The following is a 546,015-nucleotide window of genomic DNA, read 5'->3' on the forward strand; positions in this document are numbered from 1 at the left end:
AGAGGTACTTTCTTTATTTGGTCAAGCACTATAAAAGAGACAGCCTCCCGCTATTAACCAAGTATTTTATCTGGAAATTTGGATCCCTGTCCTGTGACATGCTAAAGGTCCCAATTTCTATTAATTTTAATAGACACCCGAAAATACAGAATTGTTTTACTGATTGGAGTATGTGCTTATCAGATGGCTACAGAGCTCGGATCTTTCATTTCATCATTCAGGTTCAGTGGTGGATTTAATGTTGTAGGACTATTGTGGCTATCAGTATTTATTCAGAGTGAAAAGGCAGTTACACATATGGAGAAACATTTTTATTATTTCAAATGAACCTGGCTACACCTAAAATTGCTCAAATAATGCAGCGTTTCACCTATTTATTAATAAATTGTAATTACATGAAGCTGTATGAAAGCAAATGATACCAAATGTGTACTTTTTCTGTTTGTAGCACAAAAAAATAGTATTCAATTTCTTAAGTTAAAAGTTAACAGAATTACTGACTGAGTACTTCATTGCTGTTCTAGTATAGTACTGATAAACAGCTCGTCGCTATAGAGAAGTTGGGGAATCAGTTAAGGTGACAGAGGGTCTGAGTAATGTGTGGCTTACCTATTATGAATAGAAAAGTCAGATTATTAGTTAAAAGAGTTGAAGATCTAAACAAAATATTTTGTGGAAATTTTTAATTTGATGAAAACATTTTTCCAATTAGTTATGGGTGTTAATTTTTTTCCATTTCTTATTACATGATTTATTAGCAGAAATGTTTAGATATTAATAATATGTAGGTGGATCTACTGTAAAATATTTGGCTTGATTATTAGGCTAAAATAAGCATGTTCATAACAGTGTATCAGCTAGCGTTACTGATGATTGAAATAAATTTTTCAGAAACAGCAGCTTTTTGGGCTTATACCTAGATGTAGCACATTTAGACAATGTGCTACATAACATTTACATGTTTATACCTAAATGTTAGATTATTAATCCTAGCATCTTTGAAATCAATGACAAACCGTCACTGATTCCTCCTTAGCTGTCTTCTTTACTCTAAGCTACTGGGGAAATTACAGTATCTGTTTAAGTAAGTCAGAAAAAAATGACAGCATGCAAGGTTCCAGGAACTAAAGACATATTTAAAAGAATTGTCAGGTTTTCTTTTCATGTTTTGTTGCTAGCTCTGTGTTTTTTCCAATAAATGTGTTTCCTCTGTATCTGTTATCTCACTTCAAAGCAGAGGAACCGAATACTGAACCAGGCTGATTTAGGCCTGATGAAGCACCACCTCATGGTAGCATCCCCTTGTGTCCTGGTTTCGGGACTGGACACCTTGCCAGGTGCTCTATGTATTCCATAAGAAGGTGAAGAGCCTTACTAAAACTCAGTAAAAGTTCCGTTCTTGCTAAGTATATGCAGGCATCCCTGGGGGCCACACTTTCGCATAGCTGCTCTTGGTACCATTTTGCAACGAAACGACAGCACAAAGCTCCTCAGCACAGGGAAGAGGGCAGACCCGCACACGAAGCCAACTGCGGAGCCTCTTTGAACGGCTCCCTGGTATCATCTGGCTCTCACGCGCTCTCAGAGCAAAGCCGTAAGCCTCACCTCCCATGCACAGGCACAGCTGCCCAGTGCGCAGAGCTCAGCTCACACAGGCTCCAGACTTCTTGCAGACACCCTGATGTCTCTCACCTGAGCATCACTTCGGCATTCAGCAACTCGAGTGAAACTGGACTCCATGTATGAGTGTCCCCCTTATCCATCAGGCTTCTGCATCCATCCATGTTGCTGATGTCTTTACCAAGTCACCCCATAATTTTATGAAATTAATCAAATTCCTCTCTGGCCCCAATAGTATTCTTCCATAGTACTTTTCTCATCTGGTTGTTATCTGAAAGTAGGTGGCAAGATCTCTGGTGAAGGAAGCCCTTCTGTTGCCTGTGGGGCACGGTATTACATGCACATTTCTGAGTGATACAAAATAGATGTTAAGAAAGAGTATTTGGTCTCTCAATTATTTAGATGTTTTTCTCTGTGACTGTCTCGCAATCTACAAAAAAACCCTTGATTCATCCTAAAACCTGAGTCAACTCTGTTACTCCAGATAATGAGGGGTTACTGAGTCGCTAGCTGTGCCAGCGCTGCTCTGCAAGAACAAGAATGGCCCCACAGTGCCACCGAGGGGGCTTGCTCTGCCCCTTCCCACTGCGGAGTGCCTTGCAAACTGCCCCGTGCTAGGCCTGTGCTGGGCCGAGCTCCGGCTGTACCCGGGACCCGGCGTGCTGGGCTGTGGTACAGCAGGTCTGATTTTGAGAGCTCTTTCTGGGCCACCATTGATGGACAGAAGAGAGACAGGCATAATGAGAGCGTGTGAGACGAAGCTGATCTAATGAGAGCTAATACCTCTCCTGACAAACTTAGTCTCCATAGAAACTGTCTTGAAATAAATAATTGTGTATCTCTGAGTCTTCTTTCCTACCGGGGCTTCGCAGGGGGTAGGTCATTTATGAGCCACCGCAGAGCTGTATCTTAAAGTTTCTTTTAGCCTCAGATATGTCTCAAAGGAGGCCAGCTATCTTTTGATGCTTTGCTTTTGGCGAGCTGACTTTCGGTGGGGTCATCATTTTGTAATGCTGAAGAAAATAATTTTTCTCTGTGTGAGTACAGTGGCATCTTTGAAGGCTGAGGGCCTGACCATGACCATGCAGAAGGGTTAAGGAGCTGCACTCCACTGCTCGGCCACATCTGGCACGGTGCTTCAGCAGGGAGCCCAGGGGATTCAAGGGCATGAGGGAAACTCCATGGTTTTGCCATCAGAAGAATGGCAAGCCATCTGCTTTGCTTCTGTTTTCTTGCTGTTTTGAGTGAAGTAGTCATTCACCCAGGGAATAGCAAGACTTTACATGTTTGTCAGGAATGACGGAGCTCGCTTGAGGGCTGAAGGATCCTTACCGGCTCCGAGAACAAAATGTGCACAAATGCCTTTGCTTGACACCTATGACTGCATTGGGTTCAAGGCTGGATCTGAAGCCAGAGCATTATCCGTAATTCAGTCATTTCTGCTAGCCATCCTCTGTCAGGAAAGAGCGTCATTCATGGCACCTTCTGATTCCTCTCTCTTCTGACAGTCACTGGGTTCAAGATGTTAGCTGGGTCGAATTCCTTACCCTGTGCCATTTTCAGTGTCATCATTTACTAAGGAATTTGCCAATTTGACACTTCTTTTTGCTACGCTTACAAGCCGCTTTTAAGCAAGGGAATGACTTTGGCTGTGCTTCTGTTTAGGCTTAATTATTTTGATGTTCTTCATGAGCAGATGCTACCTTGAAACTTGGTTTGACAGCAAGTCATTATAATTTATCATTTTTAGCAGGAGTCTTGCAGAACAGTTATTAAAAATGAACATGCAAAGTAGATTGCCATTGCCTGGAGAATGCTTCAGGTCAGTCAGATGTTGGCTCCTCGGCAGAAACGTGAGGTGCAGCACCCGCATTGCTGTGCCATAGATTATCCTTTTTTGCAAACTCTCAGCTGCTCATTGACATGGTGTGGAAAAAACCATCAGGCAAATATATACACAGCTTGCTTTTGAGAACAGAGTAAACTGTGATTTACTGTTGCCACACCAGCTAAAGATTCAAATTACACAAAAGCTGGTGGGGCCTCAATATTTCTAATCGTAGTGATTACGATAATCAAACCTCGCTTGTAGAGGTTCCTTGAATAAAGACTGTCTAAAATGAAAAAAAATTATTAGTTTAGCACACTATCAAGAGAATTGCAGTGTCTGCATACATTTTGAGTGGGCAGCATAAAATACAAGACCTGAGGGTTTAGAGAAACTTCCGTCTCCACGTCTGGAGTCCAGCTAATGCTCTTTGAAACTTCTGAAGAAAGCTGCGTGGTTGTTCCCTTAGCCACGGGCTGTATTTATTGGTCCTGGAGATGAGCAACAGTCACCTGCTGATGGACCCTGATAACAGGAACAGCAGCTGGGGCTCGCTCCCTGCCCACCTCTGTATCATCTCCTTTGACTGTTACCAGGGAGACAGACAGAGATTAACCAGGAGCCACCCATCAGACCTCAGTAAGAAATGGGACTAAATTTTTCTTCAAAGAAAGTAGGGGTTTGAGAGCAAACTAGCAGATGTAGGGATTTTTGGTTTTAATGTAAACATTTGTTGCAATATTCGGCTGGAGTAATTTTTATCTGAAGTCTAATTGCAGAAATGCAAGGCTCTCAGACAAGGATCAAAGCTGTTAACTGTGCACCCTGAGCCGCAAAAGGAGGCTGGGGAGAGGTGGTCATCACTCTGATGACAGCTTTGCTGGACCAACATCCTTACTCTGTGAGGCAGGATTTATTTCATAACGTTTCCCTTGTTTTATTAAAAAAACAATTAGGCACGAATGGTATCTGTAAAACAGTGGAGGAAGAGTCATAGGTGGTTTTGAAAAAGCCTTGTTAATTTATTCATCACAATGACTTCAGCATTGCTTTAATTTTTGAAGAACAGAAATACTGTATTTCCTTATACATCCATACTGCAAATAGTTAAAGGTTCACTGCCCTGGCATGCTGAGCTCTGTCCTTTTTACTGTTAATTGATTAACTGAGAGGAAAGTTTGTTTTAATAGTGAAAGAGAAAGTCAATGCTTTGAGTGATCCAAACTTAGTTTCTGACTCTGCCACAAGCTTCCTGTTGAAGCTTTAACCCCACTGCATTGTACTCCTCCACACATAGACTCTCCTGATTAACAGTGCTGGAAGTTAAATGCATTCGAATATGAAGCATTCAGATGCTACAAGAGCGGGGAAGAGGCATGTAAATACCCACACAGGTTCCAACAGTATCACTTAAAGGCACAAGGTGCTGAATACTATACAAAAACTGGGTAAGTAGCATTTCCTAAGTAGGCCAGGTAAGTCAGGGATGGAAAAAGGGCATAGGAAGATTAGATGATGTGCTAATCAGCTAGCCGCTAACGCAGGCATACAACTCTGAGCTTTGCCATCGCAATATTCATTGACCCTTTCAGCTCTCGGGTCTCCTGCCCAGCAATATTTTGGTCACTGCAGAGCAGGACAAGTTGCAGAAAGAGATTTTAGGGGAAGAACTGAAATCCTGTGCTGACTTACTAGCGGCACACTCACAAAACTGCATTCAGGCCATATCCTGTGTGCTGCACGGCAGGGCCTTTCAGTGAACACCGTATTGGTTAAACGCTGGGTGAAGCGGTTTGCTTTAACGGTGGCCGAAAGGAAGAGAGGAGCGCTGGAATGTTTATCGTTAAGAAAGTGGAATTTTGCTCTTCAGTCATAAGCAGCGCAGCAGGCTCAATAGTGTTGTTATTTTTGCTCCAGGTGCGAGCAAAATACAGTCTGTCAGAATGTATCTATCTATTGATCATATACCAGATGAGCACCTTCTACAGCAAGCCAGTAGTAATAGCCACTACTCTCTGTTTTCCCCCAGGTAAAAAATTAAACTTCTTAGGGGTTGGGGTTTTTTTTGGTTGGTATTGGTTTGCTGGTTTGGCTAATACTGCCTATTTTTCTTTTTAGTTTTTAGTCAGTTTTACTGGGTTTCAATTTAGTTTTGCTCTGATTTAATTCTGCGGAAGAAGGACCATTTGACAAATGGAGTATCACATATTTCAGGCACAATTCTTGCTCTGGAGAAAAGCTCCTGTTTCTTTCAGACTTAAGCAGTTTTTTGCAGTCTTTTGGCAGCTGGGCTGATTCTGGTTTTCCCTCTATCAAATTTCTGTTGTAGCTGAGTTCCCTCTTATGCACTGTCACCAGCAATTGCAAATGAAATAAAAAGCAAGGTTAAATGGAGAGCGCCCCGAATCGTTTCCAAATCTCTGTGAACAAAAGGGAGTACAAGTCTTCTCAAGACTGTTTCATAGGAAGGCAGAGGAACAACTGTTTGGGCTACAAGTAAACAGCAAGTACATACCAACTATTTGTAGTCCACTGAGAAAGTAAACAGGGTCATCTTGTCTGTTCCCCCCCGATTCTTTCTTTGTCTGTGGCCTGTAGCCAGCTACTGATCATCAAGATAAGACGGAAACACATTAAGTCTTGAAAATTATGTCTGGCTTCTGGCTGTCACTGGAGATAGCTCTATCAGTTAAGCAAGTAAAACCGTGGGTGAGTGCTCCGCTGACTCCAGCATGCCTGGAGCCCATCCCTTTTAAGTCGCTTGACGGCATTTTGCATCTAACTTCTATGTATCCCAGCCACTCCCGGAGGAAAGGCTCTCAGCATCTGACATTATAACAGTACATGGCAGGCCAAGCTCGCTTCGCTTTAATGCCGTGGTAATCAGCGGACCTGAAGCATCTGTTTAAAAGTCAAACTTCAGCCTAAATGCTTTGCTGAATAAGCAAAACTAAAAAATTTCTTAAGGTTTCACAAATAAATAAATGTGCTTCAAATATCCGAATTAGATATTATGGCCAAATCTTCTCTCAGCAAAATTCCCTCTGGCATTAGCATGATTTTTGTCTTGAATAATGATGATAAAATATAATCTCTTTCCAGGCGTTGAAAATGTATTTAAAGCTAAATAATCAAAACAAGTGTTCCTGTTGCAAATGTTTTTGATGAGCTGAGATTAAAACAAAGATTTGTTGAGAAATAGTCAGAGTTACACCCTGGACATGAATTTCAGATTCTGGTTGTTGGAATCCTGGTAGCTTTTTTTGGTTATAAATTTCTCTCCAAGCCATGACTCATATTGTTTTTTAAGGGTGTAGATTTACATTTTAAAATTTCAGAAAGAAAAAATATTTTCTGGATAAATCCTAGCCTTTATTTTTAAGTTGCTATGTCAGAGTATTTTTTGAAAGAGATTTTTTTTTTCTAAAAGCGTTTGCAAACTTTTTCATTCAAGTACACATGTGCATACTAAACTTTGGGTGGCTTAATTAAAACAAATAGCTATGTTCTGAACTCAAGTGTGTGTATAGATAGAGTCAATATTCAAAAACTGTTTTGGGACTCACAGAAAAAAATATATTTTTAATTGTGGCAATTACAAATTACTTAAGAGAGTAACTGCTTCACAAATGAGTGTGCCCATTCATAGGTGCGTGGTATATAATTGTTACCTGACTGCTATGCAAATAGTTCTTGTCTCTTCTGTTACTTGAGCTCTGTGGCCGAAGGGGAAGGGATACTTGCTGAAGGTCTGAATATTCTCTGCTTATTTTCACTCTCCCCATTTTAGGTATTCCCTTACACACACCTTCTGGAAAAGGATGACCACAAAAGACAGCCTTTTGGAGCCTTTAATGCACCTTCTTACTCCACCAAAAGACACATTTGCTATTACAGCTGTCACTAACCTACTTTTCTTCAGTCTTTTGCATATAACTCTCAAGGAGCTCAAAACATTTCCCAGGTTTCAATGAACCAAGCCACCGGCCTTTTGTGTAACCCGTTTCGATTACAAATGCGTAGCCAAATCACACCTCTGCGTGAGGAGTGAAGGCAAGAGAGAGCAGGACCACAGCGTTGTGGCAGGCAACCAGCAGCACCCTGCCAGGCATTAGCTGGATCATCACAAGCAGCTCTAGACGTCAAATGTGATAATGGCTTAACAGACATGACTTCTTTTTGAATCAAACCTTTATGATTTTCTCTATGTTGTCATAAAGGGATGGTTTCCCTGTAAGTAGTCTGTAAGTCTTCTTGTCCATCTGAGAAGACATCTAATAGAACAGTTATGTAAAAGTAAGTAGATTTTGCATCTTATACACTTACTAAAGCTTTTTCTATACACCCTAATGGGGTTACATAGTGCCGTCTCATAACACTGTGATGCCAGGCCCTCAAAATCTGCAAAACCTCAGCAATTGTTTCTATAGAGAGCATTCATATTGCCATAGCAATTCCCACAGCAGACCTGGGAGCCAAATCAACTGCTCCATCCCCACTCCTCCATTTTGTGGGACAGCCCCACTGGTATTCATAACAGACTTTAAATCCTCTGCAAAGGGGGAGGATTCAATTAAAAAAAAAAAATCAGTCTTCAAACAGAAAGCATAGATGCAACATGCTTTAAAAGAGATGGGGAAGAAAGTAAGTCTTTTCTTTCTTCGGGCCTTCTGTCCCTCAGATTTCAGAGGGCAGATGGCAGGTTCCTTCCTTTTCACTGTGGCTTGTGTTGCACATTGCCTCTATTGAGATCAAAGACATGTGGTTTCTATTACCCTATCTCAAAGAGAAGTTCACTGATAAAGAAGTCTCCACCCTAATGATTAAACCCTATTTGGATTTAAATACCTGGGCAGAGCCCTTCAGCCTGCAGGCCAGGATTAGAGGGTCTGTGACTCCAGTGCCCATTTGCTAATCTGGATGCAGACCATGCGTGGCCTGCCTGTGAAATGTTATGTCATTTGGCTTTCACAGCCCTTTACCCTCATCCCAGGACAATCTTCCTCTTCCAGTGGCACTACCGGGAAATGAAATGGAGATGAATCCATCCTAAATAGCTACACAACAGCAAGAGCTGAATAAATAAGGAAAAAATATAGAGCACTTATTTAGAAATGGCTCAATATCAAACAGTACCTAAAGGATCTTTAAAACTGTGGTTTACTTCTAATTAGTTTATGAAGCTCAGGGAGGGAGAACCAGAGAAATAATTAAATCTAAGGTTAATCAGGAGAGGCTGATTTTTTTTGTGTTGGGAACCATTTTCATTCTCTAAATAGCATTAAGGGCTTCATGCTGGTTGCAGTGACCAAAGATTGATAACTGTATCCACAGGAGGCTCTTTTCATTATGGAAAACACAGAAAATAAATAGAGGGGAAGGTATTTTGAAATTAGAGTCAGGAGCACCCAGAGACAAAAGATTTGTGATTGCAGCTCTAGTTTCAGACCTTAGAAGGAGCATGTTTGCCTGACAGCTTTTTTAGCTTTTTTCCTCTGGTAATGTCTGTCTGATAAAAGCTATCACCACTCCCCATAAGCCTTGCCTTGTTATATCTACATCTCTACTACAGCATTACTACTGTTAAATGTACTAGGGCAGGAGAGCTTTTTTTGTTTGGTGAGAGAAAAAACTATTTTTAGAAAATACATCCAGAGAGTGTAACCTGAGCACTTGGTTTTGTGAGTAAATGCTCTGCATTTCTCTTCCTTTTCTTTTTCTTTTTTAACAGTTGGGTGAGATTTTGCCATCCTTACTTATGCTGAGCAGTATTTTTTTTCCTGATATTCTATGAAATAGAACAGAAGTACTGGAGTTATTGACAGGCTGATCCTGTATCCAAGGAAGGCAATGACAGTTTCCATAACCCATGATTATATCCTGAAAGCCAAGATTCTGCCTGTTTTGCTTATGCTGAGTGTTACAATACATCCTACTGATGTCAGTGCAGGTCTCATGGCATACCTCGATGTAAGCAAGACTGACAAAGGTGGCCAGCATGAACAGGCCACCCATTCCACTCTTTTTGGTGAATCATCTTTCAGGAGATTATATACAAATATTTGGTTTGGGAACATGATGTTAAAAAAGGATTTGGTATGGAAGGTACTTTGCCCTACCATATGGTTGACTGAGTAAAACATCCTCATCCTAATATCTTGGCTCCAGCAAGGGATGCTGCAGGTGCATATGCCAAGCTTTAAGGTGAACAGACAGCTTCTTTCCCTGTGCTTACTGGAGTCCTTACACAGCCATTCCCTCCCTGCACTCCAGTGGGAGAAGCCAGCATGGGTCTGTGCCCACATGCGTGGGCCACTTGGCTATTCCTTTTTTTTGAGGATTAGTGGCATTAGATTTACTTGGTAAGAACACTGCTTCAGTAAATAAAGCTAACGTGGAAAAATGAAGGGAACTACTGCTTCAAATTCTGCCTACTTCCAAGTTTTCATTTTTCTCCTTTCCAAGAGGAATGGACCGTTCCTGGTTCAGGCTCTTCATAACCAGCCTTACCGACATGCCCGTGTTTTTTAAGGCCTAGCATTCCTGGACAAGAAGAAAGAGATTTAGTTTTCTTTAAACCTACTAATTCATCACAAAGGATGTATGAACCAGCTGATGATGTCACATCACCATATTAGAGAAGAATTTATTAACCCTAAGGGAGCCCTCAGGCATCCTCTGGTATGAATTTGGCACATTAAGGCAAGTCAATCTTTGGGGCACAGCGATGCTCTCTGCTGGCTCAGCTCCGCTCTTCGGCCTTTCCTGAACATTTTCTCACGGGAGGTCATGCTTACCCCACTGCTAAGATTTGAGGTTACAGGCGCAAAGTGAATTTTCCCTTTACGTAAATAATTTATATCTCAAAGTACTTTAGTGGTGCCAAACACTAGCTATGGAAAGCAATTCAAAAGCTGGAAGACATGCAGCAAGTTCATAACATTAATCATATCAAATCCAGGTGATCAAAACCACTAATCCAGCCATAAAGCATAAAAGGCTATAAAATCCATTGAGAAACCTAAGGAAAAGTAGTTAATGTTCTGTTTTAGAGACTTAAAATGGCAATACTGAGTAGCTATAGTAATTATAGTTACAGTGAGCTGTTTGTGAAGAGAATCCCACTCGTTTTAGAGTCTCCAGATAGTCACTTGCTTACATACAGTCATAGTTTCACACCTGTTCTGATAATTCAGCAACCTTAATGTAAAGCATTAACAGAGTGTTTAGAAGCTGTAAGGGGAGTCATGTTTAAAGCCTGTAACGTGACATGGGACAGGGAGTTTATTTGTGTCCCTGGTGACTTAGCCCTCCTGCTCTGCCAGCAGGCAGGACTTGATCTCAGCATTCACAATATGCTCACCTCCGTGGTTCTACCTCTCCGACGAGTCCGATTGTTTATTTCAGATACTAGTAATGCCTTTGAAAAATCCTCCTGTACAGTCTTTTCTTTGTTTAGAGGAAACCTGTGCTCTCTTGCAGTTATTTTCTTTCCTATCTCATCATTACCTTTTGCACAAATGCACTATGTATGAAAAACTTTATTAGGGCAAATGATGTTGTCATGACATTTACTTGGTCAAAATCCTGTTAATAACAAATGAGAGACTCACAGCGACTTACAGTAGATTTGCCAAATGGCGGGGAAAATATGTGTTATTTCCATTTTATTTTGGAGCACTGCCAATAAATCTTTTCAACTTGACCCTAATTTAATGTAAACAACCATGTCTAGGCCAGGCGGAAGGCGGGGGAGCAGCCGGGGACAGCCCCAGCACTGGGCTCCTCCCTGGGGATGGGGAGAGGCCAGGTTGAGACATCAGCCTGTGGGTGGTGGTGGCTCGGTGGGACCCATGGCCGGGCACACGGCTGCATGGTGGCGGGAGCTGCAGCTCAGGCAGGGCCAAGGCAAAAGCCTCAGCTGGAAGAGGCTCCCCTGGGCGAGGGTTTGGCCCCATGATGTCTGGGAGCCTCTCCCCAGGGTCACCACGAGGAAGGGGCCACCCTTGGCTGCACTGGCTCTGAGCTGGACCCCAGCCCCAGCAGCCAAACCTCTGGGAGCCCCTGGGGATGCTCTCACAACCCTTACAGCAGAGCTCACCATCACGCTTTCCTAAACAACTACTTCACAAAGGCTGCATTTTTATTATTTTATGGCTAGAGCACAAAGAGATTACAGTTATACACACCCATCAGTTTGGGGTGAGCACAATTTTCCAGGCACTGTTGGCTCTGTGGCCATGTCTGTGCTAGTAAATTAACCATGCCTGGAGCACTGCTGGATCTAAGAAGTCCAGCTGGCAAGAAACTGCCCAACTCCATGCTGTGAAAGCCTCTTACCCTCCAAAGCCGGCTGACGGCATCCCATTGACTGTTAGGAGCACCACCCGGCCACCGCCAGCTCCTCAGCTGTGCTGAGGGAGTCGCAGGAAGACCGCAGCTGCCCCAGGCCAAAATTGTGTTAGCAATTTAACAGAGCAGGCAGCTGAAGTTCAGCACCTGGAAACACTCCCAGCCCTGGTGAGTTTGCTAGCACAGAGCCCACGTGTCCAACGCACAGCTCTCACTGGCTTGCATGTGCAAGCCCAGAGCACTCCCCGCTTGCAGCAGGCGCCAAGGTCTCCAGCCAACCAGCCAAAACACAAGGAACAGTTAAAGGCAGCTTTGGCGGACGTGAGGAAAGGGATCTGTAGCTTCTACAGGGGATCATTTTGGATACCACAACCATGAGACAGTGCTTTCATGTCCTGCACTCTGCCTTGTCTTAGTGATCACATAGTTGCCACCTTCTGCAAGAGCTGGGGAACGGGAGCTATAATCTCTTCCAGTAAAAACATCCTAACACATTCCTAGAGAAGATTTAGTCATTACCCTCAATGAAAGCGATGCCACATGAAGAAAAATAACATAAATCTTATGCAATAAAACACATAGACAAGGAACTCATGATCACCTAGGTAAACTGTGTTGACAGTAGTAATGATATGGACAGATACATGAGATGAATCTCCCTGTAGCTACATTTTTGCCTGGAAATCCAGAATTAAGAACCCTAGCTAACACACTCACTGGAGATGCCTTACATTTAATGTAATAATTTAAATGGAATGAAACATTTGCCTGATTTCATCATCTTGTTCCAGCAAGATGGAACAACATACATGTTTCTAGATGAACCTACATTTCTGAAGGATACTTTCTGGGGAGTTCCCTGCAGTTTTGTGCTTCCCTCATCAATATGCAAACCTGTTCTTAAAAAGGTGCCCTGCTTCAGGACTAGCAGACATTTTGTGTGCACCAGTCACGCTTCCTCTTTATTCAAAGTTTATACCATGTTAATTTTCTGCATTAAATAAAAAGACTTCTTGGGATTCTTTTAAGAGTTCAAACTCTAACCAAAAACACTTGGTTACTCCAGCCATGGCTCAGGATTCTTCCTGAGTAGCAATTTTGATTCCTTATAACTGACCTTTATTTTATAATGTATCCTAGATCTTGAGAGAGGGATTTGCTTTCGAGGTTAATGTTTTTCTGATTACACTTCTCAGCCATATTTTCTCTCCTTACAGTAGCACACTACTGTTTTTATGATAAAGGAAATTCAAACTTGACTCAAACCCAAAAATGTAAGGAGTTTCCTAGGAACAGCAAAATGGTTGGACACATGCCAAAATGGTACTACTTGGTGGCAGAAACTCTGTCATGTGCAGATGGGGTTTCTAAAATGCCTGAAAAAAGCTGCCTTGGCCCAGGCCCCCAGTGGGCTAAATGCTCGTGGTTTTCTGAGCAGTATAATTTTACTGTTATAACCTGTGATAATATTACTGTTATAATAATAATGAGTTTCCCATTAATATCAGACTGAATTGGATTAGGTGGCAGTCTTTGGTTGTGTTGGTATCACGAGTGTCACTCAGATGAGAGCCTCGTTGCTGCAGGCACCATGCAAACACAGCTAGAGACATTTCCTGCTCCCTACAAGCACGTGCCCTCAGGACAGGGCACGGCAAAACCGAGAGCATTCTCAAATGGGACCTGAGCAATTTCTTTCACTACATTTCATTTGGTTGCTTCACCGGTTGCATCATTTCGCCTCTTTTGCCTCTCAAAGATTACAGCACATTCAAAATACTTCAATGAAAGGTGTTTAGAGTTGCATGCCTGGATCACTCGAACTTAGCTGGGAAATGCACCTCGTCACTTACTGATGAAGCAGACCTTGGAGTGAACTAGAAAACTCCAGCACGGAAATGTAATGAGGTTAAGCGTAAAGGAGCTCTGTTTGCAGAGCAGGATGGCAGCAGACAAAAATAATGAATCCTTAAATTACTTTCCTTGTTCCCACTTATCTCCTTGCAGAGGGATGCTGTTCCTGGTAGCTAAAAAGCATGCATTGTTCCCATGCCCGAGAGCTGCATGTGGTTGCTAGATGGCAATGCAGTTTTTAGATAATTATGTTACTATCCCAGAGGGCTGCAAATAATCTGTGCACAAGAGCTGCTCATTAACTGGTAGTCCATGAAGTTTCAGAGAGTATCTGTATGATGGAAGTCCTCCACCCTTGATCTTTCTCAACTCATGCTTCTGAATTCTTAAAAATACTTAGGAGGAGATTTTAAGTGCTGTAGTCCATGAAACTGCTTCTGGTATTATTTGACTTACACAACCAGTTGCCCTACAGTGTATTCAGGAGATGGAGAATTAATCAGCAGAGACAGCAGGTGTTACGAACCCCTGTTCTTTCTCTGGTACCTGCAGGGACCATCTAAAGCCCTACGGAAGTATTTCATACCAAGATCCACTGAATGATAGCATCTAACAGATGCTTCATTCTCTGACAACCTTAGCTGAAGCAGACCAGAAACATCTGATATTTCTATTTGAACAGCAGATCAGAAAGTAGGAAGGTCAAAGAATCTCACCATGCTCATATGCCTGGTAGTTCCAAATCAAGAACAAAGTGGATCTTCTGAACACATTTTGCAGGACACACATTAGCACTCACCCAGTGTTATCCTGTAAAAAACCCAGAAAATAATCAAGAAGTGAAATTGTGAGCCACATCTGGCCCACAACACGTTATCAAAATTCACTGTGAACAGTGAGTCTTCAATGCAATGAAGACTAATACTTAAGGGGACAACCTTGCTCTAAAACAGTCAAGGGGGCACGTGGTTTTTCAGGGTGTGCTGGTTTTGGCTGGGATGGAGTTAATTTTCTTCATAGTAGCTAGTATGGGGCTATGTTTTGGATTTGTGCTGAAAACAGGGTTGATAATACAGAGATGTTTTCGTTATTGCTGAGCAGTGCTTACACAGAGTCAAGGCCTTTTCTGCTTCTCACACCACCCCACCAGCCAGTAGGCTGGGGGTGCACAAGAAGTTGGGAAGGGGACACAGCCGGGACAGCTGACCCCAACTGACCAAAGGGGTATTCCATACCATGTGACGTCATGCTCAGCATAAAAAGCTGGGGGAAGAAGAAGGAAGGGGGGGACGTTTGGAGTGATGGCGTTTGTCTTCCCAAGTAACCGTTACGTGTGATGGAGCCCTGCTTTCCTGGAGATGGCTGAACACCTGCCTGCCCATGGGAAGGAGTGAATGAATTCCTTGTTTTGCTTTGCTTGCATGTGCAGCTTTTGCTTTACCTATTAAACTGTCTTTATCTCAACCCACGAGTTTTCTCACTTTCACCCTTCCGATTCTCTCCCCCATCCCACCGGGGGGGAGTGAGCGAGCGGCTGTGTGGTGCTCAGTTGCCGGCTGGGGTTAACCACGACACAGGGCAAAGGTCCCGTATATCTTAGTAGAACTCTGTTAACTCAAACTTCCCTGTCCAATTCAAAGATGTATATGCTTGATGACTGTCAATCTGACTTTGGCTTTTAGAATCAGGCTGAGGAATGCAACTGCATTTAAGGACTGAAATCCTGTCCTTCAGAACAAAGCAGAGATGTCTGGTAAAATCCCAAGATGCTGTAAGAAATAATTAGGTGGCAGTAGGACAATCAGATCGGCTCTGTGGCTGACTTAAAGTTTGGAAAATGGGAGAAAGGTTAGGATCTGTGGTCTGACTGACTTCCAAAATAAACTACATCAGCAGCTCATATTACATGAAATGTACCTACAATATTAGGTTTCATACAGTTCCCTTATACCAAAAATACTATTTTCAGGAGTGATTATACATTTGGGAATACATATGGGGAAAATAAGACCATTATTGTGTAAAAAACAACCCCCCGACCTTTATTTTTCACAATACATTTCAAGTACATGCAGAACATATTTACATTTCTCTTTAAGGCAAACAGAAACTGGGTTCTTATTCCTGAGTTGCTTAGCACCAGTAGAAATAGCAAATAAAAACTTAGGAAATGTTGTCTCTCCCTTTGAAGCAGCAGCTGCCTCCCATGCAAAATATTTCTGCTTTCACCTTGACTTTCTTTTAATGAGCTATTTATACTAATAATATCTATCACTGTTTGGAGCCATTTCTGCAGATTTCAATCTCTTAGCAGAAACATCTTGCAAAGGTGTGACAAACTTTCCATGTTATTTTACCTTACAGACCGTTTGCCAACTAGACAGCACAGCAGTACTTCTGTCTTTGCTGGCGCATGCATCGAGGTCTTCTCTTCAGTTATTTTAAGAGTTCTGTATTCCCCTAATATCTAGAAAAAACTAACATTATCTTCTTATGTCTTTCTCATGTGGGCTAGCTGCCTCTCCAATACTACGTCAAGATTAAGAGAGGGAAACGTTTACCTCAGCCAGTGGAGGTTTACAGGGCTTGACTTCGCTAAAGCTAAAGTGGGGGGAAATGAAAATGCCCATTGAAGTGTTGGCATTTACAAAGAAAATGCAAACCAGTTTTTCAATGAAAAAACATGCTCCCTTGAAGTCTAACATTTGAGCCATCTGCATTATCTCAAGACTTTAGACATGTGCTAGAATTTAGGATGTTGAATTTCCATTTAAAATACAGAGGGAACATCTTCCAAGAAGCTTGTGACATTCTTCCATTGCCCTTGACTGGCTCTATCAAACCCACTAATTCCAATAGGCACTTTTCTCCCATGAATTTTAAGAGGACCACAGGGCATGATCCTAAAAGAGAAAACATCTATTCAGTAAAAAATAAAGTTCCAATTCCTATTTAACATAAAAGTGTAGTCCAAGCAGAAAGTCAACAGTGCAAAATGGGGTATGACTCTTAAGTGTGCCTTCCTCAGTGACCTGTAGTGTGGAAAAATGTTTTGTTTCAAATTACATTCTCTGTTAATCATAGAATCATAGAATCATTGAGGTTGGAAGAGACCTCTAAGATCATCAAGTCCAACCATCAACCCAACACCACCATGCCCACTAAACCATGTCCCTAAGCGCCTCATCTACACGTCTTTTAAATACCTCCAGGGATGGGGACTCCACCACTTCCCTGGGCAGCCTGTTCCAATGTTTAACCACTCCTTCAGTAAAGAAATTTTTCCTCATGTCTAGTCTAAACCTCCCCTGGCACAACTTGAGGCCATTTCCTCTCGTCCTATCGCTTGTTACTTGGGAGAAGAGACCGACACCCACCTCACTACAACCTCCTTTCAGGTAGTTGTAGAGAGCGATGAGGTCTCCCCTCAGCCTCCTTTTCTCCAGGCTAAACAACCCCAGTTCCCTCAGCTGCTCCTCATAAGACTTGTTCTCCAGACCCCTCACCAGCCTCGCTGCCCTTCTCTGGACACGCTCCAGCACCTCAACGTCCTTCTTGTAGTGAGGGGCCCAAAACTGAACACAGTATTCGAGGTGCAGCCTCACCAGGGCCGAGTACAGGGGCACGATCACTTCCCTGCTCCTGCTGGCCACACTATTTCTGATACAGGCCAGGATGCCATTGGCCTTCTTGGCCGCCTGGGCACACTGCCGGCTCATGTTCAGCCGGCTGTCAACCAGCACCCCCAGGTCCTTTTCCGACAGGCAGCTTTCCAGCCACTCTTCCCCAAGCCTGTAGCGCTGCATGGGGTTGTTGTGGCCCAAGTGCAGGACCCGGCACTTGTCCTTGTTGAACCTCATACAGTTGGCCTCGGCCCATCGATCCAGCCTGTCCAGGTCCCTCTGCAGAGCCTTCCTACCCTCGAGCAGATCAACACTCCCGCCCAACTTGGTGTTGTCTGCAAACTTACTGAGGGTGCACTCAATCCCCTCATCCAGATCATTGATAAAGAGATTGAACAAGACCAGCCCCAGTACTGAGCCCTGAGGAACACCGCTCGTGACCGGCCACAAACTGGATTTAACTCCATTCACCACAACTCTCTGGGCCTGGACGTCCAGCCAGTTTTTGACCCAGCGCAGAGTACACCTGTCTAAGCTGTGAGCCGCCAGCTTCTCGAGGAGAATGCTGTGGGAGACAGTGTCAAAGGCCTTACTGAAGTCCAGGCAGACCACATCCACAGCCTTTCCCTCATCCACTAGGCGGGTCACCTGGTCATAGAAGGAGATCAGGTTGGTCAAGCAGGACCGGCCTCTCATGAATCCGTGCTGGCTGGGCCTGATCCCCTGGTTATCCCGCTCATGCCTTGTGAGCGCCCTCAAGATGAACCGCTCCAGAATCTTCCCTGGCACCGAGGTCAGGCTGACAGGCCTGTAGTTCCCCGGATCCTCCTTCCGGCCCTTCTTGTAGATGGGCGTCACATTGGCAAGCCTCCAGTCACCCAGGACCTCCCCCGTTAACCAGGACTGCTGATAAATGATGGAGAGTGGCTTGGCGAGCTCCTCCGCCAGCTCCCTCAGCACTCTCGGGTGGATCCCATCCGGCCCCATAGACTTGTGAGCATCCAGGCGGCGTAGCAGGTCATTGACTGCTTCCTCTTGGATTATGGGGGGTTCATCCTGCTCGCCATTCCTGTCTTCCAGCTCGGGGGGCCGAGTACCCTGAGGATAACTGGTCTGCCTGTTAAAGACTGAGGCAAAGAAGGCATTAAGTACCTCAGCCTTTTCCTCATCCTTGGTGACAATGTTCCCCCCCGCATCCAATAAAGGATGGAGATTCTCCTTGGCTCTCTTTTTGTCATTAATATATTTGTAAAAACATTTTTTGTGGTCTAACGACAGTGGCCAGATTGCGTTCTAGCTGGGCTTTTGCCTTTCTCATTTCTTCTCTGCATGACCTAACGAGATCCCTGTACTCTTCTTGAGTCGCCTGCCCCTTCTTCCACAAGTGGTAAACTCTCCTTCTTTTCCTGAGTCCCAGCAACAGCTCCCCGTTCAGCCAGGCCGGTCGTCTTCCCTGCCCGTTCTTCTTACAGCGTACAGGGACAGCCTGCTCCTGCACCTTTAAGACTTCCTTCCTGAAGAATGTCCAGCCTTCCTGGACCCCTTTGCCCTTCAGGACCGTCTCCCAAGGGACTCTCTCAACCAACATCCTGAACAGGCCAAACTCTGCTTCTTTTGCATGCATTCCTGAAACTTTAGTTTTTAATGACTTGTCAAATACATCAGTAATTCAAGGTTTCTTTTACCATTTAGTCTCTCTAGGTGCCCATCTCAGCTAATCAATGCTTATCACTATTTTTAAACAAATGCTAATATTTACAGGTGTTTAACTTAAACATTCATCGAAAAAAACCAGAACAACGGTGCCTTGACTAAACTTCTGGTTTAAATTGGTTATTAAAGCAAAAAACCCTAAGTAATTTCTTAATTCTTTTTCAGTTATTACCTGCTAAGATCAAATGTCTTTCTTCACAACTGTTTCACTTAGTAGCAACACACAACAGCATATTGCACTGGGAATAATCCACATTCAAATAGTCAACTGTAAAGAGATTACCTTTAACAAGGACAAGCAATCTCACTGAGCAATTCTTCACCAAAGATTTGCAAATTTCTTTTTCCTACCTCTGAGAGATTATTACAAACTAAGCACCTAGGAAAACACAATAAATGAACCCAGACAGTAAGAGGAACTCATGAAGTGTCTAACCAATATCCCATCAGGAAGCTGACTCTCCCCGGTAAGGCACCTCCCAACAGAAGGTCTGAGGGTCGTCCCCCCCAACTAAGGAGTTCAAAAGGCTAAAAAAAGGAACAGTTGTTATACTGCACCTGGCAACACCTCTACAGACTGTGAACAAAACAGCTTGCTGCAGGTATTCCCCATGAACAGCTGCAGCGTAGCATTTTTATCCTCATTTTCTATAATGTGACCTGTGTGCAGCTTTATTTCTAAAATCAGCACCGCTGATTCTATAACCAGTACGTCCTTTGAGAAGATGTACTTTTTCAGTGATCATTTCAATACTAAGATGCTAGAGAGATTACAAAATTTTAGAAAGTCTTAAGAATTTCTCCCTGGAAATCCCTGATCCCTAGTCTATTACACAAAGAGACCGCACTGTATTCAGACGAAAATATTGTACCCCTTGACAGTGATTGTTTATCTAGTGACTGTTCATCTAGTGTGTTTGTCACATCTTGTCCTGCTATGCTGGATACTTGGAAAAAATCTAGGACATCGATACTTCTCTGCTTCTTGCCTCTTGCCCAGATCTGTCAGAAATGGCTGAAGCTCAGGTTCTCCTCCACTCACATAGAAGAGGGGACATCGGCATTCATTCGGGCTGTGTCTCCACTACCCGCTGCACTAGCTGAGGTAGCAGAAGCTGATTAGCCTCCCCAGGTATCTTACTGAGGTGAAATATTCCAGAGGAACTCACACGAATGCTTCTTGCATTCAAGACAGTTCAATGGCCTTGGAGAGCAGTCACGGCACATCTGTGACATGCTCTGTATCTCAGCTTGCTTAGGGTGGGAACTTGTACTCTTCTGATCTCTGATTTGAAGAATGAGTCCTACCTGCTCTTTCAAGGATGGCACCAGGTTATCACAGTCTGAATCCTTTCGTGCAGAAGGAAGAAGTTGTAGGCAAGAATAAGTTTCTGGACAGTTTTGAAATACTACTTCCAAAGGCACCAACTTCCACATGCAGAGTAAAAGATACTGCTCTTTCTTACAGTGCAGATGAAACAGATTACATCCAGTTTATTTATAAAAGTTTTATACACCTGAAATATCACAAACATTTACAACTTTCCTGCTTTCTTCTGAGTTCTGAAAAGACTAAGTCATACAATTACACTGCTGTCTCCTTTGACTCCGATGTCTGTGGTGGCTTGAAGTTTAGTATCTCTTTATATGTAATGCCTGGAAAACAACAGAATAAACACAGTGTTGCTGGTCTAATCAGAAAAGGAGCTGCACAGACACAAGCAAGGTGCAGCCCCCAGCATGGTTAGGCTCTGATCTAGGTCAGGAAGAGAGAGACCTCTTCAGGCAAAAAAGAGAGAAGGAGTACAAAAAGTAAGGGAATCAAGGATCGTTTTTTCACCATTTCAGATTTGAAGAAGTAGCCCAATACTGAAATGTTATAGGTGCTTTCAAAGGGATGTGAGCATTGGCTTTACAGTATAGGAGGCAATATCCTCAGAAAGAGCTACTGAGCACATCAGCTTTAAAAGTCAAGTCCTCACTTAAAAGCCAAAATACAAATCTCTGACGTTAGATGAAAGCTAGATTCAGACTTAAATCTCTGCTGAGATAGATATGTTTTCTCTCCCTGAGAGAACCTAACTTAAAATTAAGGCCAGCAACCGTTGCAGTCCTATAGAGCCAACAGTTGAGGAATCCGTTTGCCTGTCCTATCCACTGGAAGGAACATATTACAGAAATGGTTTCTTTCCTGTGTTGCAGAAGATGGGAGGACAGACACGTGAAGAAGGAGGAGGAGAAGGAGAAGAAGGAGGAGGAGGAGGAGGAGGAGGAGGAGGAGAAGGAGGAGAGCCTGTGTTAGGAGGCAGAGAAGAAACCTTTGGGGATCGTTCCAGGAGGACTCAATAAGAGGAACACTGGCTTATCAATAACGTTTTTTTATCTTAATGCTGTCTACTTACTCCGTTCCATCAAAAGCAGAGGAAGTAATCTGTAAAGGGGAATAGTCCTATTTCTGGATGGCCTTTCTATCTGGTTGTTTTTTAAAACATCACAAAACTAAACTCACACTTCCACTCATCTAGCGGAAGATCCATGTTATCAAATGTGTCGTCATATTTCTCAGCTTCAATTTCTTCCTCAGGATCGTGAATTGGTTCAAAGTAAGGATGCATCAAAGCCTCAGCTGCTGTGACTCGCTTCTCTGCATCCAGCACCAGCATCTTCTCCAAAAGGTTTACAGCTATTGAATGGAAAATAAACAGTGCATTCAAATCACACCACTGATTCCAGCTTGTACACAGTAACATTGCCCTGGAGATATTTCAAATAAATACACGGAGTTATAAAGCAGAATCATTGGGTGTTCATTCTATAGCCAGTGGGGCCCATCTGCATGACAAAATAGCGTTGTGAGCAAGCTAGGATGTGTACAAAGCCTGATGCAATGCAGAGATGCTCCCTTGCTTCTGTAAGCAATACAGCCACATCACCTCAGCTAATGACTTCTCTGCTCCAAGGACCACTGTGCTTGGGGCTTTCCCAGGTGTCTTTCATCACTGCCACCACTGTGTTGTGGTTCTAAGGTACATCATGACCTGACAGCAGCAGAATGAACAGGTGGGTGTAGAGCTAATGAGAATTGTTCTGTGTGTGATCAAATCCAAGCCCAAGTACACTTTGAAGTTCACTAAGACAAGTCAGTTGTCCATGCTCAGAATATCAGCACTGACTTTATCTGCTATGTGGTTTTGACCTCAGCCAAAACAATCCACGAAAATCTTGTATGTTCCTCTCCAGTGGATTTTGGATCAGGTCCACTGTTAGACTGTCAAAATGGGCTAGTGTAAACAGATATGATGAATGAAGTGTTTATTCTCTGTTTTTCTATCCTGAAAGAACATTCCTGGGTTGGGTGGAGCAGCTGAAAGGAAGAAGAGGCAACAGTGTGGGACAGGATGCTGCAACTCCTGCTTGCCACATTGTGGATTCTCTCCAACCTTCCCTTCCAGATCATAAGCAGTTGCGCTCTACATAAGGAGCAGCCAGATGGCCACAGAGGTGATAGGAAGAAACGTACTAAAAACTAAATGGAAATGTGTAGTTTGCTGTAGCTGAGAAGGTCAGTGAGCTAACCATGCAGTCAGGGTAAGAGCTGCTTATTAATCATGTGTATTTCTACTGTATCTGAACATATAATTTTAACTTCTTAAATTAAGAAGATTCAATCATCCTAATTGATATTCTAATAAAACTGGCTTTGTGAATGTTCAGGTCATTGGGGAATGGATAAGGTTTGGGCAGAGCCACCTCAGAGCTCTGGCCGCCTTCGGTCACGTCACAGTTATGCACACTTGGTATGCTCTTCTGGCTGTTTATATCTATCAAATCCAAGCCAGTGCTTCTCAGGAATGCACAGATGTTTCTCAGGATGTATTCATTCCATGACTAAAATGTCAGCTTTCTATTTGCTTGCATTTCTACTGTAGATCAGATTGAGCTTTCAGAATTATATTTCAAATACAATACACAGAAAAATTTATAACATATGTTTAATTTCCCAGGGACCTTGAGAAAGCCGCTCCAGTAAAACCATTAAGCAGATGCTGGATCGGAGCCTAAAACACAAAATACTTCTTTTTTGACTCTTCTAAGAAACATCTGATTCCTGGCAGGGTCTAAACTTGGCAAAGTTCAGCCACTACAATCAAAGTTATGAATTATGGAAAGCAAGAGATAGAAAAGCACGAGAACCATCACATAACCTGTCTGATACTGCTGCTGCCTCCAATGCGAACACAAGAACAAGACACAAACTGTCTTACCCAAAGGATTTGCATACTTCAAGATGGATGCAAAATCTTTTTTCTGGACTTTTGGGAGGCTTTTGATATAGTTTTTTGCCTTAAAAGAAACATGAATATTAAATTAGACTTTTGCTGCCTTTGTAATGTGACAACATTAACTATATGCTTAATAGGTAACTCACCAATGCTCTGATAGCACATTGTACAAATGGAGGGTTTTTTGGGTCATAAACCCCGATTATATTCACTTTCTTGTTGAAAGGAACTTTTTTTTTTTTAAATCAAGCCTTAAAACTGTGATTAAGAAATGATAATGTAAAGCTTTAATTTTTAGTTCTCCGTACTTAATATATTAATTAGAATAAATATGTATGCATCATTTGAAAGGATGTCATAGTGAGTTTACAGGAATCTCTAGAAGTGAACCTTATACAGTAATTCATTAGTATTTAAATGGTATAGTTAGTCTAATGATTAATTTTAGTTTTTTTACAGTAGGGGCTTAAGGATTCTAGAAGGACATCCACACAAGAGTAGGAAAGACAGTCAGCGACATCTGCATAACAACTGGGTTTTCTGAATAGGTTCATGTTTTCAGTACGTTTCCAATAAAGGTAGTAATGCATCAGCTCAACTGTTTATATGGTACACACTGGAAACTTTGAAGTATTTAAATACATAGATTTTTCAAGTGTCCTGATCATTTTCTGTGCCCCCTTAATCTCCAATAGCTATTCTGGGTGTGCAAAGCTCTTCAAGGCAGAGATGTACCATCAGGGGTCATTTCAGTAGTCAATACATATTATCTCAGCCAGCCTAAGAACTGAGCATGGCTTAAGTAAAATTAAGACATGTAAAATCAACTGACAAAGCAGAATACTCACATCTTGACTCTGGAGCTTTTGAACAAAATCTTGAGTTGGTGTACCTGTTATTTTCATTATTTCTGTGAGTTGGTCCAGATCTGAATACCAGAAATAAGGAACAAAGTCTTTCACCATAAAAATAAACACCTTGCAAAAATTGTGAGTTTCTTCGCTATTAGAAAGTAAAGCAAAAATCACAGTGCAACGAGTGAACAGAAGATTTATAAAAGATGAGATGAAAGTTCTCCATTTTTCTTGCAAAAGGCAAATACACTGAAAGTACCTGAAATAAAATATCCTATACCTTGGGAACACATAATTGAATCATCTCCAAACTCCTCTAATATCACCAGGCCTCCTCTATATTTTTGGTCAAAATCAGTCCAAAAGTATTGGAGTATCTGAACAATCAACACATATACTGCATGCATCGCCCTGGTCTATCCAATACTTCTGTGACGTAGAGGCAGGAAAAGTCACAGGGAACACCAGGTGGTACGATGAACAGAACAAAAATCAGGGGAAACCAGTCTGTGTTAGTTCTTCTCCACATTGAGAAACTTCAAGAGGACAAAAATTAATCCCTCTCCTCCTCATTTCCCACATGCTTAGCTCGATTCCAGATGCTGATATGTTGGAGACATTGGGGTAAGGCATCAGAACACTCCCTAGTCTTCTGTGTCCTAAACCAGCACAGATTAATCAGAAACAGTATTAGCTGTTTCAAAAAAGAAACACCATATTTACAGGAGGCTAATGCTGCAGAGAACAGCTTTATGACTTGTTTGCTGCTCTGGTAAGAGCAGCAGATGAGAAGCTAGAAGCTAGATCAGAGCTCAGGGCACACGAGGATTCCACCAACCTCTGCAGAAAAAGGCAATGGTGGGTAATGCTGATGAAATAGATAAATAAATAAAAACCCACACCAAGTTTGCAGGATAACCTATTCATAATACTAAAATAAAAATCCCTTAAATTAGCTGTTTTCTTATTCATCTACCCACAGCTGAACCCATGGCTGCATTTCCCTGACAATAGGTAATACCGATTCATACACTTGAAAGCCAGCAAGGACTATTATGCTGGGGTAATTTCCTTCGTAACACAGGACATAGAACTTCAGTCAATAGTTCTGAAATCTCCAAAACCCAATATGACTAAAATACTAGCTTTTCCATTCTTACATTTACAGTGCAACCTGAAAATTATGATTCATTCATTTCCTTATTTATGTAAAGGTTAGCATTAGTTGAGAAATGCTATGTTAGTCAAAGGCTGTTTTAGTATTTTCTTGTTAAGAACTAATGCGTACTTAAAATCCGTACAGCTGAAATAACTTGATGTATTCTACTTTTCCATAGTCCCCGTCATTTTTTTGGTGAATGCAATCTTCTTTTTTTATGTTTTTCCTCACAAAACAAGAATAATATGATCCATGCAATGAAGTCCTAATCTTACATGTAAGTACTTAAATACAAATATAACTAAAATTAAACAATTGTGATTCTGTAAACAAGTATTTGCAGATAAACAATTTATTGACTGGAACTCCACAAGGGCAAAAGCAGTGCAAAATGATTAGGCTGAGCTGTCAAATATACAAAGCTGGGAAACAGAAAAAGTTAGAAATTCTTGCTGTCTTCTCTTAACACTGTACTCTATTAACTATCACAACTACTACTGCCACTGAAGTATCACTTGAGGTTGAAGTTGCTTGATCTTAACTATTTTCTTAATTCCTCAGCAATGAAATGATAGGACTCGATGTTTTCTGTAAATCTAAAACATTTCACTAGATGTTACTTACATAACATTTTTTGGTTTTGGTCTCAAAAGCATGAAATGGACTACCATGTGCACATAAGTCCATAAACTACAGCAGAATCTTCTGTGCATGTTCTGGAGTTGTGGAATCTATTACTAAAAAAAATCAAAGTGTGTCTTTTCTATGATCACAGAACCTATTACCTGATGACTTGAGACGTGATTCAAAGACCACCTCTCTTTCTCTATTGAAAAAGTTCAGTAATACAAGTTTTAATTTGCACATGTGCAAAAGTGGTAGATATCAAATAACCAATTAATGAGAAAGATGCAAGCCATTTTACTATTCATTTCAATTTATGCTCATCAGTTTTTGAACAGACCTACTGTATCACATAAGAACCTCTCATCATTTTCTTACGTTAGTGTCATAAATTCACTGAAGGATACGATCATTTCCTTTGAACAGAGGCCTCCCTGTTATCATCTCAGCCATTATACAGCCCACAGACCAGATGTCAACTGAAAAAAAGACCAATAGTCACATTAAATTGCTGAATACTTGTCCATTTAAATATACATAAAGTTTAATTTATGTATAAATTTAAAGCATATTTTAAAGAAGTGTAAAATTTGCCTTTATAGCCTGTTACAAAATAAATGAGTGCCTTGCCAAGTATGATGAACAGCATAGGTAAAACTACCAGCCTTTCCAATTAGCAAACTGGAGATAATCTGATAACATACAGAATCAGTTTCTCAGTAACACGCAGATGCACATGGAAAGTAAATTTTCAATGCTTTCAAAAACTTCCACAGTTATCCTAGCATTACTTGAATTCCCTCCTTCTGCCATTTTCCCTCATCTGTTCGAGTTACAATCAGCACATCTTTGCAGGAAGATGACAGTCAGTGCAGAACACAAGAACATAGACCAGACTGTCACATCTGTATATATTTATATCACTTTTTTCCAACCACCTTGGCACTTTCTGTTACTCTCAGAAAATACACAAAAAAGCCCCCAAACTCACAACCACTAAGCGATTACCTGCAATTTACGTACAAGGAAGTTTTGCATAATTATATTGCCATTTCCACCTCCAATTTCTCATTCACTTCAGAAACAAAGACTTGCTTATACATTGCCTGATTCAGTGAATGCTTCAGCTCTGCTAAGACTTTTCTGAAGAGATGCTGACCTGTTTGTGTATAATGCATCCAGTTAAGTATGACCTCTGGGGCTCTGTACCACCTTGTAACCACGTAACCGGTCATCTCGCTGTCTGTATGCCTCGCCAATCCAAAATCCAGAATCTGTAGGGGAAGCACAAAGAACATCCTGATCGGACAGCTAGTTATCTATTTTATACAGACTTTACAAATGTGGAAAATAAAAAGAATCAGAGCATTCTGTAGAGATTGGCTTATTTTTGCATCTTTTTTCTCATTGAAGTGTCTTGTTCTCATTTCAAAAATCAAGACAGAAGTAGCAAGGAGCTTTACGATTTTTTTTTCCCGCGTTAGATACTCATATAGCAATACTAAACGCTGTAAAACCAGTAAAGAAAAGAATAAATTCTTCAATTACTAATTAAAAAGATATGGGTCCCATTCGATGCAAAAAATTCCCTGGCCATGGAATGACTATCATAGCTTGTCAGGGCTAAAAGAACAGCACCCATCTTAGATGGTATTCATTGCTCTCATATCCCAGGTGGCACAAGTATTCAGGAGTGTGTTCCAATAATATTCTTAAGTAAGGAGGAATCATTATCTTTGTTTTTTGAGTTTTCATAGAAGGGGAAGCTTCTTCCAGGTCACATCGATAATATACAACAAGAGTAGGGAATTATGATTATTTAGCCCCACTGAGTTTTCCCCAACCTACTGCGTCAACTACAGAACAACCCTCTGGAAGAAACACGAGGTCAATGCAATTTTTTTAAAGGATTGTGCACAATTCAGCTTATTTCTAAGACTGTCAAATATTTATCTCTAGGTATAGCAATGTGTACAACAGCATGATTAAAAATGAATGTTACGGCCTTTCGTCAACTTCTACAAAATTGGCTAACGTAAGGGCCCACCTGTATGGACCTTCAAAAGATGGTGCCAAAAGATGCAGCCAACAGCGAGAACACTCCTGGAACGACAGTCAGTTCATAGTTTATCAGGCAGTTCATGCTTCTAACAAGAAGTAGGGGTCTTGGGTAAGTAAGGTCTATTCAAGATAAATCATCATCATCCACAGATACTTGAATATGTAGTTTTGCATGAACAGCCACTAGTTTCCAGGTGTATCAGGCTTCACATATATTGACAGGGCAGACATTTTTACTAGGAGCACCTGTGCATTAATATACCAAGAGTGATGTTTTTGTAACGCTCTCTGTAATTAAACTTTTTAAAATATTTCAGGATAGTTTCCTCATTCCCTGGAACTAGCAGAAAGGAAAATTATATTTTCATTCATAGATCAAGGGTATAAAATGTTATGGCTTATCTTTATTGCCATGCTTGAAACATCATTTCCACATCTTCCCCAGAACTGCTGACTACGTACCAATTTAAGAACAGGAATAGGATGCCAAGGGAGAGATTTTTATTCTTACCAATAAAATACAATTGATTATGGCCGAAGTTACCCCTCAGAACTTTGGGTACTGAAGATTTACTGGATTCAAAACATTTGCAGTAACAAAATACACTTTTATATACAGCTTTCAAATCTATTCTACACATACAACACACATTATGTCTTCCCAGTAACACGTGAGTGGGGTAGAAGAAAAAAAGAAGTTTTACGTAATAGGTCAAAAGCCACATGTGGTACCATATATTCTGTCACAGCTTTTTAGGCCTTTTCCATACTAAGGCCTGTGATACTTGGAGTTGGAGACAGCTAAAATATAATTTGGGTTTGTATTTTCGTAAAAGCAGAAAATGACAGCGAGAATTTTTGTGCATTATGTATTAACTTCAGGATTTCTTTTCATTTACATATTCATTAGGCTCAGGAACAAGTGCCTGCTGTTAGTACTTAATATTAACATGGTATCACTTCAAGAACAATCTTCACATGAAACTATTATTCTCACACTCCAACTTTTCAGCTGGAACTTCCAAAGCAATTTTCAGAGCAAGTTTGAAAATCCTTTTTATAATGCAGGAATTATGAAAGAGAGAGCAAATTCCCCTCAGCTCCTCAAGGATAAGCTCCCCTTCTACTCAGCAAACTTAATTTTCCTAACTTGCTTCAAAAACCATAACAAAAATAACTTGTAACTTCAAGACTGCTGAAAGGGCAGTGATTTCCCCTCAGGCACCCTTCACTGTCACTTTTCTGATTCCTATGTAGCAGTTGAGAGCATCAGATGAGGGGGCCAGAAAGCTCATTGTGAAAAAGAAAACCGATTGCTTATTAATTAATTACCAATTCAAGGAACTGTTTCAACTTGCCTACAGCCTCATCGCCACCGGAGCTGATGGAGGGGAAGCTGCTGAGTGCGCAGACGTGGGAGGAAAGGGTTGGACTACCCCTGGCAGCATGGTCCTGTGCCCGCATAAACTGACTTTGAAGGCGCGGTCTCAGAGCAGGGTCACATCCTGCCCATTGCACCCCAACGCATGCATGTGGGGGAAGTCAGTTCAACTCCTTCAGTGTAAGAGAGATCCCAGTCAAATCCTCGCCTTGATTTTTTTATGCACACTTCTCAACATACTATAGTTTGCTTTCTGTTTATAGACCGGAGTTGCCTTTTAGCAACCAGTATTTCCTAATTGCAACTTTGCACTTTTGTTCTGCATATGATATCAGAGCTTATCATACAACCAGGGACAGCATAATTTCACTCTGAGAGTCAAGAAACAAAAACTAAAGCTTAATGCTACATTTTCTCCCTGTCATTTCACAAAATTGTGTTCCGATATAGAATTATTTGCCTTATTATTTGTTTATCTAAGAGCTTAAAAATGTCCAAGGTAACAGAAAATTAAGTTGTGTTAAATAAGAAGATACAGTGGAGATACAGTGACCGTATCATGGAATAATGTCTTAGACCTGGGCTGCATCTCAAAATGTAATTGCACAGCTGGGGGGGGGGGGGACGAGACGAGAAGAGAAACATGTACAACTGCTTTTTCTAGATTCTCTTTTCTTCCTCATCACCCTGGGACCCACTCACCGTTTGGCCACCTACAAGCCAGGAGGAGACAACGGCTTTTTGTGATAGATAGGGAAATTCTGAAATGACAGGACCCTGAACATTCAGATCAGTCTCCAAAGAGCAAAAAATTGTATTACAACAGCTATGTGCAACTATATAATTTGTATATTATATGCTAAAAAACCATTTTTGTAGTGTTGCATCAACTTTTATTTTATTTAAGGGAGTGCTTCACAACCTTTGATCTTCTTCTGTATCTCCTGGCTTGCAGAGTTAGACTTTCTGTATTTATTCAAAGCTGAAATTCCCACATAACTGAACTACTCCCATAAAGTCTTATGTCTCTTTTAGGGAAGAAACCTTAGCCATAAGATCTAAATGTACTTACGTATCAGGACACAAAAGCCCCCATTCAGATTTACTGTTGTTTTGTGAGGATGTATAGGCCAGTCATGATTCAAGCACAGGATAGAAGACGTAGCTTGATTTTGTAATTAACTGAAAAAACCTGACTAGCCTTTCAGATTGCTAGAGCTAAGAGAAAATAGGTGACAAAAACAATTCTAAAAATTAGTAATGAGCTATTAAAATACAAGAACAGAATTAACTGGGGACTGGAAGCAGTGTGGGGCTACTATCTCTACACTCAAGAGAATAAGCTATATTCCTAAAATAAGCAGTGTTGAGTATTACATAATTCTACTTCACAATAAATGATTGGCTTCTTTATAACAAAGTCATTCTACACAGCCAAATAGATGCATTTTTGCTAGGTCAGGGTACATTGCGTAATTATTTCTGAAGTACAAATATTATCCACTCTAACAGACTTTGGAAGATTTCCAATACATGTAAGAAACTGCTATCAGAACTGGTCAGATTCAGTATTTCAGTCCAATGATTTAGAAGGAGGCTTGAGGTGACAAACATTGTGCAGGAGAAGATGGACTCAGTACTGAGAACACTTCCCAGGAAGTGGCAACTTCAGGGCAGATACTTTCCACAATGGGTGCTACAGCCCCAATCTCCAAGAGTGCATGCCAGCTAAGCCCAGTTTCCGTACTGGAAAGAGGTGTGGATGTGCACTGTCCCCCTACCCATCTTTCGAGGGAAGCCCCGATGGGTAGGACGAAGGGAGTCACGGTACACGCCAATACTTGCCCCACTCCAGAGAAGCAGCAACCAGGTAATACAAGAAATGCCATAAAGTGCAAATGTCTTGCAGTGTAGCAACAGAAACAGCTAATAGCTGAACTACAGGAGGCTGAATTAGGAATTGTCTCCCTTTAATGATTTTTTTCCCTCACTACTTCAGTTAAGAGCAAAAATCAAGCAGAACTGATATATTCCTGCTATGAAAAACACTGCAGTCTACATGCAATTGATACTACTGCTAGTTGTAGCAGTGCAGAAGGAATCACTTTCAAAGAAATAAGATGTTCTTGTTCGTGGTGAGCAGTACGTGATTCCTCTCATGCTTCTCTGAAGTGATTAGCTGCAACATATCATAAAAACAATCTGACTGTAACCATGACATGATTTTTTCTTGAAAAGTATTTTTAGTTGAGTGACTGCATAAAATATACCAGTATTCATTGCAACATACACATCACACAGGAGAAGGCTGACTGTTACCACCACGCACACGCGCTTGGCATGGGCACACAGCTGTGGCGTGGACTGCTCTGTCAATGCCAAACCTGCAGAAGCAGTTTCAGTTCTTATGCTGCCCTTCACCCAGCTGGAGGGACCAAAGTCACCAACCGCTCCAACGATGCCAGGAATATAGTAACCCGTGGCACTGACTTCCTCACCAGAAATCCTCCCCTACATCCTGGAGTCAACCCCCATTTCTCCCCTGTTAGCACTGGGTACCAGGTTCCCGGAGTGTCCTATCTGGACTGGATGTTTTCAGCTGAGACATCCTGGGCAATGTTTCTAGCTTGAGGTGCAGCCACTTCTTGTGCTTGGCTCTAGAATGATCTCAGAAATTGATCATCGGCTCTGCCATTCGTATGAAATGCATATTTATGTCAGTCAAGGACATACAAATAGAAGGTGAATAGATTCTTACTATTCAGGACTTTATTTCTTAAATAAATATTTAATTATTCTTGTGGCGACTGAAGTCAGACAAATGGGAAAATACTTATAAGGAGCAGTGTCTTGTAATTTTTTTCAGGATTGTTACCATTGCCCATCTGATTCTCTTCCCTTCCATTTTCCAGCGTTCCCCTGTTTCTCCATGACTCCTCAAAGCCCGTGGGCTGAAAGCCTGGCCCATCCCTGAAACCAGCCAGCACATCTACAGCTGTTGCACCCGTTGTCTTCTGTGGTGTATTTCTAATACATCTAACTGTTTTTTCAAATAAATATATCCTACCTTCAATTCACAGTCTTCATTTACTGCCAAGTTTCCAGGCTTTAGATCCTGTAATCAGATTTGAAATGGATGTTATTTATTTATTTTACAGCAAGCACAATAAAGCGCTCTTTCTCTCTCTTTCTCTTTCATTTAGGTTTAATGGTTTTCATACAACTACTTAGAACAGCAACAGCTAGAACGGTGTCATAGGTCTAAATTAGAAAATTAAATCTAACAAATAACAGAAACAAAGACACAAACTTGAATATGTTTGGCTTTTTTCCAGTATGTTTTCCCTGCAGACAAATCAACTTTTTTTTCCTGCTAGAAGTCAGAAAAATACTTGCCAGTGAAAGAACTGGCAAGTTCTGTGTGTGTGGGTTTGGATATAAATTTGTTGCATTTAATACTAACACCACAAAGTTAAGGATTCACATATATATTTCTGGACTGTACACATTGCACATCAAAGTATACTTTAAAAAGGTTCCATACCCTGATAGACCTAGGAGTACTGAAGGAATCAAACAAGTTTTTACATAAAAGCCTATGCTCTCTTCTGTGGGAAAATCAATTTCCTAACAAAGTCAATTGAATGGAGACTGCAACATGTAAAAAATTCCCTTAAGCCTCTTTAGTTCCTGTAGAGACTTCTAACAATCTTCAGAATTTGTACTTCTAAGTTTAGCAGCAAAGGGAAGAGTACTGGCAACGACTAAGATGATTTTGCAACGTCAGTGACTCTTAGACATTCACAGTTATAAAGAGAAAGAAAAAAATCAGATATAAGTTTTCCTTCAGCTTTTGTAAACCTTTGTTTGTCACTTTAGCACAAGACGTTTAGAGGAATCTTCTCTCTGAACTTTTTAACAGGCATCCAGCTGTTTTATATGAAAATGTTAAGATCAGAGGGGCCTTGGAGAAAAGCAAATCGGTGCAAAGAACCTTAACAAAACCAAGAAGCTCAAGAGCCATCAAGAGGGAGCTTAGAAAATCTAAGCAACTGTAAATTTAGACCATGGTCACAGCAGTTGTAGAAATAAAAATATCAATTTATTACATTATTTTGGCAGTTTGCGTGGTTTCCATGTCCAGCTTAAAGCTACTATACAATGTGCGCTTTCTGTGGTACTCCTGATATTTTATTACAAACGGCCAGTTTCTCCTGTTCTGATGCAGTTTTGGGGGAAGTTATGCTGCTTGATACCACGAGAGTGTCATTCAGAACTCCTTCACGGTGCAAAAGTGATTTTAAGTAGACGTTAAACACAGCAGAGATTGAAAAAGAATCAGATGCTTAATTTCTCTCAGAAAAAAAATCGAGGTTTTCAAGGCTCTAAAATTTTGGACTATTTTTTCAGTTTCTATGTTTTCATTCCCCCCCCAAATTTGAACATTAACATGACATTTAAACAACATTTAAACATTGTTTTTAAAAGTTTAATCTTAATTTAAAAAAAAGCCAGAAAGAACTCTTATCCATCTCAGTTTAGACACTATTTGCTCGTGGGGACTTACAACTCAACTTCACAAAGTAATTTAAGAAATCCAAATCCAAGCTGTATTCAGTGCAACTTGGGTGCCCAACTTACACTGATGTAGCCGTACCACCTTTTGTTCCTACTGAACAAGAAACCAAAGGCATCATCAAACACTATTTATAGAGACACTATAAACAGAAGTTCAGGCATATTTATGAGCGTGCTTATACACAAACACCGCTTACATTATCAGAATATAAACATCTTTTATATTGTTTCCACTTACCCTGTGAATTATGCCTGATGAGTGAATATACTGTAAAAAGAGAAAGTATTTTTTAGTTAATGAGGTCCTGACTTTAAGAAGTTGCCCAGGGCAGGGGAGAAAGTACTTTTTCATGGTGCTAAAGTAATCTGAAATTAGAAAATGTTTATTTATTGCACAGAAGATCCTTTTAACTATGTTTTTAACGTTCAGATAATTACACTAGCATTTTGCCCTTCCCTTCCCCCAGTAACGAGAAACCAGTAAATCAGTTTGAGTACTGCAACAGATCATACCATTTTTTCTAATTCTTCCCATACATAAAATCCTGTTTCCAGTTAATTTTTGGCATTGCTATATATCTATATTTATGTATCAAAATAAATCCTGCTATTTTATATATCAGAAATGCTCTCTTGCAATAGATGTCTCCCGTGTGCCATCATAGTTTAGATTCGTATGCTGCAGCAGTATTGAGTTTTTAGAAATCACTTGAGACCAGGATGGAGGCCAGTCAAGCTCTTAGCTGAGAAGTCTTGCTACATGCTTCAATACTTCCTCAATGAAACATCGAGAAGTCATGTTACAAGACACTCTCCTTTACCCAAACATTTTCATCACCCTTCCAGTGACCTATTTAAGGGCTCTCAGAAGTGAAACCAACAAACTGGACGCCTAGGACTAGTTCTTTTGGGAAGACACCTGACCAAATACAGATGTCTGTCACCAAACGCTCCCCGCTGAAGTATGCAGTCCCTCTCACCAGCTGAATGATGCCCTAGAAGAGACTATTTTCATCACAATAAAGAGAGCCTCTAGTCACTAGTTCAGACACAGGTATCTCTTTTGCAAGGATTGAAATGCAGAAAGTTGTCTTGAACTGAGGACATGCTTTCCAAGAGCGGGCTGGGATGTGCTACTGTTGTTCATTTCAGGTGTGGGGAACTGATCCGAAAACCCCACAGACCATACTACTGATGGCAGCTCATACTACTGACACTAAGCAACACAAGAACAAGAAAGGCTTTTTAAAACGTCCCCAGAAAAGATGGATGAGATGCGAATCCCACCAGCTTCACCTGGAGAGTTTTCATTTTATTCCACCCTGAAGAATGGGACGATAACTGGGAAAAGTTACTGGAAACCAGCTGTCAGAGCCAGGAAAGACCAACCAGGGACAGTCAGGGTGGTCTCACGGAGATGCACCGAAGCACTGAACTTTGCAGGGTAACTGCCAACCAGCCATAGCCCCAGCAACCATTGTCTTCTTCCCCAGCAGCCATGAAGATGAGCAATTAACCTTATGAATGCAACAGTCCCTCTGCAAAGGGATCCTCATAGTCCACCTGATGAAGGGACCAGAGAAAAGAAAGCAAAGCTACAGGTCAAAGCTAACTTCTTCAGACAGATCCAATGTGCGTTTCAGACTTAGGTTTCTGAACTTAAACAAAACCCATACAACCTAAGCAGCACAAGACCTGGATTTAAAGCACCAAGTTTTTAAAACAGTGACTGAACAAAAATAAAATCTCTGACATTTTCCTCTTTTACACCTGACACAGTGCTCCAGATGTGGTCATGCAGGTTCTGAAAAGAGGAAAAAAAACCCGTGGCTACAACTTCACCAATCCAGCCCAGATGATGATAGGGCTTTGCTGCCACACAGGCGCACCGCTGACTGCTGTACCCAAGTCCACGCAGGACTTGGCATTTGCGGTAGACCAATTCCTCCTGCATATTACTTGTAGATGAGGTAAGGTTTAACATCACCCATAGGAATTGCCAAAGCGCTTCACAGGATTTCCTGGGGCAGACACAAGGGGCTGAGGGCGCAAGGCTGTTCCCCAGAACGTAGGCTGTAAAACCGCTATAGCAAATGAAGAACTACGAAACGTTGTTTCTGTCATGGATGTGCATGAAGTGGATCAGGATGGGAGGAACCAGATGCAAAAAGAGGAAGTTTGTCATTTGTACGCAGAGACCAGAGAGAATATATACTTTTTTTTTTTTAAAAAAGAAATGTATTTGTAAGTAGTTAAGACTCCCAACAAATGAGGAAAAAGCTGACGACTTCTGCCAATAGCCATCTTGATCAAGGATAGCACAATAACTACTTGCATTCTAGCTCATTTCAATGTCTTCTTACTGAAGCCTCTTGATTTTCCAGAGCAGATGCTTAAAATATTCTACAGGCTATTTTTGCTGGTATGACTGTAGACAGTAAAGAAGTAACTGGCAGACCCAGGAATTTCTGCACCTAAGAATGTGGCATGTAGAAACAGGAATTAAAAGGATTGCACCCTTCGGAGTTTTAGTTAAAGTAAATCTCACCTCTTTGGGGGGGAAGAGCATGGTTTCACTGACGTTATCACCCCACCAAAGGTTTTATGAGTGTTCAAAGCACCAAAATAATGTTAACGCTTTGGGGAGAACTCCTATATTTTCTAAACACTCTTCTTAATACAACACTACTGAGATTACATGAAATAGCACTTATTCCTGGTGCTAATGTACACATCAGCCTTTCTGTAAGCTGAAATACTGGTGCTGTGCTGCAATGTTTCTTTAACAATAGCAGTATTTTTTTAACTGCATTTTATTATCTCCTGGCAGGTAGCAGCACTGGAACTACGCCAGTCTTCATTCAGAAAATTTTCTATTTCAGTTCAATAACCTTCTGAAATGGGATCCTATTCTTACTGATTCTCCTCATTAAATTATCCATTTATTGACAGTTTTTTCACTCTTAACATGGCAAAAACATCCAGACCAGAGTAGACATATCCTTCACAATGTTATTACCACTTCACCTGAACAATATGTGATTCAAGAACCCAGTTAACGTGAGCAAAGTGCCTTGGAGCACAGGAGCTCTGTGCATTATCCTAAAGACAATTTTTGGTAGCATGCATAAATCCTTGAATGCGAGCTTCAGATTGTGCTAGGAAGCTATCCAACAGTTGTCTAAATTATAAGAATTCTTGTCTGTATATGCAATCTCTACACAAAATAAAAAGCTAATCAAAAAGGAATCAGAAAAGACTCAGGAGAAAGTATTCTAGACAGCACGCAAAATGAAAATGAGGAGTGACTTGGCAGGGAAGGAAAAACTGAAGAGGAAATGGGTGAGAGGGGGAAGGGAAAGCAGAAAAGCAGAAAGAACAACATAAACGTGAACAAAAGACAGTAAATAGATATGACAAAAGGAGAGAAATAGAGCAGGTAAATATTACCATGAGTATGGCAAAAGAAGCTTGAACAGGTATTTTTATGGCCCAAGAGCTATCCGTCCATTCTCAAATACTGTACAAATAAAGAAACGGGACTGCCGCCCACCTCCCCAGACCTCTACGAACAGGAACCCAACTGGCACTCCTGCAGAAGAGGGACCCAAGACTGAAAGCGCTGGAAGCTCCAGCCCCTTTCCACCTACATAAAGACATTTATGTTCAGCTTGCCTTCTGTACTCTTTGACAATACACAGCTTTTCTGTCAAACAAAAAAAGATGAAAGCCCTTCCAAGTTGCAAGCGCATACTTAAATAAAATTTAATGCCAGGCTAAGGCCCGACTAGGAAACAGACAAAGGAGAGGCACATCATTGATTTTAAGCGGTGTCAAATCGCATTGTTTTTTCCTACCACAGATGAAGTTAAATTCTGATAAATTACAAGGCTCACCAAAGAAAGGAAATTAATATTTCATTCTCTATAGAAAGAAGACAGTAAAATGGCAAGAACAGAAACTAACTGGCAAACAAGGACTGTATAGACTTACAGAGCAAAGACCTGAGGCTTGATACAAATCTTCCTGAACTCAGTATGAACTTTCTATTGACCTCAATTTTTATATATTTTTTAAATCAAGCCTGTTGAGCATTTTGGTATACAACCAATCCAGAACCAGTCGACAGGTAGAATGTAGAAACGAAGCCTGCAAGGAACTGACTTGGAGGCTTAGCAAAAATCTCTTATCCCTTAACAATACATCACTCATGCAGTTTTTTCTACATGCATTTAACTGTCACATGTAAACAGATTGTTACAGTAGAAGTATGCAATGGGACAAAAATTATGAACAGCCTTCTTGCCTTTGACCAGACATAAATACAGATACCATAAAGTGCTTATGTACTTTACACAAAGGACAAATGCATATTGCAGGTAACATCTTTAACACCAAATAACCACCCAAAAGAGAGTCCATCAAATTTAAAAGGTGCAAAAAATTAATATGCATTATAAAAATGAGAGGCTAAGCTTGGGAAGTTGAAAGAGTTTTACAACAAAGATCTGCAGAGTGGTATATTCCTCCTTCCCAGGTGTTGAAAGTATTTTTCCCTTATAATGCCTCAACTGAGTGCTAGCTAAGTGTATGCTTTGTTCCCCCCACCCTGCCAAAAAAGCAATCTAAGTAAACGCAGATGGGCTGTCTTTAATCCAGATACAACAGACCTTAAAAAGTACAAAATTTTAATGCAAAACTTGGGAGACCCTTTCTTAAACAGCTAACTTATTGGTATCTGTAAAAGAAGAAACAAATTACTGACCCATTTTCTTTTTTCTCTGCATGCTAGCAATACTGCTTTCAGCTTAACCCACTTCCTAGCACAGACAGTGCTGCAGGAATGTCCCTCAAGCACTGCACCACTCCTATTTCTTAAGGATATTTCCAACTAGGTGTATTATTGCGGCTGGATGAATTGGTTCAAGAAGAATCCAAAATTTAATGGAACGGATACAGTAAAGACTGTTTTCAAATGTTTGCCGTGCAATAGGAAATGACAAAACATCAGACTCTAGTAGCTGAATAAGGTCTTATTTCCTGCTTGTAATTTTGAGGTAAGTACAGTTGTGCTCTTCAAAAATGTGGAGGAAGAGACAAAATATTCAAGTGAACCACTTCTTATAGAAGATCTAACACAGTTACAGAGACAAGAGATACCAATTTACTAAGCCCATCTCAGCATCCCTGCTGGTTGCCTTGTAACGAATGAGAACTGCCCTCGTTTTTATAAAATCCTGGAAATAGCAGCTTACATCAAGAACTTCCTGCTTTTTTCCTCTGTGGTGGGTTGACCTTGGCTGGCCACCAGATGCCCACCGAGCAGCTCTCTCATTCCATCTCCTTAGCAGGACACGGGGGCAGAAAATACAATGGAAAAGCTCATGGGTCGAGACAAGGACAGGGAAATCACTCACCAATTACCATCACGGGCAAAACAGACTCAACTTGGGGAAGATTAATTTAATTTATTGCCAATTAATAACAGAATAGGATAGTTAGAAACAAAAACCAAAACTAAAACCACCTTTCCCCCACCCCTCCCTTCCTCCCAGGCTCAACTTCAATCCTGATTCTTCTACCTCCTCCCCCCGAGTAGCGCAGAGGGACAGGGAATGGAGACTGTGGTCAGTTCATTATGCTTTGTCTCTGCTGTTCTTTCCTCCTCACGCTCTTCCCCTGCTCCAACGTGGGATCCCTCCCACGGGAGACAGTCCTTCATGAGCTGCTCCAGCATGGGTCCCTTCCATGGGATGCCATCCTTCAGGAGCAGACTGCTCCAGTGTGGGTCCCCGTGGGCCACAGGTCTTGCCACAAAACCTGCCAGAAGCCTGCTCCAGTGCGGGCTCTCCATGGGCTACAGCTTCCTTCAGGGCACATCCATGTGGTCCAGCATGCGGTCCTCCATGGGCTGCAGAGTGGATATCTGTTCTGACATAGTCCTCTATGGGTTGCGGGGGACAACTTGTGCCACCATGGTCTTCTCCATGGGCTGCAGGGGAATCTCTGCTCCGGTGCCTGGAGCACCTCCTTCTCCTCCTTCCTCACTGACCTTGGTGTCTGCAGGGTTGTTTCACATTTTCTCACTCCTCTTACAGCTGCTGCACAGCATTTTTTACCACTCCTTAAATCTGTTACCACAGAGGTGCCACAAACATTGCTGATGGGCTCAGGTTTAGCCAGCGGTGGGTCCATCATGGAGCCAGATGGAACTGGCTGTGTCTGATGTGGGTGGCAGCTCCTGGTGTCTTCTCACGGAAGCCACCCCTGCAGCCCCCCACTACCAAACCTTGCCACACAAACACAACACATCCTCTTTAATTCCTGCTCTGTTTTCTTCAGATGTATGTCAACCATGCACAGTTGCCCCACTTGCCTTCCACATTTACTGATCCAACAGACTTCAGTGTCAACCTTTGGGGCCCACAAATTCCACTCTGTTGGCCTCTGTGAGAGACCATAATCTAGGCCACTAGGACAAAAATATGTTTCTAAGCCATTTCACTGGAATTAAATTCATTATTCATCCTTTCTGCTACACTCAACTCAAGCTAATTTTTTACAGTTCATATATTGCTTGCCTGTAAAATTAGCCCAAATGATGTTTTTCATCTCTGGTGAATAGCACGCCTCTGCTGGAAACCTGTTTCCCAGGCAGTTACCTGCAACTAAAAAGACTGCTCCACTTACATGGTCCTCGAGAAAACACTTATTAGGACATGGCTTTGTAATTAGGGAACTAACTACAAAACTGAAATCATAATTCCACATTCAAAGCCCAGATCGGAGGTGAATTCCCTCTAGTTTAAATAAAGCCAATTTCCCCAAACCTGGCTTTAGTTTCTGCATTTGTAAAATGGGAATTACAGCATTTAAATGCACAACTGTAGAATAAAAAGGATAATTACTTAGCATATGTAAAAGGCTGCGTGAGTGAAAATCTACTAAATGAAGAACACAAAATCCAAGGTAGGGTCAAAGAGAAATTAATAATGCAGGACTCAACAACAAAGTATATTTACTAAGTTTTGTGATGGGAGTAAAATGATTTACTTGCTCCTCTGTATCTGTTAAGTACTGAAAGACAAAGGAATCTTGGGTACACTGTTCCTGATGTTCCTGTCCAGGAACAGCATGCTGTCCTGTGATATTATTTATTTTTAATAGTGTTTGGCAGTGCAAATATAGATCTGGGAGAATCAGCACCCTGATGGATGTGCCAGATGTCCCTGTATCAAAACCAGTTCTGTATTTCCACTGCACAAACACATCCCTGTGCATCGCACCTTCCAGCACACCGACTCCACTTATCTCTGTATGAGCACAGAGGAAAGTCTCCCCATACGTTGTACGTTGCAGACACAGGACCGTAAAACCAAAATTGCACAGTGCAAGCAGCAGCCAAGGAATGACATTCAATTCCAGACAGTGCTGTTCCATGGCCTCGTTACAATACGCATCTCCAGAGCAGCAAAGGGAATTGAATGGCCATCACTGCAGGAGAGCCTGGCTGAAGCCTGCAGAGCTAGGTCAAGGTTTTTCTTCTCTTGGAATTGTGTCACCAAAAGAAAAAAATAATAAGGAAGTAATAGCCTTTTTATGATCAACAGTTGTGTACATCCAAAAAGCAAACACTGTAATTTAAGAACTGCAGTACCAATCTAGACTGAGAAGCATTTTCATATCACATTAATATAGGTTATAGATGGACAGGGAGCTTAAGGAGTATCTTCTTTTTGTGTTATAAGATATGAACTTTAATAATTACAGTCCATTTTTTAAAAGCCAAATAGAGGAAAAAAACAGTAGCAATAACAAACAGTATTTAGGAGAAAGATGAGGAAGAAAAACATACAAAATATATGACCGCTAATACATTTAGAATCATCTTTGTGAGAGTCAGTAAAATTCAAAGGTATGTTGTTTTGCTATAGCTGTTGGCTCTGCAGTCCACAGACGTATAAGATCCAAGAGATGAGAGAGATATGAATAGAATCATTTAGGTTGGAAAAGACCTCTAAGATCATCGAGTCCAACCATGAACCTAACACTGCAAGTCCACCACTAAAGCACGTCCCTAAGCACCATATCTACACATCTTTTAAATACCTCCAGGGTTGGTGACTCAACCACTTCCCTGGGCAGCCCGTTCCAATGTTTAACCACTCCTTCAGTAAAGAAATTTTTCCTCATGTCCAGTCTAAACCTCCCCTGGCGCAACTTGAGGCCATTTCCTCTCATCCTATCGCTTGTTACTTGGGAGAAGAGACCGACCCCCACCTCGCTACAACCTCCTGTCAGGTAGTTGTAGAGAGCGATGAGGTCTCCCCTCAGCCTCCTTTTCTCCAGGCTAAACAACCCCAGTTCCCTCAGCCGCTCCTCATAAGACTTGTTCTCCAGACCCCTCACCAGCCTCGTTGCCCTTCTCTGGACACGCTCCAGCACCTCAACGTCCTTCTTGTAGTGAGGGGCCCAAAACTGAACACAGGATTCGAGCCTGTGCGGCCTCACCAGTGCTGAGTACAGGGGCACAATCACATCCCTACTCCTGCTGGCCACACTAGTTCTGATACAGGCCAGGATGCCATTGGCCTTCTTGGCCACCTGGGCACACTGCCAGCTCATGTTCAGCCAGCTGTCGATCAACACGCCCAGGTCCTTTTCTGCTGGGCAGCTTTCCAGCCACTCTTCCCCAAGCCTGTAGTGCTGCATGGGGTGGTTGTGGCCGAAGTGCAGGACCCGGCACTTGGCCTTGTTGAATCTCATACAGTTGGCCTCGGCCCATCGATCCAGCCTGTCCAGGTCCCTCTGAAGAGCCTTTCTACGCTCAAGCAGATCAACACTCCCGCCCAACTTGATGTTGTCTGCAAATATAAACATTATTTCTGATAAAGAGTGGATGATTAACAGTCAGGCTTAACTGGGCTTACAGTCAGGGTTGTTCTCTGCAAAAAAAAAATGCGAATCATGAAGAAGCCCAACAACTGACTTAAGGATGGAGTCTGGTTATACTTTTTGTTCAAGTATAAGAAAATTTTACATTGAAATTATTATTCCTCCCCAGACACCATGCTCCAGCTAAGTTGCGACTTACTGGAAGAGCTACAAGATGAAGCTTTCCTACACAGTTCAAAACTAGACAAATCTGAATGGTCCCTTCTAGCCTTTTATGAATGCTTTCATAATTTCACAGTGTAAAATGCTGACACATTACAAAAACAGGCACTAGAAGACAAAATCAAGCGAAGGTGGCAGGAGGCCTGCATGATGAACAAAGAGCTCGTAGGGAAACTGAAACAAAAAGGAAATGTACATGAGGTGGAAGCAGAGTCAGGTCACCCAGCAGGAATATGGGGACACTGTCCAAGTGTGCAGAGATGGAGTTAGGAAAGGTGAAGCCCACCTGGTGCTGAATGTGATGAGGGACATGAAGGGCAACAAAAAGGGCTTCTACATGCACATCAGGAGCAAAAAGAAAACTAGGGAAAATGCAGGCCCACTGCTGAATGGGGCAGAGCATCAGGTGACAAGGGGTGTGGAAAAGGCCAAGGTACTCAATGCCTTCTTTCCCTCCATCTTTACTGGTAATGTTTGCCAAATCATAGGTCCCTGAGACCACTGGGAAAGTCTGGAGCAAGGAAGACACACCCTCGTTGGAGGAGGATCAGATTAAGGAACATTTAAACAAACTGGATAGACACAAGTCCTTGGACCCTCATGGGATGTGCTCATGAACATTAAGGGAAGTTGGCCAAAGTCATTGTGAGGCCACTCAGTAATATGTGAAAGGTCATGGTGATCAGGAGATGTTCCTTATGATGGGAAGAAAGCAAATATTGTTTGTGTCTTCAAAAAGGGCAAGGAGGAAGAGGATCAAGGAACTAAAGGCCAGTCAGCCACACCTCACTCCCTGGGAAGGTAATGAGCAAATAATTCTGGAAACGATTTCCAAACATAACAAGGACAAGGAGGTGACTGACAGTAGTCAACATGGATTTACAAAGGGGAAAATCATGCCTGATTAACCTGTTAGCCTTCTATGATAAGATGACTGGCTTGGTGGATGATGGGAAGGCAGTCGATGTTGTTTACCTTGATTCTAGCAAGGCTTTTGAAACTCTCTCCCATAACACCCTCATAGACAGAGGAAGTACAAGTAAGATTAATGGACAGTGAGGTAGACTGAACTGCCTGGATCAAAGTTGACTGAGTCAGTTGGCTGAACTGCCTGGATAAAGGGTTGTGATCGGTAGCAGGAAATCCAGCTGGAGGCCCATAACTAGCAGTCCCCCCACCGGGGTCAGTACTGAGGCCAGTCCTGTTTAACATCTTCATTACTGACTTGGATGATGGGAAAGAGTGCACCCTCAGCAAGTCAGCAAATGTTACAAAACTGAGAGGAATGTTCATACACCAGGTGGTTGTGCTGCCATTTAGCGAGACCTCCACAGGCTGGAGAAATGGGCTGACAGGAATCCACCAAAGTTCAACAAAATCCTGCATGCGGGAAGGAATAATCCCATGCACCAGTACAGGCTGGAGGTTGACCAGCTTGGCAGAAAAGGACCTGAAGGTCCTGATGGACAAGTTGAATGTGAGCAATGTGCCTCTGCAGCAAAGACGACCAAAAGCCTCCTGCATTAGGCAGAGGATTGCCAGCAACTTGAGGGAGGTGATCCTTCCCCTCTTCTCAGCTCCGGTGAGACACACCTGGAGTGCTGTGTCCAGCGCTGGGCTTCCCAGTTAAAGAGACACTGCAGAGGCACAAGCAAATCAAGTGAAGCTCCATGAAGATGATTATGGGACTAGAACATCTGATATAAGAGGAGAAACTGAGACAGCCAGGATTGTTTAGCTGGGAAAATGCTCATGGTCATCTTATCAATATGCATAAATACTTGATGGAGGCAGTAAAGAAGACAGAACCAGATACTTCTAAGTAGTGCCAGTGAAAGGACAAGAGGCAATGGGCAAAAACTGAAACACAGGAATTTCCATTTAAACATAAGAAAAACTTATTTCACTGTAAGGGAGATTGAACCCTGGAACAGGTTGCCCAGAGAAGCTGCGGAGTCTCCATCCTTGGAGATCCTCGAAACCCAACTGCACAAGCTCCTGAGCAGCCTGCTCAGTTTGACCCTGCTTTGTGCAGAGGGGTTGGACTACACAGTCTCCAGAGGTCCCTTCCAATCTCAGCAAGTCTGTTAAAAGGCATTAAAAAGTTATTTTCTTTCAGTGGACTCCTTTCTGACATCTTTCACAGCTGTTTAACTCAGGTGCCTATTAGTTTGGGCTTGTAAGTGATTTATCTGTGTTCCTCTCAGCCACCTCCCACACAGATTTGTCACTAAAAATCCACAGTCCTTCCTCTGTGTCCTTCCAAAGCTGTCCCAGACTTGGAGACTTCAGACTCTTTAACTTTACATGCATGTTACGCAAAGGACACATACTTTTCAATTTCACAGAACACATTCAGACATCTGGCTCAGAAAGGTATTTCAATATAGAAATAATGCCAATGACTTACCTATTTAAATTTAGCAATGAGCTTTAGTACTTTGCAGAACTGGACTTTTAACACACAGGGACCAAACTAGCACTTGCTGTGGTCCTTGAACACTTCCCAAAACCAGTGTGAGCACTAGGAGTCAACGGGGCTCAGAGTCCTTCTCAGGGTCAGACTTTCACCCCAAAATACCACACCTATAGGTTGATAGATATGTATACTACATATGTACCGTACCTATAAGTACATACCATACCTATATATGTACCATACATATAGGTATGGTATAAATATACACACACACGCACATCCACACATACCCCAATCATATATATATGCATAACACACACACACACATATATCTACAGATATGCTCTTCAGAAGAGCACAGAAAGATACACTTAGAGCAGGTTGGGTGCAGAGTGCCTTAGCAAGTGTATCAGACCAGTATTGGCAAGCCATGGAAAAATTTTCAAATTAGAGAAATTTGAAGCAGATGACTTAGCTGAGGGCTCAAGTCAAGGGGAGTCCTGCCTCTGAACTCAACAGTGGTTTCATTCTCAGCCTCCACACTCTCCAACTAGCCACAGTAAGAGGTGTGGCAAAGCATCACCACAATCAACTGCTGGGGAAGAAGGCAACGAAAAATCACAGCAGCGACATTCTGGTGTACTCAAATAAGGAAACCAAGGTCATCCTGGATCAATGTACTATATAGATCTTGAATGACTATCTTTTCTTTTTGCTTGAAAAAAGCCACAGACAAAACCATCATACAAAAAAACCCCAGATAACATTTATCATCACAAAACAACTGCTATGCAGAATGTCATTACTTTGACTATACAAGATGAGATAAATTTTATCCTGCTATCAAATGATAAGTATTTATAGCTCTCCATAATTGTTTACTAGGAAAAAAGATTGTGAAATCAAAATAATAGTAAAAGTGGCAAACCTTTAAGCCTTTCAACATCTGATATACCAAGAACTGGATTCGGTCTTCAGTTAGTTTCTCATGTTTCATTATCTTACTCAAGTCTGTTCCCATAAATGGCATGACAAAGTAGCTTAAAAAAAAAGAAAAGAAAAAAGGACAGAATAACTTTAATTTGTCAAATAAATTGAAACATAATTGTATGTTATAGTTCAGTGACAATATTAAATTACAGATCATTCCATTTATCAAACAATTCCATCATCATCCCCCTGCCCTCCAAGTTTCTCTGGTTTTATCTATTTTGATTGTCATAAAGAGGTATTGCCCAAGCCTGTCGCTGATTATGGAAAGTTGCTACTTATCAGAAGAGTGCAGATTCTGAACTAGTTAGAAAGAACCTAACCAAGAGCCATGTGGTATTTCAAAGACACCTACACAGAAAACAAAGACATTCACGCAATGCTATGTATCTCACAATTATGATCATAGCGTTGAACTAGCAGCAACCAAACCACCTAGATGGTTCATTCAAATAGACAAGGTCAGACGTAACAGAAATAGAGTTGATCAAATTAGGAGGCAACAATAACTTCCATTAATTTTCACCTGGGATCATAAACTGGGATTTTCGGTACTTAGTATTGGTAAGGGACACCAGCAACAGAAAGCTTGAGAATGCCAAGCTGGCATTTCAAGGCTAATCTTCACTTAAGATCCAAAACTGTTCTTCACACTGCTTGTAGTAAAATCAACCTTCAGAGTCCATCCTTAAAGTCATGTCTGAACACAGACAGAGCCAGTCATGTCTGGCACCTGAGGATAAAGTCATCAGTTTTCCTCTTCTTATGAAGATGAGCAGATGCATTTTCATGAAGGGAAGAATTAGATGTGATCATTGTTTCATAGCTACAAATTTTATTACTTAGACTTAAATGGGTTTCCTCTGGTTAAAATATGCAAATTATAATTCTGCTGATTTCTACTATTAAACCTGTATGAAAACTTTATTTATTCTATTAGAATTGTAACTATAAACAAAATAGAAATTGAATATAAAGTTATACGGGAGATGGGACACCGATTTAGTCACTAGGAGTTATAGGTAATATTTTCAACATTTCCTAGGTATCAAACATTTTTCCCCACAACTTTGGGGATCAGGGCTCAGGCTCCCAGTCCCAGCATTCACAGACAAATTTGCTATCCTTTGGATACAAAAGATGAGCAATTTAATTCTGTAACTATATAAGGACAGAGCAAATATGGAGAACAGAATGACATTTCTTATCTCTCCCCAAGTATAATACACAAAATGTTTCCCATCAAGAGACCAAGTGACTTAGAAAATGGAGTTTAACTTCTTTGTTGATGGTCCTGACTGTTGAGAGCATATTAAGTTCTCCCCCCACTCAGACTTACTAAATACATTTTCCCAGAGGTCATGAATATTTGGAATGAGCCGTAAAAAGACAGTTTAGTGACTGTTCTGGAAAAATAGAGGTAAAAAGAGGTGGGGCAAGAGAAATAGAGAAATATCTACACATCTTTTACTACTGGTAGTGACCTTCAAGCATTCATTAGGATTTTGCTCGCCTGCCATCATCTGTACAAATCCCCAGGCTCTGGATGGATAGTGATTTATGTGAATAGACAAAGTTCAAAACAATATATAACCATTAATCACTGTAAAGAACAGGATGAGAAAGACAAATAAGACTCTATTTTTACATACGCACAATTTGCTAAGGTTACAAATTGATGACTTCAAATCTCTTACAGTGAAATAGAGAGAGGTCTGGGTGGGTGGAGAAACAAACAAAATATAAGAGAGGGAAAACCCATTCCTATCCGAGTTTGAAAATCCAAACTTTAGTAATCATTGGAACACATAGCAACACACTGGAACAGGACAACAATGGTATCAAACACTACGGACTCACTTTTAACACTTTGTCTACTACTTAAAACTTCACAAACTTATTTTTATTACTAAAAATGTACTTACGATCCACAGCTGGAATCCTCAAATAAGCTGAGGAGGTTAGACACCCGATTAATAATTCACTTCAATGGGAACTTGATGCCTAACGCATTTAAATTCTTTGCAAGTTCCAGTTAAAACCCAAAATTCTTACAAAATGAGGAGCAGCAACCCGTTCTGGCACATTGTGTATGATACAAGCACAGACAATGCAAGGAATAGAGATGAAGGGGGTGAAAAGCAGCTGGTAGAGTGGGACTTGGTAAAGATTTATGCATTTCTGATTTTGTACACCATTTCAATCAGCTGAACTTCTAAAACTGAAGGAAGTTCAACACAAGCATGAGCAGGGAAAGGACACTGAATATTCCTTCATAAAGGAAACTGGACGTTGTCTTCAATCTTTGTTACATTGACTGGTAGAGTAGAGGAGCAGGAGAGCAGAGTGGCAGGTAGAGCAGGAGCATGCTACAGCTAGAAGCTGTTTGAGGCCTTGGGTTTCTTAGCTAATATGAACTGTAGGGGCTGGCTTTGGTAAAACCACCCACCTTGCTTCTGCTGCTTCTAGCCCCAAATCCGCTTGAATTTGATCTTTATACAATAGGCCACAGATAACGTCTCATGACTGGTCAGCAAAAAGAAAGTCTCCTTCAAATGACCCATCTGACCTTTAATTCACAAAAGCAGATTCTCCACTTTTGTTTTAAATGTACACACATCTACCTCTGCTCATCTCTAACAGCTTGCCCAAAGTCTTGAAAGTAAATTTTGCCATAGGTCCACCTGATGCAGTTTCAGTTATAAAAATGTCCCTCCTACTTGACTCGTGCCTCCAAAACTTGAAGGATGATTTTAGGGTTCAATTTAAAACACAGTTCTTGAATGCTAATCATATACATGTGCATTTTATTACATATGCTGTAATATGCTAGCACAATAAGCAATATGGACAACATCCTTTTTGGCTCAATGATCATTTTGGCCCAAACAATCAGTATGAACACACAGTCCATGTTTTCTGTACTTCATTTTCTACATTTTCCTGTCAGATAGCTTTCTTTGTTAACATATAAATATGCAAGTTTGGTTTTAAAACATAGCTACATTAGATGAAATCCAGAACTGTTCTACGAATGTAACATGAAATCTACATTAAGCCCACCAGGACTTCTGACTACCGTTTCTCTAGTGACTCTAACTCACAAGAATTGCAGCAGGATCCACAAGCAAAACAACAGACATGCTAAATATCTTGTGTCTGAGATGCCAAAAGGTCAGGGAGATGTACATGCCTGGTGCTAGAAACGATCTATATCATGTGCTGTTTGGACCACTGGACTGGGAAACCAGTCAGGGAGTACAACAAACCACAGCGCAGATAACCACTAAAAAATTCAGCAGCATCAGCAGTTTTGAATTAATCCTTGAATTAGGACGGATCACACCGGAGACGTGCTGTGTAGCAGGCATCATTTTCAGCCTACTTGTTTGGGTTAAGAATTGTCCTATCATTTCGGCAACCTGGGCCTTAGGGTAAGGAATCGCTACTTGAAAGGTGGATTAGGGAAGTCACCAAACTGCCATCTACTAAGGGCTGAAAGAAGTACACATCTTACAAAATAGGTAATTTGTTCTAACGACAATCTGAAAACCTCAGCCTACCAATTCTGAAGTTGCACATAAGAGTTATATTAAGATGAAATTCAGAAAAAATCCATGAAGCAACAATTTTGGAATTCTCCATTTAAAAAAGCAACAACCCTTCCTCTCACACAAGCAATGATGCCCTGCTCCCAAACACAAACAACTCAGAACTTACAAGTCATTAAACTTCTCCAGTGTTACATCTGGTGTGAACACATCCAATATTCCAATGACCTAAAAATAAGGGAGAGAAAACACACTCATGGATTAATACTGATTTAACACAAAAAATCCCAAACTGCATAATAAGTGAAAAAATACAATCAAAAACATTTCCACAGTGAGACATCAGCTACAGGCATAAAGATGGCAGAAAGAATACCTGAAGTAGTGCCTAGCAACACCAGTATTTGTTACGTGTTATATTTTGTAACTCTGAGGGCTGTTTGACCCTGTGATAAAAAATAAAAAAATGTATTTACTTGAACAAAAAGTTCAAAGGCTACCAGTTTTATGTAAGAGGAGAGAGTATCTTTTAACTTGAACCACTGAAGTGTCGAAAATAAACCAGACAAATCGGTTTATAATCTGAAGCAGTCATAAGTGCTACTCACCTAGCTGGGCCTGCTGCCTGACAATGAAGAACACCTTAAACGTCTTCTAATTTCAGTAACAGGGCAATTTAGGTACACAGACTACAATATGTAATTGGGAGAATAGAGAAGAAACTAGGACTAAACTGTTCGTATAGAGTAAATTATCAAGAGCTTAGTATGATTTACTATGGCTTACACCTTAGGTTCTCCTTAAGAGTATTTTTTGTCAAACAAAAGCATTCTATCACTCAACAGAGAAATAACAATCTAGTAAAACATTTCCTACCACTGTTTTTCCTACTAGCACGGTTTCCAGCAGAACTATACCAACTGACTAGATGCATTATGGTAACTGCCAGTGCTTCTCTCAAGCCCATTAAACACCAGAAAATTAAATATACAGAACTTGATGCTCCAAAAGATGTAGCTGGAATTGTCTAAAGCCAGATGTCAGCTTGGATCCAGGTAGTGCCTGAGTAGCACAGGCTTTTAGAGTTGCTTCTTTTCTACTTCTACTACTAATTCACAACCATTTCTGTCTGCTCAGAGGAAGCCCCTGAAGCCCTGGACTGCTCATGGTGTCTCCCAGGTGCAGGCAGCCATGTCGACAGGGGTGTGCAGGAGTTTGCTGGAAAGCAAGCTAAAAGACTAATAACCTTTATAACCTTGTTCAGACCCATCTCCACGGCCATGCAATTCAAGGACATCAGATTATATATTGAACTAAAACTGTGTAAAATTAGAAACTGCAAGAAAGACGCCAGGGGTAATGGCATATTAGGTTGTCTGATGTTACCATCAAAGTACTAAAAGACGACTGCAAAATCCACTTTGATAACAATCAAGATGGATTTTGGACATTACTACTGTCTTAATTGCTCCACAAAACAGAGTTCTTTAAAAAAAGTACGTGAAAGTAAAAAGAAGCAAAAGCAGAAATGCAGGAAAAAAATGCAAGAAAAGAAAGGCAACTTCCTTTATTTAAAGCTTTAAATAAAAACCTCCAGCTGTGATGAAATCCTTACTGCACGTATTTTTATCTTATCCACATTCAGGGGGAACTACTACAGTTAGCCTGGATATTATCAAAATGTCATAATGATGAACAAGATAGAAAAACTAATGAAGACAAAGACAGAAAATTACAACTCTTTTTCTTCGTAGCCACATATATCTTTGAAAAAAATCACTAATAATATTTTCCTGAGGACTGTTATATGAAACTAATTAAATAAGAATAATATAACTACCATAAAACAATAATTAAACCCACAGAGGATGTGGTTATTATTTGAAGTAATACCTTCAGTGCTAACATTACAGCAAGATGATTTTTTTTTTTTTTTTTTTTTGCATGACAGTTTTACATAAGGTTTTCCATTTCTGTGTGGAGGCAGGGAGAGAAAGGGAGGAGAGGGGAATTAGGAAGATGTATGTGACAACAATGGAGCATAATGCAGCTCTACGGGCATTTCCTAAGGCAGCATGTGTACACCCACACACACAGAGCACACACCGCCAGAAAAGTTGTGTGCTCTCCAAAGGTTTCAGTATTAAAAAGAAGGAAGTTAACTTTTTAATGGTAGTCTTATCCAATATGCACTTCTTTCCCTATTAAGCCCCACTTTTTCAGAAGTCCTGCTTGTTCTCCTCAAGGAGATATTTCCATGCCTTCATTTACCTAAGCAAGAAACGTAAGAAAATAAACCCCATCACGTCTGAATGTAGCAGTGAAAAACACAGGGACACCACAATAAAAAGAAGTGACACAGCAGAGGATGAAATAGCGTGGCCGCTGTACCACATCCATCTGTGCACCAAGGCATTATCAGGCGCCCACTGTGAAACGCAGGAGCATGAAACGCCTTTCCATAATGAGCGTACCAGCCCCAAAACACACTTAATGAAGTTCACTAACATTTTACTGCTTCTCCATTCAAGTAAACAGAGTTCCCAGTAGTTACTTAATACTGCCTGATAGACAATATACATTACTTCTGAGGTAAGGTTGCAAACTCCTGGAGGAAAGCTTAACGTTCCTGCAAATCCTCTGCAGAGAAGGATACCACCGAGACCAATGCTCAGCTCCCGCTGAAGGGAATTGTAAATAATAAAACAGAAAACTCTTCTAACATGCCAAGGATTTCACAATACTTCTTTTTCTTGCTTTACAAAGCAAGCTTTCTAAAAATCCTGAAATCCATTTTGGTGTCCAAAATGGTAAGACATACTAATAGTTAATCAATTTAAAAATAAAAGTGAGGGACCCATTTCCTTTTCCTCAGTGATCTTTATTTAATAGCTGCGCTTTGGGATGATTTTACTGTACTGGAACAGAGCCATTAGTGTTTCCATTTAGGTCACAGCTTTCTGCAGATCTGTTAAGCACAAGGAGGTATAGGATAAAACAAATCCTCCAAGGAAGATACAACTCCAGCTACTTCTTCAGGATGTCCTGGTTTCGGCAGGGATAGAGTTAATTTCCTTCCTAGTAGGAAGGAAAGAACTGAATAAAGTGTAGGAAACTCCCTCCTCCATAGTATCATAGAAAATCCTGTGTCTGTCTAAAATGCTCTCAATTAAATACAGTATTTGTAAAAAAACTTTGCAATACTTAAAGACAATGTCCCAGCACAGAATTAAGCCACTGTAAAACAATTACAAGAATCATTTATTTGTCATAGTGTGGCCTATACGAAATGTAACACAGGTATCTGTGAAACCTTCTGTAGATCTATTTTTGGTGTTAATTCAGCACAATTACTGATACTATCAGACATGGAAGCACAGCTGAGGAATGAACCCAATACACTCTGCGATGGCAATGAAAAGCACCTGTGGAAACCAGCAGCACCACTGCCCTTTCAGGGTCTCATTTTTTTCCCATTAACTCTGCCAAAAGGCAATTTCTCGAATGAATTAGCCCACAAAGGATGCACCTTGTTTCCTACCGCCCATCTGACTGAAAAACAGCCTGGATTTCTGCAGCCTCCACTAAAGTACGTTCCTTGCTTGTATCTCGAGGAGAGAGTGTAATACTGTGTCTCTCCCATCTTCCTGCAAAGCAAAACCACGGTAACAGCAAAACTACCCATCTACTGGTCTAACTTGTTTTCCACAGGTGTGCTTTTACTCAATGTATTTACTTTGTTGATTGTGTCCTTTCCCTATGAAGCCAGCGGGGGGTGGGTGGCAGTGTCTCCAGCCCTTCTTATCCCTATTGTCTGTGTCATCTCCCCCCCCCCCCCCCCCCAACATTTATATTGACCACTCTGACCAACTTTAACTACTGTCAACAAATAAGTAACAGCTTTGCATTGGTAAGGTGGTTTCTGCCCTTCCCTTCTCAGCTGCCTTTTCCAAACGTTACTCCAGCAGTGGAGCGCAACAGCGAAGAGCTCCTCATCTCTGTCCTCCCCTGCACTTTCATGTATTGGGTTACTTTTATTCAAGGACCATTCCACTGCATTTCTGTAAAGGAAAGTTTCTGATGTAAACAGCAGCACATCAACAAAAGACTCGGATCTTGTATAAATTAATAAGTAATGTAGGTTATGTCTCATACATTAAGTGCTGCTTTCTCTTGTGGATGTTACGCATGAAAACACAGTGAAGTTGAGTGGCTTTGGCACTCGGGCTACAAATGCAAGTACATTTTTTAAGAGAGATCCCTGTTGGGGTGCACTGAACTACGTATTATGCTGCATTAAATCTTCTGCAGGGTTAGCTTCAACTTTATGTTCCTGCGGTGTTCCACACCACAGGGCACCTGCATCCTTTTACTACACTAAGAAGTCTCAATCTTTTTCAGATTTTAACTATCCACGCACAAGGCTTGCACCACAGTCACCTTTCTTCCTCACCGATTACTGCTACATGACACGAGGGATGCCTGCTGATGGAGAGAGCGCTCCTTTCCTTTTCTCCTGCCAGTTGGCAGACCGGCAGGCACAAGCCGTACCCACAAGCGTCACCACACTCTTCTTTTAATGGACCCATACGTAACACAGAACAGATCCAAATCCTGCAGACAGACATATCATCTCTGAATTGGATGGCAATCCAAAGAGAGGGTTTGGGTTTCAGCGCTGTCTTCCTTATTTTCATTTACTGGACTAGGCTAATCAGTCTGCTTTATTAGTACCCAAGGCTGGGGTGTGAATAAATGGCTATCCACTGAAGCCCAGCCTAGGTAAAACACCTATTAGGCAGGTTTGTGAAAATAAGCAGAAGTGACAACCGATACCACTATGTTGATTTATTGGCTTTTGAGTACCAAAATAAGTGACTCTGGTGTCCTGTTAGCTCCCTAGCTGTGCTAAGCTTTCAGACCACAGAAAAGTGGCTAGGAGTGTTCCTCCCCTACAACCTTTTGACAGCAATAAACTATCCAGTTATAACTGTATTTTTGCTTTCATAAGGACCCATAAGGAGATCTGCCATTGCAAGCCAGGATTCCTGAATTGCACTTTACTGGCACTTGTGTACCCAAAGGATGTGAATTTTTAGCTGGTGCAGTCCTGCAGGACTTGCTGCGGGAAACCTCTTCTAACACAGTGAGCATGCTTTCCTCTGTAAAGGCATCACTCATCTACAACTTCCTTCTTGGTCTGGTTTTGTACACTGCAGAGGCTGTTGCTCTTCCAATGCTTGCGTCAGGCTAGATGAACTGCGAAAGGTGACAGTTTTAAGATTTTCTCAGGCAGGAACACAGAGTGCCCCACCATTTTCTCTGGAACAAATTCCTCCCTTGGTTGATACTGTGTAGGTGTAAATAAAAAGCCCAACATTTTTTCAAAATAAAGAAGTCAATAGAATTAAATATTAGCCAACCTAAAAGTGAAGGCCTGCATCATCCTCAGAAACGTAACTGTAGAGAGACAGACAATTTGGTGTCTGTTGGATACCCGAGTTCCTTCCAAAAGGGGAAAAAAAAGCTACATGGTTCTCATAATGCAAAACACACACTGGTCTTCAGATGTGGGAATACACCAGAGAATAATTTCCACTCAGAGCAATGAATGAGAGCATAATATAGAGTACCTTTAAACAAATACTGCAGCTGCCTCTTACATACAGGGTTTCCAGGAAAACATCTGTAGAATATTAACCGACCCAAGAAATGTTTAACAGGCATTTGTCAAAAATCTTATGCCAGAAACACGTTCAGAATTTAAATTGGTAGAATTGGGTCAGAATTACTGTATTACTGTATGTGCTTATATGTACACATAGGTATATCCATATATACACACATATGCATATACCACACTTCCATAAAATCCACACTCTGCTCTGACACACGACATCAGCACGAGCAGCTGCTTTTCTCTCCCTCTCTCCTTTGCCATCTCCCTTCGCCAGCTATTTTGCACTCCCGCTGGCAACTTCAAAACTTCTGTTAGCAAACTGGGAGGTGAGAAGGGCACCAGGGCTGGACCAGCACGAGTCACCATGCAGTTGTTTCAACAAAAGCGGGTATCACGGTATCACTTCCAGTCCAAATGCATAACAAAATCCAAGTTATTTGCCAAATGAAACTAATGGTTCTGCACCCCTGCTTGTCTGCGTTTAGCTTTGCATACACAGACATCTCCATTAACTTCAGAAGAATACACGAATGCAGAGCTATGCAAATGTTTGAGAGCCAAAGCCAGGGCCAAAGTTAGCATGCTGGCCATACTTTCACTGTTTTTGGTTTTAAGTCAGAGCCATAATAGACAGTTTTAAGGGTCCTCACTTTAACTAAACTCAAGATGGAAAGAAAACAGGGAACAAAAGCAGCACTACTGAAAAAAAATTCCTAAAGGTAAACAGTCTGTTCTTCTATACAAGATGCAGCAGATGCCAAAGAAATAATCAAGAGCTGCCAAGGCTGTAGTGGGATGAACACTTCAAGCTAGCATGAATAAACAAAGAAAAAAACCCACCCCAAAACCAGTGCTTTCTTCATTCTGCCTTAGCTGTTTTTATTCCTCATTTTCACACCAATCTCTCTCTTTGTGCCAGAATATCTGTTTATGCAGCTACAGAGTGATCCGGCAGCTTATCCCGCTGGAAACTAACTTTTCTTTTTGGCAATGCCTGAGGAATTGATCTGGGTTAGACTGCTTCTTAGGCAGCAGAAGCAGCTTATGATGTTTGTGAAACATCCCAGATCCTCTCAAATGAAAAGGCCTACCAAAAAAAAAAAGGATACCAGTGCCATTAAAGACAGTGATTTATCTCCTAAGAGCCAGGTTTCGTCCTCTTCACACACAGCCTCTGCCCCACTGTCCTCAACACCATTTCTCCTCTGGATTTGTTTGCAAAGGGTTGATGAGAAGTCCCATGCTACCAAGTTTGCATGGTTTATACAGAAATATTCCTCACTACATTTAAGTAATGTCCTGCTTGAGAGCCATGAGGGAGAACAAAGGTCTAGCATATATAACGAAAGATGGTCATGCCAGCAACCAGAGTTGCCTCCTCCTGAAAACACCTGAATAGACAAGCAAAGTGACCCGTGAGTTAACTTCCTTACAAGGTAAAACACAATTCCAGTAAAATTCAGTAGGATGACTCCTATATTTGTTTTTACAGGACTCCTGGTCATCCTACAACCCTTCCACATTAAGGAGATGAGCATATTCCTCAAAGGGTCTATAATGGAGGTCATCCAGGACATTAAGCAGAAGTTTTCCTCCGTTTTCTTCACTGAAGCATGACATGCTGATGAATTATATCACTGTGGCACAGGTTTAATGGTATCTTCTGCTACCTTAATGGAGGATCAGAGATGCTATTTTTAACGCAACGTGTCAGACCATTACAATTTCTTCCATCATTCTGAATACAGCATACGGTTAAATAAACTATGATAATGTATTGCTACATGCTTAACACAACACTTCCCCGAAAGCTATGAAGGGCAGAGATGGTCCATCGCGAGGTAATCATGGTGAAACAAACAAAACATCACACTTCCATGTAATCCAACATCAAATGCATCATGATTACAGAAGTCATTTTAAAAGAAAAACAGATCAGAAGAGCGAATTGTATGTAATTTTAACTACCAAATAAACAGAACCTTGAAATAGTTTATATCCTGAAGTAGGAAAAAAGCAAGATGAAGATTTGTACTGGCAGATTAGTGCAACATTGCAACAATATCCCAAGTCTAATCCATAGTGGCAGTACCGTTAGACCATCACACACCACCTCCTCTACATACTTAGATTACCAACACCCAAGACAGAGATAACAGTGGCATCGCTACTTTATTGTGGTCTCTGAAACAATTACTTCAGTTTTATTAATTTTTAATAGCAGTTGTATTTATAGTACATCCAGATAGATAGATAACTGCTATTTTATAGAAGTATACTATAACGTATTAGTTAACAGAAAAACAAGCAAAGATACTTCAATCACAGTTCTAGTCTACTAATTCCTGTCATAAGGAGATACGCACCCACGTGAGTGGGGCCCGTTCAAAACTCCATAGCCAGACCCACGGAAGCCACAATGGTAACGACGGAGAACAGGCAGCTGTCCTGCCACTACTGTACATATCATGAAAGGTGTGCACAGCACAGGACTGCTGACATGAACGGGAAAGGACCTTATTGTCTGCCTGTAAATCCATCCTTTGGTAGAAATACGCAAAAAAAGAGGCTCTTTGACAGAATGGTGTTGGGTCAAAGCGTGGGCTGAAAATCCTGACGAGAAGTGATACTGCCACTCTGGTTTAATTTTGGATGGGTGGAGCAGCTAAAGGAGTATCCCGAGATCAGCACAGGGACTAGAAATCCTAAAAGGCGTTGTTGCTATTCCTAACTCACCGTGGGCAAAACGACTGACAGAAGGGTGTGAGGCTGGGATGGTGGACGGAAATTCTCTTGACGGGCTGTACTGCCATCTCAGCCTCATCGCGGACGGGTGGAGTAGTCAGCTTCTGCCTCCACAGTGCCCGCAAATCCCTGCGGGATCATTTATTCAGTCTTTGTTCTCTAATGAGTAGATGCCATAATTCATGGTAAAACTTTTCCTTAGTATGTAGACCAGATTCTTCTTTCTGTGGCCCAAACTGTTTCCTAAGACTGAAAATTATTCCCTTCCTTCATATATATTGATTTGTAACTTTTACAGATTGTGCTCACGTTCCCCAGTGAGCATTTTCTTCTAGACTCTTTAATTATCAAAGGAGTCCATGGAGGGGTTCCAGAGTATTATCCTGAAGGGCATACACTGCATAAAAACCACCAGGAGTGGAAAATGCTACCCAACAGATTATTCTGGGAAATGGAAGGAAAATAATCTCAAAATTCTGGACACAGTTAGGAGCTTGGCAACTGCACGAGCTGCTCTGCTCCCAAATGTTCAGTAAAGAAAATGCTGAAAGTATGAAAGCCCATGCATGACACAGAAGTTCCCTGCAAATGTTAACTCTTTAACATATACAGCACTGGTTATGAAGCAGTTACTTCAAAGGAATCAAGTAAAGTGATCAAACGTATTAAAAGATTCAGACTAAAATGTTAACAGGCCCACAGGTTCTTAAGCCTACAAAAAGGTCTGTTTTTTTCTGGACAGTCAGGACATGCCACAGATTATTCTTCAAAATGAACCCGGATATTGTTGGTACTCACAATGTTAATACTGTAACGGTAAATGGCAATGTCTCACTATTGTTATTACCAGTTTCTCTTATCCTCACTTTCGCTCTCTTAGCTTTCCTTGAAGGCCATCTGAATGGAGTTACGCTCTGGTCTCCCACATTATTAACATTTTAAACCAGATTCTTATGCATCATTTTAACAACTCACTCCAAACTCTTTTTTTTTTTTAACCCACATGCATTCACGACGAACAGCATTTAAAGCCACTACTGGGATCCTCCAAGCACACCCTGGGATCCTTCTCACCTGGAGTCTGTGCTTTGATTCCACAATAACTGTTTTCACACAAATCTCTCCTTTATTTTTTTCTTAAATGACTAAGCACTGTTGGGACTAAGTATCTTTATCTCAGTGACACTTTCAAGCCTTTTTTCTGCGGCTGTTCTTCTTTCACATTACGTGGGAATCTGTGTAGAGCTCTATATCCTATTCTCTGCTTCCCAGTAAAGCAATTTATTTAGTCATTCAGCAACTTTTCCTGTTTCACATTAGTATGAACCCCAAACTTTCAAACGCTTCATAAATGATAAAAAAAAGGAAAACCCCACCCCCTTCCCAAAGATATGCATGTGTACCATAGCCATCTTCACGCAAGTTCAGAAAAAAAAGAGATGCTGGTACCCGAGACCCACAGGCACAGACGCGTGCCCTGCACTCTCCTGCACCTCAGGATGTAGTGATGGAGATTGTGATTTCTGGACCTTAATCTCTCTCACTAGCTCTGAGCACAGATTCCACCGTGGTCCTAACCTTCCCCACCCAACCTTTCCTGCATGGAAATGAAGTGGTGTTTCCCACAGGATATTCTAGTTTGTGCGAACTGATGTCTGTAGATAAACGACAGACAGACAAAAGACAGACACGCAGGTCTTGGCCAAAGACTCCTGAATTCCATGCAGCCACATGCCCAACATGTCCAGCCTTGTCCAACTCTGCCTAATTTTCTTTCTTTTTAGGGTGTGTAAACTGCGGCCTTGGGGGGATATCTGCTAACGACCCAACTCACGTTTTCGTGCTTCATGTGTTTCAGGAGGCGCAGCTCTCGGTAGGCTCGTTTGGCAAAGAGTTCAGACTGAAACGGGCGGTACAATTTCTTAATGGCCACTTTGGTACCACTTCTTCCATCGACGGCTGAGCTTTAAGGGAAAAGGAAGAGTTTGGTGAGCGAGGACCAAAGCGAGACTGCAAACCCTGGCGCTGGAGAGCGGCCGCATCCTGCCCTGCGCTGCCCAGCCCTCAGCCTGCAGCCTGCCAGGTGCCTGTGTGGCCTTGCTGTGCCGGGGGAGAGACCACCTCCCCAAAACACCTCGCTGGCAGCATCCGGAGTCTGGTTTCATTCGTCTAAAACGCTGCCAGGCCCTGCGATGAAAAGTAGCCAATTTTTAAAGCTTTACAGAGGAACATCTGGGGAGGAAGAAAAAAAAGCAAAAACAAAAAAAAATCCCACAAACACCAAAAAAACCACCGACACCACAAACCCAAGCCAGGTGTCCCGTCCCAAGGGCCAACACCCCGGGTTTTGGGGACGCTGCAGCTCCGGGGGAGCCGCACCCAGCGGTCCGGGACCGGCCGCCGCGGGCAGCGCTCCCCGGGCAGGGCTGGGCAGGGCGCGGGCGGCGCCCCGGGCTCCGCTTGTTCCGGGGACGAAAACACGCGTGGGACGGAACGCGGTACGCCTGCCGGCTCCCCCGCGAAGGGCTGGGCTCCCCCGGCGGCACAGCGCGCCTCCCGGCGCCCGGCTCCGGGGCGGCCAGGTGGGCAGCGGGGCCGCCCCCCTCAGCCCCCGCAGGGCCCGGCAGCACCGGGCGGGGCCAGGCCGGGTCAGGCACAACAACCGGAAAAAGTTGGCAAGGAACAACGCGAGAGAGGGCCGGGCCGGGCCGGGCCGGGCCGGGCCGGGCCGGGCAGCGTCCCCCCGGCCCGGGGCAGAGGCCGCCGTGGCGCCCTGCCGCCTCGCCCCCCCCCCGGGGCTGCCCTGCCCCGCCTCGCCCCGCTCACCAGACGGCTCCGTAGGCGCCGGACCCCACCGGCTGCAGGTCCCGGTAGCGGTCCCGCACTTCCCAGAGGGTCTTGGTGATCTCCTGCCGGTAGAAGCCGTTCTTGGGGGAGGACATGGCGCTGCGGCCCCCCGCCGGCAGCCACCGACAAAGAGCCCGTGCGGGGGGGGGGGGGGAGCGGGAGCGGCCAGCGCCGCCGAGCCGGCTGCGGCGAGGGGCTGGGCTTGGGCGAGCGGCGCCTCCCGCCCCGCTCCCCGCGCACCCCCCGCCGGGAGGCCCGGCCGCCCGCCCCGCGCCTCCCCCGGCGGGGCAGGGATCAGGCGCGGCCCCCCGCCTTTCCCGGGCACCTGGGGCTGCGCTCCGCGGAGGTGGAGGGTGGCGAACCGCAGGGTGTCCCGGCGGTGCTGCGGGGGCGGCGAGCCCGTCCAGCCTGCCGGTGCCCGGCGGCAGCGGAGCGTGCACGGGCAGGGAAACAGGTGCCGAGGCTCTGGCTGTCTGCAGAAGTCCTTGCTATGGAGCTGAAAGCAAATACGTCCCAGCCCTCTTTTCGTGCGTGTACGCGCCACGGTGTGGCACTTCACTCGGGGCTCGTTTTGCCGTCGTGTTTTGGATCTGATAAGATGCAACCGACTTTCACGTGAAAGCCTTAAGGAATATGAGGGGCTGTAACTGATGAGAGCTGGGAGTACCAAAGCGAGCGTTCCAATGACCTTTGCACGAAGGTGTACAGCTGAGGACTTCCCAGTTCATCTCGGGGTCAGACCCCGAGTTTCAACAATATCCCTATGCTTGAACAGAAACAAGCACACACTTGATTCATTTGCTCGGAGCAAGTGGTCCCGTGCATGGTTGGTGTGGTAAGAAACAGTTCAAGCAGCAGCTTGAAACGATTGCCGTGCTGGAATACGGAGAATAGCGACCTTCTCAGTATCTCTATAGTAAATAGGCCTGGACCGGCACGTGCAAGGCAAAGGCCTGCTTTAAAAAATGTTTTATGTGTTCTCTGTGTGAATATAATTAAAATTCTTGTCCTTCGGGGTCTGGTAAAGCCTTGTTTTGTCTGACTTCACCCCTGAGCAATGTTGCTGAGGTTAGGTAATTCAGACTTGCTGTCACTAGAGTTCAATTTGTGGCTTAGCTCAAAAGGGGCAATCTGGCCAAGTTTCATTGCTCCTGATGCCTTTTTGGTAGCTGCCATGGGCCCAGACCTTTTCGTGCCTAACTACCGAATGTGGAAGAGCAGCCCTGACCTCCCTCCTCCCGTCAGTTATGTGTCGGGTACAGGAGGAAAACACCATTTCTGAAGTTGCCCGCAGAGCAGCCCTGCGAATTTGCGAAGCCTGGACTAACATCCTTCCACCCCATAGCTGCGTGTCCCAGCACTGCTCGCTGCCGACCGGTGATCTGTTTGACTCCCTGGTTTAGTCAGTACGGAAACCAACCTTCTGACATTTGGCAGGTAATGCGAGGCTTGTGTCAAGTGTTAGATTAATGATACATGTTTGTTTTTAAAATCCACTGTCCTGGCAGATTTATTTATTTATTTATTTTAATTTCTGATATCGCTTTTATGCTGTGTTTGCTATCCAGATGATAGCTAGAGTGAAATGTGGTATGGGCAAGGTGAAGGATAGAGCAGCTTTACCTTCCACTCGCTTTCGAGCCAGCCCATTAGTTAAATTACTTTTAATGACAAATGTATTTGCAAATGTTTGAGCAAAATGATGTTTTCTTACTACTTCTTTTTTATCAAGGCAGAAAGTAGATGATTTTGATACAGTAGATGAAAGTACTAACCCAGCAGCAAGACAACATCACTCTTGTGCCGAAGTTGAGAAGATTACAGAGCAACTTTTGTAAGATATTTTAAACTCAGTGACAAAATTGGCCAATGCTGTTTTCCGCATGTTTTTCCTTCGTGTAAGTATTTAGGTATACTTTGCTGTAGATGGATGAGGTAACACCATAGGTCAAATACAAGACCACTTCTTCTCATCAAGCACACATATAGCAGATGAATGGATAAACTTACTGAAAAGATTAGCACTGTGGTAAGAAGGGAAGCTTTGTCTAATAAAACCATTAAAAGTGTCTATGAAGTGAGCGAGAGGGGAAACTCGGATCCCTCCACAGCTGGTAGATCTTACAGCAGTGTCACAAAATGCACGAGCCTCAGCATCCTGTTAGGCTCAGCTGGATATATGGTGATGTGTTTTCCCAAAGACAGCCTGTTGCAATGAGACTAATAGGATACTACGGCCATATCTTATACCAGGCAGTGTGTGCTTGACAGGGTAAATTAAAAGAGGAATGCTGTCAGATGTTTCTGCTTTTGGCATATATTTATTGTAAAGTTTGTAGAACAAAAAGGGACCTTCTTCAGACATCATTAATAAAAGATAATAAATGCAGTAATGATGCAAAAATCCCGCTTTCCTAATGCCTGTCCCGTACATGGAAGGATGGCAAAGTTGTTACCATGAAGAAACATTTGGTTTGATACCTTTTTTTTTTTAGAGAGCCAACTTTCAATGTGTTGGAAGGTTGCCATCAGCTGCAAAGCATATGAGGCAGACGGGATGTGTACAGTAGTCTTTCTAATCCCTCTGGGGACTGAGAACTCAATTTACACTCCAGCTGGCACATGAGGCTTCGGTGCTGGAGCAGGAGCTCTGCAAGAGAGCCGCGAGAAAGCTCACCATGTTTTCCTGAGAAGTTCTGCAGGTACGAAGTCTGGTGGGAGAGTTTGACGGCAGCGCTGCTCACAACAAACTGTTTATTAGCAGTGATAAAATGGCACAGCTTAGTTTGTCAGGAGCTGAACTGTGGGCTGGCTGCCGAGTCCCGGGCGAAGGAGGTGCATCTGTGTGAGCAGGGAGAGGGGCTGGGACCTTGATGCCCCAGTCCAGGCACTGGCAACGTGGATTCAACCGGGGGAAAGCAGGAGATCATACAAGGTCCTTGGAAAAATCAAGCATCTTCCTATCTTTCTGTCTGTCTATGTCTATGCGATGTCTTTCACATGGTCATTTTATTCTTGATACACCAATTCACATATGAATACTTTAGTTATGTAAAACACACCTTAAATGTCAGTAACCATAAAATCTTGCTGAATTGTCAAAAGCTGATTAATAATAATATTATTTTTTTAACCAGCTGTCCATCCACACCTTCAAAAAGTACTCTTTTCTTGTCTGCTTACATACGTTGCCATGGAGGAAGTAAATCCATTTTATTTATTACAACAAGAAGTAAAGCTTAAATAAAAAAAAATCTCAGTTTTCATCTGAAAATATTCCCATGCTATTGTGTCCCCACCCTTCCCCAGTGGAGCTGCTGCCAACTATTTTGCAACTTTTCTGTTTTTGTCTCGCTGACCCCTGAGCAGGGTGCTTCAGTTCCAGTTTCTGTGACATGGAGCACCCCTGGGGGCCTTGCCATGCTGCGAGAGCACTCAGCCATCAGCAGAAAGGAATAAATATGCACCACCCAAGTGCTTTTTTAAAAAAAAAATAATTTTTTAAACTGGCTGTTTCATTTGTTCAAGAGGTCGAGTGAGAACTTACTAAGTAACTATTTACTACTCCATTATCCCTGCTTGCTGGAGGGGGGTGGAGGAAGCAAGGCCGGGTGTAGAGGGTAGCAGATGGCTATGTGTAAACCAACTGCTTTTAACACTCTCCTAATTGTTTCTCCTTAGCGCCTGCCTAAAGGTCCTCTTCATACTCATGCCTACAATAAACTGTAGGAGTTTAGTTTTTAAACTATCACAGATTGTCGCAGTCTGAGATGCTATTGTGCACAGAGGAAAAAATACTCTTGCGTTGAAGAGTTCCCAACTTCAATGCAAAAATCATATGAAAAGAGCATTAATGGGTATCACTGATTGATAGCGTTACTTATTTGTCACTACATAGTTGTGCACGTCACCCGTTTAAATCACCAAAAACTTGGTGGTACCCTGTCTTTCCCATCCTCCTAAACGTTGCATTCCTTTGTTGCGTTTCCACCTCAACCTAATGAGAGAGCTGGACAGGACAGGAGTACGGTGTGTTATTTTTGCACAGAATGTAACATAACTAGGGTTTATTCTCGATTTGAGCCTTCGGGCTCTATTATAAAATGAGTGTGAAATAGGAATATATTATCTTAGTGCTACTCTACAGGATATTATTCTATAAGGAGCAAAGTATGGCTCAGTGGAGGCTGCCAGTTATGGCAGATTTAATGTATATTTGTCTCAGGACTGCTGCTGTGATTCAGTATTTCCACTGCATTCAGTATTACTTGTGATCAAATTGGAACCTAAAAGGACTAGCTAAAACCTCTGTGCTACGGTACACATCTTAATTTGTGACAATAATTGAAGCTGGGGGACTATGTGAGTGCAAAATGAAGCATTTGTATGCATGCAAGATTGAAGCCTAATTGAACAGTTTTGCTCGTTCAGTAGAAATGTCCCATCTAATGGATTAAGTGTCAGATTGGTTGGAAGATCAGTGTTCGCATAGGAAACTCACAATATATTCCCTCCTTGTAGTGAAAACATAGACCCTTTTAGGCATATCAGTTCAATATTTTATCTTGCAGCAGAAAGGTGCTCAGTGGCAGCTACACTAATGCAGCTTTCTGAGTCTCTTGGTACTAGTCCCTTAAAAACCCTAATGCTTTTTGCCTAGACTCATAAATTAATGACACTTGGTACTCTCACTTGTGCAAGCGTGCTGATTTTCTAAGGACCAGCTTTAGAGAGTTGCACTACATCCATGAGCACCAGCAGCACGATTCACATGTAAGAGAAACAAGCAGCTGCTTTTAAAGCAAACAGAGGTGTTGCTAGTAATTCCTTCCTAAGGAGACTGATCTTGCTGAAGCTGAATTCCTTTCTGCTGCTACCAAAGGACATAATTTACCCAATTTACAGTGCAATTCTCTTTTAGCAAGAGCTAAATCTTTACCATTGGCTCATTCTTGAGCCAAGTCAGCAATTTACAGGCATAGCAAAGGATACTTAAGTAATTTGTGCCTGCAGCTGAATATGGTACTTCTCGAACAGATTCATCTTTGACCAGGTCCTGAGAGTCGGGAAGGTGGAGGTCTGTTTTCTTGTTATGATTCAGGAGCACACGTGACGGGAAGAAAGGAAGGAAGTGGCTTTTGTATTGACTGCTCCCCACCTCCGTCAAAGGTGCTTTTGCTGCCAGCATTTTGTCCTTGACAGGGTTGTCCTCCCTCCAGTCCCGAGGGTGAGCTCGCTGTGTCGGATCCTGCAGCGTACTGACCCTCCTTCCCTCTCGCTTTCATCTTTTGCACCACATCACTAATGGGAATTCTGCAACAATGCTGTCTAATTAATGGCTCTTGACCTACTGGTGCATGATATATTTTTTCATATATCAGAGTTGATTACCTAATTTCCTATTATTTTTCCCCCTATAAATTCCCAAAGTTATTGGTAACTCTGCTGTTTCATACTTGTGTAGCCACTTCATATGTTCTTGGAGAAGGGAATTCTGTGTATGATGGCCCGTGATACCCTCTAACACTGTGCTTTTCCTCTAAATCATCCTTGTTTTTTCTTTCCATTAGCACATTGTAAATTAGAGATTTCCTTACTCTTGTCTATTTCTGCTTTGGCTGTGTGCTGCTGGGCTTCAGTGCTGATGAGGTAGAGAGCTTAAAAAATAAAAGATGCCGATTTTAAAAGAAGTGTAGTGTATACTTATGCATGTCAAAAGATTGAGATGTATGCAAAAGACTTTTTTTCCCTTTTGCAAGACCTTTTGCTTCCAGTGAAGATAAAATTACTAGACTTGGGGTTGCATTTAACACTGATTACAGAGTGAGAGAATAAATACTAGAAGTGATTTCAATTCAGTAGATGGAGGGATAACAAGCTCTTGTGACTGAAAGCTGAAATTAGGTAAATTCAGATTAGAAGTAAATTGTTAACAATGACAGTAATTAACCAGAGAAGGCCCTTGGAGTGTTGTGTTCTCCCCCAGTGGAAGCCTGAGCCGCCTCCTCCACTAGCATCGCCCAGCCGTGCTCCTCCGAGCATCCCTTCTGTGCTTCGCAGGTGGTCAGGGATGATGAGCACCCTAATTTAGTGTGGGCTAAAACCTACGGCGCTTTCCTCAAATGTACATGCAACGTGTAGAGGACCTACAAAAGCACGATTGTAATAATGAGAGTAACAGCGGTGCCAGGAGATTAAAACCCCACAGTTAAAGCAGGCTCCACTACAAGTTTTGCAAATAAAATTTGGGCCATGTAAACAATGCCTTCATTAAAGACATTTTTAGCAAATAAATTTTTATAAAATAAAATCCTTACTTTTATATTTATTTACTCTTTAAAATTTACTTTTAAGCGATCTGCCTTACAGGTTCACCAAGCCTGACAAAGCCCTCACTCCTAGATGTTGACCTCCATTTGCCTGTTCGTGTTGGTTGACAAACAGTTTTGTCCATCTGCATGCAAATGATAAGCATTGTTAGCGCTAAGCCTTCCACCTCTCTGTCCCAGTGGGGTACCGTCTTTCCAATTACCCTGTCCTGCTGTGGTAAACTGATAAACTCACCACATTGCAGTCCCACGTTGGGTTACCACAAGGGAGTTGGTTACCTGCTCTAGAGAAATACTGTAATTAGTGGCTTTTGAGGTCTAAGAAATCGCCTTCATTTTGCAAATCTAGGAAAAAGGTGTCTCTCTCCCTACTGTTTTTCTTGACACTAAAATGAGATGATTTATGGGTTTTGATGGTATTTCATTAAAAATAGCTGAGCTCTTGTTACCCATTACTGTCACCTTTGATTAGTTTAAATGCGGCTATGACCGTATTCTTCCTACATAATTTATCTCCTAGAAAAAATTACATCTTTGAATGTAAAAGGAAATATTCAGAGGAAGATTCAGAGTTGCCAGAAGAACAAATTTTGGAAGTGATAGAAAACTTTCTTTCTGCCTCAAGTAGCAGAGCTATGGCAAGAGCAGACCGTCTGGTCTGTGCCTACCACAGAGTTTTACACATCCTTTGAAACATTTGGCGACGGCCACCCTCATAGCCAGGAAACCAGATTAAACAAATGATGGGACAAATCCCACACTAAATTAATTATCGTTGGATGCAGGAGGTTCTCGTGAAATCTCTTTACTTAATCCTTGCCCTTCCAGCTGGAATAGAGCTGCAGAACAGGCTAGCAAGCTCATGATCAGATTTCAGAGAAAATAAAGCACCGAGCTACTTTTCTATTAACCAGTAAACAAACAAATGAAAAAATATATTTAAGACATGACTAAGTGATTATTTTCATTATGTAGTCAGACACATAATTTAAGGATTTACAACCTTCTCACCTATTTTAGTCAGCATGAAATTCAGTCGTTGCAAGACCATTACAGGCCTCATCCAGCTTCGCAGGAAGCCAAAGTAATGATGGCCAGACAACACTTCAGGGGACTCGCAAGAAATCCACGCAGGCATTTCAGATTAATATGCCTTGCAGAAAGTTGAATACAAGTGGCTGTATTCCACTGGATGCAAGCATCAGATAACTGGCCAACATTATCAACAACAGGCCACCACTTAGTCCACAAATTAGGAGCACGCTTTCTAGATGGAATGCTTATTTCTATTTCTCAAAGACGACAAGCAATACTGTATCAAGTATCTCTGAAAAATCAAAGTTCTTGGACTTGATTTTTTTTAAAATCTGTTTATTAAGAAAAAGCTTTTCTTTTTACATAGAAAAGATACAGAGGAAAGTAAATAAACGCAGTAGAATTCATTACCTCATGTAACAGCTGTACAACTGAATCTTAATGACAAAAGTTGCAGAAAACCTAAATATTATAAAAAGCCACGTCCAAGATGAGACTCTGACAGAGCGAGAACGAGACACAAAAATGAACAACATTGAACAACTGTGAATCACAAGTATGTAGAAAGACACAGCCAGTAGACCACAAGAGGCCTCATGCCAAAGGATATTCCTGTTTCAGTATTATGCCTTCAATGGGGAAATCAGATAAATTTAATTCTTTAAGAAATCTTGGTATCTGGTGTATCCTGCAATATATTATTTAATTTTCCAACTTTTCAGGGCCGGAAAGCCTTTAAAATTTTGCTTAAAAAGAAGCTCTGATAAGATGGGTATTTTGTTTTTCACAAACAAATTCTTAAATCTTCTTGTTTTGTCATGTCTTCCAATGGCAATTTTCAGATTATTTTCCCAAGGATTATGTGAAGGAAAATAAGACAATGAGGAATATTGAATTCAAAGCTGTGAACTGAACTGAGTACTCTAGCACTGCCATCTGTGACAGCCTTTGCTGAAGCTTGCAGAAGACTGCAGAGATCTGCCGCAGTGCCTTCAGGACACCTTCCTGTAAACTCGGGCAAATTCACCAGCACTCCACCGATGGCGTGGTTAGGAATACCATCGGGAAGTAAAATCATCTCACAAATGGGTATTGTGCAGATTAAAAAAATATATATGGGGAAAATAATGAGAACAGACACTTGAATGGCAACAGAAGACAAAGATTTATTTTTACTGACTTTCAACTGGTGTTAAGATCGCTTGAGAGACATCCAGTAAATTGGTAAGACCACCACAGATATGACGACATATGCATATTCTGTCTATCTCACTACCACACCCTCTCTTCATAAAGGCACTAACTATAAATAATATGAAAATGGACAGAAAAAATGCCAGAAAAAAACCTGATTGCTTTTATGGGCTTCTATGTTTATGTTTGTATACATCCATGCTTTAAATGTACAATTTTAAAATTAATTTAAAAAGTCATCTTTATTTTGGCAATACAACTGATAAAATGAAACATGCAGAACACACAGCTCGACAGAACTCAGTGCATAATTTTGTTAGAATGAAGCAGTTCTTTATCACCCTTTGGGAGTTGGGAATACATTCATATTACAAGGCAAAAAAACCCCCACCCAAAACAGACAACATCTGGCTTCTGTATAACGCATCTGCTTTTCCACATCTTCTCCAACATCTTTGGATAGTAAAATCTATGTCTGACCACAGGTTAAATTGTATGGTTATATTTTAACAGTCTTCATAGTGCAGCAAGGCAAGACAGAGCTGCCTGTATTCACTGTTCTATCTCCAGGCTATCCATTTTTAAGTCTGGGGGTTTAAAGCTAATCACTTCTTCATAGGTAAGTTCTGTAGAGAAGGTGTAAGAGAGAGAGAAGAATTAGGTGATATTCTCTTCTAAGGAAGAATATTGCAGACAAAACAGTTCTATGGATGCATGTGACTTGCAGTTTGTATTTCCAGCCTTTTTAGAGTCCAGATCCAAAAATAGACTGAATTCACTAGAAACCCTTCTGTTAACCTCAGATTACAAATTAGACTCACAAATACTGTTATTGTACAACATGTCTGTCCCCTTCAGCTAATTACTAAACCACACAGGCCCTGAAATGGAAACATCAATTATGCTGTGAGAAGACCTGCCAAAATGACGTAATAAAAGACAAAATGTAATGGAAAATGGAATCTTTAAAAGCACCCAAACAGGTTTTAAAATGTACACTTTTAACTGCGGAGAATGTTCTTTATCATCTCTCGGTCAATTGCCTTCAACATAAATCACTCGCAATTCTGTGCTAATGCCTTGGGATCTAGGTTTTGGGGTTTTTTTATGTTTTATTGTAACTAACTTAATTTTAAGGTCCTCCGAAAAAAAAAAATATTTTGTCTTAGAAGCATGTAACAGTTCCATTTTCATCAAGAAGGGCTTAGCTAGAAACATGGATTCCCTGCTATTTTACCCTACTTTAGGAATAGCCCTTTATCTTTTCACGCTGACAGTCATGTCCTGTGTTGTGCCTTGCACAGTAATGGAGTATGTCGGTGGCGGCTACCTCCTATGTATTTTCTCAAGTTAGATGGTGTATTTTGAGGACCAAATCCTGTTCACACATAAATATATGGCTAACAATGCATTACTTCAGGTTCTGTTTTCCAAACAGTGATGTTTAAATCATATCAAACTTGTGCCTATTAGATTGTTTATTAAACAGATCTGTCTGAGACAGCTGCTACACCTACAAGTGGACCTAGCACTCCTCTAAAAAAGTATGTAAAGATCTTCGGGCTGAATCTTGCTTACACTCTGGTTGTGTTATGCTGTAGCATGGTGTGTGGTGACCAGCGTGCCAAGCCTCAGTGAAGGATTTCTCTGAAAGAAATGCTCTGTGCAGAACCCCTGAGGCGGAAGGATTCGTTATGTGACTCTTTCAGTGATTGACTTGTGGCTATTAAGTAGTATCTGGTCACAGGCAGCCAGGTAGGAGCTAGAGCGGTCCTGACTGAACTCGGAGGAAGTCAGAGTCCTCGCAAATCCGACACCTGGAACTGTAGTAGAAATTATTCCTGCTGGCTTTGCATTATATGTTTATGAAGCTCCTTACCCGGTTCTGGTGCCACCTACTCAGCAGAGAGTGCAGATGTTACGCTGAGATATGTGTAACTGGAGCAACAGCTAGGGAGAGATAGTGCATAGCATTCAACTCTGAATAGCATACTCTTGGCCTCTAAAATTTTAAAATATTTTCTAACTGGTTAAACATGTCAGAAAGAAACCTATGAGCTTGGGCTGCAAGCCTCAGCCGTGTGCAATGGAGGTCAAGTGCATAACGTATAAGACAAAGTGTCTGAAATCTCATTTTACTTTGGTGCTCAGTCCCTCTTGGGATTAAACACCACTGATTTTTAATTTGAACAGAAAAAGAGGGGAAATATGCCATTGACATCTTGAGAAACTGGGTCAATATTTCATCAACGATTCAAACATTTTATGCAAACGGTCACCTTTCATGTCATCCTACTTAAATGTGGCACATCCTGTACTTGAAAATAAAAAGTTTATTCCCCAAGATAAAACTATGGCCAGGAGGAAAAGCTGCATGTCCTGTGCCAGTTTTGAGATTTTTGTCTCAGGCCTTTTTTTTTCCCCTGTGTAAGGAATGAATTTGACCTGTGGTTCCAGCAAGGACAGTGATGTGGAAAAATATGATACTGTCCTTCCTCGAGAATTCACCTCTATGTCCTCATTTCAGTTCAGAAAGTGTTAAGCTAAGATTGTTCCTGAAATAGTTTCAACGGAGTTTCATCACAAACAGAAATCAGCTTCATGACTCGGAAATTGTTAAACTTTCCTGTTAAAAACTCAGTCAACTGAAAAAGTAGCAGAAAACAAATCATCCACTCGTAAGCACAGCAGCAAATTGAACGTGCCTCTCAAGAAACAAGATGTATGGGCGGTGCTGTATGCAGCCAGGTTTTGCAGACGAGAGCACGTGTAAGGAGTAAGTGATACCAGGCAGTCCTCCCTGTTTGTACAGACGCAGTAGGCTTCTAGAAGACCCTTTTCAGGGCTCTAGGAGGTTGCTTTATTGCAGAGAGACCCATGACCCTGCTCCTATCTTTCTTTAAGATGTATTTGCTGTAGTCAGTCTGCTTGTCTCCCCTGCAATGCCCAGGATAAAACATGGCACAAGTGCAAGGGCATGAATAAGACGTGGGAGGCCAGTATTTTTCATCATAAACCTACCCACTATGCTAATACATTTTTATCAAACCTTTCTGGAGTAAAAGTTATAGAATATACAAATAGAAACAGAAGACCATTTATTTTATAGAATACATATTTCATCTTAAGCCAAGGAAAGGACTTCATTGATAAACAGGAACAGCTAGTTTTCTAGAACATTAATCTCAATGTAAGGAATTTTTAGCATAATACGTCCTCATTAGACAATGATGAAATTGGACTGTACTTTTCAGTGTACTTGCAAACTTAATGTTTAGCCACCTTACTTCCGTGATACTGTAGTGCAATATGATCGTGATGCAAGCATGGAGTTAACTAATAAAAAAAGGTTGTTGTGGTATTTCTCAAGGATGGGTTTTGGGGTGTCACTCCCAAGTAAAATCATCAACTCTCATCTCAAAACAGGATCAACAGCATGGTTTATCCATTAACCCGAATTACTTGGCTATCTAAAGAATGATTAACAAAATACACATCTATATGGAAAATATTCATTTCTGGTTCTGAACAAAGCTAGACCAGAACCCCGAATAGTGTCACTTGCCCTAGGACGGTTACTTCAGCTGAGGATCTGACTTAAAAAACTAAAAGCAAGACAGAATGTGTGGTTACCTGGTAACTAGCATCAGCTTTTAGTTAAGATTAAACCTGCTATAGGGAATCTAGTGAGGAGATGATAGAATGGGGGAAGGGAGCAAAATCCAGAGAGGAAACACAACCCTTTCCACCTCTCCACTCCCACAAGCACACACACACGGACTTATCTTGTTTCCCTGAGGCTTAAGAGTTCATATTGCTCTGGTTAGAAACAGAGGAAAACTGTTATTTAAGTAAGGTTTTGTTCTGCTGCATGTATTAACTACTGTGTGCAATTCTGTTACCTTTCCATTCATCTATGGTTCGCTCCTTGTTCTCTATTGACTCATCGTACGGCTCGGCCTCAGGTTCATCATCTGGATCATGATACTGTACGAAGTACGGATGTGCAAGTGCTTCCGAGGCAGTAATTCTTTTATCGCTGTCTAATATAAGCATCTTCTCAAGAAGATCTACAGCTAAGGGAAAAAGAGAAACGTGGTTCAAAGCCAGAAGAGACCATCTAGAAATAAAAGAGCAGGCAACTGCTTACACACAGTCTATTCTCACTCACCTTAAACACAGTTAACATTATTGGCAAACCCACAAAATTTAGTCAATGTAACAAATAAGTTTTGAAGATTTTATACTGTGAGTACAATTTTCAGAGCAGAAGGAAGCTTCTGGTTTGCTTGCGGTATGCACAAAGGTTCATTATAGTCTATTTGACATCTGATTCACCTCTTCAGATGTCTAAGATTCTGAAAAGATCTCTGTGTGCTTAAAAGTTAAATATCCTGTGTTGTGCATCATGTGCTTAACTTGATCCTGATCAGTGCAAACTTAAGTAACTTAAAATTGTGAATGTGAGATTACAGTTTTAATTAGCTGCACCAATGAAATCATCAGATGAAAACCCCAAAGCAACTTTACAGGACCCAGCATAAACAAAATATGTTTGAAGTCGACAGTTGCAGAATATTAGAAATGAGAGAGATCTGTAAGTCTGAAATTGGTTTTATATGGAAAGTTTATCATAACTATTTAAAAAATTATATAAAAATGATTTTTAGTGCTTTCATATAAGCACTGTCATTCATTTGCCTTTATGATATTAATATGTAGCACGTTCTCATGTACCTCATGCAAATAAATCCCATTTTTTATAAGAAAGCATTCACAGCTACTTGTATTTGTAAAAATAAAATTGTCTTTTAATACACAGAACGAATTTAAAACATTTTAACTCATAATATTTCCCTATATACAATGTTTTAATGTGCACTTGATGGAACTGACCAGGCACTGTAGTAAGATGATTCCGGTGACTCAAATGTCTCCTTTGCCATGTCACAAGAAATGGTTCACAGAAACATCTCTTTTGCACAGGCAGAACCAATTGGTTAGACTTAAAACCAACTGTGCGGGATCAGACCAAAGGTCGGTCTAGCCCGGTATCCTGTGTCCAACAATGGCTAATATATTCCTAGGAAATAATACTCAAAAGGGTCATTCAAACAGCTATACTTTCTGGTATATTCTTCTGCTCGCCAGTAATTTACAGCTCATGGCCTTCCTGAGCCAGAAGTGATGTCTCTAGTCTAGACCCCGTGACATTTTTATTTATTCCTGCTAGATATAGCTGGCTTTTGCTTTTCATCCACAGACCGTTTTCCTTTAGGAGGTTCCCATAATCTCCATCAGAAACAAAAGACACAGGCTTCATGAAGGGAAAACAGTCTCAGGATGAAAAGTTAAGCAATGCTCTTCTCACTGTTCTGATCATTATTATATGGGATCATATAGAAAAGGAAGGCTTGAGTTCCTATGTTAGTGAAAGATTTAATCTGTATCAGTCTGACTTTCTTACCTAATGGATTGGCACCACGAAATACTGCTTTCAAATCCTGTTGAGGCATATGTGGAAGAGATTCAATGTATTTTCTTGCCTAGGAATAAATCAATATACATACCACAGGCACAGAGGTTAAATTTTGCCCAACAGTAACCATATCAACTCTAAAAAAACAGATGTAATATTTTTTTATGTTTCTTATACATGGGAAACCTTCTTTACATAAAACCACAATGTATGACTTTGTTTTAAACAGTCACTCCTGTATATTGCACAATAAGCAAGAGAGTTTTAAACAGGTATATTTTCCTCTAAGGCTTATGCATTAGCACTTACGTTTTCACTTCTGCTTACTGGTTCATTGCAGTATATCCCCAGGGAACACATCCATGTAACGTTCAACCAGAAATTGCAACCTAAATCATCTTTCAGTTACCCTCAGCAAAGTGGTATAATCCAATCTGCGACCTTCCCTCCTCTCTCTCTTCTGTCGAACAGTAGCTTCACTAACCAAAGAACAAATCCTGATACGCCCAGGGCGCAGATCTTCAGACGTTTAACAGAATTTGTAGCTTGCCTTGTCACCGTGGCTGTGAAAGGCTCATCCAAACTCAGCTAGGAAAAGCCTACCTGTGCATCGGACTCACAAATGTCAGCGTGGAGCCTGACATTACATGAGCTCCGAATTTCTGGGCTGAGGTAGATAGGTCGGCAAGAGAAGAGGTTGAATGCTGGTCCTAAGGGCTGGGATCAGACAGAAAAGGGAATTCTGAAATGGAACAGTTGAAGAAGAGGCAAATGGCTGTCCCCAAATTCGTAAAAAACCCAGCTGGTCTTTGAACAAACCTTAATCCTTTTAAAACATGTTTGTGTTACAGGGATGTCTCCCTGCACACTTAGCAATCCTGTTAGAAGGAGACTATCTGCAGGAGGCTAATTAAGCATCCTTGGCCTTCTGAAGACAGCAAAGGAAATAAAGTTGTTCATACCAAGCAGCTCCATGGCTTCAAGTGAGATACCAGATTGAGAATTGTGGAACTATCTTCTGGACTATGATGAAGCGACTATAAAATACTCTGACATATCATCTGTGCAATCCTACAACCACACTTGGGAAACGGATCCTGTTCCCTACACTGTTCTCTCTGCCATCATGTTAATTTCTGCAGCTACGATGAACTGATATAAAGATATTGTAAATCATTACATAGCACAGTCTCTTTTCAAACTGTGTTCTAATTTAATGAGGCAGATCTATTTATTTTTTGTGCTTCTTGTAAGATGTAAGCATATTCTACCAAAACCCTAGACTACCATCAGTGACACATTTCAAAGTCTTACTAAAAGAAGCAAGTTTTCATGTGTTATGTCCCCAACCTGTTAAAACTATATTGGCATTTTGCCTTTTTATTATGGGGGCTGACAGCAAGGCTTTCTAGAAGGATGATTTCTTCTTAGCAGCTGTAGCTGGTCATGCAGAGAATGATATTTAAAGACTAGTCAAACACAGACTTCACTCCACCTATTTTATGCCCCTAAAGTTCATAAAGGCAGCAAACACCTGCTAGAAAGTCAGGGTGTGCAGCTCCTATCAGAGTTAAGTCTTCCAGGGCATTAGTTTATACATATGTATGAACAGCAGAGCAAAAGAGAGCTGTCACACATTCTTGCATGGAAGCTACGGACTAGGGTAGAAACAAGAGGTAAATTTATCTTACGACAAACATCTGTGGATTTGTGGATTATTTGTTTCTGTACGGACATCAATTAACATCACTAATCCAAACATGACTGAACAAGATACAGTCAAAATTATCTCCAACCTTGCCCAGAAGTCCTTTGAAAACAACACAGACCTATCAAAGCATACTTACCAACCTGTCCCCTCTGCTTATATGTTCACCACAGAAACCTAACCGACAGAATCTAGACATTTAAATGATTCTGAAAATAATGAAATGCAATCACCATTTAAACCCATATTAACATGAAAGACTGACAAAACAGCTCACTAACTTGTGCTGAAACATCCCATGAGGTTAATCTTTTAGTTTCCAATTCTTTAATTCTCTACTTATAACTGAAAATAGGCTTGGCATTTCAGAAAACCTCTGACCTTGCTGTTAGAGGAATGGAAAAAATTGTCCGGGACTGCAAGCTGCATTAAGAAATATCTAAACAATAAGGCCAAGTACAAGGTAAAGAAGAACTAGAACGAAGGGATAGAATAGACACTCCCTTGCAAGAGGCAAGTACCTCCAAGCAAGGTACATATCTCCTTTGACGTTGCTCCTCTCACCAGGCAGCAGCAGCCCAGAGGTGACCTAGCAGCACTCCCATTCATTAACTTGGTTTTTGTGTTCTCCCTATGCTCTAAAGGTATAATTAGCCCCAGTAAAACAGCTTTGGGATTCCTGTAGTTCACTGAAGTATGTTCTGAAACACAAGAAATTAAAGACAAAAGCAGATACTATCTCCAGTAAACGTTTAAGGTGCTTAATCTCATAAGCTCACAAACTGACTAATTGTGGGTAAATCACACATTTGTATACACTACTCTGAATGCGTTACTGCAAAAACCATAGGATCTTAGTAACACATAAAGGCTATACAAGGACCTATGCTTAGGACAGCACAGTCCGAGATGTGCTGATTGATCCAGTCCCTGGCACAAGGATGGGTCCTCCTCCTGCCCTGGCCATTCCCAGGTGCTGGGTACCACAAACTCTGGGGCTGTGCGTTGGCCTGCCCTGATGAAGTTTTGTTATGCTTGGACCCTCCTGAAATACAGTGTTGCTCTGGCTCTCCTACTGCTCCTGCTTACTTAACCCACTAGTGTATTCATTAGTAAGTTCAAAGAAAACCCATCAATATAGACACAGGCTGAAAAAATAGCCATTAGTATTAGTGTGTATACAGAAAAGGTTTAAGAAAACAGCTTCAGCTCAGGAGGTATCTGTGTGCTGTTGTTTATCTGAATTTTTACACTGTGCCCACCACCTGCCTTTATCTATCAATACCACATCTCATTCCTCAGCTGGATATCCACGGTTACTGCTTAAAGTGAATTCTTTAAGTGTAGCTTTAGCAGAGAAAAAAAGTGGAAATTGTTCATTTACTAGATTACTATTTTAAAGAAGTCATATGGAGAGTTAAAAATCACACCGTTAACTACAGATATTATCATGAAAGTGGACCTCACACAAGCATTCAGAGATGAATAAATACAAATTTCAAATTAGGGATCCAAATAAGAGCACTTATGCAGAACACACATTATTTCACTCTGATATCTCTGTTTAGATCCCAACAACGGAAAGCATAAAAATTACAGAGACATCAGATTTAATAACAACAATATAATGCTCTGAGCTGAGCATCAGTTGGAATTTTTCTATTATAAGTATAGCAGCAAAATAAAAGATCATCAGGACCAACTGCAAAACTCCTTTCAAAAACTGAGTACATGAGAACAAGTATCAAAATTAATCCAGCTGACAGTCAAGGCATTTGGATACCTCTGAAAAGAATATTTTTTGAATGGTGGCATTCTAGCAGGAAAAAATAGAGATCATTTTAAAGTGTTCGCTCATTTCCAAATCAGAGTATCTGTGTAACACCAGTGACATACGATGCCAATTAGAGAAAAGAATGATAGAAAGTCAGTTAACAGAATGAAGCTGTGAACTCACATGTTCTGATGATATCTTCTTCAGAAGTTCAGAACTGGGTGTGCCCACAACTTCCATTATTCTCTTTAGTTGATCAATATCTGCATTATTTCAGGGAAATAAACAGCACGCAGTCCTTCTGGGTTTAAACAATTAATGAGCTTTCATGCAAATAGTGAAGATGTTTAAAACTATTCAGCAAGACAATTCCACTGTAGTCCATGGAAGGATACAAATTCATACCTGCTTAAGCCTACTCCTGGTGTATCAAATTCTCTATTGTACTATATGAATCTGTCAGGTGTGCCTGTACGTGAGAAAGGTGCGTGCAAAATATTGCTTTCCTGTCCTAGTTCCCAATTTAACATATTCTTAAACTTAATTTTAATAGCACATTTATGTTTCAGATCTGAGGGATTTCTGAAGAACAGTCTAATACGATACAGCACATACGGCTAGATTACTGATCTGAGGGCTGGTAAGCGGAAAAATTCTCATTTGGTAGCTTTAAAAATCTGTTTTATATCAGTGTCAAGATTAAAAACTTTGAAAATGTTAATTTTTCATTGTCATGTATGACCTGTAAACTAGATTACATTTTCCCTAGAGACTCAAGGTTATTTTACAGCTTTATTTAAATTGATGTAATCATATAATTGTAGACAATATTTTATAACAGCAAAAAATACCTTATTTCTTGAAAACTAGATGTATTGATTTTTCCAAATACCACATATCATGTAATCAAACAGTCTGAAGCACAGTCATCATCCAGATGATGAACATCTGGACAATGCCTGTGGTTACAATAGAGCCTAGTGACGCTCAGCACAATAGAAAGGTCAGCCGGGAGACTTGGTCTCTCAGCTCTCTTAACAGTTTTTCAGGCAATTCTAATGTGATGTTGTTTTGCACCTGGCAACGGCTTAGTTTTAGCAGAAGTGTTTGCTTTTTGAGGGGTTTCAGAGTAGTGAGAAATGTCAATATTCAGTACAGAAGAATGTGCCTTTGTTTCTCATATTAAAAGCTTTCCTCCTCTGATGCAGTTGTTTCCTCATTCCTCATTATCTGTTTTTCTCCAGTTTTCTTCTATTATTTTACTGCTCTCCTCAGCAATGGCTCTTTTTTTTCTCCTGCCAGCTCAGGAAACACCAGTGGAAACCCCTGACGCTCCAGCAGGGACCACAGCACAGCGCTGAAGAAAAGAGAGGGTTTTGTTGCTCCTGTGGCATTTCTGGAACTGCTGGCTTTTTTTATAACAATATTAATTCACTTATTACTTAAAAGTTAATTTGTTTGCATTTTAGGACCTTCCAGCCTAAAAGCAGTTCTATTTTTAAAAATTATATTAGCCGATGGAAAAATACTGCCTTTACTCAGCTTCAGTTTTAACGTATGTTATTTCAGTAAGACACACACATGGAAGAAATCTGCTCTGTTGTAACTAGGTTATTATTTAAGTGCAGATACACAACAAAGAATAAATGTAACTTGTTGTTGTTTAGGAAAGTCTGTCACTGTTTTTTTTCCTACCAGTGGGTCTCATATTCAGCTGTCATATACACTAAACTGAAAGATTAGCAAAAATTGTTTACTGTTTTAGAAGTTTGTTACATCAAAAACATTTCCATAGAAACACTCAAGTCATTAGAAAAAAAAGGAGGAATTAGAGAGTATTTTTATAGCTGCATTTTATGTTTTATGTTAAGGATACAATCATTTCCTGGAAATAAGGCCTTCCCTTTCAATAGCTCTGCCATGATGCATCCAACTGACCAGATGTCAACTGCCAAAAAACGGAGAGAGAAATGTGTACGATGAATCGAAGAGATCCTTAAACAGAGTTGCCTCTTGGTTTAAAACTATCACTATATCCAGCTGTAGCAAAATGCAAGTCTTCACAGTTTACCTGTTTGATTGTAGTGCATCCAGTTTAACATAATTTCTGGAGCTCTGTACCATCTTGTTGCAACGTATCCGGTCATTTCATCATCAGTTTGTCGAGCTAAACCAAAGTCTAAAATCTACAGAATAAAAATAAAATAATAAATAATAATTTAAAAAATCCCTTTTAACTTTTGTTATAGGTACTGATTTCCCTCATTACTCATTTCTGAGTTTATCCATAGTCCCCCACTGTCGGTGAAGTAAAATAGCAACACTCTGCGGACGAGCTCATCTGCTCTCCCTGCTGTACCCCTGCAGCCTACGGTCTGTGTAAAGATGCTTCCACTGCGATAAGCCTGGCCCTTTGTCCTCTAAGGCAAACTTTACATTTTGCCTCAAGTTCAACTTTCCTCTGACATTCATTTGCTAAAAATAAGCACTGTTGCTATAAAAAATGAAACACTGTCAACTGGGAATGTTTGTGTAAAATGGGAACGGCAAGTGCCACTTGCCATTTAAACATTTAAAGACCACAAGAGCTGGTCACAAATCTGCAGAATTTCTGTTGTTTCCCTCTCATGTCTATCTAAGCATTTACCCAAATCACGCATCATTCCGATGCCACTAGGAGAGAAACATATATCCTGCGTAACAAGGTAGATTTAAATCACATACCATCTGTTTTCAGTAGAACTCCCTCACCGAAAAAACAAAGGAGCTCTGTTTAGGTACATGTATTACTCATAGGCTTGATAGCAAAATGTTCCCCTCCATATGCTCTCCCTTGCTAAGTTTACATTGATGGGAAGTTATTTCAATTAATTTTTTCCCATTCATTTCTTTGCTTTCTATTTTTTGATTAGTCTATGTCCCACTAATTATGGAGCGAAAAGGTATCCCTAGCTCTCAGAGAGACTCTTGTGAAAGGGTACCATCTGAGCCTCAGTGCTGTTCGTTGAGTCAGTCATCTGAGCTAGTTAGCATCTCTTCAAATAGGAATGTGAATTAAGATCAGTGGCAACCTCCCGTGATGAGATCCAGGATTATTTATTAAGCTGATGGCTAATCCTTTTCATTGGGACTAAGAAAATTTTAAGAGTATCATTCAAAATTCCTCAGTTGTAATCCAGTTTAAAGATCTAAAAAGCCTAAAGAAAAATATTGATATAACTAACACATTAACATCTTTACTTCTAATATACTTTAAAAGCATTCTTTATTTTTTAAATAAGCAAAAATAAAAGCATGAGGCAAACAAAGCATGAATAATGGCATGAAACTTGAACACTAATGCCCTTATTTTTATAAGGGTTTCGGCAATATTGTTCTTTAATAGCTGATCCCTTCTATCAAACATCTACATACACATTTTCCTTCTTTTTGCTTCTACTTCCTTTTTGTTTATACCTGGAAATATTCACCACTTTGTTCTATTAGAAAATAATTTGGCATCGGAGGAGGCAAAGCTATAAACAAAGCAAAGAGCAGTGTAACAAATGCTAGGCAGGGAGCTGCACAGATACCATAATAATAGAAAAAAAGATTAAAAGTCTCCTTTACTTACAGTACAAAAATACAGCACACATTTTAGAGTGCATGATGAGACCCAGATGACCCATAAAATTTCACAGATGCTGAACATACATGCATGAAGACATTAAAGGGGTAATCATGAAACTTGCTGAGCATCTGCAAGAGTCACTAAACCAAACAGGAACTACAGTTTCTCACCACAGATCCGGATTAGAGCGAGAACCTAACTGCACTGCTCTTATTCACTATTGTGATTTTTTGCTGATCTTGAGGTATTTGGAATCTTTTCTTAAATCCCTCGCAGCTGGAATAAAGTGATTACATCAGAGTGTCAGTCACAGGGAGAAAGATGTTTCTGGCTGTTATGGAGAAAAGCTAAACTTCTCATTCTTAGGCTTAAAGGCTTAGAAAGCTAGAACACATCTTTTCCTTCTCCAGAGTCTCATGCTTGTTATGTCATATCTTATCACACAGATACACAAAGATACATATTTATATAGACATGTACATTAAAATAGCATTTGAGAAGTGTGGATTAAAGGGTTCTTTCTGGTTGGGGTTTTTTTGCTGTTTTTTTTTTTTACTGCCTGTAACTGGTAACACTGGTATCTTTTTTCATATCATTATTTAATTCAGCTTGTATATTCTACAGATATAACAATGAAAGTTCTTACAAGGCTTCACCTAAACATGGCAGATGCAGATACATATCACAGGTCAAACTTTCAAGATATACTCAGTTAAGCACTCACTCATGGCCTGTGTACCATCTGCGAGGAACTAGGGACGAACGTTTTGCAAAGGTACTTGTGTTCATACTAAATTAATGTTTGGGAGAAAACACATGTTCATGGAAATGGGTTTTCTATGCCAGGGGAGCAAAAGTAACAAAAAGTTGAAATGAATGGAACCGGAAATAAAAATGGCAGCTAATGTTTTCACAGAAAACTGCCATCTTGAGAGCTTTTACAACATTCTTCATTACAACAGCATGATACCTACCCTCAATTCACAGTCTTCATTCACGGCTAGGTTACTGGGCTTCAGGTCCTGTCGCGGAACAGAGAGAGTTAGTCAAGTACAATTTTAACCTTTTAAAGTATATTATAACTATGTCTTAGTGACACAGCTGATGCACAGAGGGACACACTGCATTCATTTTTATTATCGCAATGAGTGAACTCACCCGGTGGATGATTCCAGCTGAGTGAATGTACTGTGAAACAAAAAGGAAAAAATAAGTTAAGATCTGAAGTTAGAGGTGAAGGAAGGTATAAGTCACTTGTCTTATCTTTTCGCTTCTGAGACTGACTGTTTTATATACAGAAAAGACTTACGTCACTCTACATTTTCAGATCAAACGGAGGTATGACGAACTTCAAAACCTCCTTGTTTTGTCTTATCCAGAGCTGGATATTTCAAGAAAGGTAACCATGAAGACTAGATTCCTCCATAAAAGATAGCACTTGCAGTGATTCTTCTGTTGAAAGTTTCTTACCAATTTGGAATTTGTTCCAGCCTTATCTGGATGTCCATGTTGATCAGCTAGTGGCTCAGTGAAGTCAGTGGCCTAGGGAGCAGTATGGTTGACTCCTAGATGATGTAAGTCACCTTCCCATGCTGTAAACGCTGAATGTGGGCGAGAGATACTCGCACCCTGGGACAGGTTAGCGACCAAAACACCCACCTAAGCCACAGTGTTACTTCAGGTCCACTTTCAAAGCAGGGACCCAAAGTAGTATTTCAGTGGCTATTTAGTGACTCTGCTATTTTACGTAAAACATTAAAACTCAAAGACTGAGAAAAGCTTACTCTGTAATTGCCTATCATTCACTTGTTAGGATTAACAGCCAATTTATCTATGATCTTACTGACCAGCATGAGCAAGACCTTGAAAACCTTCTCTTCTGTTCTCTAGAGTTGAATTCACCTTCTTTTTTAGGAGCAGATTACACGCAAAACCTGTGTATCAACTGCGAAAACCCAAAGAAAACACAAGGGCATTCTTCTTGTTCCAGACCTAGGCGCTGTTTATCGGAAGGGCAGGGCCACCCCTGAGCGCTCCTCACAACAGCTGTAAGCAGCTGAACGGAGAGGAAACCAAACCACCGCTTGCGACAGAAGGAGCTGTGTCCCTGCTCTGCTGAGACAACGACAACAGCTCCTCTCGGTGCCACCAAGCAGTCCTCTACCAGCCAGCTCAGGAGCCTGCCAAACTGTGCAGCTCCACGCTAGCGCTTTGTCTGCTCAGACAGCTTCTGCAGGGTGCGAAGCCTGTGCTCCGTACTGCTGAACACACCCACCAGCAAGCCCAAAGCTTACTCAGGTATGCGAATACACGTTGTAATGACTCCAGCATAGATGTAAGCGAGGAGTTATGTATGATCAAATGTTCTTCGACTAATGAGACATGAGATTTGTAATTCCAGAAGAGATGAGCCACCATCAACACCTCCCCTTCGAAACAGAGCCAGAAATGCACCTGAGTGCATTTCTGAAATTAATATTCACGTTAGAGCACAACTCTTACTATTATTTAAGCTCTGACACAACATAGCCTTATATTCAAAACCGCAAGCTGGATAATTAACTCCAGAATCCATCTTCCTAATTAAGCTATTAACTTAAGTAAATGAGACAAAGCAATTAAGGGCTCAGTTCTGCAATTTTTATTCACTAAAATCTGCACTTAAATTGACAGAACCCACATGCATGGTAAGAATTACTGTCTCAGGCACAAGGTGACTTGCTGAAAATCATGTAATAAGTATATTTCAGAGCCAGTATTTACCACGGCTTGCTTTCAAATATGCAGTTATTTTCCATGTCTAAAATATCAATTACTGTTAAGTTAGCAACTAAAGCAGCTGACCCCTCTCTTTTCTTTTTGCTTATACCTGGGAAAATCAACACTGGTCTGAGAAAATGCTTATCACCTAGTAACGGGAAGCATTTTCTACATCTTCTCCCATTTATAGACACTTAGATGTTTAATGTCAGCAAAATTATACATATTTTAATTCTTTCAGAAGAAAATTTTGCTACAGTTTCATTGCCAATCGCCTGTGTTACCTAATTGTATAAATTTTAACTGATATGATTAAAGGAAACAAGGACTTTACAGGCAGAGTGAATACTAGGTGACTGTGTGCAACATCATATATTGCTAGGATAAACTTCTACTTCCAGATATTTCCCAAAGAACCCAACTAACTTGGTTATCTCTTCACCCATGTGACGCCCTCTACAAAAATCAGGGCTGTAGTTTTTCAGACTGGCTCATGTCATTCAAAGCACAAATGTGAGTTACTTGCTGTATGGTTCTTTATCAATTTCACATTCTTCAGAAGTTTTTTCACTACCTTTTCGTGACAGGTGAAATGTCTAAAACACACACTGTGCGCTACAGAACATGTTCACCTGAGACACTATATGCAAGTGATTCTCCTTCAATAATAACTTACATAAGCAGTGATCTAAAGTTAATGGTCAAGGGGAGTATTCACATGCATTGTGCATGTAAACATTGGCAGGCTTGGGGTTTTATTTCTGGCTAGAAAAATGATCTGATAATTTCTGAAATGATTGCTGCTATCTGCGCACTCTTAAGACATAAAAAAAAGTGGTTAAGTACTGTCACTGCAAAGAACCAGTTGTTACTACAACTTTTCGGCTGCTGACTTTAAAACTCCTGCATTCAGCCAGTACCTTAAGACCTCGAAGTAACTGATAGATGAGAAACTGTATATGGTCATCCGTTAACTTCTGGCACTTCACAATGTTATTCAGGTCAGCACCCATTAAATTTGTCACAAGATACCTGTGAAAATAAAACAGAGAGAAGAAAACAAAGGAACACACTTCATTTAAGAATGGCAGAATATAAATCCCTCTAAAAGCAGCACATCTAAAGAGTAACTACACATTCCCATGTAGGTTCCTTTTCCATTTTCTACTAACACACAGTTTATGCCCTTTAAATCAGCTATGAGCTTTAATAATGGAATCACAGCTATGAGATTTAATATAATGAAAAAGAAAAATCCTTACGGTACATTAAAAGCTTTTGTCTCTGTTTTCTCCATGACACACTACAGCAGTTCAGTGAGGGGAGAACGCATCCTATCTTGAGATGAATAGGAAGCCTCACCCAACGTCAAAGCGGGAGCCTAAGGCACCAGAACTACAGTACCTGCAAGGCCTCAAAATATCTGATGATGGAGATTAACATTGGATTGGTTAAAATAAGAGTGTTTTGTGTAACTTCCCTCCCCCCTGCCACTAGAAGTTTTATTTTTTGACAAATTCTGCAGCAGTGTTGATTCTTTTCCAAAAACAGTGCTGGGACAAAAGTATGCATCTATCATACCCTGTTCTCATTTGTGTAATTTTGCCCCAGAGTCAAAGGGGTTTGGCCACTAATTTCCATGGAGACAAAAATATATTCATTACTATTTCTTCTGCTAAGTTGTTTACCTAAGTGCTTATACACGATGTAAACCAAGAGGAACTCAGCATAAATCCTATGTCTGAGTAACACCAAAATACACCTAGTCCTAGGTTAGTCAGGAATCTAGCCTCAATTTACCTTGTCTCAGTTAACCAACAGAATACTTTCCTGCATTCCTGAACTATCCCATCTAGCTGTGAAAAAGTAATCTACAGCTAACGCATAACTGAACTGAAAAAGTTTTAAGTTTACTGTCATTTATGCAGCATGAAACCATTTACTGTATACCTATAATCTTATTATCATTCAAAAAAAGTACAAAAATGAGGCCCATCCTCCTGCCTCCTCTTTCGTGGAAAAGTTGCAAAAAGATCTATTTGGGTTCTTCACACAAAGCTAACTGTGGCTGCAAGTCTATTAGAGAAGTACGTGCTTCCTTTTTAAAACCAGAGTGGTACGTACTTACTTACTAACTAGTCAGAATGATTTTAAAATTTTACTTACACTTCATTAAAATTTTCTATTGATGTTGCAGGTGTAAAAACATCTAGCAATCCTATAACCTGAAAGATGAGGGAATTGACATTTTATTTTTAGGAATCTGTAAAGCAACATGTAATTAGTACTGACAGTGCTTAGCATTTTGGGGATGAAACTTACAAAAATATGGCATATGGTCATCCTGAAAACTTAGTACAACTGGCACAATAGGTGGTCTATACAGATACAGCCTCAGCTGTCTCCATGACCAACAGAAAATTATATTAATTACAAAAAGTAATTACAACAAGACTTCAATCAAAAATAAAGGCAGGAAAAGTAACGTCTCATTACAAAAAAGCTGACACATGGCTTATACACTTGTTATACTTAAGATTATGCACAATTTCATCGGTTATCTTGTTCTGTTGTTTAACTTTTTTAGCATCCTTTCTCCAGGATACTTTTCAATCCACTATATTTTATTCAGGCTTCAGTTCATCAAGTTACTTTTAAGCAGGTGGATACTCCCACTGAAATCAACTGTTTGCCACATAAACTTAGAATAGTACTCAATTATTTGGGGCCTGAAGTTCTACTATCTTTCATCTAGATATTACACTGTTGTTAATTTCAATGAGAGTATCTGCCCTTAATTTCTCAACAGAATCCAAATTCAGCAAAAGCAGGTCTGAGGTATTTTTTTTCCTGGACTGATGTTTCAAGAGCATCCAACAGTAGTGAGCGGAACACTCTTACTACTTTAGTTACCGAAGAGTAGGACCACTTGTTTTGGATTTCATTGGCTGCATTTTTAAGATGAAATGAGATCATTTTTCAATAAAAAGGCAGCCTTTTACTGAAAATCTCTACTTCAAAGTCCAGTGACTTCACTACACATAAGATGGCTAGGTCCAGGTATCTTGGGTAGCTAGAGAGTTGCATATACTTTTGGAAAAAGATTGTACCTAACTGAAATTAAGCCTGTATTGCAAACTTTTGTCATACAAATCCAAAGGGAAAGAACTCGCTCTCCACTTACGTTTTCATGCTTCATGTGCTTGAGCAACCTAAGCTCTCGGTAGGTCCTCCTCGCATGAATAAGTGATTGAAAAGGTCTTGAAAGCTTTTTTACTGCCACCTTCTGTCTTGTTTTGGTATCATAAGCTGAACTAGAAGAGGAAAAGAAAAAGTCCACGTTGATGGCATGTTCTACTTTAAAGCTCTCAGCTAGTTCACTGGAGAAACCTGTACTCTCCTGGGGGCTCTTACTCCTTCCTTTGCCCTCTTTCACCTTCTACTCAGGGACTGCAACCGGGGGAGCTGGTCAGCAGTAACTCTGAGTATTCAAAGACAGTTCCCTTGTTTTCCATCTAGCAAATTACAAATGGTTATGACAATGTTCAGGACTCATCCCCGGGTAACCCTTCCCCATATGGCAGGAAAAGTAACCAGAGGATTAGCTCCATTAGTGCAGCTCCAGCTCCAAGGCAAAGCTCGTAGGGAATATGGGGATTCAAACTCTGGGTCTTACTGAACAATCTGGAGTTTTACTAATTAGAGAAATGCTGCCAGTGTGTCTAGCAGTATTAATTACCTATGTGACCATTAGCTTGCTAGATGATAATGCCACAAAACTGGTATCAAATGAGGATGTTGACATAGCCAAGGCCATACCGTTTCCCCGGGAAATGCTGATAACAAGCGAACAACGGGTACATGTCACACTCCAGCCCACAGATCCTGCTGACACACAGCATGTGCTTAACTTCATTCAGATGGAGATGCCCCGCTGAAGAGGACACTAAATACACACATCACCATTTGCACAAAAGGGAGACCCACTGGTTTTTGTGCATTAGAAAGACATGACAAGCACAACAAGCCACAAATAAATGCTGCCTGTTACGTCGCACAGGAATAAAAATGATCCCTGTATGTATTACTTCATGACACTACGCAGTACAATTATAAAAACATTTAGTTTGCTACCTTCTCTTATGAAGAAAAAAAATTTCTTTAAATTGTTACTCTTATCCATTAAGTTAAAATTGTGTTCAATTAAAATACCTTGAAATTCTCTATTTAAAGTGTGGCTAACACTATCTATGCTTGCTGGAGAGCATTAGCAAGCCGAGAACCTTCACACACATTTATCTTACAGAACTTTTTTGGAGTTACAAACACGAAAAATAGATAACATGAAAAATGCATGGAGTAGGATGAACAACAGTCAACATTCACACCAAATACTATTAGCTCCTTATGAACAGTGTTTTAGACACTCCTGCAAATTGTGGTAGGAGACACCTGCTAGAGACAAAAAACATTGATCGTGCCTGGAGTAGCTCCCAAACTAATACACTGAGCCTATGATCAGCTCCAAGTAGGTGGACTCCTACAGATATTTGGTGCTCTGCTAAAGTCATGAAGAGCCAAGTGAAGAGCAAAGCCTCTTTATTTGCAGGCAGCTGGAGGACAAGGTGGTGTTTCTAACGAGAAGCAACAAAGAATACAAGCAACAAATGGGCAGGAAGAACAGAGCGGCATCCGAAAGGTGATCGCGATCCAGTTATCCTAGAATTCATCCAACCTCCGCGAAGGCCAACGCAGGGCACAATCCAGCAACATTTTTATTTGATAAAAACAGAGTAAGAGGAAGCAGATTTAATCAACAAGTTTCTTGCAGGCACCATGGAAGGAGTGAGTCACTCATGAGGTAAATGAAATAGGTAAGCAGATTACTTAGCTAGTTTCTTGCAAGCATCACAGAGGTGGATCTTCAGGGAAGCCTTAAAGGTGTACAGGGTTGTGGCTTTGCTGAGCACCTCAGGAAGGGCATTTCCTGAGCAGAAGAAAGCAAGCATAGGAAGAAGGAGAAGACTGGTATCACTCTGAGGAGTGGGTGGAAGGGATATGACAGAGATACTTGTTCCAACAGTAGGGTAGGGACACAGTTATTCAGGATATGAAGATGCTGTGTTGCTCAAATACGTGGAACAGCTCAAGGAATGAACGGTGTGAGAAGAACTGACAACAGACATATCTTAAATTCCACATGACTGGCCACAGGGACAACATGAAGGTTGCAGAAGTAAATCTGAAGAAATAAAAAGGAAGCCAATGCTTAGCTGTTAATGTAACAAAGATTAGATATAGTTGCCCTGTGTGTAATCCTGGCCAACGAAGCCACTGAAGAACACTGCCAAGTCTCACAAATACATACTCTCTATATCCTTTCTAACTTTTTTCCAGTGGAAAAGGAAATGTTTATCCAGATAAATAAATAACATTACCCAAAACAGCAGTCTGTGCTTAACATCTCAGCTCTTCTGGTAATTCACAAGCCTTCCCACTCATGTTTGTACCGGTTTGTGAAATACTGTGTACATTATACAAGGCTGGGAGGAATTAGGTTTTAAACCCTGTTATCATGATAAACATCCCTCTCCTCCCGATTCTAAGGTCAAATGTGGGTTTCAGTGGTTTAAAAACCACTGATCTTTAAGATGGATTGCTTTTTACCCTCCGTATGACTCAAGGCTGCAAAGCTTTTAGATGGTATAAAGCACTATTTTTTTTTAGCTTCATTAATTCTTATGACAGCAGCTTTTTAGACCCAGGATGGAAGCACCTAAGGAGCAAGAAAAAAAAAAATAAAAGAAAGAGGAAACAAATGGCAACTTGAGTCCTGGGACCTCCAATGGGAAATCATGAATTGAAGCTGCACAGGCCAGAGACTGACTTGGTTTAAATGAGTTCCTCCACAGTCAAGAAACTGTACCAAATGATAATCAGAGCTAATGCCTTCAGGCTCTTTCCTCGCCTGGTTTACCATCATCATAATTCAAGTTATTAACAGTGAAGCATTCAAAAATAGATTTCACGTTGTTTGAACACTCTTGTTTGTCAGATTCAAGGATGACTTGTATCTGTGATCTCTACTACTGCCTCTGTGATCACATTTTGCAAGCGGCAGGCCACTGCCTGCATTCCTCCCCAGGTACACTTTCGCCTCTTGTTTTAGACTTGGTCTCCCCCTCTTGCTATTATATCATCATAGCTGCAATCTGGGTTGTCCCCTGAATCCCTCATCATACTCTAAGTAAACTGTTAGGTGGCAGGATGAGCTCCTTCCCTTTCTCTGTGATTTCCCCAGGAATGTTCAGCTTTCAGACTAGTCCCTGGATAGGATCTCTCTGGTCCCAGTCATGGTGAAAATATGGGCCCACCTGTGCTTGGCACCTGCAAACCCTTCCTTGGGGGCCTGTAACCACGCCGACTAAAATGGTTCAAAACAGCTTCTTAAAAAAACCCAAAACAACCCATGCTGTTAACTAGTTTGATTTAATGGGGAAGAAAAGGGTTAGAGGCCCTCACCTCCCCTTACCCTGCATGACACCCAACTCACACGCTCCCCACTTCTGCACCGAGACTGGAGAGGGCTTCTCCGCCAGCCTCTTGGTGTTTGCATTGCCTCACAAACAACTGCCGGCAACTTACAGCTCCTTTTTCTTTTGCGAGGTTATTTTCTACAGGCTTCAGCTTTGGCCAGCCACTTGTGTTTATACCTGGTTTATACTCGCTTACACCTGCAAACAAATCATCCTTCCAATGGTTCAGCTACTGTTTCCTGATTTTCTTTGAAACTACTTATTCCGAGGTGTCGTACCTCTGATTATGATGTTACCTCATGTAGCTGGACAGAATAGTACAATGGAGATAAACTTTGATACTTGCAAAGGGATATTGTCTCCCATCTCTAATCTATTCTTTACTGTTAGCATTTAATTTGATGTAGGCAGTGAAAATAAGTGACTTTTTAATTGCATATCTTGAGTATTATATCGTTAAGCAGTATGCTCACGTGCCTCGATAGAATATGGGAACAGCACTTTAGACAGATTTTCTATCATAATTTAAAAAGAAACACAATTATTACTATTTTTTTTAATTTACAAGAAACAACTTTGTAACAATCTTAGCAATAGCTTTTTCAGATATGATCGTTCTTGACGCAGAACCCTTTGCAGTTATGACACATTTTTTGCTGTCTGTCCTTTCTAAGATCAAGGATAAAAAGCTGTTACTCTGCTTACAGAGATGGCGTTTATTTTCACACAGATTAGAGACTTTTGCTTAGTGTGATTTTCAAGCATTGCTTAAATTAGACCTACCTTTTCAGTGTTGTCAACTCCTATATTTAATAATTCTATTGAAGTTCCACTAGATGAAATACGAATCTCTATTTATATGCACACTTTCCCAGTTCTTAGGGTTTCAGAGAAAAGTTTGAACATAGGAAGCAAATGCAGTCCAAAAACTCAGGAGGCAAAAAGCACAGGATTTTAACAGCTTCATCCTAACTTCATCACTTTTGATGGGGCACGGATTTTTAGTAGCTGATGTTTGTAAAAATGGCCACACATACAGTCATTTCCCTAGTATCCACGGACAGTTTATCCTCTGTGGTTGCAGAGCAGTAATACTGGACAGACAAGCCATTCAGGTGCGCAGCCTGCTCAGACCCTTCAGGGCTTTTGGGATTAGGAGCACACTATTCAGCTATGGCTACTTAGCCTTCAGGATCAAATTTGCTTGAAGAGCTGGAGGGCCGCTTGCGGGAGCCCAACCTAACAAACCACGCATGGCGTCAGCTCGTACCCTATTTAGTAAACTCCAGTATCCAATGCAGGAAGAACTCTTCCTGGGATCAACTGCTCCCCTTGGACTACACCCAGTCCCTGAACTTCCTAATGCTTTGGGTTCGGAGAGGGCTTATTAGCCGGGCACAGTACTACCCAAAAAAGCCTGCAAAAAGTTCAGCTTGAGCTCAGTGTTTGGTCTAGGGAGCTCTCTTCATTTCCAGAGCCAGCTCAGGCCTAGCTGATGCCAGATGAAGGCATGACGCAAGCTGGTTGTACGTGGTGCCAGTCTTGTGTCCGCAGTGAACTCCCCATTTACTGTAGGTTACCTGTGTCAGCCGATATTCCATCCCCATCACCCCAGATAACCACAAGGTTTTGGTTGTCTACAAAGTGTGATTTTATGCTTGTGGAAGCATTATATCTGTACAAATAATTAGATATACTTATTCTAAGTGATTCAGTTGGGGTTAAGTGCAAAAAATAGAGAAAACTCTTTTCCAATTTATTTTATATAATTCAGTGTCCCAGCTTGCGAGGCTGTTACCCCTACATCGTCATAAGTTTGACAACTGGCTGGACACACTATACCAAACTTGGAGAGAATGCTGTACGCAAGCAGATCCTTAAATTTGTTCCATGTGACAATGACACTGGGTCTGGGTTTTCCCCATATTGTTCTAGGCTTCTATTTTTATTTCTTTCACTGCAGCACAACACAAGTTTCTTTCCTTCACTGGGTCACATTCCTCCAGAACACGTGAAGATTCCCCATTACATGTAAGTGTTAAGAGAAAAAACAAAGAAAAAATGCAATTCATGCTCAAAACACAGATTCACATGGGCAGAACTTTACCGATTTTGGTAAGAAAGAAGGTAACATCCAGAAAACAAAATGGAAAGTACACAGAATTTCTGCCACATATTTAGTACAGCCACAACTTTGAGCTCTTATCCACAGACCTCAGCATCCTTTCATGTACCCACTGATTCCTTCCATTACAGGAGACATGAACCTCCTTGTGGACAAATGTCCCCTTAATTTCTAAGATCCTGAATTCCTGAGAAAAACAAGTTACAGCAGCAGAAGAGTGTATGTGAGCAAGCATTGAGGGGAAGGAACGGAGGAGGGGTCAACACACAGAGAATCTAACCATTGAGGTTAGATCTTCTTTTTTAATATACAACTTTTTTTTTAAAATAAATAGAGCTACTTTTTATTGAGATATAGAACAGTCTTGAAAAAAGCACACACAGCATCTATCCAATACCAGAAAATGGACCATAATAGCTATTGGCAATGCAGCAAGAGAACAACAGAAAAAGGCCACCCACAGTAAACTTAAGTTAAGCAGCAAAGTAAACCCAGGAAACGGTTTGTTTGTCCCTTCTTTATAAATGTTTTGTTACTTTATGCAAGTTCAAGTTGGTGATTTCCGCCCACTAAGAGCTGGATTTAAGGTACAGAGTGTGTGTTTGTTTACTAAACCACACAAATCATGACATATATGTGCATCAGAAGGAAACCATAAAGAAAAAACGAAATAACAAGATAAAAGGTGGGAGGATGAGTAATGGGCAGCTCTGAAACGACATGTTAATCTCCTCATTAGAGAAAAAAACCCCTTGCTTGATGATGACGGGTTATTGTATTGTAAAATTATATCCCATCACTTGGCTATTATTCCAATACACCATGCTGAGCACTGGCATCAATTGTTTTGGCTTTAGTACAATCACTGTCAATTATCTCAGATTAATTTGCCACTAGATCTAAATATAAAAGCACAAAACATCTCTTACATATGCAACATAATTGTTCCATAACCAACATAAAAATATGTACATACTTTTAAGCAGACACTGAAAAATACTATAAAATAATTGCTATCCATATGTTTACATGACTGCATCACCAGTCTTCTTTCAATGTAACAACATGATCATAAAAATGCTGTATCAGTCTCTGAATCCACAAGCTATTTTTTATTTTCTGATCTGTCTCTTATGTCTCCACAGTGACTTAAATATTCAAATAACTTTACAGAGGAGCAGTCTCACTTTTCTAGGTGAAGTTATAGACAGTACAGCTTACATCAGTGGGAGTGATGCATTTAAAATCATGCCTGCGAGAAAAACAGAGAAGGTTGGAGTAATAAGCTGTTAGCTTCCTCAGCACGTGGAACCAACTCATGGATACTAAAATAATAATGTATTTTAGATAGCCTATAAGCCCAATGTCAGTATTTAAACAAGAAAATCTGTCAGCTGCCACTAAGACAGTACACTGCTAATGACAAACGTATTCTGTTCAGCATCTCATTAAAAAAGACTGCCAGGTAGTTACAAACTGTGGGCTTAGAAGCTACAGCTAGAAATGCTCGTGGTTAATCTGGATATAAAGTTTAACATGAAAAATACCAGTGCTTTCAAATACATTACATAAACCTGAACAGACGAGATCTCACTTACATTCTTGTCCTCCTTTTTCCTACTCCTCCCCCACTTCTCCTTCACATTTCCTGTTTTCTCTCTCTACAACAGCCAAAATACTAAATGGTAGCAATTTGTTCCCAGGTCACATAGGGGTTTTGAAACACCCTCTTCCTTCCTGACTGTATACACAGAACTAAGATACTGGATTTTTGGTACCATCTAGCTAATAGGTTCTGAAATTGCAAACAGCTCCTTGGGAAGCTGTGCTGAAGCAACAAGGCCCTAAGACTTTAAGGGGTCTGGAACAGGTACTGTGTCCCCTAGCCAACTGCAATCACAATCACGACCGATGGCAGGAGAGGAAAGCAGTTAGCTATGCCACTGCTGCATCATGTGGTCGGGAAGGTGCATATTATAACGAATTATATTGAAGTAGGGATGGAGGAGACCCTCCGCAGAGAGTTTTTATTCTGCTAATGTATTCCTACAGCCACACAGAAAGCTGTAATTCCATGATTCTCGCTGTCTTTCTGCCACAACTGGCTCATCTCATGCCCCCTCCCTCTCTAAAAAAGATCTCATTAATTCCTCCTAAAAGAAAACCTGCACAATACGAAGCGGTCTTCCTCACTTCTTGAGCTTGCCTTTTCTTCACCCTTCCTACAACTCCTTCCACTACCCTCCTCACACACATACAGATGTTTCTCATCTGCTCTCTAACTACTCCACCGGCTTTGTGACAACATCGTACCTAAAGATCTCCATCTCAGCCATTCTTATCCATCTCCACAAACACCTCATTCCTGATTCAAATCTCCTTCATTAAAAGCATTCTTAGACACTTTCATTTTAAATAGGAACCTTGACTCCGCTAATTACCATCCCACTTCCCTTTCCTTTCCGAAGTCAGTAACTACACTGTTCCAACAACTGGAAGATATGCAGGATGAAAGTGGACAAAGGAATGATAAGCAATCTGCATTCCATCCTAGTACTCCAACAAAACCACTCAAGGAACTCTCTAGTGATGTCTCCCTGGCCAGTGCTCAGAAACACTCTTCCATCCTCCTTCATGTATCTTTCACAAAATTTCTTTAATTCTTGACCTCCCTTGGCTTTGTAGCTGCAACTCCATTGTGTTTTCATCCCTAATAGCTATTTCATCATGTTCCTCTGAGGATCTTTCTCACTCTGCAACGTTTTTTCTTGCTTCACTTACTTTCATCCATTCATTCTAGCAATGCTGCTGCAAAGATCCTCGTCCTAACCTGTAACGTTGATCATGCAACTCCTTTTATTTAGTTTTCCTCCCTATTGAAACTTCACTTTCAAGGCCTTGTTTCTAAGTATTGTTATTACATGTACTCACTCTTAAGAGGTCCTGCCTCTGACTGGATTCTCATATCGGCCTTCATCTCTCACTCAGTTTTCAAGCAAGTGTTTGAATAAGCTTATAAGGGCTCATTGTAAATATCTGCAAAACTAATGAAAGGATTCAGAACTTTCCTTCTGAATGATGCATACCAAAAATAGACAACTGCTAACGGATCTTGGACAGCAGTATTTTAACAATATTGTTTGATATGCTTCCAATAAAATATAACCATAAACATATGTAGGATGAAGTTCAGCCCCTGTACTTGCATTGGAAACAAAAGACCTAATCCGAAAGAGGAACAGCCCAAAGGGAGTCCACTGAAATCAGCTGGCTCTACATGCGCTTGGGATTCTGCCTTTAGCCTGTAGAGACCTATACGGTCTCCAATTTGCAGCTGTATTTACACACAGCAGGTGTGTGTTACTGCTACTCTAAAAGCCTATCTCAGCATTTACTATTTAAACTAACATGTAACATTACAGTGACACATATAATAACTCCAGTAACCTGATCTCGTAGGTGAAATCATATACTTTGTATCACTACAGCTAAGTAAAAGGTCCCTTTAAAAAAACATTATCATTCAGAAGTCATCAGGTACAATCTTGGATGAAGGAATTTTTCTTTGTCATTCAATGACAAATTATATCAGCTTTTAAAAAACCTCACATGCTACTGAGCTGTCTCAGCATCTCCCTAGAGGTCCTCAATGTGAAAAGGACAGTATCAGCAATGTTATGTTCCCATCGTGCAAGCTACTGCCCTCAAAACACTTGTGGGTGACAATCTAAGCAGAAGCACAGGACAGGGTGGACGGGGGGAAAGAAGGGGTTAAACTTCAGGATTAAAGCCTTCTGCTTCTATTTTTCCACTTGTACTTCCTCAAAGCAAAATAGAAGCCTAAACACCACCCCACCTTCCACCATTTTTACCCAAAATTGCCCAGGACAAAAACTTAATGGATCTTAAGCATGCACTTAAAGTTAGCAGGATGGAGGGACCTGCTGAAGTGCTGCATTGCGTAAATGACTTAGGGCAGGCTTTGCTTTCCCGCTTTTCTTAAACTGAGGCCTGTGCCATTACACTCTGACTTAGCAGGCCTCTTTTTTAAAATGTGTTATGTCACCTGAGTTGGTGTCAGGCATTGCATACTCTTAAAATTAAGAGAGACCGACTGCACTATCTAAGTAGTATTGATGCCAACGGCCTCTGAGGAAACAATGCAGGAGTTTCTGGTTGGGAAGAAGCTCTGGACGCACGTTGGTTCATCTTGCAAAGTCTGTTCTTTCCAAAGAAGGCAGAACACAGAGCTTGCAATATGCTAATGGGAAACAACCTGTCGGAGAGATCAGACAGCATGCTGCAGAAGGCCGTCTATACCTCCCAGGCAAAAATAGGACTAAGTAGGTTGGAAGACAGTTTACAAAAGCTGGCATGAAAAGAGGTATACAGGCTTTAAAAAAAAAAAAACAACCAACAACCAGTAAACCAAAAATCTATCCACGTTACATAATTTGTGGTATAATAAAAAGTCTTTAAAAAAGAAGAGATGAAGAAGATTTTTCTCAAGCAGGTGGTAACGCCAGCTCCCAGAGGAAAAGGCGGACAGGTACCAAACCACAGTGGACCTACCGGGGTAATACAGCAGGGAGGCAGAGATGCTGCAGGCCTGAGGTCCAGTTTGTAAGCAACATCACCGGGACAGTCGAAAGACTCAAACACAGCCAGAATTATTACTTAAAAGGCAGAGTCACAAGGGACAAGGGTTTAAAATGCAGTTTGACCTGAGATGTGAATTGTCTCTTTTCTCTAGAACTGAAACAAAATGGTTGTAGATGAAGATGACCTTGTGAAAACAAGCTTGCTTGCTTCCCATCCAAATGGCTATCAGCTTAAATGCTGCACTTAAAATCCGAAATGTTTTTAAAACTCACAATTAGCAGGGATAGCATCTGGTCTATAAGAGTCAACCAGCTCTTTGACTTCTGAGAGAGATAAATCCAACTTTGAGGGTGGACACTGTGAAAATGCATTTTTCAAGAAAACTTTAAATTTAATTCAGTTTTGCTCAACTTGATAAGCAAAGCTATAGCACAAAAAGAAAAACAACTCCAAAAGAAACAGTTGTGCATGTAAATTTGGTATTTGCTAACATGCAAACAACCCCTGAAAAAAGGAAAATTAACCAAAACGTACTGTTGAAGATTCCATTGATCATTTTAAATGTAATTAAACTACCATACACACACCACACTTCCACAGGGCTTTAAATTTTTTTTCCTAAATTTAGAAAAAGTCAGATCTGACAGCAGCAAATGACAGAACATTCACAGGAAAGAGCCCGGGTACAAGGAGGCCCTCCACAGAGTTAAAATACAAGAGTAACGCAGAACATACTGCAAGGGTCAAATACTTGAGGGAAAGGCCTCACGGTTCTTTCTGTGGTTCACGTAGATGCTGAAGTGCAACTCCGCTTGGCAGTGTGGCTGAGTTGTTCTGAGGATTTCCAAGAAGGACTGTTCTTTATGATGCGTCGTTAAAAAAGTGAGAAAAGCAGTAGAGCTCTTTGTGCTAAGGAAGGTTTGCTTTTTATACATATTCCATATCTAAATAAAAACCAAGAAAAACATACTGGAAAGCACTGTGCTTGATATAGATACCTCTCTAAAAGTGAATCTGTTTTAAAACAGTAATATCTATCTCCGTAGCACATTTGATGCATCTGCATATAAAAACTAACCCAAACACGAATTCTGTTAGACTTACGAAATGTCAATAAATTCGGCCAAAACACAGCCTCCTGACACAAACTCTTCTGTTGATTTTGCGCTGCAAGCAAAAAAAGGGCAAGCGGAAGTTAGCTTAAATGCAAATATTTACAAAATGTTTCTTATTACCAGTTATCACTTCAGTTGCACAAGTCTATCGGATGCAACTGATAATTTACTGTAAAAAAGGAAAGGGTAGGGCTAGAGAAGTTTCACTGAGGTAGAAAAAGCTTTGTTACAACAACTTTGTTCCTGTTTTAAAGCCAGTGTTTGGAGTTCAGGACCTTGGCTTCTATTCAGCAAAGCACTTAAGAATTTGTTTAATTCCAGTGGTTTCTTTAAGACTTAAATATGTTTTTAGATATTTTACTGAATAGGAGTGCAATTATTCACAAAAGCAATACTGCATATTACTCGAGGGAATGATCGTGTCTCATGGGTCTCCTGGGTAAAGCACATGCACATAGAGGGGAAAAAAAAAAATCAATTTCAATAGACACTAAAAATAGATGGCTTCTCAGAGAGATGCGAACCTTTTCCTCAGATTCAAGCTTCTGTTTGGGTTTATAGTGCATCGATGTTAACAAGGCTATTAATATAGAGTAATATTTTATTGCTGTATTCTATTCTTAAATGTATATTTTAGGATAAGCCTTTCCCATAGCATCTTCCAGTCTCATTTTATATCCCAGTTCCTAGGCTTCTCCATTGATAAAATACTAGGATTTCCTTGGCTCTGCAGACAGAAAAGAAGTACAATGAATTAACAACACTAACAGTTTAAAAAAAACAAAGCACCAGCTGTGCTGCAAGTGAACCACCACATGTTTTCATTTCCTTTGCAATTTCTCAAAAGTCTTGACATCTCATTACAAAATTCAGCAGAGTCGGTCTTTCCCTTAAAACTATGCCAGCATAAAGAGGGAAAATAACCAGAAATGCAGGTTCAGTTGGAACACAACAATAGTTACTCTCCTACTGTATATCTAGCTCCTAGTTTGTAAAATAGAAGAGGAGAAAGTAAATTAAGATTTTATAGTCTTTTGTTTAGACTTTTATTTAGGTCCTTGTGAAACTCTTCACATCAGATAAGTCACAGGACTATACGCTTAACTACAACGTCAGGTACCAACAGTCACACAATATTTGCCTTGATTTCCCTGGTGCAAGCATAAGCCTGAACTAATAAAAACAGAGAAGAATTCGGAGATACTTCACACCAGTCCTGAGTGTTTCTGCTGATTGTTGGAGGTTTTTTAAATGCGTATGCCTTGTTTACATGTAATTGGGGCATTTCACAGAACTAGAGATGGAACCAACAAATATGAAACTCCATAAACGTTCCCTCGTATCTGACTGTGAAGAGAAAAAAGTGAGCGACTATTGCACAGGTTCAGTCCATGGCAAAAAAAGTTAAGTTCTAAAGAAATCTTCTTTGTGTAGTACATTTATTTAAAGGCCCATTATGGATTGTTTTTACATAATTCTACTTACACAGCTTACAAAAGAAATACAATTGTTTTTCAGAAACCCCTTAAACATCACTGTTATTTCCAAAAATTGATTCAAAGCTTTTATAAGCCTAGTTAAGTGTGCATCAAATACGAAAATAATAGCCCAATCTGCACTGGGAGTTCCCAAAAGTGCAAAGCTGATACAGTAATTATCAAAAGAAGGGACACGTTTTATGATAAGATGTTATAAACGCTTACGCAACCCTAAGACGCCGAAGCCCTTGGGCGGCAGTCTGCCCTAATTTGCGATTCCCCCCGAAATCGCCGGGTGAAACCCCTCTCTCTCCTCTGTCAGCCTGCCCTGCCCGACCCCTGCCCTGCCTACACGGCCCCGCTCCAGGGGCTTCTCCCATTGTTTCCGAGGAGAGAATTCATCCTCGCTGTGTGTGCCCCGGGCCCGCGAGGGCAGTCCCGCTAACCTCTCCACCTGGAAGGTGTACCCCGTCGCAGCCCGGGGCCGGAGCCGGCAGGGCCGGGGCCGGTGAGCCCTCCCGGGCCGGCAGCCGTGCTCCGACAGCCGTGCCCCGCGCCCTGCCGCTGCCTCCCCGTCCTCCCCGCTCGGACACGCCATGACTGTGCAAGATTCTCGGCTTCGGGGCAATTTGCACTCCGGCGCCAGCAGCGCCAACCGACGAGCGGCTCCGCGGCGGCCGGTCGGTTTAACCGGCGCTGGGAAGCGGCGGCGCCGGCAGCGGTGCGGCCAGCGGGCCCGGCAGCCGGCGGCACCCTCACGACTCCCCTGTGAGGCGGGGGGCGGCCGAGCGGCGGCCTGAGAGGGGCAGCGGCGGGAAGGCCGGCAGGGGCCGTCCTCCGGCGGCGGGCCCGGTTGCCCGGGTTACGGCGAGGCATGCCCCGGCCCCGCGCGGCCGCCAGCCGTGGGGGAGAGCTCCAGCGCCGCGCCGCCACACCCGGCTGCCCAGCGGACACGCCCCCGCCCCGGCACGCTCGGGGCCGGCCCGCCGCCGCCGCCGCGCGGGCATCCCCCCGCCCGCCCCGCTCGGCGCAGGCGACCCCCGGCGCTCGGCGCGGCCGCGCGGGCCTCCCGCCTCCCCGGCATTGTCTGCCCCCGCGGGGCGGCGCCGGGGCTGCCCCCCCCCCCCCGCTGCCGACCGGCAGCACCTGCCGGCTCCCGGCCCCTCTCCCGCCACCCCGCACCTACCAGACGGAGCCGTAGGCGCCGGAGCCGACGGGGGTGAGGTTCTGGTAGCGCTGGGGCACCTCCCACACCGTCTTGTTCAGCTCCTGCCGGTAGAAGCCGCCGCGCTCGGACATCTTCCCGGAGCCGCTGCCGGCAGCAGCAGCGGCAGCCGCCCCTCAGCCGGGGCGGGGAGCGAGGCGGGCACGGCCGGCGCCGGCGGGGAGGAGGGACCGGGAGGGGAAGGGGAGGGGAAGGCGGGAGGCCGAGGGGGTGGGCGCAGCGTCCGGACCCGGTGGGAGCCCGGGCGGGGGCGAGGGGCGCCCGGCGCACAGGCCCAGGAGCCCCGGGGCGGCCCCCGGTGTCCTCCCGCGGGGCGTGTGGGGTGTGGCGAAGCGCCGAGCCCGCCCCGGAGCGGCCGGCATCGCTGCTGGGGCGGCGGGGGGCCGGAGCGGCGGCTGCCACCGCATCGGCCGCCCCTGCCGGAACGTGCGGGAAGGGGCCCGCGCCCCGGCCCGCTGCTCCCCGCGGGGGAGGCGGGGGCGGGCGGGCCCGGTCACCTAGCCGTTCACCTAGCACCCTTCAGGCTTTTTAAAGCCTCGCTGACGCCTTTCTTATTTCGCCACGGCCACCTGAAGCTCCCCCTCGGCCCGCCAGACCCTCCCCGCTCGGGTTGCAGCGACAGAGGCGGTGACCCTGCGCCGGGGTCTGAGTCGGGGCATCGCCCACGGACCCGCGGGGCCAGCCTTGCTCACTGACAGAGCTCCGGCCAGATCTCTCGGATTTACTGGGAGTCCCCTGGTACCTAGAATTTCCCCTTAAAGCATTAACTCCTGCAAGCATTCAATCATCTGAACATCTCCGCCTTCATCAAGGAAGACTCAAGCTCTCAGGGTAACAGAGGAAAAATCTTGAAAACTTTAAATTCCCAAAACACATGCACCAACTAATGTAAAATGTTCTCTGATTTGTTTACTGCTTTTTTTTCTTTTTTCAAAATGTGCTTTATACAGTATCTCAATGACTCATGGAATCATTGCAGCGCTACTGCAACGTTACCAGTATATTTTGCTATGTATTATTTCCTTCCATAACTTACGCTTCCTTGAGCACCTCTAAATAACTTGTATGTAGCCTGCTTGCATAGATTCAGCGTATGGTGATTGCTCCGCACCTGCCTTTGAATCAGTGTGGAATGTAAATCCCCTCTTTTCAGAACCCTCATAGAAGTCCACTGTGTTCCTATACCATGAATTGCAGTTCACTTTGACAAACGGATGCTCAGCTTGTGATGGGACATCACTGTGAGCGTACAGAACATGTATGCTTGAATACTTTTGAGCATGATGAGCCAGAAGGCAAGTTGTATGGATGCTCCAAACACTGGATAGTTCGAGTTCCAGCTCCGAAAGCCCAGCCCATGTTGCATGACAGGACTTCCATACTAGGACTACCAGAGTGAACAGTGCCAGCAACTTTGGCATTTGCTCCGTGCATTTCAAATTAAAAAATATGAATGATGCTACTGCAGCCATTTATCTGCAGCCATCCACTCAAGGGGTACTAAGTACTCCTTAAAGCCGTAGCCTAGTTCTCAGTTCTACCCTGCTCTAGTGCAACAGACATCTCCAGTCCTCTCCAGACTGCTCCTTGGTCCCACTTGAATTTCTGTGCAGAGGGCATAGTACTTGAAGGAAGTGGTAAGTGTGAAAAATCCAACAATACATTCATATATCTTATTTTTCTCAGTACCACCATTTTGAGTTTTAAAGTCAGAATAACAGTGCAGTCACTCTACACTAAGCCAAGAAGAAATATTTCCGCCCCCGCCCCCCTGCCAAAAAAAAGTAAGCAGGCTCAAATGTTTTCCAGTGCCAAAATGAAGCAAATAATCCTACTCGCTGACTTTTATTCTACTTGGTCTCTGGAGGTGTTCTGGCCTCTGACCCTCACCCACTCACCAAGTATTAGATTATTTCTTGCTAACTGTAGCCATGATTTTTGGAAGTTGAGTCTATCCATATCTGCGCAAGCTTCTAATTGTGCAATTTCCACAGGAGTTAATTTTCTGTCTTGATGATATTTGCAGTCTCTCTCAATTTCCTGTCCTCTGTGAGCTTCTGTCAGGTATTTGTATTGCAATCATGACTCTGAGCTTGTGCTTGATTACCTTGTTTTATTGGATACTACATATACGATGTTCGACTCCATGTAATGAGGGAGATACTAGAAAACGTAAGAGGACAGCACATCTGAGTTGTCTCAGAGCTAGGTAGGTTACAGGTCTCCTGAAGCCTCCCCTAAAGCAAGCCCTGACAGCTGCTCCTCCCACAGCAGAAGCAGCTCATCCATCTTTGCTGGCTCTGCGGAAGCGCATGAGGAAGAAGAGGCAGCTCCCTCCTCAGCCGCATTCTTGTCTTTTAGTTCCTGTCTTACAGGCCGGCCAGGTCTGTGTGTGTACAAGAGAGAGGAGAGCGAGCGCACTCTGAAGAGGTGTGAAGGTGTAAGGAAGAGATAAGGTCATGGCTTCCTCTGTACATACGTTGCCTTCTTAGGAACTTTCCTATACATGAAAGAGTGCTACATTAAACTGTGCCTGAGGCTGCGCTGGGGCTGCCCGTGGACAGGGGGAGGCCATAAAACTGATGTGGACACTGCACACCCCTTCCCGTCCTGTCCCGACAGCTGCGTAACTCTCTGTGGCAGTTCCTCACCATGCCAGGTGCTGATGGCCGGAGGGCGACAGGTCAGCAGGACTCGCTGCATTTCACGTAGGCATCACGGCGTGGGAGGGAGGCCCGTGTGCTGCAGTGGGGTAGGCTGAGACGCCAGGCAGCACATGAGGTAGGGTCCAGCTGTGTGAGCCTCTCGCCTGGTGAGCAGGGCGTCAGGCGTGGACGTGAGCCCTGGCTGCAGGCATGAGGAGGCCGTGCCCCCGGGAGGGAGGGGATGCGCGGTCCCTCTGACGCACAGCAGTTCCAGCAGGTACCGAAGGAAGAAAACTTGCTGGTGTAGCAGGGCACTACTTTTCTATTGTGGCTGTTCTTGCACTGCATAGTCAAACCCTATGTTATTCTCACTAGAACAAACCCCAATTAAAACAAAGGAATTTGTTATTTTAGCCAGTTGTGAGTTACTAATTCCCAGTTATTCCTCATTCCTCTTTTACTTCCTTTTTTTGTTTGATACAGTGCTGAAAGCTTGCACATCTTTGCTAACCTCCTTCTGGCTCCTCTTGATACTCATTCATTCTCTTTCTCTAGCTCTGTTTTGATTTTCAGTTTAGGAATCACAAATTTAATATGTAATGCAGTTTAAAGATTGCAACTTTCATACTAATAATGAACATGGAAACTCAAAGAAAGAAAATGCCACCTTAGTACTGGAAATGTATCATTTCCTGGTTGGAAACATAATCATATTATTGTAAACCCAGCACTGATTTAAAACAGGCTTTGGAAAACATCGGACAGACTGTCAGCAGATAGAGTTCAGACCGTTATCAATATAATTGCTGTAAACGTAGGTTACAGCAAAATCTCTAACTAAAGATTTACCAAGTATCAGTGAGGTTTTAGGATGAACCACCTTGATTCTGTCACTAGATCTGTTACAGACTTAATTTTGAATTTGGAGATGCCCATTAATAGATTTTGCCATGTCCACCTGAAATTAATAACAGTAAAATAAACCTGAGAATGCCATGAAGATGCTTCCTGTGCCGCTTTCTTTTGAAAATGTTCTAAGGAATAATTAACATATTTATAAAAGAAAAATTTATCTTGGAATGTTATATACATTACTATTAATGATAAAACATTGTGGCGATTAGCTATAGCGCTGGTTTTATTTGCAGGTTCTTGCGAATTTCTGAAACCACATCTACGACTATGTAATTATAACATAGGAAAGATGTCGCTGTTTCTAACAACAGAAAAGGCAAAGTACAGGCAGCAGGAAAGGCTTAATGAAGCCTTCTGTAAATAGCAAGTCAATCATTAGCTAGTCCTAATACATCAGTTTCCATGAGATTGCTTTGCGAGAGACTGCATATCTTTGTTACTGAATTGCAAGACACTTGTTGCATATTCCTGCAAGGTAGTATCACTCTTATTTCTGCTATTAGCACTCTTTGCTGCTGAATACCTATTTAGAAGCCTTATATAGCACCCCAGATGACCTGCTCCAGCCTGAGACTATTATGTCCTGTTACAGCTTAGATATTTAAACTGGAGAAAATTTTTTGACATTGTGAGAACATGAAGGGTCTTGCTTTGGAGAAAACTGTTAAAATTTAGCTACTCATTTTGAACCTCAAGTTTGATGATGAAAAATCCAAGGTATTTCATACCTATGATTAGGTATGAAATCCACTGAGGAATCCTGCTATTGACTAATCCTGCTATTTAAGAGTTTTAAAATCTGGCTTATATCATAATAATTACATGGCAAGAATAGGTTTTTATTCTTTCTGAGAAGACAGCTTCCAATATGGTTTGAGTTCACAGCTGGGCCTTTGTTTCCTTCTCTCCCCCATTCTTTCTACGTGGAATTGGGATGGTCACTAGATACCCCTGTTTCCCTATTTTAAGGATAAATATATGATTGATATTACCTCAGATAGTAATAGCACTTGTACTAGCTATGATTATTGTTTGCAGACATTGATAACATTTTTCAAATATTCCTTTCATACTGCTGTGGAGGCAGGGTGGGAAATATTTTCCAATATCCTGTTAAATGAATGTAATTCTGGAAAAAAAATCAGTCTCCTTTACCTGAAATTATAGTGAAGTGTATCTTGGCCTCCTGTAGCCTACCAGTACAGGGTGACAGTGTTTTCTTCATCCGGGAACAACATATGGGTATTATTCTAAGCTCATGCTGATATTAGATTTTCAGTGCGATTGGGACTGCAAACATAGAATCATAGAATTATAGAATCATAGAATTGTTTAGGTTGGAAAAGACCTTTAAGATCATGGAGTCCAACCATAAACCTGGCACTACCAAGTCCACCACTAAACCATGTCCCTAAGCACCACATCTACACAACTTTTAAATACCTCCAGGGATGGTGACTCAACCACTTCCCTGGGCAGCCTGTTCCAATGTTTAACCACTCTTTCAGTAAAGAAATTTTTCCTCATGTCCAATCTAAACCTCTAATCATCATCTAATCAATCTACTCAATCAAAACATGCTAGCAATTGGCGTCAGAAGTCTCCGAAGTAAATTTAATAAAACACAATATCCTGCTCAGTCATGTCAACAAGGGCTTCTCAGTGTATGTACATTCAGAACAAGGCCATCATCAGAAAAATAAATACAGATTTAACTTTAAAATAATTCCTAATTAAGTAAACAAAGGTCCAGATATAATGAGGGAAGGCTGAGATGGGCTATTAATATATAGTGCTATATTTTGCTTTGTATTTCTCTTGCAATCCATGTAATTATGTTGCCTGATGTCTCACAACAACTTTATTCTTATGCATAATACAGCATCATTCAAACACAGCCTAATATTGACATGTATAATCAGTAGCTGCGGAGAGCCCAGCATTGCTCCCATTCAAGTCAAAGGCAAATTTCATTATGTGAATGGGAGCAAGAACACATTGTTCCAAATGCATTAATTTGGGTTTATGTCCTGAATAAACATCAGTTGTAAATTTCTCCTCGTTGACTCTGAAGACACTCCAAAGATAAAAGCAGATGTGGATGTAAGAGCCCATGTACACCAAGCTCTATGCTTTTCTGATGCATATAAGACATCACGCTCAAGGAAGGCTGTTTAATTGGCTGTTGTGTTGTCTCTTTTGGCTCCAAAGAAAACACCATGGGATCGTTAAAATGACTGTGCATTTCTACTTAGGAATTCCTCTAATCACAATCCAAAAATATTTATGTATTAGAGCAATTATATTAATGAGTTGTCAATTTGGCTAAAATTGGGTTTATTCTACACACTAAGTGCACACAGGAGGAGCTGGAAGCCGTTGTGCAGTGGGAGAGGTATGACTTAGTTGCCATCACAGAAACATGGTGGGGTGACTCCCACAGTTAGAGTGCTGCAATGGATGGCTATAAACTCTTCAGAAGGGACAGGCGAGGAAGGAGAGGCGGTGGGGTGGCCCTGTATGTTAGGGAGTGTTTCAATTGTCTAGAGCTCAACGATTGTGATGATGATACGGTCGAGTGTCTATGGGTAAGGATGAGGGGGAAGGCCAACGAGGCAGATACCCTGCTGGGAGTCTGTTATAGACCACATAACCAGGATGAAGAGGCGGATGAAGCGTTCTACAAGCAGCTGGCAGAAGTCTCTCAATCACTAGCCCTTGCTCTCGTGGGGGACTTCAACTTCCCGGACATCTGCTGGAAATCCAACAGGGCAGAGAGGAAGCAGTCTAGGAGGTTCCTGGAGTGTGTGGAAGACAACTTCCTGACACAGCTGTTAAGTGAGCCTACCAGGGGAGGTGCCTTGCTTGACCTGCTGTTTACAAACAGAGAAGGACTGTTGGGAGATGTGGTGGTCGGAGGCCGTCTTGGGCTTAGCGACCATGAAATGGTAGAATTCTTGGTTCTCGGTGAAGTAAGGAGGAGGGCCAGCAATCCAGGTGCCGGGGAAGACTATGGAGCGGTTCATCTTGAGGGCGCTCACAAGGCATGTGTGGGACAACCAGGGGATCAGGCCCAGCCAGCACGGGTTCATGAAAGGCAGGTCCTGCTTGACCAACCTGATCTCCTTCTATGACCAGGTGACCCGCCTAGTGGATGAGGGAAAGGCTGTGGATGTGGTCTACCTGGACTTCAGTAAAGCCTTTGACACCGTCTCCCACAGCATTCTCCTAGAGAAACTGGTGGCTCACAGCTTAGACAGGTGTACTCTGCGCTGGGTCAAAAACTGGCTGGACGGCCAGGCCCAGAGAGTTGTGGTGAATGGAGTTCAATCCAGTTGGTGGCCGGTCACGAGCGGTGTTCCCCAGGGCTCAGTTTTGGGGCCGGTCTTGTTCAATCTCTTTATCAATGATCTGGATGAGGGGATCGAGTGCCCCCTCAGTAAGTTTGCAGATGACACCAAGTTGGGCGGGAGTGTTGATCTGCTCGAGGGTAGGAAGGCTCTGCAGAGGGGCCTGGACAGGCTGGATCGATGGGCCGAGGCCAACTGTATGAGGTTCAACAAGGACAAGTGCCGGGTCCTGCACTTGGGCCACAACCACCCCATGCAGCGCTACAGGCTTGGGGAAGAGTGGCTGGAAAGCTGCCTGTCGGAAAAGGACCTGGGGGTGCTGGTTGAGAGCCGGCTGAACATGAGCCAACAGTGTGCCCAGGCGGCCAAGAAGGCCAATGGCATCCTGGCCTGTATCAGAAATAGTGTGGCCAGCAGGAGTAGGGAAGTGATCGTGCCCCTGTACTCGGCCCTGGTGAGGCCGCACCTCGAATACTGTGTTCAGTTTTGGGCCCCTCACTACAAGAAGGACGTTGAGGTGCTGGAGTGTGTCCAGAGAAGGGCAACGAGGCTGGTGAGGGGTCTGGAGAACAAGTCTTATGAGGAGCGGCTGAGGGAACTGGGGTTGTTTAGCCTGGAGAAAAGGAGGCTGAGGGGAGACCTCATCGCTCTCTACAACTACCTGACAGGAGGTTGTAGCGAGGTGGGTGTCGGTCTCTTCTCCCAAGTAACTAGCGATAGGACGAGAGGAAATGGCCTCAAGTTGTGCCAGGGGAGGTTTAGATTGGACATGAGGAAAAATTTCTTTACTGAAAGAGTGGTGAAACATTGGAACAGGTTGCCCAGGGAAGTGGTTGAGTCCCCATCCCTGGAAGTATTTAAAAGACGTGTAGATGAGGCGCTTAGGGACCTGGCTTAGTGGGCACGGTGGTGTTGGGTTGATGGTTGGACTTGATGACCTTAGAGGTCTTTTCCAACCTTTATGATTCTATGATTCTATGATTCTAAGTCAATGTCAAGAGAAGGTGTTGCTTACAGGGCTTCTAAATAGCCATGGTTGTAGATGTGTACAAACTTGCACCTACACCTGTAGGGCTGCTCTGCCTGATTGCTGTGAGCTTCAAAACATGGTAAGCACTAATAGAGTGCTTTAAAAATATGCAAGTATTTGCAGTTAAGGGAGAACAATAGGTGAGTTCTGATTCAGCTTTAACTCTTTATGAACACCTAGAGGAAACAGTTACCAATGCTAAAACTTGTAAAAGCAGAACACAAATCTCTAGTAAATTTTCAGCCTGGCTTAGTATGGGATGCATGTATTCACATGCCTTCATTTGCCATCTGCTACTCATCTACAGAATTTTGTACTTCAATCTGTTGCTGTTCATTTCCCATAAGGCAGTTACACTCCACCTTATCATACTGAAAATACTGCATCCTTCTCCATTGGTGTGTTTTTCAGTCATTCGATATATTGTGAGGATGCAACTCAGGCTATTTGAGAAAAATGGTACAAATGCAGTTGTTCTATTGTATATGAACCTCTCCAAACCATCTGCATTTTTTTTCCACCAGCATGACTCCAGTGCACAGTGTGCTGTTCTGCAAAGGTGAGAAGTGGAATTTCTACTTTAATAACAATTTCCTCCTCGCTGATGCTATAATGTCACCTTCTTTGTTTTGACTTAATATCCTGTCTTTGGGCCCTGCTGAATAGACTTTTGGTTCCTCAAAATAAGTGTGTCAGCAAGGCTCCAAATAATGGTTGTAATGTGACTGTAACGTGACAAATTATACTGCAGATGTTGAGCAGTGTGGACAATAATGGACCGATGGAGACATGCCCTCTATGGAGGCTTCACAGGGGCTTGATAAACCCAGAGAAACGGTTGTTGCATGCCTGGGCACGCCGTACATTTACTACGCACATTTGGACCCACAACATACTTTGCTTGCTAAATATCCGGATCAAACTTTCTGCTAATATTATTATGGCAGGATGGTAAGACAATAATGTGATGTGTTTCAAATCATTCCAAACAGCCATTTGGATAAAACCTGTGATCTGCGTGATCCACATTCTGTTCAAGAGCTGCCATCCATAAAGGAGGACAATTTTTCACAGTTTCATCATAATTCAGGATGTGTTTGATACACATTGGATCTTTCAGATATTTAGATCTTTCAGATCTTTCAGATATTTAGACCATGCATCTACTGAAATCTAATCCTATTTCTATTAATGAACCTACATAGTCTATATGAAACTGCTGTGAAAGAGTAGTTTATTACTCCTCAGTTTTTCTTGTTCTTATGGGAGTTCTTATGAACTGAGCTGCCTAAGTTGCACCCACAGAGTAAGCAACCTTCTTATATATGTATTGCCCTCTTAAACCAAATAAAGCCATAAACCTTTGTATATAGAGTTGTGTAGACATATGATATATGTCTACTAATATTTCAGAAATAAATATCAGGTGGCACCTCAGTTTACCTGTTTTATACTATTGTACCTGACTGTACACAGTTAAATCGATGAACAAAAGCAATGGCAGAGATAAGGCTCTTTTGAGAAACAATTAATTGAGGGCCCTGAACCTCAGGATTTGAGCCCTTTAATGTCCCTTTTATAAACTGGAACTTAACAAAGGGAATACTAAATCACTGTAAGGTCAGAGGCCCTGGAAAGGAATGGGGTTATCAGCAGTTGCAAGAAATAAGCAAGACAGATCCTGACTGCAGCAAGTATACGGCCACACAAAAAGGTGAAGGGAACTGTGTTGGAAGGAGCTTTCAAGGGAAGGCTGTTGCGTTGATATGGAATATAAGACTGGAGGTGACTTCCCAGATAGGTCATTGAGTTACAGGTGCTACGTTCACCATCACAAACTTGCTACATGCCAATTTAAAAGTAACTCATTTTTGCTGGCCTTATCAGAAAATTTATACCAGTTTGTAAACTACCAATATTTATTTGTGCTTGTGCCAATGCTGCTCTGTGGCCTTTCCTTGGCATTTCCGTTTCCCCCGGTGAATTTCTAGACATCAAATGTGTCTGTGGCAGCAGTCAGATTAAATACGCTGAGCTCATTATGTCTCCTGCGTTAAGACAGGCTCACCCTTCCCTGTGTGATTCTGAGGAGAAGGGCAAGCAAAAACTGTAACTGCTCCTCCTGTGGAGTTGATTATTTTATGAAAAATACTATGTGATGGTTCTCTGTGGCCACTGGGGAGTTATGAAGTAGTCCTTTTTTGTACTGTAGTCTGTTGTTTAAGCCAGAATTAATTATTCCCAATTTCCTTGAGGTTTTACTCAGCCTGTAGCAAAACACACAGACTGTCCTTTTTGCTGTTGCTTACTGTTATCTCCTGCTTCTAATGGTAAAATAACAAATAGGCTGCATTTTCTTATTGACTGAGACTCTCGGACGTGAATGGCATAGCAGTGGGCTTTCAAAAGTAGTGGTCATGCCCATTGCCTTCTTTGTGTGAACATTTAAATGACAGGACAGTGACCTGTGGCAAAACCTTTTACATCCCCAGAGTGCATTTGGGGGCTTCTCTCTCAATGTGAGCATAATTAAGCTTGGCAGAGGTAAGAGACCTACAAGCAAAGGCAAGAGGCATTTCAATACAATTTTTCAATGCATGCAAAGTTACCATTCCTGTCACGCAAAGGGGAACCAATGCAAGATGTCTTTACTGGCAAAGGCAGCACATTTGTTCTAAACACCAGCCTGTTTTACAGCAAAATACCTTGGTAAGCTAATGTTTCTTAACACCACTTCTTATCATCTTCAATCTCCATTTTATGTAGGATTAGACAGTATACCTTAAGGAAGTTCTTATCACCAGCTAAGAAGGCAAATATGTCCTTAATTGCAGATAACAGATAGTGATTTTTATGCCATGCTACTGGTGTTCTTGAAATCATCACAGAGATGGGTGTGAGCCCATATTTTATTACTGCCACAGTAACACGCTCCATCTCACCCCAGTCAGCCTTCTTTATACATCTAGTGGTCTGCCTCTCTTTTGCAGTAGTGTGAAACAGTGGATAAGCTTTTAAGCAGCCTCTTCTTCAAGTATAATTTTTGGTTTCATCTGTCCAATCTGTTCCAGTTTCCTCCCAAAAGACATCAGCCACCTGCCTTGTCCAGCAGTTTCAACAATTTTCACTTTGGGATAGAGCTCAATATTTTCTTTAAAACCTTGGATTGATTGTAAGCATGGGCATTGAAACAAATTCTCTCTGCCAGTCTTTATCCCTCTATTTCTTAACATAGAGGTTTAGCAAATAGTGTATGTTTTAGCTAATTCTCCTTCTAGAAAGCTCCGTAGAAGGCTTTTCCCAGTTTTAGAAGCACCGGGTTTTCTGTAACTTTTCTTCTTTTACTAGTTTTCACAACTTTTCCTGTTTTGAAATACAGAAGCAGCAAACCTTGACTCAAGCTTCATTTGAAAGTGTTTTTTGTTATGTATTGTAAAATTCAGGTTGTTTACTGTCTTCTGACCTTAACAGATGCCCTTGAAGAGTGTCCATTTACTCCTTCTGCCTGATCTATATCTTGTTTTTCTGTGTGATGCTACTGCACCTACCTAGCAGCTTTACCAGGTCTCTCTCCCCTGACTTAGCAATTATTAATGTATTTTTGAGGCCCAAATCAATGTCTGGAGTTGCCTCAGCTTGTGTATCCTACACTAACACATTTTTTGAAACAAGAGTTAGCAACATTTCTAGGGCCCTGTGCTAGACTGTGTTTTTTCCTCCAATTTAAACAACAAGTACGATACCAGGAGCTCAGTGGAGTGGTGATGTTTTTGCTTTTATACAAATAGAGACTGCTGGGTTTTGAACCCAATGAGATCCAAGTAACTCTGAATGTCATTGATACCTCTCCCGAGATACGCCATGGTGCTCAGGGCCTGGTTCTGTACCAGTTTTGCTGTATGCCATTCAAAAGAGGCCATGTACCATCTTTGTTACCCCTCCTGCAGTTTTCTGCCCCTTGCTTTGGTGTGATGAATTGCTAAACTCATAATGTTTCACCAAACTCTTAATCCAGCCGCATACTGGGAAAATATGGTACTTTCTGTTTGACTCTGCTATGGCAGCAGAAGAGCTTTGCAATCACCAGTGGCTTTGTGGACAGGTGATCCTGCAAAGTCATTCAATCTCAGCACTATTTTGTGTGCTGACTTACAGAAATTGCTAGCTATAGAGTAGCTCCTTTATTCTCAGAAAATCAATAAATTATGTCATTACCTATTAGAAACTCCCACACTCTCCATGCAGGTGGAACAGTAGATTTGTTTGGAAGCATCCAGCCTTTTGAAACTTTTTTATCTCCTAGATAAGTGGTTTTCTCACATTGCAACAGCTGCAAGGTGATGAGGTCTTTTTAGTTTCATTCAGCTGGCTTCTCCCTTTTCCTCATTTCCAGTTTAGGATTCCAGCCTCATTCCAAATTGGCAGGACTCTCGCTCTGCAAATAACAACCATTTGTTAAGATTGGACCCTATCAAGGCATTCATACTGCACAGTTTTGCATCAATTGTGATTGTTGTAACAATATTTGATGACAACGGGAGCCTGGACTTGACCCGCGAGATTCCTTCCCAGTACTGTGACGTTCCTATTACAATCACACAAGCAAAAGAGCAAATGGCAAAGAGAAGGAAAAGCTAAATCCTAACATATAGATAAGAAACAGCACAAGAAGGAGTCCTCTGGGAAGGCACAGTCCCCTACCTCAACTCCACTGTCCAGTGACTCATTGTACCTGAAACCCACACTGCACTACAAAACTTAATTACAACAGAGCTCAGATTTTCACAACTACATAAAAAGCTGTGTAGACCAGAAAACATCTTTTTGGTTTAATATTAAAGTAAGATGAAAAGGCTGGATTCTCCTTCAAGGGTACCCTATTTTCAGTTATTTCCTTCTATAGTCATGCATGCATAGTTATCAGCAGTTCTGCTTTAATAGGGAGAACTTCTTTCCCTAAATATTCCTAGACTTTCCTTTCCTTGATATTCACCCCAGTAGTGTGAACATTTTCTTTCATTGTTTCCTTTCTTTCCTATGTGTCTTAGACCAAAACAAGCCCTGAAGACGTTTCCCACAGTCCCACATGGCAGAGAAGAAGACAAAAAGAAATGGAGGGAGGCTGGGTTGGCTAGCAGTAGCCCCCACTGCTGTGTTGATCACGCATTCTCTCTCACTAGCTTACCTAGAATGAGGTTTGGTCTCCTGGATTCTGCATGCTCTCTTTCTTCCCTTATGTCTACTTTTCACCATTCTGCCGGTAGATCCGGTCTATATGGCTGGAGGGATCTGCCTAGCAGGGCATTTCCCTGTTGTAGTGCAAGCTGTGGATAGTATGAATGTGTGAATAGCCTGGAAAGATCACTGTTAAGAGGGCATGAGGAACAAAATTACTGAGCTTTGGCTCAATGACCTTCTCCTTTCCATTCATGAGTTCTGCAGTAAGCATAACTCAACCTGAACTAATAGCAGCTACGCAGTATTTGTTCAACAAGCAAACAAAAAGAACAACAATAACAAGAGCTTAACCAAGCTTCGCGTTTGCTTTCTGAGGTACAAATTGATAAAAGTCTAGCCTAGACATAAGTATCAGTTTCATTAGATGTTTTGGTTAAGGTGATGGCCCTCAGCATAAGGAATATGACAGGTGATGCTTTGAGAGGAAATGGTGAGTTGAGGATGCTTAGACCATAAATGTTGTAGCTTTCCCTCTTTAATGAAATAACTGTAATCATAGAGAGGAAAGCAAACAAATGTTTCACACATATGGCAAGCTTCAGCAGTCAATCAAACAATTCCCCCAACACAATGAACACAGTATTTCCAGCTCTAGGCCTTTGCCACAAAGCTAATAGCTCTACTGTTCCAGAAAGCAATCACATGCCCCATGCCTCTCCCTGCAGGTGCAGCTTTCCTGGTTAATCCAACCATAAACACTGTATTTTTGCACTCCCTTGTTCAGAAGTAAGCTGCAATCCTGCAGTCAGGAAATGCTGTGATCAGAAGACATTATGGTGAATTCTCTGAAGTATGCAAAGGCGCACGGGGAATAACTTTCCATGATTTTAAAGCCTTTACACAGGGGCTGCTAGATACTCAGAAACAGTAACTAGTGACTTAAGCCAAATGATAGGTTATTGCTTCCCTGCTCCCCCCCCTCTTTTTTCCCACCAAAGCAGGAAAGGAAATTAAAGATAAATCTGTTTTTATGAAATAGAAATAGATTTTTATTATAAATAAATCTTGGGCAAAAACAGAGCAAGCAAGAGCACTGCTGTTTCTCTTTTTAGCAGGTAACTTGGTAAAGTATGGGACAGGTGGCTTCAGGAAGTAAAATACTCCATACTGCTGCAAGTGCTGGGCGATCTGTTAAAATAGCAGCTGTCCCACTCTCAACCACAAGGAGAAGGCAATTATTATAGCCTCAGCTATAACTATAGGTAAGCAGACAGGCTTCAGCACAACTTGAATCCTGGCTCTTTTGCTCTTGTTTACCAGAAGCCACACACTGCCCCAGGCGTTTCACACAGCAAGTGGACACATCCATTATCAGCCAGAAAGAGGAAGGGTGTTCACTAACGTGGGCAGTTGCCCAGACCTTAAGAAATGTGGGTTCAGTTCTTGTGCTCTCACAGACATCCTATGGGTTTTTATACAAATCATTTAGTTTGCCTGGTCCAGATACGTAAAAAGACTTGCTTTTTTTCTAATGCCTAAAACCTTTACGTGCTCCTCCTCTGAAGAACAATACACTATGAAGAGCTAGGTACCAAAGTTGCACAAGGATTAAGCATCTAGCAAGTGTTAGAGAAAGAGTCACTCCTTTCTTCTAACACTGGGAGAAAAAGACACTTTTCTATACAAGACTTCAGTGTTTGGAGAACTCATCTAGGAGTGAGAAGTACAATTGCAATTCTTCCTTCAAACTTACTGTCTTGAACCCTAGATTTCTGCCCACTGCCTAAGGCTGTCCCAGTTCCCAGGTTCCAAGGTATGGGGGAGGAGGATGGGAAGTGCAAATGGATCAATATGGGATGGGAAGAAGAAACTATTCCTCCTACAGAATGTGTAGTGTTTTATACTGACAGAATTTAAAGACCAAACAAGCTGGAGGGCAAGTAAGCTGCTCCTCGGTTGCGCGGCATACCTGGATTCCAGACGTTGCTTTAATCAAGTCATCAAGGATGATTTTTTTTTACTTAAAATAAGTTTATCTCTTTTTCTTAGTGAATATTTGATTCTTGTTTGCAAAATGGAGCTGCTTCAAACAAAGGCAGTAAGAGCATTGCTACGCCCGCATAACCCAAGTCCTTAAGGTCCTAGTGGATGAGGGAAGGACAGGGCAAAGAGATGAAAGGAGAACTTTGATTCTGCATAAGCAGAGGGAAGCACAGAATCCAGCCACTCATTCCCTAAGTACCATAACCACCTGGAGCATGTCTTCCAGAGAAGGAGCTCAATGGATACACTTCAGGAAAGCCTAATTTTTAGATCCTAGTCAGCTCAAGTATGAGAGGTATGAGTTGCTAGGCCTGAAGAGATGGAGGCAGTTCCATTCATTCACAAAAGTAGAACTGTAGGCAAGGGACCTTCACTATTAAAACCCTGATAACTATGGACTTAGGCACTAGCAGTACAAGCCAGAGTTTTGAAGTTCATCGTGCTAGACTTCTGTATCTAACTGCCGTCTACAAACTGAGGTGGGCACAAAAGCTGACCTTCAGGATCTGACCTTCCATATTTCTTTTCCTCCTCTTCTCATACAACAATAATAGTTTTTACATTTTCCCAAGGCTTTTTATGAGGGTAAAAGCCCTAAAACATGCTAAGTGGTCAGTTTGCATGGTAATAAGGGTCTATATGAATATCTAAAAGGTTGCATATAGAATCATGGAATCATAGAATAGTTTGGGTTGGAAGGGACCTTTAAAGGTCATCTAGTCCAACCCCTCCTGCAATGAGCAGGGACATCTTCAACTAGATCGGGTTGCTCAAAGCCCCGTCCAACCTGACCCTGAATGTTTCCAGGGATGGGGCATCCACCACCTCTCGGGGCAAGCTGTGCCAATGCTTCACCACCCTCAGCGTAAAAAATTTCTTCCTTATGTCCAATCTAAATCTACCCTCTTTTAGTTTAAAACCATTCCCCCTTGTCCTGTCACAACAGGCCCTGCTAAAAAGTTTGTCCCCATCTTTCTTATAAGGCCCCTTTAAGTACTGACAGGCTGCAATAAGGTCTCCCCGAAGCCTTCTCTTCTCTAGACTGAACAACCCCAACTCTCTCAGCCTTTCTTCAGAGGAGAGGTGTTCCATCCCCCTGATCATTTTCGTGGCCCTCTTCTGGACCTGCTCCAACAGGTCCGTGTCTTTCTTACACTGAGGCCTCCAGAGCTGAACGCAGGACTCCAGGTGGGGTCTCACCAGAGCGGAGTAGAGGGGCAGAATCGCCTCCGTCGACCTGCTGGCCACGCTTCTTGTGATGCAGCCCAGGATACGACGATTGGCCTTCTGGGCTGCGAGCGCACATTGCTGGCTCATGTCCAGCTTTTCATCCACCAGTACCCCCAAGTCCTTCTCGGCAGGGCTGCTCTCAATCCCTTCATCCCCCAGCCTGTATTGATACCGGGGGTTGCCCCGACCCACGTGCTGAACTCTGCACTTGGCCTTGTTAAACCTCATGAGGTTCACATGGGCCCACTTCTCCAGCTTGTCCAGGTCCCTGTGGATGGCATCCTGTCCCTCTGGCGTGTCGACCGCACCACTCAGCTTCATGTCATCTGCAAACTTGCTGAGGGTGCACTCGATCCCACTGTCCATGTCATTGATGAAGATATTAAACAGTACCGGTCCCAATACAGACCGCTGCGGGATACCACTTGTCACCGATCTCCATCTGAATATTGAGCCGTTGACCACTACCCTCTGGATGTGACCATCTAACCAATTCCTCACCCACCACACAGTCCGCCCATCAAATCCATATCTCCCGAATTTGGAGAGAAGGATGTTGTGGGGGACCGTGTCAAAGGCTTTACAGAAGTCCAGATAGACAACATCCGTAGCTCTTCCCGTGTCCACTGATATAGTCATTCCATCATAGAAGGCCACTAGGTTGGTCAGGCAGGACTTGCCCTTGGTGAAGCCATGCTGGCTGTCTTGAATCACCTCCCTGTCCTCCATGTGCCTTAGCATAGCTTCCAGGAGGATCTGTTCCATGATCTTCCCAGGCACAGAGGTGAGACTGACTGGCCTGTAGTTCCCCGGGTCTTCCTTTTCTCCCTTTTTAAAAATGGGGGTTATGTTTCCCCTTTTCCAGTCAGTGGGAACTTCACCAGACTGCCACGACTTCTCAAGTACGATGGAGAGTGGCTTAGCACCTTCCTCCGCCAGTTCCTTCAGGACCCGTGGATGGATCTCATCGGGTCCCATGGACTTGTGCACCTTCAGGTGCCTTAGATGGTCTCGAATCTGATGTTCTCCCACAGTGGGTGGCTCTTCATTCTCCCAGTCCCTGCCTTTGCCTTCTGCGGCTTGGGCAGTGTGGCTTGAGCACTTGTTGGTGAAGACTGAGGCAAAAAAGTAATTGAGTACCTCAGCCTTCTCCATGTCCTGGGTAACCAGGTCTCCCGTTTCGTTCTGGAGAGGGACCACATTTTCCCTAGTCTTCCTTTTACCCCCAACGTACCTATGGAAGCTTTTCTTGTTGCCCTTGATGTCCCTGGCCAGATTTAATTCTCTCAGGGCTTTAGCTTTCCAGTGGAGGGAACCTGTGACTGGAGTATATGCACCCCACTAATGTGAGCAGGTAAGGGCGAGAAATGAACCCCACTCCTGCATCAGCTCATGCCTAGGGGCATTCTCCCCCATGTTGTGTTATGTAAAGGGGTACAACCTTCACCCTGTGTCATATATGTTCTCCTGATGTTGAGTCACTCCCTGGCTCCTGCACAGTGATGCAGCCTGGCTTCAGTTCCTTGCAGCCTGGGAATGTGCAAGCTCTTGCTGTCATGGAAGGGAAGAATAAGATAGGCTTGTAGGGAGGGACCAAACAATTAAGAGTGTAAAACTAAGCAAGTTTTTATTGCCTTGGTATATCTGGTTGTGTCTGCTTTGGTTGCTAGCATGTGCTGAGGACTGTGATCTTAAAGCATCACAACCCATGATACGATCACACCTTCAGTTTTCTGTGTGAACTTATCCTGAGGGGCCTATCTGTGCTGCACACTGTGTATGGAGTAAGGGCGGATGAGCCAACATTACAGAAAAGGTGGGGCTAGTTATCAGATGTGGAACTCCATGCTACTGTGGCTTATTTAGAAGAAGCCCAGGTATTCACAGGTAGGACAGAGTTGTGCTGAGCAGACACATGAGTACAGGAACGGGTAATATTTTTCAAGTAAATATACTTGGCAAAAGCTGCTAACAAAAATAATCAATTTTCTAGTCAGTCAGAACTGATGCCATTGACTCCCTGCACCTTGATGATGTTTAAAATATTCCTGACTGCTGCTGTGTTGATACAAGTAATGCAAATCCACGCACTTTCTGACAGTGAAAAACACAGGAAAACAGAGGCTCCAGGGCCAAACAATCTGTTGCAGCAGGAAATGTTTTCAGAACAAAAAGTGACTGGGTCCTGCATAAGCTTTGCGATAGCAGTTATTCTGGCAGCTGAACAGTCTGTTTGGGGAGACAGGTCAGTTCATCTCCCTTGACCTAGAGTACTTCTTTCCTTTATTAATTGGCTGCTTTGACTTGCTGGTTTTGGTCCCTAGGTTTTGTTTACTTTTTTTTTTTTTTTGGTAAGAAAAGAAAGATATATGGCAGGAGAGGCCACAAGAATCTGTGGACAGAAATGCCTCTCCATTGGCAATGTCTGATTTTCGGTAACCTTGGCATACGTCATATGAATGGGCTAGGTGATAAACCCCAGTCCAGGCACAGGTCACTGTTATTGCAACAATCCATCTAGCTTTACACTGACTTTCGATATACAGGAAATTTTCAAGCAAGCAAAGATCTCGTGGGAGGTGGGGGTGCATCAAGGCATGGAATCCAACTTCCATATCAGTTTCAGGGACTTTCCCTTCTGAAGCCTAAATCATCTAAATGAGAACATTCCTGAGTTAACAAGAACATGTCTCTCACTCTGAGCCGCCCACCAAAAGTCTTTAAACAAAACATCAACAAGTGATTCATGGTGATATGAACTCCCCTGACACATGCACAGCCAAGACTAATGTTATGGTACAGTATGTTATGCTTGATTAAACAAAATATTTTGGTACTCACATTTGACAAGCTTTTGCATAAAACAATTGTCAAATGCGTCAAACTATGCATCTGAGTCAGGAAACTTTAATTTGTTCCAAGGCTGAGTGTTCACGTTTTTTTTCCTCCTTTCACTTCCTTGTTTCTCTGGCAAGAAGCAGCTCACACCATCGTTTTAACACCTGAATGTGCATTACATGTCCAGACTGTCTTGCTGAACCTGCAAAGGGATGCAACAAGTAAGGAAGACGTCACTGAAGAGGTGCAAAAACAGTGCTGTGGCTCAACAGAGAGCTTGGGGGTGACTGGACTGTGTGCAGTGTGCCTCAGGTGCTTGGAGCATGGGGAGAGAGCACTGAAATGACTGAGAGGCTCTGAACTGGATTAGCCAGGTTCAGGTAACCTCACTAGCCTGGCTTCAGTGCCTGTTCTGTGAGAGGCAGGTTCAGAGTGAGCAGGAGGAAGCAGAATAAGCACGGGTAAGGGGTGAGACCTGAGCCAGGAGTGACAGTCCTGGTACTGCTGGAGGAGATGGCTGAGCACAGGGAGTCAGTAACAAAGATCCGGGCCCAGACAGGGGCAGAACACCACTGGTCTTTTTCACACAAGTCTCATCTAGAGGAAGGTTGATAACCATTGCAGTAGACCAGATGATCAACTCCCTCACTCACCCAACACAATTATCTAGCAGACAAAATACAGTAGGCAGAGGCCATTTGGAAGGACAGGGCAACTAGATGCTGCAACTTTTAGATGCAGAACTGCCTGAAGAGATGGATTTTGTAGCAAGTCAGTAGGTGTGTCTTGATAGGATGTCCATGTATGACTGGCTGAAGTGAGCATGACCCTATGAGCATGATCATCAGCTGAGAAACCAGCTGTCGCAGGAAGTCTACCATGAAATAACTGCTGACGAGTTCAGCTTCCCAGGAGGGGTATGAAGCCTGATTAGCATAAGTAAGGATCAAGACTTTCATTGGATCATGTCACCAATGTTTTCATATGCTTTAAATTTTCTTAATTTAAGATCTGCATCCTGAAGTACATAAATCATTGATAAAATATTGTACGAGTTCAACATGCTTATAAATCATCTTTAAACTATGTCACATGCCATTGTCTGTACATCTTGATCAAACTAAGAAAGGCAGAGAGTGCAAGATCAAAGCAAGCAGGAAACTTCTAGTGTGGCTGGACTGGTAAAAACATCTGCCTATCGCCATCTTTGTATAATCACTCATGTCGTGGCTGTCAGACAACAACTGATACTTGTGTCATTCTGCACACTGCAGTTCACCAGCGATAGCTAGGGTGCTGTAGTTTCAAGAAAGAACACACACCGGGACTACAAGGCAGTTAATTGCAAGTGAGAGCCAAGCTTTTGCTCTTCGTACTGTTCTTCATATGTATTTTTTAAAGCAATTCCTGCCATATCTTAGCCAAGATAAGGTTTATTTTAACTAATGTCTTCTGTAGTCCTAATTTATTGCTTTGGGCTTTTATTACCAAGATGTTCAAAACTACCGTTCCTTTGCATCTTTAAAAAGCACCACATTATGATTTGTGTTTTAATGCTTCTGTCAATGTAAACTCCTGATGCACTGAGATCTGTGTAGCATTTAAAAGACAGACACTTTATCCAAAAGTTTTCAGGCATGTTGAATTAGAGCAGTGTCTTGAAAAGAAGAAACCTTGTCTCATTTATGAGACAGCAAAGGCAAGGATAAAATAGTTAAACTTCCCACTGAGTTGTTTTTATTGCTGGAAATATACTTGCCATCCTTGAATAACAATTTGGGACTTCAAGCAGTGCATAAAAATTAAGTATTTAAGAGCAATCTTGCTTTTTGAAACAGACATTCACTCAGCATGAGCAACCTATGAAGTTTGCATAGGCAATATGAGCAGTTATTCAGACATACAGTAACAGATCTCAGAAGAAAGAGAATTCCCTTGCAGCACTTACCTTGAGGCATTTTTCAGTTCAACCTGGCAGGTCTTCGTGTAGCCAAAATCCATGCTGAGGCCTCACACCTTCTCAGCTGCATTGTGTCATTATCAAAGTTCATCACAACTATGCTGCACCTTGGCCATGGCTTTCTGAGTAGACTGCATGGTGCAAGTATTGTGAAAAGGGTAATCCATGCCCAAGAAGAAACTCTGGAGGACAGATGATGAGCATCCTTCCAGCAGCTTGTCTTATTTTCCCTTCCTTCCTCCACTCCCCTGTAAAGATTCATCAGCAGTTGTTACAAGTCGCTATTGCTGGAGGCCAGTGAGAGGCTGGACCTAGGATTCAGCCTGTTGCCCAGTGCTGAATTGGTATCTGCACAAGTTTGACTTTGTTTTCACAGCTGCTAGGGGTGAAAGGGACATGTAGCACATTCAGCAGGATCAAAAAAGGATAGTCTCCATTGCTGTGCTTCTTTCCCTCCCTAAAAGTCAAGCTAGTTTAGATCAATGAAACAAAAGCAGTGTTCCTACAGAAACCGCATGAATTTGAAGAGTAGGAGAAGTAAGTTTACAATCATGGCTAGATACCACCACAGCCCCAGGCAAAGGCAATTCACCATTAATAGAATCATAGAATCATTAAGGTTGGAAAAGACCTCTAAGGTCATCAAGTCCAACCATCAACCCAACACCACCATGTCCACTAAACCATGTCCCTAAGCGCCTCATCTACACGTCTTTTAAATACCTCCAGGGATGGGGACTCCACCACTTCCCTGGGCAGCCTGTTCCAATGTTTCACCACTCTTTCAGTAAAGAAATTTTTCCACACGTCCAATCTAAACCTCCCCTGGCACAACTTGAGGCCATTTCCTCTCGTCCTATTGCTAGTTACTTGGGAGAAGAGACCGACCCCCACCTCGCTACAACCTCCTTTCAGGTAGTTGTAGAGAGCGATGAGGTCTCCCCTCAGCCTCCTTTTCTCCAGGCTAAACAACCCCAGTTCCCTCAGCCGCTCCTCATAAGACTTGTTCTCCAGACCCCTCACCAGCCTCGTTGCCCTTCTCTGGACACACTCCAGCACCTCAACGTCCTTCTTGTAGTGAGGGGCCCAAAACTGAACACAGTATTCGAGGTGCGGCCTCACCAGGGCCGAGTACAGGGGCACGATCACTTCCCTACTCCTGCTGGCCACACTATTTCTGATACAGGCCAGGATGCCATTGGCCTTCTTGGCCGCCTGGGCACACTGCCGGCTCATGTTCAGCCGGCTGTAAACCAGCACCCCCAGGTCCTTTTCCGACAGGCAGCTTTCCAGCCACTCTTCCCCAAGCCTGTAGCGCTGCATGGGGTTGTTGTGGCCCAAGTGCAGGAGCCGGCACTTGGCCTTGTTGAACCTCATACAGTTGGCCTCGGCCCATCGATCCAGCCTGTCCAGGCCCCTCTGCAGAGCCTTCCTACCCTCGAGCAGATCAACACTCCCGCCCAACTTGGTGTCATCTGCAAACTTACTGAGGGGGCACTCGATCCCCTCATCAATATTAGACCGTATTTGAATATTACATATACCTGTGTAACTCTTCTCACCACCATTGCTTCTTCTGTCCATGTTCTCTGTTCTCCATGGGGCTGGAGCAATAGTACTGCAGCAGCTGTGATGCTTTAAGGGCATAATAGTTGAGGTTTATGGGTAGAGGAATCAGCCTTTATTAGGTCTGTTGATATAATTGAAAAAAGAGATATGCTTTCAGCTTCATAAGTTCTTCTTGACTTGCACAGAGTTGGGCATTTGAAATCAAGAGTTATGTTAAATTCTGTCTTATTGATTATGGACCCAAAAATTCCTCTTACTTAAGCAGTGCAAATTCACTTACCTTCCATAATGTCAAAGGCCAGTGGTCAACAACTTGTGACACAGGAGCATATTTTGAAGGGCCCATAGTGCAGTTTGGGACAGTGCTAGGAAATTCTGCAGTTTGGAAATTCATCTATGGAAGGCAAAAGTTTCTAGTTTCTTCTGAATTCAGTGGAATCCTTTGAATTTAGAGGACACAGACAGTCCCTGCCCTTCAGAGGCAAGGTACTGCCAATTGGTTGATTGGTATCATCTTGCCTCTCTGTGAGGCAGCATCCCTCAGCTCCCATTGAGCTTCTACCAGAGCTGCTCGTAACCTCTAAATTGAGAAAAAAAATACAGCTTGGCATGTGCTCTTAAAAAAGTTGCTTCTCCAGCTTTAGAGCTCAATCATCTTTGAGGATGATCCATTTATTTGGGCTTGAACACAGTTTTTAATTGAAGCTGTTAAAGCTCCAGACTGAACAGTGCTTTTAAAATCTGGTATATCTCCTATGAATCACATCATATCCTGAGATCTGTATTGTATCAAGTTGCCTTTTTACAGCTCTAGGCTAAAAACTTAAAAGCAAAGCATTTTTAAAAGGCTGAATGAAAGAAAGGAAACACAAAGAGGTTTGTTTGGCTCACAGCCAGGCCAAGGTTGCTATCTGGAGAATATTCTGAAACACAAATCACAAAATATGGAGACTTGCCATGTCATCAGTTATTTTTAGCAGAGTGAAGAAGAATGAAAATGGCTCTACCATTTGCCATGAAAATGGAAAGATGCAGCCTTAAAATTAACTTTGGTTTAGGTTTGTTCCTTGAACTATTGGTGTCAAACACTGTGATTTGCATTTTACATATCCCTTGTAGATGTCTGCTGTTCTGTATACAAATTCAAAATACACCATGTTTTTATATAGTAAAAGCAGTAAGATTGAATAAACAACTATGTTGTTAAAACGTAGTATGAAAAACAAGAGTTAGAATAATTTGGAAAAAAACCCAGTTCTACACATTTTTAAAGGCCTTGCATTTCTATACCTCAAGTGTCATCTTGTCTGATACTTTCATAAAATTTCAGAGGGGTGATATCCAAAGATCTACTCATTCAATTTACACCTTGCTAGGTTGTTCTACATAATGTATTTCTGGCCTCTGGCCCTAATTCAGAAGATATCTTTATTCTTTTCAAGTGCTATAGTTCATAATCTTGTACATGCTTTAGACTTTAATGGATCTCAAGTTGTGATGGCGCTCATGCAGATATTGATATGCTTACGTGAAGAACCGTAAGCACAAGAAGTAATGTTCTAGAAATCAATTTTGCTGTGAGGCACAGAATCAGACCTACTGCTCTCCATGTATGTGGGAGGCAAAGAGTGATGGCAGTGGCAGCCACTCAGTTATGCCAGGTCATGGTGAGAGGGGAATGACAGTCTGTTAATCGGTTCTAGAGCTGTAGCCCACGACTTCCTTTGCTTTCTCACACTGTAGCCAGTGTCCAATGGTAAATAGTTATTCCTGACTTTCATTGAACTTAGTGTAGTCAGCTTGCTGCAGAGGAAGATTCGTCCTGCTACAGTCCCAAGCTGATTGCAAACTGGTTTGCTTCTGACAAGTCATATTGCACTGTCCAGGACATTGCCTTGTCTCAAAATAGATTTTTCTCCTTTAAAACAAATTAAATGAAAACTCATGAAGGATCAAAATTCACCTCGGGCAAAATAACTGCTCTGTAAAATCAAGGAAATATTTCTGACACAAACTGTGACTCCTGATTGCCGAAGCTTTTCTTATGGCTGAGTGTGGCCACCCTGTTAGTGGAAGGGCTGGGCAGCCACTCCTGCACTCGTGACCGGATGTGTTTGTTAGCAAGTACTAATATGAAAGAGGAGGGAGGGGAACAGGGATGTAGAGTTTTCTCAGTTCTTTGGAAATTCAAACTACTTCCCACTGTGGTACTCAAGAAATGAGTCCTGGTGTGTGTGCAGGTGTTCTACAGGCCCTACTGGCACATTGAGGACCATATCTTCCTCTCTTTTCCTCACACAAACTGAGAATAATTCAACGGAAATTCATGTTGCTGAAGTAGGGAGGAGAGTCAGATCTGAGGTTTTGTTTTCTCTTTTTTTTAATTAAGCTTTTTTAGCAAGTTATCACTTGCATGCGATGCAAGATGTCCCCTTGCAGAAACCTTAAGTGCTGGTGACAGAAATGTTCCAGCTTAATTAAGCTGTTAAAAGAGACTGCTACTTTTTATGTAGGAGGAGGGCTACTTTCAGGGATAGCCACAGCAGAAATAGCTTCCTCCAGCAGAAATGAAATGGCTGGGGGAAAAGGAGCCAGTAGCTGGACATGGTGCAAATAAGGATTAAATAGCAACCCAAAGGAAGAATAAGGAACAGATCAGCGAGGAGGGAGATGAAGACCAAGAAAAGAGAGTATGAGTAACGGTTTTAAAGAAAATTACTTCTCATGTGAAAAAGTCATGAAAATGCTAGACTATCTCTCTGACAACACTTTACTGTGTAAGGAAGTAGTGATCACTGTGTGAAATGATGATTTGGAAACTGGAAGGTAGAAAGTGCTATCTTAAAATGCAGCCCACCTCATTAAAAAATCTGAGAGCTCAAAAAGAAGCTATTTTTAAAGATTAGATTGTAGATGTACAGGATGGAGGAACTATGTATGAAGACAAGTTCAGAAGAAATGAGAAAAATAAAAAGTTAGCATCCAAAGCATTTCTTTATGATTCTGAAACAGTTCTTCAGACTGAACGCATGAGAAACCTCAAAGAAATTGGTGAAAGACTTCCAGTGCTAAACATTAGATTTCTGCAATTTGCAGTGAATGACCATGTGTGTATAATAAAAATCATCTTGAATGAGAGAAAGAAGGTCAAACTGAAGAAATAAAGAAGGAAAAAAAAAATATTGAAAGGATAACGGGGAAAAAAGCAGCTCTGCAAATTAACGTAAGAAAGAGGATGCATGAAAAAGAAGCTTGTCAGAAGGGAAAGGGACTGAACAGCATGATGGAAAAAAACGACAGTTCAGATATATAGCTGGTAAAGAGGCTGTTCCTGGGTGTCTCTGCCCTGCTCCAGGGATGTGGGGAGGTCAGAACCCCGCTCAGATTAGTCGAGGATCAAAGACTTCCGAAAGCCACATAAAGCAAATTTTTCTTTTTAACGTGGTTTGGGACGCCTCTCAGCTAGTCCCATGTATACTCAAGGAGGAAGAACGGAAACAGGGGAAGTAGAGCCATTTTTAGCTTCCCCCCCAGTGTCAAAGTGATGAAATGTAATTAATATTGATCCTCTGTGATTCAGAAACTGCCTGTAGCAGTGTCTTTGAATACATATGCCACTTGCACAGCCGCTGTTTGTCTTCCAGGGTCACAGAACTGCACCGAGCACCACAAACCATGCAGAAAAGAAAAAGTACCACTGGGCATTACTCTGGTGGGGGAGCTGAATGGAGGCAATGGTTTTAGCAAATGCATTTAAATAGGCGCCTATCACAGCAATGCTTTAAATTGTTAGGAATTGGGGAAGGCATTCATTAAGTTGGTGCAGCAGTTGCTAACACATATGACCATGCTTGGGAGCGCTCTCGTAGACAGAATATATCATAACTACTCCAGGTTGTGACAGTTCATCATGAAGTTCGTCTGTGTCACCTGCGTGCACCTTCATACAAAACCTCCTGGAAAACCTGTGTCCTGGAAAGCTGGAGGCAAGATGAGCAGATCCTGCGGGCTGTCAAAGTCCCGTTGCTGATACATTTCTGCCAATCCATTTTCATGACAAAGTTGCCACTCTTCTTCCCAGCCATGGTAAGGCACTGCATGTCACCGCCTCCCAGCCCATCTGTCCTACCAAATTGGCTTTTCTCCCTCTGGCTGTTTTGTGTTTCACTGGCGTATGCAGGTTTTAATCCCTCCATCTGATTAGTTAGGAGAAAAAAGAGTCTTAATCTGATAACAGCAGGATAATGTAGCACTGCAAAGATAGGATGATTTGATTATCTAATAATTTTTATTCATTTACTTACTTATTTATGTGCTCTTCAGCAGAATGCAATGGTTTTTGTTTCCAAGAAACTAAAAAGTTGTCCTAAAAGCACACTGGATTTAAAAGCACTTAATGAAATACTGATATTCTCCAGTAAGAAGAAATTTCCCTGAGTTCATTTCGGTAGCATGTTTTTATGCTGGTGTTCCTAATGGACTTAGCCTGTCCTTGGATTGTCTCTTCTTGGCTTAGTTTGTCCAGCCTGGGAAATTTTGTACATTTGGAAAAATAAAAAGCAGGCAAATGTTCCCTTATTAGAAAAAGTAGCTGTCTTCCAAAGAAATTTCCTTGTCATTATTTCCACAATGACCTGGCTGAAATGATTTGCATATTTTAAAGCTTAAATTGACAACATATCAAATGTTTGTGTTAAACAGAAGTGATTTATGCAGGCCTCAACATTTTAGCTCTTGGTCCCTGTCTCAGACAGATTAGCTGGGAATTTGGAAACCCATTTCTTTAAATTGTCTAAGTAAGCTTATTAGACATCTTGTAAGACATGAAAACAGGTGTTTAATAGACCTTCCCTTTGTACTGAGGTGTGAAACCCTACTTGTTCACATCGGGAGGCACACATCTGGCACAGTCAGGACAAGGAAAGGCACATCTGGGTTACATGATGGCAGTAAGCCTCCAGCCTGCCTCCCAAGCATACAAAAACCCTCCAGAGGTCCGGCTGGGATCTTCTCTCCCAATATCCCTCCCTGTCAGTGGCTCCAGGTGACCATCCACAGATGTCTGGCTGCTCTAATCGCAGAGGGTCCTGCGGGGCAGGGAGGCTGTGGGGGGCACAGGCACAGAGAGGCAGCTTGTCCAGAGCACAGCGTGCTGAGGCAGAACTCAAAGCACGCAGTCAGCAGTTGGATTAACTCAGGCCCAGAGCAAGGCCACTGCCACTGACCTTGGTCAGACTGGAATTTGCAGAGCCCTTTTGAGCATCTTTAGCTGCTTCTGTTGGCAATATTTAGGCCTTTGATTTTAAGTTGAACATATTAAATATAATATAAAATATATATTTTAACTTATCTTGCTGAGTCCAGTTTGGAGCCTTATGCCAAGGAAAAATTAAAATCACAGTGGGAATCTTCACGCAGCGGTAAAATTGTATTGTACGTAAAAACACACACACAGACACACAAACACACACACAGAATTATAAAGGAACAGCATCTACAGAAACCAGGCAGAGTAAAACTGACCCTTCCCCGTAATAAGCCATGGTATCATAGAATCATAGCATGGTTTGGTTTGGGTTGGAAGGGACCTTTGAAGATCATCTAGTGCAACCCCCCTGCCATGGGCAGGGACATCTTTCACTAAATAAGCTTGTGCAAAGTCCCATCCAACCTGACCTTGAACACTTCCAAGTAGTTAAGCTGCATTATCTTGCAGGTTGATGTAGACTTCACACGGGGGCTGGGGGGTGACTTTTGGTCAAACCAGCCCATGGCATCTCCTCCAGGCTTGTGCGCTCTGTGCTAAGACGTTTTGTTTTTGAGACACGACCCATCTGAAGATCACCCAGTCTATTTTCAACTGGCTCCCATACATCCATGCCAGGCAGTCCATTCTGCGTGGCGAGAGCCTCCTTGCTAATGATTTGATAGCACTGAGCAAGCTTGACTCAGAGCACTGAATATAATATATGAACGTCTTTGCTGAAGTTGGATAGATAGATAAATTGATTGATTTTAGAAAAGTCCACTGCTGCCCGACATAATTATTTTGCCATTTTGGGACATTGGTATGTGCATCCTGTGAATGCTGAAAGGGGAATTAATCCAGTCTGTTTTCCGAAGACGAAGAGTTTCCTAAGAAAACAATTAACATAATAATTATAATGAGAAATGAACTCAGGACATTTTTTTTCCTCAGAAAAATGAAATGGGAAATATGATTCAGGTCTCTTATTAATGGACACTTCTGGCAGTATAAAATGTGGAAGACCATTTTTTATCACAGGCATTGGGATTTTAGCTACGGTGAATTATTATCAATATCTAAAAGACAAGAAGATCTTAAAAGTTGAAGTTTCAAAAATAAGTGATGTAAAAGACTACATCTATCATGGATCAAAACTACAGGGCAGGAGAGGTGAACAGTCATTGAATTTACACAGGAGGATTGTAAATGCAGTGCTCTGTTTTGGAAGCTTCTAATACTTGATTCCATTGTAACCTTTTGTTAACAAGAATTTAAGTCATCGCCCCCCCCCCCCCAATAAGATTATTTATGTAGAATATACAAGCAGTACAGCCTATTATTAATATGGTCTCATACACTTCATCATATTTATAGTCTCACCAAATGTTAATGGTTTTGTTGAAGTTTCCTTGTTGAATATCTGTTTTGCACTGAAATTTTAATTAGAAAATTTTAGACAATACAACTGACTAATTTCTTACAGTTGTGCCTTGCTCTGCCATGGAGCTGTGCTGGTTTCCCAGGTAGGCACAGTCCTGGGGCTGTGAGCTGGCCCAGCCGAGTCCCACAGCTCCGCCAACACTGTTGTTCAGCTCTGGGTGAACCTGTGTAATGCCAAGAACTACTCACAGCCTCACCGGAGCGTTTTAAGCACCCTCTATGTTTTCTGAGCTCAGGAGAGATATTTAAGCAGCTTTTCATGTCTCTTACACCAGGCAGGAGGTTCCTTCAGAAGGTCTTCTGCCCTCCTGGTCTTTTCTCTCCAGGTTCTTGCCTTTGCACCCTGGTGCTGACAGTTCGTGTGACAGTCACTCAGGTGCGGGCAGACAGTGTTAACACATCTGTCCACTACTGCAGTTACAGATGTTCTCCAACTCATTACAGAGCTCCTGACACCAATACCTTTCAAGCATAACACCCCCACATATTCAAAGCAACCCTCTTCCCCATGCTCCCTTTCCACACATCGCCTCTCTGTGCCACCAGATGTTCACAGGACATCTTCTCCTTGTCTGAGCAAAATGGAGGGGGCTTACACTGAGACGGCTGGTCAGAGAGTGACTCCTGGGCCAGGTAAGGCATGCAGGCAACTGAAGTGCGGTTCCTGAAGAAGGGTCATGTCATGTGGCTGGCATCAGGGTTGTGCTGGTTGGGAGGTTGAACCCCTGCGATGGGAGGGAGGGAGGGAGTCAAAAGGGGCTGCTGAGGCTGGCTGTTAGACCACCCGGGACCTTGATTGGTCCTGTGGCAGAGCACTGGGACCTTTAGATCGAAGAGACTTGTTGCTGCCTTCCTCCTCTCAGCTCCCTGATGGTGTGTCAACCATGGGAAGGTTTGTAATAGTTTCTACACAGCCTACTGGTGTGAGTGTTGGTAGGCAGCAGCAGGCAGTTACTACTGAATCACGAGCTTTTCTCGCTGCATCTGGGCACGCTGGCAATTTCAATGTTTGGACAAGCTGCAGTAATGTTTTTCGGCAGGTCTCAGTATGTCTCTTTCCAAACATTAATGTGCAAAGCTCATACCTGCCCCAGATAGAGTTAGAATGATGGAGAAAACACCTGCTTGCTGAGTAGATCATTCCAGGAGTTAATTATGCTCACTGTGAAAAATGTGGTCCTTATTTATGTTCTGGTTTTATTTGGCTTAGCTTCCAGCTAAAGAATCTTCCTTTTCCTTCAGCTTTGATTATTAGAAATCTTCTCCTAAACAGGTACTTCGATCGAATCAACTGTGAGCTTTCTCTTCAACAAATTAAGTAGTTTGAGGTTCTTCTGTTATTAGGTTCCCTGGACTTCAAATCATTCTTCTAAGTCCTTTTGGAAGTCCTTTCATATTTTTCAGAGTTCTTCAAAGAAAGTAGCAGTTAATGCTGGGCAGTATTCCAGGTACGGCCGCAGAGCCTTCATCTCAACTGTGGTGCAGGAGTGCTCTGGGGCGTTTTGTGCATTCTTGGTCTTCTAACCATGCATTAAATTAAAGCCATTCTGGCCATGAGTTTGTTGTTGCATAAACCACCAAGTAACAGAAATTGTATCATCACTGCTTCTTCAGACTTCAGTGCTCTACAAGCCTCCCCATGTCTCTCTGAAAGGCTACATGCATCTTTTCTATTTTAATTAAAAAGCCTGAAAGGTTCAGTTCATCTCTGAAAAAAAGAGTTACTAGAAATCTACCTTTCATAATGTATTTCCAAACCCAGATGCCTATATTATCTACAATGTTAATTCTGCTTTGTATTCACTAAAGCAATTTCAGCTTGTCTGGGAACTGGTTTCCTTGGTCTCTGTCCATGTCACTGTATTTTAACACACAGTATATTTTGCAAGGCTGATGCATTAATCTGGTTAAGGAACCAGAACAGGTATTTCCGGCCTGAGAGGTTTCACTCATTGAACCCCCAAGGGCATTTTGCTCTGTTATTGTGGATTGAATTTATGACTGTTTCTATTTCAATTGAATCAGAATTGTTATGCCGGGGATAAAGTTGTCCTGGCTTGTTTACTGGCTTATTTGAATGATTACACAATTGTCACACTCTAGGAAATACTTCTGCTATTCAAAGCATAAGGCTAATCAGAATTTTCTCCTTGGAAATAAAAGATTATGGGTAAATAGCATAGAGGAGAACAAGGCTATATTATCTCATGAAAGCAATCAACAAACACTAATCCCTTTAAGTGCTCAGTTTTGAAATGGAATAGCACTGTGCATGGTACAGAATTAGAAATCAAATATACAGGCTACAAAGGGATCAGTCTGTACTACTAGAGAGGTGGACAAAGTAATTAGACAAATCACTTCATTCTCCAATTTGCATGTTTCTGTAAGAAATGCTCTTTCCTCCTGTTATTCATATGCTGGATTGCTCTTTGCACAGCTCTCTGTGATTTTCAGTTAATACTGCAAGAGACAGAGTAATTATATTTGTTTTAGAAGCACTGTTATTATGTCAATACTAGTTATTTCTGTTACCTAATTATCACTTTGAATCACCCTATGTGAAACTTGCTATTTATTTTTTTTTTTAGTTTGGGCAAATGGTTTAGCTGATTACCATAGGCATTTGCTTCACTTGAAAAACGCCCAAGAAAGGACATCAGGCTGTACTTGGCCACATTAGGTTGCATTCAAGAACATGAAGGAGACCTGGCTGAAGATCTTTAGTACATCATCATTCATACAAAGTTTGTTGACCTTTCTCATAGTTGTCCAGCAACAAAACGTCCAAGCCAGTCTGTTTTAATGAATGACTTGGGAAGCAATGGGTTAATAAAATAACACAAAGATATGGGACTTCAAAAGTAAGGTCTTGACAGCTCATGTCTTCAACACATCAAGCTGAATTTTAACCTAGGAAAATTCTTTCTCGCATAATATTTAAATAAATGTCTCGTAAGTCTATTGAAATTTAAACTGTGAATTAAATGCCTCTACACAGAGTAACTTTAAGATCATAATCAACCTCTAGATGATGTATGTGCTACCTGAATAAGTTGGAAAAAAAAAGTTTTTGCCAGACACATGTTCTCACCTTAAAAATCATACGGACAAAATACTCTTAACACATGGGTTGCTGTATAAGGTAGGATTGCCAAGACATGAACACCATCTTTGTTTTTTTCACTCCTTTGCCATGCTGGATTTATACATCCTAATTGCTCCCCAGCCCTACAGTGCTGTATGCGCCGTTTCAGTAAAATGTTCACAACTACTCAGGTCTGTTATTCAGAGTATAGCTCTTAATAGAGTTGTAAAATAGCTTCTAGGGAAGCCTTGCCTTCTAAAAATACGCCATGACAGTGCGGTTGCAATCGTGTTTGAAAAATTTTGCCAGAAATGTTTATAAGCCCTGGTACAGCCCTGGGTGAGGACGGGGCTTTTATCAGCACTTGACGCACAACAGCCGTATCATTTAGGTGAAGGCAAAAGCGAGTAGAAATATTTCAGCGTGTTACCAAGAAACGAGCTTCCTTGTGAAATTTATTGCCCGTGAAAATAATGGATTGTAGAATTAACCTGTCACACAGAGAAACAGATAATGTGGCCTTGCGGTCTCAGCTCAATGGCCGTGGTCAGACTGGAGGTTACTGGCAGCACGGATGATGCTGGGGTATATGCAGTTTCATGAAATAATTGCAGCAGAAATCTCCCAGTTATTATTTCTTTTTCATACAGTGCAAAAATGCATGAATTAATGTTTTCAATACCTTTTTTCTAATCCCAGGGCTGGCACTACTCCCTGAGCGGCATTCGGGCCCCGAAGGCCGCAGAGCTGTGCGAGGAGGCTGGCCAACCATTTCTAAAGAGAGGGCCTGTGGAAAGTGTCACCAGAGAAATGTTACTAATGCCAGGGCCTCGTTAAATGGCGCCTGAGTGCTTCCTGATGGCCTCTCCAGGGGGGTTTCTGAGAGCCGCAGCCCTTCCGGACTGGCTGACTGGCATGCTGATGGACGCGTTGATGCATTTTAGGCGCTTCCTCTGGAAGCGCTGGAGAAACGGGGAACACAAAAGGTCAAAGCAGCCTTCTCCGAGAGGCTCCAGCTAATTAGAGGCATTGTGGGAATTGGAAACCCTGGCCTTTAAAGTGCGTTAAAAATAAATGTTTTATTGTTGCTACCCAATAGTCTGAGTTGGGGTCAGATCGTGCCAGTCAGGCCGCTCTGTCCGAGGGCGAGCACCGGGAAATCTTGTTTTCCGTCCTCTTCCTGAGCCCTCGGGCGGGGAGAGGGAGCGAGGGCCCGGCTCGGGGGCTCGGGGGCCGCCCCGCTGGCACGGCGGCGGCGCGGGGGCAGCCGAAACGAGGCGCTTTCCCGACGGCTGCCGGGGTGCCCGCCCGCCGCTAGATGGCGCCCGCCGCCAGCCGGAGCCGCCGCCGCCGCCGCCGCCGCCCTGAGGGCACCCGGCTGCGGCGCGGGGGAGCGGGGCCGGAGCAGCCCTTGGCCGCCACTTTAAACTTGCCCAAGGGGTCTCTGTTTATTTATTTTTAGAACAAGTATTTGGGATTTTGACAAATGCAGGTGAGTGCCCGGAGATGTTCAGGCGGGGAGAGTCGCCAGGCGTTGGCACCGCCGGCCGGCGTTCCCGCCTCCTCCCTCAGCCCCTCGGCGAAGGCCCCCGCTGCCGTTAGCGGCGGACGAGCGGCGCGAAGGGTCTTCTGCAGCCCCGAGCCCCGTTTTGAACAAACCCATCCGCATCCGAGGTCACGCCCTCTTTGCCTGTGCTGCTTGTTGCACCGACTGAATTACCGGCACCAATATTTGCTGACAAGATTAAGTAATTACGCAGTTAAAATAAAAACACACCATACGATTGACTTGAAGTCTCTCTCGACCACCAAATTGTATTTTTTAATGCAATTACAATACAAAAGGTGGTAAATCACAATAGTATAAAAGCATTTTTTAACCTACTTTAAACAAACTCTACTGGTGTAAGCGTGACATTTTACACTACAGAAATTTTTAAATAATTTGGGATTTTTTTTCACTCAAGCAGTACAGTCTTAGTAGTGTCTGTTTTTCACTTTGCCAGGAGAGAGAGAAGAATTTCCTAGGAATGCAAGAAGCTATTTGGCCTACTGGTTTATGTCCATTGGTAATATTTATCAACTTGCAGCATTTTTGCTGTCTCGTCCGGAGGGGGATTCTAGCCAGGGAGTTTGGGAAGTGTTCTCAGTTTATTTTAGTGTTTGTAATATTTTTGCAAGCTGTGTGTTACTCATTGGAGAAAACAGCAAAACCAAAATTAACCCCAAAGCAGTTGGAATGAATGCAATAGGAGAGAAAACAGCACCAGCTTGCTTTTGTGACCAAGGTCAAAAAGGAGAAACTGAAGGAAAATAATAGTGTAGAAATATTCCAGAATGTAGTAGTTTTAATTTTCTTAGCATTAAGCTAAGGCTTCAGGGAACTGATGCAGCCTTTCTGATAGAAGTGATTTAGTGTCAGAGATCTGAGATAAAACTGAGTTTGTGTGGGAGGGAAATAGATGGAGGTTTAACCGAAGAACATTTCTTATAAATTAGGACAACTGAGCAGAACGGCAGCAAGGACCTACTTCTGGTGGTTATGGTTCTGCTGAAATACTGAGTTTTTTTCTGTAAAGGCAAAGGAAAAACATTCTAATTAATTAGATATATTTACAGCAACTGGGTTTGGGATCAAAATAATTGCCTTGAGACTGAAGTGCAGCTGCAACACACATTCCAGATGTGAAATGTAACACTGTGTTGCGGCCAACCTTATTTTCTGATTTTAAACCCAGAATTGGTCAGGACTGGTAAGTGAATAAATTCATACCGTCCTCTGAACTAATCCAGTGCAGAGGTGCTGTCACATTCCCCAACTAATCAGATATGTTTTGGGGACAGGCAGGGAAATAGCTTCCTGCCAGATGAAAGGTGACCCAGAGAAAGGTCATCCACTTGGGTCTGGGAGGTAGGAAACTGCTAGCCCCTGGGGCATGTGTGCTCACAAGATCTTAATTTGCGTTGAGGTTTGAAGTGTGACTCAGCAACAAGTTACTACCTCACTCCTTCAGCCGAGAGAGTCTGCCAGGAATCCCCCCTGCTCCTGGGGAAAGCAGCCAGGTGTGTGCTGTCTCCTGCCGCTCTTCCCCTGCAGAGAGCGCGCGCTTCCTGCTCGTCCTTTTTTTTATTCTCCCATAGTTCAGACCATTTTTATATTAGGCCACTGAGAGACATCATGTGAACAGCTTAGTGAAAACAAAAAAAAGATAAAATGAAAGAACCTGTAGAAAAGCTAAGCTTTGCCACTTCCCTCAGGCACCTAATGAGACCTAATGTTTGCAAGAGCATTGAACAAGCTTTCCCATGACTCTCCCAGCTTCTTTTCCAGCAGACGATGACGAGTGAGTATCTGTTTTTCTCAGTAATTTTTGAAGGAAATTGGATATGCTGTCCCATGCTTAATGCTCATTTCAAACTGAGACAATTAGTCAATCTAATTAAACTGATAAGTGTAATTTTTTTCATTCCTTTGTTACTCTTTCCTCAGCATAGCTGGACAGAAATATCGCAAGCATGTGATGTGCATCCCCAGTCTACTGTGATTTTTTTACCTGTCAGAAATGGTTTTCCTTAAAACTCCAGCTGGCTTGATTCTTCTGAAGTGTCTTTTTACGTCTCTTTTAGGTGTCTGATTGAGATATGCTGAATAGGCCAGATTTTGAGAGGCCCAAGTGTCTGATTGCTCAGGAAAAAAAGGCAGGCCCCTTTGAGAAGCCTTTGTTTTGGAAGCAAAATTCAGTGCATTTTCCATAGGAGGCAGCCTGGGCTTAGTGTAGACAGAGCACAAAACCTCCCACAGTTCATTAGGTTAGGGAGAACTGTACAAGAAACTCCAAAGGTAACTGAAATGTACTTTATTTCCTCCTAACTTGTGCTATCAGATGTCAAACTTCCTTATAACAGGAAAGGATTTCTTTTGGCATAGGTCACTGTACTGGGTCTCCCTTCTGTAAAAATTTCAGTGCTGCCTCAGCATCACTGAGGGCTTGGAGGAGCAGGGGTTGCTACAGTCGGGCATGGACGTTTAGCAACGGGTTCAATAGTAGGCAGCCTGAGAGGGTATAATGTCCAGGAGGGTAAAACGAGCCATTTTGAGCACTAACTAACAAATGATCCCTCATGAAGAGGAAAAAGAATTCCTACAAGAACTAGTCCAGGTCTCCACATTACCTACACCAGCTTATGATTTCTCCATTAGTAGAAACATCAAACAAGTTTGAGATGTTCCCTTAGGTGGTTTTAAACATTAGCTTTCTGGCGGAAGCCCAGGCTGGGTTGTAAGGTATTGTATAGTGCTAGACGATGGACCAAATTTCATCCCAAGATAGACAGGGATGTTATGGAAAGGAATGGCAGTGTTTATCCTTGAATAAACAAGCTTTTTAATTTGCTCCTTAATGTGTCAGAAACAGCTGTTCTACCTTTCTGTGAGCCTGAACTCTCAAACAAGGACATATGGGGGACAATATAGGAAACAGCACAGAAAAAGTAGCGCAATGGTAGAAAGTTAAATATAGCCTAGTGGGAAGAAGCGTGGAGTATTATTGTTCTGTTTGAGATATGGTAATTGTCTCGGTGTATTCATTTTTCAGCTATAAATACTTGTATCATGGTAACTTTAGAGATAGAATTTAATTAATGCTCTTCATGTAATGCTTTTGCATATATAGGTATAGTTTTAGGGCATGTGTATTCAAAACATCGCAATTAAGGAATTTACCCAGCAGTGATATCAGAAAGTTGAGATGGTTTCTGTGTCCTGTGTGTCTCTGTCTATCCTATGTCTGTGCTGTGAGTTGTGTGAATACCTGATTTTCTCAGCCAAAAAAATAAAACAAAATTAACATCAGACTAAGAACCTTCACATCACTGTACAGAGAAGTTAACCCAGTAGCCTGTCTGTCACAGTGACTATGGCACTTCAGCAGTAATGCTCAGAGAAAGCACAAGAGAGAGTATGTGAACAGTGACCTATCCGCCCCTGCTTTCCTGAGTCAGAGGTTGATTTAAGACTACTATATAATTTTTAAAATTAATTTTTACCAGTGGACCAGCCCTCCCTGAATTTCTCTAATGACTTTTTGACTTTATCTACACTTTTGGCCTGCATGGCAGCCTGTGACAATATAATTATGCACTATGCAAAGAAATACCTGCTCTCTCCTAATTTGACACCTGATAATTTCAGTGGGTGCCCTGTAGTTTTTGTGTGGCGCGATGCAGTGAATAATCATTACCTCGTCACCTCTTCAGCACCATTCATTGTTTGTAGCCTTCCTCATTTGTCTTTTTCCAACCTGAAGACTCCTCATCTGTTTGGTATTCTCTTATACAGAAACTGTTCGCTGCCTTGGACCATCCTCACTGCCTTCATCTCTGCTTTTCAACTTCTACCCTCCCTCGAGGTGAAAGGACCAGACTGCATGCAAAGGCTTATCCAGCGTGGACAGGTTTTTGTCAAAATAAAACATAAGAATAGATTATAACTTTGTTTTGATTTGTTTCTGAACAGGTCTGATAAAATCAAAGGGTCTGAGTCACAAAGTGGGAGAAGTGGTAGTGATGTCCCTTATATATACATCTCAGTATGGCATGACATGATGGCATAAGTCATGAAAGGAATGAAACCTGAGTTCAGATCCTTTCTGCCTACCTTTGAGAAGGGAACTGAACTAGTGCCTGAGCTACAGGCTGATCTGGACAAAGTGTCTCTTGTTTTAGCTGCTCTGGTTTTGCTCAGAGCTCTTTGAAAGCAGCTGGAGTAGGGACTGAACCCCAACCATTTCACTTCCCAGGCATATGCCTTCAGCACTCAATTAGGGAAATAGGTCCTTGCTCATGTTCTTCTCTGCATGCCTTTGCTATGAACAGCAAACTGTCCAATGCCCTTAATAGCTGTCAGGTTATTTCCTTGAATAAGTTTGGGCTGATGTCCTCCAGGACACAAGAGTTCAGAATCCTAATGATTCAGGGCTATTTTATCAAACAACTGCAGTTGCTGAGGGTGTAGTTGCTAATTACTGAGCTGGTACTACACCGACCTAAGCAGTGCTAGAAGCGGCTGTTCATGAACAGCATATCTTTGTGGTAAAACAGTCATGGCATTGGCCTTGCTTTGACAACTCAGAAAAATTTCTTTGGAAGTTGAGAAGGAGGCATTGCCGGAGCTCAGCCCAGCTGCCCACACACTCCTACCAGCAAAGGTGCTTTCATTGATCAAAGACAGGACAGATGTTTCTTAGACAACACTTAGGCAGCAGAGAGCCTGTCAGCTTGGAACTTTCTCTTCAGCTTGAAAACTAAAGGTATAATTTCTGCTGGGTGTGGAGTCCAGCAGCTTCTGATCCAAGCAACACACGGCTTCTGTGGTATATCTGGCCTCAGTGCTGAGCCCTCCCCATCCTTCTCCCTGCTCTTGGCCCCCTCCCTCCAGGCTTTTGGAAACACAGCTACAGAGGTCCCTTACAACAAAGAAGAAAAAACACCTTTTAACCTATTGCCAAGACAAAAAAAAGGGCATGTGGCCTATTTTGACTGTACAAGCCTTTTAGGTAGGTGTAACTAGAGACAGCATTATTGGCTTCCATTAGGCTTAATTAGATGCAGATTGGTAGGCAGCTCTCACTCTGACCAGTACCTCTTCCACATGGCTCTTCCTGCCCTGGAAGTATTCAGCAGCAACACTCAGTGCTGCTTTCTGGCCTTTTAGGCCTGGAGATTTTCACAAAATGCACGTCCTTGATCGCAGTTCACATCATTAACAAGGAGCTGTTTCTGTACTAGCATGCCTGGGTGATCTCTGGTCACTCTAGCCAGCATGGGAGATGCTAGATCTTCCAGTTCCAGTTCTACTTGTCCTCACAATGGTCTTTAAAACAAAACAAACACAAATCAGTATTTGCAGCATGAAAAATGGGAGTGAAAATAACTTGTTGGCAGATGCCTTTCTGCTTCAGGAAAAGGTTTGCATTTGCATTTAAAAGTGCAACCTTGTCTGCAAGCCCAACCACCAACGCAATGTCACAGGTTGTTTGGGGACACAACATTTGACCTGTACGTGACTCAGGGTTCATCTGCAGTGCAAAAGGAGCTAGCTGAGGTTTGCACATACCCTCTGGACACAGTGATTCATATCTCTGCATCTGCTCTATCATCCCTAACTTGGCAGATTAATCTAAACAATGTTGCAAGGTGCATGTTACTCTTTTCCTCTCCTAAGAAAATCCTTGGCAAAATATAAGGATCTAGGTGGTGTATAGGTGAGCAGTGTGAGCTGGTCTGAAATCAGTGCTCCGTAGAAACACCTGAAAGGCAGTATGCTGAGCTTAAGACAATTGCTTCCTATATCCTCTTCCATTATTAATAAAAGCCCAGGCTCTGCTGATCTGGACATTTAAAACATATTCTTTCCCACCCAATCTGTTTTGGAAAGTTGTTGAGAAACTGAAACAAGAGCACTTCAGGGGTAAGATTGATAGCCCAGGCACAGCCTTGGCAAAATCAGGTTGCCAGCTACCATGTGCTATTTTTTCAGCATCCAAAAGTATTTCATCTCATTGCAAGTACATGCTTAGATTCATCCTGGTGAACTTTGGAGTTTGATGTAGATGTCTCATAGGAGTACAGCTCATGTGGGTTCCTGCTGTGACAAAAGGGGAAGAGCCATATTTGCAGGACAAGTCAGATAGTACATGGGTTGAATCACTCTTTGAATATGCTTGGTTTTCCCCCCCGTTGATTGTATTTCTAGCAAAGGAAGCCATGTTCCTGATTTAGTTGCCCTGGTGAAGTGGTCATGGTTGCAGTGAGCCCTGCACTGAAGCAAGCACTGAAAGCACCCAGAGCAACATGATGTTTAAACAGAAAGAAAAGGAAATAAAGCAGTAACCATTTTAAGATGACAGATTGATTTGCCTACCTAACATGCCAGCACTGAGCACTGTGTAACAGGTGAAGTAAGCGATACAGTATTGCCCAATGTGGAATAAAATTATTCTTGTGATAATAGCTTATCTCCCAGTTGATAAAGTGACATGGAAACAAGCCATGAAAACCTGGCACTCCGATGAACCCCAGAGCTGGAGCAAGGGAAGGAGGCAGAGAAGAGGGGGAAGGAACAAAGCTGAAGGGAAGGAACATGGCAAGTGGGGGGGAAAAAAGCTTTCCACCTTTCAACAGCGATGAGCCTTTGATTCAGGTTGTTCATATGACAAAACCATCCCCACAAGGACCCTACCTGAGATGCCTTTACTTTTTGTCTGTTTGAGCTCATGATAAACACTCACATGAGATTTTTTTTTACCCAGAGAAACAGAATAGAGAGTAGAATGATTTTTACTGATCCAGAAAGTCAAACTACAGAGGACATTAAAAGGCATAGTAGAAAAAGTTTAAAATCTCCACTGAGAGTACCTTACTCTGCATTTTGTTTTATCTGGGCAGATATGATAGCTCTTTTCTGATATTTTTTGTGAATTTTGCCATTCAGAAAATAAAATACAGCAGTTTGGAGAAACTCAGCAGATTGCAATGCATGGACAAAAGTTACCAGATGGAGAAAAACTGATACCCTATCCCTTTTTTCCCTAATATTTCCTGGTATATGTTATTTGGTTTTTACCAAGGGTATTTTCCCATAGCTATAATCCTAAAGAAAAAATATATGGTAAGTAGTAAAAGAAAGAATTATCAGCTGTTGTATTTGTTTACCTGACAGTAGTGCATCCAAGACTGGAAATGCTACACCAGAGAGATGGCAGGAACATTGTTACCGTGAAACTTTCAGTTTGTGCACTAAAGCAAATGATACTTAAGGTTGGGAAAGACCTGACAGTATCATTTTAACTGCCAGTTTTAAATAAAATTTAGCTGTGGGGAGGGGAGAAGTGTTCTGGATCACAAGATCGGGGCAGCTGTGCTCTGGAAAGCGTCTTTCTCCATCCCTTTACCCTGGGACTTGTATTTAGCCTTGCAGGTGATTCATTTCTGAAGTGACTAAAAATCCTGATGTAAATAAGTCAGTAAAAATAGGAACACAGGAAGACTATTTATATTAAAGGGGAATGCAGTAAGCCTGGGAAGCAATAGCATCTGTATCACATATAGCCTGATAATAACATTACCTTTGGGATAGTTACATGTACGAGTACTCCTTTACACCAGTACATCAACTACTGCCTTGTAGCAATGCAATTACCCTGCTTTCTATTTGAAGGCTGGCTGCGGTTTCAATTCATTTACATTCTAAAGAAATCTAATTTTTTAATAATAAAAAAGCCTTCTCCAGCTCTTAGCAGGTCTGGAGATCTCTGCTAGGCCAGTGCTGGCCTGAGAATTGTGGACAAATGTGATGTTCCTAAAAAGAGCCAAACAGGCGATTTAAGTCCTCTGTGTGATCCACAGAATCAGAGCAACCTGCTACAGGCGGCTGTGCAGACTCCCACCCAGTCAGACATGGTTTTGTGGGAGGACAAAACATTCCCAACTGCTAGCCTGTATTCAGCCTTCTCTCAGGGGTGTTTGTTATAGTGCTGGTTTTGACTGGACACTTGGAAATTGGTGGTGGGGAATGGCATCCTGCCGTCAGCTGGTAACAAACAGTGCCGGCTGTGGTGAGTTGGACACAAGAGCTCTGCTGAACACCTGACATGCGAGTTATTGGCTTCTCCCTTCAAAAATGCCAGCGGTCCCAGTAATGAGAACGTGAATGACCCAACTCAGTGTGTGTTTGGATGGTGTGCAGCCAAGAAGACCTGGTCAAGAAATGTGTTTTCTGAATGGATTAGGGAAATATGTTGAGCAGGTGCCTGTTCAGCGAAGGCTGTGCATTCTGGAAGCAGGAGGGTCTGTGGAAAAAAATGCAGATGTAAAATATGTGGAATGTGAATGTCAAGAGTGTAAAATGGCTGTATACAAAAGCTGCAAGTCTTTTTACCTAACTTGAGCCACACAGGAACTGGTGTCTAGTTGAATCTACTTCCTTATCATCCCACTGTGGATCTCTGTCACCCCATCTGGCCATGGCCGTCCTCCCCCCCAGTTGTAAAGGGACCATAGAAAAGTAGGTAAGGCTGGAGAGAAACTTTTAGATAGCTCAAGCTAGGTGATATGAATTAGGACTACATCCCCAGAATCAAATTAATGCTGTTACGGATAGCTTGAATTCTGATAGTTCCCAGGGTTGCTGTAGCTCTTTCAAGAGATTTCTTGGATGCATATGGAAGGGGTCCATCAATTCCCAGATTGCATCAAAATAGTTTACACACAGGCTGCACAGAAAGCTGAACTCTCTGGAGATCAGAGAAGTGCTAAAATGCTCAATTTCTTCTAATGTAACATTTCCAGGTGAAAAAATAAGGCATGTCCACCGAGACTTGATAACCTCAATGACCCAACAGTTTGAGCTGTTCTTACTGCAATCTCTCTGTTCTTTTAACAAAGATTTTTCACATTTGTGAAGGTGTCACAAGCATGATGTGGAATGAGCTTGTAATATGTGATTTTGAATGGTGTCTTTCATTGCCTAGGGACCTTTAAAACAGGCCCTCTGTGTCCGCTTATGGCAGTTGTATTGAAGTGGAGACGGTTTTACCTAAGCAAAATAAGAAAGTAAAATCTAGGCAAGAATGCTGTTCCTGAGTCTGAATTATATTTAGCACTAACTCCTTGCAGGCTCTATTTTCACTCTGTCAATAACAGAAGCGCTGTTTGCAGTGTATGGCTGAGCAAATCTATTTTCAAACGTTTCCTTGACTCCTTCACAATCTGTTGCATTCCATTGATAGTACAATAAGCTGAAGAAATATGGAAGATGGGAACAAACTTGACTTTATTCATTTTGGAAAAAAAAAGGAAAAGAAGTAAAAAGGAGGCTTGGGTTCTTTTTATTTATTCACTAATAAGTCAAATTAGGAAATCCAGTTTTGTAACTTCTGGCTCCAGGAATGGTGATAGGAACAATAATAAATACTAGCTCCTATTAGTGGAGAACTCTCTTTTGATTATTTACAACTACTTATTTGCATACACTGTTTAAATTGTATCCACGCCAGAAGTGCCTTTTTAAACAAGCACATGTGGTCTTTCTCAAGGTCTCAAGGCATTGCAACATTTAAAATTATATACCACAAATACATGCATTAATTCTCACTTATAATAAATCAAACTTTTACTCTGAAAAGAAAGAAACAGATTTTAAGTTGATAATTAAATGACTCATTGAGATTGACAAGAACAGTATGCAGTGCTTAGAAAAATGGAAAATGTTTTTTGCCCAAGAACATTAAAATTTAAGAGACAGGGTTAGTTCCAAGGAACAGCTGTGCCTTATCTGACCGGGGTTTAATGATTGTCCTTTCAATGCTACCTTATGTCAGGGTGAAAACCTTCTGAAAGAGCTTTTAGAGAGTGAAGGAAGCTTCTGAAGCACAGCACTGAAAGCCAGATTCCCAGGGCCTTCCAGGTGGGCACATCAATAATTTGGTCAAGGCAAAAAAAAAATTAGGAAATAGGCTGAAGTTATGATACTTATCCAAAAATAAAACATGAGAGTTTTCCTTTTATTAAACTTCTGAATTTTAAACCTAACAATTAGTGCTTCACCATTGGCACTGATTTGTGGGGCTGGAGCTTAGAAAGGGGTACACTATTTCCACAAGAGCCCAAAATAAACTGGTATAAATCAATTTTGCTCCATTGCCTTCAGCTAAATATGTTGGTTAATGCCAGGTGAGGGTGTAGCTAACTTTATTAACCCTATAAATGCAAATACATGTTTGTTCACCCGGACTAATTCCTGAGGACAATGTGGGTGTGTCATTTGACAGCAAACTCAGTGTGCCCAGGGTTGGTCTCTGACACTGGGATCAACTGGCATGAAACAGGTTTATGTCCATATCATTAAACTCTCTTATCTGCCAAAACTGGGTCAACTCACACAGTTTGTCTCTTGGGAGTGGTATGCTAATGCCTAAATTATGGCCAAGAATTATGTGGAGGAGTATTTCTTGGCCCCGGCCAGCAATGTGCCAGTGCTGGTCTGAGAATTTAGTTAGAGAGTGTTGACCTAGCCCATGTCCCCTCAGCTGCATGCTGAGAAAGAGACTGTACACTGCGCGTTCTGCCACACCTCTCAGGAGAGAACAAGGAGGAAAAGGAAGCCTCTTGACCTTGCCCTGGTTCCCTCCAAACATGCAGAGTTGCTCCTCAGGCTCCCTTCTGACACTTGATACCCTAACGGTCAAAATGTGTGTGGTGGGGTTGGCCCCGGCTAGCAGCCGAACTCCCACCCAGCTGCTCGGCCCCCACCCTCAGCAGGACAGGCCGTGGGGAAAATAGGAAGAACAGGAGTGAGTAAGCTCATGGATCAAGATAAAGACATTTGGTGTCCCCTCAGCTATTTCTCACACTTTTCGTTCCCTCCTTGTCCTCAGCCTGTCTGGCATTTCCTCCCCTTTCTTAAATACATTATCACAGAGGGGCCAGCAGGTTGGCTGAGGGGCTCAGCTGTGTCCTGCGGTGGGTCTGTTTGAGCTGGCTGGAGCTTGCTGGAACTGGCTGTGTCTGGCACAGGGCAGGCCCTGGCCTCTTCTCACAGAGGCCGCCCCTGCAGCATCCCCCTCTGCCAAAATGTTGCCATGGACACCCAACACGGTGTCCTGGAAGGGCAACGGCAGAAAAGCCTGGTCTGGAGCATACTGTCCAAGCTTTGAACATGCCTAGTGAGGTTGTGCTTAACAGTCCATGAGATGAAACTAAGAAAACAAAGGGATCATTAGTAGGATTAAATTTGCCTTTTCTAATGGAAATGACGTTTCCTGTCTGCCATGCAAATGGTGATTCTCAGAAGCGTACCATGTGGTCAAACATAGATGTTTTGTGGCCAGCAGAAGACAGTTTTCCTGTGCCATATTTCAAACTCCTGCTCTAGACCATAAAGGCAACAGGCTTCCTCAGCATGTCAGCTCAAAGAAAACACCAGACCATTTTTGCCATGCATGAAGTGACTGTAAAGAAAGCAACCATGAAACACATACTCAGTTCATATTTTTTTTCAACTTATATCTGGCAAAATTTTAACTAGGAGGAAATAGTGCCTAATACAAGGTTTTGAGTAAATTTAACTTAACCATTGATCTCAAAACTACCAACAACTATTTACAAATACTTTATTTGTACAGGAGAATTTGTACAGGGACAGGAGAATTTCTTAGATAATTTGATGTGGCTTTCCATGTGTCACAGACAATTAAGGATACCCTATATTGAAGTGATAATAGTTTCTTTATGAACATATATTTTGTTTTCCACTAAAAGCTGTGTTTGAAATAGCATGTAGACTTAATTTGGAAACCCCAAATGATGAAGAGTAAACCCTTTCATTTGGTAGTTTGTTTCAATGGTTAATCATCTGCTTTTTCAAACCTAGTTCTACAGTTGATCTATCTCCCTGCCTGCCTCCCTCCCTTCGTTGCTCCTTTTTTCCCCTCCCCTTCTCCCCTCTCTTTCCCTTCCTTCCTTCCTTCCTTTTCTTTCTTTCACCACTGGTTCTTGACAGGTTTTTCACTGCTGGAATTAAAAAATGTGTTACTACTTGGTAGCTTCTTCCTTTGAAAGTGCTTGCCTAACCACTCTTTGGTCTTCATTTTGGTAAGCTAAAAGAGACCGGGCTTGTTATCATTGTCACTCCAGCTCTCAAAAAATTTAGTTGCTTTATTTTCTCCAGTTTGTCAACATTCTTTTTAAAAACAGGCCCCAAACCACACACAGTATTTCAGTCTTCACTCGCCAATACCTATAGCACTTAATCAGTTTGCTAATCCTCTTCAACCTTTCCCTAGCTAATGTAACCTGGTTTTTGTTACTACAGTTTTGGTCTACTGTACCCTCAGGCTTTTCTTGCATCCTTTCCCCTATTCGGTAAGCCTAGCCTTCCCTTCATCTTTCTAAAAAGGAAGAATATCCTTTGGCTATCCCAGTTTCTTTGAATGGGCTCAGATTACTATGCAATCAGAGGGTTTTGTCTGCTCTGTTCGCCATTACTGTTTACCGCTTTTTCAGTCTCTGTCCCTAGAATTACAATTTACTCCTTGATCACTTGTGAAAACAGTCAAAGTCGTGATTAGTGAAACTTTCCCACAGTCACTGACGGTACTCTACTGGCAATGGTGTTTTCCACAAACAGAGTTAACTTTCTACCTTATTGCATTTACGTTATATAGTGTCAATTTTTAGATCAGTGTAATGTTGTATTAATTCAACAGATCTATAAAAGTCAAAGATAACTGTGGGGCTATGACACACTTAATCAAAGCTGTAATGTCATTTTAGAAGTAATTCAGGTTTACTTGACAGGGGCTATTTCCCTAAAACCATGTTGACGAGGGTTTATTACATTCCTATCCTCTAAATCTTTTTAAAGTTGAACCAATGAAAAATGGGGTTTACTGATTCCAGAAGGAAGGTAAAAGAAAAAAGTTCACAGAAGGAGGTAAGTGGATGCTCACGGTACAGGAATGAGGGCAAGATGGCACTGATGGTTTAGTATAGGGAAACATGGCAATACTTCTTTAGCAACTCCCATTCTGGTTCTTTTTGCTACCTGTGAGAAGGACTTAAGTCTCCAGATCACTTAAAGAAGGTGAGAGCATTGTGATGAGAGGTTCCTATTCCAAGTCTCCAAAATAAAAAAAAAAGCGGAGTCAAGCCGTTATCTGAAATTGTTCATACAAGTAAAGAAAGGGTTAAAGGGAAAAAGAGGAGATTAACAAAACGCAAGATTCTCACTGCTATCCCCCAAAGGCTGTGTTTGATAAATAAGACAAATGTGAAATTGGGAATTAATGAACAAAATTTTATGTGCTGCATGCTGGGTCTAATAATGAAAGCATGGGCGGCTGGGCCTATCCACATTTGTGGGGCTGTAAATATCAATGACAGGAGAGCAGATGGACTGAAAGGAACAATCTTTACTGTGGTGACTGCCACATTCCCACCTTTAGGGTTGTGGGACCCATGGTGACAACCCTGTGCCTTCAGAAGCCCAGAGGTGTTACCCGCTCAGACAGCCAGAACCTGGCTAGATCACATCCACTATGTCTTTCTTGAATATCACCTTTTTTCCACTTCCTTGTCATCTTTCTTCTCTTTTCTTATCTGGTTGTTTATGCCTTCTCTTTAATGGAAGTCTGGTTCAGCTGACTAAGCCTGAATCCTTTGCAATGTTATTCTAAGCCTATGGCCAAAAAGGCAACTAAAAGAAAAACTTTAAACAACCTGATGCTTGTATACATCTGTGACTGATAAGGCTATGCGTGCATCTGTCATTCTTCAGCAGAGAGTTACACCAGAAACAGGCACTGCATTTGTTATCTCTTGCTTTTATGTGACTTTCTCTTATTTGTGTTCAGGAAAGCCAGATCAGACTCCAGCAGAAAAAAAGCAAAATGCCTCCCAGCTCATCTCTAAGTTTTTCTCCTCTTTCCCCTTCCCCTTCCCTTTCCCCTTCTCCACTCTCTCCCCCATGTCCTGACAACGCTTTTATCTTTAGCACCATCTCAAGTGTTGCCAAATGGAGAAAGAGTTGGTCCTTTATATAATCTTTCTGAAGTTAAAAGAAAGGGTAAAAGGGACAATTCTCAAATGAAAACCTCTGTTGATGCTTTTAAGTGCTCAACTGGGTGGTCGGTTTTGGTTTTCTTTTTTTTTATCCTTAGTTTAAAAGTTTTAATGGTGCTAATCTGCTATAGGAAAAAGTTCTCATGAAATCTCTGCACTTCAAACATCATCTATTTGTTTATATCTATACAGAGACAGGTTCATTCAGTACATTTGTACTCTGGACCAGTTAATACTCAGGAAATTAACATGGCTTATTTTTATTGAGAGACTTCTGGCTTGTTACCTGGGAGGCTGAAATACTTTTTCATAAATCACAGAATCACAGAATGGTTTGGGTTGGAAGGGACCTTCAAAGATCATCTAGTCCAGCCCCCCTGCCATGGGCAGGGGCACCTTCCACTAGATCAGGTTGCTCAAAGCCCCATCTAACCTGACTTTGAACACTTCCAGTGATGGGGCATCTACAACATCTCTGGGCAGCCTGTTCCAGTGCCTCACCGCACTTATTGTAAAAAACGGGTTTTGTTCAGAAGCTTAGTAAGTACTCTTCTCCTTCACAACAGACTTGTGTCATGTAGGACTTTTTGGCCTTCAAAATACTGCAGTTAGCCCTTCAGCTAACTGTTGTAGAGCGCAGCTCTCTCAGGGCCAGATCATCTTTTCCCTCTCATGTGCACTAAGCTGGAGAATTTGGGAGGAGAAAAAGACATCAGCACAAAACAAAGTAAAAAAGCATGGAAAGGTGAGAAGGTTCCTTTCTGAGTGGGATATTTCTGATGGGCCCCTGGTTCTGTGAAAGCTCAAAGTCAAGGAAAAGGTGCCAGTCTAAATACTTCACACTCCTCCTCCAATCAATCAGCAAAGCTTAAAGTGATCTACTAGGAAGGCCTCTCCTTCTCCACTCCAGTCTGGTTGCATCCCTCTCTAAAGGAGAACAACAGACACCACCACTGTAAGAACCACCTGTTGGGATCAATAGGGATCATCATACAGCTCCTTCATGGGTATCATTATGGTTCACTGGTATCATTACATGAACACACAGCAAAAATCAGATTCTCAATCCAGCCTTCTCGTACTGTCAGGCAATTTTCTTTCTTTTTGACTATTCTCTAATGTAAAACATTCAAACCACAATTGCCTGCCAGCCTCTAAGGTACCACAGTCTGGAGGCAAACAATGAAAGTGCTTCTGGGCATATCCACTTTGTACAATAGCACGCATGGCTTTGGCTAGACTGTATTTCACAGTCTATTGCCACAGCAAGCCTGGCACTGAAAGTGGCATAAGTAGCTTGGAGCAGCAATGAGAGAGAGTAAGTAGTGCTGAGAAGTAGGACAGCGTGGGTTGGGCATGGTGCCATGCTGTATGCAGGTTCAAACTAGTGCCATCTAATGATTTACCTCTGTAGGGACATCTGGCTGTACTCAAATGAGTAACCTGTCTTCAGATCCTAGACCACACAGGTGCTCATCCTAGGGGTCCTTTGTAACAATTCAGAGTAGTAGATAATTGAGTAACTATTTTACCAGGCCTTAGAGAAAGAGGAAGACGTCACAAATAGTTGCAGCATAACTTAAGACAATATCAGTTTGTTGGAGAAGACCCAGCACCTACCACTGTGTCTTCAATTCAAATTTCTGCTAGAGAAATATACAAGCAAAATGTCTCTTAGTGGAACTTATCACTGGCTATACCTAAAACCTCCTGAGCTTCAAAAGCCCTGACAGAACATGAATCCCACAGCTGCACCGTTTCTCATTTATATCTCCCAAGTGGGCTGTTCTTCACAGGGTTCCCTGGGGGTGTCATTCTGGATCCGTCTAACCCGTTTCTCCTGGCTAGCCATGAGGCTGAAGCTTGCCCATTGCTGGAGGGTAACTTCGTGGGTTAGGAGCTTCTCATGAATGCTGTGCTCTTGCCTTGTGCTGGCGAGGGAAGAAAACTTTTTAGAACCTCATTGTCATTGACTTTGGTATACAGAACATCTATCTACTGAAGCATTTCACTTTATGTATTCTTTATTATTTCATCACAGTCTTAATTTTATTTCTTTATTTGTTATATTCCTTTTTTTTCTCTCATCCACTTGCTGATGTGTGTGTATGACTGCCGTTCAAGGTGGACTTTTTGCTCTTTAAAGGATATCAGGAATCCACTAGGACCAAATAATCCTGCATCTGCTCTGCGCAGGGCATGAAAATAGGGAGTATGTGGAATCTAACTCCAAGTTCAGGTTCTTGGTAAAGCTTGTCCTTTAGGTTTAACTGGTGCCCTAGAGGAACATGGAGGCCAGAGTCAACTGTGAGGACTGAAGTAACCAGCCTTTGGAGTTAACCTCCCTAACCATGCGTGAAACCACTACTGTGATTTCAAAGTATTAAATATAGAGCATGCCAGAAGTGATTTTGCAGTTAATAAAAACGTTCATCCATTTCAGTAATCAGACTGTGGTCTCATTACAGCTGTATTGCATGAAACATTATTTGTAGAGAAGAGTTCTTAATCATCCACTTCAGTAAAATTTATAGGGAAACCAGCTTTAGTGAGTGAGTTAATTTCAAAGAATAACATGTTTGGTCTTGGATTATTCTTTCACAGCTGAAAAGAAAATCAAAGCGTTTTGAAAATTATTCTGAAAGAACAGAAAATTATAAACAACATAGAGTGAGTGACTTGTAACTGCCCCTTTGCAAAAGAGAGGAAAACAGAGAACTCGCAAAACAGATCCTGCCTCCAGTAAGAGAAACTGATGTACAGACAACCCTCCTCCCCAACATAGGAATCAGACACCAAAGACTTCAAGGAACAAAAACTCAGAGAGACTTTCAAACCTTCCAGATGGAAAATTTTACCCTTTTACCCAAAGATCCTTTTACCCAAGAGACAGTGTTGACATTGCTAATGAGAGATGGCAAATATCTTTTTAACTCTCTCTGTGGTCTTCCGTGCTATTGTAAACAATGTACCTAATAACAGTGGAAATAAAGTCTTTGATGCTGTTACTGGCTGGGAGGGGGGGGGGATTTCAGATGACTGATGTACCATGTTAGTAACAGATATTTTTACATTAATATGTATAGATTTGCAGACTTAAAAAGAAATCTTTTGATTTTCTAAATAGTGCATGCCAGGGAGTGCCATCCAAACAAAATGACGTGTTCCTCTGGCCACAGGCTCATCCTGGGAGTTCATGAAATGGGTGTTTGCCCATGCCTGTTGCCTTTTGTCCTTCTGCCATGCCCCACTATGAAGAGCCTGTCTCTGTGTTCCTGATGACCTCCCCTTAGGTAGTGGGGGGCTGCTGTTGGGTCTGCCTGAAGCCAGGCTGGACAAGCCTCCCCTCCCAGGGCAAGTGCTCTGGCACCCAACTGTTGCCATGGCCCTACACTGAACATGTTTCAGTTGATAGATGTCTTTCTTGCACTGATTGGGACAGATGGACTGGGGACAGTACTCTAGATGAGGTCCAACAATTTCTAAGTAGAGAGGGATAATCCCTTCCTGAAGTCCTTTCCAACCTGAATTATCCCATGACCCTATGAAATGTGTGGTGGCTAGTAGGTCCGAGAGGCATAAGGTAATAAGGGTGCAGGAGGTAAGTAGACTTTGTGTGAGAGTAGGTGGGCTGTGTAGGGTGATTGGGTGGGGGGACGAAAAGATGAGGGGTGTTATAGGAGAGAAGCTGTTGCGGCAACAAGGGAGAAGTAACAATAAATAATGCTAGAAAAAAATCACCTCCAAAAGTTCGGTGAACATGTCCAAGGTTTTGCTAGAAATGATGGTAATCTTCTGCAAATGGAGCTGATGAAGTGATTAACCTCAGAAGAAAATTCCTGAAACAGAACCTGATGATTTTAGGGTATAAGACAGTGCAGGAACTTGTGCTCGCTTGAGGTCTCTTTTCTATTATTATTGCTTTCAAATGCAAACACTGAGAGGAAGAAATGGATACAAGAGTGCCTGCAGTCTTCTTGGTTTCTGGGCATGCTTTAGTGTGGCAGTCCATGGCAAAAGCCCTCCCTCTTCTTCTGGCTGAGAAGGGAACATAGGAAAACAAAGGGGAGGGCAACAAGTGAAACCATTCTGCTCCTCTGAGCTGGAGACCAGGCTTGTCACCACCTTGTCGGACTGCATCCTAAGCCTCAGGATATTTTGTGTTTTCTTAAAGCTCCAGTTGCTAGAACTGAGAAGTGAGCCCTTACGGTTTTAGAGAACACCTAGAAAAAATTGAGGACATTGCAAGGTTTAGGGCCTAGAGAGTAAATACTGCCAACGCTCTGTTTCACACTTTTCTCTTTCCTTTTTTTCCCCTAGTCCCAGGAGCAGTTGGTCAAACTGGCCACCATAATGGCATCTCTGCCTCCTGGGACACTAATGATTGAATACACTGTTTGGGCAAACCTGTGGCAAACACGGGAGATGTCGTCTCTGGGTTTTAAGCTCTCTTTTTACCTGCTGACAGTGAGGAGCTGTGGACACAGATTTGTGCTAGGGCAGATGGTGGAGGAGATGGGTGCTGGGCTGTTGGGGAGCAGTGGCAGTCCAGCCCCCAGGTGCCCATCTCCTGTCTGTTCTTCAGGGGCTCTGTGCTGGAGAAAGAGGAGGAGGAGAAGATTATTGCTTTCACCACAGCCATGGCATAGGACTGGAGGAAATACCTGCTGGATTTGGAGCTGTTTCCTACCACAGGTGGTCTTTCTTCTCTCATGTCACTGGCTACATGCACCAACACGGTGGCCTACAAAGACGGTACAAAGGAGTGGGGGTGTGAGGTGCACTGAGAAACAGGGATGGGGCACCTGAGATGCCCCACAGAGCCAATGGCTTTGTGGGTATGTGACTGGACAAGACTATCCTCTTGTAGTAAATCATCTCTGAGGGGAGAAGATGAGAAATGCAACATGCCCCAGCTCTGAAGGGTCGTTAGCGCAGCAAGCTCCTCGGACTGATTCCAATGACGAACGTGTTCGATTTGAGTCGTACAAAATCTGCTTTAAAAATTCATGTTTCCTTTTTCCTCCTGCCCCAGGTAGCTCTGTTGTGCTGTTTGAAAAATGACTCACCTTTCTCCAAGACCGCTTTATATTCAAACAGCTAAACTACTGCTTTTAACCAATTTTTTGTTGAAAGATTCCCCCCGGCCTTGCCAGCTCTTTTGGGCAAATGCCTTTTCTGCCTTACCTTGCAGATACATTTATGTGTCCCATCAAAGAGCACAAGCAAAAGGTTTTGAGACAATTCTTGTCAAAACGGTGGAGGCAAACTTTAGTTCAACATGAAAGTCGGGCCAGGAAGCGAAAGCCCAGGTGGGCCGAGAGTGACCTGTCCTGGGGGAGCCTAGACACGGCACGGCTGCCTCTTTGCACCAGGTGTGCAGCAAAACCGACCAGCCGAACAAAAGCTGTGCTGATACAGTACAGCTGATGACACCAAAGGGGCTGGGTATTTTGGCTGTTTTGGGGTATATTGTTGTTACTTTTAAATAGATGTTTAGGAAATTTTTATATTCTAAACAACGACAGCTGGAGACGGACAGACTGTCATGCGAGTATGTCTGAGAGCTAGTGTAAAAAAGCTATGATCACACAAAGAAAAAATTATACTTTCTTACTCTCCAGAACAGTTAGGAATGGACAGGGTTTATGATGATCACAAATATTCACAGATTTTACCATCTTTCCTGGAATAACACGAAGTCCACATTTGCTTCTGGAAAATATTCTAGATGCGTGGCATGGAGGTTAAATTTTAACTCAGCTCTTTCATGATATAGCTGTTCTCTTTCTCATTTATGTCTTGAATAAGTGTTGATAAATGTTCACATTTGCAGTAAAATTCAGAGTCAAAGAGGGTTTCATCATGGTTTTGCAGTGACCATATCTGATCAGGGACTATTAATATTGATCATCACAATCTAATTCAAAGCAGAGAGCAAAACTCAGGGATGTTAAAGCCTTGGGAAAAATTGTCATAATTTACTGTTATGGAGAAAACTTTATGGTTAGCTGCTTGGATTAAAAATCCCTGAGAGTTTTCCACAGGAAAGTTTTATTAAAGGCATGCCATGTAAAATATACAACAGTCCTTGCTCACATACGTAGTTACATATATATTTATGTATCTGTAAAATCAATTTTCCTTGCCCATGTTAAATAACATTTTAGATTATTTAAAGGGGGAAAAAAATCTTTAAAATACCATATAATTCTCTGTATCATTGTATTGCTTTTTTCCTAATTTCCTTCAGCTCAACCAAATGCTTTCTCTTCCCAAAAAATCCCCAAAGCCAAAACCAGACGGACCAGTCAGCTTCACCGGGACAACTCATTCCTGTCATCGTGTCTGCGTGGAAACATTTTATCAGATCATAACCAGTTTTGCACCGTGGAAATATTTAGCCCAGCTTGAAAAAGGTCAGTTTGGTGGTGCTGTGAGCGGGGGTAAGGCTGCCCTTGCTGCCTGGGCATCTCTATCCCGGTGCACTCAGGTGGCTTGTAGGACAGGGACCGTGGGGGAGAGGGAGCACAGGTTCCCCTGCCACCACGTCCTGGAGCATGGCAGTGCTCAGGCCTGACTGTGGCGTGCGGCGATGAGTTTTGTCAGGGCTGTGCAAGCTGGAGCTCGTGGCCTCCCTCTGACATCAGCCTGTATGCCTGAACCCCGTAAGTTGGACTGGGAGAGGGGGACAGTGCAGCCCTTTGCTCTCTTCCTGAGATGGCACTGTGTGTCCTGCAGGGTTTTGCTCATGGCCAGGGCACGGGCAGGATCCATGCTTGTAAGGATCCATTTACGCACTGCTGTGCACTTAGTGGTGTAGATAGAGCAAGCCATACTGCAGGAATTAGAAGTGTGACTCCCATGGTTCAGGCAGGGACACCCAGTCTGGTTAAACATCAGCTTAGTGAGGAGAACGGGGCAGCCACGGCCCTAGGGACTGCAGTGGGGCTGCGGATGCAGCCAGAGACGAGCTGTCCTTGTCCTCAAGCAGCACCAAGCTCTGCGCCACAGGTGACCATGCCCAGCTGGCCGTCCCCTGGGAGTACATGCATCACCTACATGTGTACATCCACGTCTATGAGGGCATTTTAGGCAATTGTAGACGGTGCCAAAGTTACATTCTCAAACTTGTTACAAGGCTGGTAGAGTTATATTCTGCCAATGTTTATAGGATGGGTCAGACTATATGCTGAGAAACACTAAAAACCCAGCCTCATGTATCCCCTTCATAGATGCTGAATGTCCATAGTTTGCAGACTGCAACTTGGGCAAACTTCTTTTCAACAAATAGCTGTATATATTTAAGCGCAGGCTGGAGTTTTTCTTTGAACAATAGATTTTGAACACAGATCACCCTTCCCAGGTGGGTTTTTCTTGTCCCAACCTTGCATCTGAATTTTTTTCTCCACAAAACCATGGAAAATTGTCAGCTTGGAGACAGCAATTTAGCTGGATCAATTTTCATGTTTCTGTACGTGACACACTGCCAGCAGGTTAGAGTTGGGGGCCAAGGATCTGGAATCTTAAGTTTTATTCCCAGCTGTGCCGTTAACTTGTTCTCTAATCTTAGGTGAGTGGGTTTTGGGTTTTTTCTTTATTGCATCACAGAAACAGGATGCCACCTCACAGGGCTTAATTAATGTTTTTAAAACATTTCAAGATTTTTGGATGAAGACAGGAATGATTCCACACAGTAGTCATAATGTCTCATGGCCAGGCCCAGGGCGTGCCAGATATTTAAAGTATCTGGGATGTTATCAGGAACTGCATATGTAATTTTTTTGTGCATATAGATAGCTCATAACAGAGCCCAACTATACACTGCTGGAATAACAGATCTATCTACACCAACCTCTTTGGAGAAACTTGTAAACAGAGAAGGAGAATCACTGTGAAGTTTGGGAAAGAATAACTATGAAATTCAGCTCTTGTGGAGCATAATACGGCTGTGAACATGACTTACCTCTGTGGTGCAGCCATTCATCAGTGAAGCTAAAAGGGTCTCATGGCTCTAAGGAAAAAGAAAAGGGGGCAGGAAACATATTTCCTTAAAATTTTAAGATGTGCCTGTTCAACATTTCTGCAGGAGCACCACAATGGTCAGAGCTATAAAAGTGCAGATACTTCACGGATGATCCATTTATGCACCACAGACTTTCTAATACGGCTATCGACATACAGACCAGTGTTTCTCAGAGCTGCTAGTAACTGCAAAGAGTAGGTGTGAATGGGGTTATGTTTCTAAGATGCTTTTTAGATTAGGTTCTCTTTATACCTCCAGAGTTCAGAGTTAATTTTAACCGTTGAGGTTTCTTTATTCCTCTTAGTGCTGTTCTGACTTTCTATACTCTGAATTAGGATTTCAACAAGCTATGTTTAATTTAGATGCTCCTAACAATTAGCCCTGTAAGCCGCTCCTGTCTCTAGACCCATACCCAGGAGCTGAGAGCACCATGAGGGGTGCCTGGTCATGGCAGTGACTCTTGGTGCCAGCCCTGCTGCAGCAGCACTGGACATAGACGGCTGGACCACGCTTGACCAAGGTCGGCTTATTGTGCCATATGCATGGCCAGCTGTATAGATGCAGTTTTGCTGTTTCAGTGCTGGAGCAGACTCGGTTGAGCAATGCTGCCCACACCATGCCCCGGTGCAGTTCGTGTCAGGCTCAAATCCTTGGCAATGGAAAGAGGGTGGAGATCAGCTGTCTCACAGGGAGAAAAGGATTCTCGCTCATGAATTGGCGGGGCTCATCGAGAAGGCTTTAAACTAGGTTCGAAGGGGGAAGGGGATAAAACCAGGCTCACTAGAGATGAGCCTAGGGGTGGCGTGCCAATGCTGGGGGCGAAATCGATAGCCCAGCTCAAGTGCATCTACACCAATGCACGCAGCATGGGCGGCAAACAGGAGGAGCTGGAAGCCATTGTGCAGCGGGAGAGATATGACTTAGTCGCCATCACAGAAACATGGTGGGGTGACTCTCACGATTGGAGTGCTGCAATGGATGGCTATAGACTCTTCAGAAGGGACAGGCGAGGAAGGAGGGGCGGTGGGGTGGCCCTGTATGTTAGGGAGTGTTTCGATTGTCTAGAGCTCAACGATTGTGATGATGGTACGGTCGAGTGTTTATGGGTAAGGATGAGGGGGAAGACCAACGAGGCAGATGTCCTGCTGGGAGTCTGTTATAGACCACCCAACCAGGATGAAGAGGCGGATGAAGCATTCTACAAGTGGCTGGCAGAAGTCTCTCAATCACTAGCCCTTGTTCTCGTGGGGGACTTCAACTTCCCGGACATCTGTTGGAAATACAACACGGCAGAGAGGAAGCAGTCTAGGAGGTTCCTGGAGTGTGTGGAAGACAACTTCCTGACACAGCTGGTAAGTGAGCCTACCAGGGGAGGTGCCTCGCTCGACCTGCTGTTTACAAACAGAGAAGGACTGGTGGGAGATGTGGGGGTCGGAGGCCGTCTTGGGCTTAGCGACCATGAAATGGTACAATTCTCCATTCTTGGTGAAGTAAGGAGGGGGGGCAGCAAAACCACAACCATGGACTTCTGGAGGGTGGACTTTGGCCTGTTCAGGACGCTGGTTGAGAGAGTCCCTTGGGAGACAGTCCTCAAGGGCAAAGGGGTCCAGGAAGGCTGGATGTTCTTCAGGAAGGAAGTCTTAAAGGCGCAGGAGCAGGCTGTCCCCATGTGCCATAAGAAGAACGGGCGGGGAAGACAACCGGCCTGGCTGAACGGGGAGCTCTTGCTGGGACTCAGGAAAAAAAGGAGAGTTTACCACTTGTGGAAGAAGGGGCAGGTGACTCAAGAAGAGTACAGGCATCTCGTTAGGTCATGCAGAGAAGAAATGAGAAAGGCAAAAGCCCAGCTAGAACGCAATCTGGCCACTGTCGTTAGAGACAACAAAAAATGTTTTTACAAATATATTAATGACAAGAAGAGAGCCAAGGAGAATCTCCATCCTTTATTGGATGCGGGGGGGAACATTGTCACCAAGGATGAGGAAAAGGCTGAGGTACTTAATGCCTTCTTTGCCTCAGTCTTTAACAGGCAGACCAGTTATCCTCAGGGTACTCGGCCCCCCGAGCTGGAAGACAGGGACGGCGAGCAGGATGAACCCCCCATAATCCAAGAGGAAGCAGTCAATGACCTGCTACGCCACCTGGATGCTCACAAGTCTATGGGGCCGGATGGGATCCACCCGAGAGTGCTGAGGGAGCTGGCGGAGGAGCTCGCCAAGCCAGTCTCCATCATTTACCAGCAGTCCTGGTTAACAGGGGAGGTCCCGGGCGACTGGAGGCTTGCCAATGTGACGCCCATCTACAAGAAGGGCCAGAAGGAGGATCCGGGGAACTACAGGCCTGTCAGCCTGACCTCGGTGCTGGGGAAGATTCTGGAGCGGTTCATCTTGAGGGCGCTCACAAGGCATGTGCGGGACAACCAGGGGATCAGGCCCAGCCAGCACGGGTTCATGAAAGGCAGGTCGTGCTTGACCAACCTGATCTCCTTCTATGACCAGGTGACCCGCCTAGTGGATGAGGGAAAGGCTGTGGATGTGGTCTACCTGGACTTCAGTAAGGCCTTTGACACTGTCTCCCACAGCATTCTCCTCGAGAAGCTGGCGGCTCACGGCTTAGACAGGTGTACTCTGCGCTGGGTAAAAAACTGGCTGGACGTCCAGGCCCAGAGAGTTGTGGTGAATGGAGTTCAATCCAGTTGGCGGCCGGTCACGAGCGGTGTTCCCCAGGGCTCAGTTTTGGGGCCGGTCTTGTTCAATATCTTTATCGATGATCTGGATGAGGGGATCGAATGCACCCTCAGTAAGTTTGCAGACAACACCAAGTTGGGCGGGAGTGTTGATCTGCTCGAGGGTAGGAAGGCTCTGCAGAGGGACCTGGACAGGCTGGATCGATGGGCCGAGGCCAACTGTATGAGAATTCAACAAGGCCAAGTGCCGGGTCCTGCACTTGGGCCACAACAACCCCATGCAGCGCTACAGGCTTGGGGAAATGTGGCTGGAAAGCTGCCTGTTCGAAAAGGACCTGGGGGTGCTGGTTGACAGCCGGCTGAACATGAGTCGGCAGCGTGCCCAGGTGGCCAAGAAGGCCAATGGCATCCTGGCCTGTATCAGAACTAGTGTGGCCAGCAGGAGTAGGGAAGTGATCGTGCCCCTGTACTCAGCACTGGTGAGGCCACACCTCGAATACTGTGTTCAGTTTTGGGCCCCTCACTACAAGAAGGACGTTGAGGTGCTGGAGTGTGTCCAGAGAAGGGCAACGAGGCTGGTGAGGGGTCTGGAGAACAAGTCTTATGCGGAGCAGCTGAGGGAACTGGGGTTGTTTAGCCTGGAGAAAAGGAGGCTGAGGGGAGACCTCATCGCTCTCTGCAACTACCTGAAAGGAGGTTGTAGCGAGGTGGGTGTCGGTCTCTTCTCCCAAGTAACTAGCGATAGGACGAGAGGAAATGGCCTCAAGTTGCACCAGGGGAGGTTTAGATTGGACATGAGGAAAAATTTCTTTACTGAAAGAGTGGTGAAACATTGGAACAGGCTGCCCAGGGAAGTGGTTGAGTCACCATCCCTGGAAGTATTTAAAAGACGTGTAGATGAAGCGCTTAGGGACATAGTTTAGTGGGCATGGTGGTGTTGGGTTGATGGTTGGACTTGATGATCTTAGAGGTCTTCTCCAACCTTAATGATTCTATGATTCTATGATTCTATGATTCTATGATTCTATGATCTTGGAGGCACGTTCCTAGTTTGCCATCTAATGACTGTCCCACCTGAGAGTTAGCCTGCCTTTTGGCTCCCTGTGTGTCAGCAAGGCAGAAAATGGTGCATTCACAATGGTCGTAACTGGGGAGAGCAGTCCTGGGGGTTACTCTTGCAGCAGCCATCGCTCAGAGCAGCTTCTTATGGTCTTGAGGGCTACATGCCTATGGAGGCAGCCATCTCCTCCGTCAAAGTTTGGCAAGGCTCAGCAATCTGATCCTCTTCCTGGCCCTATGGCTTAGGCCTTGCAGTGAACTCATCAGTCCTTGGGTTTGTCACTTGCTGGAGAGAGGCTAAAACTAGCATCCTTTCCCAGCAGATGGTTAACAGAAAGTTTTTGGCTGCAGACATGCCAGTTGGTCATCAGTAGTGGAGCAAATCTTCTGCTGAGACTCTGAAATCACTCATCAGAGAGCAGTTTGAGTTAAATAGGAGCTAACCAAAGCACAGCCTGGAATTTGTTAGGCTCAGTCAGTTCCCCAGATAACCACATCAGCCATTAACACAAACAACCCGCAAATCTTAGCTGGCCCAGCAAGCGGGGCAATGGCCACGGCTGGCAGACCAACGCAAGGGGACTGCGTGCAGGGCAGAGCCTCGCAGCCCAGCTGGCAATGCCGCAGCTTACCCCAAGCAGCACATGGGTGCAGGCCCACAAAGAGAAATTGCTTAAAAGTTTAAAATGAATAATTCAGCACTCCTTTGATTTGTGAGTTTTAACTACTGCAGAATGTGTGTCCTGCCACATTACTTCAACCTTGAAATGAAGTACAAATAGATGTGATTCAGACTTTAAATATTTAAAGCCAGAATCTAATCTTAGATACATTGTGTATGCTGTCATCTCAAAAACGTGATAAAGAGAGACAATGATGGACAGCACAGATTGAAATTAAATTCAAGCTCTGTATTAAAAAACTTGCCCTGCTAATTCACATGAATGATTAACCACAAAGAAACTTAAGCCTGTGAGTTACAGCAGTGCTGAAGTGGTCTTTGTCGTCACTGTCTTGGTTAACTGCAGAAAAGAATAGTCCAAAACCACCTCACAGGGAAAGGACATCACCTCCCCTTTCCCCTCTTTTCTCTCAGAGATGCGGCTAAACTATTAACATTTTCCAGTTAAATGGCAAACAAAACGTTTCTAATCTTCCTTTCACTGGAAAGAAAGATAAAATCACAACCATAACCTAAATCAAAAGCTATAATAGCACTTGGGCAGTTACAGGCCCTTACTATAGATAGCCAGGTCAAAGCAATCAGCATATGAATCTTCACATACAGTGAGCAAAACCATAACTCAACACAGCTGTCTATCGAATATTATTGTAAGAGCAGTAAGTGCACCAGGGTATGACCCTATTAAATACCAAACCTGTAGCTCCAAAATAGCACAAAACCCTTTTTGTGTGTGGATGTGCTATCATCCATGAGATGGATGATCTCATCTTGAGCAGTAATGTGCCAGAATACAGAGAATTGCAAATGCTTCAAGTGCACAAGAAAAGCAAAGTAAGACCATGTTAAAATAAAGGGTGGAATACATATCGATGGCTGAGCAGAATGAAGGATGCTAGACCTGCTGCTGCTGAAACTGATGGTGGTCTTTCTGTTCCCTTAGCTGGACTTTAAGGCCTCATTATGGGACTTCTGGGTATCACAACCATATAGCAGCCTCACAAGACAAACTTTAGTCCACTAAAAGCAGCAATGAGGCTAAATACCCACATCAAGCAAACGAGATGTGGGTATTTAGCCTCATCTAAAGGCTAAATGGTGTTAACATCTGTGTTGCTTTCTAGTTTGGGACCAGTGTAGTGCAGCCACCAGTCTAGGGTAGAGGGTGCTGCAGACTTCAGGTGGAGCTTAGATGAACTCAGAAGGGCTGTTTGTACATCAGATATGAATAGTATTGTATGTAACCAGTGGGTTTTTATTAACAAAACAAACACAACTTAGTTTAGACAGATGGAAATGTTTTATATTTCAGTAAGGCTGTCTGCTCTAGCATAAAAAATCCACTTCTATAATTTTCCAGTGAGCTGAGCCTGGGAGGGCTTGAGTGCCCACGGGGCGCTTTGGGGATGAAAAGTGCATGACTAATCCAGACAGCGACTGTTTCCTTCCTTGGGCTTTCAGAGGGATGTAGCATTGAGGTCCGGCAAGTGCCACCAAAACACAAGGTGAAAGCCCACATGAAGAAGGATCTCATGAAGGAGGACAAGGAAACCAGCCAGACCCACAATAATAAAATTCCAAATAACATCCTGGAGGCAGTTTTACAATTGTGAGCATTGCCGTGGACCTGCAGATGCAGCTGCAGGAAACATGGATTTTGGTTTATTTTATAATCCATGGATTGGCGTCCAGGCTCTGCAACTAGCAAGTATGATCTCTTACTGAATAGGAGCATAGCCACAGGAGAGGAAAGATTAAGGGTATCAAAGGAATACATTTTTCATTTTACTCCTTTCTTATTACAGTAGATTAAAAGAAAAAAAGAGAGTTTTGTTCAACATTCAATTTTGAGGAGAATTAAATAAGCCAAAAACATTGTTCAGAATTAGAGCACTGAATAAAGGATTTCAAAAACACAGTGTGTGGTTCATGGTAGGATTTTTATTTCCTTTTAAGACGAGCCGTATACAGCTGTACGAGAGCTATTGTCCTCTGTCCCACTGAAGAAATAGTTTCTTTCTGAAGTGTTCAATCTGTTAAGACACATAGGTGCTTTAAAAGCTTAAAAAAAGAAGGAAAGCACTCAAACTCTCTTCTGGTTCAAATGGCAATTATGTGAAAAGCAGCAAAGAAATAGGAATACATGGGTAAATGAAATAGCTTTTGATTGCCTGGCTATGAATGATAGTAGGATTTGTCCTCTTTGGGAATGACACGCAGCAGCAAGCAGTATGCACCGGTAAGACAAAAGTCAGCCCTGAATGACGGGTACAACGGCAATGATCTTACATAGCACGGATGGTTATTACAAGCCTGCACAGGAGAAGCCACTTCCTTCTCTAATGGATGGAGAAATGCTCCTTGCCACTGAGCCATAAGGGGACACGATTTGAAGAAAACAAAACACTTAAAAACTTCCTGATGACTGTGGGTCTGGAAAGTCTCTTTTCCTTCTCTTCTGCAGGGATTGTCAAACACCAAGACTTCCACCATCATTTTCAGGCCCCATCAAGACAAAGCCTAACAAAAGAGGAAGGCTGAAAGACCAACTCTAGTTTACAATTCCACCTTTCAAATTCATCATTCATCAACTGAAGGAGGGTTTCCCAAAATAAAAAAGACAGAAACACAGACTAGGTAAGCACAGAGCCTGAGAAAACAGAATTACCGATCGTTTTAGCTTGTGTGCTGCTGTCATTCATTCTCCAGGGAATCCCACGCTCCAGGCAGATCTGGCAAAGCAGACCTCTAAGAAGAGAGGAGCTTGTGTAACAGAGAACCCGGAAAGCTTCAGGCACTGAGCTTGACTGTGTTGAGCTGGGAATGAGGGATGAAAGCAAGTCGCAAGGACCACGGTGCTGAGATTTCCAGTGCAACAACTCTAGTGACTCCAACTGCCAAATTTCAACCCCTCTGAGTGTAAAGCAGAATAGTACAGGACTTGAGCCAGCGGTTGGTAGAAAAATGGCAGCCAGACATCCTCCTTTAAACTTCTGAAGTTGACTATCTTATTGCTCTGACAGGTTAGGTCTAGACAGAGGAAGAAAAAAATAACCCCAAACAACTTCCCCCATAAGCTTTTTCTATTAGAAGACAACAGACTTGGAAAAAGTCTTAAGAGAAGGCAATCTTTACTCAAGATCAAATTCTTTAGAGAGGAAGTCCGCAGAGAACCGTTACGCCATGTGCTTAGGTGCAAATGGGAAACCTGACTAGAACCTTAATTTATCAGGATAAATCGAGGTGTTGCAGCCTTGATAGGAAGTATGTGAAAGAGGGGTTTCCTGATCACATTCAGAGATCTTTTTTAGGCCATGCAGGTACCTACTACCAGGGCATACTATAGTTGAAAATGGTTGCGTTACTAACAAGGCTTGAGAACCTGGAACAGTAAAAGACTGGCCACAAAACCTCATCAGTGCTGGTAAGTCCAGGACAGCTGCATTTCAAGCTCAGAGCCATTTCAACTCTTTATGCAGCTGGCTAAAAATCCTCCCATGTTACAACAGTTTGGGAATTTGTGAATTTATGAATTCCAGTTTGAGTTTCTGAATTCCCTGCACATTTTTGTTTCTAGTGATGGCTCTGCTGGTCTTCAAAAGGTTGCCAGAAAGGCCAGCTTTAGAGAGTGCATGTAAACACAGCTCAGACTGAGCAGGCTGAGAAACACGTGTCCAACACAGCAGCCTGCAGAAGGGGGAGGCTCAAGTATGGCTGTAACAGGCTATGCCTCACATAGGCAAGCTAGCTGAGGTCCCCTCCACCCATAACCACTTGCTTATAAATCCATAGCATATAGAGAGTAGCAGAAAGATCTAGTAAGGTGTCAGAGGGAAACCTGGCACTAAGGAATAGAGAGTAAATTCCTGGCCAGAGACAAAAACCAAACTCCTGTTCAGTTGGGTGAGTTACTCCATATTAGGCAAGCAGGGACAGGGACCTGGTCCCATCATCTTGAGATCTCTACTTGCTTGTTTGCTGGTGAAGAGACAAGCAAACCCTTTGGAGAGGCTGAAATCGGCGATTTAGACCTGCTGGTGGTGGTTGACAGCCTGCACCCACCTCTGAACTACAGCTGGGAGATGTCAAAGCAAGGGAGTTTTGTTCACAGCTGCCGCTATGAAGTATAGTGGCTCCTATTATGCAGAGAAGGTTCTTGTGCTCAAAGAAGTGCCCCTTAGAGAGGTTGCAGAGGGGATGAAAAGGAGGGAGACCCCCAGTGAGCTTTTTTCTTTTATCTTGCAGATGAACCAGATGGCAGGAGCAGCAGAAACCAAAGGAGAAACATGAAGCCTTTAAGAATCAGATTGCTAAAATGTAGGGAAAACCGAAGCCAAAAACTAGGCCTGGACAAAACAGAGCACCAGAGTGGAAAAACAAGCACTGGAGGAGCTTAGCCAAAAGGGGAAAGAATAAAATAAACCAGCTCAGTTCTTCAATTCAAATTCCAACTCTCTGCTTTCAGGAGAGGAGACTGAGAGGAACTGAAGAACTGACATTAAGTCTCCTTTGTAGCTGCAGCTGCTCACAGTTATCTGCCTCCATGTTCCCTGGCAGACGGCACTGCAGCGCCGAAAGCCCGCAGATTTCCCAGGATGTAAAAAAAGGACACCAAAGAGTGACCAATGGATCCATCATGAACTCGCACATGCCAGCAGACACACACTCTTGTCAAACAGGTGAGAAAGATCCTGCTACGGCATTGCCACAGCCTACAGCAGCTTATGATCGCCTGCAGCTGCTCTGCATCAAGTCACTGATGGTGGGGGACACGTAATGTTCGCTCTGAAAGCCCTACTTGCTCAAGCAGGGCTTTCTGATCTCTCTGGAGAGGTGCTGCTGAGCCCGTTATCTTAATTGGCTTTCAGATCCCAAGACGGATTTTCATCAGGCAAGAAGACCTTGCTACGGGATGTTGCACTACATCCTCTCTTCTCAGGAGTACTCTCATTTGTCAGAGCAAATGCCCATAAAAAGGGCATGACGTCAGGCATACCATCTGCAGGATGTGCTATGCTCCTCCATTACCAACCACAGACTGACGGATGCTGCTGCTCTATCCCCCCTGGAGGAAGCATTACAACCCCCTTTCAACACCCACCCCCCGATTTCAGTAAAGATCCTGTGACACTTGGTGGAAAAAAACAACATTGTATTTGATTTACAATTAACAGGATTTACAAATAATGACAAAGAAACAGATTAGCCATGAAATTAGGATGCCTTTGTTGATGAAGGAGTAGCTGGCAAAGCACCTTTATGTAGAAGTGATGTACCTCAGTCCTAAACAGTGTAAAATAACTTACAGCCCAGGCAGGTTCAGGAATGATTATACACAAATACAAGGAGTCAAATACAAAACAAACCAAAAAACCCCCTCCCAGCCTACCGGGCAGAAAACCAGTTCTGGCGAGTCTTTTGATTTTTGGAAACTGAAGGGAAGGCCCACTGACAAATACTAGGAAATTTTCAAAAAGGGGGGGGGGAATATTAACAAACACTAAAAGTCACTGTATGACAACCTACCGGGCAGGGAGAGCAGGCAGCAGACACTGCGTTAGCTTGCTGAGAATCAGCGGAGTCCGGGCGCTTGGCAGGACAATGAACGAAGGAGTACAGATGGCAGCGCTTCATTAAAATGCTACTTTACTGCCAAAAACTTGCGAGACAAAGAGGAATAAAGTTCTCTGATGTGCAATACAGCAATTTAAGAAGACGTACCTAACTTTCTGATTTGTACGGAGCTTACCTATATTGTAAACACACACTTTCTGACAAGTTATTTCAACTGTCTTTGCTATGGGTTATGGTGTGTATTCAATCAAATGCAGCATTCCAAGGCTCAAAACTGACTGAGTGGTTTTCAATAGACGGGTATATGATTCTTCCAATATCATACTAGTATTTTACATCACAAATACAATAAAAACAAGTGATGGTATCTCTAGGACAGTTCCAAGATTCAAATAAAAAATCATCAGAACCATTCTAAAATAAGATATTATACATAATCAAATCATGTTAAACAGCACACTCTCGGCAAGCAGCTAATTACAAGCATTCTGCTGGTCATGTTTTTCACACAAAAGTCATTCAATAGCACATAAATATTTCTTTTTCTGACCTGCTTCTTTTTACAAAACCGTTCATCAGATTCACAGAATTAGTACAAGTAAGGCACATTAGCATATATCATAAAACTCACAATAATAACAAAGAGTTGTAAAGTTTTAAGGACTAATTCCTTCTTTGCAGTGATTTCTGAACCGAATGAGACTTTATCAGTAGAACCCTCCTACATTGACATTACTCTTATTTCCGTCACAGCCAACTGTGGTGGGTGCAATACTGTGCATCACCATGGACACAAATAATTAAATTAAGAACCGTGTGTGGTAGCAAATCCCATTCTCAGATCTTGTAGAGAAATCAGACGCGTTGTTCACGATGTTCATTATGAGCATAGACTAAGTTTTAGAGCTACATGGAAGTCAAGTTCCAGTTATCAAAATAAAAGGGGATATTGCATGTGTCTCTGAGTATGTTATTGTTTTCCTAGTACAAATATTGCTTAATGTAGAAAGGATGCTATAGTATTGAATTTACTTGCATAATGAATCCTAAATGCTGAAGTCTCAGATTCTACTAAATTAAATGAACTATCGGTTTTCCTTCTTCCACCCCCCACCCTGCCCCCAACCAAAGGACTCTCTTTCCCACAGAAAATTCGTTTACACACAACACAGCTTTTAATTAGAAGCATAATTTACAGTAAAAATTTTTTACATTACACCTCTGCTATCAAAAAAACATGAAATCTTTCATTTAAAGTTGTAATTATACATTAAAAAATAGAACACTATTTCCTTAACAGGAAGAATGAATTTGAACATCTTCAGATCAGATTTCTTTATTGCGGCTTTTGAGTCAAAGGTCAGTCACTTTATTCTCTAATGCAGCTGCTATTTGCTGTAAACGGAAGGCAAGCTGCATTTTTTGTGCAGCTGGATCCTCTTCAAGTGCATTTATAATCTGGAAGAAATAAACACAGAATGTTTAGAATCATTTAGCTTAAAATATACGACATAGTTCCCGGACCAAGTGTTTGATACTACTTTGGTTGTAAAGAGTCTTTTGCATTCACTCTGTACCAAAGATGAAAGTCCATCTAGTAGGCCTCATGTTCTATTTTTACACAAAGGCAATAAAAATGATCGTCTCCATTACTTTATCTAAGTTGCTGTAATGTTTCCCATTATGCTGGGATCCAAGCAAATTAATAGGTGGTACTTTATCTTGTGAAATCCTACATTCCAAGATGGAGCAGGCAGGGGGAAAAACGTCTTTATAGCTACTTAAGAAACAGTGCTTTTACTTACAGTGCACCCTACAAGGCTTAAGGGTCATTCACCAGCAGTAATTAAGCCCCATCCCCGTGAGCTTTGGTTATGAGAAGCTCCTGGGTGGTCCCCGCACAGGCATTAGGTAGGGCAACGCAAGGTCTCTTGCGTCTATAGGCAATATGATGAAGAAAACGGTCTGGCCACAGCGTCGGGGAGCTGCCGGCAGCTCCCCTTTGGCTCTCACTGAGAAATGCCGAGACTCTGGCCCAGCAGCACGTAGCTCAGGAAGCAAAGAGCTCGTCAGAGGAGCCCCCCAGCATCCCGCATGCAGCCTCTGCTGGACGGAATATATATATAGGAAGGTATGACTCTAAGACACAAGGGATTTGAAAACGAGAGCCAGAAAAGGTCACCTGTTATGAGAAGGCTTTTCTTCAAATAGAGTTTTTTAGGGCTTCTCAAGATCAAATTTCAAAGGTTTCAAAAGGTTTTCATTTCCACCATCCTTTAGGGAAACTTTTCCACCAACTATTAGATTTCTCCATTAGGAGAATGTGTTACATGGCAAAACTGTTCCTTTTCTAGAACTGGCTTTATTAATAAAAGTCAGACACTGTAATCAAGCAGAAACCTTTAGCTCTGTTTAAATACTGTATAAACTTGCAAGTACAAGAACTGGAGAAATAGAGTTTGCCTGTCACTACCTGTGGTTCTTACTACTTCTTGCAGATCATTGACAATGGAGATTAATGCAGTCAGTATCAATCTAGCCAATAATTTCACTTTGAAGGGCTGGAATAGCATTTGAGTTTCAAACACTGCAGCAGATTTCTTTAGAAATAATTATTTTAATGGATTTGTTTTTAAAGCGTGAAAACATTTTTACAAGACAGAGTTAATAAACACTTATTACAATATTTAAATTGGGCTTAATTTAATTTGATATTGTTCCCTTAATTTAAACAATTACAGCTAGCTGTAACTCCTCAAATCTAGACTAAATAATTCATGATTATCTCTGCTGGTGAATATATCCTTCATATAAATGTGGACAATTAGAATGTACCCACTTAGTCATTGTCAAGCCCTGCAGAGATGCAGAAGGTACAGCGCATGCTGGGAACCACTGCGTCAGTAATAAAGACAAGGGCAGCTGCAAAATGTTCCAATTTATGCAAATTAAAACATTTTCATGGAAAATAAATAAGCTCGATTAATTTTACTGAATGGTTCTTGACAGATTATCTCCATAACTCTGAATTAGCAGCCTTTTCATCAGATGCACCTTGTTGTTATACCATGATGTACGTGAAAGGAAGAGCTGCAGCTACGCGCTGCGGTTTGCTGGCCTGCCACTGATGAAGTCCCACAGACTGGTAACTCCACCTGCGCCTGCCACCAAACGTGAAACCACGAGTGGAAGCAGGGACACAGGGGTGTGGAAGAATCAGGGCTTTACGGTTCATCTGTCACCCAGGGTCCCTGAGCGTTCCTGTAAGAGGTCAGGCCACGGATACATTCGGGAGGGCATTGAAAGCCAGCTTGGTTAGCGCTGGGGATGAGGGGCAAGGAAACCAACGCTATCGGGTTGGCCTGCATTCCTCTGGCTGTTTCCCCTACTGACCCTCGTTGCAAGACTTCTCAGGGTGATTTGATTTTCCCTGCTTACATCTGTTTAAAAGCTGCGACAGGCTGGCTGCTCCTGTATAAAGCAGCTGCAGTGAAGCTGAGGATGAGACTCACTGCCTTTAGTGCTAAATATAAGTGAAAACACGAACTGTGCTGAGGTGCAAGACAGACCGAAGAGAGCTCACATGTGCTGTACTCCTTTTTGATTCAGCATCTGTTCTTACTTGCTTTGATTTAATTCTGAGAGTTTTCTGGAGGCATTCATTTCCATGGAAACCTTTGAATAAAAGTTTCCTTCTCTCTTTTTGTTTTCAGATTAAGTTTGGAGAGCCATGCCACAGCCCAGCTACACTGGGATATTCTTTGTCCCCCTTCCCACAGGGCGTGAAAAACCTAAGAAACGTTTTGGATGGAATCTGTGAGACTCCTTTTGAATCAGGCTATATTCAACAGTTACTCCGGTTTACCTTGGGCAGGCACTTCATTTGGCACGGCAAAACAGGGACGGGAGCATGCATGGAAGTTTTAAGTGCATCTTAACTAACAAAAAAGGCATGGCCCCATTCCTACAAGCAAAACAAGTTTAAGGGATTGTTCCTAACAAAAAAAACACTGGCTTGAAACCTGATACAGCTCTGATGACTACTTTTTGCTCGGTGACATTCTTATGTCCTAATTCTTAGGAATTAGGATGGTAGAACTGAAGAGAAATTACTTTTAAATCTATTTCTCTTTCAGATCTTGTTAAACTATCACTACCAAAACCAGATAGCCCATAATGAAATTGTTCATTTATAAGAACACACCCTTGACCAGTGTAATTGCCAAGCAAGGTGTATAACTGCAAAGTTAGAGCTTTCTGTTCAGCATTGCTTTTACCTGATTATCCAGGGAATTCCAGAAGTTGTTCCTTTAGACTGATGTTAACCTTCATAAGTTTTTACCATTGACATTAAAAAATGAAAGCAAAAGCCACAACTTACCTCATCATAGTATTTGTTAGTATACTGGTAGAGTTGGTGCAGAGCCACAAGCGTATTTAAGGAATCGGTATGTGCCTGTTAAACAACACAAGCGGGCAGCAAACGTGTCAAAATACGATCACAGACAGCTGAAAGTTATGCACATGCACAACTGTTGGATACAATATACAAGATTTCCAAATGCAAGCTCTGCATCCTGTAACTTTTGTTAAATGACAGTTGGGGCAGAAAAAAGGGGTGAGAAAACTTTTGTTTGGTGATTTTTAGATCAAGACTTTCCCGCTGGTGTTTTTCCAGCCTGCCCACAACTCTAACACTGGAGGTGGAAAATATTTTGAACTCTGAACGTCAAACCACAGACTACAGCTCAAACATCTGTTAACAACATGGGTATGTGTAACTGAAGCATTTACTCAGTACAATCTACGTATTGTTGAGATATTAAGCATTGGTTCTGTCACTGTCATGGCTGTTTGAAATCCTTTCTCCAGCTCTTTTTATCTCTTTGAAATTATTCACACCTCACTACAGCAAAGGTGTAACTCATCAAGATCACGAGCACATGTACGTTTGGAAAAAGCCATCTGAATCATGAAGATGGAAAGAGAGAGAGACAGAGAGAAGAAGGACTTCAAATGAAGCAGGAAATAACCCTTCCATTACCTCTTCCTCTCTTCCCCCCGACATTTAACTTATTTAGTGAATGTGCTCTACCTGTCTAAACAGATGTTTTTCATTCAAACGTATAGGATTCAAGTCTCTAGCTACACCTTTGGTCTTTTAAGTTAGTTAAGAAAATGAAGAATTGCAAAATATTGCTACTGGCATAAATGATTACCCAAGGCATAAAGCAGCAGAGAAACATCCATCTTTCCTTGCTCTATAAAAGTCACTTCTAGAGCTGGTCAAAATTTGCAATGTTCGATCACTCCTTCCATAATAATTTTTATCATAATTTATCATGTAAGTAGAAAGGATCAACATATTCTGCTGATGTTAAAACATTCTACTGAATTTACTTTTAATCACCAAACATTTTAATTTTATATACATGTCTATTTGTGTAATAAATAAAGTGAACTGGAAAATGAAATGTCACTGCAGATGAGTTTTGTAGTGAATGACTGAAAATAGAAATGCTCTCATGAGGATGTTGATCTGCAAAATGTTAGGTCCTAAGGTCACTGAAATAAACAAACCACAAAAAATTCCCCAAACATCCTCCTTACGCTAGAACTCCTCAACTAAATTAAGCAAATGAGCAAACCAGCCAGTAAGTACACTGTCTCTTTGCTCAGGCTAAACAACACCTTTTAAGACTGGCGAGAGCCTCTGCTGGTTCTCCAAGTTAAATCAAGTGCTTCGAAGGCACGAGCCTGCTCTAGCTAAGCTGAGCTGCAGAGCGGACAGGCTCTTTCAAGACTGAAGCAGGTTTTGTAGTGTCCCTGCTCCACCACTCTCCAACCGGAGTCCCCAGCTAGTGACCACCCCCCTCTGCTTTTCTCCATGAGAGGTAACCCCCAATAACCTATAAAGCAAAAAGTGCCACTGAGCGAGTGAGCACATGGTGAGCTTCTCACACGCAGCATAAAGCAGAAGTATTGCCCTCGTATACACAGCTCTAAAACAGGCTATACTTAACGTACATGCTTCCTCTTTCATTTCTGGAATCTAATTTTTGTTGTGGTAGCACTCTGAATTCAGTCATTACTTGTTATCAGTATGATCAATGCTAAAAATCCTCTATATGCTGTGGAGAGAAAACACAATTCAAGAGTGCTATAATTTTTCCACAATGGATGTGAAAAAATCCAAACACTTTGCTCTGGCACCTACATCACTCAGATAGATTAGTGATGATAACCATTCTTGGTTCCATTCAATAATCAACATTTCAAAGGGCTAAAAGGCACGACTACACTAAACAGGAGCATTTCAGAGATTTATGAAATAACTCATTTGATGTTTGCACGTACAAAAAACCCACTTGTTGAGTTAGAAAGAGAAGACAAAGAAAAACTTGGCTCCAATTTCAGGACAAGAAAATGGAATTTATTCTTACCCTAGAAATCTCTGCTAGATGGGTATTCATGTCTTGGTCACTAACTGGCACCATCTGACGAATACCTTTGTAGTAACTGCAACAGATGAAAACAGACTTTCAATTAGGTGAAATACACCGTGGTTTTCTGGTAATTCTGTCTTTCAATTTTGCAATTATTTTAAACATTCCTAATAATGCAGGAGATGCTCTACCACAACAGACCAATGATTCCTTTAGTAATCCTGCCTTCCAACAGTCATTAGTACCTTCACAACAGAGGCAAATTGTACCTGATTGTACAGGGCCGTACCACAGGAAAGAAATCTATTTATAATTGCAGCCGATGATTATTTTAGGTCTTCAAACTTTTCAAGTCATCAGCTAGCAAGAGTTTTGTCCTGCAGCAGATCTTCCATGGTATTCACAGAATTACCAATTAGTAAATGAATAAAGTCAGAGATGGAATAGAAAAAATGTGTTTCTGAAAATGTTTTCAGGATTTGATCTCTACTGAGTTATGGAAGTGCAGCGTTGATTAGACAGATCGTATGGGTAACAACAACCACTGCAGAAAACAGCATCATATTTTCTCCTGAATAAATCTATCCATCTGTCTGCACAGACACAAACACGCACTGGGTCATAATGGCGCTCCATTTCAACCCTGCCAACGCCACCACCAAGGGAACGTTTTAACATTCAGGTGTAAAATTTTTAACATTTGACAGTTGACTTGGACTACCTCAGCATTCGCTTTTCCTCTTACACAGGCTTAAAGCCCTAACAACTCTGAATAAGCATAAAAAGAGTCTATACTTACTCTTCCACCATTTTCTTATAGTTAGAGATTTCTTTCGCGTAAAGTAATTTATTACTCGGAGAATCCTGAAAAATTTATAATAGAGAGAAACTTGGTTGATTTATGAACCTCTCTAGGAAGCAAAAGAAAGTCAAGAACTTAAGATCAAGCCTTTATATTCACATGCACTTGAGCTTTACAGATATTAACATTTGGATGCTTATTAACATTGGTGGAATTATTTGTCCTAAAAGGACGAAGTTTATACACGGCATTACTGTTGAGTTTTACAAATATATCAATGCAAGATGATACTAAATTATTGGTGGACATGAAATAATCAGTTCTTAAACTTGGTTTTTATAAAAGCAGTTGCTATTTTCTCTTTTTTATAAATATCAATTGGCAGACTACACAGTAACACTGACATGTTCACCAACCTGTTAAGTGGTGAAATGCTAACTTCATTATAAAACTAAAAAGAAACTATCAAGGCTGTACCTCCTTAGGGAATGAGTATTGTCTATGAGGATGCCCTTTGCCTTGTCAGGCATGAACGTAGTCAGGATGTAGAATGCAAATCACTTACTCTGCTTAATTTGTGCTCTGTTCTTGTGCAAGCATCCATGAAAGTCTGTGCAATGACTGACAAGGAAGCATCCACTACTTCATGAACATGAACATCAAAGATGAAATGGGGATTTTTCAGTATGTTTACCCAGAATCTAAGAGGCAGGCTGCAAAGCAAGGAAAAAGATAAATAATCCTTTTTACACAATAAATGTTCTACAACAAGCAAATCACATGAAATTAAGTACGGGTTTTGCATTTTGATCTCCTCACAACAGTGAAGCTTAATTTTATATTTCAACATTTATATAAGCTACCTGTCGTCTGGTTTCCATGTCTGAAAACCAAGCCTTTACATCTCTCATAGAAAAACTCATATGAGAAGAATCTCGAGTGCCCCAAAATAGCAAGAGAAGATGTCTGTGTGGTTAGAGAAACTACCTGAGTAGTATTTTATTAGATTTTGTGCTTTGACGGTAAATCTAGTCCCATTTGCCTCTTGCTTTCCTCTTCTCTGAGGAAAGACAAAAAGTAAAGGATAAATCTGCCAATGACTATCCCATAGGTAGGCTGGTTTCATTTTTGCAGCTTCTAGGCTTACAGGGAATCCTTTTGATCATATAAACATATTATCTCAATTAAAATGATTCTGAGAATTATAAATGAAATTTACTTTGACTTGTGGTAAGTGTGCCAGTACATACCTGCAAATTACACTCTCATTACTCTGCAAGTATTACTCTGTTCATACCGTACCTGTTTGTTTTCCAGATGTGAATGGTATCTTCATCCTTGATATCATGTTTTTCTGCTTGCTCATCAAGAAAGTCAAAGAAGTATTTCACAGCTGGTGGCACCACATGGTTCGAGTTGAGCACACTATGAAAGAAGTTATCTACAAACTGCTGAAGTGTCCCCTAAAAGCAAATTTAAAAAAATCTATTACTTTTACGTACTGCAGATGGGAATAAAGTCCCTGTAGTGCACATAAAAAATATGCTGGGGAAGACAGTCTGGGTTATTTCTGCCTCGGGCAAAGGCAAACCCATCTGTGGGATTGCTTTTGCTCAAGGACCTGGCTACACTTGGTGGATAATGCGGAAGGATGGGGAAGTCCAATGTGTACCTCAAAGGGATTTGATTTTGGGTGAGAATAACCAATGATCTGAACTATATGATGTTAATTGCTACATAATATTATATGCCATACCAATGATATTACAGTAAGAATCACCCAGATTAATGAAGAATGAACTTTGCTGAAACTGAGCAAAGCGCAGTGATGATGGAACCAGAACTGACTTCAACATAAAACAATCCGACACCACATACCATCTCCATCTTTCCTGCCCTGAAAGATTATTATGACAGATGGAGCCTGCAGTCATGGACTAAATGAACTCAATGAACATTTTAGAGGGATGGCCCACAGAATAAGGGAATGATATCTGTGTGTGTATATATATATCAAAAAAACAGGAAAAGGGGTGGTGATTAATGGGAATGTATTGGAAAGCGGGGGACCTGGGAATGACGTAGAATAAGGGGTGGATACTGTCCTGGTTTCGGCTGGGATAGAGTTAATTTTCTTCCTAGTAGCAGGTACAGTGCTGTGTTTTTGATTTAGTATGAGAATAACGTTGGTAACACTGATGTTTTAGTTATTGCTAAGTAGTGCTTACACTAGTCAAGGACTTTTCAGCTTCCTATGCTCTACCGACTGAGAAGGCTGGAGGTGCACAAGAAGCTGGGAGGGGGCACAGCCAGGACAGCTGACCCAAACTGGCCAAAGGGATATCATAGAATCATAGAATAGTTTGAGTTGGAAGGGACCTTTACAGGTCATCTAGTCCAACCCCCCTGCCATGGGCAGGGACATCTTCAACTAGATCGGGTTGCTCAGAGCCCCCTCCAACCTGACCTTGAATGCTTCCAGGGATGGGGCATCCACCACCTCTCAGGGCAACCTGTTCCAGTGCTTCACCACCCTCAGCATAAAAATTTTCTTCCTTATATCTAGTCTAAATCTACCCCCCTTTGGTTTAAAGCCATTCCCCCTTGTCCTCTCATAACAGGCCCTGCTAAAAAGTTTGTCCCCATCTTTCTTATAAGCCCCCTTTAAGTATTGAAAGGCTGCAATAAGGTCTCCCCAAAGCCTTCTCCTGTTCAGGCTGAATAGCACCAACTCTCTCAGCCTTTCTTCAGAGGAGAGGTGTTCCATCCCCCTGATCATTTTCGTGGCCCTCTTCTGGACCCGCTCCAACAGGTCCGTGTCTTTCTTATGCTGAGGGCTCCAGAGCCGGACGCAGTACTCCAGGTGGGGTCTCACCAGAGCAGAGTAGAGGGGCAGAATCACCTCCCTCGACCTGCTGGCCATGCTTCTTGTGATGCAGCCCAGGATACAGTTGGCCTTCTGGGCTGCGAGCGCACATTGCTGGCTCATGTCCAGCTTTTCATCCACCAGTACCCCCAAGTCCTTCTCGGCAGGGCTGCTCTCAATCCCTTCATCCCCCAGCCTGTATTGATACTGGGGGTTGCCCCGACCCAGGTGCAGGACCTTGCACTTGGCCTTGTTCAACCTCATGAGGTTCACACGGGCCCACTTCTCCAGCTTGTCCAGGTCCCTGTGGATGGCATCCCATCCCTCTGGCGTGTCAACTGCACCACTCAGCTTGGTGTCATCTGTAAACTTGCTGAGGGTGCACTCGATCCCACTGTCCATGTCATTGATGAAGATATTAAACAGTACCGGTCCCAATACAGACCCCTGTGGGACGCCACTCATCACCAATCTCCATCTGGACATTGAGCCGTTGACCATTACCCTCTGGATGCGACCATCCAACCAATTCCTCACCCACCACACAGTCCACCCATCAAATCCATATCTCTTGAATTTGGAGAGAAGGATGTTGTTGGGGACCGTGTCAAAGGCCTTACAGAAGTCCAGCGAGATGACATCTGTAGCCCTTCCCTTGTCCAGTGATGTAGTCACTCCATCATAGAAGGCCACTAGGTTGGTCAGGCAGGACTTGCCCTTGGTGAAGCCATGCTGGCTGTCTCAAATCACCTCCCTGTCCTCCATGTGCCTTAGCATAGCTTCCAGGAGGATCTGTTCCATGATCTTCCCAGGCACAGAGGTGAGACTGACTGGTCTGTAGTTCTCTGGGTCTTCCTTTTCTCCCTTTTTAAAAATGGGGGTTATGTTTCCCCTTTTCCAGTCAGTGGGAACTTCACCGGACTGCCACGACTTCTCAAATACGATGGAGAGTGGCTTAGCAACTTCATCCGCCAGTTTCTTCAGGACCCGCGGATGGATCTCATCGGGTCCCATGGACTTGTGCACCTTCAGGTGCCTTAGATGGTCTCGAACCTGATCTTCTCCCACAGTGGGCGGCTCTTCATTCTCCCAGTCCCTGCCTTTGCCTTCTGCGGCTTGGGCGGTGAAGCTCGAGCACTTGCCAGTGAAGACCGAGGCAAAACAGTCATTGAGTACCTCCGCCTTCTCTGTGTCCTGGGTAACCAGGTCTCCCATTTCGTTCCGGAGAGGGCCCACATTTTCCCTTGTCTTCCTTTTATCCCTGACGTACCTATAGAATCTTTTCTTGTTGCCCTTGATGTCCCTCGCCAGATTTAATTCTATGAGGGCTTTAGCTTTCCTCACCTGATCCCTGGCTGCTCCGACAGTTTCTCTGTATTCCTCCCAGGCTACCTGTCCTTGCTTCCACCCTCTGTAGGCTTCCTTTTTGTGTTTGAGTTTGTCCAGGAGCTCCTTGTTCATCCATGCAGGCCTCCTGGCGTTTTTGCCTGACTTCCTCTTTGTTGGGATGCATCGCTCCTGAGCTTGAAGGAGGTGATCCTTGACTATTACCCAGCTTTCTCGGGCCCCTCTTCCCTCCAGGGCTTTGTCCCATGGCACTCTACCAAGCAGATCCCTGAAGAGGCCAAAGTCCACTCTCCTGAACTCCAGGGTAGTGAGCTTGCTGTGCGCCCTCACATATATATATATATTCCATACCATGTGACATCATGCTCAGTACCTAAACTGGGGAAAGCTGGCCGGGGGGGGGCGCTGCTCGGGGACTGGCTGGGCATTGGTCGGCAGGCGGTGAGCAATTGCATTGTGCATCACTTGCTTTGAATATTCTTCTTATTATTATTACTATTATTATTATTATTATTAGGATTATATTTTATTTCAATTATTAAACTGTTCTTATCTCAATCCACAAGTTTTCTCACTTTCACTCTTCCGATTCTCTCCCCCATCCCACCTGGGGCGGGGGGGAGTGAGCCAGTGGCTGTGTGGTGCTCAGTTGCTGACTGAGGTTAAACCACAACATTGTGTTACAGGCTGAACTCGGTGCCATCCTACAATCTTTTATTCCTATTGACACTAACAGCCCATAATCCAGTTGCAGTCACTGATGGCCTTCATCCCGAGTGCTAAGGGTACGGGGTGACAAAAACCAAGCAACTTCTTAGTGCAGTGAGACCTTGCAAACTGCCAACTCAGTAAAGACCTTCTAGAGACCAATTTTATGTTCTAGCCCAAAAGGTTGTGACTATTCTATGGTTTGCACAGAAAGGTGTGCTTTCTGCTTGACAGAAGAAGCAGAAACTGTTTGCTAAGTTTACAATACATTTACATTTCAGGGTCGTTGTGCACATAAAATAATTGTTAGCCATTTTTTAATGGTTTTGCAGCTTCACACCTCCAGTTTCTCTGACTCCAGAGCACCATGCAATTTTTAGAAAGAGACTGAGAGGAAAAGTACCAGTGAGCATTTGACTTTTTGTTTAAGGGCAAGCACTTGGGTGTCATCAGACACCCAGTCTGGCCCAGCTCCATGAACTCCACCGAGCCCAAGGAGTGAAGTGTCCCAGGAGGGCTGTGTGCTTGGTTGGATTCCTGCATCTGCCTGGACCTTAGAGACTGCGACCTCAGAGACTGTCCCCTTGTTTTAGAGATGACCTTGTTGAGGCCACATGCAGTTTGTCCCCGCTCAGCTGTTTAGCCCTACGGACACATTTGAAGGGCTGCATCCTCTCTCTCACCGTCACTCCAGCTGCCAGCCTCAGAACAGGGCAGGGACTGAGAAGGCAAGGAGCCCTAAGCCACTCTGCTGTCAGCAAGGACACATCGACAGTCCTTGGGTTGTAGGGGTAGCTGTGGTCCCAGCCATAACACCTCACCAGCTCTGTACAAGTTAGTAAAGCTCCGGACTGGTAATAATCTATAAACTGGCTATTGGGAATAGAAAAGCAGCGGCTGCAAAGGAGTTATTAACAGAAAAGAGGGATGTAAGCATCTTGCTGGCTCTTTGTCCTGAGTCTATGTCATCTATGCACAGACTTTCCTTCACATTCACTTTCACACTTGGACAAATGGCCTTAGCTGGAGCCAGACCACCCTCATTTTCACGAGGAGCCTGGCTTTAGGGTCGTTAGACACATTATTCTGAATTCTTTCTGTTACGAGGAATGCTTTGCAAAATTATTTTGCTTGTGATCTATTCTGCAGTATAAGCACTAAAAATACTCTAAAAGGACTATTATTTGAAAACATTTTTATTTTTCTAGGTTATACTGCAGCATTGGTCATACACAAGAACAGGGAAATATAAGGCTCTGTAGCAGTTTTTAAAGCATTTGGTTCAAAAGAAAATCCACAAAACATTATCTAAACAGGTGTCACAGAGGAGAATATCCATCTTTGTCTTGCAAGAAAAATCCTTATTTAACAAACATATAATCATGGTTCTCAGCTTTGATCGGGAGTTATACTTTATCTCTTTCCCAGTAATGTTCCTCAGGGCATATTAATCACTTGAAGCCCTGAACACCAGCTTGTATGTACATGACACATTCAAAACTGCAGCCAAAAGCATGACTAATAGTTGCATCATTTTCTTCAGTTGTACCTCAAAATCTACAGAAGCAAGGTGTAACTGTGGCACATCTGAACCCTACCTTCACAGAAAGAAGTCTGGTCAGGTAGATTTCTGTAATAGCTTTGGTCCTCTCTTTTTCTTTCACACTGCCCCGCTTCGATTTACCTTCATCTATTTCATCTACTGGCCGGACTAGATGCCAGACCTTATTTTCATCTTCCAGGAGTGCATGCCCTAGAAACAGTAATTGCAGTAATTACAAAAAACGCCCCACACCCAAAACAGCATCACAAAAATAATCGTACACATAAGTACATATAAGATCTTTGTTCGCTATCCTTAACATACCTGTCCTCTTGCTAAGAGGATCTAGATTACTCTGTTCTGGTCCAACATATACAAGTGTATATATACATATACTCAAGTACTAAATGTTCAATAATACATAAGTTGGAAAAGCTTGCTTTTGTCAAGAGCAAAGGGAGAGGAAGGAATCACACAATAAGGAAACTCCTGTTCTGTCACATAAGCACAGTATGTGTATTTTTTGAGGTCTACACAGTGAGGTACTCTACCCCTTTGTGAATTCTTGGAGACATGATCAAGTTACAGAAACTCAACTGGGTCTGACCCAACAGCCACCACAGAAAGAGCAATCGTAGCCTACTCCAGGTACAAGGCAAGATATTGTAGCAGCTCTGGTGAATTTGGCAGTGGCAATTTAAGAATTTATGATCTCAACCTTTTTTCTAGGTATCACCATTACAATTTACATTTTCACCCTAACTGCTGAGTTCAAAGTATGGTACCTCAGTTCAAACCTGCCTTTACCAGCATTTGACCAGCACCACTTGACTTTGTAGCTGAAAGGAGGAAAAATGCAACCCTTTGCTGAGAGGATGTGAACTCCAGCAGACAGAGGTAATGACTGCAGCAAATTCATAATCCATTATAATAAGATTTTTTAATTTGTCAGTATTCATAGCTTAAACCAGAGAAAGAGACTCACATCAAGTCTGTTACCATATACCAGAAACAGGAGTAAGCACCTGGATGCTAATGACAGCTCATCTGATTACGGTGCCTCGCTATGCTATCCGTGGCTTGGTCATGCATCTGGTCCCTGAGCTTAGTTCAATGATCATGCAGTGGAATAAAGGGAGTCTTGCATTTCAGCATCAACATGAATGTTCAAACTCTATGCTTGAGAATCTTTTGTTACAAACAGTTCTAAAAGAGATGATACAATTGTTTTAACTTGCAATTAATATCCCTTGAAAAAAGATTCTGTGTCACGAACTTAGTTTCAAATCTCCAGGTTTTGCTTGCTCTTCCTTTAATTTCTGAATTTTTATATCTACTTGGCATAGTCCCTAAAATCAATGGCGCTTTTCCAGTGGAAGGTACTGAATCAGTGCATTTAAAATCATTGACATCTTAAAAATGTGAAAGTTATTTTTCCCACAAAAATTGTGATTCAGCCCTATTGCACAAATTATTTTGCATTACTGCTAAGTTTTATGCTTTAATATATGTATCTAACATAACTGAATCCCAGTTACAGCAGAAAATATCAGTTTCTAATTGCATTAATTTTGTCCTTTCAAATTTTTGGTCATAGTAGTTTATTAACTAAGTTCCTCAACAGCTACATTAAATTTACCAGCTTGCATGTATGTTCAATATTTTACATCACAAGGGAAAATAACATTTATGTGTAATCTGGCCAAGCCAACACTTCTGCTTGAATCTACTTTATATATCCTCATGAAAGGCATTAGCTATGCAGTCTTCTGGAGCCTTTACTTCTTTTTAACCAAGTAGGGGAAAAAAAATAAATCCCATACTAAATCACGTTGTCCTTTGAGAGTTCTTAATTTGACATGGAAGTTCATGTGAATGAAGCAAGAAAGAAATAAAAGCTATCACTTTATTTTGAAGCAGCTGCGATTTCACAATCGATACCATTCATAGCAATCATCCGTCAGTACAGTAAGAACCGCTGCTGGGCCTGAAGTCTGGAATTTCTTTTGCAATGCCTGTTATTTACTTTTGTAAATTAATAGATCAAATCACGCAGTTAGAGCAGAAACTATTTTCCAGCCTTATGTCAGTCGCTTGGTACACTTCTGCTTCCTCCTTTGATTCAAAGGAATTTATCCTCTCTCTGCCCTCCTGATGGTATAGGGCCCAATTTAACTTTGAAGAGAAGAGAAACAACCAAAGGCGTTTCCACTGAGATTACTGGCTCTTATGTGCAGCTTAATTTGCCCCGTGTTTGTTTAGCAACAACAAAATTGGCTACTAGTGAAATAGTAGTTATTTCACAGGACAGTAGGGATTAAAAGACTACAGCTCAACGAGATGAACTTCTGCAACACAAAGATCCCACTTCATTGCTAAAAATAGCAGGAAGAAAGAAGAAGAGAAATTCAGAACATGGGGCAACAAAACATGTCAGCAGTGTGGTTGCTAAGAGAAAATAACATTTCTATGAGATAATATTTTCCCCAATGGAAAAGCAGGAGGTGAAGAAAATAAAAGATAGGGGAAAACACCTCCTTTTTTATTGCGGTAGCCACATTATGCATCAAGCCGTAAGCGGGGAGAAGACTGCGCCCACTGGGTCAAATGCTTCCCCCCGAACTCTTTGTCTTGGCCCTTGGGCATTCTTTGGCTAATATAAAATAACGCTGGGGGGGTTAATGCCAAATATTGACTGCGCTGACTAATTATAGTGGTATGAACCATGATGTAAACAGGATGGAGGCAGATGAGATGGTGACAGGCAACGCAGCCCCTTTCCCCTTGCGTGGCCTGCAGCAAATTAGCTTCCTTCCAGTCTCCTCCCTCCATGTGAATACACCACTCCACGGAGGTGAAGGAAGGGCTGCCCTACATGGATCTGCTAATCAGTATTTCTGATCTGCAACCCTCTGTCTATTTTTATTCAGAATTAAAAAAGGAAAAAAAACCCCCACAAACCCAGACAAAAACCCCAGAATAACAGAGCGTGTTGTTTTGGCTTATAGTTCAGTACAGAAATACTAGCATGAAATCATTGAAACCATTCTCCGTCTTGATACAAATTGCATTTATTATCTCCAGAAGCAAAAGATGCTGCATTTAATTTGTCACAACCTCCAGCTTCTAGTGTCTTCCTGTTAGAAGCTGTGAATCAAAAGCAGCATGGAAGCAATGCCAGGTTTTAGAGCAACATCTCCGAACATGGTTTTACATTTTCGTTCTGTGCAAAGCCTAGTGCTTTGGCAGAGAGTCAATGGCTTCAGCTGACACTTCTCAATGCAAAAGGTGCAAGTTAATGAGAGACTCTGAATAAAAGGAAAACCACTTTGTCACAAGCCTCATTCATAAAGCCGGGATAGGATTTCTATTTATTCCAACCCTGTAAATCCCCGTGTCATATAAATGTGTATGTGTGGGAGGGGAAGCCTCTGATCCTCTCCTCTCCCTTTTATACACACAGCGTCTCACAAATCACTGTCACTGCAGGCTCTCGCTTTGCACTAGCTTTGTAACATTCTATAGCTTTCCAAAAGAACAAGTTGGTCCCAGATAGCTCTGAGGACCCTTTGGCACTAAAGAAAATGGGCTAGCCTGGCACGAAATGCTGTCTTCCGAAATTTGTACACTACCATGGTGCAAGACAGGGTGTGGAGAAGAAACATGGCGGAAGTTGTCTTTACTCCATACTTTGGGATCTGAATTCTCTCTGTAGATTCTTCTCTCATGTACGAGAGTCCTCATGTGACAGCACTATCCCCAGAAGTCTGCTTTTCCTTTACAATTTAATATGCCACACGTATAACTAAGGAGTTCATCTTGGAGTACAGATCATGCATGTTCAAAGAGCTTCATCATACTGAATCATAGCTAAAAATATAATCGTAGAGAAGGAGGAAAGAAAAAAAAACCCAACAAAAAAGAAAACCACATGGTCTGGTCCTCTATTGCCTGCCACAAAGGTAGCGAGGTGGGGAGGATGAAGACTGGGAGCCCAGAACGGGAGACTGAACACCGCTCTGTGTTAAGAAAGCAAAGCAAGCTAAGGACACCACCAGGCTCCATTCATAGTCCACTCCACTTCTTCAGAGTGGAGGAGACTACTGCCTCAGCAGTTATATCAGCAATCAGTGCAATCAAACTGAACAGGGACTAGGAATCAGCTCGTCACCTGGCTGCACTTCACTGCCCTCTATATTAAACTGGATGGCTTTTTAAGTTAACCTGCTGTGACAGAGTAGTCACCACTTGGCCAGCTATGGCAGGCACTTGCAGTAAAGGGGTGACAGGATAGCAGCAGAGGTGTAGCCACAACCATTAGAAGACCCTTCAAGGATGCTGGAAAAAGTCTCAACGGAAAGCATCCAAGAGGACAGAGTAAAAAGTAAAAGGCAAGTAATTCTGCCCGTCCTAGTTTCCTGGCCAACACTCAACAGAAATGAAATGGAAGTCTGCACATTTTTGTTAAATAGCAATATATGTCAGAGCTATCAGCTGAGACCCATCTTCTTGAAAAATGTACATTTCTGGCATATTATTTCCAATCTGTTTGACTGCCCAGCCCTTAAGACCTATTAAATCTAAGATCAGTAAATCTGTTTAAAGGAATGAAACTGTTAGGTGAAGCAATGGCTTTTGCAATCAGTGCTAGACAGAAAAGCATATCAAATGAATTCATAGAAGGAAGAATGATCTCAACAATTATCGTTCCATAAATCTACCTTCTACCTCATGTAAAATAACTGAATATAAGGACAAAAAAAAAGAGAAACTGAACATCTGAAATGTAAAGGAAACACGTGTGACAAAGAACATAAATTTACAAGCAAATATTTCCATCAAAATCTGAGTGCATTTTAGGCTGTGTAATGGATATTGTGTCTCAAGAGGTTTTGAGATAGAGGAAATTGGTCTAGACAGAATACTAACATGTAGAAGTAAAAGCTTTAAAAGACGGGTTGCAAGCTAACAGGTTGTCTTTCGTGTTGAGAAGTCCAGCATACTGTAGCAGACAGCAATGTAAGAATTACGCAACAGCTGCTTTAGTGATGTGAAAGAGAGGAAACATTATAAGGAAATTCCTGACACTAACTTACAGTGGATTGCAAACCTCAAAAAGAACAAAGGAATTGTGGAAAACGCTGCATCTAAAGAGATAACATGTATGGAATGAACAAAGCCAACCAACAAACCCTGGAAAAACCAAGCTAGCATAGCTGGTGAAACATCACTCAAAGCGAGGGAGACACAAAATATGAATGTACAGAGATGAGTTTGCAAGGCAACATAGTTGTAAGAAATGCAATAAAAAAAAATTACATCAGATCCGTTATGTCACAGAGAGGGGAGCTGGTCTCTACTGTGGTTCATCTAGAACACTGCATTCAATTCTCAGTCTACTAAGAAGTGGAGGAAATCTGGAGAGGAAAGTAAGAAAAGGAAGAAGGAAGGAAGAAAAGAGATAAAGCTTTGGAAAGATGAAACATACGGTTTGACTATAGACGTAGTGGGATTAAGAAACAAAATATGCAAGGAAATGTTTGCTAAGAGTGCCTTCTATTAAGCTGGGGTATGGGCTCACAGCAATTATGGTTAAAGCCCCATTGTTTAAGGCTTTTATAATGAGGACAAAGAAAACCATTGCAAGTGTGCAGTGGGTAACACACAACAAATAAGCCCTATATAGTCTGGTGGGGAATATCTAGCTCCACAGACATGCTCGATAAACAAGATCAAGACAGCAGTGTCACTCTCTCTGTGTGGGTTTTGACTTCTAGTCAATATTGGGAGGTAGTGAAGCCACAAGATACTTACTTTCCCCTGGGACATCTTGCTGATTATCCTCTGGCTGCTGGGAAATTCCCATTTTTGATAAGATGAGCGTGGCACCATCTCGGACCTTTGGAAATACAAACACAGGGATGTTATTGGAAAGAAGTATGCACTACTGAACCTCTTTCTTAACACCTAAACTGTGGTTTCTGTAATCTTTTGCAGGGAATCTAGACCTATGATTAACGCTGTCCTTCAAAGGCTTCTTGGGCAACTGGCTCTGCAATTCAGAACAGACTCCCTCCCCCTCCTTTAATAAGAGATCCATCCCATCAACACCTCTTCTGAGATTACTGAAAATGCTAAAAGCATCTCCAAGACTGCAGTGGTTCCTCAATCTGGTGTGGGCACCCTTTGTATAAAAATGGGGTTTATCATGAAGAATTGGACCTGTCTGTTTTCTGAGGGAAAACTTAACTAACTTCTATCTTTCCTAAGCAGGATATCTGTTGTTAGAAAGCAATAAATAGCATACAAAGGGAAGATAAGTGGATTGCAAGTGCTTGGTAGAGTGCACAGTATGAAACCTAAAACAGACAGTACAAAAACGTCAACATCTGCTCTCCTGACTGGGCTGTTGAACTAACCAGGCCAACCCAAAATCCATTTAGCAGCAGAGCAAGGGCAAAGATAATTTTCAGGGGTAGGAAGTGGTACAGAAAAGAAGAGATGAATACGAGACTTAGCAAAAGGAGCTTTTGAATGTTCTAAGGGGAATTTGGATTTGGACACTGCAATGATGAGGAAACCAAAGTGCTGGCATTTAGGTGACGTGTTTTTGGTAAGATGTTTAGGCAATATGTCTAGACCTAGCCTTTCATGCTCCCGACCTTTTACTGCCTAGACCCAGAGCTAAGGGGTTTTTTTGATTCTTTATGTAGCACAGAAATTTCTCTAAAAACAAATAAAGATTTTATTTATTACTAGAGAACAGTTAACAGATGTGAACAACTGCTCTGAAACACTTCCTTACATTATAATGCATTAGTGTGTTGATACGTTTCCATCTGCCATCTCTTTGGGATGTTAAATCCAAGTCTGAGAGGATCTGTGCAGTAGAACCTGGACGCCACTCTAAGGGGTAATTAAATGAGAAAAAACAGTTTTTAACCACATGCAAAAGTAACTACTCCAAGAATGTTTCAGTTTAGAGACCTACTGACGTATAGTGGAACATTAAAAGAAGTAATTTGGCACATGCCACGATGTGTGGTTTTTATTGCTTAATAGTTTGGCCTTTATTACAGAAGTTTGCATGACATATTCCTAACCATGCACGTGACTTCTGATTATTTTCCACAGAAAGTTAAATTCCTTTGCATAGAATACTACAAATATGTGTAATAAGAGCTGCTATCAGTCCAAAATAGAGGAGTAGGACTCTGTATGGAACTGAAAAGGCAATTTTAGGTAATTTACTAGGATTTTCTGAAGAGCAAGAATTGCATCTTCTACTTTCAGATTAAGGCAGTAATGAAGACATTGCAAAACTATTAATTGGAGCCTTTATGACGAGATTATTAGGCCTTTTAAGTTACGTCTTTTTTTTTTTTTTCCTCAAGAAGAGAACAGCAATTTTGAAAGCCTTCAAGAAGGATGATTTTCAGAGGCTGGGTGGCTCATCATCTCCTAAAAGTGCAACACCTATAAGTTATAATTCTTCTGAATAACCATCATAAAGGCAAGTCAAAATCAGTACCAGTTTCTGAAATTGCATCATTACTTCTCCATCAGTTAATTGTCCATGCTGTCATTATCACATTAATTAGTACCTGAGATACTGACTCTGTCAGATGTGAATACATTTGTGCTAACAGTCATTAACAGGCTCTTTGCATGCTAATGACAGTACACCAAAACTTTAAGAGTCAGGAAAAAGAACTCTGTAAGAAAGCATTATTTTTTAATGCATATTAAGATTGCTGCAAAATGCTGTATTTTTGCATCCAGCTGAACATTAATTCAACTTTTTTTTTTTAAAAAAAACCAACAGATTGCTTTTATAGACATTTTTTGGGAAAATACAAAATCACACACCATGTTTCACCTGCTCAATATAGTATCACAAGTAGCTACCTACCAAGAACTACACTCTCAGCTTTTGGCCACTGAGAACACGGCAGATTTCGATAGACTTGGTCTATTATCTTTTCCTTTACTTGTGATATAGTATCACAGTTCAGCACTTTCACAGGTATGGAATCGGTTCCTCCATCTTGTACATATACATTTACTGTCTGTAAAAAAAATAATGTACACGGTTATTAAGACAAATCAGTGCTGTATTACCTCTGAATCTGTTTTTCTGGGTGATTTAAATGCAAACAATATCTAAAATTCACTGTGCAATGATTATTGCACAGCAGCATATATTTGCAATGGGACTATGGATTATGTGAGGGATCCTTCACTGTTATGCAGCCAACCAGCTATCGTCAATTCCAGCTAATTCCGCCCACTATGACAAAACAGAAAAGATGCAGAATAGATTTACTCTTGCCTAAAATGCTACTATTACTGAGTCTTGGGAATTTATTAAAGGGGGACCCGCAAGAACAAAGCAGCTGGACCACTGACTAGTTACATGCTGCTCATATAGCATGATAACCTGGAACATAGAAAAGCACAAGTAATGCAGTGCCCAAACTTAACGAGTTCCCAATAATCATTTGAGCTGCACTTTGCTGAACTCGTAGAATATTGTATGCTTTTGCCTTCCTTTATGCTGTCTTCATGGTTGTAGTTTTACTTCTCAAGTCGAGCGGCCTAGGTCTGTACACATGGTGATTTAACACGGCTCAACTGATGAGCAGTGACTTGTTCACTCCTGTAACTTTACCTCCTGTGACCAGCTGTTCATTGGATATATATAAATACGCACACACACACACATATATATATGTGTATATATAAAAGCCATTTATATAATCTTTGGTGTTCAAAGACTTCATTTACTGCTTACTGTTGTCACAATAACTCTAATAGCTCCAGGAAATACACCTAAGTAGTTTATGCTAGTTCTAAAATATTACTGTTTTCTGATAGTATCGACATTTTTTTTTTTAATGTTAAAGAGAATTTCTTGAAAGCCTGTAATTTACTAAATCTAGAGTGATTTTTTTAAAAGTAGCTTCGCTATATGTGTCAGTTTCAATACAGACAAAAGCAAATGAGAAAATGATGGCCAGGAAACCTCCCCAGAAGGAAAGAAACCACCAAAACCAAATAGGTGCTATGAAAAGCTTTTTTCTTTCACTAGCTGAATCAGTACAACAGCTCAGAGTCCTCGTGGATCTTTTGCCAGTCAGGTAGCTTTGGAGGCCAGGCACATCTGAAGCATCGCAGCTCTCAGATACATACGGTCCTGCCAACCGTAATGCCTGAATTTATCATCTCAAACCTCAGAAATAAACTTGCATGGCTGGTATTTTTAAACAGTGAAGAAAAGCTACGCCATACGGCAGTCAAATTAAACATGATTGCACTGTCCCTTGACAGAACTCTCAAACTAATCACGAGATTTCACCTTCCTTTTCCTATTAGCTTTATGGTAATTAGACATGATTTTGCTGCTGGTTCAGTATGCAGCATGTCAGTGTAACCAGCGATGCAAAACAGATTCGTCTTTTAAATAAGAACAATTAGAGAGCAGACAACTGCTCTATACCATACTTTCCCACCGTGTCTCACTTTCAGGCAGAAGTGAACTAATTAACTCCTGCTTTAACCTACCTTGGTGCATAAATGTTCCCTAACTGTTCACAGTTACCACAACAATGTCATCATCATGCCAAAGATCCCAATAATTCATAGCAATAGTAACCCCCTTCGTAATCTTTCATAATACATATATATACACATATATCTCATCATCTTCCATGCACGCACACAAATAAAATCTTTGTTTGATGGGAAATCTGTAAATCTGGACCAAATACTGCTACTGTACAATGTTATAATATTTAATATCTAGCTAGTATGCTTGTTGTGCCCACATCTGACTGCATACACAAATTTTCTGCTTTCACACTGCATTCATATAGCTTAATTGCAGGCATTGGCTTTTTTGTGAAAAGAAACAGACTGAACGAAGAATTATTGCCATTAAGTCTTACATGATGTACAGTGCAAGTTAATTTTGTTCTCCATACACAAGAGAAAATATAACCAGCATTGCCAGTCAGTGTGGTTTCTATGGGTGGCACTTTCAGCTCAGATATGAAGATGACAACTCAACTAATCCCCAAAATATCAACTGAACTTAAAATATTTCTTCTTGCCCAGCACACCCTTTTCCTCCATGCAGTCTAGGTCACAGTCTAGTGATTCTGTGAGTGAAAGTCCTACAGCAATCTCCTCACATCTGCCCTCCCATCAGCATCCCTTGAGAATACACAAAATGGTGATTTTTTTTACCAGGTCTTAATAAAGCTTTTTATTAAGATTCTCTTTCAACACCGCAGATACGTCACTGCATCGTTCTCAGTTGGAGACAACCACAAATGGCTCCTAACTTGTCAATAAAAGAGAAATCAGAGAGGGAAAAAAAAATCCTGTGTTGGTCTTTGAAGGACAGTCTATGCATCTTTGATATTCATTACACTGTATCCTGAAGAAAACCAGCAAGACTGTCAGAAAGAGTAAAATTAGAATTTACGCTCCCTAAACAGCTAAAAAGTGGGCTGGTTCAGCTTTTTAAAAAGACAGTGAATCCGTGTGCTGGAGTCTGGTTGAAAAAGTGGTGGAAATTTGTGGCAGTGAACAGAATTAAGTCAAAGCAGAATTCATAATAGAAGAGAACTGGACCATGGCACTGGTGATCAGATTCAGGGGGTGGTGGAGCTCAGATGGGGAATTCCTGGGGCAGGAATGTCCACTTCATCCCACTTGAAGCATCTAACACAGGTCTCCAGAACTGCCTGTAGAGGCAGCTACCCCTTATCACTGTAGGGAATTATTTCCTTAGGTGGAAATAAACCCCTTTCAATGCCAGTTGGGCTGCCCATGTTCAGGAGAGTTTGACTCACACAGGAACAAGTGCAGAAATAGGTTCATAAGGTGTTTTGTAGACTGCAGAGCCATCTCACAGGCCTGTAGAGGAGCTTATCCTGGTATACTAACAAAATAATCTCTAAAATGACGTTTGAGGTGCTGACAAGCAGCAATCACAAGGGAGAAAGACAACCCGAAGTTCAAGCATAATATTAGTGCAAGAATTCTGCAAAAATCAATTGCCAGTTAATTTAGATGGGAGAAGGGAAGGAGCCAAACACCCCGACCACTGTTCAGACAGACTTTGAAAATTATCAAAGGGATTTACTGAAATGGATTCCACAGTGGCAGGACTTGGATTTAACGCTTAGAAGATACTTTATAATTCTGTTTTCCTGCTTGGAGACTTGCTTTTGTCAAACTATCAACAGTCCTGCCCATGACCAGAATTTCTATGCAGATCACAGTAGTCCAGAAAAGTATGTACAGACTTAACACTACAGGACTTAATTTTAAAAGAAAAAATGATTTTATAATATATTAATCATGCTCTGCTTACCAACTGCGTATACTCTACATCATCTCCCAGTAAGCCCGTGTCATTCAATGTATATTTGGCTTTCTTTAGTACAGCATCCACTGGGCCTTTTTCTACCTGGTGTTTGATAGCCTTGAACAATTTATAAAGAGGCTCACCGGCATTGTCCTGTTTAAAGGAAAGGAAAGGAAATAAAGCAAAAACAAAAGATATACTCAATGCTGCATGTTCAAGTATTATTGATAAAAAAACCCCGCAGGCAACAGACTTCAACTCTTACCTTGAGATACTGATATAAACAAATAGACATCCAGTTAGACAACATTCTCTCAACAACCGTTTCAGATCTGAAAAAAAAAACCAACCCCGAGTATGGTAAGGGTACTTAATGACAAAGCTTTAAAGAAAAACATTGCTTGCTTGAAATACAGTATTTTTACATGCTTAACTGCATGCACTCTCCTAATGCAATGATTTCCCTATAGAGTCTTGAAAGCATGTACTTGCTTTAGGATAAGTGCTTTGTATGGCTTATCATTCCTGGGTACCTTCAGCTCATTACTGAAAAGCACACATCCTTTATGCAAAATCTTAAATTGGGTCTATGCTGTAAGAGCTAAAAAATTAACCCAGTTGTGCAGCTACTGGGAAATAACCTACAGATTAGCTACAACATGCACAGAGCAAGGTCTTTTGTAATTTATTTGGGATAACAACAGGGTTAAAAACACTAGAGCAAGCCCTCACTGAATGCACAATGCAAGCCGACTATGTGTGCTCATTATGGAGATGATGTGTGGTATAAATGCTAGATCATTTGGAATAAAATTACATTAAAAAGTAAATGAAATGTTTGGTATTGTATTTTGAAGTAAGGTAGATGTTTCTGTAATCTCGATGCAGATCCTACACTCCAGTATTTGAATAAGGAAATCTGTTGCCAGCAGTCCTGCCTGTGCCTTCCACGGCTATTCCTGGTGAGCTTGTCTTCCTAATACGCTTGGGCCAGGCTATTTCTGACTTTCACAGATAGTTGGCATTTTAATACGGTCACATTGCAAAAGAAATACATTTACAGAAAACCAGAGAACTACAGAAAATATGACCATCATTCAAACCTTCTTAGCATCAGCTTTGGGTTTTTGGCCACAACATACTGCTCCATCAGTTCCAAGAACAGCGTCCTCATGATGTCAGTATAGTATTCTAGTTTTCCATGTAAAGCAACTGTCAGTAAAGATGCAAAGTACACTTTAGCTCGAGCAGAGAACTCCCTTTGGTTTTCCAGTGTGTGAATAAACTGAAACAGAAAACAAATGTAAAATCAAGTCAGATGACAGGTTTCTGAAGAACCTCAACACTTGTCTGCACTAAGAAGACAAGCAATATTATTTTAATATTAATCTAAGCACAGAATGGAAAAGTTTTCAAGTTTGAAAAAACTGCTCATAAGAAAATGTTGCCTATATTTCGTTTTGAGATATACACACAGTGTACTGGACTAACCCAAGGAATGCTTATATACTTTAACTGAAGCCTTATCTAAAAAGCATGCTTTAATTAAATGAAAAAAGGTGTTCTGTGTAAATTTTTTAAAAGAGAAAATCAACTCCCCTCTCCCCCAAATTCCCAGTCCTTTCACATCAAATTACAAAGACGCTAATCTAAGTAAACCTGGGAATGCGCTCTCACCTGCCATAAACTGTAATGCTACCATTAACTAGCTCAGCACTGGAGCCTCATTTTAAAAAGGAGAAAAAGTTAGAAGCCTAAATCTGTATTTAGGTATCTGACAATCAGCCTCGGTTTTTGAGAGTGAGCAATTAGAAGTCTCTTCAGAGCTGCTGTGAGCACTCATCAATCTCGATGAATAGGCCACTTGAGAAGCCTCTGCCTCTCTGGGACAGAGATCCAGCAGATGGCTGCCTGCAGGTGACTCCTGTGATGAACCAGGATGGAATCAGCATTCTCCGATCACGTTTCTTAAAAGGCTAAAACAAACTTGTAACAGCAGTTTTCATGCCAGATTGGGTAATATCTGTTTTCCTATAGCCACTGCAGTGTTGACTAACTCCATACTACGTGACCTGGCACAGAAATATGATCTTGCCTCTCCACCCCACCAGGAAGCTCTGGCTGTGATGCCACATATCTGCACAGTTACTGTGGAACCAGAACTGTATGAAAATCACTTATTTTTAATAATTTTGGTTCAGTTGTGCTTGAAAACCTACTGTCTGGCACACACAGGTATGCCTAGCTAAGAGACAAGATGAACCTACTTCAGTACTCACATTAATGAGAAATGATTTGCTATTTAGGAGGTTGGAGAACTGGTTCAAAGCCTGCTCCACAGTCTGCCTCCTGGCCTCAGGAATATCCAGCTTCCCCGTAATCATCACATCTTTCTCTCCGTCTTTGGAGGGCAAGAAGAAGACTCTGTCCGTGTAGGTTTTGTAGTCCAGTACTGGAATTCCAGCTTCATTGATGTCATTTGTCTGATCTTCCATCTCTATCATTAGATCTGGAATATGCAATACAGTTTAAAGGTTCATTTAAAAAAAGCCTGCAGCTTTTTTAGGCAACACGATCTCTTTGGGTGCCTTGTAATGGAGAAAAAGCAACTCAACACCAAAAACTCTATTTCATCTCACATTTTCTCTTGCTATTTTTACCAATTATCCTGTTAACAACGACCACAGCTAATCCTATGGTGACATGAGGATAACTGCCTTTAGCACAGACGGTTTCCTTGTTGCTGCCTATCCAAAAAAGGGCCTCAATGGACATCTGGGTGAGTTCAAATATACAAATGTAGAATTGTAGCACAGAGCCAAAAAAAGACACCGCAGTATTGTTTTCTTGTTTTTTTCTTCAATGCATATTCTATTCCCTCTGAGTCTAGGTAGTAGTAAAAGTTCTTTTAAAAAACACATAGCAATCAAGGAAAGAAAGGTTTAAAGTGTAAAGCATGCTAATTTAATTGGCAGGAAGGGGATGGCAGGAAGGAATAAGGTTAAATGGTTCATTGAAATTGATGGAAACATTTCTGTGGGACTCAAAAGCTCTGAAGTTCTTAAAAGGGTCAACAATTAGGGAATCATCCTTTGGAGCAGCTATTCTACCTGAAGGCTTTCCAATTACCTAATATTGCTGATTGACTAGAACACCATGTTAATTAATACAGTGACCTATTGTCTCAGCAATTTTATTGCTCTTATTCATTCATTTACCTCTTTGTTTTATAACATTCAGCAAAGCTGAGGGAGAAAGCATCTTGTGGTTTCCAGCTTTGTGGTATTTGTACTTCCTCCCTGATGTCCCTTTCCTTGGCTATCTTTGGTCCCATGTATTTTAGACTGTCTGCACTTTGTGCTGTGACATTACAGATCCAGAACGTGTTTTGACTTCAGTGTTTCATTTTACTGCCAGCCAAGGTGGATGGAGTTTAGCAACTGGATTACTCCTTGGATGTGCATTCTACTTCCCCAGTGTTTGTGCTTGGCGGAGCAGAGAGGAAACCTTCAACCCAACACGCAGCAGGAGTCTGTAGCCCCCTACTAGGAGCGTCAGCAAGAGAAAGGCACCTTCTCCGTTCAGAAACGGGTATGAAGTTCCATGGGAGAGGTGGCCAGAGGGATGGCTGTTAACCTTGATCGGTCCTCTCACAGTGCATAATGCAGTTTGAAATGAAGCCCATTTTGGGAATAGTTCTTGATAGAAACATTTGCTTCTGGTTTGTGTCTAGAACCTGGAAGGAGTCAGTTTTCCAGAGAAAGCAAGCTGGTACAAGAAAAGAACATCCTGTCCCAGAAATGCCAGAAAAACAAGACTGGAAGAGGCTTCCAGCATGGCCGAAATCTTTTGAGATACCCCGAGCTTCTTAAATTAATTTCAAACTCTAACCTGAAATTGCTGTTTAATTCAATCCTGCTTTTTAGCCACTGTCAATATGAAATAATCTATTACTCTTTAGAAATAAAACATGTTGGTATTTTTTTAGTAAAGATTATTTCAACATGACCCAACAGCAAGTATAATTCAGATAATGAGGTGACATTTCATGGTAAGCATTTAGGCCAATATTTGCAATGTTTGCACTCAGATGCCTAATTTAAGCGTTGCAATGAGTAGTTCAACATGTAGAAATGCTGAGCCTTCACACCTCCCGCTGCCTTCCCTGGGATGATGCCTCTACATTTACACAGAACAATTAGCTAGCTCCTCAAATCAAGCTAAAGGTTTTCCCACGGTAAACAGGGCAAAATGCTATTTCTTTCCTGTGAGCTTGCCAAATTATCCTTTTGTATGCTGATTGCTGCAAATAAATTTTGCAGCTCTGAAAACAGTTTTTAATGTGCATACTGGGCACGTACAGCCATTGTGCTAAATACTAAGTGCACAGTTAGTCACTATAAAACATTCTTTCCTCCGTATCAATGGCCACTCACATTAATGGCTATAAGTAACCCCAATCTCAACTAGTTTCTATTTCCCAGTTGCTAACTCTGTGCTTCCTTTAGAGTAACACTATCCATTTCCTTTAATAATCTCAGCTCCCTATTTTATTTTATTTACAGCTTTCATATATAATAACAAAATATCTGTCAACGTCAGTAATCAAGACTACTAAGACCTACTAATTATTTGTTCCCAGAAGACAGTTTTAGCAAGCTAGCACCATTGCTCCAGCCCATCTTCTGATTGCTCAAGACGACCCACAGGAGTGCAAATATCTGTCATACCTGTGAATTCCTTCTTGCACCGGTCTCTGACGCTCTCCTCCAGGCCTTCAAGTTGCGATTTAATTTTTTCATACTCTCGTTCTGCTTGTTGGCTCTTGCGTCTTTATGGAATAGAGGTAAGATTTTAAAAAAGTTACAAACTGCAAAAGTAAATAATTTGCAACAGCTCTGAGTGGGAAGCCAAAGGACTGGAGGACATTTTCCTGGTTTCAATTTCTTTTTAAACACAGAAAGAGAATGGAGGAGGAGAACAGCAACAGTGGACCAAGTCTTCATTCTGTGTAAATCAACATGGCACCACCACGGGCCTGCTGCTTCAAAGCACACTTGGACCAGCGATTTAAAATCCAATAAGCAGTAGCTACAAATGCTTTCAATCGCATATTAAGTACAGAAACTCAATTTGCATGTACTGAAAAAAGATTGCTTGCAACATGTCCTGCACTGGCTCTCAGCCACCCAGGAATGTGTCTGGGACTGAACTGAGAAGGTTGCAGGAGGTCCACGAGAACATCAGTGCTGTACAGCACATACTTCGGCATTGCTTCAGCTATACTGGTATGCACCATAAGAGTGAAATCCATCCCCTCCTGAGGGACAGTATGAGGCCCTCATCACTAACCTTAACATTGGGCTAAGTAGGTCTTAAATGAAATACAGACATTGTTCTGGCCCTTTGTGAAGAATGATTTTCACCATTAATCATGAAATTTGTGTGTGGGTAACACTTATCTGGAAAGGCCAAAATGACCCCTTAGCCAAATCCATCCAGCTCAGACCTACAGTGCTGACTGAAGCAGCATAAACACTGATGGATATGTATACAGAATAAGTTATCTCCTTCACAAGAGGCGCTTTAGCTGCCATTTCAAGAATGTATGTGTGCAACTCAGTCTGCAGTTGTATGCTTGGCAAGCCTGGGACCAATTGTTGTGCTTATGTATACAGGACGGACTGGGCTGACTGACACCAAGGAATTTGGTGTGCGTGAGAGGAATAAATTGGTGCTCATACATGTTTCCAGCTGTAACTGCCTTTCTTAACTCTGCAGCTCATAAAAAAGATGAAGATAATTTCTGTAGACTGAGCTGAAATCAGGTAGTACCTTGAAAGCTTTAGGACAGCAAAAACACCTAATTAAAGGAACTTACCTGTAACAGATGATAGAAATGACGATGATTGCTATCATAGGAATAAGTACCAGTGGCAAAATAAGATTTAGTGGGATGTCACTCACACGTGTATCATATTCTACCCTTCCGAGGATCCATTCCCGGAGTCCAAATTTCACCTAATTAGATAAGCACAGACATTTGTCTCAAAAAGTGCAAACAGACAGTGGTTCACTTCTCAGTTGTGCTCTAAATTCTTAGTAATTCTCACTAAGTGAATTCTAGCTCAACCTGACAAAGGAAACATTTCTGAATATTTTGAACTGAATTTAGGTCACTAGCACTTTATTCCATGAAGTAATTTTATTTTGCTTAGCAGAGGAAGAAAAATCCCCAGCCTGTCTAGCTACAATTTTACATTCCTATGTAATGAAGGTAGAAAGCATTTGGCAGCTTGGGACCGCTCTTTACGTGTGACATCTTCTAGACAGCAGGCAGAAGCTGGAGGATGGAAGAACTGCAAGGAGTTTCTTCACAGTACCACAACTTTGGAGAAGAAATTACTTCAATTAAGCAGCACTGCATCAGTGTCACTTACACATGTTATTAAATTCTATTGAAAAGGTAACCTACAATGAATTCAGGAAGGTTATTGATGGTATCTCTCTTCTGCCGTTTCTTTGGTTGAGGCTGTACTTCCGGTGGCTCACAATATAGGTCTGTTTCAGTTAGTGTTTTTATGTTGCAAGGCTCGTCACCCACAAAAGCCTGGGCCTCGTCTATCGTCATGGCTTTGTTCAGGTTACTGCCCTAGACAGAAAATACAAGGCTAAGTCATCATCGCAAAGTCTTGGGAAACAAGAAGTCCTGAGTTGCAACTTTCCATTTGGATCATTTTTAGCAGCAGATGGGATTTGCACTGCAGTGTACAGAAGAGAGGAGTGGTTGGGAATTATGCAATTCCTTTCCCTTCCTTTCTGGTGCAAGAAGAGATGTCCCCTCCAATCCTTGGGAGCTCTATGGCAGAGGGCATTTCCAAATGCCAGGCTCAGCAGGAGGGGGCATCCCTGGGAAACCCAAAGTATGGCTAAAAAGATAGCAACTATCTCTGAGAGGGGGAGGGGGGAGGAAAGGGGAGCTGACAATGTTCATCATCTAGCAGAGGGAAGGGACTCTACCAAGCATTTTGGGTATGGTACCAAACAGCTGTTAAGGGTTTGAGAAAGGAAGGAAAAATTCCATACACACTTCAAAGACAAAATGAGCAACCACCATCTCTTGACAAGTTTACCTTTGCATTAATAAGTTTGTTGACTTGTTTTTTGATGCCATCTGTGAAGTTTTCAAATGTTGGGTCTGCAACATAGGCAAAGGAGTGGCTCTCATTTTTTACAACCAAATGATAATGATCCATTAGAATAATAGTGGTAATGTTATAGTTTTCTGGGTCTTCCAGTATTGGTGGGGAAGAAAAAATCACCGTGGTTTCATTGAGTCTTGTAACAAGCTTTCCATCAAACTGTAAGAAACAAGACAAGAAGAACATGCTCATTTTACAGTTTGACTCGTTCCTGAACATAACTGTTGATAACTTTAGACTGTAGAAATAAAACCACTGGATTTATATCCTCTCCATACAGCAGAAATAACATAGTATGAGGTATTTTCCGAAAAGAAAATGAAACAAATTTGTTGATGGGAATAAATTGTTGATTCATTATGTTCTAGCAGCTGCCTGCAGAAAAACCTTAGGCTACAGATCAGCTTCCATTGCCTCCAAATTCTGTGGCTCTGGACCACACTGGGCTGGTATCATTAAATTGCTCTAAGATTAAGAAGTTAACATGGCAGCTTTAATCCAGATCATCTTCTGTACCATTAGTATCTCAGGTAGATTCTTTTCTACTGACATTGTAAAATATCTCACTGGAATTCAATACAATTACTAAGTGAAATTTCAGAAAAAAACTTACCAATTGTCAATCAGCTACTCAAGGTAACAACTCAGTTAGCCTGTCCTCCATCCCCAATTACACAAATGTTTTTATCCTAGAAACTCCTTCAGTCATTCAGTAACATCAACCACAGCTAACAACTTTAATAAGAACCCTCAACATTTCTTCTATCACCTCCTGAGTTTCTCACTTTGAGAAATGCCATTTGATAGCTTCTCCCCCACATTTCTGATATTGCCATATAACTGGAAGCAAAACAAAAGATTAGAAAAGTTTCTAGTCTTAACCAAGAATGTGGGCTGTACATAATGCCAACTTAAGCTAAAGTGCTGAGAAGATGCTGAGGTGGGGAGTAAGACATGTTAATAAAAACTGTCAGGAACGCTAAATAGACTTTAATATTGTCCTGGGAGTTAAGGTTATCAAGATAATTACATCTTGCAGTTTATGGCCTAAGAAACGTAGGTGGTTTTCCTCTTAAAATTCTTTAAGGATAGGGTTCTGATGGACCCAAATCCAGCTGGCTTTGGCATACTCTAAAAGTTGAATCATGCATATAATACAAAACATGTGCATTACCAACTCTATATGGATCACAAGAAAGTTTTAAATTGAAGAGCCAGCCTTAGAAAAAGTCTTACAACGTTCTTACTGGAAGTTCACTTTTACATCCTCAATATTGCATTAAATTGTGATCTTCATTAGAAGAGTGGGAAATTGAGACTATTGGTAATGTCAGTTCTTCTTAACATGAGATGCAAGAAGGGTTGGTTTGGGGTTTTTTTAACATTATTTTTCACAACTTTTTGTGAACGTGCTATAGATGGAATATGCATGAAGTGAGAAAGAAAAGAAGATGGTTCATTGAGGTGTGAGAAAATAAAAGGCACTGGCTATGCAAAGCTGAGTACTCAGCATTGTCTGGATTTGGGTCCTGTTTCAGGCAAATCTCTAAAGGTTGCAGGGCGAGAAGAAGGAGAAAGATAAAGAAAAAAATAAACACTTTCAAATTCTGAAATACATCCACTTTACCACTCGAAGCTTAATTCTTCTATCCTTATTCATATTGAATGAAAATAATTTTAAAGCAGAAGACTGCAAGGTACAAATGAATGTAAGTCAAGATGGTAGAAGTAGGCGTTTCTTCCACGGAAACCCTGAACAGACCCAGAAATCTGTTCAAACCTTATTCCACTCCAAGCCCAGTGAAGTCCAGTGGGCAAACTTAAATGCATTTTTTGAACAGATTATATCCAGTGTGATGCCTCTGGGGGGAAAGAAAGAAAATTACCCTTTTGACATTCAGTTTCCCTGCTTCTGGACGTTCTGCATATACAGCCAACGAGAAACTCTGGATCAGCTCAAACCCGGTTCCAGTTACTGTAATATTTCTCCCTCCACTGAAAGGCAGAATTAAAAAAGAAGTCAAGTCATTGGCAAACTACCACAGCTATAGAATGCTTTATCCTGCGCTGCTGCTGCTTCCACTGAAAACAGCTACCTAATGCCCATATGACAATTAGATATCCTACACAAAGGAATTCCGTTAAAGCTATCGATGACCACAGCATTTAAAAGCAGCAATGCCAACTTCAAACTCGTTGAAGAATAAAAAAGTACAAATCACTTTGTCAGTATTTGTGGCTGTTCATTGATGCCTATCTTTGTGTGCTTTACTTCTCCAGTGTTTTTGTTAAAATCACTCCACCTACCACACACGCAGAGACAAAGGTAAGAGTGTATTTTCCACAGGTCTGTAGGGACCTGGCTTTTTATTCCCTTTCATTTGCAACACATTGTTTAAAAAATAATGCATTCACATAAGAAGAATGCATGCAAGTTGCCAGTGGGAATTAAAGTTATCGAAGTAACATGGATTTAGAGGGACAGCAAGCCTCAAAGCAATCCGTTAAAGTAAGCTTTGGTTTATACAGAGGAAAAAAAGAAGTCTTTTAAATTCCCTGGGGTGAATCACTATTGATCTACCAAAAAAACCCTTCAGGCCCCAAAACCACCCAAACCAAAGACAAAAGCAAATATTAAAAACAAATCCTATTTTATGTAAGTGACTACTCAATATTCAAGGAGGCAGGTACCCATTTCTCCATGAGAAGTCACAGCCAATTTTATTTTTAATGTCCTATTTGTAAGGTCATGATCTTACACTTCTTTTTATTGAAAGAAAGTGGAAACATCACGAGCTCTCTCTGCCAACTGTACCCCACTAGGCAGAAAGACCAGAATATTAGGGAACAGCAGAGACCAACATGAGTCAAGGTCACAGGTTTGTCCCTGTATCGGTCACAGAATGACTCTCAAAACCAGAGGTATGCTACAAGGACATTTATACTGATGATTTTCCATTTTGCTACAAATATAAGAGTGGCATACGTTTCTTTGGTTTCACAATTAGTACTAGGTAAGCTTTTTTCCAGAAGGAGCAGCTACCAGATGGGGTGTTGATGACTACCACCATAGGAGAGAGCATATGTTTTACAAGCCTTATTGAACCCTGATCTAGATTTCCTAAAGAGATACTTTTTTTCCTCATGGGATAATGATGAGATGACAAGCCATACCCTTCCTCTCTTTCCAGCTTACTTATTAAAAGCTGAACAGAAAAACTGTTAGAAACCTTTTATATCACTTTCAGATGACGATCTCTCCTTTAGACAGGACAAGGATTTGTGAGTAACGCAAAGATCATGTTGTCTGACATCACGGTGAAATGCTTCAAATCTCTTTCTTTGAGATACCTTCATTTAAAAGAAGCTCATTACCTTTTCCGGTTTCAGAATTTACCTTTGAAGTGGGGATTAAAGTTTGGAGGTAAACAGCATAGTTTCAAACATCAGCTGCGGTTAAGAAAGATTACAAATTCTGTATCGAAATGTGTGCATGGCTAGAGTGAAGGAGTTTTTATTTCAAACAGTTCTATATGTAATAGGTTTATTACATATTACACATATTTTAACTGAATTGTAAATGAAGTTATGACAAACATTTTATTACCTGCTGAAGCTATTTACTGGCAGGAACTTGGTGACAGTAGGGTTCTCACTGTATGAAAACAGCCCTGGTACACTAATTGCCATGCCCCCATAGTCCATTGTGACTTCAACACCTTCAACCTTGCTATTAGGTCCTGTAATACAAACAATCTCGTCTCCAAATTCAGTGCTAGATTGGAGAAGAAAAAGAAGAGGAAACATCTTCAGTTACTAACATTATGGTGATTCGTATTCCTTATGGTAGTACCCCAGAAGCAACAAAAAAAGGGCTCGATTTCTGCTAGGCACTGAGTAGTTATGAGAGGAGACAACTCTTTCTCCAGGTCACTTCGGATCTTTAAAAAAGATACAGGATATGAAAAGGAATAGTGTACAAACACAAGAACAAAGCAATGTCAGCACACTTCATGTCATTTCATTTTTTTTTTGGGGGGGAGAAGGGCAGCAATTAATAAAAGGAAAAAGAAGTGAGAGGAACAAGCCGAGGGGCACTAGAAGATTAAGATTTTATATGGAACTACTGAGATGCTGAGTGAAAGCGTGGGTGGGTTTGGAGCAGCCAGTCAAGCAGAGAAAGCTGAAACTGGAAACTTTTTTGGATATCTGAGTTCTCCCACTCTGGTTGTTTTTACAGCTGCCTCTTCCAGCTGGAGCCTCTGAGAGAGTTTCTGTTTGAACGTTACGTGCAGAGCTCCATTGCATGGGATGAGTCATGAAGAGATAGACAATGGATTTGTGTAATTTCTAAAGGCCAGAAAAGGTTGGTGCTTCGTTAGGATACAGCTCTGTATTGTTAATTACTCAGGGTACGTACACATTGCAAGGCTGGCTACCGACTGAAACTCGAACATCCTTCTTGGAACCGGTGGCCAGGTTTGTACCAGTGATGGTAAGTGTGGTTCCACCCGCTTGTGGACCACTTTCAGGTCTTATTCCAGAAGGACGAGGTTCCTGCAAAGAGAAGATGGTCAAACTAATTAAGAAAATTAAAATAAAATTTACACCACTATTAATTGGTATAATAGCTAATAGAAGTTTAATATCACTACCTGAAAAATAATAAAATTAAAACAATGATGGACAATTCTTCTAAAATAAACCAAAATCTTTCATTATTCATGCTGAAAGAAGAAGTAACAGATGATGTGAATGTAATTATGTTTCTTCCATACTGTATTTTACAAGGCTTTATATGTATTTAAATTCCCTATTTGCAGCATGTAGACTTAGCTGCCATTAAGTTTGTGAGAGCTTCCTCTTGGATTTCCTGTTTTCGTACTTATTTTAAGATTTCTCTCTTCCTTATGGATGAGTCTACCTTCACCTTTCCTTACCCCTTCCTACATTCTGCGTCAGCTACAGGAGACAGAGCAAGGTTTCCAAAACTGGTACTGAACAGAAAGAATATTCAGATTCCATTTCTCTCTTAAGCTCTTAATTGCAGTATAATTGTTATCCCTTTCTTGAGCAATGAGCTTGCAAAGAAGGAAAATCAGAAAATGCTGAACTTTCAGCACTACCTTTTTCTTAGGTACCTAGAACCTTGGAGAGGATTCTTAAAATCAATTCAAACAAGCAGACATATTTGAAATTGTTATGAAATTTGTTGGAAATTTAAATTTCTCAAATAAGTTCCCTCCTTTTGTTCTCAATTCAGTCTTTGTTTCCGTGACTGTATTCCAGGATCTATGACAAATACTGTAAATTAACAGTGAGGGCTTTTCATGAACAGTGCGATTTAATTACTTCATCTCTAAGTAGTCCCTGCTTCCAGCTGAGAAAAGCATCCTTATTCAGGACAACACTGAAGCTGCTGAATCAAGAGGATGACCGAAGCCATGCAAGTTGCATGAGATGGGTTACCAGCCGGCTCCAGGCGAGCGCTGCCTGCCGACTCCACGGCCTGGCCATGCCTGTGGGGCATTGGCTGCCAGGATGGTGGCAGACGTGCCGCAGCCCTCGCACCGGGACGATAGCTGTTGTGCATGCAGGCAGCAAGGTGGTCCCACGCAGCCAGCTGCACCACCACAGGATGCCAGGTCCAAGCGTGTGGCAGGGGCATGGCTACGAGGGACGCTGCATTTGCTAAAGCATACCAGATCAACAGCTTAGGGTGGCTGTGAATAGGTAATTCCTTTTCTGATGTATAACTGTGCTTCTTCACCCATATTCAAACACAAGCTTTCCTTAAATGAGTCAAATAAGCAATAAGCTTATTTCCCAATCTCATGTGTATTTGTAAATGACATCTTCTCTCCTCCTCCTCTTGCATAATCTTGCTAAAACGGTTGACTGATAATAAAGTCCAGGCTTGGGGCTATTCTGTATGAAAAGTATGCAAATAAAGGAAGAGCAAAGAAGTTTGAAAACTTCCCTTGTTGATGAGGGTTTCCCTGATCACCATCACACTCCGCTGATCTCCCACTCTAAGGAGGAAAAGCCCTGCTCAGAAACAGAGAGCAACAAGCCCACACCTTACTAGTCATGCAGCAAAAACCTTTCCCCCGTGTTGTTTTGCTCGGGCACAGACTGCCATCTCTGTGACAGCTTACAGCTACAAAACCAAGGGCCCACGAATGGCAGGGAGGACGGGGACTGACGTACCACAGTTCGGTTCGAAGTTTGGTGAGCCATCAACAGGTTTTTAACAAGCAGAAGAAATGGGTAAAAATGCATCCAATTGACCTCATGGTTACTTTACAAATTTGTTTTATTGAAGCACAGATATTATAGAAAGGCAGAGAACTCGTACTTGCTGTGCTTGTTTTATACTTTCATGTCTGAGCAACTTCCCTCCGAAGGAATGCATCATTGTTCAGCACACTTCACAAATCCACAGTGACAACTGTAATTTGCTCTCAAGTCATTGAGCTTTAGGAATATGCTTTAACACTAATTGGGTGTCAATTGCTTTTCTTCCCTGAGAGAAATCTGTTTGTAAACCCTTCACTTGTCAAGATGTACGTCACTGCAGTGTATGACTGCTCTCAGGCGCTAACCTTTGATTTAGTTTTAATTTAATACATCACTCGGGTTACAAGATTTTATGTAGGGAAGTGACTCAAAGTCATTTTAAAGCATTTTTTAAGCAAAAAGGAGCCTTGATTCAATAGAACAGAGTTGACTAAAACTTGCTCGCTTAGGTCTATACAACCCTCTCTGTGCATACTCTTCTCTGGATTTAATTGCTTGCTGATTTAAGCTAAAGTGAAATAAGTCACGCCAGGGTAAATAAGAAGTTTGAGGGGGTCAGTTTTAAAAATCACACTTGAAGTTTAAATTAACACAAGTCTAGACATGCACTTCACAGAAAAACTCATTTGTGCTTTTTAGTAACACAATTTTGTTGCTAAAAAAATTACAATCAAAATTGTATATAAAATACACGGTCAATAAATAGTTTACAAAAATGTATCAAATACTGCAAGTGTAACCTTACCACATGGGCATAAACCCATACCTTTTATTAACTTCAAATTAAAACTTAATTGCTATAAATTGTTAAGCATGTTGGACGTCTGTATCATCCGCAGTAAAAATCCACAGCAATGATTAGCTGCATAACATGCCTGGGATAGCTTTCAGATGAAAGTATCCCCCAGGAACCACTAAAGAATCAGTATGGACAAATTTGTTATCCCTGAACCTCAGAAAAACTATTTAAAACTCATAGCCTTTTCCCTAAATACTACCTCCACTGAAAGCCTAGCCTCTAAGGACAGACTTAGGAAGGAAAGGAACAAGAAACTACTTAAAGCCAAGCCTTTAAGCAGAGATGTAGGAAGGAAAGGAACAAGAAAAGGTTTCTGAAGCATCACACACCACTGTTCTCTGTAACCTCAGCATGAAAAATGAAAGGAAGCTTGCTAAGAACTTCTGCTAGACAGCCGTATTCCTTTCTTCCTGCAAAAATGTGAAATAATTGCCCTGTTAAAGCTCTGCTGGGTTATCTGATGGGTAACTTTGGCAGGGTGTCAGCTGGCTCTGTTGCTAACAACCAGTAAATACCGAGTGAGCCATGAACTTGAAGCAGAACCATCCAGCACCATTTTCTGTGGGGGACCTTTTAGTGGTGGCCTACATTTGCCTCCCTAGGAATAGGGATGTATAGGTAACCAAATAGCAAAGTTATCTCTGAATAACACAGCCGCAAGGGGGAAGTAAAACAAGTATCTGTTCTGTTTTCCCCAGAAACTGGTTTTTTTCTTAGCAAGACTCCAACTCTGCTGGAAGTTAAAGCCCAGCTACCCTGGACAGGAGACCACGCCACCCACATCTCACCCCATCCATGGCGCAACCGCACCACGGCGTAGGCACATCTCTGCTGCACTTCAGGCTGAACGGAAAACCGAGGCCAAGAACCACTCTGGGAGCTAACAGAAGTAGCAGCCAAGGAGGAGGTGGAATAGGTATGTTTCACCCTTATTTTCTCTTTAATCGCTGATCTTGCAGCAGTTCCTCAAAGGACTATTTTAAAACAGCTTAATTCAAAGTATTCATATTTAACATATTTAAAGTAATTTTGCAAATACCAAGAGCTCTCCAGAGACCAAATAAAGTGGACACCTCATAAAGATGATCTAATAAGGAGAAACTGAACCGTGCTCTGTATGCAGAGGAATTATTCAGCATGACTACTAAGACAAAGCATCGTATAGTAACACTTTGTTACCGTAAACTTGTCAGGAAAATGATTTGATTAATTTTAACTTGCTATTTTCTGTTTCACATTTTCCCCCTTTCCCTTCCTCTTAAGGACCTGCCAGGAAAAATAAGTAGTTAAAATAAATTATCAAGAATTTTAACAATTTTAATAACCATTTTATTGCAAAACCAACGTGCTATAAGCAAGTTTTACCAGTCTTCTAAAATATTAATGGATGGCTCAAAGAGCAAAGCTACATTGGCCCACCTGGCGGTCTTCTTAAGAGTACCAATAAAGAAAAAAAAATTGGGTCATCCAAATGCTCAACCAGAAAACGTTTTTCAAAAATGCAATTAGGTAGATAGGATCAGCACGAAAACGATATTTCACTGAATGCCAAGATAATTTGAAAAAGTACCATCAGTGGTGGTACAAGCTTTCAACAAGAATCGTGTTACCTAAGGAGAAAGTAGCCCCTTCCCACGGCTGACATGGCACTCACCAGTGGGACTGAGAGGTTCAGACCCTTGGAAGCTGCCAGGTCTAGTCTTATCTTACACAGTCTTATCTTACGCAGTCTAGCAAAGCTGCACCTAACCCACAGCTCTACATTGCTTACCACAGCCCTGCATGAGATTCCTTCTCCTTGCAGAGGAAAACGAGGGGCAAAGGGTAAATCCTTCACTGCAAGCCTTGTTTGAGGGATAATAAAAATGCTGCTTTTACCAAGAGGCAACCCGTTTCAATTTGGACTCAACCCCGAGCAACACTGAATGTTCAACCATTACAAACAGCACTGATAAACCTAGGACCTCAAGTGCTGCAAAAACAGTGATGCCACCTTTTCCAAATCCCCTCAAGGACTTCTTCTCTCCTTGTTTCTGCCCTTTGTTCTCATTTCAGTCTCTGAATCAGAAGTACGCCTGCCATCATAATAAATACCCTGCTTTCATTTTCAGCCCTCTGCACCTCGGGATCTTTGTTGGCTCAGTCAGAAGGTGCCCGGGGAAGTCACACTTTGTATAACATCACACCGCAGTGCTCAGTGCAATTATGATGTTAAGCAGAACATTTGATTATGTGTCCTATATGGAATTTGTAGCAGTCTTGTAATAATTCTTCTGGAAAATGTCAGCCCTTGTGAGGACTTGGCAATACTTCATTTCTTATGGACACAGTAAAGTTTAAACAACCCTGCAAACACTAATTTAACCCTTGTTTTATAATTCCTTGAAGTGTAGAAAATCATAATTCATACATATTTCAGTCTTTTTCTTATTTTGCTTGAAATGGAGGAATGTTCTTTCAGGTCTATATTTCTTTTCACACTGGGAAAGTATTGTTCATGTCTTCCAGGTAGTTTAATGTTTGAGCATAAGTATTTTCTGCAATAACAAGTTACCTCGTTATGTGGGGTTTTTGATAGCCTAGTTTAAAAATGCCTGTTCCAATGTCTGTCAGTTGTTCAGTGGCCTGTTTCTTGCCGAGTCTGGTAAGCCATCTCCCAGCAGAGGGACTTCCCACTGCCGGGACTTCCCACCGCCTTACGCTTTCATGATCATGCCCTGTGTTTGTAGGAAGTGGATTTGCAGTTTTGGTAAAAGGTATGCACATCCACAGCTATGCTATTCAGAATAAAATACATCAGAATAGTTCAGTTGGAAGGGACCTACAACGATCATATAGTCCAACTTGTCAACAGGTGTAACTTGCTCCCTACTGCATGGTTTATCCTGAAGAAATAATTTGATCTTGACAGGATTTCTTGCTTGTAGGTCTGAGCAGACTGTAGCTTGTCAGTCATGGGAAATATGAGCATTTTACATATCTTACATACAAACCTTCCTTAAATCCTACTTAGGTGTAATAATGTTGAGCTAGACATCTCAAAGTCCACCTGCAACCCAACTTTCCCATGTTGTACCAGACTGCTGGGTTAGTACTCCTGAACTGATAAGCAGCTTTCCCAGCGCTTTGATAACCATTAGGCAGCTTTGCTGGAAGGATAATAATGCTACGAATAGGTTACCTCTTCTGTTTTATGACTGTGGTTGGTGCCCCATCCCATTGACACGGTTTACCTGAAAGCAGTGGTTATCTGCTCCAAGTTGAAACAGTGAGACAATGGCAATTTCTAAGTCCTTGTACATTGCTTATGGCACATAACGTTCAAATAGTGCTGGTTTGTTTGGTAGCAAATTCATTTATTCTCTTTGTAATACCAATGAATTCCCTTACGTGGCATTCACATTCCTGTGTGCCACTGCCTTATCTTTGCATCAGGGACTAACCTGAGCTTCACAAACTGTATTTTTTGGTTTCGCCTCACAGTAATGTCATAGTCTTGCAACAGTATGTCCTCTCAGGTGCTCTGTGCTTCATCAGCACAGAGGTACCGGAATAAAAAAAGTACTGGCAAACCAGCTTGCACTGGCCCAAGTATGTAGATGACTTCACACTCAGGCTATTTTCCAGTGTCCTGTTTTCCCCATCGCAGCCAGAATTCTTCCCTTTGCTTGCTCTGTTTGTATCCTTTGCCTCCTACTTACAAATCTGTTCACAGAAATGCTGATATATTTTTCATTGTAGTTTCATGCTTTCTGCGTTCTAGAGGGTAAATTATCTCCATGCCTGTTCCACTTATAATCACATTCAGACGTGAACTTACTTATTAGCAATGTACGTGACTGCTGCTCTTACACAGCTCCTGCAGACCCTCTGAGCATTCGCATTTCAGCTCTTACATTTTTTCATCCTGTTTATTAATCTAGAATGAACTTTTTAATCTTTAATATTTTATGACTTGCAGTCTTTTTGCACAGTTAGGATGGTGATCTCTTATTTCTTCAGGTTTCTGATTACAATTTTAGTAAAAGATACCTTTTACAGGCTGAAAATTCTTTCAGAGAGCTCCCAGCATTTTAGATATCTATGGTCTGCTGGTGTCAAATCAAAGCACAGCTTTTACCTGGCTAACAGTGGGGTTACTGCTATTCTCCTTTTCTTTTTTTATCCAGCTTTTTTGCAATTTTCCCATTAAAGATATGCAGGTGCAAAAGAGAACCATTCCCCCAGTCTCTTTTTCACTCACCCGACTTGCATTTGGGATCTGATCTGCCAGGCTGATTCATGTTCTTTTTCATTCAGTTTGTTTGCTTTGCAGCTTTCGTGGTTTACACCGTCATGTCCAGCCAACTCACTTCTGGTCCCTTGCACAGTATTCAAGAACAAGAGGAGTGCGCTCCTGGGGAGCACCACCTAGGTTCTGCATGTCTTCTTTTTCCATTTCTCTACTTTTCCACTCGTCTGTCACCAAGCATATCCTCAACTTTTTATATTCCTGGGCATGACTCTGTAAATAGGGATACTATCTACTATAATATTCATCTGTGGTAGTCAGTTTCTAGCCCAAGAATTACACCACCAACATAAAAGTGGTTACCCTTTATCCTTCACTAATGCAGAAAATCAGAGAGAAAAACAACCAGCCACCAAGGAGGCTACTGGTGAATCACAAGAGGGGCCAGAAATTCAGGAACAGTTGGAAGGCAACAGAGGAGGGGAGCTGAACGGAGATGCAAAGAAACCTTGGCATGAAGCCTATGCTTCAGAGGGGGACGCTGGAGAAAACGCAACTGTGCCAGACCACAAGCAGAGACACAACTGGAGAGGGAAAAGAGGATGGTGGCAGAGTATATCCCCGTGATGCCATGAGAGATGCCAGCTGCAGCACAAGGGGAAGCCAGCAACAGATGGATGTGTTCAAATGGACATGATGGGCAGCAAATGGCAAAGCCACCTAAGCTCCCTCCTGCCAGCTCCTGTAGACAGTGACCTCCAGTTGGGCGTTTGCCTTTGATACAAGTGCACATCTTCACAAGTAGGAATGGGCTCTTGTGCTTCCACACAAGCAGAGCACAGGGATGCTGTGTCAAGGATGATGACAGTGCACACACACGTGGATAAGATTTTCACAAATGTACAGAGCACATTATTACTGCATTTCTCTCATCCATCCTTTCCTCCACAAATAACCTTTCCCTTTCCTCATCCTGGTCCCAGCTGCAATAAGTTCTGGCTCTTGAAGCAGGTCTGTAAAACAACTAATTTGTTACCAAAATTATCTGCCCCACACTGAAAGCCAAATTATTCTGCATGTAACGCACACAAAAATTAAAGGCATTAAAGGCACAGCCCATGAAGTGCTGTAGACACCGGCCACCTTCTTGGAGGTCAAAATGTCATTTCATGGACTATAAAGGTAACCACAGGAGCTAAATTAAGCTTTTGAACGGGGTATGCAAGTCATTAGGAACTGCTCTTTCCCCCTCCGCTTCCCTCCTTTCTCAGAGTCAAGGGAGCCTGCTTCTTGTTTCTTCAGACAAGCCACCCACTCACAGGATATTCAACCAGAGAATTTCCATTGTGCACTCTTGGCAGCCTGGTGTTCACCGCAGTGGCTGACCTGACCCACCAGCTCGCCTCGTCACAGCATCCACAACACCAGCCAGGCTTCAGTTCCTGGGTTATTTCTGCAACAGCAGAGAAGTGAGCTGAGTCCTGCCTTTCTGGGGCTGCTTTGTCCAAACCTCACACCATGTGAGCTGATCAAACGCTTCCAGCCACTCCAGGTGCCCAGGCAGAGCATTTGCCTGGCAATGCACATTGTGTGCTGTCTGCTGTGGATGGGATGCTTACGCAAAGGGTTGGTATTTTAAACAACTAATTTTTTGGACTGCAGGCAGCATCTTTTTATTGTGAGGCAGACATCACATGATTTTCTGAAAAGACCACAGAGTGTTGCTGACAGGTTTGATGGAGAAATGGAAGCACACATGACTGGAGAGTGTGCATTATCATACAGCCAGTGTTCACTGGCAGCTTTCAAGCAGAACCACAAGCACTGGACGGTGGGACATGTATTTAAGTGCATAGCTCGGATGATAGAGAATTAAGTTTAACAATATCCACATGAAGAAGGGCCAACTTCGCTAAAACTCTCAGCTTCCCAGGAGTTCTCCTGGTCCCTATGCAGGCTGACACACAAACAAGATGTGCTCCAGGACTCAAGAATAAAATAAGATCCTCTGGAAGCAATTCCAGACTGCTGTGGATGTGTGGTTTATCGGCAATAGTAGTGGCAACAAGCATGTAACACCCCCCTGCAAAAACCCACCCAGAACCCCCAACTACAGTGTAAAATGCATGTGTTGAGGCAAAGACTTAGGGAGAAAAATCAAGGAGTGAGCTAAAACTCTCCACAAAAGCCTTGTAGCACTAATGGCACTGCACTGGTGAAAGCTCCCAGGGCAATTGCTTCAAACATCAAGAAGGAAAGCAGAGGATGGATGGAGGGAAGAGGAAACTGTCAAGTTGAGAGTAGATTAAGGTGGAAGAGTGCACCTTGTTAAATGTAACTGTGCTGTTCAGGTTCACATTCAAACTTCTAGTATGGTGAATAGTAATGTTCATGTTTGTTTTCAGATCACTCTAATTTATCCCCCCCTTCTTCCTCTTTTTGGTTATTCATCTTATCTTGTTTAGGTAAATAGACTTGTTGATTTACTAAAAGTCATTATTTCTAAGCCAGTCCCTAAACTACCTTCAGCACCTCAGAAATGTATTACACTTTTGCAAAGTTCTACCTCTAATTTCACCATCTTACATTTATTTGAGCTTTCTGAAACCATATAGTCTTTTTAACCTGCACAGCCTAAAACTCACAGAATTGCTCTTGCAAACAGACGCTGGAGATCCCAGAACCAGCTGCAAGCTCTCGTTCTGGTGACTCGAGTCTGAAGATGAGGTATTCTGAGAAAGGAATCATGCTTGTATGGGATCAGCAAATCTGGTCATATACCTAGAAAAAGCTTAACTCCTTCCTTTGATACTGCTTCTCACTGTCATAGTAACAAGCAAATCAGATAAAGTTAACAACAAACGAAAAAGCAGGACTGGCCTTTAGCCGTGTTACTGCTCCACCTGATTAGAGACCAGCCGAGCTGTCAGTGCTCCAGATGTACCGCATAGCTGGATATTAAAAATTAGCATCACTTCATTTCTATTTCACTAAACAGGAGAACGGTTATTGCCTGATCCTGCCTATAGAGAAACAACAGAAATGTCAGTAGAGGAGGACTGGGTTACCAGAATTTAATTTCACTGGAATGGCTGGACTTGAACAGCACTCAGGTTGGACAGAGAAATTGTGATGGGTAGGGAGAAATAGAGCTTTCTTCCCCTGTTATGCAGCAAATATAGACTACGTGTTTACTGCACAGCACAGACTCTTGTGGACCAGGGCATTTTAGTTCAGAAATCATTTTAAATAGAAACCATGGCTTCCCTTTTAACTGGATTTTTGACCCATTTAATTGAGGTCTCAGGCGTTCCTCGGCTCAGAAATGCACTGTGCTGGCAGATGGGGCAGAAGCACGAGTCTGAGCCCCAAGTTCTGCTGACTATTGATCCTCATCAATCCAGCTTTAAAAACGCATCTCATTGTTCAGACTGGGTATCAACAAGAGCCAAATGTAGTAGTCCTTATAGAATCATAGAATGGTTTGGGCTGGAAGGGACCTTCAAAGATCATCTAGTCCAAACCCCCTGCCATGGGCAGGGACATCTTTCACTAGATCAGGTTGCTCAAAGCCCTGTCCAACCTGACCTTGAACACTTCCAATGATGGGGCAGCCACAATTTCTCTGGGCAACCTGTTCCAGTGTCTCACCACCCTCATCATAAAACAGTTCTTCCTTATATCCAATCTACTTGATAACTGACTATGTGCTTTTGGTGGTAGATACTAGTCACGTGAGGCTGAGACTCTGGGGAGTATGGTGACACCTCCGGTGTACGTAGACACACCGGGCTGAACGGCTGCATTGTCTCCTTGTGCACTGCTTGTGCACTTCTGCCCTGTGCCACCACACACCGCAATTAGAGTGGTCACTGCTAAAGCTGAAGCTATTGTGCTTCAGGTGATCAGAGCACACAGTAAAAACAGTGATAATTACCAGCAGGAGGGGGGAAATACATAATAGAAATTTTATTTTAGGAAGGCTCTTGGAAAGAGTATTTTCTTTCCTTTGTATATACTGAATAGAAGACGTTTTAAACAAAGCACAGATTTCGCATGTCTGCTGAAAGGAGTTACCAAAGAACTGCCTGAGAACAGCAGTGAAACAAGACTGTAGCTTTTAAGACAACATCAACTGATGCAATTGTCTGCTCTGATTGTCTGTTCTCACGCCAAAAGTGCTCGTGTCACACTTGTAGAGGTGCGCATGAATGGGATGCCCCTATACTGACTTTAATCCTACTCCAGTCCACAGTTGGCTTCATTTTCTCGTGGAACAAAGAGAAATGAAACTAGAAACCAATTTCACTAGTTCTAAGGCATGAACTGTATTACTTGCCATTGCTTTGCATTTTGTAAATAGAGTCCCCATGGAAAGATTTTTGCAGTAAATAAAAATGCTCTTTATCGGCAGTTCGCTTAGGTATCTGATATGTCAGTAACCTCAACGCAGGCAGAGATCAGCCCAGAGGAAGTCTGGGACTTGCAGGAAAACCTCCACTTGGATCATGCCTGTGCATGGCGGTTTCTCCTAGCGCCTCACTGACGGGTGATCAAGAATCTTTCCCTCAAGTAGCCAAAAGCGGTGGCTGCTTATCTCACCTCCCAGATGGGCTGAGCAAGGAATCACACCAGAACAAGTTCACAGGTAGGCTTCGAAGCCTACATGAGGGCTTCAGATTACATTTCAACACACTCCATAACTTCTTCATGTGGTTTTCATGCAAACCATGGGAGAATCTTTACACACAGGAGAAGCATAGGAGAACTGGTGTAAAACATACCCCACACAACAGGTTCATGTCAAAATCTCATCTCATGTAGGGTTTACTGTCATAGCCTCTGTCCCAGAGACCACAAACACATAAACATGGGAGATTATGTCCTTCTTCTCTGGTTAAGACAAATGAGATCGACGAAGAAACACTTAATTATAACCTACGTTTCCACAAAGGAACAGAGGACATTTTCAAGCAAAAAGAGTGTTTTTGCAGAGATATCGCCAGGAAGAGGGGGTATTTGCTTGGAAATTATGGAGAAAACACTTATAGCCTGTTTTGTGAAAACAAGAATATCCTCTTCTCAGTTGAATGTCATTCTTGACTTATTCCACCTCTTACTGCCGACTCCTTTCCTTTCCTTCTCAGAAGATATCAAGAATTATCAAGACAGAAGTTTAAATAAGGGAGAAAATAAAAGCCTAACCCACCCTTTATGTTTTATAGATTTACAGTTTATAGGTGTAATTTTAAGTATCAATATGAGGACAGAGATCATTTAAACCTCTCAACTATCACAGGCTCTTATAAATTTTGAAGACCTCATAGATACAGATAAAGCTACTTGCTGCTAAAACCACAGGCTAGACCAGCTATAACCTAGGGCCACATTTAGGGTAAAGCAATTAAGACACAAACGAAATTCTCCTCCATAGTGACGCTGAAAACAAAGCACGTGTAATATGAACACACATCACGCCGTCTGTGGCTCTGCATGCCATATTTTTGAATGAAATAAATTATTAAAAAATTAAGGTACCTTCATTACTTATTCTTCAGCTGCTCTGCATCCATTCTTGTAATTAAGAACACTGGCTAGACTAAACACAGTGATTAAAATAGTGCACCAACTGTGCGTCTAAAGAATACCTAACATTTTGGAGTGCTGATTTTTTATATTCAATAGTGACACTTAAGAGATATTGTGTCACTACTGAATAATTTTATTACAGTTTCTTTTCTACCACATCTTTTTAACTTGAATTGCAAACAACATCATCCTATTTTGAGACTCTGGTTCTATTGATCAGAATAGATTTTTGGTACACCCTTTGTATAAAGAAATGCTCGAGTAAGTGTTTTCTAACATACTTGAATGACAGTGCTATTGATGAAACAAAGTTTGTAAGGCAAACACAAGTGACTGTGCTTAACAGGTAAACTTCTAACTGAAGTCATGCACAAGGTATAAAACAGGTCTCTGAAAAAAATGCACTTACCTGGTATGTAAACAGCACTTCACTTGGCGATTTACCTAATTTTCCATTGATGTTAACTTCAATTTGACCTTGTTTTGGTTCATTCATTGGTCCAACTTGACATACAATCCTAGCAAGAAAGAATGTAAGTTTATCTGTCAGAAGTAACAGCTGCAATACCAATGCAAGGTATGTAAGCTACCACACACACTGTCAGCAAAAGCACTAACTTCGCTTTATCCTACACAAGGTACTTGAATGCTGTCTCAGATTCCTAGCAAAAACACCCAAGAATAGTTTAATCTTCTATCTAAAGGTAGGTAAAACTGAAACCTAAGCACTGTACACAGCAACTAATTAGCAGTCAGCTAGTAGAGGTGCTTTCTACAGAAGACTTAAATTCAGCCCAGAAGTGAGAGGTGAATCTCTTCAACCCTACACAAGGTTTTCACTGGACCAGGTGATGTTAAAAAAAGAAAGGACGCGCCCACCCCCCCCCCCGATGTAAGAATCAGACCGTCAGCTATCTTATAACTTTGTGTGGTTTAGCTGCTGGTACTTTTGTTGTGCATCCTGCTATCTTCCAGCTTTAAAATACTGTATTTTCACACGTACGATCAAATCCCTTTAGAATTACTGTTCTCTGAAAATAAATCCTCAGATAACCCAGGCAAAATCAGAGGTCAAGGAACACTGGCTGAGAAAACACTGCCTTAACTAACACTGCTGCTGAGTGATAGCACGGATGTTTAAATTTTTATTTCAAACAGGTGATCCACAGAATATAAGCATGAAAATGCAATAAGGATTCGACACACTTGAAAACTGGGACAAATGCTTAATGGAGAGCTGATAATACAGTTGGATAAGGAGGTATACAATGTTTGCAGCCTGCACAGGCAGGCAGTTTCATATAGGACACACCCTGAGGATCATTGCTCATTTCCTTCGTTCTTTCCCTCCGGGATTATTGCTATTCTTCCTTAAGCAGTGCACGACTGCTTAACCACCCCCCCCCCAATAGAAAAAAAACCCCAACAACCCCAAATTACTGGGTATAATGTACTTAAATTGGGACTTATAATAAAAGGATTGTTAAGTCCCTCTGCAGATCACTCCAGACTTTTCTGCCTGGGTACTGGCAAATGGACAAAATTCTCTAAATTCTTGCATGTCCTGGCATGTGTACGGCTGCCTGAGTCTGTTCCTCATCATCTCTCCACTGTATTCTTGGAAGTTGTATCTTCTTGTCAGGCAGAAACAGGAAGTGGTGCCTTTGGAGGAATTTCTACCATATGTCAAGCTAGGGAAAGCAGTCGGGGGCCGGGGCCGGTGTGTGTGTGTGTGGGGGAAACGCCATAGTGTGGTTATCAGGGATTTTAATTGAGAAAAGTTCCCTCCCCTCCCCAGCCTTGGCATTGCCTCCCTTCCCCCACGTTACAAATGGAAAACTACAAAGAATGAGAACACGACTTCTCGAAGGCCAGCAATTAAACCACCACAGAGCCAGAAAGCAGCCTTAAGTGCCTTATATCTTGCCGCTCTCCTGCCCATGGGAGCAACAGTCTCCTAAAAATGACTAGCTTTTTACTGCAGAAGGGGAGCAAGACTAGGCACTTTTTTTTTTTTTTTTAAATTAAATTAAATAAAAGAAGGTAATAATAAAACAAAAGAATGGAGGAAGATAAAGACAGAAAATTATAGATACCTATTTGGAGATTTTGAATAACTTCTTTTTCAAGGCTTCTCTAATGGAGAACATCTTTCAAAACCCCCTAATTTGTTGATAAATGACATTATGCAAGTTGCATTTGTTCTCACCCATTACCAGACTGGCAGAGCTTAGGAAACCAGTAATGTTGCTATGATACAAGGAACCAGTCATCTCAGTTCTGGCTCCTTTCCATGTATTTAAAAATATCAAAAAGCTTTAGAAAAAGCCAAGAGGCTGGGGAAATTCTTGTAAGGCAATTCAGTGCAGCTTTTGCAAACACTGAAAATAGGGAATGGGAAAAGATGACTGTAAAAGACTTAGGAATTTTGTGGATGGTGATGCACATGTAAACGCATGAGTGAGGGCAATGGATTTGGGAAGCAGTAAGAGATATACAGCTATACGTACATTCTTAAGTCCTAGGGGCCTGGGAAGCTTCTAAATGCCTGATCCACAAACTGACTAAAGCTAAACATTTTTCAAAAGCTAAAAAGATCACTTAGGTGTCTTCAAAATCCCTTTCAAAACATGCCACAGAAATAGCAAAAAGTTACAGTATTACACTTTATATTAACTGAAGGGAAAGAAAGCCAAGGTTTCAACTGCAGCTTTAAATATCAAAAGTGAATGAAAGAAAAATCACACTGCTTAAAATGTCATTACTCTTAATATTACTACTGAACCATCATGCTATGCTTTTTATCAGCTAATATCAAAAGGGTATTTCCCTCCTGAAATTAGATGCTTGATATAATCTGTAGTAAACACCTAGATACCTAGAAGAATTTAGGCACTTTGTTTTAAGTTTTGGCACTGCTTAAGAGTATGACAAGTAATCCGCAAAACATCTACCAACCTGCGTAGGCAATTCAACATCCATGGACTTGTTGGCTTTGCGATGAAACTTAGTCATCTAAAGCTAAACCAAAACTGTGGGCTCCCTCCCTGCCCCCAGGAAAGAACCTTTGTGGCTGTACTAAAACAAAAAGATTTAAGCTTCCTCTTGCTTTGCCTACTTTCCCATAAATCTTGTATGCTTGGCTGCACTGTGGTTCAGATTTAGCAAAGGTTTTAATGACTAGATGCACACCTACAATGTCTTTGATTTAAAAACAAATAAATAATCTTGAGATACCTGCAGTAATCGTTTATGAAAGCTTTTTGAACAAATAAGGAAAAAAAATTCAATCAATCAGAAGCAGGATAGTAGTACGCTATTGTAAATTTGTTGCTGTATTAGAATCTATAATGATTTTAAATAAAGACTTAGACATGTTACTATGAAATATTGCATGTATATCGCACTAGTTCTTTCTTCTATTGATAATCTTTTACAACCATAGGAAGATCATCTTCTGAAAATGCACAGAAGTTCCTTTTTTATTCTAAAATCTTGTAAAAAATATCCAGCTATTACCTTGTGGAAACAGAGTAGAATTCCTCTTTGAAAAGACATTCCTTGTCTGCCACTGTTATATTGTTTACATCTTCTGCTTTTATTCCCAAATTAGATCCCATTATGGTCAAAAGAATTCCACCACTTAGTGGTCCAGTTTTTGGCTCAATCTGTGTTTGTGTGAGGGAAAGTAAAAAAATAAAGCAAAATTAAATACTGCAGTGACCATGTTGCTCTTCCATATTATTTAAAGCTACTTTGACTTACCCGTACTTGAAATGCGAAAGGTGTTTCCTGTAGGACCCCCACAAAAACACACTATGTAACTTTTTAACGTTAATTAATCATTTGCTAGCTCAGAACCAGTATTCATCAGCTGCAGATTTTGTGTCTCCTGTGGCAGACTGTTATGTACAAAACTCTCGCCTGGTGTTTACTCTGTTTTAAGTTTGCTTCCTCCACTAAAGCGCTGTGATTTTGAAAAACAAATGGATTGGACTCCTCTCACAATCATTCCACGGAACTTTTCCAGCATTTTTTTGCCATGATTTTCTCCTTTTAGGTTCACATCAGAACAGTGCACCTTCCTAACACACAGTGCTGCCCCACATAGTGTCTTCAAAAGTTCTTCTAGTCCCTTGATCTTCCTTACTGCATCAAATGGTAGGATGCTGCAGTACATGGGCTGATGCTAATTAAATAATTTGCAATTAAAATGAGGACTGAGAAAATCCTGCAGTTGCAATGGACTTCTCAGGTTGAAATATGTCCTGAACAGGCACTTGAATTCTGAATATTTGCTGGGAGACTAACCTGCTTTCCTATGTAATATTTGGAGCACCTCCAGCAAGACCTTTTCAGGTCTTCAGCTTTGGAGGGCTGCAAGTTTACCATCAAGAAGAGGGAGGTTGCACAGCCCCAAATGCAGTAATTGGAAGCCAAACAAATACAGCTTCTGAAAGTCTGGACTTTAATGTCTGCTCCATCAAAATAGAGTTTCTTAGATCTAAGCAAGTCTGAGCACAGACACATGGCTGCTGCTGCCTGCTGCAGCCCAGCTCCAGAATCACTTGCTCTGCCTTCCCACTGGTTCAACTTCCTAAAACTTCTGCCCGCTGGCCATCCCTTTGCACTCAACCCATAAATAAACTAGCTGAAAAATGACTCAACGGTTTGTGTAGATGTTTCCACTTATTTGTTCAAATCTGAAGCTAACAAAAGCTTTGAAAAAACCTAATATTTTAGTATTTAGTATTTAATCCACAATCATGTACAAATAGTATCCCAGATGAAAACACTTTTATTTTTCTCAATTTTCCTTTTCCTTCCCACTCAAATCATCTTTATCTGGGCACAGCTATCACACAAGTATTCTTCTCCACACTTTCTGTCAAGATTTCAGGGTATTTGCCTTCCTTGGCAGACTTTAACTGTTTACCTGCCATTTCTTCTCAGATACACCATCATGGCCAACCTCATCCAGCGTGCTGCCAGTCTGCCTGTACCCACACTGCACCTCTAACTGCGCAGCCTCAGGAGATTCAGCACCTCTACCAGTTTGAGCCACAGGTTTCAGAATTAAACAGTTCCTATTGAGTGAAACATCCCTGTTACGAGACTCAACATCTGTCATACAGTTACCGCATTTTGTCATAGCTTGGGATATGTTCTCATCAAGCGGTGTGCCTGAGTTTCAAAGTACTGATACCACTGTCGCAGCAATTTAGATTTGCCCAGTGGAAGCATGTATCACTCTTTTCTTGACAGTTATGCCCAGAAAAACAGCATTTGGCTTGTTGCTGAAAAGGACAAGGCTTTATCACTTCTTGCTTTGGCTACTGATCCACCAAGGTAGACAAAATTCTTCCCTCACCCTGGGTGAATGCTCCAACCGCAAAGTAAGTCAGGGGTGCACATTTGGCCTCTCTGACTTCTTACATTCAACTTCTACAGCCTTGGGTTTGATTCCAGTGTGGACTGGAAAATATCACCAACACCTGGAAAACACATTGTGATGCACAAACAACCTGCTCCCTTATTAAAAGGGGAGTTAAGTTTTTAAGTAGACATTTAAAAGTCTAGTTTGAAGCCTCTTAATGAGCCTGCTAAGTGCTTGTAGTTCCAGGAGCAGTGAACCTCTCTTATAGACTTATTTCAGGTAGAAAGGACTTCAGGAGAGAAAAAAATCCATGCTAATTCCCAAGAACAAGTCCCATGTTTAAGCATACACTGCTAGCCTGGCTTCTGGCATAGTGAGGACAAGGCTTGAAAAACAAGGAGTCTCAAAGACTCCATTCAGTCTCTTATTTTGAGTCTTTACAAATCTCTCACATCACATCACTACTGGCATTGTTTCCTTGCAGCTATTTCAGAGGCTTACTTAATACCCTAGGAAAAAAACTGCCTTTCAGTATGAGCTTGCTTGGATGCTTTCTCCTGAAAAATAATACACTGGTGGGGAGAGAAAAAAGCAATCTTACACGAGTGATTTCTGGATGAGGACACGTGTCGGTTGGAGGAGCGTGACACAGTTTTTCATAAACGCACTTGCTGGGCTTGCCATCCTCTTCACACCAGACACACTTATAGTTGCGATGGGCCGCGAGGCATAAGCTGCAGTCGCTTCGTCCATAAGAGCAGTTGTACAGAGTCACTGAAATATGAACAGTAAATACACTTAGACATTTTCCTCTGTGTTAAGGATATTCAGTGTGTTATAGGAAGGAAAACCAATCCTACGTACAAAGCCTGCCTGTTGCTCAGTTGAGTCGTGTGAAGAATATGCACACTCTGTACTTAACCCCTGAATGATGCTGAGAGAAAACCGTATTTTTCCCTGTATGGAAAAACCTGAAATCTATCCATGTTCAGAGTATGAATAAACTATCAAGTAGAACCCAAATGCATTTTTGTCACTCAGGCATTGTCAAAACATTTAAGTACAAAGTCCTTTCTTTGACTATCCTCAATGAACCTGCCTATACAACTGTTCAAAGACTAGTTCAAACAAACAGGTCTTCCTGGTGTACCAGGAGTCAGATGTGGAAGGGTATAAATTCTGCATGGGTGTCGGTAGGGACAGACATCAGCTGGCACGGGACTTCTGCCAGTTGGGTATTTAAATGAAGAGAGCTGCCTTTGTTGGTCATTTCCAGGACATTTGGGCCTTTCCAAAGTCATCACTAAAGCCTGAACTGAATAGAAAGTTAACACTTAATGAAGTGTTATCGTTTGTTCAAGTTAATACCTCTTCATTTCTCCATTCTTCTCTATTTTCTTGCTTTTGTTTTCCCTTTTGTCTTGAATTGCCATCCTGGTGTACGCCTTATTCCTTCTGTAGTGGGGTTTAATTCTAGTTTTTCTGAGCCAAGAAATCAAGTCTGACAGTCATGCCTCTCTTACTGATGAACCACACACCAAGTGTCCCAGATACTAAGCTTGTTTTGGCCCCCGTCAATCTCTAGCATGATGCACAGTCACTGAACAAAATTAATTTTCCCAAATAGATGCAAAGCCTTGAGACATAGCTGGGTGGTTCAGCACCATAAGGAAAGCCTGGGCTTGCAAGAAAACATTTGGAGATGTACTTGAATGCTAGACCAGAAGAAAGACTGTCACTTGCAGAGGCGATCAGCTCTGGTGCAGGCATGTCCCAGAGCAGAGCAGCAGATCGCAGCATACAGGGAGGTTTCCTGAGCCAGGGAAACCCCAGGGGAGCTCAGGGACTCGCCAGGAGCCGGCAGCTCTCACGAGGGCAGCTGATGAGGCGTGGGCAGGGCCAAGAGTAACAGCGGCCACCCCAACTCCCACAAAAGGCAGCCCCAGGGAGCGCTAGCCACCAGAAGCGCTGCGACCAGGACAGGCAAACAGGGCGTGGCGCGTCAGCTAGGGCGTGGCAGTTTGCACAGGAGGGTGCGCAGGGAGAACGCCCCTTTGAAGGAGGGGCATTCCACGGGCCGGGTAGGAGACTTGGAGTACACATAATCCAGTAACCAGGCACCATTCTGTGACCATCGTCAAAGGTCAAGGGCACTCATCCTACCTGTCCTTCAAGGCAGAATGGCGGGCACTCGTCTGAGAACAAAGGCCACGGCTCCGGCTGGGGGGTCTGCACTATCTACCCCAGCGGTGGCCGATGCCTCCACCCAGACGGAGCTGCTGAAGGGAGAGGCTGCAGTGCAGACCTCAGACCTTTCTCCTGGGGCAGGGACAGGCGGCAGGCCTGCCTGCAAAAGGTGTGCCCAGGCTGAGGACCTCCCACAGCAGGTGGCTGAGCTGCAAGAGGTGGTGAGAAGGCTGCATAACATCAGGGAGGCTGAGAAGGAGTTAGACAGCTGGTTCCAAGCGCAGTCTGCAGGAGACACACAGCCCACGGCCAAACAGCCAAAAACTCCCCCACCGGCAGACACAGAAGGGAGGGGGGCCAATAATGCCGAAGAATGGACAGTTGCAACGGCAAGGACCAGCAGGAGGAAGAGGCTTCCCCCGAAGCCTGAGGTGCCCTTGCAGAACTGCTTCACTGCTCTGCAGGCCGAAGAGGAAAGACCCGTCGCACCAGGAGAAGCGCTGGAGCTGAGTAATGCAGCCCGATCTGCCCCCCGTATAACAACCAGCGCCACTAAGAAAAGGCGAGGGGTGATAGTAGTAGGTGACTCTCTTCTGAGAGGTACGGAGGCACCCATTTGCCGACCAGACGCACTCTCTAGAGAGGTGTGCTGCTTACCGGGGGCTCGCACCAGGGATGTCACCAAGAAGCTACCAAGCCTTGTACAGTCCACTACTATCTGCTGCTGTTGTTTCACGTGGGCACCAGTGACGCAACCAGGAGCAGTCTGAGGACTATCAAGAAGGACTACAGAGCCCTGGGAGTGGCTGTAAGGGACTCGGGAGCGCAGGTAGTTTTTTCATCAATCCTGCCGGTCAAAGGGAAGGGGTTTGAAAGGGCCAGTCGAATCTGGTGAATCACCAAATGGTTACAGGACTGGTGCCACAGCCAGGGGTTTGGCTACTTAGACCATGGGACTCGCTTTGAGAAACCTGATCTACTAGGGGCTGATGGGGTCCATCTGTCAGAGAAGGGGAACAGCATCATCAGTCATAGGCTTGCCAAGCTGGTGAAGAGGGCTTTAAACTAGAGATGCTGGGGGAGGGGAACCTCAATCCATCCCACTCCTACCAGTTTGATGCCAGGGCCAGCAATAGATGTCCAGACCCTGGAGAAGGAACACAGGTCAGCAGGAGAGCGCCTAAAGAGCAGCACAAAGGAACTCCAGCCAGTAAGACAGCCTCATCGGGGGCCCAACTTAAATGCCTCTATGCAAACGCACGTAGCATGGGGAATAAACAAGAGAAATTAGAGACGTGCATACGCCTGCAGGGCTATGACCTTATTGGCATAACGATGGCGCAGGTGGGATGGCTCCTATGATTGGAGCGTTGGGATGGAGGGATACAGGCTCTTTAGGAAGGACAGGCAGGGGAGACGAGGAGGGGGTGTCGCCCTCTATGTCAATGACCAGCTGGAGTGCATGGAGCTCTGCCTGGGGATGGATGAGGAGCTGACTGAGAGCTTGTGGGTCAGGATTAAAGGGAAGGCAGGGACAGGTGACATTACGGTGGGGGTCTGCTACAGGCCACCCGACCGGGAAGACAGAGTGGATGAGGCCATCTGTAGACAGATAGGAGCAGCCTCACATTCACAAGCCCTGGTCCTCATGGGGGACTTCAACCACCCCGACATCTGTTGGAGGGACAAAACAGCAGGGCTAAGCAATCCGGGTGGTTCCTGGAATGCGTCGATGGTAACTTCCTTCTCCAAGTGATACAGGAGCCAATGATGAGAGGTGCTATGCTGGACCTTGTTCTCACCAACAAGGAGGGGCTGGTGGGGAATGTGAAGCTCAAGGGCAGCCTTGGCTGCAGCAGCCACGAAATGGTGGAGTTCAAGATCCTTAGGGCACTGAGGAGGGCGCACAGCAAGCTCACTACCCTGGACTTCAGGAGAGCAGACTTTGGCCTCTTCAGGGATCTGCTTCGTAGAGTGCCACAGGACAAAGCCCTGGAAGAGGGGCCCGAGAAAGCTGGGTAATAGTCAAGGATCACCTCCTTCAAGCTCAGGAGCGATGCATCCCAACAAAGAGGAAGTCAGGCAAAAATGCCAGGAAGCCTGCATGGATGACCAAGGAGCTCCTGGACAAACTCAAACACAAAAAGGAAGCTTACAGAGGGTGGAAGCAAGGACAGGTAGCCTGGGAGGAATACAGAGAAACTGTCGGAGCAGCCAGGGATCAGGTGAGGAAAGCTAAAGCCCTGATAGAATTAAATCTGGCCAGGGACATCAAGGGCAACAAGAAAAGATTCTATAGGTACGTCAGGGATAAAAGGAAGACAAGGGAAAATGTGGGCTCTCTCCGGAACGAAACAGGAGACCTGGTTACCTGGGATACAGAGAAGGCTGAGGTATTCAGTGACTTTTTTGCCTCAGTCTTCACTGGCAAGTGCTCAAGCCACACCACCCAAGCCGCAGAAGGCAAAGGCAGGGACTGGGAGAATGAAGAACAGCCCACTGTGGGAGAACATCAGATTCGAGACCATCTAAGGCACCTGAAGGTGCACAAGTCCATGGGACCCGATGAGATCCATCCACGGGTCCTGAGGAAACTGGCGGATGAAGTTGCTAAGCCACTCTCCATCGTACTTGAGAAGTCGTGGCAGTCTGGTGAAATTCCCACTGACTGGAAAAGGGGAAACATAGCCCCCCTTTTTAAAAAGGGAGAAAAGGAAGACCCAGGGAACTACAGGCCAGTCAGCCTCACCTCTGTGCCTGGGAAGATCATGGAACAGATCCTCCTGGAAGCTATGCTAAGGCACGCGGAGGACAGGGAGGTGATTTGAGACAGCCAGCATGGCTTCACCAAGGGCAAGTCCTGCCTGACCAACCTAGTGGCCTTCTACGATGGAGTGACTACATCAGTGGACATGGGAAGAGCTACGGATGTTGTCTATCTGGACTTCTGTAAGGCCTTTGACACGGTCCCCCACAACATCCTTCTCTCCAAATTCGAGAGATATGGATTTGATGGGTGGACTGTCCCATGGATGAAGAAATGGTTAGATGGTCGCATCTAGAGGGTAATGGTCAACGGCTCAATGTCCAGATGGAGATCGGTGATGAGTGGGGTCCCGCAGGGGTCTGTATTGGGACCGGTACTGTTTAATATCTTCATCAATGACATGGACAGTGGGATCGAGTGCACCCTCAGCAAGTTTGCAGATGACACCAAGCTGAGTGGTGCAGTTGACACGCCAGAGGGATGGGATGCCATCCAGAAGGACCTGGACAAGCTTGAGAAGTGGACCCGTGTGAACCTCTTGAGGTTGAACAAGGACAAGTGCAAGGTCCTGCACCTGGGTCGGGGCAACCCCCGGTATCAATACAGGCTGGGGGATGAAGGGATTGAGAGCAGCCCTGCCGAGAAGGACTTGGGGGTACTGGTGGATGAAAAGCTGGACATGAGCCAGCAATGTGCGCTCGCAGCCCAGAAGGCCAATTGCATCCTGGGCTGCATCACAAGAAGCGTGGCCAGCAGGTCGACGGAGGCGATTCTGCCCCTCTACTCCGCTCTGGTGAGACCCCACCTGGAGTACTGTGTCCAGCTCTGGAGCCCTCAGCACAAGAAAGACACGGACCTGTTGGAGCAGGTCCAGAAGAGGGCCATGAAAATGATCAGGGGGATGGAACACCTCTCCTATGAAGAAAGGCTGAGAGAGTTGGGGCTATTCAGCCTGAAGAGGAGAAGGCTTTGGGGAGACCTTATTGCAGCCTGTCAGTACTTAAAGGGGGCTTATAAGAAAGATGGGGACAAACTTTTTAGCAGGGCCTGTTGCAACAGGACAAGGGGGAATGGTTTTAAACTAAAAGAGGGTAGATTTAGATTGGACATAAGGAAGACATTTTTTACGCTGAGGGTGGTGAAGCACTGGAACAGGTTGCCCGGAGAGGAGAGGGATGCCCCGTTCCTGGAAACATTCAAGGTCAGGTTGGACGGGGCTTTGAGCAACCTGATCTAGTTGAAGATGTCCCTGCCCATGGCAGGGGGGTTGGACTAGATGACCTGTAAAGGTCCCTTCCAACCCAAACTATTCTATGATTCTATGAAAACAGACTGAATAGATGCCACACGTTTCTCTAGGGGAAGCGTGCAAGTTGCACAGAGTATTCAGTGTGAGTGCTGTGCTTCCCTGGGAAGGTGAGCCAATTATCGTAAAGAAGGGAACTTCTTGCTCCCTCCTTTTCTGCTCCTTCCTTTCATCCGTGCTTCTCTCTATTTTTGTCTGCTCTTTTTTTCTGGCCACACAGCCTCACCCTCTGCCACCGAGGCTCTGGCACTTGTTGAGTCTTCTTGTAAATCAACTTAACTTACCAGAACAGCAGAAAACTATCCAGGTTTCCTCCTGTGCTCTTTCAGGAGTTAAATGTGCTCACAGATGGGAGTGGGGAGTACAAGACAGAGACTCAACATCTCCCCTTTCCAGTAGTGATAAGCTGTTTTATGTGCTCATTAAGTCTCAAGAAATGGTATCCTTCGTGACACTGGGTTTTTTCCAAAGGAGTTTCATCCTTAAAGATGCAGGAAGCAAACCGAAGTAAACAGAGGTTATCAGATGTGGGCGAGAGAGACTAGGATAAATCCCTTTGAGATTATATATGGTAAAGGCCATCAAAAATGTCTACTTAAAGAAAGCTTTTATTCTCAGAGGAGCAGGACTCTAGGAAGGACACCAGCAAAAGCACCCTCCAGTCACTAACATCTCAAAGCACTTGATATCTTCCTAGATAACAGCAGCAGCAGTAGCTTTTTAAATCTAATTCCAAGAGGCTACCATTTCAGATTCCTACTGAAATGAAAAAGTAAAATGAGAATGCTGGTTTCCATTATTTTTCAGCAGTGCCCTTATACCCCTGCCAGGCATGAACAATATTACAGATGCCCCAAACTTGGCTACGGTCTCTCTGCCACTTGCATGAGAGCATACAACCTCATAAGGGCAGTTTTTCTGTAAATGATGCATATTTAAAAACCTCGGCATTCAGTTTCACACCTAGTCTTCAGTAGAATAACATGTTTTTATTCTTTCCCTTACACTGAGGAGTTAATGCAGTGATGAAGGCTGGTTTTAACCCTTGATTTCATGTAGCCCTACCAGCACAAACTCAGTCGAGACATCATTGGTATGTTACTGTTTGCTTTTATAAGTAGAAGAGTCGGTGCGGGCAGCAGCAAGGAAAAGTTTCCTTGTGTCTATGCTGCAAATTGCTTTTGCAGGAACCAGATTGCTTTCTTAATCCAGCGCTCTGAAAGGCTGCTACTGCACAGGGACTTGAGCAGGTAATATTGTTAAACAAATCTTCCCCTTGCCTTCTTAAACCCTGCGTTTCCCACCCACACTGCCACATGGCCACCTGATACAGCATGGGAATATGCTTACTGAATTACTTTGTGACCCTGCTGAACAGGGATTTTCATCCCATCCCTCAGTAAACAATGTCAGCGCTGCAATGTCTTGATGTCCCTTACATCCAGTCGCATAAATGCAACGGAGAAAGCTATGGCCTTAAAGCATTAAACACTCCCCCTGTTCACAGATCAGCTCATTAAACGTACCAGCAGCAAGCCACTCATTAGATTCAGACTCTTATCCATCACCTTGAGATACCAGCTGTGAAATCATTGATAAAAAGGACAAAGGATAAAAGGGATATATTGGATTTCATACTGTTCAGAACCCCTGATGGCTTGAGATGTAAAAATGCTATCGTAACTTAGTATTCACTAAGTGTTACACAAAGAAAGGGTTCTTTCACTGGCAGGTTCAAAGGTGCTTCTCAGCAGCAACCATACACCCAAAGCCAATTCTTTTCAAGATGCATAAAAACCATTATAGTCTGGATTTCATATGGCAAGGAAATTTAGAAGCAGGAGAGAATTTGGAAAAAAAAAATCCCTTTTATAATAAAAAGAGACATTTGTTGATAATTTTTCAATTTCCCTCTTGCAAGGGCTCTTTATTTCGATTTGAATGATAACATTTCTTTAATAATTTAGCTACTTCTTTTTTTCTATTTTTTTCCCAGACTGGGAAAAAAGATGTTGGGAATATTTGGTCAAAATTCTGCAGTTTTAAACACCACAGCCTTTAGAATGGAAATTAAGACAGTGTGAGATTGTAATATGAGCTCCCCGTAACATTCATGCCAGGTCCTCTTTTAAGTGCTTTCAACACCGCACGCAGAGCCATAGGGAAAATCTTCTAAAAACATACTTCTGTGTTGCCAAAAGAAAGGGAATAAATTTAAATACTGTATAGATGGAAAAATATGGTCTGAAGATTTAATCTGCAGGGGAAATTACTTGGGGGCAGTATTAGTTTTCCTGACGTTGACTCATCACACAAGTAACAAGTGTGTTGCCTCGCAGTTTTTGCAAGATTATGCCTTAAACTTCAGTCCAAAGAAGGGTAAGGTATGTCCCAGCTCCCAGATACTGCTCCACTGACTTTGATGGAGCTTCTTCACCTCAGCTAAGGACTAGGCGCACAGACATAATTGCTTCATTGTTGTACATTGAAAGAAATAAAAATACAGAAATAAGCAATTTATATCAGAGACCAAGTCTTTGTGCTGTAAAACTTAATATACTTTTTGTTGCCATAGAAATAAATGAATAATCAGCTGAAAGCACACTGAATGTTTCTGTGTATTGCTGATCGCCAGCAGACATAAAGACTGCAGAACCTGTCTGAGCTGAGACCCAGCTGAAAGTTGAGATTTCAGGTGAAGTCCATACGAGTGGCAGTGAGAAGGATCCCCTTTCTGCTGTTGGAGGGGGCAAGTTCATTGGGGAAGGGGAAATGGCCACTGAAAAAACATAAATCAAACTACTTAAGTATGTCTGAACTGTGAAGCTTCACTATTAAGATTGCCCTTCAGAGCAAAAGCAAACTTGAAAATAATGGTAGCATATTTAAAACAGCTTTTAATACAGACAACACTGATGTTTAATTCATGAGTTTAGTATTAATGACTTTTGATCTATCAGATTTAATTGTTTCACCCAAACCAGCAAAACCTACAAAGGTAACTTTCTTACTCACATGACTCCAAATTATGAAGGAATAGATTTCTGTTTACTGTAATTAACCTCCCTTTAATCCCGTATTTCATACTTACCCATCAGTTTGCTGTCAATCTTGACCTTATCTGTTCTTATGGATAAGTTAAGTCGTAGGGTTTCATTTGCACTATAGGAGAACTGGAAAAGATGACACAATAGAGATATTTATACCTTCATTTGGCAAGGTTAATTTCATGCGTTTTCTATGATTCTCAATAATCAGAGCTGTGAAAGTTTTAGAAACTATCCCAAACCTTACGGTCTTTTTTTCATCTTGGCCAAATACATTTACAGAAAAATGTTTTAATGAACCTAATCCTTCACAATCAGAATTTTCAAGTATCAAAGGACAGCAATATCTGAATACCCGCTTTTCATTAATTTAATTTACATTTGGTTATAAGTATCCAAGTAGCAAAGCTACTGTTCAGATTCAGTAAGTATAGCTGCTGACCCTGCTGAGTTCTCCCTTCCCACACCATCTGGCCCCATTACTTCTGTGGACACGGCAGACTCGCACCACATAGAGGGGAAATCTCTTGCATCTTTTGCAGTGCAACCCTCTCGTTATAGCCAAAGCACAAGGTTCACATGCTCCCAGACATGAGCTTCTGCTCAGGTTGAAAGACAGCAGCAATAACAACCGGTGGGAAAGAAAAAGAACAAAGAAAAATACAATGGCTCTATAAAGCAAATGCTTTGTGCTAGGCTCAAATGCTGCATAAATGCTAATTAGTTCTCAAAACTACTCTGTTAGTAAGCTTATAAGACATAAAGGTTAAAGTCAGCATAACATTTATGAATCCAATTTTGAGCTTGGTAAATAGACTGTTTTTTTGAATATTATTTCCTTTCTCTGTAAAATAAACCAGAGTGAAAGAAGCATAGCTAGTAAATAGCCAAACAACAGCATACTGTTACCATTCCCATTTTTACAGATGTAAAATAGGAAAGATAATGAATTGGAGAGGGAGAGCTCTGAAATTCTTATCTTTTATCCCCAATGATTTCACCAGGTTGCATAAAAAGTGAAGAATAAAAGAGGAATGGTCCTGAATTCCTCCAGGGACAGTTCAATGAATCTATGGATTGCATAGATAGAGAAATCAAGGAGAAAGATTGAGGGCTTTGAGGGGAGATCCCAGGAGCTCTGAGCCAAAGCTGCTGCCTTTGACTGCTACTACCAAAGGAAAATCTCCATCAGAGGTGACTTTCTTCTCTGAGGGAAACCAATATTACCCCTATATTTCTGGACACATGTGGACACTGGAACTATAAGACCTGAATATATTTGGTAGGTGAATCATATTTTTGCATTTACCTCTTTACTCATGAATGAAAATTTTCCTTCATCTGATTCATCAACAGGAGCTTCGAATTCAAATTGGCTGTTTCCAACCACAAATTTTTTATCCTATGGAAGAGAAAAGTTCAGCTTAAAATTTGTACAGCATCACCAAGCATAATAAAATACCACCAGGGAATATCCTGTTCAGCACAGTAAGTAATAAGACCAAATGGAGAAAGCTAACCAGTTAAAGTCATCTCCTGAAAACAAAGCTAATGAAACACTGAGCCAGTTCAATCTGCTGCTTTGCTGCACCCTTCCAACATTCGTTAAAGGTGGAAGCACTAGAGCAGTACAAATAAAGCAAGAACTTATCTAGCACTCCATTTGAGGGAACAATAAGAGAAAGCCAAGAGATGTGAATACTGGATGGCTTCACACATCAGATGTGTTATTAACACAGCTGTGTGAGTTCTGCCCTTTAAGGTTTTCTCTGTAGGGATCCTGAGCAGAGCAAGAATGCAAGAATTACATGGGAAACTGGAATGAACATGTCTCAGACCTTGCTGGCTTTGTCTCTCCTGCCTCACCATGACTCCAGCTGTGTTTTCACAAGACAGTCTTTGATGGCAGCACCAGCTTAAGGGTATTGCTGCCTCATAGACACCTTCTTCCCCCTCTCTTCTCCCTAGGCCCTAAAATCCATTCATTCCTGCCTTTAGGCTGCAGCACATACCAACCTGCACTGCACTGGCAAAACTCTCAGCTCAGTTGTTCTGCGATTCAGTTGAGGAACTGAGCTGGTTAAAAACCAAACACATCACACCACGACACTGTTTCTGTGCTGGGTCCTTCTCCTGCTCTGTCCCACAGCACAGCTGCGCAAACAGCTTTGCCAGAAGAACCAGAGAAAGAATTAAGTAGCAAGGATATTTTCAGGCAGTATTGTTGGTAAAGACTTATGAAATCAGAGCCCACTAGGGGACAAGACCACCTTCACATTTTTAGAATCACAGAATACCTTGGGTTGGAAGGGACCTTCAAAGATCATCTATTCCAAACCCCCTGACATGGGCAGGGACATCTTCAACTAGATCAGGTTGCTCAAAGCCCCGTCCGACCTGATCTTGAACACTTCCAATGGTGGGGCAGCCACAACTTCTCTGGGCAACCTGTTCCAGTGTCTCACTACCCTCAGCGTAAAAAATTTCTTCCTTATATCCAATCTAAACATACCCTCTTTCAGTTTAAAACCGTTGCCGGTTGCAACAGGCCCTGCTAAAAAGTTTGTCCCCATCTTTCTTATAAGCCCCCTTTAAGTACTGACAGGCTGCAATAAGGTCTCCCCAAAGCCTTCTCCTCTTCAGGCTGAATAGCACCAACTCTCTCAGCCTTTCTTCAGAGGAGAGGTGTTCCATCCCCCTGATCATTTTCGTGGCCCTCTTCTGGACCTGCTCCAACAGGTCCATGTCTTTCTTCTGCTGAGGGCTCCAGAGCTGGACACGGTACTCTAGGTGGGGTCTCACCAGAGCGGAGTAGAGGGGCAGAATCACCTCCCTTGACCTGCTGGCCATGCTTCTTTTGATGCAGCCCAGGATACGGTTGGCTTTCTGGGCTGCAAGCGCACACTGTCAGCTCATATTTAATTTTTCATCCACCAGTACCCCCAAGTCCTTCTCGGCAGGGCTGCTCTCAATCCCTTCATCCCCCAACCTGTATTGATGTTGGGGATTGCCCCAACCCAGGTGCAGGACCTTGAACGTGGCCTTGTTGAACTTTATGAGAGCTTCACTTTGATGCCTTCTGTGGATGTAAAGATCTCGTCCTTGCTTTTGCCCAGAACCACTTGAGTCTTGGAGTACATGGCAAAAAACCAATGGTTACTTGATTCCTCTTTTCTGCTCCAAGGGTTAGTAAGTTGTCTCCTGCTGTCATCTAAGCCTCATGTATGAGGATCTTATCCTATTTATTTGTAGCTACTTCTTCAATGCTGGACTCACTGGTAACTCATGGGCCACTAGGTTTATCTAATTAGTGCAGTGGAAACCTTTCCTATTGCACCTTCACTGTGACAGGTTGGGTATCAGACACAAGAGCCCACCAAGGTTTGGGGCTGAGGAGGAGCATGCGGTTTAACCAGGTAAAGGGCCTGACTCCCGACTCTGGGAGGTTTATGTTATAGAGGAGAACAGACCTTTTACTTCTTCCTTCTCAGAAGCTGCATATAGAAAAAAAGCTACTGACTGAGCTCTGAAAAGCCTTTTCTGAAAGCCTTACAGCCCATTCTGCTTTACAGAAAACGTCTACATACTCCAAGTTTTAAAGCACCTTACAAATCTCTTTTCTGAGGAACGCTGCCTCGCTCTCCCTACTCTACATTTCAATATATCATGTATTTTTCAGCTGTGTAAGGCTTTCCCACATGCTTAACAGAAGGCACTGGGAGAGGGGGGGAGCTTCGGTGTGCATGACAGCTGCCACCTGGAGCGAACTGAAATCAGGAGTTGCTACACCAGGCCTTTGAGCAGAAGGCCACAGAGCTCACGTTCAGCAGTCTGGGTGCAAGAAGAGACATGTAGCAAACACTGGGAAGTGGGTTACTCATCAGACACACATGACAAAGACAAATCCAAATGGGAAATTACTTTTAACGAAAATCTTTGGAGGGCTAATAAGCTTATCTTGATGCTGGTACATCTGCCTCTTCTACTGTGCCAATCTTTCAAGGACAGCTGGAGAATGCCTCTCAGAAGTTGCATGCAATATGACTGATCAGTACTAAACTTTTCTCTCACCCGCTTGTCCTGGATGAGGCTTTTCCCAAGAGAACAACGACAGCTTGGATTTACTTCTCCTTTCTACTGAAATTCTTTCAGAGGAAGGAGGGGCAGAAAAACAGCCAACAGCCTCTCCTCTTTTAGTCTATTTCCCTCCAGCAGAAGCCCTCACAAGGAGATTTATTCATTGTACTGTAAGTGTTCACAAGTTAAGAGGCACATACAAAAAGCGTGAGCTTATTCTTCGACCCTCAGTTCTGCAATAGCAGTTTTAGAAGCCGTCCACATCTCCTACTCACTGGGTAAGCCCAAACCTTCACCTAGAAACAGAGATGCTTATATGCATGATATCGGCTAGTGCACTTAGTCACCCATGATTAGGTAGTTTGTGCATCACCCTTTAAAGCAAAACACAGATTAAACCAAGATAATAGAGCTAGTAGTTCAAAGTGACGACAGAACATTCATTCTTCCTGATCAACTTTTTCTAAGCAAGAATTTAGGCAAGGAAAGTAGGAGGAAATTGGATATATACCAATGTTCTAATCAATAAAGACCTTAAATGTACTCATAGCTGCATGACTGATACCTCCAAACATACTGTAATGCCCAGCATATCCTGTGGCAAAACAGTTCCACATGAGAAGCCACATGCTATTTTGCCTTTGGGCTGCAGGCCAACGCCTACAAAATATCCATCCATGGCTTCTCCTGAGCCACCCTGCCCTCCATGAGATGTTTACCAAAGGCTGAGTGTAAGTTATGCCCTTACTCAAATGAACTTTCAGTAACCAAAGTTATTGCCTCAGATAGCATGACCCCACAGGTATGAGTGCCTGTACAATTACAACTATTTCATGCCTTATTTGTCTGTTTTCATATATACTTAGAGGTCTGTGTATACAGCTGTAGTCACTGTGTGTGCCTATTCAAGTCCTGGCACTGAAGGCATTATTATTTTGGCTTAAAAATGCACCTCTGTACCAAGATATATAGGGCTGCTCCCATGACAGAGATGACGTTCCCACATGGCTCTCACCTAAGAAAAATTGTTCTGACATCATTTGACACTCATCGCTCTCCAGCATCTTTCCAGCCTAGGGCCTATGCATTCATCTTACTTCTTACAGAGACTTGAATTCCATGTAAGCCTTCCCAATTCCAAGTTAAATAAATGCATACTAGGTCTGGTCTGTAGGCAAACTGTTAAACACTGCTACCCACGACAAAGCATTCAATCCACAGGATGTGTCTGCCTTTGTTAAATGTAACTGATACGTCACAGAAAAAAAAAAGGGCAGAAACATTTTCGTTCCCTTTTCTCTACTAGTAGTTCAGAAAGACTGAAGTGCTTATTCACAGAATGATAAAGTAGATGCAGGAGTTTTTGGGTTCCTGCTGCTGTTTCTCCTCCTTGGAGGAAAAGGGTCCTCTAGAAGTCAAACTCAGCACACCTAGATTATGCATCTGCCCTGAATTTGTTCTCGAGAGAGAATGGGCTCTTCCACTTATATCAAGGGAGCAGGGAAAGATTTTCCTCTTATGCAGAAAAACAGCTCTTTACAATGTTAAACAAAAGAAATGTGAGTAAATTCTCTGGAATACTTTTCCATTTTTAGCAAAGAGAGCTGTGGCCCTTAGGTCAAGCGTTGTGTCCCACATCTTGCACGCAGCCAGACATCCTACCAGGGACCAGTCCTGGCATCTTGGAGAACAGATAAAATTCACCAAATTGCTTTTCTTTGTTTACATATATTTTAAGGTCTTCAAGCAAAAATATTTATTTTTGAACATATGTTTGTATAGCTTGGTCTCAATATACATATAGTGTAGTGATACACAGCATGGTCTTCATATGACTGTAGCGGTTACGGGTTGCTTTTTACCCTTCTTTGAATACCCTTCTTATATTGTTACTCTCCAGACCTGTTTATCCTTTTCCATCCCCTGGCAGGCATAGCAGAGGTGATAGAAGGACTTTGTAAGCTATACAGTACTTCAATTTGGCAAAGGAAAAAAAAAACCTCAAAAAACATGAGCCTGGTTTCCCTTGATAGATGGCTGGTAGTTAAAGCAATCGATGCAATCTCCAGCATATCTATCATCAATTCGCACTTACACAAAGACAACACAGAAACAAACAATAGAAACTAAGAACAAAACTGAGAACTAAGAAGTGGTTTTTAAGCTTCGTTTTTATCAAACTAACTATAATATTTTATGCATTGTCTAGGTTATAAAACAATTAAAAGCTTGTAGTCAAACTCTGGCTTCTTAGAAGCTTTGTAATTTACTTTCTGGAAGCAAGCACTGAGAAAGAGAAGCCTTTGCTACAGCTGAGAAAATACCCGATCTTCTGGTTTGATGGTCACACACACACACACACAAAAACAGCAAAAGATTGTTTTACCCAAACTAAGAAACATTTAATTTCTGAGTGCATTTTTTTGTTTGAAAAGTGAAAACTGAATTAAGCACAGTGATGTCATTCTAGAACAAAAAAAAGCACGACTATTTAATTAGAAAAAAGATATGAAACATTCACAATTCCTAAATCTCCTCTCATTTCATTAAATGAAAAATAATTGTCAAGTATTTCAGTAGGTCCAACTTACATTCTTTAAACCGCACCCCCCATCTAGTAGTTAAAATATTTTGTCCAGCTCTGATTCTGTCTTGGTGATGACTCTACCACAGTAACCAGTATTATATCAAACTCGAATGTGTAAATCTTTTCCTTCTTTAAAAACAATTACGAGCAGGATCTCCAAGAAACACAAACTAATGCTTTAGTTTAGGGGCGTGGCTGCAGTTTAAGTGGAATTCAAATGACATCTAGCTTTGAATTAATCTGCTTACCGAATAATAAGCTAGATGTCTTCCCTCAAAATACACCGTTGTTTGGTACTCCATAGGTATTATTGGAGGGTTAGGGTTTAGAAACTGCGGGCATTCTTCTTCCTGGGTAAAGAAACATTTTACACGTTATTTGAAATAAAAAGTCTTATCACAACAAGCTCCGATGGCCTTCGGACAATAGAATGATTGTTCTGAAGAACTTCATGCTTAAAATACAGTGACAGATTTGATTACACCCTTTCAAATTAGACATGCTAAAAATGACTGCAGCATATGTCAAAGCTGTGGGCGATTATCTTTCTCAGCCTTGAAATCTTGTTCCTCCTATTGAAGCAAAATAGTAAAAGGAACAAAAATATCCTTTCAGAAGTTATTCAGTCTCACTGCCCCTCCTCAGTCACACCCTTAAATTCCCACCCCCGCACTGTCATTAAAAAAAAAATCTTACACTTCTGGAGTTAACTTTAGAATAATTTTTAAATCCCTAATTCAATCAACAGATATGAGAGAAAAGGCAAAGAAAACATTGAAGTGTTCCAATAAAAACCTAATAATCTTATTTTTAAACATTACCATATTTTGTTTAATGACATCCTGTATTGAAGAGGACTCTTCGCAGATATGTCTCTTCCAGTCCCACTGGCAATTCCATCTATTGCTTGCACAGGAATAGCATCTACAAATATAATATGATAGTCATGACAAACTGTCAGGCTTTCTCCCCCATTGACAAAAAAAGTAAATGAAATTCCATCTTTATTCATGGAGGGTAGATCAATCTGTTACAGTGTCCTTACTATATTAAGCTGAAAACTTCATAGTAAGAACAGTTCAAGAACCCCGAAAAGCTATTTTCTCCCTTAAATATTTCAACAAGGATCTGAAATGCACAGCATCTCGCACAAACTTTGAGATCAAGTCTGAGAGAACTGGAAATGGTCTTGATCAACCTTCACACATAAGATGGAACAAAGTGGGGCTTGGCTTGGCTATGCCTGCCCTGGGGCAGCAACACCTCGAGCAGGGCAGATGATGGGGGCAGGGTCAGCTTTGATTGTCCTGTTTGAACGCACTGCAACCCAATCTAATGTTTGAGGGAACAAGTAGGTAAGCAGATGTCTATGGAACTCACCTGCAATGGCAAACCAATGAACTGGCCTTTAATTATACGTGCCATGAATATTCCCATTCCATGTGGTTTATGTTCCCGGCTTACCTGGTGCCCTTCAACCATTTTCCAACTCCATTAAAATGTAAGAAAAAGGATTTCGACACTGGCAAATTTAGAGAGTGCCAAAGGCTTAATTATGAAATGATTGAGTAACTCAGCTGCCAGTTACCTGAAACACCATGCTACAGGATCTAAACACCTAAGTTAAGAAGCTGAAATACTTACGGCTGATTTTCAAAAAGATTCATTGTTTCTTCACAGTCATAAAAAGGGTAAGTATGTGATGCAAAAAATATCTTGTTCTTTCCAAAGGTTAACTGAAGTGGAACTGAAACATGATCTATCACAAAAGAAAAAAAAATTATCCAAGTGGTTGTTGAATTCTTTAGCCCTTGAGCTGAATGATACAATGATAACACTTTTATTATTTTACAGGACATAAGCAAATATTTAAATATACTGTTGACATTCTGGAGCTCGTGACCTGTTATACTTCAGATCTATAAGCTCTGTTTTGTCTTTTTAAGCTTTGCAATTTTTTCAGCACCTGGTTGTCGGAAGAAAAGCAGAGATGGGAAAAAGGGAAGAAGTGAAATTATAGAATAGCTTTGTTTTACAGAAGTGTTTCTCAGCGGTGCTATCATCATGCTAGAATTTTAAAGAGTCTAGAAGAATAAGGAAAACGGAATAAGGAGATAATTGAACACAGATGAAAACTGGCACGAGAACAGTCATTTTAAATAAAACATTTTCTTAAATATGAATATGTCTGCATGTAAAATTACTTGTTTCATTTGTGGATTAAAACTGTCATCGTCATGTGAATTAAAGCAAGTGATCTTTGTGGTTAATGCCCAACAGTGCCTGCAACACTAAGTTACCACAGGCACTTGTGATCTTCAGTTTGCCATACATGATTTCTCCACAAATGTACTTTTTGTCTGGATCATTACTGAACTAAGAGTGGAAAATTTATCTTCAGAAACGGGTGCTTTCCTCAGCGAAGCTGTTTGAAACACCTTTTGCAGAAATCATTAAGCCCTTACAACAAGCTATTTCACAAGCTATTGGGCAATTTCAAATTCTGCTTTCCTTGAACAGGTTCTTCAAAGAAGCTGCTTGGCTGGAAGTCACCTTTGCCTGTGCTGGGTCCCCTTGAATATTTCAGACTGGTAGGAATGCCAGGGGATTTCCTAACAACAGGACTGCAAAAAAGCATCCTTCCTCTCTAGAAATGTCCTATTCCCTTCGGAGCCAACCACAACTAAAGTAACCCAGACTTTTCCAAACTCAATAGGGTTTCTTAACAGTAAGTGGATGGCTCAGGACTTTTTGTCACATGCTGCCAGGAACCACTGCCTGTGTTTGTAACTGTCTGCCTTCTGCTGAAGTGTCTGTCAAGCTTCTGAGCATCTTTATATTACTTTTGAACATCCTTTCGGATGGATCCCTGTCCAACCAACTCAGAGAGGTGTATTATTTCTAAGTGACTTGGTTACTCTAATGCCATCCCTGACAGGTTTCTAGTCTCACATTTTATGCTGGAAGACATGAAGATGTCATGTTTATCAACCCAGTCGCTTTATGTCCCTCTTTACAAAATATTTAGGGAATGTGAATTGGCCCTACATAACAGAGTGCTGCTTTAACACTTAGCATAATCTGATACCCTGACACACTCCAGCTAGTTTAAAACTTGAGTGAGATTTTAACATCATTACTCTTCCTGCAACTAAAACTGGATTTTGACCTGTTTCAGCCTTAAGAGAATTGAAACTTATCTTAAAAAGTGCTTCCAAGTACTGATCTGACAGTTCACGGCTGCTGTGATACATATAAAAGGGTTATCCTCAGGCACACCTCTGCAAGCTGCAAGAGCACCCATTTTGGGGGGTTTTTCTTCTTTTTGTTTTTTAAACTTGATACATAATAAACAGTGCTGTATAACTAGTTTTATTCTATGTGTTTATGCATCAAGATGTATGAATTTAAAGCATGAATAAAACACTATCTAGGAAATAGCACAAGAATTATGGTTGGCAACAGACCTTAAGCATATAATCAGTGGTTCAGAACAATGATACAGCCTTTAATTATACGATCACATATTTTTCCACTGGACTTACTATTGCAGAAGCTGGAGGGCACATAGTAGAAGAGGCAGAAGACTTTATGAGAGAAAGGACAACCTTGTGACATGGACCAGAAAACAAGCCACTGACCTACAGCTTACTAGAGCAAAACTAAGACATCAGAGATGAAAAACTTCACATCTGAAGCACATATGCGGCTCTTCTGGCCCCAAACTCGGAGTGATTAGGGTAAGATTAGAGAAGCTGGGTTTTGTTTGTTTGGGACACAGAACAGCACCTCTCTGGCTCCGTGTCTATGCCTCTGCCAAGCTCCTGTTTCAGGTTCCTGGTAGAAACACTGGGAATGCTTGTAAATACAGCAATGGAAAAAGTTTAAGCAAACCTTTTTTTTTTTCAAATGTTTGAATGGACAAAGTTCAGCAACAGACTATTTGGGGAAAGGGACTGGAAGAGGAAAAAAATCTTGTATGCAGCTCATATAAGAGCATCACATTAGAAGCAGCAGGCTATGTTCTTTCCTCTTATTATACATGGAGGGTAGCAATATTTCTTTACCTTGACCTTTTGGTGTTGGAGGAATTATATCAGGTGGATCACAGATAATAACCCCTTCTTTTAATTGAGCATAGTGGGTTGTTTCACCAAATGTACACCAAACCTCATCACTCTCAGTCAAAGTTGGCAATGGGCTTACAGTCAGTTCCACCTGGAAACAAAATTTAAAAAGGGTAAAACATTTGAAAGAAGTGAACCAAGACCCAGTAAGATTTATGGCCAGAGAATTTCAACTGCTCTTTTTTTTTGGCCAGCGGTGATATTTTGGCTAGTATCACAGAAGATGTTTCTCTTTTTCAATTTTTATTTCTTCCCATCTGCTAATCTTTTCTTCTTATACCTCTACCAATTTTTCCAGGCTGGGTCTATGTTGAATTAGACTGGTACAAAAACCTCTTGTCCTGTCAATGCATTAGATCAGAACAAAAATGTCTGTACAGATACACCCAAAGCCTTTTATTCTTGTCCTCAGCATCCAGTTTAGCAACAGTAAACAGAGTGGTTAACACTTAAATCCTGACAAACTTAATTAAAATTACATTAACCTTAGGTGTTACTAGTGAATAATGAAACCAAGGCTGGATGGGCTGGAAAAGCTGGAGTTTGAAAGTGCTGCATATAACAGTGGCTTCCTCAAGACTCAATGTACATGCAAGAAACCCACTGTGATCTATCATTACTGTTGAAAAAGGATTTCTGAAAGAATGATGGTGAGACATTAACCTCCTCGAGGAAACTATCAATACAGAGTGCATGTGAGAAACTAAAAGCAAAATAAAACTGGAAAACTTAGCAAGGAAAGAGGAAAAAAATGAAATGAATTTTGGATGCTGTCCTTGATTTAATGCTTCAGGTGTGTTAATTGTACAGTTTAACTTTTTCCATTTTGTATTGCCAGTAGAAATGACAATCATCCCTTTCACACTGAAACTGGTCCACTGTGTTATGAGCTGCAATGTTTTTTGGTGAGTAAAGGAATCATGAGGAGACAGAGGCATTAGCGATGGTACAGGCAGCATGTAAACCTCATTTGAAGTTGGGCTTAGTTTTGGTTTTTAGGTATTTTGGCCTCAGATGCTGATGTGAGACACCAGAGACTTGTCAACACAAGTCGACAAGATCTGAACTAAGAGAAGGTGTGGATTTTAAGCGGACTAGTTGCACTCTCCTAACGTTTTTATTCAACATAGAAATGGCCTTAACACAATGCTGTTTACATCATTTAGGAATGGAATTAAACTGACTTGAATTAAAGTCTCTTTCTTTCTGATTAAGAGGGATTAAAAGCCATTTTACTGATTTTACTTGCTGAGCACCCCCAGGAAGCCCTCAGTCTGCACTGGCATGCTCCATTTGGAGCTAGAGCAAACTATGACACCCTGGTCACACTCTGAACACTCAGTTTTATTGCCAAGGAGTCATTTTGCACGCTGAATTTACCTTCTTCATGTACCCAGACTTCGCTGTGTAGGCAAATCCATTGCTGATTTTAAAGCAACAGCTTATGGCTTCGCTGCTTACTTAAGTTTATGCTCAAGTAAGCTGAAAGGGCAGCATGAAACCTCCGCTATCAATTACTTTTTATGGGTTATACAACATTGTGCAACACTTTCATAATATTCAGATAAATGTAAGTGCTTTATCATCCATACTAGTGCATCATTTTGGTTTACAGAGAAGGTCAAAAAGAGCATTTCTTAGAAGAAAACATGAACTGCAACCTGCAAAAACAGCAGGCAAGAAAGAGCACTGTGAGAAACGCCAGAGACTGAGATACCCAAAACACTATCCTATTCCTAGTCACCACTGTGCAAAAAGAAATGCGGATATTCATCTTCTTGGTAGTGCTTTAAGAACATGTAGGGAAAGCACTTTCTTGTCATACCTTTGCAGGGGCTCTGCGACTCATATTTAGAGGGTCTGCACTAATGATAGTCATGCACGTGCCACTTGGACTCCACAGCCAGTGGTTCTCCTTATCAGCTGTTCCACAGTCTGCCTTCTTTGTGCACCTGACAAAACAGGAACAAAAACCAAAGCAAACCAATATTATAGCTGGAATCTGCTTTCTCTGAACAATGCAACAATTTCAGGATTAGAGACTGAAATTACAACACAAGATGACTGGGAATTTGCTTTAATATTGACTATTCAGGTTGCTAATAGAGAACTTTTAATAGAATAAGTGGAGGAATAAGTACTGATGGTTTGAGATGTCAAAAGCAAGTGGGGGAACATATAACTATAATATTTTGGACCCCACCTTGGATTAGACAACCCAAACATACAGAGGCAGTAATATTTTGCACAGGAGCCATCAGGCAATGGAGCCATTGCCTTATCATCTGAAACCAGGCTGATTAATCTTCATTGTAATATATAATAAACTCCTGAATGAGTGGGCACAGGCTAGTTTTTTCTGCAGGTCAAGTGGCAGACAGCTATGTGTTGTCAGTAAAAAGACACCCGATGCACGAGAGTACAAATGCAATAGAAGAGTATTGCTGGGGGCACACAGGTTTGTGGAGGGCTCCTGTGAAACCATAGCACTAGAAATGTTACTTTCATAGTGAATGTTTTCATTAACTCCTGCCACTATTTAAGACCTCTCTCTGCCAGGGCACCGTTACCACTACAGAAAGATGACAGCAGTTGTGCAGCCTCACCAAAAATATTGGGAGATTTTCCCAGCTCACATACAAGAAGGACAGAAAGAAGAGATGCTGTGGTGCAGAAGCTGCATATGTGGCTACAAAAGCTTGTTGAAGTTGAGTGTGTGGTCAGTCTCATGCATATTCTTTCCATTCTGTGCAAAGTTTAGGAGAAAATGCTGTAGGATCTCTGGCTGCTGTAGCACAAGACTATTAACTCCTCAGGGGCTTTAACACAGTGCAGTTGCTGCACAGTTCTGTCAACCCTACCCTTAAAGATATCATTTACATACAGAGTCTACATTCATATAACATATCCCTAAACACACTATTAAGTGCTGTGTGTGATCATGAGACAGAACTTGCTGCAGATGAGAAAAACATTAGAAATTAAACTTTTTTTTCCTCATTGGAAATAAATACTAGCAAATGCAAAAATTCATGTTTGCCTGTTCACAGAGACCATTAATACTTTGAGATATTGAGGTCAGTGGTCATATCAGAAACCTGAAGGGAAATCTAGGGAAAATTGCTTTTCGTATGGTATATAACATGGCCTTCAACTCCCAGCAGCCCAGGAGGAGTTTGAGGTGTATATTCCAAATCCCTAGGTTTCATCCACAGCAACTGAAACCCAGGCTGGAAAAGTTACAGTATATTACATAAACCTGCACGCACTACATAAGTTTCTCTTCTTTCTCCATATTATGCTACACATCAGGCTGGTAGGTAACTTAATGTGATACTTCACATTTTCAGACAGGAAGCTAGAACCCTGGAATTCATCTGCATACTATAATTAAATAGCCCCTTTGTTCCAACAGCAAGTACTTAGAATCACGAATTCCCAACTGCTCATGCCAAGGGGTTAATTAACTTAGTAGTCAAAAAGAGAGCTGCAGGACCGCTCTTCCCTCTCGCCACTCCAATCAATGAAGAGTGCAAAGAAGAGACATTCCAGAGCTGTTCAGTGCTGTCCTAGTTTACATGTGTTTGAATATTAATTCAGTTAACTTCTGCAACAGTCAGCCAAATGCCACTTTCTGCTCTCCTACAGTTAGGTTAGGGTTCAGTGTCTTGAAAGATGACGTTTATATAAAAACAGTGTTTGAGCTATGTACTTTATTTCAGACATGAACAGTTTTTTCTTTTATGCTCTGTTTTACACTTTCCTGCTCTACTTAAAATATATGATATATTTTCTGAATTTTAAATAGGGAGCACTCTTTAAATTTCTGGGAGAACATCTGACTGTGCAGTTCAGAGAATGATAAAACACGCAGTTAGAAGATGTATACTAATTTTCAGTAGCAGCAGAAAAGTATACATTTTCCCAAACTAACCAAATCTGCAGAAGTCAACGGGGACTTATTTGTGTGCACAGAAGACTGATACCAATGTCTGCGTGATAACATGCAATCACTATCAATCAGGAATGTAAGGCTGAGTTCAAAAAGCTGGGATCACTACGCCAAGCAGTAACCCACAGCATGTGTCAAAATTTGAGCTATTCCACTGCCTGCACCTGAGAAGACACCGGCAGCACTCACCTGCCCTCTCTCACGCACCAGCCACAGTATGGATCCCTTGCTTGAGTACACTTCTCACAGTCCGAATATTTGTGGCAGTCCTGCACAGGTAGACGATGTACCTAGAGAACCGAAAATAAGGCAAACTGTAAGGGATCTGAAGAAGGCATAAGGAGACGGGAACATTTGTGGACAGGATTGCACAGCGCCATTGCCTGTGGCAGCAGAAGACTTGACCCTGTATTATTATGATCAGAGCTCAGTTTGATTTTAAGAAAATCCATACAAAACCAGAGTGTGGTTATCCCTCCTTAACAAAGTCCAAATTTACATACTTTTCCTGCTCTTTTTCTCTCCAGTATTCTCTAATCTCTCTCCAAAGTAATGTAGGACATTGTTATAATCAAGAATCATGAGCAAGTCTCCAAAAATTGAGCTTTTCAGTCCCTTCAGTTACGTTATTTCTGGAAATCCGCATTACAGCAGCTACTGCAGAACAGCCACTGCTTGAACCATGCTCCAAATTCAAGAAACAGCTACTGCACGATGGATACTTTTGAAAGGCTAACTTGGTACTGGCTAGATAATTTTTTTAAACAGAATATCCTCCCCTCCATATTGCTAGCACGAAGATGAAATTGTTTGGAAATGTGACCGTCAGCGGCACTTTTAGCCAGAAGGCATCTCAGAAAGTTTGCAAGCGTGAGAGAGCCAAGGTGCTTTGGCTTATTGCACTTCTCCACGCATAACCCTCCACCATGCAATACATTCATGAAAGAAAATGGAACTAATTATGACAGGAAGCAGCAGGGAAAAGAGCATCATCAGTTCTCATGTCTCAGTCCCCCAGTAAATATATGGCTTCTGGTTTTGATTTCCTTTGGTGCTGAGAATAAACAATTTTGTCCTTCTTTGGTGCACAGAAAAAGGAGCCAGCACACAAACATCCCTTTTAGTTATGCTGCTGAAATGATGCAAGAGGAGAACGGGACATACATCTTCCTGTTGCTGACTATGTTTTACTTCTAAAGAGTGCAAAAAGTCTAACAACAGTAACTCTGAGATGTATGTAAGCTTTCTTTTTTCTACCTTATCTTCTCATTTAAAACAACTGGCAATTACAAAGCTACCTTGAAAGTCTGAGTTTGGCCTTTTACATTCAGAGAGTTCAGTCTAATTCAGTTAAGGAAAACGTCAATTTTGGGTAGTTTTCTTGCATTTATTAATACAGAGGTTTACCTTTTCAGCATTCTCTTCTTCCACAGATTCTTACCTAACTGGAGCTGAGTTACTGGCACTCTGTTTCACTAACTGGTACCCATGAGTAATTAAATATCCAGTGAATGGCTTTTTTATGACAAAGTATTTATTTCATAATTCTGGCAGGCAGAAACAAGCCCTAGAGATTGCCTCCTCTGCAAGTTTTATGTAAACTTAATGGATTAAAAGAAAAAATAGCAGCTCCATTTACAGCCAGCTTCAAAATGCAGAGAAACTAATTTTAGAGATTTTCTAATTGGCACTCTTAATCAAAGAGAGTGGTAAAAGCTAAAACAAGCAAACAAGCTAGTGATCGTGGTAAGTGACTGCCACAGGCTTCTGCGTTCCTCCCGATATGGTATGTATGTACCATAAGGAATCTGGGACCCTACCAGTGATTTCACTTGTAGTGAACCAGCATGAGCATAGCAGGGGTGGTATGCTCCTTTCCAAGTCCCCCAGGAAGCTGCAAGGGGTTTCTCCTGCTCTCTGCCCAAGCTCAGGGAGCAAAGCGGGGAGGAGGGGGCTGACTTTTGAAAGCATTTGCTCCAAGCCACCCACTGCTATTGACACAGCAGCAGAAGCTGGGAGGAGAAGGGGGAGGAGAAGTGAAACAGGAGAGCAAGAGCTTATTTCTCACTATGGCTCTTAACCTCTGTATGCTTCTTCCCTGTATTTCTCTCGATCTGATTTCTTTTTAAAGGCTGCTTCAAGTTATCACCCACCACATCATCACTTTCACTTTGCTCAAGTGCTTGCAGAGCCCAAGCAGTTCATTTCCAAATGCTGAGGCAGGCTGCATCTGCCAAGTAGCTTAGCATTAAGCACGCGTATCAGCACAGCTAGCATGCCCTTTATTGTTTTCCTTATTTTAAATAACTCTAAACCATTTTAACTCCCAGGGCAGGGTTCTGATATCTCTATTCTCACAACTCCCAGCCGTGCTTAACCCAGAAGTGCACATTTCAGCATTTATTCCTCTCTCCTCGCTTACGTCGCTTTGTTTCTCTCAGCTGCACATTCAGTGTAGGCCTCCATTCTCCTCCTGTCTATCTGCTTCTAAAAGTGGGTGGGACTGCTCATTGTAATTAACTCCTGGAGATGACAGTAATGTAATGCCATTACAGAGCTCCCAACTTTAGTTATTCATATTTAAGCTGAACAGGTTTTGTAAAAGAAAACTATTATTCGCATTATTCAGAAACCGCAGTGTCTATGAGAGCTACTTGGAAAAGATTAAACTGAAATCCTTTCTTTGGCAGAAATTTGCCGCTTTCTAAATTTAAACGTTTTGCAGAGATGGAATTATTTTTTTGCAAATTTTCTCTGAAAAACTTGTCTGTGGCCTTCCTAAATTCTACCAGTTCAAGCAGACTGTCACCAGAAAACTTGTCTTCCTTCAAGGTTGCTGCCACCCCTTATGCTGCTCAGCAGCTCACGCCATAGCCTGGTGGGGACCTCAGGGCTTTTAAGCAACGTGCCAGCTTGTCAAACAGGGTGCCAGGCTGCCCAGGCTTTTGTGGACAATGTTGAAGTTTGGAGTTCTGTTCCAAATCTGAACAGAAGCCAAATGAGACGTATCAACTACTCAAAAAAAAAAAAAAAGAAGTAACCTCTCTCACACACTGTCATATTATTAAATGCTTTATCAGTTGCTTATCTGGCACTTTTTCCAATGTGGCTTCTAGCCTGAAAACCTTCAGCTAGAATATAACATTCCTGCAGCAGGAATTTGTATTAATCCTTTTATGAAACAGTCAAAGAACATTCTTCTCGCACTGTTTCCCCCAAATACTCTCCTTTCACAGCCCCCCTTATTGTCCCTGTGTTACTGCTGCGAGAGCGTTTCCCACGTCCCATTCCGTGTCACTATCAGTGCTGCAGATGGTCGCAGCCTGTCACCCACCCCGTCCTGGAGAGCTGCTGAACCATGCGTTTGAGGCTGGCAGCTCCAGCCACCACAAAAAGAAGTGTCAGAAGAGGGTTACAGCTGGAGGTGGAGAAATCTGGCACCCCTCTCGTCTCCTACTTGCTTTTTTTTCTTCCTTTCTTTACAAATCTCCATTGTGCCTCACCTGCCAGCACATAGAAGGGGAACATAGAAAAGACTGCCTGTGCCTTTTGTAGCAAAATCCGACCTTTCCTGCTGCACTCGCTCAGTTCTAGCAGAAGCTTGAACAAAAGTGTTTCCCAAAGTTGTAATTCTCTCCATTGCTTCTTAGTTTTTGACAGCAAGACCCACGAAAACTCCTGACGGCTTTACAGATGTGTAAATGCTATTATGTCAGCTGCCAGCATCTTAAATCCTGAAGTACTCTTGAAAAGGACTGATGGCAGCTAGAGCATCCACCGGTACCCCATGGACACCACACTGAGTGCTAGGGCTGCCTGACCCTGTGGCGTGCTAGTACCAAACATCTCACCTTCATCCTTCTCACAGACCCCATAAGAGAGCTTTAGAGGTGAACTCACTTCTCATTCCCAATCGCTAAGCATCAAGGATATAACAGTTCTCCAAGTCACAACAATCAAGTCCATCAGCTTGGACGTGAGAAAGGACTTCATACACAGAGAGAGGGGGGAGCCCCACCAAATGGGGTGACTTCCAGGAACAACTGAGAAATGTACAAATCTCAGGTAAAGTTGCAAAGAAAATGAAAGCGGACCTGGTCCTTAATTCAAGCAGGACACGTTACCTTGTCTGTGGTCATCACGTACAGATTTTCTTGGGTTTGATCAAGGACCAGGTCATTCTTTATGGGTTTGTTTAGTTCAATAGTAAGAGAGCTGTACTCAGTTGTAGTGGATGACAGGAACACCTATTTCATGGAAAAAAGAAAGGTCGTTAATGTTGCTTTTTTTCCCCCAATATCATTATATCTGGCTACTGCCATAAAAGACAATAAAAAATGTTTCTATAAATACATTAACATGAAAAGGAGGGCTAAGGAGAACCTCCATCTTTCATTGGATGTGGGGGGAAACATAGTGACAGAGGATGAGGAAAAGGCTGAGGTACTTAATGCCTTCTTTGCCTCAGTCTTTAATAGTAAGACCAGTTGTTCTCAGGGTACCCAGCCCGCTGAACTGGAAGACAGGGACGGGGAGCAGAATGAAGCCCCCATGATCTAAGGGGAAATAGTTAGCGACCTGCTACACCACTTAGACACACATAAGTCTGTGGGACCAGATGGGATCCACCCAAGGGTACTGAGGGAGCTGGCGGAAGTGTTCACCAAGTCACTTTCAATCACTTATCAGCAGTCCTGGCTAACCGGGGAGGTCCCAGTTGACTGGAGGCTAGCAAATGTGTCACCCATCTACAAGAAGGGCCAGAAGGAGGATCCAGGGAACTACAGGCCTGTCAGTCTGACCTCGGTGCCGGGGAAGGTTACGGAGCAGATCATCTTGAGTGCCATCACGTGGCACGTACAGGACAAGCAGGTGATCAGGCCCAGTCAGCATGGGTTTATGAAAGGCAGGTCGTGCTTGACCAACCTGATCTCCTTCTATGACAAGGTGACCTGCTTAGTGGATGAGGGAAAGGCTGTGGATGTTGTCTACCTAGACTTTAGTAAAGCCTTTGACATTGTTTCCCACAGCGTTCTCCTGGAGAAACTGGCTGCTCATGGCTTGGATAGGTGTACTCGTCGCTAGGTTAAAAACTGGCTGGATGGCCAGGCCCAGAGAGTTGTGGTGAATGGAGTTCAATCCAGTTGGCGGCCGGTCACAAGTGGTGTTCCCCAGGGCTCAGTATTGGGGCCAGTTTTGTTTAATATCTTTATCAATGATCTAGACGAGGGGATTGAGTGCACCCTCAGTAAGTTTGCAGACGACACCAAGTTGGGTGGGAGTGTTGATCTGCTTGTGGGTAGAAAGGCTCTCCAGAGGGATCTGGACAGGCTGGATCGATGGGCCCAGGCCAACTGTATGAGATTCAACAAGGCCAAGTGCCAGGTCCTGCACTTGGGTCATAACAACTCCATGCAACGCTACAGGCTTGGGGAAAAGGACCTGGGGGTGTTGCTCGACAGCTGGCTGAACATGAGCCGGCAGTGTGCCCAAGCGGCCAAGAAGGCCAATGGCATCCTGGCCTGTATCAGAAATAGCGTGGCCGGCAGGAGTAGGGAAGTGATCGTGCCCCTGTACTTGGCACTGGTGAGGCCGCACCTTGAATACTGTGTTCAGTTTTCGTCCCCTCACTACAAGAAAGACATTGAGGTGCTGCAGTGTGTCCAAAGAAGGGCAACAAAGCTGGTGAAGGGTCTAGAGTACAAGTCCTGTGAGGAGTGGCTGAGGGAGCTGGGGTTGTTTAGCCTGGAGAAAAGGAGGCTGAGGGGAGACCTTATTGCTCTTTACAACTACCTGAAAGGAGGTTGTAGTGAGGTGGGGGTCGGTCTCTTTTCCAAAGTAATAAGTGATAGGATGAGAGGAAATGGCCTCAGGATGTGCCAGGGGAGGTTTAGATTGGATATTAGGAAAAATTTCTTCACTGAAAGGGTAGTCAAGCATTGGAACAGGCTGCCCAGGGAAGTGGTTGAGTCACCATCCCTGGAGGTATTTAAAAGACCTGTAGATGTGGCACTTAGGGACATGGTTTAGTGGTGGACTTGGCAGTGTTAGGTTTACAGTTGGACTTGATGATCTTAAAGGTTTTTTCCAACCTAAACGATTCTATGATTCTAGCACAACAAGCTCACTACCCTGCAGTTCAGGAGAGCGGACTTTGGCCTCTTCAGGGATCTGCTTCGTAGAGTGCCACGGAACAAAGCCCTGGAAGAGGGGCCTGAGAAAGCTGGGTAATAGTCAAGGATCACCTCCTTCAAGCTCAGGAGCGATGCATCCCAACAAAGAGGAAGTCAGGCAAAAACGCCAGGAGGCCTGCATGGATGAACAAGGAGCTGCTGGACAAACTCAAACACAAAAAGGAAGCCTACAGAGGGTGGAAGCAAGGACAGGTAGCCTGGGAGGAATACAGAGAAACTGTCGGAGCAGCCAGGGATCAGGTCAGGAAAGCTAAAGCCCTGATAGAATTAAATCTGGCCAGGGACATCAAGGGCAACAAGAAAAGATTCTATAGGTACGTCAGGGATAAAAGGAAGACAAGGGAAAATGTGGGCCCTCTCTGGAAGGAAACGGGAGACCTGGTTACCTGGGACATGGAGAAAGGTGGAGGTACTCAATGACTGTTTTGCCTCGGTCTTCACTGGCAAGTGCTCGAGCTTCACCGCCCAAGCCGCAGAAGGCAAAGGCAGGGACTGGGAGAATGAAGAGCCACCCACTGTGGGAGAAGATCAGGTTCGAGACCATCTAAGGCACCTGAAGGTGCACAAGTCCATGGGACCCGATGAGATCCATCCGCGGGTCCTGAGGAAACTGGCGGATGAAGTTGCTAAGCCACTCTCCATCGTACTTGAGAAGTCGTGGCAGTCTGGTGAAGTTCCCACTGACTGGAAAAGGGGAAACATAACCCCCATTTTTAAAAAGGGAGAAAAGGAAGACCCAGGGAACTACAGGCCAGTCAGTCTCACGTCTGTACCTGGGAAGATCATGGAACAGATCCTCCTGGAAGCTATGCTAAGGCACGCGGAGGACAGGGAGGTGATTCGAGACAGCCAGCATGGCTTCACCAAGGGCAAGTCCTGCCTGACCAACCTAGTGGCCTTCTACGATGGAGTGACTACATCAGTGGACATGGGAAGAGCTACGGATGTTGTCTATCTGGACTTCTGTAAGGCCTTTGACATGGTCCCCCACAACATCCTTCTCTCCAAATTCGAGAGATATGGATTTGATGGGCAGACTGTCCCATGGATGAAGAAATGGTTAGATGGTCGCATCTAGAGGGTAATGGTCAACGGCTCAATGTCCAGATGGAGATTGGTGATGAGTGGCACCCCACAGGGGTCTGTATTGGGACCGGTACTGTTTAATATCTTCATCAATGACATGGACAGTGGGATCGAGTGCACCCTCAGCAAGTTTGCAGATGACACCAAGCTGAGTGGTGCAGTTGACACGCCTGAGGGACGGGATGCCATCCAGAGGGACCTGGACAAGCTTGAGAAGTGGGTCTGTGTGAACCTCATGAGGTTGAACAAGGCCAAGTGCAAGGTCCTGCACGTGGGTCGGGGCAACCCCCGGTATCAATACAGGCTGGGGGATGAAGGGATTGAGAGCAGCCCTGCCGAGAAGGACTTGGGGGTACTGGTGGATGAAAAGCTGGACATGAGCCAGCAATGTGCGCTCGCAGCCCAGAAGGCCAATCGCATCCTGGGCTGCATCACAAGAAGCGTGGCCAGCAGGTCGACGGAGGCGATTCTGCCCCTCTACTCTGCTCTGGTGAGACCCCACCTGGAGTACTGCGTCCAGCTCTGGAGGCCTCAGCACAAGAAGGACATGGACCTGTTGGAGCGGGTCCAGAAGAGGGCCACGAAAATGATCAGGGGGGTGGAACACCTCTCCTATGAAGAAAGGCTGAGAGAGTTGGGGTTGTTCAGCCTAGAGAAGAGAAGGCTTTGGGGAGACCTTATTGCAGCCTGTCAGTACTTAAAGGGGGCTTATAAGAAAGATGGGGACAAACTTTTTAGCAGGGCCTGTTGTGACAGGATGAGGGGGAATGGTTTTAAACTAAAGGGGGGTAGATATAGACTAGATATAAGGAAGAAATTTTTTACGCTGAGGGTGGTGAAACACTGGCACAGGTTGCCCCGAGAGGTGGTGGATGCCCCGTTCCTGGAAACATTCAAGGTCAGGTTGGACAGAGCTCTGAGCAACCTGATCCAGTTGAAGATGTCCCTGCTCATTGCAGGGGGGTTGGACTAGATGACCTGTAAAGGTCCCTTCCAACCCAAACTATTCTATGATTCTATGATTAATGAAAATCCTGTGTTTACTCAAGTTCATAAATTCACATCAGGGAAAACATTTCAATTTGAAGAATATGGTATCAAAAGCAGCAAGCAAAGCATAAAAGTCATGAAAAGAAATTGCTCACTGCTCACAGTAGCTAATATTTGTATCCTTTTTTTTGTAAATATTGATTTATTTTAGCGCTGTAAAATTAAAATTCTCAACTTGGAGCCTTTGCACTTGAAGGTGTTCAAATTTGTTGTCTTCCCTTATGGTAACCAACAGCTTCAGCTTCAAATTTCAAACCACATAGTGGCACATGGCCATCAATCCCCTTCAAGCAAAAGAAGGTGTTTGGCATTGCAGTCTTGACATTTTAACACCACAAACACCTGAACCCTTGAGCCCTACACCACACAGTCAGAACTTAGCAGAGCTCCAGCTTGGGCTTTGTATTGCCATCTCTATTCACTGGATGGCCAGAATGATTACAAAATGAAAAGTTGCTCTAAACTAGTATGGGCTTGAATAGAGATAAGGCTAAAGCAGCTGTTAGATTACCTAAGGCTCTTTATACAGGGCTCTCAGTAGGTATCTAATCCTTCAGGAGAGTGTCAGTCAGGCGATGCTAATTCAACCTGTGTATCGGATAGCTGAGGTACATCAGAAATAATGTGGTTTTTCTTTGAAATTAAAAATACCAAGCTCCAAGAAAATTTGCTCTTGGTATGCGATCTTATAAATCCCATTTACTTTTAGAGTGGAAGTATGCTATCATTACACTTCACGACCTTTTAAACACATTTGTCTTTTAAGTCTGATTTTTGTTACCTTAAGAATTTTACCATCCGACGTTCCCAGAAAGGCCACGGTATGCCCGTTCTCCACAGCCACAGTGACAGCCGTGAGATTCATCCCTTCTTTTTGTAGCACTGGCTTCTCTATAACACCATTCTTACTTCCCAAAAGGTACGGCAAGTGTTCGGAGCCACAGGGGAAATTTTTGCTTGCATTCTAATAAGGAATAGCAATACAGAGCGATGTTAAACATTCAGATCACTAATTCCTAGCTAAGAATGAAGTGCAACCCTATTACCAGACAGTATAATACCCCTCAGACATAGGAGAGCAGAAAGAGAGAAATGGATTGTCTGGCCATTTTCCCCCAGCCAACAGGCAGCAATCAGAAAGCAGCCTGCTAATTGCAAACTGCTTCAATGCTTTCACTTTCCAGGAGACATGGAGAGAAAATTTTTTTTGTTTCTATTTCATTATAGCAGCACAGTTTAAAAAGTAACCAGTTTGTTTAATTAAAATGAACATGTCATATAGATTGGGTTGACCAGTTTTGTGTTGAAGAGTGGTTTTTTAATGCTGTTTTGTTTGTTAATTTGCGTCTACCCATAGAAAAGCAACCCACTGGCAACCGTCTTGTGAACTTCAACACATTCCCTCTTCACTACGCTTTAATCCTGAGCTGCAGGGAGTGCCACCAGAAGGAAGTTCATTCACACCTTGCTTTTCCTGCTATATTTGGTAACAAGACTGTCTTTCTGATCTGAAATCCACACCTCCTTTTTGCCGGATGCCATGGCCACTCCACTTGTCACATTCAGGATGCAGGGTACTGCAGTGAGTAACACTGGTGTTTGGAAGCAAAGAGTGTTCTTTTCGCTTCTTATCAGTACTAGCGACCTACTGTGCGGGAGAGGGCTGTGGTTTCATGAGATGAAGGATTCTGGGTCAATACCAACATAAGGTATTCCCATGCCCCATCTCTTCAGCTGTTCACTCCTACCCCTGGGCTGTGGCGCACCACTTCTCAAGCTGTGCTCAAACAGCTGCTTATGCAAGTGTGTAACTTGCTCAGGTTGGGGAATTAAGACATCCTCCTAAAAGCTGGCTGAGTTATTTTTAAGATGATTCAATTCCTCAACTCAGTTTAGCGTTGGCTGCAGTAACGAATGGCATGCACAAGTAGGGCTTGGGAATAGGTTGAGTGGTGTGGGCAAAAACATCATAAAGTCAACAGAGATGCTGAAAACTGCCTCTCAGAGGCTCAGTCGTAAATTGAAGACCAGTATCTGGAGGGGTGTAACAGTGCCTTCCAAAAACCTTATAGCCAAGGTAATGACAAGCCATAAAAAGAAAAGGAAGATGACCACCATGCTATGGAAGTATTTTGAGCCAGAGCAAAATATGAACACCACCTGAATATAAGAAACATGCATATTTCAAGTCATCTGAAAATTCAAATCCAAGTGAGAAACAACACTGAACTCCGGATATCACCGACAAGATTCTTAATACCATTTAAAAACATTACAAATATGTTGGCTGAAACCAGAATTGTCTATAATGATCATCCGGAAGCTGGTCATGGGCCTAACAAATCTCTGCATTTGACTCAGTAATTTCCATACCAGGAGGAACCCTTTAAAAGGAATGCACTTATGAAACCAATATTCATCTTTCAGAAGACATCAAACCTTTTTTAAAAGACTCAAAATTATGACTATCTTGCCACTTCTCGCTTGACCTGTTCTGCAACCCTCCCAACCACATTCCATTTCTATAGTGAATCCAGCTATTGAATTTTTAGTCATCTGATCTCACTATAGTTGAGCTCAAAGCCACCCAAAAACATGCAGTTGTACATTTTCCACTAATTCTAATACAGATTCTAAAACATCAGTTTTAGAACTGATATTACCAGTCCATGTGATGCACACGGGTTTTCTGCTGCAAAAAGTTTGTAAAATGAGCTGGTATTCTTTTTAGTGTAGCAATCGTTCCGGTTTTTTTCCATCTTTTCATTGATGTGCCGCAAGGAAAACACACACATGGCAGATTTTAGAGAGCCGTTATCTTTGTTTACTTTGCTGAAGAGTGCAAGAAGAACTTTGTCATCTGAGAGAGCATCCGTAGTTTGTCTCTGCTGAGCCATGCTCTCAGCCAGCTCTTCTCCTGGGGTAGTGACGTAAGCAGAATGACAGTGGTCATAGGCACCATCATCATCTTTGCAACCCAAGTCCATTTCAAAGTAGGAATAATAATGGGCATCGTCTTTGCACAGACGCGCAATCAGTGTGCGGTTATTGACGGGCTGTTTCTCTTGTTGATTAAAAATAAAATAAACATAATTTTTATCCTCAAAGACTGCCACAAATTGTTGCGTGCTTGATGAGTGATAAGCTGACTTAACAGCTGCTGAGTCTGTATACATTTCAAAAATGTCTTTTCCATCCCTTTCGTAGAGCTGCCGAGTACTGATTATTATCCCATTATCATTTGGTCCATTCCCTTTCCCAACAAAGAGCACTCGGTCGTTATTCAAGGAAGTGATCAATCCCACAGTTGATACATTCTCATCGTTGCTTGCTACAAAGGACTTTTCTCCACTACTGTCTACGTAATACTTCTCTTCGCTAATATCTTCTAGATCTCTGATGGCACAGATTCCCTTAAAAAGGCTTCCACACACCACAATTGTTTTATCCGCCTTGTTCAGCAACAGTAATTTGTTATAATTGTCAGTCAGTACTGCCTCTTTACATTGATTTTCATCAATGGGAGGTGTGCACTTTTTGTTGTCCTTTCTTGGACCTGTTTCTACAGACCTTATTACATCCAGGTTTTCTGTAAGCTGATACAGAGCATTTACCACTCCCAGATAGATTATCCCAGTGTCATTATCCACCGTTAGATGATTTAGCTCTGTAGCACTCTGAAAAAATTTCAGTTCTTCATTTCTGGATAAGGTGATGCAAAAACAGCTCAAAATGCTCAGTGTCCAGATCCATAAAGCCATTTCTATGTAATACCTAAAAAGGGAAAGAAAAGAAGAACATGAAACATATTGAAAAATAAAATTTACACAAAATTCAGCAACATGAAGGGTTTTTTCTTTCATGATTTCAGACACAAATACACTTATCCTTATGCATGTGTAGACATCATGAAGATTATGGAAAGCCTCAAATCCTGTTAATTGCCTAGCAATTTAATATGTTGGGGAAGGATTAAACAAGGTCATATGTCTAACTGATTATCATATAACCAATTAGATAATCAATCCTGTGCTAAAGCACAATGAGAACAACAGGCAATTGGAGACAACGTAGAGTGCCAAGAAGTGGTAGTGCTTCTCCAGACAGTTTCATACTGTGTGAATTATTTATTGTTGAGATTTTAAAAATAAGCTGGAGGATCCCAGTGTTTCGTGTGGCTCCTCCTTAATAGAGGGGGAGAATTTACATAAAAGTGTTTGAGACATTTGGTGTTGCGGGGCTTCCCCCAGAAAGATAAAAAACCTTCCATTGACTACAAGTAAGTCTGGATCTGGCTGCTGATGCTCTTCGAGAAGGCATTACACTAATCCTTCATCAGTGTAAAGCTGGAAGACAGTAGAGCCCTTAATATGCAACATTGCCTTTGACTGCTGTTATGCATTACAGTCCAACAATTCACTTGAGCACTACAACTTAATATTTTCAAATCTGTCTTAAGAACATCACTTAGAGTTTTATGGGCTTAAGATTCTGTTACCATTTTTTTTTTCCAGAATTTTTACTTCCCAAGCAGATCATCTGGCTGTTTGGAATTAGACAAAGACCTTCTGAAACTTATAAGAAGGGCTCTAATTTTAACCTAAGAGTTAAATGAGGAGGCAAGCCCCAACTGGCTTCCTAAGCACAAAACATTTTGTCAATGTTTTCTGCAAGTGTTTAGTTCTGAGAGCAGAAAACAGAAAGTGGCATGCTTGGACACACCAATGTTAGGGGGAAAAGATAAATACTGTTTGGAGGAAGTACTGAAAAACAAATATGATCCACAGTATTTTCATTCTCAAAGTTAGCCATGTGACTCCATAGTCTGATGAGGGAAGAACCTGTAAACTTACAGGGAATCTCAAGTTAAATCTGAAAATATCTGGAACTGTGAATAGAAAGGAAAAAAAAAAACCCAGAAAAGACAAGAGAAACATTTAACAAAGTAATCTAACAGGTGAAAGCCTTGTGGGAGGAGGAAAATAGCATAGAATGCCAAAACAAGGAACTGAAAAAATAAAAGAGAAATAATAAAAATAATAGTAAAGGAATCATGCGCCTGTGTCAGATATAACTTTTGTTTTGGCAGCAGCAATAGACTCTGGTGGGATGTGAAAGAGAATTGCCTGAATCACCATTTATACTAGATAACTAATGTTAAACGTCAACAACTGGGCTGCAAAAGTTTGAGCAGGGAGGGAAGGACTCTTCTTGTGAGCACAAGCCATCTGCTAGCTCCCCAAACCACCCTGGCATCGCCAGCAATGCAGAAAGACAACTCCTGCCCTCCAGCATTGACTGCATTTTGCTCCTCTACAGAGAAAACGCGTGTGCAATGGTGAGAACACCTTTTCTAAAAGCAGAGTGATTCTACTAAAAAACCAAAAACCTACAAAATGTAACTCAGGGTAATAATGAAGGCAAAATAAAAGGCTAACTTCAATCTTGTTTTGCTAAAGCTCTTATCATGTACCAAACTGAGTAACTAACTAAAATGAGGTCAAAGAAGAGACAGTACATTACTGACAGCACAAGCCTGACTTCTAATGATAGGTTGACTTCATATGACATGACCAGAAAAGGCTAAGAATTATAACCCATTCTTCAGACACATGGACTTCAGCACTTGCCTTGCAATGTAATGAAGTGTTGGACCTCTCTACAACAACCTTAGACCCGCTCTAAGGAACCCAGAAGAATTCTGCTATTATTTGTCAGAAATTCCTCTTTTCTTCCTGCTCCCAAGGACCTCAATTTTCCAGACAAGCTTTGATCCCAGTTTACATCTCTGTGGCTAAATGGTATGTCATAATGCATGTCATCTAGTTTCAAATATTTTCCCTTAAGTTATCTGCAATGAAATAAAAAAAAGGTTGACATATTACTGCAATGTTGTTTCATAAAAGTTTTATCATTTTACTATCTACTGCATAAGGATCAAACACCGAAGAATTCAGATTCATTGTTCCTGTTTTTCCCACAAGGTAATTATCGTTAGATTATTATCATCTCTGCTCTCAGTCAAAGAAAGTCATAAATAGCTATACTTATAAAATATGCCTCAAATGAATGGAAAGTAATTTATTGTACCTTAATTTCTGTACTCAGTTCACCTCCATGTCCATTTATTTCAGTGGATTAATAAAATATTTTGTCCATTTGTGGCACCCAGCTTAATGACACAGAGGCCGCACTTGCAATACACATGCCTTCGTCCCACAGGCAGAACGAGGAGTCTTGCTGGTTCATGCCAGAACTGGGATTTAAGGAAAAGTACATTTTGCACCTCTAAACCAGACTCTAACAGAGGTAATTCATATCTCTGTACAAAAATGGGTAATGCTTCCTCCCTACTATTTGCTGCCTTGTTTACTTATCAGATTTTTTACTTGAATTATTCAGAACTACATGCATTCTCCATTAATTCTGCCTTTTTTTTTTTTTAGCATTTACTCCCTGCCACCCCGGTCTCATGCCAAACACCGTCAGATTATCTCAGACCTCCATGCGAGGTAACAGTTCTTCATTCTCTGTACCTATTGGTTTCATTTTCTTCCCCCCCTTCAAAGCAAACAGTAAACAAAAATTAAATATGCTATGGAAAAGATCTAGAACTAAATTCCCATGCACTTCTCAAATACCAGGCTTAAGGGAAGAAAAACCCAAACAAAATGAAATGAGATGCACTACAACCGCAGCTCATTCTCACCTGATCTTAACTTAATTGGGAAGTAGCAGCTGGAGGAATCCTGCTATGACCAGCTGATGTGATAGGACCTACAGGGCTGCTATTAACACAGATGCCCTACTGAGTTAGGTGCTAGGGAAAAGTATCAAGGAACAGTTTGCTGCTGTGAAAAACTTCTGTTTTAAACAAACAAGTCATGGAAACACAAGAGAAAATGAGTAAGAAGCCCAGGCTGGAGCATGGAATCCGAGATGTTCAGCACGGCAAATGTATTTCCAATGGCTTAATCACATACTTTAATTACACATGGACCTGTGTGGCTTACTCAAAGTTATGCCCTGGTCCTGAGAGCTGACATACACCCTCTGACCTCAGTTTGCACTTAATTTTAAGCCCTTGGCAGACTCAGGATAAAAGAAGCCCAACAGAGCAGCTGACCACATAATTTTTTTTTCTCTCTCTCAAAAGTCTTGTCTCCATCCTGCCTCTTGCTCCCTGCCCCCCCCAATATCATTAGCATCATCTTTATCACCCTCCCATCAAGATTACCTGAATTGCAAAGTCATTTCCTTTTTGGATTCCTCCCTTTTTTCATCATTGCCTTCCCAGCCCTTCCCCCATCTCAAAACATACTCCTCTTCTGATTCATATACCTTACAGACAACTGAACGGGATTTCGATGAGTATCCTAGGAGGATGGCAGTAATAATAAACACACTCCCAAAGCAGAAAAAAATTATTATAAAGAGGTGCGTGTTAATTAAAAAGAAAGTGTGGATAACATACAGCCCCTCCCCAATCTCTCAGAGACTCGACAGGTGACAAGGAAAGCGGGGTGGCTGCACCCAAGTACTTTAAAAGAAACCCACCAAAAAAAAGCATCTTGCCACTTACAAGAAATATGAAACTCTAGAAGTTATGTGCAGGAAACGCAGCACCCAGGAGAACACGTCATATAGGGGAGCTGCCGTAAAGTGACACCATGTTGGAATGACATAGCTGCCAGGGCTCTGCCCCACTGCTAGATCAATTTTAATTTAAGTACCCATAACTTTATGTCCTTCTACTCAAGCAAGACCAATAACCTTAAGTAACAGCCAATTCTTCAACAGGCATGCAGAAAAAAAGAGCCTCTATAATCTACAAGCACAAAGTGAGTTTCAAATTGACTTCACACTATTATAAATACCCTTAAGAATTAGCACTAGCAACATGCTGACATGGATGTGGCACGTGTTTTCCTCCTTCACTGCACAATCCTCTGCTGTACCTGTATACAGGAACCTTCAACTTTTCAGCCATCCCCAGTCACTTTTGTTAGCCTTCAATATAACTTTAGCTTTATGTTACTTAAGTTACATTCATTTCAGCTGAAGTGAAAGAATACCAAATTTTGCCTGAAATCGGAATAACTGAGAACTACAACAAGTGTTATTCCCAAAAACGATGGATGAGAAAGTCTTCAGCGAAGGAATAATCTCACCAGTTTAGCTTCTGTGGTGTTTTTGCACAGTTGTTCTTCACCAACCATACATATATATATATATATACTGAATTAAACTCTGTTACCTCATCTCATCCAGTCGAAGTTTTGTTACTTGAAATTCTGGGTCTGGAGACAAACGCTTCTGCCAAGAGAGGCAGATAGTGATACGCTTTAACAGTATGCGATGCAGAGAACCGTGGTTCTCCCTGTAAACTTTCCCCTAATCAGGGAGACCCCAAAAGATCCAAAAGACCCTAAAATGGGAAAAAAATCAGTAAAAAGACCCAAAAATTGCAACGTAAAAAAGGTAAAAATCGGAAGAATGCACCCAAATGACATAAATATTTGGGGAAAGAGGAATGAAAAGAAATTTCTCTTCTCCCTCATTTTGAGTAACTTTGCTTTTAGCTTCCGATAGGTTTTCCGCAAGTCAAAAAGACTTCAGCTTTCATGTTTAAGCTCAAAGGAATTCAGAACAGAAACTGGAGAATGCATGTGAGGCAGGGGATGAGCAGATTTTCAGTTTGGATTTCAAAGCTTCTACTTCTGTGAGAACCTCAGGTAAACATGAGTACTCTCCTCCCCAGGTACAACTTTTATTACTATTTCCTAAAACCAATGAATGATGGAGCTTGCTGGTTCAGAGAAGGAATCACCTGGAAAAACACTCTGCAGGATTCAAACCCATGTCCTAAAAGCACGGCAACACGCTGGAAAGGCTTTGGAGAGAGAAGAACGACTTCTTTTGTAGACTATGGCATAGGTCCAAAATTGGTTTAGTAGAAGCACTGAGAATAGCGATCACTGTGATGGGTGTCCATCCCTTTAGTTGTGACGGTTTGCTGTTAGCAGATGGGACCTGTGGGTCAGTGAGCTGCAGGAGGTCACTTTGCGGAGAATGAAAAACCAATTTCCATTTCATTAGAAGTTGTGATAGCCTGTACTGCTCAAACATAAAAGGAGTCATTTTCCTTCTCTTTCACTGCTCCTCAAAACACAGTTTGCTAAGATATAGGGCGTCTTCATATGGGACAAACCATCCCATCTGGTCAAACTGCTGGAAAAGTGGAAAAAAATGAACAAATACTTGTAATACAGATTCTAGTCCTGATGTGGAAGACGAAAATTTTGCTTGCTTTCACAAGGCAAAATCTCAATTGTTTTTCTTAAATTTTTTGAGGAATTTTCAATAATATAAGGTTTCTTTTTTTAATATGTGTAATAGTTATATTGATATGGATCTTCTTTTACAAGGACTGGTTGAAAATTATAGATTTGCCAAGGAAATAATAAATGTTACGCCCTCAGTCCCTGTACATTCTGCAGGTGTTTTTCTGCAATCCCTGGGTAAAACAAATGGAAGACACATGGAACCACAAACTCAGGTTACTGAAAACCAGGGTTTCCTATATCATGGTTTCATCTAGCAAGAATGAGCTGTGGTGGGTTGACCCTGGCTGGATGCCAGGTGCCCACCAAAGCCACTTCATCACTTCTGCCTCCTCAGCTGGACAGGGGGAGAAAAATGTGATGAAAGGCTCGTGGGTCGAGATAAGGACAGGGAGAGATCACTCACCAATTACCGTCACAGGCAAAACAGACTCGACTCAGGGAAATTAATTTAATTTATTGCCAATCAAATCGGAGTAGGATAATGAGAAATAAAACCAAATCTTAAACCACCTTCCCCCCACTCCTCCCTTCTTCCTTCCCCTCACCCCTCCCTTCTTCCTGGGCTCTGCTTCACTCCTGATTTTCTGTACCTCCTCCCCCCGAGCGGTGCAGGGGGACGGGGAACGGGGGTTGTGGTCAGTTCACCACATGTTGTCTCTGCTGCTCCTTCCTGCTCACACTCTTCCCCTGCTCCAGCGTGGGGTCCCTCCCACGGGAGACAGTCCTCCACGAGCTGCTCCAACGTGAGTCCTTCCCACGGGCTGCAGTTCTTCACAAACTGCTCCAGCGTGGGTCCTTTCCATGGGGTGCAGTCCTTCAGGAACAGACTGCTCCAGCGTGGGTCCCCCACAGGGTCACAAGTCCCACCAGCAAACCTGCTCCAGCGTGGGCTCCTCTCTCCACGGGTCCACAGGTCCTGACAGGAACCTGCTCCAGCATGGGCTTCCCACGGGGTCACAGCCTCCTTTGGGTGCATCCACCTGCTTCTGCGTGGGGTCCTCCATGGGCTGCAAGTGGATATCTGCTCCACTGTTAACCTCCATGGGCTGCAGGGGGACAGCCTGCCTCACCATGGTCTTCACCACAGGCTGCAGGGGAATCTCTGCTCTGGTGCCTGGAGCACCTCCTCCCCCTCCTTCTTCACTGACCGTGGTGTCTGCAGAGTTGTTTCTCTCACACATTCTCACTCCTCTCTCCCACTGCAATTGCTGTTGCACAGTAACTCTTTCCCCTTCTTAAGTATGTTATCCCAGAGGCACTACCACTGTCGCTGATGGGCTCAGCCTTGGCCAGTGGCGGGTCTGTCTTGGAGCCAGCTGGCATTGGCTCTATCGGACATCGGGGAAGCTTCTAGCAGCTTCTCACAGAAGCCACCCCTGTAGCCGTCCTCCCCCCCCCCCCCCCCCCCCGCTACCAAAACCTTGCTATGCAAGCCCAATACACCTATACCATGGTTTCATCTGGCAAGAATGAGCTGTACTCCGGGGCTCAAAGAGGAGTAAATCTATCTCTCGTGCCTGCAGCATCAGCAGAGGCCAGCGGTGGCTGGGAGAGGGCAGCATGCACTGTATGGTTCCCCTGGGAAAGGGGCACGGGCAAGAAGATCCTTACATCACTCTGCAGACTCTCATCTTTCAGAAGATATGAGGTATCAGCAGCAAAAAGAGCTCAGATAACTCACTCCCTGAGAGACCCCATTAACCCGAGTGGACACTGAGGCATCCCACAGCCTGGTTAGCTGGGAGCTCAAGGGCAAAGGGACGCATTTGAAAGGATGAAGCAGTGTTGCATGAACAAGGCCACCCAAAGAGAATTTTAAGGACTTTTCTTGATCTTTACTTACAAGGTCATCCCCATCAAGCTTCCCACAAAGGCAGAAGATGAGTTTTAAGAATCTGTACCACCAGTCATTTACCAAAGATCACCAAACCTTCCTCGTGTCTCACAGTCTCCAAGGGGGTAGGGAGGGGATTAAACAGGGGATCTCATCCAGCTCCAGTATCTCTGGCAACTACAGTAAAACAGTATTGCCACATACAAATGGGCCAGCAACCCAAACAGAAATGTTTTCCTGACCCAACATGGAAAAGGTTTCTCCAGGCATTGCAATTGAATTAACAGCTGAGAAGCACAACTGCTTTTCACAGTAGGTCCTGTATTCACCAGCATCCCAGCATCTCCACACCAAGGACTCTCATGAACTTGGTGCAAAATCGGCAGGGTTGAGTCAAAAGTTTAAGCGAGGCAAACAGCTAGCAAATTCAGAGTTCACATTAATAATTATGTCATTAGCTTCAAGCTAAATTAATAACACTATTAGTAGTCTGAATCAAAACCTTTCATCCGTGCACACCTGAACTCCAACATATTTAATATTCTGATCCAGATGCAAAATCAGAACAAGAGGAGGCAACTTGAGTCTTAGTTTTGCAACTAGGAGTTGCTCAAAAGAGCATTAACAACAGGTAATGAGACTTAGAAAATGCATACTTATGTATTTGCGATTGCACTCAAGAATTTCCAGTAATGTGCTGTCTCTGCAACATCAGCAGGTAAACAAAAGAGTAGCGCTTTGCAGATTTATATGCACTCTTAGAAGCAGAGCCATGCTACACAAAGCTGAACTCCAATGAATTCCCTGGTTTATTATAGCCAGACCTAGCAGGGTTTTGATTTTGAAAATCTTTTATACCATGGATTCTGCCACAGTCCAAGGGTGGGGTTTTTTGCTGCTCTTAGGAATCAAAACAAAAATTCTCTTAAGTGAAAGTATCTTCAAGAGTTCACAGTGCCAAGTAGCTTAAAAAAAAGTCAATAAAAATAGCTGCTGTGGAAAGACCTCATTCCACAGCATTAGCTACCAGCAATTATGGAGCATAAACCAGTCTGAGACACAGGTAGCTTATGCCAGAAAGGTCTCTTCAACTCCTAATTTTTATTACTGTAATTTTTATTATGAAGACAAGTGTTCATAGTATCACCTCAAATAAGAAGGTTGCATATATACAATCCAGCCCCACTGATGCAGGCAAGAGCACACACAGGGAAGAGAAATGCTCCATGAGAAGGCCTGCATTCTTGCCCTTCTGGACCACACCTCCCTTTCAGTTTGGGCTTCTACATTCATCCCTCCACCTTTTCGCGTTCTCTCAGTAGAAATGAAGCGCCCTTTTTAATGAGGCCTCGCTTTCTCAGTGTTACAAAGATGTAGTTGATCTGCAAGAAAAGCAGCCGAGTGACGTGTTTAATAGCAAGCAGCTGACTCAGCAAGAATCTGAACCCACAGAATCCCCTCTTTGACCCGCTTCATGGTTTTGTTAAAACCACGAGGTCTCCCAACTAACAAAAATTTAGGTTTTTATTTTTTTTTCCAAACCTCATTGAACACACTAAGCCCAGTCATGCCATATGGACCAACACCCAGCTGCATCAGTCTGCAGTCAGCACAGGACCACAGGCCCCTCCAGACACTCCTGAAGTCACTTAGAGACACTTTTATGCTCCCTGATCCTGCAAACGGCCAAATCTAATTTGGCCCTGAGTGTAAATACCTGCCGCAGCGTCTGAGCTGCCCGAGCTTTGAGGGGGGATGGCTCCCTGCAGCAACCGCTGTGCAAGGCGGCCACAGAAGCCCGGCAGAAGCCGGGAACTGCCCCATGCCCATCCGCCAGCTCTGTGCAAGCCTTGGGTTATTTTACCCCTTCTGCAACTCGGGAAAACTTTTTTGTTTTCTTTTATCTGAGGGACCAGCAGAAAATGAGAGAGAGCCTGGAGCATGGGAAGGAAAACCCAGGGAGTTAGGATAGCTTTAATTCGCTGGCTTTCCCTGCACTAATAAGGGTATTACGGCACAAGGAAAAAAATGCATTTATACTGATAGTAAAAGGACTCTGTGTCACCAGCTCCACACTACAACAACGAATTGCCTGTTTTCAGTGCTAAGGTCATCTTCAAGGACTGGTTTCGGACTTCCCCTGGAAGAAACAAGAAAGGAGGCGGATTTTTTTCCAGTGTGGGGGAATCTGAGCATGACCATGTGGAACCAAACACAAACTATTCTGGCTCCTTCTTTGCCAGAACCAGTTCTTCCTTGTAATTAACCATTAATCACACACACACAAAAGAATCAAATCAAAAGGACGACATTTCCAGCATACGTGAAGCTTTCCTTTCCCTACAGATTGCACAAACGAGACTCGAGAGGTCACAGGCAGGCGATCCATCTTGCCCTCCTCCTCAAAAGAGAAGCACCAAACCACGCTCCGGATGTCCAACGCAGCCGCAGCCTTTTGCGGCGACACCAGCCCACTTTGGCGGCAGCTCGAACCTGCACACAGCCCTTTCTGACTTGAGTGCAGCGAGAGGAAAGCTGGAAACAGCCAAGGATTTCCTTGCTGTGATATGGGTGTACAGGATGGCACACAGACTTTCAAAGCTAAGCGGCATTTTGGCACAAGGCAGAGCCATGATTTTTTTCTTCCTGTTACTTTATAATGTTATAGGACTTAATAGAAGAATCATGTATAAGCCACAATGATAAGGCTATATGAAATTTATCCCATAAATCAGTGGGATAAATGAATTTTAACCCATAAATCAATGAAACGCAAATATGGCAAGTAATTCATAAAGCCCCACGCAACAAAATCCTTTCCCTCTAATTCTACCTCTCACTTGGTGGTGTTTGCCGTGTGATTCCCTGTCTCATCATCATGCTGTCTTCTTAGTCTTTTGTTTCTCCTGATTTTGTTTTCCCATTTGGGTTTAACAGATTCCTGCGTTCTTCATTTTAATGTAGTTATCTGGCTGTGCCAGCAATTTATCCAGAACTTCTGAGAGGTGGGACAGAAGCTCTGTGAAAATGGGAAGCTGTCAACCGCACTAAATGGAGTACTACGATATATATTGTACTGAAGCAGCTGATAATGCAAGCCACAAAGAGAGAGAGGCAGAGGAGGATGGGGAAAATTCTTGAAACGGAAAGTTTATTGAATGTTGGGAGCCAAGAAACACATAGCTGAGGAATGGAGAATTTTCCTGGCTTCTGCTGGTGGAGATAAATCGCAGGGGTTTGTCTGGTTCATCTTTCTTGAAATTCTTTAAACTTTCATTTGGACCATTTGTATGTCCATGGTGGTGTTGCTCATTTTGATTGCTCTGAGAGTAAAGTGGTTATTTTTTCTCTCCGCCCTTCAAATTTATGTTCATGACAGTTCTTAAAAAGCCCTTTTATTTTCCCCCCCCCCCCACATCTTTTCACATCTTCTTACCGCTCCTCCCTCCCCCCACCTCCTCTCCTCTCCTCTCCTCTCCTCTCCTCTCCTCTCCTCTCCTCTCCTCTCCCCTCCCCTCCCCTCCCCTCCCCTCCCCTCCCCTCCTCTCCTCTCCTCTCCTCTCCTCTCCTCTCCTCTCCTCTCCTCTCCTCTCCTCTCCTCTCCTCTCCTCTCCTCTCCTCTCCTCTCCTCTCCTCTCCTCTCCTCTCCTCTCCTCTCCTCTCCTCCCCTCCCCTCCCCTCCCCTCCCCTCCCCTCCCCTTCCCTTCCCTTCCCTTCTCTTCCCTTCCCTTCCCTTCCCTTCTCTTCCCTTCCCTTCCCTGGCACAGCCTCCAAGTTTTCCTCTCCTACGGCTGCTGCTGCTACAGCTTGAATACTCTTGTGGAAAGTCTCTGATGACAAAGCAGGAGGTAGAAGGAAAAAGAGGAGAAAAAAAAAGAACAAGAACCTCAGGTGATTTTCAGACCTTGAAGAGAGCTCAGACATACTCACTACCTCATTGACTCCCTACCTCTTTTCAAACCTTATCTGGAAACACCTCTTTTGTTTCTTGACTGCTTTTTCCTCCTCTTTTGTTTCCTCCTGCTTTTTCAGAGGAAAGAAAAATACAGCGAGACATACTTAACTTCATGGCACCTGCTGATTTTATGTACTCAATGTTCACTCCAGCTTGAGAAGGAGGGAACACAGGCATGGAAGAGACGTGCCCGGTGAACTGGTGTCCTGCCACAGGGAGTCAAGAAGAGGTAGCGGTACATGGTGCAGGTGAAGCTGCACAGAAGAAACAACAAACTGGCGGGGCTGCTTCTGCTCACAGACAGATAACTCCTGCAGCTGAGAAGGGAGCCAGGATAAGATGGGGAGACACACAACAACCGGCCAGAAACAGCTCAGAGAAGCAGGAGAGAAGCATAGCAAGAAAGGGCACATGGTAAATATTTGGAGAGGCTTTTAAGGCAGTGAGGAGATGAGTGAAATAGAATCCACAAGAAAGAGGGCTTGCAGGGAATTGAATGTGCTAAAATAAATACCGTACACAGTATAAAGGGTTAAGCACTGGAGATGCAAGCAAATATAGAACAGGCTGTGTGTTACCAAGTCGCATTTGATTGCACTTACTCATTTATCCATTGTGGCTGTTCACTGCCGCGGGCGAGAAAAGACAAAACAGAATTGCAGCATTTTGACTTCTGTTTACCTTTTCCTGGTTTGTTTGTTTTGCTTTTTTTAAATAAACACATGAGGCTCATCTAAATGAATGGAACGTCCTTGGCTCTAACAGAGCAGCACTGGCTTGCGCCGATCTAATCTGCCTGGACAGACACTGCGTGCACTTCTTCTATGTTTCTATTCATTGTATTTCACTCCAAATTTATATAGCCAGTTAACCAGTAATTTGCACGGACCTGACAGCAGCATCTACCTGTGCCTGTCTATTTAAGGGCCTGTTGGCAAAAGCATTATAAAATCCCCTTTTTATGGATGCGTAACACAGTCATAAAATGTGTTTTCCTAGCTTCAGAACTGTCCAACACGATTTCACCTCCAGGAGCACTTTATTTCAAAAAAGGAGCACAATACAATGCGTGATGAAAATATATTGCCGGCCATTTCACACCAGTCCCTGCCTAACCCCTTGTCGTGGTTTAATCTCAGTCAGCAACTGAGCACCACGCAGCCGCTCGCTCACTCCCTCCACCCGGTGGGATGGGGGAGAGAATTGGAAGAGCACAAGTGAGAAAAAAGTCGTGGGTTGAGATAAAAACAGTTTAATAATTGAGATAAAATGATAATAATAATAATATGATAATAATAATAATACACAAAGCAAGTGATGCACAGTGCAATTGCTCACCACCCGCCGACCAATGCCCAGCCAGTCCCCGAGCAGCGGCCCCCCCCAGCCAGCTTTCCCCAGTTTATGTACTGAGCATGGCGTCACATGGTATGGAATGTCCCTTTGGCCAGTTTGGCTGTGCCCCCTCCCAGCTTCTTGTGCACCTCCAGCCTTCTCAGTCGGTAGAGCATGGGAAGCTGAAAAGTCCTTGGCTAGTGTAAGCATTACCTAGCAACAACTAAAACATCGGTGCATTATCAACTTTGTTCTCATCCTAAATCCAAAACACTGTACCAGCTACTAGAAAGGAAATTAACTCTATCCCTGCCAAAACCAGGACACCCCTCCAAAACAGAGATCCTTCCTTTAAAATTACAAGTCCTCAGCCACACTGAACACAACGCTACAATCTCCACAGAGTGGCTCTAACACATGTGGGACATATGTGAATAAAACCAGCCAGTTTGTGTAGGTGGGCTCAGGACCCACTCCAGCTGAACCTGCCAACCAGGCCAGGAACTGTCTATGGCCTGTGTTGAGGGCTCTAACAGGATTTAGGTGATGCATAAACTTGCAGGGAACCATAGAATGGTTTGGGTTGGAAGGGACCTTCGAAGATCATCTAGTCCAACCCCCTGCCATAGGCAGGGACATCGTTCACTAGATCAGGTTGCTCAGAGCCCCGTCCAACCTGACCTTGCAAACTTCCAGTGATGGGGCATCCACAGCTGCTCTGGGCAACCTGTTCCAGTGTCTCACCACTCTCATCATAAAGAATTTCTTTCTTATGTCCGATCTAAACCTACTGTCTTTCAGTTTAAAACCATTGTCCCTTGTCCTGTCACTACAGACCCTGGTAAAAAGCCTCTCTCCTTTCTCATAAGCCCCCTTTAAGTATTGAACAGGGTCCCCCTATGCAGGGTGCAATTTTTACTTGGAAATGCTGCATATACACGTAGGGTCTTTTCCTCTCTGCCCTGAAAAAACCCACAGGCCTAAGTCCCAGAATTTGTCCCTATAATTACCAGTCCCAGATTTACAATTTTATCCTGTCTCCTCAAAGGCTTTCAAAAACCACAAGTCATGCTCCTAAAGATCAGAGTTTGCAATTTGAGACACATGGAAGTAAATAGCGACAGACAAGCAGACCAGCTCTTCCACTACTACCAATAACAACCCATGGTTTGGGGGGTTTATTTATCTGCCTGCTGATTTTGCAATCAAACCATTCTCAAATTGTATTTTAACCTAAAACAACTGCAAGACTCAGAAACGTATCTTTAAAGAAAAAGAAGGGGGGGGAAGCACTATTTGCGCTGTAAATAAAGCATCTGGTTTCAGTTTCTGAACACTCAGAGTTGACTCTTCCTAAAAGTTAGTAACTCTAAACCCTCTCTGTCCTTGATTGGTGAGCTGGGCTAGCCATGCTCAAATAAAGGAGCGGCATTTTTCACGCTTCTGGCAGCACAGTACGTCTTTAACCTATTGCTTAAATAAGTGCTGCCAAGGCATCCCTATGAAAAAACACACGACAAAAGATGCAAACCCATGAGTAAAGCCATGCAAACTCTTACTACTTTCTTACCAGAGGAGCCGCAGGACAAGTTGGGCACAGCATTTGCCTCACACACAGTCCTGCCTATGGAGACCCCATTTCATATTGATGTTTGAATAAATGCAAGAGTATGCCCCGTGAAACAGTCAATGCTAACAAATGGAAAAGAGGTCTTGATCGAATCTACTGGCTTCCCACAGACCTGACATAAAATGCCAGGTATGGTCCCGGTGACAAGACCAAGGCCACCTGCTCCCTAGTGTTGTAGCCTCTGCTGCTGCAGAGCACGATTGAATTCTGGTTGTAACATGATGAGTCTCTTCTCTGTGTTTGTAGCAGGACAGAGAGGCCACTGCAAGGCTGCTCGGCAGCTGGTGGGAACATTTTTCTTCTCACTGGTAAGCCCATTTGGACACATGAGTTAGTAGAGCCAATAAGGGCCAGCTACATTATACGGGGCGAATAGAGAGCAGTGTAAATCCTCCTCCTTGCATGACTAGTTTCATCCCACAATCCTAATTATTCAGGCAGCCTCCAAAGACTTCTGCTGGGCAGCTTTCGTCATGTATCTTCTGAGCTCTTAGGCTAAATGTTTCTTTTATGGCACCCACTGATGTGGTTAAAAGGTCTAATCCAAGTATATTTTACAATGTTTGCTTTGTACGTGGGGTACTTCAGTATATATATTTTTCAAACTTGAATTTACAGTGGCTGCTCAATGTATTTAGAAATTTTGTACAGTAGATAAACTCTAAGTTCAAACACGGCCTGCACACTTTCTAACAGAGAATATATATCTAGGAAAGTCTTCAAACATGATCACCATGCATAAACATTTTTCTTTAACTGTTTGAAAGCAAATAAGCTGAAAATTTATAGGGCTACATTAAGACATAAAGTTTATAGTGCTGATGTGTATGGATAATAGGAAATATGCCTCAAAGCATGACATCATTGAAAACAGAACCTGCATTTCCCTGCAAACAACTGAAGGACAGTCAGAATTACAGTGTTTAATGTATGTATCTATCCATTTATTTGGATAGTGTTATTTCCAAGTAACCAGAATGCATAGCTCAGTTGTTTCAGGAGCACTTCTGATTTAACGTATGGTGCGCAAGGAAAGAACAAACTGTTATTGCAATAGCCGAAGACTGCGAGTTTTTGTTCAGGCTGCATAATCTCATGAGAGAAGTCCTTCTATAGACTCAAGGAAAAAGGAACAATTTTATGGGCTAGTTTACCCAGAATATTTCACAATATTCTCCCTAATCCTTATAAAATATGCTTCATGCTAATCCTTCTGCCTAAAAGCATTTTTGCAGACAACTTTGTACATTTCTATCACATTTTATTAGCTTTAAGCTGATCTAATTTCTCTAATTTTCATCAGGTTTATTAGGATCTGTCTAGATATCAGATTTGTATAGTTGATCTGGTTTTACATAAACCCCTCAAACTGGTACATTTTAATTTCCCAAGCAGACATCTGTCTTCATCTGCGTCTTGTAAAGTACTAAGTACCTTCTTGGCCCTTAATTAATTAGGAGCAATGACCTACACATCAGGTAGTAATAGCATCCAATTAGTGGAAATGTATGATGCTTGCAATGTATTATCAGTCACATCATAGTAGAGAGATATTTGCCCGTTGATGCTGCATGCCCTGGATGTGATGTACCAGCAATCTGTAGCCATGGCAGAGCGCTAGCACTAGACCAAAAATTCCTGCCCCTTGGCCTGGTCTTTTCAATGTGAATTTCTAAAGACATTCAGATGCTAGTATTTTGTGCATTTATGACTGCCATCAGAAATGCTGTATCTCTAGACTTTAAATATGCCTACCATCGAGATCATGACAGTAAGATAACCATGGAGGTTTGTTAAATGTGTGAGGCTAGCACCTGCTGGGCACAGGAAGGCTTTGAAGCATTGGAAACTCCCCTGTGCAAGAGTTTGCCCTTCCAAAACAAAGCTGGAAACCAGTCCCAGAGGCCAGAAATCCCATTTCCACACCTGGAAATCACAGTATGACTGAGTCCTCAAGAAGAGACAAATTTCCGACAGGTTTTTGCTGCATGTGTACAGAGCCTATGGAGTCACATCAGAGGAAGATTCACTCCGAGACATAAATGACTTGTATATCCTACGATGCTTTGCAAAGGATTTTGTTATTACAATCTACCATCAAAAAACTATGCACCGTCTCCCACAGAAAACAGCAGGAGTTGCACATGTGTATCTGAGTACAGATTTCTCTCACTAGCTTTCTATAGGACTTAAATGATGACATAAAGAAAACCCAGTAGGAAACTCAAACTTACTGTTCTCCGTTTGTTTGATGGGAGAAGAGCACGCATGAATTGTAACCGACATTACAGAGATACTCAGAAATTAGTTACTAAAGTACTGAAATGTGAGGATGTCTGAGATGATGAAGATCATTCTTTGAGTATCTCTGAAATTTGTGTTTGCTTGCTCTGAGAATTCAAGTAACAGCAACTCACCAAGGCTTTGCCTCTGGACTAGTTCTGGATTAGCATCCGTAAAAAGCTGGAGTTCACTCAGGCTGAGTACACTGCCATTTGATATAGTTAATGTGACTGGCAAGTGAACTCCTAATATTGATTCAAAGAAAGATGGCACAGAAAAGGGTTGGTGCCAAAAGATGGAATGACGCTGGACAAGGGGCTTGAGCAAGAAGGTTACTCCACCATGAAGTTGAGCAAGTTGAAGCCTCAATGCTTCAGCCTCCAGGCTGCAAGACTGGGGTACAGTGTTCTTATTCCTTTGCCAAGGGTCTGTGACACATGGGTGAAAAACATTATGTAAAATGAGAACTTACCTCATGGCAAGATTCAAAAAGCCTAAACAAGCACCCAGACAGCTCCAGTACATTGCTAAAATTAGTCCCGTGTTAAACTTTCCTTAAAGTTTTGGGTAAACATTTTTAGGCAGAAAATTCATGCGCATTTCAGACAGAAACATGCGTCTCCACTTAGTTTTCAAATTGGAGTGTCTATAAAGGACAGCCACTGCCCTTTGGCTGGTCCCTGCTCACAGCAACTAAGGGAAGGCCTGAAGTCTACCACTGTGTCTCCAGCTCTGCTACCTCACGTGGAGGAGGATGGAACCAGGACTCTGCCGCTCGCTCTGGTCTCCGTCACCACAACGTTTGCTTCAGAGTATCATGGTGGGCAGGATTCCCATGCAGGCAAAACAAGGGTTTTTAACGACGGTCTCTTGGCCTCAGGTCTAACCATACACGGTCATTAAAAAATGGTAAGCAGGAGCACTACTTCCGTGCATTTAGAAAGAACTATGGTTGTGCAATAGGGAAACTATCATGCAAATTAGTCCACGTTGCCCAGTATATGCCCAGCCACCCTACTCTCCCTGCTAACTTGATGTTTGAAAGCACCCCCCGTCACCAAAATGCCAAGAAATTCTCATACAGTCTCACCCACTGATTTTAATGAAAGCACTAAAATGCCTTTAGAGAAAAAAAGACAACACATTTTTAGCCCCAGCTTTCATAGATTTGCACTGCTTTTCCTATGGTGTGATATCTAGCAGGCTGTAAAAGTACAGTGATGATGAGCACACTTATTTAGGTTTCAACTTTACCTATCCTTATTTGTCTCATTTGGTTTTTAAATGAGGTTTTGAAATAAGGCACTTAAGTACTTTTAATTCAATATTTAACATTTAGATTTGTTTAGGCTGAGTATAAATATTTATTTAGACGCAGTTAGGCTTATGTCAAATAAGAGTATTCAGCTAAATTGATATAATCATTCAGTAACATTAAACCAACTTGGGAATTCAGACAAGCCTTTGAAAAGGAAAAGCATTAAGAGTGCACAAAGATTTGCAGAAAAGAATGAAACGAGAACATGGTGAGAAGTCATTTACTTTTTAACTCTCTTGAGAAACTGGCCAGCCTCTGGGACATCCCTCCACCCCCACTACAAACACCCAGAAGACACAGCTATAGGGAAACTGCCTACTAAGTGGAATGGGGATAAGAATTGCCTGTGTTGGGTGCATTTGTTATTTCATTGAAATAATTGATCCCTGATGCTAAAGATAGTAACACTGGTGGGATTCAAATACTCCAGACATTAATGAAGTCTCTCTCGCTCTCTGGCAATGGATTTAGACTGTCTCTACTCCCACTGCACAGTGCCTTCAGGAAGAGAGGCAGTGGTTTAGTATTAAAGCACTGCAAACATTCAAACTGAGGAGGTTATAATTCAAAGAGCAAAGCAAGGTCACCTTGCTCAGTCTCACCAGTATGTAAAGCATGCTCACTACCACAGGAAGAGCTAGGGGAGGGGGCCAGATCCCTACCTCCGTACACAAAAGAAAAAAAATCCAAGACAACTACACCACTGATTTCAGAGGCCACTGCTGGATCTGAGTACATCTGGAAAAAATGCACCAGCTCCATTAGGTGATTAAACAAACATCTCCCCCCTCAGAAATAGCTCTGCTCAGCAGGACCGTTGTTTGCTTATTTGAAAAAGTTCCTCAACTTGTAATGTCTTTTTCATATCCTTCCAGTCTAGGTCAAATCCTGAGAATAAGTTTAAGAACCGCTGACAAAGCAGTCTGCCATACTTTGTGTTGGATGGCTGTTTTCACTGTACCAGGCACCTGGAACACCAGGGTCTCAGTCTGACAGCTGCATCCCCCGGTCCCTTCTGCACAGCAAACACAGATACAAAGCTCAAGGAATTGCACTGGGTATCTTACTGATGACACAAATGTAATGTTTTATTAACATTTGTATTAGCATTTAAGCAGCAGTGTGACAGGAAAAAAAAAATCTACTTGGAAGAGACAACCACCTTTGTCTAGAAGAATCAATGGCCCTTATCCCCTCCAGCACTGCGTCAGTATGGGATGGCCATAAACCTGCTGTAGATGCATATGGAGAAACTTCATTTCTCGTACAAGCCCGGCCTCTCTCTTTTATACATTCTGGAGTACTATAATGATATTCATATACAACTCCCACAGTGGTCTAGGTAGCTTGACAGGGACCAGCACTTTTATTAATAATGCTATTAATATATTAATATTTGATTTGTGAAGTCCTTTGCAAGCTTCAGTGATGTGCACAAAATCACTATGATCTGCACATAGGAATTGCTTGACCCAGCTCTGAATGAGTTGGGTGACACAGTACCTATTGTCCTAGCATCACCAACCCTACCCAACAACATCTTTTGACATATGACCTTGTCCAATTAAATAAACAGAACAATTTAGATAGGCAGAAGGTAATTAGGGCTGGATGGTGGCCAGCTCACTGAAGCAGGAGTACCATTCTTTGAAAAAACCTTTATGTTGTTTAGCAAAGTTTAATGACTGGAAGCTTTCAAGAGCTTTGCACTGTACTGCATCCAGTGATGAAACACCCAAGTGTATGGTGCTCCCTTCATACCACAGTGGGTGACAGTCGTGAGGTGTTGGGCAAGACTGCTTCTTTCAAAAAGATGTTTGGAAATAAATGGCTTTCTAACCCACTCTTTTTTAGCCCTAATCGCCTATATCTTAATTGGACCCTATTTATTTGAACCAAGAATTGGTAAATAAGGAATCAGGACTGTGCTGCTACTTTCACATCATCTTTTTTCCTTTCATCCTAGGGAATTGCCAAATCCCATTTCTTATGGAAGGATTTCAATTGTTTTTTACTATCCCTGACGTATTTGCCAGGGGCTTTTTTTTTAATGGAAGACAAGAGTAGGAAGAAAGAGGATGGTGAATAACAGTGAGAGAGAACTTAGAAATAAGTCACTTCCTAATGGCTCCATGACAATTACTAGAAAAACTACATTTCTGCATGGCAAAGCCTTGATGCCGGAGCCCAGTGACAGCAGAGAGAAGAAAAAGGTCTTAGCTCTTCTGTGTGGAGCTGGATACTCAAAGATATTTCCTTTTTGTGTATTTAAACTCATCTTTTTTCTGTATAAACATGAGGTCTATCGCATGGTCATTTCCCACTGAGACCGGTTCTCAAACGAGCTTGTGCCAGCGCTCCCCCGTCCCACCCACCCAAAGGACTTCACCGTGAAAAATCCCTGACCTCTTCCAGAGCGAACAGGATGTAGCAAGAATGAATGAAATATTTGTAAGGGCCTCATCCTCTCTGAGCGTCCTTTCAAATCCCAGCCACCAGTCGGCCCTACACTGAGCTTTTTGTTCCTGGCATGTCCGAAGGAGGTCTGAGTATTAGTTTAACCTACTCTGGTAAGTCACTCTTCAAAAACCTTTTTTAGCCTACCTAATTGCATTGAAACTTTTATATTCAACCTGCTGGAGTTAAAAATCTCTTCTAATTTTCTTTATTTGGACAGGACTTCAGAATCATTATTGAATCAGTTTTCTAGAATCATAGAATGGTTTGGGTTGGAAGCGACCTTCAAAGACCATCTATTCCAACCCTCCTGACATGGGCAGGGACATCTTGCACTAGATCAGGTTGCTCAAAGCCCCATCCAACCTGACCTTGAATGTTTCCAATGATGGAGCATCCACAACTTCTCTGGGCAACCTGTTCCCGTGTCTCACCATCCTCATTGTAAAAAATGTCTTCCTTATGTCCAATCCAAACCTACCCTTTTTCTGTTTAAAACCATTGTCCCTTGTCCTGTCACTACAGACCCGGGTAAAAAGTCTTTCTCCATCTTTTGTATAAACTCCCTGTACATATTGAAAGACTGCAATAAGGTCTCCCCAAAGCCTTCTCCTCTCCAGGCTGAATAACCCCAACTCCCTCAGACAGTCTCCATAGGAGAGGTGTTCTACCCCCCTGATCATTTTCGTGGCCCTCCTCTGGACACGCTCCAACAGGGCCATGTCTTTCTTGTACTGTGGGCCCCAGAGCTGGATGCAGTACTCAAGCTGGGGTGCATTTTGAATGATGCTTCCTCATTTCTAATAACATCCCTGACCCATAGTGCAGATACTCCACCTGTCTTTCCCATCCCTGGCCATTCAAAAAAACCCGCCTGCTGACCCTGTGCTTACAGTACATCCCTCATCCCTGCTTGAACACCCGTGGGTGCGAGCCTTCCCCAAACACATGTTCAGTTTACATGTTATTTAATAATACCCCAGTATAAGCGAACAGCTGCCATGAGCAAGCATCCACTTCTGACTCTTGAAATGATTTTGGTAAACTTTTTTTTCCCCACTCAGGTATGGGTTAGACTAATTAGACAGAAGCTTCCTGTTCAAACAAGCAGCCCATCCCCGTCCATTGTCACACCTCGACAAGAACAGTATTTAAGTGATGTAAGTACTATTAAGATTTGAGATTCCATCCAATTAAACACCGATACAAGAGGAAAATTATCCTTTTAACAGATTACTAACAGCACACTGGTTTCTGTCGTCCACGTGGGATCTTGAAAATTGACTGGCTCTGTGGAGCTCGACATTTTATACTACTTCAGTGCAGAAATGGAGCAGAATTAGGCAACAATTATTAGTAAGTGTGCAACTGTGGCACCATAAAAGCCCCACGGGTAAGACCAATCTAAGGTGAAAGAAATGAAAAAAACAGCTTTCACATTTTTCCTTTTTTTTTTCTTGTTTGCCCAGTTGGAAATTCATTCCCTGCTGTTTCATATTTCCTATACTGATTAAAAGTGTTACCTACTGCATTATTGTCTTCAAGGCCTGGATGTGCTAGGTGAAAGCATCATTAGAAACAACAGGGCTGAGGTAGGAAAATGGGGCTGAATCGAAGAATTCTTTCACTATATGAGCAGCAAAATGTATTTTTCCAAATAATGTTTTATATACATGGCAGAAATTGCTTTTCCACATCAAAGTCGAGACACATTCAAATAATGAGTTAGTGCAAGAACCTCAAGGATAAGACATTTACATTTTTAGGAACAAGCAGACTTGTAACAAACAATACTGGGTCTTAATCCTGGTCAGCACCTAAAGCTGGTTTTCTGGGAAAGCTTCTGAAGATCTTTTTGCCCTCCTTTCTCTGCAGAGCCCACAGGAACTGGCAGAATTGAGTACTGCATGCCTCAAGAGAGCTATACATCTCAGCACAGGAAAGGAATCAGAAGCCTCTTTGAGTTAAATCTCTCAACTTTCTCATCTAGAAGAAACTTTTCTATAAAGCATCAGTTGTTTCACCATTATTCTTGTAATTGTGGTTTAGAGGTGAAAGGAGCAGGCTGATTCTCTACTAGGTTGTTTCTGCCTAGTAGAGGTGAGCAGTAACTGTGCCATTAGCTTGCTCAAAAATGTAAACAATCTAATTTTAGTGAGAATGGCAAAGGAAGATAAATACACTGGATTAGATTAATGCTGATGCTAGAAGTTGTAGTAGGAAGTCAGCGCTTCTTAAAACTTTGTTCATGCTGAGATTCCATGAGCTCCCAGTCATTTTATCCTGTTTACTTTATGCATTCTGGCAGCGTGGTGACCCGCATAACCTCCACATTTTTCTATTAGAGTTACAGTTAAAAAATAGGGCTCAGGTACAATGCTTTTTGACTTATGGCATCTCTGTCAACTGCATTTGGAGTGCAGGGGTTGTCTAGAACCACATCACCACCAATAAATACTTTCTTTAACATTAAATTTTAAAAAGTCTTATCTTGATGAAATGTTGGGAATGAGATTCTTCCAAAATGCACAAATATGCTTTTTCAGTCCTGTTTTTAAAATATGAACTTTAAATAGACAAACAGGAAATTAAAATAACCCATGAACTTTGTTTCTCTTCAGTGAATGAATCTCTTAAAGAGTGCTGGACTCTTTGGCCAGCATTTACAGGAATGTTTCAACACCTCTTGGTCTGCTGAAGTTCTACTCTATATAATGGGTTTCTACTCTCTATAAAGGGTTAAAATATGTGGCATCGCTTATAATTTTACTGCTTCTTTCAAAGAGGCATGTGTGAGTTTATTTAATTAATTGGCCTTAGAAGGAAATTGGCCAATTTATTCCATGTTAATGGTTACATGTTGAAATAAGCCATTCTGAGTCCTATAACGACAAAAAATGAAAGTAGCATTCCTAAGGTTTATTTTGTCATACCAGAGTGCTATTCTCATAACTTCTGCCCATGTATACCATTAGTTTTCTATTTCTTTTTCCCCCAAATTCCCCAAAATTCTGGATTCTACAGAAGTTGAACTTCCTTCACCTTGTCAGCACTCAGTGGTTCTGCTCTTTTTCTCATGCTCAAGCCTGCCTGGGAACGTCAGACTAAACATTATTATACTTATTTACAGTAGAAGCTCAATCCAGGATTTCGACCACTTAAACACAGCAGTGGGCATCTCTGCACTTAAATGCCAGAGCCACCTACATTCAAGAAGAAATGCATGCCCTTGGCTGGAGGGAGCGGAGGACGGGAGCATGCGGATAACGCTGCAGTGTTTGTACTGTAGCTCTGCAGCAAGAACGCGTTGAAATTGGAATTGGGAAATCTCATTCAGGCTGTTGAGTGCATCCACACCCATCGCTCTGATGCTTTGATACCAGATGCCTTTGCCTGGAGGGGGGCTCCTTGATCCAGTCCTGTTCAAGAAACGCTTCTACGTTTATAGGAACAGATTGAGGGAAACCTGACTTCTAGGGCACTGAGTTGCATGGGTGATCTAGGCTCCCTGGCGCAGGATCAGCTTGTGCATTTTACCCAGTGATGAATGCAAAATGTGTAACCTATTTTCAGGGTGAGAATCTGAGCTCCCCTCTTCCCCCTGCTGCTCCTCCCCACCCAGGGCAGGTGGGTGCCCATGTCCTGCTCCCTGTGCACGCTCCCTCCCCAAGCCAGGAGCTTTCAGTTCTTTTTTCTGCCAAGTTAGAAAGGGCGAGGAAAGGGAGGAAGTGGGCACACCCACCACAGCCTCCTCTTAGCTATCCCAATGGGAGGGGGGGTTGGTTTTGATGCCTCAGCCCCGCTCTTTCTCATGGTGAGGAATGCAATGAACCCAGATCCTACATTTCTTCAGAATGGATGTAAAGGAAAGGGCACCAGTGTCCGCATCATGTTCCTGGTCCAGTGCATTTCGAAAGAAGAGAGAGTGAGCCTTGCTCCATTTTCTCCTAAAGAACAGCACTGGAGACCTGATTGTGCAAGGGTCTGGGCTATGAAACTAAGTTTAACATGGGTATTGACCTCTATGCATCCACAAATGGGACTGGGAAAAATCCTAGAAAGGAAGGTTTCAAATACATTTTTCTCCTAAGCATTCCTTGCCAACTATTTTGGGCATTCCTGCTCTGCATCCTGCTTGTTCACGAATTGTGCTCTCATTGGCTTAGTGCTCCCCATGCAGTAACTGGAAGCAGAGGTACCTTATTCAAGGCTGCTGATCACACTTGAATTAGTCACTGCTCTGAGCATTACAAGCCCACGTCCTTCTGGTAGTCTAGCCTTATGGCTGGTGGGCTGAAATAGTACTTAAAAAAAAAAAAGGAAAAAAAGAAAGAAAACCCACCAAAAAACCCTTCCATGTACTGGGATATGCTGTACTTCTTATTTCAGTAATATAAAACAAAACTCCAATGTCACAGTTCCCCTGTCAGAACACAACTTAGAGCCCCTAATTCTTGTCTCAGAAGGCAATACAGTTTTATCCAGTTTCCGTTATTTCCTGCTGCTGGAGAGAACCCATTATCTCCCAACCACTGCCATGAAATACTCATCTATAAGATAACTCTTCCTTGAATGTTTTCTTTTTCTCCTGAAAAAGAATTTGGGAACAGCAGGGATACAAGCACTCACCTCTTTTAAACTCTGCATCATAATCTTTACAACATGTTTTATCATCAACCATCTTTAAGCTTTTACCAGGATAACAATCTTTGCCTTTGCAATAGCTCCCACAGTAGTCTTGAGTGAAAATGGGAGAGCTAAGGCATAAGAGACTAATATTAGAATTATGTGGAATAAAAAAAGAGGGTTTACAGTCTGCTAAGGGAAATCTCAGTGGTAAGCTATGAAAATACTGGATGCTATTGCTGTACATCAGTGAACAATATCCAGAGTTCCTCAATTTACACAGGAAATGTTTTTAATAGGCACGGTACCCCCAGCTCTCAGCCACCGACTCCATCCCTCTTGCAGCTCCCGAGTAAGTCCGCAAGTCCACAGATCATCAGAGCTCTCACAGGGATGACGGTGGCAAAGCCTGGTGCCTGCAGTGTGCATTTTTCAATGTGTTGCCATGGTGATCTCCAGCACGCTCATCCCTTGAGAGCTCAGCTCAAAATTCAGAGGGAACCAAAGCAGGACAAAGAAATGACACCCAAGCAAAAGCAACAGGGAAATTATGTGTAATAAGCATACATACACACTTTCATATGGAAGCTTTCAGAAAATAGCTGTTTTTCGAACTGAGTGGTCTGTAGGAGAGAAGCGCAGTCTTCATAGTCCCAACTCTAAACCAGGATGGTCTATGGAATAAAACCACTAATTTCTAACCCTGTCTCAGCTCGAGGATCACTATTTGGCACAGGGTAAATCCTCAGCCTCTGTACTGCAAAAATCCTGATTTGTGCAGTAAGGACAGAGGACAAGGGATAACTAAGCAGATAAAAAGATAGAGATGCCTTTAATAATTTAATGTTGTAGAGCAGCAACAGATCACTAGATAACCAAAATCTAACGTTTCCTTTTTAGAACATTACATTTCATTATTCCATGAAAACAATTAATACAACAATTCTTAAGTATTTGAGCAATTCAGATTTTCACCAAATACTTTACATCATCTGTTGGTTCTTATGGAAGTTATACTCTCTTACTGCATTCTCAACAAAAGGGAATTACATTTGTGCGAATGTGAAAGCAACACTCTGTCAAGTGATGTACGATCTTGCTATATAGTTGAGAAATCTGTTGTATGGTACTTTAACTCCTAGCCTACAAAAGCGCTGTGTTATAGTGACCATACACACAGAAATAAACCAGCAAGAAGAGACACCAAATTCAAAATCTGGGCCATGTCACATATGCCACAGTCCAGAAATAATACTAAATGAGAGTCAATCAATGTTTTGCCATTAGGCAGCATGTTTCAGTCAGAGCTTATTGTCAGACACTTTTGTGCCTAAAAGAGCTCTGAGATCAATTAACCCCACATAGCTTGATGCTCAGCCACTTGCATATGGTAGTTTCTTTTCCCAAAACACATTATATTCTTTTTGTTCCTACCTGGGCTTCTTATTACTGTTACAACGGACTTTTTAGTCCTCTCCATGTCATCATCTATTAGATCTTCATGTAAATACTTAATCACGTCATGAAAAGCTGCTTCCTCCCAAATGAGCATGGAGCTTTTCAGCCAGATCTGCTTTAACTTTCATCAAATCTTTCTGGGTTGGTACAGCACTAACCACTTCAGAGCCTTGTTCCGTCTCCACTCACAAAATCTGGTGTGCAGTCTGTCGTTCATGAGCGTGAGCAGCACTTTACCTGCTGCCTTTGGACTAGTGCCCGACGCTCATCACCGTGGAAGGTCACCTGCTGAGAGGATGTTCACGGAGGTTTGGTTTCTTCAGCATATTCACGTTCTCACAGTCCCATTAACAATGGACATTAGAAAAGGTCGTGCGGAGTAAATTGCCCTAGTATCCACTTGTATGATGCACAAGAGTTTACTCAATACATGTGCCTCTCCTCACTCGGGTCCCTCAGTTAGTCTTTCTTTGCTATCCACTCATCAAGTGAATTCTCTGTGCTTCCCCAGGCTGTCACCTCCCTGGTTTTCAAACTAGCACAGGACCAACAACTGCTGGCTGGAGGAAGGGCTGAGGGAGAGACCCAACTACAATACAATGGTATTTATCATTTTAGCTTTAGCTCCTTCTGTCCCAGAGGGTGCTGACATCCGCCTTGAGCAGCCTCCCTGTATTATAAGCTTTCTTGATCCCCTTTAACAGTGACTGATTTATTTCCAGCATATACTGGTATTTCTGCTCAATTGCAGGGAAAGAACTTGAACTTTAACGAGATCCCTACAAAATTACTGATTGCGGTAGGCATAATATTATGGTTCTTACGCGTTCATACCTTGATCCCTTCAGGGAAGAGGTTTTATTTACCACAAATAAAGATGAAGGCTGACAGACAGCCTTCAAATCAAAGCACAAGCCAGAAAATGTCTGATTACTCCCGGAAGCAGCATTTAACAGCTTAACTTAGTCTTTATTTAGAAATTATTTTGCATATTTCACCCATAATGAAAGCAAACTTGTCGTGAACAAAATCATTTGGTAATCTAATTTATCAAGATCATTCACACACTGAGTGACAAGAATTCTAATAAAATTTGCACTTGTGAGATCACTTTGTACTAATTTCCATCTCTTAGATGCTTATGCCTTTTCCAGGGCTGGTGAATGGAAAATTGAGACCCTAGTGCAATTCCAACCACTTCCAGAAAACATAGTTGTACGCTGTAATGTGCATCTGCTTAGGGATTTTACTTAAAAGGCTCTATTTTCCTTACTGTAACAGCATGCACTCTACCACCCACTACTTATATGACAATATTTCACAAGGATACCGCAAATCTTTAAAGCATGGGGACGAATTAACTACACAGGGGCTGTCAGATATTTACCTTGCCCAAGAACATTAGATGTATTAGATTAATGCCAAAGACAATAAATGTAGTTCAACTTCAGTAAAGGAGTTGGCAGAACAAGACAAGAAGCATCACTGCAGAGATGCTTGCCTCAAAATCTTGTGTTGCAAAACATCAAATGTCCCCCTGCCCCTTTCCCCTTCCTCTCCCCAGTTACTCAGCAATTCAAGTCACAGGCAAGGCTCCTGTCAGCTGCTTAACAGATGCATGAGGAAGATCACAGCACGCCTAACATCCCACTTGGGACACCTTCTTTTTCCTCTGCTGTCCCACAAGGTCAGAGTTTCAGTTTTATCCAGTGAACCTAAGAGCAAGCAGCTTGCCCCTCTCTCAACAGGTTGTCCTGCCATTCATTTCAAAGAAAGATCTTGGGTAAATGCTATACTTTGCCTAACATCTGGGCAGAACAGTTGATACCCAGTTCATCACTAGAGAGAATCTATCTTGCCTCTAAGTGCAGTAGTCCCTTGCTCTGAAAGGAAAGTCTCTGCTTTGGGCTGGTACTGGCATGCAAGAGGTGGTGAGAAGACACTCATGGAGCTGCTTCAGCAGGAACCACCCATTTTTCAGCTCATGGCCAGGTTAGTTTTCAGCTCCTGCTTAAGCTTGAGGTTTGGTTGCACCCATACTTATACCACCCATGGAAGTGGCAGAAACAGGCAGCTAGGGGAGACGGGAGAACCAACCTACCTTGTTTGGCAACAGCATGAACTGGTACCCAATAAAGTGACTGTATAAACATGTCCTAACACGATTTAAGTAAAACACCTTCACTAGGTTTCCTACAACTGGAGAAAGAAAGGCTGCCTCTCACCTTGTCACAGACAACAAACAGACAGGCTTGCTGGGAGAGGATGTTATCTCTGCTCATTCTTCTTTTGTGAGAATAAACACCTGCTTTTGTATAAGATGACTATTTTCAGGGTACCACATTTGCTTACAATAATGTTAGCATATTCAATTTTGCTCAAGTCGTGCAAAATAGATGTATTGGGAACATTTTCCTTTCTTTAGTTTTTGTTTCCATTCCCCATCTACGTCATTTACTTGTTCTTTTCCTCCTGGTCCTATATATACTTCAAAGATATATTTTCAAAGAACAATTTCTCTCAGCATAGCTTGCCCCCCAGATGTAAAAGCTTTGCTCACATATACCTCCCTTAGGAGAGATAACTTCTTTGCATAGAGCTCCTTTAGGCAACATCTGTAATCATGCAAACAGGTAGAACGATCCCATGTGGCGCAGCTCAAGAAGGAAGCATACACATCCTGCAAAGCAAACCCAGGGTAGCACTATAAATATTTATACACCAGATAAAATCCATATCCTGCAGCATGGACAGCTATAAACAAATGCTATCCAATATATCTTTCAAGTCAATCAACCAAAGAATTCACATATAGATGGACGGCCTGATTTGAGTTCACCCAAGGGTATGAAAAACCTGGGAATGCAATGAAATCGGCTCATCCCTGGGTTACTGACCACACATACCTTCCCTTCCTAGCACCATCCTGGCCTTTGAACAGGATCTCCTTGGCTTTGTGACCAAGCAGACCTCTCTACAGTCATTCCATTTCTGGATACTTCTGATGAAGCACTGCCAATCAATACCACTGCAGAGCAAAGACCAAACTAGTCCAGTTTCTTCTGTACAGAATGATATAGCTCATGCTTTCTAAAGATGCTGGCTGTAAGAAGTGCTAAAGGACTTCAGGGATCTGCTCCACCACCCCTGATGTCAGCTGTACTGTATGTTTCTGCTCGTTACAATGGAAATGGTATTGTAACCCTTTTTTTCCCCCGCTATGAGTACCCTAAAGAGACAAATGGCCAGTAGCCTATGGTGGAGACTTTTGGATGTGGAACTGATACAAAGGATGCCAAAGTCAAAACTGTGACCTAGCTTTCTGTTCTTAGTGAGGGTCCCCTGGCATCCCTTGCAGTGTCCTCAGGACTTCTCTGACATGCAGTAAGAGGATCTCAGCAGAAAACACCTCAAGAAAGGAAGGTAAGAGGGTGTCAGAGTATAAATCCCCATAACATTGCCCATAACAGGTACCATGATTTGTGAGGTCATCATTTCCACAGGAGGGGAAAAAAATATTTTTTTTAAGAAATAAAGTTAAACACAGCTCTGTGTTTATATATGAAAAATAACCAGCCAGAGCTTTCAAAGCAACGCACACCTTCTGCCTCCTCAGTGCAACCAGCACCATCATTCTTACTCCAGGTTAAAAAAAAAAAAAAAAAAAGAAGAACAACAAGCTCTAAAAAACATGCTTTTTGAAAACATAGGTCTAGCTTTGAAGAAAACCGTGGCAGGTCCCTTCAGTTGTCTGGAAATTTCCAGACACACTTTAAAGAAAATACTAGCTGTGTATAAACACAAGAGTTGCAATGTTTCGCAAACTCAGAAGTTCCCAGGAACTGTAATTTAATACGATTCATTTAACTAGTCACAAATTAAACTGATGCAATTTTAAGGAAAACCGGCAAGGATAAACAAGACTATTTTGTGTATCCCTGGAAGACTTCTGTTTACGAAGTCATTGGCTTGCTGACTGACAATGAGAAATTTCCTACCTAAAACTAGATATTTTTACGTCTTGACATTACTTCATGACATAGTGCTTGATCAAATTGCGCGCTGCAGTAACAGGACAGTAGAATATTGTCTAGCTGTCCGAAGGAACAGCTATTTTTTAATATAATGTCTTTTGCACGTACTGCATTAACTGAATCAAATAAGGTTGAAGCTTGCCTTGAATTTAGCCCTAAAAAATTATTAAGCAGACAAGTATTTAATTCTTACTTTTATCTTTGTTAAATCCTTTAATTAAATACAACATTAATTGAACTAAAGATTATTATAGAGATTTTTCTCAACTAATACATTTAAATGCATTAAAGCAGAGAGAAAAACAAAACAAGAACACAAGCCGCGCTTATAAACAGATTCATATAAACAGCATTAAAAAAGTAACACCCTGAGAGCACAGGGCATTTTTTCATGTTTGCTAGCACAAAAGTAACAGCAAAGGTTAAGTAAGAGGAGTGGAGGTGGCATATTCCATACAAATCAACATGTTAATGCAAATGGTTTCCATTTACCAAAGCAACATACCAGCTCACCTAAGACAACTGCTTAAACAACATCATTGCTATCATAAAGCAAGAGGATGCAGGGCAGGAACGGAACAGAAGTCCTCAAACTGCTAGCTGTGAAGACACCCGTAACGCCCCTGCAGCCAGGCTGTTCCAGCACCAAACCCAGGGGGATCAGCAGCACGAAGGCTTCAAATGGGCTTTTGCAGAAGCCCTGGTCTGAAAGCCATGGAGTGAAAGCCCTGTGCAGGGAGCTGGGAGCAGCAGGGGCCACTACTGCAGCCTGCGGGGCAGAAGGGAGCTGTGGGGCAGCTGAGGTGAGGGGGGTGGCACTGCCCTGTCTCCCCCAAGGAGATCCCCCCAAAGCCCTACTCACTGGGTTATGTAGGCTCGGAGTGTGTGTCAAAAATTATTTAGACCTGAAATGAACGGGGCCTCCTAAAATTGTTCGTTTATTAGCAATTGCACAGTTGCTACAGGCATAGCATTCAGAGGCTTCCCCTGTACCAACAAGCAGACAGCAGCAAGACCATGAGCAAGAAAAGCAGCAGAACAGTGCCCTTATCTGTGCCTGTTCACCCTGGTATTGTTCACACTGGTATTGTTCACTTGCCTAAAATTAAAAAGAAGGGGGGTGAGGAGGCAGATTTCACCAACTCCAACATCGGCAGTCCCATGAAAGGGCTCACTTTGGCCAGGAATCAAAGGTTTATGGAGCCAAAGCTAATGTAGCATCCGAGAATTACACTAAAAATTATATGCAAACTCCAGCCTCAATGCTAGAGTCAATGCTGACAACTGATCTGCAAGAGTTCCCTCTAAGACTGTAACACATTTCTTTTTCTACGCGGGGACAATTCTCAGTTTTCGTTGCCAGACACAAGAAGGAACTTGGTGCCAATATTCTCACCTCTGTGAGAATACAGAATAATACCCAAAATGGGCATCACAACCTGCTTATTCTGTAAAATCCTGTGGGCTGACACACTGAGTTGAGAGTGTTACAGGCGTCCATCCACCTCTCAGTCCCACCGTTGGATTAGGAGAAGGAAGAAACCTGTTACAACGTGGGTGATAACCAAGCAGTTGTATTCACCAACCTTTACAGAAGGAAAAGGACAGTTTAGGCTGGTACCTTTGACAGAAATTTCTCAGTGAATCTCCTCCCTGTGCCCCCCAAAATTGAGATAACCCCAAAAATTGAGATAACCCCAAAACTTCAAATTCAGCTTTAGTAGGACAAAGAACTGATGCGAAGCCCTATTTTACTGCACCCAGCTTTTCTACTCAGTTTCGCTAGGCTTGGGTAAACTGCTTTTTGCTTTCTCTTGATCTCCCCAGGATGCAGCAGCCCTTGCCAAAAATAACTACGTTTTAATTTTCCTTCACAATTCCCTTGTAGAGGTCTGCACTGTTTTAATGCTGTAGCATCACATATCCTTTTAATCCCTGCCTACACATTTTAACATTTCAAACACATGATTATTTATAAATGAAAAGCCACCAGGGCTTTGGTGAGGTAAAGTGGTTTACTGGGGACTGAAACTGGGGAGGGGGGAGAGGGGAGGGTGAGTAATTTTCTGGTTTTAATCCTTCACTCCTCTGTTTTGGGCTTTGTTATTAGCAGTAGCGCTTATTCACTTTGAGCAGCGCCAAGACAGCAAACAAGTCTTCTGAATTTGAAAGCCAAACAATTCCAACTCCTAATTCAGCCGTGCACGCCTGCTCCAGGCTGTTCAATCCCTTGAGACCTCTTTTTGTAGCCTAGGCTTTTCCCTCCTTTAAGTGCCAACCCATCGACGGCCTTTGGCTGGGATTTTGTCCGTTCCCACCTGCTCCTGCAAGAGGGAGAACAGACTGGGACGGAGTGACGCCATCCTTAAGTTTTGTGCCGTATTCAGGGCTGGGCATTGCCACACTGAGCGGAGCAAACAGGTTACAAAAACTGTTTGCACAGACAAAGCAAGGCACTTGAACACCACCACCGCTCCAGCTAAAACACCACTTGGAAACAAGTTGCACTGCATACTGAAGGGGAGACAGCACTTGTTCAAAATCCCCTCTCCTTTTTGGTCGTTGCCCAACAGGGCAGCAAAAAATTTGTCCTCCAGCCCAATTATACCACTCTGCTGATGCTGTAACAAAAGGAGAAAGAGCCATGACGGAAATAACAAGGCAACCTGCATCTCTAATGGAAGCAACAGCAGGAGGTAGAAAAATTAACTTCCATCACACACCATTTTTCTTCCCACTTCAAGCACCCTCTCCCTTTCTAAACACTCCTTCTATACACACCTTCCTGCAAAAAAAAATTTCTAAAGACTGACCCTCCCAACCTTTTGCAGCTCCACTAAGAAACAACCCTTTGCCTTAAGCTATGACAGCTGGGCAGTGCAGGAGCCCGAGTCCAGCCTGGGAATTGACAGCATGCAAGTTCCAGCTCTAGGCTTTTTAGGGATGCTTAAGTTTGGAAGAAGCCTTAAGTGTGGATGCCTCAGGTTCAGCTGCCATACCCACGTTTCTGTACCAAAATACTTGCACTCGGTTTCAAAAGGGTGAATATTCTCGAGCGCCAAGTATAATTTAGGACAACTAAGAATATGCAGAACCTCTGAGAATTAGAGTAGTCATTTCAGTAAATTAACTAGGTAGCAACTGTGAAAATGCTGATGTTAGACAGTATTTCAGCTTCCTGCGCTATAAATGGATATAATTTTTACTTACCTGACAGGTGTGTCATGATTATTAGCTAATATTGACACTTTGATCTTTAAAATGCTTTGCCAAGTATTAATTAAGGAAGGATTATTTTGCATTTAAAATAGCTAGTATTTTGAAGTTGAATTTGTCTCCAACCCTCTCCTAAGATGGTAAAGAATCTACTGTTTGTTTTTCAGCTTATTCCCTAGGAGATCATTGTGGAGAAATATGAGAAAGAAAGACTGACATGCAGATCTATGTTTCAAGGACGATGAACGGATACCTCTAAATAAAAAATTGTGTTTTGTTGCAAGACTCTTCTCTCCTGTGGGTCTTGTAGCCAGACCTGTAGACTTAGGTCAAATGTTACTGAATGTAGGGAGGAAGGACATCCCCACCCCCCAATAGACCACCTTTTTATAACTAACCTATTAATATTTTTTACAAGGCAGGTCTCAAAGTGAAGTATGAGAAGTTCATAACACGTTGCAGATATTCAAGTACTGCATCTACTAGTAAAGTGTGGCCTCATTTCTCCATAGAGGGAAAGGTGCCAACATATGGGCAAAACTCTATTACAGTTTCATCTGTAGCCAGTGATATGAAATACGTCCAAAGCTGCGCGATGCTTTTGTTAGATGGGTCACCCATGTAGGCTGCTGCCAGAGAAAGACGGAGAGCCAAGGCTTGCCTGCGGAGCCAGCTCTCTCCCAGCCACTCTGCGCTCGATAATAAGGGCAGGACTTTCACCATGGGCACTCTTGTCACAAAGATCTAGCAGCAAAGGCATGACATTTGGCCTTTACATGGCCCAGTGAATATAAACCCAGATTAGAGGGAAATAAAAGATTGTACTTGATAGCATATGGGAAAACAGCAGCATAAGTCTCCAAATAAGCTGCTCTTCACACCCCAGAGAGATCATTATGCAGGGCTTTCCTGTGGTTGCTACTGCTGGTGGTTACAGCCTGACCTGGTGTCACAGGCTACTTGTGCTGGTGGTGCAAAGACATCAACTCTCCTGGAGCCGCAGTATTTTCCTTACTGTCAACCAGGCAACACAGGGAAGACAGAGCCGAAGGGAAAGAAAAAAGGACGGGACAAAGGTACTGGAAGAGATGCCAGAAAGCACATGCATGAAGATAGATGCAATCCCTGTATAGTCCCCCCAGACACCCTTTAGGGTCTCAGGGTGACAACAGCAGAAATTCTGTGAGAACATTTTGCAAAGCCCATGTCTCATTCTCGCCCGCTGCCCAAGACACGCAGAAGATAACTGAACAAATGTTACCCGATGTTTCGGTGACTTCAGTCCTATGGATCTAAAGATGAGTCTTAGAGGTGATTCTGGGGACTCAAGTCTGATCAATTGTCATATCTACAAAATACTAGAATTAAAGTTCCTTATGCAAATCCTTCATGATAGTCTCTATGATGGGAGACTTTTTCCCCTGTTCCCCTGCCTCATTTCATGCACAGCATAGACATTATTTAATGAACTAGCAACTCTTCAATATTTATTTTTCTCCTCATTATCCAGTGTGGCTCTATGCCTTATTTACCATGCTATCCAAATGCTGCTAAGAATTATTTATAGCATTCACGGTATAGGAGCCAAGTTCTTATAAACAACAATTAATTTTATAATACCCAGCTGGATCCTGAAATGAAGGTGGACATTTTTGGGATGGGCACTGTTTTTGAGCAACTACTTTATAATCCTGGAAGTATCTAGGATGCTAAAAAGCATCTCCGTACACTTTCCAGAAAGAACCTGCCTACCAGCAAGCAGAGCTTAGTGACAGCACATGACATGATGTGGTCCTCACCCTTCACAAGGGTGTTTGAACCAGGCTATTTACGGTACCAGTGCACACATTTTACATAAGAAATACTGTTGAGAACAGTGAACAAAACACTCAATGCTACATTAAGAACTTGTTCCACGGATCTCAGATTACAAGATGTGCAGCGAGAACCTAATTTTGGTATCTAATTAGGGCTGGGTGTTCTTCACCCCCACCCTGTGCACTTTCCTGCCTGTGCTCTACTTGACGGTGCCCGCTCCTGATTCCCTAAGGTACACACTCCCCTTCCTCCTCCTTGCAGTCACTGCCTCAAGATTATTTTGATGTTTCACCAGTATAATGCAACACAATTAGCAGCTTATCATCTCCTCCAGTTCATTTTACATTTTTCCTAGCCTTTCCCTAAAGGGGAAAAAGCCCGCTTGCTCTCCCCATCTCCTCTCTCCTCTTCACCAGGTGAAGAAACACAGCAAACCAACATTTCACTGGATTCCTCCAGCATCCCAACGTTGGCTTTCAGCTCTATGAAAGGTCAGTCCAGAAGAGAAGGTCGCTTGGAAGAGAATGAGGAAGAGGAAGGTTCTGCAAGTTTATTCCACTTTCTGGCTTTAAGGGTAACCAAAGCCAAAATCCCACCAGCTATCCTACCAAAACATTATAATGTAATCAAGCCCAAGTTTCAGATTTAATTTTTGATTTCGACTAAACCAAAAATTTTTAATAAATATCTCTGGATGCGCTACACATCAAAACGGATGATTATAAGAGGAGGTGCTGGATTTCACAGTTTCAGGGCTCTATCTCCAGTTTGTGAGTGACTGCAGGTAAAGCTGCTGCTCCTCTTGGTTCCCATTAAGTGCTTTGTTCCCTCTCTTGGGCTCTACTGACTTTTTATATGAGAATGTCTCCATAGACACTTCTGTGATACAAAACCAAAAGCAGATATGAAAAGGTATTTTCTCCTCGCCACATAAACCTGTTAATTTGGTATTACTGCAAAAATCCCAGCCAATGTGAGGCTAATTAATTTTTGAAAATTATTCAAGTTTAGAAGGATAAATGTATAATTTTAATGTCAGACAGCTGCAAAAGCCAGGTCAAGAAGGTGGTTTCCACTTAGGAGCTCAGTCTACACATGCACAAAATTAAAATATCAGAAAAATAACATCTATTGGAGATCATATGTATTTTTACATCAAGGACAAAGTGCTAGTATCCATCTCTCCACAAGGATGTGTTTATTCCTCTGCCAGTTTCATGACCAGCTAATAATCATGTTGTCAATAGTCTACTACTCAGCTTCCTGAAATACAGCTCTACTTCATGTCTTTTATTTGTTTTCACACACATACATATATGAAATGATATTTTAACTGGGCAGATATCTTTTACAATTCAACCCATACTCAAATGGTGCTCTCCTGCTAAACAGGCACTTAAAAAACTACAAACAAAGAAAACGCAAATATTCTGTTTATTTCACAAAAAATGGGAACTGAAGATAACAGTACCTCTTCCCAAGTTTCCCAGGAGAAACAGTTGAAGATCGAGTTGGTGAGAATAATGTGAAAGTAACTCAAGAAAAACTTTTACATGTACAAACTTGTCATACACACGTGGAATTATTCAAGAAGTGCCACTGGCCTGAACAAGGTCACTTGAGATGTACTTTTAGGACCCTGAAGCAACTAAAGTGACTGGTCCCAGTAAATGCCTTCAAACTTTGTTTTGTTTTGTTCAATACACACCGGAAGGTTTTAAGGATTTGATCTTATAAGCCTATATAGGTTTCAAACTGGGCCAGATACCAGTAATATAAAGAGTCAATGCACAGCCTAGTCTGTAAATCTTTAGCTTACGTACAATGTTGTCAAATCTGAGGATCTTAATTTCAAGCAACCCTGTATCAGTAGACAACTCTATATAAACCAGACAGCATTTCACAATGTTCCTGCAGTATCTCACTATTTCAGTACTATTGGTCAGTTAGTAATTTTAGAAGCCAAGTTTATAAAAGCCCAAAGGCTAAAATTAAAACTGTCCCAGCTTGTTAGACATTTAAGACAGGATCACCGTCCTATTTGACATTTAAGTAATGAATTCTGTACTTTATCCAGCATTTGGAAAGGCTTAGTTGACTGCTTCCAAACTCATCAGGCAGGCTCTGGGAAATGGAAGGTGAGATCGTGGGAAAAATGTAATATGAAAAAAATACTGGAACGAATCCGTGGCAGCTAGAAGTTCATGACTATCACTACCCTGCACACCAGAGCCACTCAAAGCCTCCTGGGGTATGACTTGCAGAGATATGGCTTTGCTTCACACACAAATACGTACGTACATATACACATGTGCATGCACACAGTTAGGGAGTTCACATTATTATGAAATACAGCTAGGGAAAGCAATTACTTTAAGAAAAATAATGGGGTATTCACCAGCGAAGTAACAGTTTCAAAAGGGTCTAGAAAATGAACCAAAGCTCTTATTGTTAGAGAACTATTGACTCCAGGTTCAAAAAAGTGACCTCAAGTGAGCAATGATGTACTTAGCCTGGAACTTGCAGCCGCTGTATTTCACCCTAAACTGAATTGCCAATCCACAGTGCAATCTTCTACTATAAACTCGCATCTTTGGGGCAAGTATACAGAAAAATACTATATACTGGCTGCATTATTCCAAGTTAGACTAAATTCCTCTGGAAATGGAAAATATGTCCGCATTACAGCATTTAAGGATCCCCATGGGTATTTATACAGGGGTAGTGGGGTTTTTTTTCCTTTTAAGGGCACTTAGTGACAAGTTCATGTTGACATTTTTCCTGCAAACAGTTCATAAGCATGCAAATAACTAATAGCACGTGGCCCCGTTAAAAGCATTTAGGTATGTATAGCCTACAGACCCATACTGAAAACCACATAACAGACATTTTATATCTCACACACATATGCACAATGATCAGATCCAGCAGTCTCGCCATACTAAAAGTGGTCTTTTTGGTAAATTAGGCTGCCAATTTAGCATTATGTATAGTATCACCAATGTCAATGGTTTGCAAACATAAATAATTGACACATGCTGTGAAATACTTACATTCACTTTTCCACTAAGTCTTCTTCACTACAATCAAGTTATTTTCCAGGACAGTGTGTAATCTTCTTACTAAATAAAAGAAGGCAGCAATTAAAAATATATTCATATGTGTTAAGCTATGCTCAATCACCTTAAATTTATGAACTTTAAAATATTGATTTAAGATCGTCTATACTGTCCCATAAACTTGTAATTTGTTTATATATAGTCAATTTTATTACATTTTAAACACAACTTTAGCACACCATAACTTTCAATCCTGAGGCTAAATGGGGCAATGTTCTGTATTTCAATAGCTGCTTGTATAATAAATCAGATGGACAGTTGCTCACAGATGTACAACTAATTACTGAAGAACTGAGAGCTCAACTGATATATTACCAGAAAGAATGCCTGGCATTACAGATGGGGTATTGTATGATTTGGCACTCCTCTAGCTAGCGCTTTAACACGCTCTTATCAATGGCAGTACTCAGCACCTCCCACGATCAAACATTTAAGAATGGAAGAGAAACAGTGTTTGTCCCTCTAGGGAAGGATAAAATACCATCTGATATTCTTTAACATCACTGTATATGCCAAAAAGTGATAAAAAAGGGTTCATGTAGATTGTTGTCCTGGCTTTGGCAGGGATAGAGTTAATTTCCTTCCTAGTAGCTGGTACAGTGCTGTGTTTTGGATTTAGGGTGAGAACAATGTTGATAACACACCGATGTTGTAGTTGTTGCTAAGTAGTGCTTACACTAGTCAAGGACTTTCCAGTTTCCCATGCTCTACTGGCTGAGAAGGCTGGAGGTGCACAAGAAGCTGGGAGGGGGCACAGCCAGGACAGCTGACCCAAACTGGCCAAAGGGACATTCCATACCATGTGACGTCACGCCCAGTACATAAACTGGGGAAAGCTGGCCAGGGGGGCCGCTGCTCGGGGACTGGCTGGGCATCGGTCGGCGGATGGTGAGCAATTGCATTGTGCATCACTTGCTTTGTATATTCTTCTTCTTATTATTACATTATTATTATTGTTATTATTCTTTTATTTCAATTATTAAACTGTTTTTATCTCAACCCACGAGTTTTTCTCACTTGTGCTCTTCCAATTCTCTCCCCCATCCCACTGGGGGAGGGAGTGAGCGAGCGGCTGCGTGGTGCTCCGTTGCCGACTGACTGAGGTTAAACCACGACAATTGTTCAAAACAAACGTGAAGATGACAACTGTCCTCGAAAAAATATCCCAGTCAATAGACGTAGTGAGTGCTGAATGCCCCAACCTGTTTCTTACACACAGTTATTTCTCAGTTACTTTTTAGCAAAGCATGCGATGCCCACTCAAACAGTTTGCAGTGAATGCTGATGCACGCACTAAAAGATCACTGCATGGCAGTTCCCAGGGGAAAGAGACCCAAACACCTGGCAAAATCCACCACCTTTTCTCCAAAGCCATCTCATCTCAGCTGAACCTGACTTTGAGACTTGCGTAACATTGGCTCCCCAATGCTTTATAAGACACAAACATCAGCAGGGCTTTTATTTTCCCTTCGTGTTCCTTGAGGCTGCCCAGTACTAACTCAAGTTTGTTTTGTTAATGTTCGATGTGATTTAATTTCTTGTTTGCATTCCCCATATCTAGTTGCTGTGGTAAGATGTTCTTTAAGATGTACATTCATCTCTTCCCAGGGAAAAGCTGTTTGAGGGAATCTGCACCCTCACCAGGTGGAGGATGAACATGGATACTCAGCAAAATTGTGAGATGAGGGACATGGGAGAAGAGCTGGGTGAGATTATTTAGACTACAGCTGCATGATACGGCCTAACTGGAGAGCGTAGGCTTGGACTGGGACTGAGGGAAGTCATAGGAGGGGAGTGTAAGTAAAGCAGCCAACCCAAGAGACAGACAGATAAAAATTTTAGACTTTAGGACCAAGGGAAAGGGCAGATTTCTTTCTATGTTTTACTGACAAAGGGAAAAACAGGTCTGGTGCAACTTCAGCATATAAAGGAAAAGGAAATACAGAAGTAAAAGGAAGTGCAAAGGGATGTGAAAGATCATGATATTGTCAACAACAGCTAAGAAGGAAGGAGGTGGAGGTAGTCAGCAAGGAAACAAGACTTCATCCCGCTGAGAAGTTCCCTTTATACATCCAAGTTGCCTCTCTCCTTTAGAGCATTTTTGCAAGCATTGCTGAACGGTGATTTAGGCACATCTTACACAGTTGGTTCATATCTCAACTTTGCAGACGCAACAACTGACGTGCGTGGAAATTAGTATTTGGCTGAGCCTGCAAAAAGAATCGAATGCTGTCAGCCCTGACTGTTGTGTCCAGCCAGTTATACCTCCAGTAATAAAGGTATGCCCCTTGCTAATAACATCAGAAATTTATTTATTGGGAAAACAGGTTCAACCATAACCCAGGAACTGGCAGAGAGTCATCGGACTACTTATGTGTCAGTTCTCACATGGGTACACCAGGCATTTTAGTCTGTAGTTGGTAATCAGCTGTGCCAGAGAACGATGCTACCAAACTGTACTCAATTTTCTGTGTTATAAAACAGGAAGCCTCTTTATAAAAGGCTTGGGACACCAGCCAGAAATCTCACTCACTGTCTCCCTATTTATTCAGACTGAGTCATCAGATTTTCCAGGTTTCTCCACTCAAATGGCACGCTGCTTTGGCTAGGTTTAGATGGACACAGGTGGTACCATCTGTCGCAAAGCTTCCTGGTTTTGTTTGGTTTTGTTTTTTCCTTTTACCTCCTGCTCGTAGCACAACAGCTCTTTTTCAGTATCTTACACTGGAACACCACGAGGACCTGGTCTTTCATGGTATGGGTTTGGCCAGCTGGCCAGTCAAAATGGACTGCTTGAACTAAAGGAACTAAAATACACATTGCTATTGCAGGTCCTCTGACAGCTGGAGGCTCTTGTGGCAGACTGACCTGAAGTTAAAAGTACTTAGATGACACAGGGGAGTTGTTCTTTAAAGCTGACAGAAACCATGAGCACAAACAGAGCAAGTGGGTAGGGCGATGCTCACACAAGCTAACTTCAGTCTAACAAGGTTGATCTTCCTGTTTTTTCTCTCTCCGCTGGCTTGACAGAGAGGGTCCTGCCATGCATCACCTTCTGGAGGAGGAATCAATCTTCCCTGAGCTGCTTTTTGGAGGAGACTCCCTCTCCTCTCCATAACCCACAGAGGACAGCGGGGAGATTAACTGCCATTAGACTACATTGAGCTCTTATCCTGTCCCACCCCAATCTGAACGCACTTAACAACCCACCTTTCATATGACACAATTTCTGCCTTTCAAATAAAAATACTCCTTTAGGACAAAAGGACAAAGACCACCATGGACATGTCATGCAGTTAAGAACATCAGGACAGGTCAATAACCCAGCCAACCATAAACAACCTCCCCATACTGCAAGTGCCCTCTCCCTCATCAGGAAGCTGCACCTCTGTATTTAGTGTGAATGTCTCAGATACCATCATTTCAAAAAGATGATAAACTCAGGCTGATCAGTTGTGTCCAAGTGCAAAATTTTGCAAGTGGAGAATGTGCTGCCCCAGCGCTGCGGCTGCCAGGGGGATCGTGGCTTCCAAAAGCTGCAAGGAACAAAGCACATCACTCGTCCTGTGGCGCCTAAAGCCGGCGCTGCCATAAGTACGAGTAAGAACATATTGAGTGCTTTTTTTTTTGTTTGCTTCTAGAGCTAAAAACAGATCATAAACCACATTTCTTTGAGGGAGGCTTTTGTTTGTTTGTTAGAAAGGGCAGGGACTGGGTCAGGGATAGAAAGTTGTACCATCCGGTTCCCAGACACAGACCTTATTCCCCCGAGCCTTCAGCTATATGTAACATATGGAGCAGATACTTTTCATATAGGCTTTTATACGCCCATGGAACTTTTATCCGGCTGTTGAGCTAACAAGCACCGTGCACTTGATAGGATGGAGCACGTAGGATAACGCTACATACTGCTTTTTTGAGCTTAATTCTGAAAACGGATCTTCACATTTCAGTGCTGGGAAGGCTACGTTACAACACTGAGATCATGTCCAGATGGAAACAGGATACAGAATTTACTATTAAAAACTTTAGGGTGATATCAAATGTCAGCTTAAGACTCTAAACATTGCAATGTATTTACATCTCTAATTAACTCTGTATCACACCACTACAGTCCAATATCTGGCCAATGCTGTATCTTCCCTCACCTTCAGCTCTCCAGCTTACATTGTTCTTGGTCATCTCCATTCTACCCTCTCCACCTCCTTTCCTCAGAGACTCTACTTCTAGCACATGAACTCCAGAGTTTCATTACTGACTTCCTTTCTGTCTCCTCCACTTGGCTACCTCAGGCTTAGTATCGTCGTTGTCTTGAAGCTGCTCAACACAGCTCTACCTTCAATACACTCAAATCTGATACTGCTTAGACTCTTTTTTTTTTTTTTGCTTTCGTTTCCAGTCAATCCCGTATCCTTTTGACCTCAATTTTATGCACTACGAAAAGACCTTGACCAACTCTGTGCAAAAATTAACAGAATATTAAAATAACAATGGAAGTGTTTAATATTGCCAGACATACCTCAAAAGAACAACCACTTTCACTCAGCCCTTTCATTTTGCTCTTCCTGCAGTTTGTGGCGCAAAAAGAAAAAAAAAAAGGGGGGGGGGGGGGAACCACACATGCTGGAGTTTTCTGTTCTTAAAATTTAACAGTCTCAGACCAAAATCTGAGTTTTACAGTTACACTATAAGAACGAAGACCAGCATAACCCAAAACTGAAACCCAATAATTTGTGCTCCATTACCCTTTCTGAATATCCTTCACTTTAGTCTAAGGAGACTAAATACCTTATCTCTTTATAGACTTTTCCAGAGAGATTTCTTAACTACTGAATTAAACACACTAACCACAAAGTACTTCTTTCTCTGCTGTCCCTTCTGAGCAGTCTAGAAATCCTACCTGCTCTTTCAACAGTATTTCACCACTAAGATCAAACAGCAAGAACGCTACCCTGTGAACTGCCAACAGGTTGAGATCCAGCATCTCGCATATTAGGGCAAGAAGTGAAGCAAGCATCGGTGGAGGAGTGGTGAGTAGCACTTTTTCCAGCCTCTTCAGATAGTCATTTATCAAACTTTACAATTGATACTGGACAAAATTGTTCCCTGCCTTGTCGCTCACGTAAGGCAACAGGGTTCCTCTCTGACTAGCAAGGTGCTGAGCCAGCACTGAATGCTGATCCATACTTGTCAAGCTGCCTGGCCACTTGGCATAAGGATTTAATCCAATGCAAAGCAACAGAGCAGCAACCCCAATTTCTCAAAAGCTATTTGAGAAACTCTTAAACCTCACTTCCTCGTCTTCCAACACCATATTTAGCTCGGTAACTTTACAAGAGTAAGGATACCAAGAAATCATATCCATAAGTTTTAAGCCTTTGCAGAAAAAGCTATTTTAGAAAGATCCTCAACTATGAGGCATAAACATGATGCCTGATAGTGAGCTGTAATACAAAGAATTTTACTGGTACACACTTGGGATGGCCAGTATAACTCATTGGTTTTTTGGTTGCAAATTAACACCACTGTCCTAAACTCATACCATAAAAGCCATGCTACACAGTAATTTTAACTATATTAGTTATCTGTGAATGCTAAAATAGCAGATAGGAGAGGTAGACTTTTTGTGCAGTAATGATTGTACATTTTTTTCATCATCAAAATGAAACTTTACAAATCAGATGCAAAAATGAACTCCAGGTTGTCTTTAGTTTAAGCACACCTGCAGTGATCTTGGCTAGTCTGTGAGACAAGCTCAACACCATATGCAAGTCAGAGAAGATCAGAATTTTTGTATGTATTAGGTGAACCAATACACATTAGAGATATCTCCATATATTTATTTTTTATCTCCAACTTGAGTTCCAGAGAGTTAAGGTGATAAATTCAAAATCATAAACAGTACAGTCTATGCCCATGACTTTTCAAATGGCATTTGGCAAATTGTTTCGAAATTAATCCCGTGAGAAGTAACTTATATCACAGTACAGGAGGTTTACACATGCCAGTGTAGGTGTCTCATCAAACCTGGTAGTTTTTCTGTACGCAGTACAGCCAAAGGAAGAAGGTAGGCTCTTCCAGGAGGCAATGGAAACTGGGTTTCTTTCTCTTACTGTTGGCTAGAGAGGCATCCCAGTTGCTCATGTTAGGAGTCTGATTTGTTAAAGTGAATATCCTCATTATGATGGAATAATATCTTCTTAATTTTGTGCCCTCTGGCTAAAAAAGATTCCGAAAAACTCATCAATGTCTTTACTCTTATATACTCTGCATAAACATAGAGAGACAGTAAAGAACCTCTCTTTAGTAGCTTACCAGGGTCTTTTCAGTCCTTAAGATGACCACATGCAGACTTTCAACAGCCGTCTTATTAGCCTTTTCGTCAAGCACTTGCTGTCTCCACATCTATCAGAAGACCAGAGTGGACCTCTCAGAAAGTTGCCGAGGCAGATCTTTCATTTCTAACTCACACAGCTTCCTGAGTAATAAAGGCTGCCTTCAAGCAGGAACCCAATCTCTGACTAGTAAGTAAACATTTGCCACTTATATTCTAGCTGAAGGTTAATCATCAAGTAGTTTACAAAACACATGCTGCTTTGGAGACCAAAGGAGAAATCCTACGGTCACTGAAGTGAGAGTTTCCACAAGGCCAGAATAGCTGTCCTGAACACGCATGTGTGCGTTAATGCGTTCACATAGGAGAAGGCTACAGGAGCAACCAACACGCTCTTATGCAATGCCAGAAAGCACTCACACTTCCACTGCGATGAGCCTGTGTATTTAACTAGCCTTGCTCAGTTAAAATACATTTATATGTATCTACCTTTGAAGAGCACACCGTGCTCAAGGTCCCAAACAGACAAGCCTTTATTGTCCGAGGGGCAGAGTGTAAAATAAATTGAAATGCTCTTTGTGCTTACTGTTACTCTCTCGGCTGGCTTTAGACAGCACTTTCTCAGCATGTGAGGACATCGATTTTTTCTCTGAAGCCTCCCCCCTTGCTCTGACAGCAAACGGGGCCAAGGCCAGCCGCTGTGACACACTGCCTCCATGCAAGGGGCCTATTTGTGCAACCCGGTGGTTTCCCAGCAGTGCAAGATACTGTCCACGTCATGAGCATCACCTAGCGCAGGTGACAGGAGAGAGACCACCACTACACAGCAGAACAAAGTTTACTCTTAGTTTTCCAGGAATTCAACGTAATATTGGCACAGCCAAATTTTTAAATTACCCAAAATTCAAAATTACGCAAAGCTCACAAGTTCAGTTTTCCCTTCACTTTTGTATTCCTTCAAAGTCCTAAAATGATATTGCTGTTTCCCTCTGTTCTCAATTCTCAGATAATCCTCTTTTTTTTTTTTTCTCCTTTGGCTTCTGAGGGCCAGGGAAGAGAAGAGACATGGAGAGAGGTATACTGGAAAATGAAGCAGACTGCCATCTATGTTTGTGCTGACTGTAAAAACCAGTATAAACACAGATCAGTTAGACTAGTTTGCATTCACCAGCAGTTTTCAAAGTACTGAATTAGCTCAATCATTTCAAAATACCAGTAAGTATTTCACTGACAAGAATTATTAGGAATCTCGTGTTGTTCTGGTGATGTGCAGACTTACAGGTAGCTCTTCGCTCGCCATAAAATATTCTACAGCTGCTGCTTTGGCTTAAAACAACCCCAGAAACACCAAGCAGCCCCCTTCACAACACACAGCTGTTAACTACTAACTAAAGAACACAAAAATTCACCAAAATTGTCCTATGACCATTACTGTTCGATCAAGGTAAATTGTGCGACATCCAAGGACACTGCTTCAGAGCCTCCTACCTCAAAAAAAGAAAATCAGTATCTGCTATATTACATTCCCCCTTTCATCTTCATGTCGTTGAAGGCATTCCACAGACAGTTTTATTTCTGAGAGCACTGATTTTCAATCGATCTGCTCTGGCCTGGATTTGAAATAGGATACTACATGAAATTGGATCCTGGGAGCCTCAAACATGCCCGGGCTTGCACAGGAGGTTAAACAAAAAGAAAAAGAAGGTTTTTTAAACACAGGGTGCTAGTAAAACTGATTTTAAAGTGCCCTCCATTTCTCTCAACTGGAAATAATATATTACCTCTATAAAGTCTTTTATATCAAGCTCTTGAAATTCTTTATTATTTATACAATGCCATTGGTGCACACCTCGCCTTAGAAATATGCATTTTAATAGTCAATCAAAGCGATCCAAACCACCAGGGTAATTAAGACTGCTTTAAAATTGGCTTCAATACCTTTCCCCATACATCTGCCAAGCTACGGCCCAGTCCTGCAGTCTCTTCATCACGTAGTCAGTGGGAGTACTCGCACAAGAGTTTTAAGGCTTACTCCCTAAATTACAAAATGCAGCCTGCCTTATTGGAAAAAGGAGCAGGCATGACATTGGGAGTGCAAAAAAGGAGAGGAAAAAATGCTAAGTGTAGGAAGGTAAAAAGGAAAAAAGATCCTTAAATGAGGAACAGGGCACGGATGAGAGAGAGTAAGTGACATAAGGAGACAGCAGCAAAGGACAGTGTGGAAAACAAGAGGAAAAGCATGAAAGGATGGAGAGCTTATCCTGAACACTGTAGTGCTTTAAAAGCATTTGCAAGAAATTGAACAGAGAAGAAAGTACAGGAGGAACAGTTAGAGATAGTAAATTGGAGTGGAGAGCTGAGCGCTTTGTTTTTAATTTTTATTTAAAAAGTAAAAATCACCCTAAGTTCAATTTCCACTCCTTTTTCGTCCCCCACTGGGATGCCAGTTCCTCTGGAGCAGAGTATGAGATGCTGTGAGGACTCCTGGCACGGCAAGCCAGGCAAGCCTTGCCAGAGCCCAGATGGAAGGATCGGTGAAGTTTTGGGTGTCTCCTTTGATTGTGACTGATTTGTCCCAGGATAGCCCACTGCACTGCAAATTTTGTTTCTTTTGCTTGTTTCTAAAAGTGCAAAAAGGAATCACTGCAAAGCCCGTTTTGAAGCTTGAGTGATATTTCATCTTCCCCACTGAGAAATGTGTGAAAATCAGAACCTTCTCATTAATACAACAGTGGCCTGGATGTGCCTCTTACTGGCCAGATCGAAAGCATCACAGCAATCCAAGTTTAAATACCAGGGATGTCTCATTTTTCCATCAAAACCAAGGAACAAGGCAACTCTGCCTAATTATCAGCAATATAAGAACACTGCCTTCCTTCAAATCAGGCAGAAGGGCTCTTCTCGTCTTCAGTGCCTCTCAGGGAATCAGCCTGATCCCCCTTCCCCCCCCCCGCCACCGACCCTGGCTTCCTCTGTGAGCTGTCTTCCTAATCTGGAATCCTTCAGAGCTGGGAACCGGACCCCCTGCCTTGATTCCCATCATCTACACCAATTTATGTTAGCAAGCCAGGCCAGCTGGCCGCCTGCACACCCAAGGAGCCCATACACCCTGATATTGTGCCCTTTAGGAAAAAAACCCCAACAAAACCAAACCCCAAAAAAGCACAACAATCCAGCAGAGCTTTGCCTGCCAGGTTAAAATTTGCTCCCTTCCCTGTGAGCTTAACCAACCTGCTGCTGCTGAGCACAGATACTTCCCTGGGTGTAGCTGCTCTTCCGGTGGGCGAAACCCTCTTCTGCAAATAATTCAAAGGTATTTCTAGGCTGGGGGAAGGGTGCCGGCTTATTGTTTCTACTTCACTAGGAAAGATACATATGTTGGTTTTTTTTTTTAAAAAGAAACCATTCCAAACTGAGATAGGAGCTGGGCTTGGGCTGATACTGCCCTATCTTGCAGAGCAAGTCACAGCGGGTTCTGTAATTGCGAGCTCTGCAAACATTGATTTTACCCCCCTGCCACGGGACCTTAACTCGCCCAGCACTCCCAAGCAGAGGACTCCTGCGTTCGCAGCTGTCAGCATCGACAGGGAACGGCCGGGCAAAAACCCAGCTGATCCGATGGTCCAACCAACTTCAGTTCTTCCCTGGCTAACAACCTGCTCTTTTTTTGTTTTTGGGTTTTTTTTTCATGAAACCTCTTTCTTTTATGTTTACACAGGGCACGAGCTACGGGAAAAAGTGCTTGTTGTTCAGTTCAAGCACTTTTTTTCCCGCCAGCGGAGGAAACCGCGTTTGGATCCACACGAAGGGAAAGGCAATATTTATAAAGGAAGTTCCCACACTTCCTCTTCAAACAAATCACTCCTGGCTGCTTTCGCAGTTACAGCCCTACCGTAAAGAGGCGGGGGCGGGTAAAAAACCATCAAGTATATTATTTCCTTTAAAGTCACTTGCCTCTGAAAAGGCAGCTTCCAGAGAGAAAAGAGTTAAGCACTCGGAACAAACTGTCAAGTTTTCAGTAACTAATTTACTCTTCTTGTAGGCCTGGAGGAAATCCACAGCCGCCACAAATATTCCTTGCTCGTTTCAATACTACTCTTTGTGAAATGGATTTTAATGGCCAAGCAAAGCGATCCAAACCACAGATGTAATTAAAGCTGCTGAAACCGGCTCCACGAAAGGCTGGGAAGTGTCCCGTGCCCTGTCTGGGGGTGGCCGCCGTGGCGCAGGCCGGGCAGGGCGGCAGTGACACCGGGAGGCCTTGGCCTCGTCCTCGTCCTCAAACTCGCCTTGGCACGCCGTGTCGCTGCTGACAGGACAGACCCCACTTGCTGCAAGGGCGACAGGGGTTTTAAAGGATGGAGATGTGTGGCAGGAGACAGACAGAGAGCCACCAGCCCCCTGCAGCTGGCGCTGGCAGCTGCCTGTGCTGCCAGTGACCTGTGCAAACCCGTGCAGGACCTCTGCGGAGGGGGTGCTGCCCTGGTCTGGAGGAGCATTTGCTCTCGCCCTGTTTCCATCCCATGTCCTGCTCCCTGGGTCATAAAGCAGTTCAGGGTGCTACCGCTCCGCCACCGCAAGCTCACTTGTTTGTAACGCTGCAGTGTTAAAAACCTCTCTTATCCATGGGAAAACTGTATTTGACAAGCAGTATTTCCCTCCACATACAGCGGTTAAAGTCTGCAACACTAGCGTAGGGAGCAGAGATATTTTTTCTGACAATTCACGGTAAACCAGCTTCCTATTTGAACCGACATACCTTAATTTCTTCTGTGGTGAGTCAAACCACTAGTCTGCCTGAAAGGTCGGTAGTCCCCTGGTATTGAAACCTCTATTAGACCCATACCCAGCAAAGGAAGAATAAAGTTTTCCCGAAACTCCTATCCAAAGCGTGGGAGGATGGAAAATAAGATCGGCATACCTTCCTGAAAATAGTTCTTGAGATAAAAGATGTGATTGCTTTGGCACTAACTTCTCCCTCCTCCTTCCCTCCCCTCCTCAGCCGTGCCGAGGTGTGAAAGGCTTAGGAAACTCCCCGTCCCTACTGCGCATTTTTTTTTTGTGTTTAATTTTAGATTAGAACACAATTAGATTGGGACTTGATTAACCTTTCATCCAAAGAAAATCCTGCACCTTTGAGTTACTAATTTCATTTGATAACAGCTGCAGAAAACTAACTCCATATTTTTGAAGTTAAATCATTGCCAAATTCTGTTTTCAAGTGCCAGCTGCCCAGAATAAGGCTAAAGAACTTCCCAAAACAATTATATTGAAATTATTAATTAAAAGCACTTGGAATATTATGATTAAAATCAATTAGTTTATGCAAAGAGATCTACAAGCCCGAAACAGAGTTACAGCAAAAGAAATTATGAGGATGAATAATTAATACAGCTCTTCATTTGTTTCACCTCGTGCGCCAAGTAGCACAAAAGAAAAGTCATTAATATGAGTGGATTGCAAAGCTAACAGAGATCATTACACATTTATATCACTAAACTGTTTAAGTGGAAAGTTTGCAGGGCAAAGAAAAAAACCTGCAATATTAGGTTCAGAACAAACTAAACCCCACAGTTTTGTCCATCTGGATGAAACAACAGAGGACAGGAAACAAAAGAAAAGCAGAGGTGCCTGTTAGGCTTGTTTGCTGTAGGTAAGCAGCAAGATCTGTCATCAGCTGTAAGAAGCAAGGTGCTTCTCTGAAACCTCTGTCTTCAGACCTGCAAGTAAGATTCATGAAAGCAGCTGGCCTGACTGCCCTCCCATTTCTGGAAGCAAAACACCAGGGCTTGACCAATTACCTCCACGTGCTTACCATGAAGGCATGTGCTTTAATATCCACACACGTGCTTTTTCCTCTCAGCCACCGAAAGAAGCATTTTTCTAGTCTGACATGCTACAGGTCCCCCGGCAAAGCACATTTCTTCTTCAAAAACCAGTGTTTTTGGAAAACAATGCACAGATTTCCTGGGGATTACCAGAACTACATACCTCTTGTTAAACAGTGCTCCAGTGACATAAGTTGATGTCAACGGAAGAACGGCATAAATCATTCATTGCTGCACAACTGAAAACTTAGCATGTGTTAATTTATAACATTCCTTAACTCAATTATTTGGGTTGGAGTGGGTGGGAATCAGCGGGGTAAAACACAAGCAAACAGTCGCTGTCGTCGCTGGTCTGACACTACTCTGCTTTCATCCTACTTAACCATTTCTCTCCAGCTAAACCTTTACACCATTTCAAAGAAAAAGTTGGATTTGTACATTTGTTTTTATTTTCAAAAGGATTCAGAGTATCTCTCCAAAGAAATGTCAGAGATTAAAAAAGTACCCGTGGTGGGAGAACATTCATTGCCTTTTAAACACTGAATTACAGCAGAGAAGTTAAGAAATGAGGTAGGTGTTTTATCAAAGAGCTTCCTGAATGCTCACCAGCTCCTCTGCGTGAGGCAACAACGGGGATATTTTCACACTGTGAAAACACTGACACTGCAACACATTTCTGCTCCAAATGGGAGGCTCACCTGCCTCCCTCAATACAAAACATACCTTCCCCTTCCCTCATTACATTACTCTTGCTGCCCTTTTTTTTTTGGTGCTTTTCCCCCATAGCCTTCTTTATGTCCTGTCTGCTGAAAACAGAGGGAGTGCAGCCAGTAACATTAGACTTGAACTTTCTACCTCCTGACATTAGCAGACTCAAAAAACTAGACAAAACAAGCTGTCCCATTTCTAGACATTGTCTGTGCACTGATCTCAGAATCAAAACCCTTTCTGGTCACGAATGATAAACGATGCGACTTCCTCCACGATAAACGATGCAACTTTCTCCAAACAAAGCTTAGCCAACTGTGTCGCGCAAAGCCTGCCTTGCCTTGCCTGGGACTGTCTTGTACATGGATGAAGTACAGCCATGAAACTCATCTTCAGTTCTGAGGGCAACTGTGGCTCTGCACAGAGTCCCAGAAGAAGAGTACCATTTGCCTAGTATTGTTTTATGGCTAATCGTCCCTGCCTCTCAGCTAATACTAAAGCAGTTACGTGGCTTACAGAAGCGGTTTGTCGCTGCTAACCTGGGAGTATCTGCCCCATGCTGCAGGGCACAGTGTGGACAGCCTTAGAGAAATGGGGCTCCAGTTCATACCAAGCGTGAGCTGCCAGACCCATCCTGCCCTGATGTACCCATCCTGCTGAGTACAACAGCAAGGCAGGGTGGCAGGTTCCCAAGACCAGTCACTCACCAGTGGCTGAGAACAGGCTTAGCTTTCACACCATTTAAAAATGGGAAATCACATTTATACAGGTCCAGCCTCCTAGGTTAGCTTCATTTGTTTTGCTGAGAATGTGAAATACACACAGTCTTGCCAGACATGCCATTTGCAGGACTGGGATAAAATCCTGATCTCTTTGCAAATAAGAGGTAAAATCCTGAGACGCACACAGTTTCACTCCCTGGATCTTCACACTCGTTTCTCTCCTTATATAAAGGGAGCATCGTTGTCTCACAGGAATTCACTTTGCAGGGTGTGAAGTACCTCTTAGGGTACTGGAAATGAAGGATTTTCCATCCTGGGAATGACCTGCCTTCCTTACAGCACCTCTGCTTGCTGGGTCAAAGCAGAATTTTGCGCTCTTCCCAATTCTATGCCTTCCACCAACATGCGCTGCCACCAACCCGTTAGCACATACTTTTCATATATTTTGAACAGATGAAAGTTTTGGGATGAATGATGCTCCGTTTCACAGTCAGCCCAATGCCAGGCACAGTGTTATGACCACAGACAAAAGAGCCCACAGATGTGCTTCATATGCCCGTAAAGGTTTGCTCTGCCTTTGCACTGATAAAGTACTTAATGGGCAACACTGTGGCTTAAATACTCCCTAAACAATTGGCAGTAACCGAGTAACTAGAAACAAGTAGTTTTGTCTCTAATTACAGAGTGTTATATTGCAATGAGATCCTGGGTGAATGTGACATTTTCCCCCCTCTGTAAAGAAGCTGCAGTTTTCTCAGTAGTTCCTCTCTGTAGAAATAGCGTGCTAAGACACCGCTAGTGACACGGCCTTGTGCCGTAGGACACACAGCACCCCATGGCAAAGCCGTCTCTAATTGGCATGCCTATCTGCCGATCTCACCTCTGAACTCACTGAACAAAAGAACGCATTAATCCACATCTTCAAGAATTCAATAGTCATTTAAGCAGAAGGTCAGGTACCTAATGGGCTGTCAAGTTCAGGCTGTCTATCCGCCCGTCTTCCCTGCTCCCCAAGTTCCCAGGCCTTGACTGACGGTCCTCGGCAGCTGGGTACTTTGTTTTCTTGCCAAAGCACTATGAAGGCCTAAGCACAGGCGACTGCTTTGCAACTTTAAGTTGGGAAGACATACTTTGGCTTCATTGAAGGAGACGGAAAAAAAGCAGCCATGAAAAGGTATACAGCAAGGCCTGAGAAATATACGAAGGATGCTATTTGTCCTGTATCACTGGCACACTTTAATAGAACATAAATATACTTTCAGATGTCTGCATCATGCTTTTTAATCCAAACCTTACTATGATTGCAGTAGTTTTAGGATACCTCATAGCAAGGATAATTGTGTGTAAACACTGCGTGGCACAGATAAAGGTATCGTGCACAGTTGTACACATTTCTCAGATCTTTTTCAGTGCCACAGGTTACAGAGTGAGTTTGAAAACTACAGCTTGGAATGCAGAAACATTGCTACGGCTCCCAGAGATTTCCAGGAGGTACACAAAGAGGAGGGAGCCCTTTCCAGATTCATTGGGACACGGCCTGCTGCGCATACTTGCTTTTGAACAGTCTCATAAAACCAAAACATTTTTTTCCAAACAGATCACAGGTCACGTAAGCTTCCCAAGGGATATATTGGTTGCAGATGTTTTCATGTAATAAAATATTCCACTCAACTGCAGTATTTCTAACTGATAATGCTAAAACTAAATTACCCTTGTCTAATGGTTATGTCCCCAATGTACTCCTTACCATGGTAAACACTGGCTCATTTGTTACTGTTTAGCCAACATATTTAATTTTTTATAAGAGCATGCCACAAAGACAATGTATTTCAAGTTTGCAAGAACTGCAACATAAATTTGAACTTTTCAAAAATATATACTTAAAATTAATTTTTTGCATATTTGTAGAATAAATTATACCTCCAAGTTTCAGCATTACCATAGCAATTTGCACTTAAAAGTTATCTCATTTTTTTAAACATGAGTAATTTTAATAATTTTCCAAGATTTCACTCTTGAACTTGGAATTATCAAAAAAAAAAAATTCAGTCCTTGATTGTCTGAATGGTACGGGGCTAATAATGAAACATTCAATTTGGTTTCCTCCTGGCAGAGTTGTTAGGAAAGGAAAGGTCGTTGTGATGGTATCTCTAAAATGATCGAGTAGTTCAAAACAAAAATTAAAAAAAAAAAAAAAGGGAAAAGGGGGAGAAGGAGATGATTGTGTGTTTTCAAAATATGCTTACAGTATAGCACTAACAAGGACGGCTATGAAAAAGGAAAAAAAGAAAAATTGAAAAAGGAAACTTAACGTTTTACGGTCTTCTACTGTAACAAGAAGCTTCCCTCAAACCAGGGAAGCTTGTGCTGTTATACTGTACTACGTTCTTTATGAAAACTAACATGTTAGCATTTTTATTTAAAAGATTAGAGCACTAGGCTTGAGACATCCATTCCTCTTTGCTCTTCGTATTGGACCATCATGATCCTCCCACTTGGATTTCAAATACCGCCATTAAGAACAATGGAACAAAGTGACTCTTGACGCGATATCACTGTTTCTATATTGCTGCTTCAAGGATAAAGTCAACCCGTTCTAAGTATGTTTTAGAAAGACTGGAAACATCACAGGGGCAAAGCGTTCTCTGAGGAGGGAGATGTAAACTATTTTAGCACAACTAGCATTATATCAAAAGTAGAACGTGTCCATTTTTAAGAAAATGTGGAAATTAGTAAAACTTGGAAGTAGGATGTTTAGACTAGATTTAAAAAAAAAAGCATTCTTCTCCAAACTGTACAATGCCATGATCCAGGTATTCACTCCTTTAATGCTAATGTTCAATGTTTAGTAAAATATTGTATCCTTTCTGAGCTAACTGTAATCACCAACCCTGATAAGCAATTTTTGCAGCTATCAAATTCAAATGTATGCTTGTGCTTGGTAAAGTAAGACAACATCACTTTGTATTGCTGCAATAGTCAGAAGCATGTTTTAAAGACTCGCTGTGGGGGAAAAAAAATGGGAGAATTTCCCCCACCCCCCCATCCCGACTGAAAGGATAATTTAATCTCCAGCAAATCACTCTGGGAAAAATGTTGTTCAGATCGATGGAGATGCCTCCTAAGCACAACAGGGCTGAATCTGACCTAAAAGGCTATACAGTGTTTAGAAGAGCTGGACTTTGCTTGGTTCCAAGCAATGCGCCAGGAAAGCTTTACCCAGCGGACATTTTTACCATAGTCCTGCTAGTCTGCCTACCACTCTACTCCTCATCATCTATTTGATTAGCCATATAGTTATTCTGGGCTGATGCGGTAATTAAGATTGCCAGCATGTACGGGAGGCAATAATGGTTCTCTGATGGCTCCGGCATTCAGGAAGGAGGTCATGCAGCACATGAAACGCTAAGCAACAGCCCTGCTCTCGTGGCTCAAGATAACATCCAGGACAGGAACAAAACACTGCATTGTGACCAGTCACTCGCTTTCTGAAAAAAGTACAGTCCAGTTTTTCTAAGCAGATGCTCTCACACAGAAAACAGAAGCCCAATCTGCTGACATTTGAAATTTTTTAACTGCTTTAGTAGTTTTTAGGGTGGTATGACTAAGCAGCAGTAAGAGCAGTGGTTGCTGTGCATCAGTGACTTGAAAACACGAGTCTTGCAAACTCAAATGCTCCTTTCCTCTTTCCTTAAACAGCCTCTAGCATGGTAACCACCAGCAATGTGCAGACGTAACTCCTTTGAGATCCAGCATACTGGGAACAGGACTAGCTTTCTGGAATTAAAATCACCTGGAGTCAGCAGCAGACCTGATCTGCCAGCGCTGCCCCGGGAGCTGTGTTCCTGCCGGTCAGCAGGACGCTGCCCATCGAGCACTGGCTACCACAGAGCCTTCCACGACTTCCCCTTTTCCCTTGTTATTTTTGCTGGCTGCCACAAAAAAACATCAGCTAGCTGATGTTACTCCCTGGGCAGCAAATCCCTATTTATTTTAGTGCACGCATAAAGTGGGTAGCAGCAAAAAGCATAAATACAACAACCTTGAAGTTCATCTATGGGAGGGGGTATAAGCAAAGCAAAACTCTTGAGAGATTCTGCAACTCCTGACACATATATGAACGTAGAGCTTGCAGGGTGAAAAATTATTATTTTGAATTCATTTTTGGTATGTTTTGCGCTATCTTTGTGTTGCTCTGGTTGCTTAAGGATAGCACCCAGAAAGCATAGCTAACTAAGGTGCCCAACAGTGTCATTTGTCTGTTGCTGATCTGCCTCCCTTCCCCTGCCCCTTTATCTATGCAGTCAATATCATATCCAAAACCACACATTGGCTTCCCTGAATGTTTTACTTTTCAAATAAATGCCTAATTAACTCACTCTTTATTTGAAACCATCCTATGCAGCAAAATGCTCCAATTAAAAATGGAATGTCTACTAATTTAAGCCCAAAGGTTCTGTTAAGGCAAGTTTCACGAATTCTAAAAATAGAAATGCATTCATAATTTTTTCCTCATTTTAATTAGGCTTTTTTTTGCCTTGAATTTAAATATCCCTCTGCAGTATCTTCAACTGCATTGCAGTAGTAGGAACCCCATGCACAACACAAGAACCATAAGATGAAGGATGATTTGCCTTTTTAATTCTTCCACTCTGAGAGGATTGTAAAGTGGAGTCATGCATCCCACAAAATAGAATTGTTGCAATTAAACAGGAGAGACTTCAGAAAGATGGGACTCCCAGAACCTAATGAAACTTCTGGTTGATTTGTGTATAGAGAGATCTTGGTCCTTCTCTAATCTATAGTCTTAAGTAACATGGAAGAAAATAGCATTGTGGCAGTCAAGGTGAAGGTGATATAACTAATGGTATAGCAGCCAGACTAAGGGCAAGTCAGCTCGGAGTGAGCTGAAAAATATGCTCTATGGGGCTCTTTGAATGACATTACTTATAGCAGTCACAGAATGCAAGGTCATGCTTCTTCAAATACAGGTTAAACTTGTAAGGTGGTGAACTAATCTGGAAAGCACCGACTTGAAGAATGACTTCAGGGCCACGGTAAGCCGCAACTAAAACTCTGGCAGGGATGCAGTAGCTTAAGACGATTAATGAGATCTTTCAATACATGAGCTAGGGGAAGACACAAAGCAGAAAACATCATTGTAGCACTTTAGAGGAGCATTATTAGGAACAGATGAAGCTGAGGTTATCCAGGGCAATGGGGCAGTAAGCAAAACAATGCTAAGTGGTAGTCATGGACCTGCTGCCTGCTTTGCCTATGCCAGAGCCGAGCTTCCTCCTGTTACTGCTGGCAGAAGTGGCGATGGGAGGAGATGCAGGAAACCAGCTCCTCCCAGCCCTGGCCACACTCCCTCTCTTCCTTCCCTCTTCCACAGCTGGGGTAGCAAGCCCAGATCTTCAGGGTGAACTCATTCTACCCTCAGTCCTGGAGCGGCAAAAATTCAATTTCTCTTACATTGCTGAGGTGCCTGGGACTGGTTCTGTCACTTCATACAGCATTACTGAAATGACTACAAGCATACATGGCCATGTCTGGCATCCATACTGCACAGAAGATGTTGACAAATTGGAAAGGATTCAGGATGGAGCTGCAAGAAGGATTCAGAGTCAGGAAAAGATGCCCTAAAGCAAGAGTCAGAAGTAATTCAGTCTATTTTCACAAAGATAAAGTTCAGAATGGCTTGATCACAGTCCATAAATACTTACATTAGTGAGAGACATTTAATAAAGGGCATAACAAGATGCAGAGCTTGAAAAATGGAACTTTCAGGCAAAATTCAGGCTAAAAATAAGGTGGGAGTGTTAGAAATGAATGCAATTAAGTCACTGGAACCTTTTACATTTGCATACAGTAAATTTGCCGTCACCTTTAAAAAAATTGAGATCGGATGTCTTTTTAAAATGATATTGTCTAACTCAAGCAGAACTTGCAGGCTGAGTGAAGTGGTGAATTTCTACAAGTGTATAATACTATAGCTGAGCAACCTAGATGATCATAATGTTATAAAACCCATGAGCATGTATTTATTTCTTGAGTGGGCTTACAAAATCCAGTTTTTCCTCTATCTGCTTTAAATGAATACACCAGCTTTGCTGAACCCAATCTGAACTTCTAACTTGAGCCTTCTGCTGTAGAAGTGATACATGTCCAGTTTCCTTCTCTTCAGACACTCTGAAGAAGCAACCTAAATACCTGAGACTAAGCGCAAGTGAATGCAGTGAATTTGAAGACAAGACAACGTCTGTAAGCTTTCAAGCAGCTCCCCTAATCCAGGAGCCTGAAAGCACTGGCATGCTTTCCAGGGGCATTTCCAAGCAACTTTGGATTGTTCCAGCATGTGGGATTAGACGGAGGGCAGGGGCTTACCAGCTAGAGCTTCCTGACCCTGGCCAACCCAGTTATGCTAAGCAGGACAGTATGGGAGGTGCCTTGGTATTTAAACACTTGTTGGCCACCGAACAGGTAAATAGTTTCACCAGGAGTGCGACACAGAAGAACTGGGCAAAGCAGGATAGCCTGGATATATCTAGGTTTAAGCTAGTTAAATCCTATACCTTTGAAATCCACTGCAAAATTACCACACACTTTAATAAAGGTGTTAACATCTCAGGAGTGATATTATGTAATGGCAGCATTTCCTAGCAGTTTGTGAGCTTTAGGAAAGATGCCTTTATGTGCACAGGAGACAGACTCAAAAAAGGCACATTCTCCCCTCCAGTTCAGCTCCTCTGCTGAATTGTTTGCAAATCCATAGTCCGTCCTTCTCTCTATCACCATAAGAGGCATTTACTGTTTTATGATCTCAGGATGGAAAAATATTAATCAGAAACAGCAGCAACAATTTCTTTTTCTTCTCAAATCTGTGTGGCATTAAGTATAATTACATAAATAACTGGAATGGCAGAAACAGACAATTGCTGGCTTTGTATGGGTATTGGAAAAGATTATACTGTTTTTATCATGTCTCTCAAATAATGGGTATCTTCCAAGTCTACTGTCAAGGAGACTGCTTGCTGCTTTAATGCTGACATGAAAATAATCTTGTAAAAATACTGAGAGAGGGTCTTTCCACATACTTTCCACCAGGAAAGATTACTTAAATAAAACCGTTTAACCTGCTATTGACCTAAAACCTAGTTACATAAATGTTTTAAAAATTACTTATCCATCTTGAGTAGATAAAAGTAATCTAGTGAAGTCAAGGATAACATAAGGAAGTCCTTTAATGATGGTCGCATTCTCTGCAGCCTCTATTAGCATATGATTTTTCTGCTGGCAGAGCAGACACAAATGAACTGCAAAAACACAGGCATGGGATAACTCTTCCTCTTTGTAAAGGACTGGAAAGAGACAGATACACATAAAAGAAGAGTGAAAACCTCCAAAGAGCTCCTAGAAGGGGAGCCTCAACTGTTTTTTCCCCAGTTTTTCAATTACAAACATTGCTATACCTTCTTTTTAAAACTAATAGTAAAAACTATAGAGGCCATATGGAAGTTGAATATGGAGGATGTGTCTACCAATACCTAAGCTAACGTCATCCCAAAGTCAATAAAAACAAGTGCATAAAACACTTGTTCCAGATTGCTGAACAAATGCTCAAAACCAACTGAGACAAATTATAGCCAGTTCAGCGTGGATGCGCTAAAGATACAAAGCGTTACAGGCACCCCACTGCAACGTGGGCAAAGAGGACAGCGTGTTTATCAAGCCTAACGAAGGCTATCCTAGGAAGGCAGACAGCAGCTTTATCGACCAAAAGTCCCCGATCTTTAACATCCAGGGTTTGTTGGCAGTTAAGAGCAACCACTCTGCTCGGTGGTGTGTAATGAGAAGAGCTTCCCGGGCGTCTCAACTCTCCTCCCCTGCAATCAGGATGGTGATGCCAGATGCAAGTTTGGAATTCTTCACCATCTTGTCTGACAGCATAAATGTTATGTTTTCTCATGAACCGAACTAGTCATCTGCTCTGCTGCACGCTTTCGCCACCTGCTTCTATTGGGCACGTAGGATGGGATGCTTGTGTTTCAGTGACCGGAGCTGGCATGTATATAAAGCTTTAGCTGCTACAGCATTATCCAAACCTTTGGCGGTTTTTTTGCTGATCAGATCACACTTTCAGCATTCCCCTTTCTCAGTTTAAGGAAACAGTGCCTTTTCTACAGACCCGAACAACAGCCATGCAGCCCACAGTGGTGCGCTGGAAATGGTTAGGATGATGTTAACATTGTCCATGCAACTCCAAAGGGCTGCAGCCACCCCAGGAGGTGTTTCCTGGCCATATACCTGCCCAAATGCTGCAGCGCTGAAGGCTGAGGCCCAATACCATTTTTTCCACACATGCAGATCATTTTCCCTTCTACTTCCTTTGGGAGGGTTGTATTTTTTAAAAAAAAAAAACTCATTAATAAATTCGTAATCTCACCAGCCACATATATTTCCGCCACCTGAAGTGTTAAAAGAAAAAACAAACCAGCTCTTGATACTTCTGTCAATAAAGAGCACACTCAGGATCAAAGGAATAAAAATGCTAATTATGGTGCACTCTGTAACACCTCTCTCCCGAGCCAAGTGCTCTGATTAAGTTAACCATCGTGCTAATTATAATAGCGTTTAGCACAGCTGGGGCCAAAGAAAAGCCACCTTCTACCAGAGCATGGTTACCAGCCTCAGAACGAGATCAAGCATATTTATACCGTAATAGAAACTTGCCTACGATCCACAAAGTGGCCACTGCTCATTTTAAATACTCAAAACCATGTTCAGTTTCTTTTACCATTAAAAAAAAAAAAAAAAAATTCATGGGCATTGAAAAGAATTGTTGGGTTGTTTTTTTTTGTCATGAAAAAAATGCTGGAGTCAGAAGCTTCTTGCCCAGAAATTAAGTTACTGGCTCCTAAGGGAACATACAGCAAGATAACACATCTTTGCAATTTAAAGGGGAGCCCACTCTTCTGCCTTTTCTCAGTCAATACACCATGGCTGTGAAGTATGCCAGTGATGAGAGAGGAAGGCCACTGTATTCATTTAAAATGGAATGAAGTAGCATGCAATTTCTGGCAAAACCACCTGCCACATTTCAGCAGCACATTTGGATAGAGAATGGGGGTGACAGTACTGGTGAAAAATGACAGTTGAGTCTAAGTGAAAGTTAATCCTCCGTACCGATTCCATGGAGGGAAAAAAATATAATAAATCAATAAATCCCTGCAGCTCAGAAAATCATATCTTCAGTGGATGCTTACAATCCTTGTTGAACATAGCATAATTGGAAGAAAGAGATTTTTAAACGGTTATGTAGTTATAACTGTATCTTCCATTCATCACTTCCCTCCTTGAAGAACTCATCAATGTTTACTGGCGGTACCTTCCGGTGCACCTGGTTGAAGGATAAGCACTACTTTCCATGAAGGAGCTAAAAGGTAAGAAAATTACCTCCACTTCAGTATCACTCCTCAAAATGGCTGTTTTGTACTTACTCAGCCTCCCTGAGACTTTGAGTAGCAGCAGATGTGCAGACTGTTTTTCAACATGAAGTCAATACTTAACTCTGAATTAAACAAGTCATCTAAACACAATGATGCAACTAATGCTCCTGAGTGGATACGTACTTTCCAAATTCCAGGCATGTTCAAAGTACTCCTGTTTCACTGTACAGATTCAGCAATCACCGACACCCTTGTTGTGGGGCACCTTCCCATTCACTTCTCATGTATTGCATTGGCTCACTTAATTATACACACACACACACACGTATATATATATTAATAAATACAGCGCCGTTTTATGTAAACTGATAATCTTCATCTAAATTCCTTACTGCTTTGATGGGCTGGTAAAGGTTTAAGTGGCTTTAATCCACTGTCTGGGTGAAGAGGCTTATTACTGCTCTGGTTTGGAAGGGAGAGAGGAGGGGTTCTTCAGAGGGAAAACCCAATATATTGGCTGAGCTGTTAAAGAAGGTCAAAATCTGGGAACAGCACCCCTTGAAAGGGTGAAGACTACTGATATCTTGTTGCCAATTTCATTGTCAAGAAAACAAGTATCATGACACCATGTAGCATTAAACCTCTTGGACAGAAGTCAGTGCTATTTCAGGGGTCTGCAAATGAGGCTTAGAGCTGTCCATGAGGGATTTCAGTCTGTCACACACATAATAGAAATACAGCAATACAGTGAAGATTAGGGCATTTGAATCCTCTGCTTTTTCACTGACGTCCTTGGATGTGTGACGGATGTGTGACCACTTAATCGAGTATAGTCCCATCTGCCTCCTGCCTTCCTGGGAGTCACAGATCCTTCTAGATGTGGCTGCCTCACTCCAGCACCTTGCTCTGCATCCCTTTGTATGGGTGGGGAAGATGGGCATGGGAGGAAAAACAGGGAGGGAAAAGCAATGTCTCATCATCTCCCAGTCCCTCCCTCTCTCAGCTGCTAATTGGCAATGGCCAAGCCCTATGGAAAGAATCACAGTACTACAGGGTGTAAGCAGAGACTACAGCTGGTCAAGAGTAATGCGTAAGACCGGTTATTTGGCTGTTAGGGTACTACTCATTGCTGTGTACATTTAGGGTGACAATACTACTTCAGATTGTGTATATCTTTCACTACTTAGGTAAGCTCAAACATTAATTCTTATTTACTGTTTGCATTTAATGCCAAATTAATTTCCACTCTATGCATGTATACTTCCAGGACAGGTGGAGAAAAGATTATGCAGTAGGTACTCATGTACCATGGCGATGTACAGAACAGGGAAAAAATGGTGGAAAAATAGAGGAAGCAGAAAAGTAAATTGCATACTATAACATTAAGACAGATAGTTTCCTGGAAGGACTTTATACAGGTGTTTGCCTTGCCTACACCCAAAATGTTCAGGAATTACAGGTCACATCCTGCTGTTACCTCTCCTATAACCCATTCCAAAGCACTAAGAACCTATCAGTAGAAAATGCAAAGCAAACTAAACAGATCTGCCTAGTTTCTTTTTCCTGAGTTTTATTACAATGGTGCTTTTTGACTGAGAAAGAAATGTTGCTGTAAAAATCAACACTGTTATATATTATCTAATTATCTTTGTTTATCATAAAGTAATCAGGAGCTATTAAAGTATGGTCACCAAAATATTTGGATTTGTCTGAGTTTTAGAATATTAGTTACACAAACTTCAACTCTTGAAATAATATCACCTAATGATATGTGCTTCACTTGGGAGTTAAACACTTAGAGTAAAAAGCTGATGTCTGACAAATTGAGTAATTTCACATTGAAGTAAATTAAACGAATTTCCCAGATGTTGCTATAAGAAGAGACTTGAGGAGGTGAAATGAAAGTCACTGCTGCTGCATTCAGATACTTACCATAAAGTTCCCAATAAGGAAACATTTTAAGAGGAAACTGTGAAAAAAGGAGAAATCAGAGGTGGAAAGTTTACAATCCCACTGACAGTCTTCATCTGAGCATCTTGCGGCTTTGTGTCATTTCACAGGGAGTGGTCCACATTTGTGTATGGGAATTGCTGTGTAAACACTAGAGTGAAATCAGTCTTGTTCAAAGGGTGTTGGGTAGTCAGAAGGACTGCTCCTCACTTCCAGGTGAGGTGAAAGAAGATGAAAAACAAGATTTGCTGGCCTATCTTTAATACTAGTTAGTTTTCAGTAGTTTGCTGTGGCAGATCTCAAAGTACACCTAGGATTTGGAAATCCCAACCTCCCCCTTTAAAGCAGGTTTTCCAGTACTAGAAATACATATAATTGACTCAGGCAAATGTCAAGAGCTAGCAGCATCCTTGCATGAAAACCCTCAGGAATACCGTTCCTTCCCTTCTTACCCAATTATTGCCACTCCACTGGAATAACATCTCCTTCTACCATACCCCAAATTGAGTAAAGAGCCCACAAGTTTAGGAGGATAGGGAGGAAAGGAAGTTTACAATCCCCCCCCTTTATTGCTAGATCCCAGAGAACCCTATACGCTCACCTCTCTCCTCTATCAGTTGCAGAGGGAAGCCCACGCACTGGGTGCACAAGCACGGCACTGCCTACAGACCAGCCCAGAGTGTTCTTCCTTTCAGGGTGATCACGTATTTTCCATATTCTCTGCACTTTTCTCTCTCAGCAGTTTCCTCATCCAGCTCTTCATCTAGATTCTGGCAGGTATTTGGGTTACTATTCCTTCTAAATGCTGGAGATGTGGAAGAAAGAAAATGCTCTCCATATTTGACTCCAGTCTTCAGTATCACTCACAGATCAGGATTTTACACTATGGATGCACAAGACCTGTTCATATCGGAATAATGAAGCTGGTTATGCTCACCTGTTTTGTTAATGTAGCCATTACATTTTTCTTAGCCCCCCTTTTCGGGGGGGGGAGGGGGGGGCATGTTTCACTAAATTATCATCCAATAAATTAGAAAAATTATTTTCTTAAAAGCAGTGATTATGTCAAGTTCATCCTCTTACTTACAGATTTTCTACAGTTTACTTGGAAATCTGCTTTAAAGCACAACAGATGTTAACTTTTCATGCTAGACTAACAAGAGCATCTATTCCATTCTCATCTGGTGACCAAAGCAATATATCAGAGGAAAAAAAAGAAAAATACTTGAAAAGTACAAGGGGGTCCAATTTCCAGAAAAAAAAAATCCCCAAATCTATAATGGAATACCATGGAAGAAGTAATAGAGAGTTATAAAATCCCAAACCAACAAACATCTTTGATAGTCATGTAAAAAGCTCAATATTTTGGCTAGACAGTTACTGCTGCAACACCGACTTCAGATTCTTGGGATACACCAATTTTACTCTCTTAACATTTGAAAGATGGGTACTTTATAGATTTGGTAGCTACAAACAGAGCATAATAAAATAGATTCTAAACTTCAGATGTATATTTCAAAATGTTTTGGTAGGCAAGTTGACAAACTGCTCTATAAATAACTTTCCTGTGCTTGGCACTGCCTTTCTTTGGGCATGTCCAGTGGTGTAACAGTAACAGCTAAACCACAATGCTGGAATATTACACTATCCCCTCCCTTAAACTGCAAGAAAAAAAGTAATTCTCTGACCAACCCCCCCTCTTTTTAAATATATAAGGCAGTGAGAGAAAACTATTCCAAATGAAGCCTTTACCAACACCTCCAACTCCATAAATATCAGCAATCCTGACTGGTATTGCAGGCACCTCCTGTGAGACCCAACTGCAGGCCAATACTCATTTGTTTCACATTGCTCAAGCATAAACACGAATTACTGGGGTTTGCAGCTAACCGTATCACACAGAAGTGGGTCACTCCAGCGTTCCACAGAGGGACGGAGGGAAGCAGCCAAAAACCTCCATTCTGCCACCCCCCTTTCTAAGATTTCAGGAACACGCCTCATACCAAAGGATCCAAAATTTATCCAAATTGAAAATAACTGCTTTGGCCCACTTTGTAAGAAAGAAAAGCTAACCAAGTAACAGTGGGTACACCAGCTCTTTCTCCACAATTCTCTCTTAACTTGTTTTGTCAATGAAAGAAACCATGTCGTTTCCAAATATTTCATTCCAGTACAGCAGTTCAGTACAACAGACACAAGCCATTTTCTCTAACACAACCTGAAGCTGAAAAAGAAGCGTTTTTGAACAGGAGGAACACACACAAACATGCAGAAAAGAAGTAAGACAGAAGAAAACAAGACCCTTAAAACATTTCACAATACTATGAATCATTTTGTTATCCTCAAAGTATGCAACACTGGTTATATGGGTGATTCACTCTTAGTGATCGTTTGAAGTGCCAATAGTCAACAAATTTAAGCCATATATCAAAATACTAATTTCTGACATTTTAAAGCTCTTAAAAAGAGAAGAGGACCCCACACATACCCATTTAGGATGTTATTGCACAGTCTCCTCCTCACTGTTGTAATTTATAAGGTATGAAAAAAATCCCAAAGGAGGATGGCACTGAGCAAAACTGAAACCCGCAAGTACGTTTTCTTTTAATAGCACCTTTTTTTGGCTTGGGTATGGATGCATTCCCTTTCATATTCCCCTCTGAAAGCTGCGATGAGCACACCACCGTACTGGATGACAAGGTGACCTTTCCTTGGTGAAAGGAAACAAGAAAATTTTGGTCTCCGGTACCAAGATCTCTAAATGCATTTCCTTGCTTTTGCTAGGCTATACAAAGTTCATACACATAGAGGAAGGACATTACTTTCAGATAACAGAAAAAAAGAAGGAAAGCAAGAACAAAAATTGAAGACTTCAGTGAAAACTTTAGTCTGGACAAACAAGGGACTCATTTTTACCTCCAAAAAGGTTAAGGTCACCAGACTAGCGCTCACAATTTCTTACCACGGGGACAAAAGACTACACCACAAAGCCAGTAGCGCCCGTATCACAATTGGCAGCTGGCTTGAAAATGCTCAAGTTCAATTGACGATAAAGAATGAATTACCCTTATGTTTGAACAAAAAAACCCCAACCTGATCTCACCAGGCCAGAAGCACAACCACATTCCAGGCGCTATGTGTGACAGCACACAGAAAGCGAGTTTCAATTTATTCTGCGCATTTGAGCACACACAAAAGCCTATATGGTTCTCATTAAAATAAAAGATATCTCCAGACTTCTAAAAGAGCACAGAGTGATTTAGGTTCGTAACTCTCATGCAGAAGAAATAACTTACCCTCCCGTTTGTTGCGCTTCCTCCTGGATCTAGGATTTAAGTCACCTATACTATTTTCATATCTATAAACAACCACCAGTGGATTAAAGGTCTTCCCTTATTCCTTCCACTCTTTTTTTTTTAATGGAAATTTCTTTGACAAAGAGCAACAAAGCATTCTCTCTGAAAGAAAGAGCACTGCAGATACACACCACTTTCAGCAAGGACATTCAGATGCAACTCCGCAGAGTTTACTTAGATTAGCTTAACAATGTTCTCAAAAAGGAGCTATAAACCTTTCATGAAGGGTAGCTTTAGTGGTGGAAGAAGTTTAACAAGCTCATTCATTAATGACCAGTGTCTTTGGGGTGCTCGTTTGGTGGGCCTTCAAGGAACAGGTGTTTCTGCCGCAGCTTTTCTCCCTGCTTTACATAGTGTCTGGCACCTTTGCCTTGCCTGCCAGGCCAGCCAGCGAGCTGGGCTCATCCACCAGACTGCGCTGAAAGGACAATTATGCACTACAAGACAGAAGGAACAGGATATCTGACAAAAAGCATTTGCAGGATTACCTTTTTCTGCATTCACAAGCTTGCTCTTATGTATATCCATGTGAAAAAGTGATTGCAGCATAAGTATGCGCAAGGCAAATGCAGCGTGAGATGTTTCATCTGGACTTTATGTAGAACCAATTCAGGCAAACAGTGAAGTACAAAGAGCTCGAAGGACAAGTGAGGAGAATAGGTATCTATTTAATATCGATTAAGAAAAGACACTAAGGAATTAGAAGAGGGCTACAATTAAGAAGGTCTAATGTGACCACTTTATTTCGGTGCTTAGACCCCTACCTGTGAAAGGTTTTCCTAGCTGGAACATCAGAGGCTGCTGCTTGCGTTTGAGACTATCAAATACATTTTGAAATATTGTGCAAATGAGTCAGAAGGGGCTAAGAGACAGCAGGAATCTAGGAATACAATGAATTAAACATAACTAAACTGCACAAAATAGAAATCAAGAAACAGTCTGTGCATCAGCTGTAGGTGTTTATGGAAGAAAATTGTGTCAGTGTTCGTCATGTTACAGGAAGCGTTCTGGATTGATTTGTGATTAAAAGGGAAGCTTAATGCACATAGCTACTTTAAAATTATGTAGTTACAATTTAGGCAAACTATTGTTTTACTTTAATTAAAAGCTAGTCATTTTATTACTTTGCACATAACATGAATCTTGAAAAAAACCCTATGAAATTAAATGAAAATTTTGCTTTCTCATTCTACTCCCCTCCAGCAAGCTTAATTCAAATGCTATTACTAGGTTTTTGCTGACATATCATCTAAAGGCAGGACAGAAAGGACTGAAAGAAAGTGTTTGGCAAGAAGGATAATTAGCCCTAGTTAAGTCAGAAGCTACCAAGAATTGCACTCCTAAATATTAAAGAGAACATTAACTTAGTAACAAATTTCAACAGGAAGTATTTTAGTGTTTGCAGCCTGCAACAAAATAATTAAGAACAAAACACATTATAATAATATCAGTTCTCACTGGAACTGCTTTAATGGGTACTTTTTGTGTGTTTCTCTAACGGAAGGATAAAATTCTTAAATCTTCAATAGCACTTATGTGATTTATAAGACTGAAGAAAAAAAATATGTAAATGAAAGTGAAAGGAAATGCCTAGCTAGAATTTGTCTCACCACTTAAAACATCCATTTTTCATTAGGAGAGCCAACAGCAGTGCCAGTGGCCACATCACCTCTCATTAACTCCAGAAAATTATTTTGCAAAGTAAGAATGCCCTTGCGAGTGACAAAAATGCATTAGGTCTCTCCTCAGGAGTTACATATTAACTGCATACTCCAGTGATACTATAGGAAATCTATACTCTAAGAGACAGTCCACCACAGCCAAAGGCACGCCTTGCAGCAAAACAAAAAAAACAAACCAAAACCAAACCCACAAAAAAAGCAGCAAGTGTTAACTAGCAAACAAACTACCTTGGAAGATGTAGGAGAAATACTAAGATACCATGCTGACCACAGTAACACAGTTATTCCATCCTGGAGGCTGAGCCCTGGCTCTGTCGTCTTTACAGCCTTCACCTCCGTGTAGGTTACTACAAAAGGCAAGTTGCATTCCAAAAGGTAGTCTTTTTTTGTCTCCCTCCCTCCCCCCCCCCCCCCCCAATGAAAGACACAGCAATGCTTTCTCTTCCCCTAGCAAATAGCTCTGAGCTGGAATGCAGAATAAATGTCTCAGAGACTCCTCTGTGCTGGAGGGCTTAGCAGAAACCCAGCAGTCTCAATATAAAACAGATGTGTCACAACAAGTTTTGGGTGGAGAAATGTGTTCGCTCAGGGTATAAGAGCACTCAGGAGGGACTGCCTCTTACAATACAGACACAGTAACAATTAAGAAAGGCGGGAGTAGGCTCAGCAAAAACTTGCCAACAAAAAGACTGATGCCGACTTTCTTTAAAGCTCCACCATCATTCATTCTTCAATACTTTAACAGGGCCCCAATGAGATATGCACAGCATTCAGTTTGTGTTAAATACGTATTTCAGAACAGTGCACAGCCAAGAGCCCCAGAGACCTTGAAGCTTTTCCATAAGGGCGAGCGGGATAAAGTACGTGATGATTTTGCTAGGAAAATCTGGAGTATCCTCAGGTTTACTATGATCTTCAAGCTGTTGTGGCCTCCCCAACACAGAAGCCAAATTTAATCCTGCATAGATATAACTCACTAGCTACACATAATTCAGAATCATTCTCTTATGATGTAGACGTGCAAGGCACTTAAAGAATATATGCCTGCCCCAAGCGATCCAAGAATCTCATCTAGCCGTAATTAGGAGTAGGCAAGTACTCAGGGAAATTAGTCATTAGTTTGCAAATTGAGACTCTGGTCTCTCAGCTACAAGCCTCCCTTTGGTTTAGTTCACTTTTTTCCCCCCTGCCTTTTGTGGTGAAAGAGCATAGGGATGATGCTGGACAGTAGCAGAAATTTGGGAGTCCCTGCATCGATCATCCCACAACAATAAGTTTTGTTAGGTGACGTAGAAGGAAGAAAATGTTCGGGAAAAAACTTTTTCTAAAATGAAACAGAAGCAAACTAAAAGCAAAGCAGAATAGCAGGAACACTCAAAACCAAAAAAGCTAGAAATCCAGGGTGTAGATAGATGCTAGGAAAGGGGGAGGAAGGGAGCAGGGAGAAAGAAACAAATTTTTCTCCTCCCCCCACCCACCAGTTTTGAATTTCAAAATAATATCCAAATGAGCTCCCTTCCAGACAGTGTAATAAGCACACGGACCCACCTGTAGCAGGCAATCTCTCCTTCCAAAAACTCTTTGTACTCATTAGCAAATGAGAACCTCTGTGTGAAGGCAAGCATATTCAAAATCCCGCTGTCACATGATGTAAATACACAACTACAGTAATACTAATAAAGATGCTAAGTGAAAACCACTGCTCTGCTGAGTTGCAGGCTGAACTCGACTTTCTTGTCTCAGATGTGTCTATCGGCTCAGCATAACTGCATCATCCTACTTCTTTTTTACATAAGGGGGAAGCTTGTAAAAATGCTATAGGATGCCGGACGTTTCTAGGAGAGACCTGTGGTTTCCCACGAGGTCCTGAGCCCATCTATGGCGTTCCTATGTGCTGCAGTAATGGAAGCCGTAGCATAAGCTTGAGCAATGTCTGCTGCTGGCCGGGATCCCTCGGCTGACTCAGTCTGCAGCAGGTCGTAAAATGTAGGAGAGTCCACGTGGTGACAGTCAGAACTTAAAAAAAGGCAGGTATAGCTGTGCTGGATAATTGGTAGGCAAGCAGCAAACGGCGAGGAGAGCCTGCCTGCCAGGAGGAGAAACTCAAGTGTGTGTAACATTCCTTACCTATTACTTCACCGAGGAGCTGAGACCAGCCCGTCGTGATCTGGGCTGGAAACGGGCCAGGGGAGCAGCTACGTGGATACAGTGGACTGAGGAGAAATTACAGGTCTGGGAATGGCAGCCAGGAGCCTGCGTCAGGGCACTCACGGCGGTGCCGCCGCTCTCCAGGCTGTAGGTTTTGGGAATCAGTCGAGCAGCAACTGACATGCCCCATGGGTGCCAGACATGGAAGGGTACATATACTTTGACTCCAAGTCAGGCTTCAAGCTAACTTAATCCTTTTTTGTGTCAAGCAAGCTATTTATTTGGAAGGATGATCTGGGGGGAAAACAGAGACAGACACTGAAGTGTTTGGCCCTGTCAAGCTCATGGGGATATTTCATGCATTTCTTAAGGGGTGCGCTCGCTCCCTGGCACGCTTGCTCCCTGGCATGATCACTGGGCAGCCCACAGCACTCACTCAGTAAAGATTGATTTTCAGCTCTTATGGCTTCAATTTACTTGAAAAAGCTGATCCTGATACACACTGAAGGATGAGCAAACAAAAGCGCTCTCGGAGCATGTGGGCCAAGCGAGCGGGAGAAGCATGCGAAGCACTTTTGGAGAGGTCCCAGTGCTACAAGCTGTAAAAGGTCCTTCCTGAGCAGGTCAGGAACCACAGCTGGGATGTCCACACTCCCTGCCTGCACTGGGGGCACGATGGCGAAGGGAATGGGGTGAGGCTCTCGGGTGCTCCCAAGAATCAGGGGGAGAAAAACCCTTTTTAGGTCACCACTGCAACCCAAACAGCAGGAAGCAGGGGTGTGTGAAAGCTCCAGGCAAGTCACCTCTGCCTGTGCTCCCCCACGTATTACATGTTTTGAGCAGCTCAGAAGTCATTTATGGATGACTTGGCTGTTCAGACAGATATATCGTAGGCGCCCTGTAGGCAGCCCAAGAAGATTGCCTGCTGTTTTTCCTGTCCGCGGGCAGATGACGATGACATCATTTGGGAGACCCACTTCTGCGGTCAGCTCTGGGAAATGTATTCCTAAAGGATCAGTTCAACCAGGCAAGAGATGCTCTTAGCTGCTGGCTATTTGGGAGGATAACAAAGTTCCTAACTAACTTACAAGCGCATCTTCAAGATTTCTTATCAACAAGGCTTGAAGTAAAACTACAGCTCAAACAACATGGATAATAAATGAAAATGACTTGTACTCCTATACTCAGCAGGGCCCAGGGCTTTGAAACTCCCTTTCTTCCCAGTACTGTGTTTCTCTTCGTCCTGCTCCGTATCCCAGTATGGGCTACATGGTTTTGCTGTGCCAGAGTAGAAAACTTGTCCTGACAGCTTGTGCTGCCATGCAGGGGAGAAGGTGGGACCATTTTACAGAGTTTGGAAAGATGAGTGCCAAAGGACTGCATTAAAGAAATACTGCAGCAAGCCTAAAGAAATACTAGCAATTATATAGCAATTAATACTATAGCAATTATAGCATCCTGGTGCTGGAAACCTGAAACACATGCACACATGGATAGATGGACACATGGACACACTCTCCAAAAAGCCCATTCTAAGACATGCATCTTTGTGACTCGAACCTCTCTGGCCGGGGAGTCTGGAAGACCAACACAAAGAAACATAAACAAGTGACACAGATGTCAAGAATGCTGATCTGAATATCCTGGAGAGTCACATAGTTTTCCAGTGGTTTTCAACTATTTTGGTAATACCACGTTTGATGGCAACACTTTGTATGTAGTTTTAAGTCTAAACACAGCTTGACTACAGGTGGACTACTAGAGCAGAAGTAACCACCAGCAGAAGTTCAGGACAGTAAATTTGTGCTAAAAGCAACAACTACAAACCATGTGCGCTATTTTTTTTTGCGAAGGGGATTTATTTGCTTATGTGACTATCATGTTCTGAACAAGAGTAAAACATGCATGAAAAAAAGATTTCGAGCAAAAGAAAAGTGAAATAGGAAGTTGAAGAACAGGTAAAACAGGATCTGAACAGTTTCACTTCATTACAAAGGAATTCAGCCCATGGCTGGAGGACAAATGTAGGCAGCATAGCTCTTTTACAAAAAAAAAAAAAAAAAAAATACCCAAACCTGTCTTACTCAAGGAATTAACTTGTTGACTTTTCGCTTGGCCATAGGAGTACTCGACATTTTCTCAGTCTGACAAATTAGTTTGGTCAGGGTATTTGGCAAACTGGCAGATTCACATCTTTTCCCCTCTGGTCAGATGAAATTATTATTATTGCAGACATTCAGACAAACTCTAAAGTCTCTATATTCTTTTACAATTTTCCTAATATAGTTTGGGTGGCAGAGGAGCAGAGGGAAGGAGGCTGGGGGAAGGGTTTGCTCCATAATACTACATGAGGCTACAGAGAACTATTAAAAAAAAATTAAATAGTCATGACAGAAGGTCCAATTCCTTCCTGCTATCACCATGGATCAAAGAGCTCTGAAATTCTGTGCTGAATCATAAAATAAGTGAAACACAGCGCTGGCACTGGTCTGCCATTCAGAAATCCCATGTGCAACATACATGAGCAAATCCAGCCTACCTAAACGCATCTTGAGGTGGCTATTTTGCAGCTCTAAAAGCATTGACTGCAGAAAAAGCATCGCACGTGCTTGGTTCCTGCGGCTTCAGGCTTCCTGCACTGCTGCGGCTGCCCCTTGCTCCGCTCCAGCGTCTGTCACTCTCATTCCTCGGGGTGAGCCTGCTCACGTGAGTGTAAGCTCTCAGTGGCGTGAATAATCCCTGCACAAACTCACCGCCCCAGCCTGCCATGCCGAGACGTCAGCCCTGACAAGCCCAGCTGCTCTTTTCAAGTCAACATAGTCCTTAAAGATCTCCGAAACTATGTCAGAGCAATACTGTGTAGCTGGTTGAAGTCACGATTATCCCCCTCCGTCCTGACCAACAACTACACCGCAACATTTCTAAGCTTCACCTGGAAGACCTTTTGCTAACCCAAGCCTCTTTTAAACAGGAAACGATGAGCTTTCCCAAAGCAGGTTTTCATCCCTGGAATGAATCAAAACAATCGAGTTGCCGACCAAGTAAAATTTGAACCTTTATCGCCTGAGTTGAAAAAGGTGGCAGATTTATTTTTTAACATCTGCAGTGACTGCAGCAAAGTGTTTCAAACACAAACCCCTGCAAGAATCCTTGGATAAAAAAATGTCATTTCCATCTTGCGTTTCGTGTAAGTGATAAACAATATTACTCAAGCTCTTAACAGCTCAAGTGGGAGGGTTTTCAAAAGAAGCTTTTTTGTGGTTATTACTTGCCACAGTATTTTTAGGGGGGGAAAAGCCCAGAATGAAAACAAGGAACTTCCAAATGAAGATGCATCAGAAAGAAGTCAGGAAAACTGTCAGAAAAGACGTATCAAACACAAATATCTTCCAAAATAGAAGTGTCTACAAAACCACTGCTGTCAAGTTATGCAAGTCCAAATTATGCATCTCTACCCAAACACCAGTGCCAGCCACTATTAGGCAAGAAATTTGAAAAGTGCATTTTAAAGCACCTTCTCTCTGTTTTTCTCATCCTTACCTCTTCTACTCTCTAACCAAGTGAACAAACCATGAAATTATCTAGCTCCAAATCAACCCATCCATGCAATTACCTCACATTCCTCTGCAAAGTTTTATTGCCTAGCAGGAGTAAAAATTAAAAGTTTTACTTAGAAAGTATGAAAGTTACCAAAAGTCTATTTTATAGACTGAGACAAAACAGTATTGTTCAAATGTACAGAGATTCCATCACTGATCGAAGTCTCTCAGTATGGTTGAAAGGGAATAAGTCAAACCCAAGAAGTTATTCTGTGAGCAGAAATGTTTTAATCTTAATTAGATATACAATGAGGATCTCCTCCTCCTGAAATAAGGCTCCTTTTCTACCTATTGTGCACAATACAAACAACTCTTGCAGATTACATTAGACCATCAGCAAATACAATGTACAAATGAAGAAAGAAAAAAAAACCCAAACCCAAAAAACCCAAGAAAACTTGCCAGGGTGAAAGAGAGACCTAGGAACCTGAAAAGTATGTGACATACAGCACCCTTCAGCCCTTTCCTTTTCCAAATAAAAACGCAGTGCTAAAATCAGATGTGACCAGACAGCTGAATGAGAAGATAGTGCGTTACCAAGAATGTGACCAAGAGTGACTTCCCTCAACAATTTGGTGTCCTCCAGTGGGAAGGACAAGACTAACCCCCCCACCCCAGAGGGACTTTGCAGGCTGTAGGCACAGCCAGGCACGGTGACGAGTAGCAGCTCTACAGAGGCGAGGTCACAAGTTGACTGAAGAGGTGGAAAGAGGAAACGCAGGGTGCAGCCAGAGGTTTTGCAATTTCATGGGTGGCTGAGATTTCCCACCGGATTGCAGACTCTTCTTGCACTGAGGAGGAGACATGGATCCCCCACCCACGTATTCCATAGCTGATTAGAAGGTAGCTCTTTACTCCATGATCTTTATTCTCCATGGTGCTCTGGCACGAAATCTGTTTAACTGTGGATTTGTAGAAACAGAATATACTGCTCCCATTAGAGAGAAGGAAAAAAAAAACCACAACAAACCTCAAAAAAGCCACACAACAAGAATATATCCAATGTCATTTTAAGATACAAGACGCATAAGATCTAACACATAGAAGAGAATCATTTATCAGGAGACATACTTGATTCACTCTACCTTTTTAAAAAACCAAAACCACCACTTTTGTCCTCAAGCAAAACTAGCCCCCTGTGAGATGCAGACACTGCGCTACATAGCCTTTTCCTCTTAAAAACTCCCTGGGAAACAAGTTTTCAGTAGCTACACAAGCTCTGAACAAAAATACAGATCCGTTTGCATTCTGGAGTCAGTGACTGATTAATGTCATTTGAAATCTAATCAAAACCCCGTTGACCATTTAAACATTATAATGGAGCTGACAAGTAGAACATACACCTCCAGCTACAGAACTTCAATGCATCACCTTTCTGCTGAGAAAGTCTTAGTTTTCACACGGAAAAGCTAATATCTACAAAGAAGAGAAGCCCAGGAGGAAGGCAAAACCATTTAAGATGAATGACTGCAACATTTCATGCATCTTAAAAGTAATGAAAATGTAATGCTTATTTAAAAAGAGATTGTTCAATTGACCATAAGAGACATAGTTTATTTTCAATATCATGGTATATTTTGTTCCTCAGTCTATAGGTGAAATGTATCCTATGTTCTCTGCTACTGTGTAATTATGATTAGATGGTCAGTGTGGTTTCTTCTACCAGAGGTTTCCACCCACCACACCCTTTAAGAAACTGGTGCCAAAACTGGTTATGGGAGGGTAGGGGAGCAGGGATCCTGTTGCTAAAGGACAGGGAAAATACCAATAAGGTGTTTGCCTACTGCCTGTAAGCCTGAGAGATAACAAAATTGCTCTTGGAGCTGCAGTTCTTGTGTGTTCACCTGGCAGAGGGGAGAAAGCCACAGCAGTATGGCACAAGCACACCAAGTGGGACGAGGAAAATGCAGCTGGTTGTCCACTTTTCCAGTGGCAGATGTGGAAATGAGAAGGAATGCCTGTTAACTACAAAATGAGACGAACAGACAGAGGAGTGTAAAGGCCACCCTCGCACAGGGTGCTCCAGCAGAGACAGAGGTTTCAAAGCCATCTGACAAGTGAAAGCAGCATCTAAAACTGCAAACAAACTTGACATATGGTACAGTATATGGTTACTACATACCCATGTATCATGTCTACTGTGGAGATACCTAGCGATTAGAGTTAAAAATTTGGGCAGTGTGCGTTTTACGCCCACATGAACGCCCCTCCTTTCTTTCCTGCCCCATGAGGTCCTTCATCCCAGATACCAGGGAGTACTGACCTCAGCCCTACCCAAGGCTGGCCAGGTCCTGGACACCCTACTGCGTCTGACCATTTAATGATCTATAGCATCATTTAAGCAGTAGCACGTTCAGCACAATTCAGGAGAGCAGCATTGCCTTATATGAAAAAAGAGAGCAGCTCATTTTTGCTGGTAAGCCATTTTACAATGTTCAGTATTAAGCATTAAAGGTACTTAACTTGACTTGGAGTATACCCATTTCAACATTAGCGATTAATAATGCTATGTTGACTGAGAAAGTACAGTCACACTCCAGCAAAAGGCAGCTGCCAAACGAAACAGGGGATCGATTAACGTGATGCAAGGCTCCTCCCAGGTGACTCGAGGGCACCGAGCGGCTGCCTGCTTCACCCCGCATTTGAAGAGGCACCAACAAGCAGGGCTGGTACTGCTGTTTTGACCTGGTACCTCCACGTTCTTGCTCTTGAATCAACCCGCATCTGTAGGAGTTGATTTTTTCCTGCTACAGGAAAATAAAAGAGAGCGTCCCTGTCTGGAGCATTGTGACATCGCCTCTCCAAAAGGAATGAGGACTGTGTAGCTAGTTTATAACAACATGGTATCCGGCAGGATATGTGATTTGAAAGAAAAGAGCATAAAGATAGAAAATAGGCAGAAGAGGGGTGAAGGAAGATCTAGAACAAGAGGTACTTGAATACTACAATGATGAGGAGCATATGAGCACCAACTAAAAAAAAAAAAAAAAAAATCAGTACATATGGGAATGAAAAAATATATGGAAAGATACTTTAAGTCAGAAAGGACAAACTTAACTTGCTTAATTAAATTAATGCCTACACTACCCACACCCTTTCCTTCCCAGTCAGACCTGCTATGCTATTTCTACTTCAGATGCAAATGGAACAAAATTATCTATTTAGAGTATTGTTTACTTACTAGTTTATTTCCAGCTTCCACAAAATATGAGGTATCTAGCTAAGAAATTCAGGGGAAGGGAACAGGATGGGAGACACGTGGCTTGGCATTCTCCAAAATTTGCTCCAGCCTTCTGGCAGCCTCCCCCCCCCCACCATATATTTTACTGGAAATTGTCCTTCCAAAGAGCTAGTTGGCGTCTACAAATCTAGCTATTAGACATCACTCCAAGTAAGTGAGGCTCATTTCTCTTGCAGGCAAAAGATTTCCCATTTTTCTCTGGCATACCGTACACTGACAGAAAGGCGGCAGACAAAATGCTTTTGCTTGTTTTCCACCCCTAAACTCTCACAGACGGACTGCTTCACAAATGATGTGCCTGGAGTTAGCAAACATAAGCTTTTGGTTGCACCATAAATTGGCAAGGGTAGCTCTAACCTGGATAAAGCAATTCACTACTCTTCAGCATAGTTTAATCTAATTTAATATCCCAATGTGATATAGTGAGGATTGTAGGCATAAAATTATTTAAGTGAAATGTTTGCTCTTGACTAACTTACATCCCTGGAGAGCTAAATTTTTTCCTTATTGTCCATAAAATTAAAAATTCATACTTTGATGGAAAAAGCATACTTTGAAAAAGATTGTTAATCTAGGCAAAAATATAATGTTACCATATTTTGGTATTACATCCTCATAAAAAACATCTAAATATTTCTGGACTTTCACCTAGTACAATAGACTCTCTAATTCCACAGAGGTGAATCTGAAAGATCAATAAGGTTTTTGCTGCTTACTTTAATGAATGCCCATAAATAATGAAGGCAGTTTATATGTATATGCTCCAGAGGGGCTGTCATCTATCAAGCCAATAATATCTGGTCAAGCAACTTTCAGACGTTAAATTAGATTCTCTTTAGAAAGGATTCATCAGCTTTGTATTTCCTCTCCTGTAAGAAATGCGGCATCTCCCCCACTGATCAGCAAAGGAGTTGACAGGAAAATATTCTCCCAACCATTCAGTATCCTTGTTAGTAGACCAGCGAATTATGGCTTTGCATAGGCAAAAACTAGACGGAAATCCCATGGTAGCACCGAGGTGCAAGGCAGCTGTTAAAAATAGAGGAGATTGATACTGAGAGCTTACAGTCAGCAAGTTTTAAGGAAAAAGCCCCTTGTTCCCCAAAGGCACTAATAAGAGACTAAAGTGGAATAAGTAATGCATTGAGATGCTGCATAAAATCATAATATTTTTGAAAAGCAAAAAGGTGTCCTCCCTCAAGGGGTACTCTAATAAAGATATTGTACGCTTCATTTAATAAATATGCAAAATGCAGGTACTGTTCAAATACATAGTTTACTATCATAAAATTCGTTTACTAACCTTGGACAAAATGTTGGGTTTTTTTTTACCTTCACTTTCCCAAATCTTTACTTTTCAAAATGCCCAATTAAGCAAAAAAACCCCCAAACCAACCCCCAAACAAATACCTCCTCCCCCCCTCCCCGCACTTGATTTCTCAGTCTTGCAAGTTGTCTAGTGAAGAAGCAATTAATGGTTTTCTTTCCCAATTACGCACTTAAGAGTCAGAAGTTTAATTTCAGAGTAATCTTCATTTAAATCAAAATGCAGCTGCGCACAGAGCTGCACATACTAGAAGAAACTGACAGGTATTTTGGTGTATTTCTTTAAAAATAATAAGAATTAAAACCACCATTTTTTTAATTTGTATTTATAAAGTCAAATGGCAGCACTTATGTTTTAACAATACGCAATAAAGAGAACATCGTTTTCCAATGACTAATCTAAATTAGCAACAGTGCTGAACACTAAATGCATAAATATTTTATTCCAAAACACTTACACAGCCAGTGGTTTACAGCTCAAGAAAGTTGCACATTTATAGTTGACCTGTGATGATCAAACCACAGTATGTTAATTCTGATATATACTTAATACTATTTCTACTTGCAGAAATACTTACGATAACATTTCGTAACAAAAAAAAAAAAAAAGGTGTTCCAACTTAATCATACACCTCTGATTATGAGGCTGGCTTTGAGGTCTGTCTGCCATTATGCATTTCTTGAAGTACTGTTAGAGATAATCTGTTTTTACTTTTCACATCAGCAATTGCAGTAGGTTTCTATCAGTCCTTGGCAGACAAACTATAATTTGGAATCAGGACACCTGAAAGCAGGTTTAGGCCACTGAATTGCAGCATGCTATTTTAGAGGATTCTGTTTTCCCAGCAGAACAAAAATAATTACAAAAAAGTGCTAACTTTCACGGTATGCACTCAGTTTGAGTTGGACATGAATTCAGATTACTGTTCTAAATCCAAATCCACTTGGAACAACCATTCTGCTTTCCTGATTTCCAACAACATCTTGCAAATCCCCAGCTCCAGGAGTAACAGGATCATGGGAACGTCAAGCATTTCTCCCTCCGTCTGAAACCCTCCTCCCTCTCTACTGGAGGAACTTTGTGGTTTTCAGGAGAGGTGGTAAATGATCCCCAAGGTCCCCAAAACAGAAACAAATAGAAGTAACACTAATTCAGGGTGGTTTCTTTCCAGGAGGGTGGCTCTGTATTATTGCTTAGTCTTATAAAGCTTTACTGAAGTCCCAGCTCTCCTCCTTCTCACACGGTGCAACAGCTTCATTACCAAAATGCCAAAAGATGCCCACCTTTCCCGTATAAGAGTATACATTCAAAGGTGCCCTTTCTGTTTTGAGCATTCCTGAGTACTCCTTTTGACCACGAGCATCTGGACTTTACTGAATAAATTTTAGTAACTTCATAGAAGATATGAAAATACATAAATACTTGCATGTATTTAAGGACTGCTCATAATGTTTTTACACATGAGATTTTTTCATATCCAAAAATATGTTTTAAGCATGGTGTTTAATCTCTAATGTGGAGGGGCAGGAAGGAAGAAGGAACCTCACTTCATGGCGTAAAATTTAACCCCAGCATGCAGTTAAAAACATATGGAAACTGATAATTTATCAGAACACTTGCCTCTGTTCCAGGCTGCTTTCCAAAGCATCCTTTCATTAATAGGTTATTCCGGAAAAAAATCACTGTAAGTCTTAAAAGAAAGCTGCAGGTTTTTTTGACATTAGCTTGCTCAGTGAATGAGCTAACATTCCCTTTCAATTAATTCTCTAATTTGCAGTTAGCAGATATATACATCTTCATATTACCTGAGATGCTTTTAAAATTATTCTTGTATATTTATACTATTTAAGCCCTTGCGAGCCAGTGACCTGAAGTTGTTTTTAACCACTTGTTGCCCTTTCATCTAGTTTAAATATAACCAGCTTTAAAAAAAAACCACCCAACACACCCAACCTCCCACTTTAATAGATGCAGTTCTGAAGCTAGCGAGGGCCGTGATGAATTATTATCAACACTAGGCTGATCTTTTCATGTAAAAACCAATGTAAGGCTGCATTTACATCCATTACAGACATGGTTACTGAATTGCAAAGAGAAAGGGACTGAGGTCCAAGGAGAGCAAACCAGGTGTGAGGGCAGCAAAGCCAGCCCCAGGAGTAGGGCATAGTTAGGCCAGGATCAGATAGAGAGGAAAATAAAAACAAGAGAGAAGAGGGGAGGGAGCAGGGCTGGGATGCAGGAAGGAGCCAGGGTAATGAGATCCCACAGGAGAAGTTTGCGAGGAAGAGCTGAGCAGCCCAGGGAACGGGAAAGCCCGGTCCCAGCTGCAGGAGGTCCCTGGCACCTGACGTTGCCCATGCAGGCTGCTCCTCTGCCTCCAGTCATGGCCGGGCTCCTCTCCCCATCTCTCCCTCCATGTCCCCTAACACTGGAGAGAAGCCATGGGCAGTCGGGATTGTCCCTGGTCCGGGGGGTGGCTAGCACGGAGACCCTGCTGGACCTGCTTGACCCCTGCCTGTGCAGCGCTCCCTACTGTGCCCCTTTCTGACCGGCCAGCTGCCTCCTCTCTGCATGTATTATATTTTTACACCTACGCAGTTGACCCAAAATATATTAATTTGGTGAGGAAGTAAGTTTCATGTCCCCCACAAGGGCTGTCCTGCCGCAGGCCTGAGAGTCCTCTTAGCTCCCTTGCTGCAGACAGACTGTTGACTCTATGCCGACATTATATCATACCTAGCAAGTTTAAAACAAACCCAGCTGTCCCTGAAGGGGTAGATGATTTATGTGCATTAACAACCTTGGAAATACATTTTAAAAGCAGGCAGGATCCCACAGATGCCTAAAAATCCTCCTGCCTCTCAGCTGTGCTCCAATTTTGGAGCTATGGAGCAAGTGTTCGGAGTCGCAGTCACCCACAGGAAGCTTCACCCACACACTCCCCCCGACAGACAAAACTGTATTCAAAGTCAACACCCCAGAAGCATAACCAGCAGGTTATGCCAGTTGTATTTATCATTCACAACTGTGATGCCACAGCCTAAACTAATCATGCAGAAAGGCACTTACTCCATAGCTGCAAAAGTCAGCACAGGCTCCGATTTTTGAAGAAAGCGTTTTGATCGTCATAACTTCCCTCTCCATCTAAGGCATCCTGAATGCACTGTAAAACCATCATCACATTTAGCCCAGATCCCTTTGCACTTATTTCTTAATAAATGTAAACCACATACAGAAAAGTCCCTGGTCTGTGCCCTAACTTTTCCGGCTGCTCGGAGGGAAGCAGCAGGTTTAAGGAGGTAGGAAACCAGAGCACACTGTTCTGAGCAGGGACATATTGCACAACCTTATCAACTCGCATCTTCTAGGGATGGCTACATAATATATTGCAATTTAGGTTTTACTACTGGCAAACTAATGCGCCTCAACCTGAAAACACTCTCTCCCATTTGTACAGTACATTTCTTTAATTATGTCAATTAAAATAATCCAGTTCTGTCAAGAACCTCACGGTGCCCATAAGCACACTAAACCCATGGTTTTGGTATGATTTTGGGAATGCCATTGGTTAAGCTATTGACTGCTAACAGATGCAACATAAAAAGAAGTATATCCTTTGCTAGCGGTAAAGAAGCAGTAGAAACACACCATCTTAAAGCAAAGCTTAAAACATTAAACATATTGGGACTATCTGTTGGGGTCCCAAGATTTATTGGGGTTTTAAGAACCTTCTCCTGAGTAATCACCTTCTCAGGCTGGAAAAGAAAAAGCCCTCTCAAAACAGAGATAACCTCTCTCACTCACTTGTAACAAAGACAGACATACGATGTGAAACGCTGAACACCACCAGAAAGAAAAACAAGCCCAGGAAAAATAGCATCCGGTTATCTTCAGAGGTCTAAAGATTTTCTGGGGCTTCACACTAACTCAAGCAGATTTTTATCCTTCTTCCCTTTGTTTGCTTCCCTGACTTTCATTTTCCCTTTTCTCCTCCCGCATCATATTTCACCCCAGCTTGTCCCACAGCCGTCCCCATTTTCTTTTCCTGCGCATGGAAACCCATCCATCAGCTCATGATAATGTGGTTTTACTTCTGTAGTGTGCAGTTGCTTCAGGGTTTGGGGTACCATCCCTCAAGGGAGTTTATGCAGCAATGTTTCCCACAAGCATGGTTACCATTCTTTTTTTTATTATTTTTCCCCTCCATAAGCTTTCTTACCTTTTGCTGTGTAAGTAAATTCATAAACACATCAAAGATAAACAGACACTGCAGATGCAAGAGTTGGTATACCAGTGGCTACGCAGGAGAATATTACCCTCAGATGATTACTTTGATAAAACCGAATTGGTCCGCCCATTACAAGGATACATGTTTTGAATTACAAATTAAAAGACACAGTAAATGATCGATTTCTTGGTATGCAGAGAAGATATGAACAAGGTGGTCTGCAGCTCCATAAAGAATTACTTTTCATGTAATTCTATATATTCTCCCTTGCTCTCATTTTCCAAACCCAAGCAAACAAAACAACAAGGACAGCTGAACTGAATTAGTGAGCGTCCAAAAATATCCAGCCCATCTTTCTTAAGCACACACAAGAATGTTTCTAGTTTGCCAAAAAAGAAGCAATATTTTTAATACTGTTGCCCTCAAGGAAGCTGCCTCTTGGCTGTCTGAATTACAAACTACTGTCTTCGGCAGATAAAACAAAGAATATGTGAAAATACAACCGTGTATAGAACGAGCAACACAGGAATCAGTCGGCAGCCATCTCTACGCCGTCCCACATCATGTTTTTACTAATTTTTATTCAAACCAATGGCCTGTAAAGTCAACAGGATTTTGCCAGAGTGAAATCTCAGCGCTTAGCCTGGGTTTTTTTTTGTTTGTTTGTTTTACCTAAAACTTGACCTCTGTCGTGGTTTAATCTCAGTCGGCAACTAAGCACCACGCAGCCGCCCGCTCCCCCCCCCCCACCCGGTGGGATGGGGGAGAGAATTGGAAGAGCACAAGCGAGAAAAACTCGTGGGTTGAGATAAAAACAGTTTAATAATTGAAATAAAATAATAATAATAATAATAATATGATAATAATAATAATACACAAAGCAAGTGATGCACAGTGCAATTGCTCACCACCCGCCGACCGATGCCCAGCCAGTCCCCGAGCAGCGGCCCCCCCCGGCCAGCTTTCCCCAGTTTATGTACTGAGCATGGCGTCACATGGTATGGAATGTCCCTTTGGTCAGTTTGGGTCAGCTGTCCTGGCTGTGCCCCCTCCCAGCTTCTTGTGCACCTCCAGCCTTCTCAGTCGGTAGAGCATGGAAAACTAAAAAGTCCTTGGCTAGTGTAAGCATTACCTAGCAACAACTAAAACATCGGTGCCTTATCAACTTTGTTCTCATCCTAAATCCAAAACACTGTACCAGCTACTAGGAAGGAAATTAACTCTATCCCTGCCGAAACCAGGACAACCTCTTATTTGCCAGTCTGGAGTCACCTGCAAGGTATTTTTACCTTCCCAGACCAAGCTGAATTTTTTCCATGGGATTAGTGGCAGAGGAGACAGCAATGAAAATTTCTTATTAACAGCAAAAATGACAGGGGAAGAGGTGGGGGGAAGCATTTCAGCTGGCAGCTTGGAAGTGATACACCGTTTATATACTTTTCTCAGCATCCATTACAGGTTTCACTGAAGCATAGCTTTTCTCTATTGTGGTAAACTTCATGCTGAGGAATGCAAGGGAAACAAAAAATCTGGAAGCACTCGTCATGTTGGAATCCAGATCGTAACATCAGAAGAAACGATCTCGTGTGGTGTCAGGGTCCAGTGAAGACATACTTGAAATACTGGGCCCAGCCACTTCTTTACAACAAAAATGTAGCCAAGTCCCCAAAAGCTGCAGGAATCCTAACCATTGCAAACTATTCTGGGAGCCAGAGCAGTGTGCGTTTAAGCCATATACTGAGTATTTACAGAGCAAAAATCTTTTCCATCAACTTCAAAGGGAGTTAGACATCATGTAAGGGTGGTTTAAACTGGAAGAAGTCCATGCATAAAGAAGGGAGAACTTTTTTGGTTGGTCATGGGACTTCCCTCTTGCAGGAGGAGATTAAAATAGAACCACCTAGACAAGTAACTACAACGTGTTACATTTGGAGATACCTTCTCACGGATAAGGTATGCACACATGCAAATGAATTAAGCAAGAGACTTTGTTGTTTCTATACTGTGATCATTTCTGTTTTTAAATGCCTGGGTGGTGTTTGGAAACTATGGGCAAAAGGTAACTCAGTAGAGTGACAAATAGATTTGGACTTTGAGGTAGGGCAGGGCAGGGCATTAAAATAAAGCCGGAGTGGTATCTTCCTACCATATAAATGTAGATAGGTTTTGAGAGGGAAGAAAACAACTACATTGGCATGGGCTGAACTAATGAAACATTTGTGTCTCTATTTAAAAAAAAAAAACCAAACAAAAAAACACAAATAAAAAACCTCCAACCATTGCATCTTCTTGTTCTGTTTTGTTTCATTGCCCGCCCAAACACACAGTTAAAAAACCGGGAAGCCATACAAGGCTCGTTGGGTAATGAGGCAGGAAAGGTGAAATAATGGCCAGCACTCAGAAGCCTCCCCTCCAACAAATTAGCCAGGTTTATAGCTTTGCAGGACTCCTCAGACCAACCCTGATGGCAGGGCTGTTTGCCAAGCCTAGGGAAGGAGGATCAAAGGACAGCGGCACTTTGAGAGAAGCGGAGCATTGAGCGAGTTCAGAAACGCTGCCCTGAGCCTCCAGAGAAACAAGCTGGCTGGCTGGGAGCACCAGTATAGGAAAAGCTGCACCATCTGATAAAAAGGCCATAAGCAAGCCAGATCGGTCTGAAATATGGGGAGACGATCCCGGCTAAGGGAGATGTGCACATAGCTCTCTTCTTTCTCTGTTTAAGTGCAAAATACAATTTTGCACATTTAGTGGTAGTCTTTGCACATTGATAGTGATTTGCATACTGAATTAGTGATAGTCTTTGGAAGGACTTTTCCACTCACTCCAGCCTGCTGCTAAACAAGACTCTTGAGGGGAAAGAAAGCTGTACAGGTGCCCACCCGGTCAGACCTGCCGGGCCCCGGGGCAGAGCCCAGGGGGCTGTCACCCCACAAAGTCCTGCCCTCAGGGATGCTGCATTGGAGGATGCATTTGGGCAGAGATGCCAAAACTTCTCACCTTATCCAGTACACAGCAAAAGCCTGAGAGAAGGAAGGGATGCAGATGGTCCAGGGAACAGTTTCCTTTCAAAAGTGAAAAGCAACAGACCAAAGCTTACTCCTTCTGCTACTCTGTCCTCTATCAAAAAAATCTGCTGCAATCATCACTCAGAGCCCTTTAAATAACATATTATAGGCCTATCACTTTAGAAAAGTGCATTTCAGTACTAAATGAATAAAGATACTAGCTTTATGCATTTATATATATATACATATCACTAGGTGATGCATAATTAATTAAAAGCAAACACATGCAATGCAGCTCTGGAAAGCTTCCCTATGAAACAAAATTGAAAAGGCTAAGAATATTTAGTTAAGAAAGAAAAAGAATAAAATTAAATCTTAAACAACACAGACCCAAGCGCATCAATTCACCTTGTAAAAATCCACAAACTAATACAAGAAAATTCATTTTGAAAAGAAAATACAGTGCACAAGTGTCTGACACTGTCATCAAGGCCAGTAAATCAACACAATGGAGACAAAGACTGGACATCTAGTGGCTAGACAAAAATCCCATACAACGATAGCAGGAATTAAACCAAAAGCACCAACCTGGTTAGAGGATTGAAACTCAAGACATCACTGGGGCTTTGGACAAGCTCTTTCTTCACGGGGTAGCTAGAGTGGTACCATATTACCACTGCCCTGCAACACTCGCCACCCTGACCCAGCACAGCCGGGATGGGAAGCACACGAAAGCCCCCCACGTCATTTTTCCACAAGGTCATTTCTTTGCTCTATCAAATAAAGTATCTCCTTTTACTGTAATTCTCCTTGAGCACTGTGGTTGGTAAGTGTTATCCAGGTCAGCTCACATCACTCTGGGTGGCAGCAGACCTGACACCAAGGGACGAGGATGGCTCAGACATTCTGCCCAGCCAGCTCTGCCTGCCCACACCAATGTCCCCCAGCAGCTCAGCTGTTCATGGAGCAGACACGGGGCTTTAGCCTAATGAGCACACCATTCCCTAATGTATGCTGCAGAGTATCATGTACTTTCATATAAAAAAAATACGCAGTGCTGTGTGAGACTAAACATAGGTGGACAACTGCACTGATATGGAGGGAAAAATCCTTTGTAACGTATTACAGATACAGAAATTGTTACTGTCCTATACATTTTCCATCCTTGCCTTCTGTGCAAAGCTGGAGACCATCTCTAGAACAAACAACTTTTCAGAAGGCCACCCACAGCCCTAAATACGAATTCATGGAAGGCAGAAGTCAAAATCATTTTGACCTTAAGTAATGCATCCCATTTTCTGCTTTATCACGAATACAACAATGTGAAATATAACATAGTCTCAAAAAGTCAATTTGCAGTGAGTTCCCCAAGCACAGCAGGGAAAAGGCTAATGTTAGAGAAGAATAATCTGTTTACTATATGTATTTGGTAAAGCTTTCCCAGCATGAGCATGCAATACTTTTACGGAAAGGGATGTGAACAGCCTATTTTTGAAGCACTTCACCAGATTCAGCTTCAGTCTGAATATTCAAACTTCAAAGCAGCCTTTTTGTAGCCAAGCTTGCCTCCAAGTAAAAACCCCAAATTTGGGAGGGTAGAGGAGAGAGGATCTCACAGATCAACTTTGCCATGTGAACTGGAGGCACAAGCAAAATAGTTTTTGGACCCTTTTTGTTTATTTTTAAATAGAAACACAGAAGAAGAGATACATGTCCTTGCTTAGCTGTGCTATTCATTGCTGAAACTGAAATGCTGGAGCCCATCTTTCCTAAAATTCTGTAGCAACAGTGTGGAAATAGCTCTTGCAGTGAGCCAACTAACCTCCCTTTATCAGCCGAGGAAACCAGGTACTTGGAGAATGCAATTAATCTTCTCCAAGGTGGAGAGCTCAAGGGCTGCGGTGGATAACAGTCCAGAAGTGTCCATTTTTCCTCTACTGATTACGAAGGAAGTCTAAATTTTTCAGTTTCTGCTGCATTTGTATTTTCACCAAGAAGCATTTCATTCTGTTCATGAAGAAAAACAAGCAAAGCTCTCAGCGCTCCAAAACTGGAACATTCTTGTCAAAGAATTTAAAACATTAGACCAGCAAGATTTAGGAGACTCAATGCAAAAGAACACAACTAGGCAGCGATGATGACAAAAGGGTAGCTTGACAGCTTATTGGCTGAGAATGGCTTCCACATCAGGAAGAAAAGAATAAACATCATTTTTTGTGTGCCAGATATGAAACATGCAGTAATGTAATTCACTATACAGATAGCTGAGTCTAGAGCGGACCTTATGGATAACTGCAGGGTAACAAATAAGTTTTAAACCATACAATGCTTTTTAAGCAATTTACAGGCTTCTATTTCTGCATTCTGTATTCCATACATAGAAAGAATTCAATCAGTTTTCTCCCGAACTGTGTATACTGGCATATCCTAACGTCAAATTTCAGCATGCCTGTCACCAGAAGGAAGTAAGATTGCACACAATAAGCAGACACATCAACAAAAGAATCAGGTGGGATAAGCTCTTTATACAAAAAATTAAAAATAAATCAATTTTTTCATAGATACTCAGGCAGAAAAAGATGGGGATAAAGATCCCTGGCATATTAAAATAGCCAATAGGGTTTATGTTCTTAAAAGCCTGTAGGTCTGGAGTAACAGATTGAATACTGAGACCATACCTGAGCTGCTATCAGGATACACGACTGCAACACAGGTGAACACCCAATTCCAAGCAGTCTTGGTTAAAGCTTAGCTGAAGACTGGCAGCAGGGGAGCCAGAGCAGTGCAGCTGCAAAGCTTCCCCGACACTTACGCTTAACCTAAGAGCTTAGTTACTTCCCCCCTGTGTTTCAGGGTACACATTCTTCTCTGGCACTAGTGGGATTTAAACAGGTCCCCCAACTTTTCGAAGCAGCAGGCAGCATCCAGCTCCTCAGATCGACTTCTGCACCCCTTGTAAATCCTGTGATTTAAGTTCTTTGTGGACTAACAGGCTTGAGGTGGCGTTCTCGGACATTCTCTTGTTGCAATCCCCTCCGTCCCGTAACTTATGGCAACATTTCTATTTCATATGAACACATATGAAGGCTGGTAAGGAAAAGAGAATGAGGGAATTTCACACATCACTAAGAGTAAAACAAATGCTGTGGAAATGCTCAAAACTGGCAGGAGAATATTTAGAAAGGTGACAGAAGAACTGGTTCAGCTGGACAGGAGAGTTAAGAAAAGCAAACTGCCCTTCTGTATGAGACATAATTGATCAGTCTAACATATCAGAGAACAAAAATTTGTAACAGAAAGGCAGAACAGTAAGAAGGTAGGAATAGGATGGACAAGAATTTAATGGGGCACTTCAAAGCAGTAATATTTCTGCTGGGTAGGGCTTGAGTGAGTGCAACTTTCTGGAAACTATACCGGCTAACACTTAGCCATGAATGAAACTTATTTTTTATATTTAGGACAGAAGAGAGAGTTGATTTGTCTTCCATTTGAAGATGCTGTATATCATACCATGTAATATGCCATGAGAGAGGCAAGGCTTATGAGGAGACAGAATCGGTTTTGTCAGGCTAAATTACATCATTAGGGAAGTAAGAAGCAGTGGGGCTCTGAGCCTTTTCAGAGGGATGGGACTTTGCTGGACTCTGAACTCAAAATCTTATCCTCGGTCCCCAAACTGTTCCATCTGCCTCATGATCTTTACATGATGGCCACTACCAGCACTGTAACTTCTACAGACATTGGTCTCTGTTCAGGGCACTGAGACATTCTTTGGCAATATGCCGTATAATGAAAAAAAAAAAAAAAATCACAGGTTAGTGTACAAACAAGACTCCCACTGAATTTCCATAAGGTCCCACCTTTCTTTGCATCACTCCAAAAATTACTATCTTTTCAAGGTGTTACCAAGAGATGCATAGTCCATTTAAAGAGAACAAAACACATTGGTGGCCCATGACCGAGACTAAAATTAAACTAAGCTAAATCTGGAAGTGAATTAATATAAACCATTTTGCATCAAGACTCAAGGGACTGAAATTGCACAGAAGGGAATTTTTCCTTTTATAGTTTGCTGCTACTTTTTGGCAGTTACAAACAAAGAGCAATCCTTAAACAGAGTGCTTGGAGAGCATCTTTAAGCAGGCTCTTTCATTCCTGTTCGGGAACCTGAACAATAGGAACCGCGATAAAAGCAACTTCAAGTCACAAAAAATACATTGTTCCCATTTAATTAATGTTTTCCCAATACAACCGGTGTATAAGAGGTCAGAGGAACAGAAAATTGTATACTATAGAGATCACACTGTCAGGTAGCATATTAAAAATATTAAAAAATGTTTTCCATGACTGTTCCACAACATACACTGAGATGGGACTAGCAGAATAGCACGTGCACCAACCAATTCTTTATAAGTGGGAAGCTGAACCCTGTAATCTCTTTATCATCCTGTCAGTGAGTTAATGGTCATTACCATGAACAGATTCTTATTTTATCAAGCAAGTCAAGGCATCACTGGTGCTTTTCATATGATAATACTGATGCTTTACACCACAATTAAAACGAGTACAAATTTTTCAGCTTTACCTAGGCTTAGCTACAACCTTTCAACTTGCAAACACCACCTTGAAAGTCTTATCAGAGACACTCATGTAGCACGCTATTCTCCTTATGACCAAACCGCTCTTTCTCTCTCATTCCCTCTCCTCAAAATACAGTATAAAAGGCTTAGAGGTAGAAACAATAGAGGAAACTGTTAGCTGAGAAAAACCTTTCCTACACAGTGTAATGCTACCATCCAGAGCTGAGCAACTGGAGCTTAACATGTGTTTTCATTCAAGATTACCAAAACTCCTATGAACGTTGCTTTCCTTTATCAGCACTAAAAATATTCTAACAAACATCCCCATGTCAACAGTTACATATTTTCAAAACAGAAATCTCCCATTGGGCTTTGTTTGTTATCAGCAAAAAGTCATTTCGCAATATTTCGCCTTCCAGCTCCCCTCCCCCAAACAGCAACCACCACCACTGCTGATTTCTTTAATTTTTGGAAATGTTTTACTTTGTCCAAATAAACATGGAAATCAGTTTTCATTCAAATATGCGATGCACTCAAGGTTAGACTTACGAAGGGTTTTCTTTGCTGGTTTTTTTTTTCAGGTTAAAGATATCCTTGTGTATTTGAATGGGATGGTAGTGGTGGTTTGGTTTTCAATGGATGTTTCTAATCGTACCACTAAATGAAAAAATAAATCAAGAACTGGACTGCAGCTAAGTGTGAGCACGTGTAAAACAGAACTGAGACCATGCAGGGCAGTGCTGATCTTTGACCCTAAAAGGAATTTTATTAAAAGTTCAGTGATCTTCAGAGGTGACTCCCCCAACCTCATGATTTTCTGTGTTATCTCAGGACACCTCATGTACAGCAAAATGAAAAAAAGAAATAGCTGAGTCTCAAGTCAACTTCTGCAATACCTCCCAGATAAGTGTTCCTATTTCTTCTTTTAAACTGACAAAATCTAATGAATTGGGGAAGGGAGAGAGAATACAAGGAAGGAATAGCTTCCCTCAGAGAAGTACTCCAAGCTCATGGGCAGTTTGCTGTAGTCCTTTCTCGGGACAGAAAACCCATTCACCATGTAACTCTATTAAATACGGGAGTTGATGAAAGACAATGAGAGCAATGGAACAAAAATATGAAGTAGGCTGTGAATGCTGCCAGCAGCAGTCTCTTTGTGCTGGTGTCTCCTCCCGAAGGGGTAGCCACCGAAGAGCAAAGTCACACACCGTGGCTGCCCATTGTCAGTATACACGAACACCTGTGTCGCATCTACCCAGGGCCAAAAGCAAACCTGTGACTGGTGGAGGAAGGCTCTTCACTGCAGCGCCGTTCTCCACAGCCCTTCCTCTTTACAAAACCGTATTTAATCGGTATGAACCGAGGTACTGCGAGCCGGCAAGACACAATGTTAACAACCCATATGGTAATCTCCTACGTATAAAGGGGGAAGGTGAAGCCAAGATTTTACAGTGCACAGTTCAAGTTACTCTGAAGAAATGCTGAGTTCAGCTTCTGGAGGAGGAAAAAAAAAAAAAAAAGTCAGGCTCCTTTAACAACTCTTAAGCCAAACCAGCTTTGGGTTGAGGTACCCAAATCACTGGTTGTTTTGGGATGGTTGCCACAAGGCCCTTGAAAGAACTACCTTCGGAAATGAATTAAGCCACAATACATCATGTTTAAAACCTGGCGTCCTTGCTTCAGGTTGCTCTTCGATCTTTGCTCAGCCAGCCTCTGTGGGTGGGGTAAATGTGCATTTAGAGACGGGGAAAAAAAAAGGTCTTTCCCGAGGGCCTGGCCAAGCAAGCGAGTTTCCATGAGGTAAGCAAGGGTGTGAGCCCACGGGCGTGCTGCAACGGCCCTGGTGCATGCTCTTCCCCTGCGGTACACAAGGTATCCTGCTGCGAGCACACATGCAGTGAGTACCATCACCATCCCTGCTATAGCTCACCCCACAGCTTGCAGCCTGTGCTCGCACCCGCAGGGCCCGCGCAGCCATTGCCACGTGCTCCGGCACGTCCTTCTGCAGGGGCGAGAGGCCGGCCGCCCACCCTGCTGCCCCGCCAGTGCTCCCTGCCCCATGGTGGGGCTGCCATGGGGTCACCTTGCCCGAGAGGGGAGCTCGCCCCACTGGAGGAGAGTGGTGGGCTCACCCGGAGCTGGGTGGGCTTGGCCTGTCTGTGCTGTGTGACACAAGGCGGACATGGACAGCTTATGGCAGCCAATTTGCTGGCGGCGACTGCAAGGAATGGGGTTCAAAGCCACCCCACAGCATTCGCTTTTGGCTAGGCCACTGTGTGCTTGTCATGTACCACCGATCACTTAAACATCAATCAAACATTGTTCACTTCATGCCATGGCAGCTACAGCTTGGTCTTCACAGAGGTCTTCTCTCTCTGCTCTCCATCTCTGCTTCCCAAACCCGAGACTGTCCTTTGGCCTCCTGCTTACCTTCAGAGCAGCTGCTCCTCTCTGAGCCATCAACCAGTGTGGATTATCCAAGCTGGCAGCCACACAGCTGAACACATCAAACACAGCAGCTGCCCTCCAGCAACAGTCCAGTGGCACCCAAGTGCCCACTTGGGCACTGGGCTGACCTCCACTACCTTTGCTTCCCCGATGGACTGGGGGCCCTGAGAGAGCTGATAAGCACCTTGGCTGTGCCTGTGGAAGGGGCAGAGATAAAGACCAGGTCCTTTTTCATACAAAGCCAACAGATAAATTGGCAGAAAGGACAGAGACACAATCTGGACAGTGTTATGAGTCTCTGTTCAAAGGCTATCCTGCTGAATCCTGCTGAAAGGGGATTTAAGGGAGCATATGACAGCTAGGAATAGTTGTCTCAGCCCACTGAACTTCAAGTCTCCCCCTCTCCTGACATCTAATCTGCCCCTCCCAACTGAACTCTGTATGCAGGGGGTTGTATGAGATAGCTACACTGGTTCTACTGCTCCTAGGGATACTCCCGCACAAAAGACGCTGACAGCAAGAAGCACGCAGGTCACCTCCTCTGTCCTGGCACTACCTGAGTACCAGAAGGCAGCAGAGTAAGATACTTCTTTTGTCTTAATATTTAACTGCTTTTAAATGTTTGATGTGTTTATGGCTCAGCCTAAAACACCTGAAAGGCATCAGTTTGTGTACTAGACACACTGGACCCATTCAGCAAAACCTGATTTTACAAGTGAGATGAAGCTCAGCCTTCTTGCCACACTCACACAAGATACATGTCTGGAATAAAAAAAAAGCAATCCTTCACATCCTTTTGCTAACCAAAGATGCAAATCAAATGGCACTGGCAGACTGTTCTCCTTCCTCAGTTCTATAAAGAGTTTCCATGCAGAAAACATCTTATGTGCCCACTGAATTCTTTCTTCCACAGTATTCTGTTAAACTCTCAATTAGAAAACAAAATAAAAAATACAGTACTATTGCACTAGCTGTTTCCATGTACTGGTCAAGAACCTTCATCATAGCCACAATACCTACAGTGCAACTATCCACCAAAGAGAAACCTAAATTCCATGGAATTACTGTTGCAGCGTTGAAGTGCGTAAGCTGCCAAAGCATTCAGAAAGTTAATAGGTTTGTTTATGGACTAGACAAGGCTTAATTAAACCAGGCAGCTCTGAAGAACAGTAAATCCTCTCTCCTCCTGTCTTCCCCTCCCCCCCTTTTTTTTCCTAAACTATCTTTCTCCTAGTGGCTTTCCTCTTCCTAATAATCCCATCACAAATGACAGATATGTTATCAGTCATCACTGGGATTTGACACGTTCTTAATACCTGTCATGACAGCTCTGAAGTCTGCATGCTACCCCATTGTATTCCAAGGCATTTGCAGGAGGTAATGGACACATCAAATAGCAGTCAATGGCTCTGCTTTATTGAACTGCTGAAGGCTTGCAATATAGAAGTAGATGCTTAAAAAAAGCTAATCTGTGATTATTCAAAATTACACACGGAATAATTAAATATAAAACAGTACAAATAGCTTTTGCACTCTCTATGCCTATGATCATCTTGGCCACATTGTAGAATTCATTATTATATATTTATTGACAAGAATGCTTTAATATTTAAGAAAAGGTATCAGTATTGGTAATAGTGAAGATCACATTAATAATCCAAGGTCTTCATTGAAAGATTCAAAGTATTATACTCATGCTGGTAACATGGCAGTGTATTGCTGTGCCCATACAGGGTCTCTGCTTTACTTTAATAGAGAACCTGATGCAGAAGTCAGGTGCAAGTCAAGGCTAGAAGCAGAGTTAATGTCAGAGGTGAACACCTGAACTGATATGAAGACAACGGGATTGTGAAGTGTGTCATTCACAGGAATTGTGAATACTATAAAACCGAAGACTAAACGTGAGTGCAGTAGAACATGAGTTTGAAAAGAGTGTCTCCTTGATGGGGACACAAGGAAAAGACAGACTGTCTTACCACCGAGTGATACGGACAAGGAACACCAACTAGCAGGTTTTGTCCATTCCTAATGCCTGCCAATTTCTGTGGACCTCTTAATACCGGTAGTTTTGTTTTTCTTTGTTCAAGCCCTCAAAAGAGCTGTGACAGATACAGCACTCCACAGAACAAATCCAATACAGAACTCTCTAAACAGACGTATTTTCTTTTAGTCAAATCCTAGTATTACTTCAGATGACTCTGGTCATCTGTGTGCAATACTTTTCAGGCACAAAAATAAAGTAATTTCTTACTGTAACATTTCTTCGGAGCCTTAACCTTGCAGAAGACTTTCTCTCAGTTTAGCTGAGCTGCTGCAAAGCATCATATAGCCACAGTCTCTGTCAACAGCATATGAGCTGCATGACAGCAGTGTGCCTTGGCGTTAGCAAATGCAATAGCTTCTTGTTCTCAATGCATTTACAGTTTTGCACAAAAGCAGAAAAAAAACCCCAACAAAAACAAAAAACCCACACAGATTAGAGACAATGCAGCCCTGTGCACACGAGTAACTTAAGGCCCTTTCAGCAAGGCAATAAAGCTAAGGCAGGATTGTGAGCTGGAGTCAAAAGGAAGTGTCCCATTGACATAATGAGCTTTGGAGAAGGTCTGGAGTGAAGACGACAGGCAAAACACGCTCAGCCACCTAAGTGACTGCATGTCGTTTGGACAAAATTGTTAACCAGTACTAAGGGTCTCAAGGGATTGTTTTCATCTACAAGAAATGGATGAGCAAGTTGGGCTTTTTTACAGTGCAGTTTTATTTAGGAGACACACAAGAGTTAACTCGTGCACCTGTAAGCACTCGGGAGCAAAAGTGATGGCATTTAGGGAGGGGGGGTGTTGTTCTCAGCATGCAGCTTGACAACGCAGCAAATCCTGTTCCAGGGATCTAAACCACTGCAATAACAGCACTGGTCGAGTATAAACTCACCCTGCCAGCTGAAGCACTTTCAGAAAAGCTGAAAGGTTAAGTTTGTACCAGTAGGCTTCATACCAGATCAGATATTGCCTGTTCTTGAGCAGCCAACAACATAAAAACATGCCACAAACAAACTTGGTATCATATTTTCTGATCATGATCTTATGCCAGGGCCTGTTCCGGCTCAAATGTATACTGCTGGGTGAGCCTGAGTTGCGCGGAGGCAAAATGATGGCACCATGGCCCCACTGAGAAGTCTTCCCAGCAAATATTCCCTTCTGGCTTCGCTCTACGGAGCATTACTGCTGCTCCTGCTGTCTACGCTCCCAGTTATTCCTTTCATATACCGTCTCAGCTGTAAGCAAATCAACATGCCAATCCCTTGGGACACATGGCTTAGCTTATACTTAAGACTTGCCATTCTGGTTTGTGCTTTGGACATTGATTTCCATTGTCTCAGCTATCACTCAACAAAAGGGCATTTAATTGCTGTCTCATTTAGTCTGGGGGAGAGGGGGAGAACAACTTTTACCAGCCCTCTGATTGATGGCAGCCATTAGCACCTTCTAGCACAATGCAGACATACTAGAAGCTCGATTTACATGTGAAGTTCATTGCCACACAAGTGAATCAGATTTGCAGCTACGCTTACTTGAACAACTTGAGAGACAAAATCTTCACATGAAATGAATTTGCAGAAATGCTTATGCTGGCCACCCATTTAAAGGGAAAACTTTGAAGATTAATGAAGCTTGAGGAAAGCTTCTAGGATGAAAAGGAAGTTTAGTAGAAATCTCATAGTTTTTGTTTCTCTTTTTAAGCACTACCATGTAGGTACTTCAACAGTTGTTAAAAAAAAAAAACAAAACCAAAAACCAACCCCAAAAACCCCAAAAAAACAAAAAAAACCCAAACAGAAACAACCAACCTGATTTACACTTATTTACACACGGCTAACACCAGGAAACACTTCATATCCACTATACCTCAAAGTTCATAATTGCATACTACGAAAGGCGATGCTGAAGAAACCCATAAACTATTTCCCCCTCTTGTATGAGCATTTTCTATTTTCTTTGTGAAGGAGGAACGAACAAAATTAATATCCACATTTAATATCCTCCATGTTCTGTAGAGCAATGAGCCACATACTCTGGTGTTCAAGCCAAACTGCTGACAGTGGATTTTTAGTACTCGGCTCATTTTATTAAAAAGCACAAGGATGCTAATCTTCCTATCAAAGGAACAGAGCTCAAGAAACAACTAGATCAGTGAAGGCTTCTTGAAATACTACCTTTAATCAGTCCAGTTATGTGAAACCTGCAGTAATTTCAGTAGAAGTTTGATGTAGTTTAATGCAACTTATCAAAACGTTTAATCATTGCAAGATCTAAGACCAAGCACCTTTTGAACATCAGACTTTCCAATCAGACATAGAAACAAGCCGAGGCACTGGGTATTATCAGACACACCTTTGTGCATTTTTTGGAAGATTTACCATGGGAGAGGCAGATCGAGAAAGGCCGACTTGCAGCGAGGCGACGATGTACAGCCAAACACGTGAGCACTCGCGTCATCTCAGCTGTGGGAGCACTAACCCCAGCTGGGCAGAGGCTTTCTGAAACCATGTTAGCTATACCCACAAAAAAAGCACTTCTGGCTACTTTCAGAACATATCCTCTGTTATTCACATAATTGGTTTAAAATTCCACAGCAAAATTACTCTGCTATTACTTGCTTTCAGTGAGTCCACCCTTACGTTCGCATCCCCCACAGGACCCAACTTTGTTCCTTAGTGATACTCATCTTCCCTGATGTGTATTTCTAAGTAAGCTTAAATAGTGGCTATTTTCATGCTTTTTCCTACATTTTGAAAAATCATGATTTTGGGTACATAAATGAATGTGCAAAGGTGGAATGTACTTTTTTGTTTTAGAACAGCTGTCTTCACTTTTATTCATTCTGGAGCTCACATGCATGTAAAACTGTATTTTGATCCCTCCCTTTCCCATTAGTTTTTAAGGGGAAGTAAAACTTTATGCACAGAAGCATCCAAAAAACAAAACAAAACAAAACAAAAACTCTCCCAAACTGGCATGCAGCCAGCTACCAGCTAACCACTAGAATACACTTGTTTTCTTAACTTGGCTCTTTGTAAATTTTATTTTCCTCTGCCATTGTTTTCATTTCTCTTTGGTGTCGGAGAGGAGACACATGTTTCTCTTGCTGGAAAGGCTAAGTGCTATCTACCAAAAAGTACAGTCTACAGACAATTATTACCGGTAGCCGAGATCCCAGCAAAATCCCTCGCCTTCCCCTCCAGGCTCATGGCAGGCCAGAACCAGCGTTCCCGACAGCAGCCCTTCCAGGACTCTCGCCAGCACCAAACAAGCTGCCAAAACAGTTTTAAACCACTTTGCAGCTAAAGAATGGACCAAGAGCCATGTTTGTGCAACCCCTCTGTCAATCTTCGCTTTAGGTCTCTTTGGCCACTTGAGGATAAAGAAAATTCTTAGTTGGAAGAAGGTTTTACAAGCTGGTTTCTGAGAAACCTGTCAAGCCAACACACGCTAATCAATGTGAACAGGTCCTGAAAAAGAAGTTGATCGAATCTCTCCGATTATCCTCAGAGACGCAGTCAAACCTGCACACCTTTGAGATTCAGGTCAATCACACATCTGCTCAGCGTCCCCCTGGGAGACTCAGAACGTAAGTGCAAAATCAGGGCAAGCACTAGCACAGCAGTAGGCTGGAGCATCTTGCTGGCAGAAGCACAAACCTGCTCTTCTACCCAGCACACCATCTATAAATAGGTTTATGAATACAGAACCTCTGCCAAGCTGGTTTTTTTTTTTGCTAATTTTTAATGCCTCTTGCAAGATTGGCTCCTAGAAGTTTTATCTCCATTAGTAGTAATAAACATTTATTATATGCCCCAGCAATGTCTGAAAGTCTTGATGGATAGCAACATACTTGTCTAGAAAAAATAGAATATAACTTCCCATTCAGAAAACTCTAATGTATTAAAAAAAGAAAAAAGCAAGCTTACCTGAAAAACAAAAAAATTCACATGAGAAGTCCGCGTGCACACCACGACTTGGGAGAGAGGAACCCACTTCTACTGGGACTTCAGGAGGAGATGAGGCAGCGTCAGTGTTTAGTCTTGTTCAGCTGTGCTCCAGCGGGTACCAGGCGAGCCCCAGAACTGACCTCTGGCCTGTCCCCCTTGCTCTTCTCACCTGGAACAACAGAACAGGCTCTCAGCTCCCTCAGCACAGGAGTGATGCAACATTTCACATTCAAGACCCAGTGATGGATGTTTACACTGTCTGACTGCTGGAGCTTCAACACATCCTTATAAAAGGGGAAACTCATTACAGCTGCCATTATCAATAAGCATAGTTCTCTGCTTTTCTCTACTGCAGGTGCCCTCTCAACTTAAGGTGTCTTGGGGACACGCAAAGCAGTAGAAAGCTATTTACAGAGCATCCTAACTCTGCCTTGGAGGGGCCACTCTTCTTGAAGATAACAGTAGACCCATAACAAATCTACTAAAGCCCAATTTGTGGCAAGAACACTTTATGGTAAGAATTTGACTTTGAAGCGCCAAAATCAACCAGTGCTAATTTCAAATAGGGGTATTAACCAAGGACTTAAACTACCTTGTACTTTCATCTCCTATCATTCTCTTGCATCTTTTTTCCCCTTTCCCTCCCAACCCTTTACATAGTTCACCATCCATTTTCAAGGATGGATGCCTAAATGAAGCCCTTTATTAGGGCTCAATTTTCAAAAGCAATGTCATCTTGCAGTTTCCCTTCGCTTCAGAAATTAAATTCTAGGGGCATATTCTCGAAAAGCCTACCTCTATACTTATTTCAACTTTCTGGGGAATAATTGAGTATGGAAAGTAAGGTTTAGCCTGATGAAATTTTTATTTCCATCTAAAAATAAAAGGAAATGCATAGTAAAGAACTTCTTTCCTCAGCCTCCTTTTTTTTTTTCTTCTGAAAGGTGAAGACAAAGGAGACATACTACAATTCAATTTTTTCCCTTTCTGAAATCCCAAGAAACTCACCGCCATATACTTAACTTTTGAGCTATGTAGAGTAGACTGCTAAATACTTTATATGTTCTGAGCAACCTGATCTCACTGGCCCTGATCTGAGCAGGGTGTTGGACTACATGACCTCTGGCGGTCCCTTCCAACCCAAGTTATGCTATGATTTTTTTCAAGGGGAACAAAGACTGGTTTGTACCTCTCAGAAACGCAAGCCAACTTTTTTTCATGTTTACCACCATTTTTACTGTATGCATCTTCTCCAACATGGAGTCTTTCGATAGTTCAAATCTATAGGCATTTACATATCAAAACTCTTTAAAAGTATTTTTAATCTTAAATTAGCAGAAGTATCTTTTCACATATCACAAACTGAAAGGATTTAACACATTTAGGTAAAACTAGCCTGGTAAGAAAACTAAGAGAATGTATCCTAAGTTCTCCATTAGGTAACACTAAGGGAGGGCTTGGGGGCAAAAAAAGTGTTGGTATTTACTGTAGAAGAAACACCAACTATACAGTAATACATTTTCTACCTGCGATTCTGAAGTCAGGACACTTTTTAAAATCAGCCTAAGTTCTCGTGTTACATGCAGCTGTCAGACCCATCTGCAGCAAAAGCAGTGGGATCTCTTGCACGTTCCACACCTCTCCCTGCCGGCATGGTCCTCCCAGTAACACCTCCTCCCTCTGCCAAGGCACAAGGTCACGCACAAGCCCACATCTCTCGCGAAGCATCACACAGCCAGCTCCCAGCCCTGAGCTCCGGCTGCCTCCATCACATCCACAAGCCGAACCTTTTAGCTGGCTGGCAGGTTTACTGAGCAGTAAAAAGCTGACTTTTCAAAGAGACTCTCAGAAGACAAACTTTCTTATGATTTTTTCCCCCCAAAATCCTTAAGCGTATGAATATTTCTTGATTAATACTAAACCCAAGAAAAACTTGTGTAATGCAGGAAGATCTTTTTCCATTTCTCCGTGTACCTGCTCTCATTAGAGAGGAATAGAGACATCATTTAATAGATGAGACATCCAGGAAATAAAGTGCAAGAATTCCAGTCCTAAAACATCACAAAGACAAGATATTAAAATAAAAAATAAACAGACTTTTTCTGTCATTAAGGTGAAGGAATGCCATATGGGATTGGAAAGTTCTCCTCAAGTCCAGCAGAGCCTTATTTCTCTTCCTCTTCAAAGTCTAACACTCCTGTCATCTCTGCTCTCCTCTCCCTTCTCTCTTCTCCAAGAACTGCAGATACCTTCTCTCCTAATCCCAACCAGCACATTGGCCATCAGACTCTACCACTGCTACTGCTGCAAGGGAACACTGAGGCAAGGAAGGGGCGATCCCCTCAGAAAACCACTCACATGGGTCCACCAAGCAAGGGGCTACACATTCCTTCGTTTTTCAAGAATCACAGGTACTGCTTTATTCTAATAAAATGATTTCAAATAAATAAGCACCTTCACCAGTTTTAAAGCTGAGCCTTAGCCTCAAACAGAGTCTAAATAGACTGTTGTTAGACATGGAGGGCTTTTTCTTCAACACCCCCATAGTTTGCTTCAAAGCTCATTGTATTAAGTGGGAATAGTTAAGATGCAAAGTAAAATTTAAGCATCCTGGGAATAGCTGTACATGATGCGCAGCTGGCAGGCAGGTCTGCTGTAGGGATGAGGTTCTGCACATGAAGTCACAAGAGTGGGATTCCTAGTAATGTGTAGTAACAAAGGCATAGAAGAGAAATCAGTTCACAAGTTAGCCCCCAGCAGCAGAGAGGAAGTTTTGTTCGCTTCTCTGGAAGGAGGACAGCCAAGACCGCTCAAATCAAAGCCTAGGTCCACAATCCTCCAGGCTTAATTAGAAGATCATGAAGAGTACAAAATGGCATTGGACACAAAAAATGATCATTTTTCAAGTGAATTTAGTGGAATGAGCACTGTTACATTCACAATCCACTCTCTTCCATCCACCCTTTTTTCCTTGTTAATGATACAGAATTGGCTGCAGATGCAACAAAACCTGTCAGTGACCGCAGTGTGTCCTAAAGAAAGTCCTGCCTATTATTCCAGCTGGCTAGATGAAGGTCGCTGACACTGCTAACACCTCTGACATTTTACATTCAATTGCCAGCATTTACAGAAGAGAAAATACCACTAGCTCTGAGCGCACTTGGAAAGAAAGAAACTCTTTTCAATTAATTTTAAGCTTGCTCTCTCTGATAGCCAAAACATGAGACTACGAGGCAACCTAGCAAGCCAAATATTAGCGAGATTGGTTTCTGGCAGCCAATGCCATATTCTGTTTGTATATAAACAATTGTAGTTTATCTGCCTCTTTAAAATAACTGCAATATGAATCATCATAAGGACAGCAGCAGAGGAAACAGCCACATACTTGTAGCTGAAGAAAAACATCATTTAATTCTCAAAGCAACTATGAGTATCAGACTATCAGCACATTGCTAACACCAAATACCTATCTGAGAAATCTAGTAGTTTGTGGAAGAGACTCTTGGAAGAGAGGCTGACCTCTACCTATCCCTTCACTGCTGGTAAAGGATGACGAAGCTCTTCCTGTACACTGCACATTCATCCTGTGCCTGCTTTCATCTTCAGGACAGGAACAGAGACTGCTGCCTTTTAAACTATTCTCGCACTGATTTTTAGCCAGCTGTTATATTCCACTGCTATAAGTGAGGATGGAGGGCTAAGGAAGAGATTTTCAAACAATACTTTGTAAACAGTTCACAAGTCCCGTCTGATTTATAAACTGCCAATGCGCTGGATGAGTTCAGCAGCTGGGAAGCCCTGGATTTGACAGCGCTGCCCTCACCCAATGGTTCAAAGCAATCATTTTGAATTAATACAGGGCCTCAGAGAACATGGGGATCTCTAACTTAAGACCTCCTAAAGACCTATATTTCGGTCAAAATTCTTGCTTCTGACAGTCCTTCTCATCCTCCAGCTCCTAATTCAAACCATCAGGCAGCTCTTGCTTTTCACAGGAGCTGGTTGCTGTACGGTGTAAAGTTTGCATCAAATACAATCGCCAAAGGCGCTCCAATTTCCACTAATAATTGTCATTAGGAGAAGAAAAAAAAAACCTGGTTGTATTTTTGTCAGAAAAGAACCATTTCCTGATGTTTAGCTTAGGCAGGATAATGGTCACGGGCAGCATCTTGGCTCAGTGGGCAAAGCTGGTAGGTGGTAAATGAGAGTGCTGCGGAGGGGACAGATCTTTTTCCGGGGGGAGAGGGGACAGTGTCTGCTAAAGGAGGCACCCTGACGGCAGGAGATTTATGCATCCGCTCTTGTGTCAGTCTAGGAGGAGGGAATCATTATGCAGGGCCAGCTGCAGGGGTGTGTGTTGCTGTCGGGAAAAATTAGAAGTCTAGCAATGAACTATAAAGAAGGGAGAAATGACAGAGTGAATGAAAACCCCATGATAAACCCACGTAGGTTCTCTTCTCCCCAGGACGAAAGATGAAGTCTAATCTCTTTGGCATATATCCTGGCCGAGACTCAAACAAATATGCCTAGATACGCACAGGCGCACGCCCCTAGAATGTGCAATGACAACATCCACCAAAATATCCATAACTGCAAAGGGTACTGAGCAAGAGTCCTTTTTCTGCACATTTAGCTAAGTTCTGGGGAAAGATCAGAGCACACTAAGACGCTTTTGATCAGAAGAAATCTCATCTGCTGCCAAATGCCTTCTTTGCGTAAATACCTTCGGAAAGAAAGCTTTTCCATTTGAACACCTCGGGGGAGTGGTGGGGGAAAGGGAGAAGAGAGAAGAGATGACGGGACTATAAGACAGTGAAAAGCAACCAAACTAAGGCTCTGGTATTTCACTTTTATTTGACCGAAGGAGAACTTTCCAATTTCATGTGGCATTCCTTTGCCTAAGAGAATTTCTGGCTGAGTCGGGCAGGTCTGCATAACTTCTTGTCCTGTAAAGGTTTTATTTTTCTCCTTCATTAATACAGTCACAGAAATGAAATATTCCAAATATTTCTTCATTGTGCTTGGTAGTGAAAACAGAGTCAGGCTCTCGGGTCATACTGGTATTGGCTAGCAAGGGAATAGGGAAAGAGTGGGCAAGGAAAGCAGTGGTCTTTAATACGCTCCCAAAAGTCCCTGGTTACAATTCCAGCCCTAAGTCTACGAGGGGAAGTATTTGGTAATTTTTCCTTCTGCCTGTCCTGACCACTGTTAAAGCCTCAGGGCTGGTGAAACTCTTTCTGGAATGCTAATGCCCTGTAGGAAGCTGGATGGTACAAAATGGGAGCTGTTTGGAGAACACCTTCCTGGGGGAGAAGGGAGGGAGGGAGGGATGTATGATACCTTATTTCAAGTTACGCATAAGGACCCATGGCATTAGCCACATTTTTTACCAGAAACAGAAGAAATACATTTTGCCCAGCATGCCAACATTGTAAATTATGCCATTGTATGTCCTTTAGTATAAGCTCTTCCAGATACAGTTTTATGAGAAAGTTTTGTTCCCTTATGAGTGTGAGAATTAGGATCCCCCCAAAAACAATTCTACTGTAAAAGTCTTCCTTTCCACTATACATGCATATTCAGAAACGTGGGTATTTATTTACTTTTCTTTAAAAATACTTAGGAAAAAAAACCTTCTTTTATTTTTTTAAGGCAGCTCTTTTATAGTATTCTTCCCAGTGGTGTCATCTATCAAGTGTAAAAAAGACTTACACTATCAGGTGTCAGATTAAGACACCACTGACCACATTTATAACTACCTGGTGTGTTATACAAGCACTTACACCTGTACAGTGTGGGTCTAACAGCTTAAAAAACTGCAAACACTCAAAAAAGATAAAAAAGAGCTCCCCAAAACCCCAAACTGTGATAGTTTGGGGACTTGAGACGTTGATTAACACTGTGAAGGTGTAAATGGGGTAGTGAAGTGAAGAATGTAGCCCTCTGATGAATTAAAGCAAATGGAGGTTACCTCCATGCATGGTAGCTCAAAGAACCTAACTCTGAAGGCCACTGTTCGATCAAAGTTATGGGAAAAAACTCAGAAATAAACCACAAGTTTTTACAGTGAGCAACAGAAATAAAACTGGAAAATTCCTAAACTATAAAACCATATAATTGTCAAAGTACAAACAATACTTCTTACAGCTACACAGTTATGTTTCACTTTTTTTTCCCTAAGGAAAATAAGGACAGGCAAATGTATAATATTAATATCAATTCAGGAAATACTTTCATAGTAAGATATCAAATATATTATGAATGGAGGGAAAAGGAACACGGTTATGTATCTGACTTGAAAACAGCACAGTGTCAAGTTAATTTAAAATTCAATTTCAGTTTAAAGCATTACAAGGAAGAAGAACCCTATGTATCATAGGTTGTAAATTGAAATCCTAGCAAGGTTTTTGTCTGCCAACTAGTTGTGTATCAGCTATAAAGCCAGATTGCAGGTGCTTCTTTTAGGAGATTGGGCTGCAAGGGTCTCGTAAACCATGTTTGGAGAAGTTTGTCATTTACTATTTCCAAAGGTGTTTTATTTAAACTTTTTTCACAGTCCGTTATTTAATGGAAAACCAGTATTACAATAACCCAGAGGTAACTTCTGCAAGGTACAGTATGTGATGCAAAAGCGCAGAGGATCCTACCCTGTGGAAGTCACCAAGAAGGTCTATGCAGCACTCACATAAACACATCTTTTACAAAAGCAGATAAGCAAAAGCAGTTTGTCTGCAAAAACAGCTTTTAGGGTGACACAAATTAAAAAAACCCAAACAAACCAAAAAACGAAACCAAGAAACACTTAGGGTTTTTTCCCCTTTCTAGAAGACACACCTCCACAAAAATGCTTCATTAGAACTCCACATAAAATCTTGAACATGATGGTTTGAGGGAAGAGGCAGGATACTCTTCTGAATTTTCTGGGCTGAGGGATAAATAAATGATAGAAATGACATTTAATACGCCCCGAGACTACAAACTGAATGAAAGCCTACTCAGATTTGGTAGATATTATAAAAAAAAGTGACCCAAGGACAACAGCTGGACTTCCAGCTGCCCCTTTCCAGCTCCAGGAGGTTCTTGCAAGGTGCACTGGCCAGTCTGATCAGAAAGGCAAATTCTGCTCCTTGGCCATCAGCCACTAACGACCCAGCTGGCCAGCAGACAGAAACAGGACTGGAAGGACACTAAAAGCCTGCACCGATGAAGAAAATAAATGTATATCCCTGACCTCTGCTCCTCCAAAAGGAAAACAAAGAAAATTTGCCATTTACAACAGCTGGGGCTATTTTTATTTAGACACGTGGGCCTTGAACCTCCTTGTAGAAACGCTTTGTGAAACTGCAAAAGCTCGCTGAAGCAGCAAATGAACACCTCAGAAAGCTTTGGTTTTGGCAAACTGGAATTTAAGGTGTGTGCAGGTTGGTGCTCGGGAAAGGGTAATAGTTGAGGACATGAAATTTATCTCCACTGACACATCCACAGCTGGGAAACAGTATGAACAGCTTCCTCATGCTGATCCAATTCACTTCTATTTTGAAATGGAGGGATGTGGAAAACATTATTAGAGGTAATAAAAAAGTGTTTTCTTATTTTAGTAATGGCTTTTATCCTATCTTTGAAAACGACATAATTATGTGTAAATTTATAATAAATACCCATTATATATAATTACATTTACATTATTCATAAAACAGTAATTTCTAAGAATGCTGGAGGATTAAAAAAAGCTAAGGAGGGAGGAATTTGATACAGCATGAGATGGAAGAGCCTTTTTCCCCTCACTTGTTTTTTTCAAATACATCTGGACTTCCTCCTTCTCCTACAGCAGAGCATGAGACTGTAGTTATGCCCCCCCCTCCACTTCCCACTTAAACCCTCACCATTTAAATGGTTTATTCACCTTTTTGCCTCACCATGCATTTTTGGACCTACAGCTCCGAGGTATGGGTTTTTCTAAAACTTTTGCTGGCACTTAATATGGAAACTACCACCACTGCACCAATATTTATACACGTGTTGTTACAAAAATATACAACCTGCTTTGATGTACCGCTCTTTCCTTAGTTCCCACTCCAGCAGAAAACACAAAGGATGTTTAGCAGTGATAAGAAATCCTACTGACATCATCAGTATGCAGTGGCATAGTCAAAAGGTTTAAGTTTTTTGCCTCAGTCTTCACAGGCAAGTGCTCAAGCCACACCGCCCAAGACGCAGAAGGCAAAGGCAGGGACTGGGAGAATGAAGAACAGCCCACTGTGGGAGAACATCAGATTCGAGACCATCTAAGGAACCTGAAGGTGCACAAGTCCATGGGACCCGATGAGATCCATCCACGGGTCCTGAAGAAACTGGCGGATGAAGTTGCTAAGCCACTCTCCATCATATCTGAGAAGTCGTGGCAGTCTGGTGAAGTTCCCACTGACTGGAAAAGGGGAAACATAACCCCCGTTTTTAGAAAGGGAAAAAGGGAAGACCTGGGGAACTACAGGCCAGTCAGTCTCACCTCTGTGCCTGGGAAGATCACGGAACAGATCCTCCTGGAAGCTATGCTAAGGCACATGGAAAATAAGGAGGTGATTCGAGACAGCCAGCATGGCTTCACCAAGGGCAAGTCCTGCCTGACAAATTTGGTGGCCTTCTACGACGGGGTTACAGCGTTGGTGGATAAAGGAAGAGCAACTGACGTCATCTACCCGGACTTGTGCAAAGCATTTGACACTGTCCTGCATGACATCCTTGTCTCTAAATTGGAGAGACATGGATTTGACAGGTGGACCACTCAGTGGATAAGGAATTGGCTGGATGGTCACGCTCAAAGAGTTGCAGTCAACGGCTTGATGTTCAAGTAGAGACCAGTGACAAGTGGCGTTCCTCAGGGGTCGGTATTGGGACCGGCACTGTTTAATATCTTCGTTGGAGACATGGACAGTGGGATTGAGTGCACCCTCAGTGAGTTTGCTGACGATACCAAGCTGTGTGGTGCGGTTGACACGCTGCAGGGAAGGGATGCCATCCATAGGGACCTTGACAGGCTCGAGAGGTGGGCCTGTGCAAACCTCAAGAAGTTCAACAAGGCCAAGTGCAAGGTCCTGCACCTGGGTTGGGGCAATATCAAGCACAAATACAGGCTGGGCAGCGAATGGATTGAGAGCAGCCCTGAGGAGAAGGACTTGGGGTGATGATCGATGAGAAGCTCAACATGACCCAGCAATGTGCACTTGCAGCCCAGAAAGCCAACCATATCCTGGGCTGCATCAAAAGAAGCGTGGCCAGCAGATCGAGGGAGGTGATTCTGCCCCTCTACTCCGCTCTGGTGAGACCCCACCTGGAGTACTGCGTCCAGCTCTGGGGCCCCCAACATAAGAAGGACATGGAGCGAGTCCAGAGGAGGGCCATGAAAATGATCAGGGGGATGGAACACCTCTCCTATGAAGACAGGCTGAGAGAGTTGGGGTCATTCAGCCTGGAGAAGAGAAGGCTTTGGGGAGACCTTCTAGCAGCCTTCCAGTACCTGAAGGGGGCCTACAAGAAAGCTGGAGAGGGACTTTTCACAAGGACATGTAGTGATAGAACAAGGGGTAACGGCTTTAAACTGAAAGAGGATAGATTTAGATTAGATATAAGGAAGAAATTCTTCACTATGAGGGTGGTGAGGCACTGGAACAGGCTGCCCAGAGAAGCTGCGTATGCCCCATCCCTGGAAGTGTTCAAGGCCAGGCTGGACGGGGCTTTGAGCAACCTGGTCTAGTGGAAGGTGTCCCTGCCCATGGCAGGGGGGCTTGACTAGATGATCTTTGAAGGTCCCTTCCAACCCAAACCATTCCATGATGTAAATTTCACCCTAAAATAAAAGCAAGTCTGAATTACTCAGTGTCCCTTGCAGAATGGCCAAAACAAGCCTCAGTGTTGCTTAAATTTCTGTGGAAACTAGAAAACATTGTTAAAAAAACCCAAACAAACAAAAACAACCCACCAAATTAACCCAAATTTAAAAACAGGCTGCATCTGTTACTAGGAAAACCAGGCTGCAGCATGGGGATGTGGCACACAAAAGGATACAATACTTGCTTTCTTTCCAAGCTATCCCTTATGCAGCATGTGACTCTATTCTAATGCTACTTTTTATTAAAACTTTTTTGGTTGCCAGATGTTCCATAACACAAATAAGGAGGACTTGAAGCTGAAAATGCCAGCTGCACCTAGGCATAATCTGCCATGGGACTAAAGCAGCCTGAGACTGGGATACTCCTCACGTGATGGAGGGAGCCTTCTGTGCAGGACTTGAGGCTTCAGTTTCTTGCCAGTTTGATGGAAGTTGGGAATTCAAGGTTTACTGGACTCTGTAGCGCTGTTTGATACCGTCTGATCACAAGATGGGCCCAAACGTCTTGCAAAGGTGAGCAGAGGTGATCAGACGCAGACACAAAACATGATGTTTTCATAGTAAGGCTTGCCATACAAAAGGGTTGGGTAACATGATGAAATGCTGCATCAAACACTGGCCCACAGTGCGCACAAAAGAAAACAGTGGTGCAGCAGAAGAACACAAGCAGACTAAGACTTTGCATTTCTTTTTCAATCCTTTCATCTTTAAAAACTAAACAGATTATTCCAAAACATTTTCAAATGTTTCAAATGTTCCCCTTACATTTGGTTTGCACACAAGTGATAAAGGAGCTTCAAATGTTTCCAATATTATGCTAAAAAAGTTTTAAAAGTTGTCTCCAAATTGGAAGTACTTCAGAAAAAAAGAAAAATATATCAAAACCCCCAAATATATAATCAAGTTCTTTGAAGTCACTTTCTGCTCCACTAAGACATTTATACTAATTGGTGAGTTTCTCATTTCATCTTTTCAGGCACAGATCATTTCTAAATGACTGAGATTTAGGATACACTATTTTAATACTGATGGCGTACTTAATGAGATCAGATTTTAATAAAATTCTAGGCGTTTATGCTAGAGAAAGGCTTTGACTTAGGGGTATATTTTTACAAAAAAAGGAAGGTAGGTAGGTTGCTGTATATCATAGAGTGAGCCTGTTCAGATCATTATAATCACCATTTGTGATCCTATTTTATATACCATTACATGGTATAAGCAAAAACCTCAAAAATATATAAATCCTCAATACTAACACAAAAAGCCTGCAGGCCCATTTTTTTCCCCATTTTCAGCATATACACAAAACTCTCAGTAAACAGATGTGCTATGGAGGATAAACACAAGTAACTTGTGATTAACTTAACCAGATCTAATTTGGCCAGCAAAAAGCTTAGCTACTTCCTAACTTGTTTATTGACTGCTAACAGAGAAACAACAATTCAGCATCCGCATCAGGACTGATATTCTAATTTTAGGATTAACACTTTTTTAATCCATATCTTGCCTGTGAAATATATAATGATGAAAAATAACTTTTGATTGCATATGTATAGGTGCCAATAACTACACAAATGAAGCAGCAGAATTTTTATAGTAAAGAAGTGTATGTAGAGCTACTGTAGGTTGCAAATAAGACTGCATTGTGTCCAGATGTTAGACTATACACAGCTAAGTAAATGCTGAGGCACATCATCTTTTAGTAGTATAGCAATTTCAGCCTTGTGCTGATTTTCCTACAGAAATACAACCAATTAGTATTCAATTTTGAGCCGTACCAGAAACACTCCTTCAATAGTTGCAAGTGCCTTGATCATTTACAGCAGCTCTTTTTAAGCAGCTAACATGAAAAATTGAAACAGATGAGAATGCTTTATTCCTGCACCATTCCTGAGTTTATTGCAGCTCTTGTTTCTGTGCACTTCCCTCCTTCACTTGGGCCCCGTCCAGGCCACCCTCTCTGGGAGGAAACCCTGTCCCACATTTGGAGGACGATTTTGTGGTGGGCTTCTGAGGTTTAGCGCAGCCAGCCTGAGATCACCTGCACCGCTGCTTTCTCCAGGCTAACAAGACTGAGGTCTCTGTATAAAGTACCGTTTGTTCAGAAGGACAACAATGCGAAGAAAAGCCTGGCCATAACAAGGAGTTAATAACATGCATTGCTCACAAGGAGTCATGTGGCTCCTGCATGAAAAACCCTGGAAGGGTTTCCCCGCCTGCTCAGCTGTTACTTGAGACTGTGTCTGGGAGCTGTCATTTGCTACAGTTTGAAGTCCTCTTTCTACAGCTTAAACGAGGGTGGAAAACACATGTGGTTCCTCTCCAGGAAAAAGCGTCTTCAGAACCTACAAAAGGTATTTTATCACTTCACCTACTCAGCCTGGAGCACAAAGCCCAAGAGAGCTCAGAGAAAGAGGTGCACACACAATCTGCCAACACTACAGTCGCTGACGATGCTGTATATCTCCAAAGCATTTGATGTTGTCCGTATCGATTTTACCTGCTACCCTGATTGAGGGAACCTATATTCTACACCTATAACCCAACCATTCCTGCAGAGAGAACTGAAACATAAATGTAGATGGATTTCTGTATGTTCCTAGCAGAGTATTCCAAGTATTTTCCATAGATTTAGCTGACTGAGAAATTAGTTAACTCACTACCTCCATCTTAACTTTCTTATAAATAAGACGCCAAGGATAAAAGGAGATTTTTCTCCCACCAGAAAACCTTGTGTGTGCCCAAAGCTCGCATTGGTGCTAGTTACTATTAAATTCTGCCAACTACACTGCAAGTCAGTCTGAAGAGAGGGTGTCCTCCTATTGCCAGGTATTAATCAGTTCACAAATATTATGTGCCCAGGAAAGAGAAAGAAACTGTTGCTTAAGGTACAGGTTTATGCCAGGATACAAACATATTATGCCTACACATCATTATTCCAGTTCAAACATACCCTGACCTAATCTAGTTCTGAAATGTATTAGTTTCAGTTAGAGAGTAAATACTATTGTAATGAATACTAATAAATAGCCTCCAAATAAATAAGAATGAGATGTTTTTGTCTTTGCCAGGGAACTATTACAGGGGACTTACGTGCAGAGTGGCCATTCCCTGATACAGAATCCATCACTGTCACTTAACATATGACTCTCTTGTAATGCTGTGTTAGGAGATAGAAAGTCAAATAATCTCTTTTGCTTTGATGAAAGCATGAGGAAGTTGACTCAGATAAAAGCAGGGAGTAATCTGTTTAAACAGCTTGGGTCCAAAGTTGAAAATTAAACAAAATCAATAACAAATACAGGCTTGCTGCTGGAGAATCTGCCTTGAGCATGATGTAAAAAAGGATGAAATGCTACTACAAAGGTATTTCATGCCAGAATATCCTATATGTGAAGTTCATGTAGGCCTTCAGCTGTATTAATTTACATGTGTTTATTTATAAATCTATACAATGCCCATTGTTTGTTAGTAATGATGTAGTTAAAAAAGCTTTTGGCTGATCTAGAGGTAATGAAGAACATAAGAGTAAATTGATATTTATTAGAAGAACAAAGAAAGAAAACAGATGGTGACACAGTTCTGGCACATACCTATTCAGGTCAGGTTTTTATCTGAGCTAGTGATGTGTGCAGAGGGAGCACAAAAATGCCTGCACCTTGCTGTCACAAAATGGTTTTTAAAGAACTGGCCATTCACACCTTTGGGAAGACGTGTTCAACAAGTCCTCTCCGCCTTTTTAAGGAAAAATCAAAAATATGCAACTTATGTTTGCACCTTCCCACTTCTTACATGGAAGATTCAGCATAAATAACTATACAGAAGACAACAGAAATGTTGACAAAATAGGTTAATATTGAATTTGGATCACTATAACACATCCTTTCTATGCCTCAATAGTCAAAGGCTTGAAAGGAGCTGCAAAGAGAGTAAACGTGGTCTTTAGCTGATAAATGTATTCAGGAAAGAAAGCAAAGCCTAAAATAATCATTGCAGGCTTCTGAGAAAAGATATTAAATGTGTATGGACTTTTTTTACATGGACAACCTGCAAAAACCTCCCCATTAACTTGTCTGAGCTCTTCTGAAGTAAAAACAAAACAAAAAACCCCAAAGCACCTTTCAATTTCCAAAAATATTTTTCCATAATAGTCAGAGAGAAAGACCAGCAACAGTTCATGCTACCTTAGTGAGGGCAGGCAAATGTTTAGAAGCATAACACCCAAATTTAAAGTGTGTCTGTAAACACGGAGTTTATTAAATTCTTTAAAAATGCAAAATTATTGTCATCCTAACGACAAGAAGCACATAGCACAAATCACCAACTTTAACTGACTTCTTTCTAAAATCCAAGTGAAGATAGCTTTGCAGATTTTTACTGCTCTTCTCAGCAGTCAGAAACGTTGCTCCTCATGGAATTGAACTCGTGGAAAGGCCAAAATTTTCCAGAAGGAAGAGGGGGGATGACAACATACTAGGCTGGCCAAAATAAATAGTTTCAGAATCTGATTCATCAAGTAGAATACACTGTGAACAGTATTTATATCCTTCTGTAGAAAAAAAACCCAACCAACCCAAAACCCACATTCCTTGAACAGTGTTTGGTCTTCCTAAAGATTCAGAGAGGTACATGTTGAGCTGCAGTCCTGTGAGCAGAGTGACTTGGGGTCTTGTGACTCCATTTGTCACGGAGCTCAAAGCGTTTGAACAAAACCCATGACACCCACCTGGCCAAGGGTTAAAGCAAGCTTTAACAAGGAATGAGCCTTCATGGTTCTTGGGATGGCTTCAGGCCCATAAAGAAACAATTGCATCATGCCCTAATTACTCCAGCTGACTCGATGCACGAACTGGGATCCCTCTGCAAGCATTTCAGAACATTTTGTAATATGGAAAATTAAGGTGTTGCGTTATCTTTCCCAGACGTGACAGCAAATTTTTCTGCAGAGATCATTTAAAGTAGATCCACTATAAAGAGAGAGGAACAAAAGGCATGTCAAAATTATACAGAGGACAGGACATATGGAGAACAACTTTCAGATATAACATTAGACTGTCATATCTGGCTCTCAAAAATGGTAGCACTATATTCCTGCTGCACTATTTCGCCCTGGAAATTCATCTAAGTTCATTTCAGTGAAAAAAAAGTTTTGTTATTTTCCCTAAGTAACACCACAGTTATTCTTGCCTCCTTGTAAAAATGAGCAATCTCTGCAGCAGATGATCTATAAAGTTTCCCAACTTTCCTGGGAGGAATAGGATTATATTGTTCAATTTGGTTTCTCCATAATACGTATCTCCATCTTCAGTAGTGATATATAAGGAGTTTTGATCAAGCAGTTTAATACTGGGGAAAACAAACTTGTATTTTATAGGGAAAACATACATATAAGGACACAAACATACAATACAGGATTATAAGAAAAAGCTGCAGTTTCCTATATTCATAGTATCTCTTTATATGTATTTTTCCTGTGTGTGTACTTGTGCATTATAGATATGTGAGGAGCAGCAACAGTAACTCTACAGAGTTGTATCTCTTTCCCACTGTATACATATTCCTGGAATTCAGTAAGTTACAAGGACAGGCAAACATCTAAGACACTGGCAGGTAGCTGCTCATCTTTCAGGCAAGGCATATATTGCTGGCTAATTTCATGCCAAAATATAATCATAAGGTCTATATATTAACTCAATATAAACTGAGGTTGGCAAACGCTTATGATAAAGTGCCACACTGTAACATAAAACACAATAGGTGGCTGTTGACGTTTCCACACTAGGCTGTAAAGTGAAGCAGCTGAGGAGCAGAGATGTCCTCTCAGCAGTCCTAGCCAGCGGGCTGCCATTTCCAACACAGGGGCAAAGCTCCTGCTGGGGAGGGGTAAATGCTGCAGCTTGCCCAGCTGCATCTGCTTGAGTTTGGGAGTTGGAGCCTTACATAGGAGACTGGAATCAGAACTTCAGCAAAAATTAAAGGCAAAAAGCCCTGAAGCATGTTTGCAACCTTGACTGCTAGCCCTGCATCTGCAACAATACAATCGTTCTCCCCATTCCCAGGCCACTATCTGGGGGACTTTTCTATTCTTTGGCATTCATTGCAAGCTTTTCATTCCAATTCTGTACACAAAGACCTTCCCAGGATGTATTTGCTTTCTTAACTCCCTAAAACGATACTGCATGTCTACTTTGCACTTTTCAAACCACCTTCTCCTCATTTACAGCCCAATTCCACAGCAAGCTCTGGGTGAGTGCACTGTGCTTGTGCCTTAGAGATGCTCTGCCTGGGCAAGCATGTTTATTTACGGATTGCAATGCAATCCTGTAGCACTGAGGTAAACAAATGAACAACCCACTCTCTCTTGCAAAGACAACCTGAAGACCTAAATTTAGTTCCTTTCACGAGAGCCCGTCAACAGCTAAACTATCCATCTTCATCACCATAATTCAACAGCAGGCATCTTTTTGTACAACAGGATGAAAATAAAGCCACCAGTAACTAACATTTTGTGGCATATCTGAACATAGGAACTGGCAGATAGAACATAGTGTATCGATTCAACCAGTGCACTGAACTCAGTATTCCTGTGGTCAGAAGCACTTTGACTCATCTCAACCTCTACCTTGGTTAAATTTCTCTTCTGGCTTCTCTGTCATGACTGTGGGGCAGGCAGCAAATGCATTTGCTTCCCCAGGAAGGGTAGAGAGCGCAGCTGCTCTTTGGTGGCACGCAAGAGGAAACTTGGGCCTTTTTTTTTTTTTTTCCTTTCAATCTCAGGTCAGACCCACAGGTCACCCTATGTACACAGGATTTTAAGTGGAGGTCAGCAGCTTGTCTGTTGCACGTAATTAAATTTGTTTTACAAGCTTGTCTAGGCAGTAAGTAATTAAATATCACTTCTCAGACTGATATTTTCATTGTCCTGAGTTGCCTGACAATAGGATTTTTCTCAGTCTGGTTTGTTCCCAAACAAATGTGAAATTTCAAAAAAGCTACCGCTGCTAATTCTACAAGAACTACAAAGCAACAAGAAGGGTTCAACTACCGATAGCTTTAACGACAATAAAAGTTAACTTAAGTATTCCTAACACAAGTTCCAAAAGCGCATCAAGATTTTCATCAGCTTGTTGGCAACGGCAATGTTAAAACACAAACACAGAGCATTCTGTCTTTGTTTTTACGATAGCCAAGATAAATCCAGAGGCAGATCTGAACAACAGTTTTAAATTCAAATCCACGTCTTTCAAGTAAGAAATACATCAGAATTACCATAAGAATATCTGTAGATACTTTCCTAATTTGGAAAACTCATTAACTAAATAAAAGGATTATGCAGCCTTAATTCCTGTATTATTTTAAATTCTTGCTACTGTTTCACAATATACTAAGAAGCATCTTGAATTCACAAAAAGTTACAAACTCCCTGAATGAGCCAGTACCACACAAACTTTTCAGATGTGTGACAAACCTATTTCCAGGATCTGAAATGCAGCATACAAACTAGCAAAGTATGTGCCTACCTCTGCTGTAACAGCACTTCAACAGCAGACCCCCTGCAACATCCAGTTAAAGGACACATCCATGCTTTCAAAACTTTAAAATGCAGTCTATTTTACTCTGCGGGACACTCTATTTTTCCATAAATAGCAGACACCCCACATTAGGTTTTGGAGAAAAGAGCACAGATACCTGAGAGCTTGCTTTTGTGCAGTCAGATACAGGACAGAGGTATGGATACGGCTTCCCACTGATAAACAGGGTCAGGGCTGTACTCTGAGCAAGTAGACTCTCTTACTCACTCGTACAACTGCCCCAAACTTCTTTCAAGCCATGGTAACTGTTCCCAAACTCCCTAAGCCAAAGGGAGAGGAGGAAGGAAAGAACCCGGCTCTCTGTGCAGTTACCCCATGTTAAATGGGTGGGGACATAAACAGGCATAATCTTTTAGAGTCATCCCTTCAAGGTGCCTTGGCAAGAGCATTTCTTGCCTTCTGGCTTGGAAATCAGCTAGAAACAGGATTAGGATACAATGAAAGGGAGTGCTTCCTCACACGGATTTACACCGGAACAACTAGGCCAGTGCAAATTCGCAGAAGACAAAGGTAGAGTTTGAGGGGTGCCTCAGGATCTACTAACGAGACAGAAACTAACTAGATACTACATAATTACCTTGCTCCTTCTCAAAATATTAAGTTAGATTTAACTACCCAAAATATACTCCATGTCCTGAAAAAGGCCACGGAATTAAAAAATGTACATGGGCAACAAGGGCAGTGAGATTTGTATCAATAAACCTTTAGACATGAGACTAAATAGCCTAGCAGTTGAACCTGCAAAAGAGATGCAGAAGGGTATGATCATGGCCAAAAAAAAAAAAAATAGTAGTCTAGAGAAAGTGAATAGAAAACGATTTTCACCACATCTCACAATATTAAAAATGACAAGGTACCCAACAGCTTATCAGAAGTCAGATGTGCAAAAGGTGGCTCTCCATGCAGCTACATTCTGTGTCACAAGTCGAAAGTAGAAAGAGCTCACTAGGAGAACATACAACTAGGTCCATCAAGAGCTAACAAACAAAACAGTCCCAGTGCAACCTCTGATCCACTAAATCCCTAAATCTTCAGTTGTCAGAAGCTGGGGAGTGTATGGCAGGTGTGTGGTGTATAGAGGCATCATTCATACAACTCCTGGTTCCTGTGCTTGTCCTTGTAGTTAGTTGACCTATGTAGAAACTTTACTATGTAGATCTTTGATACAACTGTTCTCATCTTTGTCTCATGTTTGTCTGCTTTTAATTCTAATATCTCTCCTAATTCCCATAAACAATGTAATCTACTTAGAGCACCAGATACTCTTACATGACAATTTCCAACATCATCCAAAAATGTCTTCATTATTTGTTCTGTGTTCAAATCACAAATTGAGTTTTTGAAAGGAAAATGGATGCTCTAATACAGAACAGGCACATGGAGTGCCCAATTTAGATGTTTGGTTTGGGGAGAATTTTATTAATTCATTTATTTCAATTAAAAAAAATAATCATTGAGTATATCCTTCACAACTACAGTATTCTCACAATGTCTCTTAAATGTTTTGTATTTCCCTTGTGACATAAGAGGATGATATATAATTTAACTCACACCTGATGTGATGAAGGAGGGAGATGTTAGGTGTTTCTCTTTCCTTATTCTTTTCCACCTATTTTTGGATGTTTGACCACTTGTGTGCTGTCTTGCTCTTAGTCTCAGCATTTGCACCATCCTGACCCGGAGATAATATTCATAGAAGGGAACTGCTAAGCTGCAATTGCTTTAAGACTACATGGGGGGAATGTGAAATAATCCATTAAAACCCCACCACAAACTCCCAAGACAGCATCACCAATAACCCCCTAGCACCTGTCACCTATTTAACAGAGACAGTTTACCCGATACTGATTACTCAAACTACCTCCCTTTTCTACAGTGGAGCTTAGCAATTGTGATGGGTAGCAGACTGAGAACCCAAAAATTAAGTTCACATAATCCCTCAGAAAGAAGTGACAAATCTGCATGAACACTGTTAAGCTGCAACAAGTGATTTCAATAATGAGTGTATGTTTACCATGTAATCACTGTCTTTCTAAATCCCAAAGGAGCAGTATGTGAAGACTTATGTGAAGTATTAATGCAGTTTAAAAAACGATCTGAATGCATATCGAGTTATGAGCCCCTAAAAAATCCTACCTACATTTCAAATATATGTATTTGAGGTAACCAGCTTATAACACAGTACACCCAATCATTATGGACTGCTGACTATAAAAAAAAAAGTGATCTGTTAAATTATTTTTATTATGACAATTATAATAATTTCTTTCATGGGGCATGCTACCAGTTGTGCAGGCTATGATCTGAATAAGAAACAGTGTCAGCCGATCCACTGATGCAGCAACATTCATCTGCAATTCCACACACACTTACTTTGGGTTTCAGGTACTGTATAAGGTACCTTTGAAGCTGCAGCCCTGAAGATGGTTCAAGCTCACCATCAGCCTAACTGACTTACTGATGATTATCAGTTATTCACTGTGATAAATACAAACGCCACCACCAAGTTTTTCTACTTGCTAATGCCAAGCCACACACATGGCTTCTGCAGTTTCCGTATTTATAACCTACTTTTCTTTGAAGACTGTCTGAAATAGCCTGAGTTCTCAGGTAAAACATTTGGAAATTTGAGAACCTCCTCATCCTTCTGCCCCTTTTCAGGATTTATAATGATAGTTAAGATATTTCTAAGCACTCTCAGGGAGAGAACAGCCATAGCGCCTCTTCCTCCTTCCCCACTCGATGGAGAGAAAAATGTATGGAATGTATTTAAATAATGCGGTTGAACTTTTTATGAGCAAACCCCCCTTCATCATCTTGAATTACTTATTTGTAATGAGTTACTTGTTCAACACTGGCCAAAATAAAGTTTATCCACTTACAAAGAGCTAACCGAGTCAGAACTCTTAGAATACTGCCTCAATACTGTTAATCTCCTATTGTTAATTCAGTATGTTAAGAGAAAGGAAGCTGATTTTAATTCATTTAACAGAACCCCAAAGACTAGATTGTTCTGTTATGAACAAATGCTTCAAAGATTTTCTGCCAGTGCTGTTTCCTCTCCAGCTGGGAATAAAGTTTTCCCCCTATTAATACAAGTCAATCATTCTCTGCCTCAAATTCATCTTTGAAGTTTCCAGTGATCTCAATGTTCCTCTTACCAACACGGATTTCTTTTTAGTATATAAGAATTCCTTTTTATTATAAGATATTTTAATTCGTATTTGTTGATTAAGTTTAGAAAACTTGAACTGTAAGTTTCATATGACGTACTAAAAGTACTGGGAATGATTGATGATACCTATACACAAATGATGGTCAAAGGATGTTGTCCTGGTACTTTCAAGAAGATAACAATGTTCTGCAGTTGCAAAATACATATCCCTCTGGGCACCAGGGTAATGTACACTGTGCTGTGAGGTGATCTGTGATATTTTCATCAGAGTCCTGTGAAAGGTGACGGCTGCAAGGAAAGTTCTCTGACACAAGTAACACAGTGAAGAACAGTGCAACTATTCCACGCAACAGTCAGTTAACCTCACAAATTAGAGCAGCAAAGTAATTAATTTCCATAAAGCAAAGCACTGCAAGCCCAACAGTAGTCTTGTCTCTGGAATTCAACTCTAACAGAAGAAATTGGAAGAGTGCCAGTATTTTGGAAGGTTTATACTACACCAAAGGCAGTAACAGAGATACCTTTTGCCATAAACAACCAGTTTGATTAACAGCGTAATGGGGCAGAGCGCTCCTCACTGTGTCTAACCTTATCACCCTGAATCTTTATATACTCTCTCCAAATTCTCCTCTGGGAAGAGCAAGTTTGCCGTATTTCAATCTGATATTAGTCTTCAAGCATAAATAATATATGGAGATGAGCTAAAATGTCTCATTGATTAAAATTCTACACTGTGAGCTTGTCACATTTCAATGTGCAAATTGCTTCTGTCTGGCCTGCATTCAGAAGTCAGTCATCTAAATATATAGACACAGTTGCTTGATTTTAAGTTTGGTATCACAGCTGAACCACAGATCAGAATCAGAAGATACTTTTCTCTACAATGAGTTTGTAAGTAATGATGTATCTGGTCAACTGATTATCTAATGAGATGACAGTATTACACGATGTGGCTGCCTTCACACAGCTGTGAAGAACTCAGCCGAATCTTGGGTTAAAAGCTAACCCTTAGGTTTCTACCATGGTTTGCAGCACTTTAACTATAGCTATAGTCCTCAGAGAGCCAAAGAAATCAAGCAAAATGGAAGGCCATGGATACCAAATCTTCATAATAATAACTTTTTACATGTTTACAAGCAATTCTTAAACTTCAAATACATCTAGGTAGTTTTCTTGGAAAGCAGACACAAAAATCAGCCCTAATAAGAGCAAGGATTAACTATCTGACCTCATGTATTTATGGTTAGTACTGCAGAGAGACTGCACACAAAAAGCAAAGGGAATCATGACGTGTGTTACCATTTCACATGCCTGAAACGTTTGTTTATAAGTCTCTGAAGTCCAATGTTCGAAGACTGAAATGTTCCTCTTGAAAGCAGTGGTCAGACTTGCATAGTCAACTTTAGTGAAAAGGGATGTCAGAGGAGCCGTACATTTGTCGTGGTAACTTGTTTCTTAAAAACACCTCAGAAGAAGAAATTATTTCAAAGTGACTTTGCTGTTTGAGAGCAACATGTTCATAAAAGCTCTTCTTGTAGGAGTTTGCTTTTAGGTTGCAGCTCAGATAACCAGATTATTTTCTGGATTCAGAAGGCCTCCAACAAACTCAATATTTAGCATAACCCAAATGCTGTAGGGTAGCCAAAAGCTCAACAGAAAAAACACAGTCCTGCCTTGACCAGAAGCATATTCAAATATACTGCTACGTAAAGAAGAAACTTCTCAGGAAGGCACACTAATTCAAACATGATAATGGAAGTAACAGTGTTAATGGCCATCAGCAAGAGAAATAGGAGGAAAAAAGCATATAAGCCACTGTCATGCTTTCTGCCAAGAGCTGAATAAAAAGAATGCAGAAACATTCATCCCTCTCCAGAGTATTTTTCACTGTTTACTAGTTCTGGGACCAAGCCTTTTCTTCCTTGCCCTATTGTAAGTTAGGAGCAACTGGTATTATTTTTAACGGGTGAACGTGAGGGAAAGGTTGGTAAGGTCTCCATGCTTACCTCCTAGAAAAAAACCCACAATCACACAGCAGTGGCAAGAACCATAGGATGCAATTCTTCTAAGAATGAAGGTTTTTAAAACAAAATTATTCCTGAAGTATTATTTTCTGTACCTCAATCTCTTTCAAAAGTGCATACTTTCTCTTTTTTATTTTGACTTCATGCTGCCAACAACAGTTTTAAAGACAAATATAGCACCTGCAGAGACCATTTTCTCAAATGAGAATTTTAAAAAACACTTACTTGACTTGTTATAAAATTTGTTATTTAGCTATTATTACTTGCTTATATAATGGAGGGAGGGGAAGCCACTCAAAACAGAATGCATCTATTGCATTAGATTTGCTTAGAGAAAATTTAACATACATAATACCTGTAGCTCAAATACACACACAGAGAGAAAAACCATCAATAAACAAACAGAAAAGGGTAGATGAATGTCTGCTGGTAATTTCAGATTACACATGACACATTCTGGCATGTGCATCATACCGATACGCACAACAGTTTCATGTTTGTCCATTTAGCTGTATGCAATGGGCAATGGTGCAGAAAGCAAGAGCCATTTCAGAGAGGGAAATTGCATGGAAATAAAGTAATTTTCAATTGCCCAGCATTCTCCGAGGCTGAAGGCCATGCACTCTGACAGAGGGCTATGAGGAAGGTGGGACTGATCTGTAGCAGTGCATGAGTGCTGCATTCGACCCAGGTTATTAAGATAATGATATAGTAGCTATATTGACATTTTCAGTGAATGAATAACCTAGATTTTCCACACTAGTAGAAAATACTAAGAAGCTACCAGAAAACCAAAACAATACAACAGTAAGTAACTTCACAGTAAACTGACAAATCATAAAGCTATAAAGGCATTGCGGTAGGCAATTGCCATCTCCATAATTTTGGCTGCATTGCCAGCCACCAAGACACAAACCGAAGATACCTGAAATGCGTTAGAGTAATTTGCAAGAGATGAGGGTATGCCTCTGCCAGAGCTCTTTAGAATGGGCAAGTCACTACAGAACAGGCCATATAGGAGTGACTTGAATCGATCTCGCTTTACAGGAAATGGCAAATCTTGAAAAACCGGTATTCATTTGATATTTATTTGTAAATTCTTCTCCTACATGTTGAAAGGTTTCTGTTAAGATTAAGCAATACTTTATTTCATGAAAGCTATATGCTTACACCTCTTCAAAATGCCAAACGGCATCTAGCCTGGAAAATGATCATGGGTTATTCCCAGGGACCAGACCCTGAGGAAGGCAAAAACCTTAATGATTGACAGCAGCACATTCAGAGCTCCAGTGAAACTAGTCCTTTAACAGCAACACAATCCTCTAGTTTTCTAGAAGCTTCAAAAATCTGTCTGACTTGAATTTATTTTATGGACCTGACAGAAAAGCCTTCCCCTCCCCTTCCACTTCTGTGAATAAGCAGAAAAATACCTTCAATAATACAAGTATTTTAAACCCTGCCTTACATGTGACGAAAGCCCGATTTTGAACTCCTCAAAACAGGGAACACAGCATACTATAATAAAAGGAAAGAAAAAAAAATATCAGATGGGTTCTGTCGAAATAAAAGAAGGTACTGCAAGGGCTCTTTTGAGAGGTGAGCTAAAACATGCCCTTGCCCTTCCTAAAGCTGGGAGGGAAGCCCATGATGGTGTGGCCAGACACACGCACCCATGAAACCCCATGAGTTTACCTCTCCAGGCAAGAGGCAATTTCATCTGTTACAGGATGTAATTCCCGGTAAGCAGCATGCTCTCTGTTGATGTGAGCGTATAATCTATATCACTTTGGTGAAGTTCTTGGCAAGATACTACAAAGACCAGTCTTCTAACCCTAATGTAATGCAGTGTGGGCGTATGAGCCCAAGCAGTTCATGTCTGGTGGCAGCTGCCACCCCAAACTGTCAATCCTGCCCTTCCGCTGGAGGTTGCCATCTCTGTAAAAGAATGACCAGCATATTTCAGCATAAGTTAGCATACCAGGCTGTGAATGGCGATGAGGGGGAAGTTGACTTTCATTTCCTTCAACCATCCCTGCTAAAGAAACATAGCTGACAGCTGGAGCAGTAACTTCTTAAATCAATTCAGCATGAAATTCCAGAGCATTTCTGTTGGTGCCCCCAGAAACTAGATGGCTTTAATCACCAGCTGGCTGAGTTACTGTTAAGTAGATGGGCAAGGTGGCATGCTTGGTGTTCCCTCTTGTTATCTCTTTATACAGCAGTGTCCGCAGGAGACAAAGTATTCATTAGCTCCTGCCACGGTTAGTCAACAAATGCTTTCTGCAGCTTGCAAGGGTCTGGCTAGCTCTTTAATCTTTGCTAGAAAAGAAGGATGATTACCAAAACACCCTATAAATATGCACAGTTCAAGCCTGTTTGTCATTGCCAGGTGAAGACTAGAAGTCCAGTCTAACTGTTAAGCAGCACAAAGCTAACACTGCTGCAGAATTTTGCGTCTTTCCCATGAAATACCTGGAAAGGTTTTCAGGCATTCAGACTGGGTTGCCGTACAATGTTAGAATAACATGTAACCCTACTGGAGTCTGAAGCACCATCTCCTTGAAATACTTTTCAGCACAAGAGGTTCTGCCCAAGAAACGAACTGTCACATCCCCAAAGTGATACCCTTGCATTTTTTCTTCTCCCAGAGAGATACAGCAGGCTTATATTTTCCCTGAAGTAATTTTTCCAAGTTTTATTTACTTTAATTAACAGACCAAATGAGGTAAAATAATTTTTTTTTAAATCCATTTTACTGCGAGATGTGGGCATTTACAATAGTCAGCAACTTGTGAAAGCTGTTGCTGTGAGATACAGAATTACTGAGCTGAAGAATAGTATTTGCCATAGCCCTGGCTTTAATATTTTAGGGTGAGGGATGACCTGTGCTGACAGTGGCTACACTTCGCATGACTAGGAAGTAGGAATAGTTTCTCTGACATCCATTCATTTTTACAGGTTATAACACAAATGGTTTTATGAGCACCAGAATGAATGAAATTTGTTTTCTAAATCGATTTGTCCTCTTGTGCCTGACTGGCTCTTTTAACAGAATTGCATGAAAGTAGAGAATATCCCCCAAAGAAATATCAGAGAACCCACACTGAAAAACAGATGAGAGAGGCAGAAAGAGATTAGTGTGGTCTTTCTACGGAATAAGCTTTACTGAGTTTGCATCTTGGTGGATACCCAAGAAGGAATGCTTCGGGCACAGCTCCCAAACAGCCGACCCAGCTGATCCGCGCCACCAGGCAAGGGTGACCTTCTGCCCGCACATAGCCTTCTCCTTTCCTTAGCCTGGACTCCTTAGCTCCTCCCTGCAGCTGGCCCTCAGGAATAAACTGATTCGACTCACTAATCTAGCAAAAAACTCATTTTCTTTGCTTTGGCGAGTTCGTGGCCACGTGAGACAGCTGAGCTGGCTCGCTGTGCAGACAGGCGAGCTCCAGAGGCAATACAGGGAAGAATGGGGGCAGGACCACCTCTTTGGGCAGTAGGAATCAGCAGGAGAAGGTGGCTGAGAGGATGCCAGAACTAACATGCAGATCACCCAACTTTCCTGACCAAGGAAAAAAAAGTCTAATAAAACATGTATGTGAGTACCTGAGGCAAACCTATAATGCCATTTTTAACCCCAACTCCCAAATCAGGAAAACCTCAGCGGTTCAGCTGAGCTTGATCATTCTCCTTTCGTTTCTCTCACATCTTCGTCTTCCCTGTGCAGCCAAACAGGGGCTGGAGGACAGTCTGCTCCGTGCAGCACAAAATGGCCTCTCCAGCTCTCCCTCCCTCTCTCAGCACTGACAAACAAGCAGGCAACCCCAGGGACAGGGGCTCTCCAGGCATCTGCCAGCAACATCTTCCTTTCAGACCGGCCAGTCCTAGGGCCAACAAACTCCTGGCAAATGTGAAGCCAGTTTTCTAATGGATTCTGCTGAATAATCTGTCTGGGGACAACACGCTGCGAGAGCCTTGCTCTGGGAGCGGCTGGCTGGGGGGCGGCCCTACAAAAGCCCAGATCTGGGGAACAGCTGCAGGATCCAGTTCACTCACAGCTTACGGGTTTGTTTCCAGCTTAAGCTGGGTCGAAACCAAGTCATTTGTCAGTGAACTGTAAACCACTGTCTCGCCACCTTTGCGGGCATGTGTTTTCACCAATAGCCATGCTGTTCCCCTGCCTTCCTCCATGACGTTGCATGGGGCTTTTTAACTCACACAGGGCCAAATAAGCAACAGATTTCCCCACTCTTCCCTCCTCCCGCCCCCCCCCCCCAGCTTCACAGGAGCTCATGTGGGAGCACTGGCTCAAACACAAAACCATGGGGTAAGGGCTGTAAGCTTCACTTCCAGATGGCAGTCATACCATGTGATTTTGGGTAATGCCTTCCTTCTGCTGAAATTCCTCTCCTGCACGAGAAGATCACATCAACCCGCCTCGCTGAGGGACCGAAAGACTAAACTTGTCATTGGCTTTTAAAATGCCCCCCAAACTTCCTCAAAGGGCTTTTTTGAACACAGAAAAGGCCTAAGGAATCATCTTGCATGTTACTCTAGAGCATCACTTCCTTTTGTGAGTCTGAATTTGACTCAAAAGTAATTTTAATTATTTTTTTCAAATCATTACAGGGATAGAAGCCTCCTGTCACCCTGACTTTTAATTTATCCACAGTTCCTCTAATTTTAAACAGGTATGAAGTTTTAAAAGTAATTTAAAAGAAAAGCAGATATCGACACATTAAAACTTAATAGCTCTTTGTGAGACATTGCATTTCATAATCAAAACCTCCTTAGAATTTTCATTAAAAAAATGAAATTGCTGATCCAACAAACCATAACAGTCGCAAATTGGGTCTAGAAATAAATACTTATGCATAAAAACCTACTTATTAATATTTTGATGAGGCTGAGGTATGTATTTGAATGAAGAAAAGGCACTCCACAATTTTAAAAAAACCAACACCACAACAAAAAGAACTACTGACTTTCATGGGAGAACTCTCAAGTGGCTTAGAAAGTTATCTCAAAGGTGGTTATTAATGGCAAAGGTGACTTATCAAAACTAGAGAACCTGTTTCTTTTTGGCACTGAGGGGAAAAAAAAAGTCCAGAAAAGGTATCACCACACCCTGTAGGGAAAATCACAGAAAACAAAAAAGCAACACTACAGTTTTTTGTACTCTTGAAATTGAGACCTTGACTGCAGCAAACCCATTAATAGGATGCCTGGAGACAAGAAAGCAAGAAACATTTTCTCACCGTTGTCAGGACTAGCCTTTTTAAACACTGATTATGAGAAGTCAAGCTTGGCCACCCAGTGGGGTTTCTCCTCTCAGGATTCCTCCGGCCCAGCACAGCCCCCTTTGCCGAAGAGCTACACTGCGTCCTCCGGTCCCAGTGAGACTCTGGAAGCCCAGAGCCATTATGCACTTCACCCTTCCCACCTGAATTAGCAGGTTCTGGATCAGAAGCAGTGGCTGGGGATAGCACCTAGCAAATCAGCAGCCACAGCCCAAAGGGAGGAGGTGACCTCAGTCTCCTCCATGGCCTCCCCCAGGAAAGTGCAGTGCCATGGGGTGCTGGGCAGCCACATAAGGGGCCTGTAGGAGGAGGAGAGTAGAGGGTGAACAGGAGATAAACAGGGTCTTCATGGTCTTGCAAAAGCAAGAGCTCAAGCCACACAATGCGAGGAAGGAGGGACATGCAGAGGCTATGTATGAGCACATGGTGGATGGAGACTCCCGAGCAGCTGGCAGCTTAGGACTTCTGGGGCAGGACAGAGACTCCTCTGCCCTCAGGTCTGAATGGACAGGATTGGTACTGTGCCATAATAGCCCAGGATGGGGAACAAACTCCATGAAGTAGGGTTTCAAGGCCCACAAGGCCTGAACTGAGCATGAGCACCATGAGGAGGGGCTGGGTGACAGTGGCTGGAGATTCCCTTCTGCAGGGGTCAAAGGCAACCATCTACTGACCAAAGGTACTGTCATGGGAGATGTTTCACTTGGGGGGTGCCTGATTTGGGATGATGTAGAAAGGCAACTGAAGCTCACCTATCGCTCCAGCTATCACCCCTTGTTGCTCATCCATGTAGGCACCAATGACATTGCCATGGGAGACCTGGAATACATGAAGGATCGCTACAGAGCCCTATGGGCAAAGGTGGGATTCCGGGTGATGGTCTCCTTGATCCTAATGGCAAAAGGGAAAAGCCCAGAAAATTCCTGCAAATAAAGGTCTGGCTGCATGACTGGTATCCCAGGCAGCACCCTGGCTTTTATGACCATAGGACCCTCTTGAGCAATGAAGGCTACCAGAGAGATCCACCTAACAAAATGGAGCAATGAAGAATTGTTGCCCTTTACATGGAAGGGCCGCTCAAATGTGTGGAGCTCATTTATGGGATGGATGATAGGATGGATGAATGCTTGTGGGTTGCCATTAGAAGAGAGACCAATAAGAGTGGCATTGTGATGGGAGGTTATTGCAGACCACACAGTGAAGAAGTAGATGAGGTCTTCTTTAAACAACTCAAAGAAGTCTCCAGACCACAGACCTTAGTTCTCCATGGGAGACTTGAACCTCTCTGAAGCTCAAGGAGGGAAAGGCAGCAGAAAGCAGATTTCTGGAGGGTGGCAGGGACAACTTCTTAACACAAATGCTAGATGGGCCACGAGGGATGACATTCTCCTAGTAGCAGTGGTTCTTAAGGATGGTGTGGTAAGTCTTAGTGAGATGAATTAGCATCCAGTAATATATAGAATACATACACACACACACACGCAGAGTTAAAACCATAACACTACAGTTCACATACACATTACATGCTTCTTGCCTTCAAATATGTTCCATGTGTGTTCCAGAAATGTGGTTTAAATCATATGCACAGGCACACACAGAGAGCAAAAGATTCTTAAACTGAGTGTAAAATCCAAACACTTTCCGTCTAAAAAAGCTGCCATCTTATCTTCCAATTACATCTTCCAAGGCCAACAAATCAGACCATGTCACACAGCAAAAAGAAAATGTCTATTCAATCTTCAGTCATGTAACTTCGGCTTGGAACACAATTAGCAAAACTATCCCCTCCTCAAGCCCTCAAAAACAGTCATTAGTGCAAGCATTGCTTCAAAATGAGAGAAGGTCACAAACAGCAAACAAACTACATTTTCTGTAACACATTGAGTCCTTATTGCTAGAAAACACAGCTGTCAAGCATTACCTGAAGTAATTTTGCTGTGGAGCTCAAGTAGTTTAAATTAGCCAAGTCCTCAAATAGATTTTCACACCCTCTAATCATGACACTGAGTATCAGAGGGTTCTCAGGGTTGGTAATCTACATAATTTCCCACTCGTAGTCAAGAAACTCAGACCTTATTTGAAGTAGCTCTTATTATTATTGGCATTTCTTTAAAAGAACACCTTTTTGCCAAGAGGCATAAGAAAACCCTAGCTGATGTTTTCATATGTTAAGCCAAATAACACATGTTCATTGGACAGCAACTCCTGTATTTTGAGGTATCTTCACAAACTAGAGTGACTTGCCTCTGGAGACCAAGGCATGAAACAGATCCAAAACACACAACCATGTGCTGCCTCAGCAGTTACCTGGTGGTAACGAATGCAGACTCTGCAAAGGGAGCCTTGTAAAACAGCTGTTCAGGCAATGCACCCAGAGAGGCTGTACCATACTGCTAGAAACCATCCACTATGCTATTTGCAGGCCCTGTTACCTCCTGCTTTTAAGGAGTTCCCAAGAAAAGCAAGCATGTTGTCAGGAGGTTTAATGTCACTATAGTGGTGTCCAAGTTTGCATTAGAAGCTCTGACGGTGTCACAAGGCAAGAGGAGATTGCAAGATCAGACAGACAATGCTGGGACAGACAAGGCCAATTCCCACACTGTTTTCTCAATCTAAATTTCAAATACTGGAATTCCGTGGAGATTATTAAATATACATCAGGCTGAACTATATTAGTGCCATTACCTAAAACTCGGTCTTAAAGCAAGTCACTGGATGACAGTAGTTCCCATTTCAAATAGGTTTTTGTAAAGGCCAAACCTATGCTGGTGGCAACTTCAAAGGCTATACATTACTTTGGCAGAAAATGAAGGTCTAGAGAAAATACCAAAATTCAACCTTCTGAATTACTTCTCCAAAATTAAGGGATTTATTAGCCTGACCATAATGAAGGAGATGAAGCATATTAAAGAATGCAAGCATTTGGTCAGAAGAATGTACCAGAACTGAATTAATTATGAATTTACCTGGGAGAGAAAGAAAAAGACATAAGGAGCTCATTTTCCCATTAAGCTAATTGAGAGAAGAGCATATTTAAATGTGGATCTGTTTTTCTCCTGTAAGAGAGACTGTCAGTCAAAGTCAGTCCTTCTTGGTAAACACCACCACAAATCAAGAAAAGCAGCAGCCTGCAGTTTCACTTGCTCAATGGGTTTTTTGTTGTTGTTGTTGAGTCTGAAGGCAGGCTCCAAGGAAAACGAAGACTTAAATGAAGTTTTACCCAAAATAGACAGACACTCTTGAAAGCAAGAGAGGCAAGTTACAGCTAGGGCCCACAGGGAAACTCATCTCCTGCCCCACAAAGGGAGCAATGCAGTTTTGTGCAACAGAAGCAGATTTTATCAGTCTGCTTTGGAGGAGAGCACAGTTATCTCTTGTACCACTGCACTGAGAGGACTGGCGGCAGGGCTTTAGGGCGTTACGCCATGGGATGGATCCTCTGGAGACAGAGCTGACTAGAGGCTTTTCCAGCCCTTCCCCTTCTCCTACAGCGATTAGTTCCTACACCCTCCACACCCTCTGCTAGAGGTGACCACTCCTTCCACGGAAGTTCTTTTTGCAGTATTTCACAGACCCAGTTTAGAGCACAGGCACACAGACAGCTCGACAGACATGGATGAGTCTGCAAATTCACAACAAAGTCCTGGCAGCACTCCCTGCTTACACCACTGCTGATGTGTCCTCGCCCCACGGCCCACCATCAGCTGTGCTGCCACACTGTGCTGTGTTGGAGCAACCCAACTCAGGAAAAAGCTGCCAAAAAAGGGGGGGGCAGGGAGGGGGATAGACAGGATCAATTCTGTGAAAAACTATTAGAAGAGTACAAAGCAAGGGTGTCTATCTGTACAGTTTTGTCTTAGACACATATACATACAGACACAGGCCAAAAATTTTGTCCCACAAAAGCACAGCTTGAGGTGGTGGTGAACTTCAGCAGGGACAGAGGAGAAACCACAGAAGCTAGAAACCCTCCCTCTGTTTTTGCTGATGAAGGACACAGAAGGTCCAATTCCTCCTTCTGCAGTATCACCACATAAATGGCTTTCCAGCTGACAGTGCTTCATGAAGCACCTCCTCCCCCAAGTTCATATTCATACTTGCCAGTACCATGCTGGAAGAGCATCCTAGCCTTGCTGGACTACAAGAAGACCAACAGATCCTTTTCTGCCACTACCCTGACTTAATTCTCTGTTGATAACTGCATTTGAACTGCATTTGTTGTCTCTTGAGGTTCTCTAGGAAGCATCAGTTAGACATCGTGTAGATTAACTTCTCATAGTAGCGAGTTTTGTTGTCAGGCCCAACCACACACTTGCTGGGCTCCACCCACCAAGGTCTAAACTGAGGTGAGCCCAGTGATGGTCTTCTCTAAAATAACCTGTTCTCTTAACACTCAGAGAGCAGATTGTGGCAACCAGTCATGACAAATCCTCTTGGATCCCATGACCACATAACAGAGCTAAGCATGCACAAGACAACACAGCTCTAGGTTTGAAGCACACACTTTCCTTGACTACATTCCTACCCAACTTCTTCAAGCACAGCCTAAGAAAAATTATTTGCTGTGAGACAAGTCACAGGTGTTAGTCACAATTAGTGGCCAGACACCAGCTCCAGCTGCACCAGTTAAAGAAGTGAGTGCCCTCAGCCCAGTGCTTGTCAGGACCCCTGTGGAGGTTACCAACCTTAAAGCTGCCAGCAGAGCCATTTAGATGATGCTCCCTTATCCATTTCTGTCAAAGACAGCCAGGTGTGTGAAAACCTACTATTTAAACTGTTTAAGCTATCCCTGCTAATTCTAACCATGGGAACAGCTGACAGAGTTGTGGTTGGAGGAGGAGCTGTGATCTGCCCAACAGCTCTTGATGTCAACACCTGTAGCTCAGAGGATGACAGAACAGTAAAAACAAAAGTATATGTCCTCCTGCACGACCAAAGGGGAGCCTTTCTGACCATCAGCCAAGGAGTGCTGGCAGCATGCTTTGTGTTACATCTTCAAGCAGTAATGGAAGGGAATGACTGCAAAAGCAATGAACTGAAGCACAGGAAAGCTATGAATTGCCTGTACCTTCAGACAGAGCAACTGAGGCATAACACCTTTCCTAGGGCTGCATGAGGGGCTGTGCAAGAATTTAACCTTATACCAGCTTTCTCAGGTAGACCACAAACAGATGGGTGGTTGTGGAACCTACCCTTTCTTATGGAAGGATTGGTGGGGGAAAAAACAGGGTGGGGAAAAAATAGAAGTTATTAATTGGAAAAAGGAGTAGATCCTGAGTAGTCCTGTATATTAGTAGTCCTGTCATAAACAACCCCCACCAAAAATCTCACAAATCCACCGAAGCTGCTTCTGGGTCAATTCTGTTCTCTCTCCAAATACTTGTATTTCTTAAAGCAATGCACCAGCCCCCTATAAGGGGAAAAACAGCTGGTGCCACAAAACATATGAGTAGTGGAGTGGTGAGGAAGTGGTTAAAACCAAAACAAGCATATGTAATGGGAGAGAAAGTGTTCACTGCTCAGAGGCTGGAGAAGGTCATAAGGGACAGTGGCACGTAACCAAAGAAATGATAAATGGATTTGGCATCTGCATTAACAACTTCTCAGTAAAATCCCATGAAGACTTTTGCTGGCTTTTCTTACCATGTGTGCACAAATCCGAAACACACACACTGCGTTGATTCAATCCACCACAGCACTTTTAAGTGTCTGTTTTTGCTTGGGTCTGAGGCCTCATTTCTTCCTTTTTTTTTTTTGCCTGCAAAGGTAAAAACCTTCTCCCTTTATTGCAAGCAAAACTCTTTCTGAAAAATAACTGTTTACTCAGAAATGCTTCCCAGCTCTTCCTCCTGGTGAGCAGAAAGCAGTAAGTACTGTAAAGGAGCCAAACTGTGAAAAAATTTTGGGGAAAGAGCCCTGCAAATGCTTAGGCTGGCTTCTTACATCACGTTACGACAGTCAGTCTGCACAGCATGCTGCCTAAGTGCAGGGCTCCTCCGCTTCCCTGCTTGGTGATTTCATTTTTTAAATGGATGTCTATAATTATAGATGTATAAAAGGTTTGAAAAATAATCTTATCCTGGGCAAATGGAAAACCTAAATCATCAACTTTGGCAAATGAGGGGTTCTGCTAAAAATAATTGTGGAATTTCTAATTTTGCAAAAAACCAGTATTTTCAAATAAGTTGGAGACTAATGTATCTCAGTGGCCTCTTCCAGAGCTTGAAGACAGAGAGCAATAGTCTCTTGCTCCTTACAACCAAGAACAGCAGAATGAAATTAGTAAGCGCAGGCAATTTAACTGCTCCATGATGAGTTTACCAATGGCACTAATGAAAAAGGCAAGAATCATGCCAAGTATAGACTGCTGCTCTTTGGAAAAGCCATAAGGAACTGCTGAGAAATGGGAGAGGAGGCGGCTGGCGAGGCAGGAGGACTGGAAAAGGCTGAGGAGGGGACCAGAGTAGCAGAGACTTCCCCTTCTGAAGCCTCAGGGGAACTAGTAGAGGGATGGGGAACTTAAACCTCTGAAACTGTTAGGAGAGTACAGCAACAGAAGAAATAATAGCTTTCCCCTCCGAGCACTTGGAATAAGAGTGAATAATAAAACTTTTAGGCATCCACTAGCAAGACAAAATGCACAGTGAACAGGCAGCATTTAGTCCTCAAATGAGGGCCGGGAATGACGGCACAGCACTACTCCCCCTGAATGTCTGCCTCCTGGGAGAGCCGATGGTGTGCCACCCAGGTTCCCCATTGGGGTGATAATTGCTGGCTTTGCTACTTGTTGTCTGTTTGGTTTTTTCTTCACTCTACAGTTTTGTCAAACTCAGAAGTTGCCAGAAATTGGGAACTTTCAAAATGGAACTCAGAAGCTTGAGAACAAACAGGGGAAAGGTTCGGTGTCCGCAGTACAACCATTACGCAAAATTATATTTTGGGCAATTTTTAAAAAATTATTAGCTCCAGAAGGGTGAGGAACAAACGAAACCTCGTAGCTTGATAGTTGAACTATCAAGTTTGACTATTAATGCAAAGGAAAAAAACAGTTTTCTGAAAGTATTTGTTCTATGGGTCACACGAAGAGAAAACGCAAGGGTCATTTTTTGTAAGTAATATTTGGTAGCAAAATATTAAAAAAAAAGACAAATACCTAATTTTCTTATTTGAAGAGAGGAACAGCTGGTATGTTTTAGTGAAGATAAGCATCCAGACTCTATCCTTGCTGTTTGAGAGTTGATCTTTTTTTAATAGGCTTTTCCAAGATTGGCTGATGCCTTGGCAGCAGTTTGCAACAGAAGACGAAGCTGCTGCTAAGCATCAACTAATGAATTCTGAAGTTCCAAGAAGTGGTAATATCAAATATGCATATCTATATATTTTTGTGAATTACATACACACAGAAAGAATAGGGATTGTGATACAGCTGTTGGAAAAAAAAAAAGAAAGAAAAAAGAAAAACACTGCAAGATTTCCTCTTCATTTTAGGGCTTTTTTCAGAAAAATGTTTAACAACGCAAATAAAAAAAAAGCCCTGCTAATAAACTGAGTGTCACACCTTCTGGAGGCGAGCATAAAATGGGCATTTTAAAACAGAAGACTTTGTAGACACAGATTGTGTTTTCCACATCAACTGCAACTTTTCCTTTTGTAATTTATACTGTAGTTTGAAAATGCCAGGAGTTGAAGGGCTACACAAACTTCTGCTGTGAAACAGAAACTGGAAGGTGCTTCCACATTTCTCTCTAAATTAAGATGAACCCAAGAGATCAAATATAGTCTAATTAATGGAAATTTTAAAGCGCCTTCTTTTCAGTGAGATTGTTGTACAGTGGCTTCCTTCTGTGATCAGTTTTATATTCTTGATTGAGTATCTCAGCTTGTTTTTTTCTAATGATCAAAACCATACTCACAAAGGTCTCCCATGTTCACGCACTAATCTTCAAGACACCAGTCTTTAGTGCCAATATCAAAGTTGTTAGCTTGAGCTGTTTCTATGCATCACGTGACGGGTGGCTTTTTGAAGATGGCTGAATGAATCTTATTCATTCACCACGTTCCCCTTGGAGGTCATACATGCCTCTGTTTACAGGTATGCTAGAATATACTACGTACTTTCTTGTAATGTCCACTCCAAGTAGCTATTCATCCAGAAAGACCACCTTGAGATGCAGTGTCTGCCCAGGTCCTCCCTTACCCCCTCACTCATGCAAGAAGCCCTGGTCTTGCACCTCTGTGCACCAAGAGGTCCCTGCCTGCCTTGTGTCCCTTGTTCTTTACATGGCCTCTCTTCTTTCCTCAGAAGGCTGTCACGGTTTGGTTCAAATCCATGCTTCGTGGCTCCTGCTGGAAAGCATAGGGCCCAAATGAAGAGTGTAATGCAACTAGTAGCGTCAGCAGCTGCTTCCTACCATGTGCTTGCCAGCAGATACAGGCAAGGAAGCCAAGAATGTGTGTGTATAGAGACACATATGTTACCACTTTCTCCTTTCTATTGTCCTCCCTGGCCAGCTAGGTCAGAAGTCGGCAGCAGGGGTGCCAGCAGGGTTTGAATGGTGTACAGCGGGATCGGGGACTTGGGGCCAAGGGATCTGCAAGAGGCAGCAGTTCTTAGCTCCCATGGGGTTTCCTAGTATCTCGCCTAGAGACAAGGCACGGTAGCCTCCAATAGCATGTTGTCTCTTCAAGGGACAGGATTTCTCAACTCTTTGAGTTTATGGGCACAGCCTTTATGGGTCAGCCTCTCATTTGAGAAAGCAAAATCTGGCATAACCCTCTGAAGAGACTGCCAACCTACAGCTGCTAATTTATGAATTACTAATTCATAAATGTAGAGCTTTGGGGAGGTCTCTTTGTCAGAAAAGCAGCGCAGACTTTCTCTTTCTGACAAGCAGAAGCAGCACGGCAGGGGGGTGGTGGGGTTATGAGATACACTCCCCTCCCTGGTCTCCAGCAGTCCTGTGCATGGTTTTTAAATCTTCTCTACGATGACAATTCAGAGGCACCGCTCGGCTGCCTGTCCTGCTAGCCTTAGGACTACAGCAGCACTTCATGAACTTTAATCCTCCCCCAACCTATTCACCTTCATCAAATGAACATCAAAGCCTCCCCTGAAGTGTTTGGGAGGGAAAGTTAACATTTACTGTATATTAAATGTGAACTGGATACACCTCAGTTCACCTTTGCTTTCACATACAAGTCAGAAGGTTGAATCATACTGGGACAAGACTGACCTAGTCAGGCTTCGCTCAAGTTATTGAGGTTGCTTAGTTATTCATTTTAAGCCAGACCCTTAAGAGTCTGGCACAAAAGGCTGCAGGGGAGCCTCAATGTTTCTGAAAAATCTCATTAGGCATCTAGCCGTAATCCGAACCCGCAGCCTTAACGTACAAATATTTGACCTTTCATTACTAGACACATATTCTGCAGAGGAGATGCTGTTGTGAGAGCTCTGCCCTGTCTCCTGTGGACATTCTCAAATAGCTACATTAGACATCCTGAGGTGCTGAGAAACTCCAGCACTGCAAGGGAGAGGGGAGGACAACACACAATAAAGATACGTTAAAGAAGGCTTCTTTCAGTTTCTGGTACCTGGGATTAGATATGCAGTAGTTCTGGGTTCAGAAAAAAATGGACACTTCTTGAAGCTTAAACCCCTTTATTCAGAATGAACTGCATGCCTGTGTACGCAACTGAGGCACCTTCTGCACAGCCAGTCCCTCTGCCAGCAGCTGACTAAGCCTCAAGGATGGAGGGAAAGATGGGAGAAGGAACCAGCCTAGATTTTTGCCTCATCTGCCAGACTTCTCCCTAAGACTGAAAACTTGACTTGTAAGGAATGAGTTTTCTTACAAGTACATTTTTAAGGCAGAGTACAGCAAATGCTAGCCCCTAGCTCTGCAGCAGCAGCTTCTGCTAGGGCAGATGTAGGGATCATAAAACCAAGGGCGGGGGGGGGGGGAAATCTTGATTCCTTACATGGCAACTTAAGAGAGCACATCAGGATACCAAACTACACATTTATATTTTTCATGCTAAAGGCAAATAAATCACATTAGACACTGACTCCTTAAACACTTAGGACAGATTATAAGCACAACTAGCTCATCGCTGGCACAATCCCCCCAACTTTTAACAGTCAGTTTATTTAAAACCTGCATGCTAGATTTGAGCCTTCTGCAAAGCGAGCTCTAGTATGCCAAGTTGCAACCCAAAGTCACTCTTACTACCAGACTATAAACCCCAGAAAATAGGGCTAAGGGTTCATTATGAACCTGGTGACAGACTCCTAATTATAGTGGTGCTATCAAGCATGATAAAGGCTAGTTGGTTTTATTTTTGTCTCATCCAAAGACTTGTTGGATGCTGGATTAGCTCATCTTTTCACTCCCGTTGAACTGCCATATGTTTCTTTTTCTCCTTTATGTAGCATTTGGCAGGAGTTATTTGTCAGCATTTAGAAAAAGAAAACATGTCTGCAGAAACTTCATTTCTAGTTCTTTCCATGCAGTTTCTTGTTTTACCTGATAAAACCTCAGAAATTACATTTTCATGTCTAAAGCAAAACTGGATAAGAAAAGGCTGCTATTAAAACATGAAATATGGACACTTTTACATTGTCCTGATCACAATACTATGGCCTAACGTTTCAGTTTACTTCAAAGAAAAAGATACCTCAGTAATAAGCTGTCTCTTTCTCCCTCCCCTTCCACACCAATTCTGCCCCATTTCATATCCACTTCAAATATCTGCAAGTAAATCAGAGCAAAATGTACCATCTACCAGCATTGTTGCAAAGATCCAAGATGCACAAAACAAGTCACGGGAATAAAAATAATATTGATGCAAGGGCTTTTAAAAAAGCCTCTTGTTTGGCAGCTATAAAACCGCTTAATTTCACAAGCTTAGCTAATGCACCATAGCAGAACTAAGCAGCACCTGTATGGGGACAAATCTGGAAACCAGTTAGCAGCACCTTTGCTAGACAGAAAAGAGCACCCCAAACAGTTATTTCTTGACTTCATAGGTTTTGGAGAAAAACTGAAGCAATGGAAGAGCTTTGCAGAGGTAGCCAGAAGAGAGGCAGATTATTTCAGCTGCTCCACAAAACACGTCCGGGAGAGAGGAGGGAGGTAGCACCACCAGCCTCAATTATGGAGCAGAATTAGGCAAGGAAGGAATGAGCATTTTGCTGCCCCATGCGATTTGAATCAGCTGCGCTCAAGGCCATCTCTTCCCACTGCCTTTCCTCCAGCTTCCTCTTCAATGAGAGCACTTCTGCCACGGCAAGCAAGGTATTCTTCCACAGGCATCTCCCATGAATGACATACTCTCCCAACAAATGACATGGATTCATCTCCAGATGGAAAGAAATACAGTTTATTTCAGAGGAGAAAAAGAAGGGGCCTTGAAAGGCCCCCAAAAGTGACTGAGAGGCAAGATAATGAGAACTAATAGAGCACTTCTGAAAAAAGGTAGGTCACCTGTCACAGCTGCTATTCAGCTCTGCTAAGTGTTTTTATTGATGGGTCATTAAAGGATTCCCATCCACCTTCAGCCTGAGAATGGTTTTACAAAGCAGATAATAGGAAAAAAAAAAGGAGAAATGTCTTGCACCATTTCTTTTAAACTACATGTGTTTGACAGCCTTTTGAGTTATATTCTGTTTTACTTTTTTTTCTATAGTTTCCTCTATCTGTGTGGGCTTCTCATGCCAACCAGGGAAGCAGGAGAAACGTTGCCTGTTAAAAAATTGTGACTATAAAAATAGAAAATGGCCTTAGGTTTAAAGTGTCTTATCCTGATATCATTATGGACTGAGACAGTGCATAATGAAAGTATGAGTTTTAATTAAATTTTCAAATGTTATTTTCAAATTTAAGTGCGGTCTTCCTGCAGCCATGCCTCATCTCCAACTGTAAGCTCATGTTTGGATGGCTGAACTCCACCGTAACCCCATTTGCCTGGAAATAAGTAATATAATTGATTTCATGATTCTCTGAGCCCTTTGGTGTAGGCTTTCAGCTGCCTTACTATTTGCAGCTGTAGATATGTAGTAGATAAAGACTAATGCTGCTTGTATGCCAACCCAGAGATGCTGAGTCTGCAGATTTTAGGAGCTCTGCAAGAGAAGCTATGAGATGCTCCTGCAATTTCCATATAAGTAGGCTAATAGAAAACTGAAAGGATAAGGCAGTTTTGATGGCTAGACCATACCTACTATAACCAGTGGACTGGCAGCATAGCTAAAAGCAGAGACAGATTTCCTTGCTTGGCTAAAGGGGCTTAGGTGTTTTCCCTTCTCTTCCCCCTCCAGCCACTGGCAGTGGCCAGGGGAAGACAGGACCTAGGTCTCTGTAGGGATGGATCAAAATCTCACCAGCACCTGCAGTAACACACAGGCAGGAGTAGCACCCAACTTCAACAGTGTCTTTATAGAAAAGCAAAGAATAACTAAAGAGCCACATGTTACTGGGAAAAAACCTACAGTGAACAAGAGCAAAAGTAATTCAAGTTTGATTGCCTGTAGTGTTCTACGATAATAATCTGATTTCTACCATTATATCCAGAAAAAAAGAGAAGCCATTGACAAGCACTATTAACAAATTCAATTTTTGGCTTGCATTTTGTAGCTTAATACATGACAGTTACAAGGAATGCATTAAGCTAATAGATACGGTGAACAACGTATAGGTGTACACACATCTATTATCTATGGGGACCTCTGCCTATATCACACATGCCTATTACACACAACTTAAAGCTCTCCAAAGCACACAAAAATTGCTCTCGTTGTCACTATCGCATTCTGCCCCATTTAAATCTTTCATCCCCCTCCTCTGTATGGCCCAGGCTCAGTTGAGAGCCACAGGGAAGCCAGGCACTACGTGTCCCCGAGTGCCCATGCGCAGACCCAGGCTCCCAGGGCTGGGTAGGAACCGGCTTCCCCGCCGCCAGGACCAGACTTCCACAGCCCGCAGGCATCACATCTTCAGGGAAATTAGCTACTACAAATTAAAGACCTGCTAGCTGGTGTTAACTGAAATGTTTTGAGGACTTGCACTTCAGCCTGTTTTGGTCAATATTCATAGAAAGAGCACAAGCATCTCTGACAGCAGCTCCCCCCTCTTGCCAAAACCTGCCTCTGAGCTGTTAAAAGAAAAGGTCACCTAAATTTAACAGGGCTAACAAGGTATTTTCTCAGTCCTCTTTCTTAGAAACAGCTGAGCTGCTCTGGCTAAATGCTGGTTTTTCTTTTTAAACAACAATAATGGAATATTCAGCAAGAGGCAGACACCGAGTTAAAGAAATCTCAGTGCAAGCTGTTAAAATTTGGCAAACTTGTAAGCGGCTGAAAATAGAGTCTTATAATGGGAAGTGTCAAACAACCTTGATAATAGGCAGCATTACCAGTCTGCTCTGTAATTCTAAATTATGTTTTATTACAGTGTTAAATATGCCTGAGCTCCGTTTACCAGTTCCACCATTGCCAGCCCGAGAGCAGCTGCTGGCCGATGGCAAATTAACAAGTTGTAGTTTTCCTGGTGTAGACAAGAGGGTAGTTGTTTCTGGCTTTCAGCAGTCGGAGCAGGTTCATCTCAGCGGTTTTTATAGAGCTGAGCATGTTGGCATATGGCCATTACCACATTTCTCAGGTGGCTCCCTGCAGTAATGAGGTGGCTTGAACATATGAGAAGTAAGCTCAAGTTAGATTTTCCCAGAAGCCAGTGTAGATGCAGTCAGCAGGTGATTGTGAAGAAAGTACCACAAAATACACACATTCCAGAATTTTTGCTATTTTGGAAAATAAATTAAAACTCAATTTGACACACAGTAAAGGCCCCAGACCTCCTGAATCACAGGGTAAGGTTTATAAGGCCAGGTCCAGATGGGGGTCCAGGGACCTTTCTTCTGCTACAGGGTAAAAAGTGGTCCACCTGTGCACTTCTTTCAGGAGAACCAATACCCATTACAGAGCCAAACCTTGAAGACGATCAATCTTTCTCCTGGGAAAGATGAGCCATATGATTGCCTAGCATAAAAGATTGGCATTTTGTAAGAATTGAGAGGTTTCAGCCAGTCTCCAAAAAGCTCTTCAGATAAATCATGCAAAGAGGCACCTTTTTAGGGTGCCAGACTTGCATGGCATCAACCAAGCCTTCACCACCCAGGGCCAGTCAGTCTGTAAGAAAGGCTGCCAGTTCTAGTATAGTCCAAAATACATAAAAATTATTAAAACTACAGCCCATATTGTTCCTATGGGGGGAAAAAAAGCCGGGGGGGAGGATGGACATGACATCCTGCCCAGGCTGCTTGCCCTGGGGAAGCCAGATTTTGGCCATCACAACAACTCTGGAAGCAAACCACCACCTCGAGTGTGCTAGAGAGCAGCTGCCCAGCGCCAGTGATACAGAGGGTAACACTTCACGTGAGGATGGATCAGGAGAGCATGAAAGATAAGTAGCTGCCTGGCAGCGCTGGGCTGGGCACCCACTGGCATCTCTCCCGGCCGAGTCGCAGCAGGGAGCTGAGGCAGCTGCTGGCACACCATCATGGCAGAAATCACTACAAACACACGTAGGCGCTGCCCCAAAGGCGGCGAGCGTGTGTTTCGGCGTGCTGGCACACAGAGCTGGGGGCCAGTTTCTAACTACAGGTAGTGTCGGCTCCTTTTTTGCCTGGTATGTGCACCAGCTGAAATCTGAAGTGGGCACTGGACGTTTTTCAGAGAGATTAAACAATCTTTTGATCTAGAGGACAGAGGGCAGCAGCTTCAGAGGCTGCATGCTCATCCTTTACTGACGATCAAGTCCCTTTGAGGTATCTCAGAGAGGACATGCTCAAAACACCTCAAGTCTCAGCCTATTTGGCTCAGTCTAATCTGGACTCCTGAAGTCTTGCCTATATTCAGGAAGAATATGATTTTTCTTCATCGTCTCTTACAACCTCTCAGCTTTGATCAACATTTCCCCCACTCCAGAAGCAGAACTCCACTTCTCTCATCCTTTCTGTATGTCTTCCAAAAAGCAGGATCCTCCGCTAACTAATTCATGCACCACCTGTGCCAAAGGACCCGCTGAACATATCCCCGGCTTCAGAGACACTTCTTGCAGGACCCCCGTTGCCTGTGAATGAAGTGTACTCTGAAAAGCATCAGACCATCCAGAACAGGTGAGATTTTAATTCTGAGCCCACCAGGGCCGAGCTGAGAAGCTGCTGAACTCTCAAATGATCCAGTACAGAAGAGTGAGAAGAAAGGGAGAAACAAATTGCTTTCTCATAGGAGGTAATGGGGACAAAGAAATGGATACAACTTGGGCTAAAAATCAAGTCTCTCTTTCCTGCAAGAAGGAAGCAGTGGAAAATTACTTGATTTTTACAAGTTGTACCTCCATGATAATAGGACTGAGACTCACTGGACTACTTCTTCTCAGGGACAGGGATGCAGCAGGCTGGATTTCTCTTTTAGATTCCAGGTAAAACTCTTCCATTTACAGTGGCTGATGGTTACTATGTATTTCTTCTGCAATTCTCACCTCTACCCTTCAGAAAACAATCTTATTAGAAAAATAGCCTTATGAGGCAGGGCAGCAAAAAACTGCAGTCCTCCTAAAGGCTCTAACAGGTATCAAGTGCTGCGACGGAAGGAGTTAAGTCTTTTTAGGCAGCAAACACGGCTTAAGAGATTTCCACCTATGCTACCATATGCTTCCACCTCAGCTGTGCCAATCCTTGTACCCCACGTTGTTAAATGGCACCTGAGACAACATGCATTTAAAAAAAAAATAAAAAGTTCTTTATATTTTAATGTAAAATAATAAATCAACTTATTTCAGTTGTCTGTGGCCATGCAAGTGCTCAGAGCAACAGAAGCAGGAGGCATCCTCCTTAGGATGACCAGGAGAAAGGCACTTAGGGGAAAGCTTAAGATACATTTATAACTCAAGACCACAAAATGATGTGAAGTTTGGAACACGACTGGAACCTGGTACACCTGCATCCCAGTTCTGCCTATGTTCCCATAGCACTGGTACGTACATGGCAGAGCAGTCATTTAAAAAACATCTTGCAGTGGTTCAATATGCAAGTATTCCTGGTAACTATGTCAGCCAAAGCTAAAAATAAAATGTAACTATTAGTCACATGAGTACTGTCCAAAAGCCTGGACAACGCATTGCAGGAAGTTTCTCTGAGAAGAAAGGACAACGGTAATAATATCCAACAGCTCCTGAAGCTACGACTGCTGAGATGGTATTTCTTTCTTACATAATTTTCTCTCCTATAATAGGATATGTAATATATATATGTGTATACATCAGTCTCTCAATATTGATAAGGATTTTTCCTTGCAAACTACTGTTTACTTCAAAGGAGCACCCCCATCAGTTGAGAAGCTCCTTGTTCATGCAGGAAGGTGTAAGAGAAAATGATTGCTCTGCATGCAAGGAGGAGAAATAACTACTCTGTCCAAGTTCTCTCACGAAAGAAGTACACTGCAAATTGAGAGCGCTCTCATTTATAAGATGCCTATCATAGATTTCTTAAAAATATGCATGTTGCTATGGAGTGCTTTCTGTTTGAAATGTGGGAAGATCTGGGGGCCAAAGTGGGAGGGAGAGGGACATATTCCAGTCCTCTGACTGTTTTAGGGAAGGGCCCAGCTATAGCTCCCTTAAGAAACTGGAGAGACAGAACAAGGGAGTGAAATAAAGTGCTGCAACAAAACCTTGATGGAGCATACCAGGAAACCCAGGCAGTTTTGCTGGCTGAGAAGAGAAACGAGCAGAAGCAGCACATGGAGCAGCCCCCTCATCTCCTCCGTGCTGGTAGAGCACGGCCACCTCCCAGCTCCCTCCATCCCTCCCCAACCCACAAACTCCCCTCCCAGCCTGCAATCTCCCTTCCCACTGCTCTGGTGAGGGCTCCTCTTTCTCTTTCATTCCTTTGCCCCTGCTCCAAGTTGCCAAGCATGTAAACAAACCAGAAAAGAGCTGAACATATCTGCAGCAGTGAGTGGGGGACAGGGAGATCCTGCCTGACACACCACAAGTGTTTCATGCAAGAACCACCTTTCTGATACTGTTCGAAAAATCATTTTTATATATATATATATATATATATACACAGATACCTTGTTTCCTCAGCTAACTTTCTTCTCTGTTTCTCTCTCCTCTCCAGCATACACATCCTTAAATAAAATAAACAGCCACTAGCAGTGCAAGAACATTAAGGCTCAACTAGAATAGGAAGCAGAACAAGCAAATATGCAAGAGCAAAATACCACAGAGCCAACTGAAATAGTACCACTATTCAGCTTTCTTAATGACTAGCTGAAATCTGTTTCAAGATAAAAGGCATCCACCAAGCCTAAGTGATGCTAAGAGCAGGACGAAAGAGCTTCAAAGAACTCACTTCATAAATATCCCTCAATATTGTAGGACATTACCCTCAAATTAAGTTAAATCAAACAACATCTGTGAGATTAGACTATGGTTGAATTGCAGGTACCAATAGCAATAGCAGCAAAATATGCCACCCTGACTGTGCCTAGGTCACTGTTATGTGCTCATCAGTCACTTTTCAGAAAAATGGAGAAGCAAATGTTCCCAAAAGCTGCCATTAGCACAGCACGGGCTGCTGGGCACACCTGGCTGAGGTGCCCCGACTTCAGCGGTGGCTTCCCACCCACCAGCCTTCTGCTGGAAAACCTGAGGCTTTCAAGTACGCCGAGACAAAGTCTCTGTCACCCCCTCACCCTACCGTAGCAGTATTTTGCCTGAGCTTTGAAAGTGGCAGGTACCATTTCCTGAGCAAGTTACAAAAGATGTTACACGGCATTTGTTAAAGTTAAAATGTTGAAGATCTGTCAGACCGAATCATTTGCTCCCATGAGTTTTAGAAGTGCGGGCCAAGGAGCCACCAGGGTCGAAGAGTGGTTAAATATCACATTTTAAGAACATATTAGAGGACAAAGAATGAAGTATTTTAGCAATATTTAGGAACTGTGAATAAGGCCACTGTGGCAACTGCAGGTCATTTAATTCAACATTGATCTCAAGCAACAGAACCTAAATGTTCGTAGAAAATGAAGACCATAGAGAATTAAGGTACAGAAACCTCACTAAAACAGTCAATATAACTTTATGAAAATCAGACCTATAATCCTACCCAGAAACCGTCCCCAGCCTGATAAGTTTGGTTAATAAAGGTGCATGGTGTCTTTCAGCAAACTAAGAGTGTATTAGACTCTTATAAGTAACCAGGTCCATTTAAAAACAGATGCTACACAAGTCAACAGAGCAGATTAAATATTCATCATTCTCAACCACTGGCATTCAATCCTGGCTATATAAGCTCCCCCCTTCTTTATGGGAATCAAGACCTGAAGCAAAAAGTCTTCCAGGAATGTGGAAGTCCCATTTAAGAAAGTCAGTGCTGGTATAAATCCACCGTACCACCAATTTTCACATGACCTGCACAAAAGGACAAGTTGGGTTCAAAAGTGTGATGATGTGGATCACACAGTACAACAGACTCAGTTCAACAGCAGCATTGTTACTGTAACCAAACAAGATCACACAAAAATCAGACCCAAAATTTAAGTCACAGTGTTAGAATGTAATTTGGAAGACAGTAATGTAAAAGAACATTAGGGTCACGGTGGTTTGCCCTCTAGCACAATCACTCCGGGGAAGTGCATAGAGAGCAAATGTGATAACTCCAACACACACAGCATTGAAGTACCATGTTTAAATTGTGAGATGTAATCACGTCATTTAGCATTGGTGTTCCTAGAACGTACCTGCTCCTGACTGCTTGCATCTAATGTCACTAAATCAGTAAGAGCTCAGACAAAAACGATAGGATCTATTTAAGAACTAGACTTAAAGACAGATACTATAGCCAATCCATTTAATTTATCCGAGAGAAGGTAAAGAGAGGATGATAAAGACGTGACAATTGTTGCCTGTAAGTGTCAGCTTATAGGTGATAAGTCTTTTTCCTAGAGCTGATTTGATCAGAGAATGCCAATCCACTGGATCAAAGCTGTTCTTAGGAGCTTGGCAGATTTGATAAGACTGATAAGAAGTTTCTCAGGTCCCTGATGCTATGAGCTATTCTGGCAGCCATCAAACCAGGGGATCTCTGTGTAAATCATCTCTGCTTTGCCTAAATTGGAACAGAATTTCCAAGTTCAGTCTTTCATCTCCTAAACAAGAAACTAAACCGCCAGCTCCCCTGCTCCCTCATACCCACCAGAACTGTTTCTCTTCACATACAGAAATGCCTTTTGGGCTAGGGGAAAGAAGGAAAGAGAAAGGACAGACTGATGGGGTGGACTACTGTCCCATGCAATCAGCTGCCCAGCTCAGGCTGAAGGTACTCCCGGAGTCCAGGCACCCCCACACCTCGTAGATGAAAGCCTTGAGGAAAGACCACTGGCTACTCCAGAGTCAATTTTCTTCACAGAAAAACCAAGGCAAACCAACATCTTGGGCTCACCTGCATGTGAACTGAGGAAAGAATCCAAAGTGCTTTGTTCAACTCAAAATTAACCACTACAGACCATTTGATTTTTCCTGTTTTTTTCCAGTCAGCCTCTCACCTTTCGGTCAGGGATCAACTGCTTCCATAGGTCCCCTCTGACCTTCAAAGCAACGAGTGCAGGAGCTCATTTCCATAGAGACCAGACCCCAACCTCTTCCAGAGCCAACCCACGAGCCCCGTTTTTGGATGGACAGCCTTTGCTGCTCTGACCTTCCTTCCCTCACAACGTTTACTCATATTCAAGACACACCAGGAAAAAAGAAAATGTGACTTTAGCTCAGGAATAATTGAGGAGCATTCAGAAACCATTCAACAGACGTAGTAGAGACCAAGTAATATACTGCAACTAACTTCTCTAAAGTTGTATCTGTAGCTTTTGAGCTTGATTGTTACTGGAATACAGCATAGAATTTTTAATTATACTGCTACTATGAAGTGATAATGAGCATTAGCTCATGACTCAGAATAATAATTACTAGGTGGTGCTATCATGAAGGTACAATTTTAGAAGCCAAGCAGGTGTTACTTTCCTCAATGATTCAAAAATCACATGCAGCCAATCCTCCAGCTAATTGCACATGGAAGCTATGTGCATCTGAAATGCCTTTTTCAAATGTCCAAAAGGGGCAGAGAAGGAAGTTTTGCCTTAATGCTGCTAAGCTGATTGGTTGTCAGTGTTCAGAAATAATTCCCCAAGCACAAGATTTGGCTTTTTCATGATGTGTCAAGAATCTGTCTATTAAAAAGGATAGGTTGCCTTTTCTTGGAGAAAGAAACATTTCAGGCTTGCTTCCACCTAAATCTCCCACAGCCCCCATTTCAGTGTCAGTCATTTTGTATCAGTGGCAGCAGCAGCAATAAATGCCTACTTGCAATTACAGCATAAAGGTTTTTACGTTACAGGGGCTGTAATAAATAAATAAAAATAAATATGAATAAAAATACATAAAAATAAAAATACATTTAAAAAGGGGCTCTTTTTTAAGTAGGGGAGTATGTATTCAAAACCAGTAAGTAGCCCCAGAAAATTGTGCAGAACATTCTTTTAGCATTGAGTTTTGGTAACTTGTTGGAAAATACCTGTCATAAAAGGCTCCTCTTTCCTCCTGGATCATTCTCCAGGTCACCCCACTGCACCACAAATTGGATCACAAGAAGGTTTCAATGTCTCAATTTCTAGTGAAAAGCCAGCTGACTGGGGATATATCTATCACATTTGTACTACAGAGTATTTCAACATGAGATTGTTTGTGACAGCAATTCAAAAGTACTGAATCTCCCAACTCCCTTCTCCCCTGGGTACTTCAGTAGTTCTTCTTCAATCACTCTTGAAATAGCTATATGATGGAGTTACATGGGCCTTGCTATGGGAACGACAGATAGCAGATAAGTGTGTTTTTTAAAAAAAACACCCAACTTTTCCTTTTGCATATCATATCTTAAATCCTCCCCCACATCACTGCTATTTAAACAATTCAATTAAAATTCTGGGTGATAGCACGCTTTTAATTTCTTTCTTAATTAACTGGTGTACAAAATGAGGCTGAGTGGGAAATCCTTCCCCCACAATACGGCAATTTTTTTTTTTTTTTTTAAACGGGGCTTGCAGGGAGTTAGCAATAGAGGCAAGAGACAACAAAACCCTGGGTGTGCTGGGCCACCAGTCGTGCTGTGGGCCGGTGGAGGAATCCTGCCTTCCGCCGCAGGCATGCCCATGGTGACTAATGCCTTCACACCCTGCAGCCTGGGATCACACTCACCCCGTGGTTATGTCATTTTTAAAGCATCTGGTGATAATTTAGAAATCAAACCTAAAAACCAGACAGGCGCGTAATTTGGAAGTCTACTATACAGAAAAGCAGCAATATAGTCAAAGCTTAAAAAAAATAAAACTGAAGTTCACCCGTTTTGAATTTTGAACTGGGGAGTTCATCTGTTTACTACCTTGTCTAGAACACCAAAAAAGATGAATTATCCCACTGTTTCATCTGGCAGTAGAGCAACACAAGAAGAGATGTTTGCACCGGTAGATAGATGAGCTTCATTACTTTGGAACTAGTCTCCTGTACAGAGATGCTGTACCAATTTAAGGCCCTTACTAAAGCAGATTACCTTATTTATTATCACTGCAAGCAATCTCCACAATCAGATGTATGATTAAGTTATCACATGTCAGGCAAGCTGCCCTCATAGATGACGTACGCCCAACTAGCCCGCCCCAAGCACGAGGCAAATTTCTCTTAGACCTGCTCCAGCTCCCTCGCATGCACACTGGCTCAGGGCTCCTTGGTGGGCTCCTCAGCTGACGCATGGCACCCCACCCGTGTCTCAGCGCTTAGCTTGGGAACCCCCAGCACAGACCTGCAGAGCTATTTATTATTGCATCTAGTCTAAAGATAGCAACTTTTTATGAAATTAATCACATTTTATTCTCTTGGGCACCAGCGGAACATACTGAAGTGCACTCAATATAGGGTGTAATTCAGGAAATGTAATTACATTAACTAAAGATATTTAAATGTTAATCTGTAACAATGTTTGCCCCTTATTCCAGCAGGATTTGTTTCCATTCCCTCGAGCCCCTCATCAGACGATGCCACCTACATTAGGAGGCTGGAAGCCAAAGAAGGTGGTGACACTACTAAACCTGGGCACTTAGCCTGGAGCCCCTCTTCACACCCGTGATCATCTGCAGTCACCCCTCGCCACCCATTGCTGAACGAGCTCAAGACACATTTGAAAGCCAGCCCAACATACCCGCTGTCATTGTGCTAAGCCGTTCTGAATTAAGGCCCGTGATACCCACCTACTTTGATGCACAGCTTTTTTTGTTGTTTGGAAACCTGAGAGCAATCGTAATAAGACAGATGAAACATTCTCTAGCCCAACACCCTTCCCCGAGAACAGACTTCATCTCACTTTTTGCCAAGCAGCCCAAACTAGTCACGAGGTTATTTCTGCTTTGAAGGAGATGGAGCCCTCCTGGGGACGATTCAGCTCCCCTAGCTTAGGTGCTTATCTCAGGCTCACATGAATCACCTCAGCCTCCCCTTCCCTCTCTCCCCTGATGATAGAGGTTGCCTTAAATAACCGTACAGAGCTAGAAGTTAGGTGTCTTGCTAAAGACAGTCAGGGAAGATGAATCACATTTTAACAGTGGCCAGCAGCAGCCACTGAAGATCATTCATTTTGCATCCCAAACACCCTCCTGGACTCCTAGGAAAATGGGTTTCAGGACTTCCTAAACTGGAAGTTGCATCAAGGCTTGAAAGTTACTGAAAGCTTTATTTCCTATATATGTGCCTAATCTCTTTGTATCACTGGCATCCAAAAGCTTCCTGCAGCAGTTTTATGATTTAACTCTGCCTTGAACAGAAGAAGGAGCAGAAGAGGGAGCTGGACTTACTTTTCATTTAAGCCTGCTGCCTGATAATTGTATTGTTCCTAGTCTGTACTTTTAAATTACATCATATTTTCTCTCTCTTGCTTCCCCCCCCCCCCAACTGGAGAGTCTTTCTTCAAAGGAAAGTTGCCTCAGTCTTTTTCACCCTAAAGTCTCCTACCCTTCTCTATTTCTGTTTTTGTTTTGAGGTGGGATGACCAGAATTCTCCACACTATCTGAGATGCAAATATTTATGGATCTGTAGCATCATAGGGATAATTCTGATTTTGTTCTCTACTCCTCTCTCAGTACTTCTTACTGTTCTATTTACTTTACTGAGCACCACCGTACACTGAACTGACATTTACAAAGAATGTAAATGTACCTCCAAGAAGGTGTTGGGTTTTTTACCCCCTCAGCAAGAAGAGGATTATTTCCTTTCCCCCTCCATGCATTATTTTGCATTCGTTGACACTGAATTTCATTTGCCTGTATTTCCAACTCTGTGTCGAAAGAGTCTCTGCAAGTCGTTTCAGGCAGCTTCGGGTCAGATTATTGTAAATAATTTTGATATCCTCTACAAGTTCTGTCATCTGCTTAAAATCAAATCATTGATGAGTATGTTGAACAGCTCCGACAACAGCACAGATCTTTGAAGGACTTCATCCCAGCAACAGCTGCTATAGAACATGGATGCTAATCAGGTATTCCAGTTCTTTGTTTCCTATTTTAACCACTTAGCAATCTGTGAGAAGACTTTTTCTTTCATTCCCTGATAACTGTGGTTCTAACATGTTTCTGTGAAATACAGCTTGTACTTTTATTTTCAAAGAGTTTTTGACAAAGCATCAGCTAGATCTGCTGTATCCATATAGTAGCTTCCTTCAAAAAAATTCCACAGATTCACAAGAAACAAATTCCCTTTACCCAAGACATGCGTCTCCTCTCCTGTGCATATTTCTGTTATCTACTACTTCTATTCTTATTCTGATTTCTACCAAAGTACCTAGTACAGGAGCCAGATTTACTGATAATCTCTCCGCATGACCCCAAAAGCCCTCGCTAGATTGGTATATTACTGGGTTATTTAAGCAGACGGCAAACCAGGAGCAATTTCTTATTTTCATTCCTTTAGAGCTCTTGCATGAGCAGCATCCAGCTCCAGTGCCTTGTTACCAGAATATTTTATCCTTTTTTTTTTTTTTTTGTGAAAAGCCTTTTAGAACTGACATTTCAAACAGAGCCAGGCGACTATCAAAGAGACATGTCTGGTCCAGTGAAGGCAAGTCCCTGCGATCCAGCTGCCTTGAAGATACCAACAGCGGTTTTAGCAAAGCTAATGATCTGTAGCCTAACAGGAGCAAAGGCATGAGAAAGGAGGGAGTGCAAGGTAAAAGGATAAGGGATGAGTCATACTATTTAAAATAACTGACATCTAAGCTTTTCTTCATTGTGGCACCTAATAACATGCGTGTCATCAGCCCACTCAAATTGGAGGATACGGGTGTAGGCAGGAGCTCTGTTATGAACCTATTGCATAAAGTCGCCACCCTTAGTCCCCTAGGATGGGACGCCCTTGTGCACAGTAAGTCGATCCACGGTAACACCTCAGTCAACCCAGATGATGCATCATTTCCCAGATACAGCAGGAACTTCCAATACTGAGGATCCCGCACCACATAACAAGGAGGGGGTGAAAAACAAGCAATCCCATTAACTCCAGTAAATGTGGATATGTCCTGCATTTAGGGTGGTGACAGCTGTAGCTTAGGCCCATCGGAAAATGATGAAGGAATTGATTGGAGCAGGTTTTGAGCACATTACCACTGTTTGCTTTGGTGAATGGTACCGTGGTTTGCAGTAGTTGTGCCAACCCCAAATACTTCCAGAGCAACAATTCAGATGACTCTCTTCCCATGAAAAAGAAAGAAACACAAAGCCAAATATACATGGAGCATCCCCTTCCCCTCCCATACGGCTTGATTATCATCTCATGATTTTTGAGCAGCTATGCACTTTTATTGTTTTTATTTGTCTTTTGCTACAGCTTTTGAAGTGTAGGAATTTAATTGAAAGCTGGAATTATTTCTAATGTGACTCTGAGGAACTGTGCTGAAAAAAAAAATACCCCATGAAATACTGCAAGATTCATGGAAGAAGCTAGACTTTAGACCATGCTTAAGTGATGTGGCAACACTGAGAGTTTAGCATGTGCATCCAGAGGGAGATAATTACATAGGTTTGCAGCTTTCAACCATGTCACTTCATAAATGCACTTGCTCAAGCATTGCTCAACATCGTATCAGTGCAAAGAGGCCAGGATTTCCAAGGTTGGACTGGTTTTACATTCTCTCTCAGAAAACATAAAAGCCTAAGTGCTTAGAATTTATTTAAATTTTTTTTGAACATGAGGGCCAACCAGAATATAGCTTTGCAATTCCTTGCAATAATTTAAACACTATCAACATAAAACTTTAGTGTTGCAGTTACAACCCCATATTTAGAATAACATCCAAAAAGCCAGGAAAATTGTTATTACACTCAGAGGATTGTTAATTCTTCAATCTTGAAGAAAAAAAAAATCTAAATCGGTAGCACATAACACAAGTAAATAGACTTTTAAAGAAGCTGTTGGAATTCTCCAAATTCATTTTTGCCAAGGACCCATCTGGGACTGACTTCCACTGCTGCACTACGAGACCTTCATTAGAAAGGTGTTATAACAATATCCCAGAAACAGCAGCAGAACCGAGGTTTTCTTTTCTCCCTTGAACACAGCTTGCAACTTTTCACACACGGAGATGAGCAGGAAAGACTCCCTCTCCTTACAAAAAGCCTACCTGCAATTTTCTTCTTCAGCTTCATACAGACATAGAAGACAAAACAGATTACCCCATGAATGAACAAGCAAACTAGCTGTCAGTCAGACCAGGCAATCTCGGTACAAATAGAGGAAGATTACTGCAAAATACGTAGTTTGACATGCTGACAGAAATCACTCTTGTCAAGTTGTATCGATACGCAATGACTTGCAGGCTACTTCGGGTGCTTTACTTCCCCAAACTTCTTTTTTTTCTCATGACTGTAAATGCTGAACTACATTTTTCTTATGTACCCAGTACAGGGTGGTTGGGTTTTTTTGGTATGATTCATAATCAGCTGCTTTGAAATCTCATTTTTTTCCCCCCATTACTTAAGTGAATGTGTCATTGTCACTTGGGAAGCAACAAAAACCACGAACAGGAGCATGTTCAGCACACTGAGCAAGGCCAAATATTTTTGGATCTCCGTCTTCCAGCACTACTAGGATGATTACAGAGTTTCTCCCCTAGACCTCACTTTCTGCTGCAAACTCCTACCCCTCGCTGTGAATTTAGAAGCGGCTGTGCCAATTCAGCCTTTCATTTTAATTAAATCTAAAAATCAGGAGTTATTTAACATTAGTTTATACTGCTTAGAGCCAGTAATTGGACTCCATGTGCCTCTTCTCTTTGCAGCCAAGGGCATAATTTTGGCAGGTTCACATAGCTTTTGCTCACAAGCACCGAGTACACAGATCCTTCAAGCCAATTGGGACACAGCTAACAGATGCTCAGAGAGGATGTTATGGGTGGTTTTTTTAAGGGCTAGGCTCTCTCTGGCTGTTAGACAGGATTCCTCACCAAGGTGAGCCAGGAAACACTAATACCTAAGTAGAAGCTCCTCAGCAAGGCAATAACAACGCAGCTAATGCCCATGTCTTTTCCAGGGCTATGATAAACCCAGCTCCAGTGCAGGGAAAAATGAGGTTACTGGAGAGGAACCCGGGCCCGGGTACTACAGGTCTCATTCGGAGTACAAGCACCTTCAGCTCTGACCCCTCTCCCGCTCCACCACGGCACAACCATTTCCACTGATCTTGCGACTCACAGTGTGTGAGAAGACTCGCTATATTTGCAGATATGGCCCAGTCTTGACCACTTTGTTTTGGACCAGGAACAAGATTAGAACGATCTAGCTACAGCAGCGTGAACAAGGTGGACAAGGGACACCCGGCTCAGTACCGCTGTCACTGTGCAGCCTCCCTCCATGGGCAAATGTCCCCGGCTTCCCGCCAGCCTGGTCAGGCTCTGTGGGTATGGCAGATGGGGCTGTGCCTGCAGCCCTGCCACCAAGGAGTTGGAGTAAAAGTCTCCCCGGGCTCCCGGGGAAGTGCCTTGGACTCTGTTTTACCAGCTTTTAGCAAGTGGGCAGCAACCTCGGGGAGAGGTGGGAGGCACAGCAAGCACCTGGGGAAGGATGCCACTGCACCTTGCCAATCCTCAGGTGGCAAAGCTGGTTTGGGAGCTACCTCCTTCCCCCTGCCGCCACCCCCATGCCTCCCTGCCCGCACAGGAGGGCTACCACACCTTTCCCCTATGCCAGTTCAGCTCCTTGCCTAACCACAGGCAAGCTGGGTGCGAGTTCACACATAGAGTTTAAAAATAAAACCTCCAAAAAAGCACCGTGTTCTTTAAAAAAACCCAAACAAATCGCCCCCAAATCAAAACATCTCACAGGTCTGGTGCAAAGCGCAGCCACAACAGAAGCTGAATCAGCTGAGGAAGGAAGCAGCACCCGCCAGCTGCAGGGAAGGAGGGAGAGAGGCACAAGGAACTGGGGGCAGGATGGAAACCACTGAACTCCACCCCACCCTGAAAAGAAAGGGGAACAGCACTCAGCCTGACAGTGACTTTTGCAGCAAAAGGACAACTACGAGCATATTAAAGTCTCTGGGAGGTAACCCCACTGGCTTGATGCATGCTTCAACATAATGCATGTGCCCTGCCAGGAGCAAGCCTTCATCACCACGTGCGTGCAGTCTCACAGCACCCGAGCTACCAAGACACTAGGCTATGCAGGCTACAGAGCAGTCCAGGCCCTAGCCATACTGACAATCTCAGGTCCACAAGTGGCAAATAATGCATGTTTTTATTTACCTTTCATTTTTAAGCACTTAGATTTAACTTGCTGTACCTTCTCAAGTTAACCCCAGGAACAAGGAGATTATTATTCTTTTAAGAAAATGCTGACATTCCTCAATCATTTGACTCCAGAAGCTGGGGATTTAAGCTGGGGATAAACTGTTTTCAAGACCAGTGATAAAAATCTACAAATCGGCAATAACCTACAAGACAAACACGCATCTCTCCCTCCAAAAGCTCCCCCCCCAGCTGTCAAGCAAGACTTGTTGCAAACACTGCCACACGTCTCCCTGTGTCTCTGCACCTTCCAGCAGAAGCCAGCCAAGATGCTTTTTAATCCCATCTCTCTGCCGCTCACACCCATACCCATTAGCAGCACAAAGTCAGGTTGGAGGCCAGTGACTAGTGGTGTACCCCAGGGGTCAATACTGGGCCCAGTCCTGTTCAATATCTTCATCAGTGATCAGGATGATGGGGCAGAGTGTACCCTCAGCAAGTTTGCAGATGACACAAAACTGAGGAGTGGCTGATATGCCAGAGGGTCGAGCTGCTATCCAGAGGGACTTTGACTGGCTGGAGAAATGCGCCAACAGGAACCTCATGAAGTTCAACAAGGAGAAGTGCAAAGTCCTGCACCTGGGGAGGAACAACCCCAGGCACCAATACATGCTGAGGACCACCCAGCTGGGAAGCAGCTTGGCAGAAAAAGAGCTGGGGGTCCTGGTAGACACCAAGTTCAACATGAGCCAGCAATGTGCCCTTGCTGCAAAGGCGGCTAACAGTGTCCTGGGAGGCATTAGACAGAGTGTTGCCAGTAGGCTGAGAAAGGTGAGGCCACGCTTAGAGTACTGTGTCCAGTTCTGGGCTCCCTAGTATGAGAGAGACATGGACATACTGGAGAGAGTTCAACGAAGGGCCACAAGTATAATTAAGGGACTGGAGCATCTCTCCTATGAGGAAAGGCTCAGAGAGCTGGGACTGTTCAGTCTGGAGAAGAGAAGGCTCATGGGAATCTTGTCAATATATATAAATACCTGAAGGGAGGATGCAAAAAGGATGGAGCCAGGCTCTTTTCAGTGGTGCCTAGTGACAGGAGCAGAGGCAATGGGCACAAAACGAAACGCAGGAGGTTCCCTCTGAACATCAGGAGACACTTTTTCACTGTGAGGATGACTGAACACTGGCACAGGTCGCCCAGAAAGGTTGCAGAGTCTCCATTCTCGGCAATACTCAAAACCCGACTAGACATGGACCTGGACAACTGGCTTTAGGAGGCCCTACTTGAGCAGGAGTGTTTGACCAGATGATCTCCAGAGGTCCCTTCCAAACTTCAACCATTCTGTGATTCTGTGATCTCAGGAAATAAAACTCACATCAATCTGTCCCCTAACCTTATTATCAATGGTGGTTAGTATGGGCCAATACAGAGACTAGGTTTCCCATGCACAATAAGACCTCATCTTGAAGGTAGAAAACCAGCAGTGCACTTCACTGGTTGTGTAAGAGTGTGCAAGTCCAGTGGGACTAGGGCAGTGGCTCTCAAACTGTGGTCAGATACCAGGTGCCATGGAAAGTGACACCCAGTTGATGGCAAAACAATAAGCTGTTTGCCACAGCCATGCCTGGATAGTATCGCCAGTCAACTCTCTAACCATGCAGCAGCACGGCAGAGAAGTGAGAGATGTTAAGAGCTAACAACATGTGCTGGTTCAAAAAGCTTGGAGGCTGATGGCATAGGAAGGTGAGAGGGGAAAGAGCCCACGTCTTCTGCAGCACAGTAGTGTATGCCCAGGGTTACAAAAACAAACTAGCCAGCACAACACATGTTGTACCTCTACTTCATTTTTTTCCTGAAACCTCATCTTTTTTGAACCTCTGATGAGCTATTTTGCCTGGAAGAGCTTTAAAGGCCATATATGTATTGCCTTTAAGTTCCATATTATTGGAACAGTGAATAGTAGGGATGTCCTCACTCAGCAATCACCCTCTAGTCCTATTAAAGAAAAAGTTAAATGTAATATCTAAAGCTCCCCTTTTACCACCTCTGCAGAAAAGCACCATTGCTTTGCTAACTTGACAAAAGCCTGTGTACAGCCTGAATTGACAAGAGTTAAATTGTCGTATGGACACTCACAGGTTGGGGGAGATCGAAACATACTGGACTATGTATTATAGACTACAGAATCAGCTTCCAAACATGTCTCAAAACCACTCAGTGCCTGCCAGAGCATCTTGGAGCTAATCATTACTGGAGGTCCTAGGAGACCCTTCCTTGTGGGAAGCTGAGCTGCTGAGCCCTAGCCTCCAGCCAGCCCCGTCCTGTGACCACCCTCCTGGGGCCAAGGGCATCAGCACCAAACGCTGAACTAGGTCCACCAGAACGAGGAGCTTAGGCTGTGCTGAAAAAGGAAGACATGTTAGGTCAGACCCATCACCCATTTCCCTGCCACCGCTAGCCATTCTTCCCCACCATCTTCTCATTTGCAGCTTGTCTGTGCCTAAAAGACAGAGCAATCATCTGCCCTGAGCAGAAAAGAAAGCTGTGAAAGCTATAAACTTCCTAAACATCCCTCCTGCCAACACCTGTCATTCGCTTCTACATTTCCTATTTACTCTGTTTTCATTTAAGGTTATTATATGACTCAGATGAGGCCTCAACAGCTTCAAAAGAATTCCTGTGTCTGGCTGCCTCAGCTTTATTAAAAGTAACTGAGCCATTGATCATCATCATCAGATGTAGTCTCAGGAGAAACGATATCATCTGTAAACAAATGATCCTGTGAACACAAACACTCCACCAGCTGCAGATAACAGGGAAACAAGCATGGGTCGGGAAGGTGAGAAGCCCCCCCAGCACACCGGCAGATCATCTTAGGGATAACAAACAAAGAAAGTCATACCTTTACGAGCAGCCCAGCTAACAAGAACGTGCTCTTCCAAAGGCAGGGCAAGAAGTCATTTTCTTTTGCTGTTGTCAAGCCTCTAAACGCAATTTCATGCCGCTGTCTTAGGAGGCAAGCAAGCAAGACTGCTCATCCCTAATACGACTGATTCCCTACGTTCAGAGAGGGTGGGTTTTTTAGCTGACAGTTTCCATACACGCCCACGCATGCTGCATTTCATGGCTGACCAAAGTGTGAAGACTGGAGAAGGGAATGCATGACTGCATGGCAACACCTGTGAAAAAAATCAAACTATTTTCCTTCCCTTACCTCCAGCTAGTTACAAACAGGATCAGCCTGTCTGGGATATGAAAACTTGCTTCTACAAAAACAAATTAATGAAGATCAGCACCATGGATTAGAGCACATAAAGAGTGAAAGATGCTACACAGAAGTCCGTTGAAGCATCTGCCAGATACAATCACTCGTTTTTCAAGAGTAGCAGACCAAATATCCATAAAAATAGGTAGGAAGACTTTTTAAAATAAATGCCTTCATATGAAAGATCAATGTTTCATATTGAAAAATTTAATGGACAACTCCTGGCAAACATTTAACTTCAATACGGTGCAGACTCAACAGCTGCTGCTGGAATGGAGCGGCTATTGTGCAATTCTGGTTTTTGGAAGGAAAAGGATGCCGAAACCTGCACCAGATGCCCTGCATTCCCCAACCAAGAGTACATTTAGCATATCCAGTTTAACACCACACAAATGATGTGGAAACCACCAAGAATCTGCAGAGGTTTGTCAAACAGAAAGTAGGCATCTAACCAAGAATAGCCCCAGCAGAGCAGACACGGCCAAGGTCGTTCTGGTCTGCAGCCAGAATCCTCAGTACCTAGAAATAATAACTTGGTAAGACAGTGTCCCTGAATCAGCTGGGGCAAGAGCCTGCTGTTCCAGGAAAACTGCTTGGGAAAATCCTCCTTAAAGAAATCACTATGCATGGAGGGGGGGAAAAAAAGAAACAACCTCACATTACCCTCACTGTTGAGCAAATACATCGTGTGATCCAAAACATGTCAGCTAGCCACCGAAAAGCCTAGCTGAGCTGGTGCCTTGAGGTGAAATTCAGCTTGGTTAAGTTCATACAGAGCATGTGTATCTGCAGCTTACTTGCTTTGGAGGCTAAGGGTGTTCATCAGTGTGTAAAGGTGCTGAAGGAAAGAAATGGCAGCCCTGCCACGTGGTTCTTCAAAAGAAATGCTGTAGCAGTCGGCAAATTCAGGGCTCATCTAAACTCAAACAGCTTCTCTAGGCAGTCTAGAGTTTCCTTTGAAGTATAAATCTACAAGCACATATGGTCCTGGAGCATATCCACACACATTCACCAGAAGGCAATGAGAGTGGATGGAATACATAAGACTACCCTAAGAAAGGGAGTAGGAAGAAGAGAGAATAAAAATCCTGGCATAAACAAACAGCTGCTATTTCTAGCCCTTCTGGCTGAATCCCTCCTCCACCCCAATGCCACTCTGCAAGATGCCTTGTTCAACTTAAGAGACAACTGGAGAAATAAAAGCACAAGAGTGCACACTTTCACAACCCAATTATGACCACTTACAAACACACTGTAAGTCTATTCACTGCTTAACACACCAGGTACAGCCAGCAAATGCATTTGCTCAGTGTGTACCCAACGTAGCTTGATATTCTCTATGTAGCTTAAGCGTGCACATTCAAGCAATAAAAAAATTAAATAAACCAAGTCTGGATTAGACTCAGTCCACAATAGCAAGGAAAAAAGAATAATTATTGACAGTGGCTTGGTTAAGCTTTGAAAAGCTTAACAGAAAAGAATTTTTCCATAATTGCCATGTCTAACCTTTTATCCAAGCTCAGTGGGTACATTACCTCAGTCAGCAGGAAGTTTAGCCACTCCACATGAAATTAATAACGTTTATGGGCTGACCCATCGCCCACAGCCTTCTCAAAGCTTTTTAGAACAAGAGCTATGAGGATGTTTCTGTTCTTCCATCAGGAAACGGTCCATACCACACTTAGCTGCTTAAAACAAAACAAAACAACTGCCTCTCCCTCCTTCAGCAGGCAGCAGTCCCTGAAGACCGAGCCTCCCTCTTACACGTTCTCAGGAGTAAATTAACCTTACCTACTAATTACAGGAATAAAAACAAGCTTCTCAGCAGCGGCGTATCCCATCTGCTGACCCGCCAGTACCTCACAGGGTGGCAGCTCCCGCACCATCAAGGTATTCCTCTTCTCTCGCCCTGCCACCCCAAGGAGAGCCCCATGCCCCAAACTGGGAGCTTCCCTGCTGGCCTTGCCACAGCTACCCCCTGTGCTTGCAGACACGAGTCAGCCCTTACGTCTCTCCATCCCGTCCACCCACCCACCTGCAGAACAGGGCTCGCCGATGTTGAAAGGATGCATTTCAAGTTCGGGTGCTTATAAAATGGCTGTGGAGTGAACCTGTGCACCGAGTGAGAGCTTTCAGCCTGACTTTGCATTCAGGTATATGGAGAACAAGACAAACTAGTATAACCAACGCTGACCCAGTTTCACACTGAAAGGACCAAAACAGACATAAGAAGTTAAAATATATTCCTTAAGAGATGCTGTTCATCTGTTTGGAAACGGCAAGCATGAAATATTTGAGTTTCCATGATAAAATACTGGGTGAGGACCAAATGTAGCAGAAGCAGGTCAGCACCCCAACTTAACAAAATTGTTTTCAAAAACATTAACAGGAATACAGCTCACATGCTTTATAAGTCAGAACTCTCTTCAGTGTCATAGACCAAGAAGAGAACAGGAAAAATCAAGAGGAGGATAAACAAGGCTGGCTGGGAATTGATTGCTGCCTTTGAAATTTTAGTGGAACAGTTGGAGTAAGAAGCTGACTGCAGCTGAACTGAAAAATCACTGTGTGGATAGATTACTCATCTACTGTTAAACCAAATTAAAGTGTTCTTCCCACAGGCAAGGCTGAAGATTTGAGAAAAGCCATAATTTGTAACTCAGAAAAGTTTAGAAGAAAGCTTTGCAAAACCAAAATGAATTTTGTACTTAATGGACATGAAAACAAAGGACAGATAAAACTTCATGTTGCTTGATATGACAGTAAATACTACACAGCATGCAGGATGTGACTGAGCCAAGAAGCTGATGAGCTGTGTCAAAGAAAAGTTCACCTTATCACATCCCACCTACAACCAACCTTCCTTGCCCTGCAAATCACCATTTCAAGCTGTTACATAGTAGCAGAAGCAGAAAAAAAAAGTAGATTTTCAGCAACCCGGACCCTTACCGCAGCCAACATTAGGAAGCGCTATCAATACGAGTTTCAATAGGCGATTCTCCTTAACGGTTTTTGTAATTAGGTAGCAAACTCATCTATCGGAAGCACAAAAAGCGAGCGTGCAAGGCACAGGCCTTTTAGCAAAGTGCCACAGTGATACTTTTGTCCAATTTATTTTCCAGGAGCGATTGCACTTTGGACGGAAGCCCATTTCTAACAATTTATTTTTCATGTCTGGACAAGGCAATATAACTTCTACACAATTTAATCTCTTTGCTAATAGACTTAGCCGTTATAGCTGAAATACACAAGCTTAACAATAAGGCTAAAATACCCAGAATACTTAAATCCGAGAAATGTGTTTGCTGGCTGTAGTTCAGGACAAGAAGAAGCAATTGGCTAAAACGCCGCAGATGGGGAAACTGCGGCGACTGTGGCGAGACCTGCCAAGAGGTTACACTGGACTCCGCACAACTGCCTACAGAAGAACAACTACTCCAAGCAGGGCACAAAAATCGACTACAAAAAAAAAAATCTTTAATTGCCAGTGAAGCTCCCTCAAAGGGCCTGGAAGCACCTGGGCACCCCGACAGCTCGCCTTGGCTCCTTGGGTCAGCGCTACCCTAAAATTACAGGGACGCTGGGCTGAAAGCCCCCGAGGATCATTTTGCCCATCACATTTCCCCACACAGTTGTTTTGTTCTGCTTTCAAGCTGCAGTTCAGTGAACAGGCTGCAATTTACCTCTTCACCCTCACCCTCAAATTTGTTTGGATAAACAGGCTGTCCTTTGTTCCAGGCTGCTACTACATTTACACATTGTATTGTAAATCAGCCGGTACAAAGCAAGGCAGGCCCTTGAATGAAGACACTAGCATTTTTGTTCACAGCAAAATTAAACAAGTAAGAGGCACAGAACTCCATTTATAACCCCAGTCTGGAAACAATTGGTTTTTAAAAGGTGAGAGGTTTTAAAAAGTTTACTAAACAAATCTAGCCAGTTACAGAGTCTATAGAGTCAGCTCACAAACAAGTTCAAAGCTGTATAAATCGCCAAAGCAGTGTTCTGAAGAGAACTTTAAACAGTTTAAAAACTTGCTTCCTCGCTGTTTCAAGGGCCCAAGAAATATTGGCAAATAATTTAGCTTTTACTGAGTACACAAATAGAGAGGAATTATTCACAGAGGAAGGGAATGAACTATTCGCCATGTCTATTAAAGACAAGAGACCTAAATAGCATTGAGGAGTTGCAGGATAAACATCAGGAAAAACCTTACAGTAATAATAGTTGAACAGAGGAATAGACAGCTACGGAGTCTTCCCTGTCAGAGGTCTGGAGAAGAGGTTCAACAAGCATCTGTAACGAACGGCTTAACCACAGATGGTTCTGCCTTACAACAAGAGGAGGGACTCTGTATACAGCCTCTTCAGATCCCTCCCCAAACCCATTTTCCATTATTTTAAATGTTCTTTTAAATAAACTGAGTTTGCTGACACCTCTCCCATGGGTTGATAGTTTGGTACAGCCCAGCAGAAAAGAGATCAAAAGTAATCATTATTTGATAGGTGCCCAGGTTTTCTGGAAAGCTATCATCTCAGTCCCATAACTGAGTATGTATCCACAGTAAGGAAAAAAAAAAAAAAAAAAAAAAAATTTGCGCTGGCTGATCCAAAAGCCAGGAATAAATTGCATCTGATGTTGTCTGCAGCCCAGAAGTGAGGCCCTCTGATGGGATGCTATGGAGAAGCTTCAGCTGGACATATGCAGGATGTCATTCACTGCTGCAGACAGCCCCTGCGTCCTTCATAAACATCAGGCTTAAAAAATTAATCCTAAGTTTCAAACATTAAGTTTGAGTGGCAAAAAAAATTTTTATTCCTTTGATTAATTTAAGAGGGAGAGGGGCAGAAACGTTATGGGTTCGGGTTTAAAAGCTTTTTGCCCTGATTACAAGAAGTATGTTAAAGTAAGAAGTCTTCTACAGACTCCTTTCGGTACATCTACTATCCGTGGTACAGAGAAACTCCACACTTCAGTAGTTTCAGATCAAAAAGAAAAAAATCAGGAGAGAGAAGGCATGCCCCTGTTTGATGTTTCAGAAGCCATCACTGTCCACATTGTAATTTTGACACGATCTGACAGTCCGTGTTTACCCTCAGCAGCAAAAGTGGTACAGGGAAGACGGGTTACAAGTTCCCACTCGTTCTGGTCCCTTCAGAGGCCAGAAAGCATTTGCCGAGCTCGATAAAGAGAAGCTCGACCTCTGCTTCGCCACCAGCCCCAGCAACACTGCAGTCAGCTGCGGTCGTTTCTTCCCTCAGGCCCTCCCCGAGCATAAGAGCCACGACCGAGGTGACTGCCCAAGCCATTGCGCCCTCGGCCACAAAAAAAAAAAAAAAAAAAAAAAAAAAATCCTGATGTGGTCGTGAGCATGGCAACTTCCCCCTGAGACCCTCAGAGCAGCCAGCTCCCGCCAGCGTGAGGGCTGCCCTGTCCTCCAGAGGGGAAGGAGGCAGAGAGGCACCGCCGTGGCTGCTGGGAGCCCTGGGGACCCCACAGCCAAATCCTTCTCCCAAGCACCGCACGTGTCCCTGCCAGGGGAGCTCAGCAGGCTGGCATGATGCCTCCTGCAAGCCAAGTTCAACCCCCAGACCCTGACCAGCTCGTACTGGCCCCTGTGCCCTGCCCCACGCTTCCAGCCCTGCCTCTTGCTAAGCGATCTACCCTTTTTTCCACTTCTCCATCTTCAAACACATCATTAGCAGATTAATCAGCACTGGAGTGCTTCCCCAACCACCAAGCATCACTTGATGACCAGGGCTTTGCCCTCTCTCCTCCCTCTCCTGAGCAGCCCTTCACTTTCTGAGCAGTGTTTCATACAGCGACTCTTTGGTTTCATTCCTTTCACCTGAAGATGCCATAAAACATGGAGAGAGCACCTCGCGGGACAAGCGATGCGCTCACCTGAAGCTGGATCCGTTTCTGCCCTGAGCCAATACAGGCTGTATGGAAATGCTATTCGAGGGAGTGAAAAGAAGCCAACAACCCACAAGCATCTGAGGGTCTGGAAACCCTGTAATTTGTCCCGTGAAGAGAGATTACAGCCCATCCGTCCCGGCCGGAGTACAAAGGAATTCAGAGTGACTTGTGCTCCCCCTCCTCACCTCCCCCAGCCCCCTGCTTAGCCAAATAACTAAAGCAAATACATATAACCGTGTCCCTAACTTGTTGACATAATCTGCCACTTTGCCACCGCTGCAGCCCTCACGGGGGCCCAGGCACTGTGCTTGGGAAACCATACGTTATCTGAAATCATCTCCTGAAATCTGGTGTGACACAGGCTTTTCCTACAGTTTAGTCTGAGCCTGCACTGATGGGCTCTGAGTGCTCCACCACCAAGGTTTATTTTCCTGCTTAGAGATAACGCTGCCGAAACATCTGTAAAACCAAATCCATACACTTTAACATTAAGCCCTCGCACTAAGTATTAAAGGAACACTGCCAGATCAAAGGGACTAATATATATTTTTAATACCCCATTTTAAACTCCCCCTCAGATTATTACCCATGAAAGAGTTTTTAATGTCTATTCTTTGACTTGTGTGTCACCTGCCTGTCCTCCATTTTTGCCCCAGGTACATGACACTTACCAAAGCCCACCCAGAGTTTTACTAAGCTCTGCTCCAAAGACAGCGGTGGTGGAGGTCAGAGGGACCCGCACGTCACCCACACAACCAAGGGCTGGGACAATGCGCACCCATGGCTCCCCCAGACCCGTGGCAAAGGAAAACCGGGAGGCAGATGTCCCGCAGGGAGGGAACACGCTGTGATCCCGGTGGCAGCACCACCCCAACCGCCCACCGCCGGAGCAGACCTCAGTTGTGGACACTGGCTGCTCTTCTGGCAGCCACCTGGGTACGGCCGCTCGCCACCAGCGCAGTATGGGAGTAGGTATTGAAATTTGACAATGACAGGCGACTCACCCTGTCACTTCCCATTTTAGTAATTTCTTATTCTGTCAAGCAGGGGCAAATTTGACCAAAAGGCTCCTAATAGCAAGACCATACTGAGTCCTGAACAAAGAAAAATGTGCTTAAAAGCTCTCGACTAGTATTGCTCTGGTGCACAAAGACAATAAGGAGCTGTAAGAAGCTTTTCTGTCTTATGTGTCTTTGACTATAGGGCAACTAAAAACCGGAGCAAAATCATTTATCAAAAAAACCTCAAAATCAAAACAAATAAATATCCCCCAACAATATCCCTCCAAAGACACAAAGAAATAACTCAGTGCCTTTTTGTGTTCTTAAATAAAGGCGGGCAAGAAGAAAGCGTGGCTGCCCCTGGAAGTGCTGCGAGTGGGAACTCCCAGAGAACAGGACAATAGGGACCTGGCGCCCACGATGCCACCGTCTCAGCCCTGCGCCCAACAAGTTCCTTCAACTACTCTGGGTCTTGGTTTCCACATCTGCAGAGTGGGGATAATAACAGGTCTTTCCATCACAGGGGTGTTACAAAGATCAATTAGTTAATGTCTGAAAAGCGCTTTGAAGATATAGCAGGTGGTGAGTATTATTATGCAAATAACACGATTTAAGAAAATCACAAGTGCTGGATTAATACTAATCCCTTTGATATTTAAAAGACACCATTTTTTCATATTTTAAAGCAGTGAGCGTTTATGCTATAGCTTTCCACGGCTGCTGCAACAACAATTTTTAACCTTTTATTTTCGTACGGCTCAATACGCAAAACTCCTCTGCAGACATCTTCACGAAATTCAACCTCGACTCAAAGCTAGGAGTAGTGGAAGAAATTATGCATGTTGATGAACTGGATAACTAGATCCTATGGAGGAATATTTCTCAGAGGATAGAATGTCACAGGCCTAACTTACTGTAACAAACATTGCAGAGTCTTTCGGTTTTAGGGCTTTTTTTGGCAACACACTAATTTCACGCATAGAGGCATTTGTAAAACAATGTAGCTGCTACCTAATTATGCCATTTTATGTGGTGGAAAGAGTGGAGAATGAGGGAAGGATATGGTTCATTCACTTCTTCCAAGGCTGCATATCTGAATTGTAAAAAATTAAAACAAAATAATTAAAAAAATAATCTAATGTCTAACGACCTCATTTGGTGGTCTCGCAGGAGATCAGGCCATTGCAATGTCTGCTCCAACTTCCAGCAAGTGGCCGCACAACCACTTCTGCTTTAGGTGGACGCAGGGAGGGCAGCGGATGGCCACAAGCCAGCCCAGAAACGCAGCCTGGCTGAAAGCTGGCAACTCGCAATGAGAGACAAACACAAGTCAACAAGAGAGCTGAGGTGGGATCAGGACAAAGAACCTGAGCTGAGCAGCAACGTCAGAAACCAACGAGAGAGCACAGACAAGCCCAGTTGTCCCTCTGGTCTCCTGCCTTGCCTTTGCCAGACCTCTCTGTGAAAGCAAGACATCCCACTCAGCGCCTAAAACCTCCCCGTGCTTCCAGGACTTCCACTGCCACACTCCCTTTCTGTGGGGAAGCCTGTTTCTTGTCTCCTGCACCGTAAAATTTAGTGCAAACCAGCTGGTGCGTTCAGCCTAGGAATCTGTACAATATTGCTGCGGTTAAAGACAGCTTAATATTAACCCCCTCAGGAATGTATGCCTGAAATTGATATTAATGAAACAAGATCAGATATTAATATTCTGTACAGCCAGTTCCTCAAGCTGTGCTGTAGCATCAAATCAAATCTTTTCCCAAGTCAACGTACAAAATACAAATAAAGGATGGCAGGTAGTATTGACATGGGAGGAAGCAGCAGAAGTGTTTTAAAACTTTAGAAGCTCTTAAGTTTGCAGCTATAGGCAGCTACGCTTCCTTTCCTACCACATTTCCCACAGCAGCTATATTAATAGCTATTCAATACAGTAATAGGATCCAAGCTGTACACTTAGTTGTTGGGGCTTTTTTAATCTCCCGGTCAATATTAAAAGCATTTGGACGCTCTTTAGGAGGGAGGAATGATTTTGCACTCCAGGAACAGCGAGGCATTTGCAGCGCTCCCGAGGAATGCCAGTGAAGGATTTCCTTCGCATGTCTCTGCTCGTGATTGATGTTGTGATACTTTATTTTAACCGGACCCAGTTGTACAGATTCACAATTTAATTTTCTTGCGTAGACACGCACTCAGTGTAATCTTAGTGTGTTCTTGTTAGTTGAAGTTATACAATTTATGTCCAATACAGGTCCAAACCACCACCTGAGGGTCATTCTTCAGCCAGGAGGAGAGCCTTGTGGGTCTCCAAGCACAAAGGCCTTTGGACACATGATTTCTACTCCTGGATCTGCCAGGCCTGGGGAATACATCCACAGTTCTGGTCCTGGGCAAATAAGCACAGCCCCATCCTTCACTTTGCTCTCCTGTAAAATGGTAGCCACCTCCTCTCCTGAAAAAGATCTAATGGTGAAGAACAACTCCCAGGTGGGAGGATGAGGCAGCATCATGCTTCTTCCATCTTCACAGGGGATCAAATCCCCCTTTCTTTCTAATCCAAAGGAGAAAGTGAATTTCTCAGGAGTATCTCCTGCCTGCAGGTGGCTTGAGGTATGGTGTATTCAATCTCCACACCTTCAGTTAATTCATCTTTTCTGAATGTTTTGAGTTTGCGCACTACTCACTTGAGGAAAGCAATCTGATTTTCTTGTAATCAGCTATTCAGTTTGAGGTACGTGGGTCCATCTTATTTAAGTAGGCCATAGATATTTATAGCGAAAATTAGAAACAGGAAAAATATTACAGCATTCTCAAAACTTCCACATGTGCAGCCTTGTCACATCAAAGAGGTAAAACCCAACGTAGATGTCACCTAAGGTTTTTTTATCTCTCACTTCACAGAGCCAAATAATATAAAGTGGCTGCAAGGATTGCTCCCATTACCCAGCCTTCCCAGCACTCAGCAATCTGCTGCCAGGTTTCTCCAGATGAAAGGATGAAAAATAAGCATACTGTCCCCACTATACTTAACATATACAGTCTGAAGAAAAAAAGAATCATCTTTAGACGATGAAGAAAAAAAAAAAAGGAGCTATTGTAACTGTGACAGAGAAGTAGGTAAGATATTGCCTTCTGTCTGACCATGGAGCAAGAAGAAAGCTATTCAAACAGCCACTCAGAGGACAAAAAATAAATAAAAATCTGGATTCCTACCTGGTTTGCTGATCTTTGCACAAGGTAAGCCAGGAAGGTACAGTCTGTCCCACTGACTACCGCTGCCTTTTCTTCCCCAGAAGATGGGCAGAGAATGGAAACGGGTATGTACTGAAGAGGAGGTTACTCCGATGATTTGTAGCTCAGCCACAAAGCTTCTGGACTGCTGATCTCCTGGCTTTGGTATGATCTGCATCACATTTGTAATTGTATTTACATGGAGGCTTTAACCTCATTAAGGATTCACAGGTAAAAAGCAGATGCTGAATCATATCTCATAAAGCAGTGTCTGCTTCATGGGGGCTAGGCTAAGCAGAAGGCTACCTCAACTCCTAAACTCTCTTAGGTTTGTAAAGAGGATATTCATAATTTCACTCAGGAAAAAAAGTATATGTCAATTGAGGTGAGGTTTATTTGAACTAAAGAACAAAAAAAGTTATTGTGTGGTTTGGGATGTTTGATCTCATGCTCTGTTGAAGTACAACTATTTAAAAAGAAATTATTCCAGGAACACATCATCCTTACCTTGTGGCTAATATATATGTAAAAAAAAAATATATAAAAAATTTACTCAAGTTGTAATATTTCCTCTCCTTTCAGGTAAACATAAGAGCTTAACATTAAATCTGTATTTAAAAAAAAAAAAAAAAATTGGCTCATGCATTCAAGGGACTATAAGTACAGCCAAACTAGGCCCTTACAGCTGAGTTCACTGCTCTGCACTTGGCACAACTACAACTGAAATATTCCAGAAGACAGAAATGTTACATTTTTTCAGGTGTTTTGAGTTAGCGTTTATGTTACTCAAGGAATTTCTATTAAAAAAACAGCGAGTTTCAAAACCTTCACTTGGGAAACATGAAAGGAAAGTTTTCAGATGACAGAGCATATTTTCCTTTAAAAACACATCAATTGTAACTATAAAATATATTATACATAATACATATACTTTTATATTTTTTTAATATATAAAATATGTAATTTTTTTTTTTTTTTTTATATAACATAGGTCCTATTTCTGAAAAGGAGTAGAGAGCACTCCACGCATATAGCTACTTTCATGAAGTGGTTGAAATGTGTGAAGGAGAACCGCTCTGGGTTATTACAATACCGCCCTTCGAAGCATGCCAAGGGAGTAAAATTGCTAATGAAGGGTCTTCTTTTGGGATGGGGGGACTCCAGCTTTCTATCTGTGCTCCCACACGCATGAGCTTAAAATGGAAGTCGTGTTTGTGCTCATGGCCTCATTAGATTATAACTTGACTGTTGATTTGAATTCCTGCAAGCCTCGTACACTTGGGACCTGCCCTCTCTCATCTGGAGGAGATCACATAATGGTTATTCCTCTCTACAGCCACGCCATCCCCTTGTAGCTGAGTCTCAGGGTCAATAACCTTGGGTCTAGTTTTCACATTTAACAAATTTTCCTATTGCTCAATCGGCAAAACTGTTCAATACCTAGGCTGGAGCTAAATAAGTTCAGCGTTAACCATTTCTTTGTCAACTTTTTAAAGTCACATTTTTTTAATAGCTGCCTACACTTTCTCCTTGCACAAATACACCACGATGGCATCTGCATATCCTATTACAGGTATCGTACCCTGCAACTGCTGTGTACCTGCCATTCCAACATCCAGACTCACGGTTTCTGAATCGAACCTATAAATGGCATGGTATCAGCTGGAAATCCTTCTAAGCTTCCTCCAAGAGCCTAACAGAGGTAAGAATCCTCATATTTAGGTAAAGTCTGCTTCAGAGTTATTTTTTATATGTGAAGAAAATTATCTATGCTTCTTTTCCCCACCCTTGATATTTTGATTTTCTTTCTTTGCTGCAACCAATAAAACACCTTTACGTTCAATACATGAATAGTGGCTATTTTTAAAAGCCTCTCATTTTACAAGGTTTTCCTAAAACTTCTTAAGAAGATGAATGATCTGTGCAATGGCTCCATACATTAAAACGTAACTTGGCTGTACCAATCTCCTTCTCTCATTTTATTCATTACTTAAAGAAGAGCTATGAACCATCCTGGGATGCCTTGCACTATGAGGGTAAGGTCAGAGCTAATTTCCCAATTGCTCTGTTTACTTTGCATACCTTGCGGGCAAAAGTTGGCAAGAAAGGACTGGAAGCTGTTTGCTTTGAAATTATCACTCCATTTACAAGATTCAAGAGCAAAGTCTTCTAAATTGAGGTAAGAGGGAAAAGGAAATGACTATGTGCATGGTTAACACTATGGAGTGTGCTAGCAGTGCAGGGGAGGTCATTAGCTGAGAAAGAAAGCCAATGGGTACCGAGAAAGCTCCCCCAGGAAGTGCATATGGACATGATAGTTAGAGCACCTATAGAGAATAAAGGCACTAGCCAGTTCTATGCAAAACGGCTGTATTCAGTTTAAAGCCACCTGGTATTATTCCCAGTGGAAGTGAAGCTACACAGGGGCACTGCTGCTATTGAAAGCACAAGCTCAACACTAACTTTGTTTGCAAAAGCCTCCTCTTCCCTGGCTAACAGGGCCACCCAGGAGGGGATGGGCAGGAAAGGAAGAGAGCTACAGACACAGGCGGGGCTTGACAACACAAAGAATTTGGCAACAAAATTAGTTTAAGCAGGTCTTGAATCCTTTTTTTTTTTTTTTTTTTTTGGCCCTTGCAGCTTCTCAATCCAACACTGCAAAAGCACGTGTGTTTGCAGGGCCATGCCATGAAACACATCAGAGATGCAGTGAAACTTTTAGATATTTTGTTTCAAAGCCATGTAACTTCATATAATATAGTATAATACCAGATCACCTCTCCTGTCCAGTTCACAGCACAGCTCCACAGAACAGTCGTGGTAGCACAACCAAGCAGCTCCTGGCCAGTGACAGCAGGAACTACTTACAGCAGAGCTGCCACCAAAGGCTTCCTTATCACTGAATGATGGTCTATGCACGCTGCTAACCCACTTGGAACAGAAACGCTCCCCCCTGTGCCAAGTCATCTCATGGAGAGCCTGACGTGAAAGAGCTTTGTAGAAGGCTTTGCTCAAGCCAGGAAAACTGGGGATGCAGGTCTGCTTTTGCATAGGGGCTTTTGGGGAGAGGACGTAGGCTAGTTTAAATAGAGTTAGCAGGTCACCATCCTTCCTGATCAAGGAGGAATGCTGCAGCATCCACTTGCCCTACTTATATATGACAAAAATACCATTAAACTGTATTTTTCATCTGCAGATTCCCCAAAATTCCCCCAAAAGAGACAATGCCAACAAAAAAAAAAAAAAAAAATCAGAGAGAAATGAAATTACTTGCTAAAGGCAGAAGCAAAACCAGAATGCATGAAGTCCCCAGTCAAGAAACCTACAGGACCCCACTGCATACAGTGGATCACATAGATGGCACTCTGGACGCCAAACCTACCCACAAATCAATCCAGACTTCTTGTATTCCAGTAGATACGCCTGTTTGTCTGACTGATGCCACTGAATTGTTAATACGGTGTAGGAGCATCTCAGTTTGGGACAGAGATGCAGCAGCAAACAGCCTGGCCTTGCCAAGTTACTGTACACGAAAGGTATGAGCAAAGTAGAAAAGTCTGTGAGAGGGAGGGAAAGGAAGCAAGTACATAGCCATTTCTGGCCACAAATTTACCAGTCTCTTCTTTTCCCAAGAAGCTGAGTAATAACGCACAGGAACTCTTCAGTGCTGCCTCATTCAAAAGCTCCTCACTTCCAAGGCTGCTAAACCCTCTTCTGATATCAGAATTCCCATTCAAGTATAATTCAAGTAGATTAATTATGCCACAGACAACAGAAAACGCAGGCTGCCTCTTCAAATTATCAGTAGGAGAAAATACCATGAAGAGTTTAGTTTCAAGGATGCTGTTTACATTTACTCACTTATTTTACAGGCCTTGGGATCAAAACGAAAAGATAATAACTAATTGCTACAACTGGGAAAAGTAAATTGGAAAGTCCTTACTGAGTACACCTGTACACAATAATTTGAACAGCGCCGGTATAAGCAGCACAGATTGCAAAAGTGCAGTTAGAGAAGTGGAAAGTGTTACTCTGAGCAATTGAGATACTATGTTTTGATAACTAAGTTACCTTGGAGATGATTCACATGCACAAGTTGCTTAATGTCATTTTACACTACAGGTCCAGGAGGTATAAAAATACACATAAAAATCACTATTAAATCAGACAGTATCCAGGACAATTACAAAGTAAATACATTTGCATGCCGGATTATTGCACTAAATTTGAGGCTGTAATATTTCAACCTAAGCCCAAAGCACATAAACCCCACATGGCCATCTCTTGTCGCGATGCACCAAGCCAACCGCACTGTAGTGCTCTGCAAGAGGACCTCCTCCTTCTCAAGCAAGCAACACGCTGCTTTGGAAGAAGAATCATAGAATCATAGAGGTTGGAAAAGACCTCTAAGATCATCGAGTCCAACCGTCGACCCAACACCACCATGCCCACTAAACCATGTCCCTAAGTGCCTCATCTACTCGTCTTTTAAATACCTCCAGGGATGGGGACTCCACCACTTCCCTGGGCAGCCTGTTCCAATGTTTCACCACTCTTTCAGTAAAGAAATTCTTCCTCACGTCCAATCTCAACCTCCCCTGGCGCAACTTGAGGCCATTTCCTCTCGTCCTATCGCTAGTTACTTGGGAGAAGAGACCGACACCCACCTCGCTACAACCTCCTTTCAGGTAGTTGTAGAGAGCGATGAGGTCTCCCCTCAGCCTCCTTTTCTCCAGGCTAAACAACCCCAGTTCCCTCAGCCGCTCCTCATAAGACTTGTTCTCCAGACCCCTCACCAGCCTCGTTGCCCTTCTCTGGACACGCTCCAGCACCTCAACGTCCTTCTTGTAGTGAGGGGCCCAAAACTGAACACAGTTCAGAAGGGGAGGTTAAAAAAAAAAGGCCCTACTCAGTCCAAATGAGTTCTTAGCCCACCTGAGCAGCACGACTGCCGCTGGCGAAAGTGACTTCTTGGGGCTCAGGCTTCTGTGCAAATAGCTTCCAGGATGAAGTGCCTTTTAATGTGTACTTGTTCCTGCTGGGAGAGATGCAAAAAAGATGCTTCAGAGAAGACATAAGACAAGGAACTGGGCAACATGCACAACCAAAGAGAAATAGCTTGCTCAGTGGGTTTATGGGTATCCTAAGCAAAGAACAATTTTGGAGCTGGCATCTCAAAACAACACAGAAAATTCCTCATTTTCACCTGTATAAATGCAAAAGGGAGAAGACTAAGGAAGGTGAAATCTATTGATTTCACACTGAATACAGCAATTGAAGACTTGAATATGTGTCATAACAGTCAACGAACATCAAATGAACCAGATTTTTAAAACAGGATATCAAAAAATATAGGCCAAATAGATTAAAAATTAGTTAACTGAAAGATCTCAAAAAAGTTGTCATTACTGAGTAACATCACCATGCAACTGCAGTGCTCCTTTTGCAGCTTGCAGTGACTGGAATTATGCTCTGTATTACCTAACTGTTTTATTAGCTACCTGGAAATAAGTAGGTCCTTGGTGGTAAAATTAATGGATTACATGGTTTAGTAGCATGATAAATAAAAATAGAAAGGAAATCACACAGTTATCTCAATTACTTGTCAAGCTGGGCTCATTCCAACCAACACAGTCTTAAGACATCTGAATGCAAATATATGTATCCAGTACAAGGAATGCAGGTAAGGTTTGCAGATCAGAGGACTGTGACCTTAAGAAGCAAGGAAACCTAAAGGAATGCAGAGGTCATCATAGCCTCGCAACTAAGCATCATACTCGGAGCTTCTATTGTTATTAAAAGGGCTAATGCAGTTCATGGATGCAAAATACAACAGTGACTGGAAATACTGAATGGGGTAGGATGGGGTATGCAACAGTAATGAGCCACACTGAAATACTGCACCCAGTCCCACAGTTGATGCTTAAAAAAAGATGTTGAAAATTAGAGAACATGCAGAGCAGAGTCGCAAAAACAATTAGCATCTAGAGGGGAAAAAAGCATTATGTATAATCAGATTTTTAAAGATTCAGTCCTCCTGATATGCCACACAGACAACTGACAGCTTACTTGATCATCTCTAAGGAAAAAAATTATCAGCAATAAAAACTGCTTTAATACAGCCATAAGATGACTTAAAAGGGACCAACAGATGCAAGTCAAAAGCGTAGAAGGCTCCTGTTAGAAATGAGATATAAATCTGAACACAGAGGAATGAACAGGAACAAAATTCTTAAAGATGGATTCTCTTTTTCTCAGTATTTTCAGGGTAAGAGATGCTTTAGCCCAAGGGTTTGTTTGGCCCATGAGCAACAGCTGAGTGAGATGGTCAAACAACTGCAGGACTTGACGGTTCCTCTGACCCTAAACTCTGAATGACAGTCGCAAAAAAAAAAACCCAAAAAAACCACCACCCACAAACCCCAAACCAAACAAAAAACAAAACGAAACAAAAAACCGGAAGGGTATTGCCCTGCATTTTCACTAATGCTACTGAACACTGAATTAAATGCACAATGGACTGTGAAATGCTTGCAGATCTTCCCCCAGCTAAATGTCAAACGAAGAGGCCATCTGTTAATAAACATAAACATCACCTCTCTGGAGCTTTATCCAGTGTACTAATAAGTAAACTCATGCCACCATTTAGTGCTACGGGGTTGCCAAGGCAAGTGAAGTCTTTCGGTTTTTCACCTCAACAGCTTGGGTGGGCAGAAGGAGGCCACACCTAGAGCACACGGCAGATATATATTCCTAGTCACGAAGCCAACTTTGTGGTTGTAGAGTTATTGACTCTTGAAATCTTCTTCAAACCACTCACAAAGACACTTTCTGCCCGAGTAAAAGCCTTTCAGAGAAAACCTCCTCCATTTAGCGTGTTTGGGAGGAAAAAGAAATATCCCAAAAGCCACCTGTTTCAATTGCTTTTCTAGGTTTGTAACTTATACCCATAAGTTACATAAGGGTAACTTCTACCCATAAGGGTGATGTGCATGCATCGCAATCTCAACTAGAGTTTACATAGGCTGTTAGTCAGTTCATGAGAGAAAAAGGTCTAGCTGCTGCTGCTGCGAATCAAAATAGCACAGAAAAACTTTTTAAAGCTTTTTCTTTTTAACTATTTACTAATCCCACAAGACTGGAAACAGAAGAAGAGGTTAAACTATTGCTTTCATTGTCTTACAACTCAACAGGCCCAACATTAAGTTTACACCAATTTGTCTCATACCGATGAAATGAACATAGCACATAAATTCAACACACCTTGTGGCAACATATTAAGGAAGGACAAATTAATGGTCTTCTGATGTATTTAAGAGAGAAGCGGCATATTCTGGACTTCCAATCGCAATGAGCATAACCAGATCCATTAAAGGGAAAGGACTAACTATTACAAGCTGAAGGAAACCATTATTAACCATTCCAAGCACCATGTATCTTCAGGAAAGAAGCTTTTATTTGCTGTGTATGCCTAGGCTAAGTCCAAGCAAAAGATTATTAAATTGTCCTTCTGATTCAGAACAGGATACCTCACTTTGTATTTCAGTTGCACCCTTTTTACCAAATCAATGTGTTTTATTTTTTCTGCTCTTTGCTTTCTTCCTATGGTTGAATACATTTGACTAATCACTGTTTTCCCACTGGGCAAACACTGGTTAAAGAACTGGTCCTTCATAAATTCTAAATAGTGAGGCAACTAGGAATGTAAGAGCTCGATCTTCTTTATATACATCTCTTGCATACATCCATCAGAAAAAGGTACTATCTCTTCTTTACCTAGAAGATAAACAAGAGCCCAGGGGAAAAAGATGCGAGGAGTTCACTGCCGAAATTGTACATATTTAAAACACAGTCAATTAGTATAGATAGAAGGTTAAGCTTGAAATCAAGATTTCTCACATTTCTCCTCCAAGAGACCCAGCTATCACCCTAACGATCCCTCTAGACATAGGAAGATTAGCATCAAGTTTATGAGAGCTTCCTTCAATCCAAATCAACATGTAGACCTAATCCAGCTTAACTAGAAATATGCTAGCCAGGTCTATTCAGCAATGAGCATGAATGTACCTTGTTCTAGAAAGGTAAGTTCTGTAACAATTCAGTTGAAGTGCTAAAAATCCCATGGATTTTTATTTAAAGTCATGTTGATCACAGGCAGTTCCTATGTACTTAATCGTGCAGAGTGCTCCCGACAGGTCTACCTGTGCAGGTCCAGCACAGGAGCAGGGGAAGGACAGCTCAGGGGCAAAGTTTCTCCACAGCTTCCTGGTTTGTTGCAGGACTGAGAAGGCTTTTAAACAACTTTAATAGAAAGAAAGAAAGAAAGAAAGATGACATATCTGCAACATAAAGAAAACTGTGACTGTCAAGTAATACAAAATCCATTCACTGCAAATTACCAAAATGCCTCTACTTTTTACCCGTGGCCTTAAATTACTGATGCTAGTTAACAAGAAAAGCAAGTGAAACACTAGAAATAAAGTTTTAATTAGAAAACTAACTTTTTGAAGAAGACACACTTTGATTGAATAAATCAAAACTACTAATTTCACTTGTTTCCAGGATCACAAAGCTGTTTGCCCAAAGGCAGGCGGTGGAAGAGGGCATGTCGAAAATGATCCCAGAAAGGCAGAAACTTGGAAGCTAACCACAAAGGTGGGGCAAGGTTGGAAGCGCCTCAGAAGGCGCTGGGCGGACTCTGTCCGCTGGCGAGTGCTGAGGCTCCCAAGCCCAGGGAGCTCAGCACGGAGCTAATCATCAATCTGCACCGGCTCCAGCTCCCAGAAGCCAAATTCCAAAGAGAAACTGAGCGTCCCAACGAGCACGTGGCTGGTGACCACAGCTCTGCTGACACGTTCCTGGGGACAAACTCTGCCCCGTGTGACGGCAGCCTCAGACTGAGCAATCGAGCAGGGGCTGGTCATCAAGTTAGCTCCGGGGTTTTTTTTAATCATTGTTACTAACGTTTGTTAAGCACTGGCACTTCTGGACATTACATCAACAAGTCAGTCTTCCCTCAACCATCTGAGAAGGAAAGAAACTTAGAGAGATCCAAAAGTTATGTATTACCAGAGACTTCACTGCAGAGACAGAAACTGAGAAATACTGGATTTTAACAGATGAACAAATTACTATCTGCCTAGAGAAAATAGGTCCTAACCACGCAAGGTCCCCTGAACAGATCTCCAGTCTGCCCTGCTGCTCCAGGGCGTGGGCAAGCACATGCCCTCTTCCTCCTCCATCCATCCTCTGGAGCCTCCAGGGGCAAGGACTCCATGGCCTCTTTTTATATGTAGACAGTTAGACAGCTTTTTGTAACACTAAGTTGCTGACCGTTAGATAAAATGGCTATCTTCAACTTCTTATTTCCACTTTGTCTACGTGAGTTTTGACCAAGCAAAGAGTAGGTTAAACCACTTGCTATCCAAATATTGTTTTGTTTTGTTTTTTTTTTTTTTTAAAACAGACACCCCCTCAGTGACTTACTCAAGCTGTGTTGTTTTACATTTTTTTTTTAAGAAGGATTAACAGACCAATGTCAAGTCCAAGCCAGCCTCATACTGAAATAAAACTCTTAAAGTAATACTCCACTAATTCTAGTTACCCCTGGCTTTATTATAGCTAATAATAGTTTTCTTTTTTTCTTTTATTCTAATGGTAGCCATATAAATAGAAGAGGACCCCCCCACTATAAAACCGAGCTTCACAACTTCCCGTGGTGCATGAGAAAACCTGCAAGAAAAGCCAAAATAAATATCCACTACTGAGTTGAACAAAAAGATGAAGTAGTAGGAGGAACACCACATTGGGGTTGTTTGTTTACTTAATTCCATCTTAATTATTTAGACTCTCATCTCACTAACAGCTGTGCAGGTGCTAACTTTACTTCAAGAAGGACCTACAGTTTTTGTTTGCATAAATCAAGTACGTTTAATCAAGTGCACATTAGCTCATCAACACATTGGATCTGATGAGGAATTGCATAAGTGACAATGCCAAGCTATTTTGGTGAATATTCATTATATCTCTGCAGAACAGTCTGACTGGAGGAAAGTGAGAACAAAATGACAGTAGAAGAACGGTAGCAATTACTTTACTAGCAGTTAACGTTGCCATTAACTGCTTGCTGGCAAGAGCTTAAAGTTGCAAACCCCAATTTAAGCTTGTTACCTTAATTCTACAATTGTAATTCAATATTCAGAATGTGACAGTAGTGTAATAAATATCTTCACTCAGTGCTTCATACAATAAATAATTTAAAAGTGTATGAAAAGTTCCAAATTATAGCCGTTACAGAAATACAAATGCTTAGTATTACATCTTCATAAAAATAAATAAATGTGCAAACCATTTTCTCAAAACCAAGCCAGAATCCAAATCCGTTAGCAACAAGTCACTGGAATTTTTTTGTTCTTAATAGGCATTCATGAAGACATCTCCCTTCAAATCGTAATTTGTTCTTAGGGAGCTTCTGCATGCAAGGCAAACAGCTCCCAGTTTTGTAAAGCTATTTAAAGCCTTTATCCCACTTCCAACATCTGTAGGAAAATTCAGGCAGAAGAGGGCTGTGCCCTTAGTGAGGATATTTTACGTAATAGGTCTTTAAGTTAGATGGACAAAGCAAGATTTGGCTAAAAGAAAAAACCCTCGTTCACTTGCTAATTCCCAGAATGGATGAAGGAGGAGGAGAGGACGAGGAGGGCTGTTCGGGTGCACCGTCTGCTATGTCCTTCTGAAACCCAGAACCCCACATGCTATGACTGACCAACCGAGAAGGTCATGCAACCTCTTCTTGTGCAGAGCTGCCTCCCGCTACCACTGCCCACCGAGACACGGTACGAGGTAGTTCGCTGGAGTCACACTTGCTATTTCAGAAGAACGTAGGTGCTTCGGGGCTCTGGTTCATAATTGCAGCTCGATTTAGCTGACCCCAGCTGTTTGCCTTGTCCCTCTGCCAGGGCAGAGACGAACAGGAGGCTCGTGCTACTGGACTTCACATTACACACTAACATGAACAGCCATAAAACGCAGTTTACATTCATATGCCAGGCTGTAAACTCTGGCAGACTCAAAGTCCAATAGGAAACAAGTCTGAATGGCAGAGTAACCTCTGGCAAAGGGACAGAATGAACAGCTGGATGTTTCAGCTCCTGGAGTGTGTCAGAGTCACAAGTGTATTTATTGTGCTATCCTTCCCACGTCGTTGACAATCCAAGGGTATTAAAGAAGTCTGATTATCAAAACTGTTGTAACAGACTATCATGAGCATCCAAAGCTTCAGGTACATGTTTCGGGGGTTCGTTTTACTACAAAACACAGCTTCTTACAGTTATATCAGACCATTTAAAAAGCTTTTGGTACCAGAAGCCGCCATTCAAACTCCCTTCCCGAACACTGCCACCATTTACTTTCTGTACTGGCTTAAGTAATATATTCTAAGATCATTTTCTACTTCACGTGCAATCAGCCTAGGTTCCCACCAGCGCTTCAGACCCACAAGTATTCAAGGCAAGGAGGACAAGCCACGCCAGGCTCGGAAGCAGACTTCCTCCCTTTTGTTTTGGCTGGAAGCGCGCTCTGTTCTGGCTTTTCCATGGCAGGCGGCAGTCCCCCATACCCAAGCGCACCGGATCTGTCTCGCAACCCAAGAGGCAGGCTGGGCATTAAGCGCCAGCCCAACGTGCATATGTAATCTCACTGCCTAACTCACAGCGAATGGGTCACCCAGCTGATTTGCCTACAGCGTGGTACACAACCCCACTCCTGCAAAGCCAGTTACATATTTCAAGCTTTGGAAAGGATAAAAAAGAGAATTTTCAGCCCATCTTTGGGGTTGACGCCTTCAGAAAAGAACTGCAAAGCAAGCTGAAGCCAATCCTAGGTACATAGCAGCAGCCTATTACTTACCACCCTTTGCTTCCTTCTAGATTCCATTGTAATGAGAACATAAACAGTAAAATAAGCATAAATCTCCCTCGAATGAATTACCTATTCAGAGTTCCCTCTGGTGTTCAATAAGCTAATCATCACATTCAAGGTAACAGCGTTAGTTACAAAAGCGTCAAGTTCCTTCACAAGCAAGTTATCATTCGATCACGAGCTCAGCGATGGGGACAGGACTGTAGTGTTGTAATTCACGGACAACAAAGGCAATGCTATTTTCCATGAGATTTCAGAGACGCGATAAACTTACACTTCCTTCTTTGTATGTTCACCCGAGTGTCTGACTAACCCAGAAAGGACCCAAATCGCTATTGATGCCTTCTGTCTCCGGGTGTCACCGAGACTGACGCAGTCTTGGAGAAGGCAAAGTCACAGGTACAGCCCAGCTAAACAAGGAAGGCAGAGGTGTTCTGCAGCTCCCGAATAACTATGCCTTGAGTCACAAGCCTTTCCAGCGCTTTCATTCGCCTGCACGAAACACGAGCACAGTACAGTATATCTAATTAACAGTTTGGAAAGAAAGTTTAAAGCTGCCTCTGCGAAGAGACAAAACGCGTTTGCAGGAAAACCCGAACGAGCTCCCGAGCCGGCGGGGTGAAGGCGGAGCGCGGGGCCGGCGCCGGGCCAGGGCGAGCCGCGACACCGGGGCTGCTGACCCCAGCCGCGCCGCGGGGATTGCGAAACTCCCGGGAAGAGCAACCAGCCCCCACCCAGCGGGGCTGCGCTCCGGCGGCGGCGGGCAGCGGAGGGAGCTCCGCCGGGCACCGGCGCTCCCCGGCTGCCGGGCGGGAGGAGCCGCCGCCCCGCGCCTCCCCTCGGCCCTGCGCGGCGGCTCGGGAAAGGCGCTCAGAGTCCGGAGCCGCCGCTTGGGAGCCCCTTAACCAAAACCATCTGGGGCGCGGGCAGCGCGGCGGAAGCCCCCCCCCGGCCCGCCCCGCGGCCTCTCCAGCCCGGGGGCCGCCGCCGAGGAGGGGGGAAGTTGCTCTGCCCGCGATTCAGCAGCTCCCGAGCGGGGGGAAGACGGGGGGGGGGACCTCGCGGCGAAATCCGCCCCCCCAGCCCCATCCCGCGGCGCGCAGCGGCAGGGTTGGGGGCTGCGTTACCTTCAACAGGTGCAGGCGCCGGCGGGAGAGAGCCCCGCGGGCGCGGACCGTCCGAGTTGCCCGAGCGGGAGCGGCGGCGCCCGGGAGCCCGGGGCGGGCGGCGGCGGGCTGGGCAGAGGCGCTACGGCAGCCCCCGGCGGCCGCCCATGCTCCCGGCGGGCCCCGCCGCCGCCACAGCAGCCGGAGTCAGCGCGAAGGCGGCAGCGGCTGCGGCCACCTCCGAGAGGAAGGAGGAGAGTGGCGGGGAGCGAGGGAGGGGAAGGCAAAGAGAGAGAGAGAGAGAGGAGGGAGAAACCGCCCCGAGAGAAATTAATCATCACATGACGGTCGCGATCCGCCGCCGCCCCCCGACAGCCGGAGCCTACGCCGGGGAGCCGGGGAAAAGCTGCGAGGAGCGGACACACCTGTAGGCGCAGCACATATCCGCTGTGAGCACAATGCGAGACAGGAAACTGAAAAAACAGCCCAGGGAAGGAGAGAGGCTCCCGTTCGTCCCTCCTTCCCTCCCTCCCTCCGTCCTCCTCCTCTCTCCACCCCCTGCCCCCGGTCAGGATCCGCTTGCAGCGCTGTCTCATGCAGGGAGATCCAGGCGGAGGGCCGGGGGGAGGCAGGCGCCGCACTTTCTCTCCCTTTTCCTTTTCCCGTCTCCGCTTTGTTTTGCCCACCGGCCAGGCAGAGCCGGCGCGGCGGAGCGAGGCCACCCGGGGGGCCGAGCGCTCCCGGGGAGCCCCGAGCTGGGGGCGCGCCGAGCCCCGCCGGGGAGCCGGGGCCGGGCCGGGGGCGGCTGCTCCAGCGCCGGGGGCGGCGAGCCCCAGCCGCCCGCGGGCGCTCCGCGGCGGGGAGCGCAGCCCCGGGGGTGGACAGCGGGGAGCGGCGGCGGCGGCCGCGGGGCTGCCGGGGCGGCGCAGCCCGGCGTCTCCGGGCAGCCTCTGCCCGCGGCTGGGGCCGGCGCTGGCCTCCGCGGCGCTCTCCAGGGGGCAGGGGGCACCTCTGGGGATGGGTGTCCTTGTCGTTCCGTAGCTAAAGGCCTTGGGGTACGTGGCGTATTCGGGCGGTGTTTTGGGGACGCTCCTGAATATGTAGGCAACAGCGTAATTTCCACCCCTCATCACCTGAGCAGAGACTCCTGGGCTCCCAGAGCTCACATCTTCTGCTGCACACCCAGACCTGTCATTATGGGGCCCAAAATATGTCACCGGCAACATTTTTAGTGAACTTAAAGTACGCCAGGGTTTATCTCTCTCATGTAAACTCTCTGTAGTCGCAATTTCTGAAGGTCTTTTCTGCCTCTCAGGCACTCTGCTAAAAAGCCTGTGTGCAAATTTCTCCTGTCTTCCTCAGAAACACACCAACAGGAGTTAATGCAGAGCCCGCTCCCTGCCTGTGCGTAAACACAGCATTGCCTTGCTTTAGCATCATGATCTTCTCCACCTTCAGATGTCAAATTTGTCTCAACTGTAAGTAATGTAGGGATAATTATTAAAAAGAGGGATGTCTTAGAAGAATGGCTCAGGTAAGCTTTGGGCAAGTTGTTTAGACTTTGTAGGTGGCTTTCCATCAGTCAAATGTGGACCAGCAATGTTGCAAGGAGTAATTAATTAGCTGCTATTGGCACTTTGAGTGCAGCTTCATTAAATGCTGCGTGCATTGGGCTTCCCAGTGAAACAACAGGAGAGAGCTGGTCAGAAAGCCACGCTTCTCAGACGGCACCCTGGAAGTTGCTGGAAAATTGTCATTGCATCTCAGAATGGCAACAAATACCAAATAAAAATCAGCTCCAAAGTCTGGGCAAGAGTAAAAAGTGAGAGACTGTTGGAGGAGATGTTAAAAGTGGCCTTCAGACCTTGGCCGTGGAATGCACCACCACAGTCTTAACGGTGGGTTGGGACCATTCGAACGTAATGCGGTGTTTTGTAAGGTTTTCCCATTGGGGTTGCGCCCGGGAGGCAGACTCTGCGCTGGCTGGGTCTCACCAGTCTGCCCCGTATTTTTCACTCACCTCCACCAGAAGGCCCTCGTCCTTGTTTGTTTGCTTCCTTCCTGAGCAGGAAGTTCACCTGACTGGGCTGAGTCACTGTAAGGTGAGAAAGAACTGTTCTGGTGTAATTGTGGAGTGTTTCAGAAGATCTGGATCCCCCCTCTGTACGTCTTCACTTGCTGTAAGGGAGAAGGCGGAACTGAAGAGGAGGGAGATGGGACTTCCCTAGGAAAATTGGGTTAGTCGCCTCCTGCAAGCCCTGGGAGGGATCCAGGACGGAGAAACTCGCAGGCTGCTAATGGGCTTGGTAAGACCTCACTTTCCAGGCTGCTTTTTCAACATCTGGGCTTCTGGCCAGGTTGTGCCCAAACTTTTGGCAGAATGCCCCGGAATTACCGGGCAGGCAGCTCCTTGTGCCCTGGCCTGTGAATCCCTGCCTCCCGGCGTGCTCTGCCCCAGGGGCTTTTGCTGGGGGCTCTGTCACTTGCCCCCCCGCTCTGCCTGCTCCGAACCTACTGATCTGCCCACCCTGCTGGGAGAGGGAGCCCCAGCAGCGGGCCCACACCTGCTGCATCCGATGCCCACTGGCCAGGGCTATACTTGCTGTACTGCTGTCTCATGGTGGCTGTCCCCAGGCTAAATCTAAGCCGTAGCCCCCTCCTGGCACGCCACACGGTTCCCTCTGGCTGGAACGGTTTCCTCTGGCTCCTGTTGCTCTGCCCTCATAACAGCCTTCTTTTTTTTAGAAACCTGCCTGTGGACACGCAGAGAGCCAGAGCAATGGTGACAGTTTATTTAATTCAAAAGAGGAGCTGGTGAAGTGAAACCATGCTGAATCCTCATCCAGTCCTTAACAATTACCTGCTGTGCATTTGACCTTGCCGAGTGTGACAGGGATTATGAAGCTGAACTAGAGCTTGAGGTGGCCACACAGCATCCCATCCCAGGACAGCTGTCTTCTCTGCTAAGCCTCCATAAGTTGCTGTTCTGCCAGGCACATGTGGATGTGCTAAAGCAGCAGTGTGGCATATTGGCCCATGCTTCTGCCAGCTGGGGCACAAACGTGTGCCGCAGCACTTTTGTTACTGAATTCAGTGCTGAATTCAGCACTCGGCCCGCTTGTGAAGGTGCAACGTGTTCACAGGATGATCTTCTGCTTCCCATCAGCCCTTCCTTGTCTTGGAGCCAGCACATCATCCTTCTCCCCCACGGAGAAGTATGTGATACGGGGAGATATCTCCACAGTGAACCCAGATAAACGGCTGCACATCAAAACCTGCTATTTGCAGCTGAAGGATTATACCCCTCCCTTATCACCACCCACCAAAAAAGAAAAAAAAAAGAGGTCAAATCAAATCCTAAATGCAGAAATGCTTAGAAAAGAGCAACAAGTAAAGGATTGAGTGATTAACAGCTTCCCAGACTCTTGGGGATCTTCACTGCCGGCGTGCATTTACACATGCACAGACAGCGTGCAGCTCAGGGGGGAAAGCCGTGCTCTCTCCAGTGTAAGGACACAGATAATGGGACTGCATGTGAATAGGACTCTAGTCCAGATTTCAGTTTCCTATTTGTTTCCTCCTTCTGCACTCCCTCTTTCTCTCTTCACCTTGTTATCACCTGTTCATTGTTACGCACGTCCTTCTGTTTTTTTCTCTGCCTGTTACTATATTTTACACTGGATGCAACATCTGTGCCTCGCTCCTGCTTCCCTTCCCAGCACCGTCAATTCTCAATTTTATCTAAGGTGCAGCAATACACAGTATCCTTCCTACCGCCGAGACCTTTGAGGCCTGTAAAAAATAGCCGAATTTCCAGCTGTCATTATTAAAAACACCTTGTTCCACAAGCAACAGAACTAATGAAGCCGGGTTTCCTGTGGCTTCATCTCTGACTCACTCATTGCTATAACCTCGTCTCCCGTTTCTCTTTCATGTCCGATGTGACATCTTCTCGCTGGCGAGAGGCAGCAGCGGCTCTTGCTGGTCCGGAGCAGCACACGTGCTGCCTGCACAGCGTGGCTGCCTGCACTGCCGGAGTGACTGGCTGCTGCCAAGCACAGCCCTTAACAGCTGAGTTCCTCCTGCATCTCTCTCTGTTGGAAAACTAATTTGAGTCTGTAGTCACCGATGCTCACAACCCCCTGGGAACTTAATTATCTTTGAGGCTTCTACCTCTTTTATTCATTTGTTTGCAACTAGCCAATGTGTTCTGACATTTTTATGGGGGGGCTGATGGGCAGATAAACAGCCAGATGATTGATTATCAGCCTTTAGGAAGGAAGGTTGTTGCCCTGTGGTCATGGAGATAACCCGAGAGCAACCCAAACAGCTAAAAAAGAACCTCAAATCCTTTAAAATGATTAAAATTGCACTTTCTGCATGCAGAAAATTTTGATTGCATGCCCACATGCCTGAGCAACCTCATTACACCCTGCTTGAGGATCTCCCGCATCTCAGCTCTCTTCTGAAGGGTTGGGAGGGGGAAGAAGGGGGAAAGGATTCCTCTTCATGTAAGCAGCAATGCATCTGCTGTACCAGGCAGCAGCTGTAGTCGAGATTCGGTCTGCCCTAGCACTGCTGCTACCGTCATCCTTTGTAAGAAATTCATATCAATAAAGGGAATGCAAAGAGCACAAGAAGTAGGACACTACCTGAAAGGTTTTCATCTTTTGGTTAAGATATAGACAAGGGCTCTACAAGACTGTTGTTCTCTGACTGAGTGGAGGACAGTGTGATGTCTTCGGTTCTGATAGGGCACCGCATCCTCTTTTGCTAGTGACTGAAATGACCCAAATATACATACTTATATTTTCACAGTCCATAAATCACCCTGGGATCTACTTTTTCTGGATGAAAAGTGCGAGATAGATCTAAGGTGTTATTATTAGATTTGTGAAATGTCACTGCGCACATCCTGACTTTCATGCCCTTTGCACCAAACTCACATGGCAGATCAATTTGTGTATATTGGGGTTTTTTGTGATTGATGGATTTCTCAGTGCCCATTTTCCAACAATCCAGAAAAAAATGTTTAAGGGTAAAATAACCTTAGGGCAATTGTAGAATTTCCTTCATTTTTTTTCCTTCGATGCCAGAAAATATTTGAACCACATGGAGCAGGTGGTTTTTGGTATTTTCTAACCAACCATCACTTGGTACATTTGTTTACCCCAGTGCAAAATGTTACCCAGTCAGAATTTTGCTTTTGTTTAGTTTAGCAGACATTTTGCATATACTTTGCTACAGATATAAATTGCTGCACAAAGGTATGAGAGAGAAAACCAGCAGGCCCTGGATACAATTTCCGTGTGGAATCCGCAGAAAACCTTATATGGATGTGTGCAATGTCTATATGCATATGTATAACTATTACAAGTAGCAGCCCTCGCAGTCAGGACTCGACATTCTGACATTGCCCTGGTTGTACCCGACTGTGTGTGAGCCAGGTTAAGAGATCCTTGGGTAATGAAGAGGTTCATACGGGCAATGCTTGTGTTTTTTAATGCTACCTTGAATTTTCTGAGGGATTTAATTAAAAAAAAAAAAATCAAAAGATGATAAGAAATTTCAGCAGAAAGTTTAGTGTTGTTTCAAAATGTAGCTAAACTGAAAATGAATATAAAATGTTGACTAGTATTTGGCCCTGCCCTTTTTTTTCTCCTCCTTTTTTATTTAAATACACCCTTCACAAACACACACACACACACACCCCCCTTCTGTGTGTGTGTATATAGATATATATATATAAACCAGACAAACCAGCATTTCCAACTTTAATTAAGGCAGCTGCCTAGCTAAGTTCCAAAGCCACTGCTCTGCTATCACGAAGTAACCATGCATTTTAACCACAGCCAATATACTTCGACTCGATGTTATTGCTGATTCTGCAACTAGCTGGAGAACTGGCTATTGGAGTTAGTTAACTGGCATGCGTGCTGTGATAAATATATCTATATTGTAGAAAAAATAATAGAATCTCATTATCTACTAATATTTGAACTAGTTTTATTACGGAGAGCTAGACTGTGGGAAGACAATTAAAAGTAAGAGTGCATGATTACAGTGTTCTGTTCAGGAGTGGAAAATCAGATTTAACTATTTTATGCTGGAAATAATGCATCTTTTTACATCAGTAACCTCGGATAGAGTATAATTAATATTTTCCGAACATATATTGCAGAAATTTTGTGTTTATACTGTTCAAGTGTATCTGGAGTACACTAGTTAAATGTACAGCTAAAATAGTAGGAGTTTAATATGGTATAACAGAGTTAAAGAAGCGTTTATCATTTTAAAAGACTTAGATCAATCAGAAGTCATCAATGACACATCAGTTAAGACAGAAAAATAAAGTATTGACTACTAACACAGAGGCTGTATTTTACCTTTTTATTCGTAGGAAGATTTCCAAGATAATGTGGGTATTTTAAATGACTAGCTGAGCTTCCATCATGTGATGGCAACTAATCAATAAATCATGTGTCATTGTTGTGGCTTGGCATGTCAAATAGCTGCATTTCAGTGTCCGTATTTACAGGTTTCGAGCAATTTTTTTGTTGTACATTTCTAGCTCATTAGCCCTGATTTTAAAAGTGGTTATTTTCGTGTCAATGAAATTGGTAGAAAAATCACGTCTTATCTGTTTCTGCCACAGGGAGGAGGTGGTATAGGGTAATCAACGGGAAACTTCAGTTACTTAACACTGCTTGCCACCCCACGTGGGTTTACTAAAGCAGCTTTTCCTCACAAGCAATGTGAAAAATAAATACACAGCATCCTGCTACACACATTGGACATTTTGATGCTCATGGGAGATGGTAAAAGGATGAGTGTTTTTGAAGGCAGCTTTTGGCATACATAAATCATGAGGTTTGTACTGAGGCCTGGGACATCCAACTCAAATGTTTTTGGTTAGATAACAGCACGAAGATGGACTAATAGAGTTTTGATTACCGTGCCTGTCTCTGTTACTTTTGCCTACTAAAACTCCAGGGCAATCTCAATCTGCCGTATGAATAGTGCCTTGCGTGAGTAAGTGAACTGGCTGGTCAGTACGCATCCAAATCTCTGGTTTAAGAACAGTGGCATACAGCTGAAAAAGCATTAACCTTTGTTATGATTTCCCATTGCCATTAATCACATTTTGAGCACCTTTGCCACTGTGTCAGAGTACCTAAAGAAATGTTCTTGATGAAGGCAGTTGGTTCACTTGGACTCAGGCCAGAATAAAGCGGTGTTCGTTCTCAGAGAGAGATGCTACAAAGAACTGGCCAAAATGCAGTCGCTGTCTTTCATCTGCAGTAAACAGCCCTCGTTCATCAGGGTATTGCAAAATCTCAATGTGGTCTTCGCATCAGTCTCAAAAATGCCTTTTTTTTCATGTTTTAGTTTATTAGAAGATTAAGTTATTTTCTTCTGGACAATGACTCGGGACGTAATAACCCCCATGTTTATCACAGGCATGTCAGATAGCTGGAACTCAGGCAATCTGAAGTGAATTGTGAGAGTTTGTGTAGGTTTCCACAAGTACAAAACTCAGATGCTCGTTTTTCCAATGGCTCTGGTTTATGTATATATGCATCAAGTCTGTGCTCATATTCCTTCCCTGGATGCAGTGTAAGAAAGCCTGGGTCTTCACTTCCGAAGCGATTAATAGTTGAGGCTGCGGCTATATTTCACTCTAATAATTCTTGCAGAAACTGCGCTCCTCTGGGACAAGGCAGAATGCAAAGTCTGGTATAAAATTTGTGAGAGCTGAACAAAATTCAGTCACATCAAGTCAACTACGGAACTGTCTTGCACGGTAGCTCAGGCAAATCAGGAATCTGATAATCTTTTAGATAGTTCTGAATGTTTCTTCCCTTCAAGAAAACTTTTACAGCATAAATACATTTCAGTTCAGATTTCTCTTGAAAGGAGAAAAGGTTGCGATACCCAGCCACAGCCAGGGTGGTGCCTCCTCCCAAGGCTCGTCGCACAAAGAGGCACTGTTGGGTGCAGACGTACCGCACCAATGTCCTGCGCCGCGTGGTCTTTCTGGTGGGACCACATCTATTGTGCAGTCTTGTGCATGGGAGTTCACAGACCCAGAGGGCTGGAAAGGACCTCTGAGGTATCTAGTACATACCCCTGACTTGGAGCAGTATCATCTACACCTATAGGTAAATTTTTATGTGTTTGCCCCTGTCTATTAAAAATCTCCAGTGACGGAGGTCTGAGCATTTTGCAGGCCATCTATCTACTGCTTAACTGTTATTGTAATCCTAATATCCCATCTGAATCTTCCTTGCTGCAGGTGAAATACTTTGCTCCTTATGCTAACAAGGATGCTGAAAACAGGTAGGTTGTTCCTGCCTCTTCACAAAACCCCTTTATGTATTTGAAGACTGTGATTATACCTTCTCTCAGCCTTCATTTCTTTACACTCCTCCTCCCTTATTCATTCAAACTTCTCATGCAGGCTGAGTTTTCTAGGTCTCTGATTATTTTCTGGACTTGTGTAAGTGAGCATCTTCATCCTTGAAATGCAGTTTTTAACACTGGCCGTGATCTTTCAGACGAGCCCTTATCAGCAGTGAATACAGTGGAAAGATCACCTCAGGTGCTCTGCAAGTTGTCCAGCTGTTTTATGAAACTTGGAAGTCTGAGCTAAAAGGGCTATGGGGAAATGGTGCACTGAAATGGAGGAGAATTGAGCCATGCTGGTAAGGGAAGAGCAGAGCCTTGCAGTAGGTGGTTTTGCTTCTTTAAGTATGGCAATGCTTCTAGTGAAGGTAAAGCCTACTATGATTAAATGACCAATGCCAATGTTATAGTACCCTGAAGATGTTATTTAGTCTTGCTGGAATTGTTTTGTTTTGCATGTAGCCTCCTTTTTTTCTGACTGAGGAGGAAAAGCATATAAAAGTAATAAAATATAACTTAAATTAACTAGCAAAATAAGTGTCCGGGAGGATAAACTTCACTGTCATTAGAGAAAATAACCAAACATACACATAGAGGTCTAACCAGAAAAAGCTATACTCCTTTTACATGATGGAATTAAGCCAAGCCCTGCTTAGCTGCCCAGTGCCCAACTTAAAATACCCTGTCAGTGCAACTCTAAGCCAGTGATGCAATTCCTGGGGCAGCCATCTCACATCCAGCAGCTTGAAGCCTGGGCAGAGGGGTTGAGTCTGAAGTCATGTTCATTTAGAGACATGCTAAAGCAGCAACTGCAGCTTGTAGCCGGCAACTCCCATCTCCAAAATCTTCACTCTAACTACACTGCCGCTACCTTTGGCACCTCTCCCAAGCAGTACTCTCAGCATGGTGCTACATGGAACTGAACACATGAACACTGAGCGAATGGTGATTAATGAACACCTCGTCCCTCTGTTACACTGTCCTTCCTGTCCCAGCATGTCCTTGATAATTAATTTCTTCAGGAGAGGTTTCATATTATGGCTAAGCTGGTCTAAGGTTCTCTTTCCATGATTGATGGTCCCCATCCCCTTCCCTGCTTCTGGCCATGCAATCCCCCAGCATCTCTTGGTCCAGCTTTAGTACATATCTGATCCCATAATGAGCCTCTTTTGAGAGCCAATCATCAGAAAACAACAAGAAAAAGTGATACAGTTTTTTCTGCTTCCAGAATGGCTGACAACAGTGCTCCCACAGCTGGTTCACCACAAGGTCAGGACAGTGCCAGCAGCGGCACATGGATTGGAATGGGGTGAAGGAGTGGGGCACGGAGGCAGCAGACCACTGGGTCATCCTCAACATCCCTTCTTGCTGTTAGAGGGGAAAAGAAGTCACGGGGAACAATCACCAGGTGCTTCATTTGTGTTTTCTCTTCTGAAATCTGTGTTTTTAACAGGACCTGAGTTTCAGCTCCTACATTCCTCTGAAGTTGCAGCTGTCTGTGCTTGAAGTAGGTGGGAGGCTTAAGAATGAGAATGTTACAAAAAGGCAATGCAGTTTTAATCCTTCTTTGATCATCTATTTTTCTATTTTTCTGTAAGATTCTGCCCCGCAGGACAGTCCCAGAGCAGAAGTCAATAATGCAGTAGGAACATCCACATATTAAGCTTTCTGCATGCCAGCTATCACGGGGCATAAGAGCGCTGTGCGTGCGAACTCCTGCTGCCATCTACCTCTCCTGCCTCCATCACTTACAGAAGGACGGAGACAGCAGGCAGGTCAGCAGAAGCCAGAAATCATGCAACATGAGAAATGGCTGGAGAATTGCGACTGACAAGCGGGGGACTTGTAAGAGGCAAATTTTAAAGCCTCATTTCAGTTTTCCTTGTTAGGATGCTGTTAGGCTTCCTACAACAATGACAAGCCTGATACTATCTCAGCAATATTGTATGGCTGAGAGCTGAAAGAGGCTCTATCAGACATTAGAATCTCTTCCCTAATGTTTTACTTCTGATACTCAGGAAATTTTGTTCTGCACTTTGACCAGAAGAGAAATCATCATTTGAATAAAATAAAGAAAAACAACCAAACATTTGGCAAATACTTTATTTTAATTGTAAATGTGGTAACTATTTGGAAATGTTGATATTTTCTGGCAAGTGCAGTGCACACATATATGTTATTAGTCACCCAACACATTAGATTTGTGATAAATATACTTCTTAAAATAGATTCGCTCAGTGTTTAGAACTTTTGTCTTCTTTATTCAATAAATCTCCAAAACTGTAGCAGATTGAGAGGGGGAAAAATATTTTTGACCTCAAAATGGAATAGTTTGATGGAATTTCAGCAGACAGACGACTTCTGTGTGTTAATGGTATCATATTCAAAATGGTTGCTACCGTGGATCACAGCACTGTATTACAGGCTTATGATAAGTATTGCTATAGAGCACATTTAAATCTAGTTTGGTAAGGACGGGTAGAAAGAAAAATAACTTAATGTACTGCATCTGCTCCTGAATCCTTTAGCAGTTTTTGTGGTTTGACATACATTCTTATTTTTACCATGTTTTCCTAAGCAAATAAGGCTTATGCAGGGATATTTTGGATTTTCATCTGTTCCTCCATAGTAAATTTGGAACCATGACCTAATTTCAGGTTTCATATATATTAAAGTCCTGGAAATTTTGTAAAAATAAGTATAGAGGTAGAAGAAGCCAAATCGGTGTCCTCGTGAAGGAAAAATGTATCTCAGTGGGGTTGTTAAGCATCAAGGGACTGAAACAGGAGAGAGATTTAGGTATGTTTCAGGTGTGGGAAAGGGTTCAAATGGTTGCTGTCATAGTTTTGGACACTGAAAAAGAGCCATAGGATCAACTACAGAGCTGACTGATTTTGATAATTTTATTATCCTTCTTTCTGTGTGATATATCCCTATAAGCAGGAAAGTGACTGTTATGTGCATTACACAGAACGAAGGAGACATTTTGCTTCATTTTTAGTTGCTTTGGGTATTATTCACAACAGCAACAGCTTACAATCAAAATCTTGTTTCTCTCTGAATTTTGAGATCTGTGACTCACTAAGAACGTACGCAGGTTTGGTCGCCTGTGGTGGCTGGTAGAGGAGTGGACTCTGTGCATATTGATAGCCCAAATGGGATTATTTTTATAGGTTTAAGATGAAGCACATGTGTAAGTGTTGGCAGGGTCAGTTCCCACGAGCTCGGTGTTCCTATCGGCTAATGGAGCAGCTCTCTTAACTCAGGTGAGGTTGACACGGGTGCCTTACAGAAAGTTTGATTCTCACTGACAGCTCGTGTTAGCAGCTGAGTTTTCACATTGTTTCTTTGTTTTTGCATGGTGCTTTGCCAGGTTGTGAATACCTTTAAACTGGTGCATGCCTGTAATTACATGTGAAAGCAATATTCATTGTCTTTCCAAAACGTGTGCTGCAGAAGTCTGGGAGAGAAAACTAAATGAGAGCTCTTTCTATGTGTGAAAAACATATCAATCTGCGCTAACAGCTGATTTCAGCAGCCTCTTCTGTCACACTCCTGTGGCCAGGAAAAGGAAGGTTCTTTCTTTCCTCCAAGAAAATTGCCCTCCTAATGTTACTCTGAGGCAGGGTGAGGAGAGTGAAGAGGAAATTAGTGTTTCTTCTCTTTTCGTCATTTTGTTCCACTCAAAGGCTGTTAGCAGCCAATGAAAGCAGTTGTGCTCCTGTTGGCTGCCTTCTTTGTGTATTAGGCAGAGGGAAATGACAGCCTGCTGTAAAGGAAGGGCCCTTTTCACCAGAAATCATTGAAATTCCCTTATCCTGGCCCTGAACAAGCAAGCAAGGAAACAACAGCGGGAGACAGCACGATGTGTTGGCAATGGAGGGGAACAGCCATGGAACAATTGATGTGAAAGCCTTCAGCTGAAATCAGCATGTGGCCCATGCAGCCAGCCAGCCTGGCCGCCTGTAGCTGCAATGAGGTATTTACACCTTGGACAAAGTAAGAGGAGTGCTAAAAAACCATGAGAGAATCGTTAGACTGTGTTTATTAACAACACAGTGCTTTATCTTCAAAGTGTTGCGCACAATTAACCAATATATTCAGCAAGAGCAGTAAATGGATAGCATTCATTATCACCCAGTCACTATCTTACAAAACAAATTTAAAGTGATGAGAAGATGCACTTGAAGCCTTGGGAAGGAAGATTTTTAACCTACTGTTTGAACTGGTGCAACAACATTTTGAACTACTTCGTGCCACCTTGTCCTTTCAGTCTCTGTTTCACCAGGCAAGAATTGCCCACAGGGCTGAGAGGGCATTTCAGTGTCCTCTTTTATCACTTTGGTATCTGCCCATTAGAGGCTAGAATGAAATCAGTTCACTTCATAGACAGACGTGATTACTCTTGGAGGATAGTCGTCACTTTCAATCATTAGCAGAAGTGGTCCTAAACCAATATTTTATGTGAACATCTTCACCGGGTGTGCACCTGGCCTCTGGATACAGGGGAAGCTGGACTGGAACTGTGCTTGGTTTGAAACTAAAACATGATGCCTTCTCCAGGTTCGGAGAGGGTGGCTGTTCAATGGCATTTGGATCAGTCCCTAACTCCCAGGTTCAATTTAAGCCACTGGCAGCAGCAAAAGAAACCTATAGCTGGTCCTCCAAGGCAGCCAGATTCCAGTTAATTTCTGATTAGCTACAGAAATGATACATAAAGTCAGACATTCCTACATGCTCTCACACAATAATACATAGATTAGAAGACAAAATCAATCCCAGAAAGAGAATTCAGATTGTGGAGAGCTCTTCTAACATAAAACAATATAGTGGTGCTGTTAGTTGTCTGAGTATTGTCATTTAGTGAATAACAAAACTTTTCAAAAAGTGATCTTGTCAGTTATAGGACAAAGTCACTTCAATGTGGATGCACAAGTACCAGTTCCAAGAAATACTGGCAATCTTTTCATCAAGGCTTCCCCCCCCCCCCCCGCCCCCCCTCCCACCATCACTCTTTTTTTTCCCAAAGAAAGCATTGCACAATGGCAGCAAGAGGAAAAATCTGCGAAACTCCAGGTCAACAAGAAGGTCTCATTTCTATTAGATTTGTTGGGAACCTTTAGATTTTTTGTTGAAGAGTGGGCTTCTAGTGCTGCTTGCTTCTGTAGAGTCTTTGTAATTTTAGACCATTTGAAATGACTCTGAGCAATCCTTTGGATGTTTTTCAGCGCTTTCTAAAGAAAATCTACTCATTATAAACATCACTAGCTCCAGTAAAAATGGAGCTTGCACACAAGTACCAAAGTACTTCCTTCTGCTTCTGTTATGTTTAGTTTAATGTGTGAGAGATTATTTGTTCAGCTAGGATTTTATTTGTGATAACAGCCTGATAAATAGAAAAAGGCAGTGATTAATTTATATTTTTATTAGACTATCAAAGCTTCAAGTACTACAATATTACAATATAAACATTGTGAATTGAAATGCTAAGAACTGAGAACTGATGAAATGAAAAAAAAAAAAATAAAAAGGTCTTTGATGGTGCACACTTTAGTCCAGTTTGTACCGAACAGTAATCTGGCCATACAGAGAGCTCAACAGCCTAAAATGCAGGTCCAAGCTGTGCCACAGATTCCTGTGCCGCCTTACATCACCACTAGCAACTGCATTTTTAAAACAGTTGCTGATATGCAATGTTTCCGTCTTTGTATGCCCTAATGAGAACGTAGCAGTCAATCCAGCACTGCTCCAGAGGTCTTGGTGCTTCAACTGTTTGGCTGCAATGGGCCAAGCAAGGCAACCAGCCTGTTGGAAATGACATTAAGTGTCCCTTTGTTGCACACATTCGTGATGATGGGAACTTTATGCGTACAATGTGGCTGAGTTAACAGGACTGTGGTAACTGCAACATTTTACATTTCCTTCCAACTGTAGCTAACTATCCCAAAATTTATTTTGTTGCTAATGCCAACACATTACTTTAGAATTTTAAAACATGCATGGGCCAAAACACTTTGCTTCTTCAGGATTTTTTGTTTTATAGCTGTGATTTCACAAAAAATCCACTGTTGGTTTAGAAATTAATGGTAACCTACAGTATTTCATGTACCCAGAGTATCATCCCTTTGCAGGACAGGAGAAAAAACTCAAATAGTTGGATTTGCAGCTATTGATTGTAAATGGCATGACAGCAGGACCACGACATTTCTGTTCTTAAATTGTACTGCAGCCCATACAGGGATTAAGGGCCTAATTGCTGTGCCTAAACAGACTAAACTCTTGAACTATCAGCATTCAGCCTTACTTCATAGTTCAGACACAACTAAAGATCTTAGCAATTCAGAAGAGATGTATGCACTTTCCCCCTTCTCTATTCTTGCACAGTGTCATACGGCTGGAGTGGGCAGCTCTGATGGCACTAGGGTGGGAGATGTACTGCAACCTGCTCGGAGCCACTGTGGTAGGAAAGGGAAGGTGGTGCAGGTTGCCAGACTAGGGTTGGGAGGAGAATGGCTGTTAATATGAGACAGCCCGTTAGGCAAAGTGCTTAAGACCCAACACAGAAAAAAAAGTGTAAAGGACACATAGTGTGAACTTCTTAGCAGGATTGTTGCCAGACTGCTTTGTCTTTTGCTTGTGGAATCATCTTAGATGTGCCACTGAAGTGTAAAGGTGTTGAACCGAAATGCCACTTCTTCTCCATGGATGCCTGCTCTCCTGTAGTGTGACAGCAGTTGCTCCTGGATGCTCCTTCTTTCCTGGTGGTGGCAAACTGCCTTTGTGCAAAGGGGAAGCTAAGATGCTCTGCAAGTAACACTCTCAGTACTATGGAAAATTATAGAAAATATAATTAGCCTTTGTCCTGCTAGGATTCAGTCAAGGCTGTCACAGCAAGGAAGGATGGAAATGTTCTTGGCCCACTTGTCTTCAGTCATTGCCTTGCTCTGTTCTACATGTGTGCTCACCTGCATGGGCTGCTGGACTTCCACCATTGTGCATTGCCGTAGTGGCTTCTTCCCTGGAAACCTGGAAGATCCAATACCTCCACCTGACTCCAAACTGGACTGTGATGGGCAGAAGCAGTATGCAGATAGCAAGCTCATAGCTGACAGCAGAGCAAAAGCCTATGGCTGTGACTAATGGTCCTGGGTTGTCCCATCAGGTGCTGGACTTTATAGCAAAATCAAAATCTGGAGGTGTGATATGGTGCATGATATTTAAGATGAATGTTCCGGTTCTAGTAAATATCCAAAGAGACAGAGGAGACAGATCCTGAATTTGCATTTAAATGAAACAATAATCAGAAGGGGAAAATGACCTTTTGCTGAAGTAAGAAGGAAGGGTCAGAAAAACTGGACAAAATGCCTATGGGCAGCAGTGGGAAAGCCAAAGACTGTAGCATGCACAGATAATACCTGGCTTATAATATCTACTGGTACAAAGCCACTGTTCTTTCCAAGTTGTTTTGAGCCTGCTGAATAACTTTACTCTGATCCAGATATTTGCATTCTATGACTTCAGTGGTTTGACCTAGCACTTAGGATCCCTGAAACTGGGTTTGTGAGTGAACAAGGGTCCCAAACAGGCAGTTAAACAGCACATGATTGCGGCTCCAGTAGTTTTGTAGTGTGACTTGCAATTGCTTTTTCACTTACTATTCCTTCAGGCAAACAGATTTTTTAACTAACTCCTGTGCATTTCACAGGAAGATTTGCAGATCTGGCCTTAATATTTTGCTTCATTTGATTGTTGTTAAGAAATACCAGGGACTTGAACTTGAATTCTCTGTCTGGAGACATTTTGTTTGCTTAGCAGATGATCAGCCCATGCAGTGAAATTTTGAACAAAACTTTCTGCAACTCCAAACTGTATTTCCTATGTTCCGTTAAAGTTAGTTTTGTAGTGTTCAGAGGTCTGTGCATTATGCAGTAAATGAGTTATCCACGGTGTTCTTCATTAGTGTGGAAGGAGTGAGATGAATTTCTTGGAGAAAGACTCTTTTAGGGTTGAATTTTAGGCTTGGCTTTTAGAAAGCCACATCAGTCGTGATCTAATTGCACTATTTCAGCAGAGCTGATGTTTAAAGTATGTGATAATTCTACCACTTCAGACAACCACTATTTCAAGGACTATCTCCTAGAAACTAAATTAAGGATCATCTAGATTGAAATAAGAAGTTTTGAAGCTGAAGCATTGTTGAATTAAAAAAAAAAATAAAGATTAAGCTACAGGGAAAATAATTGTGATTTGTTTATGCAGGAATTTGAGATATACTAGCATTGAAAATATGCAGGTGGCCAGTCAGCCAGAAACTTTTCACTTACCAGAATTTCAAACCTTCTTTGTTCTACTGACATAAATTTATTGGTAAGAAGACAGCCGCCTTTGGTTTTGATGCTTAAAACTGCATATTGGGAGAAATGTCTCATGGATTAATCTTAATAAATATCACTCTGAAAAGATAACCAGCTTCAAAATCAATCTGTCAATCCCAACCACATACTTGTGGTTAATACACTCTTTGTATTAAAAGTAACTTTTCACAGTAAAATGTTGGAAGCGGAGGTACTGAAGGGTCTCTGCCTCGAAGGCAAACTGCGAGGGGCTTACGTGGAATGGCTGGGCAAACAAAATGGAGCAGGCAGCAACTGTTCCTTTGCTCCTCCAAAGATTAGCACTGATAAAAATAAAGTGAAATAAAATAACATAATCCAAATCAGCACATTTCTCAGCTTGGTTTTCAGCCAAGTCATATGTCAGTGAGTGTAGATCTCTGCTTCCCAAAGGCCTTGCCTTCACTCTGCCTCTCTAAAATGCAGTTCCCATGGCTGTTCACTGCCTGCTTAACTGGGGGAAGGAGAAGCTGAACTAGTTAGGTGCTGGCACAGGTTCTTGCCATAATTTCTATTTGTTTGTTTCTCTTTTATAGCAGCACAGCTAAGGAACGTGTACTTATTTTGATTGTAAAAACAACCTTCTCTTTATATTCCTATTTCTTATATGGCATCATAGAATTATGAGGCATTTTACACATGCAGGCGTTGTCCTTGCATGAATAGCTTGAAATGCAAAAAGAAAATACGCCAAAGCAAATAAACACAAGGTAAAGCAGAGGACAGCAGCACAGGAGAGAGGGGAAAAGAGAATTGATTGTTTGGCGAGGTAAGATTTAGAGGGATTTTGAAGACAACCTGGAGGATGAAGACAGGATAATTATTCAATTGCCGGGACCCAAACAGACTGGGAAAATAGTGAAGCAAAACAATAAAGCAAAAAGAGTAAGAAGGGCAGAGAAATCAGGAGGAATGGAAAATAAAAACAGATGTTGGCAGTTTCAAATGTATTTAGTTTTAAGGACCATTTCATACAATAGAACTTGGTGTTTAGGCTGCGGAGGAAAGATGTGAACACTGACCTGATGGAGTTAAGGAGCTGGTCTCGGCATCAGTAACCTTTCAAACTTAACCACTGGATATGAATAACGGAAGGGAGCAAATACTGAAACTGTCTGGGCCATTTGGGGAAATGCTGGCTGACTGCACTATGAGGCCAGACTGCAGTGCCTGCCCACTCGGCCTCGGCCAGCGTGGCTGTGGAAATGCTGCATTTTTCCCTCGTGCCTCAGTTCTCCAGCTGCTTCCTTAACGCAGTGGAAAACTGCGTTAAAACTGTGGAAAACACTACAGTGGAGGTGGCCAAATAACCACGTGAATAGATACATTCATGCCTGAGACTCAGGTAATCGGATGCCGCACAAGAGCCAGATGGGACATATTCTGCAATCCCGGTTCTGCACAGCGGGGTTGCTGGCGGGCAGGTTTATTGGCAGAGTCATAAGTACCAAGGTTGCAGCCTAGCTTCATTGCGCCTCTCTCTAATAGTCTCTCTTTAATTTGATGGGAGTTGCTTACCACTAATGACACCCAACTTAAAAACCAGAATTATATTTGCGTAAGCATTGAGGAATGCAAAGGTTCTGAGCCCTTGCACTGCACTTTGGGTAAGAGGTGGAAGCTATGGGGGAGCATTGTCATTCAGGGGTCCTCGTAGGCCTGGTTGGGATCACTTTAAAAACACTGTCTCCTTTTTGGGCACTTAATTTTAGGTGTACACCTGCAATAGATCATTGTAGTTTTTAATTGTGGATGAGGATGGAAAAAATTTCTTTAAAGAAGGAGCAGTGTACACTATCTTGATTTTATTACAGCTTTGCATACAGCCTCACATGACATTCTCATAAGCAAACTCAAGAAATATGGTAAGTTCATCTGAACTACAAGGTGAATACACAATGGCTGAAAAATTCTGATTAGAGCAATTTAAAGTTTTATAGAATGCCGAGAAATACAGAACATTTATTGTCATGAAAAGGTTGTTATGCAGCCACAGCTTTATTAATCAATAGCCTTATGTTCGAAGTAAGGGGATGATTAGAGGAGATGCAGTTCCATTATTTATGGGGAAGTAAGCAACTAATGGACAAAATAGGAGGAAGACTGAAACATTCATTGCTTTTCTTCGCCTCCACTGTTAAAAAACCCCTAGCTGTGACCACAAATTATTGACTATGAAAAAAAAAAAAGCTAGGGACAGTGAAGAGGAAAGAATGGATTAAAAAAATATATTTGTAAAGTTAAAAGAAAGATATTGAAGCAAATTATTAATAATTTCAGGCCCCTAGATTTGTAAGAAACAGCCAACATGCATTTATCAACACTCACATAATGTCAAATCAATCAGACTTGCTTTCCTGACAGGCTAACCAGCTTAGAGGATAAGGGGAAACAGTAGAAATAGTATATTATATCTTGATTTTAGAATAAGTTTTGATACAGAATCATGTGACTGACAATCCAGGGAAACAGGATTAGGATGGACTTACACAGAAGGTTGAAAAGCTGCATTCAGAGCAGTTACTAATGGTTTCTTTTCAAACTGGGAGGCAAGAGTGGTTCTAGTCCTCCGCTACTTTCATCAGCAGTGAATGATGAAGTAGAGAGGAAATCTATATAGATGCAAACATGATGGGAAGGATTACATGCCCTGTGGAAGACAAGATCAAAATTCAAGATGACTTTGGTAAACAGGAGAAATGGTTCAAAACAGTAAAAAGAAGTTCAATGAAGAGAAGGACAGAGTGATATGCTTAGGGAGCAAAAGTTAGTTGACAAACAGGTGACAGCAAGAGGCAGCAGAATTGACAAGGGGGTAATTACAAGCAGATACTAATGCTGTTGTGTTTTATTCTTTGACATAGGAGGCCACGTCTGAGGGAACATGTGCAGCTTGGGTCCTACATTTTAAATGAGGATAACTGAAGAAAGTTTAGAGAGGAACTACAAGAATGCTAAGGGTTTTGAAAAAATGATTTAGGCTGTAACTCTGAGAGAACTGCTTTCTGGTACTGAAGAAAGTAGATTGTGAGGATATGCTAAGAGTCTAATGATATATTGATACCAGGAGATCATTCTACAAAACAAAATAGCAATTAGATTTTTCCCAATTTTGCTGAGCACAGGGCAAGCACTAGTGCATTTCATTTGTGTCAGAAAGACTCAGTTATGTAGCAAGGACTGTTTTTGCTATTTGCTGTCTTACTTGTTGTTAGGATAGTGTAGACCAGAGCAGGTTACGGGAAGGTGGTAGAATTGCTGTTGTTAAGGAATTAAAGAGGCATCTGTCATGAATGTTCAAATTACTGTTAATCCTGTTTCAGTGTAAGGGAATAGGCTGGAGACGGGCATGCCCGGGATATGATGAACATCTGAATCACCTGGATGTGCCTCTTCATGGAAACTAGAGAGGCAGTATTATGCAGTACATAGGCTCCAATTTAGCTTCTCCAGAGTTAACTGGGAAGACATTTTTAGGCATTTGGCTCTTGCCTATTGTCAAGATCTTTGCATTGCTAATGCTCTCTTAGGTCCAGTTTATCATTCCCCATTTCTCATTTGTGAATACTGGTTGGCACATGCTCTGTCGGCCTTTGTGCAGATCTGCTAAGGTCATGGTGCTAACTGCCATTTTCTCTAAAGCAAAGGGAGCTGAAGGAGGGCTCGCTTTCATCCTTTCACCCTGCCCTTCTCTGCATCTAATATCATGCTCTCAGATGTATCACCAGGGAAACTATCCCAGGTCAAAAGTAAGAGGTTTTTATTACTGGTGTTATGTGGGAATTTTTGCTATTTACTTGTCTTTTGCATGGCCCAACAACCCTCATCTTTGGGCAGCATAGAAAGAGATCCTTGTATGTGGGAGTTTCTGACATAAGCACCGCTGCCAAGAAGCGTAACATGAAATCCTACTCTTTACCTGTCAGCTTGTGTCACTAAAACCCGTACAACAGCTTTTTCTCACCAAAGACTTCATCTGACTGTATAGGAAGATATCAGTACATTTCCAACATCTAGTAGGATGTAATAATGTTCTGTCCTTGCTGGTGTCTAGTGTAGCCTTGGGTTAACAGAGTGTTTTGAGTGTATGAGAAAGGGAGCAGTGTAACAAAATGCGGCAAAGGATCCCCTGGTTGACTGCTCACCAGCTTGTTATCCAGATATGGATGCTAAAGGTGCTTTGAGTCTCTCCTTTCTGTGTGGGCCCAGATCTGGTTTCCAGATTCGGGCTCTCTTAGGAGCCACTCTGAGAGCTGCAGTGCTTCTGGGAGTCCCGGCTCCCCCCTCAAACACCGACAAGCCCACAGGCTCAGGAGACTTGCAGAATGCGTGAGCGAACAAGTTTTGCACAATATTTCTAGGCCTCCCATTTTTACTCAGAGGGGAAGCCATGAGAGGTTCCACACCCCTACCAACAAGCCAGGAGACTCCCTGAATGCCTGGGAGCCGGGGAGGGCTCATTCATGCCTAGTCGCCAGAGGGCAAATGTGGCACCTATTTAGTCCTTCCCGGTGAGGCGTTCATAGATCCCCCCGCCAGGTGACTTCTGGCCAAAATCACCTTCTCTTTACTCTCTGGAGTAGGAGCTAGTTTATTGCGGAGGGTGATTACATTTCAGTGGGAGAGCACTTAAGCTAATTGCTCGGTATTGTTAGTCCTGTGCCAACATTCCTCTGGAGTTTCAGTTCAAAGGCCTGTGTTGCAATCAAAATACTTTGCTGTTTGACATAGATATACCCAGAGTTCATCAGCTGGAAGAGAATGACTGCATTGTGTGGACAGAGTGCACAGATATTGTCAAGGGAGCAGGTAACCAAGAGTAAAATCCGAGGGTGAGATTTCCTGTTTAGGTTCCTGAGGATGAACGGTGCTGAATAATTGAGAAGCCCTTTTCCTGCAGCTGGTGCTGTATCGAAAGGCCATCAACGATGTACCTTCTCATCACCAAAATTTACTTTACTGCTCAATTTCATGTCTTGATAAATGCAGTGGGGATATTTATATCCAGTTCACTTGTTCAGCTTGATAAGCCATACAGAAGCAGTGAACTTCAATCCGTTTCATTTGATAGAATTCCCAGTCTAGTATAAAAAGAAAAATATCTGCAAACCTGAGTCTTATTGCTATTTACAACACATGCTGTGGCTTTTTACTGTGAAATATTGTGACACCTATCAACAAAGGTTAGTGCAGACAATTTCTTGGGAAAGTGTGTGCTGAGTATGAAATTCACAGCCGGTATACGGAGCGGGTATGGGTGGAATAGTTGCTTTCTAGAGAGACCATAGACCATGAATCTTTGTAGAGAAAACAATGAGAAAATAATGAAAAGCTTGTGTTTTCCTGATTTTTCCCCCCTCTATTCAAATACAAATAATTTATTGTGGTGTTTTTTTCTAAAACATTGCTTTCATTTAGACCATGCATTATAAGTATATTCGGTAAGTTCAGTATACATTTGTGTATGTATACACACATGCTTCAGCATACATCACATCTTTTATTGGTGACTCCCTCTTCCAGCCAGGTAAAATCTGAAGTGCTTTCCAAACTTCAAAATGGATCAGGGAGCCTTTTTGCTGGCATGTGTAATTGCTTTGCCCATTTTTACAGGGAAGCTCTTTAGCGTGCAGCTATTCTGCACAGTAGTTTAGAACAGTAGAGCCAAATGAAATTATGGTGGGAGTTTTCAGCAGACAGGCTGTAATTATCCAGTTTGGAATTTGACCAGAGTGAAATAGAAGCTTGCCTACCAATAAACATACTTGAAGTAACATGTTTTTGAAGTTTTTAAACAAAGAAGCTTGTTTGGATGGTGAAAGTGCAAGATGGGAGTCATAAAATCCATGTTGCTGTGGCATACATTTAGTAGTTATACTGTGAATTATTTAAGCTCTCCTTCCCCCTGGTTTTTTCATCAAAAAGGAACAATTGTATGGAGCCTTACCACCACTTACTCTCTTCATTTTTACCCTGTATTACCTCGGGAATGATGATGGGGTTGGCAGGAGTACCTTGGTCTGTTTCAGCTTCTGTTGTTCAGTGCTCACTGGGTTCTCATCTGTGACTCCAGAATGGCCTTGCCTGTGCAGGGCCAAATTCACTACCGTGGCAAGGACAATTGTGTGAGCGCTTGTCTAGAGTGATTCTGCCCTGTGGAATTATTTATAATTTTAGCAATTATTTCATTTTCAAAATAGGATTGCCATTATTTTTTTATTTCAAGAGAGTATTTTCTCATGGCGAGTTATTCTGTGGTGGCTGTGAGCTGCTCTGTGTAGACAATCTCCTTGCTTCGGACTTTTGCATTGCCCATCAGATCTGTGTGGAAACCACTAGGAAGAATAAACTACCACAAGGGAGGTAACTGTGATACAGCAATCCAAAGCAATGTTTCAGTTATGAAACAGACATGTGAAAGTGGGGTTTTGTTTTCATGTTGAAGTTTCCCCCATAATTTTCACACCAGTATGCTTCACATGATTTTTGAAACTTCCAAATTTTGTTGTCTATTAATTTGTCCATCAGTTTTGGAAGAGATGGAGAGACCTTTAGCAATGCACAAGATTAATCAATGTAGATGTATATACCTGAAGTGAGGCTGGGCAGAAGTGACAAAAGATTGATTTGCTCAGAGTTGACCTCAATTACTGGTCTGCTGCAAGGGATATGCTGGGGCTAATTTTGCCGTAAGTTTCATGGCACGTGAAAGTGGCAATACGGGATGGATGAAGTGCCATCATGATATGCAGAGATGGTTAACTAATGGGAAAATGTGAAAGAGTGAAGAGCGTGTAGCAACCTCTCAGGCTCAGCTTCTGGATATGCTTTGAAAAACCTCTGAAACTCAGTAAAACGGAAGCATCTATACTCAGTATAACTAAGGTTTTATGACAAAAATCAAATGCTTATCCAAACTATCAGTATTCATTGCAAACCTTACCAAGCTAGAAGGTTGTCTCTTCTTCAAAGAGGATCTTCACCGATGCCATTCTCAGTCACGAATCTCTCAGGAAACAGGCTCAGGAGACCTCGGAAGACAGGCAGCAGCTCTCTGTTATGCACTGTGCTGCAGCCAGGAACAGCACAGAAGCTCTTTCTGATGCTGCCTCCACAGTGATGGGATTTTTTCAAATGACCTAGAGAAAAGCATAAATTCTAGCCATAGGCTCTATGTAAATGAGTCAAAAATGTTCCTAACTAGATGGAGCACATTTATAACTTTTGTGAAGCAGAACCAAAACAAGCTTGTGATGTTGGAGCCACATGGCTAAAAATGTACTTAAATTTTTGTAGTCACCCTGAGAACATGCCACACATACTTTCACACACAAAAAACTAGACATATAACTTTTTCCCCTTGCATTGCTTCATTTTTTCCTACTATTTCACAAAGTAGCTATGTTTTCATTAAGGACAAAGTATGTTATGAATTTATCACTCAGCTCAGCATACTGTCATTCTTTCTGGCATTGCTTCCAACCTAGTACTTCTGCTTTTTTTTTTTTTGTTATGGGATATTATGTAAGGTTGGATTCTGGTCTTGGTCATTGTGGTAGACCTCTGAAGGCATGTCACTGGCTGCAACCTGGCTTCACAGATAATTAGGCAGCATCGTGCTTCTAAATTTTAAATTTGACCACCCAGATTCAGATGCCCCATAGCAATGAAGTATTAGCTAAGGGAAGAATGGGCTCCCCATAGTTGAGCACTAATTTACGTTGCCACATATCCCACCATCTTCTTGGGCTGCGTGACAATGGCTAACCACTCTGTCTGGCTTTAAAGCTTTTCAAGATCTGTGTTGCTGGTATTAATTCTGTTCATATTTACAGCACAACTGAGTCTCCGATTTGCTTAACGCAGTAAGATAGCAATAGACTATCCGTTACAAAGGAACACAGAGTACAAAGAGCTCAGCTGCTGGTTGAAATATTCCAATCATAAAAAGTGCTGCTAATTTAGCTAGGCGATAAATACATTAATTGAGAATATTTATGAAGACTTGTTTGTGCAGATGGCCAAAGACAATAAGAGAATGATATTTCCTTACTACATGAGGAGCTCATGTTTATCACATGCTAGTATGGCAGGTATTTACACTGTTTACTTTCAGCATGTACATTTAGATCTCTAAGTTAGGGGCTTAGACCTGATTTTATCTCATCTGACTTAGGCACTTAACCAAGCTGGGTAAATAAAAAAGCAGAGCTGTCCTATTTCCCTTAAGTAATCAAAGCAGGGGGCAGTGCGAGGGAGGAGAGAGAGAAGGAGAGAGGTCGGGGGGGAGAGAGAGAGAAACACTTCTGAGAAAAAGCTTTGGTCCTCTGCAATCCAGGTTGCCTCCTGGAGATTAGATACCCAATTCTCCATTGATCAGGGTGATTCTGTTAAGTGCCTGACTTCATGTGGGATGTATCTACATCACCCCTTAGAGTAGCCCATCTCTGTCCACTGACTACATATGGAGAATGGTCTCCTAACTTACTCATCCAAAGTCTGATGATTAAAGTAAGTTGAATGAATAGTCCTTTCCAGGCCAGAACTGGTAAGAGGGAAATTGTTTTGAGGGTTATCCTTGCCTCTAGGGTATTTGTCTCAAGGGAAGAAAAATGTGGCAGACTTTGATCCAGTATAACTATCTGGTCCCAATCCTGTGCTTTTGCTAAAAGCAACTTCATATAGCTCAGGGGGCGTGTTTGTGAAAAAGGCAGCTCTTAAACCACATGTGTGTGATTCAGGTTCAACTTCTCAGGTTGGTTTTCCCATTGCCACCCAGTGCGGCCAGAGGGACATGTGGAGAGGTAGGAAATGCTATTTTCTACTATTTCAGAATTACCTCCATGGGAGGCCCTCTGGGAGAAGAAGTTTAAGGAAGTTTTATGCTTCTGATCATCCTGCCATTCATTTATTTCCAAAGTATATCTAATTGCAAAACATTATTAGGCACAGTAGAAACTGAAACAGGCCACAGGGCTCTCAGCACTATATTTTTCCTACTAAATCAAATGCTCTTTTATAGGGGTTGGATGGCAAAGGCAGTTTCAGTGCTGCAGGGTTTAAAATCCAACCATGTCTAGCTCATTTTGCAATTTTATTATGTCCTTAAGTAGATGTACTCAATGTGATTATAATAGTTCTATGCCTTCCATCGCCACATTTTTTTGGACAAATCATCCATACTTTGCCTGTGATATTTTTTTTCCAGGCAAATCCTGTGTTGTACAGCATTCCCGTTCTTTGTTAACAACACTCATAAAAGCTCAATCAACCAGCTGTGCAACATAGTATCTCTCCTTCTCTAACCTCTGTTTTGGAAGGTTTCAGATACTAAGGACATATAGGCACTCTGAATCCCATTCTGTCGTTAAATACAATTCCATTCTTTTTTTATCTCATAGGTTTGCTATGAGATAAAACCTGATAAATTTCAAATAAAAGCCCATTTTCAATTAAAATAAGGAAAAGTCATGAGATTATTTATAATGTAAAATATTTATTTAGTTCTTTTTTTAGTACTCAGAGGAAAGGTACTTCTAATTTATTGCACTCTAGCTGATGGTCTACAGACCAAATCTGGTCTGTGGGATGCTTCCATCTGGGTAGAGAAGATGGAGATCAGCTGTTCTTTTTAATGCCCAATTGCACCTTTTCACTCCTATTTTTTTCAGAATTTGCAAAAAACACCACCCCATACTGCATAGATTGTACTCAAGTTATTAATAATATTTGTCCTGGAGACAAAATAAACTACAATACAGCTAAAAGAGCTTGAAAACTCTGGGCATGTGATTTTGCTGTCTTCCTCGTTACTCATGTGATGGGCTGAAACTGAAGTTGGAGGAAATGAAAGTCAGGACTATGCAAAAACTGAGTGCAGACAGTGACTCAAAAGGAAAATGGATTAGGCTGAGAGTTTGTTTTGACAACTTTTCAGGTAAAATTTGAGTCTAATAGGGAATGCAAGAACATTGACTTTCTGTTCCTTGTGCTATCTTGAAAACAGTGTCAGAGAAAGCATTAGCATACAAAGCTTCCTCACAAAGGCTGGTAAAAATTCAGAAGTCATCATTTGTTCAAGTTAAAGTTAATTCAGAAACCATTTCTGATATTTTTACTTCTCTGTTGCATGGTCGTTAGCAACATGTCAGGGATGGAGGAGGAAGCATTGTATAACCGTGCTGAAGACAGCCAACAATCACTGCAGTTCAAGGCAAACTACGTTCAGCGCCATGCAGGATGATGCTGATTTAACCTCCCTTCTTGTTCCTAACATTGTTCACAATCATATTAAAATATGATAACATCAAGAATGCACAGACACCTGCAACCTAATTTCTCTAAATCACTTTACAAATCTGTTCTTATTAGACATCTTTTTCTCAGTAGTAATTGGATGGATATTTTAATCATTTCAATGTATTCTATGTCCAAGTTAATAAAAGCCTTGTAAGGGTATGTTGATCTCAAGGTGTTAGTGCTTATGAAAGATACAGGTCTGTTTGTTCTAAAAATGAAGTCTTTTATTATCTCTGAGCAAGAATAGCAGAAAACTGTAGTGTTTTGATGTACCAAAGCACACAGACCCTGACCCAAGAGGAAGTTCAAATTCATTCTCCCATGAAGCTTTTATGACTGACCTCCAACTGCCAAATATGTGGAGGTTTTTTTTTAATGTGGATGCCTGTCAGGAGTAAATGGCTTGAGACTACTCCGTTACTTCACATAAGCTACTAAGAACATCCTCAAATTCATGCAATAAGTAACATGAGTGACCTGGAAGAGGGTAGCATGCCATAGCATGTACTGCAAAACCCCATTACAGGAAAACCAAGGAACTAACAGCAAGCAACTTGCAGGTACTCTCAAATCACACACACACCCCACCCCACCCCAAAAAAAAAAAAAAAAAAGAAAAAGAGAAAGTATCATAAACTATACCACCTTTTATACTGTGACTTCTTTTTGAGTAATACAGAATAACAAGAATAATGTTCTTGCTCTATGGCTTTCCTTGCAATAAATGGGGTTGTGATTACAGAACAGAGGAATCAAAAGCAAATCTACTAGATATTCAGTTGAAGGAAATGGATCAGATCTGAACAACCTACAGAGTCCAACAACTTTTTCCCACTCAGGATCTCAAAGAATTCCAGACCCTTATCAAGACTCTGCCTACATACTCCTAGGAACACTGATCTTAAACTGGAGTAATGCTTAAACCAAAACACCACAGTGAGAATTGTCATTAAAATTATTTGTCATCATTGGTATTATTTTCTAGGTGAACCCTATGGTGCCAATCCACCCCTCAAAGAAAGACTGCTGCTTATCATGGAAAGAAAAAAGACAATAGACTAATTGTACTGTTATGATTATCTCTGTTGAGCATGCAGAGTTTGATGTACTTAACTGGTTGCTTATTGTTTGTGTTATCAAGACTGTATGGTTCACAGAGAACATGCAGCCACCACGTTCTAGGCAGCACTCAGTATAAACAGTGTCATACAAATACTGATACCCAAGTCACGGGCAGTCTTCTTTTCAATCCCAGAGTGAGGAGTTTTCCCAGATGGCACATCCTTTGGCAAAAAACTCCACATGTTGATCACCAGCAACAGTGGGAGAGAGGCTTTGTAAGCGAAGTCTATGGGACAAAGACAACATCAGTCATAGGCTGGTAATCTGGAGAGGCATGTGGATGGTTTGAACCAGCTGGAAACTTGCTGCCTTTCGCTGATTAGCATGGTTAGCTGCTCCCTTCTTCAGTCTCTTTGGTTCTCACCTTCCCCCACTCTATTCTTCTTTCCTCGCTGCTCATCCATCCTATGCTGTCCTTCCTTTCCCAGTTTCAGCTGGGGGGTGGTATGCATATTCCCCATTTCTTTCCTGACTCCCACTCTTGTCTGTTACTGACCGCTATGCCCAGCCTTTCCCTGGACTGCATATCATTTCAGATGTTCCTTGCAGGTCTCCGACCTGCCATCATGCTTTGCCAGTTTATGCACTCTTAGTTTTATTGCTCCTCTACTCACACTGAAAAAAAAAAACGATAAAGGAGCAAAGAAATTAACAATTATAGCTTCTTCTTATTTATTTCTGTTTGTGTTTCTGTACTCTTTATTTTTCTCTCCTATTTTTTAGCATGAAGGAAGAACTACATCGAAGACAAAATATTATGTTTTGGCATGAAATCACTCACAAAAGCTATTTGTTGCTCTATATAATCTTCTGACATTCATAGAATATGTTAAACAAAACTTCTTCGTCCCTTCCATCTTACATTACATCCACTTACTTCCCAGGCAAACAAATTGTATTGCTAATGGATGAAGGTCTTAAATGAATAACTTTTTGGCAAGAATGAAGGGCAAATAGAAAGATACAAAATTACAGTGGATGCAGCTGTAAGAAGAGGTAGTAATTTAGGGAAATAAGGAAAGGTAGAAAAAGAAGGCAGAGATGCACAAGCAAGGTGAGCTGCATACTGTATTTGAACAAGCTCATCTAAATGTAACAGTCTTTAAAAGTCTTAAAAATGAGTTTCCAGAGGTAAGATTTTTGCTTGGTTCTGGCCAAAAAAAGCCCCAAAATGTTGTTTTTTAGAAATGTTACTTTCCCGATAAGACTAAAAATAGAAGAAGAAACTATTTCATGGAATTAAACCTGCAAAGTACTTCGGTATTCTGGTGAAGGCTGTTACAGGAAAAGAAAAAAATTGAACATTTTTATTCACCCCAGGGAGAATTAACAGTTTGATATAAAGAGCAAGATTATTTCCTACAAAATTTAGCTTGTGGAATGCTCAACTTAAACTCTAACACTGCAAACTTCTCACAAGAGCAGAGCTTCTCTTAAGCTGACCCAGTCCTACATGTATTCGCAGTTGCAACTACAAGAGGTAAATGGAAAAATGACCACAGTAAAATGTGGCACAACCTTTGCTTCCCAGGCTTGAATTTTACTGCTAAGACCTCTGGCTTCCATAGCTGTCACTTCCACTTCAGCTGTGAGCTTGAGTCTAGTTTTCACTCAAGCAAAACCTCTACAGATGCCAAGAAAGGCAATGAAGTTGGAACTGTGAACTTGGTGATTTTGCAAGATTTTCTGGTTTTTGTGTTTATAGCAAAATTTTTTCACTCTGTAACATGCTGGCAATTTCTACAAGAAATAACCCTCCCCCCCAAAAGCCTATGCTTTTAAGGGTACAGAGAACCAAGTTTACTGTTTCGGTGAGAAGCATCATCTTCCACTGTACAATTTTCCTTTAGTAGATTTAGATGATTAAGAAGGATTCAGCAAGAAATAAAATTACATTGTCAATAACTGATTTAATAAACAGGAAATAAAAGTGCAAATACATTACGTGAGGTTATTATTGCCTGCTTTCAATAATCCATAGAAAAGGAATGTGTTTTTGGTGATTTGATTTACTGACCACTTTGCAAGACTCTGTAGAAAGCTGTCTGTAGATGTTGAATCAGATTCTTTCAGATGAAATGTTGCTTTTCTTGCTGTGTGCATAAACATCTAAATATGATAATGATGTACACACAAAGGCTAATTCAGCTCTAATTGATGGCAAAACTTCAGTACTGCAAGATCCAGTCTTTGGCAATTGGTAGAGATGTCTGCAAACAGTGAAGATGTTATAAGCAAAAGGCAGTAAAAGATTTGGCAGTGGTTAATACAATAGCTATCTTTAGATTTCTCCTTTTAAAGCTTATGTGGGCGCCTATCCTGTGATGGAAACTGCTGCCCCTTGCCTTACATCTACCTAAGAAAGCTGGTAGTTCCAACCACCATATCTAACTATCCTTTAACCTGTGATATGATTTCCCTAAGATTACTTCTGAGGGACAGGGACTGACTGTTATTTTACAGAAGGGAAAGTGAACTGCGGAGAAGCTGAGTAACTTCTCCTTGGGCCTACAGGGAGTTTATATTAGGGTAGGTATTTGAAGCTAGGCTAGTTTTCTAAATACTAGGTCATGTTTTTTCCTGCTGGACTCCTGCTTGCCACATCTTCACAGCTGTGTGAGTTGAAGAAAGCACTGTATTTTTCCCTGGAGCAGTGCATGACAGTAATGTTCAGACTAACACTTGAGGCAGGAAGCAAAATAAAAATCTACCAAATGCACAGCATAACAGGCAAAATTTAAAAAAAAGAACACCTTTTAAATTTGTGCCTATTACAGTAACGTAAGGTACTACTTAAAGCAACAGTTAGCACTGGATATGACAGGAACAAAAGATAGGATTGGAAATGCAATTTGCAAGTAGATTGTGTACCCTTCAGCATACCAGTACTCTTCAGCCTTTCCAGTGGTTCTTTCTAGGAAACATCTACCAAAATCAGTGCATTCACTCAGCAATCTGTTCAGGTGCCGGGAACCTTACATAGGCTGGTCTTGCTTTCTGCCAGAATCAAGCACCACAACAACTCCAATATAAGCACCTCTTAAGCTATTTTTAATTTCAAAAGAACAATAAATAAATAAAGCCCTCTTTCATACAGCTCAGCTCTTCAGTCTCAAGTTCTCATCCTTCTTTATGAAGCCAGAAGTTAACTGTCTCCCCTTCTTCTGACTTGGAAGCCTATTTAAATTTAGGAGCTTGGACTTGGGTGTCTGGGCTGTGCCCTAATATCTGTGCATAGTTTCTTTATGAAGCAGGGCCATGTGCTCCTCTAGACCTATGTAAGGTCCATAGACTCTGATATGTCACCTGGGTCATCATGTAAACTCCTCTGCAAACACAGGCTCTTGTGTCTCATTTGGAAAGCTCCATAGGACATTTGTTATATCCACCACCATAAAATGTATACCAATGCACTACAACAAATTTGAAAAAATTAAAAAAACTAAAGCAAAATGTTAACGTGTGCAATAAGGGATCAGATCCACACTATGAAGTTTTTCCTAAACTGGTAAAGTAAGCTGTGCGGTCCCAGTATTTGACTGTTGCCTCTGCTATATTTTCCTGTTTTCTTTCTGTAAATAGAAGGATGCTGCTAACAGTCATATAACTCATTCTGGTTTATGACCTAGTGGAGGAAGTCAGCTCTAATACTTTATGGCACCAAAGCAGAATATTTTTGCATGTGGTTCTGTTACACTGATTATCTGCACTGTAAGAACCATAAATCAATATCTTGTACATCTTAGAACATGTCAAGGTTAACAATGAAACATTATTTCCCTCTGCAACGAGACAAAAAACGTCAGAAATGCCTCTGCATTTGATCTGCAAGGCATTTAATTTTAGCATCAATAAACATACAGGAATGTCCTCAGTTTAGCCATTCTGATTTAGATAGCTATGTGTGCGTGGACATGTGTGCGTGTGTGTGTGTGTGTATGTATAAAAAATAGATATTCAAACAAGAAATGCAGTCTTATTTTGCTTTACTGGCATCTATAAGGAAAGATATTTGCCAGGAAAAAGGGGGTAAGGTAACAGTCTGAAAAAAAAGGTGAAGAATAAAAGCCTTGAAAATGGGTAACTTCTGGTAAGGTCATTTTAGATTAGAAGAGACAGTCTACCTTCTCAAAGCCTCCTGAGGCTCAATGTAAAACAAATAATTTCCATGAAGCAACCAGGCAATTAACAATTTTGCGATGTCATCTCTCCAACCATGGTTACATGTACAAAATCAGAATTCATCTACAGTGCAGTCATGAAGACATGACCACATTAGCTACTGGTATGATAGGAGGAAAGAAGGGTATCAGTTGATGTCCTAGGTTACTGAAGGGAGGTTGCAGCAGAGGTCAGATGTTACAATGACATGTCTTGTAATGTCTTCTAGAACATCACTTTTTGCTTTGCTTGCCCTAGAGAGCAAAGAGCTTTATATAACATGTAAATGATAGGTTACATATGATTTAAGCATGTACATAGGTGAGCATGTGAGATAAAAACATCCATTTAGCAAGTGACTTTATGTTTCAAGATATATTTAGCTTTGGTAAGGAGAAAGAAGGTTCCCTAGAAGTCATGCAACTGTGTTATTTTTGTAATAAATTCTTCAATTCGTTCTTTACCCAGAGAGAATTCAGAGCCTTGCAGGACTGGTCGTGGGTCAGAAAGGGCCTCTTAATGGGCAAGCTGTCCGAAATAATATGCCAGCCAGGAAGATAGCTGCCACTCCCAGCTATTCACCTCTTTGCTAGCCTGGAAAATAACAGTTTTGTTCAGGCTTTCTTGGCTTTTACAAATGCTTTAGTAAACACTGGATGACAACTTTAAGCTGTTTGCCCAGAATAGCCAAATGGTTGGCATAATGGTGTCTGTCACAACAGTGGGAAATACTGTATTACCTTATTAAGTTATCATTTCTGTTAATAAACTCATGTCCTGTTTACAGTAAACAGCAGTGCAGGAAGAATAGGAATCAGCAGAAAATTATGGAAAAGAATCCATGTTATTACCTGAAAAAGGCTAACACCAAACTCTGAGAACCATGCAGTTAATCAGGCTATTGAAAGTGAGTAAAGTTAGCAAATGTAAGAGCAAACAAAAAAAAAAGAAACAATTAGATCAACATTAGCATTTTGTAGAAAGATTTCTGATGATCTGAAGAAATGTTGCCCCTATGGAGTGAGCTGCTACAGACTAGGAATGAAAATTTGTTGTGCTGGTACTGCTGAAATACTTCCATGTTACTTGTGCAAAAAATACTCACTAGTCTGGAAAAAAGGATAAATTAATATTGACCTGTAGGGCATTCTACAAAGAAAGCATGCTCCTTTTCAATGTGTGTGAGCCACTACCAAAGCTTTGTAAGAGAAACTGGTAGGTATTAATAGAAAGTTGGGCATTGATCACAGGCATGAACCTAATGAAGAAATACAAGGAAACATTCCAGTTTTGTGGAGAAGAGAAAGAAGTATGAAAACCTGTTAGGACTTCCTTGTTTCGCTGCTGAGGCCGGCTAACAAGCCATGAACAACAGCCACAGCAACATGACTAAAAGAGACTGAGAGCTGTAGGCTTAGCTCTTGATCAGTCTGGGGACAGAGCCAGGATGTGAAACTGAGGAGAGAGGGAGAATAGAGTCAGTGCATTGCAGTGTAGTACAGCCTCAGATATTCAAGTAACAGCATATGATTTTGGAAGTCTGCTAATATTAGAAGATAAATGGCATAAATTATAAGAAAGCTGAAATCCTGGTAGCAATGGTACATTTTTTCAAGTACAAAGCTGAGATGTGCTCTAATGTGTGACCACATTTCAGATTCTAATAAAAGCTATTGGTTTCTGTGGTTTCAAATCTCTTTCTTCCCCTTCCCCATTTCTAATTCATTTTGAACATATTCCGGATTTCCTGAAAAGTAGGGTGTGCCTACCACAGTAATGCTTACAAAGAGATATGAAGAAGAGAGGAAGCTATGCTCGTATTAAGCAACAGTAACAACATTTGAGGCATTGAAGGAGGCCACTAGCACTCATTTTCTGGGAAGTGGTGGAGAGGAAGGTGTCAGTATTTTTCAGTGCGTGAAGAAACAAGTCTGGTAAAGTTCCCTGGTAAAGGGAATCGTGACAGATTTGGGAACTCTTGGCTCCCCAGGCCTAAACCACATCCCTACTCCATTTTGGGACAATGACGATGTTGTTAGCCATCCGTGTGTGGTGGGGTAACTGCAGGGAACTCCTTACCCAGTTCCTGATCTGGACAGCTGGAGGAACATGATTTGAAAAGACAGGAGTATGTCTCAGCTGGTCATCTAGACACAGCTTGAAATGCCAGGCAACAGTTACAGCAGAATGAGCTCAGTGTCTGACAATACCAGGAGTGCTCTGCTGACATCCCAAAAATATTTCACTCACCATCCTACTTGGAAGAGAGATTTTCACCATTACAAAACTACACTAAAATACAGTTTGACTGACAAATGTCAGCATTCAGCACAATAGATGCAAACTTCTAAAACTGACTATGCCACCAGAGAAAATGTCCCTATACCCCAAGCCACTGCTTTTGCAGATGGAGATCAAGAGAGACTCACGTATATGTGTATGCCTCACCTACACATTTACAAACATTTCAATATTATACTGAAACCTCACACATAAGACCAACAAAGAGGGGAAATCCATATGAAGAACAGCAACAGATGTATGGCAGGATTAATCTCACCTAACTTTAGACATCCAGAGCACAGGCGTCTCCATCTGAGCTAGCCAGCCTGTACTCCTTTTATAGTCAATGGAGAGACATCGACACTGTCAGGGAATGATTCGTCTGCTTTACTTTAGATTACATCTACATCACAGTGAGATAAGATGCATCCTAGAAATGCCAGTTTCATTCTATAGACTATGAAAGTACCTTGAGGTGACTAACTTAAACATAAATTTGAATGCTGGCTAAACCAAGAACTAAAAAAGTTCAGCCAAACTTTTTTTTTTTGCAGGGATTTTTTTAAAGCTAGCCTTGTTTTCTGTTCAGTCATAGCATGGTCCCATAAAGCAACACGGTTTATGAGCAAGTGACAAGGCCTGTGGGGCCAGAACTGTCTTAAATGATGTTGCTACAGAACTATTCTGTGTCATGAAACCATGACTGTGATGTTAATCCCATCAAACAAGGCAGAGATTTATTTAGCTCAACATGCACAGATTTGGGCAATCTACACCACAGTTACCTGAGTGGTTATCCAACTGACCAGCAGATCCCTAGGGCCAAATGGCTGGCCTGGTTTGGAATGGGCATATATCTGGCTAATAAATGTATTTGTTCTTGATTACTCTGTTTCTAACAGTGATAGCAATGGATGTAAAACATCTGAAAAAATGGAAAAAAGACCTTATCCCTAAGGACTCTGTTCTGTGAGACAGACCAACATGAATCTTCCCACATCCATGTAATATGAGAGATACCTGTGAGCAATTCCTTGTAAATTTCAGTGCTTCCTTAAAAATGTTTTGCCGTAGGAGGATTAAAGTGTCCATTTAGTGGCCTTCAGCTTGCTTGTGTGGTTTTTGTTTCTGCTCCCTCAGGGAGACTTTTGATATACTTTCTTGCTCAGGCAAGCAAGGTACAAGCTGTTCATCTGCCCACTGAAGGCCGTTCCTGCCCTGCCCATCCAGCAGTATGCTGCAGGATGCGCCTTGTGGTTCTTCACTTACAATCTGTATTGTGGGGCAGATGCAGGAGCTCATTCCCTTTAGCTACTTATTAGCTGATTTACTGATCTTGTTTCTAAATTAAATATATGATAATGTGCATGCTGCAGCAATCTAATTGCAAAACTAGAGAAACACCAGAAAATCCTCATAATTCAATACTTTGTTTCATGTTCTCACACATCTGGACGGCCGGGCCCAGAGAGTTGTGGTGAATGGAGTTCAATCCAGTTGGCAGCCGGTCACGAGCGGTGTTCCCCAGGGCTCAGTTTTGGGGCCAGTCTTGTTCAATATCTTTATCAATGATCTGGATGAGGGGATTGAGTGCACCCTCAGTAAGTTTGCAGACGACACCAAGTTGGGTGGGAGTGTTGATCTGCTTGAGGGTAGGAAGGCTCTGCAGAGGGACTTGGACAGGCTGGATCGATGGGCCCAGGCCAACTGTATGAGATTCAACAAGGCCAAGTGCCGGGTCCTGCACTTGGGCCACAACAACCCCATGCAGCGCTACAGGCTTGGGGAAGAGTGGCTGGAAAGCTGCCTGTTGGAAAAGGACCTGGGGGTGCTGGTTGACAGCTGGCTGAACATGAGCCGGCAGTGTGCCCAGGTGGCCAAGAAGGCCAATGGCATCCTGGCCTGTATCAGAAATAGTGTGGCCAGCAGGAGTAGGGAAGTGATCGGCACTGGTGAGGCCGCACCTTGAATGCTGTGTTCAGTTTTGGGCCCCTCACTACAAGAAGGACGTTGAGGTGCTGGAGCGTGTCCAAAGAAAAGCAACGAGGCTGGTGAGGGGTTTGGAGAACAAGTCTTATGAGGAGCGGCTGAGGGAACTGGGGTTGTTTAGCCTGGAGAAAAGGAGGTTCAGGGAAGACCTCATCGCTCTCTACAACTACCTGACAGGAGGTTGTAGTGAGGTGGGTGTCAGTCTCTTCTCCCAAGTAACTAGCGATAGGACGAGAGGAAATGGCCTCAAGTTGTGCCAGGGGAGGTTTAGATTGGACATGAGGAAAAATTTCTTTACTGAAAGAGTGGTGAAACATTGGAACAGGCTGCCCAGGGAAGTGGTGGAGTCCCCATCCCTGGAGGTATTTAAAAGACGAGTAGATGAGGCGCTTAGGGACATCGTTTAGTGGCCATGGTGGTGTTGGGTCGACGGTTGGACTCGATGATCTTAGAGGTCTTCTCCAACCTTAATGATTCTATGATTCTATGATTAAAAGCTACTTCTCCCTGGATATTTTTTCTGACTTTCCGTATCAGAGATTCAATGTCCAAGATAGTTATTTATGTGAGAAAGACCAGTGTCTGAGCCTAAAGCAGAGAAAAGCAAGTTTTGGACTGGGGACACATATTATCTGTTGATGGCAAACAATTTTAAGAAGATTCTTTCTTCTGATTTCCCTCAGTTTTGTCTCTCTCTTCTTATAGTAGGAGCTGGTGCGCCAGCAGTTGGGCCAGTTCATCTTTTTTATATGACTTCCCTGTAAAAAGGACTTCTGGAAAGATTCAGCCTAAAAGCATAATTTACCCCCCTCCCCCTCCAATCTTACCCTGGATCTGCTGTAAAAATAATATGTAATTAATTATTACATAATTAATTACTTAATATTAATTAATATTAATTAAATTAATATTAATCATATTAATATGATTCTCCAGGTCCATGATTAGCAAGGCCAGAAGTCCCTCTAGTAAATCCACCCAGCTATCATTTTACCTATAAACTCAACACATCTTAGAACTGAACACAGAGAAATCAATGGTAGACAGTAACTTCGGGTTCCTACAACGTTGTTTTACAAAATCATTTTACTGTCTACCACATCTGAAATAGTTTTTGTTTTAACAGCATAATTTAAAACTTGCTTGAGGTGCATCAAGTGAATAATAGGCTGGCAGCCAAAATATGCCAAAGGTATTAAAATTTACATTAAGCAGAGATTTGCAGGAAGCTCTGGACTATAAAATCTTTCTGATTAAAGTGTGATTCTGGGCTGAAAAGTGTGTATGAAAATATGAAATACAGCACCTGCTTGATGTTTGCTCTAGAGATTAAGAATTTTCACTATAGCCTTATTCCTGTTTCTGCTGCAAAGCTTTCTCAGGCACAGAAGAGTAATTTGGTTTTCTTTGCATTCTTGTATCCTTACAATTATTAATTCAGTGTTAAATGCAGGGCTTGTTCTGTCCTCTGAATTTTTTTTGTTGTTGTTTGTTTGTACTATTTACAAGTATTGTGTACTTATTAGCACCTTGGTTAGGTGCTAATAATCAAGGATCAGGTTTTCATTGTTCCAGTCTCTGCCTGGGAGAGCTCAAATTTAAATAGACAATATAGACATGGGGAAATCAGAAGCACAAGAAAATTGAATGATTCGCCCAGTGTCTTGCAAGTGGGAGCAGAAGGGCCAGAGTAGGAATAACAATCAGGTCTCCTGACTCCAGCTCCAGGATTTATTAACTGAAAAATATTATCTTCTGAGTATATTTAACAATAAAGAGTCTCTGACCAAAACAATTTACAATTTAAGCATTATATGAAAGAAAAACTTGGAGGCTGGGCGGAAACACTAAGGCTGCAATTTGCTCAAAGTGGTCTTCCTGCTATTTCCTATAATCTCTTATTCTTTTCCTTTTCCCATCCCCTTCCCACCTCCTGTCCTCCCGGTTGCACAGTCTCTCCCACTCCCTTGGGATCACCTCACTTACTTACCAGCAAGGCACTGCAATCTGCCAAGCAGGTAGAGCTCTGTTCTCCATGGACTACCTTCCAGCCAGGAGGGTGAGCGAGCTGCCTCACTGAGGGGGTAGAGAATCATCAACCTTGGTGCAAGAGATGTGGGTAAACTATATCATCAGCAGAAGGGCCTAGAAAGACTAGCAGCTAGAAGCTGTTAGAGCAGCTCCGTCCTCCCTGTCGAACAGCACCCAAATGATGGCATTAATTAATTTTTACTTCTCTGGTATTGCTATTATTAATGAAGATTGCAATTGCCTCTACTCAGGAGAGCAATGAGAACACCCAGCAGTCCCTCCCAACATCCATCATTAGTCTTGCAGAAAACCCTTTGTTGCTAAGAATTATCACTGCTAGTGATGCTGTGAGAGCAAGAAAAGTACCAGGCTTTACTTTCCAATCCCAAGTGAGTTTTGTAGATATGAAGTTCATTAAACCACCTTGTGAAAGGAGCATATTTGATCCTGAAGTCATTCAGACATGCTGCCATTGAACCCTAAAGTATGATTGCTGACATTTTTCAAAATGTAAGTATTTCTATAGGTATCTACTTCTATTCTGAAGGATTCTAGTCAGAGGGAAACTCATGCTCAAAGCAATGGACATTGACTAGTTTGGATAATTATCAGTGTTGCTGTTATCCTCAGATTTAACTTGTTGCTTAAGAAAGTGAGAGTAAAAATTGGCCTGCTTAGAAGGCAACTGGGAAACTTTATTGAAGTGACAAACTATGTGACAGCTAAGGAAATAGGCTTTTATGCACAGGGAAACAAGTGTTAAAGTCAAAACCACACAAGGCTTATTAAAATCGTATTGAGTGTTGGCAGTGAATAAGTGCAGATGGCTTTCTGAAAGCAGCTTCCTGATGGTTAACAGAATAGATAATAAAAACAAAACAAAAACAATTAACAAATTGCCATGATTGTTGAGGTAGAGATGTGGGAAGATGGACAAAAGAAATTACTGAGTGTCAGGGCAAATTTGCTAGTTGGCAATGATGTTGCTTAAAAATGAAGTAGGTGAATGCACATTTACAAGTTCTCAGCTGCCAGCTGCCAAGAATGAAAGTCGCACATCTGGCTAATAAAATGGATTTGTTCTTGATTGCTGAGTTTCTAGTGGTGTTAGCTAAAGATGTAAAATTCTGGAAGAAAGGAAAAAAGGTCTTATCCCTAAGGACTCTGTTCTGTAACACAGACAAACACGAATCTTCTTATATCCATCTAATATCCATGAGCACTTCCCTGTAAATTTCAGTGTTTCCTTAAAAATGTTTTGCCATAGGAGGATTAGAGTGTCCATTTAGTGGCCTTCAGCTTGCTTGTGTTTTGGTTCTTGTTTCTACTCCCCCAGGGAGACTTTTGGTACACTGTCTTGCTCTGGCCAGTGAGAAACAAACTGTTCATCTGCTTCTGAAGGTCCTTGCTGCCCTGCCCATCCAGCACCATCCATCAGCTGATCTGTGATACCTGGAGCAGTAGAAAGCTGACATGCTGTAGTTACCATGTGGCTGGTCTTCCAGTTAAAGTTGTGGGGCAAGACAGAACTGGGAGGATAAGGAGCATGGGGTTGAGGAGGTAGGATGAAGGGTGGGAAGAGAAGAGAAAAAAGGGCTGGGATTCTGAGGAGGTGCACAAAAGTATGAGAGATCAAGGTCTTAACACTGGGGTGAAGGTCCTGGCTTAAAACTAGAAGACATGGTAGAGGAACATATGTAGATGACATTGTTTAGCATAGGGTTTTGACAGTTCACTTAGACAAGTTGCAGCTCATTTACTCTTTAAAGAAATATCTAGGGCCAAATCTTTCAGTGTCTCTTGAACTATTGGCTCTCTTTACAGGTCCAGCCTCATTTCTGATTCGCAGTGATATAACACTTACATACTTATGCAGGTCAGCTGATTCCTATTTCATTGAGCTGAAATAGCTCCCCCCCAGCCCAGGCATGTTTTTTATTCTTTCATGCTCAAACAGTGCACTCTGATTGCCTGTTTATCACTCCTGAGACCCTGAAGTCAGGGTATTCCATATCCCAGAGTTGTCAATAAAGTCACTTATGTATCTATGAACTACTTTTTGTTTCCTCTCACAGGCTCAGGCATTCACTATTTACTTAATACGATTTTGACAATACTTTTTAGTGACGTTGGAAGTTGAACAGTTTTACTGCTGTTGGGCTGCAGCCAATGATGCTTCCATCTCAGTTGGGAAAGGAAAAAAACCAGAAAGTATAACAAATGTGTTTTTACTTCATTTCTCTGTGTCAATCACAGCTGTTGCATTTACAGAATAGCACAAGGCCACACAGCCTCCTGGGCCACATGTGGCTCACAAAGAGCTCCAGTGTGATTCCAAGCAGGGGATGCATTTCATGACCAAGGGCTGTACTGATGTAATCCACATCTGTCTCAGAGAGGAAGTGAGTTAAAGGAACTGCTGAAACTGAGATAGAGGGTTGTCCTGGGACTCAGTTGCATGTCCAACCCAGGTAAATATTGGAGTGGGGACTGTGACTGCTCTGTGTATGTGACGTATATTACATGGCTGTTGGTATGTATTTTGATAAAGTTTGGTATGCAGCTTTGGTAAAGTTTTTGGTATGTAGCTCACAAGGTCAGAAAAGTTTGTAGTTGCAGCAGATGTAGTGATGCAAATGTGCTCTATAGGGAGTCCAGGGTAGCAGTGAGAAATTTATCCTGATTTTGGCCTGTATTCATCCTTTCTGGCTTAGGACTTAGTAAGTAAACAAGATTTCTTTGTACCTTACCTACTTAATGGAGAAAGATAGGGACATTCAGAGGGCCACAGAGACCATTTATGACCTGAATTTCCCTCTGAGATGACTCACTGGTGAATAAGGTGCCTATAGCTTACAACCCCCGGGCTTATCCCAGGTGTAAAGCCTGACAGCATTAAGGGGACACTTTTATCTTTAATTAACAGGCATCTTTAGTCATGAAGAATGCTGTAATCAAACACAAAGCAAAGTGAAAGCAAAGACTTGTATGTCAAGGCAGTACTGAGTATACCGTGGTCTCTGTCACAGTGTAACACAGGTAACAGAAAGATTTCTTGTAATATGTTGACCATTAACAATATCACTGGTAAACACTATCAGCTTTAGGGTAATCCTTCACAAGTGCAGTCCCACTTCTGAGCTATAAATTTTTGATGTGACAGTCAGCCACTGCAGCAAAACTGGACAAACCATAGACGCTCCAGGTGTTGTAAGCTAAAGAAACTGGATGAGCAAACTGTGTCAGAGTGCCCAACTGGCAAGAAGCCCTTCACACAAATGGCTGCGTTAAGTAATGGAATATCATGAACAAACTTCAGCATGCTCCCTGTTGAACTCAAGATAGCGGGCAACTGGAAGCCCATGAAAGCAGCTGGTTGCACAAGGTCTCCAAGCCAGGGAGTGTAAAATGTGTGCATGTAACTAAGGAATTATGGAAAATACAGACAGGAAGATAATTCTTCCTGTCCATAACATGAAAGAGTAAATTGCTGCATTAAGAAATACCATAATCTTCTTTATGCTTTCATGCCATGAAGATTTACAAGCTGCAGGTGGTGGGCAGCAATTGGAGTGGCAAGAGCAGGCAGTACCCAGAGGATGCCAAGAAGAGACAATGGGCAAGAGGAGTCACGAACAAATGAGACCACTCAACAGCAGCCTAAATCAGAGAGGTGAGGACCTCCCTGCCTGGTACCAGACCTATCAGTCACTTCAGCTGGCATATGAACTCCTCTGGTGTGAATGGTTTTTAGGGTCTTACCCCCATTTGGACTTTTCTGAGGCTGCTTTGTGAGGAGGAGTGGGGAAGGTACTGTGACAGTTGCCCATCTGCATACAGGCACTGGTGAGAGGCTAGGTCACATTACTGGCAGAATACCTTGGAGGTATTCAGCTACAGGTCAACAAGAAGGCCAGGTAAATCTTAAGGGGACTGTAGCTCCATGAACATCGCCTTATACAGCACAGGAGATCTGAGTAATGTGATATAGTTGCACCCACACAACTATGTATGCCTGTTTTGCACATTAGGCCCTCTAGTCTCATTGACTCTTGATTTATTACCCAGTGTTCCCAAGTTAGCGTTTATTACATTTTCCTTTTTCTTTTGATAAAGCTCTGTGGTTTAACACTTTGGATCAAGCGCTTGTCAGAGGTCAGATATAGTTCAAGGGTCCTTAGACCATGATACTCTGTTTTCTAGATTTGCATGTGAGAGCTGGAGCTAGTTTTGCTTAAGTTTTGGAGAAGCCCCTGCTCTCGGTAGGTAATCCTCTTTGCTGCTTAGCAGCATCTTGCAGAGGAATTACATAACCATGCCTCAAGAAGCTGCCGGGTGTAATGTCTCTTTTGTTGTGCTTCTTGAGATAACAAAATTAAGCAGGAATATCCTAAACTTCTTATTTAATATTCTATTACACCTCATAAAAACAATGCCATCTTAGACATAACAGTAACTTTCTGATTTTATTAAGTTGTCTGGCAGCTAAAGAGCTGTAATTCACAATTCTCTCTAGATTTTAGATGCAGTGTTTGAAGAGGCTATTCTCCTAGATGTCCACCCCTTTCCTTTATGATTTGCCAGAAGGGGCAGAATGGGTGCTATGTAGCAATGATGAAAACGGGTAGCTTTCTTATTAGCTACTACAATTCACATCTGGTTTAGTTACATAACCGAAAATCAATGGCAGTTTAAGTTAATTCACTGGCTGTGAACTGCAGCAGTTAAAACATCTGATTCATGATCCCTGGTGGGTTATGCTGTGGCAGCTAAAGAAGTTACTGCTCCAGCTGTGGGGGAGGTCACCTCTCTAGCTTACTACTACTAAATGTGACAAGGAAAATGAATCAAAGCTGTAAGGCATTTTCCTCTGGTTTGGGGAGAGGTTTTTTTACAGGCTTCTATTATACAGTAAGTCTTGTGTATACTTTGCAGGTGGTTTGATGCCAGGCTCCATTCAGTATCAGCCACTCAGCATTTAATGTTCCTTTTGCGTCCTGCTGATTGAATTTTAGTGGAATGAAAGTTTCATCCAACTCCACATGGGTGTTTATGGCTTGTGTTCCTAGTGAATGAAAGTGTCTGCGGCTTTCATGCATGCCCATCTACTACCTTGTTGAGTTCCACCATTGTTCAAAACATGTGGCTTGCTTCTGAGCACACAATTTATTCAAAGAAAATAGGCTGAGCTAGTTGAAGTATACTTGCTGATTGTATTTGGTCTTGATACGCTTGGTACGTTACACTTTTCACCATTGCTATCTGTACTAATTAACATTCATTCAAATAGCTGACACAACAGGCACTAAGGTGAGTGTACCTCTTGACATCAAAAATGCATCTGTGCTGACTGGATCACCAGAAGACCAGCGTGGGAATACAGATGTTTTCCTCCCAAACATGGCTTCCCATTCTTTTCCTTCTTTGCAGCATTCTTTAAGTCAGCCTTAGCAATTTTAATCACTGGCTTGCTTTTGCCCCTTAACTGGCTGCGATGCAGTGACAGTATGGCAGAATTTCCATTTCTTGATAAATCTTATAAATGTCTCTGGGGTCTATTATCTGAAACTCTGTTTTTTAGGACACACTGGATACCTCTATTACGTCCACATTCCTGGAAGACTGATAGTGTTTATTCTCTGGCCTCTCTGAAAAAATAGTAGCTACAGGCATTTGTTAATTTTCTTGCATAATTTGTTCTCAGATTTTTTGCTGAAGCTGGAATATGTATAGCTGTTTAGGTCTTCCTGTGTTTTTGCAAGCACGAGCACCTGCCACGTTGCTTTTACTCTTTGCATCAGGTCAGAGTGCCTGGAAGGGCAGTAGAGTGGGATTCATCTAACCTAATCCTCTGAGTCACTTGTCCAGGCTCTTTTAAAGTCAGGGGTGAGAAACAGACGCTTCCAATGTGTGATTCATCTCATCCTAATATAGATATCCAAAATAGGTTAAGTGTACGCATTCTAGAAATGCCTGAGGTTAGATAAGCTGAATTTCTTCCCAAGTGTCCCAAGAATTGCAGTCAATTGCAATTCTGCCAGGGAGACTTCTATTTATTTCCCTGGTGTGGCTGATCATAACATTGGGTGCCATTGCTATCTGTTGCAGATTCCTCAAAGTTGTCTCCACGTTAATACACTGGAATGCTGTGCATCCATTTGGATTTCCATGAATCCCAGCAGTCCCTATTATTGGTGAAACTGATATTCTTCCTTTGTGAATTGATCCCAAATTATGCTCCCAAACATCTAGAACTACTCAGTGCTATGCAAGATAAAGGAAAGTACCCATTCACTTCTGTAATTCTTGGCTTTGGCAACAATAGTACAGAGAGGGAAGGTAATTTTTAATTTAGCTGAAGGCACATGAGAACAATGCTTTAGTATATGTAAATATGCAGTTTAGCTAAGTTTAGCAGCAATACCTCCTTTTTCCACTCAATTTATTATTCCTGTATCTTTTTTCTCAGAATAAGAGGTATGAGACCGCAGTGTGGTTGGTGAATTGTTTTAATCTATTTCCAGGTAAAATATGTCCAGAAGACGTCCCAGCCTTCATATAGAACTTGCTACAAGAATGCTGCAATATGTTGCCAGGATATATTTTTTGTTTTCTTTATCTGTCTATTGTATGAATTGCTTGTTCCCCATATAGTGTTAATATGTTAATTAATTGATTTATTTCAGCAGGGCTTTCTGTACTATCTGTAACATTAAGCATTCTTCTTTTCCTTGGGACACTGCCTCCTTGGTGTAGGCTCTTTCAGAGGGCAATCAGTGCAGCCACGGCCTGCAATGGTCCAAACAAGGAACTCCCATTGGTAGTCCCACCAGAGAACTGCCAGTTTCCCCTTGCCTGGACTATTCTGGCTGATGTACAACCACACTCAGACAATTTATGGAAGATATTTGTACCTCTATGAAAAAACCACTGACTCACCCTACTTACACTGTGAGGAACCTTAGGCCATAACCCAGCTTACTACCAACTGAATGGTACACCCTTTCTCAGAGAGGAACACAAGAAATTCACCATGTTTTCCCAGAGTCCACTGAATGGCTCAAGAACCTTGTACTGAATTTATAATTCTGCTTACAGTTTGCAATATCCAACTGATGGTGCCATCATATAATTTTAATTAGCCTTCACTTGTTTGCTGTTTCATTTTGAAATCTGTAATGCTATCGAAGTCTTTGTAACCTGGCATATTCACTGATGCCCCATTGCCTATTCATTATTTGCTTTCCGGTTTGCTGTGTGCTGCTGCCTTGTCTTTGCATTTACTGATAGAGCATTCAGACATTATTTCTTCCTTCACTGATAGCGTGCTCTCTCATCAAACCTTTCCCAAAAGTAATTTTCCTATATTTAATCATACAGCAGCTGCCATCCTCTCTTTCCCTTTTTGTGTATTTATAATACAGCCAGCAATACCAAAACAATGCTTACTATTCATGATGCAGTGGTATGTGGCATTGAGTGAGAGCTGCTTCATGTTTTGTAGGTATATGGTGACAGCTTCATAACTCTGGGCAAACATTTAGATTCTTTGTGTGGTTCTGATGGGGGAAGATGGGGATTTTTCACTCCTCCTTTGTAAAAGAAAAGTCTCATTTGCAGTCCTCTTCAGATTCCTCCCCTTAGTAGGGTATATATCTATCTTCCTTCCTCTGTTCTTTTTAAGTTTATGGTATAAAAAAACTGAGGCAGAGAATAAAGGCTAGATTTCTGCATTTACATTAACATTTTAGTTTGCAGCAGTACAACAGTTTTGAATTGGAACCCCTGATCATCCTCAGTCACTGTGTGCATTGGTTTAGTTTGCAGAGCTATGCTGGTGTGTGTCGACTAGATCACTTTCGGAGAAAACTAATCAAGAAAGTCTCCTTGAGATCTGTATCCAGGGTACTCCACACTTTAATGGGAACACAAATGTCAAAACTGATGAATGGCTCTTTGGACAGCCTTGACTTGCTTGTGTGTTTGGAATGTTTGGTTGTGGGGACCAGCCTAAATCCAGCCTGCAGTAAACTCCTGAAACCTTGCAGCAGGTAGATGTGGTGGCCACTGCATCAACTGCTTTGATCTACTAATCTGCTTCTATCATGCTAAATTATTTAGTAATGTAGATAAATCTTAGGCTTTGTAGAAAGATAACAAAATAAGTATGGTCAACATGGCCTCAAATTCACTTGTACCATGTTAATATTGGTACTTAGTAACAAACAACTTAAAAAAAAATCCATTAGAAACAATCTCTTCCAGCTGTGGTCTGAGGATATTGATTTCAAAACTAAAAGTTTTAAATCAGATGGTTGCATGAGGACTTCCCACAAAAATGTTCTAACTTTTAGGACTGATGTGATCAATTTCACTTGAAAAGTTCTTGCTTATTATAGCTGGCAGCACATATCCTAGCAAAGCTAATCAATAAGCACTAACACACAGATTGATACCATCCTCTGTCAGGCAGTTAGGAAATTAATGTGTTTGCAGAACAGCACCCTGGGAGTGAAAAATAAAAGAAAAAATATTAGCTTATTGATTGTGCTCCTGTGACCCATTTCCTATACATTTTTACTCCCATTTGTCACAATGTAGCTGGGTTAACCATATATGCCTGTGCACCATTCCGTAGCGTACTAACAACTCTGCACTGAACTATAATTTGACTTAATAAAACATTATCATCAGAAGCTTGTAACCTAATCAGATATAATGCCAATATTTACAGAAATGCTCAGGGATACTTCTTCAACAAGGGCTAGCCACAAGCCAGATTGACATGTTCTGCCTTCAGTTCTTGCAATGGCAAATGTGTTCAATTACAGAATTTTTGAAATAGAAAAAGAATTTTTCTTTACTATTCTCATGCTTCAAGGAGATAAACCCATTTTTACTGAAATTGAAAACAAATGGACCTTTAGACAGGCTACCTTTATTACTAGTGGAAGCTCTCTGGAAAAAAGTGAGAGATTTACCTTAGCTTCCATCTTCATCTGCATGCAATAAATTCCAGTGGAGTGGGAAAAATACAAATGGAAGATAGTCTTTTCTCTGGCAATAGCGGCCTTTAATGCAATTTATGTCCTTAATGACTCTGATTAACTCAGGCAAAGGAGGTTAGCTCTGACACCTTACAGAAATACAGACAATACTATCCTCCATATAAAACTGAAACACAAGAAATGTGTTTTCAAACAGATGGTACAGAAATTAAATGAAATTGAAGAAGAATGTAAGTACTGAAGACTTAAGTGCATTTCTGAGGAACTAACAGAACTCTGAGGAATTTAAGAATGTCTGTCATCTATAGCAGACATATAAGCTAAGTCAATCAAAAGAACTGTCTTGATAGCACAGAAAAAACTGACCTCTGAAGAAAAATAGGTTTGTTTGTATTGTCCAAGGAAACATTCTGCTCATTCTGTATAGCATATACTCATTCTAGACTACTATTTTACTTGTGCAGAGGTAGCTTTGCACTAGAAGATATGACAACTGGATAAGTAACTATGCATGTTAATGCTATTTCTCTCAGACATAGTAGAGAAGACATATTAAAGACTGTAAATAGGTATGACATTTGATTTTCAACCTGTAATCTCTAATCCCTATTATTTTCAATCTGACAGGCTAATGCAAAGTGGATTCATCTCCCATGAACCACAGCTTGCCTACTGCAGGTATTGTGTTTATTATTTATTATTTTATTTATTTATTTTTATAAATAAGATTTAGAATCCTTGCAGCTTTTGAAGATGATGTAAGAAGTGTTTGGGATTTGCAGAAAAATGACGAGACAGGTAAAGCTGAAGAAATGTACTCTCTCCTTTCAGTAAGATTAGCTGTTACCATATTATGAATGTGTTGTATGCACATCTCTGATAGAAGTCAATGGTTGCAGACATTCACGTGAGGTTTTTCTGAGGTCATAAACACCTATGATTGAAAATAAGTCAATTATACCTTCTCCACCTTCCAGAACAGGGGAGATAAGGTGCTTAACATTGCTTGTTTACACCAGAAAGTATGTTAACTGGCCACAACTGGAACAACTAAAGCTGATTGTGCCCCAGGATGTAACGGTGACAGATCAAATAAATTAGGTCACAGCCTAGTCAGATGTTCATGACTTTCGGGAGACCTGGGACAGAGTCAATTGCCAAAAATTAGGCATCTGGTGCTGTGTGTGCATATCCTGCCCTGCCTCCAGTTGTAGGTCTCCTTTCAGTCCTCTCCCATGCTGGCAGCACAATAGAATAGAATAATTTCAGTTGGAAGGGACCTGCAACGATCATCTGGTCCAATGATGCAGACATCTCGGTTATCTTAGGACATCTCAGATGGCATGATGTGAGTCTGTTTTCAGCACAAAGCACTCCTGAAGTTAAGTAATTAGTTTTAGTATGTTAAGCCAGTAAGGCGGCTACAGTTCCAGACCCCAAATGGTGCTTTGGTTGCTCAGTGTCAATTATGTTTGGGAGTAAAGAGGTGATACCAGGAACTTTTACTTGCAGCATCTTAGCTTTGGAGACAGGAAGTTTGGGGATGAATTGAAGAAGCCTATGTTCTGTTACATACTTATAAGTAGTGTCTGAATAAAAAGTATCTTTTTCAGACAGTTTGGGTCCACTTTCAATTTTTGTACTAACTAAACTGAAAAGAAATGGCAGAACATCACACTACAAAATAATGGGACAGAGAAAAAAAAAATAGAATGAGTGAAGATCTTCCAGGTAAATGGAAGGACAAAGAATGATCATGATTTGCTTCTGTTCAGAAGGGGAACTTCGTTAGTTTGTGATAGAAAACCAGAAAACCTTAGTTTCAAGGCTCTAATTGGGCAAACTTCTTTTTTAGCTTGAAGCATTAGCAGCTAGTTAATAACATGGAAACTTCTCAGATCAGAGGGAGAGTGTTGACAGAAAGCACAAAGATGGAGAGTCCTGTAAGTAAGGAGGAAACATGGGATGAGTACTGGAGTCATGAAACTAAGCTTTAAAGTGATATTAGCCTTACCCCTTAAAACCCTAGAATATGTAAGTTCTTGGAACAGACTCTATTTTTTATGTTGACATATTTCTCAGCAAAACTATTCCTGGCATTATAGAACCGTAGAATCATTTAGGTTGGAAGAGACCCTTAAGATCATCGAGTCCAACCGTCAACCTAACGCTGCCAAGTCCACCAGTAAACCATGTCCCTAAGCGCCACATCTACATGTCTTTTAAATACTTCCAGGGATGGTGACTCAACCACTTCCCTGGGCAGCCTGTTCCAATGCTTGACAACCCCTTCAGGGAAGAAATTTTTCCTAATATCTAATCTAAACCTCCCCTGGCTCAACTTCAGGCCGTTTCTTCTCGTCCTATCACTTGTTACTTGGGAGAAGAGACCGACACCCACCTCGCTACAACCTCCTTTCAGGGAGTTATAGAGAGCGATGAGGTCTCCCCTCAGCCTCCTTTTCTCCAGACTAAACAACCCCAGTCCCCTCAGCTGCTCCTCATAAGACCTGTGCTCTAGACCCTTCACCAGCTTCATCGCTCTTCTTTGCATGCGTTATAATCTAAATGGCAATGTATCTGAGTGATATCAAGACTAGTGTAGAATGTTCTCTAGTGGAAACAAGATATGGATGGTTTTTATCTGGTAGCTTAATACTCTTGCTTTTCTCAAGATCAACTAGTTTTACTGAGTTTCGTTTCTTTGCCAGTAGACATGTATTTATCTAGCCACTTATCTGATCTTAAAAACTGTTATGTCTATTGTTATGCAGACCTGACTCATAGTATGGATTTTTAATTTTGGTTTGGTGTCACTGTTTACTCTTTTCTTATGCATTCTTCTATCTTTTGAAGTCTGACTTCCATCATAAGAGAGTTTTATGTGACAGAAGTGCTGAATCAGCAGAAAGAGGATTTCCCCCCCCCCCCCGATCCTGCTAAAAACTAGCAGTCTCTAGTAATATTTTGATAAAAATATAGTAATACTTCCCATTTAAATCCTCACCTTCCTCAAGAAAAGATTTGCTGGCATACTGCATAGGATTTTTGCAGTTTACTGTTTTTTATTTGATTTATATAATTTCTTCTCTATTTGTTATTTTTATACTAGAAAGTGTTCTCCTTACTTTAAAAGAAGGTAGACAGTGTAAAATGAAAGCCACACCAACAAGTATAAAATAAGATTGTGCTGGCATGGCTGGCTTGCATTTTTGACTTACCTTTTCTGCAGGTGTGGCAACCTGCTAAGGACAGAGGGAAAACATGACCCTTAAAATCTATCTGCATAACACATAGGTGACTAATTTTCTAAGTAGGAAGCAGGTACCAGATCTATTGAAATCAGTGGGAGGTTAGGTCCTGAAATATCCTCACGCATCTGGCAGTTAAGGATATATTTAAACAGCATAAGTTCTACCTATATCCAAATATCTTGTTAGTAGAGGAATATTTCAGAGCACCCACATAAGGTGCCAAGAGCTAGACAAGGCACCAAGCAATATGAAACATAAGGCACAAAAACTTAGAATTTAGACTTATGAACTATGAAAACCCTTCTATCCCCATAGCAGAGAAACCTACAGGGTATTCATTTTAAGGGGACTTAGTTACCTATCTCTTCTCATAAAGCAGAGGTCATTGGATTAACAGGATCAGCTGAAGGAGAACTAGATTATAACTCTGTGAGGGGCAAATGGATTTTAGGGCACAGCTGAGCTGAATCAACAATCCCAATAAGAAGGCTCTGGGAATTAAAAACCTGTAGAGAGTTTTTAGATGTCAGTGCTAGAAGATAGTTCTGGTGAGGGAAGCTATAAAATCCCTGAAACTCAAATAAAACAGAGTGACTCAATGCAAGGTGAGTCAGTTAAGGTAAGGCTTGAGAAAGAAGCTGAGGCTAGTAGTTCTAAGGCTGTTCCCGATCACATAGAAATGCCCATCTTTAAAGGTCTTAAAGTATATGTGTGGAACCATTACCGGTTGATCCTAGAAACTAATGCTAAGTGTTTTCCAGGTTTTAGCCAACCATCCAAGCCCTCATAATTTATTTGTCCTCTTGCCCAAGTTATATTCTGAGCTAAGGTTAGTGATGACATGGACTCAAAATCAGTTCTAGAGTACATTGGGATTCTCCCTAAACCATACATTTTTAATTAGCTGTTTCGGTATGTATAGGCAAAACTATATGAAGGTATTATTAAAAAAATGGAGAATCTTTCCCAGTTTCTCTGTGAAAGTTGAACATTCTGTTTTCAGCTTTGTATGCACAGTCTATGGGAAATAAATGATGTTGTCAGTACTCGAATGTGCCAAGAGAATGCTGATATATTGTGTGCTTCACTCTCAATTATCCAGGGGCTGTTTATCCAGGTTGCAGATTAACTATGTCATGGATGCAAGACAATGGAGCTGGCTCTCTGCACAGCTGGTTGGTTTTGGCTTGGATTAACTCAGGTGCAGTTGAATCATGTCATCAGCTTTCATGTGGTACAGACCCCACACCAATAACACATGTAAACCTGACCTGGCTGCATGCAGACTTGGTGTGGGTGCCTCTCTTATTCCTGTTACCTTCTGTGGAGTGCCAATTCTCCCATTCAGAGCTGATACTACTGGACCAAAGGTGGTTTTGCAAAACCTTACAGCCTCAGATTTTGAGAGGGCTTATCAGAGTGAACTCAGTACCATGACAGTGCTCAGAGCAAATCTGATGTGGTGCTGTGTCCGAGTTAAGAAGCCTCCCCAAGTCAGTAGCACTGGAGAGTGGAGTACACAAGTACCAAGTGAATAGTCTGAGTAGGCCTGGTCCTGTGCAGAGCCATCAGGGTGCCTCCTGTTAACGCTTCCCAGGTTGCATGATCTGGGACGATCCCAGACCCTGCTTCTGCAACAGAAAGGTTTTACAGGCTTAACTGGTAACAGAGCTACAGAACAAAGTCCTTATTTAATGCAAAACACTAGAGCCACCGTATAAATTAGCATGAGTCATTTCAGCTTGTCTTGTGATAGAGTCTGCCTGGCTACCTCTCATTTTTCATTGCTCTCTGTTGTTTTTCTGGTTGCGTAAGCCAAGTAAGTTTAAGTTTGCTGTATCAGCAAAACTGTCAATTATGCCTGTGTTCTAGTAACCCAGTCAGCTAAAATAAGCTTCTTACTTCTCAGCCTTCTGTCCTCTCTTCAATCAGGGAATATGGGACAGATGTATTTCAGGGGTCATAGACCGCCCATTGGCACTGTATGTGAGGCATATACATAGCAGCATAGCCGCTACCACATCATGTGTGATGAGTATATTCTCTCTCTCTTTCCCTAGCAGGTGGCTGTTTCTGGCTGTCCATTTTCATGCCTACACAGTAGTCCTTTCTCCCTCATTTGAAATCAAAGGCTCAGTGACAGTAGGGCTGAATCTTGAAATTTATGCCCTTTAGAATAGACCCTTTCAGTCCTTCTGCAGTGCTGTAACAGGCTGGTGCCACAGTGTGCTATGAGCAGAGCTGCTGAGGTGGATACATGGAGTATATTATTTGGAGGAAAGAATGAGACAACGGCATGTTTCTGTAGAGCTGTGCATACAGCCAGAGAAATTGCCAAGTTCCTTTTTTTTGTTTTGTTTTCAGACAACTTAATTTGAGGAAAATTCCTTAGTAAAATGTCCCAAATGGAGGCTTAGGAATTTATCCCATATTCTTTTCCTGTTTTGGAGAGAGAACGGGAGCTCCAATCCTCCATTTTATAAAACAAGATATAGTTCCAAGGAATATTCCTTTAAGAGACACAGTAGAGTCCTACTAGCTGTTGGATAACTACCCAAGAGAGCAGCTCATTCTGGAAGCTAGCTCTTCCTCATTGCTTCCCTTCTCTCTCCCCTCCCTCGCCCAGAGCAAGCATGCCCACAGGAAAATTGGCCAGATCCAGGCAGGCTAGACCTGATCTCTTCAGGGCATTTGCATAGCAACAATCTAACTTCTTCCCTGCTCTCAGTCAGATGTCTTCAGTCCACAGCTGGAAGATACTACTTTTGATTGTAGAGTCATTTAGTCAATTTATGTGACTGAAATTATTGATGGCTGACAAGGAAAAAGGAAAAAGAGATGAGTATGGCCATGCAGGAAATTTCACAACCGTGATGATCTACTCTTTGACAGAGAATGTGGGCCAAGGCATCACACACTTGTACTTACACTATTCAGCCCAAATCTCCTAAAAACTTGTTCCTTGTTACAGATTCCCCAAATGGGAGGAGAACTGACTGAAGTATAAAAGTTTAGGGCTCAGGCTTCCAGTCAAATTACTGTTTCAACAGCTTACTGTGACAAACTGAGCTGTGGTAACTGTGTGAATGCAACTGAAGCTGTATGACTTCACATAACACTTTCTCAGTGTAGGCTGACAGTCTCTGTGAGCCAGCTGAGCAGAAGTTGTTAGGCCACAGAAACTTGATCAGGAGTAATTTGATGCAATTATTACTAAGTTTTCAATTGACATTATGGTTCAAATTCCTTCCTTTTTTAAGTGAAAACGTGAAACTCTCTCTTCGTAGACAACATCTGACATGGGGAGGAGAAGGCAGAAAGGACAGATTGTCTTCTCTGAGCTGAGCTGGTCTAAAGTTCCAATCTGAGGAACTATCTGTGTGGCACAGATGCTTTCAGGACTGACTGTTTTTCATCAAAAACTGTTGGAGATTTGGAGAGTTATAAATAGCTCCTACTTCATTAGCCAAGACCTCAAAGACTTCAAGCACAGGTGCAAAGATTTCTACAGGGATGAGAGAGGAAAGATCACTTTCAGTGGAACGGCTGTGTCCTTGAGAGTGAAAAATCACAAGTCACTTTTCTGTTTCTTGTTGCTGAATAGAATATAACACTTAAACTGACACAGGCCACAGAGAAAGAATTAAAAGAGATCAGATGTTGATTCTAGTAATGCTTCCTTGGATTATTCTTGATTTTGAAATAATTTGAATGGAAGCTACTGTTAAATTGATAACACGTTGTGAAAATGTGTGAGGACTGGCTTCCATGAACAGTGAGGAAAAATGGATTAATGGAAAGTGTGGTATCTGATCAAAACATTAATAATCGCCCTCCCTTGTACATTGGACCTGAAAAAAGAAACAGCAAACAATTGAAAAAAAATTATCTCTGTCATGAACATCTGTTACCAGTCAAGCAAATGCTAACAACAGTAAGCAGCCTTTCTTTCATCCTGTGCAGAGGTTCATCATTACACATCTCCAAGTTCAAAATGAAGGTCAGACTGGAAAGGTGAGAAATGTAAGAATTCTACAGCAAATACTCCGAAAAAACCCCAAGGTTGTAGCTCTGAGCTCTCCTCCCAAGTGTCATTCTGATCCATAGCTTGGAGAGATGTCATATTTGTAGTACAAACAGGAAGAGATAGCATAGCAACAAAAACATAACAGTGTCTGAGCAATGATTTTAATGAAGAAGAGGGCAGTAAGAAGAGTTCAGCTAATGGCAACAGAAGTGGAAAACAGTAAAATCAAGGAACTTCTTAGCCTTAAGAATTTGAACATGTTTTTTTCTGGCTGAACCAAAACTTTTAAACGTCTACTGAAGCCTATCAACTTCATCAGAATTTAACATATTATTAAAAATAAGCCAGTGATTGAAACCTTTAACAAGTGAAATGTTTTGACTAATGATATTACATGGGGATTTGAAGACTGGAACCTATGCAAAAATAGGTCGAGATTCTTATAGTACTAAATAGGCTGAGATTCTTACAGCACTAAGATGTAATTTAGCATTGTAATTACTTCACATTTTCACAGCTGTATCCAGCTGTCTTAAAAATATTAACACAATGGCTGCTCTAATTTTTAAGTTTATACAGTTTTTTCCTCTATTTGTGGTCAGAAAGCTAAGCGAAAGGAATCTGTTTTATATGTTGATCTGGCATGAAGATTGAGTTATTTCTTAGAATTCCTCGCATCAAGACTCTCGGCCTTAGATCTATCATCAATTGAGCCCACTTCCCTATATAGTCACACTCTTGATATCTAGATATATCTGATAAAAAGCCGTCTAAAGATATCAAGAGAGCGCATAATTCTGGGAGTGAGGTTGGTAGACTGGATATGTGAATTAAAGTGAATCTTGAAGGTATGGTGTGAAACAACTAAATGGACTCAGCAGAAGGGAAACCACATTGCAGTGATGAATGACAGAGCAAGTAAATATTTCAGCTGAATGAGCTTGGTTTACGGTGGTGGTACAATAAACTTAGTTTAAAATTCGGTTTATTTGTTTTTTACCTGTGCTATTGCTTTGTACTCCTTTAGGGTTCCTATCATAAACATCAGAATACTTCAATACTTTGAAAATTCACTAACTTAAAAGAACTGGAAAGCTCCAGTGTCAGTTCTGTAAATGCCATTAGAATCCACATAAAAATAACTCACATTTTTGTTAGAAACAAAAAGCAGAAAGGAATTCGAGAGGTTACGTTCACTCTGGTGCTTTTGGATAGTTACATAATGTAATTCAATTCAAATGCTATGTAAAACCAGGTATGACTTATTTTGTCCCTCACTAGTCTCCTTAAAGTTAGCTGACCAACACACATTCACATATACATACTGCCCAATACAAGTCCCTTCTTGTAGCTCTGTTTATAGCTCTATTTCTAAGCTCTGCAGCAACTTGGTAGAATTTCTCTTACACTGTGAGATTGTCATTCTGAAACACAGTTGATCAGTACTGTACACAGTACTGAAAGTAATTAAATTTATATGATGACCTTAAGACTTTTCTACTTATTTTACTGGAAGTACTTCCTGTTATGTCTTAGATTCTTAGCCCTCTCTATGTTAACAATTCAGAGCCCTCAGCTGATCAGCTAGACATCCCAGTTTGTTTCCTCCCAGTGAGAGAGTTCTTCCCATTTAGAGCAGAGATTTTTTGTTATCGCTCTGTAACTGCAGCATTTTGAAGCATTAACTGCTATACAGTTACTGTTATGACAGTCTTCAAGGTCATCTGATATTGCATGATAGTGTGATGCTTCTCTGTATTGCAGATGCTTCCCAATTTTGCATCACTAATTAAGTTCTTAGAAAAAGGCCCCTATGCTTTGCTTTTCTTGAACTCGTTAGCCATTACGCCTTTCACTTTGCATTCTGAGCTACTGTCATTAATGAAAACTGAGAAGAGGATACTTCATTTAGTTTTCAGAGAAACTGAGATTGTCATTGCTTAGTGGCTTCTCTTCCCCCCCCCCCCCCCGAGTTTTTCATGTATATGGCTCAAAAAGCCTGCTCTTTTCATTTTCTTATCCTCTGCCAGATCTTATTCAGCTTCATTCTCACTTTACCCCTACATTCCCTGTGTTTGAAGACATAATTTTACCTCATTCCCTTCCCTCTGTCAGTACGCTTCTGCATTCCTTGTGGACTCCTCTTCCTTCTAATCTTTCCCATAGCACTTGCTATCTTAGGTTATCCTTTTGCTTCCTCTTGTCATGGTTTTGCTGTTTTTCCTAAGGACGTGAAAAACTTCAGTGACTACCATGAGCTTTTGAGTGACTGAATGTATTCTTCAACCAGGAGACTCACCTGATGGGACACTTGTGTCACTTGTCCCAACATGAAAGATAATCAGTTCATTCTTCTGGCTCTTATCAGAAGTCCCTTTAACCTTACAGTCTCATCTAATTTATATTCTTACTAAATGCATCCTGACAAGCAACACATTTTCTACTGGATCTGCTCAAATGAAAAGTCTACAATTTCTTAGCCAGGACTCTTGGATAATAAAAACCTGCCTCTTCACTATGCTTTTAAGAGTCTTCAGTCCTTTATTCTCCCCCTTCTGTCTGAGAGTCATGTTTCCTTCTCCTTCTCAACATCTTGAAAATCATTTATATTTCCCTTGGCCTCTCAGTCCTGGCCCTTTTTTTTTTCCTTAGTGAAAACAGTTTTTCTTTTCTTCACTGCCATCTTGCTTTTTCTATTCATTTTCTAATGGAGCAAGTCAGTGTCTCAATCCTTCTTGCTCTGGCCTCATCTCCCTCTGTCCTCATGGTCTTATGTTACCCCCTTCATTTATGTCTGTTCTTCATATTTTGCCCAATGTGTGTTTGAAAATTTGAAGGTGTTTGTGCTTCTGGCATTCTTCCCACAAATACTCAAACTCACACTTACATTCTGTGTTGATCACTGCCTACATTCTAGCACTCAGGTCTTCTCTCATGAGTTCTGTCGATTGATACTTCATGCATTAACAGATTCTGTGACATTTCCACTCAAGGACAATGTAGACCCTGAAACCTCCGCATCCAGTAATCCTGATTGTCTTGGCAAATCTTAAGATTCTACTTGCTGAAGGCTTAGCCACCATTACCGTCTTTTCTTACAAGTTCCCACCTTTAAAGAAATAAAGAAAATTCTTCTGGTTTAGCCTCCATGCTTCTGACTTCATGCCTTTATAAGCTTTTGTCTGGGTCAATGCTGTCAGCTCACTGAGACTCCGCAGTTAGCTATTTTTCAGCTGTGATCAGTCAAAAGCAGGAAGCTCTCTTAACACCATTAGCTGCAATGCCTCAATTCTACTCATGAAAGAAAGTTGTGATTTGAGAAGCTGGGAATATTCCATAAAAACAGAACTGAGAGCTTTAAGCATGTTACCTGAAAGGGACAAAAGCCAGTGAGTGAATAACAAGCAAAACATTCTAGAATGTTCTACTAACTCAAACATAACCTTTTTAAAACAGTGAAAGAGGATTTATTTAAATTGAATAATCTTTCATAAATCAACGAGACAATTTGAGTATGTTGGACTATGTTTTTTTGGCACAAGGTTTGTTTGTATAAAGATTTCTTTCTTTCCTTTAAGCTAGTAAATTTAAAATTCCAGTTTCCACACAATTTTTTTTTTCATGGTAGTTTGATGGCTTTTTAGTTGGAAACTGAACCTTTGGTTAGATTGTAATGATTACTGTTTGTCTTAAGTAAGCAAACATGCAATTACTTTTTCGTAAAGGCAAAATTGCTTTGCATACCAATGCACCTACCCTATTGCCAAATTCCAGAGATCTTATTACCTTATCATTTTTCGGCCATGACAGATACCAAAAGAGCACTGGGTGTACTCCTACAGAGCAATTACTTGGATCAGTTCCATTATTCTAATTCCTTTTATGCCCCAATTCCTTAATCCCCTCCTTTATAGTGTCCCCACAACCTGCATCTCCTTTGGCAAAGGAGGAGGAAAGAAATCTCCATATACTTACTTCGGATTTGATTTTTTTTTCAGAGCAGAACTCTTCTCTGCTTTTTCAAGGGCTGTCTCATCAGACTGTCTCCTATTTTCCTCTTATATGGAAGGCCATTAATTATCTTCAGTTTCAACCTTAAGTATTGTATGTGGATAGATACACTTTCTTGAAACATAGGGGAATTTTTGGTTTTAATCCAAACTGAAAATCAGGAGGCTAGAGAACTTCCCTGTTCCTTTCAGAACCCTCCTGAAATGTTCTGGTATATATTCAACTTTTTATCTTTAGCTAAACCTAAAATGACCTAAAATGATATTGCTAGCTTTTTTCCCCCCCCTCTATATCAGTGCCTAACTCTAGTCCAGACAACTTGTTGACTTTTTGCTCATAGGGATAGAAATATTCCTTCCTCCAAAGAGTTATGCTTTCTACAGCTCAAGACAAATACAAGCATAGGATCGTGAAATCCCTCAGAGGAGTGATATGACTGCAACAAATGTCATGAAGGAAGATGAACAGCAAAACCAAATTCATGAACTGGGCCATTTTTACGGGCACTTTCAGCTTGGTCTCAGGAAGGGACGGTAACATACTGTTTTGTCAGGAAAACTACTAGAAGTCATAGTAGACCTTGGGCTAAATCCTCAACTGGGTTCAATGTGGGGGTTCATTACCTTAAATGCAACTACACCAGTTTATACAACTGGAAGAATCAGTCCATTATACTCTCTCTCAAATAGTAGCTTAATAGCACGGGAGTGCCTTTCAGGCAATTCCCAAATATTATGTGGAAAAAGGACAGGAGGTATCAAAGCCATGACATCTGATTTATTTCATTAATTGCTCTTTTATTTAGTTTTGTTTTGGTTTTGTTTGCATGCGGTAGAATCTCAGCAGAACCAGTTCGGGGATTAAAGGATTAGTGTTATATTGCTATATTCAGAGCCCTTTAACTGTGCTTCCAGCAAGAGATAAGAAGAATGGAAGGGCAGAATGACCAGCAGCTGTAATCAAGGCATGCTACAAAAAGATGCTGCAGATTTTTATTTTCCTTTACATCTGAAGAGATGACCTGTTGTCCAAGCATGGCAGCTGCAAAGGGATGCAATCATTCATTTGGCTCTAAGCTCAAATGTTCATGCTGGGCTTACTGCACTCCTGCTATATTCATATATTGAAAATAGGCATATAGCTAGGAAATGGATTTTAGAAGTATAACATTCCTCTGGGTATTCTGTGGCTCCAAAGAAGCCCAAGGAGTAGGCATTGTTGCAGAGCAAAAACATGGGAGAGTTGCAAAGTGCATTTTTCCTTCAGCAGAACATCCATGAAGCCGCGCTCAGTCTGTACATCTGCCTTCAACTGAGGTGTAAGTCTTCTGTAATTACTAAGTGCTACAAAAGTACAGTCTTATCTCACTGGTACCAGAAGGTGCAATTTCAGCTAGCATGATTATAGCTCAGAAAGCAAAGGCCAGACTCAGTCTGCAATAAGTCAGAGGAGTTACTGTCATCAGAATGAATCTGGCCTTAAACATTCAAAGAAAGTATTAGATGAAGAGCCAGAGAGGATCATATGCTCGATGCATGGCCTCCATGATAGAGTATGCATATTTCTTTCAGGTACTCTTATACACAAGCTGTGGATGCTCACTTTTTGGCTGCATAACTACTTGGAAATGTCCCACGCTGTTTGATAGGACCCAGATGGCAACCAGATGGCTACATGTGACTCTTTGGAAGTGCTGCTGTAGACAGGGACTAAGAAACCAAAGTACGTCTACAAAACATCTCCTTCTCTTTCCCATAACTTTTATTAATAGGGAGTGGAGATTACCATACTATATCCCCACTGTTAAATAACGGCAGATGTTGGGGGGTTTGCAGATCATTTTCCCATTTCAGGAAAACCAAAATCACTCTGACCCAGAGTCTAGGCATTTTCCAATGATGACTTGTTTACTTACTTGATATATCCTACATTGTCAAATCGGGGACAGTTTTAAACTTGAAATTGCTATGAAAATCCATAAATATTACACTATCTTCAGGAATATAGGAAACTCTGCTCCAGCTACTCCCTTTCTAAAAGCTCTCCCTTTGACCAACTTAGCAGCCATCCATTTCTTAAGGGGAAAGGTACACTCTCACGTGCACTAACCACCTAACAGATAACACGCGGGCAAATAGCATGCAGGCAAACCCATCCATCTTTCGGAAATCTTGGCTCTGACACCAATGACTAGCTCTCAAGAGAATTTCTGTATAAAAGCTTATTCCAGCTACAGACATGCAAACAGCACTAACTCTCTTGCCATTTGTTAGTAACATCTATTCCCAAACCAGAATTACAAGAGAGTTGTAACATTTGTTCTACAGTACTTTTCCAGACACTCTATTGTTTACGGTAAGAAAGAGAACTTACAGGACAGTGATGATTCATTCCATCATGGTATTTTCCAGCCACATTCAAAGACAAGGTGATGATTCAACTGCTTCTTCCAGTCACGTATCAGGAACTTGTAGTAGAATCTGAGCCAATTTTTTTCATTTCTCAAAACCATTGGCTGCCCATACTTTTCTCTAAGTCACCATACTCTTCTCTACACATAACAGAAAAGCCTCTTATTATACAGAAGGGCTAAAAGATGATTTAGCATAACCTGTAATACCAGACATCTTTCTCCCTCTCACACATTGTTTTAGTTTGCAGTCAATGAAAATATGCTGATGTGAAAATTTAGCGATACAAATGGGGCCTGGAGTATTTAAGCATTGTTAGTCTAATATTGCTACAATGCCATGAAAAGATAACATATCCCAGTTTCTACTTGTGTAGAAATACCGTGTTTTTGCAGGAATTTCTTTTGGGAAGTTCTTCATAAGAATTTATTTGGCTCCAGATGGATTATATCCTCTCACTCTATTAATATTTCCTAATGTTGGTCAGTGATTTACTGTAAAGTTTCTGTTTTACCTTAGTTTAGAGCCTATTATGCAGTCATCACTTCTGTATGATAAAACACAATAAAATACCTTCATAATGATACCTGACATGAACATTTCAACATATCGGAGTTTAATGGTACCAAAGCTTCTCGGCATCAAACTCTATTTACTAAATGAGTCATAAATTAAATAATTTTCAGCTCTATAGGCAAAGGATACATTATGTTGGTTTGTAGTTAAACACATTAGATGTTTATTAGGGACGTAAAACAATTAGCTAATGCATGTGCATTGACAGGAAGGTGTACGTGTTTGTATGCATGAAGGAGATACAAGGCAGAGAGGAGGCAGAGGGATAGAAGGGAGGCATCTGTGGTGGGGAATAGATTTAAATGCAGGGAAGTATTGCCACTCAGAATAAGAACCAAGATGTTCTTTTTAAATATCATAGCTGTCATTTTGATGGGAGAAAGAGCCCATCACAATTACATTGATTGCAGCTTAAAGCTTTGCTAGGAGTTCACCAGAATCTAGTTGAATGTTAATATTTTTCTGATTTGGCATTTTGAAACTGTACATTCTGCTAATGAACTTCTGTCAAAAGGTTCATTACTTAATCATTACTCTATTTTTAATAATGCATGCTTTAATGATTTTTGCCCCTTCTTGAATATTTGCTCTCTGGGTGTTTCTCGTTGCTGACCATTCTGAATTTTAATTTTGATGTGGTTTAAACTGTTCAGACTTACTAAGAATGCAATAAAATCAAGAATCGGGAAGATGCAGTGTAGCTCTGGGAAGTCCCTACCAAAGCATTTGTTTTCTGTTTTCGTACTGCCATCTTGAGTGTAAGTATTAAAACTACACTTATTACATGTCCTTGTACTCATGCCTTTGCTTTCTTCCATTAAAATATCATCCTGCATGCTTGAAAGTGGGTTTTAAATACTGCCAAATTAAAACAGTTGCACTTTATACACAGGGATGTAAATAACTAAAGGTGAACCAGGTCACCTGTGATGACTGTTCACTACTACCACAACATCATGTTGAACAAACAGAAACCTGTACCAGACAGTTAAGATATTTATTTGCCTTGTCATATACATTGGTTAGAAGAAATATTTCCATTTTCAGCAAAACCCAGGAAATATCTGACTTAAGAATTATTTGTTGTCTTTTCCAATATGGACACATTTTTGTAGGTCCCTGAATTCCAGGATCGTGATAAGAGTGTACTAGTTTTTGTAAGCACTGAACATTTTCATATTCTCACATTTTACATAAGAGTCTGTTCTGTTCTTTTTCTGCCACTGTCTTCAGGGATTAAGGATCAACCCCACAATGCCTAGCTTCCATTTTCAAAGTTGGCTAGTGATTCAGAGACTAACACGACCTGATTCTCAGAGAGTTTTGAGCCACTTGCTCTCCCATCAGGCTACCTTAAGGGCAGTCATAGGCTGCTGGCTGAGAAGGCTGAGATGCTGTGGCTTAATGAATTATTGGTGATCAGCTGAACCTTGCTGCTCATAACGGCTGGTTGAAATGGCTGATCTTGTGCTTACAAGGACTCCTTCAGGATACCATGATAACGGGCAGGTCATTAATAGACGTATATAAGGATAAAGCCTTACAGTTCTTATTTATCAAAGCCCTATCTGATGATGTATCACCTGATATACATGAATCAAGGTCTTCAGAGATTGCCAGCTAGAAAATGTGAATAAGGGCTATATTCTGTATGGCTACACTGATTTAACAAAGCTTCTTGCCATTCAAGAAACAGTATTCATAAACAGATAGTCCCTTGCAGAAAAAATCCCAAACCCCACCCCCCGCCCCAAACCAGAAAAAGAAATCCAAATCTTTGATATTGTCCTGGTTTCAGCAGGGATAGAGTTAATTTCCTTTCTAGTAGCTGGTACAGTGTTTTGGATTTAGGATGAGAACAAAGTTGATAATGCACCCATGTTTTAGTTGTTGCTAGGTAATGCTTATGCTAGCCAAGGACTTTAGTTTCCCATGCTCTACTGACTGAGAAGGCTGGAGGTGCACAAGAAGCTGGGAGGGGGCACAGCCAAACTGACCAAAGGGACATTCCATACCATGTGACGTCATGCTCAGTACCTAAACTGGGGAAAGCTGGCCGGGGGGGCCGCTGCTCGGGGACTGGCTGGGCATCGGTCGGCGGGTGGTGAGCAATTGTACTGTGCATCACTTGCTTTGTATATTATTATTATTATTATCATATTATTATTATTATAAATTTATTTCAATTATTAAACTGTTTTTATCTCAACCCACGACTTTTTTCTAACCTGTGCTCTTCCAATTCTCTCCCCCATCCCACCGGGTGGGGGCAGTGAGCGAGCAGCTGCGTGGTGCTTAGTTGCTGACTGAGATTAAACCACGACAGATATTCATACAAATGCATCACACTGAATATTTGTTTAGTTATCAATAAGAGCAATTTAGCTATATTAAGAGCAGGAAAGGTTTGTGTGCAAGGAAAAGCCGTATTTTAAGATTAAAAAGATTAAAAGATTTCATCTGGCAAGTTTCCCATTTTTTTCAGTCAAATACAATGACAGTTTTTAGAGAATGATTGTAATTTTTGTGGTCATTCTGACTTTGTAATAGAAGAATAGATAGGCAGATATCATTTCTTAATCAGTCTTTCTTCTTCTTTGCTTAAGTGATGCATGGAATGACCATGTGGAACTCAAATTATATTCCTGCCTGCCTATATTACTTGTGATTGTGCTTAAGACAGGCACAAAATTATAATTAGACTTTACACATATAATCAGAAAATACTCTTGACTGAGTGGGCAGGAGAGGCAGTAAGTATTTTTCTTTTCACAGAAAAGAAAAATAATTTTATTACAGATACATAGCAGGGTGCATTGAAAAAGCTTCCCAAAAGAAGTTAACAGGCATTGTCCTAAAAACATGGGATGCCAGGTTCCCAGGGATGGGTCAAATTTAGGCACGTTTCCTTGTACCTCAGAATCTATGGCACAACTTGAAATGCATCTTGTCATTAATCCTTTCTTTTCAAACTTACTTGTCTTTTTTTCATTTAATGCCTACTTGAAAGCAGACCTACTTTCTCAAATGTATGTATTTAGACAAGTGGCCTTATATCCTCATATGCTAACTGAAACATGTCATGAATTGGTCAAATAGCTGACAGTAACTTTTGGGAAATGAGTGTTTGCCCAAGTTTGCCTTTGAAGCACATTGCATCTGGAATCCATTCTTCTTTTCAGTTGAGAGGTGATTTCTTTGAAATAGTAAACACTGCTACTCAGAACATGGTGTGGTCTGAAAAGCACCATGTCTGTTCTTGGCCGTGTTTTGAACTGGACACAGATGGACACAGTCGTCGGGAAGCTGGTATTTTTCGTGTAGATTGGAATAAAGTAGGAAGGTAGGAGGTGAACCAATGCTGGAGAAGTGCGTGTTATCATAAAATCTTTTTGGTTCATTTAGTCTTGCTTTTATCCTCTAAATTGGCAAAAGAAGTGGCTTGTCCAGTTTTTAATATCTTAATAATTATAGCATTGAATATAAATGAATACCATAATATCATAATGATTACGCAACTACAGGATTGCTGTCATTAATTCCCTTAATTAACAATAACCACACCTAAAGAAACAACTTTTTATGTAACTGTTTTGCTTAACTATGAATATTACTCTTAAACTGTAAAAAAATATGTATTTATGACTACATGGAAGAGAGCTCAAATTCCATTTAGATGCCTAGATCAAATGAATGTTTCCAAGAACTACACTTTCATTGTTCCTGCTGCATGCTGAACAACTATAAATATCTGGTCACCTTTTTTAAGGCTTACGTAATGCGAATCATAAACATTCAGAACTTTTCAAAACGAGTCCATATTTGCAGATATTATAGCCCTCATTCCCTCCTTTTCTCTCTTTTGTTTACTGCATTCTTTGGCTGCCACTGACAATTACTGTCTTACTGCTTATCTGGGATCTGTATCTACCTTTTTCACATTTAGATTGTAAGTTTTGGGGGCAGGAATCATCTTTTTGTTCTGTCTTTATACAGTGCCTAACACAAAGCAGGTCACGTGTGCTTCTGCTATATACTTAAGTATATCACTGCTCTTGCACAACTAAGAAAATTTTTTTTTCTCAGTTTACCTAAGACAAAAACAAAGAAAAAAATCCTTCACATATTAAAAGAATTACATCAAGAATATTGAAGGAACCATTCTCACAGTCTCACACAGACTATGTTGCAACTCCAGCAGTGATATGTTAAAAAGGGCAGAACTCAAACACTGATAGTGCCCATTACAGGTACCCACTTTGAGAAAAACAAAGCCATGGTGGAAAGAGTCCAAAGAAGAACAAGATAAAGATGTTTAGAAACTGAACGTGAAGGAATTGGTATAGCTAAATCTAAGGAAGAAAAAATCTAATGGAGTACATATTTTAATAATTTTCCACTGTGTAAAACAGTTTTTAGTAGAGAAGACGACAGGAACAATAAGAAATTCATTTTTATTGTACTGAAGTTGGCACAACTGTCTAATTGAGATGATAAAGCACTGGAGCCTAAGAATGCTATAAAATCTCCACTGGAGTGACTCAGACAAACTATCCAAATAGCTGGCATATATTTGACCCTCCTTGGTTCAGCATCTGGCCAAAAGGACTCCTTCTAACCCCTTACCCTTACGTAACTCTGTGTTGTCTAGGTAAGGACATACTCCCAGTAATTTTTTGACCATTTGATCTGTTATTCAGCAATTTAAATTTGCATGAAAGGATAAGTTGTCCATATATAAGGAAGTACAGCACCTTAGAGGGAAGGGAGGGGATGCAATTCAAGAAGAAGCTTAGAGATGTACATTTAAGTCATTTGTAGATCTGTTTTCACCATGTGCTGCAGATTCAAACCAGGAAAATAAGGTCAAATTTGTGAAACATCAGGAAGAGTGGGCAGTCTGTGCTGAAAATGGTGGCAACTTTCCCATCTGCTGAAAGCTGTTAGGTAACGGATTTGAGCTAACTTCCAAGAAAACATCTAGGCTATGTAGGACCACGTCAAGTCCTAGATTCCTACTGACATATACTAACTATTAAGTGGCCCAACAAAACATTGCTACATAGATCCTTTTATAGTATCCTAACCCTATAGAAAGACAGAGGCTAGGACGTTTTGGAAAGGGGAGTCACGTTAATACGTATTCCAATTCAGCATGCTATTGGGAAATTATTAGGTCTGATCTGAAATGTTCTGAATTACTTGCTCAGTACTATACATTTTAAAGAGAAAAAAAGCAGTATCACAGGAGACCAAGTAAAAAGGAGAATGGAGCTACCAAAACCCGCAATACTAAGTAGCAGCAATGATGCATCCAAATCCTCTTTAAACACAAAGAGCAAGAGGATAATTCTATACAGGCCACCTACAGAAGAAACTTTGATAATTGTTCAAGATACAATTCTCTGCAGGAAATCATGGAAGGCTCAGTAGTGAAAATGCAGGTTGCCATGCCTTGAGACTGCATTATCTGCACTTTATTTATATGTTCTTAATTTTTAGGTATGGAAATTTGGTAGAGATAATGGGGAAATGAGAAAGAACAATAATTTAAGAAAGCATCTGTCTAATTAGAATATGTGCAAACCAAATAGAAAATTTTCTGTGAAGCTAGTTTTAATTACAAGTAGTTTACTTTCTTTATAAGCTCACTGGCATGTTTGATGAAAGAGCAATGGTTGTGGAATATGCAATATGAGAGGAGCAGTTAAACACAAACGCTCTCTTATGATGAAGACTCATCTGATGTTGAAGAGATTTTTGTATCTTTGGAAAACTCGGCAACACCATTCCCATTTCGAAAAGGATGCAGGGCTTGGCATACTACTGTATTGTGGTGCAGAGACCACTTGATGGTGGTGTTGTGCAGCGCCCCTGGAAGTGCAGCCCCTGAGAAGCTCACCAGCTCTCATTCTTTGCAGCCAGGACAATCAGCGTGAATGCAACAAGCCCCAGGACTCCTTCAGCTCACGGCTAGTGTAGCCCACTAACTAATATATTGACCAACCCATATGCTGCAGACCCCTTTGGAGCCAGAAATAATTTAGGCTCAGTTTGAAGTCATTTAAACAAATCCATACCTAGCATGAGTAAAATACCTGTGCAATTTCTTCCAGCTTTCTAAAGTGAACTGAATTTTTCAGACTCAACAGTTCAAGCTACAAAGCAGCTATGGGGTCATCCTATTACTCATCTCTTTTCACGTTGCCAAAGGTTTATATGATCTTCTTCCCTTAGCCTAACTTCTCTCTTCCTCTGGTTGATACTCATTTAAGTGTTGGACAGGTTGCAGCTGGGCTAAGGAGAGCAACCTGGAAGAATGAGAAGTCATTGCAGTCTTAGCACTAATGTCCGAGTGGGTTAAATCAGCCAGGGCTAAACATGCTACTGCAACTAAGGTGTCTAAGGTAATGTGAATTAGCTAGTTTAAAATGAGCTTGGCTGCTTTCCCTTTACACTGGGCCACTGAGCCTCAGCCTGTTGTGCCCCTGTGACAAAATTATTTCTGCTTTCACAGTGGGTAGATAGCTGTAATGCTGGCAGGGCTGTTTTAAGGTGGCCCTCGGCATTGCATGAACAGCTGTGCACAGACTGTTATCGTCAGCGGGAGATGTTACTCATGCAATCCCAGGCAGTTGGACATAGCTTCAAATTAGGACAACTGCCTGGGGCCTGGGTGTTTCAGGTATCATAGTGCTCAAAACCACACAGTTCCTGGGAGCTGCAGGTCCTGTAAAATCTCACTGGAAATTGCTTCATCTCTATGTCTTCTGTGCCAGCTGACAAGATCCATTACCTTTCTAAGTCACCTCCACCCTCCCATGGTTTTTTGACACTGGGTGATGAAAAAGGTGAGTAAAGATTTAAAGCAGAACACACAGGTACCCAACCAGCCAGCTCTGGTGCTTTGGATAATGTCTACTAGATGTTCTTGTGTTGTAAACCCAGTCTGCACATGCACAGAGTACCACACGTGTGTCTGTATGTCTATGGATGCCCTGTCTTCCACTGAACAGATCTCCATCTCCTCCTAGTGGATCTAATGCTAGATCTTGTGTGCTTCTGCTATCTTTGTACTGAGTGTAACTTCACATTCAGTTTAAGCCAATCTAGCTGCGAATTGCTGCTGAAATGAGAAGTTCTACCCTTGTTCTCTGCTGTGCATTTGAGTGCAAGCTGACAAGCAAAATGGGGCTCATTAACCATGCTGTGTAGGTGAACTGTAGTTCAGTAGTTTGATAAAAAAGGCTATTTGATAGTCTCTCCTGGTGCATGCAGAGCCTTTTTCATATTCTCACAGAGGACTTTTCTATTCATGTCTTTTTCAGACAAGATGGCCTGAGAAATCAGAGTACATCTCAAGTTACAGTGTTGGGAGCATGAAAATATTTCAGTGGATACCCTTCTAGATGAAACTATCACGAGAATGTGTTAAGAGTGGGCCATTTGGCCATCAGGCAGGGACCAGTGCTGACGCTTGGCAGAAAGTCTCCATAGGCAGATATCTAACTGTGGTCCTGTGTTCAGCATTAACTGCCAGCCTGTCAGCACTCAAGTTGGCCAAAATGTTTTAACTGTACCTAATGTGCTTATCACTTCACTGAAGCATCTTATAAAATATATGCTCTCACTCTCTGTCTTAAGTTGAAGAAATGTGGTGAGAGAATATAGGAAGTCATATATGACAGGAAGAGCATGAGTCTCAAGCTTTACAGGAGAGTTGAAATCTTATTTATAGAATGAGAATAAAAACTATTAATATAATAGTATATTGCTAAAGATACTATTTAGAATCAAAACATGTTACCAAGTTCTTTGCAACATGTACGTAGAACTCCACCTGCCACCAGTATATTGGTTTTGCAGTTGTAGCAAGGAGGAGGAGCATTACATACATCTACAATGACTGATAGAAACTGCACCCAAAGGCATTTGAGTGTCGAGTTTACATGGACTCTGGATTAGTTCATTGGCCAGTGCTGTCTGGTGGCAGATTGATCTCAAGGTAGTTTACTTTGACCTGTAAGCACAATTAGTAATCAAACAGGAAAACAATTATCTAAATATGGAATTTAGTCAGCATCCCCATCCAACGTTTATTGGATCAGACTATAAAACTAGAAATCAGTTTCAATACCTGTGAAGTTACTCTTAGCTGGCATAAATCATGGCATTTCACTACTAATGTAGGCACTGAATGATTTTTTATTTTTTAGAAATTTATTTTTGTTTCCCATCCTTAAGGATCACTAAGCAAGAATTGAAATGAAAGTTATGAATGTTTGCCAAGTATCTATGTTCATCAACAATTTTCAATACGCTCATATATTTATCACAAAATGACTCACACAAAGTATGTTTCTTGGCATTCAGATAGGAAGATGAATGAACTTCAAGGTAAATGATGAAACTGATGTTTATGACTTAAGAGCAGAGCAGTAGAGCCTTTGACCAATCATCTCTGAACTGGCTGCTATATTCATTTGTGCCAGTCACATTGGTGAAAATATTTTTTTCCAGATTAAGTAGTAAATTAATATTGTCAGTGAAAAAAATTGAAGTATTCAAATTTTGCTTTAGCAGCTTCTCAAGTTATCATTGCTATGTAAATGACTATCAGAAAAAAGGTTATTGATTTACTTCACCAATTGTTCAGTTGCCAGCATGTTCCCCATAAACAGAGCTGGAGACCTCAGCAGGTCTGACTACCCTCTTTTACATTTAATATCTAATTGATAAGGAGGCCTAGACTAAGGTTGCCAGACTAAAGCTTAATCCAGATAAAATTGGGATAATGTGAGATTGTTACAAGCCACTGGAAAATCTGGAAAGAATTTTTATGATAATACATGAATGCAATATGTTATTAGGATTTGCTGTCTGGGAATATTGTTAGATGCTTGGCTGTTCTTAGATGGCCTTATGGCAAAAGTTCATCTGAAGGCGCCTTTCTAACTTCATGGGTACTTTTGGAGTAAATTATGCTCTATAATATGTTAGGCTTAAAGTAAACCTAAGAAATACTGTAGGCTGTTTGGTCAGAAAGTCTGTGATTTACTAAACTGGATCCTTTGTCTGAGGGAGCATTTAAATTACCTTAAACGTTTTCCCATACCAAAAGCTGCAGTTGTGAGGTAGAGCTAGCACCAGATTTGTTTGCAGGTCAGACTTTTAACCTCTTTCTGCCCCAGCCAAACACAGAGTTTATACGCCCCATCAGTTTTAATCTGCAATTCCTACAGTCGCGTGTGTTGTATAGTAGGTCTGTATTGTAAAACACAACTCTTGCGAATGGTATGGTTTACACTTTCAATCTTAAACTGCAGCCAGTTAAATTTTCACACATTGTCAAAGGAAGCCACCACAATGGAAATAAATTCCCAGCAGCAACACTCTATAGCTATATAGCTGCCATGCCTTTGCTGCTATAAGCACAAATAAACTTCCATAGTAGATCCTTTAATTTACTGGAGTCCAATACCTGATTCTAGCAGCAGCCATTAGGAGATATTTCAAGGCATTAAGAAGCCCTTAGTCTGTGTGAATTACTGCAGAGAAAGAAAGTAAACGTCCAGCCCAAATTCTTTTAGAGACTTTCCCTCAGAAAATGCTTTATTGCCCACAAGGCAGTCAGGGAACCGCACAATCAAACTAAAAACCACAGAGCAACCAGGGCAGGCAGAAAGGGAACACACCCTTTCTAACCCCGCTTCCCCTTTCTTTTATAATCTACCCCCAAACTGGTAAGACACACCAGCTGGAGCCTATTAACCCTCTACTAATTGAATACTGTTATCCACTATGCTGCCCAGGGAGGAAGTTTCTTTTTAATTTTTAATTTTTTTTAAGTCATAAAGTTTTTCAGCTTTTCTATTATTCTATTACCTGACTGTGATAAAAATTACTTCTTAGTCTAAAGCTAATGAGCATAAAATGCTCATTTTCCCCAATTTACTTTCTTCCTGTTCACATCACTAAACTTCTCTTTTTTTCAGGCTTGACTTCTTCCCACGTGGCCCCCTCTCTACCTTTCCTTCACAGCCCTTCCTTACCAGGGCTTTGGAATGAAGACAGAAAATAAGTAATTAATAATAAAACCCCCACAGATCAGTTATATAAGTGCTGAGTTTTACAGCTACTTGTGAAGGAAGGGTTATGTGTCCTACAAAGATTTGTATTTGTACAGAAATATTTGCAACATCAACCACACTGGTGATTTTGCCAACTCCTGGAAAAACCCAAACTAAAGCACAGTTTTTCTTTAATTTAACATAGTAATTGTGTTTGGAATCTTTACTTATTGTTTACTTCAAAATAAGAAGTTTGGATTTAAAAAAAAAGCTGAAAAAAATGTAAAGCATTCTCAATTTATTGGCATATTTTCTATTCATTATCTAGCTATATAAATATACCTAAATGTAAGTATATAAGTACAGAGGCAGGAGTGCTTCTGTCCTAATGCTATAAAGTTTCTCAGTTTAGCTCTATTGCTATAAAATAGACTGAAATTCTTCTTATGAAAATAAACTTACAAGTGTATGAATATTATCTAATAATTACAATAAATGTAGTTTAATATCATAATAATCAAATGCACAAACCACAGCCATCAAGATTATGTAATAAGTAAAAGGTTTCTTTCATGTTTTATGTTTTTTCATGCCATTGCCCCTGGTTTAGCCTCTACCTAGGCTCCTCAGCAGATTTCTCCAGCTCTCCTTTGCCTTCTGCTATACTGGATTTTTGTCTCTTGCTCTGATCTCAGGCCGAAAAGCAATCTCAGGAAAATGGGATGTTTTGCCCCAGGTTAGAGCTGCAGCTCTTGTCTGCAGAAACAGAAATCCCTGCAAATTACAGTGCCAGGAAACTTGAGCCATTATCAGCGCTGCTATTTCACGTCCCCTAGATGTATAACTTGCTGGTGGCTGTTTTCTACTGACTGGAGATTGCCCTTGCTGGACACCTAGCAGGAGTGAGGAGGAGCATGTAACACGTTTACTATTCCTCTGACTTTGCTGATGGGTTTAAATTTGGCCAAGAAACAGCTATTTACACTACCTGCAATGTTTTACTGATTAGATAAAGGTACTTTGAATGTGCTGGCAGCTGTGGTGAGCTAATCAACCAACTGGCATCGTGACATGCTTGCAACCCTTTCTTCCAATCAGCAGTTGGCCGCCTGCTTCTGGGTGGCAGGCTTCTTAGCAGTGTCAGCTGCAGTTTCCCTGGTCCCCAGTCTCACCTAACTTTTCAATCGCCTCGCGGCAACCATTTTCTTGGTTCCCACACGTCTCCCACACTCTTTACCTGGTGTGCGCACAGCTCCTTACAGCCCCTGTGCTGTGGGCTGTGCCGGGAGAGTGAAGCTGTGTCCCGCAAGAAGATGGCTGCCGCTTTCTGGTGAAGCTGTGTCCCCCGACAAGATGGCTATCACTTTGTGGTGCAGTGGCTCCACCCACCTCACTGCACCACAGACTAGTAGCCATCTTGTCGGGGGACATGGCTTTACTCTCCCTGCAAAACAGAGGCAGCAGCAGCCGTCTTTGCTCACAGCAGTCTCTTGGCTAGAATAAGAAGGAGGCACGGAGAGGAAGGGGCAAACCTCCTTTGATTTCAGCTCCCTCCGGAGGTACAGGGAGATGGCTGCCATTTTGTGTAAAGGAGTACGTGCATGATGGAGACCTTTCAGCCAGGTGAGAAATGCAACCGTGTCATGAGAGCTGCAACACATCACCTCGTAGTATCAGCCTCTGTGAGAAGTGAAGGTTGCTGTTGCCCCATAAATGCTTTACCAGGCAGTTGGCTTAATAAGAAGTAAATAGCAGTAGTGGTAAGACAAGCTTTCTTTCCCTGTAGACCTCTAGTTAGGAAATTGTAATTTCTTTAATGAGAACCCTCTCACGGCAGCTTTACCTTTGTTACAATACATCGTTGGTTTATGGTAATGTACCTGAGGTGAGACTATGCTTTAAATCAGCCTGAAAAATCAAAGCTTAAGTATATGCTGTGACCTAGTTGCTAAAGGGGCGATTCAGCTCTGAGTACGTGCCCCTGTGGGGGGCCAGGGCTGCACCTCCCTTTCCGAAGGCTGTTTGAGGTGATCCTTTAGGCCTACTTTTGAAACACAAAAAGATAGATCTCAGAAAGTGTTTAGCGATGGTTTCATTTTACTACCAAACAAACAAAAAAAAATCTGATGTTCCCACAAGGAAGGTTTATCATGGATTTCAAGAGAAAGCAAAGGCAGGTCAATTGCAAGTGCTTCTGAAAATACTGTAGTAAATATTTTGGTACCTGCTGTTTGCCCCTGCACTGCACTGTTCAGGTGATGCTCACACAGGGGTGCTGTCTCTATAACAAAAGCGGGAAATAATGGGAGCACCTGAAACTATATTGGTGCTGTGGTAAGGCATGGGGTATCATTTCCATGTGCCTGAGATTTGTCAGCCAGAACTGCAGCTGGGGGAAGATCTGGCATCCAACCATATACAATGAAATCCAATGCTCCATACTGGAAAGCCTGGAGAAGCAGGATTTTTTTTTTGTACGTTTGCCACAGCTGGGTAATTTTTCCCAAATTACCCTGGCATATAGCAAACTGTACTGAATGTATATGAACAGGTAAGTCACACGTATCCAGTGCAGACACACCAGACCCTCTGAGTATGTACTTGATCTGTGCCTGTGCAGATTGTCTCAGCACCATGAACACAGAGACTGACTAGACTGGCTCATTGCTGACTCGTGTCAGGAAGGAATTCTGCATCCACTTTGCAAGAGATGTGGATGATATTTCTTTAGACTATAGGGAGACTCAATGGGCTCTCCAGATCTGGATAGGCACAAACCAGTGCCTACCTAGTGTTATGGACTCTAATTTGCTGTTATATATTTCATCCTGCCTGAATAAATGGCTTCCTCTGTGAGGCTTTCATAGGCTGGAGATTTACTGATGGCAAAGATCTGGAAACCAAAACACTATTTGTTAGGTTGTTGCTAGTGGGGGCAGGAGGGGCATGGAGGAGTTAGTTTATTTTTTATTTTATTGTGGGAGCACGAATAATTTTAACTTACAGCAGAGACTTCCACAGCCCTAGATAAAGGCTGGGGAAAAAACCCCAAACAAATAACAAGGCTTTGCATTACAGTGGCCCTGTCCTGCAATGGTTAGTCATGTATGCCTGAGCATATGCTTTCTCAGGTTCATTGAGCCCCATGAAGTGTTACTGCTACTGTTGTCTGAAACTGAGCTTCATCTGTGGCCATCAACAGAGTGAGATGGCAGCTGAACTGTCCTGTGGCCCTGTCTTGCCTCTTTGGTAGCATTCTGTGGTCCACAAAAGCTTCCAGGGTAACAAATGATATAAGGTAAGTAATTCAGGGAATACCTGGATATTTGACTTCCTTTCACTTTACACAGAAAAACAGTTGTACTGAGAAGCTCACTCCAGTGGCGATGGCTGCAGTACAGCAAATAAGATACTGAACTCAGGAAAAAACTGAGGAGGTTTCTACTGTTTTAGTTGCTGTAATTGTCTGTCTGTAGAGTCAGAGAAGATCTTGTGCTGCCCCACAGGAGCCTCTCGAAATACAAGGTGGGTGGTTGGCCAAACGCAGCCTCAAATAATATCACTTTACATTGTTCTAAGGGTGTTGAAATAAGGAGTTAGTGCAAAGTAGTAAATATATTGAAATTAATACCAAAGCTTGAATTCTGCCAACTTCCCTATGTAAACAAGTCCTGAGATTGTTATACATAAAGTTCAAAGAATAGGTCATCAAAAGTAAAAGCAATGAATATTGTTTGACTGGATTCTCTCATCTAGTTGAATCATAAGTAAATAAAACTGCCCTGGTCTCTAATATCAGCTACAAAAAGCCAAAACCAAACAGAAGTACATAAAAGGAAAACAAAGAATTTTTAAATACTTTTGAAATACTGCCTTATTTTCTGTTCAGTCAACAGGAAGGACTCACAAACTTTTCACAAGTCTTGTAAAACAGAAAGGTGAAAATGGGGTAGGTAAACTCCCTGTGCTCTGTTACTGCTCCAGATTGGGGGAACAAAATGAAATGCTGTTGTGTGACAAGAGTGGTGGCAAGTCTCCCTTGTTTCTTGCTCCTAGGGATACGGAGGAGTATTTCTGAGGAGTGGCTACATAAATTCTCTCAGATGCTTAGTTCAGTACCAGTTCTGGTAATTAACTAGTACTGCTGTTTCCATGAGTGATGTGAAAAGGCAAAGTGTGTTTCTTCCTTCTAATGGAAACTTCTCAGCTACTCTTCAATCCACATAAAACTGGGGCTACTTTAAATTTTTGGGTTGACCTATAAGACCCTGGGCAAGAACCGGCTATTTGATGCATGTACATGTGCCTGAAATTAGATCCTCTGTGGGAACTTTGCAAATATGATCCCTTCTTTTGGCTAGAGGAGTCAAAAGCCATCTCTACCTTGGTCGAGAAGGGTTGAGTCAGAGAATAAGGCTATAACTCGGCATACATTTACGATAAGTTTCCAGAAAGAGACTACTGAAAGAAACCTATTCACAGCTGCAGAGATTAACCCCACCATTCTCAGCAATTATATATGTTCAAGTACTTGAAATCTTTACGTGATCAGCACTGCAAAGGAAGTACAATTATTCCAGCTGAGGGACTGAGGCAGAAAGACACAAACTGACTTTATTAGTACCACCTGTAAAGTGAGAACTGCTTACAGATTAGCCACTAGACTACCATGCCTCACTGTGCTAGGCTGTCTGTACTGTCAGGCTGTGGATTTTGTGCAAATCTTCTTCCAAATTTGTCATCTTCTTCATGGGAGGATTAGGTAATGGGCTAATAGTGGGGTGGGGAATAATAGGATCAGGATAGGGAAAAGGCAATCCTTTTCTCCACTCTTATAATGCAAGAATGCAGCTATAATCTCTCACTTTATCTTAGCTCTGATGTATTTCCTCATATTCCTTTTTCTACTCAAGTGGTGCAGTGATTTTTCCATTCTGCTAAAGCACTGTCCATTCTCTGCTCATCCTCCTTTTTCCTTATCAATTCACCTTGTGTATTCCAGGATATATTTCCAGGAGATCCCCATATGGGGTCTTCCAACTCCCGGGCTGACTGAACACACCGTTTGTCTCAGGCCGTTTTAACACAGCAGTTGTCTTCTTTGGATATTCCTTCCCACAACTCTGAGTCAGAAGCATCTCCCTGAAATGTTCTGTGTAATATAATAAACATACAAATGGCAAAATCAAAATGAAATTGGAAAGTGAAAAGTGAACATTCAGTGATAAAAATACTGTGCTGGTTTATAAGATTACCAACGATTACGGATTTCATAACATATCAAAACATTTCTTTGTGAAATTGAAAGACACTGCCAACCCTTATTTCTCTGCAACAGGATTGTCTGACAAAAGCCTTCCTATGGCTTAATTTCTGATTGTTAATACTGAAGGAAAACTATATAAGACTATTTCAGATCTACAATGGGAACACAGTCAAAGAAAGCAGTGTAATTGGCCATTTCACAGACATGGGGGTTTCACTGGTGACAGACTTATGAAGAGCCAGTCTAAGGAAATAACAGCACTTAGAAACCTTGAAATTTAATGTTCTCACACTTATAACAGCAAATGAAGGAAACAAAGGGCATCTCTATGACAGATAATCAAGTGTCTTAAGATCAGATTGAGTTTAATGCTCTGAAGGCTTTGGATCTTGGAAGAGTATGAAACAACTGTGAAAACAGATTGATCTGAACTTCTTTTCCTATATGCCAGTTTAATTCCATTGATTTTGATGAAGTTATTCCAAATTTGCACTAATGCAAGGTTAGAACATGGCCTATCACTTCTTAGCCTACGGTTGACTGGAAAATATCCAGTCTTATAAAACCTCCCTGGCAACAGCCACCTCTTTTTTTTTTTTTTTTTTTTTTTTTTTCTTCTTCAGTATTCTGTTATGCAACCTGAAAATACAGTGATTTAGCCTGGAAAGAACTGATTAGAAGGGTCTGTATCTCATATGAATGAGAGAGAATTAGGTAGAAACATGAAAATGCTGACATCAGTAAAGTGTTGGTTAACTTCAATTTGTTCTAAGCACATACAATAGAAATATTTTCACTATACAAGAAAAATGCACCTCCTTAGGAGATGCACCAGTCTGCTAGTAAAGGCTAGCCAAGACTGGACTTGAGCATAGCCACACTGGATGTTACAGTGTGGGGGTTTTAGAGATTGTCCAAGGTAATTGTCTTTACAGGTGGTCTAACCGAGAGCCAGGTTTTGCCACCAGACAACGCAGTCTCCTCTCTTCCTGCAGTGCTATGGCAGCAGCAGACTTCCCTTACTGACCTCCCCACTGCAGTCACCTTTGTCTCCTTGGTCTATCCCAGAGGGTTGCATTTCTGCTGTGGGGAGAAAGGTGTCTGTGCAATAAAGCTGGAGAAAGTCCCTTGTCTCACAGCAGTACCCAGGTTTCCCTCTCCTCATCTTCCTTCCATCCACAGCCATGGTCAAATCTGTGTAGCAGGCAATTAGCAGAGCAGGAGGAGAAGTACAGCTGCTTGAGCAGTATTCATTGCTTGCTCTCCTTAAGGGAAACAGCAGTGGGCTGGATGGAAACATCTCATCTGCTGGATTTTAACTGAGCTGTTAGCTGAATGTCACTACCTTTATAAGGCATAGTAGCGTTACACAGATAATGAGAGAATTCATACAATTCAGTACTTTTTTTTTTTTTTCCATTTTTAGAAATATGGTTGGGGACAGTGCTAGTGATATTGTCTTCTTGGGTTTTATTAAATAGCTTAATAGGATGCTGAATCTAAGACATTGATGGCAACTCTGTATGTAAGAGTTTTAGGTTCAATTCTTCTTCCTGCAAAGATCTGATCCTGATTTTAAAAAAATTCTTAGTCCTGCATATTCAAAATAGGAGGGTACTGAAGTAAAATAGATTGGATGGGACAAATAGGAATATGCTCACTATCCCTCAGATTAAAAGTATTCCACACTGAATACAGTAATACATTGGCTGGAGAGAGAGCATGACTCCATAGCTCATTGCTGAGACTGACTCTCAAAAGGATCAACAAACATGTGTTTTATATTACATGTTCTTTGGAGATGATCTGCTGTTGGGCAGATGAGTATTTTGGATACTAGACTACAAGGTGGTATTTCTTTCTAGTCTTTTCCTTCCCTATATTAATTATTCCATGCAAAATATATAAACAAGAGGCTCAGAGTGCCCCCTGTAGAATAATCCATGCTGCAATTTGCCTTTGCCTGGGAATGATGACGCAAGTTAAAATCCCTTTGCCATCCAGCCAGAGTGCTCTAACAATTGATTGAATGATTTAGTAGGGGAGCACGGCAGAAGCGCTGCCTCATCTGGCTGTACTTTGTGCAGTCTGTAATCTGATATGTCTAGCTAGAGAATGCCTATTTGATCAGACTTTGCTGAAAAATGGCAGGAATCCTGCGCTCATGGATCCTGAGGGATTTACCCTATTATTGGCTTCCATGTTATGACCTGAATTTGGGAATGCTTACAAGCTGATTCAGTTTATGGGACTTTACTGTTGGGAATTAAGTACCTGTAAGTCGTTAGGCATTTCCAGGATGAGGCAAAAAAAGCTGAGCATGTGGTTGAAGATCTTTATGTTTAAAGCAGGTCTTTTTACAGATGGTTGGACATCAAAAAGTGTCTTTGGATCTAGCCATGAGCACCTGATTCTACAAACCTTTCTGCAGCCTAATGGGGTTTGATGAGATTTAACATGCATGTTTACAGGATTGAGGCCTCGTTCCATAAAGTATCACATTTTTATATTTTTCTGTGGGCTGAAACTACTTTTTAGTACTGAAAGTGTTGCAATGGTGTAATAATTCATATGCCTTATGGTAAAGAGATGTCTGGGACAAATATTGATTGAAGTTATTATATTTTTTTGGGACAAAGCAGCTTATTTGAAGCACTTTTCTGAATACTACTGTGTACAAAGACCTGAGCACCTCGTTATGACTGACTTTAACAAGTTCTGGTATTTATTTCCATTGAATATGTGGAATGACATATAAATATTTAAATCCAACAGATTTTTAAAAACTCAAACTGTGTCTCTAATTGAATATGTACTTTTTCACAGTGTAACTGCATGCTTTTTAAAAAAATGTGCACCCTTAAAATACATCACTAATTTTACATTAACTTTTCTTGTTCCCAAGATCACAAATAAGAATAAAGGTTTTCATAATTGCAAGCAGTAAAACAAGGTTCGTATGCCAGTGCATTAATAGCTTTTACAAATATACATTTATTACATAGATTTTCAAGGCCTTTTTCTCTGTGGGAGCTATTTCTGTCTCCACAGGAACACTTTCTTGCTACACAGCATTTATTACTAACACCACACAAACACTTATTCCATAAAATACAAGAAGTAAATAAACAAATACAACTGCTATATTAAAATGGTACTGTTCAAAAATCTAAATCCCATTGGAAATGGCTAACAAAAGCATTCGTCCAGTTTCATCCTACAGCAAATGACTAATATTAGTTGCAGCTGCTCAGCTTTTCAGCATGTCTCTCTCGGCCTGATGTGTCCTTTAAGAGGCGATGGCACATATTGCTGCACATGTTCAGTTGCTCTACCTTTGTGCTGCAGTTCTTTACTCTGTAAAATGTTCTTCTCGGTACACAAAAGCAGCTGCTGACCGAGGGTGAGAGAACTGTGGCAGCACCACTAAGCAAAGTCCAGTAGAGACTGAGAGAGTGAGACGGTGCAGAGACACCAAAGGAGCTTCTGTGAGAAACAAAAATATCAGCATTATTGCCTGTCATCAGAACCCCAGGTGAGATTGAAAAGCCACTAGAGACTTTTTGGCTGTAGATCTATGGACCTGTGTTATACTTGACTCGAAAGGGTTCACCTTAGATTATGAAATAGAATATTTTGCAGAAATGATACCAGCAGCTTTTTCTTTTTCCTTTGCCTCACCAGTGATGATGATGATGATGATTTTTTGCAGTAGCAACAAAATAATTCTGGGTGGAATTATCTGTACCTTTTGGAAATTTCATTGCTCATTGTTAAGTTAATTAATTAAAAATTCCAATGCACACAGACTTCAGAAATGTCTATAGCTGGCTAAGTTATCCATGCAATACATCAGTGCCTCCTGAAAGTGGTGGTGGAAAGCCAAACAGGCAAAAACTGATACTTGCTACTTAATTTGCAGACTTATATTTAAATATATTTCATTCTAATCATTTGTAGTGAGAGATTTACCCTGGAAGAGCCCCAAAAGCTTCATGTGAAGCATGCACAGTTATTTCTGTTAGTGCTCAGGCTTTATTTCAGGCAGGGTTTTTTTGCATTGCTCTAGCCATGCAGCGATCTGTAAAGGGAACCTACTCTGATACAGTTTGAAAAGTGCATTTTGTACTTGGCTCTCCCTTTGATCGAATTAATCTGGGCTTTTTTGTAGTTCTAAATGAGGCCTATGGGCTGACAATGTAGCTGTTTAAAGGGGATTTTAGGGGATAATAGCCAATGCAAATAGTGCCATGAGAATGGCAACTTGCTTTTGCACTTTCAATCACATAATAACAGCAAAGAAAGCTTTTAAAATGAATTGAAATTTTGTGGCATGCCATCTGGGATTATTTGGGGAAACAGTTCTGAATACTATGGTTGTGTAAAAGAATGGTACTATGGGGCACTCTTAAGCTGACATGTTTCAGATGGCACCCTTATGCTAACTGCTGCAAAGTTGGCTAGCATTTTTTTTATTATTTTCTTTCTCCTGGATTATCTGCAAAAAATTCTCTTTGCTGGTATTTGGGCCTGAAAAACTTTTCTATTGTTAAAGAATTCAATTCAAACCCCTTGCAGCTGCTGATCCCTTTATTGTTCCAAACGTTATGTATACGCGTCTCAGATGAATGTAGCCAAGCCTTTTAGTGCCTTAATAGGTGTCTGTATAAAGGTCATTTATTCTGCAGTACTTGTTTTAACAAAAGTTTATACACAAACAACAACTACAGCTAAAACATTCACATTAATCAATGCTCCTCGCAGTGTAAAATGCAGAGAGAAAAAGCCCAACTGGAGAAAGTATGTCCAAACATGAGAACTCTTTCTGTGTTTAACTCTGAAGCAGCACATATTTTAGACTCCATCATCAAAAGCTGCATGAAAAATCATTTCAAAGTTGTTCTGAGCAAGGATTGATGATTCCAGACTTTTTAGGATAAGCACAGTTTTGATGAGGTCACTGGAAGGTTTAATACACAGGAATTGGTGGAAATGTGGAGAAAATATACATCTGAGTTCCCCTTTCCAATTAGTTTTGAAACTGAGCTTTAGGCTAGCCAGCACCTTGACATTTCAGTTGACATAGCTGCCTTCTTTTCTTTTCCCTTTCCTTTTGTCTTAGCTCCAACTGGCTGCCCTTATAAACACTCCTTGAGGAATTAGGGTACATGTCAGATATCTTAGATGAGAAGAACTGAGTACACTGGCACACAAGATTTTTCTTTTTACAGAAATATTAAAATACCATCTGTAAGCTTTAGGAATGTAGGTCATGTCCATGGAGAGTTTAAATTTGAGGTTATGACAGATGTTGGGTGGTGAATTAAAAATTTGGCTCCAAGTTTGTAAATCTAACTTGATTCCGTTGACTTCCCTGGAGTTAGTTCTGCTGACACACATGTAATGAGATCAGATTCTGACTATCTAAGTACTCAATTGAGCTCAGCAGAATATAAATCCATCAGTGATATGAGGGATGAGGCTTGTCAGGAAAATAATGTGCGAGCTACGGTGGGGACACACAAGAAGCAGGGTCAAAGAAGCCCAACTACTTGATCTCTGATAGAAGAAAATGCAGAGAAAGCTGTGCTTCCTTGTTTGCTGCTTAGTATTTTTTATCATTCTTGACAGTAACAGATCATGCTCTGATCTCTAAACGTTGTGTGATTTTTAAAAATATAACAATGAAGCTATTACTGCTGCTGCTAGGGGCAATACTACACACCACTCCACCAGTCTGTGTCAAGCTGTATACATGGATCACGATTGCTCTGTACAAAATGCTTAAAAATCAGTTGTTACAGCAGACGTCTGAGAAAAATAGACGTGTATTCCACTGTGTTGATCATGTGATCAACAGCTGTGGGCTCTGCCAGATAGGTTAGGACACTGTTCTGTCGAGGATTGCAGTCAGAATAACCTATCTCTCCAGTCTCAGATTCTTAGCTAGCACAGCTCGGTTGCTCTAAAATGCTACCTGTGAGACAGAGGCAGGCTGCTGCGGCTGCCTCATGCAGGACTTCACAGAGCGCCGTCACTTCCACTGCAGCCATATGCAAATAGGTGGAAAGTGCAGTGTTTGGAAAGTACTACGTGCCTCACAGCTGACGCTGTTAATCTCATGGGCAGCCACATACTGCTCTAGCTCTAGCTTCCAGGTGGTCTTCAAAGCTAGCCACATGTATAATGTATTGTAATAATCCCATTTGGCAATAGCCTAGACACAGCTAACTGTGGCTAGGTCCTCATCCAAGCGAAATAACTGCAATTTTGCCAGAGAAGTTGGGGTGCCAATGCACTTGACTAGTGAGACGACTGGTCAAAATCCCAAATCAGAAAACCCAAATTCTTCTTGTTTTGGCAGGTAAATCCCGTTGCTATAAATATTCTAAATATTTAATAACAAGAGTATAGTGATTCTGTGGGAGGGATACAGAGTAGCCATGGTGTGGCGCTGCAGAATGCACTGCAAGAATAGCAGGAGGGGATGGGGAATGCCATTGTCAGAAGTGGAGGGAAAAGGTTTCCTCCTTCCGGTAAATCCAGCCTTACTGAGACTAATAAAACATAAGGGAGTAATAAAAAACCACAACAGAACAGAACATGCTGCCATCACGGAGGAATGTTTCCTATATGAGAAACAGAATTTCTCAGCTTCTGCTGAGCTCATTCCACCTTGAAAGGTGTGATGCAGTAGGCAGTGTCCATTACAGAAGCAAGATGCCACTAATTAGCTGCTTGGTGGTGTCTTGCTGCACTGAAAAGTAGTGGCTCCTGGTCAGCGTACCTGCTGCTGCATGCAGGAACTCAGGGAAGGCAGCACCTGGCACCAGGTTCTTGAAGACATTCTGGATGAGGCTGTTTTGCCCCAGAAGAGGAGGTATGGTTGTGGTTTTTATAGGAAAAGGGCTGTTACGGCAGTTTGTGCCATGTCACTTGACTTTGATCTGTGCCAAACCACGTATATAGATACGGAAACTCAAAGCAAAGGACAAACTTCTCAAGATGTACATAAGAGATGAAGTCATGGGGTATTTAGGGGTGTTCCATAAAGATTTTACATACAGCTGTTACTTAACTTAGGGTGTATTTAGTTTAAAACTAGAAGAGGTTTTTTAACAGCATCAGTGTATATCATGCCAAGGGAAAGACATTTACAGAGAAAAGGAAACATGCACCATCAAGAAGCGGGAATCCTTCATCCAGCATTCTGGCTACAGTGCAGCAGGGGAGGGGTGAGGGGAACTGCTAATGTGACAGAGAAGCTGCTGAAATTTCTGCTGCTGCCACTGAGGGAGCAATAGCTATGTCTGGAAACAAATGGATCCACCAGCCATGGTCCACCAGTGAATCTGGACTCTGGAAACCTTACCCTCCCCCTGGTCCTCCCTATTCTCTCCCCTGGCTCATGATATGAAACTATTTCAATTCTAATGGAAAGGACAGGTCCTCCTATCAATCGTATGTCTCATGCAGAAGATCAGAAGCTGCCCCCACACTGTTGGAGTTGTTTTATTGTAAAAAGAGGCTATGGTCTGCCTCTTTTTATTTTAATTTAGTCCTTTTCAATTCATTAAGACTAATATAATAATATAATAGTGAAGCTGAGACTTGTTCATTGAAATCTGACCCCAGTGTTTTAGGTTGACATGATCATGCCATTTTCAAAATATTATTCATCTATTTTAAGTCAGGTAGTTGCTTGATCAACACTGCCAACTATATTCATTGCTGTGGATCACTTAATTAACATAAGAGCATTCACAAAATGTTTTTGTGTCTCATTTGATTTTTCTGAAAGAGGTGAAATGTTTGTAGGATACCACTATGCCCGTATCAGGCCCAATTTCATAAAATGAAGAATCAGTCAAATCTCTAAATGGCTTTTACAATGTACTTGCAGCCAAGCCTTTAGCTGGGTTAAATGGTTAATATTCTTTTATCTAGCTCTTGAGATTGCAAACATGTTTTCATAAATCCCGGAGTATCACTTTTCAATGTGTTTGTTCCTGCTTTTTCTGTAAATCCATTGCCCTGATTTCTACAATATCCATGACTGTAACGTATGTGCAAAGTAGGTGCTTGCATCACATTAATTTTTAACATTGCATGATGCAGCAGGTGTAAGTGCAACATGCATCGCTGTTATCCCCGAGCAACACCTACACACCTTCAACTTGCTTCATCACTAAATCAGCTATAAGTGGCTTTACAGCAACAACAACAACAAAACAATATTGACATTTAATATTATATTCTGAAGTAATGATTCTGACTTAAAGGCTGGAGTGATCAGTAGCAAAAAGCCGACATGGATTGTGAAGAAGACTGGTCATCTGATCAAAAGTTTAAAATAAGTAAGGTTAAAACCACCACCACAAAATGCTCAGCAACACAAGTTTACTGATTAGTGGCAGGCAACTTTTTAATTTTTTGGAGGATATGTTTTTAAGAAAGTTGCATTCTTGTGTATCGACTCACCCAATATTATTAATCTTTGAGAACACTGTATTCTTCCTGATGCAGCAAAGCTGGTAATTATACTATATAAAAATAGCTAAATACCCAGGATATATATAATTATTTTGTCACTTACAAATCAATTATTTTAGTTCAGTGTGAACTATTCATTTTTCCCTTAATACAGTACTTGCATAATTCCTTTATTAAAAAAAAAAACAACGCAAAACCCCGTGGCAGTAAAATGTGGTAAGAACTGTTATGCAAAAGACTAACACTGAATTGTTTGTAGCATATTGGAGGGAGTTGGCAGGCTGTGTAGGGACTGCAGAAGTTTTAGGATTTAGTATTTTCGCTGGTTTAATCTCCAGATTCCCTGATTAGATTTGTAGGCAAATTATGATTGTAGCTGTTTCACAAACATGTAGTAATCCATGGTCCCTGCACTGATGAGCTTAGAAAGCTGCTAACTTTATCAGGGTATTTGAGTGTGTTTTCTCAGCAAACAGTCCACAGGTACTCTTCATGGGAGAAGTTATAAGTTGGGTGGAGGTTTTTTTCTCTTTTCCCAGTTTCATTTGAAATGTTTATTCTGCTGTGAATAAAAAGGACATAAGAATGGTTCCTTAGAGGCATCTAAGACAGACTTTAAGATGTCTGCATGGAATTGCCACAGACCAATTTGGAGAGAGTGTAGGCTGCTGTTAACCTTTTGTTGGTCTGTGTCAGAAAGAAAGTTAACCTCTCAAAAAGATGCAAATTTGAAACAAATGCAATGAGACTGTTCCTGGCTCCCTCCTCAGCCCCTTATCAGTGCAAGAGCTATATGAAGTCCCAGGAAACAATTCTCTGGTCACAGATGTTCTTGAAGCTGATGTAAAGGGCCCTATGCTCACAGTCTTGCATGGGGGTAAATAGGATCTCAGGGTAAACAGAGATGGTAGGGTCTGTCTGTGTAGCACCATGGGGATTTTGGGGAGCAAAGTACTCTCTTGGAAACTGCTCTGACTTGTCATTGCAGTCCTTGCAGCAGATCTGGAGGGCATGACAGGGTTGTAGAGTCCTCTTTGCCTCCTGGCATTTTATGCTACACTTTTCTATGATGTGACACAGCTAAAACCCAGTGCATGCAGTTTTTTGTTTTACTGAGCAAGGTGAGAGTAGCAGGTTTAAAGTTACTGACTCCTGTGGTTTGGTGTAGGAATGCCGCATTCCTTTGTGACTCAGACCATGCTGGATCCATATTAACTAGAATATATTTACTGTAAAGAAAGTAAAAATAATGGTGGTTACATAATTTCTCTTTCACCATTCTGTCTAACAAAGTTCAGTATTTTCATTGTCTGGTATCATTCACAGATATTACAGTCCAGAACTGTGAAACAGGCTGAACCACAACAATGAAAATCTTGTTTGAAGTCTTGATTACCTTGCATTCAGGTGAATGTTATCCGTTTTGTACTTTGCATCTCAGATACAAATAACTGGCACAGGCAATTTCCCCTGTGTAAATCATTACATAGCTGGGGTGAATAGCCCTCTAGGATTATCAGGCTTAGGTCTTATTCTGAACACAGATCAGTTTGACTAATCATGGCCTGCCAGTCTAACTTGCTTTCTGCAGATTTGAATATCTAGGCTGATCCTACCCCTCATTTCCTTTCCTGTAAGTGCTGGTATCACAGTAGTGCATAATGCACATCTAAGAGCTAGTGCTGTGTTGAGGAGACGTGGTAATGTCCTTTGGTCAAGAGACCATTCCTCTGAGGGAAGGAGGGCAAACGGGTTGCAGGGAGAGCACTGGAGCCCATACATGACACGAAGTGGGAACTGGAGGGGTTTTTGAACTCTCATTTACCTTGGAAGAGGAATTGTTTTTTAATGTGCTGAAGGCTGAATTAATTATTGAACTGTTGAAAAGGAGGCTACCAATCACCAGACAAGTGAAGACAAGACTATTCTGTGACCTTGAATGACTACAGGATTTGCTGCCAGTTCAATTTAGCATTCAGTTTGTTGCTGATGTTGCTTCTTTTCAGAAATATTGGAGTCATGCAGTAGAAAACACAGGGCACATACTGAAACACTGCTTCTTAGGTCAGCAAGAGTTTAGATGGCTGTTACTAATGTAACACTTTGCTTTGCTAAATACACTGTGGAACAGGGTTGTGAGAGTTGGCTTCCTCGTTAGGTGCTGAACTTGGAAAGCCTCAGTTCTCAAATCACACATCTTTGCTCCGGAGGGTAATTATAGTAGCTGATTATAGTAGTAGGTCTTTATCTTCTGTGAGGATAGCCAGTAGGGGAGTAGAGGAGCCTTCTGTTATGCTAAAAAGCAAGCAGATCCAGTTACCTCTTTGTTTGTTTGTTTGTTTTTCTGTAGAGCTTACCTCCTCATTTAGCTGTTTCTCATAAAAAGCTCATGTGGAAGCACAGTCCACTGCTACGATAGGAGGAATGCCACAGTGCAGGTTCACTCTTTTATTGTTCTGGTCAAACTCGTTTCTCACTTTTTCGCAGGAAGGGAGCAATGAAAAAGATACCACATTGTTAGTTTGTTCTTAAGCAGCTTTCACTTAAGTTGCTGTTGTCCTGAAGATTGGTATTTCATTTCCAGGTTCCATCTTACACTTAGAATCATAGAATCATAGAATCATTGAGGTTGGAAAAGACCTCTAAGATCATCGAGTCCAACCGTCAACCCAACACCACCATGCCCACTAAACCAGGTCCCTAAGCACGTCATCTACACGTCTTTTAAATACTTCCAGGGATGGGGACTCAACCACTTCCCTGGGCAGCCTGTTCCAATGTTTCACCACTCTTTCAGTAAAGAAATTTTTCCTCACGTCCAATCTAAACCTCCCCTGGCGCAACTTGAGGCCATTTCCTCTCGTCCTATCGCTAGTTACTTGGGAGAAGAGACCGACCCCCACCTCGCTACAACCTCCTTTCAGGTAGTTGTAGAGAGCAATGAGGTCTCCCCTCAGCCTCCTTTTCTGCAGGCTAAACAACCCCAGTTCCCTCAGCCGCTCCTCATAAGACTTGTTCTCCAGACCCCTCACCAGCCTCGTTGCCCTTCTCTGGACACGCTCCAACACCTCAATGTCCTTCTTGTAGTGAGGGGCCCAAAACTGAACACAGTATTCGAGGTGCACTCACCAGTGCCGAGTACAGGGGCACGATCACTTCCCTACTCCTGCTGGCCACACTATTTCTGATACAGGCCAGGATGCCATTGGCCGTCTTGGCCACCTGGGCACACTGCCGGCTCATGTTCAGCCGGCTGTCAACCAGCACCCCCAGGTCCTTTTCTGCTGAGCAGCTTTCCAGCCACATTTCCCCAAGCCTGTAGAGTTGCATGGGGTGGTTGTGGCCCAAGTGCAGGACCTGGCACTTGGTCTTGTTGAACCTCATACAGTTGGCCTCGGCCCATCGATCCAGCCTGTCCAAGTCCCTCTGCAGAGCCTTCCTACCCTCGAGCAGATCAACACTCCTGCCCAACTTGGTGTCGTCTGCAAACTTACTGACGGTGCACTTATAGCGATGTAAATGGAAAAACTTTTGTGACTAAATTATGATATGTCTTTCAGTGCTTTACTGGATGTATTGCTTACTACGGTTGACATGCTGATGACAGGAACACTGAAACAGTCTCTAGACATGCAATATGCACTGGTGTGCATTGATTTGTTGTAACTGTTGTTAGACCTCAGCTGCATGCGGATCTCAGTGGATATGGATCTCCACTTTCAGAAGGACTAAGGATCAAGTCTTCAGGTTTTGTCTCACATTTGGTTCTTCATATCCGGGTGACTTACATGTGGAGAAGGGGGTGTATTAATTTAGGTTGAGCTCTTGTGTGTTCTGAAAATGTAGAATTGTAAAGATGCGGTTTGGCACACTCGTTACCAACAGGTGTCAGTGTTGTAGTGTATTTTTATTGTTCAGGGTCTGCTCCTGTTCTGCTTTGCTCCAGATGAGTAACACACCACACACACAGATGCGCGCATAGCTTTAACACATCCCATCCTGAAGAACTGCTGCAAAGAGAAGTACTTTTTTCCTCGTCACGGTAATGAAGGCTATTAAGAGAATATTTCATATCGCAGATTGCTAAATTAAAAAAAGCTCATCTAGTGATACAGTATTAGATAATGATGGTGCCTGGGAAGTGAAAGGAAGAATATAAAGCACTGTACGTCTAGCTGATGGCAAGGGAACTTGCAGTACTGGCAGTGACCCTCTTCTTAAATAAGGGCTAGACTTCTTGTCTATAGTTTATTGGCTTGATCCTTCAAAGGAAAATGGTTAAGTATGTTACTTTTTAGATGTTTATGGAAAAAACACTTCATCCCTATTTTCTGTACAGCAATAAGTAAAAAACTAATTTTTTATTTTATTGATAGTGACAAGTAACTGTTGATAGTGACTTTTAAGTCAAATTAATATGATACATGCAATGTGACTAAGATTTGCTGGATCATTTTCAAACATCAAAGCCAAAATATTTTAACAGTGGTGTCTAAACTTAAGACCTACATTCATAGTTAAGCCCACAAATAACAGATTTACAAAGAATCTTCATATATTCCTCACAAATATTTGCCTTATTGAGTCTTCACATGCCTCATACAAGCTATGATTTGTAGCAAAAACCTGTTTTGGTATCTACATTTCTAATAGATAAGAACAGGTGAACTCCCATCTTAGCTGAGCAGAACAGCTCAGCATCTGTATCTGTCCAGAGACCTTCAAAATTCACAAATTAGGTGTCTGTATGTCTAAATCCTCAATCAGCCCCACCTTGCAGGGGTGATCTGAGCATATCTAGCCCACAGTGGCATCACTGAATTCAGTTAAAGGCACAAAGCAAAATACAAGGACATCTCCATTTCACATATTTCATATATGCAACAGCAAAGACATTCCTGTTTTATCTTTTTCCTTTTCAGGGACAAAATAATTTTCCCCTTACTTCGACATTGTATTGAGACACTTTTCCCCATTTTTAATCCCATCTGCTATGACCTAGCAGGCAATTAACAGCCTGCTGTCTGGATGAGTCAGGGTACTATTCATTTTTCAAGTTTTATCACTCTGTGGGGGTATCATTCTGGAAAAAAACATGAGGACAGGGCCCTTTAAAGTAGTCAAGACTGACTTTGGAAAATCCTAGGTGGGGGTAAAAAGGAAAGTTTAACTGGGCATTCTGCATAATGGCAATATTTTGGTGGCACTATACTTTTGTTAACCTCGGCAGTGTGAAAGCTGTATGTAAGAGACAGTCTGACTCAAAAAAAAAAAAAAGTTTAGATAAAATAGATTATAATCTGTGAAATGATGCATTTGTCACTAAGTCTTCCTTATTTATGCAGTTGTGTGATGCAGGACTGTACTGACAGTCTCAGTTATTCAAAAACTAGAAGTTGAGCCCGCAAAGCCTTGTCTTAAAAGCACGATTTGAAAGATAATGCGTTATATTTGCTAACTTATTGAAGCTTTTCTTTGTCATTTTGAAAAGCATGCTTAAAACAACACAGTGCAAAGCAGAAAAGATGCCTTATTTCCCTCCAGAAGTGGATAACTACACAACAGTAAGATGCTGGTTGTCTTCTTAAAATTGCCTTCTTCAGTAAAACTGTTGTATCTGGGAACTAAGTAATCACTACTGCTTATCAGTTACCTGCTGCAATGTACTGACTTGATGCTGTATACAACAGTTATGAGGAAGTAAAAAGCACCTGATACTTAAATGTAGCAAAATATGTAAATGCACTGCATATTGCTCTATTGCATTGGCACCTTGAAAGGGAGAGGTAGACAGCCTGTTGCATGTGTGTGTAAAGTAAATGAGTAAATATTCTCTGATTCAGTGCTACAGAACATTGTGAAAAAGCTGAGCTTGACAACAGAAGTTAATATAAAAGGATTTTTATTGCATTGTTTAGTGTAGATGCTTGTGAAGAAATATGTGAAATAAACAGATTTATATTGCTGATGATGATGCAGAGCATATTTGCATTGTATGCATTAAAGAAACAATTCAACAGAACTCATAAGAGTATAACACTCACTTGCTAAGATTAGCAAGAAATTAGTCATATAAATGTTGGCTCTGTGACACACCTGCAAGTGTCTTACTGAGCATATATACTGGCAGCTATTGCTGTACTATGTTACTGATAGAAATAAACCCAGGGCTGAACTGAAGCCCAGTATCAGAGTTGCTCTGGCTTAGGTGAAAATCATAAAGCTTATGTGGTAGGTTGACCCTGGCCAGCAACCGAGAACCCACCCAGCCGCTTGCTCACTCCCTTTTCCCCTGGTATGGGGAGAAAATAGAAAGTGAAAAGACTCGTGGATTGAGATACAGACAGTTTAATAGGTGAAGCAAAAGCTGCACATGCAAGGAAAGCAAAATAAGGCATTTATTCACTACTTTCCACTCCCTGGAAAGCAGGGCCTCAGCACACGTAACAGTTAGTTGGGAAGACAAATGCCATAAACACCAAGCGTCCCCCCTTCCTCCTCCTTTCCTTGAGCTTTGATTGCTGAGCACAACTTCATATGGTATAGAATATTCCTTTGGCCAATTCAGGTCAGCTGTCCTGGCTTTGTCCCCTCCCAGTTTCTTGCCTACCAGTAGCCTACTTACTTGTGGGGGGAAAAGAGAATGCCTTGACACTGTGCAAACACTGCTCAGCCATAGCCAAAACACTGGTATGTTATCAACACTGGTATAGTCACAGACCCAAAATGCAGCACCAGACAGGCTGCTATGAAGAAAGATAACTCTATCCGAGCCAGACCCAGTACAGCTCATCAAGACTGAAGGTGTAGGGCATGAAGGATTCATTAGAAATTTGCCCCCTCCCCCCCTGCCTTTTCTGTCTGCTGCTTAAAAAAGTAGTGCTCTTCATAAGCAAAGGCATGGTCCTCATCAATATCTTGTCACTCTTCTCTGACAGAAAATGAGTGAAGGTTTTATACTGGTTTGTTGTGGCATCCTGTCTGCAGTCATCCGAATCCTTTCTGCAATATCAGATGTCACATCTGTTCTTCTGAAGAATGGTAATTCCATAGGACATGCTGAAGCAAATTGAGCAGGAGTGTAGGTTCAACTTTAATAAAAAAAGATGGTAACAGTAGTTACAATGTGTCACACTCTTATCTGATGTATGAAAGAAAATCAAATGCCATATATAACCTCAGTCTTACTCGTGTCAGTACAAGTTACATATACAAAATTGCAAATGCTCAGCAGAAGTAAAAGGTACCAAAGTGACTATTGTATTAGTATAAAAGATGATTGGCATAGTATAAATGATTAGTATAGATGATTAGTATTAATATAAAAGATGATAAAGCATAATTTTAATGATTTAACAGTGGGGTTTTTGTTTATTTTAGGGTTCCAAATACTACCTAAATACTTGCAGTGTCTATCGGGGAATATGCGCTTCATGTCTATAGTGCCATAGCTGAGTGAAAATGCAGAAATATCTTTGGTGCCATGAGCATTTTACATAGGCCTGGTTTTTAGATCACTCTGCTGGAAAATGAAATATGGTATTATTACCAATGTAAGGTGAGGGACTGAATTTCCCTTCTTAGAGTTGGCTGTCCCACCCAGAACTTCCCTGGTGGCACAGTACTCACCATAGCCTTGCCCAGTTCCTAGAGTTATCACTGGGCCTTCCAGGTATACAGTCCCCTAAGGTTTTGCAATGCATCCTCCAAATGGAAATGGAACTTCAAGCTGGTTTAGCCTGGTTTCCAAAGGAAATCAGACATATGTACCTGCTTGCTTACCAGTACTCTGCAAATAATGTTGACAATTCGCCAGCTTTAGTTACAATTGACAAGGGTGTAGGGGTCTCTGAGATAATGAAGTTTAAATCTTACAAAAATCACCAGTTGGGCAGGAGAGAGATATAGTTAATCTGGCATTGAAAGAGCAGTTGCAGTTACCTGCTTTGCTTAGCCCGTTAGCTGGCCAGTCAGTGCTGACATGCAGATTGATCCATATGATCAACAGATCAATAGTCTGGAACCATTGGAAGTGGGTGACTTCTTCCTGCCCGGATGGCAGGAGGAGACATTGGAGTGAGCTGTGGCTTACTGTCAAACAGGAGAGGGAAAGAGAGGAGCTTCAGGCACTGCAATGGAAGTGATATTGCAAAGAATATGTAGAGTTAAGATTTGGGTTTGTTACTGCAGAATGGTAAAGGGATGCTGAAAACATCCGCAGGAAATTCATTAGTTTTGTTGTCAGTAAGGCTGGTTTATTCTTTCTTTCCTTCCTTACCTGGACAGCTCTATTCTCTTCAGTCTGCCTGACCACCCTCTTCTATCCTCTATATCTAGGTCCTTCAGATTGTGCACCTAAGAAATAATCCTCTGAAGACTTGTAAACCCTTTAACACCGTTTACAATTTGAAGTATTTCTGAAACCATGGGGCATCTACCTTTGTCCTCCTTCTATGTTTGCTGCATTTTATGATAATTAGCATAGTACGTGAAAAACAGAGTACCTTTATTCCTCAAAATAGGGAAAACCGTGGGGTTTTTTTTAGATTTTTCTTAATCGCTAAAGCAGGGCAAGAGTTTTCTAATAAAGAGGAAAGAGAACTGTAATGTTATTTTCCCTGCAGTATCTTTCAAATATATCGTACTTGTAATTTAAATAAGCAAGGATCATTAATTCTCCTAGCAGGTTTTTATTTACTTTTTATTGCTTACCCTAAAATGTAAATGCAATATGAGAAATTTAGCTCATTATTTGTCAGAGTTTTTAACTGTTTTACTTTCTTTAAGTCATATGCCTCTTCAATTACTTTGTACAAAACTTGATTATTTCAACTGTTTTTACTCTATTAATGCAAATTTGTTTCATATTTTTCTAATGTTAAATTCAAGATTAAATTAAAACATTAAGTTGTACAAATGAAAAAGCAAGGAAAAATTACCCTGTAAGCCAAAACAGAATATTAACAAAACATTTTGAAATAATGAATGTCTGCTGTAGAAAATTTTATGGAGTACAATCACTATCTTGAGACAAATTATATATTTTGTTGTATTCTTGTAGCTGTTTATTTACACTACCCAGAAGAAAAGTACTGCAACACGTTATTACTTGTCAAATTAACAGATGTTTTTGTTTTGGGGTCCTGTTATTCTCTAGCTTTCTTAAATATATAGATACTAATATACCAAAAAAAAAAAAAAAGCTTTACAAGAACTTTTTGTAAAAGCTCCAGAAGTCTTTAATTTGCCTTGACAACACTTAAAATTACCTAAAAAAGGTTGAATGAACTGTATCCTTACTTACTAAATATCAATTATTTGTAATACTACCTCGTATGCAAATAAGACCGTTTGTAAACCACCAGTTTGTAAAATGTGCACGGGAAAATGTATGAATGATGACTTTCTAAGGTAAAGTCATAGAAATTGTATAGGCAAATGCTACAGGACAGTGTTCCCTCGGCCTCTCCCTAAAGGCTCCCACCACTGAAGTAAACAGTAAGATGCTTCAGAAATGCAGCACCATATTTGCAGCTTAGGACAGGCGCTACTTTGGAAATGGAAATATATTGCTCCACGCAAGGAGTGGTGGCTGGGCCTGACTGTATGTAAGAGACTGGCTTTGTATCAGCAGAAATTCCCCTGAAGTGAGGTGGAAAAGGAAACCAGTCCCTTGCCTTTAACCCTGCTTGACCACAACAGCTAGTCCAAATTGCTGTTTGGTCACCACATGACCAAGATACTTGCTAAACTGCTCTTTGGAGATTTGTTTGTATTTGTTCCTAATAGCAATATATTTTCTGACTTTTCAAGTGCTTGAAAAGATAAGTGAGATATGTCCGATTTATTTTTGCATAGCCCATTCCAGTCTTTCTGTGTCTTTAATTAACATAGAACACAGGATTTAATGTTTTATTCTAAAGGTATATAGTAGGTAAAAAATTAAGGAAACTACATAAACATCTTATTTTAGGCCACAAAGTCATGTACACAAAACTTATGAAAGCCATAATTAGAGCTGCCACAAAAAACTTACTTTTATCCATCATATGGCCATCTGCTGCATTAAACCAGATAAGTTTCTGTGTAAAAAATGAACTATAGAATGACATTAATTAGCAGCAGGACATCCACAGAAGGTGACCACTGGCAGACGGTTGGGAGACCCTGCCATAGTCTGTTTCTTCTCCATAGCAGGAGGACACCCCTGCCTTGCATGAAGTTTTCTGGAAAAGAGCTGACCCTCTGAAAAGTCACATTCTAGAAAACATTTACCTTTCTTTCTCAAATTAGCAATTAAATGAATTGATTAAAATTCAAGAGAAGACACAAGATGATGCTCCTCAAAAAGGCAAATTGCTGACTGATGGTCCCTTGTCTGTTGTAAAGTAGATTCCTAGCCCTTGACTTTGGCCAAGTTTCAAATTTATAGTGGGGTCTGTGAGAACCCCTCTTAAAGCAGGGAACACCTTGCTGACAGTAACCCGCATCTGTGTAAAGCAGTGTCTCCTGAAGCCAGAACTCTCTGGAAACTGGTAGCCAGGAGCTTTGGGCTCTCACAGATACCTCCCTCAAGGTGCTGCCCCCAGAGCTAGGCTGGCTCTGTGTGCATTTCCCTTTGGCATCAGTGCAATACATCGCTGACTCCTGTTCTGCTGTGTCCATGTGCTAGCCTTGAATCATATCAAGTAGAAGCCTGGTCTGTCTCATCCATTCAGTTTTTTCTGAAAAGCTCCCAGGTAGTACCAAGTGACAGCATTGTTTCTGGTCAGCAATCTGTTAATGTGGACTAATTTGATTATTCTTTTTTTATTATGCTACCTTAAAAAGGCTGTAATCAGCTACCTTTACCAGGTAAAAATTAAATGAACCATCAAGGTGAGAAAGATAGATCAAAGACAATATGAACTGGCTGTGGACAAATACAAGGGAAAAAGCAAGAAATTAACTTAAAATGCCAAGAGCGACACCCTGAAATTAAGATTTTAAAATCTTTCAGGATAACAGCTTAATTAACCCCAAATCATTGGTAGTGAGAGCCAGAAGGCAGTTGCATAGGGTATCGCTCTAATCACAGCATTAGGCGCATAAACCGTAGATCAGTTGCAGAGTCTACCTCATTTCCAGCCCCCAATGCCTCCAGCAACAGCAACAACTTTTTCCTGCTTTTATCTGCCGGCTTTGAATCTGAATGTTATTAATAGTGCGGCAGCTAAAAAATGCAGTGTCAATAGTGGTCCTCCAAAGGCAATACTGCACAGGCAGCTCTCAAAACAAGCAGAGCCCACCTACTCATTGAGAGAATGCAAAAGGCCATAGGATGCGGGTTATATGAAGAAGAGTGATGTGAAACATGAAGTCTAGGTGCTAGGAAATGAACCATATTCTGAACAGTCTATAATGAGAATGGGACTTGCACAAATACAAGCAGTAGAGTTAATGCAATTCAAGAAATTACTTGTTCATTCTCCAGTAAGTTACTCCCCTTCATAATTCACTGACCGTGAGCTCTTAGTCTGTTACAGTAGCAAGTAAAATGGTTTATTTAAGCTTAAATGCAATCTTTATAGATTAAACTGTCACCTGAATAGGTCACAGCCTTAGGATTCTTTCCATCAGATGAGATATACTTTAAAGATTAATTTTTTTGCTGAAAGAAGGTAACAGTAATTCTGGTTTTTAAACCTATTTATAATTGAGATGCTTTATTTCCTATGTATCTTGGTTAATATAATTTTCTTGACAAGTCTTTTAATCTTGACTATTTTTAGAGTGTATAATCCTCCATAAGTGATACAATAACTCTTTTTTCCTGGCTACAGATTGTGACAAGACAAACTTGATACTGTGGTCTATTAATGTCAATAATCTGAAGAAACATATGTTTTGAAGCAGGGAGCTGCTAATTAAAAATGCATGATACACAAAATAAATTCTCCAGAGAACTAAAAAAAGTTCTTCACTTATGAAGAAATAAAAGAAATTATTTTCTAAAATAATCAAATGTTTTTCAAAAGGAGGAAAGCAACCAGCCAAGATGCAAGACATAACAATTTGCCAGATGAAAAGTGCTAAAGCTTGCAAGATGTCATCACAGCTTTTCTTGAGACTTGCGTTTCTTTTCCTGATGGAACTGGAAGCTGGAATTCTCCCTTTATTTTTGTCAGGGATATATATTAGCTTAAAGAACAGAGTCTGAAGGGAGATCAATCTTGTAGTATGGAAAAGATAAAATATAAAATAGGTAAAGAGGAAAGGAATAAAGCAGCCTCCATATCCACTGCAGGCTGGACAAGAAATAGCCATAAATTCCAGCAAGGGAAATTTGGATTTAACACTGAGGATTTTTTTTAGCAGTCAGAATACATAAACCCTGAGAAAGTTTGCCAAAGGCAGTTGTGGTATTAGGGGTTTTAAAGTGTGGCTTAGATGAGAGGTTTAAAGAAGTTAGACAAGATTTTAAAGAAGAGGTTAAACAGCTGTGAGAAATTATTAAGATACAGTTGATTCTGCTGAAAGAACTAGGTTGGTTAGGTGGCCTATTTGGGTCTCCAATTATTTGTTGAAAACACTTCCAGACAGACCTGTTCTGTCTGTTGCAGTCCCCTTCCAGGATAAGACTTAATGAGAGGCTCCTTCTCTCTGGGTTTAGGACTGGCCCTGGAAATCCCTGTCTCCCTAAATGGAAAGAAAAATGGGGACATTTTTGTACTATGTCTTTGACCCAGTAGAGCTAAGCAAAATGTAATCCGGAATATGAAGCATTCCAAAGGTCTCTAACAGAGTTAAAAAGAAATACGTTTAATTTATAAGGTATTACTTCTTTGAGAATTTGCTTTGTAGGAAAGAAAATGGTCTCTTTTCAACCTGCACAACAAACATGCACAAGTTTGGTTTATTGAGAAATAGATTCAACCGTAATGTAGAACTTTTCAGCATCATAATTTTGCTTTACTTTTTTGTTGCTATTGTTTTTAGAGAAATTAATTTGAGATCTTGGGGCCTGTTAGTTTGAGAGCTGAATATCTGCTTTTTTTCTGAGCTTTCATGTACTGAAGGTGAGGAATGGAAAGTTTCGTGAGATAAAACTCCTGTCCCTAGTCCGTCTGAGGATTTTTTTTAGTAAGGGAAGATAAAAGTTACAGCAGTTTGAATATGCATGGACCTAAGTGACTTCCTCTTCTCCAGGCTTAGATTTGCTGTTTGTGTGTTTACTCTTCCTGGTCAGATGGTGTAAGTGTATGGAGCAGCAAAGATTACACCACAGTTGTGTTAACACCGTTTTCATCTTTTCTTTGATGTTGCCAACTGTTTCATTTTAGTACGGCTCTTGCCACTGGTGCATGATTTAGTTGAAACACATTTCCAGAAATTTTCTGGAAAATAATACAGCGGTGAGGTAGACTCTACTTTTTGTGTATTTTTTATCCTTGGTCTCCTTGGAGAGGCTGACCGTTCATTCCTTGGTAACTTGGTGCTGAATGTCTTATTTTTCTTTCTTAATGATGTTATTATCCTAGATATTACCTCTACTCTTACCACACCTGGATTATTCTGAATCATGTAAAAGGCCAAATGAGAAAAAATGCACCTGTATTTTACATTACTTCATAGATTAGGAATTTTTCCTTATCATATTATAACAATAATGTTAGGTCTGGTTCCTTTCTTGGGCTTCATCTACATTTCTGATTTGCTTTGATGCAGACATAAGATCTGACTCACATCAAGAAGGAAGGGTCTGCAGGTTTTAACGTCAAATATTAAACTTTGAAAATAATGCAACCTTAAAAAATACACATTTCCCTGCTTTCAGAAATTTTCCAAATTATCCACACCTAAACATAAGGTACACCACGTAGTCTTGAAGAAAATGGCATCTGACAGCTTCAAAAAAATTGTGTAGGAGGGAAAAAATATATAATTTTAATTGTCAAAGCACTACATTTGAGTGCTTCAGGGTTTAACTGTGTCTACAGCATGCAGATAATGAGTGCAGTGAAAATACATCATTGCTCAGATATTTTCAAATTACTTTTATGCTTTGTTTTACTTAAAATTTAGCATTTGATCTCAACAAATATCTCACATTTAATCCATAAATATATGTTGAAACTGAAAAATGAAAAAATAAGAGAAATCTGTGTTGCCGGTGCTTTGGGATTATTGTCTGCAGTATTTTGTGAAGCCAGAAATGTTCACAAAAATGATAACTTTGGAGTGCAAAATGTTGGAGAATATTTCATCAATCTATGTTTTGAATTTGTAAGTAAATCTTCACCTCATATTCTGGATTCTAAGAGCAATACTCATACTGGCAGGAGTCAGATCCAATAATATGTGACCCACATAAGCAATGAAATCTTACTGAAACTTTTCAAATTGCAGATGTTGGTATGAACTGCTTGCTTGTGAACAAACTTCAGAGCAAAACTTGTTCATCTAATTATCCATTGGGTGACTCTGAATAACAAATATAATTGAGCAAACTGTAAGCTACTCTTCAACAACTCTTGAACAGAAAGATGTTTGATCTGTCCAATTATTCACAATGTATTTGTTCAGCTGTAATAGCAGTGATATCTGCAGAGGGTCCCTCCAGCAAATCATATCACTACTAATATGACAGCCTCATGCCTGCTGAGTTTATTCATACAAAACTCCTACTAACATCTCCTAATGTCTGCAGAATGTTGAAGCAAAGGCTGGGGGTTAGGGTGTTGTGACTGTGATGGAGAGCTGCAGACATGTTTGCAATGTCCATTGCTGCACAGCTTTTTGTGTCCATGAACACAGTTCTGTGTTTGGTGAAAGATTATCAGGCCTTTCTACAGTTTGCGCCTCGCTGTTACAAAGATTTCAAAGGTTCTTCTCCTTGAAATATTTCCCTTTTTTTTTTTTATATTATGGTATATATTTAGCACAGACATATCGGAAGTTCTTGTGCTTTTCATAGGTGATGTATGAGAGATGAGTCCAATCGTTAAAACCCTCAGGCCCAGATGTCATACGCAGCATACTTATGCTTGTATGGACCCACTTGTAGGATGTTTCATTTATGGTTCCTGCCTGTTGTTCTAGGTCTGCTAGCAGGAGCAAATCTGCTTAAACTCCAAATGATGAGTTTGGTGTAGGCCCTATCAACTTTCTGCTGGTTTCCATCACATCAGAAATGTACTTCATGCTTTCATATTTCACTCTAATGGTGTTGATTCTGGTTGATAAATGTTTAGATCATATAAAAAACCACATAATTTTCTTATAATTTCAAGACAACATGCATCAACTTTTTTCTCATTACTTTTCTTTGTTATCTTGGCTGGCATCATGATCTGAAATCTGGTATTTCCATCTTTCATTATTCGTGCCCTTTAAGTCTCTAATTGTTTTCATCATGTCATCATCTGAATAAAAGTTTTATTCTCTTGAGAAGACAAGGAAGCTACTAATGTTGGCAGCAGAAGAGATTACTAATTCTCAAAACTGTAAGTTTTGAATGTAACACGTTGTGCTGCGTGCAGGTGCCCCGGTGCTGGCAGCGGGGGCTGCAGGCGGCCTCTGTGAGGAGAGGCCGGGGCTGCCCCGTGCCGGACACAGCCGGTTCCAGCCGGCTCCGACCGACCCAATGCAGGGCACGGCTGAGCCCCTCGGCCACGATGGTGGCGCCCTGGGGAAAGGGCAAAGCGCTGCAACAACAATGAGGAGTGAGGAAAAAAAGTGAGAGAAACAGCCCTGCAGACACCAAGGTTAGAGAAGAAGGAGGGGGAGGAGGTGCTCCAGGCGTTGGAGCAGAGACTCCTCTGCAGCCTGTGGAGGACTATGGTGGAGCAGATATCCATACTGCAGCCCACAGAGGACCAACTGGAGCAGGTGGATATTTCCTGAAGGACTGCAGCCTGTGGAGAGCCCACACTGGAGCAGATATTCCTGAAGGACTGCAGCCCCTGAGAAGGATCCATGCTGGAGCAGGGGAAAAGTGTGAGGAGGAAGGATCGGCAGAGAGGAGCTGTTATGGACTGACCACAACCCCTCATTCCCCATCCCCCGCGCCACTTAAAGGCTGGGGTGGGTGGAAGAGTCGGGAATGAAGGAGAGAAGTTGAGCCTGGGAAAAAGGTGTGGGTGGGGGGAAGGTGTTGTTTTAATTTGTCTTTTTTTCTCACTATTCAAATCTACTTTAATTGGCAATAAGCTAAAATAATTTTCACCAAGTCGAGTGTGTTGTGCCTGTGATGGTAATTGGTAAGTGACCTCCCTGTCCTTATCTTGACCCACGAGCTTTTTTTTTCCCACCTTATTTTCTCCCTCCTGTCCTGCTGAGGAGGGGGGAGTGTGAGAGCGTCTGGGTGGGTGTCTGGCAGCCGGCCAAAGTCAACCCACCACACATGTAACCTCACGACATCAAAAGTGCTTTCAATTAACAAGCATTTTTCTTTAAGTAACACTGAAAGAAAATTTATGACTGCTGTTTATGAAATATAAAAAAATCTACATACACCTAGGATTTAGTGTGGTTTGGATGGATTTTCCACGTGTGAACCTCATGAGGTTCAACAAGGCCAAGTGCAAGGTCCTGCACGTGGGTTGGGGCAACCCCCGGTATCAATACAGGCTGGGGGATGAAGGGATTGAGAGCAGCCCTGCCGAGAAGGACTTGGGGGTACTGGTGGATGAAAAGCTGGACATGAGCCAGCAATGTGCGCTCGCAGCCCAGAAGGCCAATTGTATCCTGGGCTGCATCACAAGAAGCGTGGCCAGCAGGTCGAGGGAGGTGATTCTGCCCCTCTACTCTGCTCTGGTGAGACCCCACCTGGAGTACTGTGTCCAGCTCTGGAGCCCTCAGCATAAGAAAAGACATGGACCTGTTGGAGCGGGTCCAGAAGAGGGCCACGAAAATGATCAGGGGGATGGAACACCTCTCCTATGAAGAAAGGCTGAGAGAGTTGGGGTTGTTCAGCCTAGAGAAGAGAAGGCTTCGGGGAGACCTTCTTGCAGCCTATCAGTACTTAAAGGGAGTTTATAAAAAAGATGGTGGCAGACTTTTTAGCAGGGCCTGTTGTGACAGGACAAGGGGGAATGGCTTTAAACTAGAGAGGGGTAGATTTAGACCAGATATAAGGAAGAAATTTTTCATGCTGAGGGTGGTGAAACAGTGGCACAGGTTGCCCCGAGAGGTGGTGGATGCCCCATCCCTGGAAACATTCAAGGTCAGGTTGGACGGGGCTCTGAGCAACCTGATCCAGTTGAAGATGTCCCTGCTCATGGCAGGGGGGTTGGACTAGATGACCTGTAAAGGTCCCTTCCAACTCAAACTATTCTATGATTCTATGTTTCCCAGCAGGTGGATACTTTTCACTATATTCTCCCTTTTGAGCTATCAGACTTCTTCAATTTTATAATGCTACTTGTGCAAGAATTGCAAGTGATGAGAAAATCTGAAAAATGATTACTGTGTGAATCCCTTCTCACTTGATCCTGTCAAGTGACTATTTGAAGACCTGCCTTCAAAGAAAAAAATACATGGCAAACAAGGGAATGCCTTTCTGTTATAAAATCTATATGATTTTTCCCCATTGGATGTTACAATATGGGGTTTGGTGTATTTTACTGACAAGAAAACTTCCATGTTGAAAACCTCCATATGATGTCAATGAAAGCAAGAACTGTGAAGAAAGATTTACTTTCCTGGTGCACAGAAGAAAGAGGGAACAAGAGACCAGGTCCTTTAACCCTGAATACTGAGTCTAGGCTATTTTAAGAACAACTGCTGTAGGGCTGATTCATGAGGTAGGTGGTCAGTTTTTTAATCTGTATGGGATTTTATTTTTTAACGTTTGTAATTCTTGATTTCTATTTGTTTCTCTTTTTAGATACTTTTTATAATAACGAAGGAAGGAATGGGAAAGCAAGGAGATGCAGGACTGCCCTGTGAAAGACATTTGGGAAGGGAGGAAGAGAAATCTTGAGCCTTCTGGAGACATAAATATGTATAAGATGAATATGTACTTACAGAGCAACCTCATATGAAATATACCATCTAAGTAACAATTAATAAGATATTCTTTTTATATAGTGAAAAGTTTGATGAACTGGCCAAACCCATCTCTTCAAATATCATAGACTTTTAAAAGAAAGATTATGCTAAAGGGCTATCATAGTTAGAAATATATAACTTTGTACAGTCCTCAGAAGACTGATTTTAATGACAGTTTGAGAGACCTGTTATTCCACTGGTCTAAATAGTATAATTACAGGTATAAACAATGCAAGTATTGGGCTCGAAACTTTTATTTCAAAGCCTTATTGTCCTTTTGGATATGGAATCTTTCATTAAAAAAAAAAATCCTGTCTACCCTCTTTACTTTTGTGCCAAGGCCATTTTATGCTGATAGAGTTCAAAATTATGCTGGATTCTCAGTGTGGTTTATTAATTAAAGGGTTTATTAATTAAATATATTTGATAAAACATTTGCTTAATAAAAGAACTAATTGTTAGTATCCAGAAATATAAACTTTACTATAGATTGTATTGTGTAGTAGTATATTGAGGTAAAGCTTACTGCCTGAAATGCAAAGTACTACTGAATCTTTCTTTCCCTCTGGATTTTGAAAAATGCTAAGGTTTGATAAAAAACCTCACCAGTTAAGAAGGTGGAATACAGGGTCTTAATTAAGAGCTTACAAATAACGTATTCTACTTTTTCTCTCAGCCTGACAACTCCTTACTGCGCCACCAGTATTGGCTTGTTCATATTAAACTGAATCCGCTTATACATTAAGGAAGAATTCTTACCTCTGGTGAACTGCTATAAACACTTCATCCTACTGAAGCTAATGAAACTGGGCTGAATTGCACGCACGGTGTATCTAGCCCTTAGTCTGTAACTTTCCAAGCCAAGACATTTAGTTTGGGATTTACCCCTGTAAGTGGTTTTAAAGCTTCATAAACAGTTAAGCCAATGAATATTAGTAAAATATTTAAAAAAAATTACTTGTCCTTTGGAAGAGAGCATTTTCTAAAAACCACACATTTTTTATTTAACAAAGCTGTCTTAAAGATACTGTTCTTGATGAAGAATTTGGGGAATCATCGAGGAACTCCCACCCCACCTTTCTGGGACTGGATAGTAACACAGAATCTCCTTGGTCACTTAGGTTTGGGAAACAGGTTGGACTCCTGAGAGGCATCACACTCGCTAGATTTGTAATGCTTATCATCAACACCAGTGAGGTAAAAGAGTGATAGCTTTTGTCAAAATAGACAAGTGATGTTGTAGCTATACCTTTTGTGGTGTTGTATAAATAACCAGGATGACAAGATACGTACTTACTGCTGTATATAATACAGATGTCTGTGCACATGTCTGAAAAGTAATCATAATGAATACAGATGTTCATAGGCATTTAATAGTCCCTGCTATTTCCCTACTGGCCCCTTTTTCTGTTTTAATTCAGGAATGCATCACACAGCCCTATGTAGCTAAAGCCCACAGGATACAGAATATCTTAG

At 42.0% G+C, this 546,015-nt stretch overlaps 3 protein-coding genes across 14 annotated transcripts; all 3 read right to left on the bottom strand.

Moving 5' to 3' along the window:
* Positions 1 to 20,448: 20,448 nt before the first annotated feature.
* On the bottom strand, positions 20,449 to 61,436 carry MAPK12 (mitogen-activated protein kinase 12). Its single transcript, XM_076329470.1, has 12 exons — positions 61,259 to 61,436; positions 60,267 to 60,396; positions 50,177 to 50,235; positions 46,395 to 46,506; positions 34,169 to 34,198; positions 32,420 to 32,467; positions 27,070 to 27,184; positions 26,318 to 26,389; positions 24,122 to 24,201; positions 23,256 to 23,334; positions 21,500 to 21,673; positions 20,449 to 20,646 (listed from the first exon to the last, which is right to left on the bottom strand). Exons 1-12 carry the CDS (start codon positions 61,372 to 61,374, stop codon positions 20,576 to 20,578), a joined length of 1,086 nt encoding a protein of 361 aa, XP_076185585.1. The 5' UTR covers positions 61,375 to 61,436; the 3' UTR covers positions 20,449 to 20,575.
* Positions 61,437 to 68,988: 7,552 nt separating this feature from the next.
* MAPK11 (mitogen-activated protein kinase 11) lies at positions 68,989 to 102,348 on the bottom strand. Its single transcript, XM_076329484.1, has 12 exons — positions 102,211 to 102,348; positions 88,353 to 88,482; positions 87,335 to 87,393; positions 86,089 to 86,200; positions 83,567 to 83,596; positions 83,383 to 83,430; positions 80,870 to 80,984; positions 80,675 to 80,746; positions 78,982 to 79,061; positions 75,305 to 75,383; positions 73,740 to 73,913; positions 68,989 to 70,463 (listed from the first exon to the last, which is right to left on the bottom strand). Exons 1-12 carry the CDS (start codon positions 102,321 to 102,323, stop codon positions 70,390 to 70,392), a joined length of 1,086 nt encoding a protein of 361 aa, XP_076185599.1. The 5' UTR covers positions 102,324 to 102,348; the 3' UTR covers positions 68,989 to 70,389.
* A 65,641-nt stretch (positions 102,349 to 167,989) lies between these two features.
* PLXNB2 (plexin B2) lies at positions 167,990 to 441,153 on the bottom strand. 12 transcript variants are annotated; one of them, XM_076329595.1, is made up of 40 exons: positions 441,132 to 441,153; positions 432,617 to 432,719; positions 358,399 to 358,588; positions 297,760 to 297,828; positions 288,205 to 288,318; positions 258,059 to 259,169; positions 256,177 to 256,359; positions 251,190 to 251,312; positions 247,255 to 247,355; positions 244,939 to 245,065; positions 243,054 to 243,204; positions 240,631 to 240,745; positions 239,808 to 239,910; positions 239,235 to 239,336; positions 233,632 to 233,724; positions 232,367 to 232,448; positions 223,617 to 223,789; positions 221,158 to 221,306; positions 218,048 to 218,156; positions 205,140 to 205,276; positions 204,327 to 204,494; positions 202,606 to 202,714; positions 200,651 to 200,878; positions 199,993 to 200,169; positions 199,399 to 199,538; positions 198,248 to 198,348; positions 195,797 to 196,026; positions 194,621 to 194,802; positions 193,783 to 193,849; positions 193,524 to 193,670; positions 190,053 to 190,209; positions 188,946 to 189,046; positions 187,955 to 188,039; positions 182,196 to 182,350; positions 176,979 to 177,139; positions 176,242 to 176,389; positions 175,674 to 175,738; positions 174,872 to 174,947; positions 172,810 to 172,884; positions 167,990 to 169,886 (listed from the first exon to the last, which is right to left on the bottom strand). In XM_076329595.1, the coding sequence occupies exons 6-40, from the start codon at positions 259,154 to 259,156 to the stop codon at positions 169,782 to 169,784; spliced, it is 5,523 nt and encodes a 1,840-aa protein (XP_076185710.1). In that variant the 5' UTR covers positions 259,157 to 259,169; positions 288,205 to 288,318; positions 297,760 to 297,828; positions 358,399 to 358,588; positions 432,617 to 432,719; positions 441,132 to 441,153; the 3' UTR covers positions 167,990 to 169,781. The 12 variants fall into 12 exon arrangements, with proteins under 12 accessions (XP_076185710.1, XP_076185652.1, XP_076185628.1 ...); XM_076329537.1 differs by lacking the exon at positions 288,205 to 288,318 and adding an exon at positions 357,630 to 357,741; XM_076329513.1 differs by lacking the exons at positions 288,205 to 288,318; positions 441,132 to 441,153 and adding exons at positions 439,875 to 440,092; positions 440,728 to 440,793 and having other exon boundaries at positions 432,617 to 432,716.
* Positions 441,154 to 546,015: the final 104,862 nt, after the last annotated feature.

Source organism: Aptenodytes patagonicus, chromosome 1 (genome assembly GCF_965638725.1).
Source record: "Aptenodytes patagonicus chromosome 1, bAptPat1.pri.cur, whole genome shotgun sequence".
Classification (NCBI taxonomy): Eukaryota; Metazoa; Chordata; class Aves; order Sphenisciformes; family Spheniscidae; genus Aptenodytes; species Aptenodytes patagonicus.

Coding starts and splice junctions, on each gene's coding strand:
- MAPK11 (XM_076329484.1), bottom strand. CDS start 102,323: ATGTCCGAGCGCGGCGGCTTCTACCGGCAGGAGCTGAACAAGACGGTG. Junction 83,597..86,088: donor AGTTACTTCGAGGTCTTAAG/GTACTGGCTGAA, acceptor TTTGTTTCACAG/TACATTCACTCAGCTGGAAT. Junction 73,914..75,304: donor TCGTGGTGCCAATCCATTAG/GTAAGAAAGTCA, acceptor TTTTTCCCTTAG/CTGTAGATCTTCTTGAGAAG.
- MAPK12 (XM_076329470.1), bottom strand. CDS start 61,374: ATGTCCTCCCCCAAGAACGGCTTCTACCGGCAGGAGATCACCAAGACC. Junction 34,199..46,394: donor AGATGTTGAAAGGCTTAAAG/GTTTGCCACTTT, acceptor CTCTTTTTACAG/TATATTCACTCATCAGGCAT. Junction 24,202..26,317: donor TCTGTTCAAAGGAAATGATC/GTATCCTTCAGT, acceptor TCTGGTATTCAG/ATCTGGACCAACTCACAGAA.
- PLXNB2 (XM_076329495.1), bottom strand. Junction 223,790..232,366: donor GATTGACAGCAAACTGATGG/GTAAGTATGAAA, acceptor TTCATATTTCAG/TGACTCTGTACAACTGCTCT. Junction 177,140..182,195: donor CCAGACTTCTTTCTGTGAAG/GTAGGGTTCAGA, acceptor ATTTGCTTTTAG/GGGACACTTCAGCAGTTTGT.